General features: G+C 39.3%; 8 protein-coding genes across 11 annotated transcripts in view; 2 read left to right on the top strand and 6 right to left on the bottom strand.

Annotated features, from left to right (window-relative positions):
- Positions 1 to 1,250: 1,250 nt before the first annotated feature.
- LOC130917470 (short transient receptor potential channel 6-like) lies at positions 1,251 to 19,759 on the bottom strand. 2 transcript variants are annotated; one of them, XM_057838913.1, is made up of 12 exons: positions 19,565 to 19,759; positions 16,044 to 16,803; positions 11,195 to 11,359; positions 9,838 to 10,002; positions 9,508 to 9,724; positions 6,980 to 7,207; positions 6,609 to 6,873; positions 6,296 to 6,506; positions 6,028 to 6,237; positions 5,897 to 5,953; positions 1,720 to 1,795; positions 1,251 to 1,644 (listed from the first exon to the last, which is right to left on the bottom strand). In XM_057838913.1, exons 2-12 carry the CDS (start codon positions 16,773 to 16,775, stop codon positions 1,496 to 1,498), a joined length of 2,475 nt encoding a protein of 824 aa, XP_057694896.1. In that variant the 5' UTR covers positions 16,776 to 16,803; positions 19,565 to 19,759; the 3' UTR covers positions 1,251 to 1,495. The 2 variants fall into 2 exon arrangements, with proteins under 2 accessions (XP_057694896.1, XP_057694897.1); XM_057838914.1 differs by having other exon boundaries at positions 6,296 to 6,491.
- LOC130917471 (uncharacterized) lies at positions 18,857 to 36,875 on the top strand. The gene is made up of 9 exons (XM_057838915.1): positions 18,857 to 18,954; positions 22,276 to 22,381; positions 22,855 to 22,964; positions 27,023 to 27,259; positions 27,333 to 27,507; positions 27,585 to 28,671; positions 32,387 to 32,508; positions 35,028 to 35,100; positions 35,171 to 36,875. The coding sequence occupies exons 3-9, from the start codon at positions 22,864 to 22,866 to the stop codon at positions 35,383 to 35,385; spliced, it is 2,010 nt and encodes a 669-aa protein (XP_057694898.1). The 5' UTR covers positions 18,857 to 18,954; positions 22,276 to 22,381; positions 22,855 to 22,863; the 3' UTR covers positions 35,386 to 36,875.
- A 20,673-nt stretch (positions 36,876 to 57,548) lies between these two features.
- Positions 57,549 to 153,951, top strand: LOC130917268 (transcriptional coactivator YAP1). Its single transcript, XM_057838507.1, has 8 exons — positions 57,549 to 58,270; positions 67,033 to 67,268; positions 103,617 to 103,735; positions 109,634 to 109,747; positions 129,942 to 130,096; positions 143,427 to 143,554; positions 143,913 to 144,025; positions 151,890 to 153,951. The coding sequence occupies exons 1-8, from the start codon at positions 58,073 to 58,075 to the stop codon at positions 152,123 to 152,125; spliced, it is 1,299 nt and encodes a 432-aa protein (XP_057694490.1). The 5' UTR covers positions 57,549 to 58,072; the 3' UTR covers positions 152,126 to 153,951.
- Positions 153,952 to 164,782: 10,831 nt separating this feature from the next.
- LOC130917780 (mastermind-like protein 2) lies at positions 164,783 to 271,778 on the bottom strand. Its single transcript, XM_057839463.1, has 5 exons — positions 270,766 to 271,778; positions 184,335 to 185,405; positions 167,809 to 167,955; positions 167,399 to 167,477; positions 164,783 to 167,327 (listed from the first exon to the last, which is right to left on the bottom strand). Exons 1-5 carry the CDS (start codon positions 271,189 to 271,191, stop codon positions 166,693 to 166,695), a joined length of 2,358 nt encoding a protein of 785 aa, XP_057695446.1. The 5' UTR covers positions 271,192 to 271,778; the 3' UTR covers positions 164,783 to 166,692.
- A 5,425-nt stretch (positions 271,779 to 277,203) lies between these two features.
- On the bottom strand, positions 277,204 to 281,424 carry LOC130917048 (uncharacterized). 3 transcript variants are annotated; one of them, XM_057838099.1, is made up of 4 exons: positions 279,454 to 281,424; positions 277,781 to 279,225; positions 277,462 to 277,530; positions 277,265 to 277,356 (listed from the first exon to the last, which is right to left on the bottom strand). In XM_057838099.1, the coding sequence occupies exon 1, from the start codon at positions 280,777 to 280,779 to the stop codon at positions 279,802 to 279,804; it is 978 nt and encodes a 325-aa protein (XP_057694082.1). In that variant the 5' UTR covers positions 280,780 to 281,424; the 3' UTR covers positions 277,265 to 277,356; positions 277,462 to 277,530; positions 277,781 to 279,225; positions 279,454 to 279,801. The 3 variants fall into 3 exon arrangements, with proteins under 3 accessions (XP_057694083.1, XP_057694082.1, XP_057694081.1); XM_057838098.1 differs by having other exon boundaries at positions 277,272 to 277,356; positions 277,462 to 279,225; XM_057838100.1 differs by having other exon boundaries at positions 277,204 to 279,225.
- LOC130917692 (uncharacterized) lies at positions 281,019 to 289,417 on the bottom strand. Its single transcript, XM_057839336.1, has 5 exons — positions 285,893 to 289,417; positions 283,635 to 285,664; positions 281,680 to 281,870; positions 281,374 to 281,493; positions 281,019 to 281,045 (listed from the first exon to the last, which is right to left on the bottom strand). Exons 2-5 carry the CDS (start codon positions 285,496 to 285,498, stop codon positions 281,019 to 281,021), a joined length of 2,202 nt encoding a protein of 733 aa, XP_057695319.1. The 5' UTR covers positions 285,499 to 285,664; positions 285,893 to 289,417.
- A 1,482-nt stretch (positions 289,418 to 290,899) lies between these two features.
- LOC130917314 (GRB2-associated-binding protein 2-like) lies at positions 290,900 to 432,413 on the bottom strand. Its single transcript, XM_057838581.1, has 10 exons — positions 432,272 to 432,413; positions 357,621 to 357,924; positions 307,251 to 307,482; positions 297,057 to 297,601; positions 296,871 to 296,968; positions 296,478 to 296,757; positions 296,215 to 296,305; positions 292,255 to 292,357; positions 292,067 to 292,189; positions 290,900 to 291,999 (listed from the first exon to the last, which is right to left on the bottom strand). The coding sequence occupies exons 1-10, from the start codon at positions 432,341 to 432,343 to the stop codon at positions 291,856 to 291,858; spliced, it is 1,992 nt and encodes a 663-aa protein (XP_057694564.1). The 5' UTR covers positions 432,344 to 432,413; the 3' UTR covers positions 290,900 to 291,855.
- Positions 432,414 to 432,500: 87 nt separating this feature from the next.
- LOC130917315 (probable asparagine--tRNA ligase, mitochondrial) overlaps positions 432,501 to 432,901 on the bottom strand; it is a 28,296-nt gene continuing 27,895 nt past the window's right edge. The window contains exon 14 of the mRNA XM_057838583.1: positions 432,501 to 432,648. Coding sequence (XP_057694566.1) covers positions 432,558 to 432,648 — 91 coding nt within the window. The 3' untranslated portion in view covers positions 432,501 to 432,557. The remainder of the gene's footprint in view (positions 432,649 to 432,901) is intronic.

The following is a 432,901-nucleotide window of genomic DNA, read 5'->3' as shown; positions in this document are numbered from 1 at the left end:
CATGTGCCAGTGGAAGACGACCGATCGATGCCAGGCGGCGGACGACCGAGCAGAACAATTGGTAGGATGCCCGGGATGCCAAGCGCTGGACGACCGAGCAGAACGACTGGGATCACTAGTTCATCGGACGTAGCCTTTGAGTCCGTGCTGCTCACGAGCAGAACCCGCAGAGACTCAAAAAAATTCATCTTTATGAGACAGACGGCGATGAGGGAAAAGTTTAACCGGCTGTCGCGGTCAGAACAGCGTCATATTTCAGTTAGTTATGTGTAAATAAATTGTTACTTTGATATCAAAAGCTCTATTTGTCTTGTTGTTTATCTTATTTTGTAAAAAGAAAATATTATTCAGATGTTTGGGATGTAAGTGAAGCAAAAAAATAGCTGTGTATAAGTCAAAGTTATGTTTGAAATGTATGCTTTCACAAAAAGCTCAATTTCTCTGTTTTCTCATCAGAAATTGGAAAATTGCTCAAACTAAGCTATTTTCTAATGCTGATTTCTAAAGAATGGAAAAAGATATGAACTTTTTTTTTTTTTTTTTTTTGCTGAAAGAAGAGAGTCTAATCTTTTGGTGGGTTCCATGTTTATTGCAATAGAACAGAATGTTCTGTGGGCCTTGCAAAATCATTCAAAATCCAGTAAAACGGCCGGGAGCGAAGGGCCTTGCTCCGGTGAAAATGGCTGGGAGTGAATGAGTTAAAAGGCTAAACCAACATTGCATATTCTCTCATGCAAGATATAAATCTAACAATATATACAATACAGGGAAGCCTGAAGCTTCCTGGAGCAGCCTGCATTCAAGCTGCTGCAGAGTCCTTCCAGGGTCCTACTGTCAGTCAGCGGCAGTCACAGTTGCCCACACAGATGCCTGATCAAAATTCGTTTTTTATTGCCTTTTTCTTTACTTTCTTTTTTTTAATCAGCCGATGGCCAATATTGGAAAGATGTCCATATATTGGCCCAATATATAGTAAATAGTATTAAATTAAAATAAAAATTTAAAGTATAATTAAAAGTATATTTAGAATTAGTTTAACTAACTCATTGGTCTGTAACTGTCAATGACAGCCATAGTTGCACGGTTAAAAAAAAAAAAAAAAAAAAAAAAAAGCTCTGTTTTTGCATTGACCATGAAGTAATTTTAACATATTACCACTTTCAACAATCAAACAAAGTAAATGCATCAACAAACTTCCAACTGTCGGATCAGTCTGAATGTTTTCATAAATGAATTTATTGGCTGTTATTGACGGTGATAAACATCCTGGCAGCGATTGTTCAACCACTGAAACATGATCACTTACTTGGCAGCCCTCCCAATTAAATGGATTGGACATTTGTTAAAAAAAAAACAAACAAAAAAAACATCTATACGTTTACGACAAATTATTACATTAACCTTATACGTTTTATGAGGTTAGAATATTAGGGACAGCTCTCAATATCATTCAGTTATTGGCTATCGTGAACCATAATCTTTCTACCAGTGCCGATCAAAACCCTGTTGACTTCTCATGTTGTTGTTGTGTCACTTGACTCAATCGCCTCACGAGCTCAGCCAGGTTCTTCACTTCACGTTTGTTTATCCCCAGCAGCTCGTAACGCAGGCTGGAGATGTCCCTCTTGATCTCATTCAGTTCACCTGCAGGACAGTATGTTTTGTACCCAGAACATGGTGTGTACTGTATCTTCGTCTGCATATGTGTGAGCCATTCACCTTCATTCACCTCGTCGTTTTCTTTGTCCCGCTGTGCTTTCAGGATGTATCTCCTGACAAGGCGGGTCATGATCTTCTGGAAATTGGAAATAAAGGTTGGTAATTTACAATGACACGCTTGTGACCAATAATGTCATGGTGTTCGAGGGAAAACAGTAAATACAAGCCTTGGAAATAACCAAAAGGGCATGTTAGAAAATGTTATCAGGCTTTTTCAAATAAAAGTACATGAATTTGCAATAGGAAAGCACTGCAACATAGTAAGAGAGTTAGTTAGATGCACACTTAATATAACATTTTTTTTTCTGTAAATCCTCATTTAAAATTCTTTGTTTTTTTTTCAGATTAAAATCTAGGGGAAATAGTAAATTATGCCATGAAGGATGCAACAATACTCGGTTTTATATTGAACCGTTCGATACGCCCTCTTCGATTCAATACGCAAGAACATTCAATCCAAATGAAAAGCTCCCAAAATGTATTTTCCGAATTTATTTTTGTAGTCTCTCTCGCTAAAATGTCCGGCGCAGCTTTGCCTTGAAAAAACAAAGTGGGAAGTGTGGCACATGAGAATCATTGCTCATGAAGAAAGACAGAAAAAGGAAGCTTGCCGGCTTCAACGTCGTACTGATCCGTTGTTTGGCAGCATTTTGGGTGAGCTGATATGCTATCCCCACTCGTACATATTTAACAAAGACTGTCTTTACGGATACGTGCAACAAAGTCCGCAAATACAGTGGGGCAAATAAGTATTTAGTCAACTACTAATTGTGCAAGTTCTCCCACTTGAAAATATTAGAGAGGCCTATAAATGTCAACATGGGTAAACCTCAACCATGAGAGACAGAAAGTGGGAAATAGAAAAACAGAAAATCACATTGTTTGATTTTTAAAGAATTTATTTCCAAACAAGAGTGGAAAATAAGTATTTGGTGACCTACAAACAAGCGAGATTTCTGGCTGTCAAATAGGTCTAACTTCTTCTAACGAGGTCTAACGAGGCTCCACTCATTACCTGTATTAATGGCACCTGTTTTAACTCATTATCGGTATAAAAGACACCTGTCCAAAATCTCAGTCAGTCACACTCCAAACTCCACTACGGCCAAGACCAAAGAGCTGTCGAAGGACACCAGAGACAAAATTGTAGACCTGCACCAGGCTGGGAAGACTGAATCTTCAATAGGTAAAACGCTTGGAGTAAAGAAATCAACTCTGGGAGCAATTATTAGAAAATGGAAGACATACAAGACCACTGATAATCTCCCTTAATCTGGAGCTCCATGCAAGATCTCACCCCGTGGCGTCAAAATGATAACAAGAACGGTGAGCAAAAATCCCAGAACCACACGGGGGGGCCTAGTGAATGACCTACAGAGAGCTGGGACCACAGTAACAAAGGCTACTATCAGTAACACAATGCGCCGCCAGGGACTCAAATCCTGCACTGCCAGACGTGTCCTCCTGCTGAAGAAAGTACACGTCCAGGCCCGTCTGCGGTTTGCTAGAGAGCATTTGGATGATCCAGAAGAGGACTAGGAGAATATCTTATGGTCAGATGAAACCAAAATATAACTTTTTGGTAGAAACACAGGTTTTCTTGTTTGGAGGAGAAAAAATACTGAATTGCATCCGAAGAACACCATACCCACTGTGACGCATGGGGGTTGAAACATCATGCTTTGGGGCTTTTTTTCTGCAAAGGGATCAGGATGACTGATCTGTGTAAAGGAAAGAATGAATGGGGCCATGTATCGAGAGATTTTGAGTGAAAATCTCCTTCCATCAGAAAGGGCATTGAAGATGAGACGTGGCTGGGTCTTTCAGCATGACAATGATCCCAAACACACAGCCAAGGCAACAAAGGAGTGGCTTCGTAAGAAGCATTTCAAGGTCCTGGAGTGGCCTAGCCTCTCTCCAGATCTCAACCCCATAGAAAATCTGTGGAAGGAGTTGGAAGTCCGTGTTGCCCAACGACAGCCCCAAAACATCACTGCTCTAGAGGAGATCTGCATGGAGGAATGGGTCAAAATACCAGAAACAGTGTGTGAAAAGCTTGTGAAGAGTTGCAGAAAACGTTTGGCCTCCGTTATTGCCAACAAAGGGTACATAACAGTATTGAGATGAACTTTTGGTATTGACCAAATACTTATTTTCCACCATGATTTGCAAATAAATTCTTTAAAAATCAAACATTGTGATTTTCTAATTTTTTTTCCACATTGTGTCTCTCATGGTTGAGGTTTACCCATGTTGACAATTACAGGCGTCTCTAATCTTTTCAAGTGGGAGAACTTGCACAATTACTGGTTGACTAAATACTTATTTGCCCCACTGTATATTGTTGTCGATATGGCTGGTACGAACAACCTTGCTTTGACAATAGACAGCTGGACACCCCGGGACCGGTGCCGTCCATAAGGCGATTTAGGCAACTGCCGAAGGGTGGAGCAGCATCTTAAGGGCGTCAAGAAAAATATTCAAATAATATTAATGATAGCAGTATTCAAAAAATTAAAACAATAAAACAAAAGAACAACAAAACCATTCATAATAAGTCTTTAAATAATAATGAAATCATTTTTCTAGTGTGGCCTTCTGCCCGTTTCACTTTTTCCTGTGATGCGATAATTTCACCACAGACCCTAGTCTCCCTCACCACCCAGCAGACGAGCGAGCTACCTGAAGGTGCTATTTTTAGCCTCCACAATTGAGCGACGTTACGGTGACAAGTCAACTTCATGAAAAGACAAAAGCCCTCTGGGTCAGAAGAAAAAGAAAGAAGAGACCATAAACGTGAAGAAAAACAGAGGTTTGTTGTGATTTTTTTTCAACAGCATAAGCACGTAGACTTAGCGCAACTGCAAGCTAGCGGTTATTTACATAGAGTTTATATGACTTAGTGCTAAAGCAAAATTATACTGTATCATTAGCCAGGCTGTTGTTTTAGAAATATTTTCAGTATTCAGCCAGCTGTTGATTAGTTTCAGTTAAATTTACTCCCCCTCCAATTTTTGAGAAATTTGGACAAAGTCTATGGGGGACTAAAATTGTCTTGCTTACTTTCATGTGATGTGAACCACTTATACCTTGTGTTAAATTGTGCTTTTCAAATAAATTTGCCTTGCCTAAAAGTGCCAAGGTTAATTAAATAAATACACCATTAAATATGCAATTAATAATTTCAAAGTTCTGTGATATGGGGGACTAAAAGTGGATTCAAATGCAAACATTTGTTTTCGCGTCATTAATTCATTAAAATGGCGATCACGTTCATGTAAAAACATATTCAATTTATTTTTTTTTTTTTTTGCTATCATATATTATTTAATTCATTATTATTGGATAGTCCTGTGTAGTTGCAGTGCTTCAAGAATTTATTTTCTTTCAACTACGCCCATCAAAGATAGTGATCGGATCCAATAGACAGGTACAGTAGGCTTCAAGAATTTAGGCGCTATTATGGTTATGTCATGCTGGTTTCACAATCAGCAGCTATTTGAGTAATATACTGTAATGTAACAATCCACTCTCTTCTCTTTGTAGATGCTCTTCTGAAATATTTTTCCTTCTACCTCTGTACATCCTGGACCATCTTTTACAGCAAACTCATCCACATCAGCACCAAGTCCAAGCCAACCAAGTCCAGGAAAGAAGTGCACCTTCCAAAACAACTGTCATTTGAAAGTGCAATAGATGCTGAACAGACGTGTACATTTGTGTTTCAGCTTTACAAATTGTCAAAAGGGAAAGAAGTAAAAAGCTTCAAATAGCGCAATTGCTGTGTTTGCTGTCTGTCAAGCTGAACAACTTCACATTAAGTGAAGTAACAAGTCATGTTAATAAAGTAAAGTAAGAAAAACAAGACACTGTGAGGTAGAATTAGGTGCTATTTGTGTGATTAATATAAAAAAAAAAAAAAAAAAACTGGAGACAAAATGGCGGACAAGACTGAGGCGTCGTAAAGTCGATATCATGTAAGTCGAGTACGTCATAACTCGGGCACTACCTGTATTTCTAAACTACAAATACAGGCAACCCGTAAAAAACAAACAGACAGTTTCCCATACAAACATATGGGAAACTGTGTCCCATCTATTGATTTTCCACATATCAAACATCGAAAGAACAAATTAGGCATGCAGGCAGGTAAATACGAAACAGATAGATTGTTTACTTGATAAGGTGTTGGAAAAGCAGATGCGTCCATCCCAGAGTCTTCTTTTTGACGTAACTAAAACCAGAATCAGCAAAAGAAGAAAACATGAGGTAAAACGAACTTTGAAAGACTAATTTTTGTTCTTCCACCTTGTTTCGTTCCATTTCGTCACCCAGTGTAGTTTCACTGACTTTGCCTTGAGCTGCTTTCCACAGAGATCTTTTTAGTCCCTGCAGAAGTGAAGCAATCGGGCCAAGACTTGGGAGCAAGTTGAAGGGCACGGGCAGCGAACTGCTCTTCTCAAAGTATGAGAACCACAGTTTGGCCCGAGCAAACTTCCACTCCACGTCAGCCTCACCCTGCACAAGACACAGTGCCAGTTGCGAATGCCTCCAAAATTTTGGCAACAAAGCATACCTCGATTTCCTGAAAGGAGCTATTGAACATGGCGATGAGCATGTTGAGCAAGACAACCACCATGATGACATTGTAGACACCATATAAGATGTAGCCGATGTTTTCGATGAATTTGTGGTCAATGTCAATCACCACTGACTTCACTTCCGACAGACCAAAAATGGCCCAGAAGAGTGTTTTGAAGCTTTCCTCTAGCCTGTGGCGAACATATCTATTAGGTAACAATACATTACTTGACAAATGACTGTTTAGTTTTACAGAAATCATTTGACAAAGAAGTAAATGGTCAAAGCACACTAAAAGTGCGACTCACGTGGTAAAGGCATCATTGTGCTTGGCCCCGAGATAGTCTGAATACAAGTTGAACATCCCCACCATGAACGCCACGAAGACTGTGATGAAAATCACCAGGAACTTGAAGATATCCTTCACCGCCCTGCCGAGAGAGATCTGCAATGGGCCGAAACTCTCGTTGGCGGGCAAGATGTAGGCGACCCAACAGAAACTCAGCACCACCGCGATGGCGTACAGGCCCTCGGAAATGAGCTGCGGATCTGACGGTAGCCACTTGACTCGAGCTGGAAATCAGCGATACACTCATGCAGTGAAACATACGAAACGCGACAAATTATTAAACTAAATACACCATCGAGATAACAAAATGACGTCACCTCTGCAACTTACCAAGCTGAAAATACTTAATGTCTGAAGGTAGAGAGGTGTTGGAAAGGTCGACGTGGTGCTCATCCACATAACGCTGAGCGGCGTACACATGCCAAAAGGCCATCAACCGTGCACTGAATGAGCTAATGAATATGGCTAAAATGTTGAAATCCAGTATGTTCCACGGTTCTGAAACATATTCTCCAATGTCCTGCAGCCAAATGTTTTTGCATTCTTCCCAAATTTTACCTAGAGACGCAGAAAAATATAACCACATGACAAGATCAGTAAATACAGTGGGGCAAATAAGTATTTAGTCAACCACTAATTGTGCAAGTTCTCCCACTTGAAAATATTAGAGACCCCTGTAATTGTCAACATGGGTAAACCTCAACCATGAGAGACTGTTTTCCAAAATTTCCAGGTTCGCGGTGAATCAGTAACAGGCACACTTTTGCTCAATAGACAATGCTTATTGATTAGAAAATGCAGAATAAATGAGATTTATTGATTACAATCCCACAAGAGCAAGCAACGAGCATAAAAAACAAGCATAACAAGGGTAGCGATGACGCTAGATTTGAGTTTACGCTACGTTACAGCACAACCAGGTGTCCCTTAGCAATGAAAATCACTTACTGTGACAAATGAGCGGGAGCCAACGCTCCGGTAAGGCGGCGAAGGAAGTCCGCCAGCAGGTCACGTACGGATCGCCTGGCTTTGTTCCTTCGCCGCCTTAGATTTTCATTACTAAGGGACACCTGGTTGTGCTGTAACATAGAGCGAGTATTCTGGTATTGACAAACTCAAATCTAGCGTCATCGTTACCCTTGTTATGCTTGTTTTTGATGCTTGTTGCTTGCTCTTGTGAGATTGTAATAAATAAATCTCATTTATTCTGGGTTTTCTAATCAATGAACATTGTCTATTGAGCAAAAGTGTGCCTGTTACTGATTCACCGCGAACCAGGAAATTTCGGAAAACAGAGACAGAATGTGGGAAAAAAAACAGAAAATAAAATTGTCTGATTATTAAAGAATTTATTTGCATATCATGGTGGAAGACAAGTATTTGGTCAATACCAAAAGTTCATCTCAATACTTTGTTATGTACCCTTTGTTGGCAATAACGGAGGCCAAACGTTTTCTGTAACTCTTCACAAGCTTTTCACACACCATTGCTGGTATTTTGGCCCATTCCTCCATGCAGAACTCCTCTAGAGCAGTGATGTTTTGGGGCTTTCGTTGGGCAACACAGACTTTCAACTCCCTCCACAGATTTTCACAGGGGTTGAGATCTGGAGACTGGCTAGGCCACTCCAGGACCTTGAAATGCTTCTTACGAAGCCACTCCTTTGTTGCCCTGACTGTGTGTTTGGGATCATTGTATGCCGAAAGACCCAGCCACGTCTCATCGTCAATGCCCTTGCTGATGGAAGGAGATTTTCACTCAAAATCTCTCGATACATGGCCCCATTCATTCTTTCCTTTGCACAGATCAGTCGTTCTGGTCCCTTTGCAGAAAAACAGCCCCAAAGCATGATGTTTCCACCCCAATGCTTCACAGTGGGTATGGTGTTCTTCGGATGCAAGTCAGTATTCTTTCTCCTCCAATACGAGAAACCTGTGTTTCTACTAAAAGGTTCTATTTTGGTTTCATCTGACCATAACACATTCTCCCAGTCCTCTTCGGGATCATCCAAATGCTCTCTAGCGAACTGCAGACGGGCCTGGACGTGTACTTTCTTCAGCAGGGGGACACGTCTGGCTGTGCAGGATTTGAGTCCCTGGCGATGCATCGTGTTAATGATAGTAGCCTTTGTTACTGTGGTCCCAGCTCTCTGATGGTCATTCACTAGGTCCCCCTGTGTGGTTCTGGGATTTTTGCTCACCGTTCTTGTTATCATTTTGACGCCACAGGATGAGATCATGCATGGAGCCCCAGATCGAGGGAGCTTATAAGTGGTCTTGTATGTCTTCATTTTCTAATAATTGCTCCCACAGTTGATTTCTTTACACCAAGCGTTTTACCTATTGCAGATTCAGTCTTCCCATCCTGGCTCAGGTCTACAATTTTGTCTCTGGTGTCCTTCGAATGCTCTTTGGTCTTGGCCATAGTGGAGTGTGACTGACTGAGGTTGTGGACAGGTGTCTTTTATACCGATGATGAGTTAAAACAGGTGCCATTAATACAGGTAATGAGTGTAGCCTCGTTAGACCTCATTAGAAGAAGTTAGACCTCTTTGACAGCCAGAAATCTTGCTTGTTCGTAGGTGACCAAGAAGTTAGACCTCTCTGACAGCCAGAAATCTTGCTTGTTCGTAGGTGACCAAATACTTATTTTCCACTCTAATTTGGAAATAAATTCTTAAAAAGTCACACAATTTGATTTTCTGTTTTATGTTTCCACATTCTGTCTCTTATGGTTGAGGTCTACCCTTGTTGACAATTACAGGCCTCTCTAATCTTTTCAAGTAGGAGAACTTACACAATTGGTGGTTGACTAAATATCCTTTTGCCCCACTGTAGGTTGATAAGCTTAAACCTAACCTAGAATCCAAGACATGATCAGAATCTCCATCCAGGTAAAGGGAGTTATTTTCATGCGAAAGAGCTGCAAGGACCTATCTTGGACTGTTATGTTGGGCAGAAACGGCGGTCCGTTGAAGCGATCAGCAGCATTTAGGACCAGCAAACACAGGAACGTCACAAATGAGGCAGCATGAGCCACAAACTTTAGAAACGGTCTGGACATCAGCTTCCCTAGCTGATTGGTAGATAGGGAAAATACATAGGTAGATACGTAAAATGCAGAGCTAACTGTTGGACTCCAAATTAGATCTTTCCTGACCAAGATTCATTTTCGGGGTCCATCCTAACCTTACAGGAGGGTGCAATCCAGGACACAAAAGCCAAAACAGGCAGGCCCACCGCGACCCCAAGTACAAGGAGGATCTTAAACAGTGTGGTCCGCTGACGAAGTCCATACACATCCTGGTACCAGTTGGAGAGCAGCTGTTGCTGGCAGTTGGGGTGGGCTACAAACTGGCAGACATGTATTACAACAGTGTATAGAGCAGTGGTTCTTGGCCTGGGTTCAATCGAATCCCAGGGTTTCATTGAGTAAGTTTAAGGGGTTCGGGGAAAGTTAACACTCGTAGGGCTCTATTTTCATACACTGACTAAATCTAGACAAAGTGATGTTTTAGACTAGGTTTCTGAACTGTTTTCCCCCAAATTCATAGGCTTTATTCTATTTCTTTCAACTGCCAGTTCTCTATCTGACCGGAGGAGAAACTAGTTTGCTTAGTGGAAGGTTGACTCGTACTGGGTATGAGAAAGTGCAACAGACCTACAGCAAGTGTGTACTGAAATTTTGGCCTGTTTAAAATCATGATTTCAAAGTATGAAGAATCTGAACAGGATTTTGCCTAGATATTAGTTTACTAGTTAGGGCTGTCAAACGATTACAACTTTTAATCGAGTTAATTACAGCTTAAAAATTAATTAATCGTAATTAATCACAATTCAAACCATCTATAAAATATGCCATATTTTTCTGTAAATTATTGTTGGAATGGAAAGATAAGACACAAGACGGATATATACATTCACTATACGGTACATAAGTACTGTATTTGTTTATTATAACAATAAATCAACAAGATGGCATTAACATTATTAACATTATCTTAAAGTGATCCATGGATAGAAAGACTTGTAGTTCTTAAAAGATAAATGTTAGTGCAAGTTATAGAAATGTTATATTAAAACCCCTCTTAATGTTTTCATTTTATTAAAATGTGTAAAATTTTCAATCCAAAAAATAAACTAGTAGCTCGCCATTGTTGATGTCAATAATTACACCATGCTCACTCATTGTGCTGAAACGCATAAAATCCCAAACGCCAGCAGAGGGGGCCAAACACCAAAAAACAAGCGGACTTTACACTGCTGTCATTTTAATCTGTTTGAGCGGGGCATGTGCGTTAATTGCGTCAAATATTTTAACGTGATTAATTTAAAAAATTAATTACCGCCCGTTAACGCGATAATTTTGACAGCCCTAGTATTTTAAATGTATCAGTTTTGAATTTGGAAAAAAAAAAAAGGCTTTACTTTCAAAGTCTGGAGTCTTTGGTGAATGCACATGTGAAACTTCTGTGGTTTGGCACCTTTAGCAAAGTTAAGAACCACTGGTATACAATCTAGAAGAGAGTTTTTGTTAACGACTCACCTTCTTAACTTCATACTTGATGGCAAGTTTTAACCTGGCAAGGTTTTGCATGCTCTCCATTGAGTCACCATGCAAAATTGCCTCTACTTCTTCTGTGTTCTGACACATGTCCAGTAGGCCCACCATGAAGTCTTTGCATTGCATGGACAATTTCTTATAGTCATTCTAGTGCGGAAGGATGAAATACAGGTTAGCATGAGGCATTGGTTTCATATTGAAATTTTCAAAGCAAGTCAATGTTTTAATGGTTCCATAATGACCATGCACTTTTAAACCAGTGGACTGATTTCAAGATCCTTGGAAGTGGTTTAGAGTAAGGATTCTGGTTATTGGTGTACCACCTCTACAATCCCTGACAAAAGTCTTGTCACTTATCCATTTTGTAGAAACAAGGGGAGTGAAGTGAGTGGTCAAGGTGGAATTATTATTTTATTATTATTATTATTTTTAGTGAATAAATGTGCATAAGTGGACGCTTCTCCCCCTTTTTGGTCCCTGTATGCACGTACCCTACCCACCACGCGTTACAACTAGCGCCCGAACATTTTTCCTGGATCCTCAGTCATGTAAGGGATCTGTCTATTTTCTGGATCCGACGGTCCCACCGCGTCTGCAATTTTGGTTTCGGATATGTCTATTTTTTTTATTCGTCAGTCCCACAGCGGCTTTTCGGATCAGTCTATTTTGTGGAATCGATGGCTTGATCGCGGCTGCAACATTGCCATGAGATCGGTCTAATTCCTGGATCTTCGAGTGAGTAAAAACACGGATTTGGATTACTATTGCTATCTTTTTTGTTGACTATTGTCCGTGGGAGTTTTCCCCAAATCATACCAAATAATCAAAGCACTATTGCACGCTACATTGACGACAGTGACTCTGACATGGACCTTACAACAATGTTGGAGTTCGTCAGGGAACGCATGTTGGCGTACTGCTGAGCTCCCGAGTGAAGAGTGGTCAAGGTGGAAATATTTTTTGTGAATGAATGTGCATAGGTGGAAGCATATCCCCTTTTTGGTACTTTTATACACGTATCCTACCTACCACGCGTTACAATGTGCAAGACATGGATTACACAAGGTGTGCTCTTTGGCCTGTACTGTATGTAAAGCACACGACAGCTCTGGATGCTAACAATCTACATAATTATGTTGGGATAAGTTTGAAAACGCAATATGCTTACCTTGAATATCTGCTAATAAAACCGGAGTTCCCAACAGCATACACTCTCGCTCCCAGCCGGAGTTCCCAACAGCATACGCTCTCTCGCTCTGTTGTCATTGAGACGTTTGCCCAACTTTTGTCTTATCAGGTATTTGCTGTACGCATTTTTCCCTGAAGCTCGTCTTGTGAACGACCAACAGTGCTGTCCTGCTCCTCACTTTTCAGATCTGGTCCAAATAGGAAGGGTAGAACCGACGACATGTTGGGAAAGCTAACGAGTGACACACTGGAATTTCGGCAACGGGCCCGGTGACGTCACGCACAAGAATGGCGACCTATCACTTAAAATAATTTTACAAACTTTATTAAAACAAAAACATTAAGAGGGGTTTTAATATTGAATTATTATAACTCATACTAACATTTATCTTTTAAGAATTACTTGTCTTAAAAATAGAGGATCCCTTTAAATAATGATTATCATGCTTGTTTGAATTGGCATGCTGTGCTTATGGAATGTCTGAGCAGAAGGGATTCTGAAATATCCAAATCTTAGTATTTAGGGGCCTTCAAACATAGGGCAGTCCACAAGCCAAGTCCTTACAGTCCCTGACAAAGTCTTGTCGCTTATCCATTTTGTAGAAACAATTGCTAATAACCTGACTTTTAATTATTCAATTGGTTTCAGAAATGGCTCATATGAAAGCTAAGACCCTCCCAAATGATGTTGAATGTAGAAAAATATATTTGTTTCACTGAAAAAAAATGTATCCTTTAATGAAGACATAAAGGTCAAATTTTGGCAAGAGATTGAAGTATGCGATGGAGCACCATCCTGCTGCAGAATTTGTCCCTTTTTATGGTTAGGAACGTAAGATGCAGCTAAGATTTGTTGATATTTCAGACTATTTATGTTGCCTTCCATCCTCCATATCTCTCACGGTGTAGACAATTAAAAAACCGTGTGGCATTTGCCAAGGCCCACAGCCTGTCAAAAGGATGGACACTAGAAAAGTGGCAAAAGGTGGATTTTTCAGATGAATCTTCCATTGAATTACACCACAGTCGCCGCAAATATTGCAGGAGACCTACTGGAGCCCGCATGGATCCGAGATTCACTAAGAAAACAGTGTAGTTTGGTGGTGGCAAAATCATGGTCTGGGGTTACATCTAGTATGGGGGTGTGCGAGAGATCTGCGGGGTTGAAGGCAACATAACTAGTCTGAAATATCAACAAATCTTAGCTGCCTCTTACATTTCTAACCATAAAAAGGGACAAATTCTGCAGCAGGATGGTGCTCCATCGTATACTTCAATCTCTACCTCAAAGTTCCTCAAGGCAAAGAAGATCCAGATCCTCCAGGACTGGCCAGCCCAGGCACCAAACATGCACATCATTGAGCATGTCTGGGGTGGGATGAAAGAGGAAGCATGGACGAAGAAACCCAAGAATGTTGATGAACTCTGAGAGGCTTGCAAGACTGCTTTCTTTGATGTTCCTGATGACTTCATCAATAAATTGTATGAATCCTTGCCGAAGCCCAAGGAAGCCATACGAAATATTAAATATGGATCTCACAGCACCACTACTTAGTTCGCTTATGTTATGTGACATATCTTTGTATTTAAAGTACATTTTTTTGTTCAATTTTCACACTAATTTCCGTAGGCGACAAAAATTTTGTCTTGCCAAAATTTGACCTTTATGTCTTCATTAAATGATAAATCTTGTTTCAATGAAACAAATATATTTTTGTACATTCAACATCATTTGGTAGGGTCTTAGCTTTCATATCAGTCATTTCTGAAACCAATTGAATAATTAAAAGTCAGGTTATTAGCAATTGTTTCTACAAAATGGATAAGCGACAAGACTTTGTCAGGGACTGTAAGGACTTGGCTTGTGGACTGCCCTATGTTTGAAGGCCCCTAAATACTAAGATTTGGATATTTCAGAATCCCTTCTGCTCAGACATTCCATAAGCACAGCATGCCAATTCAAACAAGCATGATAATCATTATTTAAAGGGATCCTCTATTTTTAAGACAAGTAATTCTTAAAAGATAAATGTTAGTATGAGTTATAATAATTTGATATTAAAACCCCTCTTAATGTTTTTGTTTTAATAAAGTTTGTAAAATTATTTTAAGTGATAGGTCGCCATTCTTGTGCGTGACGTCACCGGGCCCGTTGCCGAAATTCCAGTGTGTCACTCGTTAGCTTTCCCAACATGTCGTCGGTTCTACCCTTCCTATTTGGACCAGATCTGAAAAGTGAGGAGCAGGACAGCACTGTCGGTCGTTCACAAGACGAGCTTCAGGGAAAAATGCGTACAGCAAATACCTGATAAGACAAAAGTTGGGCAAACGTCTCAATGACAACAGAGCGAGAGAGCGTATGCTGTTGGGAACTCCGGCTGGGAGCGAGAGTGTATGCTGTTGGGAACTCCGGTTTTATTAGCAGATATTCAAGGTAAGCATATTGCGTTTTCAAACTTATCCCAACATAATTATGTAGATTGTTAGCATCCAGAGCTGTCGTGTGCTTTACATACAGTACAGGCCAAAGAGCACACCTTGTGTAATCCATGTCTTGCACATTGTAACGCGTGGTAGGTAGGATACGTGTATAAAAGTACCAAAAAGGGGATATGCTTCCACCTATGCACATTCATTCACAAAAAATATTTCCACCTTGACCACTCTTCACTCGGGAGCTCAGCAGTACGCCAACACGCGTTCCCTGACGAACTCCAACATTGTTGTAAGGTCCATGTCAGAGTCACTGTCGTCAATGTAGCGTGCAATAGTGCTTTGATTATTTGGTATGATTTGGGGAAAACTCCCACGGACAATAGTCAACAAAAAAGATAGCAATAGTAATCCAAATCCGTGTTTTTACTCACTCGAAGATCCAGGAATTAGACCGATCTCATGGCAATGTTGCAGCCGCGACCAAGACATCGATTCCACAAAATAGACTGATCCGAAAAGCCGCTGTGGGACTGACGAATAAAAAAAATAGACATATCCGAAACCAAAATTGCAGACGCGGTGGGACCGTCGGATCCAGAAAATAGACAGATCCCTTACATGACTGAGGATCCAGGAAAAATGTTCGGGCGCTAGTTGTAACGCGTGGTGGGTAGGGTACGTGCATACAGGGACCAAAAAGGGGGAGAAGCTTCCACTTATGCACATTTATTCACTAAAAATAATAATAATAATAAAATAATAATTCCACCTTGACCACTCACTTCACTCCCCTTGTTTCCATTTGACTGGAAATTCACAAGCAGCACATCGTGGCATTTTACTTTGTGAGTTTAGGGCAACAATAAGCAATTGTTGAACACGCTACACATTTGGAAATTATTCCAATGACGTCATCACTGCGAGCCAGCAAACCATGGCGCCAACTAACGGTCAAAATATGTAGTAAATATCATAAAATATTGCCATTGATTTAACATTTTATGTGTTTCTAGCAACATATTTTAGTACAAGAGAACAATTGTGGTTTATTAGAGCCTACATATATTTAAGGTAGAGGATCACTTTAAAAAGAAATTGCACTGAATAACTGTCTGCAGGGTCTCAAACACTCCCGTCCTGAAGCCAAGTGTCCAAAGGCAAGTCCTTGAAGAATAAGCTCTTGCCCTTTCAAAAATCTTTAATTTACCTTGAACTCTTTCTCAGTGCTGGCCAAGACTGCCAGGTCATTGCTCAACTCTAGTGCCGTCATTACTGGATCTTCGTTTGAAAGCGACAGATAGGCCGGACTGGCAAGACCTTTGTAGGGATCGATGCGGAACTGCGCGTGTCTGAAGGAGTCCTCAGTCTGCTGCTGGGTACAAGCACTGCATTGGCAGAAGTAGTCGTGGGGCCGCTGGATACGGGCCCCCTTGGCGAGAAGCAGGTGCAATATCTCATAGCTGTGGAGCTGCGAAGCCAGGATGATGGGTGTAATGTCATTAGAGAAAAGGCTGCCATTCTCATCGTAAGCAAATAGGTCTCGATGTATGTCCACTTGACTTGGACAAGATGACAACCTCCGAACATCCGTAAAAGCCGGGTGGCTCAAAATGGCTTCCACGATGCGTACGTAACCTTTACGAATGGCTAGGAGCAATGCGTCGCCCACCCTGGTCAGTTCTTTCCGCTCCAGAAGCAACTTGGTGATCTCCAAATTCTCATTGGACACTGCCAACTGCAGTGCTGTTTGGCCCATGAAGTTGACACTATTGACATTGAGGTCCAGCAGGTTGTCTAGCAGGCGCCGCACCTTGGGAACGTCACTGCTCATAACAGCCTCTAGGAAAGCTTCGTCAGTCAGGGAGAGACTGGAGCAAGAATAGGCGTGAAAGAGGGAGGCAGTGCCTTGTAAGGCTGGTCTCGAGAGACTGGTTGACATTTGTCACATTTGCTGTGGCACCTGGCATCTGAGAAGAACGTAAGGTTGACTCAATTTGTGCAATTAAATATGTTTCTTAGTGCCATTGACAGTGACAGACATCAAATCAATTTTAACCGGCCAACGAGTTAATTCATGAAATAACAATAAAGCTGTAGGAACAGTAGTAAGATTGTTGATATGTTTCCATAGTGTTGGAAATGGTGATATGCCTTAGTTGCCTTGGTCAAGGTAAAAAGAATTCATTTTTGGAGCAGATTTGGTTTGTCTATCACCGTCAATGGCAGCCAATGATTAATTGGGAACTCAACTCAAATATTTTTTTTCTATGAGATTCTGTTGTATATTGCGGAAAAACACAGACAAGACTAAAAAAGCAGTTTCTGCTCTTGCCCTCCTGTTTAAAAGAAACTGCTGTATTATAAGCCAAAACAACTGTTGTGTTTGCTAGAACAATAAGTCTATATGCTGTCATAGCAGATTCATGGCGCATGAAGCCCCCAAACTATTTTCAGTTTGCCCTTTTTACCCTGAAAACCCCCATTTACAGACGTCGCGCAACCGCTTTTGTTTCAACCCAGCCATAAAACAAAGGTAATTAAACATATTTATTATTCAAAATGTCTGTCATTTTTAGCTTAGAATCATTAATTGACATCTAATTTTTAGTTGTTTTTTTTAAAGTGACTTTAAATAATTATTCACTCGCATTTGTAAACTTTTAAAAAAATTACGTTACAGTGAAAAAAATGGCGTCAGTAAAAAAGTCACGGATATTTATCTCATAACTATCGCTTGATTGTATTTTTTTGTTTCTGTCGCATTTTTTCCGATATGTTAGATAATAAATAATCGATCCAAACAAAGGAAAATTTGGAAAAAAATGTTTAAAAAGGTAAATATATGAAAAAGAACATCTCTGGTGTCCGAAAATGTCATTGCGTGTAATAGGCCTGAACAATATTGGAAAAAACTATTGTTGCGATTTTTTGGGGGGTTTGCGATATATTGCGATATTATATTGCGATATTAAAAATATATATATATATATACATATATTTTTAAAGAAATTTTCACTAGATGACTTGAATAGCTGTTTGGAAAGACTTTGGATGACTCACCATCACCACAGTGTACAGTGATCCCTCGTTTTTTGCCATTAATGGGGACCAGAACCCGCCGCGATAAGTGAAAAACCGCGAAGTAGCGCATCCCCCCAACCCCATTTTTTTTTTGTGTGTGTTTTTTGTGCTCAATGTATTTATTCAGATTTAGTATTGGAAAGAGATACATATAAGACATGTTTTTTTTCTCACTTTTTCCACCAAAGTGATTTTAAAAATGTATATAAATAAATGGGTTTTATGCACTTCAAATGTCATAATTATGATCAGTTTTAAACATAACTGGCCAACCAAATCATTTTTGAACAAGAATAAAGTACTGTAGTAGAAAAATGCTTGGCTTTATTAAATGCTTCTGTTTATCTACCTTAGCTGTGACTCTTGGAGTGACATGTAGAAATTTCAAACTACTCATGATCACTTCTGGCATTTATATTATATGTCTCCAAAGTCTCCACACATACACACATTCATCCAGCGCGGCTTCCTGGAGAAACCTCCATGCCGTCCGTGGAATAAAATAAATAATAAATATTAGTGGAAACGGATTACACTACACAAGCACTTTATTATACTTGATGATAACACTTGTGTATGTAAATCTAATGTTTGTAGATTGTTTTCTTCTTGGAGATGAAATGCATGTGTGGCAGCTTAGTATTTTAAAAACCTTTTTTTTTTTTACATAGTGTTTTGACAGTTGTCATATTTTCGGAATCAAAGCACCGTGTACCGGAACAGCATTCCGACCCTGAATCTTATACCGAAACTGCGTTCTGGCCCTGAATCTTATACCGGAACTGCTTTCCTGACCGTTCTGGCCCACTTTCACCCCTGGGTATATAGTCCTATGGTCTCATTCATTTTCATCTAAACAACTGTCCATATGTCCTGCAGAGAGCTTCCGATAAGTGATTATTACTGTCTCCCCACGAAGGACACCACCCACAGACTGATCATCTGCCTTCCTGACTGACGCCCTCGAACAGTGTCGAAGGAGGTTGCACCTTGCAAGGACACCCGTCGCGTGTCACACAGCCTTTTATACATTTAGTGTACGAGCTACATTTGCTTTCTTTGCATGCAAGAGTCCCTCAAGATCAGCACATAATGTTCGGTGGGGGCCATGTGTAAAAGTGAATCACAGCCTGGAGTAAATCTAATTTTTCTAATCGGTGATTGCATTTGAATAATGCGCAGCTTGTAATTGCAGTTTATGATGATCGAGCGAGACTTCCCCTTTCATCTAATTGTAAGCATTGTTGGGAAGGATTAACTCATGGCCAATTGACATAGCGGATGTGCACTCACAAATCACAAAATTAGGTACAGGTGTGCACGCCAAGAAAGATGCCGACTTTTGATTGATAATGTTAATGTCAAAGACGTATTAATCAAAGCAATTATCGCGGTTGTTCACAGTGCTGTACTCTGCCAATATTAAAACCCAATTAAACTTTGAGGACATTTTTACATTTTGAGAAAATATTTACCTTTTATTAATACAAATCTGATTCCTTTAGTAGAGATGCACTAGATTTAAGACTGCGTTGTCTCATTTTATACTCATACAAAAGCAAGCAGAAATTAATTACCCGGCGCATCTTGGTGGTAATACTAAAACAAAAAAACAAAAAAATGATCCTACTCTATTTATTTACTCACCTCAATCAAGTCAAATCTGTCCTTCAATTCTCCATCAGTCCCTTCACAGTGGAGTTGAATTCAATTAGAAATAATTACGGTAGCTCTTTTGAAACTGAATCCTGTCATTCTCATTTGCCTGCCAGGGACTGTGTAACCGACCAAGAGGTTGTGGTCACCAACCACACCACATTTTTGTGTGAGGTCACACTTGGGATGTGCTATGTGCAGCCGGTGTCATCCCACTGAGCGCAATCTTTTGAAATGAGAGGGTGTTGAGATTTAATTATGGAGGTACCATACTTACACAGTTACAGTTATGTGTATAGTATTCACATAATATGTGTTATAGTAGTTATTAAAAGAAAATGTGCTTTATTAAAAACATTTTCATTCATTCATTCACTTGTTTATTTCCGGCCATGATTTTCCTTGTCAAGACAGCAAGTATATCCAGCTCATATAAACATATAACAAAAAGAGGAGCAAAACTAAGTAACATAACAACATCAACTACATGCCTGAAAAGGAGTGGGAAGAAGAAAACTTATTGAATCCCACCCCTATTCTCATCTAATTAGGAACAAAAAAATCTTGCGACTTCCTTCCAAAAATGTAGGCAACCAAAAATCAGTTCAAACAGTTATGTACAATTACATTTTTGTAACAAATGTTGTCCCTTGACATGAAGTTTTGACATCTATCGCCATCAATGGTAGCCAATAAGTTAATAACTACAGATATCAATAGTTAAAAAAAATGGCATGGGTTGAGTATAAAACAGCAAGTGTATATTCATATAATCTTATTTTGTATACTAAATCATTTTTACACCATGTACCAGCAAGTATCATCATGGTAATCCACATGAAAAAACTGTGCCATAGTAGGACCAAGTTTTTATTAAAAGTTAGGCTATTATATTACTCCATATTTTAAATTGCTTTGAGACACTGTAACATCATGCATGTATAAAATATACAGTAAGTGACAGAAACCAGCTAAAATATGACTTATTTAATCATTCAATTAAAATAACGCCCACCTTCTCCAGGGGCGCTGGAAGTCACTCACAGCATGGGGGTGCTGAGCATCTTATTGTTTTTCCCATCCAAAAACAGCCATTTCGGTGCAAATTTGTAATGCTCACTTTTTCTACTGAAGCATGCTGGATAGTTTACGCACTACTACCAGGCTACTTCAAAGACAGCGTTCTATTTTACCTAGTGTGTGTTGGAGTTTTTGTATTGGAAATAAAAGCACTCGTGTATTATAATGCAAAATCCCGCAGCTAGACGGCGCAATGACACAAAAACACGTTAGAAAACTGAAATGTCCAATAAGACTCAGTTTAACAACCACTTTTCACAACACTCAAATAAACTGCACACAAATATATCCAACAGCGCTCTGCACTGCGGCAGCTCAACAGCAACAACAAACAATAATATCGCTACAATATGAGTTGTTGAAGTTCTCCCCAGTCTAAATCTGCAGCTAACGTTTCCTCGCACTATTATAAATGATCATAATCTTCATTTTCAACCTCAAATTGAATAATAGAAAATTTCACTGTTTTTGAAAAGAAAAATTCGTTAATTCATTTGTGCTCAATGTTAACGCCGGCTCTGTCAACTTGTTAATTTTTCCGTTCCAATAGCTCCTTATCCAACGTGACCTGGTAGCAAGCTAGGTGTCAAAGAAAAAAAATATTTTTCAAAAATATATACCTGTATTAAATACCCAAAGTTAAATACGCTATTGTTTCAATATTTTATTTATTGATTTATTTTCAACACACACACAAAAAATCTACCAAAACACTTTTTTCCCTCCCCAACACCTCTTCACCCCACTTCCCGTAAGGCAAGCCAAGGCAAGGCAAGGCAAATTTATTTATATAGCACAATTCAACACAAGGCAATTCAAAGTGCTTTACATCACATGAAGATCATAAAAATCACATTTAAATCAATACAAGGTAAAAACCAAGACAAAAGATTGAATTTAATCACAAATAGAATAAAAATAAATAAATAAAAATAAAACAAAAATAAAACCACATTACACCGGTTTTGAAATCGCTACACTGGCTTCCAGTGAGTCAAAGGATAGACTATAAAATACTACTGCTTGTCTACAAAACACTTAATGGCCTTGGACCAAAATACATGCTTGATTTGTTAGATTCCTATGAGACATCTAGACCCCTAAGGTCGTCTGGAACCGGTCTCCTGCATGTTCCAAGAACAAGAACCAAGCAGGGTGAGGCAGCATTTAGTTATTATGCTCCTCACCTCTGGAACAAGTTACCTGAACGTCTGAAGTATGCTGAAACTGTTAACTCCTTTAAATCAGGGCTAAAAACGCTTTTGTTTAGCACTGCATATCGATAACTGTCTATATATCTCAATCTACTTGCTTTCTATTCCTCTTGTGCTTATCTCCATTGCTGATTTCAATTATTATTTAGTAGTTTTTGTTTTATTTTTATTTATTTATTTTTATTTTTATTTATGATTAAATGCGATTTTTATGTATAATTTTATTTCCTATTTTGATTGTCCTGGTTTTTACGTTGTATTGATTTAAATTTGATTTTTATGATCTTCATGTGATGTAAAGCACTTTGAATTGCCTTGTGTTGAATTGTGCTATATAAATAAATTTGCCGTGGAAATGAAGCACACATATTTTCCCCCTTTTTTTTTTATTTATTTTTTTTTTTTTAGCTTTGTCGCCTTCTGCTGGACATTTGTGGTACCTGCACAGCAACCGTCGCCAAGGAAGTGCGTCCTGACCTGTTGAATTATGGCTACAGCGTACACAAACCGACAGGTGAGTGTGTTTCTTTTCAACTAAATTTGTTAAATTAGTCAAAGAGGAGGTTGACTAAAACACTATTAACGTTTTGCCAATGAGTGTGTCAAATTTTGGGGCAGTTTTATGAATATTTTTCATCGTGAACGTGCTGGTTAGCTTGCTAAACTTGCCACTAGTAAAAAAAAAAAAAAAAAACCTCAGGGTTTTACATATATTTTTATTATTTTATTTAAAATTACGGGTCCACATTCTACATCACTTTGACATCATAAACGTCACGGCTCTACAACAAGGATGCGGTACGCAGGGAAAACTTCCTCAGCCGAATGTTTTTTTTCTTTAAAAGAAATTAAACGACGTCATGTCAACTATTACAAAGCTCGTGTAGAGCAGCTGGCGGATAGGATGTTCGGTCGAGTTCACGAGGGCAGCGAGATTATTCCTGCTCCCAAATGGCTGAAATACGTGTGTTTGTTGTTCCCACACAGAGATGAGTAATGTCGAGCCTCCAGCAGGAGAGAGAAGCTCTCGTTAAGGAGCAAAAGGTGAACAGAGAGCGAGTTCGCAAATGTGTGCAGGAGACCAATCGCAGACGCAGGTATGGCAGACTAAAACATCTTTTTTAAAAAAAACAACAACAACAAAAACGGTGTGCATAAAACATACAAAGGGATTAGACGTCTATTGCTGTCAATGGCATTGAATCATTAGCCTTATCAGAGGCAGTTGTCAATACGGACAGGCATTCAAAAGTTAATACCTTTAACCTTTTATATGGCAAGTGAATATTTTTGGGCATTTAAAAAACAGGTATTTGCAATTGTTTTAATATATTTTTGTTTTTATTTATTTATATTTTGAGGTTTTTTTTTTAGATATAAATATATACAGTGGGGCAAATAAGTATTTACTCAACCACTAATTGTGCAAGTTCTCCCACTTGAAAATATTAGAGCGCCCTGTAATTGTCAACATGGGTAAACCTCAACCATGGGAGACAATGTGGAAAAAAAAAAAAAAACAGAAAATCACATTGTTTTATTTTTAAAGAATTTATTTGCAAATCATGGTGGAAATAAGTATGGTCAATGCCAAAAGTTCATCTCAACACTTTGTTATGTACCCTTAGTTGGCAATAACGGAGGCCAAATGTTTTCTATATGTCTTCACAAGCTTTTCACACACTGTTGCTGGTATTTTGGCCCATTCCTCCATGCAGCTCTCCTTTAGAGCAGTGATGTTTTGGGGCGGTCGTTGAGCAACACGGACTTTCAACTCCCTCCACAGATGTTCTATGGGGTTGAGATCTGGAGACTGGCTAGGCCACTCCAGGACCTTGAAATGCTTCTTACGAAGCCACTCCTTTGTTGCCCTGGCTGTGTGTTTGGGATCATTGTCATGCTGAAAGACCCAGCCACGTCTCATCTTCAATGCCCTTGCTGATGGAAGGAGATTTTCACTCCACTCTAATTTGGAAATAAATTCTTTGAAAATCAAACAATGTGATTTTCTGTTTGTTTTTTTTCCACATTCTGTCTCTCATGGTTGAGGTTTACCCATGTTGACAATTACAGGCCTCTAATGTTTTCAAGTAGGAGAACTTGCACAATTGGTGGTTGACTAAATACTTATTTGCCCCACTGTATCATAGTACAGTATTATTTCATTGCATGACATTGACAATGGTAGACATCCAATCAATTTGAAGAAACACTAGGTAACCTTTCAACCTTTATAAAATATTTCCATAACGTTTTCTGATGATATATTGACAGACAACTTGTTGAATGACACCTGTTATGGCCTCAGAGGGTATGTATCGCTTTCACCGGCACAAATTAACTTTGAGGAGGGTGGCAGGAACCCTCCCACACAAAAAACTACAAATGTGCTGACTGGATTACGGCATACGTCACTTCCCCCTTTCTGCAAAGATGGCAGAGCAACAAAAGAGATTAAACCAAAATAAAAAGGGAGGCTACCAGGATAAAAGGAGAGTTAAGAGTAAATATTGGCCCGGCTTTCACTCGTTGGTGTGACCCCTCCACCCCCAACACCCGAACTCGTCAGTGACTGACTCGCTGACGAGTTCGTTTGAGGGCAGAGGGCTGGTGGGGGCATAAGGTACAAAATCAAACGTCTTTTTTTTTTCAACATCCCCATATGATATTATTTAGCCACAACTCGATTCATTACCTCATCACTATTCATCCTTCACACAGCCACTGGGAACAGACATGTTGTTCAATCCACCTGCAGGCGTTCGGGAGATCAGGATTTTACGACACTGTGCGCTGGTCCTCTTGGTAAAGGCAGTCTTCCTTAAGACAAAACACTACCGCTTTTGTCCACCTGCGCCGTTAAAATTGACCAAAACTGAAAAGTTACCGAGTGTTGCTTTAAACTGGAAGGATCGACTAAAATTAACACAATATGATTAAAGTACTGGAACCTTGGGAAACCCTGTAGTGATCAATAAAGTATTTACAGTGTATCACAAAAGTGAGTACACCCCTCGCATTTCTGCAGATATTTAAGTATATCTTTTCATTGGATAACACTGACAAAATGCAACTTTGACATAATGAAAAGTAGTCTGTGTGCAGCTTATATAATAGATTTGATTTATTTCCCCCTCAAAATAAATAAAAATATAGCCATTAATATCTAAACCCCTTACAACCAAAGTGAGCACACCCCTATGAAAAAATGCACATCCCTAAATGTCCAAATTGAGTACTGCTTGTCATTTTCCTTCCAAAATGTCATGTGACTCTTTATAGGAGTGCTGTCAGCATTGCTACAGAGATTGAAGAGATGGGGGGTCAGCCTCTTAGCATTAATGACGTCACCAGCCACAACAAAGCGTTGCCATATTGAAAACGGGGCAAAAGACAAGTCACAAGCAGTTGCTCTGTCGTGCATTGTAGGACAAACGCGTTGAACTTTTGTCTTATTTGCGGTCTTTTTTCCGTCGGAATGACTAAAAGTTGCTGTGTTGCGGGTTTTCACACAAGGAAGAGTTCGGAGCCGCATTTGAAGTTCTTCATTCTTCCTTGTGAGAAGAAAATGAGAAACAAATTGCTGAAAGCAATTAATTGAGGAACAGTAAAAGAAGACGGTTCCGTGGACTATTCTCGCCTGTGGGAACCTAAATCCAAGCACATTTACGTTTGCAGCCGACATTTTATCACTGGTGAGTAAACCTTAATTGATCATTTTTTTGCCCCCCAATTAGCTGCTAGGATTCAATAAACTAGGCAGTGGTTATTATTACCGGAACCGACAACTTGCAAAGCGTTATTTTTCTTTTGCTGTGAACTGCTCTGATCGGTCAATCGGTATATTATTGGCCTGGCGGGAATTGGTTATTTTGCCGTGACGTGTTCACGGCTAAATAACGCTAGGAGGCGAATTACCGGTTACGGCAGAAATAATAACTCCGTATATACTACCAGTTTTCTTAGTTCCACAAAGTACGTATTTCACGTAATTGATAAAGGTCAACTTACTGGGTGACTTTATGAGGTAGTTGTAGATGTTTCCGAACTCCACTGCAGGCCATTCCTTTGTTTATCCAGCTATCAGCTGTGACTTTGTATGGGCAGATTTGCAAGCCAATAAACGCTAATTTTAAGTTGTATCGCTTCCTCGCGTCTGTCGGCAGTGACTCGTGATAAGAGAAAGTCATGTTTAAGACATTTTTATGAAAAAAAGACGCAAAACACAGCTGAAATATATGAATGTCAGACGTTTGTCTATGGCTGTTTAGCTGTGCAGGCCCCTTCACAAAATGGCGACACGTTGCTAAGCGAGGTGACGTCATCGTGACATCAAGCAGACTTCCTCCATACGCCGCACTCTACATCAAATTGGTGTGCATGGCTGTCACCCCAGGGGATAGCCTCTTCTAAAGACGGTACACAAGAAAGCCCGTCCGTCGCATCAGACCATAGGACATGGTTACAGTAATCCATGTGCTTTGTTGACATGTCTTCAGCAAACTGTTTGCAGGCTTTCTTGTGTACCGTCTTCAGAAGAGGCTTCCTCCTGGGGTGACAGCCATGCACACTAATTAGATGTATAGTGCGGCATATGGTCTGAGCACTAACAGGCTGACCCCCCACACCTTCAATCTCTGCAGCAATGCTGACAGCTCTCCTGTAACGAGTCACATGACATTTTGGAGGGAAAATGACAAGCAATACTCCATTTAGATATTCACGGGTGTGCATTTTTTCACAGGGGTGTACTCACTTTTGTTGCCAGGGGTTTGGATATTAATGACTATATTTTGAGTTATTTTGAGGGGAAAACAAATAAACTATTATATAAGCTGCACACAGACTACTTTTCATTGTGTCAAAGTGTCATTTTGTCAGTGTTGTCCCATGGAAAGATATACTTAAATATTTGCAGAAATGCGAGGGGTGTATACACTTTGTGATACACTGTATCTGTCTATCTTTCTGTCTATCTGAATGCTCATCTTTCAACGCCATTGACGATGCTAGATGTCCAATCAATTTTGATTTGGAGGGGTGTGCAGTCCCCTCTCCCAGTCAAAGTGGATTGGATGATGAGCGCCGTCATTGGGAACCAACGAGTTAAAAGTGATCACCCCTTAATGCGGTTTCTGACCTTTGTCGATTGCAGGGATCTGAGAGAGAAACAGAGACTCTGGGTTATTCAGGAGCAACGCCGACGCGAAGAAGTGCTCCAACAGCGCCACAAGAAGATCCAAGATGTCACTGAACACTTCCAGAGGGCTTACGTTCACCCTTCTCAGAGGCCTGCCCTCCCCGAGCGGCTAACCTTAGTAAGAGACAATCCAAATTTGGAAGATGCTCTCAGTCAAATCCGAGGCCCAAAGATAGCATCTACCATTAACAGGTAACACCAACTAGGAACACCTACGCTCATGTTACAGTTTTACCTTGGAGCCAACTATTTTCTTTGTCTTCAGTACAACGAGCGGCAATCTGCCTTCCAAACTCCCTGTTACATTGTCAGAATCACCTGCTCGCCACACACCGGTTGGGTTGCAATCATTTATGGGACGACGAGAGAACAGCCCTGTTGTCAAGAGGTGGCAAGAGCTTACGAAAAGTCAAGAGAAGCCACCGGATCACAGTGGGCAGGTTCGTTCTGGTCACCGGGATTAGACAAATGTCTTTCAGAGAGTAAAATAATTCCGCCTTTTCGCTTTATGTTTCAGGACGATAATGTGTCCGACAGCCTGTCCAGTCAGGACAGTCTGGAGAACGAGGAACCCACTAAAACCGCTGTCTTGCACTACTCGGAAAAGCCCCTCCAAGACTTAAAATGCCCCAACGACGTTGGTCCTCTGCCGTCGGTGCCTATGCCGACCTTTGTCGCAGTGAAGCCGCACCTCCACAGATTACCCGCGGACCTCAACTACAACCTGCCCACCCAGAAGGAAACCTGCGCCACCATGAACAACCTCAACAAGTTGTCAGCGGACATCAGCACGTGTAAGCACGTCAACACGGAGAGTCCAAAGATCCCCCACCATCTAGAATCCGGCGAGTCAAAGTCCTCATCGCCAGCACCCTGCAAGGTCCAATTCATGAAAGGCATCCTTAAAACTCTGCCTGGTGAAACGCCGTCGGAATCCCCACAATTTCTTAACAATGCCGTCAAACCTGTTCAGTTTCTTGTGTGCGACAGCATTGAATTAGCCAAAGCCAGAACCAAATCTGCCGACTTCAAGAACGCTTCTAAGAAGCTACGCTGGTTCGATGAGGAGGCGGGGGAAGGCAGGGACATACGTTCACAGTCCTTGGCGGATATTAGTGCTCCGGTATCCCAAGATCTACGAGGGGATTACTTGGCCAGAGTCGGGGCAGGTCTGGTTTCCATGGGTGTTGTTTCCCAATCGCCGATCCCGGTGGCCAGAGTCCGGGGGGAGGTGCAGAAACAGGGGAGCCACGTGAGAAGCTCTTATGTCGGGGACCAGGCTCGTGTAGGCCATCAGCTTGCCCCTCCACTTACCGACGACGCTCCACACAAGGACACTTCACGGCTTATAACGGGCGACAGTGGCGTCACACACGCACGCTCTATTCCGTCATTAGGGCGACCCACACCTGAGAGCAGCTGGAAAGGCTCGCCCGCTTTCAGCAATCCGCCGACACCGGGGGACGGTGGCAGAGCAAGAGGGTGTTCGCAATTGGAAAAGGTTTTAAACCGCACCCCCACAGACGACGAGATATATCAGCTGTGCCGGGACGTCAGCAACGCCTTCATCGGGATTGGTGGACAACGTGTTGATGCTTCAATAGGTAGACTTGCCACCTGATAAAAGTCGGATTAACCCATTTGTGCATTAATATGACATGCCCATATGTATGGCGTATCATCATATCAATTGATAGCAAGCACTTGGAAAAGATTTTCTAAAAGTCGAAACCTTTTCTGAGTTGTCTACTAGCATATACAGTGGGGCAAACAAGTATTTAGTCAACGACTAATTTTGCAAGTTCTCCCACTTAAAAATATTAGGCCTGTAATTGTCAACATGGGTAAACCTCAACCATGAGAGACAGAATGTGTTTCTTCCCCCAGAAAATTGAGATTTTAAGCTTTCCAATGATGTATCACACATGCATATCGGACAGTTTTGAAATTTGGTCAAATTGGGGGTCTCAGAGCAGAACTTCAAGTCACCTTAGTGTTTTCCGCCATATTATATGGCTTTAAAGCTCCATCCCAACATTTTGAAAGACTTGCTCAATATCTATACTGGACTGTCTCAGAAAATTAGAATACACAATATTCTAATTTTCTGAGACAGTCCTGTACATTAATCCACCATTTAAAGCAGGGGTGTCCAAACTTTTTGCAAAGGGGACCAGATTTGGCGTGGTAAAAATGTGGGGGGCCGACCTTGGCTGACGTCCTTTACATAGAACAATATACAGGACTGTCTCAGAAAATTAGAATATTGTGTATTCTAATTTTCTGAGACAGTCCAGTATATTTCTCTCTCAGTCCAAATTATGATGCAGGAATGTGGGTTAAGTTTGGAGCGGTGAGGTGAGAGGAATCTAGCCGTCTTGGCATGCTAACCATTAATTAACTAATAATGTGGCATGCCACATTATCTGCCTTTTTAACAAGCTTACTTTATAGTACCGTATTTTTCGGACTATAAGTCGCACCTGAGTATAAGTCGCAACAGCCATGAAATGCCCAATGAAGAGGAAAAAAACATATTTAAGTTGCACCGTAGTATACTGTAAGTCACATTTTTGGGGGAATTTTACTTGACAAAATCCAACACATAGAACTGATATGTCATCTTGTAAGGCAATTTAATATAAAAATACAATAGAGAACAAAATGCTGAATAAGTGAACAGTATGATTTTACATGATGCATGAACAACAAAATGCGAATATACTGTCCTCACTAGGACGCTACGGCTCGGTCCTGGCTATACAGCGAGCTAAACTCCCAAATGACGATGCTGGATGTCCGTATAATTTGCTGAATCAATTTCGTCCTTGACACCAAACGGGTTCGCATCAACGTAAATAAATGATAGTTAGGTGCTATTACAGCAGTGACACAAACGGTTAGCATGCGTTCGCTAGCATTAGCACATCGTTCAAACAACCACACAACTGGCTCTTAAGTGTCTGATCGCGGGTGGAAAACACAGAACAACAACAACAGGAAAGATGATACACACAGGTGTTGCCTCTGTAGAGATATTTTACAAGCATAAACAATGAAGGTAGGTTCGCAGCCGTGTCTCTCTCTCTCGCGCGCGCGCCCACTCACTCAGAGACGCTGCATAGCTGTCCGTCGTCTTCTGACGTGTGAGCGCTCTTAATTCCCGTAAACAAGTGCGAGTGCGCCCCCACATGGGTGTGAAAGCGCCACGAACTAAAAGCATGCATTTCAATATAAAAAAGTCAATAATACAATCAAACACACATTGCCAAAGGCAGAACGCGAACGTGACCATAGCTATTAAGTTATTCAGATAACTATAGCATAAAGAACATGCTAACAAATTTACCAAACCATCAGTGTCACTTCAAAACACCAAAATAACATGTGAAATGATATCATAATGTGTTAATAATTTTACACATAAGTCCCTCCTGAGTATAAGTCGCACCCCCAGCCAAACTATGAAAAAAACTGTGACTTATAGTCCGGAAAATACGGTATTTGTTTTACCATCGCAAGACACACTAAACACGTTAAACTCTCGCAGCTGTTGGGAACGTTCATGACAGCGTTTACTTACGTCAAATTTTATGTAAAATGACGGATGGTGGTCACGTAAATGTGAAATCATGTTTGAGGTGTTGCCCCCCCCTTGCACGTTGCTACCTCCGCAAGCATGTCTTGCACGTCGGCTATCCTTTCTCCTCTAAGCCGCGGCTCTGTGTTTCTTTTCGGTAGCTCACATGAAGTTTTGCCACTTTTAGCAATTGTGCCAACTCTAGTCTACAGCGAAGACAATTTCGTCACTGACAGACACAGCAACAACCGAAGGGGGAGGGATGAGCGCTTCCTCTCCAAGTCCTTTCTGGCTTCATTTTTGGGACATAAAAAAATAGCTAATACTGTATTATGTTATGACGGCAAATTTTTGTGGTTTTGAAACTACGACATTTTCATACCACAGTAAACCAAGTGGATTTTAAGGGGGGTGGGGGGGGGGGGGGGGGGACCCGGGTCCCCCCTGATGGCCGAAAAGTGTCACTGCATATAATTGACTTTCCTATAGATATATAAAAATTGTAAAGCAATAAAAGTGCAACAAAAATTAATGAAATGAACAAAAAAATATATTTTTATAATGGGTCAAAAGTATTTTCCGAACAGATCATGTGACTAGCACCTTAGACGGTCATTTGCTTTGCATATAATTGTCATTTTAAAAAATTAAAAATAAATATTAGGGGAGAGCAATTTTACTTTTCTAATGATTTTTTTCTTTAATTAAAAAATATTTTAAATAATAGACATAGCTTTTTGAGGGATTGAATGATTGAGACACAAATGTCCTACCCTTAATATGGCCCAAACACTAAAAGGATTGCTTCAATCAAAGAAAACTTTTTCAATGAAAAAATAAGTGTTCAAATGTAAATTTTTCAATCTCAAATATTTTTTCGCATTAAAAAACGTTTTCTATGATTGAAATTTTTCTTTTTTTTTTTTTTTTTTTTTTGATTGAAGGGATTATTGTTTTTAAACATATATTTTTTTAAGCAACTTATTATTTGATTGAATAATAAAGACAAAAATGTCCCAGTCAAAAAAAGAAAAATAGCTTTCACGTGCATTTTTTAGGAGTTTTTTGAGTTGCAAATTTATTTTTACATTCAAACACTTTTTTTTTTTATTGAGCAATTTTTGGGGGGGTTGACAATATACATTTTGATTGAAGCAACTTTTTTGGATTGAATAATACAGACACAAATCTACCTACATATGGCTCCGCTCAGGGGATACAATTTATGACGGTGGTAACTACATTGGCACGACACCGACGGGCGTACCATATTCCATGGATGACAATCTTGGTGAAAAGTATTGCCCAAGCAGCATGATTTAGAATTCCCCTCAAGAATGATGGGGGAAAAAAAAAAAAAAAAAAACGCTAATTGTCAACTTATTATTATAAATATTCTTTAAGTTAATTTTATTGCTGACACTGCGTTTCGGGGTCATCAACATGTTGTGCCTCTCTTGCCCCAAGTCAAACTCCGCCTATGAACCTTGAAACCATTAACCGGCACATGCCTAGTACTGAATGAGTTCATGTTTGGACCCTCTGGTGTCATTAGTAATCAAAACATTTGGAACTAACACTTACAATGCTGTGTACTGTAAACTACTGTTCAATTAATCCAAATCTTGAAAGTGTCAATCAAGTCTTATTTAGTCTGTTTTTAAATCGTGTCACAAAGTCAACAAATGCCATTTGCGCTTATGTTTTCAATGTTAAATTTTCCCTTTGCCTTCTCTCAGTCAAAGCCGGCACTCCCCGCTCTCAGTCTTTGGTAAGCGGGCGCTCTGGGAACAAAACTGGTGCAGATCAGAACCGACGACCTTCTTGTCCTATCAATAAAAAAAAACCTGAAGTATTGAAGGTAAGTACAAACTTGCAGTTTTGTTTGGTGGTTTCATCGTTTCATTTTTTTGTATTATGTATATGCAGGGTTGAAAGTGGGCCAGAACGGTCAGGAACACAGTTCCGGTATAAGATTCAGGGCCAGAACGCAGTTCCGGTATAAGATTCAGGGCCGTAATGCTGTTCCGGTACACAGTGCTTTGATTCAGAAAATATGACGGCAACTGTCAAAACGCTTTGTAATTAAAAAAAAAAAAAAAAAAAAAAATTTAATGCTAAGCTGCCACACATGCATTTCATCTCCAAGAAGAAACAATCTAACAACAATAAATGCGACAAAAAAAGACAATGCAACATAAAATGGATCATATCTTTAAGAGCAACGAAAGAGTTGAGGAGGCTTATTTATCATATTTAGTTTTATTTGCTCTGATGGGGAGCTTCAGAACATCTTAGCTGTCAATGTGCACTTTGGACTTATATTTGTTCATTTATGTTAGGCTACTTATTCATTTCCTTATGATTTAAAAAAGTCAATGTTTACGCGATCTTGAAAATACATTCCATTACATTCTCTATTGTAAGTCATTTGTACTTATTTTTCTGAATGTACAGTTGTGGTCAAAAGTTTACATACACTTGTGAAGAACATAATGTCATGGCTCTCTTGAGTTTCCAGTTATTGCTACAACTCTGATTTTTCTCTGATAGAGTCATTGGACAGATACTTCTTTGTCACAGATAACATTCATGAAGTTTGGTTCTTTTATGACTTTATTATGGGTGAACAGAAAAAAGTGATCAAATCTGCTGGGTCAAAAATATACATACAGCAGCGCTAATATTTGGTAACATGTCCCTTGGCCATTTTCACTTCAATTAGGCGCTTTTGGTAGCCATCCACAAGCTTCTGACAAGCTTCTGGTTGAATCTTTGACCACTCCTCTTGACAGAATTGGTGCAGTTCAGTTAAATTTGACGGCTTTCTGACATGGACTTGTTTCTTCAGTATTGTCCACAAGTTCTCAATGGGGTTTAAGTCAGGACTTTGGGAAAGCCATTACCTTAAAACCTTAAATCTAGCCTGATTTAGCCATTCCATTACCACTTTTGATGTGTGTTTGGGGTCATTGTCCTGTTGGAACACCCAACTGCGCCCAAGACCCAATCTTCAGGCTGATGACTTTAGGTCATCTTGAAGAATTTGAAGGTAATCCTCCTTCTTCATTATCCCATTTACTCTCTGTAAAGCACCAGTTCCATTGTTAGCAAAACAGCCCCACAACATAATACTACCACCACCGTGCTTGACGGTAGGGATGGTGTACTTGGGGTTAAAGGCCTCACCTTTTCTCCTCCAAACATATTGCTGGGCATTGTGGCCAAACAGCTCGATTTTTGTTTCGTCTGACCACAGAACTTTCCTCCAGAAGGTCTAATCTTTGTCCATGTGATCAGCAGCAAACTTCAGTCGAGCCTTAAGGTGCCGCTTTTGGAGCAAGGGCTTCCTTCTTGCACGGCAGCCTCTCAGTCCACGGAGATGCAAAACATGCTTGACTGTGGACACTGACACCTGTGTTCCAGCAGCTTCTAATTCTTGGCAGATCTGCTTTTTGGTGATTCTCGGTTGAATCTTCACCCTCCTGACCAATTTTCTCTCAGCAGCAGATGATAGCTTGTGTTTTCTTCCTGATCGTGGCAGTGACAAAACAGTGCCATGCACTTTATACTTACAAACAATTGTTTGCACTGTTGCTCTTGGGACCTGCAGCTGCTTTGAAATGGCTCCAAGTGAGGTTCCTGACTTGTTCAAGTCAATGATTCGCTTTTTCAGATCCATGTATGTATATTTTTGATCAAGCAGATTTGATCACTTTTTCTGTTAACCCATAATAAAGTCATAAAAGAACCAAACTTCATGAATGTTTTTTGTGACAAAGAAGTATCTGTTCCAATCACTCTATCGGAGAAAAATCAGTTGTAGAAATAACTGGAAACTCAAGAGAGCCATGACATTATGTTCTTCACAAGTGTATGTAAACTTTTGACCACAACTGTATGTTACTTATATCTTTGTTATAAAAAATAATAATAATAATATATTTAATATACATCCTATTTTCTTAAGTAGTTAAAACTGAGATTTGGCATTTAGTATGTGAGGAAATGAGGGAAAATAAAAATTAGGAGATGGAGGTTGGGGTTATTGCTGTTTTTGTTAACTTTTATTTTGCAAATCATTGAAAAACTATTTTGAATGAAAATCCGCTTTTGTATTTGTTATAGAAATAACTGTGCTCAAAGTTTTCTTTGCATTTTAGTAGTTTAAGAGGTTTGACCCCCCCCCCCCCCACTCCCCTCCCCCCAAAAATAAATAAAATAAAATAAATAAATAAATAGATGAATAAAATATCTGGCTCCGCGGCGACCTTCACGTCGGGGAGTTCCGGCAAGAAATTCTAGCCACTTTCACCCCTGTGTATATGGCTGCCAATTGAAAATGAACTCTGCGGTTTGACATGAATATTCACATTCCAGATTGCAAGTGTCAAGCCAGGTAATCCAGTAGGCACATCCCCCAAAGGGTTTTGCACCAATAACCCAAACAAAGGTTCGTATGAAGAAAAATAGTCAAGTCCAAACTGAAAAGTGACTTACACAATGATTATAATCTGTCACAGCTGTCAAATCTGCCGGCCAACGCCGCCTGCCCGACACGTACGCTCACAGTCCACTGGACGACCGGCTTGTCAAACCGCACAGGTCGTCGTCTCAGCCGCACCAGTACCAGCGCCGACCCCCGGCGCCCACATCCATCTCCATTGAGGAGCAGAAAATCTTTCAGTCTTTGGACCGACTTAACTGCCAGCTGCACCGCAAAGGTGGTTTGCATTGACAAGTGCCTGGACTGAAGGCATTGATCGTCCGAGCAAGATGGACTGCTATACATAGCACTTTGCTTCCAGGTGAAACTGCTTCCGCTACCATGAAACCAAGAGTGCCTTATGGAAGAAAATGAAGAGCCAGGAGCGCAATCATAAGAAGAATTACACATCTGAATTTATCACTAGTTGTAGACACTTGAGCTATCACTCAGTGGAAGTTTTTTTTGCATGGATTTACACTGCAAGTGGTCCTAGATGGGCACTTTTTACTGTCCTTTAACCCATTAGCTGTCATTGATGTAGCTAGACATTCAATTTTTGATGTCTAGCGCATTCAATGGCAACCAATTTGTCAATATAAATACTGTACAGAAATGAATTCAAAGAAATGAGCCAAGCAACCAACCAATAATTGAATTTTTACTTTAACCTACCTGTTTAAATCCAGTTTATACTGTATGGCATTGTGGCCTTTGACACTAGCTACCTCTGACAATCTTGCTTTCACATGCTATAGTCACTGAATTTTCTAAATATATGACAACATCTAGTTTCAGGACTCCCACTTAACTCATTGGCTGCCAATGATAGTGACAGACGAGCCAGAGTTGTTCTTAAATTTAGTTGTTTTTATAATGACATATTAGCACTTAAAACACTCAAACTAAGGCTTGGTTCATACTGCAGGTCTAAACGCACAAATCGATTTTTTTGTGTGTTTTTACGACTCGAGTCAGGCATTAACTTGACAGTCTGAATGGAACAGGTCGCATAAAAGTGGACCATTTCAAATCCGATCTAGGTCACTTTTGAATGTGGTTAAAATCCGATCTGGGCCACATTTCTCCAGAACATGGCTGCGTCTGAACTGTCAAGTCCCCCTAATCTGAATTCATGCAGCAATTACGTCATCAAACAGCTAGGTGCTAATGCGTTAGCACCTAGCTTGAATGCGGCTTTTAGGGAAGAGGCGAGTCAAAAGAACAGATATGACAAAAAAATCGGAATTGTGCATTAAGACCTGCGGTATAAACCTATCCAAAGGGAACACAGCAACACCTTCCAAATGCAATAGTGGCTTAAACGTTTTAACAAATTCACTGGCTAGAATTGACAGTGAAGACATAAAATGCTGTTTTAAACTCATTCATTGCTATGGAGCCCTGAAAGGGACATCGACAGTAATAAAACAAATTTAAACCATCTGGTTTGCACTAGATAGTATGTGGTGCGGACCAGAAACAATCTGGTGTAATGGTCACAATGTGCAAGTAATGCTGTAGTATCTTTATAGTTGAGTCCAAGATTGAAGTAAAGCTCAACTAAATCCTGTATTAATCATTTTTAGCACAACAAAACTGCTGGTGTCAGTTGCACGCCTGCAGTTTGTGGCCTATAAAAGGGAACTTTGTGGTGTGCACCAATAGTTTTCTGGTGCGCATCGGATAGTTTCTAATGCGCACCACATACAATTTAGTGGTACTCACCAAATAGTTTTCTAGAGCGCACCAGATAGTTTCTAGTGCACACCACATATTTGGCGTGCACCACATAGTTTGAATTTATTTTATTTCTGTCGATGTCCCTTTAGAGGCTCCGTACATTATTATTGTCAGCTATTATGTGACTGTGCAGCTGGGTGAAGAACCTCATGTCGTAGAGATGAAAACATTTTAAACTCATGCATTGCCATCGACAGCAATCGACGCCTTATCCATTTGGACAGGGATCGGATCGCTGCTTACCCTCCCAGTCCAAATGGATGGGACGTCTATTACCGTCAATGGCACTAGAACAGGGGTCGGCAACCTTTAGTCCTCAAAAAGCCATTATGGCCCATTTTCCACAGAATAGAAAGCCTGTGAATGGCACAAAGACATGTGGGTACACCTTTCTAGTTGGCAACTATGAATTTACATAGTTGGTGAATTATTGACCTGTGTGCGTGAACTATGTAAAGTCAGTTTCCACTTGCAAGATGTCCCCAAATGTCTTGATGTCTGAAAGTCTGTGATGACTAAGAATTTTAAAAAATATATAAATCAATAAATAAAACATTGAAACAATAGCGTATTTAACTTTGGGAAGTAAATACAGTGATCCCTCATTTTTGCTGATAATGCCCCCCCCCCCCCCCCCCCCCAATAATCGTAAATCCAGTGCGTTCAATGTATGTATTCAGATTTACCATTGGGAAGAGATACATATAAAACAAATTTTCCCTTTTTCCCCCAAAGTATGAAAAAAAAGTTTTAAAAATGTTACTGTCCCACCGGAATATTTATGAACAAGAAAAACGTGGCAAAATGCTTGTCTTTATTAAATGCTTTATTGAGTGAGTCCACTCAAATCCACTCACGCTGCTGCGACCAGCCTCTCGTCCCTTACACAATGAGTTGCCACAGCACACTACTGCTAGCGTTTAACAAGTGAAACGATGATTGACAGATCTGGGGCTTTGAAGATAGCACACAACCAAGCTCCTCTGGCAAGATTGAAGCAGCACCCCTGTCACTCAGTTAGAGTTAGAGGCTGTAAGTGATTGGATCGGGACATCGCTATAAAATACTATATTAATTGAAAAAAAATCCAAGATGGACTGAGGAGGCGGGGTTTGAAGCGCAAAGTAGGGAGGTATCACTGTACGGCGGACAGTGTTGTTAATAACTGCGTTAGAATATAACGGCGTTACTAACAGCGTTATTGTCTTCAGTAGTGAGTAATCTAATTAATTACTTTTCTCATCTTGGCAACGCCGAGGTACCGTTACTGAGGCGGGAAAGGCGTGCGTTACTATGTTGGTTGACTTACGCGAGAAAAGTCTGAGAAAGACGGACTCACAGAGACGAGAGAGCAGAGCAGGAGTGGGGAGGAGGCAAGGGAGGGTGACGCAGTTGCAAACGCGATGCTACAATGCAAGGTGGCTCCAATAATACCCGACTGTAGCCAATGACCTACAAACTACGCCCACATGATGCTTCGGTAGATATCACATATCTACAGAACTAGATGCAAATGACAGACACGGCTGCATTAGCAACATGTATAATAAAAAACTAGATGCATTAGTAGACAACCGCCATCTTAAAGCAGTATACCTCTCAGAAAGGCTCTCTTGTAGTGAACCTTCCTAGCGAACCTAAGTAACTTTTAAACTAAAATGCTCCTATATCGGCAAAATCTTGACTTAAATCTATATTTAAATGATGAAATAGTTTTAAAACTTACACATGTCAAAAGTAGACAGAAGGGAACTAATGCAATAACGGGAGCAATTTTAACAACTTTAACAGTTGATTCACAACATTAAATGACTTCCACACATAGCGAAGGTTACTATCTAGTTATCGCAATATCCGCAATACCCCTGAAACTGGTTAAATTTAGGGTAAAGAATTGGGCTAGGACCAAGTGTCCCAAAAAAAACCTTTAAACTTCACATTGTGTGATTCGTTTTGAGAAAAAAAAAAACATGAAAATTATCACCAGTTATTTTGCCAAGGTACTAATTAGTCTTACATTCAGGTAACCGAGTTACTTACACAATTACTTTTTGGGAGAAGTAATTTGTAACTAATTACTTTTATGAAGTAAGATTAACAACACTGATGGTGGAAAACACTCAGGTGACTTGAAGTTCCGCTCTGAGACCCCAAATTTGGCCACATTTCAAAATTGTCCGATAGGCACATGTGATACATCATTGGAAAGCTTAAAATCAAAATTTTCTGGGGGAAGAAAAATTTTGAACAGGAAGGCATCTAAAACAAAAAACAAAAAAATTTTTAAACAGCAAAACCCTAACTGGAGGCGAGAGCACGCGAGAGCAAAATTAATGACTCCACGATTTTAACGAGATATTATCGTGTACATGCCATGTTTCGATCCAAAAACTCCATGTAGCATGTATCACCAAGTGTCAAGACACAGCTAAATTTTTTAAAAACTTTTTATTTTTTATTTTTGGGGTGAAACAATGTGAAATAACAAGGATCGCGATGCAGAAATCACAGACAACAAGGAGTGGCTGAGATTTTCTTTTTCATATAGTTACCCTTTTAAACGTTATTTTTCCTTTTTTTTTTTTTGTTTGGATCGATTATTTATCATCTAACATATCGGGGAAAATGCGACAGTAACAATTAAGCGATAGTTATGAGGTAGATATCTGTGACTTTTTTACAGACGCCAAATTTTTCATTGTGACGTAATTTGTTTAAAAGTTTAAAATATGCGAGTGAATCATTTTTTTAAGTCACTTTTTTTTTTTAAACTAAATATTAGACATCAATTAATGATTCTAAGCTAAAAATGACATTTTGAATAATAAATATAATTATTTACCTTCTTATGGCTAGGTTTAAACAAAAGCGGTTGTGCGACGTCTGTAAATGGGTGTTTTCAGGGTAAAACGGACAAATTAAAAATAGTTCGGAGGCTTAGTGCGCCATGAATCTGCTATGGCAGCATATAGACATATTCTATCAAACTCAACAGTTCTTTTGGCTTAAAATGCAGCAGTTTATTTTAAAGAGGGGTGCAAGAGCAGAAACTGCTTTTTCAGTCTTGTCTGTGTTTTCCGCCGTACAGTGGGGAGAACAAGTATTTGATACACAGTCAATGGGAAAACCCATTGGCAGTGTATCAAATACTTGTTCTCCCCACTGTGTATATTTTTGAAAAAGTTTTTTTTGGTGTGTGTTTGACACCTTGCTTGCTACCAGGTCACGTTGGATAAGGCGCTATTGGAACGGAAAAGCTAAGTATGACAGAGTAGGCATTAACATGAGCACAGATGAATTAGTGATTTTTGTTCTTAACAAAAACAGCAACAATTTCTAAAATTCAATCCGAGGTCGAAAATAAAGATTACGGTAGTTTATAATAGTGCCCAGTGAGCAAAAGTTAGCTGCAGATTTAGACACTGGAGAACTCCAAATAGTTTGCATTGTAGCCATTTTATTGTTTGTTGTTGCTGATGAGCAGTCACCGTGCAGAGCGCTGTTTGATATTTTTGTGCAATTCATTTGAGTTGTGAAAAGTGGGTGTTAAACTGAGGCTTATTGGACCTTTTAGTTTTCAAATGTGTTTGTGTGTCATTGCGCTGTCTAGTAGCGGGGATTTGCTTTATAACATAAGGACACATTTATTTCCAATACAAAAACTCCAACACACAATGTAGGTGAAATACAATGCTGTCTTTGTAGTAGCCTAGTAGTAGTGTGTAAACTATCCAGCATGCGTGAGTACTGTGCACGAAAAAGCATGAGCATGACAAATATGGACCGAAATGGCTGTTTTTGGATGGGAAAAACAATAAGATTCTTAGCACCCCTGTTTTGAGTGACTTCCAGTGCCCCTGGAACCGTGACTTTACAGAGTGATTCTGTTAACAAACACTCAAAACAGTGTGCCTGACTTGATCTGCCAACTAAAGGGAAGTTAAACGTATTTGTTAAATCTGGCAAGTGCAAGAATAAATTTCAATTAAATATTCATTTGTTAAATATAAAGCTGAGCTGCATCAGAGGGTTCAAAGAGCTGTGGTTTGCAGACCCCTGTACTAAAATATGAGCATTAATGCCAATTCGCACAGTTCAAATGTCCATCACTGTCAATGGCAGTGAATGAGTTCACGAACTATAGGCGAAACCTAACGAAACAAAACTTGTTTCCTATTCAAATCGCATCATTTCAGCTTATTTCAGTCACACTTATTCTTAATTCTTGAGGCTTTGTAGATGTACAGTGGGGCAAATAAGTATTTAGTCGACCACTAATTGTTCTTGCAAGTTCTCCCACTTGAAAATATTAGAGGCCTGTAATTGTCAACATGGGTAAACCTCAACCATGAGAGACAGAATGTGGAAAAAATAAACCAGAAAATCACATTGTTTGATTTTTAAAGAATTTATTTGCAAATCATGGTGGAAAATAAGTATTTGGTCAATACCAAAAGTTCATCTCAATACTTTGTTATGTACCCTTTGTTGGCAATAACGGAGGCCAAACGTTTCTGTAACTCTTCACAAGCTTTTCACACACGGTTGCTGGTATTTTGGCCCATTCCTCCATGCAGCTCTCCTCTAGAGCAGTGATGTTTTGGGGACTTTCAATTCCCTCCACAGATTTTGTATGGGGTTGAGATCTGGAGACTGGCTAGGCCACTCCAGGACCTTGATTCTTCTTACAAAGCCACTCCTTTGTTGCCCTGGCTGTGTGTTTGGGATCATTGTCACGCTGAAAGACCCAGCCACGTCTCATCTTCAATGCCCTTGCTGATGGAAGGAAATTTTCACTCAAAATCTCTCGATACATGGCCCCATTCATTCTTTCCTTTACACAGATCAGTCGTCCTGGTCCCTTTGCAGAAAAACAGCCCAAAAGCATGTTTACACCCCCATGCTTCACAGTGGGTATGGTGTTCTTCGGATGCAATTCAGTATTCTTTCTCCAAACAAGAGAACCTGTGTTTCTACCAAAAAGTTCTATTATAGTTTTATCTGACCATAACACTCCCAGTCCTCTTCTGGATCATCCAAATGCTCTTTAGCGAACCGCATATGGGCCTGGACGTGTACTTTCTTCAGCAGGGGGACACGTCTGGCAGTGCAGGATTTGAGTCCCTGGCGGCGCATTGTGTTACTGATAGTAGCTTTTGTTACTGTGGTCCCAGCTCTCTGTAGGTCATTCACTAGGTCCCCCCTGTGTGGTTCTGGTATTTTTGCTCACCGCTCTTGTTATTATTTTGATGCCACGGGGTGAGATCTTTCACGGAGCCCCAGATTGAGGGAGATTATCTGTGGTCTTGTATGTCTTCCATTTTCTATTAATTGCTCCCACAGTTGATTTCTTTACACCAAGCATTTTATCTATTTGTAGATTGTCTTCCCACAGCTTTTTGGTCTTGGCCATAGTGGAGTTTGGAGTCTGACTGACAGAGGTTGTGGACAGGTGTCTTTTATACCGATAATGAGTTAAAACAGGTGCCATTTATACAGGTAACGAGTGGAGCCTCGTTAGACCTCTTTAGAAGAAGTTAGACCTCTTTGACAGCCAGAAATCTTGCTTGTTCGTAGATGACTAAATACTTATTTTCCACTCCAATTTGGGAATAAATTCTTTAAAAATCAAACAATGTGATTTTCTGTTTTTTTTCCACATTCTGTCTCTCATGGTTGAGGTTTACCCATGTTGACAATTACAGGCCTCTCTAATCTTTTCAAGTAGGAGAACTTGCACAATTGGTGGTTGACTAAATACTTATTTGCCCCACTGTATGTGCAGTATATGCTTTGTGATGACAATTTTTTTTTTTTTTCCCTCCAGTATAGCTGTTGCAAAGTGACTGCTGTGCTTTTGGTGAGTAACAAATCTTTATAAAAAAAATGTTTTTAAAATAAATGTTTTAAAGCATTATATTCTTAAAAGGACCAAAATTACAATCTGTGAGGAAATTTTGAATTGTGTAAACTGCTGTATAATCCCGAAATGGGCGTGCGCAGGAAGGTGGGGGTTCGAGCTTTCCCAGCCACTTATGGGGGCTTATGTTGCTCCACCTTCAACATGTCTGGTTTTGCCCTATTGTCGGCCTGTTTAGACTTGCAGCCAAAGAGGAAGCCCACCAAAAGTGTCAAGGGAACCTACATATTAATGACACTCTTGTTTTAAAATATTTCCAAAATGCACAATCAGTGCATACGGTGAATACAATCTAAAAACTTGAGTTGCATGTTCGATAAAGTGATTCATCAGCACCAAAAAGCACATTTTGTACTGTGCTCCATATTGCTGACAGGCAGTGGCGAGCTTTCGTGACATTTAAGCCCAAAGCCGAGACAACACCCAAGAAAGACAGAAAACGGTGGAAGACGTCTTCACTTGCTTGCAAGTTGCTGCTTGTGCCTTAATCTCATGTTTTCTCACAGTCCATTTGAGCTACTTTGGAGAAATCTGCTGGTAAAGGAAGAGATCACTGGAGATGAAAAGTGTCGTATGCTTGTAAATGGGCATGATTGCAGTATTGCTCCAAACTGATGATAACATTAAGCCCATCTACAAAACCATACTGAAAATATCCATGTGTCAGAATGAACTGGTGCATGTTGATTCATTCACTGCCACTGACGATGATCGACGTCTCATCCATTTGAAGTGGGAGGACCTTCTCAGTCAAAATGGATTTGAATGGACTGAAACTTCTTTACATTGTTTAGGGCCCTTTAATAGGGCTCCATCATAACCATCTATTCAGTGAATGGGTATGGGAAACAGAGCTTTCGCGTCCACAGTCAGTGGATCTTGACAAAATGATTTCTCAGTTGAAAAGGCGTCTCATTATCATGGTGGACGTCCAATTCATTTGAACTAGGAAGGCCTTCCCAGTTGAAATGGCTGGGACGTCTACTAATGATGAAATCATTGAAATCCACAGCAGACGGATGAAAAAAGCTACTTGATTGGACGTCTATCATCATCAGTGGGGGATGAAGTACCCACTTTTTTTTGTTTTTGTTTTTTACTTAAGTAAAATTACAGATACAGGTGCAAATAATTACTTAAAAGTACAAATATCTAAGAAAATACTCAAATACAAAAGTACTTGCTTCATAGAATAGAATAGAATAGAATAGAATAGAATAGAATAGAATAGAATAGAATAGAATAGAATAGGTCAATAGCAACTACAGTGCCCTCCATAATTATTGGCACCCCTGAAATAATATTGGGCCTTAATGGAAAAAAAGAGAAAAATCCAACCTTCAATACAAGTGCATTTATTCAGTGGGGGAAAAATCCCACATAAAGAAAAAAATATTTGACATCAAATAATGTGTGTCACAATTATTAGCACCCCTGGTGTTAATACTTTGTACAACTCCCTTTTGCCAACAAAACAAGGTCTGAGGACTGAGATGGCCATTGGAGGTGCCTCATTTTGTGTCTGGTGAACCATTTCTATGTAGATTTGGCCATATGTTTGGGGCCATTGTCTTGCTGGAAGACCCAGTGACGACCCATCTTCAGCTTTCGGGCAGAGGGCAACCAATTTTGATTTAAAATGTCCTGGTATTTCAAAGCATTCATGATGCCATGTACCCTAACAAGGTTCCCAGGGCCTTTGGAAGCGAAACAGCCCCACAGCATGCCAGACCCACTTAGAGTGTTTGTTGCCAAAAAGTTCAATCTTGGTCTCATCTGACCAAAGCACACGGTCCCAGTTGAAGCCTGGGACCGTGTGTATTTTTGTGTGAGACCAAGATTGAGCCTTTTTGCAACAAACACTCTAAGTGGGTCTCGCGTGCCACGAAAGATGCGCATGCTGAAAAGCACCTCATACCCACTGTGAAGTATGGGGGTGGGTCAGTGATGCTGTGGGGCTGTTTTGCTTCCAAAGGCCCTGGGAACCTTGTTAGGGTGCATGGCATCATGAATGCTTTGAAATACCAGGACATTTTAAATCAAAATCTGTTGCCCTCTGCCCGAAAGCTGAAGATGGGTCGTCACTGGGTCTTTCAGCAAGACAATGACCCTAAACATATGGCCAAATCTACACAGAAATGGTTCACCAGACACAAAATCAAGCTCCTCCCATGGCCATCTCAGTCCCCAGACCTTGTTTTGTTGGCAAAAGGGGGTTGTACAAAGTATTAACACCAGGGGTGCTAATAATTGTGACACACATTATTTGATGTCAAATAGTTTTTTCTTTATGTGGGATTTATTCCCCCACTGAATGAATGCACTTGTATTGAAGGTTGGATTTTTCTCTTTTTTTCCATTAAGGTCCCATATTATTTGAATTAAAAAATTATTAGAAGCTAAAAAACACATCTTTTTCAGGGGTGCCGATAATTATGGAGGGCACTGTAAATTCAGTGTATTGGTTTCAAGACGCTTACACGTCATGTCCTTCAGCAGCATGCTTAGGTCTGAAGGGGTTAAAACAGTGCAGAATGGAAAAATAAGCAATCAAATTGACTGACAAAAGCCTAACAAGCTCAAGGACTCCAAAACTTAGCTTTATGGCAGATTGCAAGCAACTATCAGGTGCATACCGACATCTACTGTGCCAGAGTTTGGTGGTTTTTGGTCAACATTTTGTTCACTTACCTAATCTTGCTTGTACTCGTGTTGCTGCCTCTACTGCTCAGTTATGGTATAGTTGCACCGGGTTTATCGATTGCACCGGGGCATGAAAATTAAACTATCCATTCAGAATGTGAAAAACAGAAAACAAACAAAAGTAACGTGAAACGTATGCGACCATTTGAATAGTAGTGGAGTCAAAAGTACAGATACCTGCTGTAAAATGTAGTTAAGTAATTGTATAAAATACCACTTCATTTTTGTCCTCCAGTAAACTACAGATACACAAAACTGTACTTAACTTTAGTAACTTAGCTTAGCCCAATCTACTTAAAATTGGTTCACAAATGGGTTCAATTGGGGTTGAAAGACCATGTCAATCTGAAGATTGTATAAAATAACAAACTAACAACATTTTTAATGGGTTCTAAAATTTTAAAAAAGTCATTTTCATCAACCTTACGACTTTTAGAGTCCCAGTATTATGATGTTTTGCAAACTATTAAATGACTGAATCTTGTCAAAGAGTATTTTAAAAAATCGACTCACACAGAGCTACAACTATTGAAATTGTGCGATAAAAACAGTAAATGTGAAAATCTGCAAGTAATTAAGGTCTAAAAAAATAACACCTTTAAATGCCATTTGGTGGTGGCAAAGCACAACTTTTGTGTCCAAGTGAAGCTCCTCAACTCACTTCAATATCAACTTGCCAGAATGCAGTATGTTTATTGCATTTGACGTGTTCACAAAAGCAGTTTTTCCGGCTAAAAATTTGTATGTTAAATTAATTTAAGACTTGTTTAGCTCATTAGCAGCCACTGAATGTGATTTACATCCAGTAACTGAGCGCTAGTTTGCCAATGTATGATTGATTACTCACCTGTAATAACAAATGCGCACGAGTAAATTACACATCATAGACTATCGGGGCAGGGGTCCCCAAACTTTTTCCTGTGAGGGCCACATAACCCTTCCCTTCTCTGATGAGGGGCCGGGGTCAGTTTGTAACAGAAAAAGTGTGACGATTGCAGGAGTGCCTAAATGTAAAAATTAGGGCTGTCAAACGATTAACATTTTTAATTGAGTTGATTACAGCTTAAAAATTAATTAATCGTAATTAATCGCAATTAATCGCAATTCAAACCATCTATAAAATGTGCCATATTTTTCTGTAAATTATTGTTGGAATGGAAAGATACGACAAGATGGATATATACATTCAACATACGGTACATAAGGACTGTATTTGTTTATTATAACAATAAATCAACAAGATGGCATTAACATTATTAACATTCTGTTAAAGTGATCCATGGATAGAAAGACTTGTAGTTCTTAAAAGATGAATATTAGTACAAGTTATACAAATGTTATAATAAAACGCTTCTTAATGTTTTTGTTTTAATAAAATTTGTAAAATTTTCAATCAAAAAATAAACTAGTAGCCCTATTCTGTCCTCAATGTGTGTGAGTACACAAATTGACAGATAGCGAACATAAGTTCCAAAAAGAAATCAGACGGTGTGGCAAAGTTGCATGGGCTTTACTGAAGTCATCTCTTTTTGACAGGAGCACATTTCTTGTATTTTTGTAAAACTGAAAATAACAAGGCAATGTGTCAATAACTTGCATAAATCACAAAACAACATAAAATGTACACACACGTGTCCATTTGAGCAGTAGCACTAGCCAATTAGCTCACAAGCATCTAACAATGTAACTGCATTTCACCATATATGTGAACAAATTCAAATACACATCATCAATAACTATCTAATGCTCATGAATATAAACAAAGGAGGACTATAACTCACAAGCGATGCATGTATTAGACACAAACAGTGTGATGGGGCTATGAGAACTGCCACTGAATACTGGATGCGGACGTTAGCTGGTCTGAATAGCACTGTCTATTAGTGTGAGTTCGCGTCGACATATAATTACGTCAGAAAAGCGCGCCGAAACCCAAATAATCAGCTGCACTGAATCGGCAGCAGAGGGCGACATTACGCCAAATAACATATGCAAGTCACACACAAGCGCCAGCAGAGGGCGGAAAAACTCCATAAAACACAATTAACAAGTTGGCCTTTCACTGTACTGACATTTAAATCTGTCTGAGCGGGCCTCGTGCGTTAATTGCGTCAAATATTTTAACGTGATTAATTTAAAAAATTAATTAACGCCCGTTCGCGGTAATTTTGACAGCCCTAGTAAAAATGTATTGTTTTTCAGAAAATCACAATCAAATAACCCTTTCTGGATTCTTCACGGAACAAAAGTAAATAAAATATATATATAATATAATATGATGTAATATAATATAATATAATATAATATAATATAATATAATATAATATAATATAATATAATATAATATAATTAGGGCTGTCATAATTATCGCGTTAACGGGCGGTAATTAATTTTTGAAATTAATCACGTTAAAATATTTGACGCAATTAACGCACATGCCCCGCTCAAACAGATTAAAATGACAGCACAGTGAAATGCCCACTTGTTGTGTTTTTTGGAGTTTTGTCGCCCTCTGCTGGCGCTTGGGTGCAACTGATTTCATAGGCTTCAGCACCCATGAGCATTGTGTAAGTAATTATTGACATCAACAATGGCGGGCTACTAGTTTATTTTTTGATTGAAAATTTTCCAAATTTTATTATTAAAACGAAAACATTAAGAGGGGTTTTAATATAAAATTTCTATAACTTGTACTAACATTGATCTTTTAAGAACTACAAGTCTTTCTATCCATGGATCGCTTTAACAGAATGTTAATGATGTTAATGCCATCTTGTTGATTTATTGTTATAATAAACAAATACAGTACGTATGTACCGTATGCTAAATGTATTTATCCATCTTGTGTCTCATCTTTCTATTCCAACAATAATTTACAGAAAAATATGGCATATTTTATAGATGGTTTGAATTGCGATTAATTGCAATTAATTATGATTAACTAGTTTTTAAGCTGTAATTAACTCGATTAAAAATTTTAATCGCTTGACACCCTTAAATATAATATAATATAATATAATATAATATAATATAATATAATATAATATCATAATAACACTATTAATTAAATAGATAATAACCAAATAAACCTCTCTGGGTTCTTCACAGAAAAAAGCCAGGAAATGAATAACACTATTGAAGAAAAAAAATGTATATATATATATATATATATATATTTTTTTTTTTACAACATTTTTTTTTTTTTGTTGTTCAGGGGGCCGGACCAAATGTGGCTGCGGGCCGTTTCCGGCCCGCGGTGCGTAGTTTGGGGACCCCTGCTATAGGGAACCCATGTCTTGTAACAAGATCCATCCCATAATACCGTCACATCAGGCAGTGTAACACAAGTGACCTGAAGATTGATTGGCAGTGATCCAGCTTGAGTACAGCGCATAGCCTTAAATGGGGGAGCAGTTGGGGGAAGCAGGGGTGTTACGGGGGGACAGATGCCTGAAAAGATGTTGACTAAACATGAGAGCACCTCCGAGTGGGTGGTCCGCTCGCATCACTGAAGACTGTCGCTTTAATGTGTCCTACTGTGTTACAGTGATGACCACAAACAAGGCGGACAGTTTAAAGTCTGCACGCGGATGACTGCTAGCTACTTTTCTTACGTTCACAATAAAAGCTATGTTTGCACCCCAAAAATAATCACTTTTTGCACTCCTCCACATTGTTTTAACAAAGATCCAATTGAGTACATGTAACAATGAATACGCCTTTTAGAACACACACGCACAAAAATGAGCATGTGATTGGTGGGCCAAGCCCTTAATCTGCTTTACATTGTTTAGGGCCCTTTAATAGGGCTCCATCATAATCATTCATTCAGAGAGATGTATGGGAAACAGACCTTGCGCGTCCACAGACAGTGGATCTTGACAAAATGATTTCTCAATGGAAGAGGGGTCTCATTAGCATGACAATTGTGGGAACCGCATGGATCTACTTTTTGTGAAAGACTGTAACAAAAAAAAAGAAGAAATAGTGCCATTATGTGTCACGCTTGAGGGAAAGATGGGATTTTTGGGAAGAGGAGGGAGGGGGCGTTATGTTGAAATGTAATATTTTGTACTGTACATGACACAAGTGGGCTTTTACAAAGATGCTAATGAACTGACACGTTCAGTGGTATTCATGAAACAACTCCAACTGAGTTTTTAAAAAAATATATAAGACTAGCACGTAAAAAAATACTGTTGCATTATCAACTTATTTGAAAACTTTGAAAACTCATAAAGTCGTATAAGCAGCAGTCCAAATATTGACTTAGGACAGAATGTGTTAAGAATGAACCAAACACAGCACATGCCATGTCGACTTGCACATTTGAGCACGTTGGGGTCACACTTTGCAAACCGGCCACATGTCACTGTTGTTTCACACGCTGGTGGTCCTGCCAGGTGGGTACGACAGGCAGTAGGCATAAGACTCGACAACTATTTTTAGAATAATACAGTGGGGCAAATAAGTATTTAGTCAACCACTAATTGTGCAAGTTCTCCCACTTGAAAATATTAGAGAGGCCTGTAATTGTCAACATGGGTAAACCTCAACCATGACAGACAGAATGTGGAAAAAACCCCAGAAAATCACATTGTTTGATTTTTAAAGAATTTATTTGCAAATCATGGTGGAAAATAAGTATTTGGTCAATACCAAAAGTTCATCTCTATACTTTGTTATGTACCCTTTGTTGGCAATAACGGAGGGCAAACATTTTCTGTAACTCTTCACAAGCTTTTCACACACTGTTGGTGGTATTTTGGCCCATTCCTCCATGCAGATCTCCTCTAGAGCAGTGATGTTTTTGGGAGATCGTTGGGCAACATGGACTTTCAACTCCCTCCACAGATTTTCTATGGGGTTGAGATCTGGATACTAGCTAGGCCACTCCAGGACCTTGAAATGCTTCTTACGAAGCTACTCCTTTGTTGCCCTGGCTGTGTGTTTGGGATCATTGTCATGCTGAGAGACCCAGCCACGTCTCATCTTCAATGCCCTTGCTGATGGAAGGAGATTTTCACTCAAAATCTCTCGATACATGGCCCCATTCATTTTTTCCTTTACACATATCAGTCGTCCTGGTCCCTTTGCAGAGAAACAGCCCCAAAGCATGATGTTTCCACCCCCATGCTTCACAGTGGGTCTGGTGTTCTTCAGATGCAATTCAGTATTTTTTCTCCTCCAAACACGAGAACCTGTGTTTTCTACCAAAAAGTTCTATTTTGGTTTGATCTGACCATAACACATTCTCCCAGTCCTCTTCTGGATCATCCAAATGCTCTCTAGTGAACCGCAGACGGGCCTGGACGTGTACTGGCTTCAGCAGGGGGACACGTCTGGCAGTGCAGGATTTGAGTCCCTGGTGGCGCATTGTGTTAATGATAGTAGCCTTTGTTACTGTGGTCCCAGCTCTCTGTAGGTCATTCACTATGTCGCCTCATGTGGTTCTGGGATTTTTGCTCACCGGTCTTGTTATCATTTTGACGCCACGGGGTGAGATCTTGCATGGAGCCCCAGATCAAGGGAGATTATCAGTGGTCTTGTATTTCTTCCATTTTCTAAAAATTGCTTCCAAAGTTGATTTCTTTACACCAAGCATTTTACCTATTGCAGATTCAGTTTTCCCAGCCTGGTGCAGGTCTACAATTTTGTCTCTGGTGTGCTTTGACAGCTCTTTGGTCTTGGCCATCGTGGAGTTTGGAGTGTGACTGACTGAGGGTTGTGGACAGGTGTCTTTTATACCGATAATGAGGTAAAACAGGTGCCATTAATACAGGTAACAAGTGGAGCCTCGTTAGACCTCGTTAGAAGTTAGACCTCTTTGACAGCCAGAAATCTTGCTTGTTTGTAGGTGACCAAATACGTTTTTCCATTCTAATTTGGAAATAAATTCTTTAAAAATCAAACAATATGATTTTCTGTTTTTCCCCCCCCCACATTCTGTCTATCATGGTTGAGGTTTACCCATGTTAACAATTACAGGCCTCTCTAATCTTTTTAAGTATGAGAACTTGCACAATTGGTGGTTGACTAAATACTTATTTGCCCCACTGTTTGTCATGACAATTGCCTATTGTTTTAAAGTTATTACCGTACTTATTCAAAACTTTGTGAGGTTTCAAAAGCAGGAGTGATGAGAATGTTACAAAAAGTTAGGGTAGATTGTAACACATCTGGTTTTGGGCATGCAACTTTTGCTGGGTTGTTGGGGACAAGGTTTGTTAAATCAACACAGAATAAACCTCAAAATGTTGCCTTCCCCATGATTTTATTTCATTTTTTTAGGGCTGTCAAATTTAACGCGTTAATGGGCGGTAATTGATTTTTTAAATCAATCACGTTAAAATATTTAACACATTTAACGCATGCGCGGAATGACCCGCTCATGCATTGCCTCAAACAGATTACAATGACGCACTTGAGAGCTAAGAGGCAGAGAAAGGTGTCTTGTTTTGTGCTTTTTCTTAACAAAGGTATACCACACGCGACGTGCTCTCACTGTTTGTTTATTAGCACATTCAGCTTCAACATTAACACAGCTTGCGGCTCTCGGCAGGCCGTAACTCTAACTCACTCCTACATCATGTGAGTAAACAACATGTTGGCGCCGCGTGCACTTCAAGGTGCCTCAGATAATTCTATATCAGAATATTACAAAAGGCGAGTGGACAAAGGCGTTCATTGGACCGCACCGTTTATTGGCATAAGCTCGGCAACTCCTTCACAACGAACATAAATATCATTTAGTGAAAGCACACAAAAAAATAACATCTCTCAAAAAAAAAAAAATGTTCACAAAAAGAAAAGCGCTTCAATCTGTATTAATGAGGCCCTATTCTCACACAGTTAAACAACAGCGCAAAGAGAACTGGCATTCCCAATCAAAATAGCTATGCAACATACACATAAAACTCACTCAAGACTTTGGTCAAACTCTATTCAAACATTTCGTTTAGTTCAACAAATATATTGGATGGGAATATTTATTCACAATATACAAATTATCAGAGGTCAAGTACGTTGTGAAGCCAGCACTCAAATGACCTGAATTACAATGGGTGGACCAGTAAACAGGAAACTACGGCGTCAGTCGAGGGACAAAACACACTATTTGGCTTGATTTCTAATTTAATTTAAAACTCGCCATTGACACTTTGTGGTGTATTTAGTGTATCTAGTTTATTTTTTTATAGAAAATTTTACAAATTTTATTAAAACGAAAACATTAAGAGGGGTTTTAATTTAAAATTAGTATAACTTGTACTAACATTTATCTTTTAAGAACTACAAGTCTTTGAAGAACCCTTTAACAGAAAGAATGTTAATAATGTTAATGCCATCTTGTGGATTTATTGTGATAATAACCAAATACAGTACTTAAGTACAGTATGTTAAATGTATATATCCGTCTTATGTCTTATCTTTCCATTCCAACAAAAATTTATGGAAAAATATGGCATATTTTAGAGATGGTTTGAATCACGATTAATTATGATTAATTAATTTTTAAGCTGTGATTAACTCGATTAAAAATTTTAATCGTTTGACAGCCCTAATTTTTTTATGTATGCAGGTTGATTTATTGAGCAGTATGGCCCAGTGTGTCTTGTGCGAAAAGTGAAAATTTTGTATTTTAATACCGCGAAACACTTTAATCCAAGTTTATTACCTATATTATAATGCTTCCCTGATAGCAGACCGACATTGAATAAACGTTGATTTTCCTTCAAAATCATCAGTATGGTTGACATCGAAATTTTTTACGTCAAGTGACGTTGAAATAAACGTTGTTCTACGGTATGTCAGGTGATGGTTGGGTTAACATTGTTGTATGGTTGATGAACCAATGTTGACAAATAGTTGATTTATGATTGACCAGGATATATGATTGAAAAGTCATTGAATTATAGATGAGCGGGTGCTTTGGTCGAAAAGATAACACTGACTCGGCGTTGTTCCAATATTATTAATAATCGAAATGACGTTTAGGTTTTGTAAGGATTTCAACGTTGAAACAACATTAATTGAGAGTGCAAAAGTGACGTTGATTCAATGATATAGGATCGGCAGCGGAATGTTGATCCAACAGCTTTTCAACGTCGGTCTGCTATCTGGGTTACTATATGTTTAACGTCAGTGGCAAATGCCAATACACTTAAATACGTACACACTTGCATATGCTCATGCTAAACAGACTGTAGAGCGCATTCATTTTACATTCAATTCTTACAGTCTTAAGGTATTAATATAAATACAGTATAAGTGTCACTCGAATGCAGACATGTTCAAAGTCCGGCCCGGGGGCCAAATGCGGCCCGTGGACAAATTTCATCCGGCCCCTGTCATAATCTGTCATAAAATCAATAACGTCTGGCCCACACACAGACTTAATAAATTGGTCAGCAGTACTGCTACCAGCATATGAAGTATTTTACACACTAAATGCTGCTCCTCATTTACCCGTGAAAAGGTAGCAGCACTCTAAGCAACATTACCCCGTGTGGCCTTTACTCCCAATTTTCTAAAATGGCGACAATCAACAACAAAAAAAGAACGTTGACTGCGACGGCCGACTCTTCAAGGATAGGTGGAAATTGGACTGTTTCTTCACTAAAATACGCAACAACTGTCTGCCTCATTTGCAAAAAGACAGTTGCTGTTTTTAAAGAGTTCAATGTGAGGCGATATTACCAAACAAGACACCCTGATATGTACGACAAGATTACAGGGAAGATCCGTAGCGAGAAATTGAAGCAACTTGAAGGTAGTTTAATTTCACAGCAGCAGTATTTCGCAAGAGCCCGAGAGTCGAAAGAGAACGCCACAAAGGTTAATTGCGAGATTTTTGAAATTATTAATTAAAAAAATAATAAAGCAAATGTGACACACAGAATGGATTGCTAAAATTTGCTTAAATATATTGTTCGACATAAAGGACGTCAGCCAAGGTCGGCCCCCCAAATTTTTACCACACCAAATCTGGCCCCCTTTGCAAAAAGTTTGGACACCCCTGCTAGAATGTATATTTGTATTATCAAACCCAAATCCAAACTTTTAAAGTGGACACTAATAAATTGTGTTTATTATTTAACCCCTTTTTATTTATTTATTTTTATAACATTTAACTTAACTAAAACAGAAATAAATTCTCAAAAAAATAAAACCAAAAAAACCTACTATGCTCAAGTAGGTTTAAATCCAGCGTAGGGCTACTGCACCTTAAAACATGTTTTGTTTTCTCCTTGAGATAACTGTTGTTGTGGTTTTGTGTAAACAAATAAAAGTTGATTTGATTTTATTTGACTTAGAACACATCCATAACTGAACAGTATGGACATGCAGGTGACAATGTTTTTTTTATTTGTTGTTATTTGTATGTTTTTTGTTTTTTTATTGTGGTTCCTCGGTTTTATTATTATTTTTATTATATAGTTATTCTCCGCAGCCCCTTTGAGCTCAATTTGACCCCCTTAGAATGCTTTAAAATGGACCAAAATTGACAGGCAGGTCAAGACAGGTACAATCTTTGATACCGTGTAAAGGCAAATTCCAAATACACTATGTAGTGCCCCCTAGCAGTCATTCTTTGTCCCGCCGATGCTTTGAGCCCTACTTTGACCCCCTCAGAATGCTTCAAAACTCACCAAACTCAACAGCCAGGTGATCACTGGTGAAAACTTTGATAAAATGTAAAAAAAAAAAAATTTTTTTTTAATCAAAATATGCGTGAATATGTGTAGCGCCCCCTAGGAAGACAATCGACAACCCAGTCGTCATGCGAAATGATCCGAGCTAGTTATGTGTGATTTTCCGCTTCGAAGACTTTGAAACATCACTCGGTTCGGGTTAGCATGTCGGCTAGCTGTCACGCCTCTGTGTTTGTTTACATTCTCCGAAGCCGGGGAAGGGAAATGACATAAGCCCGTATTAGGTTGCATATTTGACCATTATGGAGGGATTTTGCCATGTCGTCTTGAATAAATGCATTTTAATTATTTCATATTCCATTTAGCACAAGACTGTTATTTGTCATGACCATGCCATTTATTTAGCTATTGGGGGAAAATACTGGGATAAAAAGAATATCCTGTAAAAATATTGGAGTAGAGAGACTGAAACAATGGCATTTTGCGGCTCTCTTCGTCGCGTTTTCCTCGTTGTGAATAATTCCCCTTCAACGGGCTGCATACTCAATCAGATGAAATCGTGACTCCGCTGTCGTCATCCACCTGTTGGGGACGCTAGAGCCCTATAAGGGTAGGCGTGACTAACCGGCAGATTAAAAAACTAATTTCTTGTAATCTGCGCTTTGCTAAATTGTTGTGTATAGTTGAATCGTCTCAAAATATGATTCTAATTCACATAATAATCCTATTTAAGACTTTTTTTCTCCTGTCGTACGCACTTTAACCATAAGCGGATTTTAAGGGGGGGGGGGGGGCCCAGGTGGCCGAAAAGTGTCATTGCATGTAATTGACTTTCCTATATATATAAAAGTTGTAAAGCAATAAAACTGCAACAAATGAATGAAATGAACATAAAAAAAAAAACATCTATATAATGGGTCGAAATTATTTTTTTTTTTTTTGATTGAAGCAACTTTTTGGGGGATTGAATGATTTAGATACAAATGTCCTAATCATAATATGGCCCAAACACAAAAAGGATTTCTTCGATCAAAGAAAACTTTTTCAATGAAAAATTAAGTGTTCATACGCAAATTTTCCAATCTCAAGTATTTTTTCGCATTCAAAAACTTTTTTCTATGATTGAAATTTTTCTTTTTTGGATTGAAGTGATTTTTCTTTTTGAAAATCTATTTTTTTTAAGCAACTTATTCTATTTTTTGTTGGAAGCAACTTATTTTTTGATTGAATAATAAAGAGAAAAATCCTAGCCAAAATGTGGTCCAAACACAAATCAACGTTACTTCAATCAAAAAGCTGTTTCAATCAAAAAAAAAAAAAAAAAAAACCCTAAGAAAAATAGCTTTCATATGCATTTTTTTTTTTAGATTTTTGAGTTTGAAATTTATTTTTGCATTCAAACACATTTTTTTGACTGACATGACTTTTTTGTTGTTGAAAATATATATTTTGATTGAAGCAACTTTTTTTTTATTGAAGCAAGTTTTTTTGTTGTTGAGTGAATAATAAAGACACAAATCTACCTCCATATGGCTCCGTCAAGGTGATACAATTTATGATGGTGGTAACTACATTGGCATGACACCGGCGGGCAGACCAAATTCAATGGATGACGATCTTAGCGAAAAGTATTGTCTAAGCAGCCTGATTTACAATTCCCCTCAAGAATGATGGGAAACAAAAAACACTCTTTGTCAACTTATTATTTTAAACAGGGGGCCAGACCATTTGGGGGCCCTAAGCAAAATAATGCAAAGGGGCCCATATTTTTGGCTCACCATTTCGTCACAGTGTACTGTGAAACCCATACATGCAATCCAACCCATACGTCCATATTGTGTATAATAATCAGATTTTGTTGCACTGCATAGTTCAAGCTTCTCACCCCAAATGATTGTCAGTACTTAGGGTAGATAGCGCCAAACCTTTTTCTAAAAGAGGAAAGAAAAAAGTTAAGAAATAACTTTTATTTTTTTAAGCTTGTAATCAAGTATCAAAACTCACAAAACTCAAATAAAGCAAACTGTAGTAAACAAAAGAGAATATAAATTAAACAATTGCCAGATTGGGGGCCCCCTAGTGGTCAGGGGCCCTAAGCAGCTGCATAGTCTGCGAATAGGCTGGGCCGGCCCTGATTTTAAATATTCTATAAGTTAATTTTATTGCTGACGCTGCGTTTTGGGGTCATCAACATGTTGCGCCCCTCCTGCCCCAAAAGTCAAACTCCGCCTATGACTTTAACGTAAGTAACGTGTCAATCGAATGTTGAAAGTGTCTCCTGTCGGGAAGTTGATGGAGTCGGCGGAGCCCGGCTGCTTGACCTCCCGCCGGGCTTGTACCTTTAAAGGCTCCCGTCCCGGTTGGAGGCAAACTCCGCCCCCGGAGCAGCCGTCCCATGAGTCATAAAGTTTAATGTCCTGCCCAAAGTTTAGACTCGACTGGGGCGAAACTTTTTTTCCCCCTCTGTCTCCCTCCGCCAAAGTGAGCAGCGGAGATTTATCCCACAAGCAACCAGCGGGCTCAATTCCGGCACAAACAACAACTTTCAGAACTCATTGTTGTTTTCCCCGCTTGTCGTCGTTCGACATTTTGAGTTGGAAAAGTTTTAGAACGGGACGGAGGACGGTAAGAGTGCCAGATATGCGCTTTGTTGTCTCCTGGAGAATGCCCGCAAGAGACAACCGCAAAACTTCGACTTCGTGTGCACACTTCGACAGCTAACAAACAACTTTTTTTTGTTGTGGGGGAAAAAAGTTTAGGATGAGCCGGGACAACTTTTACTGAGCGCTGTCGACATTCTTGCACATTTCCTGCTGCGTGAAAATCTCAGGAAAACAAACTCGGGATTAGATTCTTTTTTCCCCTCTCTTTCGGGGGTTGTTTTTTTCCCCTCAACTTTCGTTCGACTTTTTTGGGGCCAATGGAACCGAGCCAGCACAACCCTCCGGCCGGACACCAGGTCGTCCACGTCCGGGGCGACTCGGAGACAGACCTGGAGGCTCTCTTCAACGCCGTGATGAACCCCCAAAATAACGTGTCCACCTCGCTGCCTATGAGGATGAGAAAGCTGCCTGATTCCTTCTTCAAACCACCCGAGCCCAAGTCCCACTCCAGACAAGTAAGTCGTCGACCGCTCCCGGGGGCCTCCGAGGTTCGGCTCGGTTCGGTTCGGTTCGGCTCCGACCCAGACAACAGGCCCGTCCCAACTTCCCCTCGGCTCGTTTAACATATTTTACCTCCTCATTACATTGCATCTATTCTATAAAAGTCCAAATAACCATTTAAAGCACTTAAACATTTTATTAATATGAAAAACTGTCCCAAAAAAATAACAAATCACAGAAACTGAGCGTGTTTAATAACAATCACTTGTCATATTGTGAGTTAATACTGACAATGTGTTTTTGTCACGCCATGAATGGCTAATTTGAAGCCCACAGATTTTTTTTTTTGCCCTATTTGTGCCTCTTTTCCTCCCCCACCCTCAAACCCACAACTGTTGCTGCTCCCCTTTGGACGTTTGTGGTACAGTGCGCATGCGTCAGCAATCCCCCCAAACTCCATCCCCCTTCAACCCTCCCTCTTTCCTCCTCCATCCCTTTCTACCAGCCCCCCCACTTCCTTTCTCTTCCTTTCCTTTCCTTGCAGGGCCTACTACAAGCTTGCCTTTATACACACAGACTCCAAATATAGATATAAAGTTGTAATTAAAACATAAAGAATGTCGGGAAAAAAATGTTACCGCCACTGCTTTGTGGTAAAAATAAAGATATGCAGCTGGGAGGTCATTTGGGTCCACTCAGCATACAATTTGTAACCGTTTTGTACTAAATCAAAATGCGGTTTCCTGTCAAATCGGAAAAAATGTGTCGTGTAATGTCATAAGTTTGATAATGATAAAATTAAAAGAGCAGGGATCTTTTTATATACCGTATTTTTCGGACTATAAGTCGCACCTGAGTTTAAGTCGCACAAGCCTTAAAATGTCCAACGAAGAGGAAAAAAACATATATAAGTCGCACCGGAGTATAAGTCGCATTTTTGGAGGAAATTTACGTGATAAAATCCAACACATAGAACAGATATGTCATCTTGAAGGCAATATAAAATAAAAAATAGGGTTGTTCCGATCATGTTTTTTTGCTCCCGATCTGATCCCGATCGTTTTAGTTTGAGTATCTGCCGATCCCGATATTTCCCGATCCGATTGCTTTTTCTTGCTCCCGATTCATTTCCAATCATTCCCGATAATTTTTCCCGATCATATACATTTTGGCAATGCATTAAGAAAAAAATGAATAAAACTCGGACGAATATATACATTCAACATACAGTACATAAGTACTGTATTTGTTTATTATGACAATAAATCCTCAAGATGGCATTTACATTATTAACATTCTTTCTGTGAGAGGGATCCACAGATAGAAAGACTTGTAATTCTTAAAGGATAAATGTGACTTTGTATATTGTGACTAAATATTGCCATCTAGTGTATTTGTTGAGCTTTCAGTAAATGATACTGTAGCCATTTAACTTCTGCCTAAATGCATGATGGGAAGTGCAACCATGACTGCGTCGTGGTACCCATTGATACTGTATATCTTCTTTGCGTTGGGAAATAACATAGGGTGTTAAGAAAAAGATCATCTACTACCTTTCTTCCCCACATTGCTTCCCACGATTATTCTAATCGTTGGGAGAGGGATTGTAAGGTTTTAGCCATTAAAAAAGGGCTCCAAAGGCTGCCAAAGTTCTCCCTACTCATTTTACGCTGCCTTTTAGCTCTATATACTGTATGGGTTTTAGCTTTATATACTGTATGGGTAAAACGGCACCATTATAGTTTGAACGCGACAATGCGTGAGTGAGTCGTGCAGCACATGCGTTAATTGCGTTAAATATTGTAACGTGATAAATGTAAAAAATATTCATTCTCGCCGTTAACGCGATAAATTTGATAAGCCTACCTTAAACTTAAACTAAAGCCTCTGGAAGAGTGTAACACATTATGTCTGTAACGTTAAATACAATTAGAAAACAATTTAATTAAAAAATATATGTAAATATTAAAAAAAGGCATGTCCGATATTTTTTTGCCGATTCCGATACTTTGAAAATGACGTGATCGGACCCGATCGATCGGCATCCCAATCGATTGGGACATCTCTGATAAAAAAATACCAATAGAGAACGACATGCTTAATATGTGTACAGAATGATAATGTTACATGCTGGCCGGCATGTTAACTTAACATAGCTATTAAGAGTTATTCAGATAACTGTCACATAAAGAACATGCTAACAAGTTTACCAAATCATCAGTGTCACTCCAAACCACCAAAATAACATGTGAAATGATAAAATAATGTGTAAATAATTTCACACACAAGTCGCTCCAGAGTATAAGTCGCACCCAAAGCCAAACTATGAAAATAACTGACTTATTGTCCGAAAAATACGGTACTGACAATTGATGAAACTTGCCAAACCGTGCACACTACAGATAAAAAATGTCACAAAAACAAATCACGAATGCTCGTTAAAAATTACATTCCACTACCAATCTTGAACAACTCATGCAAAAACTTCTCGATGTTAGGCATGAGCCGGTGTGAGATTCTGACGTTATGATAACCTTAAGCCAAAAATATCACGGTATCACAGTATTGCAATTACAGCTCTATAATGTGTTACATTATTACCATCAGAAAAAAAATAATTAAATTATTTTCCATAAAAAGCACGTATGTATGACTCGTATCATGTTTACATTATACACGCACACTCTTTCTCAACACAGTTGCCAGAGAGAGAAAAAACACGTTTTAGCACCGCTAGACATACTGAACATGCTGGAGTTAACTCTCGCAGCTGGTGGGAAACGTTCATGACAGTGTTTACTAGAGGCGTGCAAAATTTCAGATTCTTAGATTATTCGCGATTCGGCCGTGGAGGATTCAAGAACTATTCACAAACATCCAAATTCCGATTATTGAATTATACCAGGTAGAGCGGAAATAAAACGCAGTCAGCGCGGTCTACCGGACGCAATGAGGAACAGACCGAGAGTAAATATCATGTGCAGCTAATGCCGGTAGGTTAAAAAAAAAAAAAACAATAATACCTGACTGCGGCTGTCAGCCGCTTCAAACAGCGCCCAGTTGCTACAAACATACGGCAACATACGGCTATGGTAGATATCACATATATCTAGACTAGATGTGAAATGACACTTTCCCGCGCTAGTAAACAGGCGCCATCTTAAAGCAGTAGACTCCTCTAGAAGGCTCTGTTGTAGAGAACCTAATTACTTTTTATCTAAAATACCCCTAAATCGGCAAAATCTTGACTTGAATCTATCGTTAAATGATGAAACAGTTTTAAAACTTTCACGTGTCGAAAGTAGACATGAGGGAAATTATGGAATAACGGGCGCAATTTTAACAACTTTAACGGTTGATTCACAACATTAAATTAATTGAATGTAGTTTAAAGCTGCTGATACAGAATGGCGACTTGAGTATTTTATTTACTGTTTTTAACCGGTAATTTGATACTAAAATAGTAGTTTGGTTTATCTAGCCTGAGAGGATTTTTGAACAATTTTGGAACAAATATACAAAACATAAAAAAAATAAAATAAATAAATAAAAAAGAAAGAAATGGGGGGGGGGGGGCATCAATATTCGATTTATAATCGAATCGGAGTCTCTGAATCGTAACCGTAATCGAATCTTTAGGTGCCCAAAGATTCCCACCTCTAGTGTTTAATTTTGTATAAATGCGAAATCATTAGAGGCGTGCGAAATTTCCGATTCGCGATTCGGCCGTGCAAGATTCGAGAACGATTCCCAAAAATCCAAATTCCGATTATTGAACTATACAAGGTAAATCAGACCTAAAACACAGTCAGCACAGTCTTCGGGACGCGCTAAGGAATGGACCGAGAGTAAGTATCATGTTCAACTCATGCCGCTAGATAAAAAAAAACAACAATACCTGACTGCGGCCGACAGCTGCTTCAAACAACGCCCAGTTGCTAGTTGCTACAAACATACGGCCACATATATAGTAGATATCACATATATGTAGAACTAGATGCAAAATGACGGACGACGACGCTTGTAGAACATGTAAAAAGAACTAGATGCAAATTGACAGACTTGCCGTTTAGTAGTTGCCGCGTTGTTGACAGCAGCCATCTTAAAGCAGTAGACTTCTCTAGAAGGCTCTGTTGTAGTGAACCCTAATCAATTTTTTTATCTAAAATACTCCTAAATCGGCAAAATCTTAACTTGAATCCATCTTTAAATGATGAAACGGTTTTAAAACTTTGACATGTCGAAAGTAGACAGAAGGGAAATTATGGAATAACGGGAGAATTTTAACAACTTTAACGGTTGATTCACATCATTAAATCAATTGAATGTAGTTTAAAGCTGCTGATGCAGAATGGCGACTTGAGTATTTTATTTACTGTTTTTAACCGGTAATTTGATACTAAAATAGTAGTTTGGTTTATCTAGCCTGAGAGGATTTTTGAACAATTTTGGAACAAATATACAAAACATAAAAAAAAATAAAAAATAAAAAAAAAGAAAGAAATGGGCGGGGGCATCAATATTCGATTTATAATGGAATCGGAGTCTCTGAATCGTAACTGTAATCGAATCTTTAGGTGCCCAAAGATTCCCACCTCTAGTGTTTAATTTTGTATAAATGCGAAATCATTAGAGGCGTGCGAAATTTCGGATTCGCGATTCGGCCGTGCAAGATTCGAGAACGATTCCCAAAAATCCAAATTCCGATTATTGAACTATACAAGGTAAATCAGACCTAAAACACAGTCAGCACAGTCTATCTAAAATACTCCTAAATCGGCAAAATCTTAACTTGAATCCATCTTTAAATGATGAAACGGTTTTAAAACTTTGACATGTCGAAAGTAGACAGAAGGGAAATTATGGAATAACGGGAGAATTTTAACAACTTTAACGGTTGATTCACATCATTAAATTAATTGAATGTAGTTTAAAGTTGCTGATACAGAATGGGACTTGAGTATTTTATTTACTGTTTTAAACTGTTAACGTGATACTGAAATATTAGTTTGGTTTAGCCTGAGAGGATTTTTTAACAATTTTGAAACTAATGTACAAAACATTAAAAGCGCGGGGTGTAACATCAATAATCGATTTATAATCGAATCTGAGCCTCTGAATCGTAATCGTAATCGAATCGTTAGGTGCCAAAAGATTCCCACCTCTAGAAAATCATATTGGAGGTATTGCCTCATCGATAGCCGCCCTCCGGAAATAAGTTTTACATTTAGGTTGGCCCTCCTCTAAGCCGCGGCCGTCTGTAACTTTTCATCGCCGAAGTATTCCCATACCAGCGATTTCGTTTTCTTCAATGGGGGAAAATGTTCAGGAGTTTCACCTCCTCCAGCCATCGTGTAGCACAGCTGACACACTGACACTGAGCAACAACTGTTGGGGGAGGGTTGAGCCTTGCAGCTGCAAGCGAGGGATTTCTCCCTGCATTTTTGGGACATAAAAAATAGCTAATACCTTAGGGACGGTATGACGGAAAATGTTTGCCATTTTGGAACCGTGACTTTTTCCAACCACGGTATACCTTGAAACCGGTAATCGGCACATGTCTAGTCGATGTTAACAGTGTTTCCAAAATGTTGGTAAAACATTGATACGATTTTTCGAATGGGGAAAAATCTGGACAAAAACAGCTCAATTGTCTTTCGGTGTGAATGTGGCTTGAGATTAGGGCTGCAGCTATCGAATATTTTAGTAATCGAGTAATCGACTGAAAATTGTATCGATTAATCGAGTAATCGGATAAAACTTTTTTTTTTTTTTTTTTAGGTAAAGAGCAATTATAAATATACGTGAGAAAAAAAGACATTTAATCCAATATTGAACCATTTTCAGTCAATCAATGTCTTCATTTTCAATGTACATTGTTGAAAACAGCCAACAATTGCATCTAAGATGTGACTAGAAAAAAAAAATTCACTGCTTTCACTCAAAAAAACTTCTAGATCTTATTAAAAAAAAAAAAACATATTTCTTACCTAAAAATGTAATTAACGCTTGATAACAGACATCACTTGAAAGCAACGTGGTTTTGCCACGTGTTTCAATTTAATTTCCATTTGTGTCAAGCTATTTTTAAGTTCTAGTTAAGTTTTAAGTTAGTCTAAACTGTAAGTACTGATAGGGTTAGGGTTAGGGTTAGGTTAGGTGAGTTTTTGTAGTGTTCAAAATAAATGTATGATGCCTGCTGTATTGGAGCACATTAGGGACCAGTGCTACTTGGTGTTTGATTCAGCATTGACTACTGAGCTAAAACTGACAGTTAGCTTTATTATGTTTTAATTTTACACCCTCATCACTCTACAGTGCAGTGTTTTTACAGATTAAATAAAGCCTGTATGTAAGAGACGTTAGCCACGCATCGACAGTGGTCATAATCAATAGAAACCTAGCCCTCCGAAGGGCTAACGTTACGTGAGCGAGTGACAGTAACGTTATATTTATTAGCGATGAGAAGTCTACTGCTTAAAGATGGCGGCTGTTTACTAACGCTGCCCAGACGCGCCCGAGTCTGTCATTTCGCATCTAGTCCTAAATGCATGCGATATCTATGAGACGCATCGGACACTAGCTGCTACCGCACTAGCATCATGCGGGCGTAGTTTTTAGCAACGTCGGCGTAGTTTGTAGCGGCTGTCGGCTGCGGTAAGTTTTTTTTATTTTTTTCATTGCTTCTTCCTCTACGCACGTGACGTCAGCGCGTTGTCCCGCATTAAAAGTAGTCCGGGCAAAACGTGATGCTTAGAGCTGGAAAAATTAAACTATTCCTCGAGGTGAATAAAATTACTCGGATCAGTTTTTAAGCTTGAGTTACTTGACTTGCTCGAGTATTCGTTTCAGCTTTACTTGAGATGCTAAATCCGATACTGCGTTATAACAAACGAACGCCTTACCAAGGTAGTACTATACCAGTGGTTGTTTTCCTTAACAAAGACGAAAATGAAAATATTTAGTCAATGAACACTTTTTTTTCATGACGATAACGAGACGATTGCCAGTTTTCGTCTGACGACACGAGAATGAGACAAAAATGCGCAACAGTTTTCTGTCACATGTTCATAATGTGTGACATTTTATGTGGAGTAAGCCTGCATCGTAGCAATCTCTGGTTGTGTCACTCGTGACGTGCTGGCCACACCCCTCCTGCCCGACTCACCAGTGTGTCATCTCCATGCTCCATGCAGGCTTGCACACACGGTAAGATTTGTTGTCTTGGCCAGAGAGACTATGCAATGTTGCTTTAGCCTTTAAAGAGCTGTGCTGAGAGATTGGCACACACTAAATGTAACTCGTAGCGTTAGTATAGCATTCGCGCTAGTGTAGGCTAATGCTAACGGCGAATGTCCTCTTAAACTCTTGGACAACTTTTTTTTTTTACTTATAGTTTGTGGCGTCCAGGTGGATGAAATTATTTGAAAATGTACTGATTTCCTGCTGCGTGTGTATTCTCATCAAGTTGGCGTTGTCCTTGTAGATAGACGCTACAATATGTGCTCGAACGGTCAATGTTAATTCGAAATACTTGAAAACCTTTATTTATTTATTTATTTTTGGAGTAAAATTTTGTAATTTTACAGATGAAAACATTTTAGTAGAAGTAAACTAAAACTACATGAAATTTGTTTCGTCAACAAAAACTAGACGAAGACAAACACATTTTTAGATGACTAAAATATGACTAAGACGAAAATTAAACCGGCTGCCAAAAACAACACTGTGCAGTACAAACGATGCCCCCCCAAAACTATGTTGGCGAAATCAAAGCTCGCCTTCAAACTGAACTGTACTATACGACAGAACCCACAGAAGCAAAATGGTGCTTTGTCGACGACAACATGACCGCTGTGGCTTCACGCATTTTAGATAATTAGACGCATTGTAAAATCATCACAAACTTTGCAAAATTGTTGGCTGTCAAACATCAAAAACTGTGATGGTACCTTCCGCACATCAGTTGAAATAGTTGACATTCCAAGGAGCAGTGGTTTGTAAACTTTTTGCGCCAACTACTACTTAAAAAAAAATACTTTGCCGTCCAAGTACCACAATCTTGACCACCATTCAAATACAGTAGCGCAAAAGGCCACTCATCAAAAACAAGATAGAGGTTGTATTCCTTAAAAAGTTGATTACAAGCTACTGTAACAAAACAAGAATTTTTAAAGATTAAATGCAATATTGCAATATGTAAAGCACATATTTTTGGGGAAATGTATACGTGTAGAGTATACAGTTGTACAGTTTGATACACATTTCTTCATGTGGTGATTTTTTTATTTTTATCTATTTATTTTTATATCTATGTGTGTATTTCATCTCCTGTATGTCAAGGTGACAGTAGAATATGCCAACAAGTTCTGATTGAAATTAATAGTCACTGTTTGTTGTTCATTGAAAATGTTTGTAAATAAGCATGGTTAAAAAAAAAAAAAAAAGATTAAATGCTATGATTTTAAAGCTAAATACAAGTGAATTTTACTAAGACAAAGGAGCGGAACAATACATCAATCTGGAAAGATGCATCAATCGAAAGCCCTTGTATGGAATTCAATTGTGGCAGAATGTGTAATATTTTCAAATATTGTTGTAAAAAAAAAAAAAAAAATCAATATTTTATGATCATTAATTCTGTGATTACACCCTTACTAAGGAAGATATTCAATTACTAATCATACCTGTTGTACATTTTGGTAATTAAAGGCAACTTAAATTCGTAACACTAGATGTCCGATCATGCACTTTTCTCGTTTTCGTACTTTCGCAGGCTAGCACAGATGCGGGCACCGGCGGCACGCTCACTCCGCACCATGTCCGCGCCCACTCTTCGCCCGCATCCCTGCAGATGGGCGCCGTCTCTGCAGGCTCCCTGTCTGGCATGCCGCCAGCGGGCGCCTCTCCCCAGCACCTGAGACAGTCTTCATACGAGATCCCCGACGATGTGCCTCTGCCACCGGGGTGGGAGATGGCCAAGACCGCCTCGGGCCAGAGATACTTCCTCAAGTAAGGATGTCAAGTCTCTTTCCTTACTGGCTATGTTCTAACTTGCGAAGGTTTTTTTTCATTGTCAGTTACATGAAAGTGAACAGATTCAAACAGAAATCTTATCTCTAACAGAAACTAAACACAACTCCTATTTTTGAAATTTAAAACATAAATTATCCTGACTTTGTCGTCTAACTTCACCAAATTGAATGTAATATTTATCCATCTTTGCTGTTGTCTTTGACTAAGATCACAATCATATTAGCTGTAAAACTTGCCCAAAGCAAAACAAGGGAGTGGTAATTGGGGTAACAAGTTTATGTGTACGCCACTCCCAGTATGTAGGTATGCTCTTATAGAATACAATCCTTTTTTTTTTTTTTTTTTTTTTTTTTTAAATTTTGTAAAATATAGCTGTTTAAAATACCAAAAAAGGCCCAACTTTTTGGTCAGTGTTGGTAATCTTACTTTAAAAATTAATTAGTTACAGTAACAAATTACTTCTCCCAAAAAGTAATGGAGTTAGTAACTCAGTTACCTCAATGTAAGAGTAATTAGTTACTCAGCAAAGTAACTGATGTTAGTTTCATTCATTTTCTACTTTTTATTACCTTATATATACATCTAACATCTTTCACATCGAAGATTTTTCTATTAACTGATTAAAGAATAACACAATTCACAGTATGTAACAACATTTGTTATTTATTTGGATCAAATACATTACACTCTGTAAAGAAAACATATGTAAACTGACAATTAACCAGCGCAAATCTCTGAAACTGTACGTTAGGCCTACTGCACAATAAGCAGAACACTATCTTTAAATATTCTGTAAAGCAACAATATTGACTAGGCCTGCAAACAGGACTGAACGGGCCCTCTTAGTTTGGCGCAACTCGCCGCAGGTCAGGGTGGTGGCAGATCGCCCCCCTTTCATCATCTCATGAGACCCTAAATTGCTCGAAAGTCGCTTCTTTTTTTGGCGGGGGGGGGGGGGGGGGGGGGTAAAAATACATGCACACACCTAGAAGAAAAAATAGCCAATTGATGAGCATCCTAAAAAAAAGGAGGACCTACCAAGCTGTGCAGCCATGCCTATATTCAAAACCAAAATGTAACATAAATAACATAAATAGGACTGCAGCTATCGACTATTTAAGTAATCGATTAATCTATTAATTAGTTAGTTTGAATAATCGAGTAATCGAACATTTAATGTGTTGCAGGATAAATTTTAGGAGATGTTAAACAAGTAAACAAGTGTGCTTGCAATAATATTTATTTTGGCTTGCTAAGATTACACTTTCAAATGAGCATTAAATATGAATACAAAATGAAATCTTGAGTGTTTCTTCAAACTATGCTGAATTGCATTTTCATGTCACAGGAGCAATAAATGCATTCAAAAATAAATTGAATTACCTGAGCTTAGTCTCAGACAATATTAAAAAAAAAAAAATAAATAAAAAAAAAGAGCTAAGTACAACAAAAGAACATTTGGCTAGCTTGCATAGCAAAAGTCCGCTAGCTTAAATGCTATGAAATACCAACTTTTTATTTTTTATTATTATTTTTTTCTTCCAATGTTCTTAAAAAAATCGTTTAAACACATATTCCGGCCCAAAACTGCAAAATATACTTCTAAATTAAATAACGAATGTATAAATAAATATTTTAGCTCAAACAAAAACATACCTTAGGTTGGTCTTAACAGGGAGCAGCTGGATTCAGCCATGTTAAACAAGTTATGCATATATGTTGCCACTAGAGGAATGTATCCACCCAGATCAATAAATCTAAATACAACACATTCAAAACAAACCACTACAACGTTACGCTAAACGAATCCTCGAAGCAGCAAAATTTGATTAGAAGCTTTTTTCTAATCGAATTACTCAAGTTAATCGATAAGTCGTTGCAGCACTAAACATAAATACATTTTTAAAATTCAAAACCTGATCCTTTTCACACGATTCCGATCCTCTGAAAAATGGTGCGACTAGCCCGATTTCCGATCACGTGATCGGATCGGGACATCCCTAAAAATTACATTAGTGCAGTCATTTTCATTTTCTTGACATGGTCAACATTTCATAACAACTTTAAGGTGAAATGTAAATGATTTTGTTAATGTGTGAATATTAACGATTGAAACTGATAAGATGTCCTTGAACCAAATCAAAATAGAATCTTGGCAGACTTTTGGGCGTGAAATCAAAGCTGTGCGTTATGCTAACGGGGGTTTGCAGGCCTGTACGGTGAACAATGCTTGACGTTCCTCCCACATGCAGTCAATTGCGGGTTATTACATTTAGTCAGCAAACAAGACGAGCCTTTAGCGGGCCGTGTGTAGCGTTCATCAGGTTTCGCTGCGAAGACAAAAGGTCCACTGTGGTGGCCTCTGCAGACGAGACTCTGTCAGCATCATCTGCTTACCTGCGGATCTGATTGCCGGTCACCATCGTTAAGGTTGCAGATTAAGTCTAGATTCACGGCTCTCATTTATGCACTCTTTAGGACCTTGCTTAAAAAATAGATAGGGGAAAAAAAAGTAGAAATTTTAAACCAGGGGTCCCCAAACTTTTTCCTGTGAGGGCCACATAACTTTTCCCTTCTCTGATGAGGGGCCGGGGTCAGTTTGTAACAGAAAAAGTGTGACGATTGCAGGAGTGCCTAAATGTAAAAATGTATTGTTATTCAGAAAGCCACAATCAAATAACCCTTTCTGGATTATTCACGGAACAAAAGTAAATCAAATAAAAATAATATAATATAATATAATATAACGTAATGTAATAATAACACTATTAATTAAATCGATAATAACCAAATAACCCTCTCTGGGTTCTTCACAGAAAAAAGCCAGGAAATAAATAACACTATTTAAATTTTTTTATTTATTTATTTTTTTTACAAAAAAATTTTTTTTTTTTTTTGTTCAGGGGGCCGGACCAAATGTGGCTGCGGGCCGTGTCAGGCCCGCGGGCCGTAGTTTGGGGACCCCTGTTTTAAACTAAGGAGAATAAAATTACATCACCAGACAAAAGGGATTTTATTTAATAGCAGTGTTGGGCACGTTACTTTAAAAAAGTAATTAGTTATACTTACTCACTACTTCTTCCAAAAAGTAACTGAGTTAGTAACTGAATTACTCTATAGTAAAAGTAACTTGTTACCAGGGAAAGTAGTTATTTCCGTTACTTTAAAAAGAAGTTGTTGTATGTCAAAGAATTTGACATTTTCTGAGCAGTATTCGAGTCAGTTGAATAGAGAACAGTTTTACTTTTGTGGGCCTGGGGGCAAAGCATGTTGATGACTGAAACAAAAGTCAAAAGTTTGGACACGCTTAAACATTTTTACGTTTTATATATTTCCCTACTATTGTAAATCCTCTCTGAATACATCAAAACAATGAACGAACATGTGGAATGGCAAAAAAAAGTGAAATAACTGAAAACAGGTTTTATATTCTACATTCTTCAAAGTGTCCACCTTTGAGGTGTCGCCAAACTTTTGGCCAATACTGTATATATACATATAGATAAAACTGTTCAAGCTCAGTTGTTGTTGGTTGCGTTTGAAAGCTTAGGTTTACAGAAATTCTAAATACCCATCTTGCCTCCACAGGTGTAGTTTTGGCTTAGCAAAGCAAAAGCTAGTGTCTTAGGTGCTAGTCACATGATCTGCTCGAAAAATGATTTTGACCCATTATGAAATACGTTGGAGGATTCTTGTTCATTTCAATAATTTTTGTTGTTTGTTTTATTGCTTTACAACTTTTTTATAGACAATATTTTAACAGCTAGGTCTTTATTTTAAAGGGGAAGTTCAGAATTTTTGACATTAGGATTTATCTTGGAGTTAGCGGGGGTTTATTTAGTCGTTGGAGTTGATTTGAACAAATTCCGTGCAGTTTGTCAGTTATTTGTCAGTTTCAGGGTTCTGGGGTGGCTAAGCTTGCGCGAGTTAATGGTGGTTGAAATCAACTCCATCGACTAATTAAACCCCCGCTAACTCAAAGATTAAGCCTTATGTGAAAAATTCAATTAAATGCGATGACTTTTTTGCGTGTCATTTTTATGTTGAGGCAGCAAAAGGAGAAAAATTGGTAAAAAGTAACTGATAAGTTATTGTTAAAGTAACTTAGTTACTTTGATGATAAAATAATCGGTAAAGTAACTAGATTACTTTTTTTTAGGTGTAATCAGTAATCAGTAATTAAATTACTTTTTTAAGTAATCTGTGACAACACTGTTCACGGTACAAGAATGTTGTTTCCGTGCGGGCGCTCCTGTCAGGGGGGACATTTCACGCAGGGCGGCTATTCTTTGGCACAACACCTGTTGTTGCGCTCACCTTCTTGCTGCGAGACCGTGGCGACGAGCCTCGATGATGTCTTGTGTTGGCATCATATTGATGTTTTCGCCGCTGTCTGACCGCCACACATGCCTTCACCATTTTGATTAATCAATGTTAACGATTGTCAGGAAGGTTTTTGGGTTCATTCACAAGGCGGTGATTCCTTAAACAAGCAGAAAAACACGCAGTAATAGGAGGAATGTATGTAGCGGTAATATGTAAACACGATGAGCTGACGGACAATATGACGGCACCAGTCAGGGGGGCGGAGTTGTGACGTCACGTAATTGGGGTCTATATTTAATTATGAAATAATTCCTCAATATTTATACTTACTCAATATGAAACTTGAGCCTGTATGGATGAACACAGAGCCGATATCCTTGCTGGAATCTTCGTCAACAGCTCTTGGTCTCTCTGTTTTTATTTTTTCTTATAGCAGTTAGGCTTGAAAATCTCAGAAATGTCAGATGGGGACTTTAGAAATGTCTTTTAATTGCAAGCATCTCACTGACAATGGCTTTGCAGGCAGGTAGTATTGCCTCTTTTTGGATTCAGCAACAAGTTTAGCAACAAGGTAACTGGCTATGAGGGCTTTTTTGTAGTGTTTCTCAAAAAAGTTGCCTTTCTCGCTCTGTGTTTTCATGGAGGCGAACAAAATAGTCAATCGACTTCATTTGAAACGAGAGCAAATGCAACTTCTCGTGTCACGTTCAATAACTGCTCAGATTTTTAGCCATCAGCTACCTTGCTGTCCTCGACAATGCGTTGGAATGAAACACATGGGGAGGATTGACGGTCTCAAATATGGATGAAATGGAAAGGACACTTCCGTGTATATTGACACTTGACGACTCTGATCAAATGATGTACAGTAGACGTGCTGGGGTCCACATTTTCGCTGACAGCTCGGTACCTGATGGCTAAAAATCTGAGCAGTTCTTGAACGCGACACGAGCAATACATTGTTCATTTGCACACGACCGCAAGCTTCTACCTACTCCTCCTTTCCTCCTGCAGCTTATAACGCGTGGAGAGTAGGATGCGTGCATAAAAGTAACAAAAAGGAGAGAAGCTTCCACTTATGCACATTTATTCACAAAAAAAAAAAAAAATAAATCCACCTTTACCACTCGCCACTCGGGAGCTCAGCGGTTCGCAGACACGCGTTTGCAGAACTCCAACATAAAAGTAAGCAGCAACAGAAGAACATTCAATGTAAATAAAGCAGCGCCACCGCGTGGTGGATGTCAGGAGGAACACCGTTTAAGGAGGTTACTGTGACAAACTCCGCCCGACGACGTAAAAAGTGCTGCAACAATTAATCGATTAACTCGAGTATCCGATTAGAAAAAAAAGATTTGAATTAAATTTTGCTGCTTCGAGTATTCGTTTAATTAAAGTGGCGTTGTAATGGTTTATTTTGAAAGTATTTTCATTTAGTTTTACTGATTTAGGTGGATACTGCCTCGTTTCACATAGCTGAATCCAGCTGCTCCATGATAAGACCAACATAAGCTGTTTTTATTTGAGCTAATGTTTTCTTGAATGCATTCGTAATTTAGTTTATAGGTATATATATATATATATATATATATATATATATATATATATATATTGTAGGAATATGAGTCTGAACAATTTGTTAAGAGCATTGTAAAAAAAAAAAAAAAAAAAAAAAAGTTAGCATTTATAGAATTTAAGCTAGTGGACTTTTGCTATTTAAGTTAGCTTTAGCTAATTGTTCTTTTGTTGTACATCATTTATTTATTTTTATACCGTTTGAGGTTCAGCTCAGGTATTTTAATTTTTCATGTTCCTTATCTGATTACTCGGTTATTCGGTTATAGTTTTTGTTTGAGCTAATGTTTTCTTTAATGCATTCGTAATTTAGTTTATAGGTATATTTAGCCCTTTTTTGTGGGAATATTGTGGGGGAAAAAAATTGAGGAAAAATAAAATGTTAGCGTTTTAATAGCATTTAAGCTAGCGGACTTTCGCCATGTAAGTTAGCCAATTGTTCTTTTTTTGTACATAGATCCTTATTATTATTATTTTTTTTAATACCGTTTGAGGCTCAGATCAGGTATTTTAATTTTTCATGTTCCTTATCCGATTACTCGATTATTCGAACTAACTCGTTCATCGATTAATCGACTACGAAAAAAATCGATAGCTGCAGTCCTAAAAAAAAAAAAACACCTGATGATTTCTCACGGCACACTAGTGTGCCGCAGCACACCGTTTGAAAAACACTGTCTAAGACGTTTGGCCTCACATCTGAGAAGGCGTCATCAGTTCATGAAACAAGGCCAAATGTCTTCTAAGACAACCGCAACAGTCTAATTGCAGTCAAAATTCCCTGAAAGCGCTCAGTATTTTGGCAACATCAGATTATTATCAGTTTCAGGACGTAAAAGCAATTGTGTAAATCTTTGTGTTTGTCCTAGAGAACAAACACAAAGTGATTCGTATAAAAATCTGACTTTAATCTTGGAACTCACGCAACTTTGTTTTGGAAAATACGCAACTTTCTTTAAGACTTCGCTAATGTTTCCCTTCTTGGCTGGCGCGAAAACTCTTTCGTCACTTCTCAATACCTCCTAAAGGCCATCAGTTTTAATGTGAGCGACCTACCGCCTTGCTATTACATAATGATTCTGGAACATCTCATTTTGACGCCAGAGGTTGGCACTTCTTCTATCTCTGGTGCAACAAATTAAACAAAAAAGTGACTACGCAAACACGATCCGCTCCGATTTACTGGGGATCAAAAGAGAGATTTCGCTGCCAGATGTTGAGAGCTTTCACATCTGGACCACATCTGTAGCCTTTCAAAGAAATTTGTGTCTTTAAGATGGTTGGGGGTGGTGTTTTGCAGACTCTCCCAGGATGGTTGATGTTGTTAAGAAACTGATCATTATTCAATTTGGTGAGATAAATAAGGGCTTGAGTCGAGTAAAAGCCAGTGGTCGCGTTATTGGTTTCGACTCGACTCAAATTATTGTGCGTTCGTTTCATGTGGATTCATTTGTCCGTTGGCTCGCTGTCAGGAAAGAAGTAGTGGGAACCTCGGGGTATCTTCTGACATGATATGATTTGCGATACATGACTCACAAAAACAATTATCCCACAATATGGCGATACAGCAGTTACTGAATTTGACACATGAGTCAGGAAATCAATCTACGATGTTCTACGATACAACTATGCAAGAGAATGGGGGGGGGGCGTTTATTTTTTTGCTTGTTTTCCACACAGTCTATGAGAACCTTTCAGTGCAACATTTCTGTAAATACTGGACTGTCTCAGGAAATTAGAATACACAATATTCTAATTTTTTGAGACAGTCCTGTGTATATATACAGGACTGTCTCAGGAAATTAGAATACACAATATTCTAATTTCCTGTCTCAGGAAATTAGAATACACAATATTCTAATTTCCTGAGACTGTCCTGTATATATACACAGGACTGTCTCAAAAAATTAGAATATTGTGTATTCTAATTTCCTGAGACAGTCCAGTATATTAAAAGTCAACCGATATATCAGTCGGCCGATATATCGGGGAGACATATGGACTTTTTTCAAGATCGGCGAATATATAAAAGTTGTACTGTAATTGGATCACTGCTACAGTATGTTCATGTTTGGGTGATAATCTTTCTAAAGAAGATCTGCCAATATATGTCAGGCCGATAAATGGATTATTTTTTTTTTTTTTTTTCAAAATCAGCAGATCATTTACCATCAACCGATATATAGCCGATATAGGATAACTGCTATGTTTACTGGCTGATGATCTGCAGATATGTATCAGACCAATATAGACCCTACTCACATGACGTCACAACCACGCCTCCGCGCCATATTGTCCGTCTACTCGTTGTGTTGACGCATTACCGCTACGTAAATTCCTCCTGTTATGGCGTGTTTTTCTGCTCGTTCACATTAATAATCAAAATGGTGAAGGTGTGTGTGGTGGTTGGTTGCAATAACAGAGAAGATAGACGGAGAGACTTGAAGTTCTACCGTATTCCGAGAGACCCGGAGAGGATATCTGGTAGGATGCATTTAATATATATTTAGAGGGTTTTGGGCTGACAACCACAATTAAGATCATTGCGAGGCTAATCGCCGACAATTCAAATTCAAGATGCTTATTTCTTCCACCATCATTACATTTTGAATAATATTTAGCTGGTACCAAATGAAAGAAGCTGACCTCGTCTACGGATCATCAGTTAAACAGGTGTGTCCAAACCTTTTGCAAAGGGGGCCAGATTTGGTGTGGTAAAAATGCGGGGGCTACCTTGGCTGATTTACATAGAACAATATGTTTAAACACATTTTAGCAAGCCCTTCTGTGTGTCACATTTGCTTTATTATTTTTTTTAATTCATAATTTCAACAGTCTCGTCTTTGTGGCGTTCTCTTTCGAAACTCGGGCTCTTGCGAAATACTGCTGCTGTGAAATTAAACTAGCTTCAAGTTGCTATAATTTCTCGCTGCGTATCTTCCCTGTAATGTTGTCGTACATGTCAGCGTGTCTTGTTCGGTAATATCATTATCGCGTCACATCGAACTCTTTGAAAACAGCGACTGTCTCTTTGCAAATGAGGCAGACACAGTTGTTGCGTGTTTTATTGAAGAAATAGTCCAATATCCACCTATCCTTGAAGCGTCGGCCATCGCAGTCAACTTTTTTTTTTTTTATTGATTGTCGCCATTTTAGAAAATTGGAAGTAAAGGGTCACACGGGGTAATGTTGCTTAGAGTGCTGCTCTTAAAGTTTTTCAAACTTTCGTGACAATAGGCTGATTTTGTGTGGACAAGATAGTTGTAGATATAAGGGTAGCAGATGTCAGGCAGAGAGGGCGAAGACAGCGGGTCGAAAAATATCGATTTAGACATCAAATATGGATCTGGCGAATGGATAGACTGAAGCTTTTCCACATAACGCCTTTTATGCAACGCATCCAATGAGTTTACAGCATCTGAAAGCACAGGGGCTTCCATGAATTGCACTATAAATTGCACGACAAATTGAAACCATTGAGAATACGGATAAACAAAGACGGACAATATGGCGGCCGGATACAGCGATACGTCGTTCTGTGACATTGGTGAGTAGGGTCTATAAGGATTTTTGGTAACACTTTACAATAAGGGTCCCTTAATTACCGTAATTTCCCGAATATAAGGCGCACCCGTGTATAACGCGCACCCCAATTTTACTTGTAAAGTCTAGGAAAAATTATTGTACCCGTGTATAACGTGCACCCTAATTTTAGCACCATTAAACAGAAGAATGCAAGAAAACAGAGCTCGTGTACTGATACAGAAATGTCATTTTACTGACTGGCGAAACCCGGCAAAAGAATAGCACATTGGTAGTTTAAAACATTACCGTAAACTGACAATATGTACGGTAAAAATATGATCTGACAACTTCTTCAACTTACCAGAATCCAGGAGAAAACAAAACAGATGTGACTTTTCTTTTAAAGGGTGCTGTATAACTTGCTCGTTTCATCATGATGAATAAATGTTTCCTCCATGGATTAATACGGTAAAATAAAAGTGGTGATTTAGGTAGGAAATCAGAAGAGTGCATCGCTGTTGACTAGAATGTAACAGTAGGAACTAATGTTATTTGGATTTGAGTTTCCCAAGGGACAGCTATAGTTGACGGACACAGAAAGTCTGTGTTATGTTACGTTTGTTACGGTTCGCGTTGCGGAGATGCAATAAACATTGACTCAAATGAGTTCAAGAAACTAAATTCTGTGCTTTATGAAGAGTGAAAAAAGCAGAATTTAACACAGACTAAATTATTCGACCAATCAGAGTGAAATATTACCGTGTAGCGAGTTATAACAGAATTCACCGGCGGAACTTATGTTTGCACATTGTATAGTTCCTGGGGGGAGGTATTTTGTTGAGGGAACAGCCGGAAAGACAGTTATATTCGGTGGGTTGCATGTGAGACAGACATTGCTACCGTATTTTGTTGCAGCCTAAATGTCAATAAAGCAACGCGGATTAGCTCCGTTGTTTGATACTCCGCCTCCAACTCCTTCCCTAGCTCACACGACCGAAACAAAATGGTGACGTCACGTACCGTAATGGTCTGCAACGGATCGGCGCATACGTTTCTTCAACACAACATGGCCGTGTCAATAAATTTAAAAAAAAAATCGGTCTTTATATAAATATATATTTATATTTTTGTCTCCATCCCTATACCCTTTTATAATGCGCACCATGATTTTACAAGTTGATTTTGGGGGAAAAAAGTGCGCGCTATATTCGGGAAATTACGGTAATGCATTTTTAGACAATAATTCAATAACTGTTTAAGTAACATGACAAAAATTTATTTAATCCCTTATCTAACATTAATTAATATATTAACTTGAGTTAATGTATTGAATTAATGCATTAGTTAATGCATTTTAAGACAATAACTAATGTTTAAGTAACCTTACAATAATTCATATAATCCCTTCTTTAACATTTAGTAATATATTAATTAACATTTGTGAATGCATAACCAGATAGTAACTAATAGTTTGGTAAAATTAAAAATATATATAGGCCAATATGGGGTTAGGGTTTGTTAACTTTAGCATATATAATTTCTTAGTTAAGAGACACATTTGCTACACTTTGCAATAAGGGTCCAAAAATAATTCAGTAATGGTTAATTAAGGTTAGCTGAAACAACTTAGGCTACGTTCATACTACAGGTCTTAATGCACGAATCCGATTTTTTGTCATATCCGTTTTTTGGGCGTGCCCGTTCAGACTGCCTTTATCCATTGAGACCGTTCAAGTATTACGCATGCGCACTAATTCGCAGTCCGACACGCGCTAAGCAAGAAGACCCGCTTGCGCAGAAGCATCAAAACAAATGACAGACGTCATCCGTCATTCCAGGGATATCATATTTTGCTTTTCAAAAGGTGGACACAAATAACAGACATAAATAATCCCCGTTTAGGCTTATATTCAAAGTTTATATGGATCGATAGCATGCACGCACTGTCCGTGCACGTCACACACACATACGGGCAGTTTGTCCCGACTCTCGGCCGTGGAGGCAATGTTGAAATATTGCTCACTTGGAACAGAGAGAAAACTGAGCATTCTCAGGCTTATCCTCAACCCATTTTTATTTTTTATGACTGTTGTCAAGCTCAGCCCTTCGCCAAAAGCCGTGTTCACTGCAAGCTAGGCGCTAATAACGCAGAGGTGCATCGCTACGGTAACGACTCTCTCGCTATTTGATGACGTAATTGCTGCATTAAATCCGATTTGCGGGACTGGACAGTACAGACCGCCGAGACAGTCTGGAAAAATGTGGCCCAGATCGGATTTAGACCACATACGAAAGTGACCCAGATCGGATTTGAAATGGTCCCGTTCTATGCGACTTGTCACGTTCAGACCGTCAAGTTAATGCCTCACTCGAGTCGGAAAAACACGAAAAAATCGGATTCGTGCATTAAGACCTGTAGTATGAACGTAGCCTTAGTCTTATATGGGCTAAACCAGAGCGCAGCTATCCTTTATCCATGTCAGACGAGTCTGCTGGTCAGTCATAAAAGACGACAGCCCAGCCAGACCCAACACTGTCACCAGAGGGCAGTGTGTCCTCCATCATTAAACAAAATACAATACTTTTGGACTTTTTGGATAGTTATTTTGATCTTTACTTAGAGGGTTGATTCCGATCTATGCGGAACTTCGGGTTATGTCGTCAACGTAGGAACCAAGAGCGTAGGTTTGCATAGGGACGGTAGGAACATAACACTACTAATAGATGACCAATTCATTTAAACTTGGAGTCTGCCTTTGAATGTTCATGTTTCAGTGCCATTGACTGTGCTAGATGTCCAGTTCATTTTGACTGGGAGGGGGCGAATGAATGAACTTTCATTCATGTTAACATCAACACTGTTCTAGTGAAAAATTTAGCGGACATTTTTTATAGCAACTAGTTGGTTCCGGTAATAAACAGTGACATTATTTTAAACAATGTATCGGTTATGGGTGGGAGTATATTGATAACCCATTTGGGCTACAAGGTATTGCTGTGTAACACCATATTGATATATTGTCACATTTCTAGAGGAAAGCCGAAAACCTGAAAATTCTGAAGCAATGCTTAAAGCAGAAAAACTGCTACGTCTGCAGTGTTGGCTTGTGATACAAAAGAAAATCACACATCACAGTGCCGACACTCGATCCGGAGCACAGACGGCCTTCGGCTACCGCTGCTGGAAAATGCACTCCCCTATTTATAAACAGCCCGACTCTGACACCCAAGTGTCGAGGCCGAGCGGCGAAGAAGGGGGCAGGGGGCGGACGGATGAGAGGCACGTCGGCTCACGTTTCCGTCAGTTGTCCCCGTATCAATCCGGAATTCCCTCTGCAGTTGTTTATGAGCGCACTGTTGGAAGGCAGCACGGTGGGTGATGGGCCCAAGAGTCTTGTCGACCCTACGGGTGCCGACATCCCGTCCCCTTTAAAGCGTCGTCGTCAATAGAGAGCCACTGCGCTGTGACGGACCCTCTTTTGTGTTAGCGGAGTTAAATGGCAGCCGTGTGGAGACGAGCAGAAAAGCGGGGGGAGTTTCCTTTTGTCCTGCCGATGAAATAGTGATCTTTATTCACACTGTGGGTTCATGTAGGCTTTCCTAAAATACAGGGTGACTCACTCTGTGACTGAATATTACTCATATGTTTTTTAGCTGCAAAAAAAAGTTTCAGATCGAAAAATTCAAAAAAACAAAATTTTATCCATGTCACTGATCAGCCATGTCATATTTAAGCGATTACATGGTGATTACATGTTTATGCAGATGCCATCTAAGGCTAAGTTCATACTGCAGGTCTTCAAGCACAATTCCGATTTTTCGTCATATCTGTTTTTTTGGGGGGCGTTCCTGTTTAGCCTGCCTTTTTCCATTGAGTCCGTTCAAGTATTGCACATGCGCCCTAATAAGTAGTCTGACACGCGCTGAGCAAACTGACCTGGATGTGTGAGAGCATCAAAACAAATGGCTGGCTCTACGTTATTCTAGGGTGATCATATTTTGATTTCTAAAAAAGGACACAAATAACAGACATAAATAATCCCTGTTTGCGCTTACATTCAAATTTTATATGGATTGATGTAGTGCTGCAACGATTAATCGATTAACTCGAGTATTCGATTAGAAAAAAATATTCGAATTAAATTTTGTTGCGTCGAGTATTCGTTTAATTCAAGTGGCGTTGTAATGGTTTATTTTGAAAGTGTTTACTAGAGATGGGAATCTTTGGGCACCTAACGATTCGATTACAATTACGATTCAGAGGCTCCGATTCGATTATAAAACAATTATTGATGCACCCCCCTCCCTTTTTTTTTTTTTTTCTTTCTTAAATGTTTTGTACATTAGTTCCAAAATTGTTCAAAATCCTCTCAGGCTAAACCAAACTCCTATTTCAGTATCAAGTTAACATATAACAGTAAACAAATATACAAGAATAACAGTAAATAAAAAACTCCAGTCCCCATTCTGTATCAGCAGCTTTAAACTACATTCAATTAATTTAATGTTGTGAATCAACTGTTACAGTTGTTAAAATTGCCCCCGTTATTCCATTATTTCCCTTTTGTCTAATTTTGTCAAAGTTTTAAAACTGTTTCATCATTTAAAGATAGATTCAAGACAAGATTCTGTAGATTTAGGAGCATTTTAGATAAAAAGTTAATTAGGTTCGCTACAACAGAGACTTCTAGAGAAGTTACTGCTTTAGTACTGCTTTAAGATGGCGGCTGTTTACTAACGCCGGAAAGTCTGTCATTTCGCATCTCGGTTCAATAATATTTGTTCCAACACTGCCTTCGTCTGTGATTTTGCATCTAGTTCTACATAGATATGATATCTACTGTAGCCGTATGTTTGTAGCAACGAGCAACTGGGCGTTGTTTGTAGCGGCTGTAGGCCGCAGTCAGGTATGATTGATTTTTTTTTTTCTAGCGGCATGAGTTGAACATGATATTTACTCTTGGTCCATTCCTCATTGCGTCCCAAAGACCACGCTGACTGTGTTTTACTTCCGTTTTACCTGGTATAATTCAAGAATCGGAATTTGGATGTTTGTGAATCGTTGCCGAATCGCGAAGAATCTAAGAATCGCAAATTTCGCACGCCTCTAGTGTTAACATTTATTTTATTGATTTGGGTGGATACACTGGTCTGGTCTGGTCATGGCTGAATCATACTGCTTCCTGTTAAGACCAACGTAAGTTTTTGTTTGGGCTAATGGTTTTTTAATGCATTTGTAATTTAGTTTATAGGTATATATTATATATTTATATATATTTGTGGGTATATAAGTCTGAACCATTTGTTAAGAGCATTGTAAAAAAAAACAAACAAAACAAAAAAACGTTAGCATTTAAAGAATTTAAGCTAGCGGACTTTTGCTATTTAAGTTAGCTAATTGTTCTTTTGTTGTACATCATTTATTTATTTTTTTATACCGTTTGATGCTCAGCTCAGGTATTTGAATTTTTCATGTTCCTTATCAGATTACTCGGTTATTCAAAGTAACTAGTTCATCAATTAATTGACTACTAAAATAATCGATGGCTGCAGCCCTAGATCGATGACGCACATACATTCGGTCAGTTTGCCCCGACTCTGAAATCCCTGAGAATTCTCAGGCTTATCATTTTTTTTCTTTTTTTTTATAACTGTTGTGAAGCCCGCCTCCTGCCTAAAAGCAAAGTTCAAGCTAGGCGCTAATGCTAATGTACAGCTCAGTCATTAACGCCATCCTCCCTGCATATCTTGCTCTTTGCTAACGTTAATGCTGCACGAATTCCGATTTGGGAGGCTTGAGAGTTCAATCCGCCGCTACATTTTGAAAAATGTGGCCCAGATCGGATTGTGACGGCATACTGAATTGACCCGGATCTGATTTGAAATAGTCCACTTCTATAGAGGAAGTCTGACATCCAGGCATTTAATGATGTCACCAGCCACAACAAAGCGTCGCCATATTGACAATGAGGCAAAAGAAGAGTCACAAGCAGTTGCTCTGTTGTGCATTTTATTACAAACGCGTTTAACTTTCATTTTATTTGCGGTCTTTTTTCCGTCGGAATGACTAAAAGTTGCTGTGTTGCGGGTTGTGACACAAGGAAGAGTTCGGAGCCGCATTTGAAGTTCTTCATTATTCCACGTGAGAAGAAAAGGAGAAACAAATGGCTGAGCGCAATTAATCGAGCAACAGTAAAATAACACAGTTCCGTGGACTATTTTCGCCTGTGGGAACCTAAATCCAAGCACATTTACTTTTGCAGACGACATTTTATTACTGGTGAGTAAACTTTAATTTTTGCCCCAATTAGCTGCTAGGATTCAATAGACTAGGCAGTGGTTATTATTACCGTAACCGGCAATTAGCAAAGCGTTATTTTTCTTTTGCCGTGAACTGCTCTGATTAGTCAATTGGTATATTATTGGCCTGGTGGGAATTGGTTATTTTACCGTGACGTGCTCACGGCTAAATAACGCTTGGAGGTGAATTACCGGTTACAACAAAGTTAAAGATTAAGATGGGTAAGCCGGGTTGAACAGGTGACTTTGGAGTGAGAGGGTGGATATGTGGCAAAATTCTGGGGTTAGGGATTTCCAGAGCTGGGGGGCAGAGTGGTTAAAGGCTCTAGAACCGAAGGTGGTGAGCTGGACACAAGGGACAGAAAGTTGGATGGAAGAAGAAGAATGAAGTGAATAGTGGGTGGAGTGTTAATAGAAAGGAGGTTGGATACATAGGGTCGAGCTAGGCCGTGAAGTGCTTTGAAGGTGATGAGGAGAATCTTGTACATAATTCTTTGTTTAATTGGGAGCCAGTGGAGTTGACTAAGGATGGGGCTGACGTGGTGGGGGTTTGAGTAATGAGGTGTGCTGCTGAGTTTTGGAAGAGCTGCAGTTTCTGGAGGGATTTATTTGGGAGTGAATTACGCCGAGGAGTGAATTACAGTCAATCCGGGAGGTGACTAGACTGCAAACGAGAGTGGCGGCGCTGTTGGGGGTGAGAGAAGGAAGGAGACGTGAGATGTTACGGAGGTGGAAGTAGGCTGACCTGATAATGTTGTCAATATGGGAGCGGAAGGAGACCTTGTTGTCAAGGATGTCACCCAGACTCAATATCTAGTTTAACTGCCAATGACGGGACGTGAAAGTGATTAAAATAAATACATAAATAAATAAGAATTCTCCTAAAAAGACAAAAAAATACTTCCATAATTTCGTCATGAATCATGGTCTTTACAGCTTTTACAGTGCGGTGCATGTTAGCGATGGAGGCAGCAATAATTTGCCATTGGTGACGGCAGGCGTCCAAGTAATTTGAAATGAGAGGGCTGACAGCGAGGAATTTGGTATGACTTGGCTGTCTATTGGCATGAATGGCAGCCAATGTTACAAACAAAAATCAAGAAGATTGCAGCTTCTATTTATTGCATTGCAATCCAAATGACAGATTATAAAAATACAACTATAATTGGAGCAAGGCCTCGAGGAACAATTATGACGTCGATGGAGTTGCACAATTGTTGCATGAGAAAGGAAAACACCTCCAATTTAAAGAGCGCTCCAACATCAACAAAGTCTGTTGACCTTTCCTCCTCTTTCTTCCAGCACTTAGCTGTGGCCTTTGATTTATGACAGCAGGGAGGTTGGGTCACCTTGCTTAGTGCTGGTTGTATGGGATAAAAAGGGGGGCGGGGGGTCGAAGTGAAGGGGCCGGGTCATAAACTAATGAAGGTTTCTAATTTAGACACACCGGCCAACTAGGAGGGGTAATCACCATTTCCGGACGCTTATTAAATGCAGCTTTCGATGAGCTTTTAGTCCGTGGGAAGTTGGCCCATAGCTTCTTTGGGGGGGGGGGGGGGGGTGCGGCTGGGGTTGGGCTAGTTATTGTCTGGCCTCAGGGGCAGGTAGAGCTGTGCGTCGACGGCTGCTTTTGTTTTCGCCCAATTGGATTTTAAACTCTTGGGAAGGGTCGACTTTTCCCGCGTCCACTTGTTTTGTTGTGAAGCATCACAAGTAGTGACATACACAAACTAAAACGAAAAAATATTTTTGTCAAGTGAAATAAAAATATGTTCACTAATAGTTTTAAGACACTAATCCCTTTAATTTAAACAAGTCAAAATGCCAAAATTCAATGACTACATCCATTTTTTAATTGTTGTCTTTTTTTGTTTTATTTTATTTTGATCCCACACTTGAAAAGTAACCCAAAATATGAAGAACTAAAACTATGTATTTTTCGGACTATAAGTTGCAGTTTTTTTTTCATAGTTTGGCTGGGGGTGCCACTTATACTCTGGAGCGACTTACAGTATGTGTGAAGTTATTAACACATTATTATTAGGGCTGTCAAACGATTAAAAATTTTAATCGAGTTAATTACAGCTTAAAAATTAATTAATCGTAATTAATCGCAATTAATCGCAATTCAAACCATCGATAAAATATGCCATATTTTTCTGTAAATTATTGTTGGAATGGAAAGATAGGACACAAGACGGATATATACATTCAACATACGGTACATAAGGACTGTATTTGTTTATTATAACAATAAATCAACAAGATGGCACTAACATTATTAACATTCTGTTAAAGCGATCCATGGATAGAGGGACTTGTAGTTCTTAAAAGAAAGATGTTAGTATAAGTTATAGAAATTTTATATTAAAACCCCTCTTAATGTTTTTGTTTTAATAAAATTTAAAAATTTTCAATCAAAAAATAAACTAGTAGCCCGCCATTGTTGATGTCAATAATTACTTACACAATGCTCATGGGTGCTGAAGCCTATAAAATCAGTCGCACCCAAGCGCCAGCAGAGGGCAGCAAAACTCCATAAAACACAACAAGTGAGCGTTTCACTGTACTGTCATTTAAATCTGTCTGAGCGGGGCATCTGCGTTAATTGCGTCAAATATTTTAACGTGATTAATTTTAAAAATTAATTAACGCCCGTTAACGCGATAATTTTGACAGCCTTAATTATTATATCATTTCACTTATTATTTTGGTGTTTTGGAGTGACACTGATGGTTTGGTAAACTTGTTAGCATTTTCTTTATGCTATAGTTATCTGAATAACTCTTAATACTTATGTTACGTTAACATACCGGCCACATTCGCATTTCATTGTTCATGCATCATGTAACATTATCATACTGTACACTTATTCAGAATGTTTTTCTCTATTGTATTTTTATTTTATATTGCCTTTAAATATGACATATCTGTTTTATGTGTTGGATTTTATCAAGTAAATTTCCCCCCAAAATGCGACTTACACTCCGGTGTGACTCTTTTTACCTCTTCACTGCGCATTTTTGGGCTGGTGCGACTTATACTCTGGTGTGACTTATAGTCCGAAAAATTCAATGACTACATCAATTTTTAATTGTTGTCTTTTTTGTTTTATTTTAGTTTGATCCTGCACTTGACAAGTAACCAGTGTTGTTAATCTTACTTTAAAAAAGTAATTAATTACAGTTACAACTTACTTCTCCCAAAAAGTAATTGCGTTAGTAACTCAGTTACCTGAATGTAAGAGTAATTAGTTACTTGGCAAAGTAATTGGTGATCATTTTCATGTTTTTTTTTCTCAAAAAACAAACGAAAAAAAGAAAACAAAAAAAGAAAACAGATCACCCATTGTGAAGTTTAAAGGGTTTTTGGGACAATTGGTCCTCCCCCAATTCTTTACCCTAAACTTAACGAATCACAGGGGTATTGCGGATATTGCGATAACTAGATAGTGCCTTTGCTATGTGTGGAAGTCATTTAATGTTGTGAATCAACCATTAAAGTTGTTGAATGGGGATGGTGCGGCTCAGTGGTGGAGTAGTTGTCCCCCAACTCTGAGGTTGTGGGTTCGATTCTCCACCCTGATGAACTTGCCTAAGTATCCTTGAGCAAGATACTGAACCCCGCATTGCTCCTGGTGCTGTGTCACCAGTAGGTAGATGGCAATGTAGTGTAAAGCGCTTTGAGTACCTTGAGAGGTAGAAAAGCGCTATACAAGTATAACACCATTTAAAGTTGTTCCCGTTATTGCATTAGTTCCCTTATGTCTATTTTCAACATGTGTAACTTTTAAAACTGTTTCATCATTTCAAGATAGATTTAAGTTAAGTTTTGCCGATTAAGGAGTATTTTAGATAAAATGTTACTTAGGTTCGCTAGGAAGGTTCTCTACAACAGAGCCTTCTTGAGAAGTCTACTGCTTTAAGATGGCGGCTGTTTACTAATGCATCTAGTTCTTTATAATACTTGTTGCCAATGCCGCCGTGTCTGTCATTTACATCTAGTTCTGTATGTATGTGATATCTACCGAAGCATCATGTGGGCGTAGTTTGTAGGCTGTCGGCTACAAGTCACCTAGCATAGTAGCATCGCGTTTGCAACGGCGTCACACTCCTGCTCTGCTCTCTCATCTCCGAGAGTCTTTTTCAGACTTTTCTCGTGGTCGTCAACCAACATCGCAACGCATAATAACGCACGCCTTTCCCGCCTCAGTAATGGTAACGGCGTTGCCAAGATGAGAAAAGTAATTAATTAGATTACTCACTACTGAAGAAAATAACGCCGTTAGTAACGTCATTATATTCTAACGCCATTATTAACAACACTGCAAGTAACCCAAAGTATAAAGAACTATACTAACTACTAATTTAAAATAAAACAAGAAAACAACGGGGAAAAAAAACGCTTAAGCTATTTATTTCAAGAAAAATGAAAACTAATTAAAATACAACTAGCAAAATCACTCTTAAAAAAAAAATTAAAACTGAGTTAAAGATGAAAGACTCAAAACTGAATAAAATTAAAACAATATTGAAAATCCATTGCAGCCAATTTAAAGTTTGTTCAACAAGGTTAATATGTTGTTGTTTGGACTTTAGTGACTCAAAAGTCTCATTACCCATTTTACAATAATAGTTAATTTCACACTTGATGAAAAGGGACTCAAGAGCCTATTCTATTTTACGCTAGGCTACGCTACGCTAAGCCTCTCTTCGCTACTCTACTCTATGCAATGCTTCTCTACCTAACCCTATGCTATTCCTATTCTATCTACATGTTGAAATAGGGATGGGTATTGATACGATTGTGATTGTTGCTCACAAAAATATCGAGGTCGAATTTGGTGATTAGCCTTGATCATATTTCCTCGATCAAATATGATCAAAATGTGCGTAGTAGCCAATCACAATTAACGTTATCCTGCTGCTTTTTAAATCGAAAATAAACAACAACAAAAAAATGTAATTATTTGACAAAAATGACTCATTTGAATAAAACAGTGATAAATTAAGTGACAACAGCTAATCAGTCGATTTTTAATGTTGTTCACCATTTACTTCAAGGTTCATAAAAGTTGAACTACGCGCTAGTTTCTTAAGCTGAGTCGTTCAGTTAAGATACAATATAAAAAAAAAAAAAACTGATAAAAATCACAATAATAATAACCAAGATTGGACGATATTTTATAGTGCTAGATAGTCCACTCCTATGTTAAAATGTCAATTTTTTATCACCAAACTTTCAAAATTTGCAAAGTGCACACTGAGCCATTAATCTGATTTCACCACCGACCATACCGACCCCGCGGCTGCCCAAATGGTTCTCGGGAAGACGGCGTCACGGGCCAGTGTGAAGAGCTCATTTGGACTAACTTTGTGTTTGACAAACTTTTGCTTTATTGACCACACACACAGACAAGACCCTTCCTGTTCAACCGGGGGCCCTGTCAGCTCAGCACACAAATGGGACTGTGAGAAAGTCGAGCCCCGTGTTTACCAGAGTCTTGATGTAACACCTCTGTCCCAGACATCAATGCCTCCACTGTCAGTTGAGGGCATCTCCGGCCTGCCTGGGAAGTGGGTCCACACAGGTGGGATCAGGGGTTAAACTTACCCAAAAAGATTCACTTTTTTCGGGGTAGTAAATGATCGTTTTTCAGTGCCACTGATGACGACAGATTTCCAATCCAATTTAAAAGGGAGCATTAGGCAGCAAAAGATAGCTGAATGGATTCGCTGGGTGAATTTCCAATTGACCTTAACTAATGCATTAGCTAATGCATTAACTCATGTTAATCAATATATTAATAAATGTTAGATAAGCAATTATATTAATTATTGTAATGTTACTTAAACATTAGTTATTGTCTAAAAATGCATTAACTAATGTTAATTAAGGGACCCTTATTGTAAAGTGTTACCAAAATTTTAGTGGTTTTGAAACCGTGATGTTTTCATACCACGGTATACCTTGAAATCGGTAACCAGCACATGTCTAATGGTGTCCGATATAAATAAATTAAATAAATAAATGGTGTTCGATCAACTAACACCTTATAACGACCTGTTAAGCTGACAAAAACACATGATTTGTGGGAATAACAGCAGCGGGGCTAAAGCCCCACAATCCCCCCTTTTTAGCCACATCTTGTCGAAACAAACGTCTCTTCAAAGGGAAACTTAAAGCCACAATGGGGTCACGGAGGTTGCCCCAATAATCTCTCTTGATGATGTCCTGCTGATAGAGAGGCAACCAGGCATCCCCCAGCCAAACCAGAGCCGAGGTGGTCATCCCAATCTTTGGGGCTTGATTACATCTGGTCCCCCTCGGTGGGCTCTTTAGTCACCGGCTTAACCCAACTTTGTGAGCTGATTCTGAAACCTTGGAACCGCCCTTTCTAGCATTTTTCATGACCGAAATTTACTTTTGGATGTTCAATCTGGTTCAACTCACTGACTCGGCCATTGTTTTCTATCCTTATGATTCTGTAGCTCTGAGCAACTGAATAAATCACAGATAGCCTTGATGAAAACAGTCCGTCAGGCTTCTCAGCAGGACATTATAAATAACACCCGGACAATAAACGCTACCTTGATAAGTGGGCTATCCGTCAAGGACACGTCAAGATTCCGGGAAAATCAAGAGTCATTGCTTTAGGCTCAGCTGAGCCATACGAGACTGTGATGACAACTCAAATGAGCATCATAATGGCAATCTATTTTGATGATGATGGGGCCATAATTTTTAAAAAACTAGAACATGGGTGCTGAGGGGTTAAAAATCATGACTTCATTCTCCATGGCTGTTTGTCAACAACAAGCACTCCTTTGAGTGGACAAAAATGGCACAACACTGGCTTTTCATCCGCCGCCAAAGTAAGTCTGCTTCCATGTGATCAGTGTTGTGTTTGTCAGCATATCCGAACAAATTACCTAAAGTTAGCCAACAAGCTGAAACTCCTTATTGAAGCCAATTTAGCATTTACTAGTGATCAAATGGAAATGGGTGGAAAAGATCGTTTAAAATTTTTTTTTTTTTTTTTTTTTTTTAAGTATCAACTCATCAATAGCTTCCAGCCCTCCCTGTCAAAATAGATTGGATGTCTATCGCAGTCAATGGCAGTGAAACTTGATTACTCAATGCCAGCCTTCCCAGTTCAAATACTTTTTAACATCTACAAAATAATTAGAGCTGGGAATCTTTGGGCACCTAATGATTCGATTACGATTACGATTCAGAGGCTCCGATTCGATTATAAAACGATTATTGATGCACCCCCTTCCTATTTTTTTTTTTTAATGTTTTGTACATTAGTTCCAAAATTGTTCAAAAGTACTCTCAGGCTAAACCGAACTACTATTTCAGTATCAAGTTAACATATAGCAGTAAACAAATATACAAAAATAACAGTGAATAAAAAACTCCATTCCCCATTCTGTATCAGCAGCTTTAACCTACATTCAATTAATTTAATGTTGTGGATCAACCGTTAAAGTTGTTAAAATTGCTCCCGTTATTCCATAATTTCCCTTTCGTCTACTTTCGACACGTGAAAGTTTTAAAACTATTTTAAAGATAGATTCAAGTCAATATTTTACCGATTTAGGAGTATTTTAGATAAAAAGTTAATTAGGTTTGCTTGGAAGGTTCGCTACAACAGCCTTGCAGGGAAGTGTACTGCTTTAAGATGGCGGCCGTTTACTAACACCCGTATCTAGCTTTTTGTAGATGTGCTGATAACGCTACCGAATCTATATTGCATCTAGTCCTATATAAATGATATCTACCGTAACATTATGTTGATGTACTTTGTAGCAGCTTTTCGGCAGCAGTCAGGTATGTTGTTGTGTTTTTTTATCTCGTGGCATGAGTTGAGCTAGAGCCGTGAGTTGAGCATTGGCATTACCTGAGGGGCCGGGTAATGAGAAGCATGATGTTTAGCTACTCTCGCTTCGTTCCTCATTGCGTCCCGAAGACCGCGCGGCGCGCTGAGTGTGTTGTACTTCCGCTTTACTTGGCATATTTCAATAATTGGAATTTGGATGTTTGTCAATTGTTCTCGAATCTTCCACGGCCAAATCGCGAATAATCTAAGAATCAGAAATTTTGCACACCTCTAAAAATAATCAAGACATATAAGCATTAGGGATGTACCCAATCCGATCAAGATTTTATTATTATTTAACGATTTTTTTAATATAATCAATTAATCGGCCGATTAAACAATTAATCGGATAAGTGTCACTTTTTTCGAAAACCTTCTAGTTTAACCAGTTTAACAATAAAGACAAATCCCATTACAAAAAACACTCAATTTACAGTTTGAATGGGAGTTTGTGTTGAGACAAAGTTTTTTTAAATATGGGTTTATGTGTGTGGGTTCTTTACAAAAAGAAATGAGACAACTTTACTACCTAACAATAACAAGCACCAATATGCTTCTCCAAAATATAATACAAACGGACTAGTAGTACTTTGATTAGCATAATCACTAACTAACTTAGCTCTCCATGCTATGTAGTAACGTCTCATCAACAAAGAATACTAACAATACAATTGGCTTCATTTACTCACCTCTGACGGCACACAGGATCTAACAACACAAAAATTACAATCTAACTCATTGGCATTTCGTAATATAATTGGTTCAGCAACCTAACCTGAGTGTAACTGTGAACTCTCTCTCTCTCTCTCTCTCTCGTTCTAATCACTGGCACGCACGCGTGCAGCCTCACATTCCATACAAACAAGCACCCAAATGGGACTGCTCATAGCTGCTGGCAAAAATCGATTATCAAATTCTTTGGCAACTAATTCATGAGTCCATTTTAAACGATTACCATACTTTCCTGAATATAAGGCGCACCCGTGTATAACGCGCACCCCAAATTCACTTCTAGGGAAAATTAATGTACCCCTTTATAACGCGCACCCTAATTTTAGCACCAATGAATAGAGGAATACAAGAAAACAGAGCTCGTCTACATATACAGAAATGTCATTTTACTGACTGGTGAAACACAGCACAAGCATAGCACAGTGGTAATTCAAAACATTACCGTAAACTGACAATATGTACGTAATAATATGATTTGACAACTTCTCTAACTTACCAGAATCCAGGAGAAAAATAAAATAGATGTGGCTTTTCTTTTAAAGGCTGCTGTATAACTTGCTCGTTTCATCATGATGAATAAATGTTTCTTCCATGGATAGATACGGTAAAATAAAAGTGAGGCTAGAAGTCGGAAAACCGAAAGCGCGCATCGCTGTAGACTAACAAGAGTTGTTATTTGGGTTTGAGTTTCCCGAGGGACAGATATAGTTGACATACACAGAAAGTCTGTGTTGTGTTACATTTGTTACGGTCCGAGTTGCGGAGCTGCAATAAAGGTTAACTCAAATGAGTTCAAGAAACTAAATTATGTGCTTTATGAAGAGTGAAGAAAGCTGAATTTAACACGGATGAAATAATTCGACCAATCAGAGTGAAGTATTACCGTGTAATGAGTTATAACAGAATTCACCGGCGGAACTTATGTTGGCACGTTGTATAGTTCCCGGGGGAGGTATTTTGTTGAGGGAACAGCCGGAAAGATAGTTATATTCCGCGGGTTGCATGTGAGACAGACATTGCTACCCTATTATGTTGCAGCCTAAATGTCAATAAAGCAACGCGGATTAGCTCCGTTGTTTGATACTCCGCCTCCGACTCCTTCCCTAGCTCGCCACGACCGAAACTAAATGGTGACGTCACGTAGCGTAATGGTCTGCAACGGATGGCCGCATACGTTTCTTCAACACAACATGGCCGTGTCAATAAAAAAAAATCGGTCTGTACATTTATATAATATATATTTATATTTTTGTCTCCATCCCTGTACCCGTTTATAATGTGCACCATGATTTTACAAGTTGATTTTGGGGGGAAAAAAGTGCGCGTTATATTCGGGAAATTACGGTAGTTATTATTAGTTATTAATTAAGAGGCTAGTTTAGATAGTAAGATATCTGAAAATTGGCAAAATTGTGAATTGTTGTTTTCCAAAAAAACAAAAATGTGCTACTTTGACTTAAACATATAATGAAGAAATCAGAAGTTATCTGTTATAATTTCAAGAGTTCAGACAAGTTTAACGTGAGGCTGTCCTAACCGATTAATTGGTTATCGAAATAGTTGTTGATTAATTTGCTAACCGATCAGTTGTCGATTAATCGATTAATTGTTACACCTCTAATGTACAAGGATATTGTCAAAAGAAATTTTAAAAACGTGTGTTTTGTACATTTTTTATAAGATTGGAATCGGGTAAAAAAAAAAAAGGATCGGATTTTTTATTTTTTTTAATGGTTACAAAGAAACAATATAATCAAATACACAAAGGATATTGTCAAAAGAAACGAAAAAAAGAAACAGTTTGTTATAAGTTAAAAAATTACCAAGGTATGGGATCGGTCCTTGTTATCGGCAGGTCCTCAAAAATCACGTGACCTGGACTCAAGCCCAAAAATATGTGATCGGGACAACACTACTATTTACAATTGATATGTACCAAGATAACACTCAATGTAAAGCCTTAACTTGACAAGTTGAAGCTAAAATTGATTTGTTAGGCAGCGGCCGGTGTTTGGCCCCAGGGGGAACAGAGGTTGGGGGAAGGGTGCCGCCCCCCACCACATTCGAGTAAAGACAGCACTGAGCAGTTGCGGCCAGTCTGGGTTTGAGGATCAATTACTCACAGCAACTGGTGCAATATCCACACCCTTACAGTTGCCACCAAGTTTTTCTTGTTTCATGTTTGGCCCGCCGGAAGCGACATCCAGCTCAAGCCATATCGGGCCAGTTTGAATGGATTATCTTTTAGATTTACAGCCTGGTGATGAATTACCGGGAGCTTGTAACTCATTGACCCGCTCTCCGATTTACCAAATGTTTTCAATACAGACTACCGGTGAGGCGGAAAATATTGGATTTAATCACTAATTCCTTTGATCATCAACTTCTTTGTCGATTTATGCAACAAATGATTTGATCGGAAGGTCAATAATAAGATATTGAGAAAATAAGTTGGAATCTTAATTTTGAGGCATATGACGAAGCAATATGTTAAGTTATAAAGTATAAATGTGCTTTCAAAAAATAATCAAGTTGATTTATATTTTGTAAAAAATATTATGTTAAAAGATTGTGTTGTTGCTTGTAATATTAAAAAAAAATCTATAAATATTCTGAAATATTTATAGTTTAACTAAAAAAATGCCATTAGTTTTCCGTTAAAGATAATTTAAAATGTTATGTCCAACACAAAAGCTCATAAATAATTTTGAATGAACAAATTATTAAAACAAAAAATAAAATTATCATATTTTTCCACTTTAAAAGTTATTGTGGGGAAATTAGGTTGACAAACTTTGAGTAAGCTTTTCTAAAAATTTAATTCAAAATAATCAAATATTTAGTTTAAGCTGGAAAAAAAACACGACATATGTCTTTAAACTTGGTTTTACATTGAATAAACTAGACGGTGAAATACTAATAAAGTCACATGACAAAAATCAGTGAACTAGACTTTGCATTGACAAATTATTTAAAATATGGAAAATTATGATCTTTTTGTAAGTGAATTTTGGGGAAGTAAGGTTGACAAAATTTTTCAAACTTCCAAAACATTTATCTTTGCAACAAAAAAAGGTTAAAATGATCGCATAAAAATGATCTTTACCTTTTTAGGAACAGCGGTCATCATAAGGGACAGCTATTCAACAGTTGCTTTCTCCAAAATTAATGTAATAAAAACATGCATGAAAGGGTTCATTTAGCTTACAGTTAAAAAAAAAAAAAAAGTGACAACTTGCAGAACATGTTTCTTTCTTTTCAAAGTCTGATCTCTTAACTTTGATTTAACTTTGAATTTATTGTTCATATTATTATTTTTAAGTGTGAGATTTCAATATGTTCAGGCCAATAAAAATCTTGTAAAAGGCCCACTTATGGCCTTTGGGCCAGACTTTGGAAACCGAGTTCTTAAAATGACTTGAAGGGGAAGAAAAGAATGGGGAAAACATAAACATTTGTAGTTGTAGGTAGGGTTGTTCCGATCATGTTTTTTTGCTCCCGATCTGATCCCGATCGTTTTAGTTTGAGTATCTGCCGATCCCAATATTTCCCGATCCGATTGCTTTTTTTTTTTTTTGCTCCCGATTTAATTCCAATCATTCCTAATAATTTTTCCCGATCATATACATTTTGGCAATGTACTAAGAAAAAAATGAATAAAACTCGGACAATATATACATTCAACATACAGTACATAAGTAATGTTTTTGTTTATTATGACAATAAATCCTCAAGTTGGCATTTACATTATTAACATTCTTTCTGTGAGAGGGATCCACGGATAGAAAGACTTGTAATTCTTAAAGGATAAATGTGACTTTGTATATTGTGACTAAATATTGCCATCTAGTGTATTTGTTGAGCTTTCAGTAAATGATACTGTAGCCATTTAACTTCTGCCCAAATGCATGATGGGAAGTGCAACCATGACTGTGCGTCGTGGTACCAATTGATATATCTTCTCTGCGTTGGGAAATAACATAGGGTGTTAAGAAAAAGATCAACTACTACCTTTCTTCCCCACATTGCTTCCCATGATTATTCTAATCGTTGGTAGAGGGATTGTAAGGCTTTAGCCATTTAAAAAAAAAAGGCCCCAAAGACTGCCAAAATTCACTCTACTCATTTTACGCTGCCTTTTAGCTCTATATACTGTATGGGTAAATCGGCGCCATTATAGATTGAACGCAACAATGCGTGAGTGGGTCGTGCAGCGCATGCGTTAATTGCGTTAAATATTGTAACGTGATAAATGTAAAAAATATTAATTCTCGCCGTTAATGCGATACATTTGATAACCCTACCTTAAGCTTAAACTAAAGACTCTGGAAGAGTGTAACACATTATGTCTGTAACGTTAAATACAATTAGGAAACGATTTAATCAAAAAATATATATATATTAAAAAAAGGCATGTCCGATATTTTTGTGCCGATTCCGATACTTTGAAAATGACGTGATCGTACCCGATCGATCGGCACGGGACATCTCTAGTTGTAGGTATTAAAACTTATTAAAACTTCCTTCCCTCACCCCATTGTTTCACCGCCATTCTCTTCCGCCTTATAATAAATGTCATAGTTTCCATAGTGGGAAAAAGGGTGGCAGGGAGGAGTATAACGGGACCCCGGCAACTCGGGCAGCCAATCATGTTACGCGGGGTAAAAAGCATCCCTGGATGTTTTTTCCCTCTTTCAGCCCATTTCTCTATTGGACAGTTGTATCACCCCGCTCTCTGTGACCCCTCTTTCTCAAGGGGGCCCCTTCAGTCTGAGCAGTTCCAGCTACTTTGCTTGCTTTGCTATGTGTGTGTGCGTGTGTGTGAGGGCCGCGAAGGGGAGGGAGGTCAGGGATTTGGCAGCTCCTTTGATCAGTAAAGCATAAACAAGAGGGGGGCTTCAAAATGGGTTGCATTGTGCAGTGGAGGGTAGTAGGGGTTGGGGCGGGGGGCTGGAGGAGGAGTGCTGAGTCAGGACCTCTCGCTCTCTGGCCCCCTGGGACTCAGGGACTGATGGGCAGGTTGGGATTACGGCTGAAGTGAAAACTAACAATCTGATGACGCTTCAGTTTGATTTTCAATTGAGGGTTAGTAGTGAATGATCATGTTCCAGTTCCATTGACGGAGATAGACGTCCAATCATTCTTGTTTTTGGCAGCCCTTTTAATTTGTGTCTTAGTCTTTTGGACGAAAATACTTATTAGTCTTGGTCATATTTTAGTCATTTCAAAATGTGTTCATCGTCGTCTAGTTTTATTCGATGGAATGTCATGCAGTTTTCGTCCAAAAATGTAAAAAGGTTTCCAACAATTTCGAATGAACATATACAGACAAGCACATATTATAGGGCTCTGGTGCCCAATTGCGGTCCTCGAGGGCCCCTATCCAGCTTGTTTTCCATGTCTCCCTCCTCCAACACACCTGAATCAAATAATCAGGATTGTGATCAGGCTCCTGCAGAGCTTGCTGATGAGCTGATCATTTGATCCAGGTGTGTTAACCCAGGTGTGTTAAAGGAGGGAGACATGGAAAACAAGCTGGGTTGCGGCTCTCGAGGACCAGGGTTGGCCACCCCTCTTGTAGACGCTACAACACCTGAATCAAATGATCAGCTCATCAGCAAGCTCTGCAGTTGCCCGATAACAATCCTGATAATTTTATTTAGGTGTGTTGGAGGAGGGAGACATGGAAAACAAGCTGGATTGTGGCTCTCGAGGACCAGGGTTGGCCACCCCGGTCTACAAGGGCACTCCAACTTCGTGTTGAAAATACACAGTCAGCAGGAAAAGCAAATCAGTGGTACCTCTACGTATGAAGTTAATTCGTTTCAGGACCTTGTTTGTAAGTCGAAATGGTCGTATGCTGAGGAGGATTTTCCCATAGGAATACATTATTATTCCATTAATTCATTCCACAGCCCCAAATCCTACACTAACTCCTTAATAAATACTTCTGGTACTATTACAAATGGCAATTACACATAGCAAAACAAAGAAGTTATAAATAAAAATGAGAACAATATAATAATAATAATAATAATATCCTTGTTTTACCACCTGTACCAACCTTTTTGAAACCTGTGTTGATTTCTCACACAAGAAAATCCGCCGTGCGATCGTCTGCGGTGCTGTCATGTCGTCGTATTTCGAGCATGTCGTCGGATATAGAAACAAATGGCGAGTCAAATTTTACGTCGGACGTCGAAAAGATCGTGTGTCGAATTGATCGCATGTCGAGGTACCACTGTACATTATTTTTAATTAAACCCACCTAGAAGCCATGGACTGTATGTAAAGAAAAATAATAATTAAATAGTCTGAGCGGTAAGACTATGCTCGGGAATCTAAAGTTGATGCTAATGCTCACGTAAATGCTATGCTAACGCAATGAGTTACATTTAGTGTGTGACAATCACTCAACAAAGACCTTTAAAGGCTAAAGCAACATTGCATATTCTCTCTTGTCAAGAATAGAAAACAAATCTTACCATGTGTTTCAAAACAAGCAAGATTGAGCGCAGCCTAGCTTGAAACATATGCAAAACTCCGGTGATGAGCTAGGGAGAGGCGCAGCACATTTCACATGAGTCACACGACCCAAACGCTACAATATGAAAATGATACGCATTGTGAACATAGGAAAAAACTATGTTGCCTTTTCGTCTCGTCAGACGAATGCTGCCGTTCGTCTCGTTATGTTCTAGTCTCCCAAGCTACGTTTTTAGCTCGTCATCGTCCTAAAGAAATTGGCGACGAAATATTTTCGTTATCGTCATCGTTGACGAAAACAACAATACATCCAATTCATTTGAACTAGGAAGGTCTGGAAGCAATCGTTCGATAAAATCATCGCTGCCAGCACTTCCTAGTCCAAGTAGATTGAACGTCTATCTCCGTCAATGGCAGACAGTGAACAAGTCAAGCTAAACCAGCTATGAAATAAGTATTTGCTTTTATAAATCCAAGGTAAAACAGGGTCCATGTGAGATTTTAAAAATTCTTAAATTTCATAATTTACTTAATTTTCCAATAATTTAAAGGTTTGTGATTTATTTATTTATTTCGAGGTTGGCTGCGTAATTTAGCATTAAATTCTGTTTTAAGTGCCCTCATTCAATTCAATTCAATTCAATTTTATTTGTATAGCCCTAAATCACAACAGATGTCTCAAAGGGCTTTCCAGAGGCAATATGATACAAAATTAGAAATGAAGCAACAAAAATGAATAGATACAGTTCAAGTCCTGGGTATCCCCTATCCTTAAGACCCTCCATGCCGGCAAGGAAAAACTCCAAAAACTCCAGAGTCAATTGGGAGAAAAATGAGAAACCTCGGGGAGTACTAGAGCTGGGCGGTAAACCGAAAATTTACCGTCACCGAAATTCTTCACGATGACCGACGTAATTTTGACCATGTCGGTAAATTCGGTAAATTAACAAAACAAGAAAATAGGCTTTTCATCCCGCTTTGACTCTGTGTTGTTCGTCTATGTTCATTCCCCTTTAAGAAACAACTCAATGTACTTACGTAGGGAGTCACGTGATCATCAGGAAGCCAATCAAACAGAAGCCCGGTAAGCTAACGCTAGACGCTAGCAGCTAACGCTACAAGCAAAACGTGATGGAGTGTGGCTTAAGGGAGGTTCGCCAAACTTTCACCCGACATTTAGTAGACTCTTGGTGGCATCCAGACGGGCTTTCACCCGCTGTCCTCCCTTATTCTCACGATTTCCGGAGATGGTGCTTTCAGTGCTTTCTACTGGTAGCCAGGCCAGTCTAACGTTAGCGGCTAACGCTAGCGGCCGCTAGCGGCTAACGCTAAAAATGAACGTGATGGAGTCGGATAGCGGCTCTAACCTTGTCGAAAATGCTGAACTTAATGAGTGGATTGGGCACGGACTGCATCTAGGAATTACTATGTCGCGTTATTTTGTATCTGACTGTGTGTGATTTCTCTGATAGCTTTTTTGATGGTAAAGCATTCAGCATAAAGCACAATCCAACGGTGAAACTTATAATATGGCCGAGAAATGGCCCCAGCTATTTTTCTGTATGTGCTTGATTCTGTGTCATTATTGCTATCATAAAATCTTAAGTGTTTCACTTGCAGAAGATCAATATAGCTTTAATGTGTGTCTGTCTGTCTGTTTGGGGGTTCATGTATGCGTGCATATATTAAGAAATGCACTGGGGGGGGGGGGGGGCCTGAAACTATAAAGTAAACACTTGTATTGAATAATTATGTCACAGCAGCCATTAACAATAAATTGTCTTTTTGAAGTGTACTGTTCAAGCTGCAAGTCATTTGTGTTACAATGACATGTTTGCACAGGCATATTGATTTTGACAATGTACATTGTTCAAGCATTACACGCTGTTATAAATGCTCATACTTGAATTCTTATTGTTTACAATACATTTTAATAAACTTAATGTTTAGACTGCATGTACAATTGTTAAATATATCAAATTGAATGCTGGTAACTAAATCAACAAGAAACTGTTAATCTGTATTTCATGCATTGATTCAGATTTTCAAATTATATAACAGTCCGCTTGGGCGACTTTATCGTCATTTATCGTTATCGAGGTAATCTGCTCAATTTATCGTGATACGTGTTTAAGGCCATATCGCCCACCCCTAGGGAGTACCACAGTCAGGAGAGATCCACTCCCAGGACGGATAGACAGGAACCCCAGAACTGCTAATGGGAATTAGCACGCGAAGTTACAGTCCGTAAAAATGCAGTGGAGTAAAGGAGCAAGAAGAGGTCCATCTAGCCAGATGAGACGGGGGAAGCAGCGAGGACGTCTATCCAGCCAGGGGTCCGGACAGTCCGGACAGGGACAGCCCTAAAAAGCTCATTAAAAGTTTTAAATTTCACTTAGTAAAGCGACCTGTAAAATGTTATATGTTTGCCAATAAAATTTTGCCTTGACAAATTTCAGCACAATGCTAAAACATCAAAACAAGGCAAAAGAGATGGTTAGTTAGCCAGTCGGCCATGTTGTAAACATACCAGTTGCTTCCTTTAAAAAATCCCACACCAACCAGGTACTTGGTTAGAGGTTAAATGGTTGTTTAGCTAGTTGGCCGTGTTGTAAACACAGGAGCGCAATCCTTAAGAAAAATCCCTAACCAGCAGAGTGCTGGTTTAGTTAGTTTGTTATTTAGCTAGTCGGCCTTGTTGAAAACACACGTTGCATCCTTAAAAAATTCCCAGACCAACTAAATGCTTGGTTAGTCAGTCGTTAGTTAGCCAGTCGGCCATGTTGTAAACATACCAGTTGCTTCCTTTAAAAAATCCCACACCAACCAGGTGCTTGGTTAGAGGTTAAATGGTTGTTTAGCTAGTTGGCCGTGTTGTAAACACAGGAGCGCAATCCTTAAGAAAAATCCCTAACCAGCAGAGTGCTGGTTTAGTTAGTTTGTTATTTAGCTAGTCGGCCTTGTTGAAAACACACATGTTGCATCCTTAAAAAATTCCCAGACCAACTAAGTGCTTGGTTAGTCAGTCGTTTTTTTTAGCTAGTCGGCCATGTTGTAAACACACAAATTGCGTCCCCGATGTAAACAAACTGCCTGAATCTTCCGTCTATTTTGTTTGAGCTGATGGGGGTCCCAACAAAAAAAAAAAGAACATGTGAATGGTGTGGGGTTTTAGGTCGTAGCTCAGTCTGTGCTTTTGTCAAGCAGGTGAAAGCTTTGTAAATGTGGCGCCAGATTGTTAAAGCCCCTGACACTCCACAGTGTCCGAGGGGGCTTCCAGGAAAGAAAAAAAAAATAAAGAAGGACCCCCTGCGTTGAGCCCTGGGACTGACCCTCCCTCTATAGCGAGGGTCCTGCTCGGGAGAGGAGGGCTTCCTGTATTAGCTTTCCATCTTAATCGAGCAACAAGTACCAACAAAGCACTAATTATCAATGCCTTCACAGAATGCGACACAATACCCACGACACCCACCGCAATCCTCCCCGAAAGCTTCTACGGCTCCCCCCATGCTGCCAGGCAGAGAGGAGCCATCAAATAGATGCAGAAACAATGTTCCGCCCTTCACTTGTTGTTTTCAAAGCCTGGAGACGGCGCCTCACCTGAGGCCACGCATGCCTTTTCCTACCGCAGCCAAGCACTGACGCCAGTAGGCTTTTTTGGATCCAGAGATGGAAATTTAACATCATGGACGTTGTGGGCAAAATGATCCAGTTATCAGTATTATTGCCAAGAAAAATAACACGGTCAGGGTCAGTTCTGTTTTCTAATGGGAGTGGCAGGAATCATAGCACTACAATACTTAGGCTTGGCAAGTTAGCAATTTAACTTGCAAATTAACGCAGTTAATTATTTAATCGCGCATACACATCAAAGCCAACAAAGAAGTAAAGCCTTCAGTTTGATTTGTTCTAAACATGGCATAAATGTGGTGTTGACAAACGTAATTTTGAATTTATCGGATTTTGTGATTTGATTAATCGCAAGGCACCCTAGCAAACAATTATGATTAAGCTTTTCATTCATTTCCCAGCCCTTACAAATGCAAATGTTCTCAACATCTAATTACAAAAACATCTTTTAATATACACATGTTAGGCTACCAAAATATAAAAAAAAAAAAACACTACAAAGTATTGGCAGAAAAATTTGATCATATTCAATTAGTGCTGCAACGATTAATCGATTAACTCGAGTTTTTGATTAGAAAAAAATGTTTGAATTAAATTTTATTGCTTCGAGTATTCGTTTAATTAAAGTGGTGTTTTAATGGTTTATTTTTAAATTGTTAGTTTTATTGATTAGGGAAGATACACTGCCCTCTGGTCTGCCTCATTTCACATGGCTGAATCCAACTGCTCCCTGTTAAGACCAACGTAAGCTAAGTTTTTGTTTGAGCTAATGTTTTTTATGCATTCATAATTTAGTTTATAGGTATATTTAGTCGTTTTTTGTGGGGATATGTGTCTGAAACATTTGTTAGGAGCATTGTAAAAAAAAAAAAAAAAAAAAAACATTAACATTTTATAGCATTTAGTCAAGCGGACTTTTGCTATGTAAGTTAGACAATTGTTCTTTTGTTGTACATAGTTCTTCATTTTTTTTTTTTGTTTTTTTTTTAAATACCATTTGAGGTTCAGCTCAGGTGTTTAAATTTTTCATGTTCTTTATCCGATTACTCGATTATTCGAACTAACTAGTTCATCGATTAATCGACTACTAAAATAATCGATAGCCGCAGCCCTATATTCACTATAAATGATGTATTTTTACAGTACGTCAGTGGTGTTGAACTAATTTTATTTATAGTAGTTATTTTATTGTAGTTATGGTTTCCCTCGGACGGGCATTGTAAATGGGAGCTGATATGATTACCTCATATACATATGGCAACAAATTGAATGATACCTTCTGACTCATAAGCTAATGGAAATTGTTCAATAATTATTCAATTGTTTTTAAAAGGGGGACTGAAAATTAAAAAAAAAAAAAAAAATTAGTTGATTTTAGTTTTAAAGTCTGCAATTTTTGTATTATAAAAAGAAAGACACGTGCAATACATCTGTTACATGTTTTAACAGGAATGCCTAGGACTGGTCTTGTATGAAATCCGGGTGTGTAGACAAGTTTATGCATCGGCTGCCATTGACGTTGATAAACGTCCAATTTATTAGAATAATGGTTGTTGCCAGCCCATCCCAGTTCAAATGCATTGGACTTTTATCGCCATTAATGGCACTGAAACATAACCATTCACTGCACTCTGTTGAAACAGTCGCTTACCGCTGTACTGCTTTTCTCCATTCTGCCGATTTCCCGAGAATTAAAGGCAAACATGTTTTCCAGGCGTATGTAAGCTGATGTTGGTCGCTTGCCGAATAACTCCCATTGTCCAGTTGAAAGCTCTCTGTCCGACTGACTCATCGGTTCCCGCACGTGCCCAGCCTCCACTTTCAATTCTCCCTAAACTGACTCTTATCTTTTTGTCTTTTTACAGCCACATTGATCAGACCACCACTTGGCAGGACCCCCGCAAGGCCTTGCTCCAGATGAACCAGGCTCCGCCACCCAGCTCCGTGCCAGTTCAGCAGCAGAACCTAATGAACCCGGCCAGTGGTGTGTTATTACTGTTAATTCAGTTTTGTTTTTGAATGTGAATTTTTTTATTTTTTTTTCAAACAAAAATTTGTGTTAAATGTTTTATAATAAGTTTTGGTTCAAATGGTGATGCTACGATGAATTGACGAATCGACAGCTGATTATCAAATTAATCAACAACTACTTTGATAGCCGATTAATCGTTTTTGAGACCTGTACTTAAAAATTATACAAATTCTCTTCGTCGAGCCTCTTAATACTATTCTCAGTTTATGTAGTTCTCAATAAAAGCAGAATGTAAATAAATCAAAATAACATATTTGCAAACATCTGCTTTTACTTTAGTAAATGATGATAGAATTTACAGTTACATAGTACTCATAGTCCAACCTCTCTTTGTTCATCGTGTTTGTTCCCATTCAGGTTTACAGTTTAGTCCATTTCAGTGGGGCAAATAAGTATTTAGTCAACCACTAATTGTGCAAGTTCTCCCACTTGAAAATATCAGAGAGGCCTGTAATTGTCAACATGGGTAAACCTCAACCATGAGAGACAGAATGTGAAAAAAAAAAAACTGGAAATCACATTGTTTGATTTTTAAAGAATTTATTTGCAAATCATGGTGGAAAATAAGTATTTGGTCAATACCAAAAGTACATCTCAGTACTTTGTTATGTACCCTTTGTTGGCAATAACGGAGGCCAAACGTGTTCTGTAACTCTACACAAGCTTTTCACACACTGTTGCTGGTATTTTGGCCCATTCCTCCATGCAGATCTCCTCTAGAGCAGTGATGTTTTGGGGCTGTTGTTGGGCAACACGGACTTTCAACTCCCTCCACAGATTTTCTATGGGGTTGAGACCTGGAGACTGGCAAGGCCACTCCAGGACGTTGAAATGCTTCTTACGAAGCCACTCCTTTGTTGCCCTGGCTGTGTGTTTGGGATCATTGCCATGCTGAAAGACCCAGCCACGTCTCATCTTCAATGCCCTTGCCGATGGAAGGAGATTTTCACTCAAAATCTCTCGATACATGGCCCCATTCATTCTTTCCTTTACACAGATCAGTCGTCCTGGTCCCTTTGCAGAAAAACAGCCCCAAAGCATGATGTTTCCACCCCCATGCTTCACAGAGGGCATGGTGCAATTCGGTATTCTTTTTCCTCCTGTGTTTCTACCAAAAGCTTCTATTTGGGTTTCATCTGACCATAACACATTCTCCCAATCCTCTTCTGGATCATCCAAATGCTCTCTAGCGAAACGCAGACGGGCCTGGACGTGTACTTTCTTCGGCAGGGGGACACGTCTGGCAGTGCAGGATTTGAGTCCCTGTTTGAGTCCCTGGCGTAGCATTGTATTACTGATAGTAGCCTTTGTTACTGTGGTCACAGCTCTCTGTAGGTCATTCACTAGGTCCCCCCGTGTGGTTCTGGGATTTTTGTTCACCGTTCTTGTTATCATTTTGACGCCACGGGTGAGATCTTGCATGGAGCCCAAGATCGAGGGAGATTATCAGTGGTCTTGTATGTCTTCCATTTTCTATTGCTCCGACAGTTGATTTCTTTACACCAAGCATTTTACCTATTGCAGATTCAGTCTTCCCAGCCTGGTGCAGGTCTAAAATTTTGTCTCTGGTGTCCTTCGACAGCTCTTTGTTGCTGGCTATAGTGGAGTTTGGGGTGTGACTGACTGAGGTTGTGGACAGGTGTCTTTTATACCGAGAATGAGTTAAAACAGGTGCCATTAATACAGGTAACGAGTGGAGCCTCGTTAGACCTCTATGACAGCCAGAAATCTTGCTTGTTGTAGGTGACCAAATACTTATTGTCCACTATAATTTGGAAACGAATTCTTTAAAAATCAAACAATGTGATTTTCCGTTTTTTTTTTCTACATTCTGTCTCTCATGATTGAGGTTTACTCATGTTGACAATTACAGGCCTCTCTAACCTTTTCAAGTAGGAGAACTTGCACAATTGGTGGTTGACTAAATACTTATTTGCCCCACTGTATATCAGGGGTGTCAAATAAAGCAGCAGAGGGTCCAATCCGGCCTGCTGTAGCTCATTCATATTTTATATCGAAAATTACATGCTTTTATTTTGACATTGGCACAGTAAAACTGTAAATTTGTGTGATCGAGTGCGTGCACTTGGTTCACTTTCGTATCCGCAGTTACATTCGTCCATTTGTCCCCGCCCTGACAAAATGGCCTGGGCATCTAGCGCCGTCAATGGCAGAGTTAAAAAGTGGCCCAAAATGCCCCAAATCACACCAAATCAACAGGAAGTAACCTGGAAATGACTCAAAATCAATAAGTAGCTATCAGGAAATGCCTGAGAAATCTTGGGGAAATGATCCAAAATTTACAGGCAGTGACCCGTAAGTATCTTAAAATGACATGGAAATTATGCAAAATGCATGCCATTAGGAGTGGGAACCTTTTTGGTACCTCACGATACGATACAATTTGAGATACAAAGCTCACGATAACGATGATCTGACGATATGGCGATACAACGATTATCGATACATTGGTCAGGAAATCATTCTAGGATATTTTGCAAACAACTAAAAAACAGAAAAAAACAAGCTTCTGCTGTGAATTGGAATGAGTTTATCACTAGTAGACTTCCAATCCATTTGAACTGGGAGGGTGGCAGCGAATGAACATTCGTCAAACGGATTGAACGTCTATGGCCGTCAGTGGCTTCCAATGCCAGGCAATGAGGTAATTTTGGGCCATTTAAAGTCATTTACCTGTTGATGTTCAGTTACTTCCTTTTGATTTTGGGGCATTTTATGGGTCACTTCCTGTTTATTTTGAGTTGCAGAACAGGAAGTGACCTGGGAATCACCCAAATAAATAGGCAGTGACTCAAACTCAAAAGGAAATGACCTGTAAATGCCCTAAAACAGGGGTAGCCAACCCTGGTCCTCGTGAGCCGCAATCCAGCTTGTTTTCCATGTCTCACTCCTTTAACACACCTGAATCAAACGTTCAGCTCATCAGCAAGCTCTGCAGTTGCCTGATATCAATCCTGATAATTTAATTCAGGTGTGTTGGAGGAAGGAGACATGGAAAACAAGCTGATTGCGGCTCTCGAGGACCAGGGTTGGCCACCCCCGCCCTAAAATGAACAGCAAGTAACCTGTAAATGCCCTGAAAATCGGACATAATGACTGTGAATGCTCTGGTTTCGAATGAACGAACGTTCCCAGTCTAAGGGGCTGTTTACATGGTGACTCTCCGAGAATACAAAAAATTTCAAATTTGCATTTGCATTTGCGTCTCCATTTGAACAATGTTGCATGAAAACGATGTAGTATTCATGCCAGGCCCTAGGAGGCAGTGCAGATTTACAGAGCGACAGAGAATGATGCATTTAGACCCCACCAAGCTCCCTCAGCCCGGGAAAAAAATATGCCCGCCCACTCGAAGCAATGTCATTTTCCTTTGGTTCAAAAAGGCACAAAAATTGAAACGTTCAACATATTTAATTTAGAAATATTATTAAAACAGTAAATTAAAGCCAACATTCCGCCATATTTGCCGCTTTTAATGTTTAGTAGCACCGCTGCGCACGCCCAATGTGACGTGTACGTGTGACGTTAACGGCGCGGTCTCGCGCCGCAGGAGCCTTTGATATGCATGCCGAGGAAGCCCCCCTCAACCCCCCGACATCGGATTCTTCCACTTTGGAGGCAGGATTCAGAATTTTTCGTCTTTGCCGACACCATATGCACGCGAGGCGAGTCCGCTACTCAGTCATTGCGGTATAGTGTCGCAGAGTCGCCATGTAAACTGCCCCTAAATGGATTGGGCTTTGAGCAACGTCAATGGCAGCCTTATAGTTAACTGAGACACTATTATGGTGAAAGATTTTGGTAGCAACTTGTTGATTCCTTTTTTTTTTTTTGTTTGTTTGTTTTTTTTTGTAAACATTGACACCTTTTTAAAACGATATCTCGATTCTTGGCAAGAGCATATCGAGAACCTTTTGGGATACAAAGTATCACGATATATCACTATTTCGATATTTTGTCACACCCCTACCTGCCATTGTCAATGATAGATGTCCAATTCACTAATATTGAACTTGAATGCTCATCTTTCAGTGCCATTGCCATCACGTGCGGTCAATGGCAGCCAGCGACTTAAATTATTTTGCCAAAAATAAACTCGTCTGTCCCACATAAGATCTAATTGCCAAACAGTAAATGCAGCCCGCGAATCAAAATGAGCTTGACACCCCTGAATTACTTAATATACATTACATTAATATAGATTAGTCAATCACAATAATAATCGGTGCTCGAGAAGGCTAGAACGGGTTCAACGAGCAGATTTGAGTTTGTGGGTGGAGGTTGCGTAAATTTTGCTCATTATTTCCATGAACTCGATTACTACTGTCTGGGCCTTTCTGCACTACACGCTAGTCGCTACACGTCAGCGAGGCTCAGCTTAGCTCGCTGGAGGTTGCGCTTCTTGGAATTTGCCTCGAGTGAGTCGAGGCCAACGTAGAACGTGACGGGTCCTGTCTGACATGTTTTTCGACTCCCAGATTACTATTAAGTATCTTTAGATTGCCACTCGTGTCTAAATCGGGTTTTGTGGATGGGAAAAAAAATGGGAGCGAATCAGGGGTGGGAGGGTTGTCAAAGAATGATTATTTCAATACCACTGACAGCGATAGATGTCCAATCCATTTTGAACTACCAGTTCAAATGAATTAGACGTCTTCTTTCATCGTAAATGGGAGCCAATGAGTTAATCTTCTGTCAGTATACACATAAGCGGAGTTTAAGAGGGAGACAGGGGGCCCAGCCCCCCCTGGTGACTTTCCTCTATATATAAAAGGTGTAAAGCAGTAAGGCAACCAAAAATGATAAAAAATGATGTTTGTACTGTATAATAGTTCAAATTTATTTTTCAAACAGATCATGTGACCAGCACCTTAGACGGTCATTTTCTTTGCATATTATTTTTAAAAAAAATAGAGGAGGGCAATTTATTATTCAGATGATTTTTTTTCTTTGTTTGAAAATATTTTTTACAATTGAAGCAAGTTTTTGGGGGATTGAATGATTTAGACACAAATGCCCTACCCATCATATGGCCCAAACACAAAAAGTATTGCTAAAATCAAAGAAAACTTATAAAATTAAGTTTTCAAATGCAAATATTTGAGTCTCAAATATTTTTTTCGTATTAAAAAACTTTTTTTTCTATGATTGAAATTGTTCTCTCTTTTTTTTTTTTGATTGTTGAAGTTATTTTTCGTTTAAAAAAATATACATTTTTTGTTTGAAGCAACTTATTTTTTGATTGAATAATAAAGACCCAAATGTCCTAGCCAAAATATGGCCCAAACGCAAAACATCACTTCAATCAAAAAAGTTGCTTCAATCAAAAAAAAAAAAAAAAAAAAAATCTAAGAAAAATGGCTTTCAAATGCATTTTTTTTTTTTTTTTTTTGAGTTTCAAATTTATTTTTGCTTTCAAACTGAAATATTTTTTTTAATCGAATAATGAGGACACAAATCTACCTCCATATGGTTCCGCCCAGGGGATATAATATTTGACTGGGGTAACTACATTGGCACGACACCAGCGGGCATACCATAGTCAATGGATGACGATCTTGGCGAAAAGTTTAGCTGTCCTAAGCAGCCTTATTTAGAATTCCACTCAAGAATGACGGGTAACAAAAAAAAAGGTAATTTTCAACTTATTATTATAAACATTCTTGTAAGTTAATTTTATTGCTGACACTGCGTTTTGGGGTCATCAACATGTTGTGCCCCCCCTGGCCCAAAAGTCAAACTCCGCCTATGAGTATACACGCCAGCAAAAGGTTAATTTAAAGATGATTAGACGCAGTTACGTCATCGGCCTTGTCGGCTCTCCCTCAGGTCCCCTCCCTGAAGGCTGGGAACAAGCGATTACATCAGAGGGTGAAATTTACTACATCAACCACAAGAACAAAACCACTTCCTGGCTGGACCCACGACTCGACCCCCGCTTTGGTGAGTTCTGAAGAGAAAATTTTGGACATTTATCGTAAATGGAAAGCAAAACATCAAACCCGTCGTCATGGAAACACCATCTCTCCTCCCTCATGTGAAGTTCCTTCCAGCTCTGGCGGCCTTAAAGCCCTAAAAACTAACTGTATGTCAAATAAGGACGGTTTAAATACGCTATGTGACTAATGTGGTCAACTGCTTCAAAGCTAACACAAAAAACCACAATGGTTAAAAGTATGAGAGGGTAATACATGCAAAAAGTATTTTTCAGGCAATGAAAAGGTTCTAAAAAAACTAAATAAAAACAAAAATTGTGAGTACTCGCCGCTTCTAACCGATGTGCGCATGCATGTGCAAGCGCGCTGAGCGTTGTGTAGAAGTTTCGCCGCGTAGTAAGGAATGGCCGAACTTGTAAAAAGCAGCCATTTGAAAAGGCACTATGAAACGAAGCACGCAGCTTTTTCGCAAAGTTTCCCTATGAACTCTGCCATCTGTTCTCAAAAAATAGTGGAATTAAGGGCTCAATATGATCGCTTTATTATTTATTACTAATAAATTATTATTAAATATTATTTATTACTTACTATACATTTATTTTTTTAATATTTTATTTACATTTTTGAATGTTGTAATTATCAGCATGGCCACGTAAAGATACAAGCATTAAAAATATTTCCGGACCCAGAGGATTTTTAATTCATCACCCCTGGTCTATGGACATTTTTAGCCCGTTGTGAATCCTCAGAGGGGTTTCTCCCTATCCATTTTCAATTCAATTGCAGCTCTTTGTTTCTGACGAGCTTCAAGAGGGGCAGCCATGTTGGAAGCTAGTTTAAGCTTTAAAACTCTGAAAATAAGAAAAACACATATAACAATCACAAAAAGGTGTGTCCTATCATGTTTGTGCCAAATATAAACAAGATTGGTAAAATCCTGTACGAGCAATGCATTTGAGTGCATTACTTTTTGAATGCCCCTCGTACATAAACTAGTACAACTCTTTACACGGCTATTATAATGCCCCCTACTCCTTGAAATAGGAAAAGCCACTTCTTTTTGTGCAACAATGAAAAATAAACGCATTGCTGCTTGAGACGATAGTAAATGTTTTTCACTTCCTGACAGCCATTACATCAGTCTACGTTTTGAGCTCGCTGTGTACCGCTCTTCACATTGGGCTGACGCTAGTGTGAAAAGGCCTTTACTTTGATTTTAATTTGGACTCCTCTATGTCCTCCCACCCCCCTACTTCCACTTTGTTGCTCTTGCTCTAAAGCAGCACCTAACCTTTTGTCAACCATTTTAGTGTTGGAACAACAGCTGAGTTGGCCATTAATCCTACCAGCATTGCACACACACACCCAAGCTAAAGTTTGACAGGATTTTTTCTGTGGGGTTAGCAGATAAGTGACAGGACTCCTTGTTTGTGATTAAAAAAAAAAAACAAAAAGCGTTCAATTTTAATACTGTCACATTCTGTGTCAGCACAGCGTTGGAGCTGTCTTGTAAGTGAACGCAGGCCGAGTCCAAAACAGTTGGAAGGGGAGCGGAGCAGCTGGGAGGGGAGACGGCGGCTTTGAAGATTTACTAATTGTGAACACACACAAATACGCACACGGCTAGCGGGCGCCTGATAGTGAGTTTCACCATGTTAACTGTTCACGAGCCACCACACAACGCCTTGGACAGTACTTAAGGGACATCTAATATCCATTAACGTTATGTGAAAGAATGTTGCTCAAAGTATTTAACTCTTAATAGTGCACTCTTCTAACTCATTGGTTGCCATTGAAGGCGCTAGTCAATGCGTCGTCAATGCACACTGAAAGGTGAGTATTTACAGCCAGCACTCCCAGTTATGAATTAATTGGACGTCTATCTTTGTCAATGGCAGGCAAAAAAATAAAAACTATGAAATAAAAAAGTAGGGCTGTCAAAATTATCGCGTTAACGGGTGGTAATTAATTTTTTTAAATTAATCATGTTAAAATATTTAAATATTAAATATTTATTATTTTAAATTTATATTAAATAAATATTTATTAAAATAAAATAAATATTAACGCACATGCCCCGTTCAAACAGATTAAAATGACAGCTCAGGGTCATATGGACTTGTTACTTGTGTTTTTTTGGAGTTTTGTCGCCCTCTGATGGCACTTGGGTGCGACTGATTTTATGGGTTCAGCACCATGAGAATTGTGTAATTATTGACATCAACAATGGCGAGCTACTAGTTTATTTTTTGATTGAAAATTTTACAAATTTTATTAAAACGAAAACAATAAGAGGGGTTTTAATATAAAATTTCTACAACTTATACGAACATTTATCTTTTAAGAACTACAGGTCTTTCTATCCATGGATCACTTCAAGAGAATGTTAATGTTAATGCCATCTTGTTGATTTATTGTTATAATAAACAAATACAGTACTTATGTACAGTATGTTGAATGTATATATCCATTTTGTGTCTCATCTTTCCATTCCAACAATAATTTACAGAAAAATATGGCATATTTTATAGATGGTTAGAATTGCGATTAATTACGATTAATTAATTTTTAAGCTGTGATTAATTCGATTAAAAAAATTTAATCATTTGACAGCCCTAAAAAAACAGTCAATCAACTTATTATTGGTGGCAATAACCAAAGCAGACTTCCACTTAAAGGGGAAGTTCAGAATTTTGACTTTAGGCTTAATCTTTTAGTTAGCTTTTAGTTAGGTTTAATTAGTCAGTGGAGTTAATTTCAACAAATTGTGTGCAGTTTTTCCGTTATTTGTATTTTTCAGAGCTCCGTAGCGGCTAAGCTAGCGCAAATCAATGATGCATGCCAATAAAAAAAAACATATAAACATATCTAACATAGTCAAATAAATTCAAAAGGCAGATCAATTTTCGAAATACGCATGCGGCCAAAACAGCGTTACACCGAACTTCCGTAATTCATTTCATCCTGAAGGACTATATTTTTAGACGCGTAATGCGACCACAATAGAGAGGAGTGCTTCGGCCACTTGTGCTTAGTCTGCCGGGTAGTCCCTTTCACCCACCCCCCAAAAAAAAATCAGCGGTGAAAAAAACAATGTGATATCCCGCCGCCCTCCTTGCCTAGACAGCCTGTTCCCTGCAGAGCGGCCGGATTACAAAAGTTGCTGTTCATACTACAATTATTGACATGCAATGGCAAGTTTTTAAAAACTTTATCCTGAAAAAATAGCCAGCACTATTGATTGCATGGGTAATTGGTGATTCTCATGCGTGCATATGTTGTTTTTTATTGCTATGCTAAGCAGGCACCATTGACTCACGCTAGCTTAACCACTTCGGAGCCCTCAAACCAACAAATAACTAACAATATACGCATAATTTGTTGACATCAACTCCACCAGCTAATTAACCCCCCGCCAACTCGAAGATTAAGCCTTATTTCAAAAATTCTGAACTTCCCCTTTAAGCAGCCAAATTCAAAGCATTGCAATATTTGGTGAAGTGGGTAGTCCCCTTAGGTATGAATATTTCTCTTTTCATCACCTATGCTTCAAATTATAGTTCAATACCCAATAACCCTAACCCCAAATTTAATCACCTCTTCTGTTTCATATTATAAACACCTGCAAGTGTGATTGTAACTCAAGAATGAATAAAGAGATTATCTTGAATCCATACATAATACAAACAAAATATATAAGGCGGAAAACACTCAAGTGACTTGGAAGTTCTGCTCTGAGACCCCCAATTTGGCGAAATTTCAAAATTGTCCGATATGCATGTGTGATACATCATTGGAAAGCTTAAAATCTCAGTCTTCTGGGGGTATAAACATTTTGAACAGGAGGGCATTTAAAAATTTAAACAGCAAAACCCTATCTGGAGGTGAGAGCATGCGAGAGCAGAATTACAGACGCCATGACTTTAACGAGATATTATTGCGTACTTACCCGGTTTCGATCCAAAAACTCCATGTAGCATGTATCACTGAGTGTCAAGACAGAGCTGTGAATGGCCACAGCCGGATTTTTGGGGGATTTTATGGGATAAACATGGTAATATAACAAGAGTCGCGATGCAGAAATCGCAGACATCAAGGAGTAGCCGAGATTTTCTTTATACATTTACCCTTTTAAACATTTTTTTTTTTTTTTTTTTCAATTTTTCTTTGTTTGGATTGATTATTTATCATCTAACATATTGGAGAAAATGCGACAGTAACAAAAAAAAATTAAGCAATAGTTACGAGGTAGATATCTGTGACTTTTTTTAAAGACATTTTTTTCATTGTGACGTCATTTGTCTAAAAGTTTAAAATATGCAAGTGAATAATTTTTCAAAGTTGTTGTTTTTTTTAAACGAAATATTGGACATCAATTAATGATTCTATGCTAAAAATGACAGACATTTTGAATAAGAAATATAATTAATTACCTTCGTTTTATGGCTGGATTGAAACAAAACCGGTTGCGCGACATCTGTAAGCGGGGATTTTCAGGGCAAAACAGACCAATTAAAAATAGTTCGGGGGCTTAATGCACCAAGAATCTGCTATGGCAGCATGTAGACGTATTGTTCTATCAAACACAACAGTTGTTTTGGCTTAAAATGCAGCAGTTTCTTTTAATGAGGAGTGCAAGAGCAGAAACTGCTTTTTCAGCCTCGTCTGTGTTTTTCGCCATAAGTATAAATGCGTGGCCTATATAACCCAAAATGTGACGTCCACGCACAGCATGTTCAGATTTTATTTTTATTTTTATTTTTTATTGCCACCAAAAATAGTCTTAGACTGCTGATAATGGACAAAATATTGTTTAAACTAAATTTGATATTGCTTAAGAGGGCAGCCATTTTGTGATGCCAGTTGTACCCACGCCCATACACATTGGAAAACTCTAGCTCGGGACATGTAATAATGAGTATTAATGATGTCACGAGGAAGGGCTGGATTTAGGGCTGCAGCTATTGATTACTTTAGTAGTCGATTAATCGATGAGCTAGTTAGTCCGAATAATCAAGTAATCGGATAAGGAACATAAAAAAAATAAAATACCTGAGCTGACCACCAAATGTGATTTTAAAAAAAATAAATAAATGAATAAAGATCTATGTACAACAAAAGAACAATTGGCTAACTTACGTAGCAAAAGTCTGCTAGCTTAAATGCTATAAGATAGTAAAGTTGTTTTTTTTACACTGCTGTTAACAAATGCTAAATATACTTTTAAACTAAATTACCAATGCATTAAAAAAAAAACATTAGCTCAAACAAAAAGTTAGCTTCGTTGGTCTTAACAGGGAGCAGCTGGGTTCAGCCATGCGTAATGACGCAGACTAGAGGGCAAGTTATCCACCCAAATCAATAAAACTAAATGCAAACACTTTCAAAACAAACCATTACAACGCCACTTTAATTAAACGAATACTGAAAGCAGCAAAATTTAATTTGAATCTTTTTTTCTAAACTAATACTCGAGTTAATCGATTAATCGTTGCAGCACTAGCTGGATTTGGTTGGCAATCATACCAGCGTTGATAAAATGGCTGCTATCACTTACGATGGCCACTTCCTGGAAATATTGGCCTTTATTTAACATTTTTCTCCTCTATTTCACATCAGAAAAATGAAATTCAAATGTTCAATTAAATACTATTTTTTTCTACTGGGGTGTACGTGATAAAGTATTGTCTGTCCCTTTAATTTATCATTTTCTACCCGGTTTGAGGACCTTTGCTTGCAGCAGAAAGCCCTAAAATGCTGCTCTGTTATGGAACATATTCCTCCACGCAGAACCATGCTGCCATGCAGGTGTCCGATCGCCGACCAGCTGCTTTGATAATGAAAGCTAATTTGAGCTTGGAGGAGAAAAGCAGCAGAGCGCCTTTAACAGAGGCCTGTTGCCGGCTGTTTCGCACACACACCAGCATCCAACACCCCCTCCTGGCCCTTTTCGTGAGGCCCAGCGAAGGCACGGTCTCGTTGTGCTGTTGCTCCAGACAGACTTGAATCTCAGCCAGGCCTCTTTATTCTGCACTCCAACTCTTAATCTGTTCCAGACCTTTTCAGTAAAAGAACTCCAATGTGTGTGTACGTGTGGGGCAGGGGAAAAAGGAAAAAGGGGGCAGGAGTAAGTAGGGGGTGGGCTCGGGTTCAGGGTTTGAGAGGAAGAAAGGAAAGCTGGGAACAGAGGGGACATCTAGACGAGATAAGTGTAAGTTGTCAAAAGGGGAGGAGGTAGGAGACCAGCGAGGACATGTTGTGTTCTGTGTAGCAAAGCGTTAACTAGCTAGCCCGCTAACTTCTAAAGCTCCTTTGTTAAATGCGGCCTACGTGTCATGTGATGGTCTTCCTACTCTTCTGAAAGTGTTCAGGGAGCAGTAATGTAATTTTCAAAGTGCCTTTTTATTGGAATTGCGGTAATGCTCTCTAATTGCCGTGAAAGTAGTTGCAGTAAGTCAGTGGCTCTTTCCGGAATCAAAGGAGCCACACGAATATACTCCCAACGTGGCAAGTTGGCAAACAAATGTAATTCAGAAAACACATGACTCGTGATCTGACCACCTGAATGTAAAATGACAATTCTACCTCACAAATTAACTCATCAGTTGAAATTAATGAAATTATCATGTTTCAGTGCTATTGAGGCCAATTGACATCAATTCCATTTTAACTCTCTCATTTGAATTGGATTAGACGTCCATTCTGTCAATGGGAACTAATGAGCTGCGTGTGGGTGGTCACAAACCAAATTAGCTATGTATGCTAATGTTTTTGTTTAGGCTATTTTTAATTGTAATGCATTAGCATTTGTACCTTAGCTTGGGGCCTTGTGTTCTTTTTGTGTGTTGGTGTAATGATGGCCTGATATAGCTGGTGTTGCTGGCTCGTTTTGTTGCGGGCGAGCGTGAAGAAGACAAAAGGCAGACGGCATTAACTTGGTCTCTTATCTCCCTCGCTTGGCAGCTACGGCCCCCTCATGTGTTGCTAGTGCAAACCCTCTGAAACGCACACACACATGCATACGGCTGTGTGTGCTATCAGGCTGGCCCTGAAATGAACCTGTCCTTCGCTCCTATCTCGTCCTCTCACGCCAAGCTTGTTCGCGGTGGCGATTTTTTTCATTGTTGCCGCATGCTCGCTAAGCTAGCTCGGCTTTGCTGTTTGGTCTGCGAGGCGGGCCTTTATTTTGGTTTATTATGTCATTTCTACTCTAAAGGGAGGCCTCGAAGGACATGTTGGAGACTCTTATGGAAGGCCGAACAAGCTTAATTTGAGTTGATGCATAACATTGATCGTTATTATTCTTGCGGCAATCACAATATAAAAGTATTTATGTTATCTAAACTAAAGATTTATTGACCTTGCAGGTGGGCGGCCTGGGTGGTAAATGCATTTTCTGAATTGATTTTTTTTTAGTGCAAATGATTGAAAAAAATAAATCATTTCAGGTCTTTTTTGTTGGTTTATTTTTGCCCAAAATAGAATTTAGCAACTAGTTATTCAATAGATAATTTCATGGGAGACTTTATTTCTTTAAGTGTTTAGGGCAGTGCTTCTCAATTATTTTTTGTTATAACCCCCCACAGGAAGATGTAAACGTTCGCCCCCCCCCCCCCCCCCAACTCTCTACCGCTACTGTAAATATACTGTAGTATCATTTGTCATGTTGCAACGATTAATCGATTAACTCGAGTATTCGATTACGAAAAAATATTAAAATTACATTTTGCTGTTCGAGTATTCGTTTAATTAAAGCGGCGTTGTAATGGTTTGTTTTGAAAGTATAAATTTAGTTTTTCTTGGGGGGGAGGGTGGATACACTGCCCTCTAATTTGCCTCATTTCACATGGCTAAATCAGCTGTTAAGACCAACATAAGCAAAGTTTTTTTTTGAGCGTATGTTTTTTAATGCATTTGTAATTTAGTCTAAAGGTATATTTAGATGTATTTTGTGGGAATATGTGTTTTAACTATTTGTTAAGACAGCTTTGTTTAAAAAAAAAAAAAAAAAAGTTGGCATTTTTATAGCATTTAAGCTAGCGGACTTCCGTTACGTAAGTTAGCCAATTGTTCTTTTGTTGTACATATATCCTCATTTTATTTTATTTTTTTAAACCGTTTGAGTGCTCAGATCAGATATTTTAATGTTTTGTTCCTTATCCGATTACTCGATTATTCGAACTAACTAGTGCATCGATTAATCGACTACTAAATAATAGATAGCTGCAGCCCTAATCATTTGTATACAAAATTGTTATTATTAGAAGTACACATCTGCATAACACTGTGTTTTTAATATTAAAGAAAAAAAGTAATATAGATCAACTTACAAAAGTGTAAAACAAAAAAACAACAAAACACATCCACTTTTTTGACTGTTTGATACTGAAAAATAAAACAAATCAATAAATAATAATGTTGCTAATCAATTTGATTTAATTAACTCACGAGGTCAAGATGCCAAACAATTAGACCGAAAAAACAAAAATTAATAAAACAAAAACGACAAATGTCATTGGACAGAGGGACAGTTTTTATTTTTGCTGCAGGCAGTATCAGCTCCTTTCCTATAGTGTGAGGTTCTTTGCACTTAGCAACTTGGTATGCCACTTTATATGATGCTGACAGTGCTCGCTGGTTTACTGATGTAACACTGACAAAGCAGGAGGATTGTTGGCAATATTCGGCAAGTTTTCGCAGAAAAAAATAATTCCTGCTGTCCGCTGCAAACATTTTTAGACAAAGTAAACAGACTGGCCTTTTTTATTTCCCACTGTTCTAAAAGTCAAAGCCAAAAGCCAAATGCTACATACGCTTTGTCATATTTCCTTGTCGTAGCTTTTCATATCTCCTGTGCTCTGTGCTGTGTGCTCTTGTTTGGTTCAAAAATATTGCGCACATGCTGAAAATGAGAGAGACACTGCCACCCACTGAGTGGATGTGCAATATCACTTTATTCTAGTATGATTCCCCAAGGTCACATGCGCCACCCCCAGCATTGCTCTGCGCCCCCCTGGGGGGGGCCCGCCCCACTATTTGAGAAGTACTGGTTTAGGGGATGACAGCGCAAATGGGGGAGAGATATAGATTTAGCTATTTAAGATATTTAGATATTTAAGAAATTTTCCACCTTATTTATATCGCTTTTGCTCCACATGCAACATTTAACTTTTTTTTTTTTTAACTTGTTTTGAACTTTCTGTGTATTGTTCTTTGTACTTTCTTAAATGTAAAATTAACAAAAATAGCTTACCTTTAAAATTCTGTTTATATGAACTAAGTATGATGAAATAAGTATTTATATATTGATTTTTAATAATGGATTTATTAATTATTTTTATTATTTCATTATTTTTGCGGTTATGTATAGTCCCCAAAAACATTTTTCGCTATTTAAATGCTATTTAATTTCATTTGGAATTAAACGTTAAACCGTAATTTCCCTCATGATACTAAAATATCATTTGCTATTTCTATCATTGCTATTTTTTTTTTTTTTTAAACATTTAATTATTTGATGAAAAAAAGTTGATAGTCTACACGAAACCTAGCTGGAATTGTTTAGCGGTGAGTTATGTCTTCAATGAACCAACAAAAAAAATCATCAGAATATGGTTGACAATTAAGTGTCGCGAATTTCAAAACGGATGCCAAAATATTTTAATCAGTTTCGCTGTCTACACTGAAAGCAGTTAAACCTATATAGGAGACTCGTTTAACTCGTTCGCTGCTATTGATGGCACAGGATGTGCAATCCATTTTGACCGGCTCGCTGTGATCCTTCCAGTCAAAATGGACTGAACGTTTAGCATTGTCAAAGGGAGTGAATGAGTTAAATGCTATGAAAAACAAAAACAGAGTGTTATTGGGGGACATAACCTTAGTGTATTGCTGTTTTTATTCATTTTAAAATTGTATAACATTTATATATTCCTAAAAATTACAGTATATTAAAATAATGATCAATAATGAAAAAAAAATGTACATATGATGGGGACCTGGCATCTACATACTGTATGTTGACATGTACCAAATGTTAATATTGTGGCCAACATCACCCTAAATATGATGTCCACTTATGTAGATACCAGATCTTTATGGGGTTCAATTTTTTATTGAATAGTCATTTGCCCTGGCTGGATTTGCTAGGTCACTGGTAGATGATATATGGAATGAAGGTCAAATGATGTTTTGTTTTGTTTTGTTTTTTTGCTCATGAATAAATTAATCATTCATTTAAAAATGTATCATGGCAAAGGCCAATGCATTACTTATTACAGGACTTTTGGTGACTAGGCCTGCTCAACTGTTAGGACAGTGGGGAAAAGCAACCAAAGTGCAAGTATAATATGTTCCAAATCAATTAAAAAAATTTTTTCATACTTTTCTGAGTTAGCTAGTGCCTGACTGGGCGGAGGGAGCGAATGTCCCTATGTGTGGCAAAGATAAGTGTAGAGAAGTAGCACTCTCTCCCATGACTGCATGCGTGTGGGAGAGAAGGGGAGGCAGCGGCTCTGTGACTGTGTGGGTGGGGCTAGGGGTGGCTTTTGGGTTCGCTGAGAGTGGGAGGCGAGCGGATGGATGCATTCGGGAGTCGGGCGGGGGAGTTAGTGGTGGTGGCGGTGGGCCTCCAGTGCTTCCCAGGGAGCGCCCTGGGCCGCGCTCCATTCAGTTGCGGGAATAGTGTAAACACTCAGTGATTGAATGGTGATGAGGAAGGTGCCGAGGGCGGGCGGGACGGCACAGGGGGGCCTCCATTCCCCTGCATGGGCTTTGTTGTGGTTGGGCGCTCCGGCGCATAAGCAAACAGTGCATGCATTTACTGTTACACCACTTGTGGTCAGGCGCATTTGCTTGTCTCGCTGATAAAAATACAACCGTGACCCATTTTGTATGCATATATTACCATTAGGCTTGTTTATTAGAAGACCCCTCTCACCCTCCTAGGGGCGGAAAATAACAAAGATGTGGCTGAGGAACAGCTGTGTCGCCAGTACACACGCACACAACTTTTGTTGTGACGTTGTCACCGTGCTCTAAGCTTGTTTGACAAGCAAGCATAATTGCAGCTAAAGGGAAAAGTGCCACAACGTTAGAGACACCTGGAAAATCTTGTATTGTAAACTTAATCATCATTTGATCGCTACCAGCCTCCCAGTCAAAATGGATTGGACATCTAGCACCGTCAATGGCTGGAATGTTTTAGATAGGTACCGACTGTCTTTTTAAAATATCTTTTTAACCATACATGTCATATCAGTTGTATGTTTTAATTAGAAGTGCAACAATTAATCGATTAATAGACAACTAATCGATTAGCAAATAAATCGACAACTGTTTTGATAACCGATTAATCGTTTGGACCTTCAACTTCTCAAAATTCTTGAAATTATAACATATATATAACTTCTCAATTGTAAATATTATCATATTTCTTGGTTCTATTTTTGTTAAGTCAAAGTAGGACATGAACACAACTCTGCTTTGACTTTGGAAAATAACTGTCTAAACTAGCTTGTTAATAAGGCTGCAACAACGAATCGATTAATTCCATTGATAAATTAGGTTGCCAATGAATTTGATAATCGATACAGTTGAATGAAATCGTCATCCATTTTGTCTTCATTGCTACTTACAACATGCCGAAAACAACTTCAAAATAAATTGTGAATTGAAAGAAGTCATTTATTCAATTATTTGATGAATCGTTTAATTATCCATCCGATTAATCAATTATGAAAATAATCCTTAGTTGCAGCCCTAGTTTTAATCATTAATTTAATTTCGGCTTCCACAAACAGTTATTTTGATAATGCAATCATCCATCTAAAGGAATCACCGATCATTTTTGCAACAAGTCGACTAATCCGCTCATAAATAAATCACATTTTTTACTGTTATATTACTTGGGCTTAACATTTTAGTTGTAAATGTCCGGCGGAAGCAAAACCTCTGATAAAGCTGATGAACTGATGAAACTGATAAAAGTTGGACTGGTTTGTTGCTAGGATAATAATGGAAAACAAATATATTGTTGCAGTGATGCAACCACTTGTTGTTTGATTTTGGGGTGCTGAATGCAAATCTGACCTTAGTTTTTTCCTGTCAACTCTAATTCTATTTGCAAGTAAAGTGATGACTTTTTAGCACAAAGGGATATTTTTTACAAAGTGGGTATGTATTTGGCACTGAAAAATATCCCAAAAGTAAATATATGTAGCAAAATAATACATGTTATGCCTTGATTTAGACAACTGTAGACACAGGAGACAAATAATAGGGACAATGTGACTATTGTGCACTGCTGCCAATACGTGAAAATGATTCAAGTGTGACAAGCTAATGTTGAAAACCAATCACAAAAATGTATGTAACGATTTAAAGGACTGAAAAGTTAAACTGGTAATAGGTGAAAATATGTGGAAAATCTATATTATTCCACGAATATAAGAAACTCAAAAACGCTGATTGCGTGAAAACTTAAGCATAGAGACAGCGATCAAAAATTGTATAGAATCAATTAAAAACAGCAACAGCCACGCAAAAGAAATGGGAAAACAAAATTGGCTGTCTGTATTTGCTGTTAAGACGCCCAAAGAAGATCTTGACACTAACTGTAGGTAAAAATATCTCTATTATCAAACTATAATCATTAAATTTACAATTGATTAATTGTGAAATCCCTTATGTAGGTATGAATCAATGTCAAATCCATAATTTTGAAAGTTTTCCCGTTTTCATTGCAAATCATTAATACTCAACGCCTCACAAGAACTCAGTGGTACGAAGCGTAGCGGTTTAGCTTTGTTAATTATCTGCTTCGGATACCTGCTTCTGATTGGTGCTGATTTGGGGGAATTTCCCTAGTAGATATTCATAGGCTGGTTGGAATTGACCCAAAATGGCTGAATGTGTTCAACTGAAGTAAGTTTTGAGTGTTGTTTCAGAAACCCAACAATACATTTACACAAGAGTGCACTCTTGCTAAAGATACAGTATTTTTAAGCATACTGAGTCAGAAGTTCAATATTAAATATGATTTTAAGACCTACATATTAACTGATTTACTGCCATTGATTGGTTTAGTGGTTTAGCTTTGTTAATTATCTGCTTTGGATACCTGTTTCTGATTGGTGCCGATTTGGGGGGATTTCCCTAGTAGACATTCATACGCTGGTTGGAATTGGCCTAAAATAACTGACTTTTCTCAATTGAAGTAAGTTATTGGGGTTGAATCAGAAGCCCAACAATACATTTGCACAAGTGTACACACTAGCTAAAGATAGTATTTTCAGGCATGCTGAACAGGAAGTTCAATATTGAATATGATTTCAAGACCTACATATTAAAGACCAAATGTGAAGTAATTTCATAAAATGCCAAATAGGGTCACAGTTAAAGTAATTAAACATTGTCCAACAAATATAGCATGAAAAAAATAATTTATTTGTTGTATATTTGACAAAATAATCGCGTTTCCGAAGTTCGAGCCTGAAAGGGGACGAACCCGGAAGTGATACGTCACACCGACACAGCGATGGCAGCGCTCCATACGGCCGTCCTTCAAACAATGATTCAAACAGCGATATAAGCGATAGATCGAGCGCAAGTGAGGAGATCCAAGTTTTTGAAGATTTGGAGGAAGAGAAGGAGGTTGGAATTTTATTTTGGACCGTACATGTATTAGCCAGACGCTAATCAGGATGCAAACAATGTGCCCAGACAAACTGACATGGAATGGAGACAAGACACATCAAGATTACAAAATTAGTAAGATAAAGGCTGTTATTATTTTTATGATTTGAAGCATGTCAGGTAAATAAACCACCTACTATTGCCTGGGATAAAAGAAGAGTTTTGACGAATCCCCGATCATGTTGTGGAATGAACAGTAGAAGCTAGCGATGTTAGCTTTTATTTACCTGACATGTTTCGGCGAACACTTCCACCTTCAGACCCTCCGCCAAAGGCGGAAGTGTTCGCCAAAACATGTCAGGTAAATAAACCACCTACTATTGCCTTGGATAAAAGAAAAGTTTTGACGAATCCCAGATCATGTTGTGAAATGAACAGTAGAAACTAGCGACGTTAGCTTTTATTTACCTGACATGTTTCGGAGAACACTTCCACCTTCGGACCCTCCGACGAAGGCGGAAGTGTTCGACGAAACATGTCAGGTAAATAAACCACCTACTATTGCCTGGAATAAAAGAAATATTTTTACGAATTTATAAGTGTAGGCAAAATGAACTCAATACAACTATGCAATACAACTAGCTTTCGGCTAACGTCGCTAGCTTCTACTGTTCATTCCACAACGCGATCGGGGTTTTGCCTCGAGTTACCTGTCGGCTAACGTCGCTACCTTGTACTGTTCATTCCACAACAGTTGGCAGCTCTGCTTTGACAAAGTCATCAGTCATCTAGCCAAAAATCACACTTACTTTTTTGCAAATCCTTGATCATAAGCAGATCGGTTGAGGAAGCAGGCATCTTCGAAGTGTTTGTAGCAGAGAACACTACCCGATGATGGCGTGAAATTCATTCGTTTCATGCGGACAAAAGATTTACATGCCCTGCTATCCTTTGGCCACTCATACAACTTTTCTTTAGAATGAGAACAATACATCGCCACACACCGCCATGGCATCTTACCGAGAAACAATGCTACAATACTGTTCTATGGCAGACTTCCCTCTCAGTTCTCTGTGTGACGTAATTTCCGAAGATTGTCGAAGAAAAGCATTTTCGTTGTCGAGGGCGTTGCTATGGGTTAAACAAAGAATCTGGAAGGGTTGCGTTAAAAAAAAAAAAAAAAAAACGAAAATATGCTTATAATCAGGGGTGCACATAAGTGGTCCACATGCGCACATGCGTACTGGACGTGGACAAGCGCGCTGGCCCTCAACGGCTTCCATACGCTTTTGCGTACCGATGGCTGACCAATGTATTTGTGGCGGACACGAGAAAATAACTTCTCAAAATGTCGAAGAGGCAAGCCACACTGAGTAATTACTTCCGTGTTCCCCCACCCCCGTCAAAAGACAGACAGACGACAGAGACGTCACCGGAGCTACCGAAAAAAAGGACTTTTGCTGAATAGTGGCTACAGGAGGTACCATGGCTAGAAGCAAATGATGCTCGCACGGAAATGCAGTACAAAATGTGCCGTGAGAATCCCAATGTCGCCGATAAGAGCAGCGCATTTTTTGTAGGGTCAAAGAATTTCAGCCATCCAAACTTTGAAAAGCACGAAAAAAACAGAGAGCATGTGGCAATTAAGCAAACTATCGATGTCAAACAGGACCCCACTCGCCCTATGGACAAGTGGCGGAATAGGGCGGAATAAAGGTAATGAACAGCGACATGCACTGACAAACGTGTTTTTGCTTGCATTTTACAAAGCTAAACATCCACGTTCAATGAGGTCTTATGAGGAGGACATCCCACTTTTAAAAAGGCTTGGAGTTAATGTGGGAGCCGCATAATGCCCTTTATTTTGAATTGGTGCTTTTTATTTCTTTACATTTCACTTCAAAGTAATGGCAATTTTGTTGTGCCAGTTGATGTTAATCAAGAATTAATTGTTAATATAATTAATTAAAGTTAATTGGCTCTAAGTAAAGCTTGTCATAAATTTATCGCATCAGGTGGGTTGGCTCTCAAGCTCAATGAGGACCAAGTCACATCTCCAGGTCCTCCTCTGAGAACCTGGGCAAAAAAATTATGTGCACCCCTGCTTATAATTGTTCAGCCATTGATATTATTCAAAAACATGGTTGGCCAACCTTACTTCACATTTGGTCTTTAACTGATCTGCTGCAATTGATGGCAATTGAGGTCTAAGCCATTTGGAATGGCTGGCAGCGAACGGTTGCTGCCAGCCTTCCCAGTCGAAATGGACTAGACCTCTATCTCCTTCAATAGCAGCCCATGTGTCAAACATTTCTCTGTACTAGTATTCTAATTTTCTGTAATACACTCTGAGTGTTCACTTGGTGTCGTTAAATTACGCAAATGTACATTATAAAATGTCCTGCTGATTGCATCAGAGGAGCCTCAATGTGAGATAAAGACACACAGGCAGCCTCTAATCAGTTTTGTTTGGACGGAAACAGAAAGTCACAATGAACAGGATAAGTCACGACTGATGCAACGTGGCCGAGCAACAATAGCCGTCTTAGTCAGCGAGTGGGAGGGGATCAGGTCTTACAGGAATTGCGCTTGTTTGGAAGCGCGAGTGCTCCGGGACTTCCTTTATCTGACATAACCTGCTGCACTGGCTTGCCTCCAGCTTTTTTTCTGTCTGAAGTAAACTTGCAAGTCCTGTTGTGCAGTTTTTTTCTTCCCTAAACATGACCAAGCACTGAAAGGCTTGCCCTCTTGATCTGTCTCACACACATGCAAATTTCCGCTCACCATTGAATCACACCAAGAGATCCAGAGACTTTATGAATCCCTGCAGTAGGAAATGATGATCATTTGATTATTTACAGGCTGTTTTAAAAGCAGTTGCGAATGCACGTGCTAAATGCATTATGATAAAAGGCTGCTTATATTTAAGTTTTTTGCAATGCTGTAATCCTCATATTCATGTATTTTTAACCCTTAAATACCTGCAACATGAACCAATTATCAGAGAATCCCAAAATTTGGAAAAATAAGGTCCTAATGAAACCTTTTATTCTAACTTGTAAAAAGAAAAGTGAAAATAAATATGTGTAATAAGTGCTCTAATATCTATAACCCTTACTAAATCCTGTTTTTTTTCTAATGGAACCTGCAGATGCATGTGTTGACTTGCATCCATCAATTTTTTTCAAAAAGAAATGTCAAAATTCTGAATGTCTCAAAATCATGAAATTTTTGGTGTATCAAATGTGATACATTTGGCAATAAAGGGTTAATTATTCTGTTAATTGCAAAAAAAAAAAAAACCTCTTTTTGTGACACACTAAAATGCCAAATGAGGGCCCCATATTATTCACGTTTTGCAATTCGTAAAATTACATTTAAACTAAAGGCAAGGCAAGGCAAATTTATTTATATAGCACAATTCAACACAAGGCAATTCAAAGTGCTTTACATCACATGAAGATCATAAAAATCACATTTAAGACAATCAAAATCGGAAATAAAATTATACATAAAAATCGCATTTAATAACAAATAGAATAAAAATAAAACAAAAACTACTACTACTAATAATAATTGAAATCAGCAAGGGAGATAAGCACAAGCGGGATAGAAAGCAAGTAGATTGAAATATATAGACAGTTATGGATATGCAGTGCTAAACAAAAGCGTTTTTAGCCCTGATTTAAAAGAGCTAACAGTTTGAGCATACTTTAGACATTCAGGTAAGTTGTTCCAGAGGTGAGGAGCATAATAACTGAATGCTGCCTCACCCTGCTTGGTTCTTGTTCTTGGAACATGCAGAAGACCGGTTCCAGACGACCTTAGGGGTCTAGATGTCTCATAGGAATCTAACAAATCAAGCATGTATTTTGGTCCAAGGCCATTAAGTGTTTTGTAGACGAGCAGTAGTATTTTCTAGTCTATCCTTTGACTCACTGGAAGCCAGTGTAGCGATTTCAAAACCGGTGTAATGTGGTCCAGCTTCCTTGTATTCGTGAGGACTCTGGCTGCAGCATTCTGTACTAGCTGCAGCTTCCTGACTGATTTTTTTATCAAGAAATGGTGGGACTTAAAGGCGTAAAAGGCATTTTTAATTGCATTTGCTTGGAACGCAGAACCTTTTGTCACTGTTTGCGCAATTCCTGGTACATTAATCATGCTGCTCAATATCTAAACATGAAAAAAGAGAGACTGAGGGTTTTTATTACACTCCATCGGAATTTGACTGCAACATTTACACGATTAACAAGCAAAATTACACATATTGAGGATTAAATTACAAAATATATTTCATTTTCACAACGTGCTTGCTAGCTGAATGCTAATATACAATAGAATATGCTATTAATGTGCTAACAGAAATAAGCATTAACTCTCAAATGAGATGGTGAAGTGGCTCGGGAGAGGGAAGTCTGCTGCCCTCATGACCTGACCTCGGATAAGGAGGCAAAGAAAGATGGATGGATAAATATGAACACACATAAACGTCACCACATTTCTTGTCATAGACACTCACAGGCATATGCTGTTTGTACACGTCCAAATGCAAAACATATCAACAATTATATGTTTAAAAGAAAAAAAAGTGTTCTTATTGTTCCACTATTGTGGAACAATGAAGCCGCTTCGTTTTAAAGTGCTGCCTCCCAGTGGTCATGGTGCACACACTCTTGAGACTGTTTTTTGTTTTTTATAAATTAACTGCAATTCAGCGTTGTTTTTGGCAGCCCTTTTAATTTTTGTGTTAGTCTTTTGGACAAAAATACTTATCAGTCTTAGTCATATTTTAGTCATTTCAAAATGTTTTCGTCTTAGTTTAGTTTTAGTTGACGAAATCTCAAACAAATTTTGTCTAGTTTTAAACGAAAGGTACTCGAAATTTTAGATAAATTTCAATTCTAAAAGTTTGAGTCTGAAAATACAAAAAAGTTTTCCAACAATTTCGAATAATATAAAGATGGGCACATATTGTAGGTCTACAAGGACAACGCCAATTTTGTAATGATAATACACACTCAGCAGGATAAACAGTAGATTATTTTCAGTTAAACCTACCTAGTAGCCACAAACTGTATGTTTAAAAAAAAAAAAACTGAGGGTTTTTATTACACTCCATCGGAATTTCACTGCAATATTTAAACACATAACAAGCAAAATTACACATATTGAGGATTAAATTACAAAATATATTTCATTTTCCGAAAGCGCTTGCGAGCTGAATGCCAATATACAATAGAATACGCTATTAATGTGCTAACGGAAAAAAGCATTAACTCTCAAATGAGTTGGTGAAGTGACTCGGGAGAGGGAAGTCTGCTGCCTCCGTGACCTGACCTCGGTTAAGGAGGCAAAGAAAGATGGATGGATAAATATGAACATACATAAACGTCACCACATTTCTTGTCATAGACACTGACAGGCATAAGCTGTTTGTACACGGCCAAATAAAAAACTTATCAACCATTATATGTTTAAAAGAAAAAAAGTGTTCTTATTCTTTCACTACTGTGGAACAATGAAGCCGCTTCTTTTTAAAGTGCTGCCTCCCAGTGGTCATGGTGCACACACTCTTGAGATTGTTCTCTTTTTTTATATAAATTAACTGCAATTCAGCGTTGTTTTTGGCAGCCCATTTAATTTTTGTGTTAGTCTTTTGGACAAAAACCTTATGTTGGTCTGAACAGGGGGCGGCTGGATCCAGCCATGTTAGATGAGTAGATGACTGTTGCCAGTAGAGGGCAGTGTATCAAACACAATCAGTAAAACTAAATGCAAACACTTTCAAAACAAACCTTTGCAACGACACTCTAAATAAACGAATCCTCGGAGCATCAATCGGAGCATCAAAACTGGATTTGAAGCTTTTTTTCTTATCAAATTACTCAAGTTAATTGATTAATTGTTGCAACTTAGTCATTTTGATAGTAGGCTAATATAGCTAATATACTGTAGATACATACAGCATATGTTGCCTTCATTATAAGGCTTATATAAGGCTTTCAATTTTTTTGCGGCTCCAGACATGTTTTTTGTTTCCAATATGACTCTTTCAACATTTTGGATTGCTGACCCCTATTCTAGACTCCTGAGCCACATTTTTAGCTCGTCATCGTCGCGTCATAGTCATGAAAAAAATTGTTCGTCGACCAAATGTTTTTGTTATCGTCATCGTTGATGAAAACAAACTGCTGCAATTGTGAGGAAATTTCTTATCTTAAAAAAAAAATTATATAAATAGTAGGGATGTACCGAAAGCAAGATTCTTGGCTGAAACCGAACTTTGGAACCGTATGGCAGGAAAACCGAAAGGCCGAATAATCCACATGTATACACTTCATTTTTTATTTTTTTATTATTATTATTTGATTTTGTTATTTTTCGTTATTTCGTTTGTTCGTTATTTTTAATACATATTATCACTTAACAGAATTTGCGACTGTGAAATATATTTTTGGGACGAATAGTATTGTGTGATTAAATGTGTTAGAAAAAAAGTAACCATGTGGCTAATTCTTACCCCTAATTTAAATATAATGTACTAACCCTCCCCTCTCCCAACACAGCGCTGAACCAGCAGAGGATTTCCCAGAGTGCACCTGTGAAGCAGAGTGGTCAGCTGCCCTCTGCCGCCCTCGGTGGCGTCAACCAGCTAAGGCTGCAGAAGATGGAGAAGGAGAGGCTGAGGCTGAAACAGGAGCTGTTGAGGCAAAGACCGCAGGTCAGGACTTGGGCTGTTAATGTCAAATGATTTAAAAAAAAAAAAAAAAAAAGGACAACCCTTATACCAGTGGTCCCCAACTTTTTTTGCACCACGGACTGGTGTGATGTGGGCCTTTTTTTCCCACAGACCGGCAACGTGTGGCAGAAAATTACAGTAAATATAAAAAACACGATGGGGCTGAAAACGAACGTGTGCAGGGAAAATGTAACTCACCATATGCTGACTCAACCTTTAACAGCAGCCTCTCCTAAAACCTGACGGCAAATATCCTTGGCATAATGAGTACTTCTCCATTCGTGAAAGGTTTCTTGGCTTTAGCAATATTGTTCGCCATGAGGTATGATGCTCTCAGTGCATTTGTTGCCTCGTTTGCTAGCTTTTAGCCACATATTATGCAGAATAGATTGTTTGTAGGCTCCTCTTCTGGCTCAGCAGGTAGCCTTTTCCCTGTAAAAAAGCTATCCAAAGACGTTGGTTTTTCAGTCATCTTTGCTAAGGTGTGGGCTTTATTGTTTCCGGGAACAAATCTGATTCGCTTATGTTATTATCGAGGACAATCGCACATCGATAGCTAAACCGAGCACAACGACAGTAAATACCCTGTCCACCTTCTAAGGTGTGCTGCCTGCAACACATACCCAACAGCAGCTAACTTTACTGTTTACTTTGACTGACGCTAGGGCTGCTATTGGTGTGCAAACACCCCAGTAATGGCGGCCAACCACTAGAGGAAGACTTACACAAATCTACTCAGTTTAGTCAATAGAGTAGACATTAGCAGTGCAACGGTTCGCGGTTCAAAACCGAACCGAATGGTTCGCCCTGTTCGGTTCAATACGCCTTTATGAACCGCGCCTTTTTGGTTTTGCAATTACAGTAATTTATTCCGAACGCTTGTGAAATGAATTGGTCAAACTCTGTGTGCCTGTGTGTGACGTGAAGCGCAGCTGTGGAGAAATTCCCGCCCCACGAGTAAATCGCTGTCAAGCACCTGTGTAATAGGAGCCGAGTAACGCCCTCTCTCGCTTACGAGCGAGGTGAAAGTGAAACAAGAAAGAAAACAAAAAAAGTTATGGCGAGCGGAGGAGTCGACAGACCGAATTTTGAGGAAGCACCGGCTTCTTTCAAAATCTGCGGTGTGGCAACATTTCGGTTTCCCCGTGGACTACAATGCAGACGGAGAGAAAATATTGAAAAAAACATAAAACAATTTGCAAGCAATACTCAGCGCTTGTTCCCTATGCTAACGGCAAGACTTCTAACTTGACTCAGCAGTCAGCACTTCAGCCAGCATCACTCACAGACATCGTTTTCTCAGAGCAGGACAACCCTGAAGATGACACCAGTGAAAACACACGGGTCTATAGGCGTTCCAAAAGCATTACAATATCAGGTCAGAAAAACATAAGAAAATAACCCACGCAGTGGGGATTTGCATTGCAAAAGACATGCAACCATATTCCGTGGTTGAAGATGCGGGCTTCGTTAATTTAATTGCAACGCTTGACCCGCGTTATATTGTTCCCTCGCGGACATATTTCGCCCACAACATAATCCCCGACATTTAAGAAATGGCACGCAAAGCCATTGAAGATGATTTCACGAAAGCACATAGTTTCACCCTGACTGCTGATAGTTGGACGTCCCGTGCTACAGAGTGCTACGACCTAACTGTGACGGTCCACTATAATCATACCTGTCAAGTTGTACGGTCTCGTCGTAATTTGTACACGTGAGCACTGGTTTTTAAATGTGTACGCCGTCCGTTACGTTCAAAATCTGCACGTTTTTCGTGCATTGCGTTTTTGTTTTTTTTCATCCGTTCGGATTTGGTCACCGTTTCTGCAAGGAGCCAATGTTCGTTAATACTTGAATGACACGAGAAAAGTCGGAGAGGGAAGAGTGTTTGTTGAGACGCTGTCGCAAACGCGATGCTAGGCTAGGTGGCTCCAATTTCCTGACCGTGGCCGACATCATACAATCTACGCCTAGATATCTCATGCATATAGAACTACAAGCGAAATGACACTCGGTAGCTTTAGTAAACAGCCGCCATTTTAGAGCAGTATACTTCTCAGAAAGGCTGTTGTAGTAAACCTTCCAAGCGAACCTAAGCAACTTTTTATCCAAAATACTCCTCAATCGGCAAAATCTTGACTTGAGTCTATCTTTAAAGGATGAAACAGTTATAAAATATTCACATGTCGAAAGTAGACGGAAGGGAACTAAGGCAAAAACGGGAGCAATTTTATCAACTTTAACGGTTGATTCACAACATTAAATGACCTCCAAACATAGCAAAGGTTACTATTTTTTTTTTTTTTTTTAAATGAAAAAAAAAAGACATGAAAGGTATCACCAGTTACTTTGCCAAGTAACTTTTTTACTACTGTGTGTGTATTTCAGTAGTCAGTCACTACACTTTCCAAAGAGCTAAGAGGCATTTTAACAGTCTAAAATGTTTACATTTTAAGTGTTTATTTCTTTTTTTTTAAAGCAAAATAAAGGCAGTTTAAAAAAAAAAAAAAAAAAAAAAAATGCAAAACGCAAAACGAAACCGAACCGAAACCGTGATCCCAAAACCGAGGTTCAAACCGAACCGTGGGCTAACTGAACCGTTGCACCCCTAGTAGACATGCATTTTGTTGTGTCAAGAGGCACTGGCCAGATTGCGGTTGTTAACAAATTATTTATTATTATATTATAGCAAATGCACCATGGACCGGTAGGGGTTCCCGGTCCAGTGGTTGGGGATTACTGCCTTAAACCTCTCAAATTGTTAGAAAGGAGGCAAATTTCCAAGGATGTCATCCTGTCAGCTAAACTAATCAAAATGCTGACTCTGTCCAAGAAAGTCACAACCTCAAATTTTATGGAGGAAAACGACTTGTAATGTGGAAGACTTAGTATTTTTTTAGCATCTTAACAAGAACAAAGGCCTATTTTGTCTGAGTGAAAAGTCTTAGAAGTCGTATCTTTCCCAAAATTGTAATCTTATGATAGTGAAAGTCAAAATGTAATAAGAATGAAACGTCATTTTAATTGTAAATTTTAAAAACAATCCAACAATATTACCCTTTTTTTGGTGGAAGAAATACTAAATGGAAAAAAAAAAAAAAAAACTTCCCGTTGTTTGAGATTTGTTTCTGTCAAAATGCCTTTCATTCTTAATGAACTGATTGTCTGCCATTGAAGGCATTTAAGGATTAAAAATAGCAACATGATTGGACATCTGTCATCATTATTGGCTCTGTAACGGTTAATGACCTAATTCATTCAGGGATGTCAATAATTTTAGGTATTTTTTGTGGGCCAAAGCAAAGGTAAAGGGAGTACAGTGGAACCTGAAGATACGAAATGAATTTGTTCCAGACTGGCTTTCGTATCATGGTTTTTCACATAATGAATCGCGTTTAACCAAAGCACCACATTAAATTTTATAATGAGGGTGAAACCAGAATGGAATAAGCCAAATACCTTCGAAGCATTCAGTATACCTAACCCAGGGGTGGGCAACCCAAAATGTTGAAAGAGCCATATTGAACCATAATAACAAATAAAAACAAATATGTCTGGAGCCACAAAAAATTAAGCCTTGTATAAGCCTTATAATGAAGGCAACACATGTTGTATGTATTGTGCTCCTCTAATTTCTCCAGAAGTAATGCAATCGCACTTACAGGGTACTCTGCTGCAATAGTAGTATGCCTTGCCTGGAAATGTCTTTCCGAATTACTCTTTTTGTGATTTGACAACTTCTCGCTACTTCATCGTGGGTGTAAATGCGCTTTTCCCCGTGTGTGCGCGATCGTTCTTCTTCGCGTGTACATGTGCTCTTACTCGCGCGTGGAAGTACTCCCTGCTCTACGCTTCCTGCGCCAAAATAAAAGCATGCATCACAAAACAAAAGTCAACATTATACTCTTTTATTTATTTATTTTTCTTAACCGACCGGAGACAAAATGGCGGACGAGACTCCGGCGTTGTAAAGTCAAAATCTTGTTGGGTACGTTGTAGGGCTGCAGCTATCGAATATTTTAGTAATCGAGTAATCGACTGAAAATTCTATCGATTAATCGAGTAATCGGATAAAACATTTCTTTTTTTTTCTTTTTTTTTTTGTTTTAGGTAAAGAGTAGCGGTGCAACGGTTTGCGGTTCAAAGCCGAACCATTCGGTTCGCCCTGCACGGTTCAATACGCCTTTATGAACCGCGCCTTTTCGGTTTTGCTATTAATGTATTCCGAATGCTTATGGAATGAATTGATCGAGCTGTGTGTGACGTGAAGCACCGCTGTGGAGGAATCCCCGCCCCGCATGTAAATGTCGGATCGCTGTCAAGCACCTGTGTAATAGAAGCCGAGTAACGCCCTCTCTCGCTTACGACTCACGAGCGAAGTGAAAGTGAAACAAGAAAGAAAACAAATAGCTTGGCGAGCGGAGGAGTGGAGAGACCTAATTTTGAGGAAGCACCGGCTTCTTTCAAATCTGCGGTGTGGCAACATTTTGGTTTCCCCGTGGATTACAATGCGGAGGGAGAGAAAATATTGAAGAAGAAAAAAAATTGCAAGCATTGCTCAGTGCTTGTTCCCCATGCTAATGGCAACGCTTTTATAACATGACTCCGGCACCTCAGCCAGCATCACCTACAGATATCAATTTCTCAGGGTAGGGCAACCCCGAAGATGACACCAGTGAAAACAGACGGCGGGCTTCGTTAATTTATTTGCAACGCTTGGTCCGCGTTACATTGTTCCCTCTCGGACATATTTCTCGCAACAACGTAATCCCCGACATTTATGAAATGGCACGCAAAGCCATCGAAGATGATTTCGCTAAAGCACATAGTTTCGCTCTGACCACTGATAGTTGGAAGTTGGACGTCCCGTGCTACAGAGTGCTACTACCTAACTGTGACGGTCCACTATAATTCATACCTGTCAAATTGTACGGTCTCGTCGTAATTTGTACAAGTGAGCACTCATTTTTTAATGTGTACGCCGTACATTACGTTCAAAATCTGCACGTTTTTCGTGCATTACGTTTTTTTTTTTCATCCGTTCGGATTTGGTCACCGTTTCTGCAACGAGACAATGCGTTGCTTGAATGACGTGAGAAAAGTCAGAGACTCAGAGAGGGAAGAGTGCTTGTTGAGACGCTGTAGCAAACGCGATGCTAGGCTAGGTGGCTCCAATATTACCTGACTTAGCCGACAACATACAATCTACGCCTAGATGTCTCATGCATATAGAACTATGTGCGAAATGACAGACTCGGTAGCGTTAGTAAACAGCCGCCATTTTAGAGCAGTAAACTTCTCAAAAAGGCTCTGTTGTAGTAAACCTTACAAGCGAACCTAAGCAACTTTTTATCTAAAATACTCCTAAATCGGCAAAATCTTGACTTGAGTCTACCTTTAAAGGATGAAACAGTTTTAAAATTTTCACATGTCGAAAGTAGACAGAAGGGAACTAATGCAAAAACGGGAGCAATTTTATCAACTTTAATAGTTGATTCACAACATTAAATGACCTCCAAACATAGCAAAGGTTACTATGTTGTTGTTGTTGTTTTTTTTTTTTTTTAAATGGAGAAGAAAAAAAAAACATGAAAAGTATCACTAGTTACTTTGCCAAGTAACTTTTTTACTGCTGTGTGTGTATTTCAGTAGTCAGTCACTACACTAGCCAAAGAGCTAAGAGGCATTTTAACATTCAAAAATGTTTACATTTTAAGTGTTTAATTCATTTTTTAAAAAGCAAAATAAAGGCAGTTTAAAAAAAAAAGCAAAACGCAAACCGAAACCGAACCGAAACCGTGATCCCAAAACTGAGGTTCAAACCGAACCGTGGGCTAACTGAACCGTTGCACCCCTTTTAAAGAGCAATTATAAATATACATGAGGAAAAAAAGACGTTTAATCCAATATTGAACCATTTTCAGTCCATCAATGTCTTTATTTTCGATGTACATTGTTGAAAACAGCCAACAATTGCATCTCTCTTTTTTTACTGCTTTCACTCAAAAACTTCTAGATCTTATTAAAAAAAAAAAAAAAAACATATTTCTTACCTAAAAATGTAATTACGCCTGATAACACACATCACTTGAAACCTATGTGTTTTTCCCACGTGTTTCAATATAATTTCCATTTGTGTCAAGCTATTATTCAGTTCTAGTTAAGTTTTAAGTTAGTCTAAACTGTAAGTACTGATAGGATTTTGAGTTTTTGCAGTGTTCAAAATAATTGTCTGATACCTGCTGTATTGGAGCACGTTAGGGACCAGTGCTACTTGGTGTTTTATTCAGTCTACTGAGTCAAAAACTGACAGTTAGCTTTATTATGTTATAATTTTACACCCTCGTCACTCTACAGCGCTGTGTTTTTACAGATTATATAAAACCTGTATATGAGACACGTTAGCCACGCATCGACAGTGGTCATAATCAATAGAAACCTAGCCCTCCGAAGAGCTAACGTTACGTGACCGAGTGACAGTAACGTATTTATTAGCGCCGAGAAGTCTACTGCTTAAAGATGGCAGCTGTGTACTAACGCTGCCCAGACGCGGCCGAGTCTGTCATTTCGCATCTAGTCCTAAATGCATGCGATATCTATGAGACGCATCGGACACTACCTGCTACCAAACTAGCATCATGCGGGCGTAGTTTTTAGCAACGTCGGCGTAGTTTGTAGCTGTCTGCAGTAAGTTTTTCTTTTTTTGCTTCTTCCTCTACGCACGTGACGTTAGTCCTATGCCTTATCTGAGCATAAACTATGTATAGTTCAGAATGTAATGTAGTGCAATAGTTATAATTACGGTTGTTCCGATCATGTTTTTTGCTCCCAATCCGATCCCGATCGTTTTAGTTTGAGTATCTGCCGATCCCGATATTCCGCGATCCGATTGCTTTTTTTTGCTCGCGATTCAATTCCAATCTTTCCCGATAATTTTTCCCGATCATTACATTTTGGCAATGCATTAAGAAAAAAATGAATAAAACTCAGACAAATATATACATTCAACATACAGTACATAAGTACTGTATTTGTTTGTTATGACAATAAATCCTCGAGATGGCATTTACATTAACATTTTTTCTGTGAGAGGAATCCACGGATAGAAAGACTTGTGACTTTGTATATTGTGACTAAATATTGCCATCTAGTGTATTTGTTGAGCTTTCAGTAAATGATACTGCAGCCATTTAACCCAAATGCTTGATGGGAAGTGGAACCATGACTGTGTGTAGTGCTACCAATTGATATATCTTCTCTGCGTTGGGAAATAACACAAGGGGTTAAGAAAAAGATCAATTGCTACCTTGCTTCCCCACATTGCTTCCCATGATATTTCTAATCGTAGGGAGAGGGAGTGTAACGCCTATTAAGAAAGCCTCCAAAGGCTGCCAAAATTCACTCTACTCATTTTACGCTGCCTTTTATCTCTCTATATAGGTAAAACGGCGCCATTACAGATTGAGCGCGACAGTGGGTCGTGGAATGCATGCATTAAGTGCGTCAAATATTTTAACGTGATACATTTTCAAAAAAATTAATTACCGCTGTTATTGGGATAAATTTGATAACTCTACCTTAAGCCTAAACTAAAGACTCTGAATGAGTGTAACATATTATGTCTGTAAGATTAAATACAATTAGAAAACGATTTAGTTAAGAAAAATATATATATTAAAAAAAGGCATGACCGATATTTTTTTGCCGATTCCGATACTTTGAAAATGATGTAATCGGACCCGATCGATCGGCATCATCTCTAGTTATAGTGGTAATTAAAGTAAATGTTTGTCTGACAAAATTGTTATATTTTTATAAAGGTTGAAAAGTTACATAGTGTTGCTTTAAAAGCAAAATGGTAAAATGACATTAAAAAGAAATGACAAAATAAGCGAATAAACAAACTTTCCTAATTTACAACAGAACCACTGTAAAACAGCAAGCCCTTGTAAGTAAAGAATGTGACGCTGGTATGCAAATAAAGAAGTCTAAAAATGTCCCACAAATACAAAAACAACGCTGTGGCCCACCGCAGTTGTTTTGCTTTTGACAAGCTCAATCTGTTTTCAATTAAAAATTGTGTCATGTAAACATTCCCGAAGCATGCAGATGTTTTCAGAAATGTCTTGTTGTAATCGGACGGACAGCGGCAAACGCTTTCTTTTTACAGCAGCACATCTGGAATAGCCTTTAAATCCTGACTCATCTCACACAGAGGATCAGACTTCCAAAGCCCGCTTTGATCGGCCTCTGTTGTTACGCCACGTTGCCACCAAGTCTCGTGACTCATCGGTGGTAATTTTACCACTTCCTAGTGACACATCGCCGCCTACTCACGGGGCGGCACAGGCCCCGAGTTCAGGAGTTTACTCAAGGCAGCGTCCTGACACTGGAATGGTTTTATGATGAGGATAAATGAGCGCCGCTAGTGACCCCGTGACGCTGGCACAGATTGCTTGATGTTTACAGTGTCGGAAGTGACTTGAACATGTGCATACACAAGGCTTAAATGTGATCTGACGGTCCATAAAGAAGGACACTTGTTTATTGTGCAGTATATATTGGTTGGTTACGCCTCGCTACGTCTACATTTAAAAATCAAAATGGCTGCCAAGGACTCTTTACGTTTGTCAGCCATAGTTTTGGCCTCAGCAAAATATCAAATTTACATGCCATCATGACCAAATGAAATATTTTGATGGGCAACTAATCAACAGTCATTTTTGCAGTTTGTCATTTTTTTGTTCAAAGAGGATTTGGACTGTTTTCAGGCAAATTGTGTATGAACAAAAAAAGTCTATTCACTCCATAATTGATTAGGTGTTGATTATTCGATTAATCATGGCAATTTGAGGTCAAGTCACAATTAATCATATAGCGCTTAATCACGTCAAGGCCTCAAAAGATTTCACAGACCCACAATTAAGGTTAAAGTATGAAATAATAAACAACAGTAAATAATTATAATAATATATATTTTTTAAATGATATATGATGATCTACCCATATTGTATGAGTTATCCTTATTAAGATAATTGACTATTTTGGTAGTTAAAAAAAAAAAAAAACTTGACTTATACATTATCGATTATTATCTTTTAAAAAAAAATAATATTAATATTAATTATTGAATTTTTTATATTTATAAATAAAACACATACATTTAAGAAACGCTGATTGAAATATTGATACAATCACAATGTTTTTTTATGAATTCCTAAAATAGTAATAAAACAAAAATAATGGAAAAAAATATGAACAGGTATTTATTACACAGTGATCCCTCGTTTTTTGCGGTTAATGGGGAACAGAACTTGCTGCAATAAGTGAAACGCCTCGAAGTAGTGCCCCCCCACCCAAAAAATATACTGTATACATATATATGTGTTTATATATATATATATACGTTTTTTTCTCCACCCCCCCAAAGTATAATTAAAAAAGTGTTTATTTTAATAAACGTTTTTTAAGCACTTCAAATGTAATAATTATAAGTTTCAAACATGCTACTCTCCCACAGAATTATTTTTAAACAAGAATAATGTATAAAAATGCTCGTCTTTATTAAATGTTTCATTGAGTAAGTCCACTCAACTCTGCTCCATCTCACTAAGACACAGTGAGTTGCAACAGCAACTGTTTAACAAGTTAGACGATGATTGACGCATGCAGCACTTTGATGCTGAGGCTTCCAGGGATCTGTTGCAAGATGAAACAGAAGACGTCCAGTGCATTTCCTGAACAACAAAGAGCAGGGAGAGGGAGGGAGGTAGAGTGAGACTACGCGATCGGCCGGGACAGCTCATTTGTATACTTTTTTTTTATTGAAAAAAATCCGCACTGGATTGACAGCGCGAAGTTTGAAGCACGAAGTAGCGAGGGATCACTGTATTTTTATTTCATAGTCTTAACCTCATTTGCTGGCATCAGTGTTGTTAATAACTGCGTTAGAGTATAACGACATTGCTAACAGCGTTATTTTTCTCAGTTGTGAATAATCTAATTACCGTATTGGCCCGAATATAAGACAGTGTTTTTTTTTAAAAAGTGGGGGTCATCTTATATTCGCGGTCTAGACGTTATACCCATTCACAATGCTAGATGGCGCCAGGTATCATTGAAGCAATGTTCTGTAATGACAGATCTCAGCTTCTGTCAAGTTTAACCAGTTTGCATTATTTTATTGCAATGTTTTTCCTTATTCAGATTTGTTTCAAGACTACAGTTACAGTTACAGGGTACCCGCGGGTTATTAAAAGTATTAAAAAAACATTGAATTAAGTTTTCCATTATTAAAGGTATTAAAAGTATTGAATTAGCTGTCGTAAGTCTGGAATTTTTTCACCGTGGTTTTCATTTTCAAGAACATCTCAGTGCAACCTAAATTATATCTGTGACGATGTTTTTTTTTTTTTTTATCCATAACGAAGATGACGAGTAGAATTTTTACGATGCACTGCTCCTCGTGCGTGCGCGCCGTTAGGATCATTAGCATCGACATCACAACAGCAGGCAATCGCACAATGCTGTGTGCTAACGCAAGGAACTGCTCAGATGCCTTAGTTGTTATGTTCGACGAAAGCCTCAACAAGACAACCAAGTCCAAACAGTTGGACCAGCATGTGTGGTATTGGATTGGCGACCAAGTCGCATCCAGATACTTTGGGTCGCAGTTTATGGGTCATGCGAAGGCAGTGGACCTGCTTAACATTTCAAAGTAAGTTGCCTTTTTCTCCAATTAAAATGTGTTAGATGCAATAATGTATTTCTGCACGGTTTGCCTTTCGAATGAATGTGAATTTCGCAGTTTTAACTCAAGAGTTAGCCATGTTTAATGGGGTATCGGCAGGTGCACTAGCCTTAGCATGGATAAACCGGAGTCGTAGATTCACCATCACTCTCAGATACACAACACGGTTGACACTGTCTATTATTGGAACGAGTACGGGGTAACGTTGATCTGAATAAAATGGCATGGTGATAGGCAAATTATAATGTAGGTGATAGTAAAACACCTCCTGGTATATTTAAATGTTTTTCTTGATTAAATAAGAGTGGATTTTCTCTATCTGATTAAAAGAAATGTCTTCAATAGCTAACAAAGATTAACATGTGTTTTGTATACTTCTTGTAATGTGATTAGAAAAAAACGATTACCAAGGGAAATGGTCATGTGTAGCTTTTTTATTTTGTGGTAATTAATTGTAAACTACTGCCATTTAGTGGCTGTTTTTTTAACTTTCACTGCCAATTGCAAGCAGTTCACAGTTAAGGTGGCCAACTTGACAATCACCTTACCTACCACCTTGACTAGGTCCTCTTAAAAGGGAAACCTGTTGTATTGCAAATGTAATTTCTGAAGTTGCTTTACAATAATAGTGTAAAATCTATTTTATCCTGGGGAAAAAAAATTCTGACAGACCTTATATTTAAATGTTTTAATTGTATCTTCAATAAATGTGCATTCTTTTGTCAAACACACTTAGTAAGTGAGGTTAAATTTGATGTTTAGTGCTTTATTTTTTTAACTATTCAATATTATCTAAATAATGGGTGCGAGAAAAGTATTAATTTTCAGTTGAAATGGCATTAAAAAAGGTCTTAAAAGTCTTGAATTTAGATTTATCAATCCTGGGGGGACCTTGAGTTAGACTTCACTTTGATGGTTAATGGAGTTATTGCAATTTTATTGTTTTATCAAAATAGATTGGTTTATTTACATTTCAAAAACCAGAAGCCATTTATTTACGAATGTGATTGCACTTTAGTTTACATATTTAAATGTTCAGATATTATTATTTGAATGAGGCAAAATAACATGCTTTTTCTCTCAAATATATTCTTATAATCATTTGTTTCAGATGTACTGTAATTATTTTCTGTATAAAAATTAATTTGGTGTTCAATAAGTCTTTTTTCAAACTTGAGTCTTGAAAAAGAGGGGGTCGTCTTATAATCAGGGTCGTCTTATATTCAGGCCAATACAGTAATTACTTTTCCCATATTTGCAACGCAGTTACCGTTACAGAGGATGTGAAGGCGTGCGTTACTACAATTTGGTTGAATAACGAGAGATGTTTAAGAGACACGTAGAGAGCAGAGCGGGACCGGGGTGGAGGGAAGGGGGTTGTGACGCCATTGCTAACGCGGTGCTAGGTGGCTCGGAGTGTTAGTTTTTGTTTTTATTTGGTCGTGGCATTCAGGTGGGTACAGTTAATTGACGATAATGGACTGTTTTTCTCTTCAGTATGGATTATCATCACAAAGTGGGAGTTGTTTTTGTAGATGCTACAATAAAATAATAATTTGTTATCGGTACACACAAGTGACGGTTCAGTGTACCTCGTTAAGGGGTTCACGGTTTGGTGCGGGCTCAGTACAACAGCAAAAACAAAAAAGGCTTTTTTTTTCTCACAGCAGTTGAAAGTTTGTATGCCATTATACTCTTAAACAGGTGAAATTAAAAAAAAAATTAAAAAAAAAAAAGTAAAACGGGTAATCTATGTTTTTTTTCTTTGGAATGAAAAAGACAGTTCAATTCAATCAGTTAATATAAACATATTTGATGTGAAAGACGTTATAGAATGGATCATGTAATAACGTGTAGAACATGAAAAGTAATGTCAATTATTTTGCCGAGTAACTAATTACTCTTACGTTAAGATAAATAACTCAATTACTTTTTAGGAGAAATCATTTATAACTGTAACTAATTACTTTTTTTAAAGTAAGATTAACAACACTGGCTGGCATTGACAAAGATAGACGTCCAGTTCATTTACAGTAGGAGGACTTGCTGTGAATACTCATGTTTCAGTGCTGTTGCAGGCCTCCACACTGCTCCTAAATGGGGGCATTTCACCTCTTAACTTTGACATAAAACAAGTAAATTTGTCATCGACTTGCACCTGTGCAAATAGGACTTTTGCCGATTTTTTTTTTTTTTAACATTATTTTTCTTGAATTTTTTCATGGCTGACAAACTTATACTCCACACTTAAGCCTAATTGTTGGCAGCAATGCGCAAATAGGTTGCTAAAGCATTGCATTTATCAGTAATAGAGTAAAAATGAGTGGAAATGAAAATGTTGACATTTCCTGCCAGCCTCAACCAGTCAAAATGGATTGGATGTCACGCGCTGTCAATGGCAGCCAATTAGTTAAATTAGTACTCTATAATGGGTTAATGAAGCATACTGTGACCTCTAAAAATATCACTACGATCACCCCAATATTTAGGATTTTATGAAGTTGGCAAAAATGGCACAGAAGCGTCTCATTCATAATTGTTGGTCTTTGGGGTCCACAGGAGCTCGCTCTGAGGAACCAGCTTCCCACCAGCATGGAGCAGGATGGTGGCACCAACCCCGTGTCCTCCCCGATGGCCCAGGACGCCCGCACCATGACCGCCAACAGTTCAGACCCATTCCTCAACAGGTTGGTTGGGAAACTGCTTAACCTTTTGTGTGGGATTCCATCGCGTGAGTACAGCGAAAGACCGAGTATGAAACTGGCTGGGAGCACAAGGTCCAGTCAGTAGACGGGCTGAGCTAATCTCCCCCCCACCCCGCCCACCGGCACCGCTCCCCAACCCCCAATGCTCACAATAGCCTCATTCATGTCGTCTCTGCTGAACTCTGCCTACATATTTTTCCTCTGCTAATTAGAGCAGCCTCTCTTCTTTGTCCCTCTCTTTTCCGTGGTTTTCCCCCGCCGCATCCGATAACGCTAGAATTAAAGCGTCCACATCGTACGTTTAGCAGCGGCCTGATGGTTTCCTGTTTGTATCCCACAGCGGGACGTACCACTCCAGGGACGAGAGCACAGACAGCGGCTTGAGCATGAGCAGCTACAGCGTCCCTCGTACTCCCGATGACTTCCTTAACAGCGTCGACGAGATGGACACAGGTAAGGATGCGGGATGCAAGCTGACGCGGTGGCTACGATGTGTAATTGCTATGCTCGCAACAAAAAAAGATGGACTCAACTGTAGGGGTGTGACAAAATATCGAAATGGCGATATATCGTGATACTTTGTATCCCAAAAGGTTACGTAAGATGCTGAAGATGTCCTAGAAGGTCTAATTACGCAATGTTGCGGCCATGAAGCAAGGCAGTTGTCACCCTCACCCTCTTTAACACTTTGTAACACTTAAACATTAACTTAAACAGCCTAGTATAGCAAGCAATAATCATTTCCTGGTTATATCAAATAAGAAAAAATATGGCAATATGTATTATGTATGTATTAGGGATATATGAGCACAAGCAAATATTCAATCAGTCAAGCAAATATTCAATCAACCCTCGATAATTAACTCAACAGGCTTGAAGGACTGCATCCATGTGGTTTGGCAATGCAATACAATACAATTTATTAATGAAAAGTCATCAGGAACATCAAAGAAAGCAGTCTTGCATGCCTCCCAGAGTTCATCAACATTCTTGGGTTTCGTCTTCCACGCTTCCTCTTTCATCCTACCCCAGACATGCTCAGTGATGTTCATGTCTGGTGACTGGGCTGGCCTATCCTGGAGGATCTTGATCTTCTTTGCCTTGAGGAACTTTGAGGTAGAGATTGAAGTATGCGATGGAGCACCATCCTGCTGCAGAATTTGTCCCTTTTCATGGTTAGGAATATGCCTTCAACCCTGCAGACCTCTCAGGGTGCAGACAATTAAAAAAACGTGTGGCATTTGCCAAGGCCCACAGCCTGGAAACAGGATGGACGCTGGAAAAGTGGCAAAAGGTGGATTTTTCAGATGAATCTTCCATTGAATTACACCACAGTCGCCGCAAATATTGCAGGAGACCTACTGGAGCCCGCATAGATCCGAGATTCACTCAGAAAACAGTGAAATTTGGTGGTGGCAAAATCATGGTCTGGGGTTACATCCAGTATGGGGGTGTGCAAGAGATCTGCAGGGTGGAAGGCAAAATAAATAGTCTGAAATATCAACAAATCTTAGCTGCCTCTTACATTCCTAACCATAAAAAGGGACAAATTCTGCAGCAGGGTGGTGCTCAATCGCATACTTATCTCTACCTCAAAGTTCTTCAAGGCAAAGAAGATCAAGATCATCCTGGACTGGCCAGCCCAGTCACCAGACATGAACATCATTGAGCATGTCTGGGGTAGGATAAAGAGGAAGCATGGAAGATGAAACCCAAGCATGTCGATGAACTCTGGGAGGCATGCAAGACTGCTTCCTTTGATGTTCCTGATGACTTCATCAATAAATTGTATGAATCCCTGCCGAAGCCCATGGAAGTCATACAAAATATTAAATTTGGATCTCACAGCACCACTGCTTAATTCGCTTATGTAATGTTACATATTTTTGTATTTGAAGTACATTTTTTGTTCAAGTTTCACACTACTTTCTATAGGCGACAAAACTTTTGTCTTGCCAAAATTTGACCTTTAGGTTTGACCAAAAGGTTATCGATGTCCTCCTGCCAATGATCGAGATAACGTTTTAAAAATGTGTCAATGTCTAAAATAAAAATAAAAATGAACGAACAAGTTGCTACCAAAATCTTCCATCATGATAGTGTCTCAGTTAACTCTAAGGCGGTGCTTGACACCCAATCCATTTAGACTGGGAACTAGAGCTGAAACGAGTACTCGAGCAACTCGAGTAACTCGAGTTTAAAAACTGATCCGAGTAATTTTATTCACCTCGAGTAATCGTTTATTTTGACAGCTCTAAGCATCACGTTTTGCTAGGACTACTTTTAATGCGGGACAACGCGCTGTCACGTGCGGAGAGGAAGAAGGGGAAAAAAAAAACTTACTGCAGCTGGCAGCCGCCACAAACGACGCCGACGTTGACAAATACTAGCCCGCACGATGCTAAGTTGGTAACAGTTAGCGTCTGATGCGTCTCATAAAGATCACATGTATGTTGAACTAGATGCGAAATGACAGACTCGGCCGCGTCTGGGCAGCATTGTTAAACAGCCGCCATCTTAAAGCAGTAGAGCGCTAAGCGCTAATAAAGAGCGCTAAGCGCTAATAAATAAGATTAACGTTACTGTCGCTACTAGCTCACGTAAAGTTAGCCCTGCGGAGGACTAGGTTTCAATTAATTATGACCACTGTCGTTGCGTGGCTAACGTGTCTTACATACAGGCTTTAACATAACATAGCATTGTGGAGTGATGAGGGTGTAAAATAAAAATTTAATCATGCTAACGATCAATTTTAGCTAAATAGTCATTGCTGGATAAAACACCAAGTAGCACTGGTCCCTAATGTGCTCCAGTACAGCCTGTATCATACATTTATTTTAAACACTGCAAAAACTCAAAATCCTATCAGGACTTACAGTTTAGACTAACTTAAAACTTAACTAGAACTTAAAAATGGCTTGACACAAAGAGAAATTCAATTGAAACACGTGGGAAAAAATCCTAACTTTTAAGTGATGTGTGTTATCAAGCGTAACGGCATTTTTAGGTAATATATATATATATATATTTTTTTTTAATAAGATCTAAAAGTTTTTTGAGTGAAAGCAGTGAATTAGTCTTTTTTTTTTCAATTCTAGCTACAATATACATTGAAAATAAAGACATTGATTGACTGAAAATGGTTCAAGATTAGATGAAATGTCTTGTTTTCTCATGTATATTTATAATTGCTCTTCACCTAAAAATATATTTGTTTTATCCGATTACTCGATTAATCGATAGAATTTTCAGTCGATTACTCGATTACTAAAATATTCGATAGCTGCAGCCCTACTGGGAACGTTCGTTCATTCGAAATCAGAGCTTTCACAGTCATTCTGTCCGATTTTCAGGGCATTTATAGGTCACTTGCTGTTTATTTTAGGGCATATACAGGTCATTTTCTGTTGAGTTTGAGTCACTGCCGATTCATTTGGGTGATTCTCAGGTAGGGGTGCACGATATCCATTTTTTGAAACCGATATTGATAACTTCCTGCTCCTCAAAGATGATACCGATATCAATAACCGATAATAAATATATAATTTTAAAATGTAAATTCAGTTTTTGAACCCCTGGAGGTTAAAAAAACTAGTGGTGGATTCAACACAGATTTGCCTTTGACCTAACTAGAGCTGAAACGAATACTCGAGCAACTCGAGTAACTCGAGTTTAAAAACTGATCCGAGTAATTTTATTGACCTCGAGGAATCGTTTAATTTTTCCAGCTCTAAGCATCACGTTTTGCCCGTACTACTTTTAATGCGGGACAACGCGCTGACGTCACGTGCGTAGAGGAAGAAGCAATAAAAAAAAAAAAACTTACTGCAGCCGACAGCCGCTACAAACTACGCCGACGTTGCTAAAAACTACGTCCGCATGATGCTAGTGTGGTAGCAGGTAGTGTCCGATACGTCTCATAGATATCGCATGCATTTAGGACTAGATACGAAATGACAGACTCGGCCGCGTCTGGGCATCAATAGTAAACAGCCGCCATCTTTAAGCAGTACTCAGCGCTAATAAATATAACATTACTGTCACTCGCTCACGTAACGTTAGCCCTTCGGAGGGCTAAGTTTCTATTGATTATGACCAGTGTCGATGCGTGGCTAACGTGTCTTACATACAGGCTTTATTTAATTTGTAAAAACACAGCACTGTAGAGTGATGAGGGTGTAAAATTAAAACATAATAAAGCTAACTGTCAGTTTTAGCTCAGTAGTCATTGCTGAATAAAACACCAAGTAGCACCTGTCCCTAATGTGCTCCAATACAGCAGGTATCATACATTTATTTTGAACACTGCAAAAACTCAAAATCCTATCAGTACTAACAGTTTAGACCAGGGGTGTCCAAACTTTTTGCAAAGGGGGCCAGATTTGGCGTGGTAAAAATGTGGGGGGCCGACCTTGGCTGGCGTCCTTTACGTAGAACAATATAATTAAGCAAAATTTAGCAAGCCATTCAGTGTGTCACATTTGCTTTATTATTTTTTTAAATTAATAATTTCAACAATCTCGCAACTAGCCTTTGCAGCGTTCTCTTTCGACTCTCGGGCTCTTGGGAAATACTACTGCTGTGAAATTAAACTAGCTTCAAGTTGCTTCAATTTCTCGCTGCGTATCTTCCCAGTAATCTTGTCGTACATGTCAGCGTGTCATGTTTGGTAATATCGCCTCACATTGAAATCCTTTAAAAACAGCGACTGTCTCTTTGCAAATGAGGCAAGACACAGTTGTTGCGTATTTTAGTGAAGAAATAGTCCAATTTCCACCTATCCTTGAACCGTCGGCCGTCACAGTCAACTTTTTTTTGTTGATTGTCGCCATTTTAGAAAATTGGAAGTAGAGGGTCACACGGAGTAATGCTGCTTAGCCCTTAAATACCTGCAACATGAAGCAATTATCAGAGAATCCCAAAATTTGAAAAATAAGGTCTTAATGAAACCTTTTTTTTTCTTCAAATTTGTGAAAAGTCAAAATGAATATGTGTAATAAGCGCTCTAATATCTATAACCCATGCTAAATCATGTTTTTTTTCTCATGGAACCTGCAGATGCATTTTTTTTTTCCAAAAAGAAATGTCAAAATTAGTCTGAAAATCATGAAATTTTAGGTGTATCAAATGTGATACATTTGGCAATAAAGGGTTAAAGTGCTGCTGCCTTTTAGTGGGTAAATGAGGAGCAGCATTTCGTGTGTAAGCTACTTCATATGCTGGTTGCAGTACCGCTGACCAATTTATTTAGTCTGTGTGCGGGCCAGATGTTATTGATTTTATGACAGAGGCTGGGGGCCGGATGAAATTTGACCACGGGCCGCATTTGGCCCCCGGGCCGGACTTTGGACATGTCTGGTTTAGACTAACTTAAAACTTAACTTGAACTTAAAAATAGCTTGACACAAATGGAAATTCAATTGAAACACGTGGGAAAAACACATAGCTTTCAAGGGATGTGTCTTATCAAACGTAATTACATTTTTAGGTAAGAAATATTTTTTTTTATAAGATCTAGGAAGTTTTTTGAGTGAAAGCAGTGGGGTTTTTTTCTAGTCACATCTGAGATGCAATTGTTGGCTGTTTTCAACAATGTACATTGAAAATAAAGACATTGATTGACTAAAAATGGTTCAATATTGGATTAAATGTCTTTTTTTCTCATGCATATTTATAATTGCTCTTTACCTAAAAAAAAAAAAATGTTTTGTCCGATTACTCGATTAATCGATAGAATTTTCAGTCGATTACTCGATTACTAAAATATTCGATAGCTGCAGTCCTAATGTGTTACAAATTGCAAGTGAACCGTTCTTCACCGACAATTAAAAAAAATCCCACACAACCGACGCCATGCTTGTTGTTTACCAGCCAACCGTGCTGCACACTGCCGTCACTTAAGCGTTACGTCACAGAAAGCGAGCACTTTGTTGTAAAACTCCCTCTTCCCAAACCACAAACAGTCACTGATACGTTGTACTGGCAAAACAGGAGTGGAAACAAACGCACACATCCCAATCCGTCAACACCGTGCCAAAAATATGATACGTACTAGCATATTATCGGTCCTATTAATAATGTTATTGGATTAATTGGTTTGACATCATAATTCCTATTATCGGAACGATAATTATCGGGCCAATAATTATCTTGTATCTGTATTCCCAGGTCACTTCCTGTTCTGTAACTAAAAAATAAACAGGAAGAGACCCATAAAATACCCCAAAATCAACAGGTATTAACTGAAAATCAACAGGAAAACGACTTTAAATAACCCAAAATGACCTCATTGCCTTGCATTGGCTGCCACTACTGGTCATAGACGTCCAATCCATTTGAACTGGGAGGGTGGGCCGTTGAATCGGGTTGCGGGTCTTACCAAATGCGCTACTGCCCTCCAGTGACCAGTTTTATTGCTTTAAAATTGATTTTCAGCTTTGTGCTTTGGAGCTAAATTGAATCGGAACCAAGTGATGTCTCTTGTTAAAAAAAAACAACAAAAAAAACGTAAAAGACGTATAAATACTTCTTTGGGACACTGAAAGAATTAAAAATGGAACATACATTATTGGCCCGAATACAAGACAGCCCTGACTCAAGTTTGAAAAAAGACTTTTTGAATACCAAATTAATTTTTATACAGAAAAAAATTACAGTACATCTGAAAGAAATGATTATAACAATATATTTGAGAGAAAAAGCATGTTATTTTGCCTCATTCAAATCTTAATATCTGAACATTTAAATATGTAAACTAAAGTGCAATCACCTTCGTAAATGAATGGCTTCTAGTTTTTGAAATGTAAATAAACCAATCTATTTTGATAAAACAACAAAATTGCAATAACTGCATTAAAGAAAAGTGAAGTCTAACTGTTACTATAGTCTTGAACAAATCTGAAAAAGGAAAAACATTGCAATAAAATAATGCAAACTGGTTCAGCTTCAGAGTAGCTGAGATCTGTCATGACAGAACATCGATTCAATGATATCTGGGGCCATCTAGCGTCGTGAATGGGTATAACGTCTAGACCGCGAATATAAGACAACCCCCACTTTTTCAGTCTTATTTCAATGCAAAAAACCACCGTCTTATATTCGGGCCAATAGGGTATTTATACGTTTTTGGGAGCAAATGAGTTAAAAGTAGGGCTGTCAAACGATTAAAATTTTTTAAATTGTGAGTTAATTAGAGTTTGAAAATTAATTAATTGTAATTAATCGCAATTCAAACCATCTTTAAAATATGCCATATTTTTCTGTAAATTATTGTTGGAATGGAAAGCTAAGACACAAGATGGATTTATACATTCAACATACTGTACATAAGTATTGTATTTGTTTATTTTAACGATCAATCAACAAGATGCCATTAACATTATTAACATTCTCTTAAAGCGATCCATGAAGAGAAAAACTTGTAGTTCTTAAAAGATAAATGTTAGTACAAGTTACAGAAATTTTATATTAAAACCCCTCTTAATGTTTTCGTTTTATTAAAATTTGTAAAATTTTCAATCAAAAAAATAAACTAGTAGCTTGCCATTGTTGGTGTCATTACACCATGCTCACTCTCCAAACCCATAAAATCATTTGGACCCAAGCGCCTAGCCTGGTACCCCAGAATCACCGCTGTTCCAGCTATTGAGTCTGGCCACCATTCAGCGGATAAAATTTCCAGGGCGGAGCAAGCCACAGCAAACAGACAGCGGAGTGGACCAATCAGCAACGGGCGGGATGAGGGGACTTGCGCGCGGAAGTAAACATACGAGGAGAGCGGAGTTTATTCAACATGGCTAGCGCGAGACAGACTGTTGTCAATGACTTGTGTCGATGTGTTTTTGGTCATTTAAAACGGATTTTACCGTGGATTGGAACATATTCTCCGCTCTCCTGTTCGCCATCTGTGTTGTTGTGGAGACGACTTCCGACGCGGAAGAGTGACGTTGCTCGTTAAGAACACGTCACGCAAATAAACGAATCCGATTTGTCGATTGATTTTGTACTTGCTCGAGAGGCCGTTAATTGGCTGGGTCCCAGACTATACTCTCAGTGTTTGAAAAACACAGGGAGAAAAGTCTGGCCGTGCCAGGCAACCAAGCGCCAGCAGAGGGCACCAAACAACAAAAAACAGGTAACAAGTAACAAGCGGACATTACACTGCTGTCATTTTAATCTGAGCGGGGTATGTGCGTTAATTGCATCAAATATTTTAACGTGATTAATTTAAAAAATTAATTACCGCCCGTTAACGCGATAATTTTGACAGCCCTAAGAGAGTAATTTCTTAACGGTTGGGCTTTTTTGGTCCTTGCAGGGGACCCGCTCCCGACCTCCATGGGCACGCAGCCCAGCCGCTTCCCCGACTACCTGGACGCCATTCCGGGCACAGACGTGGACCTTGGCACCCTGGAGGGCGAGAGCATGGCAGTGGAAGGCGAGGAGTTGATGCCCAGCCTGCAGGAGGCGCTGAGCTCCGACATCATCAACGACATGGAGTCGGTGCTGGCGGCCACCAAGATCGACAAGGAGAGCTTCCTCACGTGGTTATAGAGGGGGGAGCCCGTCTTCCTCCTCTTTCCATGCTTTCGACACGAGACATTTCAGCGAGCCTGTCTGGACTTTCCCGTTTTCTATGGCAGTATTCTTCTCGTCTCTTACCGTCTCTTCACTCTTTTGACTTGTCTGCGTCTTCAAGGCTGGCCCATGAGCAGACAGTTACGCAAAGGGTCCCCCGAAACTCCATCTCGGGCTCTCCTGAGGTTAGCTTTACCTTCTGCCTTTTAGTTTGGAACCAAAAATGATGTATTTGACAAACAATACGGATTTGGAGTCAAGGTATCAGGAGGCCACCGTGTTAGGACAGGTGAAGGTTTTTCGTGGGGGAGTTAGCAAAGCCCGACCACATCGCTGCTTGGCTGTGCCAGCGTGTCTAAGTTAAACTTTTTCTTCTTGTTGTCGTTAGATCAAGTGCCTTCAGCTTTTGTTTTAAGAACGCGAGCAACACGAACAACTTTCTTCACTTTCTCATGTTCTTAAGTTGATTTATAAACGCATTTTAACGGGATGTAGGGATTTTTTTAGCGTCCGTATCGCAGTCTTACCGGCTTTTATCCCTAGTTTAGTATTCTTTGACCTTTTTTTAGACAACAAAATGTGTTTTGATAGCTGAGATTCTTATTATTGTTTGCTTCTTTTTTCTTTTTGACTTTACCACATGAAGAAAAACATTGATGATTGGCTTTTGGCGCCACGCCTCATTGTTTAAACGCAACGATTACAAGCTCATGTCTTTCCACGATAAGTATTCCTTAACTTAACCAAAAGAAAACGTGAATAAAAAAAGAAATTCATAGTCGGAATGATGCGAAAAGATGTTTTAGGGCAGCTCGGACGTGTCGGAGCAGGTTTGAGTCATGTCGAAGGTTGAGGTCTGTTCGAGGGCAGCCGAGGTTCGCCGTTTTTCTTTTTTTGGGAGGAATAATTAAGAAACAATCAGTTATGATCTCAGTCAGGATTGTTGTGGCAGATTCCAAAGATGTTGTTGTTTGTAATGACAGTTACTTTGCTTCCAGTTTCACAGTGATTTGTTAATCAGCCTGTGTATGAACAAAATGTATCATAAGCTAGCGAGAAGAAGAAAAAACAAATGGTAGTGGGTTTACCGGAGAGATTTCTTTTCTTTCTTTTTAGTTTTCAGACAGTGACGGGCGTTTTGAGTGACTAACTCTGACATTTTTAAGGATTTTGTGATTTTTTTTTTAGTTTTCACCGTGTTTCTGATGTTTACGCCACGTCTTTGCGCAGATTTGAGCTCTAACCTTAAGTATCCTTTGGTAGCATTAACTTTGGAACTTGATGGAACAATTTTATATCGAGCAAAGAACTTTTTTTTATATATATATATTTACACACCTTGTGAGAACCTCCTTTCTAGAATTGAATTTACTGTTCGGTTAAATCGATGAATTATAAGATGGACAACAGTGTTGGTTAGAACAATGCAATAACAACAACAACAAAAAGTACACTACAAGTGCTTGTATTGCACGGCTACGCTTTTCAGTTTGGATGCAACTCGGCGTTGGTTTTATGCTTCATTTAGCGCAGAACTGTCATCACGTAAATTAGTTTGACTGTCGTTGTAGCCGTAGAATTAATTACACCAAGTAAGAACAAAAAAATTTGGTATTTAGAATTTTCTAAATGCGCACGGAATTAATATTCAACGATGATCTGTTTTTTTTTTTGTTTTTGTTTTTTGGTAGATATGTGCATGTGTTTTAGAACCATAAAATCTGTTACATTATAAATATATATATAAATATATATCTCTTCATATACAAACGTTTAAATTGGCTTGAAATAAAGTATATACTTTGTGGTAATACTTTCTTTGTGTGTAGTTCTCATTTATACTTACAGTGGTATGAAAAAGTATCTGAACCCTTTGGAATTCCTCACATTTCTGCATGAAATCACCATCAAATGTGATCTGATCTTTGTCAAAATCACACAGATGTAAAAACTGTGTCTGCCTTAACTAAAACCACCCAAACATTTATAAGTTTTCATATTTTAATGAGGAAATAGCATTGAAACAATGAGAGAAGGGGGAAATGCGTAAATAAGTGAACCCTCTGCCTTGAGAGACTTAAAGAGCAATTGAAACCAATTTATACCAAACGATTTAACTCAGCTGTGTACCCAATCACTGATGAGTGGTTTAAAGCTGCCCTGCTCACTATAAAACACACACCTGGTAAGAATTGAAGGGGCCGTTTACATGTTGACTCTCCGAGAATATGAAAAATTTCAAACTTGTATTTGCATTTGCTTCTCAATTCGAACAATGCCGCAATTCCGCATGAAAACGATGTAGTACTCATGCCGGGCCCTAGGGGGCAGTGCAGATTTACAGGGCGACAGAGAATGATGCACTTTGACCCCACCAAGCTCCCTCAGCGGAAAAAATATGCCCGCCCACTCGAAGCAATGGCATTTTTTTTGTCCAAAAAAGCTCAAAAATTGAAACATTCAACATATCTAATTTAAAAATATTATTAAAACAGTAAATTAAAGCCAACATTACGCCATGTTTGCTGTTTTTAATGTTTAGTAACACCGCTGCGCATGCCCAATGTGACGTGTATGAGTGCTGACGTTAACGACGCGGTCTCGCGCCGCAGGAGCTTTTGATATGCATGCCGAGAGAGCCCCCCCTCAATCCCCCGCAATCGGATTCTTCCACTTTGGAGGCAGGATTCTGAATTTTTCGTCTTCGCCGACACCATATGCATGCGAGGCGAGTCTGCCACACAGTCATTGCATCTTTGTGTCGCAGAGTCGCCATGTAAACTGCCTCGAAGATTTGTCTGATGCGCATTACGACTCTGTCAGAAGCGCTGTCTGAAGACCTGCGATCAAGGATTGTTGATTTGTATAAAGCTTGGAAAGAATACAAAACCATCTCAAAAAGTCTGGATGTTCATCAATTAACAGTCAGAGAAGTTGTCTACAATGGAGAGAGTTTGGCACTGTTGCTTCTCTCCCACGGAGTGGCCGTCCACCAAAGATGAAAGCAGGAGTCGGCAACCCAAAATACTGAGAGAGCCATATTGAACCAAAAAACAAAATATGTCTAGAGGCACAAAAAGTAAAATCCATGGCAACACATGCTGTATGTATCCTTATTAGCCTACTATCAAGACGACTACTCGTAAGTTGGCGACAAAACCATAATTAGCCTTCATGATTAAATGTTTATTTTCCCTGCAGTGCATCCAGAGGTGGGTAGAAAAGTATTTGGTGAAAAGAATGCTCAAGTAATGAGCATAAGCGGATTTTAAGGGGGGCAGCCCCCCCGGTGGCCGAGAAGTGTCATTGCATGTAATTGACTTTCTTATATGTATATATACGTATACAGTGGGGAGAACAAGTATTTGATACTGCCAATGGGTTTTCCCATTGACTGTGTATCAAATACTTGTTCTCCCCACTGTATATATATATATATATATATATATATATATATATATATATGTGTATGTATGTATGTATATGCATATATGTATATGTATGTATATGTATGTATATATGTGTATGTGTGTATATATATATATGTGTGTGTGTGTGTGTATATGTATTAGGGCTGTCAAAATTATCGCGTTAACGCGCGGTAATTAATTTTTTAAATTAATCACGTTAAAATATTTGACGCAATTAACGCACATGTCCCGCTCAGACAGTATTCTGCCTTTTGGTAAGTTTTACAGCAAGGCTTTTTGTGCTGTCCAACAGCGAACTCTTGTGGTCGCTTTGCGCCATGGTTTATTGTTTTCTTGCCAGTTCAATTTGGCTGCACGACGTCTCGGGCTGACGCCTACGTTGTAATGTTGTGCTTATATGATCCTTGGACAAGATTTGTCCGTAAGTATGGTTGTTGTAAAGAATGTACATATTATGTTAGTAAGCGAAATGTTATATTTTTTGTATGAGACGCTTTTTGTTTATGTTTAGTGAACCTGTATAGCGTGCTAAGCTAACGTTGTTGCTAATGCAATGCTTGTGTACTTTTTTTTTTGTAGTTTTACGACGGTCTAAAGAGGACAATGGTTTGAGGCCATTTTATTAATAAATTAGATGAAAAAGGAAGAAGTCTGATTATTAAGGCGTCTTTCACTAGCTGTCTCGCTTTGGAAAAAGTAGACTCTTCGGAGTGAGGACAGCATAGACAGATTTAAATTACAGTAGAGTGAAATGCCCACTACAGTCTTTATGTACCGTATGTTGAATGTATATATCCATCTTGTGTCTTATCTTTCCATTCCAACAATTTATTTTACAGAATATATATATAATTTACAGAAAAATATGGCATATTTTATAGATGGTTTGAATTGTGATTAATTGCGATTAATTACGATTAATTTATTTTTAAGCTGTGATTAACTCGATTAAAAATTTTAATCGTTTGACAGCCCTAGTATGTATATATATAGTATATATATATATATATATATATGTGTTTGTATATGTATATATATGTATATGTATGTATATTTATGTATATGTATATATACAGGACACCTGCCTAAAACTTTTGCACAGTACTGTAGATATATATATATATATATATATATATACGTCATTCAAGAAAAGTTTAGGGCAAGTGCCAATTTTTGGTTATAAAAAAAATATATACAGTATATATATGTGTGTATATATATGTATGTGTATATATATGTATACGTAGTATATACATACAGTATATATACAGTACTGTGCAAAGGTTTTAGGCACGTGTCCTGCCTAAAACTTTTGCACAGTACTGTATGTATATGTGTATATATGTATATGTATATATAAATTGTAAAGCAATAAAACTGCAACAAAAATGAATGAAATCAACAAAAAAACATTTTTATAATGGGTCAAAAATATTTTTCGAGCACCTGAGACAGTCATTTGCTTTGCATATAATTTAAAAAAATATATACAGTATATCAGAGAGAAAAAAAATATTTAAAAACATTTTTTTTTTTTTTGTTTGAATTTTTTTTTTTCTGGATTGGATATTTACACGAGAAGATATTTACCGGTAACACTTTATTTGGCAGCGGCATCATAAGACCAAATGAAACCCCATGAAGAAGTTTCATGAAGCCATCACTGCTCCCTTGGGGGAGACAGTCAACCTATGCTGCCACCTGCTGTCAACACTGTTATCGTTCAACATACCTCCTAGCATGCATTGCAGCATACGGACAAAATTCATGTTCTGTGCTAATTACTTCTTCAGTTACTGTTCCGGTTGTTGCATTAATCGCTAGTTATGGTATTTGGTAACACTTGATTTAAAAGTGGTGCCATAAGACTGTCATAAAACAATCATAATTATGACATGACACTGACATGAATGCTTATAACAGATGTCATTTGTTGTCATGTGGGACATTACTTCACTTTTGAATGGGTGTAAAAGATCCAATCTGGACATAAATGGATTTAGTGACATAATTTGCCAGTTAACACTTCATGAGATCTGTCATAAGCATTTAGTATTGCCCATGATATTGTCATGTCATAGTTATGACTGTCTGATGACGCTGCGGTCAAATAAAGTGTTACATGTAACATGTAACATGTAATATGTATATTAACCCAAATAAATCAACAAATAAACTGCATTGGACTATAAGCCTCAGGATTCAAAATTAAGGGAAAAAAGTAGTGGCTTTAGTTCCGTCATTTTCGGACTACAAGTCAAAACCCAGACATTATTTGACTTTGCTTCCTGTCGACGGCGGTTCATAAAATGTTAGAATTTGCTGACCTCCAGTGGTGAAAGGAAAAACCAATTGCTACTTCTGGGTCGCACATGACTTTCTCACCTTTACTGTATATAAAAAGAAATCATTCAAATAAGTATTCTATTGTGAAAATACACATGGAAAGTTATTTAAAAAGCATTCATCTGTAGATATCGCCGCTGATGGATATGCGTATGGATAAAACCTTGAGAGAAAAAGCAAGTCTACATAATTCCTCATATTTAACCCTTTAATGCCAGCAATAATCAGAGAATCCCAAAATTTGAAAAATAAGGTCCTAATGAAACCTTTTTTTCAAATTTGTAAAAAGAAAAGTCAAAATGAATATGTGTAATAAGCGCTCAGATATCTATAACCCTTGCTAAATCCTGTTTGTTTTTCTCATGGAACCTGCAGATGCATGTGTTGACTTGCGTCCATCATTTTATTTTTCAAAAAGAAATGTCAAAATTCTGAATTAGTCTTAAAATCATGAAATTTTAGGTGTATCAAATGTGATACATTTGGCAATATAGGGTTAAAAGATAATTTCACTGAAATCCAGATATTTTTTTAGACATTGAGTGATAATGTTTTTTTTTTTTAAAGGGAAAAAAAAATCATGCTATAAAAATACTGGCACTGTAAAACTGTTCGTGAAAAAGAAATGGACAAAAATTAGTCAAATGTATTTATTCAATGTATTATAGCTAGCATCTCGTTAATATCCCAATATTTATTAAATATAAGATGGAAAATGGGGTATATCATTGAAATTCTCTTAAAAACGCACACATATTGAAAAATAAATGTTAAAAAAAAAAAAAAAAAAATCGTATTGTGATTGAATTATTTACGCAACACCACAGAACCGTTTTCACAGTGTGAACTTTTTTGTTTTGCTAAATCCTATCAACCGTTTTCACCATGACGTCGCATGTACTTCCAGGTGGCAGACACTTCGCTAACTAGAATATGTACGCGTTGCTCTGTTGGTTTGTAACTTTTCCCCAATTCCTATTGGAATGGACCTTTTGCAAAACCACGCCCCCTAATCACAAAAGTCAGACACCGTCGAGCCATAGAGTTGCGTAGGAATACTGTATGGTCGTGACCAGTGTTGGGAATAACACCGCTACATAACGGTGTTATTTTTTTCAGTAACGGGGTAATCTAACTAATTTTTTTTTCCGCCGTTACAACGCCGTTACCGTTACTGACGGTCAAAAGCGGTGCTTTACTTGCTTTGAATACATTTGAGAAACTACCAGCCATAGCGAATCTACTCTGCTCTGTTTATTTGTCATCCAAGACTTGGGGTGCGTTCAGGTTCATGGCAATGAAAATAGTAAACACTAGGGCTGTCAAAATTATCGCGTTAATGGGTGGTAATTAATTTTCTAAATTAATCACGTTAAAATATTTGACGCAATTAACGCACATGCCCCACTCAGATTAAAATGACAGCAGTGTAATGTCCGCTTGTTACTTGTTTTTTGTTGTTTGGCACCCTCTGCTGGCGCTTGGGTCCGAATGATTTTATAGGTTTGGGGAGAAGCATAGTGTAATGACATCAACAATGCCGAGCTACTAGATTATTTTTTGATTGAAAATTTTACAAATTTTAATAAAACGATAACATTAAGAGGGGTTTTAATATAAAATTTCTATAACTTGTACTAACATTTATCTTTTAAGAACTACAAGTTTTTCTATCCATGGATCGCTTTAAGAGAACGTTAATAATGTTAATGCCATCTTGTTGATTTATTGTTATAATAAACAAATATAGTACTTATATACCGTATGTTGAATGTACAGTGCCTTGCAAAAGTATTCGGCCTCCTTGAATCTTGCAACCTTTCGCCACATTTCAGGCTTCAAACATAAAGATATGAAATTTAATTTTTTTTGTCAAGAATCAACAACAAGTGGGACACAATCGTGAAGTGGAACAACATTTATTGGATAATTTAAACTTTTTTAACAAATGGAAAACTGAAAAGTGGGGCGTGCAATATTATTCGGCCCCTTTACTTTCAGTGCAGCAAACTCACTCCAGAATGCACCTGCTCTGTGATAGTCTCAGGGTTCTGTTTAAAGTGCAGAGAGCATTATGAAAACCAAGGAACACACCAGGCAGGTCCGAGATACTGTTGTGGAGAAGTTTAAAGCCGGATTTGGATAACAAAAGATTTCCCAAGCTTTAAACATCTCAAGGAGCACTGTGCAAGCCATCATATTGAAATGGAAGGAGCATCAGACCACTGCAAATCTACCAAGACCCGGCCGTCCTTCCAAACTTTCTTCTCAAACAAGGAGAAAACTAATCAGAGATGCAGCCAAGAGGCCCATGATCACTCTGGATGAACTGCAGAGATCTACAGCTGAGGTGGGAGAGTCTGTCCGTAGGACAACAATCAGTCGTACACTGCACAAAGCTGGCCTTTATGGAAGAGTGGCAAGAAGAAAGCCATTTCTCAAAGAAAAAAGTCTCGTTTAAAGTTTGCCACAAGCCACCTGCGAGACACACCAAACATGTGGAAGAAGGTGCTCTGGTCAGATGAAACCAAAATTGAACTTTTTGGCCACAATGCAAAACGATATGTTTGGCGTAAAAGCAACACAGCTCTTCAACCTGAACACACCATCCCCACTGTCAAACATGGTGGTGGCAGCATCATGGTTTAGGCCTGCTTTTCTTCAGCAGGGACAGGGAAGATGGTTAAAATTGACGGGAAGATGGATGCAGCCAAATACAGGAACATTCTGGAAGAAAACCTGTTGGTATCTGCACAAGACCTGAGACTGGGACGGAGATTCATCTTCCAACAGGACAATAATCCAAAACATAAAGCCAAATCTACAATGGAATGGTTCAAAAATAAACGTATCCAGGTGTTAGAATGGCCAAGTCAAAGTCCAGACCTGAATCCAATCGAGAATCTGTGGAAAGAGCTGAAGACTGCTGTTCACAAACACTCTCCATCCAACCTCACTGAGCTCGAGCTGTTTTGCAAGGAAGAATGGGCAAGAATGTCAGTCTCTCGATGTGCAAAAGTGATAGAAACATACCCCAAGCGACTTGCAGCTGTAATTGGAGCAAAAGGTGGCGCTACAAAGTATTAACGCAAGGGGGCCGAATAATATTGCACGCCCCACTTTTCAGTTTTTTATTTGTTAAAAAAGTTTAAATTATCCAATAAATTTTGTTCCACTTCACGATTGTGTCCCACTTGTTGTTGATTCTTGACAAAAAATGAAAATTTTATATCTTTATGTTTGTAGCCTGAAATGTGGCGAAAGGTTGCAAGGTTCAAGGGGGCCGAATACTTTTGCAAGGCACTGTATATATCCGTCTTGTGTCTTATCTTTTCATTCCAACAATAATTTACAGAAAAATATGGCATATTTTATAGATGGTTTGAATTGTGATTAATTACGATTAATTAATTTTTAAGCTGTAATTAACTCAATTAAAAATTTTAATCATTTGACAGCCCTAGAAAACACACATAGTCAACCTTTGCAAGAACAATGGAGTTGCCATTTGATACGGTCATAATGTGCAGGTCCTGCACCCATCCGCAGCAAAACTGTTCGTAGCTTTGTAGCGATTTGTAATTTCGGAATCGCTGACGAGTTTAGTAACATACACCGAATGATAAATACAGCAGAATGTCTGTTTCGCGTAATTGTGGAAGCCCGTCGACATCTTTACTCCGTTTGTCTTCGTCTTGCTCGTAAGGATCGACATTGTTCACATCCTTAAGTTTGATCACATATCAATTCTTCGCCTTAGTAACGAGTTTGTCTCTTTATCGAACTAGCAAGTTAAAGTTTACTGTCCCGCGAGCCAGACCTGCTTCCAATATGGCTGCGTTGTTGTCAAATCTCACGTCATCCCCAATTCTGTGACGTAAACGCACGAGCCTAATAGCGCACGTACTTCAGAGCCGGTGTTTTCACATGCAAACCGGAACAGCGCGTGCGGCAAACACACACACGCAAAACAGATGCAGAGGGATATGATGGCAGAGCATTCAGAGGAAAATTTGTCCTTTACGAGCTGGAGATATAAACACTATTTGAAGTTGGTCGAAATTAAAGGAAAGAACGTGCATGTAAAGTGTAATTTACAGTGCCCTCCATAATTATTGGCACCCCTGAAAAAGATGTGTTTTTTAGCTTCTAATAATTTTTTAAATTCAAATAATATGGGACCTTAATGGAAAAAAGAGAAAAATCCAACCTTCAATACAAGTGCATTCATTCAGTGGGGAAAAAAATCCCACATAAAGAAAAAATTATTTGATATCAAATAATGTGTGTCACAATTTTTAGCACCCCTGGTGTTAATACTTTGTACAACCCCCTTTTGCCAACAAAACAAGGTCTGGGGACTGAGATGGCCATGGGAGGAGCTTGATTTTGTGTCTGGTGAACCATTCCTGTGTAGATTTGGCCATATGTTTAGGGTCATTGTCTTGCTGATAGAACCAGTGACGACCCATCTTCAGCTTTCGGGAAGAGGGCAACAGATTTTGATTTAAAATGTCCTGGTGTTTTAAAGCATTCGTGATGCCTTGCACCCTAACAAGGTTCCCAGGGCCTTTGGAAGTGAAACAGCCTCACAGCATCACTGACCCACCCCCATACTTCACAGTGGGTATGAGGTGCTTTACAGCATGCGCATCTTTCGTGGCACGCCAGACCCACTTAGAGTGTTTGTTGCCAAAAAGCTCAATCTTGGTCCCACACAAAAATACACACTGGGACCGTGTGCTTTGGTCAGATGAGACAGACACAAAATCAAGCTCCTCCCATGGCCATCTCAGTCCCCAGACCTTGTTTTGTTGGCAAAAGGGGGTTGTACAAAGTATTAACACCAGGGGTGCTAATAATTGTGACACACATTATTTGATGTCAAATAATTTTTTTTATGTGGGATTTTTTTCCCCACTGAATGAATGCACTTGTATTGAAGGTTGGATTTTTCTCTTTTTTTTCATTAAGGTCCCATATTATTTGAATAAAAAATACATATATTAGAAGCTAAAAAACTAATCTTTTTCAGGGGTGCCAATATTTATGGAGGGCACTGTATGTCCCGGGGCAAAGCTTTTGTCGGTATCTGTGGTAAGCAATTCAAATCTGTTTATTTTTGTTCCACTTCAAGTGTAGGATAAATCTGTTGCTGGTGAGGAGCAATAAATATTACAAGGTTCTATAACACAACTACCGGTCTGTTCTTCTCTATTCAACTGACTGGAATACTGCTCAGAAAATTTCTAATTCTTTGACATACAACAACTTCTTTTTAAAGTAACAAAAATGTTACTTTCCCTGGTAACTAGTTACTTTTACTATAGAGTAATTCAGTTACTAAGTTACTTTTTGGAAGAAGTAGTGAGTAACTATAACTAATTACTTTTTTAAAGTAACGTGCCCAACACTGGTCGTGAATCAAAACATCTTTTTTCGAACTTTAAATGAGCAAAACTCCGATGATTTAACGCTGTGTTACCTGTAATTCCAACACTAGGTACCCTGAAAAATTGGGGGCAGTGTTGTTTTCGTCGACAACGGCGATAACGAAAATATTTCATCGACGAACAGTTTTTTTCTTGACGATGACGTAACAATGACGAGCTAAAAACGTGGCTTGGGAAACTAGAACATAACGAGACCAATGCCAGTTTTTCTCTGACATCGTTTCTGTCATATGTTCACAATGAGTGACATTTTCATATTGTACGTGGAGCAGCTTGGATCGTAGCAGTGTTTGGGTTGTGTCACTCACTCATGTGAGATGTGCTGCGCTTCTCCCTCACTTCCCTAACCAGAGTTTAAACCGAAAGTTCAGGATTTTAAACATTAGGCTTAATAGCTGTTAGCAGGAGTTTAGTTAGTTGGTGGAGTTGATTTCAACAAATTCCATTTCGTTTGCAAGTTATTTTTTAGTTTCAGGGCTCCGGAGTGGCTAAGCTAGCACGAGTCAATGGCACCATTATAGCGTGCCAATAAAAAAACGATCTACCAACAGATCCAACATAGTCAAATAAATTCAAAACACAGATCATTGTTTCATAACACCCATGCGGCCAAAACAATGTCACACCAACCTAACGTAATTCATTTCATTCGCAGGACTTTTTTTTTTTAGATGTGTAATACCACCTCAATAAAGAGGAGTGCTCCGGTCACTTGTTCTCACGCTGCATTCGAGGAAGGTGGGAAGTCAGACTTATCGCGCTCGGAGGGTACCAGTTGCGACCTTTAAGTGATCCTCTAACTTAAATACATGTAGGCTCTAATAAGCCACAATTGTTCTCTTGTAATAATATATGTTGTTAGAAACACATAAAATGTTAAATCAATGGCAATATTTTATAATATGAACAGACAGAAGGGAACTAATGCAAAAAACAGGAGCAATTTGATCAACTTTAACGGTTGATTCACAACATTAAATGACCTCCAAACATAGCAAAGGTTACTATGTTTTTTTTGTTTGTTTTTTTTTTTAAAGAAAAAAAAAAAGAAAGGTAACAACCAGTTACTTTGCAACGTAACTTTTTTACTACTGTGTGTGTATTTCAGTAGTCAGTCACTACACTAGCCAAAGAGCTAAGAGGCATTTTCTTTCTGAACTTTCCACGCATATTTTTTTTAACCCTTCATTAACCGTCGACGGGATGTTGTGCTCGTCGATGGATTTATGTCATCGGTGACGTCAACTATGTCGACTAGTCGGGACAGCTCTAGTGTGCATATGTTTTTTTCTATTGGCATGCTATAACGGTGCCATTGACTCGCGCTAGCTTAGCCACGCCGGAGCCCTGAAACTAACAAATAACTTGCAAACGAAACGGAATGTATTGAAATCACTCCACCAATTAACTAAACCCGCGCTAAGTCGAAGATTAAGCCTAATGTCAAAAATCCTGAACTTCCACTTTAAAGTGATCCTGTAACTTAAATACATGTATGCTCTAATAAACCACAATTGTTCTCTTGTACTAAAATATGTTGTTAGAAACACATAAAATGTTAAATCGATGGCAATATTTTATAATATTTAGTCCATATTTTGACCGTTAGTTGGCGCCATGGTTTGCGCGCTCGCAGTGATGACGTCATTGGGATCTTTCCAAATGTGTAGCGTGTTCAACAATTGCTTATTGCTGCCTAAACTCGCGAAGTAAAATGCCACGATGTGCTGCTTTTGGATGCAATTTCCAGTCAAATGGAAACAACGGGAGTGAAGTGAGTGGTCAAGGTGGAATTATTATTTTTAGTGAATAAATGTGCATAAGTGGAAGCTTATCCCCCTTTTTGGTCCCTGTATGCATGTATCCTACCCACCACGCGTTACATTTGGCGCCCGAACATTTTTCCTGGATCCTCAGTCAAGTAGGGGATCCGTCTATTTTCTGGATCCAACGGTCCCACCGCGTCTGCAATATTGGTTTCGGAGCTGTCCATTTTTTTTGTTTCGTTGGTCACACAGCGGCTTTTTGGATCAGTCGATTTTGTGGAATCGACAGCCTGATCGCGGCTGCGACATTGCCATGGGATGGGTCTAACTCCTGGATCTTCGAGTGAGTAAAAAACGCGGATTTGGATTACTATTGCTATCTTTTATGTTGATTATTCTTCGTGGGTGTTTTCCCCAAATCATACTGAATAATTAAAGCACTATGGCACGCTACAGTGACGACAGTGACTCTGACGTGGACCTTACAACAATGTTGGAGTTCGTCAGGGAACGCGTGTTGGCGTACTGCTGAGCTCCCGAGTGAAGAGTGGTCAACGTGGAAATATTATTTTTTGTGAATAAATGTGCATAAATTGAAGCTTCTCCCCTTTTTGGTACTTTTATACACGTATCCTAGCTACCACGCGTTACAATGTACAAGACATGGATTACACAAGGTGTGCTCTTTGGCCTGTACTGTATGTAAAGCACACGACAGCTTTGGATGCTAACAATCTACATAATTATATTGGGATAAGTTTGAAAACGCAATATGCTTACCTTGAATATCTGCTAATAAAACCGGAGTTCCAAACAGCATACACTCTCGCTCCCAACCGGAGTTACCAACAGCACTCTCTCGCATCACCAGTTTTGCCCAACTTTTGTCTTATCAGGTATTTGCTGCACGTATTTTTCCCTGAAGCTCGTCTTATGAACGACCGACAGTGCTGTCCTGCTCTTCACTTTTCAGATCTGGTTCAAATAGGAAGGGTAGAACTGACGACATGTTGGGAAAGCTAACGAGTGACACGCTGGAATTTCGGCAATGGGACCGGTGACGTCACGCACTATGACGTAACAAGAATGGCAACCTATCACTTAAAATAATTTTACAAACTTTATTTAAACAAAACCATTAAGAGGGGTTTTAATATCAAATTATTATAACCCATACTAACATTTATCTTTTAAGAATTATTTGTCTTAAAAATAGAGGATCCCTTTAAGATGTATCTCAATCTAGGCTGCGCTCAATCTTGCTTATTTGGAAACACGGTAAGATTTGTTTTCTTATCTTGACATGAAAGAATAAGGAATGTTGCTTTAGCATTATAAGGGCAAAAATATGTGATCAGGACATTCCTAGTCTTTATCAATGGGAATTGGTGAAAAAGTTACAAGTGAAAAATCCCCACACAATTTCACCAGAAAAGGCATTTTCTAGTAGTCAATGTGTCTTCTCTTCACAGTAAATATAAGACATACTCAAAAAAACAAACATTTTGAGTGTGTAAAATTCCAAATGTATCAAACTGTGGCCGCATTCACGCGTGACTTCCCAGAATCTCATCTAGGTTGATGTCTTTCATCCAATCGTCGTTCCCCGAACCCGACTTGAGCAGAGAGTCTATGAAGTCCGAATCCGTGTTAATCCCCGGGACGGTGTTATCTCCTTCGGGCAGGAAGTCAAAGGTCACTCGATTGGCGCGACCGCTATGGTAGCCGCCGGAAGTGGCCTCGGCGAAGTTGCCCGCGGCCGGAACCCGCTGCTCCGGAGAGGGCCGGTTCAGCTGCCGCAGGGTGGGTCTGGACCCGGCCTCTCTGATCATCATCTGGAGATCCGGCGCCACCTGGTTGGGAAGTCCGACGGGTCTCTGCGGGAACTGATGGTCCAGCGTGTTAGCTTGACGCCCGAGTCCGGCGGGCCAGCTCATGTTGGTCATCAAAATCCTGGAGGAATGCTGATCAGCGACAAAAGAGTTCCCTTGCGTATTGTGGCCCAGGAATCTGGGCTTATTTGGGGTTAGCGCCATTCGATTGGAATTGGGGAGCTGTCCACCGCAGTCAAAACGGTGATTTGACGAGGTCAGCTCGGAAGCGGATGTGCCGGAAAGCTGGCAGGACATGGATTGGAGGTCCTTCTCCGAGCCGGACATGGACGACTGCGATGGATTTGCACCTGGATACAAAAAGGACATCAAACATGAGTACACAATAATGCAGTCGATCATTGTGTTTGAGTCAACCCACCAGGGAAGACGCTTCTTTGATAATCTGGCGGTGGCCTCGTCAGGTGGCGGCTGAATTGGTCCTGGGATGCGTCTTTTTCCTGTTTGAGAGATGCAATTTGACAAAGGAGCAAATCTGTCCGATATCAAGAACATTCACTGAGAAAAAAAAAGATGATTAATTTGGTCTTACTTTATTTACTGATTTTCTTCCATTTTAAAACGATAGTATATTGTGTGTCCATAAATGAAGGTTTTCTAAAAGCCACATCCAAAACAAAATTTAGATTAAAAAAAAAAAAAAAAGATGTTTTCTTTTTTAAATATACATAGAATTTTGTATTGTTTCCAGTAAAATTTCTGAATATCTAAAATGGGTCAAAATGAGCTCAACTTTTGAGTGTTATAATAGAGTGCATAAAAAAATCTTACCGAGGTGTTGCCAACTCTGTGTACTTGGTTTGGTTGTCTTTGCATGACGGGCGACTTGACGGGAGCCTTTGGCTGGTGGATGGACACCGGGAGGCGCGGCTGGCCCAGATTTCCATTACCGGGCGGCCTCGGTCCACAGGGGACACCCTGACGTCAATACATGGCGTTAATATCGCAGTTGAAATTCAGAAATCCACAGATTATTGCATAGGATTACTGATGCAACAAACATTTTGAGCCACTAGAGGGAGACATCGTTTCACAAGAAAATTTGAACTCTGTCTTCATACACAAGACTATATTAACTCGTTGGCTGCTATTGCCAGCGATAGAATTCCTGATTCATTTTGACATTTGACCAACATTGACGGCGATAGACGTCCAAACCATTTAGACTGTGAGGGGCTGGCAGCGATCAGACACGTTTCTAAATATTATAGTTGATTATAATTTGTATTAGCGAGTAAACCTGATGTTTTTTTCTTCTCTTATGACAAATGCAAAGCATATGTGCCAAGATATGAGCCGCAAGGCCAGGTTTGCCTGCTCTCACACGACTATTCGTCCTCAGGGAGCGCCCCGGCATCTGCCCTTGGCTCTAGCTGAATTTCCCAGGAAACAAACAAGCACTCCCTTCACGCAAACCCCAAACCCCTTTTGGAATATGCAGCAAATTGATCCAAAGAGACAGGATGCATTTGATTAGATCAACTATCGATTAGGGCTGTCAAACGATTAAATTTTTTAATCGAGTTCATTACAGTTTAAAAATTAATTAATCGTAATTCATCGCAATTCAAACCATCTATTAAAATATGCCATATTTTTCTGTAAATTATTGTTGGAATGGAAAGATAAGACACAAGACGGATATATACATTCAACATACAGTACATAAGTACTGTATTTGTTTATTATAACAATAAATCAACAAGATGGCATTAACATTATGAACTTTCTGTTAAAGCGATCCATGGATAGAAAGACTTGTAGTCCTTAAAAGATAAATGTTAGTACAAGTTATAGAAATTTTATATTAAAACCCCTCTTAATGTTTTTGTTTTAATAAAATTTGTAAAAATTTCAATCACAAAATAAACTAGTAGCTCACCATTGTTGATGTCAATGATTACACAATTCTCATGGTGCTGAAACCCATCAAATCAGTCACACCCAATCGCCAGCAGAGGGCGCCAAAATACCAAAAAAAAACACAAGTAACAAGTGGACACTACACGGTGCTGTCATTTTAATCTGTTTGAGCGGGGCATGTGCGTTAAATGCGTCAAATATTTTAACGTGATTAATTTAAAAAATTAATTACCGCCCGTTAACGCGATAATTTTGACAGCCCTACTCTCGATATCATCACTGATGATGCAAGGGCGTAGGTTTGCTTAGGGATGGTAGGGACATAACAATACCAACTTTTCATGATGCTCAAATGATCCCCACCAACTTTTAAGCAACCTTATTTGCATTATACGAGTTCAGTGATATAGGTAATTTAGACTGTGGTCCCATATGTTGTAAGGATAGAACAGACCCTACCATTAGTAAGTGAATTATTTTTAATTATTATTAAATTTTTATTTATTTATTTTTTTAATTTAGGCAACCTTATTTTCATTATATAATGACTTCAGTTATATAGGTCATTTAGATTGTCTTCCTATATGTTGTCAGGATAGAATTGATCCTACCATTAATAAGTGAATTACAGTACTTTCATTATGTTCAGACTTACGCTGACCCCTTTTCACCCACTGAATGTGCCAGTCCATTTTTTCCCCCTCAGACACACGTTTGATTGGCTGATGACTTGAGCACCCCCCCCCCCCCCACACACACACACATTCACAGCTCGACAGAAATACAACATGCCACCTCCCCCGCCCCCCTCAAAGACGAGGGATTTTAGAAGTTTTTTTCCGCCAGCAGCGGCCACTGTAAGTAACGTAAAAAGACGTCAATGTTGTGGAGGTGGGGAACACTCCACTAATTTTGCTACTGCTACAGTGCTTCAAGTCGATTTAACTCACTGAGATTTCTTGAAATAAAAAAAACAGCTCGCTGAAAATAAGCTTAACAGACTTATTTTTAGGGGTATAACGGTACACAAAAATCTCGGTTCGGTACGTACCTCGGTTTTGAGTTCACGGTTTGGTTCATTTTCGGTACAGTAAGAAAACAAAATGCAAAATATAAATGTGCTAGTTGCTTATTACACACCTTTGTGCTTTCAACAATAGGAACATTAGCCTATCCAAAGCTAGAATTCTGCTCAAAAAGTAGCGGGTATTTAAAGATAATCCAACAACAATTGGCCTTTCAAACCCCGCATATTGGTCAGCTTTCTTTCTGAAAGAAAGAAGAAAAAAGAAGTCCTGTGCTTAAGAGAAAAGCAATCCCAATGACAAAGATTTTAACACGTATTTTTACAAATGAAATGCCTCAAGCTTTGTTGGTGGATTTTCTCAAGTTAAAGCGCCACACAGAAATTAATCAATTTAATTGTGTTAGCAGGATCTGTGTATTATTCTTATTATTTAATTACAGGTGTTTTAGCTCATTTCAATTTATTTTATTTAAATGGGCAATCATTTATTTTATTATGTGTTTATATTTTACAAATGTGATGTAGTATTCATTTATATTGTATATTTTATGTTGTATAACTTTAGTTCCTATGTGAATATTAGTTCCTACTTGTTTTGTTGTGGTAGGAGGGTTTTGTATTGAACACGGGGCCGTGTTGGTTATTATTATAGCAGAGAAGGCAGCAGTAAATCAACAAAGACAAGTCAACTGTGCCCCGATCTACATCTCAAGAGATGTGATGGACTCAAAAAGTGGGTTACGAATGCATATTAGTTTGAAAATCGACTGCATCCACCGTATTTTTACAGGAGTGACTTCCAGTCTACCCGATCCTAGCTTCTGCTAGTAGTATTGACGCAGGAGGGTCGCGTCTCGCGTCAAATAATAAACTCTGCCGTTCTTTTCGCGTGTGTTGTGTTGAGCCGCTTCTGGGACGCATCCAACACGCGGCCGCATTGCGTCTGGCGAGCATTGGCTGATTGACTCTTTCACTGCATTCTCGCGGTGGCCACGTTGTTGCGCCGTTGACGTTTCTGGGTTATACTGTCCTACCGTGTTGGTCCTCATCATTATAGTAGAGAAGACGGAGTAAATATAATCTACACAAAGAAACTGTAACCCAATCGACTCACAGCCTGGAAAAGTAAGGGTTACATTACGTCAGAAACTCGTTCGGTACGCCTCCGTTCCGAACCAAGCACCACGTACCAAAACGGTTCAATACAAATACATGTACCGTTACACCCTTCATAGGTACTCAAGTAAATATAACGGAGTAAATGTAACGTATTATTACGAAGCCTGTCGAGATATGCAATAAGTCAATTTAACGCACGGTAATTAAAAATGAGGGCGGTAATTTTCCTGGCTACGATTTATCGCCGTTTCACATTTACGTGACCATCATCCGTCACTTTACACAAAATTGTAGGTAAGTAAACGCCGTGATGAACTTTTCCCACCAGCTACGAGTTCACTCCAGCGTGTTTAGTGTGTCTAGCGATGGTAAAACAAATACTATAACGTAAGCTTGTTAACGAGGCTGTTAACATGGCTAGTTAGCATGCCAAGACGGCTAACAAATTTTCTCTCTACCATTCGCCTACTTTTGTAAAGTCTTCCGCCTTTGTAAACATCTGTTAAAAGCAACATTTACATAATACAGCCTTTGGTTTTTTCTCTCTGGTGACTTTCTGTGTTGAGAGAGAGGGTGTGGATGTATAATGAGTAAATAAAATAATGATTTTTGTTCTTGTTCTACTGTTGAGCAACTTGAGCTGTGGTTGTGTGTTTAATCTGTAAGTTCTTTTTATTTCAATTTTATTTAAAATATTTCAGTTATTTATTTCTTTGTTATTCATTTATTTTAACATTATATTCATCTTTATGTTTCAATTTGCAAATATGTTGTGAAAAATACAAAAAAAAATCCTGTTCAATGTATTTTTTTTAACCGATCTCAAAATAACACATTTTAGAGCTATAATTGCAATACCGTGACCCTGTGAAATCGCGGTATTTTTGCTTAAAGTTATCATACCGTCAAAATCTCATACAGGCACACGCCTAAGCGTTAAATAAATAAGTAAAAAATATTCAAACTATTTACATAAAAACTAGGTTTTGAAAAAATAATTATTTAAAGTTGAAATTAAAAAAATGTTTTGAATAAAGACAAAAGAGAAACAATAGACACGATCTCTGTAAATACTAAGGGTGTAACGGTACATGTATTTGTATTGAACCGTTTTGGTACGGGGTGCTCGGTTCGGAATGGAGGCGTACCGAACGAGTTTCTGACGTAATGTAACCCTTACTTTTCGAGGCTGTGAGTCGATCGGGTTACAGTTTCTTTGTGTAGATTATATTTACTCCGTCTTCTCTACTATAATGAGGACCAACACGGTAGGACAGTATAACCCAGAAACGTCAACGGCGCGACAACGTGGCCGCCGCGAGAACGCAGTGAAACGCGGGCATTAAAGTCGATCAGCCAATGCACACCAGTCGCAGTGCTGCCGCGTGTTACACGTCCCAGAAGCGGCTCAAAGGGACGCACGCGAAAAGAACGGCAGAGTTTATTATTTGACGGGAGACGTGGCCCTCCTTCGTCAATACTACTCACTACGATCGGGCAGACCGGAAGTCACTCGTGTAAAAATACGGTGGATCCGGTCGATTTTCAAATTAATATGCAATCGTAACCCACTTTTTGAGTCCGTCAGATCTCTTGAGTGGTAGATCGGGGCACAGTTGACTCGTCTTTGTTGATTTATTGCTGCCCTCTCTGCTATAATCAGAGGTGCACATATTTTTTTGCCCAGGTTCTCAGAGGAGGACCTGGAGATGTGACTTGGTCCTCATTGAGCTTGAGAGCCGATCCGCCTGATGCGATAAAATTATGACAAGCTTTACTGAGAGCAAATTACCTTTAATTAATTATATTAACAATTAATGCTCGATTAACATCAACTGGCACAACAAAATTGCCATTTCTTTGAAGTGAAATGTAAAGAAATAAACATAAAAGCACTAGTTCAAAATAAAGGGCATTATGCAGCTCCCACATTAACTCCAAGCTTTTGTAAAAGTGGGATGCCCTCCTCCTCATAAGAGCTCATTGAACGTGCATGTTTAGCTTTGTGAAATGCGAGCAAAAACACGTTTGTCAGTGCATGGCGGTGTTCTCCATTAACTTTATTCTGCCACTTGTCGAAATTGATGCCGAGCGTCACTGGTGCGTTATCGCGGCGGGATCGTTGACGCAACGTTGACGTTTCTAGTGTGTTTGAGCCTAAACTCTGCTGTTCTTTTTGCGCGCTACGCGTTGAGCGCTTCTGGGACGCGTCCAACACGCGGCCGCACTGCGACTGGTGTGCATTGGCTGATTGACTTGAACGGCCGCGTTTCACTGCATTATCGCGGCGGGATCGTTGACGCAACGTGATGTGTTTGAGCCCCTGCGTCAATACTACTAGGTAAGATCGGGCAGGCCGGAAGTCACTCGTGTAAAAATACGGTGGATCTGGTCGATTTTCCAAATAATATTTAATCGTAACTTACTATATAAATAAAATAAATTGAAATGAGCTAAAACACCGGTCATTAATACGAATAATACACAAATCCTGCTACACAATTAAATTTATTAATTTCTGCGTGGTGCTTTAACTTGAGAAAAAACATCAATAAAGCTTAGAAAAATTTTCATAAGAAAAAAAATGATTAAGACATTTAATTTGTAAAATACATGTCAAAATCTTTGTCATTGGGATTGCTTTTTGCTTTAGCACATGACTTCTCTTTTCTTCTTTCTTTCAAAAAGAAAGCTGGCCAATACGCGGGGTCTGAAAGGCAAAGTGTTGTTGTTTTATTACCTTTAAATACCCGCTATTCACGCGTGATCTTGCAATCCTCGCGTGAACCGATCGTGCCGCTCCACAGACGCGCTGCTCGTGGAACGCGTCCTATGGAAATTGACGCCGAGCGTCACTGGTGCGTTATCGCGGCGGGATCGTTGACGTTTCTAGTGTGTTTGAGCCTTCAGGCTTAAGGCGAGTGGGGTGCTGTCTGACATCGATGGTTTGCTAAATTGCCACATGCTCTGTTTTTTTCGTGCTTTTCGAAGTTTGGATGGCTGAAATTCTTTTACCCTACTACATAAAATGCGCTGCTCTTATTAGCGACATTGGGATTTTCACGGCAAATTTTGTACCACATTTCCGTGCGAGCATCATTTCCTTCTAGCCACAGTACCTCCTGCAGCCACTTTTCAGCAAAAGTCCTTTTTTTTCGGTAGCTCCGGTGACGTCTCTGTCGTCTGTCTATCTTTTGACTGGGGTGGGGGAACTCGGAAATAATTACTCAGTGGGGCCTGCCTCTTTGACATTTTGAGAAGTGATTTTCTCGTGTCCGCCGCAAACACAGTGGTCAGCCATCGGTACGCAAAAGCGTATGGAAGCTGTTGAGGGCCAGCGCGTCTGTCTACGTCCAGTACGCATGCGCGCATGCGGACCACTTATGTGCACCCCTGGCTATAATAATAACCAACACGGCCCCGTGTTCAATACAAAACCCTCCTACCACAACAAAACAAGTAGGAACTAATATTCACATAGGAACTAAAGTTATACAACATAAAATATACATTATAAATGAATACTTCATCACATTTGTAAAATATAATCACATAATAAATAATAGCCCATTTTAATAAAAGAAATTGAAATGAGCTAAAACACCTGTAATTAAATAATAAGAATAATACACAGATCCTGCTTACACAATTAAATTTATTAATTTCTGTGTGGCGCTTTAACTTGAGAAAATCCACCAATAAAGTTTTGAAAACCGTTCATAAGAAAAAAAAGGATTCATTGAGGCATTTCATTTGTAAAATACATGTTAAAATCTGTGTCATTGGGATTGCTTTTCTCTTTAGAGCAGGACTTTTTTTCTTCTTTCTTTCAGAAAGAAAGCTGACCAATACGAGGGGTCTGAAAGGCAAATTGTCTTTGAATTATTATCTTTAAATACCCGCTACTTTTTGAGCAGAATTCTAGCTTTGTATAGACCCCACTCACCAACGTCACACAATGACGTGTCGCTGTATCCGGCCACCATATTGTCCGTCATTGTTTATCTGTATTCTCAATGGTTTCAATTTGTCGTGCAATTTATAGTGCAATTCATGGAAGCCCCAGTGATTTCAGACACTGTAAACTCATTGGCTGCGTTGCATAAAAGGCGTTATGTGGAAAAGCTTCAGTCTATCCATTCGCCAGATCCATATTTGATGCCTAAATCGATCGTTTTTCGACCGGCTGTCTTCGCCGTCTCTGCCTGACATCTGCTACCCTGATATCTACAACTATCTTGTCCACAGAAACTCAGCCTATTCTCACGAAAGTTTGAAAAACTTTAAGAGCAGCACTCTAAGCAACATTACCCCGTGTGCCCCTTTACTTTCAATTTTCTAAAATGGCGACAATCAATAAAAAAAAAAAGTTGACTGCGATGGCCGATGCTTCAAGGATAGGTGGATATTGGACTATTTCTTCAATACAATACGCAACAACTGTGTCTGCCTCATTTGCAATGAGACAGTCGCTGTTTTCAAAGAGTTCGATGTGGCGCGATATTACCAAACAAGACACGCTGACATGTATGACAACATTACAAGGAAGATACGCAGCGAGAAATTATAGCAACTTGAAGCTAGTTTAACTTCACAGCAGCAGTATTTCGCAAGAGCCCGAGTGTCAAAAGAGAACGGCACAAAGGCGAGATTGTTGAAATTATGAATTAAAAAAAAATAATAATAAAGCAAATGTGACACACAGAAGGGCTTGCTAAAAATTGTTTAAATATATTGTTCTACGTAAATCAGCCAAGGTAGCCCCCCACATTTTTACCACACCAAATCTGCCCCCCTTTGCAAAAAGTTTGGACACCCCTGTTTAACTGATGATCCGTAGACGAGGCCAGCTTCTTTCACTTGGTACCAGCTAAATATTATTCAAAAATTAATGATGGCGGAAGAAATAAACATCTTGAATTTGAAACTGTATGTTTTCGGCGATTAGCCTCGCAATGATCTTAATTGTGGTTGTCAGCCCAAAACCCTCCAAATATATATTAAATGCATCTTACCAGGTATAAAATGACTACTACATAGTCTGTGGTGATCGTTTGGTGCCCAGTTTTCTCATCGAATTGCAGCAGTCCATCTCGCTCTCCTCTCCGGGTCTCTCGTAATACGGTAGAACTTCAAGTCTCTCCGTCTATCTTCTCTGTTACTGCAACCAACCGCCACGCACGCCTTCACCATTTTGATTATTAATGTTAACGAGCAGAAAAACACGCCATAATAGGAGGAATTTACATAGCGGTAATGCGTAAACACGACGAGCTGACGGACAATATGGTGCGGAGGCGTGGTTGTGACGTCATGTGAGTGGGGTCTATAGGCTAATATTCCTATTGTTGAAAGCACAAAAGTGTGTAATAAACAACTTGCACATTTATATTTTGCATTTTGTTTTGTTACTCTTCCGAAAATGAATCGAACCGTGACCTCAAAACCGAGGTACGTACCGAACAGAGATTTTTGTGTACCGTTACACACTTAGTAAACACAACGTAAAACAATGTATGATTTTGTCATGAATTATGGTAGTTGACCAATAGAAGATGTCACGTGTCTTGCGAGGAGGGAAAAAAAGTTCACATCCTTCCCACAGAGCTCAAACGTGACGCTCCAGTCGAGCCCGTTGGTTCGTGACGCCATCGAAGAGTTCCATCGAGTGACTCATCATCATCATTCCTTCGGTTTCCTTTTGTTGAGCCGCCCTGCCCAGCTGCTGTACTTTTTGCTGCAGCGTTTTCAGACCTTTCAAGTGTTTTGCAAAAAGGGGAAGAATCCCCATGTATGTCGCCAGTCCTACAAGTTGGGGTGGGTGCCGGGTCTTGGATCATGTGTGGCAATTTACATCACTTTTTAACTTGTTTACATATTTTCACTTGAAACAATCAGGTGGAAAACTACACTGTTGTTGCCAAGGGCGTAGGTTTGGCCTCAACATTAAAAGGGACGATATAACAGCATAACCTGCATGTACACTTTTTGCTTGGAACGGGACATTAATATGACCAAACAGATTACTTAACGGGGGTCAGGGCTACATTTCTTACCAATATGAACCTATTGAATTGATACGCTAAATGATTAATGCAAAATAAATCTGTATTGATTTATACTAAACTAAACTTTCATGTGTATTGGTTCAGGTGATAATCTGAGATATCCAAGGACCAATCTATATCTGAGGCATACGAGACTACACCGAACCAAAGTACTCTCATGAAATTCTGACGTGTGATTTCTTTCACAGATTTTTTTGCTATGTCAGTTCATGTTCACGTCAGTGTCCCCCTGTAGTGGACACAATCTTGGATAGCTCCCAGTTTGTTAGTTTTTTTTTAATATAGGGACTTGCACTCTGAAGTCACTACGTTGCATTGTAGTAATGCACATACCGTATTTTTCGGACTACAAGTCGCACCTGAGTATAAGTCGCATCAGCCATAAAATGCCCAACGAAGAGAAAAAAAAACATATACAAGTCGCACCGGAGTATAAGTCACATTTTTGGGGGAAATTTACTTGATAAAATCCAACACATAGAACAGACATGTCATCTTGAAAGGCAATTTAATATAAAAAATAGGGCTGTCAAAATTATCGCGTTAACGGGTGTTAATTATTTTTTTAAATTATTCATTCATTCATTCATTCATTTTCCATGCCGCTTTTCCTCACGAGGGTCGCGGAGGTGCTGGAGCCTATCATTAATCACCTTAAAATATTTGACGCAATTAACGCATGCACTGAACGACCCGCTCGCACATTGCCTCAAACAGATTACAATGAGGCCGTTTATGGACATTAAGAGTGAAGAGAATGCCACCGGCCGCTTGGGGGCAGGGCCGTTCCATACTAATGTTATTTCTTCTAAACGTGGGAGAATTAGTTGTGAGATTTTTATGCTGTATGCACAATGCAATGCGAATTGCTATTTGTGCTCCACACATATTTCGGTAAGTTTTCTTTCTTTTAGTGGCAATTATGTGTCTCTTGTTGTATTTTGGGTAAGATATGTACAAAGATATATATTTTATAAAGGCGAGTGGACACAGGCGTTCTTTGGACCGCGCCATTTATTGGCGTAAGCTTCGGCAACTCCTTCACAACAAACATAAGTATCGTTTAGTGAAAGCACAACAAAAATAATATTCCTATCCTTCAAAAAAAAAAAATAATAATGTTCACAAAAAGAAAAGCACTTCAGTCTATAGTAATGAGGCCCTATTCTCATAGTTAAACAACATTGCAAAATGAACTGGCATTCCATATCAAAATAGCTATGCAAAATATACATAAAACTTACTCAGACTTTGGTCACTCTACTCTTATTATTGTTATTTTTATTTTTATTCTTATTATATTAACTCTACTTTTGATTGAAAATTTTACAAATTTTAAAGAAGAGTGGCTTTAATTAGGGCTGTCAAAATTATGACGTTAACGGGCGGTAATTAATTTTTTTGATTAATCATGTTAAAATATTTGACGCAATTAATGCACATGCCCCGCTCAGACAGATTTAAATTACAGTACAGTGAAATGCCCACTTATTAATTGTGTTTTATGGAGTTTTGCCGCCCTCTGCTGGCGCTTGGGTGCGACTGATTTTATAGGCTTCAGCACGCATGAGCATTGTGTAAGTAATTATTGACATCAACAATGGCGGGCTACTAGTTTATTTTTTGATTGAATATTTTACAAATTTTATTAAAACAAAAACATTAAGAGGGGTTTTAATATAAAATTTCTATAACTTGTACTAACATTTATCTTTTAAGAACTACAAGTTTTTCTATCCATGGATCGCTTTAAGAGAATGTTAATAATGTTAATGCCATCTTGTTATAATAAACAAATACAGTCCTTATATACGGTATGTTGAATGTATATATCCATCTTGTGTCTTATCTTTACATTCCAACAATAATTTACAGAAAAATATGGCATATTTCATAGATGGTTTGAATTGCGATTAATTGCGATTAATTACGATTAATTAATTTTTAAGCTGTAATTAACCCGATTAAAAATTTTAAAGTTTTGACAGCCCTAATAAAAATACAATAGAGAACAACATTCTGAATAAGTGTACAGTGTACAGTGCACGAACAACGAAATGCGAATATACTGTCCTCACCAGGACGCTACGGCTCGAATATTTGATGATTACCTTATTGGCCCGAATATAACACTGTGTTTTTTGCATTGAAATAAGACTGAAAAAGAGGGGGTCGTCCTATATTCGCGGTCTAGACATTACACCTATTCACGACGCTAGATGGCGCCAGATATCATTGAAGCGATGTTGTGTCATGACAGATCTCAGCTACTCTCCCCATTCGTGACGCTAGATGGCGCCAGATATCAGTGAAGCGATGTTCTGTCATGTCAGATCTCAGCGACTCTCAAGTTTAACCAGTTTGCATTATTTTATTGCAATGTTTTTCCTTATTCAGATTTGTTTCAAGACTACAGTTACAGTTAGACCTCACTTTGATGGTTAATGCAGTTATTGCAATTTTGTTGCTCTATCACAATACACTGGTTTATTTACATTTCAAAAACCAGAAGCCATTCATTTATGAATGTAGTTGCACTTTAGTTTACATATTTAAATGTTCAGATATGAAGATTTGAATGACGCAAAATAACATGCTTTTTCTCTCAAATATATTGTTATAATCATTTGTTTCAGATGTACTGTATTTATTTTCTGTATAAAAATTCATTTGGTGTTCAAAAAGTCTTTTTTCAAACTTGAGTCTTGAAAAAAGAGGGGGTCGTCTATGTATAATCAGGTCTGTCTTATATTCGGGCCAATACGGTAATTTGGTCTAGTTTTACTAAACCAACGAACGCAGCACTTCTTTTTATGAATATACACACTCAGCAAGAACGGTAAATGATTTCAAATAATTATTCCCACCAGGACATCACAACAAGATGCAAACAAGTGAGAGTTTAAGAGGATGCTTGCCATGCTAATGCTACGCTAATGCTACGAGTTACATTTAGAGTGTAAAGATCACTAAGTAAACGGCTTATAAGGGTAAAGCAACATTGCATATCCTCTCGTGCAAGATTAAGAAAAGCCTTACAATATTTGCAAAACAGGCATGCCTCACGCTTCCTGTAGCAGCCTGCTTTCAAGCTCCTGCTGGGTCCTTCCGGGGTCTTATCGCCAGTCAGCGGCGGCCACAGTTGCCCACACAGATGTCTGATCAAAATCCGTTTTTATCGGCTTGGTTTTTTTTTGTGTGTAAATTGGCCGATGTTGATATATCCATAAATCGGCCCGATATATCGGCGGTTTTGCAATATGTTAACATTGTCTCCCTCAAATACAGCAACAGATAATATGAAGCCCCCTTACAACCCTCCCAACTCTCTTTGCACCGCACACACACATCCTAATAAATCAGCGCTTCCACCCCAGGCAGCAGGCTAAGCAGATTACTGTCATTTTCCAGCACTTGTCCCTCGCAGCCAACAAGCTCCAATTAGCAAATCCTGCTGCGCATATCGGCAGCCTGACAGCCAGCCAACGCTCTCAAATGAAAAGTCTTGCATGTTAACGTACCATGCTGGCAATCAGCGTCAGCGTCAAAAAAGCAAAGAAACTCCAAATATTTTTAACTCATTTACTGCCATAGACGACGATTGACGTCCAATCCATTTGGACTGGGACTGCCAATCTAAATGTACTGGACGTTTATTGCTGTCAATAGTAGCTAACGGTGGGCATATCCCAGTTCCATCACAGACGTGTTCATAGCTAACAGATTTAGTGGGTTGTGTTATTTTTATTCTGGGATTGTTTTGACAACATTGTGGTTTTTCGCCTTCTTCCTATACATAGTCGTGAATGTTCTTTCACAGTGCAAGCCATGACACGCCTTGCCAACTCCCTGCAAGAGGGCGTCTTCCTGGATAGGATGACTCCGATTAGCATTGGAGGTATGAGAAAGGCTTTTTTACTCAAACCTTCAGTTCAGTTCCAATCTCAGAAAAAATTATAGACAGGATTCGTACACCTTTTTCATGGCAAATTTCAAGCACTTTTTAAAGACTTTCAAGGCCAATTGTCCAGTTTTTATAGTAGCTTTTAAACATTATGCCATTTAAAAAAATGATATCATTATTTTTTTTTGTCACGGTGACACAGAAATAAAATAAGTAATGGATGGATGGGTGGATGGATGGCTTTCTCACAAGAATTCAAACATATTCCAAAATGTTCAACGACGCCAGAGCCTTGAGAAATTTAGTTTGAAAGGTGCCGATTCTGGAGGGCAGTGTTGTTAATCTTACTTTAAAAAAGTTATTAATTACAGTTACAAATTACTTATCCCAAAAAGTAATTGCGTTAGTAACTCAGTTACCTGAATGTAAAAGTATTTAGTTACTTGACAAAGTAACTGGTGATAATTTTCTTGGGGTTTTTTTCCTTAAAAAAAAAAACAAAAAAAAACTGGTCACATAATCTGAAGTTTAGAGGGTTTTTCTATTTTCAACATGTGTAAGTTTTAAAACTGTTTCTCATTTAAAGATAGATTTAAGTTAAATTTTGCCGGTTTAGGAGCATTTTAGATATAAAGTGACTTAAGTTCGCCAGGAAGGTTCTCTACAACAGAGCCTTCATGAGAAGTCTACTGCTTTAAGATGGCGGCTGTTTACTTATGCATCTAGTTCTTTATTATATATGTTGCTAATGCCGCCGTGTCTGTCATTTGCATCTAGTTCTGTGTATATATTAGCATATGCTTCCTCCCGTCTGCCTTGTCTTCTTCTTCGGTTCCTTCGGGCAAATCATATCACATTTTGTAATTGTCAATGATTGTCAATGATACCGATGATGATGACAATAAATATTTCATTCATTCATATGTGATATATACCGAAGCATCATGTGGGCATAGTTTGTAGGCTATCGGATACAGTCAGGTATTATTGGAGCCACCAAGCATAGTAGCATCGCGTTTGCAATGGCATCACACTCCTTTGCCTTCGCCCCACTCCTGCTCTACTCTCTCGTCTCTGTGAGTCCGTCTTTTTCCAAACTTTTCTCGCGGCAGTCAACCAACATCGTAAGGCATAGTAACGCAAGCCTTTCCCACCTCAGTAACGGTAACGGCGTTGCCAAGATGAGAAAAGTAATTATGAGATTACTCACGACTGAAGAAAATAACGACGTTAGTAACGCCGTTATATTCTAACGCCGTTATTAACAACACTGCTGGAGGGTGCGTTCACATCGGCAGTAGACATGTGGTGGTGATGTTATACTTATATAGCGCTTTTCAACCTTTCAAGGCGCTCAAAGCGCTTTACACTACATCTCCATCATAGACAGAGCAAGGCCCTTCGCTCCCGGCCGTTTTTCTGGATTTTGACTGATTTTGCAAGGCCCACAGAAAATTCTGTTCTATTGCTATATAAACATGGAGCCCACCAAAAGAAAGATTAGACTCTTCTTTCACCAGATAAACAGTAAGTTCATCCCTTTTTTCATTCTTTAGAAATCAGCATTAGAAAATATCTTAGTTTGAGCAATTTTCCAATTTTTGATGAAAAAACGGAGAAAATGAGCTTTTTGTAAACGCATACATTTCAAACACAACTTTAACAAAGCTATTTTTTGCATTAGTTACATCCCAAACATCTGAATAATGTTTTCCTTTTACAAAATACTATGAAAAACCAGACAAATAGAGCTTCGATAGTAAAGTAACAATTTATTTACACATGACTACTGAGAGATGACGCTTTGTCGCCGAGATGACGCCGTTGTCGCAGCGTCAGCCGTGTAAACTTTTCCCTCATCGTTGTCTGTCTCACAAAGATGGATTATTTTTGCGTCTCTGCGGGGTCTGCTCGGCGAGCCGCTGCACTGGGGGTCCCACTCGTTTTGCTTGGTAGTCCAGCGCCTGGCCTCCCAGGCGTCCTCTCGGTTGTTTTGGTCGGTCAGAGCGCCGCCTGGCATCATGCCGCCAGCGCTCCGACTGTGCTGCCCGGCCATTCATTGCTGTTGAATTGGGTTGCGGGTCTTACAAAATGCGCTACAGCCTTCAGTGGCCAGTTTTATTGCTTTAAAATGGGTTTGGAGCCTTGTGTTTTTGTTTCTCAGATAGATTGGAAGTAGGGTTGTTCCGATCATGTTTTTTTTTTGCTCCCGATCCGATCCCGATCGTTTTAGTTTGAGTATCTGCCGATCCCGATATTTCCTGATCCGATTGCTTTTTTTGCTCCCGATTCAATTCCAATTGATTCCCGATAATTTTTCCCGATCATATACATTTTGGCAATGCATTAAGAAAAAAATGGATAAAACTCGGACAAATATATACATTCAACATACAGTACATAAGTACTGTATTTGTTTATTATGACAATAAATCCTCAAGATGGCATTTACATGATTAACATTCTTTCTGTGAGAGGGATCCACGGATAGAAAGACTTGTGATTCTTAAAGGATAAATGTGACTTTGTATATTGTGACTAAATATTGCCATCTAGTGTATTTGTTGAGCTTTATGTAAATGATACAGTAGCCATGCCCAAATGCATGATGGGAAGTGCAACCATGACTGTGCGTAGTGCTACCAATTGATATATCTTCTCTGCGTTGGGAAATAACATAGGGTGATAAGAAAAAGATCACTTACTACCTTGCTTCCCCACATTGCTTCCCACGATATTTCTAATTGTAGGGAGAAGGATTGTAAGGCTTTAGCCAATTAATGAAAGGTTCCAAAGGCTGCCAAAATTCACTCTACTCATTTTACGCTGCCTTATAGCTCTCTATATAGGTAAAACGGCGCCACTACAGATTGAGCGCGACAATGCGCGAGTGGGTCATGCAGCGCATGCATTAATTGCGTTAAATATTTTAACGTGATATATTTTTTAAAAAATTAATTACCACCATTATCGGGATAAATTTGATAACCCTACCTTAAGCCTAAACTAAAGACTCTAAATGAGTCTAACATATTATGTCAGTAACGTTAACTACAATTAGAAAACAATTTAATTAAAAAATATATATATATATTAAAAAAGGCATGACCGATATTTTTTTGCCGACTCCGATACTTTGAAAATGACGTGATCGGACCCGATCGATCTCTAATCGGAAGCTGTAGATTCTTCTTGTAAAAAAAAAAAAAAAAAAAACGCAAAAGACGTATCAATATGTTTTGGGGACAATGAAGCATTTAAAACTAGAACGTATTTATACGTTTTTGGGAGCAAATGTTAAGGGTGACACACTCACCTGATGATGTGGGCTCATTTTGTAGGGCAACGCTCCTCCCTGCAGGAGAGTCGAGGACGAGGAGACGTGCTGCCGATTCTGGAAATGCGGCGTCGGAAGCTGTGTGTTGTTCTGGTTCTGACCATCCTGAGGTGAAAGTCGTTGCATGTGGTTGTCGGTTTTGTTGCCGGCCATCATGGGCGTCGGCAGTGGAGGCACCTTGGGGCTGAAGTGCAAGCCGGGCTTGGTGGTTAGCGGCTTCATTTCTATGTGGTGGACGCCATTTGAATTGAAAAGGCAGCTACTGGTGCCTTTACCCTGCTGGAGGAGCCTCGGCCGTGCCCCCTTGTCTTGGAAGGCAGGGGAGCCCCAACCAGACAGACCCGCGGGTGGCAGTTGTCGGTTGTGGTGGAGAAGCGAGGTAGGCTGATGCTGGTTGGCCGCCATCTGCTTTAGCTGCTCAGCATGGGAGATTTCCGGCCAGCAGGGGAGGGACCGCCCCGCAGCGGGGCTACCTGTGGGAGAGGCGGTCAACGCAAAGGAGGGCCCCGCTGAAGACGGCCGAAGCTGCGGCGAGCCACCCTGTACCCCGGTGTAATCCGGGGACCGTTCCAATTTGATGGGGCGCTCCGTGGGGGGGCACAGGCCCACCGAGCCAGGGCGCCCCAATTCCAGAGAGAAGGAATCGTCCTGCTTCAGCATCTTCTCAAAGTCCAGGTCGTTAAGCGGCGGCACCGACTTGGTCAGCTCGTCGAAAAGGTCCTGCAGCTCCGGATCGATGTGACCGCCGCCCTCGTCCTTGAAGTCAAAGATGGCGTCGGTGTGCGAGCGGCCGCACGACGATTGCAACTCCGTGGGCTCCTTCTTCATCTCCTTCAGGGTCGCGTTGAAGACGTCCGGGATCATGAAGTTCTTTCTCGGTGTTTGGGATGGGTGGGCGTGGCTTAAGGTGCCGTCACACGGGCCTCGACCCGCCCCGCCGCTGCCGATTTCCAGCCGGATGCGCTTGAAGTCAGACCCGGCGAAAGTGCATGAAAGCGAGTTCTGCTTGGGGGCGTGGCCTTCCAACTTCCTCCTTAAAGAACCTTGAAGCTGAAAAATAGGAATTTTTTTGTTACTTTAGCCAATAAAATTGCTACATGGAAAATAGGTGGGGATAACTATACTTCTGATAGTATCTTGGTAACTTTTACAGTAGTTATGATACAAAAAGATCCGATAAACATTCCATTAAAAAATACTAAGGGTGTAACGGTACATGTATTTGTATTGAACCGTTTCGGTTCAGAACGGAGGCATACCGAACGAATTTCTGACGTAATGTAACCCTTACTTTTCAAGGCTGTGAGTCGATCGGGTTACAGTTTCTTTGTGTACATTATATTTACTCCGTCTTCTCTACTATAATGAGGACCAACACGGTAGGACAAGTATATAACCCAGAAACGTCAACGGCGCGACAACGTGGCCGCCGCGAGAACGCAGTGAAACACGGGCGTTAAAGTCAATCAGCCAATGCACACCAATCGCAGTGCGGCCGCGTGTTAGACACGTCTCAGAGCAATTATATATATATACATGAGAAAAAACTACATTTAATCCAATATTGAACCATTTTCAGTCTGTACATTGTTGAAAACAGCCAACAATTGCATCTCAGATGTGACTAGAAAAAAAAAAATCACTGCTTTAACTAAAAAAACTTCTTGCTCTTATAAAAAAAAAATGTAAAAATTCATACCTAAAAATGTAGTTACGCTTGATAAGACACATCACTTGAAAGCTACGTGTTTTCCCCACGTGTTTCAATTGAATTTCCATTTGTGTCAAGCTATTTTTAAGTTCTAGTTAAGTTTTAAGTTAGTCTAAACTGTAAGTACGAATAGGATTTTGAGTTTTTGCAGTGTTCAAAATAAATGTATGATACCTGCTGTATTGGAACACATTAGGGACCAGTGCTAGTGCAGTGTTGGTGTTTTATTCAACAATGACTACTGAGCTAAAACTGACAGTTAGCTTTATCATGTTTTAATTTTTCCACCCTCATCACGCTACAGCGCTGTGTTTTTACAGATTAAATAAAGCCTGTATGTAAGACACGTTAGCCACGCATCGACAGTGGTCATAATCAATAGAAACCTAGCCCTCTGAAGAACTAACGTTACGCGAGCAAGTGACAGTAACATTATATTTATTAGCGCCGAGAAGTCTACTGCTTAAAGATGGCGGCTGTTTACTAATGCTGCCCAGACGAGGCCGAGTCTGTCATTTCGCATCTAGATCTAAATGCATGCTATATCTAAGAGACGCCTCGGACATTACCTGCTGCTAGAGATGTCCGATCACGTCATTTTCAAAGTATCGGAATCGGCAAAAAAATATCGGCCATGCCTTTTTTTAATATATATATACTTGAATTAAATCGTTTTCTGTTTTTTTTTTTTTTTTTTATTGAATTTTCATACTTTAATGGGATCGGTACAGGCAAAACACAACAAGGGTAGAGACACATAAATGTTAGTTGATGCTAGATAAGGTTTTGATAACACAAAGTAAGCTTCATTCCAATAAGGTCAAGATAAGGGTACCTTCCCGGCACGATCAAGACAGCAGACGTTCTCATTCACAACTTGCACACACACCCACACAAAAAAACAAAAACACAAAACAAAAACAAAACAAAACAAAAAAAAAAAAAAAAAAAAAAAACACACACACACAAAAAAAAATAAAATATATATATATATATATATATATTTAAAAAAATACATAAATAAATAAAAATAAAAAAAGAAAGAAAGGGAGGGGGTGTTAGTAGCTCAATGGTTTTCAGCTTCAATAGGTATGGAATCTATGTAGAGTAGAAAAGGTTGCCAGATTGTATCAAAGGTTTGGAGGGAACCCTTTAAGGAAAATCTAATTTTTTCAAGTCTAAGGTTTTGCAGGATTTCTTGGATCCATTTGTTGTGTGTAGGTGGGGATGAGTGAGTCCACTTAAGGAGAATTAGCCTCCTAGCAAGTAGTGTTGTGAAAGCAATCACTTTTCTTGATGGTTTGGACAAAGCAGGTGAGGGAGATGTTCCAAAAATTGCCGTTAGGGGGTCCGGATTCAGCTTAGTGCGAAGCACTTTTCCTAAAGTGTCAAATACAGTTTGCCAAAAGACAACTAGTTTGGGGCATGACCAAAACATATGTACATGATTGGCTGGCGAGAGTTTACATCTATTACATGCATCAGATCTTCCCGGGAAAATTTTGGCCAACCTCGCATTTGTAAAATGAGCCCTGTGGAGAATTTTGCACTGTAAGAGTTGATGTCTGGAACAAATTGATGAAGAATGGACAAGATGAAGCATGTTGTTCCATTGTTCATCAGATGTATTAATGTTGAGGTCTTGGTTCCACGCTGTTCTAAGAGAATTTAAAAAAGTTGGATTGATTTTAAAAATTAAACCATATAAAGTAGACAATAAGCTTTTCTGTGTTGGTTTGAGTACAAGAAAGGCATCCATCGGCGTTTCAGGTGGGCGATTTGGAAAATGAGGGAAAAGTTTTTGAATAAAATGTCGTATCTGAAAGTAACGGAATAAATGAGAGCTTGGAAGAGTGAACCTCTTTGACAAGTCAGCAAATGAGGGAAATATGCCATCAATATAAAAATCGTCAAGAATTTGCAGGCCCTTTTTCGACCACGAGTCGAAGGCTAGGTCTGAACACGCCGGAGGAAATAAGTGATTTTGGCTAACTGGGGCTAGTCTTGATCCAATATGCAGTCCAAATTGTTCTCTGAATTGCCTCCATATTTTTAAAGTCTCGAGGACTATAAAATTTTGAGATATATCTTTAATGGGTAAAGGTAACTGTGCGCATACGACCGACCACAATGAAAAATGTGCGGATGATAATTCCATACATGCCCAGAGAGGTCTGTTGTTTGCTACGCCTGTATTCCAGTAAAGGATTTTGCCAATATTACTAGCCCAGTAGTATCGTCGGAAGTCTGGTAAAGCCAGACCTCCGAGAGATTTGGGGAGCTGGAGAGTTGATCTTTTAATCCGAGCTTGTTTACCCCCCCATAGGAAAGAGTTAATGATCTGATCAAGTGTAGTGAAAAAAGATTTGCGTATAACTAAGGGAATATGTTGGAATACGTAAAGAAAACGAGGTAGTATTGTCATTTTAATGAGGTTGACCCGACCAAGTAATGACAAAGGGAGTGTGGACCACTTAGTTAAATCTAGTTTACAACGGTCAAGAAGGGGTTTGAAATTTTTAGAAAATAGTTCAGACAGGGATTTTGTCACAATTATGCCAAGATATTTCAGCCCATTGTTAGTTTTCTTAAAAGGAAAAAGAGATTGAGGAAGGTTTTCAGCAGGTAAATTAAGAGGGAGGTATTCACTCTTGTGTAAATTAATTTTATACCCTGACAATTTACTAAACTGTTCCAGAATGGCCAAAATAGGGGGGAGAGAGACAACTGGGTTGGATATGTAGAGCAACAAGTCATCTGCATATAATGATAGTTTGTTGGAGAGGCCAAATCGACAAATCCCTTTAAATTTCTCTTCCTCACGGAGCCACAGGGCTAAAGGTTCGATCGCTAGCGCGAACAAGGACGGGGAGAGCGGGCATCCTTGACGAGTGCCACGAGACATGGGGAACAGTTTGGATTTGAGTCCGTTAATATTAAGGCTCGCTACTGGGGATCTGTATAGGAGTTTAATCCACGATACAAAATTCGAATTAAAACCAAATTTTTCCAAGATAAAAAACAGGTAGCCCCATTCCACCCTGTCAAAGGCCTTCTCAGCATCTAATGATAAAATTATTTCAGCAGTTTCAGAATCTTTGCAGGAAGCAATGACATTGAATAACCGCCTTGTATTATTAAAAGAATGACGCCCTGTAATGAAACCGGTTTGATCTGGGTTTATTAGTGTCGGCAAAACCTTCTGAAGTCGAATAGCGAGTACTTTGGACAATATTTTAAAATCGACATTGAGAAGAGAAATTGGTCGGTAACTGCTACAATGAAGAGGGTCTTTGTCTTTTTTAAGCAAAAGTATCAATGATGCTTCCAAGAACGTAGAAGGAAGGTGTTTCCTTTTAAAAGCGTAATTAAATACCCTCACTAGTATAGGGGCCAGTTTGGCAGAAAAGGTTTTAAAGAACTCAGTAGAGTACCCGTCTGGTCCCGGTGATTTCGAACTTTGTAGTGCACTAATGGCAGCTTGTACCTCAGATAGTGTTACTAAGGCTCCTAGATCGGGCGAGTTATCAATGTTTACTTGAGGGTATGTTAAAAAGTCTAGAGGATTGGGGTCTGGCCAAATAAAAGTTGTTTTTTCTGAGGTATAGAGCAATGAGTAATAATAAGAAAATGCATCACAAATTTCCTTAGGGTCTGACGTCACTGTTCCAGTCGGAGAAGTTATCCTGGGTATGAGTCTGGAAGCAGCTGCAGCACGGACCTGATATGCTAGTAGTTTACCAGGTTTATCGCCTTGTTCAAAAAAACGTTGCCTTGTTTGTAAAAGCTGAATTTCTACCTTGCTAGTCGACATCAAATCGTACTTAGACTGTAACTGTACCTTTTTTTTATACAAGGAAGAAGAAGCGTTTGTTGCATAATCGGCATCAATGTTTGAAATGTCATTTAAAAGTTCTGCCAGTTTAGTAGATTCTGCTTTTTTCAGATTAGATGTATATGAAATTATTTGACCGCGGGTGTAGGCCTTAAAAGAGTCCCATAATATATTGCTTCCAATGTCAGGTTGGTCGTTCATTTCAAAAAAGAAATTTATTTGCTCTGAGAGAAATTCTTTAAATTTTGCATCTGAAAGCAGCTGTGTATTGAATTTCCAGGGTTTTTGAGGGGGGCTGTCTGTAAGAAAAGTAATATCTATCGATGTCGGAGCATGGTCGGAGATGACAATATTATGATACTTACAATCAACAATTCTATGCAGGAGTTTGTTATCTAATATAAAAAAATCTATTCTCGAGTAACTGTGGTGAACATGAGAAAAGAAGGAATACTCTTTCTTTGAGGGAAACATAGTCCGCCAGGGATCTGCCAATCCCAACTGGTCTGCGTGAAATTTTAAGGTGGCAGCTGATTTCGTCAGGTTAATATGTTTTGTAGACGACCTATCAAGTGCAACATCTTGTACAAGGTTAAAATCACCCCCGATGATGACAAGGTGGTCAGTAATATTAGGTAATGACGCAAAAAAATTGGAAACAAATACTTCATCATCAAAGGTAGGGGCATAAACTGAAGCGAGAGTAACCTGAGTGTTTAGCAATTTACCCGAAACTATGACAAACCGACCATTAGGGTCATTGATGGTTTTAGAAAGTTCAAAAACAATATCCTTATGTATTAAGATGGCTACACCTCTTGTCCTCTGGGTAAACCCTGAATGGAAAAGATGTCCCATCCAAGCTCTCTTTAAACGTGAAATTTCAGAATCGCGGAGGTGAGTTTCTTGTAAAAAACACAGGTCTCCCCCAAGATGACAAAGGTGTGAAATTACCTTGTTAGCCTTGACAATCTTATTCATACCCCTGACATTCCATGACACAACTCGGAGATTTCTCCTACCCATCAGGATAGAACTTCAGCTGGATGTTAGTTGAGCTACTGAGAAGGGGAAGTAAAGACAGAAAAAAATTAAAATAAACAAAGAAAAACCACGCACACACATCACCACACATTCGACGTGACAAACAAACAAATCCTACGGGACTATCGAATTTCTGTATCATTAAGATACTGACTTCCCGATGTCTCCTACTACCGCTTACTCTGGCTCCAGTTGAAAAAAAGTGGAGAAAAGGATAGGTTGGATCAGATTAGCCCATGTAAAACTAAAAACAATAATGCATAGAACAGCTGCTGAGGATTTTTTGAAATATAATAAATAAATAATAATAATAATAATAATAATAATATATACTTTCTTTTTTTTTGTCCCTTTTTTTTAACAAAGGTGAGCAGACACAAAAAAAATAAAAAATAAATAATAATAATAATAATATAAATTTGAGAGGAAGACAAAAGAAAGAAGAAATTACGTCAAAATCGTGTAAATAGTCAAAGAGACCAAGGCACTATATTGGAGTCCGATAAAGGTAAATGCAAAATGTTGCTGTTTAACTATCATGTCCAAGAAGGCGAGAAAGTAAATAAATAAGTAACTAGATAAGCGAACAGGGCATCATTTAATACAGACATGGGTATATAGTGTCCAAAAGTAGCATAAGAAAAAAGAAAAAAGACGAGCAAGCCCCTTGTCACAAACCAGCTACGTGTATACAGCTCAATATGGGCATATCAAATATAGAACACATGGTGCAAGCAACCCGAGTATAACACCGAATGCTTGGGAAAAAAATGAAAGGGAAAAAAAAAAAAAAAAAAAAAAAAACGCATTCATGTTGCCCTTCGCCGGATCTTGCAAGTCTAGCATGATGTCAAAAAGTGAGTGAATGACAAACAAGCTGAAATAGTTCAGATGCTACATTAGCATGGTTTACTTAGCTCGGTTGGGCTTGAAGGTACTCCTTAGCGTCTTCTACAGTCTGCAATCTAATTCGGTCTCCTTTCTCAGTGATGATAAACAGCCGAGCTGGATAAAGGAGAGAAGGTCTGAATCCTTTCTTGTACAGTTGTTGCATGACATCCCGGTAAGCCGTGCGTTGATCCATAACTTCGGGGGTGTAGTCTTCGTGCAGACTGATGGGCTTACCCAGATAAGCCATGTCCGATCTTCTTTTCCGAGCTTCCCGAATGACCTTTTCCTTCGTCTGGAAATCATGGAACCGGACGATGACCGGTCGCGGCCTCTGGTCCGGCCTTGGTTTAGCCGTTAGCGATCTATGAGCACGATCCAGCACAGGGGGGCTCGGCAGAATGTCTTTCCCAATGAGCTCAGTAAGCAAAGAGGCAAAGAAGGCAGTAGGCTTTGCGCCCTCGATTGACTCTGGTAGTCCAATGATGCGGATATTGTTTCGGCGGAGTTGCGCTTCCAAAACGGAGGTCTTGGCATTTAGCTTAGCGTTGCTAAAAGTTAGCTCCGCACATTTAGCTTCCAGAGTCTCCAAGCGGGAACTCACTGAGGTTGCATCTGATTCAAGAGATGAAATGCGCTGCTCGTAAGAGTTCAAAGTTGTCTGAAAAGCATCGATCTTTGACTCAAGTGTGGAAATTGTGGATTTGAACTCCATAGAAAGGGCGGCTTTGTGATCTTCTAATAGCCTACTCAGCGCAGCCATATTCACCGCCTCCTCTATTGTCGATTCTGCAGGCGGAGAGTCTTTTTTCGATTGTTGTTTTGTTGCCCTTGTAGTCATTTTAACGTATGTTTTAAAATGTGGCAACTTTATGAATGGAAGTGGGCAATCCAAGCGAAATATTCCAAAAAAAAGAGTAGGAGCCGGAGCGGACGCGTCTACTCCTAACGCTTCATCACCGGAAGTGATTAAATCGTTTTCTAATTGTATTTAACGTTACAGACATAATATGTTACTCTCATCCAGAGTCTTTAATTTAGGCTTAAGGTAGGGTGATCAAAAATATCCCGATAACAACGGCAATTATTTTATTTAAAAATGTGTCACGTTAAAATATTTTACGCTATTAATGTATGCGTTGCACGACCCTCTTACTCATTGTCGCACTCAATCTGTAATGACGCCGTTTTACCTATATATAGAGATAAAAGGCAGCGCAAAATGAGTACAGTGAATTTTGGCAGCCTTTGGAGCCTTTCTTCAATTGGCTAAAACCTTGCAATCCCTCTTCCTATGATTAGAAATATCATGGGAAGCAATGTGGGGAAGCAAGGTGTCAATTGATCTTTGTCTTAACACCTTAAGCTATTTCCCAAAGCAGAGAAGATATACATATCCATTGGTAGCAGACGCATAGTCATGGTTTTACTTCCCATCATGATTCCACTTCCCATCATGCATTGGGGCATGGCTGCAGTATCATTTACTGAAAGCACAACAAATACACAAGAGGGCAATATTTAGTCACAATATACAGTCACAAGTCTTTCTATCCGTGGATCCCTCTCACAGAAAGAATGTTAATAATGTAAATGCCATCTTGAGGATTTATTGTCATAATAAACAAACACAGTACTTATGTACTGTATGTTGAATGTATATATTCGTCCGAGTTTTATTCATTTTTTTCTTAATGCATTGCCAAAATGTATATGATCGGGAAAAATTATCGGGAATGATTGGAATTGAATCGGGAGCAAAAAAAAAAAAAAAAAGCGATCGGATTGGGAAATATTGGGATCGGCAGATACTCAAACTAAAACGATCGGGATCGGATCGGGAGCAAAAAAACATGATCGGAAAAACCCTACCTGCTACCACACTAGCATCATGCGGGCGTAGTTTTTAGCAACGTCGGCGTAGTTTGTAGCGGCTGTCGGCTGCAGTAAGTGGCAAAATGAAACGATTCCTCGAGGTGAATAAAATTACTCGGCTCAGTTTTTAAACTTGAGTTACTCGAGTTGCTCGAGTATTCGTTTCAGCTCTAATATACTCTATATACACTATCAAAAAGTTCAGGAGTTTCATCTCCTCCAGCCATCGTGTAGCACAGCTGACTCACTGACACTGAGCACCAACCGGTGGGGAAGGGTTGAGCCTTACAGCTGCAAGCGATGGATTTCTCCATGCATTTTTGGGATATAAAAAATAGCTAATACCTTAGGGACGGTATGACCGAAAATTTTCGCGGTTTTGAAACCTTGACGTTTTCATACCTGGGTAAACCTTGAAACCGGTAGTCGGCACATGTCTTGTAGGAGAGATGATGAATAATTAAAGAGTGACGAGATTTTGGGGCATGAAGACTAAAGTACTAGAGGTCATCATATACTGTATGTATGACAGTTGGGTGACATAAGGTCAATGCTTTGCATTTGGTTGATGCGGCGGAAGTCTGCCCTTAGAGTGCTCCACTAGTTAATTTTAAATTTGTGTTTTCTTACTTTCTTAAAAAATTGTATTTCATTACTAAAAAAATAGATCATTATTATTATTATTATTAAACCAACAAGGCATATGGTTGGAATTTTTTTATTTACTTTAAAATGTATTTTATTTGAGTTTTTTTTTTTAATTCAGTTTCTAATTTATTTTATTGTTTAATGCATTATTATTGGGGAAGCCAGGATTGAATGTTTTTGAGTCTGAGTCACCTGATTTTGAGAAACTGACGATACCTGATACCGAGGGGACAAAAAAAGTTGTTTTTATTTGAACAATAGTTCCAAGCATGTTACAATACTGTCCATTTTACAGTACATATCAGTTAACTCAATGTCTGGATTCTTGAAATTTTCTCACTATTGAAATAGTTAATAATATAAAGAAGCGCGCTAGCTCCAGAGGCCGTGAGTCATCTCTGTAAAACGTGTGCCAGCTGGCGAGAAGGACTCCAAACCGTTTCCCACAGTGGAAAAAAAAACACACCCGGCACAACAACGGCAACACTTTCGACTTCCATGCCGGTGCGCTCAATCAGATAACATTAGTTTTGATGATTTGGCCACTGGGTAAACACTTTCTCCCTCTCGCTGCAATTTGGCCCGCTGACTCCCAGGAGCGGCGCTGTTATTGTGTTTCTATGGCAACAAATACTGTATATTCAAGCAGGAAATATGAAACATCCGCATTAACGCTGCTGTTGTAATGAGTGGATGGAAGCTTTTAACGTATGCAAATGAGCCAAGAAGACAAAGGCCCCCATTGTGCTCCGCCGATTATATCGTCTTCCCCCCCAAATAACTTACTTGTGTCGGAATTGAGTTTTAAATCGGTGCTTCATTCATTGAACGCATTGGCTGCCATTGATGGTGCTAGATGTCCAATCCATTTTGAATGAATGACGCTTGCAGTGATTGATCGCTGCCAGCCCTCCCCAAACATAAGCATTCACTGTTAAACCTTCCAATTCAAATAATTTTGACACTTATCATTGTCAAATGCAGATAGAGAGTTAAACATCATAAAATATCATCATGAGAGTGTTATTATTGATTATAACACTTAAAGATGTCCCGATCACGTCATTTTCAAAGTAACGGAATCAGCAAAAAAATATCGGACATGCCCTTTTTTAACATATATACAGTGCCTTGCAAAAGTATTCGGCCCCCTTGAATCTTGCAACCTTTCGCCACATTTCAGGCTTCAAACATAAAGATATGAAATTTAATTTTTTTTGTCAAGAATCAACAACAAGTGGGACACAGTCATGAAGTGGAACAACATTTATTGGATAATTTAAACTTTTTTAACAAATAAAAAAATGAAAAGTGGGGCGTGCAATATTATTCGGCCCCTTTACTTTCAGTGCAGCAAACTCACTCCAGAAGTTCAGTGAGGATCTCTGAATGATCTAATGTTGTCCTAAATGACCGATGATGATAAATAGAATCCACCTGTGTGTAATCAAGTCTCCGTATAAATGCACCTGCTCTGTGATAGTCTTAGGGTTCTGTTTAAAGTGCAGAGAGCATTATGAAAACCAAGGAACACACCAGGCAGGTCTGAGATACTGTGGTGGAGAAGTTTAAAGCCGGATTTGGATACAAAAAGATTTCCCAAGCTTTAAACATCTCAAGGAGCACTGTGCAAGCCATCATATTGAAATGGAAGGAGCATCAGACCACTGCAAATCTACCAAGACCCGGCCGTCCTTCCAAACTTTCTTCTCAAACAAGGAGAAAACTGATCAGAGATGCAGCCAAGAGGCCCATAATCACTCTGGATGAATTGCAGAGATCTACAGCTGAGGTGGGAGAGTCTGTCCATAGGACAACAATCAGTCGTACACTGCACAAATCTGGCCTTTATGGAAGAGTGGCAAGAAGAAAGCCATTTCTCAAAGATATCCATAAAAAGTCTCGTTTAAAGTTTGCCACAAGCCACCTGGGAGACATACCAAACATGTGGAAGAAGGTGCTCTGGTCAGATGAAACCAAAATTGAACTTTTTGGCCACAATGCAAAACGATATGTTTGGCGTAAAAGCAACACAGCTCATCACCCTGAACACACCATCCCCACTGTCAAACATGGTGGTGGCAGCATCATGGTTTGGGCCTGCTTTTCTTCAGCAGGGACAGGGAAGATGGTTAAAATTGACGGGAAGACGGATGCAGCCAAATACAGGAACATTCTGGAAGAAAACCTGTTGGTATCTGCACAAGACCTGAGACTGGGACGGAGATTTATCTTCCAACAGGACAATGATCCAAAACATAAAGCCAAATCTACAATGGAATGGTTCAAAAATAAACATATCCAGGTGTTAGAATGGCCAAGTCAAAGTCCAGACCTGAATCCAATCGAGAATCTGTGGAAAGAGCTGAAGACTGCTGTTCACAAACTCTCTCCATCCAACCTCACTGAGCTCGAGCTGTTTTGCAAGGAAGAATGGCCAAGAATGTCAGTCTCTCGATGTGCAAAACTGATAGAAACATACCCCAAGCGACTTGCAGCTGTAATTGGAGCAAAAGGTGGCGCTACAAAGTATTAACGCAAGGGGGCCGAACAATATTGCACGCCCCACTTTTCAGTTTTTTATTTGTTAAAAAAGTTTAAATTATCCATTAAATTTTGTTCCACTTCACAATTGTGCCCCACTTGTTGTTGATTCTTGACAAAAAATTAAAATTTTATATCTTTATGTTTGAAGCCTGAAATGTGACGAAAGGTTGCAAGGTTCAAGGGGGCCGAATACTTTTGCAAGGCACTGTATATACTTATATATTATTTAAATCGTTTTCTAATTGTATTTAACGCTACAGACAAAATGTCTTACACTTCTCCAGAGTAGTATTGGCTTAAAGTTGGGCTATCAAATTTATTGCGTTAACGGCGGTAATTAATTTTTTTAAATTAATCATGTTAAGTAATTAACGCATGTGCTGCACGACCCACTCACGCATTGTCGCGTTCAATCTATAAAGACGCCGTTTTACCTATAGATAGCGCTATAAGGCAACGTATAATGAGTAGAGAGAATTTTGACAGCCTTTGGAGACATTTTTTATGTGGCTAAAGCCTTACAAGTCCTCTCTCAGCAATTAAAAATAACGTGGGAGGCAATGTGAGGAAGAAAGGTAGTAGTTGATCATTTTCTTAATACCCTATGTTCTTTCCCAATGCAGAGAAGATATATCAATTGGTGCCCCTATGCAGAGTCATGGTTGCACTTCCCATCATGCATTTGGGCGGAAGTTCAATGGCTGCAGTATCATTTACTGAAAGCTCAACAAATACACTAGATGGCAATATTTAGTCACAATATACAAAGTCACATTTATCCTTTAAGAATTACAAGTCTTTCTATCCGTGGATCCCTCTCGCAGAATGTTAATAATGTAAATGCCATCTTGAGGATTTATTGTCATAATAAACAAACACAGTACTTATGTACTGTATGTTGAATGTATATATTCGTCAGAGTTTTATTCTTTTTTTTCTTAATGCATTGCCAAAATGTATATGATCAGGAAAAATTATCGGGAATGATTGGAATTGAATCGGGAGCAAAAAAAAAAGCAATCGGATCGGGAAATAACACTGTTTTTATTCACTTTAATTTTTATAAATCATGTTTTAAAATTAATTTATTATTTATTCATGAAAAATGTAGGCTGCAGTTGTATAGCAAATATTATTATTGTCGTTTACATGACCCAAAATGCAATTTCCTTGGAAAATTTCAGGTTTTTTATTCATTTATTTATTTATTTATTTTTGGACCTGTCCTGTTCAGCTGTTTGACACGAAGAAGGGAAGTCTAAGTGCCAGGATAGTCTGTACAGTTTTAATGTTTCACATTGAGAGTCTAACATACTCCCTTTGTGATCATTCAACATACCTCAATTATTATGACAAAACAGCGAACAGGAAGGGGTTATGGGGGAACAGAAGAAAAGAAACACGAGAAGAAAGAGAAGAAACACAAACAACGACAAGAAATACATTGAACGCCTAACTACACTAACTACTAATATGTTGGTGCTATCGTCAGCTAAATGTATTTCCGGTTGACACCATGTGGGGGGCCTGTTGACCAGGGAAAGAGGGGGAAGAAGGTGGGGGAGTCTATAAGCTAAGTGATAGAAAGGGGTAGAGTGTACACAAATCATCTCTGTGATCTAGAGCCCAGTAATCGTGTGAATCCCTTGTGAGTGTAAGCCCTTTGGCGACCTACCCTAAGCCGCCCCATCGCCAATCCCGGCACCGTGACCCCCGCCCGAGCGCGCCCAATAACATCCAGCTTCACGCGAGCCCCGCCGGGCGCGCAACAGCCAAGCAGACGAGCGGAGACGCCATGCGGGCGCTGACACAGGGCCACGGCCCCCACCCAGCCAGCCCGGGGAGGGAGGGCGGTCCCGGGGGGGCAGCGCAGTCTATCCCTCCTCCCGCAGCCCAGCAAAGGAGCCCCCACCCCACCCCCCCGGAATCCAGGGTGGTCCCCTAGGCCACCCGCGCGCCCATCTACCGGCCCTCGGGGTTGGCAAGAGGGGACGCACCACCAACTCCACACCCGTCCCTAACCCCGTCCGCCCACCCGGGCCACGAGCCGCCACTGCAGCCCCCCAGCTGACACGGCACGCCACGGGGCCCCCAGCGGCCCAAACAAGCCCAGGGCAGGGCAGGGTCCCCCGCCGTAGCAGGTAACATCCAGCCGATACACCGCCGCCCAGCCAGTGATCCGCGGCGGAGCACAGGGCGGATACCCAATTAGAGAAGAGAGGGGAAGGCGGAGGCAGGAGAACACCGAGCAGCCGCCGTGGGGCGACGCGAGACCGGGGCCCCGACCTCCCCCCACTCCCGCGGCCGGCAGCCCAGGCAGAGAGGAGGCCACGTCTCTGGAGCCATACCATAGAAAAACGTGTGAGACCCAACTACCTACCTACCTGCCAGGTTCCCAGCTGGCAGCCATAACCCAGCACCGTGATGGGATTGTGAGGGGAGGGTAGTACAATGTATGCATTAAAATAGGAGATCTTGGCTTGGGGCAGTGGGACCGCAGCATGGGAAATTCAGCCCAGCTGCCCGTCCCACCGCCCTTTGCCAGAGCTCTCCTGTGGAGTACGATGTGTGTGGTGCGTTAAAAAAAGGTGCAGGGATGGTAGGGCCTGCCGTTAGGAGGTAACCGTGAGGCACCCCCCCCCCCCCCAACAGGTCCCAACCAACCCACAACCTTGGTGTGTGATGCATTAAAAACAGAGGGGAGCCAGGCCAGGACTGTATGGCCCCGTCCAAACTCTCCCCGGAGAAATGAATGAGTATGTAAGTGCCAGGGTGAAAGATATTTACAGTGCTGAAGTGAGGAGTGCGTGAGTTAAGAGGCAGGCTCCCGCGGGCGTGACCCCGTCCACCGGAGCAACCGGCCGCAGGGCGGGAGAAGCGCCAGGGCTCCGATCAACCCCCGCCCCAGACCACCCACGGCGCACCCGCAACCGCCCACCCCGCCGCCCGAGCAGGTTTCTATTTTAATGACGAAAAATTTTAACTACGAAAACCCTATAAACCCTATAAAATTTATGTAAATTCATATAATTTTAATATTAAGAAACAAATGCACTTCAGAGCTTAATTATTACTCATTTCTGTTTTATTCATTTTAATTTTAGTATTTTATTAATCTATAAATGTGTTTTATTTATTAAAAATAATATTATAAAATATGAGATTATTTTTAATAATTAGCTAAAATAGTTACTTGCTTTATAACCTGTTGTGGCATAGAGGTCTTTTGCGCATTAAAAAAAAACAAACTCAAAATAACCATCCAAAAACAAGATATTTCTTCCCTCCTTTAACATCGATCACACCATAGTTCTTCTTACAACTGACATTTATTTGTCACCGTCAAACTATGAACACACGAAGTAGTAAATACAATCAAGCGTGTACAATAATGCTATAAACTAAATCAAGAGACATATTTGATTGAAAAAACATACCTCAGTATATAATCAGTATAATATCGAGGGAAATAAGGTCCAAATCTTGGGCAATTCAAGAGGAAAATGGCAGCTTTAGTGGCACCAGTCCAACGGTGAATACAAACGCTGCTCAATAAGCTAGCAGGCTAATAGCGAATAAATGCGGGGCATTGCCGAGCCTTCGACGTTTACCCTTTCTCTGCCTTCGTGTAATGTTAACTGGCGTCCACCCTGCTTCCCAACGTGAAAGCAACGCTTGAAACTAACAGAATGTAGCGCTGCCTTGACGTCAAACAAGTCTGAGAGCAACAAAGGAAAGCGGCCCGCACATATAGTATAATGAAATACCAGATATGCATAGCAGTTAGAGATCAGCCATTTAGATTTACTTAATTACAAAATTAAATAAAAAAATAATATACTTTACTTACCAACGACGAGGTGGCGGACAACGCGACAAAAAAAAAAAAAAAAAAAGAAAAAAAAACACGAGAAAAAACAGCGGACAAGACACGCGTCGTTAAGTCGAAATCACCTAAGTCGGTACTACCTGTATTTGTATAATATGGTTAAATTTTCTTCTAACCTTTTTGTCATTTTGGGCATAGTTCAACTGTCGACCACTAGATGTCAGTCAACTGACAGGATGGAAAAGTCGCGACCGAATTTTTCGGAAGATAAGTAACGATGGAAGATAAGTAACGACGATAACGAAAATTAAAAGGGTTACCAAAAACAAAAACAACACTGCAGTGAATGCTAATGTTGACATTGATGGTGCTATACGTCCAATCCATTTTGACTGAGAGGGACGAATGAACATTTGCTCATTGGACGTTAAGCGCCGTCAACGGCAGCAGTGAGTCAATAATTATTTGACTACATGGTGCTGATTACTGCATGTAATATACAGAAAAACATGGTTTAAAAAATTGTTAAAACAAGAAGTATTTGAGCCTAGCCTAATCTTATGAACATCACAATCCTGTTCATTTGATATCATTCATCTTTGGACGCAACTATGAATGCATGTAGTCAGATAACTTCATTCTCCCTCTCCTTCCAGCCGAATCTTTCCTGGAGAGTAGAAATCCTCTTTTGCACATTAGGCATGAATAATTTAACGAGAGGGTGAAAGCCAGCAAGAAACAAGGCCTGCCTCACAAGCTCAAAAATAAAAGCTCTCTGGTCCACAATTACAACTTTGTGCAAAAAAGATTTGAATGTCAACCCGATACATGCATAGTACAGTAAAAGTTGCATTCTAGTGACTGGGTTTTTTGTGGAACTGATCCACAGATACAAGTGTAAAAAGTTCACTCATTTGCAAGTAAGTAGAAGTATGTTAAGTTCAAGTCATGTCATTTATTTGACCAACAATTTAAAGCAATAGACAACACCTAGTACAAATGTTCATGTGAAAGTCTAAGTATTTTAAGTATGAAAATCACACATTTCTCAGATCTATGATACAGAAATATAGAAAAAGTTTAAACACAAAAATATCAACCGCTTACAACCGCAGCCGCGTAAAGACTTACTTTAAAACAGATAAAATAGCTTCAAAAACAGGCCAATACTTTCTGGTTTCTGTACCTGTACAATGTGTTGCTGTCTTTCTCAGTCTGAGACTCGGCATAGAGCCATGCACAAGCACAAGCAGCGCTGTAATGGTTTTCGATGGAACTAACAGCGGTATTTGCGACGTATGTGGTAAACATTGATAAAATCACAAATCTAAGTAGGGATGTCCCGATCCAGGTTTTTGCACTTCCGATCCGATACCGATATTGTTTTGCACTTCCGATACCGATACTGGCTGATACCGATAACGGCCTATCTGAGCATGTGTTAAAGTTTAAAGTTATTTAACCTCCTTACTTAGTTGTCAGACTCATGTTGAAAAAGGTTTTAGTACTCTTGATAACTAGCCAGCTGAATTAGGTGAGTTTGAATAACACACAACAGTTGGTAACAAGAAACTGACCTGTTTATTCAGTGACAAACACAAAACATTATAAATAACAAACAGAAATGGCACAGTCAGTCAGTAAAACGTGCAAGTAATATTGTAAACTGTCTTAAAAAAGCAAAACATACCAACAACCTCAGTGGAAAATCCCACAAACCCCCCCAAGCTATTAGAGGCTTTTAATGTTTCGTGCATTAGTTATAATAATTGTATAAAAGCCTCTCAGGTTTAAATAAACGACAATTTCAGTATCAAGTTAACATTTTAAAACAGTAAATAAAATACTCAAGTCCCCATTCTGTATCAGCAGCTTTAAACTACATTCAATCCACTTCATTTTGCGAATCAACTGTTAAAGTTGTTAAATTTGCTCCCGTTATTCCATAATTTCCCTTCTGTCTACTTTCGACATGTGAAAGTTTTAAAACTGTTTTGAAGATAGATTCAAGTCATGATTTTGCCAATTTAGGAGTATTTTACATAAAAAGTTAATTAGGTTCGCTTGGAAGGTTCACAACAGCCTACTAGGGAAGTCTCCTGCTTTAAGATAGCGGCTGTTTACTAACGCAACTAGTTTTCAATACTTCAATGTTGCTAACGCCGTCGAGTCTGTCATTTTGCATCTAGTTCTATATACATATGATATCTATTATCTTCAGTAAAACAACGGTGACGTAGTTTGTAGCAGCTGTCAGCAGCAGTCAGGTATTTTTGTGCTTTTTATCCAGTGGCATGAGTTGAGCTAAAGCTGTGAGTTGAGCATTGGCATTACCCGGGTCTGTGACAAGCATGATTTTTACTCTCTGGACGCAATGCGGTACGTTTCTCATTGCGTCCCGAAGACCGCGCTGTGTATTAGTTCCGCTTTACTTGACATATTTCAATAATCGGAATTTGGATGTTTGTGAATCCTTCTCGAATCTTCCACGGCCAAATCGCTCAAGCATGTAATGACGGCTGGGCACGTTGTAACGTGGTTCTAAGTGTTGGATGGTGCGTCTTTACTCACGTGAGATAATGGCTCGTCATCCAATGAATTCTTCGGCAATGACTCTTGTCATTCCCTGGGATTTGGGACTGTCGAGTGCCAGTTTGTCACGCATAGCAAAAGTTTCTGCCATTGTTAGTTGCGTAGGACCTTTCTTTTTGTCTTCGATTTTCTTAACATACTCCTCATATTGTTTGTGGTGATATTTCGCTAAATGCTTGATTAGGTTGGTTGTATTAAAACTTCTTACAGCTTTACCACTACGCTTGACTTTATTGTGGCATATGCTGCACTCAGCCTCTTCGTCTTTGTCGTCCTTTAAGGTGAAATGATCCCACACAGCTCACATTTTTACCGATAAAGTCTCTCGGTAAATTGGGAGACGGTAATGTAAATGTAGTGTGTTGAAGGTGTGCCGTAAAATGCGGACCGGATTTTAGGGAAAGCGAAGCAAAAACTGAAATGGATTATGTAAATCGGTGCACTGAAAAACCCAGACCGGACTTTCCACAAAAAAAAAAAAAAAAAACTGGATCGGAAGTCTGGATCGGAATTTTTCCGTGTTCCGATCCGATACCGATGCGCATTTTTTTGCCCATATTGGCGTCCGATCCGATCCAAATATCGGATCGGGACAGCTCTAATATAAATAATATCTATCTAACTATATAACTATATAAATATATATATATAATTTGATGTTCAAAAAGTCTTTTTTTTAAACTTGAGTCTTGAAAAAAGAGGGGGTCGTCTTATAATCAGGGCCGTCTTATATTCGGGCCAATTTCAGTGCCATTGATTGCGATGGATGTCCCATTTGTTTAAAACATATGCACGATCGCTGCCAGCCCCTCCTGGTTCAAACGGATCGGACGTCCATCACCGTCAATGGCAGCTAGTGAGTTAAGCAGACTCCACCTTGACCTTTAACTCTGAACAAACACTCGGACAGATGGCACCTGAAGGCCTGAGAGGTGTCACCCCCTTTCTCATTCACTCAACGTCAGTCCAGACCACCCAACCTGACACATCAGTTCTGGCCCGGCGGATATTTACTAGTATGTAGCACAGTCCAATGAAAGGGTATGTCAGAAAAATATCCGCGTTAAATTGCTTCAGCAAGTCGCTGAGCTAAAAATCTGACAATCATGTCAAAGCGTTTTGTCGTCGGACTCGACTGCAATGGAATTTTGGAAGACAGCGCGTCGGCAGCTAGATGGATTCGGAGCTTCTCGAGCTCATTAAATGTTAATCAAAAAATCTATTTTCAGATGACTTGCACATCTATCATGAGGATTTGAGGCCAGTGCTCATGAGGGGGATTATCTGCTGTTAGATGTGGGTGGGGGAGATATAAGTGGAATATTTCAATGTACAGCAGAGACTACTGAAACGAGCAGTTTTTTTCATCAGGATACAGTTTATGTTTATCAGCAATGTGCTGGAACTGCAAAGCCGAGACTTGGTCTCAAGGCCACATTTCGAGAGTCTTGGTCTTGTCAGTCCGGAGTCCAAAAGGTTCTGGTCTTATTTCAGACTAGTTGGTGTGATTATAAGGAAAAAACACTTAAAAACAAATAGGCTCAGGTCGGTGTTCTTTTTGGCAGCCCTTTAAATTTTTGTAAGTAGTCTTAGTCTTTTGGACGAAAATATTTTTTTGTCTTAGTCATATTTTACTCATTTCAAAATGTTTTCGTCTTCGTCTAGTTTTAGTCGACAAAATCTCATGCAAATTTCATCTAGTTTTATTTGACACTCAAAATATTTTCGGCTGTAAAATTCGAATTCGAAGTTTTAGTCCAATCCAGTCCAATTTTAGTATCAATCTACACCCCTTGTTAACACAGGCTGCACAGATTGTTAGAATTTTGTCCACGAACGATCAATGAAGTGATAACAAACATGCAATCTTTTAGATGGATCTATTAGGGTTAAAGCTGCTGCTAGTTTCGATTTAAGGCTTATGGTGATGTAGATCCACACTGGCGCTTTGAAGCTGGACGCTGTTCAAAACATTCCACTTCCAAGCATTTATATAGGTGCTTCCAGGAGTTCACACAACCAATCACAGCACATAAAGTCGCAGAGTCTAATCTACGTCGTGCTGAACCCATTTTTGGAGATTCTCTGGGTTCCTCTGGTTGGATCTGGCAGTTTAAAACTTTGTGTACTTCAACCGCATATCATGGTGTTCTGTCTAAACCGGAAGTCCATAGCAGAAAATATCAAAGATGTTGCCGCTCATGTTTCACTCAGGAAACTTGTCTATATGGACTTTTATGGAAGCAGGAAGTTAAAGTGGGCTTCGTCTGAGTCAGAGACATGTAGAAAGAGAGTTGCGACACTCCCATAGAGATCCATTATAGGATTTTACTTCCGGGTAATAAAGCCTCGTATAGTTCCAAACGTCGCTTCGACGAGGGCGAACCCCAATGAAATGATCAAACAAGTACCGTATTTTTTGGACCTGAGTATAAGTGGCACCAGCCATAAAATGCCCAACGAAGAGGAAAAAAACATACAGTATATAAGTCGCATTTTTGGGGGAAATTTACTTGATAAAATCCAACACATAGAACAGATATGTCATCTTGAAAGGCAATTTAATATTAAAATACAATAGAGAACAACATGCTGAATAAGTGTACAGTATGATTTTACATGATGCATAAACAACGAAATGCGAATATACTGTCCTCACAGGACGCTACTGCTCAGTCCTGGCTATACTCCAAGCTAAACTCCCAAATGACGATGCTGGACATCCGGATAAATTGCTGAATCGGTTTCGTCCTCGACACCAAACAGGTTCGCATCAACGTAAATAAATGATAATTGGGTGCTATTACAGCAATGACACAAACGGTTAGCATGCGTTCGCTAGCATTAGCGCATCGTTCAAACAACCATACTACTGGCTCGAAGTGTCCGATCGCGGGTGGAAAACATACAACAACAACAGAAAAGATGATACACACAGGCGTTGCCTCTGTAGAGATATTTTACAAGCATAAACAATGAACGTAGGTTTGCAGACGTGTTTCTCTCTCTCTCGCCCACTCGCTCAGAAACTGCGTAGCTGTCCGTCTTCTTCTGGCGTGTGAGCGCTCTTCTTCGCATAAACAAGTGCGAGCTCGCCCCACGTGGGCGTGAAAGCGCCACAGACTAAAAGCATGCATTTCAATATAAAAAAGTCAATAATACAATTGAAAACACATTGCCAAAGGCAGAACGACACCGTGGCCATAGCTATTAAGTTATTCAGATAACTATAGCATTAAGAACATGCTAACAAGTTCACCAAACCATCAGTGTCACTCCAAAACACCCAAATAACATGTGAAATGATATCATAATTTGTTAATAATTTCACACATAAGTCGCACCCCCAGCCAAACTATAAAAAAAACTGCGACTTATAGTACGGAAAATACGGTACTTAGACTTAGAGATGTCCCGATCCGATATTTGGATTGGATCGGACGCCGATATGGGCAAAAAAATGCGCATCGGTATCGGATCGGCCAACACGGAAAAATTCCGATCCAGACTTCCGATCCAGTTATTTTTATTATATAGTTAATTTTATTATATAGTTTATATTTTTTTTGTAGTCCGGTCCGGGTTTTCCAGCGCACCGATTTACATAATCCATTCCAGTTTTTGCTTCGGTTTCCCTAAAATCCAGTCCGCATTTTACGGCACACCTTCAACACACTACATTTACATTACCGTCTCCCAATTTACCGAGAGACTTTATCGGTAAAAAAGTCAGCTGTGTGGGATCATTTCACCTTAAAGGACAACAAAGACGAAGAGGCAGAGTGCAACATATGCCACAATAAAGTCAAGCATGGTGGTAAAGCTGTAAGAAGTTTTAATACAACCAACCTAGTCAAGCATTTAGCGAAATACCACCACAAACAATATAAGATTATTGAATTATACCAGGTAAAGCGGAAATAAAACGCAGTCAGCGCGGTCTTCGGGACGCAATGAGAAACGGACCGCATTGCGTCCCGAAAGTAAACATAATGCTTGTCATAGACCCGGGTAATGCCAATGCTCAACTCACGGCTTTAGCTCAACTCATGCCGCTGGACAAAAAACACAAGAATACCTGACTGCTGCTGACAGCTGCTACAAACTACGTCAACATCGTTTTACTGAAGATAATAGATATCATATGTATATAGAACTAGATGCTACATGACAGACTCGACTGCGTTAGCAACAATGAAGTATTGAAAACCAGATGCGTTAGTAAACAGCCGCCATCTTAAAGCAGGACACTTCCCTAGTAGGCTGGTGTGAACCTTCCAAGCGAACCTAATTAACTTTTTATCTAAAATACTCCTAAATCGGCAAAATCATGACTTGAATCTATCTTCAAAACAGTTTTAAAACTTTCACGTCGAAAGTAGACAGAAGGGAAATTATGGAATAATGGGAGCAATTTGAACAACTTTAACGGTTGATTCGCAAAATTAAATGAATTGAATGTAGTTTAAAGCTGCTGATACAGAATGGAGACTTGAGTATTTTATTTACCGTTTTAAAATGTTAACTTGATACTGAAATAGTCGTTTATTTAAACCTGAGAGGCTTTTTATAGATTTTTTGTAACTAATGCACGAAACATTAAAAGCATTTAATAGCTTGGGGGATTTGTGGGATTTTCCACTGAGGTTGTTGGTGTGTTCTGCTTTTATAAGACTGTTTACAATATTATTTGCACGTTTTACTGACTGACTATGCCATTTCTGTTTGTTATTTATAACGTTTTGTGTTTGTCACTGAATACACAGGTCAGTTTCTTGTTACCAACCGTTGTGTGTTATTCAAACTCACCTAATTCAGCTGGCTGGTTGTTATCAAGAGTACTAAAACCTTTTTCAACATGAGTCTGACAACTAAGTAAGGAGGCTAAATAACTTTAAACTTTAACACATGCTCAGATAGGTCGGTATCGGCCGGTATCGGATCGGAAGTGCAAAACCCTGTATCGGGACATCCCTAATTTATATATAATTATTTTATACAGAAAATAATTAAAGTACAGCCGAAACAAATGATTATAACAATATATTTGAGAGAAATAGCATGTTATTTTTCCTCATTCAAATCTTAATATCTGAACATTTAAATATGTAAACTAAAGTGCAATCACATTCGTAAATGAATGGCTTCAGGTTTTTGAAATGTAAATAAACCAATCAATTGTGATAAAACAACAAAATTGCAATAACTGCATTAACCATCAAAGTGAAGTCTAACTGTAACTGTATTCTTGAAACAAATCTGAATCAGTAAAAACATTGCAATAAAATAATGCAAACTGGTTAAAATTAGATCTGTCATGACAGAACATCGCTTCAGTGATATCTGGCGCCATCTAGCGTCGTGAATGGGGAGAGTAGCTGAGATCTGTCATGGAAGAAACATTGCTTCAATGATATCTGGCGCCATCTAGCATCGTGAATGGGTATGACGTCTAGACCGTGAATATAAGACGACCCCCTCTTTTTCATTCTTATTTCAATGCAAAACAACACCGTCTTATATTCGGGCCAATACGGTATATCTTGTTTAATGATGGTGGCAGCGTTGGGTCTGACTGGACTGTCGCCTTGTATGACTGAGGAGCAGACTCGTCTGACATTGATAAAGGACAGCTGTGCTCCGGTTTGGCCCACATAAGGCTGTAAGTTGTTCCAGCTAATATATGTTTGTGTATGTATTTTGTAATTAAGCCTAGAGCTACAGTTTGTGGAGTTATGTTAGAGCAATTTGCTATGACAACTGTAAATACGTTAGCATTTGTAGCATTTTGACTAGCGGACTTTTGTTAGGCAAATTAGGCTCATTTAATCTGCTAAATTCACATATTGATCAGACGAGATGGACGTTTGAACACCAATTGTTCTGTGTTAAGGGTGTTATTGTTAAATTGTGTGTCGTTTTGAATATAAGTGTACATATGTGTGTTACAGCTTTAGAAATTGTTAAAAGTGAAGGAAGTAAAAAGCTTCAAAAACCACAATTGCCTTTTTTGCTATCAAACTGAACAGCTTTACGTTGAGTGAAGATAGAACATGTCATATACCCAGTCAAAGTGGGCTGGGTCATGTGCCCACGACCTTTCTAGTAAAGTAAAAATTGACCCCCCCAAAAAAATCACCATAAAACTGTTTTTTTTTTTTTTTTACCTGTCCTGTTTACAGTGTATCACAAAAGTGAGTACACCCCTCGCATTTCTGCAGATATTAACCCTTGAGAGTCGAAGGACGAGCCGGCGCGTCCTCAGCGCACGTCGTCTTTGAAGCGCCCTCACGTTTTAATTACATCACCCCCATGCCGTTGGTTGGTCTCGTTTTAAAGTGCGGAAGTTGCGGTTTACTCTCGTTATTATTTGAAGTCAATCGACCAACTAAAACGTGAGATATTGTCATTTAAGTTTTGCAGTTTTATTGTCCTCTCAAAAAAACATTAAAACGCTGCATGGATCATTTGTTTATGTCTATATTTCCATCATTTCATGTCCTTTTTCAAAACGGAAGCTCCATGAAAAAATCACAAATCAAACGAACCCTTTCGAAGTCACAGTGGAAGCACAAAATGAGTTTTTTAAAAATAAATATAACTGCCGTGCGAGGTTCCACCGAACGAGAGGGAGGAGTGTTCTGAAGCAGCGAGGTGGCGAGCGACGGCCGTTTGATTTGAGCGAGCGACTTTGTGTGACTTTGAGAATGAACGGAAAACTAAATTTAGCGCAAGCAATTGTGCTTTTTGATCAACTTGAGGAAGAGGATGGTCCAAATTCGTCATCATCGTCTTCTTCGGAAGAGTCCTCGAGTGAAGATAGTGACGGATTTGAACACGTGGGTGACGCCATCGACGAGCAGAGGTAAGCCAACTCACTTTTTTTTTTTAATGCTGAAAACGTTTCTTTTGAAAGTTTCTTTTGATATTGCAAGACAAAGTTAATTTTGATGCAATATAAGTGTGTTTGTGTATATAATAATAAAATGTGCATATCAGATCAAAGTCGTACGTGCACGGTGTGTATCCCAGGCAGGAATTTATAATTTGTGGCGTTCTTCTTTCTATATGAAGATTAGGGATGTAGCACATATTCAGCTATGGTATTCTATTCGAGGCCTCAACTAAGTCAAAGCAGCAATGCACAATCCATGTGCCAGTCACCATCTGTGACTGGCACATGGATTGTGCATTGCTGGAGGGAGAAGCAAAGCAACTCAAGGCCGGAGGAAATGCCAGCAGCGCGCAAAGGGTGGAAAGAGGACCGACACCCCATGGAAGTGTGGGCTGTGGGATGTAGCCCTGTGTCTAATTCCAGGACGAAACTGCTTTTCGGAGTGGCATGCCTGAAAAAAAAATTAACTTGTTTATTGTAAATATTTTTGAAAATACTTTTTTCCCCAATTTTATATATATATTTTTTCCCACAATCAGTCTTCTCAATTTGTGTATATAAATGTATGTTCAAGAAGCTTGATTGTGTGTACATAGTTTTCATCAGGTGATGGGCCGCAATACCTAAACTCATCAAGAGATGGCCTCTAAACACTTTTTGTGTTAGATGGTATATATTTTTTCACTGTTCTTCACTGTTTGGTCTGCTGTATATAACCTGTTTTGACTAGAGCATGTATAAAGGCAAAAACGCCTATGGCTATACCTGTTGTTTATGTTGAATTGCCAAATATAAGACTATTTATTCTAAACTTTTTTGGTTGAATGTTCATCCTAACATGTTGAATAAATATTATAATGTTTCAAAACTGTTCGTTACGCATCTTTGGTTGTCAATTGGACATCAATATTAAAAATTTTAACAAAATGATTTTGGAATTTTTGGTCTTTTTGGGCCCAAAATGATGATTTATAATGGTCAGTGAAGGAAACAACAGCTTGGACATGAAGTTCAAGGTGTCACAAAAAAAGGGACCAAACCAGGCCATCGTAAACAATTCTTTCTTTGAAATATAAAGGCAACTTCAAAGGCATGCAAAATCAGACAAAATAGGCTCAGACCTTAAAGGGTTAAGTGTATCTTTTCATGGGACAACACTGACAAAATGACACTTTGACACAATGAAAAGTAGTCTGTGTGCAGCTTATATAATAGAGTTCATTCATTTTCCCCTCAAATTAACTCAAACTATAGCCATTAATATCCAAACCCCTGGCAACAAAAGATATGTGACTCGTTACAGGAGTGCTATCAGCATTGCTGCAGAGATCGAAGAGGTAGGGAGGTCATTCCCACCACCATGCTTGAATGTAGGCATGACACACTTTTCTTTTTACTCCTCACCTGGTCGCCGCCTCACATGCTCGAGACCATCGGAACCAAACAAATTAATCTTTGTCTCATCAGACCATAGGACATGGTTCCAGTAATCCATGTGCTTTGTTGACATGTCTTCAGCAAACTGTTTGCGGGCTTTCTAGTGTACTGTCTTAAGAAGAGGCTTCCTCCTGGGGTGAAAGCCATGCACACCGATTTGATGTAGAGTACGGTGTATGGTCTGAGCACTACCAGGCTGACCCCCCACCTGTTCAATCTCTGCAGCAATGCTGACAGCACTCCTGTGACGAGTTACATGACATTTTGTAGATAAAATGACAAGCAGTACTCAATTTGGACATTTAGGGACGTACGTAGTTCCCATGCGGTGTACTCACTTTTGTTGCCAGGTTTGGATATTAATGGCTATATTTTGAGTTATTTTGAGGGGAAAATAAATGACCTCTATTATATAAGGTGCACACAAACTACTTTTCATTGTGTCAAAGTGTCATTTTGTCAGTGTTGTCCCATTAAAAGATATACTTAAATATCTGCAGGAATGCGAGGGGTGTACTCACATTTGTGATACACTGTAGCTGCTTGACACAGAGAATGGGAATCTGAGTGTCCAATTGGTCTAAACAGTTTTAATGTGTCACATGGGAGCATGATATACTCCCATTGAGATTATTCATTGTGTTTCCTTTATTAGAAGAAATCAGCGAGCTGGACGAGGTTATGGGGGAACAGAAAGGTAAATAAAAGAGGAGAGAGAGACAAAGGAGAAGAACAAACAAGAAATACATTAATTGCCTACACTAACTAGTGTTATCATTAGCTAATTGTAATTGTAGTGGACACAGCATGGGGGGCCTGATGACCGAGGAGAAAGAGGAGGGTAGGAGAGTCAGAAAGGGATGTGATTAGGTGGAGTGGAGCGTACACAAATCAGCAATGTGAGATGTGAAACCCTGTTGTTGACATTCTATTCATAATAATTTACGGTAATAACTGCTATTAATAATAATTTTTAAAAGTATATTAAAAATGAAAAATATGACATTCCCTGATCTAAACCCCTTGCTTAACTGAAACAAAATAAAACCTGAAAAAAGTTAAAATAATCATTGCCAGCAAATCAAAAAGCATTTTACCTCTAAAGATTACTTCTAAAAATAAATAAATAAATAAATAAATAAATAATCATAATAATAAATTAAGTTATAAAATATTTTTGTTTAGGATGGCAAAAAAAAAAAAAAAACAGTTCCAACCCCTAGAAAGAAAAAAAAGTCATAATAATAATCGACAGCCAATGAAAAAGAATCATACAGTATCCCGTCACCGTGAATCACAAAAATTACATATGTAAATATTTGAAGATTATAAAAACGGGGCAATAGTGACTTTTTACTTTTTAGGTTTCTTTTGCTTTGCAGTAGGTTTAAAAGCTTAAAAATCTAACATTTATAGGGCATTTATAGATCCACAGAAATGTTTCACTCTTCATGTCCGCGCCGCTGCCATTTTCAATTCAACTGCACTGGCGATCAATCATGGTCAACTGTAGTAGATTCATTAGGATGCATGTTTGCTTCCTTGTACAAAAAAAAAAAAAAGGAACAGTTACAATCACAATCCTTTGATTTGAAGTCCAAATTGGGTCTCCTCCGACAAAACGGCCACATGTTGCGAGGGGTGCACCTTGGGTTCACGCTGTACTTTTGTTCTAATCAGGGCACTGCTGAGGTGGGCTACTTCTGGCCTCATCAGCACTTTCCCTCCCAACACGCTTCCTGACACACTTGTCTCGCATGGAGGCTGCCCACGGGAGAGAAGGATGAGCAGCGGCGGAGAAAAAAAGTTCATATACAAGGAAAAAGAGCAGTAGAGGAAGCCTCGGGGAAATCGAAAGAGACGATAAAAGCGTCTTTGAAGAGAAATCGTGCATTATATTTACCCAAGGCAGAGTCTTTGGTGCATAAAATAGTCAGATGATGGAGACACATTCAAATATTAGTTTTCATTATCCCAACGCCCGAGATTAGAAATTATCATATTTTTCGGACTGTAAAACTTTGTTCTCTCTCATTAAATATTGCAGCTTCAATACACGAAATGGCATATGTACCGTATTGGCCCGAATATACAGTGCCCTCCCTAATTATTGGCACCCCTGAAAAAGATATGTTTTTTAGCTTCTAATATATTTTTTTAATTCAAATAATATGGGACCTTTAATGGAAAAAAAGAGAAAAATCCAACCTTCAATACAAGTGCATTCATTCAGAGGGGAAAAAAATCCCACGTAAAGAACAAATTATTTCACATCAAATAATGTGTGTCACAATTATTAGCACCCCTCATGTTCATACTTTGTACAACCCCCTTTTGCCAACAAAACAAGGTCTGGGGTCTGAGATGGCCATGGGAGGAGCTTGATTTTGTGTCAGGTGAACCATTTCTGTGTAGATTTGGCCATATGTTTAGGGTCATTGTCTTGCTGAAAGACCCAGTGACGACCCATCTTCAGCTTTCGGGCAGAGGGCAACAGATTTTGATTCAAAATGTCCTGGTATTTCAGAGCATTCATGATGCCATGCACCCTAACAAGGTTCCCAGGGCCTTTTGAAGCGAAACAGCCCCACAGCATCACTGACCCACCCCCATACTTCACAGTGGGTATGAGGTGCTTTTCAGCAAGCACATCTTTCGTGGCACACCAGACCCACTTAGAGTGTTTGTTGCCAAAAAGCTCAATCTTGGTCCCACACAAAAATACACATGGTCCCAGGCTTCAACTGGGACTGTGTGCTTTGGTCAGATGAGACCGTTACTTTTTCAGGGGTGCCAATAATTATTGAGGGCACTGTAAGACTGTGTTTTTTTTGCATTGAAATAAGAGTGAAAAAGAGGGGGTCATCTTATATTCGCGGTATAGAAATTATACCAATTCACAATGCTCATAATTTACAGAAAATTTTATTTTATAGATGGTTTTAATTGTGAATAATTACTATTAATTAATTTTTAAGCTGTAATTACCCGATTAAAAATTTTAATCGTTTGACAGCCCCAATTATTATATCATTTCACATGTTATGTTGGTGTTTTGGAGTGACACTGATGGTTTGGTAAACTTGTTAGCATATTCTTTATGCTTTAGTTGTCTGAATAACTCTTAATAGCTTTGTAATGTTAACATTAGGGGTGTGACAAAATATCGAAAATATTATGATACTTTGTATCCCAAAAGGTTATTGATATGGTCCTGCCAAGAATCGAGTTATCATTTTAAAAAGGTGTCAATGTCTAAAAAATAAATAAATAAAAAGGAAGCAACAAGTTGCTAACAAAATCTTTCACCATAATAGTGTCTCAGTTAACTCTAAGCCGTCTGCATTGACGGTGCACGACGCCCAATCCATTTAGACTGGGGTTTTTTGGGGCATTTACAGGTCACTTGCGGTTCATTTTAGGGCATTTATAGGTCATTTCCAGTTGAGTTTGAGTCACTGCCTATTCATTTGGGTGATTCCCAGGTCACTTCCTGTTCTGTAACTCAAAATCAACAGGAAGTGACCCATAAAATACCCCAAAATCAACAGGAGGGAACTGAACATCAACAGGTTAATGACCTTAAATGGCCCAAAATTACCTCATTGCCTGGCATTGGCTGCCACTGACGGCCATAGACGTTCAATCCGTTTGAAGTGGGTGGGATGGCAGCAAATGAACGAATGTTGTATATTCTACAAATGTATTGATAATCGTTGTATCGCCATATCGTCAGATCATCGTTATCGTGAGCTTTGTATCGCAAATCGTATCGTATCGTGAGGTACCAAGAGGTTCCCACTCCTATAGTTAACATACCGGCCAAGTTCGCATTTCGTTCTTCATGCATCATGTAACATTATCATACTGTACACTTATTCAGAATGTTGTTCTCTATTTTTTTTTTTTTTTTTTTTAATTGCCTTTCAAGATGACATATATGTTCTATGTGTTGGGTTTTATCAAGTATATTTCCCCCCAAAATGCGACTTATACTCAGGTGCAACCTATATATGTTTTTTTCCTTTTCTTTGGGCATTTTATGGCTGGTGCAACTTATACTCAGGTGCGACTTATAGTCCGAAAAATACGGTACTTGGATTTTTTGACGACTCAGTCTTTTACGAGCTAGGAAGTCCAGGAGAGGTGAATTCTATTTGTTCTTTTTGTAATTTTAGCAACATAGCTTTTAACCTTAAGTGGGTTTGTATTTTTAGAGTGGCTGTGAACACACCGGAAGGACTTGTGACACTGTGTTTATGTTAATTCGGTTAGCAGAGATTTTTGATCACTCCAAATCTTTCTGTGTAACATCTTTCCATGTAAATATCCCATACTTAAACATGAACATTTGCGGTTTACAGTCAGCTTACATTTGTAATTTTTCTTTAATTTTATGAAATTTGGGTGATGACCTTAATAGTCAGTTGTGCTGTTTTGTACTGAATTCACGTGCAGTCCAAGAGTCTTAAGTGTCCGCTGTCAACAACTCCAAATAAATACTCCAGGTTTCCCCTAGGATTTTTTGAAGCTGTGGTGGTGGGCTGCATCGGAGTCAGATAGCCCACTATGCCGTGCCACATAAGCCTGTCGCAATATGCAATAATTCCATTTATCGCGCGATAAATAAAAATGAAGGCGGTAATTTTTCCGCTGCAATTTATCGCCTCGCGTGCACGTGCGCGCGGCAGACGTGCTGTTAAAAGTTCGGATTCCTCGTTACCAACTGCGCAAAATGTATCTTCGTTCCAGGTCCGGCAAAACCTAGCGCCGGAGCCAATCGTTCCCATTATATCCTATTGTTCAACGTATACCGGCCGCGTCAGTGCTCCGTAGTGACTGTGGACCATCTATGGTGCGCCGGTGTTGTTGACTTGTGGGCGCTATCGTCAGGAGTGACATTTCACGCGGGGCGGCTATTTTTCGGCACAACGCCGGATATTTACAACGAAGTCCGCCAAAACATTGTTACCAACTTGGCTGCTACGTACAACCTCGCTTTGACAACGAACAGCTGAATGAAATTAAGAGCGCTGTGCTTCAAACTCGTCCTGTTTATGAAAGTCGATTGTCATATGCTGGTGTTGTGTAGAAATGAGCAGACATGACTTCAGCGGTGCTCGCTAACTTTTTTAATGCGCGCACACACTAGATATCATGAAATGGCAAACTAGATGTGCTACGTGAGCCCAGAGTGATTATGGGACACGTAGTCCATGTGCTACATCGATGAATTCTAAACTTGTCATGACTGAATGGAAGTTGAGAAGGCCAAATCAATCCATACCAGTGACTATAGATAATGTTGCAAATATTGTTAATTCAGTACGTGACACAGATGGATTCGGACCACAAATAGGATGTCTTGCTCATGTAGTAAACCTAGCTGCTAAGAGAGCTGTAGCAATCAACAGTGTGCCCTGCCTCACTTTACAAACAGTAAAGATTGTTCTCGGCACTTTTATACAATTTTTTTTCAGATCAGTAAGAAGTAAGCACATAAATATTATGCACTAAAATGCATGTTTATATGATGGCAATTTAATTTTTGCTCGTTAGCAAAAACAAAAAACAAAAAAACAAAACAAAACAAAAAATATAATTGTTTTTTTTTTTTTTTTTTTTTTTTTTACAGAGATTTAAATGTATTGAATCGGATCGAAAATCGTGTTCCCCGTATCAAAAATCGTACCGAACCATGACTTAACTGTATCGATGCATCCCTATCGAACACCATTGCAGAAGCTATGACGGGAAAAGTTTTCATTTGCCTAAATGCTTAAGTTATTAAGTGCAATTTTATTTTATTTTTTTATTTTTTTCAAACACATTTTATTTATTCTGTGTTTCTGTGCAGTATCAATATTGTTGTTTTTTACTTAAGAGGCATGGTCTATTGTTTTTAGTTGTGACTTCTTAAAAAGTATTTTTGAATTTAAGAATAAATATTTATCACGTTTAAATGGGTGTACTTGATCTATTAATATATACTGTATTCTCACTGTGTTATTGTAAATTGGTTTAAAAAATGGGGGGGGGGTGCAATTATATCGCATATCGCAATAATTTATGAGAATAAATATCGCACACTAAAATTTATTATCGCGACAGGCCTAGTGCCACGGCGAAGTTTTTTTTCCCCATGTTTTTGCCCCCCCAAGAAGAACCATAACAAAGATATATTTTAAATATTTCATTCAAGCTAATGTTGTAGCTCTCAGCTACGGTCCATGTACAGTGGGGCAAAAAAGTATTTAGTCAACCACTAATTGTGCAAGTTCTCCCACTTGAAAATATTAGAGAGGCCTGTAATTGTCAACATGGTTAAACCTCAACCATGAGAGGCAGAATGTGGAGGAAAAAAAAACAGAAAATCAAATTGTTTGATTTTTAAAGAATTTATTTGCAAATCATGGTGGAAAATAAGTATTTGGTCAATACCAAAAGTTCATTTCAATTATTTGTTATGTACCCTTTGTTGGCAATAACGGAGGCCAAACGTTTCTGTAACTCTTCACAAGCTTTTCACACACTGTTGCTGGAATTTTGGCCCATTCTTCCATGCAGATCTCCTCTAGAGCAGTGATGTTTTGGGGCTGTCGTTGGGCAACACGGACTTTCAACTCCCTACGCAGATTTTCTATGTGGTTGAGACTGGCTAGGCCACTCCAGGACCTTGAAATGCTTCTTACGAAGCCACTTCTTTGTTGCCCTGGCTGTGTGTTTTGGATCATTGTCATGCTGAAAGACCCAGCCACGTCTCATCTTCAATGCCCTTGCTGATGGAAGGAGATTTTCACTCATAATCTCTTGATACATAGCCCCATTCATTATTTTTTTTACACAGATCAGTCGTCCTGGTCCCTTTGCAGAAAAACAGCCCCAAAGCATGATGTTTCCACCCCCATGCTTCACAGTGGGTCTTCCAGTCCTCTTCTGGATTATCCAAATGCTCTTTAGCGAACCACAGACGGGCCTGGACGTGTACTGGCTTCAGCAGGGGGATACGTCTGGCTGTGCAAAATTTGAGTCCCTGGCAGCGCATTGTGTTACTGATAGTAGCCTTTGTTACTGTGGTCCCATCTCTCTGAAGTCATTCACTAGGTCCCGGCGTGTGGTTCTGGGATTTTTGCTCCCCGTTCTTGTTATCATTTTGACCCCACGGGGTGAGGAGGGAGTTGAAAGTCCGTGTTGCCCAAAGACAGCCCCAAAACATCACTGCTCTAGAGGAGATCTGCATGGAGGAATGGGCCAAAATACCAGCAACAGTGTGTGAAAAGCTTGTGAAGAGTTACAGAAAACGTTTCGCCTCCGTTATTGCCAACAAAGGGTACATAACAAAGTATTGAGATGAACTTTTCGTATCGACCGAATACTTATTTTCCACCATGATTTGCACATAAATTCTTTAAAAATCAAACAATGTGATTTTTCTGTTTTTTTCCCACATTCTGTCTCTCATGGTTGAGGTTTACCCATGTTGACAATTACAGGCCTCTCTAATGTTTTCAAGTGGGCGAACTTGCACAATTAGTGGTTGACTAAATACTTATTTGCCCCACTGTACGTAAGATGCGTAGCTGTAATCAGCTACGTTACCCGATGTAATAATACTTTTTTTCTCGTAGCAATAGTTCGACTTACATCTCGTAGTGACCCAGGGGTCGGCAACCCAAAATGTTGAAAGCGCCGTATTTGACCAAAAATGACAAATTGATACAGTATATCTGAAGCCACATAAAATTTTGCCTTGTATAAGCCTTATAATGAAAGCAACACTGGCTGTATGTATCGATATTAGCCTACTATCAAAATGACTAAGTTGGCTTCAAATACATAATTAGCCTTCATGATTAAATGTTTATTTTCCTTGCAATGGATCTAATAGAGATTGCCACACCGTTTGACTACTCTGTTGTACGATGCCACCTGAAGTTTAACTTAATAACGATAATGAATTGAAAGAATGTTTGTGTCATGTTTGTCCGCCTAGAGAAACCATATTAAAAATATAGTATATATTTCCGTCCCCCATCTTTTTCTATTCTCAAAAGTCTTTGAAAAAGCTCCAGGGACCCGCCCACTAGGGCAGCGCTAAAGAGCCGCACTTGGCTCTAGAGCCGCGGGTTGCAGACCCCCGTCGTAGTCCTCCTTTTTCCATATATTTAGCCCTAATATGAGCTATATTACCACAACAATAATGGTCCTTCTGTCAACGGACCCATTTCAAGGAGTAGGGGGGAAAATCTAATAGCCATGTAAAGAGTTTTACTAGTTACGGTGAGAAGGAGAATAGTTTTTTTTGTTGTTGTTGTTGTTCGGGAACTACATTTACACGCAAACGCACATCGAGGTACCATTAACCTAGCAAGGAGAGGCATGACAGTCATTTTTGGAGTGTCCCAGAGTTCGTAAAACTTGAAAAAAGCGCATTTATCACAGTTTCGTCAGCCGTGATTGCGTCGGCCGAAACAGCCGGATAGCACAGATTAGGTATGCATGCCCCTCGTTGTCAAAGTTAGCGCGGCGGCGCTCTGGAAATCGAGCAAGGCTCTCGGCGCAGTCATTCAAACTTGGCCTTCCGTCCAAGACGGCCGTCCACCGCTCACTTTCGCCGAAATGTCCGATCCAAACTACTGTAATTCCCCGGATATTGGGAAGAAGGAGAGAAGTCTGTACTGGCTCACCCACTTTATTGTGGTAAAAATAATAAAGAATAATAAAGAAAAACAATTACAAAATAACAGCGGGCTGCCGCGACGTGCGACCGCTATCTCTCGTTAGCTCGCCCATTCTCCTTCTCGCTTCCTTGTACGTCACAGCTCGTCTTTTAAGGGGGCCTCGCATAATTACGGACATTGCAATACACAATGAATAGGTTGCCACTGAACACTCGGCTGCTGATTAAGCCTGTCGCAATATTCAGTAATTCCATTTATCGCACGGTAAATAAAAATGAAGGCGGTCATTTTTCCGCTGCGATTTATCGCCTCGCGTGCACGTGCGTGTGCGCGTGCGGCTGACGTGCTGTTAAAAGTTCGGCTTCCTTGTTACCAGCTTCCTAGGAGACTTCCCTAGTAGGCTGTTGTGAACCTTCCAAGCAAACCTCATTAACTTTTTATCTAAAATACTCCTAAATCGACAAAATCATGACTTGAATCTATCTTCAAAACAGTTTTAAAACTTTCACATGTCGAAAGTAGACAGAAGGGAAATTATGGAAAAACGGGAGCAATTTTAACAACTTTAACAGTTGATTCGCAAAATTAAATGAATTGAATGTAGTTTAAAGCTGCTGATACAGAATGGGACTTGAGTATTTTATTTACTGTTTTAAAATGTTAACTTGATTTTGAAATAGTCGTTTATTTAAACCTGAGAGGCTTTTTATACAATTTTTGTAACTAATGCACAAAATATTAAAAGCATCAAATAGCTTGGGGGGTTTGTGGGATTTTCCACTGAGGTTGTTTGTGTGTTTTGCTTTTTTAAGACAATTTACAATATTATTTGCACGTTTTACTGACTGACTATGCCATTTCTGTTTGTTATTTATAATGTTTTGTGTTTGTCACTGAATAAACAGGTCAGTTTCTTGTTACCAACCGTTGTGTGTTATTCAAACTCACCTAATTCAGCTGGCGAGTTGTTATCAAGAGTACTAAAACCTTTTTCAACATGAGTCTGACAACTAAGTAATGAGGCTAAATAACTTTAAACTTTAACACATGCTCAGATAGGCCGGTATCGGTATCGGCCAGTATCGGTAACGGATCGGAAGTGCAAAACAATATCGTATCGGATCGGAAGTGCAAAAACCTGGATCGGGACATCCCTAATTACATTATTGTTATTCTGATTTTTATTCATATTTGATTTGTTCTGCTCTTTGCAATTGCTATTTGCAATAGTAACAACAGTGTTTATTAAGGATGTAGGGTGGGTTTTTGGGCTGTGGAACGAATTAACAGAATTATAATGTATTCTTATGGGAAAATTCTGCTCGACATACGACCATTTCGACTTACAAACAAGCTCCTGGAACGAATTAACTTGGTATGTAGAGGTACCACTGTATTACACATGGAACGCCATAGCAGAAGCTATGAGGGGAAAAGTGTTCATTTGCATAGATGCTTAAATGATTAGGTGGAATTTTTTTTTTTTTTTTTAAAAACAAATTTTATTTATTCTGTGTTTCTGTGCAGTATTAATATTGTTGTCTTTTTACTTAAAAGAGGCATGGTCTATTGTTTTTAGTTGTGATTTCTTAAAAAGTATTTTTGAATTTAAGAGTAAACGATTATTGCGTTTAAATGGGTGTACGTGATCTATTAATATATACTGTATTCTCACAGTGTTATTGTATTTTTTATCTTTTTTAAATTGGGGGGTACAATAATATCGCAATAATTTATTAAATAAATTATCGCACACTAAAATTTGTTATCGCAACAGGCCTACTGCTGCTAGTTTGAAACGGCCTTAAATTTTTTTTAACTAATAAGAATTTATTTTTAAAAAAACAACAAAAAACATCTCATTTGCAAGGTGTGGCGGCTTTTATTTTAATGGGGCGTGCCGCCACAATATCTTTTATGTAAGGGAAACCCTGTACTCCAAATAATTCTTGCTGATAGAGTAAACAAAATCAACAAGATTGTTGGTTTAGCTTCAACTGCAAACCTGTGAGAGCGAACCTGCGGTGACAAGCTGTCGCGGGGCATCAAGCGAGGTTTGCCGAGCGCTCTTGACGTCGCTGTCGCCTCTTGTTTGGGTTGCTCGCGGAACCTTGCTGCGACATTTTAGGAAGGACGGTGCAGTGCTGCTAGCACTGAGAGTGAATGATCATGTTTCAGTGCGATTGGACAATAATTGCCAGCCCTCAAAGTTCAAAAAGATGGGATTTGTATCGCATTAATGTTAATCAAGGTGTTTAAAAGGAGAACCGAATTTTTAAATTATCATCACGTGGACTAGAACCTCTGCCCTAATGCAAATGAGTAAAATCCCAGAACAGACTTTAAAAGGCAGTTGTCACACAACAACCGCGGTCTCCGCCCCCGGCCCTGCCACAGGAAAATAAGGCCCGTTAAGCGGGTGGGAAGCCAAAAAATTCTCTTCCTGTTTTTAAAGACGACTCCTAAAGCATGCACAGACCGTTTCCTGCTGCCCGGCCATCATCTTCACACATCTGGCTCACCGTGCAGCTGCGTGGCAACGCTAACCAACAAGGCTACTAATACCTCGCACGATGTTTACGCTCGCGCACCGACGATTTCCCTGTCTGTATCAAAGTTTTTTTTCCTGAGATGACTTTTAAGGGTTCTATTTCCAAAGCAGGATATGGAGAGCTCTTTAGGATCCATTTGTTATCCCGTGGGAAAGACGGGCTGAGTGCCTAATGCTTTGCTAATGTTCACGCTTGGGCTTTTATACAAACAAGACAATAACAGTTATTGTTGTTTTTTTTTCTCCTCTCAGTTGGATATGGACAATTATGAGGGAAAGATCTTATGCAAAATACTTTGTTCCATTTGTGAATACATTTTGCTGTTGATGATAGCAAGCTGTCCAGGACCTGAGGGAGCAAAGCACACCCAAACCAAAATGTTGCAGTTAAGCTCGGTTTCATATGTGCTCTTTGTTAGTTGCATTGTGGAATATCTTCCATGTTCTCCCCCAATTTTGCATCCCACTATCTATCTTTTTCCCTGCTATTGAATGTCTTTTGGTGCCACACACGATTTGACGTTGTCTTTTCGCCTCTGGGAAATATCAGGCGTATGATAAATCTTTAGAGGTCAAATATTTCCCTCATCCCCCGTCATCGTTGGCCCTGCTCACCGCCACGACCACGCAAAAACAGTAAAAAGACCATGTCCAGAGAGTTTTTCCGCTGGCGCGGTTCAACACAAACTCCACACAAACCTTATTTGGAGTGTCGCGGGTGATAACACAGTCAAAGTATAGCTTTCTGAACATCGACATTTTATCAGATTCAACTAGAATTTCACTGCTGACCACAAATTGAGTCTATCAAGTCATTGATATTGATCAGTTAGGAATTTATCCACAATATTTTCATTGTCAAAGTCAATCAGTCACTAAAATAGTGTCACCTCACACTGCACAAGATCATGTTCTTAACAGAAATGGCAAGAATTGACTGACCTCAGTGGAGGTTCGTAGTCTCCTGCTAGAGGTCGACCGATATGGGATTTTAAAATGCCAATACCGATATTTTTTAAAAAATGTCATCCGATTGCCGATATCCAAAGCTGATTTTGTAAGCTGATATATTTTTTTGGAAGCACGTAGCTTATAAAAGGCAATTAAAAAAAAAAAAAATGCTTCAACAGCTTCAAATTTGCAATGACGACCTGAGATTTAAAGGATTAATTTGGTCTAGTGCTACTAAACCAAAAAACGCAGCACTTATTTTTATGGTGATAAACAATCGGCAAGAACAGTACATGGTTTTCAAATAATTAAACCCACCAGGACGTCACAACGCGATACAAACGTGTGAAAGTTTAAGAGGATGGTTGCCATGCTAAAGCTAATGCTAACGATAATGCTACACTAACGCTACAAGTTACATTTAGAGTGAAAGAATCACTCAGCAAACACAAGGGATGCAGCTATTGATTGTTTAGGTAATCTATTAATCTATCAATTAGTTCATTCGAATAATCAAGTAATCCGATAACGCATAATGCGTTACTAGAGCTGGGAATCTTTGGGCACCTAACAATTCTATTACGATTCAGAGGCTTCGATTCGTTTATAAAACGATTATTGATGCACCCCCCTCCTTTTTTAAAAATGTTTTTATTTTTTAACATTAGTTCCAAAATTGTTCAAAAATCCTCTCAGGCTAAACCAAACTACTATTTCAGTATCAGGTTAACATAGACATAAACAAATATACAAAATAATCTCCCTCGATCTGGGGCTCCATGCAAGAACGCACCCCGTGGCGTCAAAATAATAACAAGAACGGTGAGCAAAAATCCCAGAACCACACGGGGGGCACCTCGTGAATGACCTACAGAGAGCTGGGACCACAGTAACAAAGGCTACTATCAGTAACACAATGCGCCGCCAGGGACTCAAATCCTGCACTGCCAGACGTGTCCCCTTGCTAAAGCCAGTACACGTCCAGGCCCGTCTGCAGTTCGCTAGAGAGCATTTGGATGATCCAGAAGAGGACTGGTAGAATGTGTTATGGTCAGATGAAACCAAAATAGAACTTTTTGGTAGAAAGACAGCTTCTCGTATTTGGAGGAAAAAGAATACTGAATTGCATCCGAAGAACACCATACCCACTGTGAAGCATGGGGGTGGAAACATCATGCTTTGGGGCTGTTTTTCTGCAAAGGGACCAGGACGACTGATCTGTGTAAAGGAAAGAATGAATGGGGCCATGTATCGAGAGATTTTGAGTGAAAATCTCCTTCTATCAGCAAGGGCATTGAAGATGAGACGTGGCTGGGTCTTTCAGCATGAAAATGATCCCAAACACACAGCCAGGGCAACAAAGGAGTGGCTTCGTAAGAAGCGTTTCAAGGTCCTAGAGTGGCCTAGTCAGTCTCCAGATCTCAACCCCATAAAAAAATCATAAAAAACCAATGACAGCCCCCCAAAAAATCACTGCTCTAGAGAAGATCTGCATGGAGGAATGGGCCAAAATACCAGTAACAGTGTGTGAAAAGCTTGTGAAGAGTTACAGAAAACGTTTGGCCTCCGTTATTGCCAACAAAGGGTACATAACAAAGTACTGAGATAAACTTTTGGTATTGACCAAATACTTATTTTCCACCACGATTTGCAAATAAATTCTTTAAAAATAAAACAATGGGATTTTCAGTTTTTTTTTCTCCACATTCTGTCTCTCATGGTTGAGGTTTACCCATGGTGACAATTACAGGCCTCTCTAATATTTTCAAGTGGGAGAACTTGCACAATTAGTGGTTGACTAAATACTTATTGGCCCCACTGTAGTATATGTATTACGGGAGCATGAATGTGCAAGCTGGCTGCAGTCCAAAAGCCGCAGCTGGCTTTACCGTCCCCCGAAAGGGCGACGCGCGCTTCCCATCCCGGCTAAAGGGGATTTCGCAGCTCAGCTGGAGTCAGCGAAGCCAGCTGTTTTATCCCCTAACGCTTTCCGTGACTGCTCTGCGTGAAATACATGAGGCTGTGATAATTGTTCGATCCATTTCGACTGGGATCCAACGATCGCTTCCAGCCTTTCCCAGTCTAAATGGACAAAAAAAAAACAAAAAAACAAAAAAAGCTTCGATTTAAATTTTGCTGCTTCGAGTGTTTGTTTAATTAGAGTGGCGTTGTACTGATTTGTTTTGAAAGTGTTTGCATTCAGTTTTATCGATTTGGGTGGATACATTGGCGTCTGGTGGCATAATTGAATAGACCCTACTCACCAACGTCACAGAATGACGTGTCGCTGTATCCGGCCGCCATATTGTCCATCACTGTTTATCCATATTCTCAATGGTTTCAATTTGTCGTGCAATTTATAGTGCAATTCATGGAAGCCCCAGTGCTTTCAGACGCTGTAAACTCATTGGATGCGTTGCATACAAGGCGTTATGTAGAAAAGCTTCAGTCTATCCATTTGCCAGATCCATATTTGATGCCTAAATCGATATTTTTCGACCCACTGTCTTCGCCCTCTCTGCCTGACATCTGCTACCCTGATATCTACAACTATCTTGTCCACAGAAACTCAGCCTATTCTCACAAAACTTTAAGAGCAGCACTCTAAGCAACATTACCTCGTGTAACCCTTTACGTCCAAATTTCTGAAATGGCGACAATCAAAAAAAAAAAAATTTGACTGCGATGGCCGACGCTTCAAGGATAGGTGGATATTGGACTATTTTTTCAATAAAATACGCAACAACTGTGTCTGCCTCATTTGCAAAGAGACAGTCGCTGTTTTCAAAGAGTTCGATGTGACGCGATAATGATATTACCGAACAAGACACGCTGACATGTACGACAACATTACAGGGAAGATACGCAGCGAGAAATTATAGCAACTTGAAGCTAGTTTAATTTCACAGCAGCAGTATTTCGCAAGAGCCCGGTGTCGAAAGAGAAAGCCACAAAGGCGAGATTGTTGAAATTATGAATTAAAAAAATTATAATTAAGCAAATGTGACACACAGAAGGGCTTGCTAAAATGTGTTTAAATATATTGTTCTACGTAAAGGACGTCAACCAAGGTCGGCCCCCCACATTTTTACCACACCAAATCTGGCCCCCTTAGCAAAAAATTTGGACACACCTGTTTAACTGATGATCCGGAGACGAGGCCAGCTTCTTTCACTTGGTACCAGCTAAATATTATTCAAAAAATAATGATGGCGGAAGAAATAAACATCTTGAATTTGAAACTGTATGTTGTCGGCGATTAGCCTCGCAATCATCTTAATTGTGGTTGTCAGCCCAAAACCCTCTAAATATATATTAAATGCATCTTACCAGGTATAAAATGACTACTACATAGTCCGTGGTGATCATTTGGTGCCCAGTTTTCTCATCGAATTGCAGCAGTCCATCTTGCACTCCTCTCTATGTCTCTCGGAATACGGTAGAACTTCAAGTCTCTCCGTCTATCTTCTCTGTTACTGCAACCAACCGCCACACACGCCTTCACCATTTTGATTATTTATGTTAACGAGCAGAAAAACACGCCATAATAGGAGGAATTTACGTAGCGGTAATGCGTAAACACGACGAGTTGACGGACAATATGGCGCGGAGGCGTGGTTGTGACGTCATGTGAGTAGGGTCTATATGACATACACTGCTGGCCAAAAGTATTGGCACCCCTGCATTTCTGTCAGATAATGCTCAATTTCTCGCAGAAAATGATTGCAATTACAAATGCTTTGGTAGTAATATCTTCATTTATTTTGCTTGCAATGAAAAAACACAAAAAAGAATGAAAAAATAAAAAGTAAAATAGTACATAAATCACACTTGCATACAGTTCAAATGTATTAAAGTTGACTCAACCTCTGTCCTCTGACTTTGTGTGTACCACATTGAGCATGGACAAAAGAAAAAAGACCAAAGAACTTTCTGAGGACTTGAGAAGCAAAATTGTGAGGAAGCATAGGCAAACTCTAGGCTACAAGTCCATCTCCAGGCTACAAGTCCATCTCCAAAGACCTGAATGTTACTGTGTCTACCGCACGCATCATAAGTGTAAGTAAGTAAGTAAGTGTATAAGTGTCATTCATAAGTGTAAGGCCCATGGCACTGTGGCTAACCTCCCTAGTTGTGGACGGAAAACAAAAATTGTCGAGAGATTTCAACGAAAGGTTGTGCGGATGGTGGACAATGAACCTCAATTTACATTAAAAAAAAGTTCAAGCTGCCCTGCAGTCTGAGGGTACAACAGTGTCAACCCCTACTATCCACTGGCGTATGGATGAAAAGGGACTCTATGGAAGGATACCCAGGAAGACCCCACTTCTGACCCAGAGACATAAAAATGCCAGGCTGGAGTTTGCCAAAACTCACCTGAGAAAGCCAGAAACGTTTTGGAAGAATGTTCTCTGGTCAGATGAGACAGAAGTAGAGATTTTTGGGAAAAGGCATCAACATAGAGTTTACAGAAAAAAAAACAAAAAAAAAAAAAGAAAAAAAAACGAGGCCTTCAAAGAAAAGAACACGGTTCGCACAGTCAAACATGGCGGAGGTTCCCTGATGTTTTGGGGTTGCTTTGCTACCTCTGGCACTGGACTGCTTGACAGTGTGCATGGCATGATGAAGTCTGAAGACTACCAACAAATTTTGCAGCATAATGTAGGGCCAAGTGTGAGAAAGCTGTGTCTCCCTCAGAGGCAGTGTTGTTTTTGGCAGCCATTTTTATTTTTGCCTTAATCTTAGCCTTTTCGGTCTGGTCTTAATCACATTTTAGTAATTTCAAAATGTATTTGTCTTCGTTTAGTTTTTGTTGACTAAAACTCAGACTAATTTCGTCTTGTTTTAGTCGATGTTTACTCAATATTTTCGTCTGTAAATTTTAAAAGTTTCACTCCAAAAATAAATAAATAAAAAAAGGTTTCCAACTAATTCGAATGAACATTGATAGACGAGCACATATTGTTGCATCTACAAATCTATCATGTGATAATACACACTCAGCAGTAAAACAGTACATTATTTTCAATGAATTATACCCACCTGGACGTCATGAACTGTACGTAAAAAAAAAAAAAAAAAAAAAAAAAGTCGAGAATTTAAAAGGATGCTCGCCGTTAGCAATAGCCTAATGCTAACGCAAACGTGAATGATATACTAATGCTGCAAGTTATATTTGGTGTATAAGGATCACTCAGCACAGACCTTTAAAGGCTAAAGCAACATTCCATATTCTCTCTTGCCAAGATAAGAAAACAAATCCTACTGTGGTTGCCTCAAAACAAGCAATGGGGAGACTGGAGAGGACACCAGTAAGTGAGTTGGGGGGGGGGGGGGTGCAGCACATCACATGAGTGACACAACCAGACACTGCTACGATGTAGGCTAACTACACATAAAACCTGTCATTGTGAACATGTGACTGAAACTATGGTGCATTTTCGTCTTGTTTTAGTTTCATCAGATGAAAACTAGCATTCGTGTCATTATGAATTAGTCTCCCAAGACAAGTTTTTTAGTTCGTTATCGTCTCGTCAGTCATGAAAAAATTGTTCGTTGACGAAATATTTTCGTTAAAGTCATCGTTGACGAAAACAACACTGCTCGGAGGTCATGAGTCTTCCAGCAGGACAATGACTCAAAACACACCTCAAACAGCACTAGAAAATGGTTTGAGAGAAAGCGCTGGAGACTTCTAAAGTGGCCATCAATGAGCCCAGACCTGAATCCCATAGAACACCTGTGGCGAGATCTGAAAATGGCAGTTTGGACAAGGCACCCTTCAAATTTCAGAGATCTGGAGCAGTTGGCCAAAGAAGAATGGTCTAAAATTCCAGCAGAGCAGTGTAAGAAACTCATTGATGGATACCGGAAGCGGTTGTTTGCAGTTATTTTGTCTAAAGGTTGTGCTACCAAGTTAATACTTGGCTGAGGGTGCCAATACTTTTGTCCGGCCCAAAATGATAATGATTTAAATTTTTTTTCATTCTTTTATGTGTTTTTTCATTGCAAGCAAAATAAATGAAGATATTACTACCAAAGCATTTATAATTGCAATCATTTTCTGGGAGGAATTGAGCATTATCTGACAGAATTGCAGGGGTGCCAATACTTTTGGCCAGCAGTGTAACTCATTTAACATGGCTTCATTCAACTGCTCCTTGTTAAGGCCAACATAAGGATATTTTTTTTTGTTTGAGATAATGTTTCTATGCATTCGTAATTTAGTTTATACAGTGGGGGAAATATGTATTTAGTCAACCACCAATTGTGCAAGTTCTCCTACTTGAAAAGATTAGAGAGGCCTGTAATTGTCAACATTGGTATACCTCAATCATGAGAGACAGAATGTGGGGAAAACCAGAAAATCACATTGTTTGATTTTTAAAGAATTTATTTCCAAATTAGAGTGGAAAATAAGTATTTGGTCACCTACAAACAAGCAAGATTTCTGGCTGTCAAAGAGGTCTAACTTCTTCTAACGAGTTTTAACGAGGCTCCACTCATTACCTGTATTAATGGCACCTGTTGTAACTCATTATCGGTATAAAAGACACCTGTCCACAACCTCAGTCAGTCACATTCAAACTCCACTATGGCCAAGACCAAAGAGCTGTCGAAGGACACCAGAGACAAAATTGTAGACCTGCACCGGGCTGGGAAGACTGAATCTGCAATAGGTAAAACACTTGGTGTAAAGAAATCAACTGTGGGAGCAATTATTAGAAAATGGAAGACATACAAGACCACTGGTAGTCTCCCTCGATCTGGGGCTCCATGCAAGATCTCACCCCGTGGCGTCAAAATGGTAACAAGAACGGTGAGTAAAAATCCCAGAATCACACGGGGAGACCTAGTGAATGACCTACAGAGAGCTGGGACCACAGTAACAAAGGCTACTATCAGTAACACAATGGCCGCCAGGGACTCAATTCCTGCACTGCCAGACACCCCTGCTGAAGCCAGTACACGTCCAGGCCCGTCTGCGGTTTGCTAGAGAGCATTTGGATGATCCAGAAGAGGACTGGGAGAATGTGTTATGGTCAGGTGAAACCAAAATAGAATTTTTTGGTAGAAACACAGGTTCTCATGTTTGGAGGAGAAAGAATATTGAATTGCATCCGAAGAACCCCATACCCACTTTGAAACATGGGGGTGGAAACATCATGCTTTGGGGCTATTTTTCTGCAAAGGGACCGGGATGACTGATCTGTGAAAAGGAAAGAATGAATGGGGCCATGTATCGAGAGATTTTGGTTGAAAATCTCCTTCCATCAGCAAGGGCATTGAAGATGAAAAGTGGATGAGCCTTTCAGCATGACGATCCCAAACACACAGCCAGGGCAACAAAGGAGTGGCTTCGTGAGAAGCATTTCAAGATCCTGGAGTGGCCTAGCCACTCTCCAGATCTCAACCCCATAGAAAATCTGCGGAGGGAGTTGAAAATCCGTGTTGCACAACGGCAGCCCCAAAACATCACTGCTCTAGAGGAGAGCTGCATGGAAGAATGGGCCAAAATACCAGCAACAGTGTGTGAAAAGCTTGTGAAGAGTTACAGAAAACGTTTGGCCTTTGTTATTGCCAACAAAGGGTAAAAAACAAAGTATTGAGATGAACTTTTGGTATTGACCAAATACTTATTTTCCTACATGATTTGCAAATAAATTCTTGAAAAATCAAACAATGTAATTTTCTGTTTTTTTTCTCTACATTGTCTCTCATGGTTGAGGTTTACATATGATGACAATTACAAGCATCTCTAATATTTTCAAGTGGGAGAACTTGCGCAATCAGTGGTTGACTAAATACTTATTTGCCCCACTGTAGGTGTATTTAACCATTTTTGTGGGAATATATATTTGAATTATTTGTTAAGAGCATCAAAATCTTATGATTTTGTTTGCATTCTTGTATATCCATAATGTGATGCATGTTTTCGAAATAAAATTCAATCAATCATTTTATAGCATTTAAGCTAGCGAACTTTGGCCATTCAAGTTAGTCAATTGTTCCCTTGTTGTACTTCGAACCTACTTTTTTTTTTTTTTTTTAATACCGTTTGAGGCTAAACTCAGGTATTTTAATTTATTCTTACATGAAAGTCAATTCTTCAGAGTTTGAAGAAACAATCAGGAATTGTATTTTCTATTTGCATATATTGCACTTCTGAAAGTGCAATCCTAGCAAGCCTTTGCTTTACATCCCCTAAAATCTGTTCTGCAACGCATTAAATTTTTCTAATTCGATTACCGATTATTCAAACTAACTAGTTGATAGGTAATTGACTACTAAAATAATCGATAGCTGCAGCCCTAGATGTCAATCAACGTCAAAGGAATTAATCTATACATTATTATTATGAAGTGTAGAACCGAAACCTTTGTTGCCGGATGTGGGGAAAAAAAAAAACATCCAATGGACTATAAAAAGCCCAGGAAGGAAACTGGGGGTGGAGTGGGGTGCATTGTAGCGAGTCGCACTGTTGGTGGAAAAAGGGAGTGAGGAAAGGAATGTTCTCTCGCGTGTAATAAGCCGGCTTGTGCTCTTGTCAGATGAAAGGAAAGCTGTATCACACTTTGTCCCCAAAATGAGAGGAACTCTAAGAAAGCTAAAATATGGATGCAGAATCAGCAGTGGCGTTAAGACAACAGTGGTGTTAACACAGCGGCTGCCACTTGGCAGCGCGCAAGCAAGTAACAAGTGAATCTGTGTTCCTCTTTTGGATGCTTGTTTGGTCAAAGTGTTGCATTATGAAATCTGGTCCGGTAGCGACCCAATACCGACAAGAACTGGGTCGGTTTGGAAATGATTGGAATCAAAAGTGTCCAACTCAAGGCCCGGGGGCAGATTTCAGACATCAGGTGTGTTGACTTAATGTTTCCCGATAAAATAAAATTTCTGTAGACTTCACCGAAAGCTCGATGGCTATAGAAAGCAGTAATCATTTACATTTTTTTTGTTAAAAAAAAATATTTTTGAAAGAAATAAAACAACACAAATATGCATGTGCCAGTTACCGGTTTCCAGTGTTGTTAATAACGGCGTTACTAACAGCGTTATATTTTTTCAGTTGTGAGTAATCTGATTAATTACCGTATTGGCCCGAATATAAGACGGCCCTGATTATAAGACGACCCCCTCTTTTTCAAGACTCAAGTTTGAAAAAACACAAAATTAATTTTTATACAGAAAATAATTACAGTACATCTGAAACAAATGATAACAATATATTTAAGCATGTCATTTTGCCTCATTCAAATCTTAATATCTGAACATTTAATATGTAAACTAAAGTGCAATCACATTCGTAAATGAATGGCGTCTGGTTTTTGAAATGAAAATAAACCAATCGATTGTAATATAACAACAAAATTGCAATAACTGTATTAACCATCAAAGTGCAGTCTAACTAACTGTAATCTTGAAACAAACCTGAAGAAGGAAAAACATTGCAATAAAATAGGGCTGCCAAAATTATCGCGTTAACGGGCGTTAATTAATTTTTTTAAATTAATCACGTTAAAATATTTGACGCAATCAACGCACTAGGCCCGCTCAGACAGATTTAAATGTCAGTACAGTGAAAGGCCAACTTGTTAATTGTGTTTTATGGAGTTTTTCCGCCCTCTGCTGGCGCTTGGGTGTGACTTGTATATGTTATGTGGCGTAATGTCGCCCTCTGCTGGCGATTCAGTGCAGCTGATTATTTGGGTTTCGGCGCGCTTTTTTGACGTGATTATACAGTGCCTTGCAAAAGTATTCGGCCCCCTTGAACCTTTCGCCACATTTCAGGCTTCAAACATAAAGATATAACATTTTAATTTTTTGTCAAGAATCAACAACAAGTGGGACACAACCGTGAAGTGGAACAAAATTTATTGGATAATTTAAACTTTTTTAACAAATAAAAAACAGAAAAGTGGGGCGTGCAATATTATTCGGCCCCCTTGCGTTAATACTTTGTAGCGCCACCTTTTGCTCCAATTACAGCTGCAGGTCGCTTGGAGTATGTTTCTATCAGTTTTGCACATCGAGAGACTGACATTCTTGCCCATTCTTCCTTGCAAAACAGCTCGAGCTCAGTGAGGTTGGATGGAGAGTGTTTGTGAACAGCAGTCTTCAGCTCTTTCCACAGATTCTCGATTGGATTCAGGTCTGGACTTTGACTTGGCCATTCTAACACCTGGATACGTTTATTTTTTAACCATTCCATTGTAGATTTGGCTTTATGTTTTGGATCATTGTCCTGTTGGAAAATAAAACTCCGTCCCAGTCTCAGGTCTTGTGCAGATACCAACAGGTTTTCTTCCAGAATGTTCCTGTATTTGGCTGCATCCATCTTCCCGTCAATTTTAACCATCTTCCCTGTCCCTGCTGAAGAAAAGCAGGCCTAAACCATGATGCTGCCACCACCATGATTGACAGTGGAGATGGTGTGTTCAGGGTGATGAGCTGTGTTGCTTTTACGCCAAACATATCGTTTTGCATTGTGGCCAAAAAGTTCAATTTTGGTTTCATCTGACCAGAGCACCTTCTTCCACATGTTTGGTGTGTCTCCCAGGTGGCTTGTGGCAAACTTTAAACGAGACTTTTTATGGTTATCTTTGAGAAATGGCTTTCTTCTTGCCACTCTTCCATAAAGGCCAGATTTCTGGAGTGTACGACTGATTGTTGTCCTATGGACAGACTCTCCCACCTCAGCTGTAGATCTCTGCAGTTCATCCAGAGTGATCATGGGCCTCTTGGCTGCATCTCTGATCAGTTTTCTCCTTGTTTGAGAAGAAAGTTTGGAAGGACGGCCGGGTCTTGGTAGATTTGCAGTGGTCTGATGCTCCTTCCATTTCAATATGATGGCTTGCACAGTGCTCCTTGAGATGTTTAAAGCTTGGGAAATCTTTTTGTATCCAAATCCGGCTTTAAACTTCTCCACAACAGTATCTCGGACCTGCCTGGTGTGTTCCTTGGTTTTCATAATGCTCTCTGCACTTTAAACAGAACCCTGAGACTATCACAGAGCAGGTGCATTTATACAGAGACTTGATTACACACAGGTGGATTCTATTTATCATCATCGGTCATTTAGGACAACATTGGATCATTCAGAGATCCTCACTGAACTTCTGGAGTGAGTTTGCTGCACTGAAAGTAAAGGGGCCGAATAATATTGCACGCCCCACTTTTCAGTTTTTTATTTGTTAAAAAAGTTTAAATTATCCAATAAATGTTGTTCCACTTCACGATTGTGTCCCACTTGTTGTTGATTCTTGACAAAAAAATTAAATTTCATATCTTTATGTTTGAAGCCTGAAATGTGGCGAAAGGTTGCAAGATTCAAGGGGGCCGAATACTTTTGCAAGGCACTGTATATATATATATATATATATGTATATATATATATATATATATATATTTTTTTTTTTTTTTTTAATAAAGTAGGTAAAAAAAAAAACAAACAAAAAAACTGAATATTTGCTATTAACTTGCTCGAAAGGAGGACCTTAAAGTCCGCCGCGGTTAATTGTGATGCCATTGCCTGCATATGCCAACAGACAACAGGCCTTTAAATTCTAAATACATGAGATCAATCGTGAATAATCTCAGTCATTTACAGTGTATCACAAAAGTGAGTACACCCCTCGCATTTCATGCCACGACATGCAACCACTCTCTTGCTATCGCACCCGTTCTCCCATTCTTCCTACTCACTGCATCACAGCTCCCCAGTCCAATCATCTCTTAAGGGGCCGCGCTTAGTTATGGAGTGAATACACCCCTATGAAAAAATGCACATCCGTAAATGTCCAAATTGAGTATTGCTTGTCATTTTCCCTCCAAAATGTCATGTGACTTGTTACAGGAGTGCTGTCAGCATTGCTGCATAGATTGAAGAGGTGGGGGGTCAGCCTGTTAGTGCTCAGACCATACGCCGCACTTTACATCAAATTGGTGTGCATGGCTGTCACCCCAGGGGGAAGCCTCTTCTAAAGAAGGTACACAAGAAAGCCCGCAAACAGTTTGCGAAGACATGTCAACAAAGCACATGGATTGCTGGAACCATGTCCGATGGTTTGATGAGACAGGCGGGCTGTTAAAATAAGGGTCAAACAATATTGACAAGATAACAGTTAGGAACAAGATAACTGCTAAGGAAAAAGTCCCGAGGCCTGCAAAAGTGGTTAAAGTGTACACGTGATTGACAATTTTGCCTGTGTTATAGTTCCATCACACCATTTTCCAGGAGTCTCTCTGTCTGAAGGGACTCTTGTTGTTTGCGTAACTTTATCTTGTGGCGACCACATTTGATTCCGGTTTATATTTGGTAAGAAAAAGTGATTTACTGCCACTGACGGGGCATCCATCCATTTTGGATTCGAAGCCTATTAGATATGGGACAAAATATCATTTGGTGATATATCGCGATACACGATTTCATGATACAAAACGAGTTTGAACCACACTGAGTCCGATATATAGACTAGATGCTTTGCCACATTATTCAAGTACTACAGCCCATAAATAGTTTAGTCATAGCGCTCTACTGATCCAAAAATCTTACTATGAGTACCCTCTCTTTGGCGGTCATTAGGCAGGAAGGATCAAATCCCATTGATAATGTGCAAGCTGAAGAACTGGCTTCCACCCACTTGACAAACAAAGTCAAGCACTTGATTGATTCAAAGGTGGTTCAAACTCACGGTTTCAAAACAAAGCTTGAATTTTCACAGAACAACAAACTAAATAGCATAAATAGCATCAATGAAACAACTGGAACAGTAACTGAAGAAATAATGAGAACAGAACTTAAGTTTAAATGGACAGAACTTATATATAGCGCATTTATCTACATGGTTACCATGCCCAAAGCGCTTTACATTAGCACACATTCACACCAATGGTGCTGCTCCCATGCAAGGGGGCTGCCAACCCATTGGGGGCGAATTAAGGCTCAGTGCCTTGCCCAAGGGCACTTCGACAGTGAGCAGTCTTAGCCAGGAATCGAATTGCTGACCCTTCGGTCCAAGGACAACTCCAGCTACAAACTGCACCACGACCGATATTTACATCTGTAACGCTGCAATGCATGCTGGGAGGCATGAGGCATGTTGGATGGCAACAGTATTGACTAGAGGTGGGAATCTTGGGGCAACTCACAATTCGATTACGATTCAGAGGCTACGATTCGATTATATATCGATTATTGATGCACCCCAAGGCTGTTAGCTGCTTTTAATGTTTTGTAAATTAGTTTTAAAAATTGTACAAAAATTCTCTCAGGCTTAAATAAACTACTATTTCACTGCGAAGTTAACAGTTCAAAACAGTAAATAAAATACTTAAGTCCCCAATCTCTATCAGCAGCTTTAAACTACCGTAATTTCCCGAATATAAGGCGCACCCATGTATAATGCGCACCCCAAATTTACTTGTAAAATCTAGGGGAAATTATTGTACCCGTTTATAACGCGCACCCTAATTTTAGAAGAAAACAGAGCTTGTGTACAGATACAGAGATGTCATTTTACTGACTGGTGAAACACAGCACAAGCATAGCACATTGGTAGTTCAAAACATTACCGTAAACTGACAATATTTACGGTAATAATATGATTTGACAACTTCTCCAACTTACCAGAATCTAGGAGAAAACAAAACAGATGTGACTTTTCTTATAAAGGCTGCTGTATAACTTGCTCGTTTCCTCATGATGAATAAATGTTTCTTCCATGGATTGATACGGTAAAATGAAAGTGAGAACGTAAGTCGGAAATCCGTGAGAGCTCATAGCTGTCAACTCGACAGTAACAAAAGGAACTATTGTTATTTGGGTTTGAGTTTCCCGAGGGACCGATATAGTTGACGGACATAGGAAGTGTGTGTCCTTACATTTGTTATAGTCCGAATTGCGGAGCTGCAATAAACGTCGACTGAAATGAGTTTAAGAAACTAAATTCTGTGCTTTATGAAGAGTGAAAAAAGCAGAATTTAACACAGACGAAATCATTCTGCCGATTAGAGTGAAGTATTACCGAAACAAAACGGTGACGTCACGTACCGTAATGGTCGGCAACGGGTCGCCTCATACGTTTCTTCAACACAACGTGGCCGTGTCAATGAAAAAAAATCGGTTTATATATATATGTAATACATATATATTTCTGTCTCCATCCATGTACCCGTTTATAATGCGCACCATGAGTTTACAAGTTGATTTTGGGGAAAAAAGTGCGCGTTATATTCGGGAAATTACGGTAATATAATGTTGCGAAACAACCATTAAAGTTGTTAAAATTGCTCTCATTATTCCATTATTTCCCTTCCGTCTACTTTTGAAATGTGAAAGTTTTAAAACTGTTTCATCATTTTAAGATAGATTCAAGTCAAGATTTTGCCGATTTAGGAGTATTTTAGATTAAAATTTAATTAGGTTTGCTCGGAAGGTTCGCTACAACAGACTTTCAGAGAAGTCTACTCCTTTAAGATGGCGGTTGTTTACTAACGCCGGCAAGTCTGTCATTTCGCATGTAGTTCTCTATACATGTGCTAACACCGCCGAGTCGGTCATTTCGCATTTAGTTCTATATACATGTTATATCTACCGTAGCATAATGTGGATGAAGTAGTTTGTAGCAACACGGGCATTGTTTGAAGCGCTGTCGGCCGCAGTCTGGTGTTATTGTTTTTTTTTAGCGGCATAAGTTGTCGGTCCGTTCCTCATCGAGCTGCCTGTGTTTTAGTTCCGCTTTATTTGGCATATTTGAATAATTGGAATTTGGATGTTTGTGAAACGTTCTCGAATCTTCCACGACCGAGTCTCGAATACAGTGTATCACAAAAGTGAGTACACCCCTCACATTTCTGCTGATATTTAAGTATATCTTTTCATGAGACAACACTGACAAAATGACACTTGCCTCGCATTTCTGCAGATATTTAAGTATATCTTTTCATGGGACAACACTGACAAAATGACACTTTGACACAATAATAGTAGTCCGTGTGCAGCTTATATAATAAAGTTCATTTATTTTCCCCTCAAAATAACTCAAAATATAGCCATTAATATCTAAACCCCTGGCAACAAAAGTTAGTACACCGCATAAGAACTACGTACATCCCTAAATGTCCAAATTAGTGCTGCAAAGATTAATCGATTAACTCGAGTATTCGATTAGAAAAAAAAAGATTCGAAATAAATTTTGCTGCTTCGAGTATTCGTTTAATTATTGTGGCGTTGTCATGCTTTATTTTGAAAGTGTTTGCAATCAGTTTTATTGATTTGAGTGGTTACACTGCCCTCTAGTCTGCCTCATTTCACATGGCTGAATCCAGCTGCTCCATGTTAAGACCAACATAAGCTAAGTTTTTGTTTGCGCTTATGTTTTTTTATGCATTCATAATTTAGTTTCTGGGTGTATTTAGCCTTTTTTGTGGGAGAATGTGTCTGATCTGTTAAGAGCGTTGTGTAAAAAAATGAAAAAAAAAAAAAAAATGTATAGCATTTAAGCTAGCGGACTTTTGCTATGTAAGTTAGCCAATTGTTCTTTTGTTGTACATACAGTGGGGAGAACAAGTATTTGATACCCATTGGCAGTGTATCAGATACTTTTTCTTCCCACTGTAGATCCTTATTTAATTGTTTGTTTACACCGTTTGAGGCTCAGCTCAGGTATTTTAATTTTTCATGTTACTTATCCGATTACTCGGTTATTCGACAAACTAGTTCATCGATTAATCGACTAATAAATTAACAGATAGCTGCAGGCCTAGTCCAAATTGAGTACTGCTTGTCATTTTCCCTCCAAAATGTCATGTGACTCGTTACAGGAGTGCTGTCAGCATTGATGTGGAGATTGTAGAGGTGTGTGTGTGGGGGGGGGGGTGTCATTCCCTCCTCCATGCTTGACTGTAGGCATGACACACTTATCTTTGTACTCCTCACCTGGTCGCCACCACACATGCTTGAGACCATCGGAACTAGGGCTGCAGCTATTGAATATTTTAGTAATCGACTGAAAATTCTATCGATTAATCGAGTAATCGGATAAAACAAATATATTTTCAGGTGATGAGCAATTATAAATATACATGAGAAAACAAGACATTTCATCTAATCTTGAACCATTTTCAGTCAATGTCTTTATTTTCGATGTATATTGTTGAAAACAGCCAACAATTGCATCTCAGATGTAACTAGAATTTAAAAAAGGACAAATTCACTGCTTTCACTCAAAAAACCTTTAGATCTTATTAAAAAATATATATATTTATACCTAAAAATGCCATTACGCTTGATAACACACATCACTTAAAAGTTAGGATTTTTTCCCACCTGTTTCAATTGAATTTCTATTTGTGTCAAGCCATTTTTAAGTTCTAGTTAAGTTTTACGCAACTCTAAACTGTAAGTCCTGATAGGATTTTGTGTTTTTGCAGTGTTCAAGATAAATGTATGATACAGGCTGTATTGGAGCACATTAGGGACCAGTGCTACTTGGTGTTTTATCCAGCAATGACTACTAAGCTAAAATTGATAGTAAGCATTATCGAGTTTTTATTTTACACCCTTATCACTCCACAAAGCTATGTTATGTTAAAGCCTGTATGTAAGACACGTTAGCCACGCATCGAAAGTGGTCATAATTAATAGAAACCTGGCCCTCCGCAGGGCTAACGTTGCGTGAGCTAGTGACTCAGACAGTAACGTTAATCTTATTTTTTAGCGCTTAGCGCTCTTTATTAACGCTTAGCGCTCTACTGCTTTAAGATGGCCGCTGTTTATTACCACTGCCCAGACGCGGCCGAGTCTATCATATTGCATCTAGTTCAACATACATGTGATCTCTATGAGACTCCTCAGATGCTACCTGCTACCAACTTAACATCACGCGGGCTAGTTTTTAGCAACGTCGGCGGAGTTTGGAGCGGCTGTCGGCTGCGGAAATGTTTTTTATATTTTTTTATTGCTTCTTTCTCTACGCACGTGACGTCAGCGCGTTGTCCCGCATTAAAAGTAGTCCGAGCGAAACGTGATGCTTAGAGCTGTCAAAATAAACGATTACTCAAGGTGAATAAAATTACTCGGATCAGTTTTTAAACTCGAGTTACTCGAGTTGCTCGAGTATTCGTTTCAGCTCTAATCGGAACCAAACAAATTTATCTTCGTCTCATCAGACCATAGGACATGGTTCCAGTAATCCATGTGCTTTGTTGACATGTCTTCAGCAAAATGTTTGCGGGCTTTCTTGTGTACCGTCTTCAGAAGAGGCTTCCTCCTGGGGTGACAGCCATGCACACCAATTTGATGTAGAGTACGCATACCTGTCAACCCGAGGCCGTTAGCAATCTTACAAACAGTGACGTATGCCCTTACAAATTGGTGACTAATCTTACAACGTTGTATATAGCGTGGAATATGAAACAAAAATGAAACTCAATTTGTAAAATAATATGAATTTATTGGCAATATTGTAACATATCACCTGGTGCAATCAAAGACTACCTGTATTGTTTTTCGACTTCAGTTCAATAAACTAATGCTCTACTGTAAAAACGGATTATGGCTTGTTTTCTGTTATTGACTTACCAGTTATTAATCGGGAAACGGGACACTATTCATTTATCGTTTTTTGTTAACACACATAAAAACAAAACACGGAATTGGGCTCGTTTTCCGTTATTTGTTTTCCAAAATTAGAAGGGAAAATGAATGGCCAAGAGGTACACAGACCTTTTTCCCTCAAGATTTTTTGATATCGTATCGTGACCCTATTACTGTACAGTGTATCACAAAAGTGAGTACACCCCTCGCATTTCTGCAGATATTTAAGTATATATTTTCATGGGACAACACTGACAAAATGACACTTTGACACAATGAAAAGTAGTCTGTGTGCAGCTTATATAATAGAGTTCATTTATTTTCCCCTCAAAGTAACTCAAAATATAGCCATTAATATCTAAACCCCTGGCAACAAAAGTAAGTACACTCCTTAGAAACTACATCCCTAAATGTCCAAATGGAGTACTGCATTTAATTTCTCTCCAAAATGTCATGTGACTCGTTACAGGAGTGCTGTCAGCAATGCTGCAGAGATTGAAGAGGTGGGGGGTCAGCCTGTTAGTGCTCAGACCATATGCCGCACTCTACATCAAATTGGTGTGCATGGCTGTCACTTTAGGAGGAAGCCTTTTCTGAAGACGGTACACAAGAAAGCCCGCCCATCTCATCAGACCATAGGACATGGTTCCAGTAATCCATGTGCTTTGTTGACATGTCTTCAGCAAACTGTTCACTCACTGACCCCCCACCTCTTCAATCTCTGCAGCGATGCTGACAGCACTCCTGTAACGAGTCACATGACATTTTGGAGGGAAAATGACAAGCAGTACACAATTTGGACATTTAGGGATGTACGTATTTACTAAGGGGTGTACTCACTTTTTGTTGCCAGGGGTTTGGATATTAATGGCTATATTTTGAGGGGAAAATAAATGAACTCTATTATATAAGCTGCACACAGACTACTTTTCATTGTGTCAAAGTGTCATTTTGTCACTGCTGTCCCATGAAAAGATGTACTTAAATATCTGCAGAAATGCGAGGGGTGTACTCACTTTTGTGAGGTGCATCGTCCCATCCCTAACATCTATCGCCGTCAATGGTAGTGAAACACGATCATTCACTCCGAGTTAAAATGGATTGCTTCCATGCACATGAACTCTGGCAGAAGGGGGGGGGGGGCTGCAAATGGGAGCCTGGGAAATTGTGCAGCTCTGAGAAATATCCTGCGCTTGAAATGTAAACATGTCTGAACTCTGATCCAACAGAAGTGCCGCCCCCCTCCTTTTTCCCAGTCGTTGCGGGCCCCCGCGCAGGGGCTCGCCGATGACATCAGGAGCCCACGTTCAAATTTTTAACGATACCGTGGGGAGAATCGGGGACTTTTTTGCCCCCGATTGTCCCGAGTCGGCAGGCTGCATTGAGCACTGCTTGGACAGATACAGGCATTTTGCTGTGAAGGAATGGGAGGGAGGCATTGTGTTAGGAGCCAAGTGGACCTCTACGCCCAGTTCAAACGGACGTTAGAAAAAAAAAAAAAAAAAAAAGTCTCTCATAGGAACACATTAGCCTCCACATTAGAGCGATATAATGACAAATACAGAAAAGAAATTAAGCATTTAAAAAGATATTTAAGCTCCTCTTGATTATTGAACATTATGACTTCATTACTAGATTAATTATAAATTCATCTATTAATTTCAAATTTTATTTAATTCACATTAAGGCTTTTAAATGTTTTTTTCTGGGATTTTAATTATTTCAAATTTTGAGTTTACTGGCAAAGTAATGCTCCCCATTTTATCCACGATTATTTTTAAAACATTTTGATATTTTTTATGATTCAAAACATGCTGTATTTTAAACTTATAAAACTAGGTTTATATTTTTTAATAACATTATTTTAGTCTTTTTTTTTTTTTTTAATTGGTAAACATTATTTTAGGGTTTTTTATTCTATATATAATTTTTTATAAACGGTTTATCATTTTTATTATTTTTTATTTATTTATTTCTATTTATTATATTTATAAATATATATTTTTTCCCCATCATTGAAATTGTTCATTTTATTTTGTGTTATGTTATTTTAGAAAACTTTTTTCTATAAGTTGATTAAATTTATCTTATATCCAAAAAATACTGCAACGATAATATAAACATGTTTGCATTTTACATTTGATTTATTTATAATAAAAACAATTCATTTAATAAGCCTATGCTTTTTATTTATAATCATTCAAATAATTAATTTTCTATTTTGCAATTTTATCACAACAATTTCACAATTAGCTCATGAAAATATTCTACTTGATATTTTGATTTTACAAACAAAATACACTACAGTACACAACATAAATTAAAATGATTTTGTAATTATAGTTTGGACAATATTAGAACGCCTTTTTCCTCACATTTTAAATATGACTATTCTAAAATTACTTAAAACGTTTTTTTTGTTTTTAATATCATTTGAATTACTGTATTACCTAAAATTACTGTATTACCTAAAATATTATCAGTCTATCTAACCTCGGCATCGGCATTTCGTGATACCCAAAAAAATAGTAAATCTGAGGCTGGCTAGAAATGCTGAGTTGGCCAACTGGACCTGTTTACTGTAACACTTTGCAGTGTAAGAACATTCCAAAATAAACTCGCTAGCTTGGACTTCTTCGATGTCAACATGGTCGCTGATGTCGCAAAAAAAAAAAAACGACTAACACCTGCATGTGTTTTGCACCTGAATGCATAGTTTCCCACGGGGCTACGGTTACAAACCATCCCTCCCCTCCCCCACTCTATTTTTCATACACTGTATTATCATGTTTCACTGCTATTGGCGGTGGTAGACGTTCAATCCATTTTGATCAGTCAAATTCAAACGCGGGTAGTAACGTGTTACTTTACTTCGCTGCATTTACTTGAGTAACATTTTGAGAAAAATGTAACTTAAGAGTAGTTTTACCACACTATACTTTTTACAAGAGTTGTCCGATAATGACATTTAACCGATAACCGATATCCCAATATTGTCCAACTCCATAAATCCTATACCAATATCAAAACAATACTTATATACAGTGGGGCAAATAAGTATTTAGTCAGCCACTAATTGTGCAAGTTCTCCCACTTGAAAATATTAGAGAGACCTGTAATTGTCAACATGGGTAAACCTCAACCATGAGACAGAATGTGGAAAAAAAAACCTGAAAATCACATTGTTTGATTTTTAAAGAATTTATTTGCAAATCATGGTGGAAAATAAGTAATTTGTCAAAACCAAAAGTTCATCTCAATACTTTGTTATGTACCCTTTGTTGGCAATAACGGAGGCCAAACGTTTTCTGTAACTCTTCACAAGCTGTTGCTGGTATTTTGGCCCATTCCTCCATGCAGATCTCCTCTAGAGCAGTGATGTTTTGGGGCTGTTGTTGGGCAACACGGACTTTCAACTCCCTCCACAGATTTTCTATGGGGTTGAGATCTGGAGACTGGCTAGGCCACTCCAGGACCTTGAGATGCTTCTCACGAAGCCCCTCCTTTGTTGCCCTGGCTGTGTGTTTCGGATCATTGTCATGCTGAAAGACCCAGCTACGTCTCATCTTCAATGCCCTTGCTGATGGAAGGAGATTTTCAATCAAAATCTCTCGATACATGGCCCCATTTATTCTTTCCTTTACACAGATCAGTCGTCCTGGTCCCTTTGCAGAAAAACAGCCCCAAAGCATGATGTTTCCACCCCCATGCTTCGCAGAGGGTATGGTGTTCTTCGGATGCAATTCAGTATTCTTTCTCCTCCAAACACGAGAACCTGTGTTTCTACCAAAACGTTCTATTTTGGTTTCATCTGACCATAACACATTCTCCCATTCCTCTTCTGGATCATCCAAATGCTCTCTAGCGAACTGCAGACGGGCCTGGACGTGTACTTTCTTCAGCAGGGGGACACGTCTGGCAGTGCAGGATTTGAGTCCCTGGCGGCGCATTGTGTTACTGATAGTAGCCTTTGTTACTGTGGTCCCAGCTCTCTGTAGGTCATTCACTAGGTCCCCCTGTGTGGTTCTGGGATTTTTGCTCACCGTTCTTGTTATCATTTTGACGCCACGGGGTGAGATCTTGCATGGAGCCCCAGATCGAGGGAGATTATCAGTGGTCTTGTATGTCTTCCATTTCCTAACAATTGCTCCCACAGTTGATTTCTTTACACCAAGCGTTTTACCTATTGCAGATTCAGTCTTCCCAGCCTGGTGCAGGTCTACAATTTTGTCTCTGGTGTCCTTCGACAGCTCTTTGGTCTTGGCCATAGTGGAATTTGGAGTGTGACTGACTGAAGTTGTGGACAGTTGTCTTTTTATCCCGATAATGAGTTAAAACAGGTGCCATTAATACAGGTAACAAATGGAGCCTCGTTAGACCTTGTTAGACCTCGTTAGAAGAAGTTAGACCTCTTTGACAGCCAGAAATCTTGCTTGTTTGTAGGTGACCAAATACTTATTTTCCACCGCCTTCATTTTTATTTATCGTGTGATGAATGGAATTATTGCATATTGCGACAGGCTTAATTGTTGGCTGTTTTCAACAATGTACATCGAAAATAAAGACATTGATTGACTGAAAATGGTTCAATATTAGATGAAATGTCTTGTTTTCTCATGTATATTTATAATTGCTCTTTACCTAAGAAAAAATATGTTTTCTCTGATTGATTAATCGATAGAATTTTAAGTCGATTACTTGATTACTAAAATATTCGATAGTTGCAGCCCTAGTTAGCATTATGAGCCCACGTTAGCATTTTCAATATAAACCCATGGGCGTGGCTGCTTTTTTACACCTGAATGTCGTGTCCCAGATAACACGGCGGCGTTCCTTGAAGACGGAGAATTGGCGCCGTTTTTTTTTTTTTTTTTTTTGCTGGCTTCAAAGACGAGCGCAGACATCCCATAGGTTGCTGAATAAAACATGAGCATGTGCACCGCGGGGTGCTTTGTGTGTAAAAACGGAGAGTAAGTGGGAATAGTGGCGATAATGTACAATATAAAACAACAAATGCCTTTTGATTCATCACCCAATCCCAGGCTGGCCAAAAGCAAGGCTGGAAACCTCCACAGGTCATACTGGATCATTTTCAAATGCACCAGGGTGTCATTTAAAGGAGGATAATGGAAGTTTTTATGTAAAAATGATAATCATGCATATGCAAATGTCCAAGGTTTGAGAGAGAGAGATGGCCCACATTCACAGATTATTCAAATTCACTGCTGTTTCGAAAACAGCTACTCCCCTTGACTTGTCCTTATTTTATTTTATTTTTTTAAAGGAAGGATGTCAATAATAGACTGTTATTGTGTAATAACCTCAGCCAGTGAGTGAAAAGGCCATTTATTTGGTTCCTTATGACTGGATTGGTTCATGATAACTTCAAAACATATCAAGTAGTTATAAAAGTCACAAGATGATGTTTGTAGTATGAAATCAAAGAGGTGTTTAAATTTGGAGATAATGGGGTCATAGGTCACATAGGTGAGAAAAGGAATTTTGCAAAACTTTGATAATAGATTAGTCTATTTAACTATATTTTGCTGGGTGCTTGATATTAGAAGATAAAGGGTCAAAGGTCAGAGAGATCAGAAATATGGTGATGCTTTGAATTTGGCTGCTTAGGTGGAAGTCTGCTGTAGTTACCATTAATAGCGTACTGCACGAAAGCTATTTATAGACCGTGACGGCGCCATCGTAACGCAGAAGTGGGACAGTATAGGCACACCCTCGCATAGAAACCATGTTATTTCTGCTCGTTTTCTCCGGTAATCTTTCAAAAAAGAACATGCCGATAAAACACTGCTGCTACGGGACTTGTAGAAACAACTCTAGACATTACGACATACGAAGGATGTTTTCTTTATACGTTTCCCGAAACCAAAAACTTGAAGGAAAAAATTTGAAGAATGGATCAACCTGCGCGGACATCCAAAAGACAAGTTTAACGCCAGCAAGGTGATACCATTCACATTTCATATGCAGTAAACATTTTGTTGGGGGCTATGGTCCTTCAGAGGACGAAGACGTAAGCCATTTTGATATTTTTACTTATTTTTTTTAGCATGGTGTTTTGCCGTGCTGCTTCTGTCTGACAATGATTGACCTGAAAAAAATAAAAAGGTATCTTACTGCCACTGTTACCGTTTCTGTTGTAAAAAAAATTGTAAGGGGGAATTGAAAATAAATTATATAATTAAGATTTGTTATCAATGAAAAAATTAAAAGTGTTCATTGGCTGTCACTGAGTAGCATTTGCGATCGCTACACAGAAATAGCAAAGTAAATTGCCCCCAAGAACGGTCAGAGACGTAAGACAACCGGAGGATATAATATATAAGAAAGATACGGCATATAGTGGTAAACGATGGATTGTTGAAACAGGAAAATGTCATTTTCAGTGGTGTAAGACAATGCACACAAGAAAAAGCTGTCGATAAAAAAGCTAACTCTGGATAAGGTCGGCTCTTGTTGAGGTGGTTGCAGCTCAACGTTGCATTCGTAGGAAGAATTGACGGAGAATAAGTTGTCTTTTAGCCAAAACTCGGCGTATTTAATTTCCATTTACATGCGGATACATCCTCTCTCATTGCTGTCTTCACAGGCAATCCCACAAAATCAAAGTCATCAAAGTCAAACACAAAGAAGTAATAAATGTAGCACTTTAGACAATTAAGTCCCATCCTGCCATCTTGTGGCGAAAAGATAATATGTCAATCATAACAAGCAATAGGAACATTATTTCAACATCAACTGAGGACACATTTATGAATACAAAACATTTCCTCCACCATTTCTCTCAATAGCTCTTTTTCCTGCCTTTTTCAACCCTCGAAACTCAAGCCATCTCTTTAACTGAACATTTGTATGTTCTTCCACATCTTTGCCAGTGAATTTGGCACCAGGGACATCATTTTCGGACAGAATTGGTAGGTTCAGCTCAGTAAACATCTCTTTCGTATACTATTTCCATTCATTCACTAATGAGGGACAAACAGGAGGTTGACCCGCCTAGCCACAATTGCTAACGTCATGAATTTTAACTCATTTGCTCCCAGAAACGTATAAATACGTTCTATTTTTAAATGCTTCATTGTCCCAAAAACGTATTTATAAGTCTTTTGCATTTTTTTTTTTTTTTTTTAACGAGAAGAATCTATAGCTTGCGATCTATCTGAGAAGAAAAAAAAAACAAGGCTCCAAACCCATTTTAAAGCAATAAAACTGGCCACTGGAGGGCAGTAGCGCATTTTGTAAAGACCCGATTCAACAGCAATGAAAGGCCGGGCAGCACAGTCTGAGCGCTGGCGGCAGTATGCCAGGCGGCGGACGACCGAACAAAACAACCGTGAGGACGCCTGGAATGCCAGGCGCTGGACGACGGAGCAAAACGACTAAGACCACCGTGGAGCGGCTCGCCAAGCAGACCCCGCAGAGATGAAAAAATAATCCATCTCTGTGAGACAGACAACGATGAGGGAAAAGTTTACATGGCAGACGCGGTGACAACGGCGTCATCTCGGCGACAACAGGCATCATCTCTCAGTAGTCATGTGTACCGTAACGTCCCGAATATAAGGCGCACCCCAAATTTACTTGTAAAATCTAGGGGAAATTATTGTACCCGTGTATTATTGTACCCGTGTATAACGCGCACCCTGATTTTAGCACCAATAAATAGAAGAATACAAGAAAACATAGCTCGTGTACAGATACAGAAATGTCATTTTACTGACTGGTGAAACACAGCACAAGCATAGCACATTGGTAGTTTAAAAAATTAGCGTAAACTGACAATATGTACGGTAATAATATGATCTGACAACTTCTTCAACTTAGCAGAATCCAGGAGAAAACAAAACAGATGTGACTTTTCTTTTAAAGGCTGCTGTATAACTTGCTCGTTTCATCATGATGAATAAATGTTTCTTCCATGGGTTGATACGGTAAAATAAAAGTGGTGATTTAGGTCGGAAATCAGAAGAGTGCATCGCGGGCGACACGACAGTAACAATAGGAACTATTATTATTTGGATTTGAGTTTCCCGTGGGACAGATATAGTTGACGGACACAGAAAGTCTGTGTTGTGTTACGTTTGTTACTGTCCGAGTTGCGGAGCTGCAATAAATGTTGACTCACATGAGTTCAAGAAACTAAATTCTGTGCTTTATGAAGAGTGAAAAAAGCAGAATTTAACACAGACGAAATCATTCGACCAATCAGAGTGAAGTATGGGTGAGTAGTACTATATAGCGGGTTATAACAGAATTCACCGGCAGAACTTATGTTGGCACGTTGTATAGTTCCTGGGGGGAGGTATTTTGTTGAGGGAACAGCCGGAAAGATAATTAGATTCCGCGGGTTGTATGTGAGACAGACATTGCTACCGTATTTTGTTGCAGCCTAAATGTCAATAAAGCAACGCGGATTAGCTCCGTTGTTTGATACTCCGCCTCCGACTCCTTCCCTAGCTCGCCACGACCGAAACAAAATGGTGATGTCACGTACAGTAATGGTCGGCAACGGGTCGCCGCATACGTTTCTTCAACAGAAAATGGCCGGGTCAATAAAAAAAAAAAAAATTGTTCTTTATATAGTATATATATATAATATATTTATATTTTTGTCTCCATCCCTGTACCCTTTTATGATGCGCACCATGATTTTACAAGTTGATTTTGGGGGGAAAAAGTGCGCGTTATATTCGGGAAATTACGGTAAACAAATTGTTACATTGCTATCAAAAGCTCTGTCTTGTTTATTATGATATCTTGTAAAGGGAAAACATTATTCAGATGTTTGGGATGTAACTAATGCAAAAAATAGCTGTGTTAAAGTCAAAGTTATGTTTGAAATGTATGCGTTTACAAAAAGCTAATTTTCTCCGTTTTTTCATCAGAAATTGGAAAATTGCTCAAACTACCATAAGCTGTTTTCTAATGCTGATTTCTAAAGAATGGAAAAAGATATGAACTTCCTTTTTTTCTGCTGAAAGAAGAGAATCTAATCTTTCTTTTGGTGGGTTCCATGTTTATATAGCAATAGAACAGAATTTTCTGTGGGCCTTGCAAAATCAGTCAAAATCCAGAAAAACGGCCGGAAGAGAAGGGCCCTGCTCTGGTGAAAATGGCTGGGAGTGACTGAGTTAATGAGCAAAAGTGACGTGTTGCTTGCGGTACGCCACTGAGTCTTTTCCACTTGAAACACGATGTTAAATTCATTAAGAATTTTCAGTCAGAATGACCTGAGATGAGGATAACTTGGACCAAAATGCACAAAACAAAAATAAAAATTGGTTTAGGTAATGGGTTATGAACGAGTTCCGTTCCTACGCTGGCGACGTAACCCGAATATCCGCGTAAGTCACAGTTTACCCTATAAATACCCCTAAATACTCCCCAAATCTCAAAATTATTATCTAAAAACATGTATTATATGTCTTCGCCAAGACATTGGAGTCCTAGTTAGACAGCGAGCAAAGCTCCGAAATGACGATGTCAGACATCCGTGTGGTTTGCTGACTTTATTCAGCTGCTCAATAAATCCACACTACCAGAATCAATCCAATTAAAAGTAAATATTAGCGTCAGAAAACAAAAATTGGTTAAGGTAAAACTCAAGTAAATAAAAGGCAAGCAATACAATCATCGAGAGGCAAGAAAAAAAAGTACAGTATTAGTCCAGTAAAGTAAGTCTAATCAAAGAGTATATAAACATACGCTTTTTTCTCATCCGCTTACTAAACACAAAAATACCATCATAACACGCACTAAACCCATTGGGGGAGGAAACTCCGTTTTGCCAATTATTATGCATAGAAGTGCATAAATCAAGCACCCCTGAATGTCTCTGGTGCGTGAGCAACAATCATCAGGATTTTGCCCAGCTAAGTTCTTTCGGGTGCCGACGTCCTGATATCATCACCCAAAAAACAAAACAAAACAAAACAAAAAACGCTGATTACAGTACTCCCCGATTGAGAACTTAATTTCATGGGTCATTTAGCTAGCACATGGAATCAATTCTAAAACATCCTGGCAACACGGCTGCAGCAACAACAAACACACAAAAAAGCGATGAAAACATACAGTCATAAGTGAACTGCTTGCAAGTGAATATTGATATTCGCCACTGGGAGTCATTAAACAGTGTCGTTTTGGGTAGAGCGCGTGTCTCGATCGCAGTTTGGAATCGGCGCTAATCCCAAATTGAGAGAAGAGATTAACGAAGGGTTTAATGGCTGCGTGTACGCGATCATTTTAATCCCAGCGGGAGTCTCTGTGGATGCGATTTAGTGCCATTGACGGTGACAGACGTCTGACTGGGAGAGGCTAATGAACGAATGTTCCTCCCAGTCAAATTGGACTGGACGTCTATCACCGTCAAAGGGAGTGAGTGAGTCAAAGGTCATTCCTGAAAGTGATATGTTTTGTAGCAGTGGCGGATGCTGGTTTTTCAGTGATCAAAGTGCTGATCAGAACTCAAAGTGTGAGTGCTTTGTGACTGTGGAGCTGCTCAGCGGCACCCGCTGCTTGGTAGGGACGAAACTAGAGGGCTACAATATAAAAAACACCAGAAACAAGGTCAAATTTTCACTCGTCGTTTTCAGTGGCGCCACCAGAGGGTGGCCAGGGGTGGCCACGGCCCCCCTATAAATTTTTTGGCCACCCCACTGACAACCCCTCTTTTGTTAAATGTTCACTTTATGCTTAATATACACATAACACTAGGGGTGTGACAAAATATCGAAATGGTGATATAGCGTGATACTTTGTATCCCAAAAGGTTATCAATATGCTCCTGCCAAGAATCGAGATATCGTTCTAAAAAGGATTTATCATGTAGAACAAACTCAGATAGAAAGCTTGAAAAAATAATGAATTAGTTCAAAAGTGCAACTCTTTAGCATTCAGAAACACTAAAAGAAATGAATAAAAAACATTGTGGTTGTAAGCAAATGTTAATTTTATAGAGCAAGTGCAGGGAAATATATATGGAATCACTCCATTCTTAGGAAAAATATATGGAATCATAAGAAACAAAGATATGACATATTTATGTCACACTGCTGTTGCCATAGTGTGCACTTCCTGTGGGTGTGGTATTACAGTATAAAAAGGAATCTCTGTTATGTCTCTGTGACATATATGCTGAGAAGCACACTGAATAAAGAAGTGTTGTTCCATTCAAGTCTCGACCTTACATGTACGTAGATCAAGGAAGTACATAATGACAGCTTGCAGTCTCTGAGCCATGGACTTGATGAGTATTCTTCATCAATTTGGTGCCAACTCTCTTTGATTGGAGTTGCCAGATCATCCTTGCAGGTCAGAGCCTTGCTGTGGACCATTATTGTTCAGTTTCCACCACAAGTTATCAATAGGGTTGGGTTCTGGGCTATTTGCAGGCCATTACATTGACCAGATTAGTCTTTCTCCAAGGAATGCTTTAACAGTTTTAGCTCTGCGGCATGATGCATTGTCATCTTGGAAACTGACAAACATATTTTCAATTGAAGGGACAAGAAAGTTGTCTAAAATTTCAATGTTAGCTTCTGCATTTATTGAAGATTTAACCACAGCCATCTCCCCAGTGTCTTTGCCTGACATGCAGCCCCATATCATCAAGGACTGAGGGAATTTTGATGTCTTCTTCAGGCAATCATCTTTGTAAATCTCACTGGAACGGCACCAAACAAAAGTTCCATCATCATCACCTTTTCTAGAGTCAAGAATCTGCATTGGACAAGGTGATGATGCTGGAACTTTTGTTTGGTGCTGTCCCAGTGAGACCTTAAATGGGCCAAAATTACCTAATTGCCTGGCATTGACTGCCACTGACAGCCATAAACGTTCAATCCGTTTGAAGTAGGAGGGATGCCTCCCAGTTCAAATGGATTGGACGTCTACTAATGCTAAACTAATTTCAATTCATACGAGAAGCTTGTTTTTCTGTTAATTAGTTGTTTGTAGAATATCCTAGAATGATTTCCTGACCAATGTATCGATCATCATATCATCAGATCATCGTTATCGAGAGCTTTGTATCGCAAATCGTATCGTATCGTGTGGTACCAAGAGGTTCCCACTCCTACATAACACGATAAAACAGAATTGTTGTGGAACTCAGAATGTTGACTGGACTGTTATGGACTATGCACATTAAATAATTAGTAACATTAAATTAGGGCTGCAGCTATCAATTATTTTAGTAATCGATTAATCAATGAACTAGTTAGTTCGAATATTTGAGTAATCGGATAAGGAACATTTAAAAAAAAAAAAAAAAAAAGTACCTGAGCTGAGCCTCAAACGGTATATAAAAAATAAATAAATAAATGAGGATCTAAGTACAATAACAGAACAACTGGCTAACTTGCATAGCAAAAGTCTGCTAGCTTCAATGCTATAAAATGCTAAGGTTTTCTTTTTTTTTTTTTTTAACAGGGCTGTCAACAAACGGTTCAAACACATATTCCCACAAAAATGGCTAAATATACCAGTTACCTAAATTACAAATGGATTCAAAAAGCATTAGCTCAAACAGAAACTTAGCTTATGTTGGTCTCAACAGGGAGTAACGGGATTCAGCCATGTGAAATGAGTTATGTCATATTCATGTTGCCACTGGAGGGTAATGTATCCACCCAAATCAATAAAACTAAATGCAAACACTTTACTCACGGATACTCGAAGCAGCAAAATTTAATTTGAATCTTTTTTCGAATTGAATGATTGATTAATTGTTGCAGCAGTACATTAAATATAACACAATACACCAAAGTATATCAGTGGGGTGTCCTTAAGGCTTTCTGATAGTTTTCTTCTGGCCTTTTTACTGCAACAACGTAATAAAAACCTGAAATTATGGCTTTTAGTTTTTGGTGTGCCACCCCAAGATTTTAAGTGGCACTATCTGGCCACCCCTATGAATAATTTCTGGAGGCGCCATCAGTCGTTTTTAACAAAGCATGTGTCGCTAGGATGATTAGTAAAGGCGGAAAACACAGACAAAGGAGAAAAAGCAGTTTCTGCTCTTGCACCCCTCTTTAAAATAAACTGCTGTATTTTAAGCCAAAAGAACTGTTGTGTTTGATAGCACAATATGACTACTATATGCTGCCATAGCAGATTCATGGCGCACTTAACCCCCAAACGATTTTTAATTTGTCCATTTTCCCCTTGAAACCCACGTTTACAGACATCGCGCAACCGCTTTTGTTTCAACCTAGCCATAAGAAGAAGGTAAGTAATCGTATTTATTATTCGAAATGTCTGTCATTTTTAGCTTAGAATCATTAATTGGTGTCTAATATTTAGTTAAAAAAAAAAGACATTAAAAAATGATTCACTTACATATTTTAAACAAATTACGTCACAATGAAAAAATTGGCGTCTGTAAAAAAGTCACGGATATCTACATCATAACTACTGCATTTTCCCCAATATTTTAGATGATAAATAATCGATCCAAACAAAGAAAAAAAAAAAAAAAAAAAACATTTAAAATGGTAAAAATATGAAAATGAAAATCTCGGCCACTCCTTGAGGTCTGTGATTTATGCATCGCGACCCTTGTTATATTACCATGTTTCACCCATAAAATCCCCCCAAAATCCAGCTGTGGACATTCACATCTGTGTGTTGAGACTCGATGATACATACTTTATATCGAGTTCTTGGATCAAAACAAGGTAAGTACACAATAACATCTCAATAAAATTGTGGCGTCTTTAATTCTGCTCTCGCGTGCTCTCACCTCCAGTTAGGGTTTTGCTGTTTAAAATGTTTCTTTTTTTTTTTTTTTTTTTTTTTTAAAAAGCCTCTTGCTCAAAAAATTTCTGCCCCAGAAAATGGAGATTTTATGCTTTCCATTGATGCACACATGCATATCGGACAATTTTGAAATTTCTCAGAGCGGAACTTCAAGTCACCTAAAGTCACCGGTTTTACACAGAACAACGAAAATGAAAATTGAAACATGCCTTCTGCGGTTGTTAATACGACAAGATCACTGATTCGTTCATTTCCCTGTCAATCAAGGGATTGAGCGGGGAGAGTTGGAACGGGCCCGTACAGTCCCCGGCCGGCTCCCCCTTGATTTGAATGCATCACACACCGAGGTTATGGGATTGATGGGACCTGTTTGACATCAGGGTTGCCTCCGCACGGCAGGCCCCACCATTCCCACACCTCTTTTAACGCAACACATACATCCAAGGGCGTAGGTTTGCATAGGGACGGTAGGGACATAACACTAGCAACTTTTCAGGATTCTCAAATTGCCCACTTCAACTTTTAAGCAGCCTTATTTCATCACATAAAGACTTCAGATAATGTATATACCGTATTTTTCGGACTATAAGTCACAGTTTTTTTCTGTAATTTGGCTGGGGGTGCGACTTATACTCTGGAGCAACTTGTATGTGAAATTATTAACACATTATTATACCATTTCACATGTTATTTTGTTTTTTTGGAGTGACACTGATGGTTTGGTAAACTTGTTAGCATGTTCTTTATGCTATAGTTATCTGAATAACTTTTAGCGATGTTACGTGAACATACCTGCCACATTCGCATTTCGTTGATCATGCATCATGTAACATTATCATACTGTACATTTATTCAGCATGTTGTTCTCTATTGTATTTTTATTTTAAATTGCCTTTCAATATGACATATCGGTTTTATGTGTTGGATTTTATCAAGTAAATTTCCCCCCATAAATGCGACCTATACTCCGGTGCGACTTATATATGTTTTTTTCTCTTCGTTGGGCATTTTATGGCTGGTGCGACTTACATTCTGGTGCGACTTATAGTCCGAAAAATACAGTAGGTAATTTAGATTTGTCTTACCAAATGTTGTAAGGATAGAATATCACCTACCATTATTAAGTGAATTATTTTCATTATGTTCAGACTTACATTTATAACTCTTTTCACTTGCTGAATGTGCCGGTTCATTTGTCCCCCCCAAAACTGTTAGCTGAATGACTTGAAGCCCCCCGTCCTGCCACAAAGCCACACACACACACACATACTCACACAACCCTGACAGATTCATGTCGACAACATGCCCCCTCCTTCGGAGAGGAGGAATATTAGAGGCGGGGGGGTGTTGGCAGCAGCAGCCACTGTAAGTAATGTAAAAAGTAGGGCTGTCAAACAATTAAAAATTTTAATCGAGTTAATTACAGCTTAAAAATTAATTAATCGTAATTAATCGCAATTAATCGCAATTCAAACCATCTATATAATATGCCATATTTTTCTGTAAATTATTGTTGGAATGGAAAGATAAGACACAAGATGGATATACAGTATATATATTCAGCATGCGGTACTTAAGGACTGTATTTGTTTATTATAACAATAAATCAACAAGATGGCATTAACATTATTAACATTCTGTTAAAGTGATCCATGGATAGAAAGACGTAGTTCTTTATGAAAAATGTTAGTACAAGTTATAGAAATTTTATATTAAAACCCCTCTTAATGTTTTCGTTTTAATAAAATTTGTAAAATTTTCAATCAAAAAATTAACTTGTAGCCCGCCATTGTTGATGGCAATAATTACTTACACTATAAAATCAGTCGCACCCAAGCGCCAGCAGAGGGCAGCAAAACTCTGCAAAACACAATTAACAAGTGGGCCTTTCACTCCTCTGTCATTTAAATCTGTCTGAGCTGGGCCAATTGCGTTAATTGCGTCAAATTTTTTAACGGGATTAATTAAAAAAATTAATTAACGCCCGTTAACGCGATAATTTTGACAGCCCTAGTAAAAAGACATCAATGTTGTGGAGGTGGGGGGAACACCACTAATTTTGCTACTGAAAGCCCAACCTGCATCAGAGCTAGCATAACATTAACCTGCATCAGAGTTAGCATAACATTAAACTTGCTAACCGTCAAAACTACTCCGGTCAGGCCAGCCTCCACAAGGAACACGAAGTCAAGCTAGTCGTCCCTTCTTTGGATCATTTTTATTATGTGCATTGCGGTAATATCGTCCCTACCAATGTTGAGACTTAACTTTACGACCTTGCATACATCATACTCCACAGGGGTGTGGCGGGACGGGCGGCTGGGTAGATCTTCCATGCGGCGGTTCCACTGCCCTAAGCCGGGCCCTCCGATTTCAATGCATACACTGCACTACCCTCCCCACATAGTAATCACATCACGGTGCTGGGTAATGGCTACCAGTCGGGGACCTTGTGCGTCCCCTTATCCCATCCCTGAAGGTCGGTTGATGGGGCGTGGATGCCCAGGGGTACCACCCTGGATCCTGTGGGGATGACGGCAGCCCCCTTGGTGCGCTGCGGGAGGGATGAGCTTCACTGCCCCCCCGCCCCGATTGGCTTAGGAAGTGCCATGGCCATGGGGCGACACCCATGCGGCATTTTCACTCGTCTGCAAGACTATCACATGTCTGATGGGATTCACGCATGATTAGGTGCAGTTAGACACATTCAAGTAGAAAATTTCGGTGTCAGGATTTACAGGATGAACCAGCATAGAATAGGATGCCAACATACTGTACACTCACAAGGGATTCACACAAATACTGGGTTCTAAACCACATGGCTGATTTCTGTACACTCCACCCCTCCTCACATATCTTTCTGACCCTCCATCCCCTCCTCTCTCTTCTTGGTCATCAGGCCCCCCCACATGGTGTCAACCAGAAATACAAATAGCTAACGATAGCACCAACATATTCATAGTTAGTGCAGGTGTCCAATGTATTTCTTCTTGTTGTTTGTGCTTCTTCTGTCTCTGTCGCCTTCTGTTCTGCTGTTCCCCCATAACCCTTTCCTGTTCCTTACATATGACAGAAACCATGTCGCATTTTCGACTTGTTGTCGTCTCAACACACGAAAACAGGCATTTGTCTCGTGATGTTCTAGTCTTCTGAGCTACATTTTCAGCTCGTCATCGTCATGAGAAATTGTTCGTCAATCAAATATTATCGCCATCGTCACGGTTGACAAAAACAACAATGACACGAAGAAAGGAAACTCAACATCATCAGTGTTGTTAATAACGGCGTTACTAACGGCGTTATTTTCTTCAGTAGTGAGGAATCTAATTAATTACTTTTTCATCTTGGCAACGCCGTTACCGTTACTGAGGCGGGAAAGCCATGCGTTACGATGTTGGTTGACTGACACGAGAAAAATCTGAAAAAGACGGACTCACGGAGACGAGTGAGCAGAGCAGGAGTGGGGAGGAGGCAAGGGAGTGTGACGCCGTTGCAAACGCGATGCTACTATGCTAGGTGGCTCCAATAACACCTGACTGTAGCCAATAGCCTACAAACTACGCCCACATGATGCGTCGGTAGATATCACTTATATACAGAACTAGATGCAAATGACAGACACGCCGGCATTAGCAACATGTATAATAAAGAACTAGATGTGTTAGTAAACAGCCGCCATCTTAAAGCAGTAGGCTTCTCAGGAAAGCTCTGTTGTAGAGAACCTTCCTAGCGAAGCTGAGTAACTTTTTATCTAAAATGCTCCTAAACTGGCAAAACTTAGCTTAACTCTATCTTTAAATGATGAAACAGTCTTAAAACTTACACATGTCGAAAATAGACAGAAGGGAACTAATGCAATAACGGGAGCAATTTTAACAACTTTAACGGTTGACTCACACATTTAAATGACTTCCACACATAGCAAAGGTTACTATGAAGTTATCACAATATCCTCAATACCCCTGCGTCTAGTTAAGTTTAGGGTAAAGAATTGGGCTAGGGCCAATTGTCCCAAAAACCCTTTGAACTTCACATTGTGTGACCTGTTTTGTTTTGTTTTTTTGTTTTTTTTTTGAGAAAAAAAAAAGAAAATTATCACCAGTTACTTTGCCAAGTAACTAATTACTCTTACATTCAGGTAACTGAGTTACAAACGCAATTACTTTTTGGGAGAAATAATTTGTAATTGTAATTAATTACTTTTTTAAAGTAAGATTAACAACACTGAACGTCGTAATAGTACTCGAATTTATTGAGGTGTGTGTCATACTCTTTACGGCAAGTATGTACAAGCATTAAGGGTGTAACGGTACATGTAATAGTATTGAACCGTTTCAGTACGTGGTAGTCAGTTCGGAACGGACGCGTACCGAACGAGTTTCTGACGTAATATAACCCTTACTTTTCGAGGCTGTGAGTCGATCGGGTTACAGTTTCTTTGTGTAGATTATATTTACTCCGTCTTCTACTATAATGAGGACCAACACGGTAGGGCAGTAAGGTACGTCGACGGCGCGACAACGTGGCCGCCGCGAGAACGCAGTGAAACGCGGGTGTTAGAGTCAATTAGCCAATGCACACCAGTCACAGTGCGGCCGCGTGTTAGATGCGTCCCAGAAGCGGCTCAACGCGACGCACGCAAAAAGAACGGCAGAGTTTATTATTTGACGCGAGACGCAGCCCTCCTGCGTCAATACTACTAGCTAGGATCGGGCAGACCGGAAGTCACTCGTGTAAAAATACGGTGGATCCGGTCGATTTTCAAACTAATATGCAATTGTAACCTACTTTTTGAGGCCATCAGATCTCTTGAGTGGTAGATCGGGGCGCAGTTGATTTGTCTTTGTTGATTTACTGCTGTCTTCTCTGCTATAATAATAACCAACACAGCCCCGTGGGCAATACAAAACCCTCCTACCACAACAAAACAAGTAGGAACTAATATTCACATAGGAACTAAAGTTATACAACATAAAATATACAATATAAATGAACACTACATCACATTTGTAAAATATAAACACATAATAAGATAAATAATAGCCCATTTAAATAAAATAAATTGAAATGAGCCAAAACACCTGTAATTAAATAATAAGAATAATACACACATTCTGCTTGCACAATTAAATTTATTATTTTGCTGTGTGGCGCTTTAACTTGAGAAAATCCACCAATAAAGCTTTTGAAAACCGTTCATAAGAAAAAAAAAAAGTTTCATTGAGGCATTTCATTTGTAAAAAACATGTTAAAATCTTTGTCATAGGGATTGCTTTTCTCTTTAGCACAGGACTTCTTTTTTCTTCTTTCTTTCAGAAAGAAAGCTTTGGATGTTGGATTATCTTTAAATACCCGCTACTTTTTGAGCAGAATTCTAGCTATGTATAGGCTAATGTTCCTATTGTTGAAAGCACAAAAGTGTGTAATAAACAACTAGCACATTTATATTTTGCATTTTGTTTTTTTTACTGTACCGAAAATGAACCGAACCGTGACCTCAAAACCGAGGTACGTACCGAACAGAGATTTTTGTGTACCGTTACACCCCTAACAAGCATAGCTCAGGCAAGGACTTTCTTCTCATTCACATTAACAGTGACTCACTATCGCCTCCCATGGTGCAAAGCACAATAACATCAAGATTCCAAGCTACTAAAAAAAGTGTTCCAAGCCACACCAATTCCAAAACAATGTTCTTTGTGGTTCCATGATTGACGTTTAGGACCACTTTGCATCATATGCTATTGTGGCGCAAGTACATTACGAACAACACTAGTCCTTTAAAAATTAAAAACTAAAAAAAAAATGACGTGAACATCTCCTGCAACTGGGAGGAGCGTCCACCTCACAAAAGCTTCCCTAATCGCCAGATAATCAGGTGTAGCCGTTTTGTGTGATCATCCTAACAGAATAATTCTTGCTTGTTGATGTTTGGTAGAGGCGAAAAGATGAAAATACAAAAGCATGATGGGAAATCCCTTCACAGCTCCTTCCCCGCGCTTCTCAAATTCCCTCTTGAAGAATATCCTTTGTTAATCTGCTCTCAACCAGCACCGTTCCCATAATCCTTTGCGCTCGCCCGAAAACTCCAGTGTGAACAGTCAATACATGCATATCCCCAAAAGAGCCTACAATCTATTTGTTTTTATTGATGATAAACAACTAACTACAAAATGAAATATTTGTGGAAATTGAAGATGTCGCTGACCTGAAATCATGCGGAATTCGATAAAATGTAAATAAGGGAACAGGAATTGTCACAATTTACATTATCATGTAATCAATTTGGTATTTTTAGGTGATTATTTTCACGTTGAATTTGATAAATTTGGAATTTTACTAGAGGTATGAAAATATATCGAAAAAGTGATATATTGCGATTCTTTGTAGCCTAAAAGGTTATCGACATGCTCCCACCAAGAATCAATATATATCGTTTTTTAAAGGTGTCAGTGTTTAAAGAGCATATGACACCAGAAAAAAAGTCTTAAATGGCATTATTATGTGAATTAGAATCATATTTTGAGACGATTCGACTATATACACAACAATTTAGCAAAGCGCAGATGACGAGAAATTAGTCTTTTAATCTGCCAGTTAGCCACGCCTACCATTATAGGGCTTTAGCGTCCCCAACAGGTGGATGACGTCAGCGGTAGACTGGGCTCATCGGTTTTACTATTCAGCCCATTGAGGGGGAATTGTTCAGAACGAGGAAAACGCGACGAAGAGAGCCGCAAAATGTCATTGTTTCAGTCTCTCTACTCCAATATTTTTACAGGATATTCTTTTTATCCAAGTATTTTTCCCCAATAGCTATATAAATGGCTTGAGAAGGACCAGTCAGCCCGTCGAGGGGGAACTATTCACAACGAGGAAAACGCGACGAAGAGAGCGGCAAAATGTCATTGTTTCTGTCTCTTTACTTCCATATTTTTACAGGATATTCTTTTTATCCAAGTATTTTCCCCAATTGCTAAATAAATGGCATGGTCAAGACAAATAACAATCTTGTGCTAAGTGGAATATGAAATAATAAAAATCCATTTATTCAAGACGACATGGCAAAATTACTCCATAATGGTCAAAACTGTCGACTTCACCTTTACTGTCGCACCTCCCGAACGATATTTTATGACACCTAAATCGGACATATGTCATTTCCCTTCCCCGGCTTCGGAGAATGTAAACAAACCAGAAGGAGTGACAGCTAGGCGACATGCTAACCCGAACCGAGGGATGTTTCAAAGTCTTCGAAGTGGAAAATCACACGTAACTAGCCTGGATTATTTGACATGACGACCCAGTTGTCGACTGTCTTCGCGGATCGGCAAACCGCCCGGCGGAGAGCAATTTACAGTTCGTTCCCGGGAGGAGGGTGGCTGGAGTTGTTGTGCAGCTAAGGTGCTAACAGCTAACTGCTAATGAGCATGAGGAGAGCTTTTTACATGCCTATCAATGATCAAACGTAAGTAGTCCTTTATTTAAAGGAATTTTGTAGTGTTTACTTTGTAATCACTGTATTCGTATTTGACATAATACAAAACACGATGTTTACTCACTTCCTCGTAAGTCCAATGGTCCCACAGTAAATATCCACGGTGAATGGGAACCTTTTGAAACTCCAAAAAGGCGCATACGCCTCTCCCGCACACAGAATGATTTATCTGCAGCCGTTTGGCTGGCGTGATGCGAAAAATAAACGTATTAATCCGCAAAATCAGCTGAATCCTTCGTCCTCATACACAACAGTACACTGTAGCGTGAAGAGGACGTCTTCTACCGTACACGTCACAGCGCCCTCCTCCTCAATGCAAGACCGAAGCCGGAAGTCAGTCATTTTCATGGCGCGGGATTCAAAAAACTAAATAAATATAGCGATCGCTTCCACACACATCCAAGCGGTCCATATCATTCAGGGGCATAAAATACCACGTGTATTATGAAATAAACATGCTTTTTCGTGTCACAGGCACTTTAAAGAAAAAAAAGGAACCAACATGTTGCTACCAAAATCTTCCATTAGAATAGTGTCTACATTGGCTCACTGGCTGCCATTGACCGCACTATACATCCAGTAGCGTACTGCACATAACACGTCACCTTTGCTCATTAATATTCATGAAGCTAGCAACTGTTGCTAGGGAGGGTCAAACTTGCCCGTGTCACTCATGCTAGACACATGTAAATAGTGTAGGAACGAGATACAGTGGGACAAATAAGTATTTAGTCAACAGCCAATTGTACAAGTTCTCCTACTTGAAAACATTAGAGAGGCCTGTAATTGTCAACATGGGTAAACCTCAACCATGAGAGACAGAATGTGTGGAAAAAAAAAAAAAAAAAACAGAAAATCATATTGTTTGATTTTTAAATAATTTATTTCCAAATTAGAGTGGAAAATAAGTATTTGGTCACCTACAAACAAGCAAGATTTCTGGCTGTCAAAGAGGTCTAACGTCTTCTAACGAGGTCAAACGAGGTCTAACGAGGCTTCACACGTTACCTGTATTAATGGCACCTGTTTTAACTCATTATCGGTATAGAAGACACCTGTCCACACTCCAAACTCCACTATGGCCAAGACCAAAGAGCTGTCAAAGAACACCAGAGACAAAATTGTAGACCTGCACCAGGCTGGGAAGACGGGAGGGAGGGATGGATGGATGGGAAGGAGTGTGATCCCTCTATAATTGGAACACATCCTCTGGTCCCCTTTTTTAAAAAGGGGAATCCTGGTCTGCCAATCCATAGGCACAGTCCCTGATGTCCACGTTTACGTATGTGTATTAACTTTTATTTTTTTAGTCTATTCTTATGTGTCACTTGTCCACAACCTCAGTCAGTCACACGCCAAACTCCACTATTGTCAAGACCAAAGAGCTGTCGAAGGACACCATAGACAAAATTGTAGACCTGCACCAGGCTGGGAAGACTGAATCTGCAATAGGTAAAATGCTTGGTGTAAAGAAATCAACTGTGGGAGCACCCCGTGGCGTCAAAATGATAACAAGAACGGTGATCAAAAATCCCAGAACCACACGGGGGGGACCTAGTGAATGACCTATAGAGAGCTGGGACCACAGTAACAAAGGCTACTATCATTAACACAATGCGCTGCCAGGGACTCAAATCCTGCACTGCCAGAAATGTCCCCCTGCTCAAGCCAGTACACGTCCAGGCCAGTCTGCGGTTCGCTAGAGAGCATTTGGATGATCCAGAAGAGGACTGGGAGAATGTGTTATGGTCAGATGAAACCAAAATAGAACTTTTTGGTAGAAACACAGGTTCTTGTGTTTGCAGGAGAAAGAATACTGAATTGCAGCCGAAGAACACCATACCCACTGTGAAGCATGGGGGTGGAAACATCATGCTTTGGGGCTGTTTTTCTGCAAAGGGACCAGGACGACTGATCTGTTTAAAGCAGATATGTCCAAAGTCCGGCCCGGGGGCCAAATGCGGCCCGTTGTCAAATTTCATTCGGCCCCCAGCCTCTGTCTGGCCCACATACAGACTTGATAAATTGGTCAGCAGTACTGCTACCAGCATATGAAGTAGCTTACACACTAAATGATGCGCCTCATTTACCCACTAAAAGGCAGCAGCACTCTGAGCAACATCACCCCGTGTGACCCTCTACTTCCTATTTTCTGAAATGGCGACAATCAACATGAAAAAGAAAGTTGACTGCGACGGCCGACGCAACAAGAACAGATGGAAGTTGGACTATTTCTTCACTAAAATACACAACAACTGTGTCTGCCTCATTTGCAAAAAAGACAGTCGCTGTTTTTAAAGAGTTCAATGTGAGGCGATATTACCAAACAAGACACGCTGTCATACACGACAAGATTATAGGGAAGATACACAAAGAAAAGTTGAAGCAACTTGAAGCTAGTTGAACTTCACAACAGCAGTATTTTGCAAGAGCCCGAGAGTCGAAAGAGAACGCCACAAAGGCTAGTTGCGAGACTGTTAAAATTATTAATTAATATAAATAATAAAGCAAATATAACAACCAGAATGGCATGCTAAAATTTGCTTAAATATATTGTTCTATGTAAAGGACGTCAGCCAAGGTCGGCCCCCCACATTTTTACCGCACCAAATCTGGCCCCCTTTGCAAAAAGTTTGGACACCCCTGGTTTAAAGGAAAGAATGAATGGGGCCATGTATCGAGAGATTTTGAGTGAAAATCTCCTTCCAACAGCAAGGGCATTGAAGATGAGACGTGGCTGGGTCTTTCAGCATGACAATGATCCCAGACACACAGCCATGGCAACAAAGGAGTGGCTTCGTAAGAAGCATTTCAAGGTCCTGGAGTGGCCTAGCCAGTCTCCAGATCTCAACCCCATAGAAAATCTGAGGAGGGAGTTGAAAGTCCGTGTTGCCCAACGACAGCCCCCAAACATCACTGCTCGAGAGGAGATCTGCATGGAGGAATGGGTCAAAATACCAGCAACAGTGTGTGAAAAGCTTGTGAAGAGTTACAGAAAACGTTTGGCCCCCGTTATTACCAACAAAGGGTACATAACAAAGTATTTAGATGAACTTTTGGTATTGACCAAATATTTATTTTCCACGATGATTTGCAAATAAATTCTTTAAAAATCAAACAATGTGATTTTCTGGGTTTAATTTCCACATTCTGTCTCTCATGGTTGTGTTTACCCATGTTGACAATTACAGGCCTCTCTAATATTTTCAGGTGGGAGAACTTGCACAATTAGTGGTTGACTAAATACTTATTTGCCTCACTGTATATCGTCCCTACTAATGTTGAAAGACCAAACCTCCGCTTTTATGAGAGCTTAATAAGAACAAATAGCAATATTTATTTCAAATAAGTGGAATAATCTAATGCATTAATCTCTTAACTAGTCGTTAACACTCAAAACAAGATGGAGAAATTATTTGACTAGATTTAAGAAAAATAATCTTATCAAGACGTGATAAATTTGCTGCGGAGATATGGATTAAGATTCAGATTCATTCGTTCTGTTTAAGTGCTGTCTGTGCTGAGCAATTTGAAATTTGAAGCTAAAACATCAGCAAAGACATTTTGTGAAGAACTTATAATTTCATTATTTTATCTCCTTATCCACTATTATTGACGGCGATTGACGAACGTTCATCCGGCCCTCCCGGTCTAAATGGATTGGACGCCCATCGCCCTCAATGGCTGCCAAAAAATTAACAAACATTTCTGGTCTGAAAATAACAATAATGCTGTAATGCAACAATGTGGAAAAGAGTCCTGTGTTGTTGCTGCTTGCCTTCCATCACCACCAGGGTTGTTAAAAACATATTAACCTCCACAACATGCACGCCAGCGGCTCATTTCCTGCCTGCTCGCGCATTTTTTGCTGCGCTCATCACTTTTTACACACGCACAACATGATAATGATGTTGCCTGACCTCGTTTGGACCAAACATGGCGGGACGCTGATGTTCCTCAAAGCTCAACAACATGATTATTGCGTGTCGGCTGAAACTTGGCGTGTTGGCGGTAAACGATCGTCATTAGGAAAACATGGATTGTTTGTTTTTCTGAGCTGACATCTGGGAGTTTGTTTTTCAAACTTTTAATATCCTTTATGGCAGTGGATCTTAATTTGAGCTCCCCTGACGCCAACTTGGATGCAATAAATTATGTTGTATCATTAAAAAAGAATGTATAAGCAATAAATAATGCTATGATAAATATAATGCTTGCATACAATGTGAATGAGGCACAACTCAAAATGATCATGACTGGGGATGTGCTGGTTACTAGTAAAAATGTCCCGATCGATCGACATCCCAATCGATCGGGTCCGATCACGTCATTTTCAAAGTATCGGAATCGGCAAAAATATATCGGACATGCCTTTATATATATATATTTTGTAATTAAATCATTTTCTAATTGTATTTAACGTTATAGACAAAATGTCTTACACTCATCCACAGTCTTTAATTTTGGCTTAAAGTAGGGCTATCAAATTTATCGCGTTAACGGCGGATATTAATTTTTTTTAAATTAATCACGTTAAAACATTTAACGCAATTAACGCATGTGCTGCACGACCCACTCACGCATTGTCGCATTCAATCTATAACGGCATCGTTTTACCTTTATATAGAGCTATACGGCAGCGTAAAATGAGTAGAGTGAATTTTGGCAGTCTTTAGAGCCTTTTCTGAATTGGCTAAAGCCTTACAATCCCTCCCTCAACGATTAGAAAAATCGTGGAAAGCAATGTGGGGAAGAAATGTAGTAGTTGATCTTTTTCTTAACACCCTATGTTATTTCCCAACGCAGAGAAGATATATCAATTGGTGGCACTACGCACAGTCATGGTTGCACTTCCCATCATGCATTTGGGCAGAACAGTTAAATGGCTACAGTATCATTTACTGAAAGCTCAACAAATACACTAGATGACAATATTTAGTCACAATTTACAAAGTCACATTTATCCTTTAAGAATTACAAGTCTTTCTATCCGTGGATCCCTCTCACAGAAAGAATGTTAATAATGTAAATGCCATCTTGAGGATTTATTGTCATAATAAACAAATACAGTACTTATGTACTGTATGTTGAATGTATATATTCGTCCGAGTTTTATTCATTTTTTTCTTAATGCATTGGCAAAATGTATATGATCGGGAAAAATTATCGGGAACGATTGGAATTGAATCGGGAGCAAAAAAAAAAGCAATCGGATCGGGAAATATCGGGATCAGCAGGTACTCAAACTAAAACGATCGGGATTGGATCGGGAGCAAAAAAACATGATCGGAACAACCCTAGTTACTAGTTTCAAGGTTTACCGTCGTATGAAAACGTCACGGTTTCAAACCCACTAGAATTTTCCCATCATACCGTAGTAGGTATTAGCTATTTTTTTATGTCCCAGAAATGCAGGCGAGAATGGCTTGGAGCGGCAGCGCTCACCCCTCCCCCTCCGGTTGTTGCTGTGTCCTGTGTGTCGGTAACACTGCTGTCACTGTCAAAACTACACCTGAGTTTTTTCAAAACCCCTTCAAAAGTCTAGTCTAGTCTGGGAGTATTTTGGCTAATGAAAAGAAACAGACGGCCACAGCTTAAAGGAGGAAGGACAACTGACGTGCAGGCAACACCTCCAGCATGATTTCACATTTATTTGACCATCATCCGTCACTTTATACAAAATTTAAGGTAATTAAACAACGTGATGAAAACAAAATAAAATAAATAAATATATAAATAATACTGTATTGGCCCCAATATAAGACAGGGTTTTTTGCATTGAAATAAGAATGAAAAAGAGGGGGTTGTGTTATATTCTCGCTCTAGACATTATACCCATTCACGACGCTAGATGGCGCCAGATATCATTGAAGCGATGTTCTGCCATGACAGATCTCAGCTACTCTCCCAATTCACAACGCTAGATGGCGCCAGATATAATTGAAGCGATGTTCTGTCATGACGGCTCTTAAGTTCAGAATTTTTTACATTAGGCTTAATCTTCGAGTTAGCGGGTGTTTGATTAGTTGGTGGAGTTGATTTCAAAAAATTCCATGCAGCTAGTTAGTTATATATTAGTTTCAGGTCTCCAGAGCGGCTAAGCTAGCGCAAGCAGTGGTGTTACCAGGATGCCAGGTGTAGGTGGACATTAGTCTTACCTGGGGGGGCAAAAAAAAAAAAGCTACAATGCTCAAGGAGGTCGAAATCCAGCGTACGGCTACTGCACCTTAAAACACGTTTTGTTTTCTCCTTGAGATAACTGTTGTTGTGATTTGGTCTAAACAAATAAAAGTTGATTTGATTTTATTTGACTTAGAACACGTCCATAACTGAACAGTACGGACATGCAGGTGACAATGTTTTTTTTAGGTAACCTATTGTGGTTCCTCGGTTTTATTATTATAGTTATTCTTTGTTCCGCAGCCCCTTTGAGTTCATTTTGACCCCCTCAGAATGCTTCAAAATGCACCAAAATCGGCAGGCAGGTCAAGACAGGTGCAATCTTTGATACCGCGTAAAGACAAATTCCAAATAGACTATGTAGCGCCCCCTAGCAGTCATTCGCCAACGCTTTGAGCCCTACTTTGACCCCCTCAGAATGCTTCAAAACTTAACGAACTCAACAGCCAGGTGAACACTGGTGAAAACTGATAAAATGTAAAATGTAAAAAAAAAAAAAAAAAAAAAAAAAAAAAAAAAAAAAAAAATCAAAATATGCGTAAATGTGTGTAGCGCCCCCTAGGAACAAAACCAACATTTCATTTCATTTTTTTTCTTTTAATTCATTTTTTTTTAAGGTGAAAGAGGAGGTAACAACGCAAAGGTTAAAACTTAGAACACATCAGTACTATATGAATGGGATACCATACGTGGTGCCCAGACTGCCATTCTTTGGGTGGGCAGAGCGTGTCCGTGGGTGGGCACTGCCCACCCTGGTAGCACCGCTGAGCGCGACTCAGTTTTTGGGGTTTTTTTTGTCAAAATTATCGCGTTAATGGGCGGTAATTAATTTTTTTAATTAATCACGTAAAAATATTTGACGCAATTAATGCACATACCCCGCTCAAACTGCTTAAAATGACAGCAGTGTAATGTCCGCTTGTTATAAGGGCTGTCAAAACTATCTCATTAACAGTCGGTAATTAATTTTTTAAATTAATCATGTTAAAATATTTGACGCAATTAACGCACATGCCCCCGCTCAAACTGATTAAAATGACAGCAGTGTAATGTCCGCTTGTTAATTGTTTTTTCGTGTTTGGTGCCCTCTGCTGGCGCTTGGGCCCAAATGATTTCATGGGCTTCAGCACAATGAGTGAGCATGGTGTAATTATTGACATCAACAATGGCGAGCTACTAGTTTATTTTTTGATTGAAAGTTTTACAAATTTTAATAAAACGAAAACATTAAGAGGGGCTTTAATATAAAATTTCTATAACTTGCACTAACATTTATCTTTTAAGAACTACAAGTCTTTCTATCCATGGATCACTTTAAGAGAATGTTAATGTTAATGCCATCTTGTTGATTTATTGTTATAATAAACAAATACAGTACTTATGTACCGTATGTTGAATGTATATATCCGTCTTGTGTCTTATCTTTCCATTCCAACAATAATTTACAGAAAAATATGGCATATTTTACAGATGGTTTGAATTGCAATTAATTTCGATAAATTAATTTTTAAGCTGTAATTAACTCGATTAAAAATTTTAATCGTTTGACAGCCCTAGTTTTTTTTTAAACCCAGATATCTCAAAGTAACACATTTTAGAGCTGTAATTGCAATGCCATGATACCGTAATATTTTGGCTTAAGGTTATCATACTGTCAGAATCTTATACTGGCACATGCCTAGTCACACCCCTAACATTTACATACATTTTATTGTGTTGCATTGAGATAAGAGCGTTTCGAGTTACGAGCGTGTTCACGTGACAAGTCAAACTTGCCAGTGTGTCAAGTTGTGTCTTAGAAGGATAAACGTTGAAAATTACACTTCATTTTCAAAATAGCTTCACTTCTACACGGTTTCGTCGTACTCACCGCTATGCGCGTAGACATCTTGTGGTCCAGCTCGGCGCCCCTGTGCTCCCCGTTGGCACCCCTGGCACCGTAGTCCGGAGGCGGCTGTGGCTGCGGCGGTTGTCCAGCAGCCCCGCGGCAGCTCTTGCCCTTGCGCGCCCCCGGCCCCTGCTGCACGACGTTGAGCAGATGCAGAGTACTCTCGTGCTCTCGGTCCGAGCTCTCAGCCTGTCCGCGGCGGTAGCGGTCCTCGCAGGTGGAGTGGTGCCGTCTGCACAGCTCGATCCGGGCGCGGAGACGCTCCACGATGGCGCTGTGGAGCTGCGGCACAGCCGAGCCTCTGGCGGCCGCCGAGGGAGCGCCGTGCGCGGCCATGGAGCCCATGCCGACCGCCAGCATTGGACCGAAGGCGCCAGCGGCGGACTGAGCCGGGGTCGCCTCTCCCATCCGGGGTGAGGTTGGCTTCAACAAGACCACGGCGGGGAAATCACTCTGCTAAGATCCCATGTAGTTAAAAATAATATTCACTAAACAAATTAATAAATAAATGAAAAACACGAGTAAAGTGGCTCGAAAGTGCGATAAGGACTCATACAAAAAGACACAAAAAAACGTCAGGCGATTAATTGCCGTCCTCCTAGGCGTCAGAATCTAATTAAAATGAATTAATCCACACTCAAATTGAATTAATTCGTAATTGACATCTTTTCCACGCGCCGTCACGGTCACATGTTCCTCGCTGGGTCACCCCAAAACGTGTTGGGGCTAAAGTGCGGAGTGGGGGAAAAAAGACGGCAAATCCACTCGGGGTGTTTCTTGTTCTTCTTCTCGGTTGCTTGGCGTATCCGTGGTTTGAGCTCCTTCTCAAACAGTCCATTGACAAGGAGCCGTGTGAGCCGTGCGCGTGCGCGAGCCAACAGAGAGCTTCATTGTGCAAAGCGTTCCTGCTCGGAGGGGACGCGCGCACACGAGGAAGTAGCTGGAAGTACTGAGGCGCTACCTGGTGGACAAATGGGGTAAAGTATGGAGGTAGATTTGTCTCTTTATTATTCAATCAAAAATTTTTTGGGCTTCAATCAAATAAAAAGTTGCTTCAATCAAAATATATATTTTCAATCGAAGAAAAAGTCAATTCAATTTAAAAAAATTTTTTTTTGAATGCAAAAATAAACTTGAAACTCAAAAAAATATATTTGAAAACTATTTTTCTTTGATTGAATTTTTTATATTTTTTATTTAAGTCGTTTTTTTTTTTTTTTTTTTTGATTGAAACAACAGTTTTGATTGAAGTCATGTAATTTTGCGTTTGGACCACATTTTGGCTAGGACATTTGTGCCTTTATTATTCAATCAAAAAATAAGTTGCTTCAAACAAAAAAATATATATTTTCAAAAGAAAAATCACTTAAATCAAAATTTTTTTTTAAATTAAATCATAGAAAATAAAGGTTTTAATGTGAAAAAATATTTCAGACTCAGAAATTCGCATTTGAACACTTTTTTATTCAAACTGTTTTCTTTGATTGAAGCAATGCAATCCTTTTTGTGTGTGAGCCATATTAGGGGTAGGACATTTGTGTCTAAATCATTCAATCGCAATAAAAGTTGCTTTAATCAAAAAAACTATTTTTAATCAAAGAAAAAAATCATTTGCAAAAATATATATTTAAAAAAAAAAAAAATATATATATATATATATATATATATATATATATATTTTTTTTTTTGAAGTGTCACTTTTTTTGAAAAGCAAAAAGTTTTAAACTTTTTTTTTTTAAGTGGAAAAAGTTTTGAACGCACTTTTTTTTAAGTGGAAAAAGTTTTGAAGGCACTTTTTTTTCAATTTACTCATTTTGACACAAAGATTCAACTTCAATGCTAGTTCTGGTGTGTTTGAGTGGCAGGTGACTACACCAATGGCTTAAAAGTATGAAGCAAGAATAATGGCCACCAGGGCTCCATCCAGCCATCGGAGTCTGCTGGAGTCCAAGCCGAATATAGGGCACCGGTACGGGGGCTATAGGATCAAACCTCCTAAAACCACTGAAATGCAGATAAAAATGTTTTGGCACAGTTATTTCAATAGCACATACAAAAACTGATTTTTACTCAAAATTGTATTTTTTCAATGATTTGCAAAATAAAAGTTAACAAAAACAGCAATAACGGCTACCTCCATCTCCTAATTTTTATTTGTCCTCATTTCCTCAAATCTCAATTTTAACTACTTAAGAACAAAGGATGTATATTAAAATTGAAGTTAATGTAAACATTTACTTTTAGGTTTTTTTTTTTTTTTAATAATAAAGATAGGGTTTAGTAACATACATTCAGAAAAATAAGTACAAATGACTTATATTATGCAGAGTGAAATGGAATATATTTTGAAGGTCGCCCAAACATTGACTTTTTTAAATCATAAGGAAATGAATAAGTAGCCTAACATAAATGAATATAAGTCCGAAGTGCACATTGACATCTAAGATGTTCTGCACCTCCTCATCAGAGCAAGTAAAACGAAATATGATAAATAAGCCTCCTAAACTCTTTCCTTGCTCTTAAAGATTTCATCCATTTTCTGTTGCATTGCCCTTTTTTGTTGCATCAATTCAACACTTTTTTGTTTTTTTTGCTGTTCCAGAAAACATGCACATTTGAACCAATCAGAGCTAACTATCTTTGCTGATCACATGTCAGTACGTCAGCCAATTAAACGGATAAATGAGTCCGGACGTTTTGCCCTGAATCTTATACCGGAACTGCGTTCCTGACTGTTCTGGCTCACTTTCACCCCTGGATAGATGTCCAGTCCATTTGGACCCTCAGATGGGTTTCCTTTGTTTTAGTGTTGTGAATTGTAGTATGCCAAAGTTACTGTGTGGTCAATGTAAAATCTGGTTCGTCTAGTTTACATACTCTTAAATAGTCTTTGCATAAATTATATATTTTATGTTTTTGTATTTATTCATAGCTTCACATAAAATGGACATATTTTGAATTGAAACTAGGAAATGTCATTTCTGGGGAAAATTGCGTGGGAATGCCTTCCTCCAGCGATCCATTATCCCGTACCGTGTTTTGGGGGTCACTTCCTATTCATTTTGGGGAGTTTTCTCGTTGCTTCCTGTTTATTTTTTGTCAGTTCCTCGCTGTACATTTTTGATAAAATCCTGTTGATTTCAGGGGCATCACTCGACCTATCCACACGGCCGTCCAGAGACCGATGGGGGGCAGGTGCTCATGGTTCAAAAGGGGCACATGAACAAAAATGTAATACACCTTACAACAACATAACTTCCAGTTTTAACCAGCTTTACAGTATAATTGGCTGTGACTCTGAAAGACTTTAACAGTGAATAGAAATCAACACTGTCATCAACACTTTCTGGCTGTGACTCAGTCAGTCTTTGCCCCCTTCGACCTCTATATCAAAACTTCCTTACTCAACATGTTCATCTGAGAACAAACCAAATTAGATGTTCACTGAGCCACAATCAGCAGTTTTTTCAAAATTATTATTTCATTATTAGAGAACTTAAAGATGTGTACCTTTCGAGATATCGTTATATAGAGAACAGACAAACATGGTCGAAACATGAGGTCGAAACAGCCTTGGAGCGGGGGGTAATTCATTTTTAAAGTAGAAAACTATGTAAGAGAAAATTACATATTATTAATTTTTTTAAAATCCCCACAATGAACCTGGTGTAAGAATTTTCACTACAGTATTTGCGCGAACAGGGTTTGATAGGGCAACACTGTTTGTTTTCAACCACCAGATGTCCCCAGACTCCTCACCACACACTCAGGTCACAGTGGCTTTAAAAAAAAAAAAAATATATATATATATATATATATATATATATATATTTTTTTTTTTTTTTTTTTAAGGTGTTTTCGGTGCTCTGCACGTGCCTGCCTATCTGATACTGGGGCACTGGCAAGCAAGCAATTTTTTGTAATTATTAATATTTTTTAGCACTGTTTGTCTAACCTCCCCTACAGGGACATCGACAGAAATGAAATAAATTTTAACACTCTGGTGTGCACTGGAAAGTATGTGGTGCGCATTAGAAACTATCTGGTGATATCTGGATAGTATCAGATAGTAGATACTATCTGAAAACAACTAGGTTGTTTCTAGTGCGTTCCGAGACAATGTAATGGTGACGTTGTGCAAATAATGCAGTAATATCTTAATAGTTAAGTCCAAGATTGAAGTAGACCTCAACAATATCCTGCATTGTCATTTTTAGCACGCCGAAACTGCTGGTGTCCGATGCGCGCCTGCAGTTTGTGGCCTATAAAATGAACTTGGCCTGGGTGTGTGGTGAGGAGTCTGCAGTCTGCAAGGATATTCAGGGATAGAATCCAACTATTATAAACACAATTACAATGTTATTGTTCTACAACATTTGATGTCATTACTTTATTAATTATTATGTGGTAGAGTTGTCAAATATGGATAATAATGAAATAATAGTTTTGAAAAAACTGTGCTGATGGTGGCTCAGTGAACAACTGATGTGGTTTGTTCTCAGATGAACAACAAGTTGAGGAGGGAAGTTTTAATATAGAGACTGAAGGAAGAAAAGAGGCAAAGACTGACTGAGTCACACCCAGAAAGTGTTGATGACAGTGTTGATTTCTATTCATTATTCCCCCATCCCAATTAAAGTCTTGGTAACACTTTACAATAAGGGTCCCTTAATTAACATTAGTTGATGCATTTTTAAACAATAACTAATGTTTAAGTAACATTACAATAATTAATAAAATTGCTTATCTAACATTTATTAATATATTAATTAACATCAGTTAGTGCATTAGTTAATGCATTTGTTAATGCATAACCAGACAGTAACTAATGGTTTGGTAAAATTAAAAAAAATACATAGGCCTATATAGGGTTAGGGTTTGTTAACTTAGCATTTATAATTTCTTAGTTAAGGAACACATGTGGGTTAATTAAGGTTAAATAATACCTATAAGGTATCATTACTTAACCTTAATTAACCATTAGTGAATGTTTTTTGGACCCTTATTGTAAAGTGTAGCTCATGTGTCCCTTAAGTAAGAAATTATAAATGCTTAAGTTAACAAACCCTAAACCTATAAAGGCCTATATATATTTTTAATTTCACCAAACTATTAGTTACTGTCTGGTTATGCATTAACGAATGCATTAACTAATGCATTAATTAATGCACTAACTCATGTTAATTAATACATTATTAAATGTTGGGTGAGCAATTATATTAATTATTGTAATGTTACTTAAACATTAATTATTTTCTTAAAATGCATTAACTAATGCATTTACCATTTACCACATGAGCATTGTGTAATTATTGACATCAACAATGGCGAGCTACTAGTTTATTTTTTGATTGAAAATTTCACAAATTCTATTAAAACAAAAACGATAAGAGGGGTTTTAATATAAAATTTCTATAACTTGTACTAACATTTATCTTTTAAGAACTACAAATCTTTCTATCCATGGATCGCTTTAACAGAATGTTAATAATGTTAATGCCATCTTGTCGATTTATTATTATAGTAAACAAATACAGTACTTAAGTACCGTATGTTGAATGTATATATCTGTCTTCTGTCTTATCTTTCCATTCCAACAATAATTTACAGAATTTACAGCTTCTTTACACCAAGCATTTTACCTATTGCAGATGCAGTCTTCCCAGCCTGGTGCAGGTCTATAATTTTGTCTCTGGTGTCCTTCGACAGCTTTTTGGTCTTGACCACAGTGGAGGTTGGAGTGTGACTGACTGAGATTGTGGACAGGTGTCTATTATACCGATAATGAGTTAAAACAGGTGCCATTAATACAGGTAACGAGTGGAGCCTCGTTAGATCTTGTTAGAAGTTAGACCTCTTTGACAGCCAGAAATCTTGCTTGTTTGTAGGTGACCAAATACTTATTTTCCACCACGATTTGCAAATAAATTCTTTAAAAATCAAACAATGTGATTTTCTGGATTTTTTTCCCCACATTCTGTCTCTCATGGTTGAGGTTTACCCATGTTGACAATTACAGGCCTCTCTAATCTTTTCAAGTCGGAGAACTTGCACAATTGGTGGTTGACTAAATACTTATTTGCCCCACTGTATATATTTTTTTAACCCTTCATTACAGTCGACCGGATGTTGTACTCGCCGACGAATTTACGTCATCGATGACGTCGACTATGTCGACTAGTCGGGACAGCTCTAGATTCTACTACAATCTAACGATATACTGGCAAGCAGGGAGGCCAGTGGGGTGGCCAAGAAATTTATAGAGAGGGCCGTGGCCACCCATTTGTGGCACCACTGCTGAATTTAAGAGAATCAAGAGTTTTCATCTACTTGAATGCAAAACCACAAATCTCAGCACCTTTTAGACACACCAAATGGAAAGAAACTTGCACACAGGTTAATGTTTAAAGAATTCTGCCAGCAAAACATTGACTCAATTTATTTTACATCCACATTTGACATTTGAAAGATACACCAATACCAAAGTCTCCACTTGGCTTCTTCTCTCATATTGCTTCACGCCATTGTGACATGAACGCTCACTGGACAGTTCATTAGGCACACCTGCATCAGCTACTTGGGTGTTCCGTACAAAATAAATTCGAAACAATACAAGTATTTATTATTATTTAAATTTTGGATGAATTTAGGGCTTTTAAATGGAATTTACATCAATACCGTATCTGTCTGCCTTATGCCATTGATGTATAACGTCCCGCTGGGTGTACCTAATAAAGCGACCAGCGACTGGAGAGAGAGAGAGAGACACCCTCAGACACGGAGCTGGCACACAATAAATTATTAAATTAACATACACACAACATATGAGCGGCTTGCAAACGCTTTTACAGTAGTAGCAATACCAGTGGTTGAAAAGGAAACAATCATCATCATTAAATACAGTACAAAGTCTTCCCGGCCATCATGATGTCACACGCTAGCACGATCACAATCTAATACAACACTCGAGATACACGCACACATACGCACGGCTCACCTGCTGGATTATAATTTACACCAATTTCGTCTTCCTTCAGTCTGTTTTTTTTTTTCTGCAAATGTAAATTGCCAGCCTGCCCGCTTTCTTTTCAACTTTAAAAGAATACAAGAAACAAAATCAAATGAAATGGAATAGAAACACATACTGTTAAGAAACCTATAGGGCTTCATTTTGCCTCCATCCCTGACTGGAGTATTACCGAATAGTATGAAAACCACAGACACAGGTTTAAAAAGTAACAAAATAAAACTAATACACTGCAAGATTAGAGTCACCTTTTTAAAACAAAATGTCACTTTTTAAATTTTTGTTTTTTGACCAAGTTGTATATTTTTTAGTAGGGCTGTCAAAATTATCGCGTTAACGGGCAGTAATTAGATTTTTTAAATTAATCACGGTAAAATATTTGACGCAATTAACGTACATGCCCCACTCATAACAGATCAAAATGACAGTACAGTTAAATGTTCACTTGTTACTTGTTTTTTGGTGTTTAGCACCCTCTGCTGGCGCTTGGGTCCAAGTGATTTTATGTGTTACATCAGGGGTCGGGAACCTTTTTGGCTGAGAGAGCCATGAACACCACATATTTTTAAATGTAATTCTGTGAGAGCCATGCAATATGTTTAAAACTAAAAAGTACAAGTAATATGTACATCTTATGTAATTTCAACACTTTTAAAGAACAATAAGTCTCTGAATTATTTTTAATAACTTTTATAAATGATAATAAATTAAATAACAATTATCAAAATAGTTATTTTAATATTTTGTGTCCACAAATAGACTGTTGTACTTACGGTTTTTAACCAGCAGGGGGGAGGCGTTCGCTACGTGTCGTGCATGGGCAATAAATGTTCGCATTTTAGAGCAATGTGAGACGGACGTTGTAAACTAGTATTTTTTTCTTGTTTGAGGTGATAAAAAGAGTATAATTTGACTGTGTATATTAGCGGATTGCTTTATTTTATGATGATTGTGATGAGTGCTGTGTGTTAATATAGTTCAGAAATACGTTAATCGTTAAGTATTGTAATGTCCGTAACTATTTGTGGGCCCTTGAAGAGGCCATCAGATGGCAGAGTAGTGACGTAGCGGGAAGCAAGGAGGAGAGAGCGTACGGCGTGAGAGCGAAGTTAGCATGTTGCAGATGCCGCTGTTATTTTGTTTATTATTTCTATGGTTGCCACCAACAATAAATTGGGAACGTCATCACCGACTCCTCTCCTTCCTATTTCCCCATTCTGTGCCATTACAATATCTTTATGTGTGACTGCAGATGTGTTCGTAATGGCGAGCGGACGACGAGTCTTCTGCCCTCAGCCGAGCGTATGGCTACTCGACTTTGGCAGCGAGCTAAACCGACAAAGAAACTTGGAGGCCCGAACTCCTTCCTCTCATTTATTTCTTTGTGTCAACGTGTGTGCGTGTGTGTGGTAAAACTGAAACATACATAAAACACAAATGTTATACACAAAATAAAAGGTTCTATACAATAACATGTTTATGTAAATAACAGAAAACTGGCTCCATTATGAGCAAATGAAATGAAGTGGCTACTTTAGCTTAGCACAAAAACGTGTGGGTTCGCGCCACATAAATAACAACAAAATAACAGAATAGACACACCAAAATTACATCTAACCCACTGTTAAAACGTACAAACTTACAGATTTTGTTTTGTCAAGGGTTCCCAACGATGTATGGTGCAGAGGAGGTGTGTAACGTCTTAACACCTCAAGGCCTCTTTTCCAACTGAAATAAAAAGTTCTTTCTGCCTGCTGCTTACAGCAAGTCGCCACTAGGGGAAGCCGAGCGCAAACAGCAATACCAAAGAAAAACTTAAGATTCTGAGTTAGAATAGCGACATCCTGTGGACGGATGAACAATGTACAATCTTAGAAAGAAATTAAACCCAAAAAGTAGTCAACATAAGACCAGAGGACATAACACTCCCCGCCTGACATCTGCAAGATGTCAGCTCTTAACTAATGAACGATACACAACAACAACTCGTTTTACATGCTACCCTTAGACAGCAAAAGCACAACTTCACGAATTGGGCGAATGTAAAACCTATTCTCGCCGTTTCGGCAAATCTTAACCTCAACTTTTCTGACATTACCGTCCTCACTTGGGAAAGATTTTGTGATCAGTCCGAGTGGCCAATTATTCCTATGTTCCAGAGACTCCCTCATTAAAACAACGTCGCCCATTTGAAGGTTCGGCTTTTTTATTTTCCACTTGCGACGAACCTGCAAGCCTGCGATGTATTCTTTCTGCCAACGACTCCAGAAAACATTAGCTAAGTACTGCACGCGCTTCCATTGGGCTTTGAATAGGTCACTGGTCTGAAACTGCCCTGGTGGAATCGGTGGTGTGCCAACCTTTTGCGTGAGTAGCATCGCAGGAGTAAGAATGACTGGGTTTTCGGGATCTGTAGAAACGGCTGTTAGCGGACGGGCATTTACAATTGCGGTAACTTCAGCTAACAATGTTACGAGTACTTCATGTGTGAGCTTCCCATATGGATGTTCAAGGAGCATTGCATTGAGGATTTTTCGGGTGACGCCGATCATGCGTTCCCAGGAACCAGCCATATGGGATGCATGTGGAGGATTAAACTGCCATTTGCACGCACTGTCTTTCAAGAATGTGCCTATTTTGTCATTGTGACAGCCTAGTTTGTCTATTTGGAGCTCTTTGCAGGCACTCACAAAATTTGTCCCACAATCAGATCTCAAGAGTTTGGCACCACCTCGGATGGCAAAGAAACGACGCAGTGCATTAATGAATGACGATGTGTCCATTGACTCAATCACTTCAATATGAATTGCACGTGTACTCATGCAGGTGAATATGACTGCCCATCTTTTAGCATCTGCATTAGCACCACGCGTTTTTCTCACTGTAACGGACCAGGGACCGAACACATCAAGGCCTACATTTGTGAAAGGAGGGTCCGTGGACAGCCTGTCTTCAGGTAGCTCAGCCATGATCTGTTCAGGTTGCCTGCCCCTTAATTTGCGGCATGTGATGCACTTGAAAATCACACTGCTTACTGCTCTTTTTCCTCCCACAATCCAAAAGCCCCCTGCTCTGACTGCTCCCTCCGTGAAATGCCTTCCCTGGTGACATAATTTTTCGTGAAAGTGTCTTATTATGAGCTGAGCAAGATGATGCTTTCCAGGGACGAGTATGGGATTGGTTTCTTCTGCAGACAACTGTGCTTTCTTTAGTCGGCCTCCAACTTTAAGGAGCCCTTGCGTGTCAACAAATGGATTCAGTTTGCTGAGTGGACTTGAGTTTTTTAGAGCTGTGCCTTTTTCAATGCATCCAATATCTTCTGCGAAGACCTCTCTTTGAACGGTGCGAATGATCGTGGTCTTGGCTAGTTGCAGTGACTTTTCAGTTAAATGTTTGTTGCAGTTGTGCCAGCCACGACAGGAAACCTCAGAGTTGTTCTTGAATGATTGAGCTATATGTTGGAGTTTGGCAATAGCCTTTTGCAGCACCTTCCAACTTGAAAACCTTTCAAATCTGGCACTATTAAACTGGCCTTTTGATAGGGTGGTAGTGCAAGTTGTTACCTCAGGACGCAACTCACAGTCAGTCTCTGGGTCTATGAGATCGAAGGTTTGACTTCGAACTTGACTTTGGTCCAACCTGGAGAGGAAAGCTGGGCCTCTGAGCCAGGTGGAGCTGGAGAGCTGCTCAGCGGGCAACGCTCGTGTGGCATGGTCTGCCGGATTTAAGTGTGTGGGCACGTAATGCCACTGGTGAGTTTGTGCAAAGCGCCTGATGCGTTCGACTCTGTTGTGCACATAAACGTGAAAGCGTCTCTTGGTGTTTGAGATGTACCCAAGCACTACCTTTGAGTCTGTGTAAAGATTCACCTGATCGACTGTGACATCCAGCTCCTCTAGAACCAACTCTGCTACTTCCACGGCCAGGACTGCTGCACAGAGTTCAAGTCGGGGTATGGTGATGTCTGGTTTAGGAGCTAAACGTGCTTTGCCGAGGAGGAATCCCACTTCGCTGTGTCCGTCCTCATTTGTGAGTTTGAGGTATGCTACCGCACCTACGGCTTTTGTGGAAGCATCACAAAAAACGTCAATCTCTATTCTTTGGGCTGCAGACAGCGGTATTGAAGTGTACATTCTGGGAATTTCAAGATGTTGTAGGTGTCCGAGGGAACTTTTCCACTTTTGCCACTGTTCTAATTTGTCTTTTGGCAGTTCAGTGTCCCACTCTGAAACATTTGTGGAAATGTCTCTGAGTATGGTTCTACCCCCTACGATTACTGGAATAGCAAAACCAAGTGGGTCGAACACACTGTTGATAACTGACAGAACTCCCCTTTTTGTGAACGGCCTTTCATTTACTCTTACTTGGAACTTGAATTGGTCAGTCAACAGCTCCCATCCTAAGCCCAAACTGCGCTGCATTGGTGGGGTAGTCTGCCCAATGTCAAGACCTTGCATGCCTACAGCACGATCTTCGGTTGGAAAGGCTCCTGTTATGAGAGGACAATTGGATGAGATTTTGTGCAGGCGTATGTTACACTGAGCCAGCATCTTCTGTGCCCTACTAAGAACATCAATGGCCTGCTCTATGGAAGAGAATGACTTTAGCCCATCATCTACATAGAAGTGCCGTTCAATGAATTCTTTTGCGTCACTGCCAAATTCCATTTCTCCTTCTATGGCTGTTCTTTTCAGTCCAAAGATGGCGACTGATGGGGAAGGACAATTACCAAACACATGGACAGTCATCCTAAATTCTTGCACTTTTCCATCAAGGTCATGATTTTGGAACCACAAGAAACGAAGGTAGTTACGGTGGTCTTCTCGTACTATAAAGTTGTGAAACATATGCTCCACATCTGCCATAACGGCGTATGGGTCGGACCTAAACCGCATCAGAACTCCTACGAGAGTGTTGTTAAGATCTGGTCCCTTGAGGAGCACGTCATTGAGAGAAACATTGTCAAGTTGAGCACTCGAATCAAAGACTACCCTAATTTTTTCTGGCTTTTGCGGGTGGTAAACGCCAAAACTAGGGAGATACCAGCACTCTTGATCTGGCGCCAGTGCGGGCGCTGGTTCGGCATGGCCCTTGCTGAATATTTTCTCCATAAACTCAGCGTAATGCGCTCTCATTTCAGGTTTTCTTCTCAGCGTTTTGCGGAGCGACATTAAACGATTGTAGGCCTGCTGCCGATTGTCAGGTAGGCGCCGCCTAGGTGAGCGGAATGGAAGTGGAGCTACCCAGTTATTCGCCTCATCTTTAGCAAAGTTGTTGTGCATAATGTCTAGGAACAACGCATCTTCTGCCGAAAGTGCAACTTTGTCGTCATTTGTTGTTTGTTGGAAAATATGTTGTCCTAGTTCCGCTTGTGTGTTTAGTGGATCGTTTTTGGTGTATTTCTCTTTGATAACGATTGTGTTTTCGCAAGGACTGAGGAACGTGGGACGTCCACTGTTTAGAACGTTCGTCTTAAATGAGTTCAATGTGGGTTTATGAGCTCCAGAGAGACAGACATCACCTATGACAACCCATCCTAAATCGAGACGCTGGGCATGAGGTGCATTGTTTGGCCCATTTACCTGACCACGAACTTTATGAGCCTGAATGATGTCCCTTCCCAGGAGCAGAAGAATGTCTGCCGATGGGTCGAGAGGAGGAATCTGTGAAGCGATTGATCGCAAATGAGGGTGAGCTGCTGCTACCTCAGGGCTGGGAATTTCGTCTCTATTATCTGGAATCTGATCACATTCTGTTATTGTAGGCAGCATCATGGAGACCTTACCATCTACATCTTCTACAACAAAGCCATCAGCTTTACGACCTTGTGTCTCTGATAAACCTGCACATGTTCTCATGGTGTATGGGAATATGGTACCTTGCACATTAAACATGTCAAAAAACGCAGATCTGGCTAAGGATGAATTGCTCTGATCATCCAACATGGCATATACCCTCTTTTTCTTTTCTGGAGAAGTTCGGCGATATACATTAACTAAACAGATCTTTGAGCATGATTTTCCTTTTACGCCTTGCCCACATACTTCTGTGCAACTGGCTGTGTTCACAGGATTTGGGCCCTCAGACTCCCCGCCGTGACTCTGGGTTGGGGGATTAAAGTCTTGAGGTGTCCATGGAGGTGGACCGACATGCATGGCAGACACATGAGCATCGCTATCACATTCTGAGCATTGGATAATAGCTTTACAGTCTCGAGCCCTGTGATTTGTGGACGCACAACATTTAAAACAAATGGCGTGCTCTTTGAGAATGTTCTTTCTTTCGTCTAGTGTTTTCATTCTAAACCCCCTGCATTTGACGAGTGAATGTGGTTTTTGGTGGATAGGACATTGTTTGTCTGGATCGGGTGCTGTCAATTTAGCCGGACTGATCTCTATTTTATTCACCGCCAATGGAACTCTGTATTTGTCTCGTCTTACTGATGTCTTATCAACCCTTGGATTTATTACGTTTGAACACTGTAACATAAAGCTAGGGTCTGTTCTCATTTCAGCGTAGTCATTTACGAACCGCACAAAATACGAAAAAGGTGGATAGACTGCACCGTTTTCCCTTTTGTATTTGGTACCTTGTGTAACCCATGACTCCTGGAGTCCATATGGGAGTTTTTCAACTATCGGGTTTATGCCCCTTGGTGTGTCGAGAAAGCTAAGACCCGGCAAATAACTTTCACTTTTGGCATACGATAGCTCTAACAGAAGATCAGCAAGCTCCTGCAGTAAGTGAGTGTCTTTGTTGGAGATTCTTGGAAAAGTCTGCAACCGTTGGAAGAGTGAGGATTCAATTACCTCTGGAGAGCCATAAGTCTTGTCTAGCCGCTGCCACAGACGTTGGAGACCTGCCTGTGGATTACTCACGTGGACCGCCCTGATCCTCTGAGCGTGTTGAAGAGACTCCCCGCCGAGCCACTTGGTGAGAAGGTCGAGCTCTTCGCTGGGCTTGAGATTGAGGCCTTCCGTCGCGTTGCAGAACATGGACTTCCAGGACAGGTAGGACTCTGGCCGGTTGTCGAAAACCTTGAACCCCGATGTCAGCAGATCACGCCGTGCTAGATAGGCTGCTAAATTGGACAGTTCACTTTGTGGGGTTGCTGAAGGTGTAGGCTGGTGTGAGATGTCCGTTCTCGCACGATGAGATTGGAGATGCTCTTCGTCAGCGATGTCGATGTGACGCACATGTGGAAAAGCACCAGCTGATTTTGGGCTATTTTCTGGTTGTTGAGAGTCATTGTGCCTAACCAGGTGCTCAGTGTTTGGCGTTTGTGTGCCATCTGCTTGCACACGCTGGTCGTCAAAGTGAGCATGCACATACTCTTGTGCACGCCTGATGGAGGGGGGTGTCTTGGAAAATACCCCTTGCTCGCTGAGGTCGACTTTGGCGCGCTCCTCTTCTTCGAAAGTCGCCTCCCAAACTTTAGCTGCGGCGAGCGCTGCTTCTGCTTCACCTTCCGTCTTCAGAGCGTGTAGTGTTGCCTCGATGCGTGCCTTCTCGACCTCCATGTCGATTTGGCGTTTGGCGTACCGTGCTCTGGCGTAGGCAGCTTCGGCGTCTGCTCGTGCTTGTGCAGCAGCTTGACTCGTTCTGGACCGGCGTGAAGAATGAGAATGACTGGCCTCCGACCTGGTGACCACTTGGCTGATAGGTGGTGAAACTTCTTGTTGAGACATCTTGGGTGCTTGATGTGTTGAAAATCTTTTTACTCTTCTGCCCTCAGCCGAGCGTATGGCTACTCGACTTTGGCAGCGAGCTAAACCGACAAAGAAACTTGGAGGCCCGAACTCCTTCCTCTCATTTATTTCTTTGTGTCAACGTGTGTGCGTGTGTGTGGTAAAACTGAAACATACATAAAACACAAATGTTATACACAAAATAAAAGGTTCTATACAATAACATGTTTATGTAAATAACAGAAAACTGGCTCCATTATGAGCAAATGAAATGAAGTGGCTACTTTAGCTTAGCACAAAAACGTGTGGGTTCGCGCCACATAAATAACAACAAAATAACAGAATAGACACACCAAAATTACATCTAACCCACTGTTAAAACGTACAAACTTACAGATTTTGTTTTGTCAAGGGTTCCCAACGATGTATGGTGCAGAGGAGGTGTGTAACGTCTTAACACCTCAAGGCCTCTTTTCCAACTGAAATAAAAAGTTCTTTCTGCCTGCTGCTTACAGCAAGTCGCCACTAGGGGAAGCCGAGCGCAAACAGCAATACCAAAGAAAAACTTAAGATTCTGAGTTAGAATAGCGACATCCTGTGGACGGATGAACAATGTACAATCTTAGAAAGAAATTAAACCCAAAAAGTAGTCAACATAAGACCAGAGGACATAACAACGAGTGAATGCTAGTAGTGTCTAAAATGCAGAAGTTAAATGTTTTGTCACAAAAACTTGTATTTGTTTATTAATATAATTATGTAAGAATCCACATTTCAGAGCGAATAAGAAATGAGCCGTGTGTGTGCAGCAATGCGAGACGGACGTTGTTTTTTTTCTTGTTTCAGCTGTACAAGAAACAATGAAAATAAAGCAAAATTAAATGTGTAGCAACAGACTGAAGCATTTAATCCCTGTCTGCACCACGCTACAGATCTATAGCTATTATTTCAACCGACTGCCACACGCATCATCTGACTTTAGACGTTCTCCACTGCCGCACCTGTAGTGTCCCGAATGTCGCCTGATCACTAGTTTGCTAATGGAAAATATGTGAGCGCCCCTTACTGGTTGCTATTTTTAACGCTTCCCCTGTGGCTCTTACGCCCGCCAGGTTTCCCCCTGAGGTCCTAGCCCCCTTCCCATTACATAACGAAACTTTTTTTTTTTTTTTTTGAATAACTGAAGATTTGTCTGCGAGCCAGATGCAGCCATCAAAAGAGCCATATCTGGTTCGCGAGCCATAGGTTCCAGACCCCTGTGTTACACCATGAGTGAGCATGGTGTAATTATTGACATCAACCATGGCGAGCTTCTAGTTTATTTTTTGATTGAACATTTTACAAATTTTAATACAACGAAAACATTAAGAGGGGTTTTAATATAAAATTTCTATAACTTGTACTAACATTCATCTTTTAAGAACTACAAATCTTTCGATCCATGGATCGCTTTAAGAGAATCTTAATAATGTTTATGCCATCTTGTTGATTTATTGTTATAATAAACAAATACAGTACTTATGTACCGTATGTTGAATGTATATATTCATCTTGTGTTTTATCTTTCTATTCCAACAATAATTTACAGAAAAATATGGCATATTTTATAGATGGTTTTAATTGCGATTAATTACGATTAATTTTTAAGCTGTAATTAACTCGATTAAAAATTTTAATCGTTTGACAGCCCTATTTTTTAGCTTAACGTCGTAATGAGAATGCAGTCATGCATTTGAAGAAAAAAGTTTTGTATTTTTATGTCATAATTATTTTAGAGGGAACAATTTTTTAGAATTTAACAGTTTAGGTCATGTTTTTAAGTAATATTAATTGTCACCCTTTCTGTGATATATCACAAAAATGAGTACACCCCTTGCATTTCTGCAGATATTTAAGTATATATTTTCATGGGACAACACTGATAAAATGACACTTTGACACGATGAAAATTAGTGGCCGTTTACATGCTGACTCTCCGAGAATACGAAAAATTTCAAATTTGCATTTGCGTCTCCATTTGAACAATGTCGCGATTCCGCATGAAAACGATGTAGTATTCATGCCAGGCCCTAGGGGGCAGTGCAGATTTACTGGGCGACAGAGAATGATGCACTCTGACCCCACCAACCTCCCTCAGCCCAGAAAAAAGTATCCCCGCCCACTCGAAGCAATGTCATTTTTCTTTTGTTCAAAAAGGCACAAAAATTGAAACGTTCAACATATTTGATTTAAAAATATTATTAAAACAATAAATTAAAGCAGACATTCCGCCATATTTGCCGTTTTTAATGTTTAGTAGCACCGCTGTGCACGCCCAATGTGACGTGTACGAGTGCTGACGTTAGCAGCGCGGTCTCGCGCCGCAGGAGCCTTTGATATGCATGCCGAGGAAGCCCTCCTCGACCCCCCGCAATCGGATTCTTCCACTTTGGAAGCAGGATTCAGGATTTTTTGTCTTCGCCTTCGGTCTTTGTCGACACCATAGGCACGCGAGGCAAGTCCGCAACTCAGTCATTGCGTCTTTGTGTCGCAGAGTCGTCATGTAAACTGCCCCTTAGTCTATGTGCAGCTTATATAAAAGAGCAGGGGTGGCCAACCCTGGTCTTCGAGGGCCATTGAGTACTGCTTGTCATTTTCCCTCCAAAATGTCATGTGACTCGTTACAGGAGTGCTCTGCATTGCTGCAGAGATTGAAGAGGTGGGAGGGTCAACCTGTTAGTGCTCAGACCATACGCCGCAGTCTACATCACATTGGTGTGCATGGCTAGCATTTAAGCTAGCGGACTTTTTTTAGGCAAATTAGGCTAATTTAATCTACTAGATGTACATATTGATCAGACGAGATGGACGTTTGAACATGATTGTTTTGTGTCGTGTTTTATTGTTAAAATGTGTGTCGTTTTGAAACATAAGTGTACATATGTGTGTTAAAAGTTTTTAAAATTCTCAAAAGTGAAGGAAGGAAAAAGCTTCAAAAAGCACAATTGCCTTGTTTGCTATCTGTAAAGCTGAACAAGGCCAGAACACGTCACATTAATAAAGTAAAAAAGAACATGCTGTGGAGTAGTTTACGTGACGGAAAAAAAAAAAAAAAAACGACTGAGAGACAATATGGCGGAGGAGACTCCGGCGTTGTAAAGTCGAAATCGTGTAAGTCGAGTACGTCGTATTTTAAGAATAAAGTCAAGTCAGATGAACATTTTTCTCAAAATATTCAACATCTTTGTCGTAAAATGATGACTTTAATCTCATAGTGCTTTGTTTTTCTTCTTCAGATCATGGCCTGAATACTCCTTTGTAGAATCTGCTTGCTTTGGAGTAAAAAAATAAGTACTGAAAAAATACAGAAAGCTGTAAAAATGGTAGAAAAATAATGAAGAGGCAAATAAGTGGGACACTGGCAAACAATTGGACTTGTCCCAGAAGGCGGCAAAAAGACCTGTCAAAGGCAAATCAGTACTACGCAAGTAAGGCAATTCAAAACAGCAGACACTGCGACTTTAAAAGGAACGCTCATATGGCGGCCATATTGGTCAGTGCACGCGAGGCTCCCGAGACCATTTCTTCGAATCGCCTCGCGCCGATCGGCTTTGGCTCGAAATAGAAAGTGAGGCTGTAAGCTCGTCCCCACAAACATGCTGACGGTCGAACCTCTAAAATGTTTGTACTTCTTGGAAATTGAGCGAGCCTTCCTGAAGTTCAGTGTCGTAAAATGGCAACGTTTTCAGGTCCTGTCGTGTGGTTCTAAAAGAGCAACATGTACAGCGAAATCCCAGATAGTTGTGGTTCTCTATGCACTTATTTACATATTTTTCCTGATATATTTGCTTGAAAGAAATCACTTACAGTGGGGCAAATAAGTATTTAGTCAACCACTAATTGTGCAAGTTCTCCCACTTCATAATATTAGAGAGGCCTGTAATTGTCGATGTGGGTAAACCTCAACCATGAGAGACAGAATGTGGGGAAAAAAAAAAAAAAAAAAACAGAAAATCCCATTGTTTGATTTTTAAAGAATTTGTTTGCAAATCATGGTGGAAAATAAGTATTTGGTCAATACCAAAAGTTCATCTCAATACTTTGTTATGTACCCTTTGTTGGCAATAACAGAGGCCAAATGTTTTCTGTAACTGTTCACATGCATTTCACACACTTTTGCTGGTATTTTGGCCTATTTCTCCATGCAGATCTCCTCTAGAGCAGTGATGTTTTGGGGCTGTCGTTGGGCAACACGGACTTTCAACTCCTTCCACAGATTTTCTATGGGGTTGAGATCTGGAGACTGGCTAGGCCACTCCAGGACCTTGAAATGCTTCTTACGAAGCCACTCCTTTGTTGCCCTTGCTGTGTGTTTGGGATCATTGTCATGCTGAAAGACCCAGCCACCTCTCATCTTCAATGCCCTTGCTGGTGGAAGGAGATTTTCACTCAAAATCTCTCGATACATGGCCGCATTCATTCTTTCCTTTGCATAGATCAGACGTCCTGGTGCCTTTGCAGAAAAACAGCCCCAAAGCATGTTTCCACCACCATGCTTCACAGTGGGTATGGTGTTCTTCGGATGCAATTCAGTATTCTTTCTCCTCCAAACACGAGAACCTGTGTTTCTACCAAAAATTGCTATTTTGGTTTCATCTGACCATAACACATTCTCCCAGTCCTCTTCTGGATCATCCAAATACTCTCTAGCGAACCGCAGATGGGCCTGGACGTGTACTGGGTTCAGCTGGGGGACACGTCTGGCAGAGCAGGATTTGAGTCCCTGGCGGCGCATTGTGTTACTGATAGTAGCCTTTGTTACTGTGGTCCCAGCTCTCTGTAGGTCATTCACTAGGACCCCCCGTGTGGTTCAGGGATTTTGCTCACCGTTCTTGTTATCATTTTGACGCCACGGGGTGAGATCTTGCATGGAGCCCCAGATCGAGGGAGATTATCAGTGGTCTTGTATGACTTCCATTTTCTAATAATTGCTCCCACAGTTGATTTCTTTACACCAAGCATTTTACCTATTGCAGATTCAGTCTTCCCAGCCTGGTGCAGGTCTACAATTTTGTCTATGGTGTCCTTCGGCAGCTCTTTGGTCTTGGCAATAGTGGAGTTTGGTGTGTGACTGACTGAGGTTGTGGACAGGTGTCTTTTATACCGATAATGAGTTAAAACAGGTGCCATTAATACAGCTAACAAGTGGAGCCTCGTTAGACCTCGTTAGAAGAAGTTAAACCTCTTTGACAGCCAGAAATCTTGCTTGTTTGTAGGTGACCAAATATTTTCCACTCTAATTTGGAAATAAATTCTTTAAAAATCAAACAATGTGATTTTTTTTTTTTTTTTTTTTCCACATTCTGTCTCTCATGGTTGAGGTCTACCCATGTTGACAATTACAGGCCTCTCTAATCTTTTCAAGTAGGAGAACTTGCACAATTGGTGGTTGACTAAATACCTATTTGCCCCACTGTATATTGCCCAAGATGAAAAGAAAGGAAAGTCAGGCGGTAGATTTCGCATGAGAGACATCAGTCAGCTTTTACAGTGGTACTTCGAGACACGGAAGCTTCGGAACACGAAATTTTTTTTGAAGCTTTTCCTCTTTTATATTATGAAACGTACTGTAATAGATAGTTCTTGCTTGCAGCAATGTGATAATGCAAATACGTTTGAACACAAATGTAAACAAAAGAAATATACACACTACAATCTGCTACACAATGCTCATGTGCATCAAAAGAATATAACTTACAAGCAATGGTGTTTCAAGGAACAAACACTGAGATGAAATGGCAAGAACTGCAAAAAGGCAAAGGCTGCCAAAGTTAGTTAATCTTTTAGCACATTTTACTATGAGCTTGAGTAGTCGTGTGATAACGTCTGTAGAATGAGCTGAAACCTCACAAATTCATTACACTTAAGCACCACTACGGGGTGACAAATAATTAACAAAGACAGGCAATCAGAGGACATGACAGTGCCATAAGTTCCTGCTTCCTGCTTAAAACGTAATTCATTATAAGAAAAAAACCATGATACAAAAGCAACTTTGGAATGAATTAATTCCGTATCTTGAAGTACCACTGTAACTTTAAAGTTAATCTTGCGAAATGACTTTGAAATGATAGTTTCTGGATCACAGTTTGTGGTGTATTTACGGTTTCAATTACAAAATTTAATTACTTGCTGTTTTTTTTTTTTCTTTTCACTGTCCCTACGCCTATAGCGGGGGCCAGGGTATTTTTATTTATGATATTTGGTTCATTGAAAAAAAGCTATCTTTTATGGCCGAGCACAGGCATAGATACTGTGAATTATGGCTTTTTTGTGGTCCAAACATTCCAAGCCCCTACAAAAAACATGTACCCAGTGTCAAGACTTGACCCCCTTGGTGGGCTCAGTAGACTGGCGCACATCAGTCCACTCCTGCATGGTATTCTGCAGGGCCTGCGTTTTCTCCTTATCCACCAGAACATAGTCCACTTTCTCATCAGATGTTACAGACGACGTCGACGGCTGCCGAGTGACAAAAACACAAAATTTTCACAGTGCTCTTACACGTTGTAATATAATAGCCATTTACCTTTCTGTGCGCACTTGGCGACCCGGGCTGGAAGTCCAGTGCGAGGTAGTCCACGTTGCCACTCTTGCGAAGGGCCGGACTGCTGGTGCTGCTCACGGCCGGGGAGGTAGACGCTGGGTTGTGCTATCGAGAAAACGAACGTGGTTATGGCATGCTGAGCTTTTAATGTTTGAATTATACACACTCACCATGGCCACATAGTTCTCCTCGCTGTCTGCAGAGTCAGTGCTGGTGATGCTTTGCGTGGAGATGGGACGACAACGCTGCGACGACATGGAATTCATGGCGGGCCTGTGGCAAAGCACACCGGGAGGCTGTTACTAGATTGTTCTTGGTTCTAGACAAATTTTGAAAGTCTTGATCTGGTCGTGCCCTGACCAAGACTTGTTAGAAATCAAAAACAACTGAGAATAAATCAAGACTTTTGATAGTCAAGAATGAGACCAAGACAGAAACCCTGAATTCACGACCGACAGTAAGTCTTTTGGCAATCGAATTCACGGCAAAGCCTTGATCTTGACTTAATCTCAGTGATTCCCTAGATCAAGACATTTTGGAATCAAGACACAGACTAAAACCATGACTGACACCTGACGAAGACTTGTTAGAAATCAGGAACAAGTGATATTAAATCAAGACTTGTTATAGTCAAGAATGAGACCAAGACAGAAACCTTGAAACCAAGACCTAGACTAAATGTTTTGGCAATTGAATCCACTTAATCTCAGTGATTCCCGAGATCAAGACATTTGGGAGTAAAGACACAAACCAAAACCATGACTGAGACCTGACCAAGACTTGTTAGAAATCAGGAACAACTGAGATTAAATCAAGATTTGTGATAGTCAAAGAACGAGACAGAGACAGAAACCCTGAACCCAAGACCTAGACTAAGTCTTTTGGCAATCGAATCCACTTAATCTCAGTGATTCCCAAGATCAAGGCATTTGGGAGTAAAGAAACAAACCAAAACCATGACTGAGACCTGACCAAGACTTGTTAGAAATCAGGAAAAACTAAGATTAAATCAAAACTTTTGATAGTCAAGAACGAGACCAAGACAGAAACCCTGAACTCAAGACCTAGACTAAATCTTTTGGCAAGCAACTCCACTTAATCTCAGTGATTCCCAGGGACAGGACTTTTTGGAATCAAGACACAGACCAAAACCATGACTGAGACCTGACTAACACTTGTTAGAAATCAGGAACAACTGTGATTAAATCAAGATTTGAGATAGTCTAAAACAAGACCAAGACAGAGACCCCTAACCCAAGACCTAGACCAAGTCTTTTGGCAATTGAATCCACTTAATCTCAGTGATTCCCAAAATCAAGACATTTGGGAGTAAAGAAACAAACCAAAACCATAACTAAGACCTGACCGAGACTTGTTAGAAATCAGGAAAAACTAAGATTAAACCAAAGCTTTTGATAGTCAAGAACGAGACCAAGACTGAAACCCTGAACCCAAGACCTAGACTAAAACTTTTGGCAATTGACTCCACTTAATCTCAGTGATTCCCAAGGTCAGGACGTTTTGGAATCAAGACACAGGCCAAAACCATGACTGAGACCTGACTAACACTTGTTAGAATTTAGGAACAACTAAGGTTAAATTAAGACTTGTGATAGTCAAAAACGAGACCAAGGCAGAAACCCTTAACCCAAGACCTAGACTCAGTCTTTTGGCAATCGAATCCACGGCAAAGTCTTGATCTTGACTTAATCTCAGAGATTCCCTAGATCAAGACATTTTGGAATCAAGACACAGACTAAAACCATGACTGAGACCTGACCAAGACTTGTTAGAAGTCAGGAACAACTGATATTAAATCAAGACTTGTTATAGTCAAGAACGAGACCAAGACAGAAACCTTGAACCCAAGAAATAAACTAAATCTTTTGGCAATTGAATCCACTTAATCTCAGTTATTCCCAAGATCAAGACTTTTTGGAATCAAGACACAGACCAAAACCATGACTGAGACCTGACCAAGACTTGTTAGAAATGAGGAACAACTGAAATTAAATCTTTAAAATTAAATCAAAGACTTTTGAAACGCAAGAACAAGACCAAGACAGAAACCCTGAAACCAAGACCTAGAAAAAGTCTTTTGGCAATCGAATCTACGGTACAGTCTTGATTTTAACTTAATCTCAGTGATTCCCAAGATTAAGACTTTTTGGAGTCAAGACCCAAACCATGTTTTGGTCTTAGTCTTGACTCCCGAAAGTCTGGATCATTACTTAATCTAAACCAAAACCAAGGCTGGATCATGTCTTGGTATTAGTCTTGACTCACGAAAGTCTTGATCTTAACTGCTACAATTCTTTATCTTGACAATGTCAATGATTTCTTATTTCCTGTCAGGTCTCAGTCTCAGTCCTTATTCCTAAATCTTTATATTGAATCCTAAAACTCTTAACATTTAATTAATCTCAGTGATTCCTGATTTTAGGCCAGTCTTGGTCGTGGTCTTGATCACAACACTAGCGCTAACCTTCACGCCTCAAACGAAAACACATTGCAGCAGCTACAGTGGGGCAAATAAGTATTTAGTCAACCACTAATTGTGCAAGTTCTCCCACCTGAAAATATTAGAGAGGCCTGTAATTGTCAACATGGGTAAACACAACCATGAGAGACAGAATGTGGAAATTAAACCCAGAAAATGACATTGTTTGATTTTTAAAGAATTTATTTGCAAATCATGGTGGAAAATAAGTATTTGGTCAATACCAAGAGTTAATCTCAATACTTTGTTATGTACCCTTTGTTGGCAATAACGGAGGCCAAACGTTTTCTTTAACTCTTCACAAGCTTTTCACACACTGTTGCTGGTATTTTGGCCCATTCCTCTATGCAAATCTCCTCTAGAGCAGTGATGTTTTGGGGCTGTCGTTGGGCAACACGGACTTTCAACTCTCTCCACAGATTTTCTATGGGGTTGAGATCTGGAGACTGGCTAGGCCACTCCAGGACCTTGAAATGCTTCTTACGAAACCACTCCTTTGTTGCCCTGGCTGTGTGTTTGGGATCACTGTGATGCTGAAAGACCCAACCACGTCTCATCTTCAATGCCCTTGTTGATTTTCACTCAAAATCTCTCGATACATGGCCCCATTCATTCTTTCCTTTACACAGATTAGTCGTCCTGGTCCCTTTGCAGAAAGACAGCCCCAAAGCATGATGTTCCACCCCAATGCTTCAAAGTGGGTTCGGTGTTCTTCGGATGCAATTCAGTATTCTTTCTCCTCCAAACACAAGCACCTGTGTTTCTACCAAAAAGTTCTATTTTGGTTTCATCTAACCATAACACATTCTCCCAGTCCTGTTCTGGATCATCCAAATGCTCTCAGCAAACCGCAGACAGGCTTGGACGTGTACTGGCTTCAGCAGGGGGACACGTCTGACAGTGCAGGATTTGAGTACCTGGCGGCGTATTGTGTTACTGATAGTGGCCTTTGTTACTGTGGTCCCAGCTCTCTGTAGGTCATTCACTAGTTCCCCCCGTGTGGTTCTGGGATTTTTGCTCACCGTTCTTGTTATCATTTTGACGCCACGGGGTGCGATCTTGCATGGGAGTCCCAGATCGAGGGAGATTATCAGTGGTCTTGTATGTCTTCCATTTTCTAGTAATTGCTCCCACAGTTGAAGTGTTTTACCTATTGAAGATTCAGTCTTCCCAGCCTGGTGCAGGTCTACAATTTTGTCTCTGGTGTCCTTCAACAGCTCTTTGGTCTTGGACATAAGGGAGTTTGGAGTGTGACTGACTGATGTTGTGGACAGTTGTCTTTTATACCGATAATGAGTTAAAACAGGTGCCATTAATACAGGTAATGAGTGGAGCCTCGTTAGACCTCATTATAAGAAGTTAGACCTCTTTGACAGCCAGAAATCTTGCTTGTTTGTAGGGGACCAAATACTCATTTTCCACTTTAATTTGGAAATAAATTATTTAAAATCAAACAATGTGATTTTCCTTGTTCCCCCCCCACCCCACATTCTGTCTCTCATGGTTGAGGTTTACCCATGTTGACAATTACAGGCCTCTCTAATCTTTTCAAGTAGGAGAACTTGCACAATTGGTTGTTGACTAAATACTTATATACTAAATATTTGTCATGTAAGTATTAGATACTCACATGGGCCGTGTCCAGGACATGGTGACCGGGCTTTTGAATGGCAGCTCGTCAATGAAGCCATTGTTCTTTAGATCCAGAGGTGTTGGCTTGGCTGTGGTACGCAAAGGTGCTCTGTCAGTACAATTTTAAGATACACTTCCCAGTTCGAACATTTTCACAGTTCAAATGGGCGTAATGTTTGTCGTCATCAACGGTACTAAAAAAAAAAACGATCATTCATTCATGTCACTCCCACGTCATCAGAAAATTTTGCCATCACTTACACTTCCTGTTAGGCTTCAGATTCCGATTGATGGGAGGGGGCGTGACGTCGCTTAGACGTCCGGGCCGGTGGCAAAGGGAAGCACTGCTCCCTTTACGGGTAGGTAGCGTCGCCGAGAAGCCCGGGAAGTCGAAGTGGTGCGGACCGGGGCTCATGGGGATATACATGTTCTTGGGACTGTCCGCCTGGGCCGCGCTAAGTGGCGACGACCCTGGATTCATGGGGACGTAGTTGTCGTCAGAGTTGCCGCTGTCCGAGCGGGTAAGTGAAGTTCGGGTTCTCTGTGGAGAGGGACAGGTGGTGTAACTCAGGATATAAAACACTGTGTGCACCTTGGCTAGATAAAGATTGCAGAACTTGTCTTAGGATCGATTCATCGGATGATCCGACTTACAAGGTATGAGCTGAAGCCGTCATTGACTGATTCGACGGACTGACCCGAGTTGTTGAAATGGATAGGACGCTGATGGCTGCTTGTTTCGAAGGAAGAGCCTGTGAATAACAAGAACAATCGCACAGAGAAATAAGATAAAATAGAATAAGATAAACTTCATTAGTCTTATCAATTTCTGTAGCAAACCTCTGTGCAGCCTGATGTTTTCCACAGCAGGCAGCGTATTCCTTCTTGGGATGACCGACACCGCCGCCGAAGCTTCCCCGTTCTGGGAGTACGGACTCCCCCACTGTCCGTCCGAGCCTGGCTTTGGCGGCCTGGGCGGGGGCGCACAGGACGACTCTGAACTGGAGGGCGTCAATGCGTTGTGGTTCTTATCAAACGTCCGCGGTATTTGGTAGAAAGAACCGGGTGGGGTGGGGAGGTCGTAGTTGTCGCTAGCCCGCTCGGCGGCCAGGGCGTTGCATGGTGTCTGGAAGGTGTACACTTCCTCGTTCTCCAAGTCTGTGTCGGACGGGGCGCCGCGAGGAAGCACGTAGCAGCCCTCCTGGGGGGAGTCATCGGGCGCGGCCGGCAGGTGGTGCTTGCCGGGCTTGGGGAGACTGTAGAAGCCGTGCAGCTGAGCGCCCATCCCATTCAGACAGTGAGAGAAGCCGTGCGACAACTTCTGGACAGTTGAGTCGCTGCCCAAGAACACGTTGCCTCTCATGGCTTGGGAGAAACTGGCGCTCCTGCAACATCAAACACAATCGGGGACTAAATACTGGACTGTCTCAGGAAATTAGAATACACAATATTCTAATTTTTTGAGACAGTCCTGTGTATATATACAGGACTGTCTCAGGAAATTAGAATACACAATATTCTAATTTCCTGAGACAGTCAGGAAATTAGAATATTGTGTATTCTAATTTCCTGAGACAGTCAGGAAATTAGAATATTGTGTATTCTAATTTCCTGAGACAGTCCTGTATATATACACAGGACTGTCTCAAAAAATTAGAATATTGTGTATTCTAATTTTCTGAGACAGTCCAGTATAGCAACATTCCTGGTAGACTTAAACCTGCTGAACTAAATTCCAAATTGTGATTGCATATAGCACTTCTACTCACTCAGTTGATCACCAGGTGGTGAACCACAGTCTCATTCTTGCATGTACCTTTTTTTACCCAATTAAGGTATTTAATTGTTTCCAACAGGGGTCTTTTCACCAATTTTATGAAGATACGATGCAATGTTAAATCTTTGAATATTACAATATTTGCCACTATTGCAAAGTTTGCCACAATTCAACTCAATCAGCTTTTAAAAAAAATTACCGTATTGGCCTGAATATAAGATGTTGTTTTTTGCATTGAAATAATACTGAAAAAGTGGGGGTCGTCTTATATTCACCATCTAGACGTTATACCCATTCACAACGCTAGATGACGCCAGATATCATTGAAGCGATGTTCTGTCATGACAGATCTCAGCTACTCTCAAGTTTAACCAGTTCGCATTATTTTACTGCAATGTTTTTCCGTATTCAGATTTGTTTCAAGACTAGAGTTACAGTTAGACTTTACTTTGATGGTTAATGCAGTTATTGCAATTTTGTCATTTTATCACAATAGATTGGTTTATTTACATTTCAAAAACCAGAAGCCATTCATTTACGATTGCACTTTCGTTTACATATTTAAATGTTCAGATATTAAGATTTAAATGAGGCATAATAACATGCTTATTCTCTCAAATATATTGTTATAATCAATTGTTTCAGATGTACTGTAATTATTTTCTGTAGAAAAATTAATTTGGTGTTCAAAAAGTCTTTTTTTCAAACTTGAGTCTTGAAAAAGAGGGGGTCGTCTTATAATCAGTGCCGTCTTATATTCGGGCCAATACGGTAATACGATAGCTAACACAGCTACATTTCACCTCAAGCAATAAAAATTCTAAAGCAATTTTTAGGTTTTTGACTATTTTTGAGTGAAAACAATTGATATGAATAGAATGTGGATCAATGTTTTGCGTTTCTATCCATTTGATTGGACTTTTGTTATCACAGTGATGTATCTATCCATATTGTTGTACCATTACGCCCCTTATAAGCAGCTGAAATTAAAATATTCAATGAATAACAAACAGTAAATAAATAAAATACAGGTAGTCCCTGGGTTTCAAACGAGTTCCGTTCCTACGCTGGTGACGTAACCCGAATATCCGTGAAGGTCGGAATTAACCCTTTAAAAAAAAAAAAAAAAAAATATCCAAAACGTACAAAAGTATGGTATTTTGTTTATTGGTGGAGGATACACTGCCCTCTGGTGGCAGCGTTGGGTCTGGTTGGGCTGTCGTTCAATGATGTTTCCGTACAGGAGCACTCAGACGTCTCACGTGGATTAAGGATAGCTGCGCTCTGGTTTGGCCCACATAAAACTGGAAGTTTCTTCGGCCAATATGTGTTTGTTAATGCATTTGTAATTAACTTTAGAGCTAGTTCGTGGAAATACGTGTTCGTGATTTGTTATAGGAATTGTAAATACGTTAGAATTCATAGCATTTAAGCTAGCGGACTTTTGCAATGGAAATTAGGCTAATTGAATCTATTGAATTTACATATAGATCAGAGTAGATGGACGCTAGAACACTAATCATTTTGTGTCGAGTGTTTTATTGTTAAAATGCGTGTCGTTTTGAACAGACGTGTACATATGTGTGTTACAGCTTTATAAATTGTCAAAAGTGAAGGAAGCAAAAACCTTCAAAAAGCACAATTACTTTGTTTGCTGTCTGTCTAGCTGAACAACTTCACGTTGAGTGAGGACAGAACAAGTTATGTTATTAAATTAAAGTAAAAAAAATGAGATACTGTGAGGTACAATTAGGTACTGTTTGAGCGACTAAAAAAAAAAAAAAAAAAAAAGACTGGAGACAAAATGGCGGACGAGACTCCGGCGTCATAAAGTCGAAATCGAGTCGAGTGCGTCTTAACCGTAGGGGGAGTTTGACTTTTGGGGCAGGGGAGGGCACATCATGTTGATGACCCCGAAACACAGTGTCAGCAATAAAATTAACTTACAAGAATAATTATAATAATAAGTTGACAATGAGCGTTTTTGTTTCCCATCATTCTTGAGGGGAATTCTAAATCAGGCTGCTGAGGCAATAATTTTTGCCAAGATCATCATCCATTGAATATGGTACGCCCGCCCGTGTCGTGCTAATGTAGTTACCACCGTCAAAAATTATATCCCTTGAGCAGAGCCATATGGAGGTAGATTTGTGTCTTTATTATTCAATCCAAAAAAAAAACAGTTGCTTCAATTAAAATATATATTGTCGACCCGAAAAAAATCGCTTCAGTAAAAATAAATAAATAAAAATAACAATAATTTTGAATAAATTTGAAACTCAAAAAACTCCCAAAATATGCACATGAAAGGGATTAAAAAAAAAAAAAATTTTAATTTAATTTTTTTTTTTTTTTTTTTTAATTGAAGTCGTTTGTGTTTGGGCCACATTTTGGCTAGGACATTTTTGTCTTATTATTAAATAAAAAAATAATTTGCTTAAAAAATATATGTTTAAAAAGAAAAATCACTTCAGGCAAAAAAAGAAAAATTTCAATCATAGAAAAAGGTTTTGAATGCGGAAAAAATATTTCAGATTGAAAATTTTGCATTTGAACATTTAATTTTTCATTGAAAACATTTTCTTTGATTGAAGCTATCCTGTTTGTGTTTGGGCCATATTAAGGGTAGGACATATGTGTCTCAATCATTTAATCCCTCAAAAATTTATATTTATTACTTTAAATATTTTCAATCAAAGAAAAAAATCATTTGAAAATAAAATTTCCCTCTACTAATATATATTTTTTTAATGAAAATTATATGCAAAGCAAATGACTCTCTAAGGTGCTAGTCACATGATATGTTCGAAAAATAATTTTGACCCACTATAAAAATATATTTTTTAGGGCTGTCAAACGATTAAAATTTTTAATCGAGTTAATCACAGCTCAAAAATTATTTAATCATAATTAATCGCAGTTCAAACCATCTCTAAAATATGCCATACTTTTCTATAAATTATTGTTGGAATGGAAAGATAAGACAAGACGGGTACATACATTCAACATACTATACTTGTTTATTATAACAATAAATCAACATGATGGCATTAACATTATTATTATTATTATTATAACTGTTAAAGCGATCCATGGATAAAAAGACTTTTAGTTCTTAAAAGATAAATGTTAGTACAAGTTATAGACATTTTATATTAAAACCCCTCTTAACGTTTTCGTTTTAATAAAATTTGTAAAATTTTCAATCACATAATAAACTTGTAGCTCGCCATTGTTGATGTCAGTAATTACACAATGCTCATGGTGCTGAAACCCATAAAATTAGTCACACCCAAGCGCCAGCAGAGGGCAACAAAACACCAAAAAACACAAGTAGCAAGTGGACATGACACTGTGCTGCCATTTTAATCTGTTTGAGTGGGGCATGTGCGTTAAATGCCTCAAATATTTTAACGTGATTAATTAAAAAATTAATTACCGCCCGTTAACGCGATAATTTTGACAGCCCTAATATTTTTTTGTATATTTAATTCATTTTTGTTGCAGTTTTATTGATGTGCTATTATTATACAGTATATACTGGACTGTCTCAGGAAATTAGAATACACAATATTCTAATTTTTTGAGACAGTCCTGTGTATATATACAGGACTGTCTCAGGAAATTAGAATACACAATATTCTAATTTCCTGACTCAGGAAATTAGAATATTGTGTATTCTAATTTCCTGAGACAGTCCTGTATATATACACAGGACTGTCTCAAAAAATTAGAATATTGTGTATTCTAATTTCCTGAGACAGTCCAGTATATTGAAAGTCAATTACATGCAATGACGCTTTTTGGCCACCAGAGGGGGGGGCTGCCCGCTTATGGTCTTAACCTGGGGACTACTTGTAGGCTGTAAACGACAATTTTAAATTTGTAACTGATAAAAAATAAAAATCAATGGTGACATCTCCCTAACAACTATTTGGGTAAATGTTTATTTTTATTTTTTCAAACAAAACTACAGTAATACAGTCATATACGGTCAATATATAATACAAAAAATTCTAGTAACTCGAATCGCCATTACATTTTCCATAATTATTTTGTACTTACAGTATCCGGCAGCAGAGGGGGCTACAGAACTGCCATAGAAATGAAATAAACACCATTTGAAATTACAATCAGCATCATAATTTTTGACCCCACATTTTTATGTTTCCCAAGATAGCATTCAAATGCCGAAGGGGGAAAAAGTTGGCCACGCCCCTGTATGACCTTGAGCACCTGCCCGTTTGACCTGAGTTTGATGGGTGTCGAACCCAGACTTGGGGTCACCTTCCATCACAACCGTAACGATTTTCCCGCCAGTTGTCCATCATTGCAAGACGATTAACATCGACGTAACGCTTTGTTGTCTGACGTGAAGGAAGGACACTGTGGGGGCGAGCAGGGGTCCGCATTTTTACACCGATGAAATCATAGGACCAATGACTCACAGAAAGAAGGTTTCTTTTGTGTGTGGCGCTGATGAAATGGACGAAGGGCTTTCATTTTATTCCTGACTCAGCAGATTTATGCGGGAGTCGCGGGACAGCGAGGGCCGTTGTGCCTCAGGGAGGGTGGGGGAAGGGACGATGCTAGTGGTGGTGATGGGGGGGATGCCGACGTATAGCAAAGTGATTGATTGCATCTTCGCCCTCATTGATCATCCCCTGCTCAATGGCTGTGTTGGTGTTCTCCGGGTTATTAACGAATGCTTTCGACTTCTGGAAGCTGCTCCGCATGTTGATGACGTCGACGTGGTGAAAACCGGCTTTTTTCCCCCTATACTTGTGCTCAACAATATAAAAGCTGAACTCATTGGCTACCAGTGTTGTTAATCCTACTTTAAAAAATTAATTAATTACAGTTACAAATTACTTCTCCCAAAAAGGAATTGCGTTAATAACTCAGTTACCTGAATGTAAAAGTAATTCGTTATTTGCAGTGGCGCCACCAGGGGGTGGCCAGGGGTGGCCAAGGCCACCCCTATAAATTGGTTGGCCACCCCGCTTGCCAGTATGTCGTTAGATTGTTGTAGCATCAGTTATGCATTTAAATGAATGCATTTATTTTATTTTGTTAAATGTAGGGCTGTGTAATTTATCGCGTTAACGGGCTGTGATTTATTTTTAAAATTAATCACGCCGTCGCGGTACGACTTACTCGCGCATTGCCGCAAACAGCCTACAATGGCGCCGTTTTACTTATATACAGAGATAAGAGGCAGTGTCAAGTGAGTGGAGTAGATAAAAGCATTCATTGGGGCCGTACTTTAAATTGGCAAAAGCTTTGTCATCCCTCCCACAGCAACAATAAATATTGTGGGAAGCGACGTGGGGAAGGATGACTGGAGTTGATCTTTTTCTAAACACCCTGTAGTGTACCCAACGCAGAGAAGATATAGCATTTGCAGCCACCACACACAGTCATGGTTGCAGCACTTCCCATCATGCATTTGGGCAGAACAGTTAAGTCGCTACAGTATCATTTACTGAAAGCTCAACAAATACACTAGATGGCAATATTTAGTCACAATATACAAACTCACATTTATCCTTTAAGAACTACAAGCCTTTCTTGTGGATCCCTTTAACAGAAAGAATGTTAATAATGTTAATGCCATCTTGTGGATTTATTGTTATAATAAACAAATACAGTACTTATGTACAGTATGTTGAATGTATATATCCGTCTTGTCTTATCTTTACATTCCAACAATAATTTACAGAAAAATATGGCATATTTTAGAGATGGTTTGAATTGCGTTTAATTACTATTAATTAATTTTTAAGCTGTGATTAACTTGATTGTTGACAGCCCTAGTTAAATGTACACCTTATGCCTAATACATACATAACACAATAAAACAGAATTGTTGTGGAACTCAAAATGTTGACTGGACAGTTATGGACTATGCACATTAAATCGTTAGTAACATCAAATATTACACAATTTTACTGATAGTTTTCCCCTGACCTTTTTACTGCAATAATAAATTGAAAACCTAAAATTATAGCTTTTAGTTTTGGCCACCCCAAGATTTTAAGTGGCCCCATCTGGCCACCCCGATGAAAAATTTCTGGAGGCGCCACTGGTTATTTGGCAAAGTAACTGGTGATAATTTTCTTTCTTATTTTTTTTTTTTTTCCCTCAAAAAAGAAAAAAAAAAGGTCACACAATGCGAAGTTTAAAGGGTTTTTGGGACAATTGGCCCTAGCCCAATTCTTTACCCTAAACTTAACTAGACACTGGGGTATTGCGGAAACTGCGATAACTAGATAGTAACCTTTGCTATGTGTGGAAGTCATTTAATGTTCTGAATCAACCGTTAAAGTTGTTAAAATTGCTCCCGTTACTGCATTAGTTCCCTTCTGCCTACTTTCGACATGTGTAAGTTTTAAAACTGTTTCATCATTTAAAGATAGATTGAAGTCAAGATTTTGCCAATTTAGGAGCATTTTAGATAAAAGGTTACTTAGGTTCGCTAGGAAGGTTCTGTACAACAGAGCTTTCCTAAGAGGTCTACTGCTTTAAGATGGCGGCTGTTTACTAACGCATCTTGTTCTTTAGATATGTTGCTAATGCCACTGTGTCTGTCATTTGCATCTAGTTCTATAATATATGATTTCTACCGTAGCATTATGTGGGCATAGTTTGTAGGCTATCGGCTACAGTCGGGTATTATTGGAGCCACCTAGCATCGCGTTTGCAACAGCGTCCCCACTCCTGCTCCGCTCTCTCGTCTCTGTGAGTCCGTCTCTCTCAGACTTTTCTCACGTCAGCCAACAAAGTAACTAACGCATAGTAACGCACGCCTTTCACCCCTCAGTAACGGTAACGGCATTGCCAAGATGAGAAAAGTAATTCATTAGATTTGTAAGAGGCCAATATTAATTAAGCGCATTTTTATTATATTTGTGAACGATCTTTGCTATTTTGTAAATTGTTAATAAATTGTTTGGACCAATGCTGCGCATATTTAAACGACGTAACATCCGGTTGTCAATCAGCAGACAGCCGCGTCTTGTCAACGCAGGAGCCTGTATGCTCGCTTCCTTGTTGAGTTACGATATCTACGCTTTGCCTTTTTTACCATCTAACAAATTCAAACTTATTTGATTTAACCAGCTGATGTCAGCTTAATTTGTCTTGGAGCGGCACATCCGTGTTCGGGTTGATTTGCACGCCTCGGAGAGCGCAGCGAGGTATTTTATTTGTTTGGAATTGTTTGATAACTGATCACTGTGAAATGTTAATTGTTTTGTATTGAATTTTAGTTTCACGGTGTCGTAAGGACTGTTTGGAAAATAAAGAAACCTTGCACATCAGTCGATCTCACGTCGTCATTCCGAGGGGCTGCTACAAGATTACTCACTACTGAAAAAAATAACGCCGTTATATTCTAACGCCATTATTAACATCACTGTTGGCTACTATTGACAGCAAAAGATGTCCAAACTGATCCGAGTAATTTTGCCAGCTCTAAGCATCACGTTTTGCCCGGACTACTTTTAACGCGCTGACGTCACATGCATAGAAGCAATTAAAAAAATAAAAATTACCGCAGCCGACAGCCACTACAAACTACACCGACATTGCTAAAAACGACGCTCCCATGATGCTAGTGTGATAGCAGGTAGTGTCCGATGCATCTCATAGATATTGCATGCATTTAGGACTAGATGGCAAATGACAGACTCGGCCGCGTCTAGGCCAGTTAGTAAACAGCCGCCATCTTTAAGCAGTAGACTTCTCATCGCTAATAAATATAACGTTACTGTCACTCGCTCACGGAATGTTAGCCCTTCTGAGGGCTAGGTTTCTATTGATTATGACCACTGTCGATGTGTGGCTAACGTGTCTTACATACAGGCTTTATTTAATCTGTAAAAACACAGCGCTGTAGAGTGATGAGGGTGTAAAATTAAAACATAATAAAGCTAACTGTCAGTTTTAGCTCTCAGTCGTCATTGCTGAATAAAACACCAAGTAGCACTGATCCCTAATGTGCTCCAATACAGCAGGTATCATACATTTATTTTGAACACTGCAAAAACTCAAAATCCTATCAGTACTTACAGTTTAGACAAACTTAAAACTTAACTAGAACTTAAAAATAGCTTGACACAAATGGAAATTCAATTGAAACACATGGGAAAAACACGTAGCTTTCAAGTGACGTGTGTTATCAAGCGTAATTACATTTTTAGGTAAGAAGTATGTTTTTTTTTTAATAAGATCTAGAAGTTTTTTGAGTAAAAGCAGTGATTTTTTTTTTCTGGTCACATCTGAGATGCAATTGTTGGCTGTTTCCAAAAATGTACATCGAAAATAAAGACATTGATTGACTGAAAATGATTCAATATTGGATTAAATGTCTTTTTTTCTCATGTATATTTATCAGTGCTCCTTAGCTTAAGAAAAGAAAGAAGAAGAAAAAAAAAGTTTTATCCGATTACGCGATTAATCGATAGAATTTTCATTCAATTACTCGATTACTAAAATATTCGATAGCTGCAGCCCTAAACTCGAGTTACTCGAGTTGCTCGAGTATTCGTTTCAGCTCTAGATCTGCTAGTTTAATTAATTTTACAAACTGTATAAAAATGAAACCATCAAGAGGGGTTTCAATATAAAATTATTTTAACTCATAATCACGTTTATCTTTTAAGAACTACATGTCTTCTTATCCGTGGATCCCTTTAAGAAAAAGTTAGGTGCCACCAATGCAAAAAGTAAGTGTGGAGCCTTGGCAATAAAATAACAATGTTATATTTTTCTAATATCGTTCAGGCCTATTCCAAATAGAGCTATTCAAGTTATCTTGTAAAAATTCTACTAGTTATAAGATCGCAATATATCGCAACCCTCCAAAAATCGCAATGATAGCTTTTTTTCAAGATCGTTCAAGCCTTTAGACCACCTTTCTCTGCAGTTTTGCAATCAGCAATACAACATGGGTTAGATTCATCAAAATGTCGCCATTCAGTAAAATTGTATACGGGCTTGCAATTCACTTCCTGCCTCTCCCCGTTGAATAATGTAGCTGACAAGTAGAGTCGTCAACGGCAATGGACGTCGGATTCGAATCAACAAGTATATTCTTCAACAAAGAATTGATGAGTATACAGCTCAAAACGGCTAGCATCGATTAGTATTATCTTTCCAAAAAGCTCGACAATATTTATCCCTCCAATTCCGACAGGGGAGGAAGCTCGGCCAGCCTGTACGTTGACCCGACAAACAGGAAGCTCGACCCTTACCGTGCGCTCTCAGTCTTCCTGCTCACGCACTGGTGCAGGAGGAGGTAGTCCTGCGGCGCGCTGTTGGACAGGGCGCTGTGGTGCGAGTGGCGCACGGGTACGTCGAAGGTGAAGAGGACCGGTTGGCTAGAGTGGACCGGCGCAGACAACTTGCCACCGACGGCGCTCAGAGGGGCCGCCGAGCAGGAGACCTCGGGACCTACAGAGCGTGGCATATGTTGAAGTCGGACATCTGAAAAAAGGCGGAAGGACGTTTTATTGATTGGAAGTTTCTCTGGTGAAAACGTATAAAACTAAAATTGTGCTTGACTTCACACTAGCAGATGGAATTAACAACTATTACACGTACAGTGTATCACAAAAGTGTGTACACCCCTCACATTTCTGCAGATATTTAAGTATATCTTTTCATGGGACAACACTGACAAAATGACACTTTGACACAATGAAAAGTAGTCTGTGTGCAGCTGATAATAATAGAGTTCATTTATTTTCCCCTCAAAATAACAAAATATAGCCATTAATATCTAAACCCCTGGCAACAAAAGTGAGTACACCCCTCAGAAACTACGTACATCCCTAAATGTCCAAAATTGAGTACTGCTTGTCATTTTCCCTCCAAAATGTCACGTTACTCGTTACAGAGATTGAAGAGGTGGGGGGGGTCAGCCTGTTAGTGCTCAGACCATACGCCGCACTCTACATCAAATTGGTGTGCATTAGGGGTGTAACGGTATACAAAAATCTCAGTTCAGTACGTACCTCGGTTTTGAGGTCACTGTTCGGATCATTTTCGTACAGTAAGAAAACAAAATGCAAAATGTAAATGTGCTAGTTGTTTATTACACACCTTTGTGCTTTCAACAATAGGAACATTAGCCTATACAAAGCTAGAATTCTGCTCAAAAAGTAGCAGGTATTTAAAGAAAATCCAACAACATTTGCCTTTCAGACCCTGCGTATGGTCAGCTTTCTTTCTGAAAGACAGAAGAAAAAGAAGTCCAGTGCTAAAGAGAAAAGCAATCCCAATGACAAAGATTTTAACATGTATTTTACAAATGAAATGCCTCAATGAATTTTTTTTTTTCTTATGAGCGGTTTTCAAAAGCTTTATTGGTGGATTTTCTCAAGTTAAAGCGCCGCACAGAAATTAATAAATTTAATTGTGTAAGCAGGATCTGTGTATTATTCTTATTATTTAACTATTGGTGTTTTAGCTCATTTTGATTTATTTTATTTAAATGGGCGATTATTTATTTTATTCTGTGTTTATATTTTAAAAATGTATTCATTTAGACCAGACATGTCCAAAGTCCGGCCCGGGGGCCAAATGCGGCCCGTGGTCAAATTTCATCCGGCCCCCAGCCTCTGTCATAAAATCAATAACGTCTGGCCCACACACAGACTCAATAAATTGGTCAGCAGTACTGCTACCAGCATATGAAGTATCTTACACACTAAATGCTGCTCCTCATTTACCCAGTAAAATGCAGCAGCACTCTAAGCAACATTACCCCGTATGACCCTTTACTCCCAATTTTCTAAAATGGAGGCAATCAACAACAACAAAAAGTTGACTGCGATGGCCGACGCTTCAAGGATAGGTGGAATTTGGACTATTCTTCACTATAATACGCAACAACCATCTGCCTCATTTGCAAAAAGACAGTCGCTGTTTTTAAAGATTTCAATGTGAGGCGATATTACCAAACAAGACACGCTGACATATACAAAAAGATTACAGGGAAGATATGTAGCGAGAAATTGAAGCAACTTGAAAGCTAGTTTAATTTCACAGCAGCAGTATTTCGCAAGAGCCCGAGAGTCGAAAGAGAACGCCACATAGGCTAGTTGCGAGATTGTTGAAATTATTGATTAAAAAAAAATGATAAAGCAAATGTGACACACAAAATGGCTAGCTAAAATTTGCTTGAATGTATTGTTCTACATAAAGGACGTCAGCCAAGGTAGGCCCCCCACATTTTTACCACACTAAATCTGGCCCCCTTTGCAAAAAGTTTGGACACCCCTGATTTAGACTGTATATTTTATGTTGTATGACTTTAGTTCCTATGTGAATATTAGTTCCTACTTGTTTTGTTGTGGTAGGAGGGTTTTGTATTGAACCCGGGGCAGGTGTTGGTTATTATTATAGCAGAGAAGACAGCAGTAAATCCACAAAGACAAGTCAACTGTGCCCCGATCTACCACTCAAGAGAAAATAAAATAAATTGAAATGAGCTAATTAAATGAGCTGTAATTAAATAATAAGAATAATACACAGATCCTGCTTATACAATTAAATTGATTAATTTCTGTGTGGCGCTTTCACTTGAGAAAATCCACCAGTAAAACTTTTGAAAACCGTTCATAAGAAAAAAAATAATTGAGGCATTTCATTTGTAAAATACATGTTAAAATCTTTGTCATTGGGATTGCTTTTCTCTTTAGCACAGGACTTCTTTTTTCTTCTTTTTTTCAGAAAGAAAGCGGACCAATACGCGGGGTCTGAAAGGCAAATTGTTGTTGGATTATAATCTTTAAATACCCGCTACTTTTTGAGCAAAATTATAGCTTTGTATAGGCTAATGTTCCTATTGTTGAAAGCACAAAAGTGTGTAATAAACAACTAGCACATTTATATTTTGCATTTTGTTTTTTTACTCTACCGAAAATGAACCGAACCGTGACATCAAAACCGAGGTACATACCAAACCGAGATTTTTGCGTACCGTTACACCCCTAATATATATATATACATATACATACATACGTGTATATATATATATGTATATATATACATATACATACATACGTGTATATATATATATATATATATATTTTTTTTTTTAATTTTATTTTATTTATTTATTTATTTATTTTTTTTTTGTTATATGTACAATATTGTTGTACTGTATATCAACATATTTAGTGAGAATTGATTTTTAAGTGTAAAAAAAAATCATTTATTAATTTCTGTATAACTATATTATTTTATAAAATGTAAATAAAATATGACCTATTTTGTGTATTTTTTGTATTAATAAAGAAATAAATAATAAAATAGATAAATACCTAATTTAATGCAATATTTATCCTGATTTTATCAATATTAGATTAAGTGTCATAAAATGATTATAACTACATTTAAAATTAAATAAATGTATTTAAATGTATTTCATTTATTTATTTTTGTAAGTACTTATTACACTGTAATGAACAGTGTATAACTTATCAAATGACATGAGGAGCGGCATTCCCCTTCAAAACCTGAAAAACAAACAATTTAAGTCTAAGAATAATGAAGTGAAAAGAACATTAGTATAGCTGCATTGAATTAAAGAGGTTAGCCACCATGCTAACATCACATCTCCCTTTTCCATTCATGGTTTTGGGGTGAAAAGCTAGACAAAATGCGGGCCTCGCCTGTCACTCACTTCACATATCGGAGCGATGAGGTGAGTGTATTATGTTTTATTGGAGGCTACCATTTTGAGCAATTGCATGACCTTGGCGTGCATCAGTCTGCACTCTAATCAATACATAAGAGGGATGCGCCCCGAGGGATGCGACAACACAGTATCATCCTCTTTCGGGGGGTGTGCCGCACATGATCCCAGCCCCCTTCGATCTTACGCAGACAACAACCTTGCTGCCCCTTTTTCCTGCTGTATGACGAGTACTAATAGAAGCTGCAAATAGACGAGGAGGAGGAGAAAATGGGCGGCCAGCCGATCCATCGACCCGTGGTGCCGCATGCAACTCTAGCCCAGGAGAAAAAAAATAAAAAGCTCCTCTTCCCCCAAGCTGAAAACAACGCAACCTGAAATTGGATTTGTTTTTATGTACAGGCAGTGGATGACGATGTTTTAGTGCCATGGACGGCCATAGAACTCCAGTGATTTTATTTTATTTATTTATTTATTTTTACATAATTTCATTTTTACCTAAGGCATTTGAGGAAAAATACGGAAAAACAGAGGTCATGTATTTGGTTCCATCTGTCTTTTTGTTTGTTTATATGTTTGTGTTCACTATAACTCAAGAACGAATAAAGAGATTATCATCAAACTTTATTATTTTTATTTTTTTAAATAATTTGATGACAAAAAAAAAAAAAAACACCCATGTCGGAACCAGCTGAATATTGTGTTCTGAGAAAATATGAAACTAACCAAATTTAGTGTTAGCTTTATTCCAACATTGACATCTATTAAATGCATATACAGTATTGAAATATTATTGCATATAGTTCATAAAATATTGTGATATACAAATGGGCCTATATTACCCATTCGTACTTTTTATGTACACAAGCAAAAACTTAAAAGCCGTAAAATACTGTATTTCATAAATCTAGTCGAAATGTGATCAATTAAACGCATTGAAAAATTAAATTGGAAACACAAAATAACACATGTTAGCAAACCTTTTGCACATTGTCATGCTTTTAGGGTTAATCCCATTGTCCAAAATTTCTCGGCAACATACTGCATTACAATTTCCGATTAATTAGCCATATCTGCAACACAAATTATCTCCACGAGACCTCCATCTCAAGCACGACTGCAGTCCGTGCAATATTGAGCAAATTCAAAGGCTCTCGCTTCTAGCTTTCATTCACATCGATCGAGCTGGCATTTTCCCCCTCCTCCTCTTCTTCTATTTTTACATCCCATTCGAGATTAGATTATTTCATGTCTTCCTCCATTTCTGGCCTGACCGGGAGGAAATGAGCAGCACACCGACAAAGACGGCAGTTGTCCTCAGCGCACCAGCTGGGTTCTAATTTTGGCCTTCCAAGATCCAGCAGCCGTTCTATTAGATTACAACTGAAGAACAGATGAGACAGTAGGTGATGTATTACGGTGTCTGGTCAGGAAAATAGCTTTATGAAGTTGTCATGTTTCAATACTACTGATAGTGATAGGGAGAGACTGGGAGCGAATGATCGCAGCCACCTTTCCCAGTATTCTAATGCTCTTTTTGGTAGAGTTGTCCGATAATGAATTTTTAACAGATAACCGATATTGTCCAACTCCAAAAATCCGATATCGATATACAAGAATTTTCGCACTATAAGGCGCACCTGAATATAAGCCGCCCCCACCAAATTTGGCACAAAAACGGCATTTGTACATACACAAGCCGCACTGGACTATTAGCCGCAGCTTTCTTCACTGTATTATGGGATATTTACACCAAAAGATATTAACCAGTAGCACTTTATTTGACAGCGGTATCATACGGCTGTCATAAAACCAAATGAACCACCATGAAGCTTTGAACCACTTGGCTACAAAGCTTCATTACTTCACGAAGCTTCATTTGGCCATCACTGCTCCCTTGGGGGAGACAGTCAAAGTCTGAAGCCACCTGCTGTCAACACTGTTGTTGTCCAACATGCCTCCTAGCATGCATTGCAGCGCTACAGATGTAAATAACAATCAAAATTCGTGTTCTGTGCTAATTATGTCTTCAGTTACTGTTCCAGTTGTTTCATTAATTGCTAGTTATGGTATTTGGTAACAGTTTATTTGACAGTGACGCCATTAGACAACCATAATTATGACATGACACTGTCATGAGCGTTAATGAATGCTTATAACAGACGCCATTTAGTGTTATCTGGCAAATTATCTCACTTTTGAATGGATGTAAACGATCCAAGCTGGACATGAATGGAGTTAGTGACATAATTTGCCGGATGAAACTTGATGACATCTGTCATAAGCATTCAGTAATGTCAATGATTGTGCCATGTCCCAATTATACGATTTTATGACCGTCTTCTGATGCCGCTGTCAAATAAAGTGTTACCTATTAACCGAAATAAATCAACAAATAAGGTGCACTTGACTATAAGCCGCAGGGTTCAAAATGAATGTAAAAAGTAGCGGCTTATAGTCCAAAAATTACGGTATGTGGCCACTGACTTAACATGTTATGGCTAATTGCATACCTGTCAACCCGAGGTCGTTGGCAATCTTACAAATAGTGACATATGTCCTTACAAATTGGTGACTAATCTTACAACGTTGTATCTAGCGTACAATATGAAATAAAAATAAAACTCAAATTTAAAAAAAATATGAATTTATTGGTAATATTGTAACATATAACCTGGAGCAATCAAAGAACAATCAATATATTCTACAGCTACATCATGATTAGGGCTGTCCCAAACGACTAATTTTCTCCCGATTAGTCAGCCGACTATTTTTACAATTAGTCGACTAATCTAATAATAAAAAAAAACTGTTTTAACTCATTATCAGTTTGGAAGTCACCTGTCCACAACCTCAGTCACACTCCAAACTCCACTACGGCCAAGACCAAAGAGCTGTCGAAGGACACCAGAGACGAAATTGTAGACCTGCACCAGGCTGGGAAGACTGAATCTGCAATAGCTAAAACGCTTGGTGTAAAGAAATCAACTGTGGGAGCAATTATTAGAAAATGGAAGACATACAAGATCACTGATAATCTCCCTAGATCTGGGGCTCCATGCAAGATCTCACCCAGTGGCGTCAAAATGATAACAAGAACTGTGAGCAAAAATCCCAGAACCACACGGGGGGACCTAATGAATGACCGACAGAGAGCTGGGACCACAGTAACAAATGCTACTATCAGTATCAGGTTCACTAGAGAGCATTTGGATGACCCAGAAGAGGACTGGGAGAATGGGTTATGGTCACATGAAACCAAAACAGAACTTTTTGGTTCAAACACAGGTTCTCGTGTTTGGAGGAGAAAGAGTACTGAATTGCATCCGAAGAACACCATACCCACTGTGAAGCATGGGGGTGGAAACATCATGCTTTGGGGCTGTTTTTCTGCAAAGGGACCAGGATGACTGATCTGTGTAAAGGAAATAATGAATGGGCCATGTATCGAGACATTTTGAGTGAAAATCTCCTTCCTTCAGCAAGGGCATTGAAGATGAGATGTTGCTGGGTCTTTCAGCATGACAATAATCCCAAACACACAGCCAGGGCAACAAAGGAGTGGCTTCGTAAGAAGCATTTCAAGGTCCTGGAGTGGCCTTGCCAGTCTCCAGATCTCAACCCCATAGATAATCTGTAGAGGGAGTTGAAAGTCCGTGTTGCCCAACGACAGCCCCAAAACATCACTGCTCTAGAGGAGATCTGCATGGAGGAATGGTCCAAAATACCAGCAACAGTGTGTGAAAAGCTTGTGAAGAGTTACAGAAAACGTTTGGCCTCCGTTATTGCCAACAAAGGGTACATAATAAAGTATTGAGATGAACTTTTGGTATTGACCAAATACTTGTTTACCACCATGATTTGCAAATAAATTCTTTAAAAATCAAACAATGTGATTTTCTGTTTTTTTTTTTTTTCCCCACATTCTGTCTCTCATGGTTGAGGTTTACCCATGTTGACAATTACAGGCCTCTCTAATATTTTCAAGTGGGAGAACTTGCGCAATTAGTGGTTGGCTAAATACTTATTTGCCCCACTGTATGGTCATGTAATAGATTATAGCACAGTTTAATAATAACAGTTCATATTGATGACATGCTGAGAAGAAAAAAAATATTGTCTGAAAAATCGGACACTGAAAGCAGTTACTCACAATGTGACACATCACTTGAGTATTCTTTTCACTAAATATGTATTTTCTTGTATTTGAGCAAATTCTTAAAATATTACTTGTACTTGGGTCATACTATTTTGAAGTAACGCTACATTTACTTGAGTAAATTTATTGGCTACTCTACCAACCTCTGTTTGAACCCCCTGTTTGAACCCTTTATGCGAATTCCCAAACTGGGCTGATCTGACATCGAAAATGGTGCATGGCTGCCATCTACTGGCGATTGTACCTCAGTAATATTGTTTCCAAGCTAAAACTTCACTTTTTCTGTTTGGCGGGTCCCAATGGGATGGCGTCATCCATCGTGGGACCCTCCATTACTGTCAACAGTGAAGCATGTGGGCCATCACCGTTTCCAAAAAAGAATAAAACCTGAGATTGGTTTCACATCAGGCAAGAGGGAATAAACTGGGGAGTGGGCTGCTGAGGCTATGACTAATCAATACACCGCCATTCATGTCAGCGGGTCTCGGCATCAGATGAAAGCTTTTTACAAAAGCTTTTTGCGGGGGAGAGAAGCAAGCCGATAGAGAATCACTCAGAACAACAGCGAAATTGAGAATCACTGGACGTAATAGAAGAGCAAAGGGGGTCGTGTTGGGAGCTTCCCTGCATGACCACTGGCCTGGACATCCCACTGCAGAGGCTTTACTCCCTCAGGCATGCACTCTTTTAGTCAGACTGAAATCCTCCCCCCACTCTGTGCTCTCATAAACATACACAGTATGTCGCTGTGTGACATCATGACTCATTCGGACTGTTCCGAAAGAGCGGCTTGACCTCCAAGATGTCTTTGTGAACGGAGCTTACTGTACGTGGAAAACAAGCAGAGTCGCACCTCGCTGCTTTGTGTGATTCATAGAGCAGCTGCTTGTAGTATGCCAACATGCACTTGGCACTTTATTTTATTATATAGATGAAAATAGACACAGGGTTTTTAACTGGTTTAGTAGCAAAAATGTGTACCTATGATCCTTTTCACCAGATTATCTAAAAAAAAAAAAAAAGTTTTTAAATTGACCACACAAACAGATCAAAAAACTACGATTGCTTTAAATTAGGGCTGTCAAAATTATCGCGTTAACGCGCGGTAATTAATTTTTTTAATTAATCACGTTAAAATATTTGACGCAATTAACGCACATGTCCCGCTCAGACAGTATTCTGCCTTTTGGTAAGTTTTACAGCAAGGCTTTTTGTGCTGTCTAACAGCGAACTCTTGTGGTCGCTTTGCGACATGGTTTATTGTTGTCTTGCCAGTTCAATATGGCTGCACGACGTCTCGGGCTGATGCCTACGTTGTAATGTTGTGCTTATATGATCCTTGGACAAGATTTGTCCGTAATTATGGTTGTTGTAAAGAATGTACATATTATGTTAGTAAGCGAAATGTTATATTTTTTGTATGAGACGCTTTTTGTTTATGTTTAGTGAACCTGTATAGCATGCTAAGCTAACGTTGTTGCTAATGCAATGCTTGTGTACTTTTTTTTTGTAGTTTTACGACGGTCTAAAGAGGACAATGGTTTGAGGCCATTTTATTAATAAATCAGATGAAAAAGAAAGAAGTCTGATTATTATGGCGACATTCACTAGCTGTCTAGCTTTGGAAAAAGTAGACACTTCGGAGTGAGGACAGCACAGACAGATTTAAATAACAGTAGAGTGAAATGCCCACTACAGTCCTTATGTACCGTATGTTGAATGTATATATCCATCTTGTGTCTTATCTTTCCATTCCAACAATTTATTTTACAGAATATATATATAATTTACAGAAAAATATGGCATATTTTATAGATGGTTTGAATTGCGATTAATTGCGATTAATTACAATGAATTAATTTTTAAGCTGTAATAAACTCAATTAAAAATTTTAATCGTTTGACAGCCCTACTTTAAATATTATTTCATAAATTAACTCATTGGCTACATAGGCAGAGTTTGACTTTTGGGGCAGGGGGGACACAACATGTTGACGACCCCATAACACAGTGTCAGCAATAAAATTATTTTACAAGAATATTTATAATAAGTTGAGCGTTTATTTGTTGAGGGAAATTCTAAATTAGGCTGCTTAGGACAGCTATACTTTTCGCCAAGATCGTCATCCATTGAATATGGTACGCCCGCCGGTTTCGTGCCAATGTAGTTACCCCAGTCAAAAATTGTATCCTCTGGGAGGAGTCATATGGAGGTAGACTTGTGTCTTCATTATTCGATCCCCCCAAAAAGTTGCTTCAATCAAAATATATATCTTCAATTTTTAAAAAAAGTCACTTCAATCAAAAAAAAATGTGATTGAATGCAAAAATAAATTTGAATTTTTTTTATTGAAGTCATGTTGTTTTGCGTTTGGGCCACATTCTGGCTAGGACATTTGTGTCTTTATTATTCAATCAGAAAATAAGTTGCTTCAAACAAAAAATATATATTTTCAAAAGAAAAAATCACTTCAATCAAAAAAAAAAAAAAAAATTACAATAATAGAAAAAAAGTTTTTGGATGCGAAAAAAAAAATTGAGACTCAAATATTTGCATTTGAACACTTAATTTTTCATTTAAAAAGTTTAATTTTTGCAATCCTTTTTGTGAGACATTTGTGTCTAAATCATTCAATCCCCCAAAAAGTTGATTCAATCAAAAAAATATTTTCAAACAAAGAAAAAAATCATTTGAAAAATAAAATTGCCCTCCCCTAATTTTTTTTTTTTTTTGAATATAATATGCAAAGCCTAAGGTGCTCGTCACATGATCTGTTCGAAAAATAATTTTGAACCATTATAAAAATAATAGTTTTTTTCTTCATTTCATTCATTTTTGTTGTTTGGTTTATTGCTATACACATTTAAAGTGCTTGTGACACGAAAAAGCATGTTTATTTCATAATACACGCGGTATTTTATGCTCCTGAATGATATGGACCGCTTGGATGTTTGTGGAAGCGATCGCTATATTTATTTATTTTTTTGAATCCCGCGCCAGGAAAATGAGTGACTTCCGGCTTCGGTCTCGCATTGAGGAGGAGGGCGCTGTGACGTGTACGGTAGAAGACGTCCTCTTCACGCTACAGTGTACTGTTGTGTATGAGGACGAAGGATTCAGCTGATTTTGCGGATTAATACTTTTATTTTTTGCATCACGCCAGCCAAACGGCTGCAGAAAAATCATTCTGTATGCGGGAGAGGCGTATGCGCCTTTTTGGAGTTTCAAAAGGTTCCCATTCACCGTGGATATTTACTGTGGGACCAATGGACTTACAAGGAAGTGAGTAAACATCTTGTTTTGTATTATGTCAAATACGAATACAGTGATTACAAAGTAAACACTATAAAATTCCTTCAAATAAAGGACTACTTACGTTTGATCATTGATAGGCATGTAAAAAGCTATCCTCACGCTCATTAGCAGTTAGCTGTTAGCACGTTAGCTACACAACAATTCCAGCCACCCTCCTCCAGGGAACGAACTGTAAATTGCTCTCCGCCGGGCGGTTTGCCGATCCGCAAAGAAACTTGACAACCGGGTCGTCATGTCAAATAATCCAGGCTAGTTATGTGTGATTTTCCACTTTGAAGACTTTGAAACATCCCTCGGTTCGGGTTAGCTTGTCGGCTAGCTGTCACGCCTTTTGGTACTTGGGTAAAAAGAATATCCTGTAAAAATATTGAAGTAAAGAGACAGAAACAATGACATTTTGCCGCTCTCTTCGTCGCGTTTTCCTCATTGTGAAAAGTTCCCCCTCGACGGGCTGACTGGTCCTTCTCAAGCCATTTATATAGCTATTGGGGAAAAATACTTGGATAAAAAGAATATCCTGTAAAAATATTGAAGTAAAGAGACAGAAACAATGACATTTTGCCGCTCTCTTCGTCGCGTTTTCCTCATTGTGAATAGTTCCCCCTCGACGGGCTGACTGGTCCTTCTCAAGCCATTTATATAGCTATTGGGGAAAATACTTGGATAAAAAGAATATCCTGTAAAAATATTGGGAGTAGAGAGACTGAAACAATGACATTTTGCAGCTCTCTTCGTCTCGTTTTCCTCGTTCTGAACAATTCCCCCTCAATGGGCTGAATAGTAAAACCGATGAGCCTAGTCTACCGCTGACGTCATCCACCTGTTGGGGACGCTAAAGCCCTATAATTGTAGGCGTGGCTAACTGGCAGATTAAAAGACTAATTTCTCGTCATCTGCGCTTTGCTAAATTGTTGTATATGGTCGAATCGTCTCAAAATATGATTCTAATTCACATAATAATGCCATTTAAGACTTTTTTTCTGGTGTCGTATGCTCTTTAATACATATAGGAAAGTCAATTACATGCAATTACACTTTTTGGCCACCAGGGGGGGCCTGGACCCCTTGGCCCCCCCTTATGATTGGCTGCTATTGACGATGATGGACGTCCAATCTATTTTGACCAATCGCCGATTGGTGCCAACATGTAACACTTTTAGGAATGCAGGAGTGCATGCTTAAACAGTAAACTACTTCTACTGAAAAAATATTGGGAAGCTGCTGCCCCCCGTGACCTGACCCCAGATTAAGCGGGAGATGATGGATGGATGCAGTGTTGTTTTCGTCAATGATGACGATAACAAAAATATTTCGTCAACGAACAATTTTTTCATGGCGATGACGTCACGAAAACGCGCTGAAAACGTTTTTTGGGAGACTAAAACAATGAGAACGAGAAGAAAATTTGCCATAGTTTCCATCATAAATTCAGAATGTGTGATTGTCACGTCCCAAGGACGGCTCGCGAAGGGCGTAACATAAAACAAGCCACACAAGTTTACAAGTGTACACAAATTTATTCACAATAATCAAACTCGCAATGAATATATACAAAATGCGGAAGAAGCGCGGCTTCAGGGTAAGCCCAGGCTAAAACAACAAACAAACGGATCTACACATAAACCCCACCCGCTAGCTAAACCCTGATCGTAAAAAGGAAAGAGCAAAAAGACAGCCACTACCCTAGCTTCCTACTCTAAACAAAACACGAGAAAAAGGGTTGAACAGAAATGGCGGCTTACCCCTACTGCTTCAGTGCTCTTATTTACAGTGGTGAACAAAAACGATCCAATAATGGCAAAACACCAAAGACCTCACCGAAAAAGCGGGAGTGTAACAAAGTAGCGATCAAACGCGCACAAGAGTGAAATGGAGAGCAAACAGCTGGCGAGGAGGACCGCGGTACAAATGCTGTCAAATGCGACCTCCCAGACTGTTGACAGCGGCCGGTTTATGAAGCTTGGTGCCTTTTCGTCGTGGCCAATCAGCGGCAGCGACGTCATCTGTCCGTATGTTCATGGACTAAAACCTTTGAAGTTTATAGACGATAACATTTTGAGAATTGTCATCAAAACTAGACGAAATTTGTCTGAGTTTTCATTGACAGAAACCAGAGGTAGACGAAACATTTTGAAATGCCTAAAATATGACTAAGAGTAATAAGCATTTTCGTCCAAAAGACTAAGAAAATTAAAATGGCTGCCAAAAACAACACTGGATGGATAGATGGATTGATGGACGGACGGACAGCTGGATGGACTGCCACAATTAAACGACTACAAATTGATTAGCAAATTAGTTAAATTAATTGGTTAAATTAACCTATAATACAGGTGGGAACCTTTTGGTACCTCACGATAAAATACTGTTTGCCATACAAAGCTCACGATAAAGATGATCTCACGATATGGTGATACATTGGTCAGGAAATAATTCTAGGATACCCTCCAGAAAGACTAATAAACACAAAAACAAGCTTTTTCCATCCTACAGCTGTGAGTTTATCACTAGTAGACTCGACGTCCATATTTGAAAAAAATAAATAAATAAAAATTCAAAAGGTTTTCTGGTCTGAATTTGTCACCGTGAGTCCGATCAATTTCCTGGTGCCCTGAACCTCTTGCGCTCTAGTTGATAGTGAAAGGTGAGGGTTAGGCGTTGCGCATCATCACATTTTGTTAGCGGCTAGCGCTATTGATATATGCAGTAAGTCTCACTTCTGTTGCTGTCAATTTGACATTGAAGAATTTTCATATGAAAATGTCCAAGCTGGCTGCTTTAAGAAAGCGACGAAAGGAGATGAAAGAAAAGTGGAGGTATTGTCCAACATTATTTAAATTAAAAGTTAAGCATGAAAATGGTGTTATCTTTGTTTACTTGTTCCATCCATTCCATTGTACTTCACAGTCATTTGAATGCTGGCTTCACAACATACGAGACCTCTGAGTTTGTATATTGTGACTAAATATTGCCATCCAGTGTATTTGTTGAACTAAATAAAATATTTGAGTTTTGCCAAAGTCTGAGTAAGTTTTATGTGTATTTTGCATAGCTATTTTGACTGGGAAAGCCAGTTCTCTTTGCATTGTTGTTTAACTGTGTGAGAATTGGGCCTCATTAATACAGATTAAAGCGCTTTTTTTGAGAGAGAGAGGAATATTATTTTTGTTGTGCTTTCTCGAAATGATACAGCTCGTTTTCTCCTGGTTATGTCTCAAAATATAACGTGCCAAGTAAACACTGCTGCTATGGAACTTGTTCTTCCACATTTTAATCAGTGAATATGGCATCAGGGACATAAGTTTCGGACATAAGTAGTAGGTTTAGCTCAGTAGATACAGTGGGGCAAATAAGTATTAAGTCAACCACTAAATGTGCAAGTTCTCCCACTTGAAAATATTGGAGAGGCCTGTAATTGTCAACATGGGTAAACCTCAACCCTGAGAGACAGAATGTGGGAAAAAAAAGAAAATCACATTGTTTGATTTTTAAAGGATTTATTTGCAAATCATGGTGGAAAATAAGTATTTGGTCAATACCAAAAGTTCATCTCAATACTGTTATGTACCCTTTGTGGGCAATAATGGAGGCCAAACGTTTTGTGTAACTCTTCACAAGCTTTTCACACACTGTTGCTGGTATTTCGGCCCATTCCTCCATGCAGATCTCCTCTAGAGCAGTGATGTTTTGGGGCTGTCGTTGGGCAACACAGGCTTTCAAGTCCCTCCACTGATTTTCTATGGGGTTGAGATCGGGACTGGCTAGGCCACTCCAGGACCTTGAAACGCTTCTTACGAAGCCACTCCTTTGTTTCCCTGGCTGTGTGTTTGGGATCATTGTCATGCTGAAAGACCCAGCCACGTCTCATCTTCAATGCTCTTGCTGATGGAAGGAGATTTTCAATCAAAATATCTCGATACATGGCCCCATTTATTCTTTTTTTTACGCAGATCAGTCGTCCTGGTCCCTTGGCAGAAAAACAGCCCCAAAGTATGATGTTTCAACCCCCATGCTTCACAGTGGGTATGGTGTTCTTCGGATGCAATTCAGTATTCTTTCTCCTCCAAACACAAGAACCTGCGTTTCTACCAAAAAGTTCTATTTTGGTTTCATCTGACCATAACACATTCGCCCAGTCCTCTTCTGGATCATCCAAATGCTCTCTAGCGAACCGCAGACGGGCCTGGACGTGTACTATCTTCAGCAGGGGAACACGTCTGGCAGTGCAGGATTTGAGTCCCTGGCGGCGCATTGTGTTACTGATAGTAAACCTTTGTTACTGTGGTCCCAGCTCTCTGTAGGTCATTCACTAGGTCCCCCCGTGTGGTTCTGGGATTTTTGCTCACCGTTCTTATCATTTTGACACCACGGGGTGAGATCTTGCATAGAGCCCCTGATCGAGGGAGATTACCAGTGGTCTTGTATGTCTTCCGTTTTTTAATAATCGTCCCACAGTTGATTTCTTTACACCAAGCGTTTTACCTATTGCAGATTCAGTCTTCCCAGCCTGGTGCAGGTCTACAACTTTGTCTCTGGTGTTCTTCGACAGCTCTTTTGTCTTGGACATAGTGGAGTTTGGAGTGTGACTGACTCAGGTCGTGGACAAGTGTCTTTCATACCGATAATGAGTTAAAACAGGTGCCATTAATACAGGTAATGAGTGGAGCCTCGTTAGACCTCGTTTGAAGAAGTTAGACCTCTTTGACTGCTGGAAATCTTGCTTGTTTGTAGGTGACCAAATACTTATTTTCCACTCTAATCTGGGAATGAATTATTAAAAAAAAAAAAAAACAATGTGATTTTCTGGTTTTTTTTTTTCCACATTCTGTCTACCATGGTTGAGGTTTACCCATGTTGACAATTACAGGCCACGCTAATCTTTTCAAGTAAGAGAACTTGCACAATTGGTGGTTGACTAAATACTTATTTGCCCCAATGTACTTATGTTTGTTGTGAAGGAGTTGCCAAAGCTTATGCCAATAAACGGGGCGGTCCAATGAACACCTGCGTCCACTCGCCTTTCTCTGCCTCTTAGCTCTCTATGGGCAAAAAACGGCATCATTGTAATCTGTTTGAGGCAATGCATGAGCGGGTCATTCAAATATATTAACGTGATTAATTAAAAAAATGTTATTGCCGCCCGTAACGTGATAAATTTGGCAGCACTAATATATTGTCATCTTTAGAGGGGCTTCTAGCTACACTTCAACTCAAGTAGAGCACCTAGTCACCCTGGTCTTTCCGTATTTGTTTTCTAAATAGGAAAAAAAAAAAAAATCTATTTTTCATTTAATCAATAACCTACATGCAGCAACATTTTGAAACCTGAAAAAGACAAAGAAGGGAGAGGTAAAGCAATTTCCTTAATGCTTTCACAAGGGATTGCTATTGAAAGGAAAAAAAAAAAGAAAGAAAGAAAAACACATCTTGCTGGTTTCGCAAATTAACCTCAGTGGCTAAGTGTCACCCAACTGTGGGCGGGACTGCCTGGTGACACATGCACTACTCTAACACAGGCACACAGGCGCACGCATACACACAAGTGTTATGGAGGAAGGCTTGCACCTGCTGACTTAACGCAAAGCTCATGTAGGCGAAGCACGGATCTGCCACAGCAACACTCGCAACCACAAACACAGACACAGGTGGGCGGTAGAGGGGGATGCTGTTACTAAACATGTCACTGATGTAACTCAATAAAGAGGATCAAGCCCAAGCATCAGACTTCAGGAACATTGAAGGTCAAACAGGATGTGTTCCATTAACCCCTTTCATGTACAAATTAGATCTTTTTTCTTAAATGTTATTGTTACATTCCTATTACGCTCCATTCAGACCTAATGTCCAAATTGAGTACTGCTTGTCATTTTCCCGCCCGTCTCATCAGACCATAGGACATGGGTCCAGTAATCTATGTGCTTTGCGGTCTTCGGAACGGAGCGAGAGTAGCTAAATATCATGCTTGTCATTACCCGGCCCCTCGGGTAATGCCAATGCTCAACTCACGGCTCTAGCTCAACTCATGCCACGAGATAGAAAAACACAACAACATACCTGACTGCTGCCGAAAAGCTGCTACAAAGTACATCCACATAATGTTATGGTAGATATCATTTATATAGGACTAGATGCAATATAGATTCGGTAGCGTTAGCAGCACAAATACAAAAAGCTAGATACGGTCGTTAGTAAACGGCCGCCATCTTAAAGCAGTACACTTCCCTGCAAGGCTGTTGTAGCGAACCTTCCAAGCGGACCTAATTAACTTTTTATCTAAAATACAGCTAAATCGGTAAAATATTGACTTGAATCTATCTTTAAAATAGTTTTAAAACTTTCACATGTTGAAAGTAGACAAAAGGGAAATTATGGAATAACGGGAGCAATTTTAACAACTTTAACGGTTGATTCACAACATAAATAATTAATTCAATGTAGTTTAAAGCTGCTGATACAGAATGGGGACTGGGGCTTTTTATTTAGCCTACTGTTATTTTTGTATATTTGTTTACTGTTATATGTTAACATGATACTGAAATAGTAGTTTGGTTTAGCCTGAGAGTATTTTTGAACAATTTTGGAACTAATCTACAAAACATAAAAAAAAAAAAAAAAAAAAAAAGGAGGGGGGTGCATCAATAATCGTTTTATAATCGAATCGGAGCCTCTGAATCGTAATCGTAATCGAATCGTTAGGTGTCCAAAGATTCCCAGCTCTAGTACTAACCTATAAAATCAGTTGGACCCAAAACGCCAAACACCAAAAAACAAGTAACAAGCGGACATTACAGTGTACTGTCATTTTAGACTGTTTGAGCGGAGCATGTGCGTTAATTGCGTCAAATATTTTAACGTGACATGTGCGTTAATTGCGTCAAATATTTTAACGTGATTAATTAAAAAAATTAATTACCGCCTGTTAGCGCGATAATTTTGACAGCCCTAATGTTAATGGCTGTATTTTGAATTATTTTGAGGAGAAAATAAATTAACTCTATTATAGAAGTTGCACACAGACTACTATTCATTGTGTCAAAGTGTCATTTTGTCAGTGTTGTCCCGTGAAAAGATATTCTTAAATATCTGCAGAAATGTGAGGGGTGTACTCACTTTTGTGATACACTGCATATCCCGTTAAATTCCCCTGTAAGGTGACACAGAATTTACCCGTGTCATGGCTTTCAGACATGGGGAGATGTACCGGGAATTACCCGGGTTGGACACTTTCAGACTTGACAACGTTAGCGACTCGTCGCTGTCTGTACGGAGGGGGGGGCAGAGGGCGGGATTTTACAACCTGGATGATTACGGCGGTTTTGGTAGGCATCAGCAACAAAATAAACCACACATTTCCAAAGAAGGACGACAGACTGTTTCTTCCTCGGCTAACATAGATTAGCGATTTATTTTCGTTATGTTTCCAGTTTCATTTTGCTATCTTTCAAGTTGATAATGTGATGCTTGTATACAGCTTTTCATCTTTCTGCAAAGAAAGAGGAAAAGACGATTGGCCCGCAATGATATTTACGTCATCAGCCTTTGCGCCTTAAAACTTATCCGCACACACTCCCCAAAAAGCCTAGGAAAAAGCAAGTTAATCGCGTTTGAGTGTCAAGAATTGCTGATTCCTGTTGTGACTCCATTTCTAACCAGCGGCGTAAGAATGGGAGCACAATCGCCGTTTTAAAAACAACACTCGGTGACCTTTTAACTAGAAATGCGTGACTGCAGACGACCTCAACGCACGCCACCGGGCATTTTGTCAGGCTCGTCATGCGTTCCAGCACATGAGTGGCTCAAAAAGTGTTTAAAGTGACTCTAACTGAGTTATAAGAGATTCTTTGACCTTTTTGTGTTTGCTATGGGATACCAAAGTCACGATTAAGTAGTGTCATCATATGACTTGACATGTAAGACTTTAATCATAAATTTAAGCATCAAAATGACTCAAGAGTTGAATTAAGTTCCTCTGTTGAATATCTAGAAAAAATGAGTCCCAACGTGTCACCGCTACAGAGAATTGGTTGACGGTTGATGTAAGTAATTCCACGAATTCAGGAAGTTAGAAGTTGCTGCCTGATCTAACCGACAACATGCATGACAAACCAAGATATGGAAAATAGAGACGCGTGTATCATCTCATAGCAATGTCCTAAAAATTTTTAAAGGAAGTTCTACCATCTAGGCCAGGGGTGTCCAAACTTTTTGCAAAGGGGGCCAGATTTGATGTGGTGAAAAAATGCGAGGGGCCGAGCTTGACTGACATCCTTTACATAAAACAATATTTTTAAGCAAATTTTAGCAAGCCATTCTGTGTGTCACATTTGCTTCATTTTTTTTTTTTTAAATTAATAATTTTAACAATCTCCCAACTAGCCTTTGTGGTGTTCTCTTTCGACTCTCGGGCTCTTGAAACTGCTGCTGTGAAATTAAACTAGCTTCAAGTTGCTTCAATTTCTCGCTGCGTATCTTCCCTTGTAATGTTGTCGTACATGTCAGCGTGTCTTGTTTGGTGATGTCGCCCCACATTGAACTCTTAAAAAACAGCGACCGTCTCTTTGCAAATGAGACAGACACAGTTGTTGCGTATTTAGTAGGGCTGTCAAACGATTAAAATTTTTTATCGAGTTAATCACAGCTTAAAAATTAATTAATCGTAATTAAGCGCAATTCAAACCATCTCTAAAATATGCCATATTTTTCTGTAAATTATTGTTGTAATGGAAATATAAGACACAAGACGGATATATACATTCACCATACTGTACATAAGTACTGTATTTGTTTATTACAACAATAAATCAACAAGATGGCATTAACATTATTAACATTCTGTTAAAGCGATCAATGTAGTTCTTAAAAGACAAATGTTAGTATGTTAGCTGTTGTAGACATTTTATATTAAAAACTCCTCTTAATTTTTTCGTTTTAATAAAATTTGTAACATTTTCAATCAAAAAATAATCTAGTAGCTCGCCATTGTTGATGTCAATAAGAAACCCATAAAATCAGTCGCACCCAAGCGCCAGCAGAGGGCGACAAAACACCAAAAAAACACAAGTAACAAGTGCACATGACTAGGGATGGGAATTGATAGGATTTTTACGATTCCGATTCCATTATCGATATTGCTTAACGATTCGATTCTTTATCGATTCTCTTATCGATTCTAATTTGGGGGAAAAGAACAAACGTTTTGATTGGCATCGAGTTTGTTTAATCAGAAGTCACAACCTTACAAACTCACAACGAGATCAAAAGAGGCCCAAAGCCTCAATGTTAACTGTGGCAATAAGTGGCAAATACACAAGAATGTGTAACATTTCACTGAAACATTTATCTAATAGACATAAAAAATATTGGTATATATTGGCAGATAGGTTTTTGTTCTGCCTTTGGCAATATGTGTTAAAGCAGGGGTCCTCAAACTTTTTCCCGTGAGGGCCACATAACTTTTCCCTTCTCTGATGAGGGGCCGGGGTCAATTTGTTACAGAAAAAGTGTGACGATTGCAGAAGTGCATAAATGTAAAAAAATATTGTTTTTCAGAAAGCCACAATCAAATAACCCCGTTCTGGATTCTTTATAATAATAATAATAATAATTAATAATAAAAACACTATTAATTAAATAGATAATAACCAAATAACCCTCTCTGAATTCTTCAAAGAAAAGGCCAGAAAATAAATAACATGATTGAGAAAAAAAAAAAAAAAAAATTCAAAATGGCCGGACCAAATGTGGAGGCGGGCCGTATTTGGGCCGCGGGCCGCAGTTTGAGGACTAGTGGAGCGCGCATACACCCAAAGAAGAAATGCCGCATCCAAGTGAGTGAGAGAGGGAAACACTTCTACGAGCCTACGTTCTTTGTTAATGTTAATATCTGCAGAGGCAACGCCTGTATGTATCATCTTTTGTGTTGTTGTTGTTGTGTTTCCACTCGCGATCGGACACTTAAATCCAGTTGTGTAGTGGTTTGAATGATGTGCTAATGCTAGTGAACGAATGCTAACCATACTGTTATTGGCAGCTAATCATCGCTGATTTACGTTGATGCAAACCTGTTTGTTATTGGGGACGAAATTGATTTGTTTCATTTCTATTCTTAGTTTCACTCTTCAAGTGATGGTTGAATAAAGTCAGCAAGTTATACCAACGTCTTCTGCATCGTCATTTGGGAGTTTAGCTAGCTGTATAGCCGGGACTTTTTTTTTTTTTTTTTTTTTACATAACCAGGACTGAGCCTTAGCCTCTCTGTGAGGACAGCGAGCGCAATCGTATTCCCTCCCGATGCAGTTATCTCCACCTTGCAATGACTGCAAGTCGCTTTGTTGTAATTTTTCCTCGTGAAGTGAAGACACACTTTCGAGCGTTTGAACCTACGTGCTGTCATTGTTATGTTTATGGCTGCAATGCTCGTGCTTACCCGTCGTAACCTTTCATTTTCACACTCTATCCTGGTGAAGTGTAGTCAAACTTTGGAGCGAGTGGTTCTTGGCGCCATGCTAGTTTGATGCGTCTGGACAACAACACACGTCACGACGCAATACGCGTCTTTAGGAATCGTTAAAGGGATCGTTAAGGCTTTTTCATTGTGATGTCGAGGCCTCGAAACACTCGGAACCGGTTCCGAATTGGAATCGGATTTCAATTCCCATCCCTACACATGACACTGTGCTGTCATTTTAATCTGTTTGAGCGGGGCATGTGCATTAAATGCGTCAAATATTTTAACGTGATTAATTAAAAAAATTAATTACCGCCCATTGATGCAATCATTTTGACAGCCCTAGTATTTAGTAAAGAAATAGTGCAATTTCCACCTATTCTTGAAGCGTCGGCCGTCGCAGTCAACTTTTTATTTGTTGATTGTCGCCATTCTAGAAAATTGGAAGTAAAGGGTCACACGGGGTAATGTTGCTTAGAGTGCTGCTGCCTTTTAGTGGGTAAATGAGGAGCAGCTTTTAGTGTGTAAGCTACTTCATATGCTGGTAGCAGTACTGCTGACCAATTTATTAAGTCTGAGTGCGGGCCAGACGTTATTGATTTTATGACAGCGGCTGGGGAGCCGGATGAAATTTGACCACGGGCCGCATTTGGCCCCCGGGCCGGACTTTGGACATGTCCGATCTAGGCCAATATGAACTCACTAGCTGCCATTGACGGCGCTAGATGTCCAATCCATTTTGGCCAGAAGAGGCTGACAGCAAAAGATCGCTGTTAAACCCTATTTGATTTTCAGTCAATCCTTCGCGCACCACTAGAAGGAGCCTGAATACCACTGGTGGTACACCACCATACTGTGAGAAGGCAGCACGTTAGGACTTTGTATGCCGCTGTTCCAATAGAACCGACTCAAGTGTCATTGAGGATGGAGAAGTATACTGCAATGATACTTCAAAGACTGCTGCTGTTGTGATGTCAATTTATATTCAATCTTCAGTGCCAGTAGACGTCCTGCCTCACCCCCCCAGTGGCACAAAAAAAATCAATGCAAACATATGGCGCTTTGTGTGTGTGTGTGGGTGCATGCTTAAACAGTGAGCTAGTTCTATGGACAAACACATTGGGAATTCCCAGTATAGAAAACTGTAGTACATTTCCCTGAGAATTAGTCACTTTGTGTCTAACTGTTACCATAGACGTCACTATCAGTGGAAGGGAAACTGGGTGCGGGGCTGCTCCGTGGCTTACCGTAATTTCCCGAATATAAGGCGGACCCGTGTATAATGCGCACCCCAAATTTACTTGTAAAATCTAGGAGAAATTATTGTACCCGTTTATAACGCGCACCCTAATTTTAGCACCAATAAATACAAGAATACAAGAAAACAGATACATAAATGTCATTTTACTGACTGGTGACTAACAGCACAAGCATAGCACATTGGTAGTTCAAAACATTACCATAAACTGACAATATTTACGGTAGTAATTAGAAATGTCCCGATCGATCGGCATATATATATGTATATATATATATATATATATATATATATATATATATATAGTAAGTAATATATATATATATTTCTGTCTCCATCCATGTACCCGTTTATAATGCACACCATGATTTTACAAGTTGATTTTTGGGGGGAAAAAGTGTGAGTTATATTCAGGAAATTACGGTATTTTCAAAAAAACTTAAAATTCAAATATTTTCAAAACCAGAGCTGTTAGCGACCTAAAACCAAAACAGGCACCTCCCTTAGGCATATTTGAGTCTCCATGTGCAGTGGCATAAAAATAAATTCAAAGTTGTTCTCTAGTAAAATCCCGATTGTTTTTTTTTTTTTTTTTTTTTTTTTTAATACAAGTATAAAAAAACTTAAAATGGTTATAAAATTCTCAGATTTTACGCTAGATGCACAAAAATCACCAAATGCAGAGATGATCATCCATATTATCAGGATCAATAGCAATATTTACATATCATATACGTTTTTGCCCGAAATAGCGACTTATTTTTGTTTTTATTTAGTGCAATTGTGAAATAAGTTTTCAACAGCTAATAAATCACTCAATTTTCACATCAGAAACTTAATATTTGAGTAAAGCATGCAGAATCAAATTTTGTCAATCACAAATTATTTAGGTTGAATTCCGATGTCACTATTGCCTCTGCACATCTTGCCCGCTATATGGCCCTCATCGTTTTTCAACTTTAATCCGTTTTAACTGGCTGTAAATGTGATTTCGTAATTGCCACCACCTGTTGTGCTGTTAATTATTAGATTATTATTATTAGAGAAGCATCACATGATTTTTTAATGGGTGCCTATAGTTTTGTCCAGCCAATTTTTGGAGTTTTATGTAAAATTATAATGATTTAATTTTTTTCCCCATTCTCTTTTGTGTTTTGTCATTGCAAGCAAAATCAATCAAGATATTACTAGCAAATCATTTGTAATTGTAATTAGGGCTGTCAAACGATTAAAATTTTTAATCGCATTAATTACAGCTTAAAAATTAATTAATCGTAATTAATCGCAATTCAAACTATATATAAAATATGCCATATTTTTCCTGTAAATTATTGTTGGAATGGAAAGATACAAGATGGATATATACATTCAACATACGGTACATAAGTACTGTATTTGTTTATTATAACAATCAATCAACAAGATAGCATTAACATTATTAACATTCTCTTTAAGCGATCCATGGATAGAAAGTCTTGTAGTTCTTAAAAGATAAATGTTAGTACAAGTTATAGAAATGTTATATTAAAACCCCTTTTAATGTTTCCGTTTTAATGAAATTTGTAAAATTTTCAATCAAAAAATAAACTAGCAGCCCGCCATTGTTGATGTCAATAATTACACAATGCTCATGGGTGCTTAAGCCCATAAAATCAGTCACATCCAAGCGCCAGGAGAGGGCGACAAAACTCCAAAAAGCACAAGTAACAAGTTGGCATTGCACTGTGCTGTCATTTTAATCTGTTTGAGCGGGGCATGTGCGTTAATTGCGTCAAATATTTTAACGTGATTAGAGCTGAAACGAATACTCGAGCAACTCGAGTAACTAGAGTTTAAAAACTGATCCGAGTAATTTTATTCACCTCGAGGAATCGTTTAATTTTGCCAGCTCTAAGCATCACGTTTTGCCCGGACTACTTTTAATGCGGGACAACGCGCTGACGTCATGTGCATAGAGGAAGAAGCAATAAAAAAATACCTTACTGCAGCCGACAGCCATTACAAACTGTGCCGACTTTGCTAAAAACTATGCCCGCATGTTGCTACGGTGGTAGCAGCCTAGCAGGTAGCGTCTGATGCGTGTCATAGATATAACATGTACGTAGAACTAGATGCGAAATGACCGACTCGGCGGCGTTAATAAAACAGCCGCCATCTTAAAGCAGTACACTTCTCAGCGCTAATAAATAAGATTAACGTTACTTTCACTCGCTCACGTAATGTTATCCCAGAGGAGGGCTAGGTTTCTATTCATCACCCGACCTCAGGAACGCGGATTCCCTCCCCCTTTTTCAAACAAAACTCAAAACTCACCTGTTTAGACTAGCCTATACACAATAATCACTTAGTTCTGGTCTTTTTAACTGCCCCTATATCTCTTTTATTATTTTAAATTTCCTTATACGTTATTTACAGTGATACCTCAGCTCACGAACATAATTGGTTCCCAGAAAGTGTGTGTAAGGCGAAAAGTTCGTCTTCCGAACATTTATTTCCCATAAGAAACCATTAAAATGAGAATAATCCGTTCCCAGGTCCCCATAAAACATAATTTTCTACTAAATAAGCCTTAAAACTACACAAAAATATACCTTATTTTATGTATACTAAATGTGCTATTGTATTATAATTAAAGAAATAAACTGTACTGTATAATAAAGTCGTTTTATTTACCTTTGTGATGGTAGTTGATGGCTTGATGGAATGGAGTGGGAGGAGGAGGGAGGGAGGGAGTTACTGTTTGGAAGGAGAGTTACCGGCAAAGTGCGCAGTTAGCGTAGACTCCACTGCTGTGCCCCCCACATGCTTTTGGTTGTTAATAAAAGCCATCCGACGCCTCTGGGTGTTTGTATGCACGCCGCCTCCTTTCTGGAGAGGAAATCGGGCGAACCGAAGACAACCGACGACAACGAGCCAACGTGACTCGCCGGTCCACTTCTCACTACGGTGGGAAGCTGAAAGCACCGCCAATTACCAGTCGAGGGCGAATTGGTAACACGAGTCACCTTCCATAAGGACTGTAGGTAACTTTTTCGGTCCCATAATAGCAAAAGTACACTCAATATGGTCCAAAATGTCTATCAAACACAAACCACGTCCGCACTCAACGAAAGTGAGGGGACAAACTGGGACGCCGTGAGCGTGCGTCAGCTTCTCGTGGCGCTTTTCGACCGCGTGAATTGGTTCGTCCACCGAAAACTAGTTCGTCAGCAGAGACTATATGCTCGCGAATTTAATGTTCTTGAGGCGAAAAGTTCGTGAGCTTAAGCGTTCGTGAGCTGAGGTATCACTGTACTTTCATTTTCTCACTTTTAATATTTTTAAATAATTGTATGGCCTTTGAATAAAATGTATTATTATTATTATTATTATGACCACTGTCGATGCGTGGCTAACTCTTACATTCAGGCTTTATTAAATCTGTGAAAACAGCGCTGTAGAGTGATTAGGGTGTAAAATAAAAACATAATAATGCTAACTAGAGCTGGGAATCTTTGGGCACCTAACGATTCGATTACGGTTACGATTCAGAGGCTCCGATTCAATTATAAAACGATTATTGATGCACCCTCCTCCTTTTTTTTTTTTTTTTTTTAATGTTTTGTACATTAGTTCCAAAATTGTTCAAAAATACTCTCAGGCTAAACCAAACTACTATTTCAGTATCAAGTTAACATATAACAGTAAACAAATATACAAAAATAACAGTAAATAAAAAACTCCAGTCCCCATTCTGTATCAGCAGCTTTAAACTACATTCAATTAATTTAATGTTGTGAATCAACCGTTAAAGTTGTTAAAATTGCTCCCGTTATTCTATAATTTCCCTTTTGTCTACTTTCGACATGTGAAAGTTTTAAAACTATTTTAAAGATAGATTCAAGTCAATATTTTACCGATTTAGGAGTATTTTAGATAAAAAGTTAATTAGGTTCGCTTGGAAGGTTCGCTACAACAGCCTTGCAGGGAAGTGTACTGCTTTAAGATGGCGGCCGTTTACTAACGCCCGCATCTAGCTTTCTGTAGATGTGCTGCTAACGCTACCGAATCTATATTGCATCTAGTCCTATATGATAAATGATATCTACCGTAACATTATGTGGATGTACTTTGTAGCAGCTGTCGGCAGAAGTCAGGTATGTTGTTGTGTTTTTTTATCTCGTGGCATGAGTTGAGCTAGAGCCGTGAGTTGAGCATTGGCATTACCCGAGGGGCCGGGTAATGAGAAGCATGATGTTTAGCTACTCTCGCTCCGTTCCTCATTGCGTCCCGAAGACCGCGCGGCGCGCTGAGTGTGTTTTACTTCCGCTTTACTTGGCATATTTCAATAATCGGAATTTGGATGTTTGTTAATCGTTCTCGAATCTTCCACGGCCGAATCGCGAATAATCTAAGAATCGGAAATTTTGCACACCTCTAATGCTAACTGTCAATTTTAGATCAGTAGTCATTGCTGGATAAAACACCAAGTAGCACTGTTGTCTAATGTGCTCAAATATAGCACAGCATTTATTTTGAACACTGCAAAAACTCAAACTCCTATCAGGATTTACAGTTTAGACTAACTTAAAACTTAATTAGAAATTATAGCTTGACACAAGTGGAAATTCAATTGAAACACGTAGGAAAAACACCTAACTTTTATGTCATGTGTGTTATCAAGCGTAATGACATTTTTAGGTAAGAAATATATATACATTTTTTTTATATATAAGATCTAAAAGTTTTTGAAATGAAAGCAGTGAATTAGTCTTTTTTTAGTCACATTTGAGATGCAATTGTTACATCGAAAATAAAGACACTGACTGAAAATGGTTCAATATTACATGAAATGTCTTGTTTTCTCATCTATATGTATAATTGCTCTTTATCTAAAAAAAAATGTTTTATCCGATTATTCGATTAATCGATTACTAAAATATTCGATACCTGCAGCCCTGATTAATTAAAAAAAAATGAATTACCGCCCTTTAACGCGATAATTTTGACAGCCCTAATTGTAATCATTTTCTGGTAGAAATTGAGCATTATCAAACAGAATTGCAGGGGGGCCAATACTTTTGGCCAGCAGTGTATATAGTCGAATCGTCTCAAAATATGTTTTTAATACACATAATAATGCTATTTAATTTTTTTTTTATTCTGTAACAGGCAATTTCAAAGCTAAGAAGTGCATGTTTATTGTGATGAAAAACATTTTTCTTTGACAAATAAAACTTTTCTTATAACATTACACCTTTTTTTGGCTAAAAACATGACCTTTAGTGACGAGATTTGTCGTTCACTTGAGCAAACGAATCCATTCCGGTTCGTTCAGTAAAAAGATTCGTTCAAACAAATCGTTCAACGAATCGTTCGCCCCCCTCATCTCCCTCCCCGCCCAAACGAATCGTTCGGTTACTGAACGGGAAGTGACGTTGCCGAACGAATCACCAAAGACCGCTTCGCAGTATAACTGAACGGGAAGTGACATTGCTTGGTCCCTCCCTCTCTTCCACATTGACCACTCGTCGTAGTTTCAGAAATGAGTGACAGGCGATATCATTCTCCTCTCAGAGACAGCCTCGTCTCCCTCCCGCTGCTGCAAAAGCGAGGGAGAACTTCCGCGTCGTCTGTCCTAGTTCTATGGGCTCAAAGTCATGGCTCGTGCTTGCATTTCGATTTAGGACACGGTTAAACATTTTCCTTTTGTGAGGGGAGTAGGGGGCGGGGGCGCACGGACTTTCTTTAGCAGGTTCTTGATCACACATACAATCACATATACAGCATGTTTGCTGTCACGAAAATAAAAATACATCGAAAGTTTAATTTCTGAATATGGAACGACCAACACATCATATTTACATCTCGCTCTGTTGTATTTTTGTTTTTTAGTATTAAGATGATCGTGTTGAATTTTTGCACTGGTATTAATAAATAAAATAATCCGGTCAGCTCCCCTGTCGTCCCCGCATCTCAGATCGTCAAATGCTAACGAGAAATAATTGTTTGCTCTTTACGATGTCGCCTTTCTACTCTCATTAGTCTGTTAAGAAAAATGTAGACATATTGCGACATCTCCCGTGTCCGCGTGCTTTGTTTTTTGGGCGCTTGAGTAGCACATGATGGACGGATTGACATAATTTGTCAAACCAACCAACACCTGACACGAAGAAAAGAAAAAAAACACTCGGAAAAAAATTACATGTATATACAGTTTCATTGCAAATCAGTATTATGGTGATCATATTGTTTTTTTGCACTGGTATTAATAAATAAAATAATCCGGTCAGCTCCCCTGTCGTCCCCGCATCTCAGATCGTCAAATGCTGACGAGAAATAATTGTCAGCTCTTTACGATGTCGCCTTTCTACTCTCATTAGTCTGTTAAGAAAAATGTAGACATATTGCGACATCTCCCGTGTCTGCGTGCGTTGTTTTGGGCGCTTGAGTAGCACATGATGGACGGATTGACATAATTTGTCAAACCAACCAACACCCAACACGCTGACACGAAAAAAAAAATAAAACACTCGGGAAAAAATTGACATGTATATACAGTTTCATTGCAAATCAGTATTATGGTGATCATACTAAATATTTTTGTCTGTGCACATATGAGGTAAATATCGCTGCCATGAAGCCTCCATATAGTGACAGTTCTCTGCCCGCTTCACTGCCGTCACGCGACCGCAGCTCAGCTTTTGCTTGCCTCGTAGCTACCCGTGTTTTAAATGACTGTAAATTTGATAGTATGTCGTCATAGGCAGTCACGAGTTTGTTGAGAAAAGTACTACTCTAAACAATGCTCGCTAGATTTGTGTGGTGTTTTTGTCTGTTTGAGCAGCATTTGATAGGCTCCACGTTAACAAATATGTGACAAAGTCATTTCCTTTCATTTTCTGATTCATTCACCGCATAGTCATTACTGGAAAATCAAGTTAGCAGCAAGCTAGGTCAGGAACCGGAGGACCGAGTCACTGAACGGGAAGTGACAAAACTCAGTCTTGCCCCCCTGCCTGCACGCTGGCTGCTTATTGGCCACACGTGGACGTGAGTGACAAACGCCCTGATTCTGTTTCCGGTCCCTCCCCTGCCCGCGATGAGGCTGGCGTCTGATTGGTCGTGTGCGATGTCAGAAGACGCTGCCGCTTGCTCAACGCCCTACCACGCAGCGAACAAGCACCACCTTCATAGAACGAATCAGTGCAGATGATGATTAGTTCGGTCTCGTTCACCAAAACAATTCGTTCAAAAAGAACGAATCGTTCGCGACCGATACAACACTAATGACCTTTACTGTCTTTAACTCATTTAGTCCATCGCCGTCAATAATGGCAACCAATGAGCTAACTCATTGGCAGTAAATGGCTGGTAATTGGTGTTATGATTATGACCCAAAACATTTCACAATACGAATTCACACACATCAGCAAATTAATCTAAATATAACCCGCAAGTATTGACACATTTTCACATTTGTGCGAGTGTGTTCCAGTAAGTGTGCGATTAAGGAACAAAGCCAGTTACGTAACAATGACTTGTTGTCTTGCTGCCACTGAGTCAACTCTCCCTCGCAATCCCCTCAACACGGGTCAGCGTGGCTGTTGGTTAACAATTCAAAGTGTTACATCTGCGACTGCACGGAATACGACTTCATCATCAGCAAACAGGGCATAACATTATTGGCATTTCATCACATCCTGGGTTGTGCGAAACAAAAAACAACAACAAGCAAGCACCATCTGTGTCTCTTGTGGATGAGAGGAATTAACTGACTTGACTTTTTTGGTTTCTGTCACAGTTTGTTTTTCCTCACAGAGGGAGTTCCCCCTCCTGTTTGTTGTCGGGTTCAGCTGCAATAAAAAAAAGAATTGAAGAAAGAAAAAAAAAAGCAGCGTTTTTCTTGTCTACTTTGCAGCTGCTAATTCTGTTTTTAAAGGTAGAAATATGATAACTACACAACATTATCTTTCTTAACCCTTTAAGTGGTCACGATAGTGGACAGCTTTAAAAAGTTGGCACTTCAGAAGTTAACCCTTTAACACCTAAGCCTATTTTGGCTGAATTTGCATGCATTTGATGTTGCCTTTATATTTCAAAGAAAAAAATGTTTACAATGGCCAAATTGGGTCCCTTTTTTAGGACACCTTGTACTTCATGTCTTAACTGTTGTTTTCTTCACTGACCAATTATAATCCACATTTTGGACCCAAAAAGACAAAAAAAAATCCCAATTTTTTTTTCCAAAATTTGTAATGTTGACGTCCCATTGACAACCAAACATGCTCGACCAACCGTTTTGAAGCTTGATAATATTTATTCAACTTGTTAGGATAAACATTCAATAGAAAAAAATATTTTATGTTTTATGTTTGACAATTCAACACAAACAGCAGGTATGGTCATAGGCGTTTTTGGCCTTTACACATACTATGGTCAAAACAGGTTATATAGTGTGCAAAATAGTGAGAAAAAAAATTATATATATATCATCTAACACAAAAAGGGTTTGGAAGATAACTCTTTGTGAAGTTAGGTGTTGTACCCATCACCTTATCAAAAGTACATACGTACATGATGCAATCAAGCTTCTCGAACATACATCCACATAAAAATTTAAGATTATCGTGAAGAAAAAATATACATAACATTGAAAAAAAGTATTTTAAAAAATATTTACAAGTAGTTGAATTCAATTTTTTCAGGCATGCGACTCAATAAAGTTTTTTTTTTTTTTTTTTTGCGCACTCAATAAAGCTTCTTGAAGAGGTCACGGAGGGAGCTGCGTCACATAGCATACTCTTTTCGCCGTTTGCGCTCCACTGTCACTTCTACTCGCCGAGACGCCGATTCATCAGAGGAAAACAACGACAAATACGACTCATCTTCTTCCTTGAGTTAATGAAATAATGCATTAGCTTGTGCTAAATGTAGTTTTAGATTCATTCTGCACGTTTCAAAGTCGCTCGCTCAAACAAACCGGTGTTGTGCATTTTTCGGCACAACACCGGCCGTTGCTTGCTTTGCATGCCTCCCTTTCAATAGTTGGCGCCTCGCTCGGAAATTTATTAAAAATGATCACTTTCGGTTCGTCCTTCCTGACATCACAACGACACTTGGGATAAGTAGTCTCTTGTGCTGCTTTCGGTTTTGAAAAAGGACAAGAAATGATGGAAATATAGAGATGGATACATGGTCCATGCAGCGTTTTAATGCATATTTATGAGTGCAATAAAACTATAAAACTCAAATGAGATTATCTCCCGTTTTTCTTGGCTGATTGACTTCAAATAAAAACTGGTGTGGACATCAACTTCCGCACTTTCAAACGAGACCAACCAGCAGCACGTGGGTGATGTAATTACAGCGTAACGAAGCTTCAAAGACGATATGCGTAAACGCGTCGCTGCCGACACGTTCGGTGTTAAAGGGTTAAAGTGCATGTGACACGAAAAAGCATGTTTATTTCATAATACACGCTGTATTTTATGCTCCTGAATGATATGGACTGCTTGGATGTGTGTGGAAGCGATCGCTATATTTATTTATTGTTTTTTGAATCCCGCGCCATGAAAATGAGTGACTTCCGGCTTCGGTCTTGCATTGAGGAGGAGGGCGCTGTGACGTGTACGGGTGAAGGCGTCCTCTTCACTATACAGCTGTATTGTTGTGTATGAGGACTAAGGATTCAGCTGATCTTGCGGATTAATACGTTTATTTTTCGTATCACGCGAGCCAAACGGCTGCAGAAAAATCTTGCTTTATGAGGGAGAGGCGTGTGCGCCTTTTTGGAGTTTCAAAAGGTTCCCATTCACCGTGGATATTGGCTAAAACAAGCCCTACTACTGTGGGACCATTGTATTATGTCAAATACGAATACAGCAATTACAAAGTAAACACTACAAACTTTCTTTAAATAAAGGACTACTTACGTTTGATCATTGATAGGCAGGTAAAAAGCTCTCCTCATGCACATTAGCTGCACATTAGCTGCACAACAACTGCAGCCGCCTTCCTCCGGGGAACGAGCTGTAAATTGCTCTCCGCCGGGCGGTTTTCCGATACGCAAAGACGATCGACAATCCAGTCGTCATGTCAAATAATCCGGGCTAGTTATATGTGATTTTCCGCTGCGAAGACTTTGAAACATCACTCGGTTCGGGTTAGCATGTCGGCTAGCTGTGACGCCTCTTGGTTCGTTTACATTCTCCGAAGCCGAGGAAGGGAAATGACATATGTCCAATTTAGGTGTCGTAAAAAATCGTTCGGGAGGTGCGACAGTAAAGGTGAAGTCGACAGTTTTGACCATTATGGAGTAATTTTGCCATGTCGTCCTGAATAAATGCATTTTTATTATTTCATATTCCATTTAGCACACGACTGTTATTTGTCATGAGCATGCCATTTATTAAGCAATTGAGGGAAATACTTGGATAAAAAGAATATCTTGTAAAAATATTGAAGTAAAGAGACAGAAACAATGGCATTTTGCAGCTCTCTTTGTCGCGTTTTCCTCGTTGTGAATAGTTCCCCCTTGACGGGCTGACTGGTCCTTCTCAAGCCATTTATTTAGCTATTGGGGAAAAATACTTGGATAAAAAGAATATCCTGTAAAAATATTGGAGTAGAGAGACTGAAACAGTGACATTTTGCGGCTCTCTTCATCGCGTTTTCCTCGCTCTGAATAATTCCCCCTCAATGGGCTGAATAGTAAGACCGATGATCCCAGTCTCCCGCTGACGTCATCCACCTGTTGGGGACGCTAGAGCCCTATAATGGTAGGCGTGGCTCACCGGCAGATTAAAAGACTCATTTCTCGTCATCTGCGCTTTGCTAAATTGTTGTATATAGTCGAATCGTCTCAAAATATGATTCTAATTCACATAATAATGCTATTTAAGACTTTTTTTCTCCTGCCGTATGCTCTTTAAGAGCTTAATACAGTTGCACTTCTACTTACGAAATTAATTGGTTCTGGAAGTAGTTTCTTAAACTGAAAATTCCTTAAGTAGAAACGTGTTTTCCATGTAAATGTTTTTATCCATTCCAAGCCCCCCCAAAATTTAGACAAATCTTTTATAAAGCATAAAAATGCATCAAAACATGTAACAAATACATGTTAGGATTAGATTATTGCCATAGACGGAGTTTGACTTTTGGGGTGGGGGGGGGGGGGTTGGGGGGCACAACATGTTGATGACCCTGAAACGCAGTGTCAGCAATAAAATTTACTTACAAGAATATTTATAATAATAATTTTAAAATGAGCGTTCTTTGTTGTTGTTTTTTTTGTTTGTTTCCCATCTTTACATACTTTTCACCAAGATCATCATCCATTGAATATGGAACGCCCGCCGGTGTCGTGCCAATGTGGGTGGAGCCTTGGGTAGAGCCATATGGAAGTAGATTTGTGTCTTTATGATTCGATCAAAAAAAAAGTTGCTTCAAACAAAATATATATTTTCAATTTAAAAAAAGAGTCACTTCAATAAAAAAAAATGTGTTTGAATGCAAAAATAAATTGGAAATTCAAAAAAATACATTTGAAAGCTATTTTTATTTACATTTTTTGATTGAATGCAAAAATAATTTTGAAGTAAAAAAAAAAAAACATTTGAAAGCTATTTTTATTTAAATTTTTTGATTAAAGTCAATTTTTTTTGATTGAAGCAACTTTTGTGATTGAAGTTAGGTTGTTTTGCGTTTGGGCCACATTTTGGCTAGGACATTTGTGACATTATTAATCAATCAAAAAATAAGTTGCTTCATACAAACATATATATATTTTTAAAAGAAATATCATTTCAATCAAAAAAAGAAAAATTTTGATCATAGAAAAAAAGTTTTTGAATGCGAAAAAAATTTGAGACTCAAAAATTTGCATTTGGGCACTCAATTTTTCATTAAAAAGGTTTTAATTGATTTTAGCAATCCTTTTTGTGTTTGAGCCATAGTATGGGTATGGAATTTGTGTCTAAATAATTCAATCCCCCAAACAGTTGCTTCATAAAAAAAAATATTTTCAATCAAAGAAAAAAAATCATCTATAAAAAATAAAATGTCCCTCCCCATTTTTTTTGGGGGGGGGGGGGGAATGATATGCAAAGCAAATGGCCGTCTAAGGTGCTAGTAACATGATCTACGAAACAATACGAAAAATAATTTATACCCATTATAAAAATATATTTTTTGTTCATTTCATTCATTTTTGTTGTTTGTTTTCTTGCTTTACAACTTTTAGATATATAGGAAAGTCATTTATATGCCATGACACTTTTCGGCCACCGGGGGGGCCTGGCCCCTCCTTAAACTCCGCTTATGATTATTGCACAATAAAATTAAAATGAGAGTTGTGCATTATATAAAACACAAAGAATAGACGAAGAAAAAACTAAAAGTTAATACACGTAAGTAAATGTGGACATCAGGGACACTGCCTCTGGATTGGCAGACCGGGATGGTGGTTCCCCTTTTTAGGAAAGGGGACTGGAGGGTGTGTTCCAATTATAGAGGGATCACACTCCTATCTATCTATCCATCAATCCATCCATTTATTCAGGGGTGCTGGAGACGAGGGTCCGTTGGGAAGTCAAATCTCAGATTCAGGAGGAGCAGTGTGGTTTTCTTCCCGGACTAGAACAGTAGACCAGCTCTACACCCTCGGCAGGGACCTTTAGGGTGCATGGGAGTTTACCCAACCGGTCTACAGGTGTTTTGTGGATTTGTCTTTTGTGTTCCTCGAGGAGTTCTATGTGCTTCTGGGTATGGGGTACCGAGCCCCTTCGTAAGCGCTGTTCGGTCCCTGTACGACCGATGTCAGAGTTTGGTCCGCATTGCCGGCAGTGAAATCCGTTCCCAGTGAGGGTTGGACGACGCCAAGGTTGCACTTTGTCCCCGATTCTGTTCATAACTTTTATGGACAGAATTTCTAGGCGCAGCCGAAGTGTTGAGGGTGTCTGGTTTGGTGGCCTCAGCATTGCATCTCTGCTTTTTGCAGATGATGTGGTGCTGTTGGCATCTCTCAGTGGAGCGGTTCGCATCCGAGTGTGAAGCTGGTTGGTTGGGATGATTATCAGCACCTCCAAATCCGAGACCATGGTTCTCAGTCGGAAAAGGGTGGTGTGACCGCTCCAGGTCGGGGATGAGATCTTGCCCCAAGTGGAGGAGTTCAATTATCTTGGGGTCTTGTTCACAAGTGAGGGTAGGAAGGAGCGTGAGATCGACAGGCGGATCGTTGCAGTGTCTACAGTAATTTGGACCGGTCTGTAAGGGTGACGAAGGAGCTGAGCCAAAAGGCGAAGATCTCAATTTACCATTCGATCTACGTTTCTACCCTCACCTATGGTCATGAGCTTTGGGTCGTGACCGAAAGAACAAGATGGCGGATACAAGCGGCCTAAATGAGTTTCCTCCGCAGTGGGTTGGATGGATGGATGGACGGACGGACGGACGAACAACTACGTAAAGCTGTCGGAACAGCTCGTGGCCAGAGGGGCGAATGAAGAGGATGCTTGAATACACACATACACATGCAGTACAGGCCCCTCTTAGCCAATTGAATGCCAAGAAGATGCGAAACATCTTTAACATTTTTTTGCGACGGACTTCCAGTTTAGACTGAACAAATGAAGTACGGTTAAAGTAAGCAGTTTGTAGACAAAGTTAAACTTCAGAATCAAACCAGAGGAACCCACAAAATCTCCATAAATGGATTCAGCACAAAGCAGATTAGGCTCCGGGACTGTTTTGTGTATGGTTATGTGAACTGCTGGAAGTAGCTAAATATATGGTTTAGAGCTGAAACAAATACTCGAGAAACTCGAGTAACTCCAGTTTAAAAACTGATCCGAGTAATTTTATTCACCTCGAGTAATCGTTTATTTTGACAGCTCTAAGCATCACGTTTTGCTCGGACTACTTTTAATGCGGGACAACGCGCTGATGTCACGTGCATAGAGGAAGAGGGAAAAAAAACAACTTACTGCATCCGACAGCCGCTACAAACGACGCCTACGTTGCTAAATACTAGCCCGCACGATGCTACGTTGGTAGCAGGTAGCGTCTGATGAGTCTCATAGAGATCACATGCATGTTGAACTAGATTTGAAAGGACAGACTCGGCCGCGTCTGGGCAGCGTTAGTAAACAGCCGCCATCTTAAAGCAGTAGAGTGCTAAGCGCTAATAAAGAGCGCTAAGCGCTAATATATAAGATTAACGTTACTGTCACTAGCTAACGTAACGTTAGCCCTGCGGGGGGCTAGGTTTCTATTAATTATGACCACTATCGATGTGTGGCTAACGTGTCTTACATACAGGCTTTAACATAACATAGCGTTGTGGAGTGATGAGGGTGTAAAACAAAAACTCAATAATGCTAACTATCAATTTTAGCTCAGTAGTCATTGCTGGATAAAACACCAAGTAGCACTGGTCCCTAATGTGCTCCAATACAGCCTGTATCATACAGTTATTCTGAACACTGCAAAAACTCAAAATCCTATTAGGACTTACAGTTTAGACTAACTTAAAACTTCACAAGAACTAAAAATGGCTTGACACAAATAGAAATTCAATTGAAACACGTGGGGAAAAAAATCCTAACTTTTAAGTAATGTGTGTTATCAAGCGTAACGGCATTTTTAGGTATAATATATATATACATACAATACGACTTCCGGACGGCTTCGAGGAAATTCTGGTCCACCATCCGGGTAGGAGGGAGGGGGAGATTGACAGGCGGATCGGTGCAGCGTCTGCAGTGATGCGGACTCTGCACCGGTCCGTTGTGGTGAAGAAGGAGCTGAGCCAAAAGGCGAAGCTCTCGATTTACCGGTCAATCTACGTTCCTACCCTAACCTATGGTCACGAGCTGTGGGTCGTGACCGAAAGAACAAGATCCCGGATACAAGCGGCCGAAATGAGTTTCCTCCGCAGGGTGTCCGGGCTCTCCCTTAAAGATAGGGTGAGAAGCTCGGTCATCCGGGAGGGGCTTGGTGTCGAGCCGCTACTCCTCCGCGTTGAGAGGAGCCAGTTGAGGTGGCTCGGGCATTTGGTTCGGATGCCTCCTGGACGCCTCCCTGGAGAGGTGTTCCGGGCATGTCCCACCGGCAGGAGGCCCCGGGGTCGACCCAGGACATGCTGGAGAGACTATGTCGCTCGGCTGGCCTGGGAACGCCTTGGAATCCCGCCGGAGGAGCTGGCTGAAGTGGCTGGGGAGAGGGAAGTCTGGGCTTCCCTGCTAAAGCTGCTGCCCCCGCGACCCGACCCCGGACTAAGCGGAAGATAATGGATGGATGGATGGATATATATATACAGTATATATATATATATTTTTTTTTAAATAAGATCTAAAGGTTTTTTGAGTGAAAGCAGCAGTGAATTAGTCTTTTTTTATTCTAGTTACATCTGAGATGCAATTGTTGGCTGTTTTCAACAATATACATCGAAAATAAAGACATTGGTTGACTGAAAATGGTTTAAGATTAGATCAAATGTCTTGTTTTCTCATGTATGTTTATGTATGCTCTTCACCTAAAAATATATTTGTTTTATCCGATTACTCGATTAATCGATAGAATTTTCAGTCGATTACTCGATTACTAAAATATTCGATAGCTGCAGCCCTAATATGGTTGGAAGCAGTGTTTTCGAGAAAATATTTCGTCAACAATTTAATGATGATGACGAGACGATAACGAGCTAAAAATGTGTTTTGAGAGACTAAAACATAACAATACAAATGCCAGGGTTCGTCTGACACAGAGACACTATTACATGAAAAGTTTTGGGAGCAACTTGTTTTATTTTTTTTTTGTTTTTTTTTTAAACAGTGATACCTTTTTAAAGTGATATATCAATTTTTGGCAGGAGCATATCGATAACATTTTGGATAACAAAGTATCACGATATAATGTATCACCATTTTGATATTTTGTCACACCCCTATTGCAGACAATGAGTTAAAACAGTTTGTGTTTCTGTTTTCTGAATACACGACAGCACAAGTTCATAATTATGTAAAATTCTAACGCTAAGTAAAGTTAGCGCTTGAATTGTACATCATCCATAAATGCGTTCCAGTAATTTTCCACTTGTCATATCAAGAAATTGGCAATGAAAGTAACTTTAATATCAATAATACAGCATGAGCTAATATTTATAAAAAGACACAGTTTGTGGAAATAACCCTCAAGCACAAACAACACTAACATTGGGATTCTTGCTCAAAGTGGAAAGTTTTAATACGCATTCAAGTACAGTGTGAAAACTAAAATGCAAACATGGTGAAATATTACTCCAAATCATTTAATTTTTCACTTCATCCACACATTTTCTTTTCAGCTATAAAGATTTTATGATAACACCTTGAGATTTTATTGCGGGTTATGAGGTACAATTCACAGGGAAGCTAACACATATTTTAGTAGCATATTAGCATGAAATCTAGATACAGTATATGCAACTGGGTCACAGCTGCTTTTCAGTGTTCTATTTTTGTAGGAAATGCTCACAAGAGAGGGGAAGGAAATATTTAGAAATACCAAAATAAGACAGTGCAACCAGACGGTTAGCGCTATGTTTCAAGTGTCAACATTTGGAGGGAATCCCCTTGTCATGTAAACACGATCAAACCTTCAATGAACGTTTATACCTGTGCATATGTAACGTTTTTACAAGGAAAATCAACAAGGTTAGCTAACGCTGCATATTGAGTTAAAGTGCATGTGACACGAAAAAGCATGTTTATTTCATAATACACGCGGTATTTTATGCTCCTGAATGATATGGACCACTTGGATGTGTGTGGAAGCGATCGCTATATTTATTTAGTTTTTTTAATCCCGCGCCATGAAAATGAGTGACTTCCGGCTTCGGTCTTGCATTGAGGAGGAGGGCGCTGTGACGTGTACAGTAGAAGCCGTCCTCTTCACTATACAGCGTACTGTTGTGTATGAGGACAAAGGATTCAGCTGATTTTGCGGATTAATACGTTCATTTTTCGCATCACGCCAGCCAAACGGCTGCAGAAAAATCATTCTGTATGAGGGAGAGGCGTATGTGCCTTTTTGGAGTTTCAAAAGGTTCCCATTCACCGTGAATATTGGCCAAAACAAGCCCGACTACAGTGGGACCGTTGGACTTACGAGGAAGTGAGTAAACATCTTGTTTAGTATTATGTCAAATATTAATACAGCTATTACAAAGTAAACACTACACACTTTCTTTAAATAAAGGACTACTTACGTTTGATCATTGATAGGCAGGTAAAAAGCTCTCCTCATGCACATTAGCATGTTAGCTGCACAACAACTGCAGCCACCCTCCTCCGGGGAACGAACTGTAAATTGCTCTCCGCCGGGCGGTTTGCCGATCCACAAAGACAATCGACAACTCAGTCATCATACCAAATAATCCAGGCAAGTTATGTGTGATTTTCTGCTTCGAAGACTTTGAAACATCACTCGGTTCGGGTTAGCATGTCGGCTAGCTGTCACGCCTTTTGGTTTGTTTACATTCTCCGAAGCCAGGGAAGGGAAATGACATACAGTATGTCCGATTTAGGTGTCATAAAATATCGTTCGGGAGGTGTGACAGTAAAGGTGAAGTCGACAGTTTTGACCATTATGGAGTAATTTTGCCATGTCGTCCTGAATAAATGCATTTTTATTATTTCATATTCCATTTAGCACAAGACTGTTATTTGTCATGACCATGCCGTTTTTTAAGCAATTGGGCAAAATACTTGGATAAAAAGAATATCTTGTAAAAATATTGAAGTAAAGAGACAGAAACCATGACATTTTACAGCTCTCTTCGTCGCGTTTTCCTCATTGTGAATAGTTCCCCCTCGACGGGCTGACTGGTCCTTCGCAAGCCATTTATTTAGCTATTGGGGGAAAACACTTGGATAAAAAGAATATCCTGTAAAAATATTGGAGTAGAGAGACTGAAACAGTGACATTTTGCGGCTCTCTTCGTCGCGTTTTCCTCGTTCTGAATAATTCCCCCTCAATGGGCTGAATAGTAAGACCGATGATCCCAGTCTCCCGCTGACGTCATCCACCTGTTGGGGACGCTAGAGCCCTATAATGGTAGGCGTGGCTCACCGGCAGATTAAAAGACTAATTTCTCGTCATCTGCGCTTTGCTAAATTGTTGTATATAGTCGAATCGTCTCAAAATATGATTCTAATTCACATAATAATGCCATTTAAGACTTTTTTTCTCATGTCGTATGCTCTTTAAGGTTATGGATGACTCTGACTCGTATCTCAAATTGAATTATGATAACTTGACGGATAGGAATTTTTGAGCAAACTATCCAAGGAGGATTCTTGTGACCTCGGGGAACATGCTTTTTTTTTCCCCGAACTAGAATAAAGTGTAATTGCACATCAACTTAGTGGGTGGCAGTGGCGCTGTCATCTTCAAAGTGTGCGCAGTATTTCTGAACCAAACAAGAGCACACAGCAAAGAGCAGTAGATATGAAGTGCATTGAACACAGTGTTGCCAATTTGGCGACTTTTTCGCTAAATGTCGCAGCTCACAGTGTTGCCAATTTGGCGACTTTTTCGCTAAATGTCGCAGCTTTTTTGTCAAAAGTGAATCTAGCAACTTTTTCTGGTGTTTTTCTACTCGCTTTTTACTTCTCCCTGGACGTTATTCCTCTCTGACTAGTACGTTTACTGCAAGGGCGTAGGTTTGCATAGGGACGGTAGGGACTAGGAGTGGGAAGCTCTTGGTACCTCACGATACGATACGGTTTGCGATACAAAGCTCACGATAACGATGATATGACGATATGGCGATACAACTATTATCAATACATTGGTCAGGAAATCATGCTAGGATATTCTAAAAACAACTATTAAACAGAAAAGCAAGCTTCTGCTGTGAATTGGAATGAGTTTATCACTAGTAGACATCCAATCCATTTGAAGTGGGAGGGTGGCAGCAAATTTACATTCGTTCATTCGCTGCCATTCCTCCCACTTCAAACGGATTGAACGTCTATGGCCGTCGGTGGCAGCCAATGCCAGGCAATGAGGTCATTTTGGGCCATTTAAGGTCATTTACCTGTTGATTTTCAGTTACTTCCTGGTGATTTTGGGGTATTTTATGAGTCACGTCCTGTTTATTTTGTGTTACAGAACAGGAAGTGACCTGGGAATCACCATAATGAATAGGTAGTGACTCAAACTCAACAGGAAATGACCTGGAAATGCCCTAAAATGGACAGTAAGTGACCAGTAAATGCCCTGAAAATCTGACAGAATGACTGTGAATGCTCCTGTTTCCAATGAACAAACGTTCCCAGTAGAGCTGTCCCGACTAGTCGACGTTGTCGATGACGTAAATGCGTCGACGGGCAAAACATACCGTCGACAGGTAATGAGGGGTTAAAAAAAAAAATTACATGCGGATAAAGTTTAGAACGGCGGGTGCTCGCGATGCAAGCGGTTGTTACCGGCATCCCCAAGGCGGCCGGCGTTACTCTCAATGTGACCGGCATTGTCAGATTGAGCAGAGAGGAAGAGAGTGGGCGAGCGAGATAGGAAGCGTGATACGTGAGAGTTGGGAAAGTGCAGGGGTAGCACGGAGTTAAGTGGCTGCATCCCCCACGTTTTTGTTTTGGTCAATAAAAGTATCCATAAAAAGCCATCCGACGCCTCTTGGTGTTTTTATGCACGCTGCCGCCTTCCTGAGGAGGAAAGCGGACGAACCGACTACAACGAGCAAAGTGAATCACCGGTTCACTCCTCACTACGGCGAGGAGTTGAAAACACCGCCAATTACCAAGAAGGGCAGAATTGGTAACACGGTGAAAGCGGCGTAAAGCCAAAAAAGCGGACCAGAATAGCCAGAGCCTGGAATTATTTCAAGGAAAATATGGAGGTTTGGTTCTTTTATGACTTTATTATGGGTGGACAGAAAAAAGTGATCAAATCTGCTGGGTCAAAAATATACATATAGCAGCGCTAATATTTGGTAACATGTCCCTTGGCCATTTTCACTTCAATTAAGTGCTTTTGGTAGCCATCCACAAGCTTCTGGCAAGCTTCTGGTTGAATCTTTGACCACTCCTCTTGACAGAATTGGTGCAGTTCAGTTAAATTTGATGGCTTTCTGACATGGACTTGTTTCTTCAGCATTGTCCACAAGTTCTCAATGGGGTTTAAGTCAGGCCATTCGAAAACCTTAATTCTAGTCTGATTTAGCCATTCCATTACCACTTTTGATGTGTGTTTGGGGTCATTGTCCTGTTGGAACACCCAACTGCGCCCAAGACCCAATCTTCGGGCTGATGACGTTAGGTTATCTTGAAGAATTTGAAGGTAATCCTCCTTCTCCATTATCCCATTTACTCTCTGTAAAGCACCAGTTCCATTGGCAGCAAAACAGCCCCACAGCATAATACTACCACCACCGTGCTTGACGGTAGGCATGGTGTACTTGGGGTTAAAGGCCTCACCTTTTCTCCTCCAAACATATTGCTGGGCCTTGTGGCCAAACAGCTCGATTTTTGTTTCTTCTGACCACAGAACTTTCCTCCAGAAGGTCTTATCTTTGTCCATGTGATCAGCAGCAAACTTCAGTCGAGCCTTAACCCTTTAACACCGAACGTGTCGGCAGCGACGCGTTTACGCATATCATCTTTGAAGCTTCGTCACGCTGTAATTACGTCTCCCACGTGCCGCTGGTTGGTCTCATTTGAAAGTGCGGAAGTTGATGTCCACACCAGTTTTTATTTGAAGTAAATTGATCAAGAAAAACGGGAGATGATGTCATTTGAATTTTATATTTTTATTGCACTCATAAATATGCATTAAAACGCTGCATGGACCATGTATCGATCTCCATATTTCCATCATTTCTTGTGCTTTTTCAAAACCAAAAGCTGCACTAAAGACTACATATCCCAAGAGCCGTTGTGATGTCAAGAAGGACGAACTGAATGTGATCATTTTTAATTTCCGAGCGAGGCGCCAACTAATGAAAGGGAGGCATGCAAAGCGAGCAACGGCCGGTGTTCTGACAAAATTTGCAACCCATCAAAAATTGCTACCTTGCGGGTTTTGCGCATGCGCGTAACGTTAAAAATGGCCGCGAATACGGGGATTCCAAAGTAAACACTACAAATTTTCTTAAAGAAAGGAATATTTACTTAAGTTTGATCATGTAAAGACATGTACAAAAGTTCTCAGACACATCCTACCATGTTAGCTGCACACAGTAACTGCACTCCGCGCTCTCACTGTTAATAACTTTGCCGCGTCGTTAAGTATTACTTTAAGCCATTTTCGTGTTGCGCACATGTATGTTTATGATGTATCTAGTTTAGTTAGCACTTTGGATAACATTGAGAGTCCAATTGAATGTAAAAGAGGGGGTTTTCAGCGCCACAAAAGCTTTGGGAGCAAAATTTTATAAGGGAGCAAATTTTGACAAAACACCGGTTGGTTTGAACGAGCGACTTTGAAACGTGCAGAATGAATCTAAAACTACATTGAGCACAAGCTAATGCATTATTTCATTAACTCAAGGAAGAAGATGAGCCGTATTTATACTTGTTTTCTTTGGATGAGTCGCCGCCTCGGCGAGTAGAAGCGACAGCAGCGCGCAAACGGCTACAGAGTAGGCTGTGTGACATTGTGTGTGACGCAGCTCCGTGACGTGTTCAAGAAGCAGCTTTATTGAGTGCGGAGGAAAAAAAACAAAACTTTATTGGGTCGTATGCCTGAAAAATTTGAATTGAACTGAACTACTTGACAATATTTTTTAAAATACTTTTTTTCAATGTTATATATATTTTTTCTTCATTATAACCTTTGCAATTGTATGTAGATGTGTGTTCGAGAAGCTTGATTGCATGTACGAAGGCTATATACTTTTGATAAGGTGATGGGTACACCTAACTTCAAAAAGAGATATCATCCAAACCCTTTGTGTGTTAGATGATATATATAATATTTTTTCTCACTATTTTGCACTGTATATAACCTGTTTTGACCATAGTATGTGTAAAGGCCAAAAACGCCTATGACCATACCTGCTGTTTGTGTTGAATTGTCAAACATAAAACTATTCAATCTTATTTTTTTCTATTGAATGTTTATCCTAACAAGTTGAATAAATATTAATAAGCTTCAAAACGGTTGGTCGAGCATGTTTGGTTGTCAATGGGACATCAACATTACAAATTTTGAAAAAAGATTTTGGGATTTTTTTTGTCTTTTTGGGTCCAAATGTGGATTATAATTTGTCAGTGAAGAAAACGACAGTTTGGACATGAAGTTCAAGGTGTCCTGAAAAAAGGGACCCAACTTGGCCAATCTAAACATTTTTTTCTTTGAAATATAAAGGCAACATCAAATGCATGCAAATTCGGCCAAAATAGGCTTAGGTGTTAAAGGGTTAAGGTGCCGCTTTTGGAGCAAGGGCTTCCTTCTTGCACGGCAGCCTCTCAGTCCATGGAGATGCAAAACACGCTTGACTGTGGACACTGAGACCTGTGTTCCAGCAGCTTCTAATTCTTGGCAGATCTGCTTTTTGGTGATTCTCGGTTGAATCTTCACCCTCCTGACCAATTTTCTCTCAGCAGCAGGTGATAGCTTGCGTTTTCTTCCTGATTGTGCCATGCACTTTATACTTACAAACAATTGTTTGCACTGTTGCTCTTGGGACCTGCAGCTGCTTTGAAATGGCTCCAAGTGACTTTCCTGACTTGTTCAAGTCAATGATTGTTCAAGTCAATAATCACTCACAAGAAATTACTAATTCGTGTTGCTGTATGTATATTTTTGACCCAGCAGATTTGATCACTTTTTCTGTTAACCCATAATAAAGTCATAAAAGAACCAAACTTCATGAATGTTTTTTGTGACACAAAGAAGTATCTGTTCCAATCACTCTATCGGAGAAAAATCAGAGTTGTAGAAATAACTGGAAACTCAAGAGAGCCATGACATTGTGTTCTTCACAAGTGTATGTAAACTTTTGACCACAACTGTATATGTTGTAAGGATAGAATAGACCCTAAAATTATTAAGTGAATTATTTTCATTATGTTCGGACTTACATTTTACCCTTTTCACTAGCTGAATGTACCAGTCCATTTTCCCCCCCTCAAACGCACGTTTGATTGGCTAATGACTTGACCCCCTTACCCTACACCAGCTACACAGACGCAAACGCACACTCAACCCGCCAACAAAAATACAACATGCCGCCTCCTCCGCCCCCTTCGAAGAGGAGGAATATTAGAAGTTTTTTTACGGCCAGCACAATCCACAGTAAGTAATGTAAAAAGACGTCAATGTTTGTGCTACTAAAAATACAACCTTGCAGCTCTGCGCTTCCGTATAATAATAATAATTATTATTTACAGCATTTTTTCTTTAAATTTGAAAGAGAGTTCCTTGTGAAATCAGTTAATTGCGGTTCCTAGGCGACTCGAGAAACTGGTGCCTATTGATGGCTCACATATTGCATTAAAAAAAAAAAAAAACACTCAATGCACGCAATCTTCTCATGTTCGTTTGTTATAAGAATTATTGTTCAGAAATAGATAAAAGTAATTACATTTGTACTGAAAAATAGGGAGATACTTTTCAACCACACTGTATATATATTCTAGAGCTGCAGCTATCGAATATTTTAGTAATCGAGTAATCGACTGAAAATCCTATCGATTAATCGAGTAATCGGATAAAACATTTTTTAGGTAAAGAGCAATTATAAATATACAAGAGAAAAAAAGACATTTCATTTAATATTGAACCATTTTCAGTCAAACAATGTCTTTATTTTCGATGTACATTGTTGAAAACAGCCAACAATTGCCTCTCAGATGAGACTAGAATTAAAAAAAAAAAAAAAAAAAAGACCAACTCACTGCTTTCACTCCAAAAACTTTTAGATCTTATAAAAAATTCTTACCTAAAAATGCCATTACGTTTGATAACACACATCACTTAAAAACTAAAACTTAAAACTTAAAAGTGTTTTTCCCACGTGTTTCAATTTAAATTCCATTTGTGTCAAGCCATTTTTAAGTTCTAGATAAGTTTTAAGTTAGTCTAAACTGTAAGTCCTGATAAAATTTTGAGTTTTTCCAGTGTTCAAAATAAATGTATTGTAACATATCAGGTTATAATATGGCGGGGATATTTGCATGTGTTCCTGAATGCACTGCGTGACGTGCGGGGGTGAGGGAGGTGCGGGAGAGCGAGAGACGTGCCTTCCTGTTGTTGTTGTCGTTCCACAAGTTCCCAAAAAAAGAAATAATTGCAACCTAACAAAGCGGGTGACTCTTTGTTAACGTTACAGTATGATACCTGCTGTATTGGAGCACATTAGGGGCAAGTGCTACTTGGTGTTTTATCCAGCAATGACTACTGTGCTAAAATTGACAAACAGCTTTATCATATTTTCATTTTACACCCTCATCACTCTACAGCGCTATGTTTCATAGATTAAATAAAGTCTGTATGTAAGACACATTAGCCACGCATCGACAGTGGTCTTAATAGAAACCTAGCCCTCTGCAGGGCTAACGTTACGTACGTGAGCGAGTGACAGTAACATTAATCTATTTATTAGCGCTGAGAAGTGTACTGCTTTAAGATGGCGGCTGTTTACTAACACCACTGACTCAAGTCATTTCGCATCTAGTTCAACATACATGTGATATCTATGAGAAGCATCAGATGCTACCTGCTACCAACGAATCATACGGTTTTTAGCAACGACGGCGTAGTTTGTAGCGGCTGTCGGCTGCAGAAAGGTTTTTTTCTATATTTTTTTTCATTGCTTCTTCCTCTACTCACGTGACATCAGTGCGTTGCCCCACATTAAAAGTAGTCCGGGCAAAACGTGATGCTTAGAGCTTGCAAAATTAAACAATTCCTCAAGGTGAATAAAACTACTCGGATCAGTTTTTAAACTCGAGTTACTCGAGTTGCTCGAGTATTCGGTTCAACTCTAATACATACTTTAATGAAATATATCATTTGTTATCATTGTTATATTATCATTTATGTAAAAATGGCCACGATTAAGCCTAATTTATACTAATAGCTTTGAATTTGCTTCATCTCTAAATTTGCTCATTTTAGAAAACACACAAATAATGAAAAACATCACAAAGTGATTTTAATAGAACATAGCAAGGAGCAGAAAAGTATTTGCACCCCTTGTGATTTTGCAAGTTCACCCACTTAGAAAATAGGTAGAAGTCTGACATTTCAATCATAGATGCATTTCCACTCATACAGACATAATCCTTAAAAAAATCCAGAAATAACATTGTATTATTTTTTGAATAATTTATTTGTAATTGACTGGGGTTCATTAGTAGTTGTACCCCTGAGAATCAGCAATAATTATGACACTCAAAGAGTGTACCTTAAAAAAAAAAAAAAAAAAACTCCACCTTTACCCCATGAGTAATCACCCATTTGAGCTCCATACTGTCACTTGTGCACCCCACAGTCAGTCAACATCCAATTGCTACCATGGGCAACACCAGAGAGCTTTCGAAAGACACCAGAGAAAAAATGTTGAGCTTCACAAAGCTGGAAAAGACTAAATTTACAGTGGGGCAAATAAGTATTTAGTCAACCACTAATTGTGCAAGTTCTCCCACTTGAAAATATTAGAGAGGCCTGTAATTGTCAACATGGATAAACCTCAACCATGGGAGACAGAATGTGGAAAAAAAACAAACAAACAGAAAATCACATTGTTTGATTTTTAAAGAATTTATTTCCAAATTAGAGTGGAAAATAAGTATTTGGTCACCTACAAACAAGCAAGATTTCTGGCTGTCAAAGACGTCTAACTTCTTCTAAAGAGGTCTAACGAGGCTAATGGCACCTGTTTTAACTCATTATCGGTGTAATAAGACACCTGTCCACAAACTCAGTCAGTCACACTCCAAACTCCACTATGGCCAAGACCAAAGAGCTGTCGAAGGACACCAGAGACAAAATTGTAGACCTGCACCAGGCTGGGAAGACTGAATTTGCAATAGGTAAAACGCTTGGTCTAAAGCACAGGTGTCAAACCGATTCCAGAAAGGGCCGAGTGGGTGCAGGTTTGCTTTCCAACCAAAGAAGAGGACACCTTTTCACCAATCAGATCTTTTACATGTGTAATCAGTTAAACTTTGTCAGGTGCTACTTGTTTCAGCAGGAAGTTCATTGGTTAAACTCTCATCACGGAATCGGTTGGAACAAAATCCAGCACCCACTTGGCCCTTTCTGGAATCGGTTTGACACCTGTGGTGTAAAGAAATCAACTGTGGGAGCAATTATTAAAAAATGGAAGACATACAAGACCACTGATAATCTCCCTCGATCTGGGCTCCATGCAAGATCTCACCCTGTGGCGTCAAAATGATAACAAGAACGGTGAGCAAAATCCCTGAACCACACGGGGGGTCCTAGTGAATGACCTACAGAGAGCTGGGACCACAGTAACAAAGGCTACTATCAGTAACACAATGCGCCGCCAGGGACTCAAATCCTGCTCTGCCAGACGTGTCCCCCAGCTGAACCCAGTACACGTCCAGGCCCATCTGCGGTTCGCTAGAGAGTATTTGGATGATCCAGAAGAGGACTGGGAGAATGTGTTATGGTCAGATGGAAACAAAATAGAACTTTTTGGTAGAAACACAGGTTCTCGTGTTTGGAGGAGAAAGAATACTGAATTGCATCCGAAGAACACCATACCCACTGTGACGCATGGAGGTGGAAACATCATGCTTTGGGGGCCGTTTTTCTGCAAAGGGACCAGGAAAACTGATCTGTGTGAAGGAAAGAATGAATGGGGATTTTGAGTGAAAATCTCCTTCCATCAGCAAGGGCATTGAAGATGAGGCGTGGCTGGGTCTTTCAGCATGACAAAGATCCCAAACACACAGCCAGGGCAACAAAGGAGTGGCTTCGTAAGAAGCATTTCAAGGTCCTGGAGTGGCCTAGCCAGTCTCCAGATCTCAACCCCATAGAAAATCTGTGGACGGAGTTGAAAGTCCGTGTTAGCCAATGACAGCCCCAAAACATCACTGCTCTAGAGGAGATCTGCATGGAGGAATGGGCCAAAATACCAGCAACAGTGTGTGAAAAGCTTGTGAAGAGTTACAGAAAACGTTTGGCCTCTGTTATTGCCAACAAAGGGTACATAACAAAGTATTGAGATGAACTTTGGGTATTGACCAAATACTTATTTTCCACCATGATTTGCAGATAAATTCTTTAAAAATCAAACAATGCGATTTTCTGTTTTTTTCCTCACATTCTGTCTCATGGTTGAGGTTTACCCATGTTGACAATTCCAGGCCTCTCTAATATTTTCAAGTGGGAGAACTTGCACAATTAGTGGTTGACTAAATACTTATTTGCCCCACTGTAAATTATAAAAAAATGATGACAAATAATGAGAAAAAAAAAAACGTATTTACTTCAGTAAATTATTCTAAAAATCAAGCCCTGAGCAAATACAAAGACGTGCAGATTATATTAAAAGAAAAAAAATCCAAATTCTACATTCCCTACATGTTGGAGATATGCTGACATTGAAAAGTGATCAAATTTGTGATGTCCCATGTGTACACTGCTTTATTGATTTTATTTTTGTAAAGTGAAAGCCACAATTAAAAAGTCAAAACAATTTTGGGGGGTTATTTGATCCTACTGTATTTGTGCCCACGCTGTCTAATAAACCATGAAAAAAGTGAGAGACAAATCATTCTCTTACCATGGTTGTTATCGTCTGACTGGTTGAATCCGCACAACTGGCAAATGGCGCGCACCCACTTGTTCATCTCCTCCTCAGTCTCGGCCACCAGGTAGAAGGTGCGGTCTGAAGTCTTGATGTCAAACACGAAGCTGTCCTGGAACTCCTTCCTCTTAAAGGTCAGTCCGGCGTCCACCTGCTCGCAGCAATGCAAGTCGATGACCCGGATGGGCTTCTTGGAGTGGTCGTTCTTGTAGTACTCCAGCACGTCAGGGTCACCGCTCATGCGCCCGCTGCGCAAAATGAACCAACGCTTCTTCCATGCCTGGTGAGGAGAGATAAGAGCTCGTGACGCAACACTACCACTAGTACTGTGCACAACATACAACTTGTGCTGCTTAATAAGAGCATTGAGAAAAATCAACACGCATTCACTTGTGATCACAAGACACTCACTCAGCAGCTGGACGTTTGCTTTCTAACACACAAAGACACATGTGGTTTCTGTGTAGCAGGTGTTTACGCCCACAAGCCCAACGTATTTCCTGTGCTGATATCCAGTGTCCACAGCTCAAAAACACCAGACAGTTAGTGACTCCTGATGAGCACAACAGGCCACATTACAGTTGACGCCATGCATTTCCATTAGTCAGCTGACATTACTGTAATCTAAAAAAACAATGACAGGTGACGATCTGGAGCTCTCAATCCAGATTAGGGCACCCCCACAAAAATCATTTTGTAGTCAGCGAGTCACCCTTTATTTTTGCAATTAACCGATTAATGATATTATTACCAGAGGTGGGTAGTAACTAGGGGTGCAACGGTTCAGTTAGCCCACGGTTCGGTTTGAACCTCGGTTTTGGGATCACGGTTTCGGTTTGCGTTTTGCATTTATTTATTTATTTATTTATTTTAACTGCCTTTATTTTGCTTTTTAAAAAATAAAATAAACACTTAAAATGTAAACATTTTCGACTGTTAAAATGCCTCTTAGCTCTTTGGCTAGTGTAGTGACTGACTACTGAAATACACACACAGTCGTAAAAAAGTTACTTGGGAAAGTAACTGGTGATATATTTCATGTTTTTTTTTTTTTCATTAATAAAAATAATAAACAAACCCAAAAACATAGTAACCTTTGCTATGTTAGGAGGTCATTTAATGTTGTGAATCAACTGTTAAAGTTGATAAAATTGCTCCCGTTTTTGCATTAGTTCCCTTCTGTCTACTTTCGACATGTGAAAATTTTAAAACTGTTTCATCCTTTAAAGATAGACTCAAGTCAAGATTTTGCAAATTTAGGAGTATTTTAGATAAAAAGTTGCTTAGTTTCGCTCGGAAGGTTGACTACAACAGAGCCTTTCTGAGAAGTTTACTGCTCTAAAATGGCGGCTGTTTACTAACGCTACCGAGTCTGTCATTTCGCATGTAGTTCTATATGCATGAGATATCTAGGCGTAGATTGTATGCTGTCGGCTACAGTCAGGAAATATTGGAGCCACCTAGCCTAGCATCGCATTTGCTACAGCGTCTCAACAAACACTCTTCCCTCTTCGTGTCTGACTTTTCTCGCGTCATTCAACCAACGTATTAACGAACAATGTCTCGTTGCAGAAACGGTGACCAAATCCGAACGGATGAAAAAAAAAAAAAAAAAAAAAACGTAATACCCGAAAAACGTGCAGATTTTGAACGTAACGCACACATTTAAAAATCAGTGCTCACTTGTACAAATTACGACGAGACCGTACAACTTGACAGGTATGAATTATAGTGGACCGTCACAGTTAGGTAGTAGCACTCTGTAGCTTGGGACGTCCAACTATCAGTGGTCAGGGCGAAACTATGTGCTTTAGGGAAATGATCTTCGATGGCTTTGCGTGCCATTTCATAAATTTAGGTGATTACGTTGTTGGAGAAATATGTCCACAAGGGAACAATGTAACGCGGGTCAAGCGTTGCAAATAAATTAACGAAGCCCGCCATGTGTTTTCACTGGTGTCATCTTCGGGGTTGTCCTGCCCTGAGAAAGTGATATCTGTGGGTGATGCCGGCTGAGGTGCCGGAGTCATGTTATAAAAGCGTTGCCATTAGCATGGGGAACTAGCGCTGAGCAATGCTTGCAATTATTTTATTTTTTTTCAATATTTTCTCTCACTCCACATTGTAGACCACGAGGAAACCAAAATGTTGCCACACCGCAGATTTGAAAGAAGCCGGCGCTTCCTCAAAATTCGGTCTCTCCGCTCACCATAGCTATTTGTTTTCTTTCTTGTTTCACTTTCACTTCGCTCGTTAGCGAGAGAGGGCGTTACTCGGCTTGTATTACACAGGTGCTTGACAGCGATCCGACATTTACTTGCGGGGCGGGAATTTCTCCACAGCGGTGCTTCACGTCACACACAGGCACACAGAGCTCGATCAATTCGTTCCACAAGCGTTCGGAATACATTAATTGCAAAACCGAAAAGGCGCGGTTCATAAAGGCATATTGAACCGTACAGGGCGAACCGTACGGTTCGGCTTTGAACCGCAAACTGTTGCACCACTAGTAGTAACACGTTACATTGAATCCCTTACATTTACTTGAGTAAGTTTTTGAGAAAAATGTACCATATTTTTCGGACTATAAGTCGCACCTGAGTATAAGTCGCACCAGCCATAAAATGCCCAACGAAGAGGAAAAAAAACATATATAAGTCACACTGGAGTATAAGTCGCATTTTTGGGGGAAATTTACTTGATCAAATCCAACACATAGAACAGATATGTCATCTTGAAAGGCAATTTAAAATAAAAATACAATAGTGAACAACATGCTGAATATGTGTACAGTATGACAATGTTACATGATGCATGAACAACCAAATGCAAACGTGGCCGGTATGTTAATGTAACAGCTAGTAAGAGTTATTCAGATATCTATAACATAAAGAACATGCTTACAAGTTTACCAAACTATCAGTGTCACTCCAAATCACCAAAATAACATGTGAACTGATATAACAATGTGTTAATGATTTCACACATAAGTCGCTCCTGAGTATAAGTCGCACCTCCAGCCAAACTATGAAAAAAAACTGCGACTTATAGTCCGAAAAATACGGTACTTCTGAGTTTAGGTTCAGACCACAGGCCCTAATGTACGAATCCGATTTTTTCGTGTTTTTCCGATTCGGGACAAGTCGCATAGAAATGGACCATTTCAAATCCGATCTGGGTCACTTTCATATGTGGTTTAAATCCGATCTGGGCCACATTTTTCCATAATGTGGTGGCGGTCTGAACTGTCAAGTCTCCCAAATCGGAATTCATGCAGCAATTACGTCAGCAAAGAGCGAGAGCGGCAGCGATGGAGCTGTGCATTAGTAGGGGTGTAACGGCACACAAAAATCTCGGATCGGTACGTACCTCGGTTTTGAGGTCACGGTTTGGTTCATTTTCGGTACAGTAAGAAAACAAAATGCAAAATATAAATGTGCTAGTTGTTTATTACACGCCTTCCAACAATAGGAACATTAGCCTCAACAAACCTAGAATTCTGCTCAAAAAGTAGTGGGTATTTAAAGATAATCCAACAACAATTTGCCTTTCAGACCCCGCGTATTGGTCAGCTTTCTTTCTGAAAGACAGAAGAAAAAAGAAATCCTGTGCTAAAGAGAAAAACAATCCCAATGACAAAGATTTTAAAATGCATTTTATAAATGAAATGCCTCAATGAATCTTTTTTTTTTATTATTATTTTTTTTTTAATGAACGATTTTTAAAAGGTTTATTGGTGGATTTTCTCAAGTTAAAGCGCTACACAGAAATTAATACAGTACATTTAATTGTGTAAGCAGGATCTGTGTATTATTCTTATTATTTAATTACAGGTGTTTTAGCTCATTTCAATTTATTTTATTTCAATGGGCTATTATTTATTTTGTGTTTATATTTTACAAATGTGATGTAGTATTCATTTATATTGTATATTTCATGTTGTATAACTTTAGTTCCTGTGTGAATATTAATTCCTACTTGTTTTGTTGCGGTAGGAGGGTTTTGTATTGAACACGGGGCCGTGCTGGTTATTATTATAGCAGAGAAGACAGCAGTAAATCACGTACTGTAACAGCCCAGTTGCTTATTCACGGTTTAAACACCAGCGAATACGGACGAAGAACGTTTCATCATGGAGGTGGAAAGTCACAAAGTGATATAAGATGCAGCAGATCATTATTATAAGGACAGTATTAAAAGGGAAGCTGCAAGGTGTCCTATTATGTGTGTTTTTCTGGCAATGATATCAAACACACGGCGTGCTGACAACTTTGAGCGGGAAAAAAAAGCAGCGTATCTGGAAGTGGTTCCACCGCAGAAATTCTCGTGCCTGGCACACACACAATGTCGGTTTGTATACAGAGTCGAGGGGGAAAAGTACGAAAGAGAATAGAGACCCCCACAAGTTTCGACCTGGTGGTCTATTCAAGACCAACAGTTTGCGCTGGGCACAGGAATCTGCAGTGTTGAGACACCAAAACCAAGTACGTTGTTTTTTACTTCGTGTAGTACTGTAAATAATTCGCTATCCATTTTATAAGTATTACAGATTATTTAACAGTTGTTTATAACAGCTCTATGAGATGTTATGTGCCATAAATTTTAAATGTGCACAAAGATATAAACTAGAGATGTCGCCGATCAATCGGGTCCGATCACGTCATTTTTAAAGTGTTGGAATCGGCAACATTATCGGCCATGCCTTTTTTTTTATATACAGTGCCTTGCAAAAGTATTCGGCCCCCTTGAATCTTGCAACCTTTCGCCACATTTCAGGCTTCAAACATAAAGATATGAAATTTAATTTTTTTGTCAAGAATCAACAACAAGTGGGACACAATCGTGAAGTGGAACAACATTTATTGGATAATTTAAACTTTATTAACAAATAAAAAACTGAAAAGTGGGGCGTGCAATATTATTCGGCCCCTTTACTTTCAGTGCAGCAAACTCACTCCAGAAGTTCAGTGAGGATCTCTGAATGATCCAATGTTGTCCTAAATGACCGATGATGATAAATAGAATCCACCTGTGTGTAATCAAGTCTCCGTATAAATGCACCTGCTCTGTGATAGTCTCAGGGTTCTGTTTAAAGTGCAGAGAGCATTATGAAAACCAAGGAACACACCAGGCAGGTCCGAGATAGTGTTGTGGAGAAGTTTAAAGCCGGATTTGGATACAAAAATATTTCCCAAGCTTTAAACATCTCAAGGAGCACTGTGCAAGCCATCATATTGAAATGGAAGGAGCGTCAGACCACTGCAAATCTACCAAAACTCAGCCGTCCTTCCAAACTTTCTTCTCAAACAAGGAGAAAACTGATCAGAGATGCAGCCAAGAGGCCCATGATCACTCTGGATGAACTGCAGAGATCTACAGCTGAGGTGGGAGAGTCTGTCCATAGGACAACAATCAGTCGTACACTGCACAAATCTGGCCTTCATGGAAGAGTGGCAAGAAGAAAGCCATTTCTCAAAGATATCCATAAAAAGTCTCGTTTAAAGTTTGCCACAAGCCACCTGGGAGACACACCAAACATATGGAAGAAGGTGCTCTGGTCAGATGAAACAAAAATTGAACTTTTTGGCCACAATGCAAAACGATATGTTTGGCGTAAAAGCAACACAGCTCATCACCCTGAACACACCATCCCCACTGTCAAACATGGTGGTGGCAGCATCATGGTTTGGGCCTGCTTTTCTTCAGCAGCGACAGGGAAGATGGTTAAAATTGACGGGAAGATGGATGCAGCCAAATACAGGAACATTCTGGAAGAAAACCTGTTGGTATCTGCACGAGACCTAAGACTGGGACGGAGATTTATCTTCCAACAGGACAATGATCCAAAACATAAAGCCAAATCTACAATGGAATGGTTCAAAAATAAATGTATCCAGATGTTAGAATGGCCAAGTCAAAGTCCAGACCTGAATCCAATCGAGAATCTGTGGAAAGAGCTGAAGACTGCTGTTCACAAACACTCTCCATCCAACCTCACTGAGCTCGAGCTGTTTTGCAAGGAAGAATGGGCAAGAATGTCAGTCTCTCGATGTGCAAAACTGATAGAAACATACCTCAAGCGACTTGCAGCTGTAATTGGAGCAAAAGGTGGCGCTACAAAGTATTAACGCAAGGGGGCCGAATAATATTGCACGCCCCACTTTTCAGTTTTTTATTTGTTAAAAAAGTTTAAATTATCCAATAAATTTTGTTCCACTTCACGATTGTGTCCCACTTGTTGTTGATTCTTGACAAAAAAATTAACATTTTATATCTTTATGTTTGAAGCCTGAAATGTGGCGAAAGGTTGCAATGTTCAAGGGGGCCGAATACTTTTGCAAGGCACTGTATATATATATTTTAACTAAATCATTTTATAATTGTATTTAACGTTACAGACATAATATGTTACACTCATACAGAGTCTTTAGTTTAGGCTTAAGGTAGGGTTATCAAATGTATCCCGATAACGGCGGTAATTAATTTTTTTAAAAAATGTATCAAGTTTAAATATTTAACGCAATTAATGCATGCATTGCACGACCCACTGACGCATTGTCGCGCTCATACTGTAATGGCGCTGTTTTACCTCCATAGAGAGATAAAAGGCAGCGTAAAATGAGTAGAGTGAATTTTGGCAGCTTTTGGAACCTTTTTTTTAATTAGCTAAAGCCTTACAATCCCTCTCTCCACGATTGGAAATATCATGGGAAGCAATGTGGGGAAGCAAGGTAGCAATTGATCTTTTTCTTTACACCTTATGTTATTTCCCAACGCAGAGAAGATATATCAATTGGTAGCACTACGCACAGTCATGGTTCTACAGTATCATTTACTGAAAGCTCAACAAATACACTGGATGGCAATATTTAGTCACAATATACAAAGTCACAAGTCTTTCTATCCGTGGATCCCTCTCACAGCCATCTTGAGGATTTATTGTCATAATAATGTATATATTCGTCCGAGTTTTATTCATTTTTTTCCTAATGCATTGCCAAAATGTATATGATCGAGAAAAATTTGTGGTGGTCCTAGCCCACACTCCCCTCTACTGGCTTTTATTGTTGTTACACTTCCTGTTTTATGTGGCATGAGCTCAACCTTAGCAGACCTGGGAGTGCACCTGCAGCTCATCACAATCAACACTGCTTTTAAGGAGCGGCCTGGGCAGCAAGCAGGTGCCAGATGATTCTGCCAGACACCAGTGGTACATCGGCCTCCTACGCTTGTAGTATTTGACAGTCATCTAACGAACTCCTAAGTAATTCTTGTTTTTTGCCATCAAGAAAACCACCCATCAAGCCCTCACAGCCTGAGCCACAGCCGCAGCCACAGCCTGAACCATTGTTCAATAAAAACCCTTCACTCCACTTCTGTTTTCTGGTCGCACTTTGGTCCACATCAACCTTGCCAACTTTGCCTCGACAAAATTATCGGGAATGATTGGAATTGAATCGGGAGCAAAAAAAGCAATCGGATCGGGAAATATCGGGATCGGCAGATACTCAAACTAAAACGATCGGATCGGGAGCAAAAAAAATGATCGGAACAACCCTAATATAAACCCACCGACACAACCAAGGGCATAGTAGGCCCCGCCCCCCTTCCCCCGACACACGAAGCCCTGATCTGAACATGATGCAGTCAATCTGGAATTAAGAGACAGACATAACTAAAATATCAATATGCAAAGAAAAAAATGTGCTCTCTCTCTCTGCTTCTCTGATGAGTATAGACTCTGTGTGTATTTCGTTGTTTTAAATGGCACATTATAGTGTGCGATCACGCGAGCGCTCAAGAGGAAACAGAGTTGGCGGACTGCAGCCGTGCACAGCCGGTATGATTTGCCTGTTTGTGACGTACTGCGTGGCACGCAGTCAACACTGAACTGGACCGGAATCGCTATGATCATGCATCTGGTGTATTTGGGCCCTAACATGTTTGGAACTTTTGTTAAAAAAAAACAACTTTTTTTTGTGTTGGATCGATTCCCAAAATCAGGTGACTCAGACTCGCAAAAATACATGATGATAGACGCCCAATCATGTGGCTCTTTTTATCCTTCTGCTGTGAACTTAAATTAGTTTTCACTAGTAGATCAAATTTGGACTGTGAGGGATGACAGAGAATGAGCATTCCAGTTCAAAAGGATTGGAAAGCTATCGCCATGAGTTGCTGCCAATGAGTAAAGAGCCTCAAAGAAAATGATTTGGGCAAACTTTAGGTAAAAAATGTCACTAATCGATGAGTCAAGATTTTAACATACTGTACTTCTTTGACACCAGTTACTACTGCTTAACTACAGTTACTGATACAATATCGATTCTATGGATAATAAGACATGTTCCAATAACAATTCCGTTCAAGGGCATTTAATTCATTTCATACGATTTAATGCACAATCCATTTCATCTCACCTAAAACAATATAAAACACAAATTAACTTTGATGAATTGGTTGCCGATACATTTCAGATGCAAACAGTTCTTTTTAGAGCTGAAACAAAGATTCGAGCAACTCCAGAAACTCGAGTTTAAAAACTGATCCGAGTAATTTTATTCACCTCGAGTAATCATTTATTTTGACAGCTCTAAGTATCACGTTTTGCTCGGACTACTTTTAATGCGGGACAACGCGCTGATGTGCGTACAGGAAGAAGCAAAAAAAAAAAAAAAAACTTACTGCAGCCGACAGCCGCTACAAACGACGCCGACATTGCTAAAACCTAGCCCGCCTGATGCTACGTTGGTAGCAGGTAGCGTCTGATGCGTCTCATAGAGATCACATGTATGTTGAACTAGATGCGAAATGACAGAGGCAATGGCGTTAGTAAACAGCCGCCATCTTAAAGCAGTAGAGCGCTAAGCGCTAATAAATAAGATTAATGTTACTGTCACTAGCTCATGTAACATTAGCCCTGCGGAGGGCGAGGTTTCTATTAATTATGACCACTGTCGATGCGTGGCTAACGTGTCTTACATACAGGCTTTAACATAACATAGCGTTGTGGAGTGATTAGGGTGTAAAATAAAAACTTAACAATGCTAACCATCAATTTTAGCTCAGTAGTCATTGCTGGATAAAACACCAATTAGCAATGGTCCCTAATGTGCTCCAATACAGTCTGTATCATACATTTATTTTGAAAACTGTAGAAACTCAAAATCCTATCAGGACTTACAGTTTAGGCGAACTTAAAACTTAACTAGAACTTAAAAATGGCTTGACACAAATAGAAATTCAATTGAAACACGTGGGAAAAAATCCTAACTTTTGAGTGATGTGTGTTATCAAGCGTAATGGCATATTTAGGTAAGAACTAAATCTATATATATACTGTATAATGTATATCATATATACATTTTAAAAAAAAAATAAGATCTAAAACTTTTTTGAGTGAAAGCAGTGAATTAGCCTTTTTTTTATTCTAGCTACATCTGAGATGCAATTGTTGGCTGTTTTTTTAACAATGTACATCGAAAATAAAGACATTGATTGACTGAAAATGGTTTAATATTAGATGAAATGTCTTGTTTTCTCATGTATATTTATAATTGGTCTTCACCTAAAAATATATATGTTTTATCCGATTACTCGATTAATCAATTGAATTTTCAGTCGATTACTCGATTACTAAAATATTAGATAGCTGCAGCCCTAGAACTTTTTTTTTTTTTCAGAATATCTAAACAACCATGTTTAGTGATGTTCTGCGTTCCGATCAATTTGATAGGATCGTTACTTAATCGATCAACTCATCAAGATTGATGTCTTGTCAAAATCGAGGCTCTTCGGATGTGTAAACTGCAACATGGCATGGGTTTACTGTCCTACACTGAATGACAACAACCATTCCAGGACGAACTGTGTCCAACCTTCCACTCTAAGGACATGACATCCTTAACAACTGTAACAAAGAGCCTTTATGGCGCCTTCCAAACATGTTTACCAGCTATCTCTTCGCTCAGAGACACAAGAGGAAGAAGATACACCAGGAAGAGAAAAGCAAGGACAAGGCAGAGAAGCAGAAGGAGGGGGTTTGTGGAGCTTTTGGACATCTGCCAGCGATGCACTTCCACCAGGCCATGTCTCACACATATGCACTCTGCTGACACACAGGATCCTGCAGGGCCCCACTTTGGCCCACCCCCGACTGACACAATGCAGAACCCAGTGACAACTCGTCACAGACGTTCCTCAGGAGAAATAAAGACTATCCTGCTTTGAGGCAGAATAAAGACACTTGACTGTCATTGAGCTGTTGAGTTTCCTGTTGATCACAGTTCATGAGGGGACAATGTGGGTTTCCTGTCTGCTAGAGCGCCCCCTCCCCAGCCTGACCGCTGAATTGACATACACATTTGTTAAATGGTGTTATGGCAAGTGACTATTTTTGTCATTTAAAAAAAAAAAAACTAATTGAAATAATTCTATAAAGACTCACAACAGTTGCCTACTCGACCTAAAACGTGATGTCCACATATGTGGATGCCAGGTTTAAATTATATTACAATGGTACCTCCGACATCCGACGTAAAATTTGATTCGTAATTTCTCTCGACATACAGTGGGGCAAATAAGTATTTCGTCAACCACCAATTGTGCAAGTTCTCCTACTTGACAAGATTAGAGAGGCCTGTAATTGTCAACATGGGTAAACCTCAACCATGAGAGAAAAAAAAAAAAAAAAACAGAAAAACATTGTTTGATTTTTAAAGAATTTATTTCCAAATTAGAGTGGGGAAAAAAGTATTTGGTCACCTACAAACAAGCAAGATTTCTGGTTGTCAAAGAGGTCTAACTTCTTCTAACCAGGTCTAACAAGGCTCCACTCGTTACCTGTATTAATGGCACCTGGTTTAACTCATTATCGGTATAAAAGACACCTGTCCACAACCTCAGTCAGTCATACTCCAAACTCCACTATGGCCAAGACCAGAGAGCTGTCGAAGGACACCAGAGACAAAATTGTAGACCTGCACCAGGCTGGGAAGACTGAATCTGTAATAAGTAAAACGCTTGGTGTAAAGAAATCAACTGTGGGAGCAATTGTTAGAAAATGGAAGACATACAAGACCACTGATAATCTCCCTCGATCCGGGGCTCCATGCAAGATCTCACCCCGTGGTGTCAAAATGATAACAAGAACGGTGAGCAAAAATTCCACAACCACACGGGGGGACCTAGTGAATGACCTACAGAGAGCTGGAACCACAGTAACAAAGGCTACTATCAGTAACACAATGCGCCACCAGGGACTCAAATCCTGCACTGCCAGACGTGTCCCCCTGCTGAAGAAAGTGGCCCGTCTGCGGTTCGCTAGAGAGCATTTGGATGATTCAGAAGAGGACTGGGAGAATGTGTTATGGTCAGATGAAACCAAATATAGAACTTTTTGGCATCCATTTTCAATCCATTTTGACTGGGAGGGATGTCAGCAATCATTCGCTCCTAACCTCTTCCAGTCAAAATGGATTGGACGTCTTGGACCGTCAATGGCAGCCAATTAGTTAAGTGAGTTTACTTTGAAGGGTTGATAAACTGGTGTAGAACTACCTACTATGTCTTAGCTTGTTGTAGTGTTTTTCCTGTTGGATTGATAAACCTCGAGGGGGTAACCTTAATATTGTTGCTGCATGCATGTGCGCATCTGCTAGGCCGGGAAGCAGAAGAGCGAACAGAGATAAGCGTTAGCGTGACAGCAACACACACTCCAGCTCTTCTCAGTATGGGAGACACTAATAAAAACTGATAAAAGAATGTGACAGTGTCACTTTTCCTCAGAAACTCCATTAGAATTTAGTCATTCTTCTGAGTTATCCTGTGAAAATGTGAATTCCCTAAATAGTGAACGACGACTTTCCAGGAGACTCCGTAACTGTACTATACGGTTAAGTGGTGCTTAGACAAGTAGAAGACAAATGGCTGCATCTCCGGCCAGATCTCATTTGAAATAATATTGGTCTTATCCAGAGAGAGGTGGCCCCTTTTAATTGAGTTTTGGAGCCGTGCCCGATCGTAAGAGGTCAGCGCGACCCGGCTTGGTCTCTCCTGGCGTCCTGCAGCTGCACATTAACCTAGAGAGATCTCCTGCAAGGAGTCTTATCAAACTTGATATTCAATCAGGGGAGAACCACGAGAAACCAATGAGAATATAGGTTGAGTGCATACCTCTATTGTACTGAAGTGACCACCTAAATTATATTTAATCATATTGAATTCTAGACTTTTCTCTGGTGCGAGGTTGAGCCAAATAGTCATAATATGCACGACAAATATTCGCACCTGATCTGGGCAAAGATCCAGATATTGAATCTGGATGAATTTATTTAACACAAAAAAGGTTCAAGGTCCTAAATCCAGGATACTGTAAACACCAACTTTAAATTCATCCGTGGTTTCTGGTTCTGTTGCTTGGTTTATATCGAGGAACAAACACTGATTTAATCAGATGCCTGATTACAGATATTCGGTAAATGGACAGTACTTAAAAAGCCAGGGGTGAAAGTGGGCCAGAACGGTCAGGAACGCAGTTCCGGTATAAGATTCAGGGCCGGAATGCTGTTCTAGTATAAGATTCAGGGCCGGAATGCTGTTCCGGTACACGGTGCTTTGATTCCGAAAATATAACGGCAACTGTCAAAACGCTATAAAACGCAATGTAAAAAAAAAAAAAAAAATGCTAGGAAGCCACACATGCATTTTATCTCCAAGAAGAAAACAATCTACCAGCATCAGATTTACATACACAAGTGTTAACAACAAGCATAATAAAGAGCTTGTGTCATGTAATCCGTTTCCACCAATATTTATTATTGATTTTATTCCACGGACGGCATGGAGGTTTCCCCAGCTGCTGCAGTTATCTGAGTCTGACGATGATGAGTCACGTCAATGTGCGAATGCACGCAGCAAAGCAAAACTCCTGGACTCATTTGTCTGTTCAATTGGCTGACATACTGACATGTGATCAGCAGAGATAGTTAGCTCTGATTGGTTCAAATGTGCATGTTTTCTGGAACAGCAAAAAAAAAAAAAAAAAAAAAAGGTTGAATTGATGCGACAAAAAAGGGCAATGCAACATAAAATGGATCAAATCTTGAGCAATGAAAGAGTTGAGGCTTATTTACCATATTTAGTTTTATTTGCTCTGATGGGGAGGTTCAGAACATCTTAGCTGTCAATGTGAACTTTGGACTATATTTGTTGATTTATGTTAGGCTACTTATCCATTTCCTTAAGATATAAAAAAAAGTAAATGTTTGCGCAATATTCAAAATACTAGTATATTTCATCTCACTCTGCATAAGTAATTTGTACTTATTTTTCTGAATGTATGTTACTTGTATCTTTATTATTTAAAAAAAAAGTAAATGTTTTACATTAACTTCAATTTTAATATACGTCCTATGTTCTTAAGTAGTTAAAATTGAGATTTGGCATTTAGTATATGAGGATATGAGGGAAAATAAAAATTAGGAAATGGAGGTTGGGGTTATTGCTGTTTTTGTTACATTTTATTTTGCAAATCATTGAAAAAATACCATTTTGAATGCAAATCAGTTTTTGTATGTGTTATAGAAATAACTGTGCTAAAACAGCTTTTTTTGCATTTCAGTAGTTTTAGAAGTTTGCCGGTTGAACCGCTGACCCTTCGGTCCAAGGTCAACTCCAGCCAGGTATTTCATCTGGATCAGAATCAAAGTTTTCTGTATTTGTTCTAATACTGCAGTTGTGTATCTTAAGCAAGAGTCATTCAAATAGATTCAAAACTCAATATACAGTGTACCACAAAAGTGAGAACACCCCTCGCATTTCTGTAGATATTTAAGTATATCTTTTCATGGGACATACTGACAAAATGACACTTTGACACAATGAAAAGTAGTCTGTGTGCAGCATATATAATAGAGTTCATTTATTTTCCCCTCAAAATAACTCAAAATATAGCCATTGATATCTAAAACCCTGGCAACAAAAGTGAGTACACCACTGTTGTACATCCCTAAATGTCCAAGTTGAGTACTGCTTGTCAATTTCCCTCCAAAATGTCATGTGACACGTTACAGGAGTCCTGTCAGCAGTGCAGAGATTGAAAGCCCGCCCGTCTCATCAGACCATAGGACATGGTTCCAGTAATCCATGTGCTTTGTTGACATGCCTTCAGCAAACTGTTTGTGGGCTTTCTTGTGTACCGTCTTCAGAAGAGGCTTCCTCCTGGGGTGACAGCCATGCACACTAATTTGATGTAGAGTGCGGCGTATGGTCTGACCACTAACAGGTTGACCCCCCACCTCTTCAATCTCTGCAGCAATGCTGACAGCACTCCTGTAACGAGTCACATGACATTTTGGAGGGAAAATGACAAGCAGTACTCAATTAGGACATTTAGGGATGTATGTAGTTTCTAAGGGGTGTACTTACTTTTGTTGCCAGGGGTTTAGATATTAATGGCTATATTTTGAGTTATTTTGAGGGGAAAATAAATTAACTCTATTATATAAACTGAACACAGACTACTTTTCATTGTGTCAAAGTGTCATTTTGTCAGTGATGTCCCATGAAAAGATATACTTAAATATCTGCACAAATTCGAGGGGTGTACCAACTTTTGTGATACACTGTATTTGTACAAATGATCCAAATTTGGAATCCAGATTAGGAGCAAAAAGGAGCTGCTTTGTGTTTGTGTTAAACTGAATTCAATCTGAATCTGGATCCGTGTCGAAACTGCAAATGATACCAAATTGGATTAAAACCAGTTTAATTTCAGTTCATTTTTATGACAACAGGGATAATTCCAGAACTACCCAACAGAACAGGATCCAAAGTTATTCTGTTTGCTGAATCCAAATCTCTTCATCAAATCAGATACAGGTAGTCCCCGGGTTACGAACGAGTTCCAACAACGTAACGCTAATTTCAGTGTAAATCGGAATTAATCATTCAAGTACCCCAAAATAACCCTAAATCTAAAAAATAACTATCTAAAAACATGTATTATATGTCATTGTACTGTCCTCGCCAAGACATTGGAGCTAGACAGCGAGCTAAACTCTGAAATGACAATGTCGGACGTCCGTGTGGTTTGCCAACTTTATTCAGCTGCTCATGACATCAACACTTGCAGAATGAAACTAAAATAAAAATGAAATTTTTGTCAGATTCATCTTCAAAAACAGCAATTCAAATTTGCGTTGATATCTAGCTGCTGGTACAGCAATAAGAATCCACACAAACGATTAGCATGTATCAGCGTTCGCACATCATCAAAAACCACTTCAACTCGCCCCAAGTATTCGACCACAATAGAAAACGCACAATAAACAACAAAAGGTGTTATACACAGGTGTTGCCTCTGTGGATGCTTCACACGCAACAAATGTGCGTGCAGGCTTGCAGCTCTTTCCTCTCTCCGTGGGAGCGAATGGCTCTTCCTCATGTGTGTGTGTGTGTGTGTGTGTGTGCATGCGCTCTTCTTCATGTGCGCAAATACAGGTTCCCTGGGTTACGAACAGTGTTGGGCACGTTACTTTAAAAAATGAGTTATGGTTACTCACTACTTCTTCCAAAAAGTAACTGAGTTAGTAACTGAATTACTCTATAATAAAAGTAACTAGTTACCAGGGAAAGTAATTATTTCCGTTACTTTAAAAAGAAGTTGTTTCATGTCAAAGAATTTGAAATTTTCTAAGCAGTATTCAAGTCAGTTGAATAGAAAAGAACAGACAGGTAGTTAGTTGTGTTATAGAAACTTGTAATATTTATTGCACCTCACCAGCAACAGATTTATCCTACACTTGAAGTGCAACAAAAATAAACAGTAAACAATATAATAAAATAACAATCAGCAGTAAACAATATAAAGTGAGTTTAATCAAATCTAACTCTCACAACCTGAGACAAATGGTCAAGTAGACATAGCCGACTGTACTTCAAGTATTTTGACTTGAAATAGTGTTTATCTCCACCTCGTAAAGGACAAATTTTCCTCTGAATGCTCTGCCATCATATCCCTCTGCATCTGTTTTGCATGTGTGTGTTTGCCGCACGCGCTGTTCCGGTTTGTGTGTGAAAACACCGGCTCTGATTGGCTTACTAATGCCCCTTTCCCACTGAAACTAGTGGGTCAACGCGCGTTTTTTTCCAAGCCGATGCAACCCACTAGCAATTGGCATTTGGCACCTTTCCCATTGACCCAAAAAAAAGCTGTGTCTTTTTTTTTTTTTTTCCACCCGTCTAACCCCTCCTCAGCCGTGCGTAAGGTTACATGACGTCACCACGCTAAAATGCGTGTCGACAAGTGCGACCGAATTCATTCAGTTCAAGGAAGTAAACAATGCAGATCAACATGGAAGCCTCCTTTCTGTTTGTGTTCTCTGTTTTCATGCTTTTTACTGCCCTCAAAATGATCGAAATGCAGCAAAGGATCAACACTCTGCTTGTGCTGAGGCAACGTAGGCGACGTGAATTCTTCATCTTCTACTAGCCTTGTTATGACAGGCATGAAAATGGGTCAGGGGTTAAAAAGGTGAGAACGGTGTGGAGGACATATGTTCCGGCGTTTTGCCAAAATGTCTACATCGGCGAAGCGTCCTACTGTATATGAGACAAATTTGACACCCAATGTACTACCGCGTGCTCTCAACTTGTTTTGTTTAGATACATACAGGCAGAACGTACTAAAAAATGCCTTAAGAAAGACTTAAATGTATTTATATCAAATAAGGACGGTTTAAATACGCTACGTGACTAATGTGGTCAACTGCTTTAAAGCTACCACAAAAAAAAACACAATGGTTAAAAGTATGACAGGGTAATACATGCAAAAAGTATTTTTGAGGGAATGAAAAGGTCATAAAAAAAACAAAAAACAAAAATAGTGAGTACTCGCCGCTTTTAACTGATGTGCACATGCATGCGAATGTTTGCGCAAGCGCGCCGAGCATTGTGTACAACGATATTAGAAAGAAGCTTGCGTTTCTTCTTTTATATTACCGTTAAATACACAAGCTTGACGCTAACTTAATGGGAGCTATTTTTTCACTGGAGCTTTGGCTAGCTTTGGCAGTGTTCGAAACAAGTTGCAACAAACGGCAGTAACTTTGTTATACAGCAAAATATGAAAAGGATTGAAACCGTTACTCACCAAATCCAATATGCTGGCAAATGCATTCATCTGAAAAAAATATTGGGAGTGAGACCTCCCCTTGTCCAGCGAACGTGAATTTGTGCTTAGGGCTAGATCATCTGACGCAATTAGCGATCTTTAACGCTATCCTTTTTTCCACTTCAAGCTTGTTTCTCACTTAGCAGTTGTGACTCGTGAGACTTAAAACCTCGACGAAGTTGCTCTTCCAGCTAAGCCTAGGCTGACATTCGTCTTTGTAAGTTTTTAATTAGTTTGTATTTTGAATTTGAAAGGAAAATGTGTTTTGTTTTTGGCGAACTTATTCATGGTGCTAATCAGTTGAAGCTACTCACACATGGAAAAATACAATTGTATGTACAACGTTTTAAATGTATTCATTTTGTATATTTCAATTACCACGATTTGAGAGCTCAATAAATTGAAAAAAAGTACGCCTTGTGTTTTGTTTTTGGGTTCGCTGGAATAGCGTCCCTGACACACAAAGACACAAAGAGGGGAAGTGGTGAGCGCTGCCGCGCCACTTTTGGCTGCATTTTTGACACATGAAAAATAATAGAGAATCATGTACTACGGTGTGACATATAGTGGTTTTGAAACCGCAACGTTTTCATACCATGGTAAAACGTGACATCGGAAACCGGCACATGCCTACTCCCGAACCCCCCCCAAAAAGTTTCTCCTGGGATCTACACGATTCATGTAGGTCACCCTTTTTGACTTTAAAATGGCGAATTTCGCCGAAAGGTGAGAGATTTTTTTCATGCCTGTATGAGCATCGACGTAACTACGGTTGTGGGGCGTGTTAAATGGGAGGCGACTGGCACGTTGTTATGACGCATCACGTAAGAGCCTACGTCACCACGTAGATTAGGGTGTTCACTGTTGACCCGTGGTTTTGCTTTCACACTGCATGACGATCAGAGCCAAGGTGATTTTAACGCAGGTCGCTTGGCAGGTTGATTGACACGGGTCGAGGCGGGTCGCTGCACCTTTCCTACTGCCACCAAAAGCCGATTGTTCGTGGGTTGACATGGGTTTTTTGGCCAGTGGGAAAGGGGTACATGACATATGACTCTAACCCTCAGCCAATCACAATCACTTCCATCGCATCTATCCAGGTGGTGCATTCAGGTAGCCTCGTCCCCCTACTCCTCCCGTCACCCTCAAAGCGTCTGCCGTTCTCAATATGGAAGCAGCAGTCTTGCTGGCTGACAGTGGGGGATGGAAACGAGGCTAGCATTCAGGTGTAGCAAAAACAGAAATGTTATCAAGCTTTGGAAAGCATTGTCCAATTGAATGAGAAGGGACAGACAGCCTGGAGTCATATGAAGTACGTGCTATAATATTCTGATACAGAAGTACCCGAGGCACACTAAAGTGCACACGGCGCCAATATTGTTTTGCTCACATGATGCGGGAGTGAGTTAGAGACACTGCCTGCCGAGAGCGGTACGTTTGTGTTAATGTCGAAGTTATTTATATGTGCGTCCTGTGTGGTATATCTTTGCTAAGAAAAAGCACGAAAAAAAAACACGTGCGTTATTCTCGAACCTGAACGCACCCCAAGTCTTGGATGACAAGTAAACAGCTGAGTAGACTCGCTACGGCTAGTAGTTTCTTCAATTTATTCAGAGTAAGTAACGCACTGCTTTTGACCGTCAGTAACGGTAACGGCGTTGTAACGGCGGAAAAAATAATTAGTTAGATTACCCCGTTACTGAAAAATAATGTCGTTATGTCACGGCGTTATTTATAACAGCATTATTCCCAACACTGGTTATGAACGGGTTCCGTTCCAAACCAAAATTTGTTCAAAATCAGTTCAGGTCAGAGCTTAGGGGGGTGCCTCCAAGGGGCCTGGTTTGCGGCCATAAAAGGGGTGTTGTTGGGCAAGGGGACGGTCAAAAAGAATAGTAAGATGATGCACGTACCTGTAATATTAGAGGCGTGCGAAATTTCCGATTCTTTGATTATTCGCGATTCGGCCGTGGAAGATTCGAGAACGATTCACAAACATCCATATTCCGAATATTGAATTATACCAGGTAAAGCGGAAATAAAACACAGCGCGGTCTTCAGGACGCAATGAGGAATGGACCGAGAGTAAATACCATGTTCAACTCATGCCGCTAGATAAAAAAATAAAACAATAATACCTGACTGCGGTCGTCAGCCGCTACAAACAGCGCCCAGTTGCTAGTTGCTACAAACATACGGCAACATACGGCTATGGTAGATATCACATATATCTAGAACTAGATGTGAAATGACAGACGACGCCCGTGTTAGATCATATACCAAGAACTAGAAGCGAAATGACAGACTTTCCCGCGCTAGTACACAGGCGCCATCTTAAAGCAGTAGACTTCTCTAGAAGGCCCTGTTGTAGCGAATCGAATTACTTTTTATCAAAAAAAAAAAAAAAAAAAATCGGCAAAATCTTGTCTTGAATCTATCTTTAAATGATGAAACAGTTTTAAAACTTTCACGTCGAAAGTAGACAGAAAGGAAATTATGGAATAACAGGAGCAATTTTAACAACTTTAACGGTTGATTCACAACATTAAATTAATTGAATGTAGTTTCAAGCTGCCGATACAGAATGGGGACCTGAGTATTTTATTTACTGTTTTCAACAGTTAACTTGATACTGAAATACTAGTTTGTTTAGCCTGAGAGGATTTTTGAACAATCTTGGAACTAGTGTACAAAAAAATTAAAAGCGGGGTGGGGTGTGGTGCATCAATAATCGATTTATAATCGAATCGGAGCCTATAAATCTGAATCGTAATCGAATCGTTACGTTCCCACCTCTATGTAATATAGTGTATTAAAATATAACCACCCCCACGAGGCCCGGTTTGCGGGCGTAAATTGGGCGTGGTTGGGCGAGGGGAGGGTCAAACATAAAGGAAAGAGGATGCTCGAAGCTGGAATATACTGTAGTGTTTAAGTGTTAAAATATCTCCAATACACCACCCTTGCTTAACTGGTTGTTGCCTGCAGAAAAATTTCCACGAGCACCGCCTCAGCCCCACATGTCGTACGATCATCTTCGAAATGGTGGAGGGACCCACGAATACTCGTCCCATAGAGTCACCCAACCAGCCGATGTTCACCTCGGGGGGGTCCGTTTATACTTATCGCACCCGGGCTATGCCCAATTTGTCCCGCCATTGGTTCAGGTCTTTTCAACAACAAAACGAAAAAACGTCCAATTCCACGTTGTGAGGAGAGAGTCCTTTTTTATGAGCTGGAGCACAGATCAGCCTGTGCTGTCCTACTTTCTCAGGCAGTCTCACAGGGCAAAACATTTTCCTAATCAAAAGTAACTCATGAAAGAATGGGACACACAATAGAATGAGCTAAGCCAACCCACCGCCTGCCCATCGGAGCCCATTGATCACTGGAACTGTGGGAAGTGAGGCTCGCCGCTTCAGAAGTAGGCTAACCTCCCCCGACTCTCCCACATTCAAGCCCCACCTCCCCCTCACCATTCTGAAGTCTCCCACCCCCTTCAGGCCACACAGCTCGGTAAAGACACGCTGGCCTGGTTACCAACTGGGCTGCACTGCGGCGTCAAGCCAATTGTGTCTGACAACAGACTTTTAGATAGATGGAAGTTCAACTAAAGTTGTTTTGCTTGAGAAGTTATTTTAAACATTAAAAATATATATTTTTTAAATCATTTAAAAATAGACATTGAAACAGCAGTACTGTAGTTTTCCATGTTTAACAGGAATCCAGACTTTTGAAAGCCCACCCATTTTGATTCTTTTTAATACATTTTCAGCTTCAGTGTTAAAAGTACTGCTACTCCACATCCTCATAATAATACTTCATTTAATTTTTGCTATTTATTTATTCCAATGATTATATACGTTCACAAATTTGGTTTTATTGTTATCATTAGGGGTCGACCGATATGGGATTTTCTTTTTTTTTTTTTTTTTTTTTAACCTGTCCTGCTTAGCTGTTTGACACGGAGAATGGAAGTCTAAGTGCCCGGATAGTCTTAACAGTTTAAATGTTTCACATTGAGAGTCTGACATACTCCCGTTGTGATCATTCAACATACCTCATTTATTATGACAAAACAGCGAACAGCAAGGGGTTATGGGGGAACAGAAGAAAAGAAACAACAGAAGAAAGAGAAGAAACACAAACAACCACAAGTAATACATTGAACGCCTAATTACACTAACTAATAATATGTTGGTGCTATCGTCAGCTAAATGTATTTCCGGTTGACACCATGTGGGGGGCCTGTTGACCAGGGAAAGAGGGGGAAGAAGGTGGGGGAGTCTATATGGGATTTTCAAATGTCGATACCGATGTAAAAAAAAAATCTGCGGATTGCCGATATCCAAAGTTGCTTTTGTAAACCAATTACTTTTTTTTGTTTTGTTTTAAAGCACATAGATAATAAATTTTAGTGCTGCAATGATTAATCGATTAACTTGAGTATTCGATTAAAGATTCAAATTAAATTTTGCTGCTTCGAGTTTTCGTTTAAAGTGTGGTTGTAATGGTTTATTTTGAAAGTGTTTGCATTTAGTCTTATTGATTTGGGTGGATACACTGCCCTCTTGTCTGCCTCATTTCACATGACTGAATCCAGCTGCTCCATGTTAAGACCAACATATGCCAAGTTTTTGTTTGAGCTAATGTTTTTTTTTTTTTTAAAATGCATTCGCAATTTTGTTTACTGGTATATTTAGCCTTTTTTGCGGGAATATGTTGGGGGAAAAAAAACATTAGCGTTTTGTAGCATTTAAGCTAGCGAATAATATGTAAGTTAGCCATTGTTCTTTTGTTGTACATAGATCCTAATTTATTTATTTATTTTTATACCGTTTAAGGCTCAATTCAGGTATTTTAATTTTTCATTTTCCTTATCAATTACTCAATTATTTGAACTAACTAGTTCATCTATTAATGGACTACTTAATAATCGATAGCTGCAGCCCTAATAAAAAGCCGTGTTTCTCTCTCGCTAACTCGCCCACTCACTCACAGCTACGTAGCTGTCCGTCTTCTTCTGGCATGTGAGCGCTCTTCTTCACGTAAACAAGTGCGAGTGCGCCCCCACGTGGGCGTGAAAGCGCAACACACTAAAAGCATGCATTTCAATATAAAAAAGTCAATAATACAATTGAACACACATTGCCAAAGGCAGAACGCGAACGTGGCCATCTATTAAGAGTTATTCAGATACGTATCGCATAAAGAACATGCTAACAAGTTTACCAAACCATCAGTGTCACTCCAAAACACCAAAATAACATGTGAAATGAAATCATAATGTGTTAATAATTTCACACATAAGTCGCTCCTGAGTATAAGTCGCACCCCCAGCCAAAATATGAACAAAAAAAACGCAACTTATAGTCCGAAAAATACGGTATTAAGGTAATTAATCCAGTTGTGGCTAAACAATAGCATATGACCGATAGCAACCGAGTGGCTTAGTGTGGCTTAATGTTTTATTATTCATTTATATAATTCATTCATTCATCTTCCGAGCTGCTTATCCTCACTAGGGTTGTAAGGGTACCGGAGCCTATCCCAGCTAACGATCCCTTATTCGGTTGCCAGATACTCGCAAGCCACAGGAAACAAACATGCATTCTCGCACACACTCCTACCTAGGAAATATTTTAAAGTGTTCAATCAACCCAGCCTGCAAGTTTTTGTGATTTGGGAGGAAACCCGTAGAAAAACCCACGCAGGCACGGGAGAACATGCAAACTCCACACAGGAAGGCCAGAGCCCTGGACTGAACTCTTGATCTCAAAACTGTGAGGCAGACATGCTAACTACTGGACCATGGTGCCCTCTTATTCATTTATTATTTATTCATTATACTATATAGAAAAATATACCATACAGTGGGGCAAATAAGTATTTAGTCAACCACTAATTGTGCAAGTTCTCCCACTTGAAAATATTTGAGAGGCCTGTAATTGTCAACATGGGTAAACCTCAACCATGAGAGACAGAATGTGGAAAAAAAAAACAGAAAATCACAATGTTTAATTTTTAAAGAATTTATTCGCAAATCATGGTGGAAAATAAGTATTTGGTCAATACCAAAAGTTAATCTCAATACTTTGTTATGTACCCTTTGTTGGCAATAACTGAGGCCAAACGTTTTCTGTAACTCTTCACAAGCTTGTCACACACTGTTGCTGGTATTTTGGCCCATTCCTCCATGCAGATCATCTCTACAGCAGTGATGTTTTGGGGCTGTCGTTGGGCAACACGGACTTTCAACTCCCTCCACAGATTTTCTATGGGGTTGCGATCTGGAGACTGGCTAGGCCACTCCAGGACCTTGAAATGCTTCTAACGAAGCCACTCCTTTGTTGCCCTGGCTGTGTGATTGGGATCATTGTCATGCTGAAAGACCCAGCCACGCCTCATCTTCAATGCCCTTGCAAATGGAAGGAGATTTTAACTCAAAATCTCTCGATACATGGCTCCATTCATTCTTTCCTTTACACAGATCAGTCCCTTTGCAGAAAACCAGCCCCAAAGCATGATGTTTCCACCCCCATGCTTCACAGTGGGTATGGTGCAATTCAGTATTCTTTCTCCTCCAAACAGGAGAACAGGTGTGTGACAAGCTTGTGAAGAGTTACAGAAAATTTTTGGCCTCCGTTATTGCCAACAAAGGGTACATAACAAAGTATTGAGATGAACTATTGGTATTGACCAAATACTTATTTTCCACCATGATTTGCAAATAAATTCTTTAAAAATCAAACAATGTGATTTTCTGTTTTTTTTTTCTTCAAATTCTGTCTCTCATGGTTGAGGGTTTCACATGTTGACAATGACAGGCCTCTCTAATATTTTCAAGTGGTTGACTAAATACTTATTTGCCCCACTGTATTTCCTACACTATAAGGTGCACCTAAAAGCCTTAAATTTTCTCAAAAGCAGACAGTGTGCCTAAAATTTGATGCGCCTTATGTATGGATGAATAATCGTTAATCATGGCATGACATTTCCTGTAGCGCAGCACCACCTAGTGGATGTATACCGCAACCCCAACCACTACTACTACTGCGCCTTATAATGCGGTGCGCCCTATGTATGAAAACAGTTTTAAAATAGGCCATTCATTGAAGGTGCGCCTTATACTCCGATGCGTCTCATAGTGCGGAAAATACGGTATGTTTAGGTATTTTTCAAAAACTCTTTTTCATTATGTATACATTTCTGCCGTAATACTGAATAGATAATTAAAAATTTGATTTTAATTAGTAATTTTTTCATCTTATTTTTAAATTTTTTTAAAATTTATTACACTATCAATGTATAAATATACATTCGTTCATTTTATTCTTCATAAAATGAATTTGATTTAATTATGAAATACTTCTTATCGTTTTATAATTACTTTATTGCTATTTTGTTTTTCCTTTCCTATTCAGATCAAGGGATTTTTCCATTAATTTTTAATATTTATTTATTGTAATTGTTTTGATTATGTATGTATTCATGCACTGTATGCATGTATGTATTTATTTAATGTCAAATATGTGTTAGAGAAGCCCTAATCATTTGTTGATTTAGGGCTATAGAACAAAACTTTCTACGTTGTACATCCTCTGTGCTGTTAAGAATTTTAACCCCATGCTCAAATTTCAAAAATTTTGAACGCAAGAGTGACTGTCGTACAACTAGCCGACTTTGTGGATGATTTTGTAGTCATCCATGAACTTCCTGAACTTGTACAGACCCCGAGACAGTATCTGAAATACGGCATGACTGTGAAACAGCAGAGTTCAAAGAGTTCAATCCCGTGAGATGGAGAACATAAACATCAAAAGCGCACAGGCATCTTTGCTTGCTAAAAATAGTAAAAATCCTTTTGTCGGAAAGCAGGCATGTTTGTCTCCATTCTGGGAAGACAAATAACCATAGCCACTTCGCAGAAATAATAGACGCCCAATGCAGAATTTCCAGGAGAAACATAATACAGATGAAAATCAATGTTTTGCTTCCTTGTCTCAATCTCGCAATTTGATGGGAAATGTGACTCGAGTGATGGTTGCTATTAGGAGTGGGAACCTCTTGGTACCTCACGATCCGATACAGTTTGCAATACAAAGCTCACGGTAACGATGATCTGACGATATGGCGATACAACGATTATCGATACATTGGTCAGTAGAGCTGGGAATCTTTGGGCACCTAACAATTCAATTACGATTACGATTCAGAGGCTCCGATTCGATTATAAAACGATTATTGATGCACCCCCCTCATTTTTTTTTTCTCTTTTTTTTTTTTTATGTTTTGTACATTAGTTCCAAAATTGTTCAAAAATACTCTCAGGCTAAACCACACTACTATTTCAGTATCAAGTTAACATATAGTAGTAAACAAATATACAAAAATAACATAAAAAACTCCAGTCCCCATTCTGTATCAGCAGCTTTAAACTACATTCAATTAATTTAATGTTGTGAATCAACCGTTAAATTTGTTAAAATTGCTCCCGTTATTCCATAATTTCCCTTTTGTCTATTTTCGACATGTGAAAGCTTTAAAACTATTTTAAAGATAGATTCAAGTCAATATTTTACCGATTTAGGAGTATTTTAGATAAAAAGTTAATTAGGTTCGCTTGGAAGGATCGCTACAACAGCCTTGCAGGGAAGTCTACTGCTTTAAAATGGTGGTCGCATCTAGCTTTCTCTACATGTGCTGCTATCGCCACCGAGTCTATTCTGCATCTAGTCCTATATAAATATGATATCTACCTTAACATTATGTGGACGTACTTTGTAGCAGCTTTCGGCAGCAGTCAGGTATGTTGTTGTATTTTTTTATCTCGCGGCATGAGTTGAGCTGGAGCCGTGAGTTGACCATTGGTATTACCCGAGGGACCGGGTAATGACAAGCATGATGTTTAGCTACTCTCGCTCCGTTCCTCATTGTGTTCCGAAGACCGCGCGGCGCGCTGAGTGTTGTGTACTTCCGCTTTACTTGGCATATTTCAATAATCGGAATTTGGATGTTTGTGAATCGTTCTCGAATCTTCCACGGCCGAATCGCGAATAATCTAAGAATCGGAAATTTTGCACACCTCTATTGGTCAGGAAATCATTCTAGGATATTCTACAAACAACTAATAAACAGAAAAACAAGCTTCTACTGTGAATTGGAATGAGTTTACCACTAGTAGACGTCCAATCCATTTGAACTGGGAGGGTGGCAGCGAATGAACGAATATCCTCATGCTTATTTTGTTCAAGGAAAATAGCTTTGTTCATCTCTATCAGAGTTTAAAACAATTGGCGTGGCGTACATCCCCAAGAGCTCCAGGTGTTTCAGAGTCATGTGGAGTCATCCTTAAGTCAATAGAGTTCCTCCTCTGACTTTGACAAACAAGTCAAAAGACTTTGCATTGCTCGCAAATATTACCTGGTTGAAAGGCGACGTACTGTTATGAAATCAACAGACGGGGCCGTTTACATGGTGACTCTCCAAGAAGACGAAAAATTTCAAATGTGCATTTACATGGTTTCGTTTCCATTCGAACAATGTCGCAATTCCGCATGAAAACGATGTAGTATTCAAGCCAAGCCCTAGGCGGCAGTGCAGATTTACAAGGCGACAGCGAATGATGCACTTTGACCCCACGGGGCTCTTCAGCCCGGTGTTGTGCCGGCAAATAGCCGCCCCGCGTGAAATGTCCCCCCTGACGGGAACGCTTATTTATAACGCTTTATTGAGGTGAAAACATCAAATGTTTTCATGGACGCATTACAGTAATGGATTTACGACTGTAAAATCAGTTTTAAATAAATAAACTAGACAAAATACTAGTACTTTATTTTAGTAAAAAATCGTGGACTGGGTCACATAACCATCTTTGAACAGAAATGTATTAGTCTACAGGTTTTCACGACCATATCTCAATGACAATCACACAGGTATGACATTTATGAGTTCAAGCAGAGTAAAAAAATACATATTCTCAGTACAAAAAAATGGTTTCTATGTCCATCGATTGGTAAGAAAAAGCTGTACGAGTGACGTCTCGGCACTCAATAATAAAATAAATAAACAAATTAATCAAATAAACGCTCAATAAAGCGTTATAAATAAGCGTTCCCGTCAGGGGGGACGTTTCACGCGGGGCGGCTATTTTCCGGCACAACACCGGAAGAAAATATGCCCGCCCATTCGAAGCAATGGCATTTTCCTTTTGCTCCAGAAGGCACATAAATGGAAACATTCAACATATTTAAATTTTAAAATATTATTAAAACAGTAAATTAAAGCCGACGTTCCGCCATTTGCAATTTTTAATGTTAAACAGCACCGCTGCGCACGCCCAATGTGACGTGTACGAGTGCTGACGTTATCGGCACGGGTCCGGCGCGGCAGTAGCCTTTGATATGCATGCGAAGCAAGCCCCCCTCAATCCCCAGCAATCGAATTCTTCCACTTTCGAGGCAGGATTCAGAATTTTTCGTCTTCGCCGACACCATATGCACGCGAGGCAATTCCGTTAATAAGTCATTTCGTCTTTGTGTCGCAGAGTCGCCATGTAAATGCCCCAAAGGATGATATCTTATGAACAGGGGTGCACATAAGTGGTCCGCATGCGCGCATGCGGACTGGACGTAGACAAACGCGCTGGCCCTCAATGGCTTCCATACGCTTTTGCGTACCGATGGCTGACCACTGTATTTGCGGCGGACACGAGAAAATAAATTCTCAAAATGTCGAAGAGGCAGGCCCCACTGAGTAATTATTTCCGTGTTACCCCACCCCCGTCAAAAGACAGACAGACGACAGAGATGTCACCGGGGCTACCGAAAAAAAGGACTTTTGCTGAAAAGTGGCTGAAGGAGGTACCATGGCTAGAAGCAAATGATGCTCGCACGGAAATGCGGTACAAAATGTGCCGTGAGAATCCCAATGTCGCTGATTAGAGCAGCGCATTTTATGTAGGGTCAAAGAATTTCAGCCATCCAAACTTTGAAAAGCATGAAAAAAACCGAGAGCATGTGGCATTTAAGCAAACTATCGATGTCAGACAGGACCCCACTCGCGCTATGGACAAGTGGCGGAATAAAGGCAATGAAGAACAGCGCCATGCACTGACAAACGTGTTTTTGTTCGCATTTTACAAAGCTAAACATGCACGTTCAATGAGGTCTTATGAGGAGGACATCCCACTTTTACAAAGGCTTAGAGTTAATGTGGGAGCCGCATAATGCCCTTTATTTTGAATTGGAGCTTTTATGTTTATTTCATTACATTTCACTTCAAAGTAATGGCAATTTTGTTGTGCCAGTTGATGTTAATCAAGCATTAATTGTTAATATAATTAATTAAAGTTAATTGGCTCTAAGTAAAGCTTGTCAAAATTTTATCGCATCAGGCGGGTCGGCTCTCAAGCTCAATGAGGACCGAGTCACATCTCCAGGTCCTCCTCTGAGAACTTGGGCAAAAAAAATATATGCACCCCTGCTTATGAATCAAGAGTAAGAAAGCCAAGTGCTCTCATGATTGGGTGACCAAACATAATTTTTTGCCCGGACATGTCCACTTTTCACATCCTGTCCGGGGCGTCCGGCGGGGTTTTATAAATTCATGAAAATGTCCGGTTTTCATTATTTTTCACAGGCTTAGATAGCGTGTGTTGAAATTGACTTCCACTTTGCACAGAATATTACGGTACTGTGCTGCCTGCAACGTGTTCCCAGAGAGCCAGCCCAGTTGTTAAGACTTTTATTACGATCAATACGTATAAAATCAAACGCTCACGTACCCAGAAGAGTAATGAAGTCAAAAATACCTTCATCCTACTCTGGATACAAATTTGTGCACGCGTGCGCAGTCACAGACATGCTTTATCATGGCGTTAAAGTGCCTGTGACACGAAAAAGCATGTTTATTTCATAATACACGCGGTATTTTATGCTCATGTCGAAGGAAACCAGAGACAAACTTGTAGACCTGCACCAGGCTGGGAAGACTGAATCTGCAATCAGTGTTTGACTAAATACTTATTTGCCCCACTGTAAATGACCTTAAATGGCCCAAAATTACCTAATTGCCTGGCATTGGCTGCCACTGATGGACCTAGACATTCAATTCATTTGAAGTGGGAGGGATAGCAGCGAATGGATTCAAATGGATTGGACGTCTACGAGTGATAAACTCATTCGAATTCACAGCAGAAGCTTGTTTTTCTGTGTATTAGTTGTTTGTAGAATATCCTAGAATGATTTCCTGACTAGGCCTGTCGCGATAACAAATTTTAGTGTGCGATAATTATTCTCATAAATTATTGCGATATGCGATATTATTGCGCCCCCCCAATTTTTTTAAACCAATTTACAATAACACAGTGCGAATACAGTATATATTAATAGATCAAGTACACCCATTTAAACACAATATTTACTCTTAAATTCAAATATACTTTTTAAGAAATCACAACTAAAAACAATAGACCCTGCCTCTTAAGTAAAAAACAACAATATTGATACCGCACAGAAACACAGAATAAATAAAATGTGTTTAATTAAAAAAAATTGCACTTAATAACTTAAGCATTTAGGAAAATGAAAACATTTCCCGTCATAGCTTCTGCAATGGTGTTCCATAGGAATGCAACGATACAGTTAAGTCATGGTTCGGTACGAATTTTGATATGGGGGACACGATTTTTGAGCCGATTCAATACATTCAATACATAATAAGGTAAAAAAAAAAAAAAACAATTGTATTTTTTTTTTTGCTAACGAGCAAAAATTAAATTGCCATCATATTAACATGCATTTTAGTGCATAATATTTACGTGCTTACTTCTTACTGATATGAAAAAAAATTGTATAAATGTGCTGAGAACAATCTTTACTGTTTGTAAAGTGAGGCAGGGCACACCGTTGATTGCTACAGCTCTCTTAGCAGCTAGGTTTACTACATGAGCAAGACATCCTATTTATGGTCTGAATCCATCTGTGTCACGTACTGAATTAACAATATTTGCAACATTATCTATAGTCACTGGTATGGATTGATTTGGCCTTCTTAACCTCATGTGACAAATGACAGTTTAGAATTCATCGATGTAGTATATAGACTACATGTCCCATAATCACTCTGGGCTCACATAGCCAATGGCATGGACCGTAGCACATCTAGTTTGCCATTTCATGATATCTAGTGTGTGCGCGCAAGCATATGACGGCTTTCATAAACAGGACGAGTTTGAAGCACAGCGCTCTTAATTTCATTCAGCTGTTCGTTGTCAAAGTGAGGTTATTCGTAGCAGCCAAGTCGGTAACAATGTTTTGGCGGACTTCGTTGTAAATATCCAGCGTTGTGCCGAAAAATAGCCGCCCCGCGTGAAATGTCACTCCTGACGGGAGCGCCCACACGTCAACAACACCGGTGTTCTGCCAAAATATCCTACATCGGCGAAACGTGCTACATTAGTCGAATTTGACACCTAAAGTACTACCGTGCGCTCTAAACTTGTTTTGTTTAGATGCATACAGGAATAAGGTACTAAAAAAATGCCTGCAGAAAATACTTAAATGTAGTTATATCAAATAAGGACGGTTTAAACACGCTATGTGACTAATGTGGTCAACTGCTTCAAAGCTAACACAAAAAAACACAATGGTTAAAAGTATGAGAGGGTAATACATGCAAAAAGTAACTTTGAGGCTGTGAAAAGGTTCTAAATAACTAAATAAAAACAAAAATAGTGAGTACTCGCCGCTTCTAACCGATGTGCGCATGCGTGTGAATGCATGCGCAAGCGCCCTGAGCATTGTGTAGGACGTTTCGCCGCGTAGTAAGGAATGGCCGAACACCGGCGCGCCATAGATGGTCCACAGTCACTCCAGAGCACTGATGCGGCCGGTATACGTTGAACAATAGGATATAATGGGAATGATTGGCTCTGGCGCTAGTTTTTGCCGGACCTGGAACGAAGATGCATTTTGCGCAGTTGGTAACGAACTTTTAACAGCACGTCTGCCGCACGCGCGCACACACGTGCACGTGAGGCGATAAATCGCAGCGGAAAAATTACCGCCTTCATTTTTATATATCGCGCGATAAATGGAATTATTGCATATTGCGACAGGCTTATTCCTGACAAATGTATCGATAATCGTTGTATCGCCATATCATCAGATAATCGTTATTGTGAAGTACCAAGAGGTTCCCATTCCTAATGTACACTTAGTAAACTTACTTTTCGGCAACTGTCGACTTCTGTCGGAGCTTTGTACTGATGTAATCTGTAAAGTCCCGTTTGGTGTCGCATCGTTGCGCTACCGATGATTGTAAACTGTTATAGCAATGTTTGATTTGGCCTCGGTTACCAATGCTCGCTAATAGGGTAGCTGTCAGTGAGCTGAGCTGTGCTAGGCATTTTGGGAAATGTAGTTTTGAACTGCTGGGTTTGGAAACATGCTGATTGAATCGTTTGTCAGTTTATGTTGGTTATTGTTTGCGTGCAAACTAGAACATTGAATAAGAATAACAACTGAGTGGGAATAACAATTAGTCAACGACAATTGTCTTGATAGTAATTTATAAAAATGTTTACCGTATTTTTCGGACTATAAGTCGCACCTGAGTATAAGTCGCACCTAAGCGCACCAGCCTTAAAATGCCCAACAAAGAGGGGGAAAAAAAACATATATAAGTCGCATCAGACTATAAGTTGCATTTTGGGGGGAAATTTACTTGATAAAATCCAACACATAGAACAGATATGTCATCTTAAAAGGCAATTTAAAATAAAAATACAATAGAGAACAACATGCTGCATAATAGAGGTGGGAATCTTTGGGCACCTAACGATTCGATTACGATTCAGAGGCTACGATTCGATTATAAATCGATTATTGATGACACCCCCCCCACCCCCCGCTATTAGCTGCTAATGTTTTGTACATTAGTTACAAAAACTAAAAAAAAAAAATATATATATATATATATATATATATATATAAAAACTCGCAGGCTTAAATAAACGACTATTTCGGTATCAAGTTAACAGTTAAAAACAATAAACAATATACTCAAATCCTCATTCTGTATCAGCAGCTTTAAACTACATTCAATTAACTTAATGTTGTCAATCAACCGTTAAAGTTGTTAAAATTGCTCCTGTTATTCCATAATTTCCCTTTTGTCTACTTTCAACTGGTGAAAGTTTTAAAACTATTTTAAAGATAGATTCAAGTCAATATTTTACCGATTTAGGAGTATTTTAGATAAAAAGTTAATTAGGTTAGCTTGGAAGGTTCGCTACAACAGCCTTGTGGGGAAGTCTACTGCTTTTAGATGGCGGCCGTTTACTAACACCCACATCTAGCTTTCTCTACATGTGCTGCTATCGCCACCGAGTCTATTCTGCATCTAGTCCTATATAAATATGATATCTACCTTAACATTATGTGGACGTACTTTGTAGCACCTTTCGGCAGCAGTCAGGTATGTTGTTGTGTTTTTTTTTATCTCGCAGCATGAGTTGAGCTAGAGCCGTGAGTTGAGCATTGGCATTACCCGAGGGGCCGGGTAATGACAAGCATGATGTTTAGCTACTCTCACTCCGTTCCTCATTGCGTCCCGAAGACCGCACGGCGCGCTGAGTGTGTTTTACTTCCGCTTTACTTGACATATTTCAATAATCGGAATTTGGATGTTTGTGAATCGTTCTTGAATCTTCCACGGCCGAATCGCGAATAATCTAAGAATCTGAAATTTCGCACACCTCTACTGAATAAGTGTACAGTATGATAATGTTACATAATGCATGAAAAACAAAATGCGAACGTGGCCGGTATGTTAATGTAACATAGTTATTAAGAGTTATTCAGATAACTATAGCATAAAGAGCATGCTAACAAATTTACCAAACCATCAGTGTCACTCCAAAACACCTAAATAACATGTGAAATTATATAATAAAGTGTTAATAATTTCATACATAAATCGCTCCAGAGTATAGGTCGCACCCCCAGCCAAATTATGAAAAAAAAACTGCGACTTATAGTCCGAAAAATACGGTAGATGGCACATAGCCTACTCTGTGTGTGTATTGACTGGACTAAATTTCCATGGGTCTGCATTATATTATTATTTTTTATTTTTTTATCGTTCATTATTTAATTCCATTTTTTTCCCGTTTGTATTAGGGATGTCCCAATCCAGGTTTTTGAACTTCTGATCCGATACCGATATTGTTTTGCACTTCCGATTCGATACCGATACTGGCCGATACCGATACTGACCTATCTGAGCATGTGTTAAAGTTTAAAGCTATTTAGCCTCCTTACTTAGTTGTCAGACTCATGCTTGAAAAAGGTTTTAGTACTCTTGATAACAACTAGCCAGCTAAACAACACACAACGGTTGGTAACAAGAAACTGACCTGTTTACTCAGTGACAAACACAAAACATCATAAATAACAAACAGAAATGGCAAAGTCAGTCAGTAAAACGTGCAAATCATATTGTAAACTGTCTTAAAAAAGCAGAACACACCAACAACCTCAGTGGAAAATCCCAAAAATCCCCAAAGCTATTAGATGCTTTTAATGTTTCGTGCATCAATTACAAAAATTGTATAAAAAGCCTCTCAGGTTTAAATAAACGACTATTTCAGTATCAAGTTAACATTTTAAAACAGTAAATAAAATACTCAAGTCCCCATTCTGTATCAGCAGCTTTAAACTACATTCAATTCATTTAATTTTGCGAATCAACTGTTAAAGTTGGTAAAATTGCTCCCGTTATTCCACAATTTCCCTTCTGTCTACTTTCGACATGTGAAAGTTTTAAAACTGTTTTGAAGATAGATTCAAATCAAGATTTTGCCGATTTAGGAGTATTTTAGATAAATAGTTAATTAGGTTTGCTTGGAAGGTTCACAACAGCCTACTAGGGAAGTCTTCTGCTTTAAGATGGCGGCTGTTTACTAACGCATCTGGTTTTCAATACTTCAATGTTGCTAACGCAGTCGAATCTGTCGTGTAGCATCTGGTTCTATATACATATGATATCTATTATCTCCAGTAAAACGACGCTGACGTAGTTTGTAGCGGCTGTCAGCAGCAGTCAGGTATTCTTGTGTTTTTTATCCAGCGGCATGAGTTGAGCTAAAGCCGTGAGTTGAGCATTGGCATTACCCGGGTCTATGACAAGCATTATGTTTACTTTCGGGACGCAATGCGGTCAGTTTCTCATTGCGTCCCGAAGACCGCGCTGTGTATTAGTTCCGCTTTACTTGACATATTTCAATCATCGGAATTTGGATGTTTGTGAATCGTTCTCGAATCTTCCATGGCCGAATCGCGTGTTGGATGGTGCGTCTTTACTCATGTGAGATAATGGCTCGTCATCCAGAATGAATTCTTCGGCAATGATGCTTGTTATTCCCTGGGCTTTGGGACTGTCGAGTGCCAGTTTGTCACGCATAGCTAAAGTTTCTGCCAGTGTTAGTTGCGTAGGACCTTTCTTTTTGTCTTTGGTTTTCTTAACATACTCCACATATTGTTTGTGGTGGTATTTCGCTAAATGCTTGATTAGGTTGGTTGTATTAAAACTTCTTACAGCTTTACCACTATGCTTGACTTTATTGTGGCATATGTTGCTCTCTGCCTCTTCGTCTTTGTCGTCCTTTAAGGTGAAATGATCCCACACAGCTGACATTTTTACCGATAAAGTCTCTCGGTAAATTGGGAGACGGTAATGTAAATGTAGTTTGTTGAAGGTGTGCCATAAAATGCGGACCGGATTTTAGGGAAACCGAAGCAAAAACTGGAATGGATTATATAAATCGGTGCGCTGGAAAACCCGGACCGGACTTTAAAAAACTGGATCGGAAATCTGGATCGGAATTTTTCCCGTGTTCCGATCCGATACCGATGCGCATTTTTTTGCCCATATCGGCGTCCGATCCGATCCAAATATCGGATCGGGACATCTCTAGTTTGTATAGTTCGATTTTTTTTTTTTTTTAATGAATAATAAAGCCTATTGAATAACCTCTGAGAACTGGAATTTTGTCTTTTTTTTTTTCCTTCAAATTTTTATAAAATTGAATTTTTCTATCCAGACGCAAGAGGTGCAATTTAAATATATCAAATAAATAAATATAGGCATCTTTGAGTGAACTTTGAGTAAAATTTAAGTTTCTCGAGGCTGGGCTAAGTGTACTCTTTTTTGGAAATCAAAATACGGTGACCCCAAGTTATAAACTTAACAAACGAAGGAAGACAACTTATGAATAAAGAGTAAGAAAGTCAAGTGTTCGTATGATGATATTGACTGGTGCTTGGATTTAGCCCTTATTGTACTACAAGTATATAATGACTTCTGCTAACTATCGATGTCAACTTCTCCATCAAGTTGGTGACTAGATTTATGCGCAGTGTATCACAAATATTCTGCAGATATTTAATTATATCTTTTCATGGGACAACACTGACAAAATGACACTTTGACACAATGAAAAGTTGTCTGTGTGCAGCTTATATAATAGAGTTAATTTATTTTCCCCTCAAAATATAGCCATCAATATCTAAACCCCTGGCAACAAAAGTGAGTACACAGCATGGGAACTATGTACATACCTAAATGTCCGAATTAAGTACTGCTTGTCATTTTCCCTCCAAAATGTCATGTGACTCGTTTAGGGCTGCAGCTGTTGAATATTTTAGTAGTCGATTAATCGATAGACTAATTAGTTCGAATAATCGAGTAATCGGATAAGGAACATGAAAAATTAAAATACCTGAGCTGAGTCTCAAACGGTATAATTTTATTTTTTTAATGATCTATACAACAAAAGAACAATTGGTTATCTTACATAGAAAAAGTCAGTTAGCTTAAATGCTATAAAATGCTCGTTTTTTTTTTTTTTTTTTTTTTTACAATGTTCTTAAGAAAGGGTTCAGACACATATTCCCACAAAAACGGTTAATATACCTACAAACTAAATTATGAGTGACATTAGCTCAAACAAAAACTTACGTTGGTCTCAACAGGGAGCATTTGGATTCAGCCATGTGAAAAGAGGCAGACCAGAGGGCAGTGCAATCACCCTAATCAATAAAACTAAATGCAAACACTTTCAAAATAAACCATTACAACGCCACTTTAATTAAAGGAATACTCGAAGCAAAAAAAAAAAAAAATTGAATTTTTTTTTCGAATACTCGAGTTAATCGATTAATCGTTGCAGCACTAGACTCGTTAAAGGAGTGCTGTCAGCATTGCTGCAGAGATTGAAGAGGTGGGAGGGGGGGTCAGCCTGTTCGTGCTCAGACCATACGCCGCACTCTACATCAAATTGGTGTGCATGGCTGTCACCCCAGGAGGAAGCCTCTTCTGAAGACGGTACACAAGAAAGCCCGCCCGTCTCATTAGACCATAGGACATAGTTCTAGTAATTCATGTGCTTTGTTGACATGTCTTCACCAAACTGTTTGCGGGCTTTCTTGTGTACCGATTTCAGAAGAGGCTTCCTCCTGGGGTGACAGCCATGCACACCAATTTGATGTCGAGTGCGGCATATGCTCTGAGCACTAATCGGCTGACCCCCCAACTCGTCAATCTCTGCAGCAATGGTGACAGCACTCCTGTAAGGAGTCACATGACATTTTGGAGGGAAAATGACGAGCAGCACTCAATTTGGACATTTAGGGATGTACTGTTAGATTTTGTGTTGGTTCCCTCCTAGTGTGTTCCTGCGATTACCCATTGATTTCACCTGTTGTACCTGCTCCTAGTGTATCCGCCAACCTGCATCCTTCTGTGTCACCCATCTGTTCCTCGTTGTCTCGTTACCCCTTGTCTCTGCGTGTATATAAGCTCCTAGTTTCTTTTCACTCCTTGTTGCGTCATTTTCAATGCCCATGTGCTTGTCAGCGTTTGTTCTCAACAGTTTTCGCCGTCCAAGCCCTTGTATTCCTCAGTAAGTTTTTGATACCCAGTCTTTTGTTAGTAAGTTTTGTTTGCCTCTGTACTTTCTTTGGATCATCACAGCCTTTGTTTTGCACTTTGTTGTTGTTGGTTTTATGTTAAAAATTTTTTTTGCACTGCTGGTCTGCATCACCTCTTTTCCCGCAATTGGGTCAACACACCACCTGCCTGCCCGAATTCCGGACATGTACGTATTTACTAAGGGGTGTACTCACTTTTGTTGCAAGGGGTTTAGATATTAACGGCTATATTTTGAGTTATTTGAGGGGAAAATAAATTAACTCTATTATATAAGCCGCACACAGACTACTTTTCATTGTGTCAAAGTGTCACTTTGTCAGTGTTGTCCCATGAAAAGATATAAATATCTGCAGAAATGTGAGGGGTGTACTCACTTTTGTGATACACCGTAGATCTTGGATCTGCAAGAAAAAAATGACATCTTCCTCAGTCATCTTCCTTCAGGGAGGAAACAAAATGGTAAGCGACAAACAATGCTGAGTAAAGAGAAGATCCTCCCTGTCTTTCCTCAAGAAGGAATGCGGCCTGCATTGCGTGTGACCGCCTGCTGATGACGACTAGATTATCGCCGTCTGCTTGTTCCGGCGTCATCCGAGCCAAAAACAAACCAGCCTTTTGTAGCACCTTTTTTCCCTCCACAACATAATTGGACGTCACATGCATGGCCATGCGCTCGTGGAAGCTGTTTTGCCGGGTTTTGTCCACAGACGGCAGAAAGCCGGAGAAACAAAAAGTCACACGTGTTGTTCTTGTAAAAGTGTGAAGCTGCGATAATGCGGCCCACGCATTTGTATCGAGTACATTGCTAGCATGCGGAGCTTGTTCCTTCACTCTAGTCAAACAACAGTCTGTAGTTTGACCCCATAAGTGTCAAACGATTTGGCCCGACATATCATTTCTTGTTGTTTGCGAAAGTCAGTAAAGAGCACTGACTTCATGTTTCTTGCTAGAATTAAATTTTAAAATATTTTGTCGTCCTCAATGACCAATAAAGAAGTAGAGATCAGAAATTTCTGATTTGTTTTTAATTCACTTTAGAATACAAAAAGATAGAGAAAAAGAGAACAGCAACTGTTCTCTTTTTCTCTTTTTTTAAATTACCCCCCAAAAAAGTATATTTACTGTTTTCACGTTTTTTTTCTTTTTAAAATATGTTAATAAACTGAAAACATTTAAATGAAAAATAATTACAAAATAAAAGAAAATGTACAAAGTGAATATTTATTTTTTTCTTTTTGAATTAAAATAAAATTCTTTTTCAAGTTTCTCAAAAACATAATTTTAAGAATGTTAAATTAGGAAATATTTTTTGTTTTTTTCAAATTGAAAAACAGGAAATTAAAAAAAATGAATAAAAATGGAATGCTGTATTAACTATTTAGCCCTGTATTTTCAAATTAAGGTGTAACTAATATGTAGCTAATACCGCCAATTGTGCAAGTTCTCCTACTTGAAAAGATTAGAGAGGCCTGTAATTGTCAACGTGGGTAAACCTCAACCATGAGAGACAGAAAATCACAGTTTGATTTTAAAGAATTTATTTCCAAGTTAGAGTGGAAAAGAAGTATTTGGTCACCTACAAACAAGCAAGATTTCTGGCTGTCAAATAGGTCTAACTTTTTCTAAAGAAGTCTAATGAGGTCCAACGAGGCTCTGCCCGTTACATGTATTAATGGCACCTGTTTTAACTCATTATCGGTGTAAAAGACACCGGTCCACAACCTCAGTCAGTCACAGTCCAAACTCCCCTACGGCCACGACCAAAGAGCTGTCGAAGGACACCAGAGACAAAATTGTAGACCTGCACCAGGCTGGGAAGACTGAATCTGCAATAGGTAAAACGCTTGGTGTAAAGAAATCAACTGTGGAAGCAATTATTAGAAAATGGAAGACATACAAGACCACTGATAATCTCCCTTGATCTGGGGCTCCATGCAAGATCTCACCCCGTGGCGTCAAAATGATAACAAGAACGGTGAGCAAAAATCCCAGAACCACACGGGGGGACCTAGTAAATGACCTACAGAGAGCTGGGACCACAGTAACAAAGGCTACTATCAGTAACACAATGTGCCGCCAGGGACCCAAATCCTGCACTGCCAGACGTGTCCCCCTGCTGAAGCCAGTACACGTCCAGGCCCGTCTGCGGTTCTTTAGAGAGCATTTGGATGATCCAGAAGAGGACCGGGAGATTGTTTTATGTTCAGATGAAACCAAAATAAAAGTTTTTGGTACAAACACAGGTTCTCATGTTTGGAGGAGAAAGAATGCTGAATTGCATCCGAAGAACACCATACCCACTATGAAGCATGGGGGTGGAAACATGCTTTGGGGCCGTTTTTCTGAGGGACCAGGACGACTGATTTGTGTAAAGGAAAGAATGAAAGGGGCCATGTATCGAGAGATTTTGAGTGAAAATCTCCTTCCATCAGCAGGGGGAATTGAAAATGAGACGTGGCTGGGTCTTTCAGCATGACAATGATCCCAAACACACAGCCACGGCAACAAAGGAGTGGCTTCGTAAGAAGCATTTCATGGTCCCGGAGTGCCCTAGCCAGTCTCCAGATCTCAACCCCATAGAAAATCCGTGGAGGGAGTTGAAAGTTTGTGTTGCCCAACGACAGTCCCAAAACATCACTGCTCTAGAGGAGATCGGCATGCAGGAATGGGCCAAAATACCGGCAACAGTGAAAAGCTTGAGAAGAGTTACAGAAAATGTTTGGCCTCTGTTATTGTCAACAAAGGGTACATGACAAAGTATTGAGATGAACTTTTGGTATTGACCAAAGACTTATTTTCCACCATGATTTGCAAATAAAATTCTTTTAAAATCAAACAATGTGATTTTCTGGGTTTTTTTCGCTACATTCTGTCTCTCATGGTTGAGGTTTACCCATGTTGACAATTACAGGCCTCTCTAATCTTTTGAAGTGGGAGAACTTGCACAATTAGTGGTTGACTAAATACTTATTTGCCCCACTGTACCTCTGGATCAGGTTTTTCCTGTCTTTTTCAGCCCTCGACATTCAAGCAATCTCTTTAACTGAACATTTGTATGTTCTTCCTCATCTTTATCAGTGAATTTGGCACCAGGGATATCATTTTCATACAGAATTGGTAGGTTTAGCTCTGTAACCATCTAGTTCGTACACTATTTACAAGCAACTAGCATGAGGGACAAACGCGAGCTTGACCCCCCTAGCAACAGTTGCTAACGTCATGAAAATTAATGAGCAAAGGTGACATGTTACATGCGGTACGCTATAGAGAAATTCTTTTAATGTTTTATACGCAGAGCCTTTATTAAAAAGTTTAACCCTAACCCTTAAAACAGTACAGGAAGGAAGCTATAACAAAATATTATTTTTGGATATAGTCATACACTTTGTCTTCATTGTTACTTACAACCTGCCTAAAACAACCTCAATTTATATTGTGAAGGTAATTGGAAAAAAGTGACATTTATCAGATTTATCGTCCAATTAATCGATTATAAAAATAAACATTTGTTGCAGCCGTGTTGTTAATAACGGTGTTAGAATATAACAGCGTTACTAATGGCGTTATTTTCTTTATGAGTAATCTAATTAATTGCTTTTCTCATCTTGGCAAAGCCGTTACCGTTACCGAGGCGGGAAAGGCGTGCGTTACTATGCGTTACGATGTTGGTTGACTGCCGCGAGAAAAGTCTGGAAAAAGACGGACTCATGGAGATGAGAGAGCAGAGCAGGAGTGGGGAGGAGGCAAGGGAGTGTGACGCTGTTGCAAACATGATGCTACTATGCTAGGTGGCTCCAATAATACCTGACTGTAGCCGATAGCCTACAAACTACGCTCACATGTTTCGGTAGATATCGCATATATACAGAACTACATGCAAATGACAGACACGGGGGCATTAGCAACATATATACCGTAATTTTCGCACTATAAGGCACACCTGAATATAAGCTGCTATCCACCAAATTTGGCACGAAAACGACATTTGTTCATAAATAAGCCTGGACTATTAGGTGCAGCTGCAATCTTTGCAGTCAAAGATTCATTGCTTCAAGAAGCTTCAATTGGCCATCACTTCTCCCTTGGGGGAGACAGTCAACCTCTGCTGCCACCTGCTGTCAACACTGTTGTTGTCCAACCTGCCTCCTAGCATGCATTTCAGCGCTACAGATGTAAATAACAATCAAAATTCATGTTTTGTGCTAATTATTTATTCAGTTACTGTTCTAGTTGTTTCATTAATTGCTAGTTATGGTATTTGGTAACACTTTATTTGAGGTGCCATAACACTCAATAGACAATCATAACTATGACATGACACTGTCATGAGCATTAGTGAATGCTTATAACAGATGTCATCTAGTGTTATTTGGCAAATTATCACACTTTTGAATGGATGTAAAAGACATAAATGGATGACACTTAATGATGTAAGCATTCAGTAATGCCCATTATAGTCTTATGATACTGTTATGACGACACTGTCAAATAAAGTTTTACCTATTAACCCAAATAAATCAACAAATAAACCGCATTGGACTATAAGCCGCAGGATTCAAAATGAGGGAAAAAAGTAGCGGCTTATGATCCGGAAATTACGGTAATAAAGAACTACATGCGTTAGTAAACAGCCGCCATCTTAAAGCAGTAGACTTCTCATGAAGGTTCTGTTGTACCTTCCTCGCGAACCTAAGTCACTTATTATCTAAAATGCTCGTAAATCGGCAAAACGTAACTTAAATCTATCTTTAAATGTAACAGTTTTAAAACACATGTCAAAAATGGAAGGGAACTAATGCAATAACGGAAGCAATTTTAACAACTTTAACGGTTGATTCACAACATTAAATGACTTCCACACTTAGCAAAGGTTACTATCTAGTTATCACAATATCTGAAATACCCCTGTGTCTAGCTAAGTTTAGGGTAAAGAATTGGTCTAGGGCCAATTGTCCCAAAAACCTTTTAAACTTCAGATTGTGTGACCAGTTTTTTTTTTTTTTTTTTTTTTTTTTTTTAGGAAAAAAAACATGAAAATTATCACCAGTTACTTTGTCAAGTATCTAATTACTTTTACATTCAGGTAACTGAGTTAGTAACACAATTACTTTTTTCGGAGAAGTAATTTGTAACTGTAATTAATTACTTTTTTTAAAGTAAGATTAACAACACTGGTTGCAGCCCTAAACACCAATATTCTTTAGCGCTTGAAAGAAGGGGATGTCCTGTGACGAATGGCTGGGTGTGAATAAGTTAATCAACTGTCAAAATAGTAATTCATTTGATCAGCGAAGAGTTGTTGATTAGCCGGGCAATCATGGCAGCCCTAGTTGGCAGACAATGGCCCTCTAAAGGAAACCATAACTGTGATGCGGCCCACAATAAAAATATGTTTTGACACCCCTGCTCTCCACTTAGGGCAAAGTTACGAGCAATTAGCCCGAATCCAAAACTTGACAAGTCACTCGCTGGGATATACCGGCTGTAAATAGACATGACGGAGTGCACCGACAGGTCCTTGTGTTTGTGCAGCTGTGTGTTTGTGTGTGTGTGTGTGTGGGGGGGGGGGGGGGGGCTTCAGGCCATCCTGTCCTCCTATTGTAGCTTACAGTACAAAGTGTTTAGTTTGGATGTTTGCTCATGCACCATTTGAAAACACGACGATTGACGCGAATCAGCTTGCTTGTTGACACAGATTGTCACACGACTGTGTGTGCTACTACAACAGACACACCTCGGATAATTATTTAAGGCGCAACATCATTAATGGGGCTTGCCTAGGCACACAACGTCATAATGTTTGTTGGGACTGAGCCGAGTTGCCAAAAGGGGGAAAAAACAAGGTATTAAAAAGGTTAAAATTGCAATTTTGGAGTTGAAATTAGGAATATAGCCCAAATTATGATCACCAAAATTGGAAGAATTTGACGTCCTAAAGATTTTTTTGTTATTATAAAAAAAATTAGGGCCGTCAAAATTATCGCGTTAACGAGTGGTAATTAATTCTTTAAATTAATCCCGTTAAAATATTTGACGCAATTAACGCACAAATGCCCCGCTCAAACAGATTAAAATGAGAGCACAGTGAAAGGTGTTCTTGTTGTTTATAGGCTTCAGCACCCATGAGCATTATTGACATCAACAATGGCGGGCTACTAGTTTATTTTTTTGATTGAAAATTTTACAAATTTTATTAAAACGAAAACATAAAGAGGGGTTTTGATATAAAATTTCTATAACTTGTACTAACATTTATCTTTTAAGAACTACAAGTCTTTCTATCCATGGATCGCTTTAACAGAAAGTTATTAATGGTAATGCCATCTTGTTGATTTATTGTCATAATAAACAAATACAGTACTTATGTACCGTATGTTGAATGTATATATCCATCTTGTGTCTTATCTTTCCATTCCAACAATAATTTACAGAAAAATATGGCATATTTGATAGATGGTTTGAATTGCGATTAATTACGATTAATTACTTTTAAGCTGTAATTAACTCGATTAAAAATTTTAATCGTTTGACACCCCTAAAAAAAATATACATAAAAAAAAAAACCAAAACAAAACAAACAAAAAAAACCCATAACAATACTGTATATTAGATTTATTACAGCAGGGGTGCCCAAGTCCGGTCCTCGAGAGCCCCTATCCAGCTTGTTTTCCATGTCTCCCTCATCCAACAGCCCTGAATCAAATAATCGTTATCAGCCTCCTTCAGAACATGCTGGTGAGCTGATCATTTGATTCTGGTGTGTTAAAGGAGGGAGACATGCAAAACAAGCTTGATAGGGACTTAGAGGACTGGACTTCGGCATCCCTTTATTACAGTTTAGTAGGGCTGCAGCTATCGAATATTTTAGTAATTGAGTAATCGACTGAAAATTCTATCGATTAATCAAGTAATCAGATTAAACTTTTTTTTTTTTAGTTAAAGAGCAATTATAAATATACATGAGTAAAAAACACATTTAATCCAATATTGAACCAATTTCAGTCAATCAATGTCTTTATTTTCAATGTACATTGTTGAAAACAGCCAACAATTGCATCTCAGATGTGACTAGAAAAAAATTTCAATGCTTTCACTCAAAAAACTTCTAGATCTTATAAAAAATATATAGATATATTTATATAAATTATATATTTCTTACCTAAAAATGTAATTACATACATAATACACATCACTTGAAAGCTACGTGTTTTTTCCACATGTTTCAATTGAGCTTCCATTTGTGTCAAGCTATTTTTAAGTTTTAGTCAAGTTTTAAGTTAGTCTAAATTGTAAGTACTGATAGGATTTTGAGTTTTTGCAGTGTTCAAAATAAATGTATGATACCTGCTGTATTAGCGCACATTAGGGACCGGTGCTACTTGGTGTTTTATTCAGCAATGGCTACTGAGCTAAAATTGATAGTTAGCATTATTGAGTTTTTATTTTACACCCTCATCACTCCACAACGCTATGTTTTGTTAAAGCCTGTATCTAAGACATGTTAGCCACGCATCGACAGTGGTCATAATTAAGAGAAACCTAGCCCTCCGAAGGGCTGACGTTACGAGAGCGAGTGACAGTAACGTTATATTTATTAGCGATTAGAAGTCTACTGCTTAAAGATGGTGGCTGTTTACTAACGCTCCCCAGACGCGGCCGAGTCTGTCATTTCGCATCTAGTCCTAAATGCATGCAATATCTATGAGATGCATCGGACACTACCTGTTACCACACTAGCATCATGCTGGCGTAGTCTTTAGCAACGTCGGCGTAGTTTGTAGCGGCTGTCGGCTGGTAAGATTTTTTTCTTTTTATTGCTTCTTCCTCTACGCACGTGACATCAGCGCCTTGTCCCGCATTAAAAGTAGTCCAGGCAAAACGTGATGCTGAGAGCTGGCAAAATTAAACGATTCCTCGAGGTGAATAAAATTACTCGGATCAATTTTTAAACTCGAGTTACTCGAGTTGCTCGAGTATTCGTTTCAACTCTACAGTTTAGTATTAAATTTAGTGCTGCAATGATTAAAAGATTAACTCGATTAATTCGACCATTCATTTAGTTAAAGCGGCGTTGTAATGTTTTGTTTTGAAAGTGTTTGCATTTAGTTTTATTGATTTGGGTGGTTACACTGCCCTCTAGTCTTCCTCATTTCACATGGCTGAATGCAGCAGCTCCCTGTTAAGACCAACATAAGCCAAGTTTTTGTTTGAGCTATTTTTTTAAAAAAAAAATTATGCATTCGTGATTTACCCTATTTTTCGGACAGACTGATAATTGGGGGAAATTTACTTGATAAAATCCAACACATAGAACAGATATGTCATCTTGAAAGGCAATTTTAAATAAAAATAAAATAGAGAAGAACATGCTGAATAAGTGTACAGTTTGATAATGTTACATGATGCATTAACAACGAAATGCAAATGTGGCCGGTATGTTAACGCAACATAGCTGTTAAGAGTTATTCAGGTAACTATAGCATAAAGAACATACTAACAAATTTACCAAACCATCACTGTCACTCCAAAACACCAAAATAGCATGTAAAATGATATAATAATGTGTTAATAATTTCACACATAAGTCGCTCCAGAGTACAAGTCGCGCCCCCAGCCAAACTATGAAAAAAACTTATAGTCCGAAAAATACGGTAGTTAATATGTATATTTAGCCATTTTATTGTGGGAATATGTGTCTGAACCATTTGTTACAAGCATTGTAGTAAAAAAAAAAAAAAAAAAAAAAAAAGTTAGCATTTTATAGCATTTAAGCTAGCAGACTTTTGCTGTGTCAGTTATCAAATTTTTCTTTTGTTGTACATGAATCCTCATTTATTTATTTATTTTTAATACCGTTTGAGGCTCCGCTCAGGTATTTTAATTTTTTATGTTCCTTATCAGATTACTCGATTATTCGAACTATCTAGTTTATCGATTAATCGACTATTAAAATAATCAAAAGTTGCAGCCCTAATTAAATTAATTCCTTAATTTATCTTTTTAACTGCCTGTGCTTGAGCTTATCCCGACTAACAACTGGCAAGAGGCAGGGTACACCCTGACCTGGTTGCCAGCAAGTCGCAGGGCACATCGAGAGAGACTAAGTATTATATATTAATATAAATGTCATAAATACAGGTAGTCCCCGGTTTACGACCAAGTTCCGTTCCTGCGCTTGTGATGTAATTAAGCTTTTAAAGCAACACTTGGTAACTTTTCCACCTTTATAAAATATTTTCACAATATTTGTGATATGTCGACTGAAAACTAGTTGAATGACACCTCTTTTATACCTTGAGTGGGCTTGTATCCCTTTCACTGGCGCTAACTTTGAGGAGGGTGACAGGTACCCTGCCACACACAAAAAAAATACAAATGCGCCGACTTCATTACGGCATACGTCACTTCCCCCTTTCTTCCATTCATTATAAAGATGGAAGTAGATGCCACCAGAGACACCATGAATGCAAATGGTCAGCTCACATAAGAAATACCAAGCATAGGAGTTTGAAGACATCTAAAGGTCAATATGCATAACTGCTAAGTTGCTAACCAGCTGTTGTACAACTCCTACCAAACAGTATGGAATCACCAGTCTCGGACGAGCACTCACTCAGACATTTTATCATGTAGAAACAACTCAGATAAAACGTTTGAAAAAATAGCAAATCAGTTCGAAAGTGCAACTCTTTAGCATACAGAAACACTAAAAGAAATGAATAAAAACATTGTGGTGGTCAGCAAATGTTAATTTTATAGAGCAAGTGCAGGGAAATATATATGGAATCACTCTGTTCTGAGGAAAAAAAATATGGAATCATGAGAAACAAACAAAGAAATAACAATCAAAGCACATCTCTAGAATTTAGTAGCACCACTTCTGGCTTTTATGACAGCTTGCAGTCTATGAGGCATGGACTTGATGAGTATTCTTCATCAATTTGGTGCCAACTCTGTTTGATTGCAGTTGCTAGATCATCCTTGCAGGTCGGAGCCTTGCTGTGGACCATTTTTTTCAATTTCCACCACAGAATTTCAATAGGGTTGAGATCTGGGCTATTTGCAGGCCATGACATTGACTGGATGAGTCTTTCTCCAAGGAATGCTTTAACAGTTTTAGCTCTGTGGCATGATGCATTGTCATCTTGGAAAATGGCAGACATATTTTCAATTGAAGGGATAAGAAAGCGGTCTAAAATTTAAATGTAAACTAGTGCATTTATTGAAGATTTAACCACAGCCATCTCCACAGTGCCTTTGCCTGACATGCAGCCCCATATCATCAAGGATTGAGGCAATTTGGATGTCTTCTTCAGGCAGTCATCTTTGTAAATCTCACTGGAACAGCACCAAACAAAAGTTCCAGCATCATCACCTTGTCAACAGTCAAGAATTTGCATTGGAGACGGTGTCATATTAGCCAGAGGTGGTGCTAATAAATACTAGAGATGCGTTTTGATTAAAGATGTCCCGATCACGTCATTTTCAAAGTATCGGAATCGGCAAAAAAATATCGGACATGCCTTTTTTAAAAAAATTTTTAATTGAATCGTTTTCTAATTGTATTTAACGTTACAGACAAAATTTCTTACACTCATCCAGAGTCTTTAGTTTTGGCTTAAAGTAGGGATATCAAATTTATCGCGTTAACGGCGGTAATAACATTAAAATATTTAACGCAATTAACGCATGCACTGCACTACTTACGCACGCATTGCCGCGTTCAATTTATAATGGCACCGTTTTACATACACATAGAGCTAAAAGGCAACGTAAAAGGAGTAGAAAGAATTTTGGCAGCCTTTGGAACCTTTTTTTAATTGGCTTAAACCTTACAATCCCTCTCTCAACAATTAGAAACATCATGGGAACAATTTGGGGAAGAAGTAGTAGCTGATCTTTTCCTTAACACCCTATGTTACTTCCCAATGCAGAGAAGATATATCAACTGGTACCACTACGCACAGTCATGGTTGCACTTCCCATCATGCATTTGGGCAGAAGTTAAATGGCTACAGTATCATTTACTGAAAGCTCAACAAATACACTAGATGGCAATATTTAGTCACAATATACAAAGTCACATTTATCCTTTATGAATTACAAGTCTTTCTATCCGTGGATCCCTCTCCCAGAAAGAATGTTAACAATGTAAATGCCACCTTAAGGATTTATTGTCATAATAAACAAATACAGTACTTATGTACTGTATGCTGAATGTATATATTCGTCCGAGTTTTATTCATTTTTTTCTTAATGCATTGCCAAAATGTATATGATCGGGAAAAATTATCGGGAATGACAGGAATTGAATCGGGAGCAAAAAAAAAAAAAAAAAAAAAAAGCAATCGGATCGGGAAATATCGGGATCGGCAGATACTCAAACTAAAATGATCGGATCGGGAGCAAAAAAACATGATCGGAACGACCCTAGTTTTGATTGTTATTTCTTTGTTTCTCATGATTCCATATTTTTTTCCCCTCAGAATGGAGTGATTCCATATACTGTATATTTCCCTGCACTCTATATAATTAACATTTACTGACCACCACAATGTTTTTTATTCATTTTTTTAGTGTTTCTGAATGCTAACTTTTGAACTAATTCATTATTTTTTCAAGCTTTTTATCTGAGTTTGTTCTACATGATGTCTGAGTGAGTGCTCAACCGAGACTGGTAATTACATATTTTTTGCAAGGGGTTGTACAAAGGCAGAAGGCTTCTACATCCAGTTTCAATGCATATTGGCCCAAAACAGATAATGATGATATAATTGTAAAATGCTTACACATTTTACCCGATAATATCCGACAACTCTAATTTTGAATGCCTAATGACATAATTTTTAATGCCTCGAACATTTAGTTTAATGCTTTTAAAGGCCTTAATTATGACCAAATCCATCTAATGACTTTTGATGCTTTTTAATGGCCTGCATAAACACTGTTTATAATGACAAAAAGTACTATTAAATATCTGTTTTAATATTACATAATTTAAAAACGTATATGATTAAAAATATATAATAGTGTAGGTTTTCTTACATTAAATGTTTTCCTATTTGCTGCTTACTCGAATAAAAAAATTACATAAAAATAATAAATAAATAATTTTAAAAAAAAAAAAAAAAAAAGAAATTAAAATTCGTTCATGTTATTTTTAAAAGGAAAAAAACAACATTTAAACATAATTTTGTTTCCAAAAAATAGTTTTGGTGTACTCCAAAAACTCCTAAAATCATCCTATCATAATTGTAATATGTATATTCCCATTTGCTATCGCAGTAAATGACAGTGAATGAGTAAAATAATATCTAATATAACCATATGTATTATACCTAATGTGTTTGCAATTTCCAATGGCTTTGCTGTAACTTATCTAAACCTACCTGTGTGACACAAGTTTACACAACAGCCAGCGAGCTCAAACCAAACACGAGCGGGGAAGTCGCACAGTTTACACAAGCTCGTGTCGTAAGAGATGTTAAGCAGACGGCGTGAACGGACGCCGCGCAAGTCTGCTTGTTCTCCAGTCCCGTCCGAGCAGGCATCGCACATGCGCCATGAGTTATATACAATCAGAACTGGCTAAAGTTCGGGTTTAAAGAACAAAATCCTGACTGAACCTGAATTTCATATATCAGTTGTTGCTATAAAGAATTTGGTTTGAACTTGGAGTCAACAAGGCAGATAATTGTGTTTTGAAACCAATAAACTGCAGTCAAACAACAATGGGTGTGTTTACACATAGGCGGATCTACTCTTCAGGTGAAGTAGGCGATCGCCTTAGGCCCCCAACCAGTAGGGGGCCCCCGACCAGCTGCCCTTGCCCCAACGAGCAAGAGCTTGGGCCACCGGCACCCTCAACTATTCGTCATGTATAATTATGCCAGCATACCAAACAAACAAATAACAAAACAAAAAAGAAAGCCATTTGAATGCTGCATTTCAATTATCTCTCCCCCACATAAACGCACTAGCATGGACTGTTCCACGACGACGGACTGAGTATCAGTCGCTTAGCTTCATTTAGCACCATTTAGCTTCGCTTAGCTCCGCTTAGCATCGCTTAGCTCCGCTTAGCATCGCTTAGCTGTTCGTTAGCTTCACTTAGCTCTCCCGCGTTTTTCACGCCACTAAGCTCGCTATTTTTACAGCTCGCTACTTTGCACGTCGGCTATCGTTTATTTCTAACACATGAGCGAACGTGCTCTCCATGAGAGCCAAAGTGCAGTGAGGGAGAAGTTGAGAACAGGCCGCTACTGCCTCTTTTAACTTTCTTCTTCTTTACGCCGAACATAAAATACACAACAGCACACACTGTGGCGAAACAATGCAGTACAGTTCCAATCAGTCATACAATAATAACACTCAACAGCTGGTTAACAGCATTTGCTAACGAAAAAAAAATAAATCTATTAGTGACACCACAAGCACAAGCAATGACGATTTTTTTTTTTACGGAGTGTAAAGCTTTCGGTTAGCGGTTTAGCGAACGTACCTACGGTGAACATTTCAAAATAAAAGCGCGTCATGTTCGTCATATAAATAACGATTTCTGGAGTTAATCCCACATACAGTGGTACCTCTACATACGATCGCTTCGACACACGAACTTTTCGACATCCGACGTAAAATTTGACTCGCCATTTGTTTCTACATCCGACGACATGCTCGAAATACGACGACAATGGCAGCACCGCAGACGAATGCACGGCGGATTTTCTTGTGTGACAAATCAACACAGGTTTCAGAAAAGGTTGGTACAGGTGGTGAAACAAGGAAAAAGTTGACGCTTACCTTCTAAATGAAGATGCAAATGACAGAAAAATATGAGCGTAGGGTGGGCATCCGTGAAATGGCTCAACAATACATCTCCACGGTCCTCCTCCGACCATCGTTCGCCAGTCTTTATAAGTTAAGCTGACAATTCTTATTGTGGTAACATCTCCAGGGAAATCGCCAGCTTCGCCACGTTTTCATCATTTCTTTCACAACTTATTCAACACAAAACGCCTGCTGTCTGCCGCAATTGACGATGTTCTCAAGAAAGCATTGAAAGCGAAAGTAAACTTTCACCCGCTCCCCTCCCTCTTTGTCACGTCAGCGCCGCGGTGCCTTCAGGTACAGAAAAAAACGTCCGCCTTATTAGAACCCGTTTCGTTACACTATTACAGGAATTATTATTATTATTATATTATTAATCCGATTTTTATTTATTATTTATTTGTTTTGCTATATGTAATTGCCATTTGTAATAGTACCAGCAGTATTTTTTAAGGATTTAGTGCAGGTTTTTGGGCTGTGGAACGAATTAATGGAATTATAATGTATTCCTATGGGAAAATCCTGCTCGACATACGACCATTTCGACTTACAAACAAGCTCCTGGAACGGATTAACTTCGTATGTAGAGGTACCACTGTACTTCAGAATTAATATTATGTTGAGTAAATACTACAGAATACAGATTCTACACGAAAAATAGCTTTCAAATGACACTCTTTATGACAAATATGATTGGCAATGAATAATTATTATAATTGTTATACTACTATTATATATAGTAGTAATACTATAATGCTAGAATTTTTTTTTAAGAATTGATTTGAATAATGTTGGAAAGGCAAAGTCAGTGTTCTGAATCTGTTTACCTTCCATTCTTTTGCACTAGTATATGCTATCAGCGTTTAACCTCATTGTTTATTTGTGATTAATTATTGTTATTTACATGATTTGTACTTTAATAAAGAATTTAAGTGTATATAAGTGACTTATAGTCCGAAAAATACGGTAATCGGCATCCCTCAGCCTATAGTGTCCAGACCAGGTGTTCCTCACTGTCTCATCATTAGTTGCTCAACCTCGCAGTTCAAATGGATGCTAATGGTTAACGAATTAACAACAAACCTTTAAATATTACAGTCTGTGGTTTATTGGTGTCTAGGCATTCATGAATCGGCCTGCGGCTCTGCAGAAAAAAAATTGAGTCGTTTGTTCTGTATCCCATTAACACAAATATGCTTTCTCACCGGGTCTACCCTCGACGTCATGTAGCTCTAGCTTCCGAATCATATGACTGTCATTTGGTTAACCTTGTGATGAAGATAAACTCATTCCTTCTGGAGTGGCCTACTAAGCTTGATGTAATAGTGCTCTTTTTTTCATGTTTGAAACTCACGTTACCACCCTGCGGCCTCTTTACGTGAACGTGCGCAACACTGACAAGACACGAAGCTCTTCCACTGTGCCTGCCAATAAAAATGGAACAAGCAAAATGTCTGCCTGTCAAAGCAGGAAACATGGAGGTGCTGCTGCCTGACCTCTCAGGGGCAAGGACTTCCCAACGACCGCCAACAGTCGTACGCCGTCCTCTCTCCGTTGCTTCTTTTTCCACTCGGTATGAGCGCGAGAGAGCTATCGCCTTCCCGATACGATCAGTCTGGAATGTTGCAACTCTTCGGCGTGTGTGAACAGACACGTTTGTGCAACGGACAGGTTGGAGGGCTTTTTTTGAGGGGGGGATACCGACGTGGGAACAGGAATTGAACTGTTTACACTGTCATTTGAATGATTCATGTTCAAAATGCAGAATGACGTGAGTTTGATTCACAGTCATATTTACACTGTAAACTGCACATTATGACCAACCAACTGACTAAGTACGTCAGTTCTTGAGAAGTGAAAGAAAATAAATATACAGGAGTTTGTCTCTGTACTTAATAGGATTAATATCCATTCTGCCCAGCAACAAGTAACGACACAAACATGGGGTCACTGGGAAGGAGAACAATGTTGTTTTGCCTAATGATTTTCCTGTGGTGCAGCACATCTATGTGTTTCAACCCTCCCAGTTCAAAAGGATCGGACGTCTATCGCCATCAATGGCAGTATATCCTGTTCGGGAAAAGCGTACTGCAGGTGCCACTGAAGTCTGTCAACCAAGGCTACAGACAGGAGAAGGCGAGGCTCTTGCTAGAGCTGAGACACCAAGGCACCTGTCCGAACAGGACGCAAGTGGAGAGCAGAAAAGGCTGTCGACCAGGCCATGCACAATGAAGTTGTTGGCAGGATACAGTCAAGGAGAGCAGGCTTGGGGTAGGAGACAGCTCCCAGGTTTTGCTCCAAAGATACAAGAAAGGAGATAAAAGAGCTGGATTGAACAGGTGCCCAGGAGTGAGGAAGAGCAATATGAGTTCATGGCACTCAGACAGCCACAGCAAGGATGAAGAAAGACCCGAGAATGGTAAATGGTGTTATACTTGCATAGCGCTTTTCCACCTTTCAAGGTGCTCAAAGCGCTTTACACTACATCGCCATCTACCTACTGGTGACGCAGCACCAGGACTTATGTGGGGTTCAGTATCTTGCTCAAGGATACTTAGGCGAGTTCATCAGGGTAGGGAATCGAACCCACAACCTCTGGGTTGGGGAGACAACTACTCTATCACTGAGCCACGCCATCCCCGAGAAGGAGTGGTCAGTAGAAATATCAAGTGGGCCGATATGTGGAAGGTGCCTCCTACACACTCAGCTTCCTAATTCAGGCCACTCATGACACAGCCCAAGCAAGCTGAGTCATTGGTATACCTCAGACGAACACTGCCGTCTCTGTAATTCAACTAATCCAAGCTTGCAGCTAGGCCTGAACAATATTGGAAAAAACTATTGCTGCAATTTTTGGGGGGGGTATGCGATACATTGCGATATTATATTCAATTCAATTCAATTGAATTTTATTTGTATAGCCCTGAATCACAACAAAGTTGTCTCAAAGGGCTTTGCAAAGGCAATATGATACACAATAAGAAACAGCAAATGAAGCAACAAAGATGAATAAATAAAGTTCAAGTCCTGGGTATCCCCCATCCTTAGACCCTCCATGTCAGCAAGGAAAATCTCCAAAAACTCCAGAGTCTTTGGGAGAAAATGAGAAACCTTGGGGAGTACCACAGTCAGGAGAGATCCACTCCCAGGACGGAGAGACAGGACATTGGAAGATATTGCGACATTTTTTTTTTTTTTTAAAGAAATTTTTACTAGGTGACTTAAAGTGCCTGTGACACAAAAAAAGCATGTTTATTTCATAATACACGCGGTATTTTATGCTCCTGAATGATATGGACCGCTTGGATGTGTGTGGAAGCGATCGCTATATTTATTTAGTTTTTTGAATCCCGCGCCATGAAAATGAGTGACTTCCGGCTTCGGTCTTGCATTGAGGAGGAGGGCGCTGTGACGTGTACGGTAGAAGACGTCCTCTTCAGTATACAGCCTACTGTTGTGTATGAGGACGAAGGATTCAGCTGATTTTGCGGATTAATACGTTTATTTTTCGCATCACGCTAGCCAAACGGCTGCAGAAAAATCATTCTGTATGAGAGAGAGGCGTATGCGCCTTTTTGGAGTTTCAAAAGGTTCCCATTCACCGTGGATACTTACTGTGGGACAGTTGGACTTACGAGGAAGTGCGTAAACATCTTGTTATGTATTATGTCAAATACGAATACAGCGATTACAAAGTAAACACTACAAACTTTCTTTAAATAAAGGACTACTTACGTTTGATCATTGATAGGCATGTAAAAAGCTCTCCTCAAGCCCATTAGCAGCACGTTAGCTGCACAACAACTGCAGCCACCCTCCTCCAGGGAACGAACTGTAAATTGCTCTCCGCCGGGCGGTTTGCTGATCCGCAAAGACAATCGACAACCCAGTCGTCATGTCAATAAATCCAGGCTAGTTATGTGTGATTTTCAGCTTCGAAGATTTTGAAACATCACTCGGTTCCGGTTAGCATGTCGGCTAGCTGTCAAGCCTTTTGCTTTGTTTACATTCTCCGAAGCCGGGGAAGGGAAATGACATATGTCCGATTTAAGTGTCATAAAATATCGTTTGGGAGGTGCGACAGTAAAGGTGAAGTCGACAGTTTTGACCATTACGGAGTAATTTTGCCATGTCGTCCTGAATAAACGCATTTTTATTATTTCATATTCCATTTAGCACACGACTGTTATTTGTCATGAGCATGCCATTTATTTAGCAATTGAGGGAAATACTTGGATAAAAAGAATATCTTGTAAAAATATCGAAGTAAAGAGACAGAAACAATGACATTTTGCAGCTCTCTTCGTCGCGTTTTCCTCATTGTGAATAGTTCCCCCTCGACGGGCTGACTGGTCCTTCTCAAGCCATTTATATAGCTCTTGGGGAAAAATACTTGGATAAAAAGAATATCCTGTAAAAATATTGGAGTAGAGAGACTGAAACAATGACATTTTGCGGCTCTCTTCGTCGCGTTTTCCTCGTTCTGAATAATTCCCCCTCAATGGGCTGAATAGTAAAACCGATGAGGCCAGTCTCCCGCTGACGTCATCCACCTGTTGGGGACGCTAAAGGCGTGGCTAACCGGCAGATTAAAAGACTAAATTCCTTTCATCTGCGCTTTGCTAAATTGTTGTATATAGTCAAATCGTCTCAAAATATGATTCTAATTCACATGATAATGCCATTTAAGACTTTTTTTCTCCTGTCGTATGCTCTTTAAATAGCTGTTTGGAAAGACTTTGGATGACTTATCATGACCACAGTGTACAGTATTCCATCGTTTTTCGCGGTTAATAGGGACCAGATCCTGCCGCGATAAGTAAAAAACCGCCAAGTAGCGAATACCCACCCCCATTTTTTTGTGCTCAATGTATTTATTCAGATTTAGCACTGAAAAGAGATACATATGACATGTTTTTTCTCACTTTTTTCCCCAAAGTATGATTTTTAAAAATGTATATACAGTGGGGCAAATAAGTATTTAGTCATCCACTAATTGTGCAACTTCTCCTACTTGAAAATATTAGAGAGGCCTGTAATTGTCAACATGGGTAAACCTCAACCATGAGAGACAGAATGTGGAAAAAAAAAACAGAAAATCACATTGTTTGATTTTTAAAGAATTTATTTGCAAATCATGGTGGAAAATAAGTATTTGGTCTATACCAAACGTTCATCTCAATACTCTGTTATGTACCCTTTGTTGGCAATAACGGAGGCCAAACGTTTTCTGTAACTCTTCACAAGCTTTTCACACACTGTTGTCACACACTATTTTGGCCCATTCCTCCATGCAGATCTCCTCTAGAGCAGTGATGTTTTGGGGTTGTCGTTGGGCAACACGGACTTTCAACTCCCTCCTCACCCCGTGGCGTCAAAATGATAACAAGAACGGGGAGCAAAAATCTCAGAACCACACGGGGGGACCTAGTGAATGACCTACAGAGAGCTGGGAGCACAGTAACAAAGGCTACTATCAGTAACAAAATGCGCCGCCAGGGCCTCAAATCCTGCACTGCTCAAAACATCACTGCTCTCAAGGAGATCTGCACGGAGGAATGGGCCAAAATACCAGCAACACTGTATGAAAAGCTTGTGAAGAGTTACAGAAAACGTTATATATATATATATATATTTTAATAAATGATTTTTAAGCACTTCAAATGTAATAATTATGATCAGTTTTAAACATAACTGTCCCACCGAATCATTTTTAAACAAGAATAAAGTACTGTAGTTGAAAAATGCTTGGCTTTATTAAATGCTTATGTTTACCTAACATGGCTGTGACTCTTGGAGTGACATGTAGAAATTACAAAAGCCTCATGATCACTTCTAGCGTTTATTTCATATGTCTCAAACGTCTCCAAACCCCCCACAGACACACACATTTATTCCAGCCCGTGCTTCCTTGCAGAAACTGTAACAAGTTAAACGATGATTGACAGATTGCTGCCCGTGTGAAGTCTGCTTCTTTGGCCAGATCAAAGCCATCGTTAACTTTAATAAACAAGTGCTGCAGTGACTGAGAGCTGGGAGAGGGGGTGAGGGAGGCTGTGCGAGCGAATGAAGCAGGACAAAGGTTTGTGGATTGGGGAAAAAACAAACTATCGCACGTCCTTGCGATGGGACTATCTTGCATGCGCACATCGCGATGGCGATGTTTAAACGATATATCGTTCAGGCTTACAAGTTGCAGCACATCCTGTCCAGTTGCAAGACAGCTCTGGTTCAGGGTAGTTACAGGTGGTAGCACGAAAAGGTCCTATGGAAGCTAGCAGAGGTCCTCAAAGTACAGAAAACGGAAGCAGCCAAAGACTATCCTGCAAAGACACAGATGCTGATCCACTTTGTGGGACAAGGGCAGGAGCTCAAAACACCTATCAAAGTGAGATGTCATCACTCTTAATTTCTGGATGCGACTGGAAAATAAGAGTGGACCTTGATCAGCAACTCAATTACCCACCAGAGATAGTCACCACCTCTCTGAGACCAGTCATCCTGTGGTCCTCCGCAGCCAAAACAGTGATCCTAGCAGAGCTCAAAGTCCCTTGGGAGGGAGGAATGGAGGCTGCATTTGAAAGTACACTGAGCTGGTAGCTGATTGTCGAGTGGATGCGTGGTCAACCAGTATCTACCTTGTGGAGGTTGGCTCCAAGGGTTTTATTGGAACATACAGGATATCAAGCGTCTTCTCAGGCGAACCGAACTCACCTGATCGAAACTAAAGAGGGCATTTATTAAGAGTGAAAAAAAGCTAAATTGAACACAGACGAAATCATTCGGCCGATTAAAGTTAAGTATTACCGAAACAAAATGGTGACGTCACGTACCGCAATGGTCGGCAACGGGTTGCCGTATACGTTTCTTCGACACAACGTGGCCGTGTCAATAAAAAAAAAATCGGTTTATATATATATATATATATATATATATATATATATATATGTAATACATATATATATATATTTCTGTCTCCATCCATGTACCCGTTTATAATGCGCACCATGATTTTACAAGTTGATTTTGGGGAAAACAGTGCGCGTTATATTCGGGAAATTACAGTAATTTGTAACTGTAATTAATTACTTTTTTAAAGTAAGATTAACAACACTGTATATTTCTGTCTCCATCCCTGTACCCGTGTATAATGCGCACCATGATTTTACAAGTTGATTTGGGGGAAAAAAAGTGTGCGTTATATTCAGAAAATTACGAGTAGTATTTTGAGTAATGGTGATAAATTTTAGGATACTTATACCACCAGTGACTGATTTTGAAAATCTAGAACTGAACATATTTTTGTTGTAGAGCAATTGCATTCCAAATTTAACATTTGTTTTTCCATAAAAACAGCCCGAGAAGGCCAGAACAAAAAAGGATTTCTCAACAATACAAGACGGTAGTCAACTCAGTGGTCCAGTCCAACATTTGATTGGTGAACTGACCGTTTCATGACTCTGTCTGGAAACACACGTTTTGATGAGCAAACCTACAGTAAGTAACGTCACTCAGAACAGCTGCTCCGATGGTGACAACTATAACACACAGCTGATATTTTAGCATAGCGTGTTAGCAAAGTTTCCTGACACATCTTATGTTTGCGTGCTGTGGAACTAGTGAGTCATCGCTGCTGAGCGCTAATCACATTGGTAAACAATTAGGAAACGTCCCAGCAAGTCTCGCTCCCGCGTAAATGTGTCGACCTCTTTCACCTCCAACCCCCCTCGCCAACTGCCGACTTTGCATACGATTTGCATGCCCGACCTGTTTTTAACTCCTCCGTCACCTTTTTGAGTCCCTCCTGACACGCAACAAAACCAGAAATTCTCAAATGGCGTCGATGGGTAATACATTTGAAACACAAACACAACCTTAAGGGAGAGGCAAGTTAGACATATTATAAGACTACGGGGCAACACAAAGAACAACTAAAAAATAAATATAATAGAGATTCGTTTTGTACAATAGACTTGTTTGTTCATGTCAGGCGAAAGTTACAGGTATAGGGGGATAACCGATACTCTACTATTAGTAAGGGTGTAACGATACATTGATCTGGATTGGCGCACTGATTAGTTAAAGGTGCACTTGACTTTAATTTTCTTTACATAATTTTTCATGACATTGGATGCCATTTTACCAGGTCTGAACGACGATTTGCATTGAAAGTGCCCAGAATGTCATTTTAAGCTATTTTCGGTGGTTATCTTCTGGCTTCTCTGCAAAAATGTCATTTCTCAGCTGACTGTAGCTAATTTGCATATTCTTTTCTCTGAATGGCAGTCGATGGCGAAGGTGTGTCTGTCGGAAGCTTCTGGGCATTGGCAATGTGTGTGATGATTAACACATTGTGGAAAAAAATGCCACATGGAAAATCCATTTTTTTCTGCATGGCAAAAAAAAAATGCCACATGGCAAAAGCAATTTTTCCACATTGCAAAAAAATGCCACATGGCAAAATCCATTTTGCTGCATTGCAAAAAAAATGCCACAAGGCAAAAAAAATAAAAAATTGCCACATGGCAAAATCCATTTAGCCACATGGCAAAAAAAAATGCCGTATGGCAAAAAAAAATGCCACATGACAAAATCCATTTTGCCACATGGCAAAAAAATGCTACATGGCAAAATCAATTTTGCCACATGGCAAATACCACTTTGCCCCGCTGGACATTTAACAGGTCGCGTCCGGGACTTTCCGGGGATGAGACATGCGTGAAAGTACACGTTTGATTCCCGGGTCACAGCACGATGGCTAAACCTAAACCCTAAATATCATGGCGTGCCGATCGTCAATTCCTATTTCTTCGCAGTAAGCGGTAAACAAACATCATAACTATCAACATGGCAAACTGTAAATGACAAAATTAAACTGAAATCATAACGAAATTAAATTGCTACAGGATCGTAGAGCCGAGAAAAAGAATCCATCGATGTTAGGTTCTGCAACTGCGGAAACGAGGGTGTACCTCAAAGCAGAAAACAATGAAGGGAAGCGATCAAGGGTAGAGATGTGACAAAATATCGAAATGGTGATGTATCGTGATACTTTGTATCCCAAGAGGTTATCGATATGCTCCTGCAAGAATTGAGATATTATTTTAAAAAGGTGTCAATGTCCTGAAAAAAAAAAAAAGGTACCAACAAGTTGCTACCAAAATCTTCCACCACAATAGTGTCTCAGTTAACTCTAAGGATGCTTTGACTAACACAGTCATTCTGTCCGATTTTCAGGGCATTTATAGGTCACTTGCTGTTCATTTTAGGGCATTTCCAGGTCATTTCCTGTTGAGTTTGAGACACTGCCTATTCATTTGGGTGATTCCCAGGTCTGTAACACAAAATGAACAGGAAGTGACCCATAAAATACCCCAAAATCAACAGGAAGTAACTGAAAATCAACAGGTAAATGACCTTAAATGGCCCAAAATTGCTAACCTGGTACTCCAGACTCACCGCTGTTCCAGCTATTGAGTCTGGCCACCATTAAGTGGATAAAATTTCCAGGGCAGAGCAAGCCACAGCAAACACACAGCGGCGTGAACCAATCAGCGACGGGCGGGACGAGGGACTTGCGCGCGGAAGTAAACATACGAGGAGAGCGGAGTTTATTCAACATGGCTAGCGCGAGACAGACTGTTGTCAATGACTTGTGTCGATGTGTTTTTGGTCATTTAAAACTGATTTTACTGTGGATTGGAACATATTCTCGGCTCTCCTGTTCGCCATCTGTGTTGTTGTGGAGAAGACTTCCGACGCGGAAGAGTGACGTTGGTCTTTAAGAACACGTCACGCAAATAAACGAATCTGATTTGTCGATTGATTTTGTACTTGCTCGAGAGGCCGTTAATGGGCTGGGTCCCAGACTATACTCTCAGTGTTTGAAAAACACAGGGAGAACAGTCTGGCCGTGCCAGGCAACAAAATTGCATCATTGCCTGGCATTGGCTGCTACTGACGGCCATAGACGTTTGAAGTGGGAGGGATGGCAGCGAATGAACAAATGTTATTTCGCTGCCACCCTCCCAGAAGCATTCAAAATAAAACAGGAAGTGACGTGGCATGACACATTTTAGATAAAAAGTGACTTAGGCTCGCTAGGAAGGTTCTCTACAACAGAGCCTTCATGAGAAGTCTGCTGCTTTAAGATGGCGGCTGTTTACTAGCGCATCTAGTTCTGTATTATATATGTTGCTAATGCCTCCGTGTCTTTCATTTGCATCTAGTTCTGTATATATGTGATATCTACCAAAGCATCATGTGGGCGTAATTTGTAGGCTATCAGCTACAGTCAGGTATTATTGGAGCCACCTAGCATATTAGCATCACGTTTGCAACGGCGTCACACTCCCTTGCCTCCTCCCCACTCCTACTCTGCTCTCTCGTCCACGTGAGTCTGTCCATTTCCAGAATTTTCTCGCGTCAGTCAACCAACATAGTAACGCACGCCTTTCCCGCCTCAGTAACGGTAACAGCGTTGCCAAGATGAGAAAAGTAATTAATTAGATTTGTCACTACTGAACAAAATAACGCCGTTATTAACAACACTGGTTCCCAGTCTAAATGGATTCGGCATCGTGCACCGTCAATGCAGCCTTAGAGTTAACTGAGACACTATTATGGTGGAAGATTTTGGTAGCAAGTTGTTGGTTCCTTTTTATTTTTTTAGACATTGACACCTTTTTAAAACGATATCTCGATTCTTGGCAGGAGCATATCGATAACCTTTTGTGATACAAAAATCACGCTATATCACCATTTCGATATTTTGTCACACCCCTAGGTAACGGCTTTGTAAAGTTGGGAAAAGTAATTAGATTACTCATGAGTCACTACTGAAAAAAATAACCCAGTTAGTAGCACCGTTATTTTCTAATGCCGTTATTAACAACACTGCTAATAAGTATTATCGTCCAAAAGACTAAGACGAAAACTAAAAGGGCTGCCAAAAACAACTCTGATTTAAACAAATAGCACCTGACTAATACCCTCCAAACCTGTCCAGATCAAGAAGGATGTTTTTTTGGCTGGGTGGAATAGCTCGATGAAAGAAAAAAAAATCGGGACAATAAGACAACACAATAGTGGCCCAAAAATACTTTTAAACAACAGTGACAAATCAACTACTTGTCAACCATTACTATCATTTCTTTCCATGAAAAACAATAAAAAATATCTCCACAACAATCGCCACTGCAAGATAAACTGTTTATTTTCTGTGATGGAAAAAAACACTGAAAAAAGGCCAAGAAACCTCACTCAGTAAATGAAGTTGTGACTACTTTGTACACTACTTATAGTTATGCATCATTGAGAATCATGTTTCAGCGCCATTGACAGTGATAGACGTCCAATCGATTTTGACTGGAAGGGTTTGCAGTTATTATTTGCTACTTTGAAGCGCTAACTATAGTCATGCAGGATATCTAATTAGGTTTCCGCGCCACTGACGGCAATAAACGTCCAGTCCATTTTGACTATCGCCGTCAATGACAGCCAATGATTTGAAAAATGGTGTATGAAAACAGGCAATGTTGATCATGCTTCTCATTGTAATTGGAAAAAAGGGTGATATTGACACTTACTAGTAGGGGTGTAACGGTACACAAAAATCTCGGTTCCGTACGTACCTCGGTTTTGAGGTCACGGTTCGGTTCATTTTTGGTACATTAAGAAAACAAAATGCAAAATATAAATGTGCTAGTTGTTTATTACACACCTTTGTGCTTTCAACAATCGGAACAAAGCTAAAATTCTGCTCAAAAAGTAGCGGGTATGTAAAGATAATCCAACAACAATTTGCCTTTTAGACCCCGCGTATTGGTCAGTTTTCATTCTGAAAGAAAGTAGAAAAAAGAAGTCCTGTGCTGAAGAGAAAAGCAATCCCGATGACAAAGATTTTAACATGTATTTTACAAATGAAATGCCTCAATGCATCATTTTTTTTTCTTATGAACAGTTTTCAAAAGCTTTATTGGTGGATTTTCTCAAGTTAAAGCGCCACACAGAAATTAATAAATTTAATTGTGTAAGCAGGATCTGTGCATTATTTTTATTATTTAATTACAGGTGTTTTAGCTTATTTCAATTTATTTTATTCAAATGGGCTATTTATTTATTTTATTATGTGTTTATATTTTACAAATGTGATGTAGTATTCATTTATTTTGTATATTTTATGTTGTATAACTTTAGTTCCTAAGGGAATATTAGTTCCTACCTGTTTTGTTGTGATAGGAGGGTTTTGTATTGAACACGGGGCCGTGTTGGTTATTATTATAGCAGAGAAGACAGCAGTAAATCAACAAAGACGAGTCAACTGTGCCCCGATCTACCACTCAAGATATCTGATGGACTCAAAAAGTGGGTTACGATTGCACATTAGTTTGAAAATAGACCGGATCCGCCGTATTTTTATACAAGTGACTTCCGGTCTGCCCGATCCTAGCTAGTAGTATTGACGCAGGAGGGCCGCGTCAAATAATAAACTCTGCCGTTCTTTTCGCGTGCGTCGCGTTGAGCCGCTTCTGGGACGCGTCTAACACGCGGCCGCACTGCGACTGATGTGCATCGGCTGACTGACTTTAACGCCCGCTTTTCACTGCGTTTTTGCGGCGGCCACGTTGTCGCGCCGTTGACGTTTCTGGGTTATATACTGTCCTACCGTGTTGGTCCTCGTTATAGTAGAGAAGACAGAGTAAATATAATCTACAAAAAGAAACTGTAACCCGATCGACTCACAGCCTCGAAAAGTAAAGGTTACATTACGTCAGAAACTCGTTAGGTACACCTCCGTTCCGAACCGAGCACCCCGTACCGAAACGGTTCAATACAAATACGTGTACCGTTCCACCCTTAGGAAAAATCGTATCAATTCCCATACCTACTTATTACTGCACACGAGAAAGACTCACGAGGACCGGATTGATTTTTGACGAATGTTTTTCTTGCTAAAAAATGAGCGCGATTGGCATCGTTTTTCCAAAAATATCACTTTGAAACCCACTTTTCCGCATTCCAAATGTGGTTAGAATAGTATCACATAAAAGGACTCCCTTAGACCAAGAAAACAACACTGCGACCCCACTGTCACCTTGGTCAGCTGACGGCAATGGTGAAGGGTAAAATAGTCTCCATTGTTCACGCTCTTGACTTTACAGAGAAGGAATTCCAAATGAATGATGATTATGTCCACACGTCTGCTGATTGTGGATGTCCCATGACACCGATGATGCTTGTCCGCTCTGCAGAGGTGGCAGAAGTACCCACGTTTCCTACCTCTGCTAGCTTATTGGATACGGGTGGGAGTGACCCATGATTGTGTTATCTTGCGCCCTGCTCTTGTTTATACAGTGCAGCTAAGCCGGCTTCTTCCGATGTAAAGTCACTGTGGCAGCTGCGTCACGTTGACCATGATGGTCTCTGTATAAACATCAGGCATATATACGTGAAAAAAATGGCTGAAGAAGATTCAGAAACACTTTGGGATGCTTTTCACTCAGGCATGGGTATGATCTCCTAGAAAAGTTAGCTCACTGGCAGTTTGATAGCAGCAAAACACCACATATAAACAAATACCAGCTGTATTTATAGATTGTCTCATGCTACTATCGGCCTCCATAAATCCTATTATGTCAGCAGCGGTCGACTCGTGCCCGATGAAGCCCTCCTTACCCCAGGGAGGCGGCTTATCGGGAGCTTTATCGGGCCACTCAAGGAGCCACCGTTGTTGTGACATGGCTAAGATGGAAACGACTCACATCAGACGTGACCTCATCGTGATCAGATAATGCCGACGTGAGCGCGAGAGGCATTTAGTGGAGAACGGAGACAGCTGCAGGCGTGTACACATTGTCATATGGCCGACCCCCACTCTTAACCTCTCACTCCAATGTGGGTGGTCGTCTATGAGAAATTTGCATGTTTATAGCACTGAAAACGACTGGTTGTGCATCTCCGTATTCCTGCGGGGGGATGTAAAGTGGGCCAGATGTTTTAGGGGGATGCACCTGCTACTACTTGAAAAACAAGCTGGGGTTAAATTTAAAAAATTAACTTTTAACTCTTTATGGGGCAGGTATTTTACTCATTGGCTCTCATTGGCGGTGCTAGATGTCCTGGGCTGCCAGCACAGAAAAATGAGCACTTACTGCCAAGTCCTCCCAGTTTAAATGAATTGGACGTCTGTTGTTGTCAATTAGGCTCGAGTGTATGACGTGGCACTCGCGAGGTTTCCGCCGCTATCGCCATTTTGGAAGCGGGAAGTTCGGTGTCAGAACCCCGGGAAACATAAACAGTGAGGCATTTCAACACAGGTCGCTCTTTAAAAATGGTTGGAAATTATTGTGCGGTAAAGAATTGCAACAACCGATCGAATAGAAAGGAGAATGTACAGCTCGACGGAACCCCATTGAGTTTCTTCCGGATCCCTACATGGAGAAAAGGCGAGGGAAAGCTCATATCTGAACTTACCAAACGTCGAAGAATGGCATGGGTGGCCTCGATCAGAAGGAAGGGGATAACGTGTGATTCTCCAGTTACACACAGAGTTTGCTCTATGCACTTCCACTCCGGTAAGTTAATTTCGTTTGTTTACGCAAATTTCGGTAACTTTATGCCCTAAGTCGGCCTGTTGTTAGCTATAGCTACAGCTAAACAACTAGCATGCATACATGTGCAATGTCTCCATAAGACATAATTCCTGTCATTGCTAAATGAAAAAGCTGTAATATGTTGACGTGAGAGAGTGGCAAAGAATTTGTACACAGGCTACATTTTCTGCAACAAAAAATTTGTACATCCGTGGTCACAGACTAATGTAAACACACATTGCCTACCTTTGCTAGAAAGATGGTGTTGCGGTTTGCTATGGTCATAATGTGCAGGTCCTGCACCCATCCGCAGCAAAACTGTTCGTAGCTTTGTAGCGATTTGTAGTTTCAGAATTGCTGATGGGTGTAGTAACTTACACCAAACACTAAATACAGCATGATGTCCATTTCGCGTAGTGGCGGAAGCTTGTCGACAACTTTATTCCATTTGTGTTCGGCTTGCTCGTAAGGGTCAACATTGTTCACTTTCTTAAAATTGCTCACTTATCTCTCCTTCGCCGTGGTAACAAGTTTGTCTCTGTATCGAACTGGCAAGTTTTCTTTACTTTTTTCCATCTCTGGCACTCGTAGTTGAATTGTATTTGCCGTTAAGTTTAAATGTCCCGTGATGCAGACGTGCTTCCAAAATGGCTGCGTTGTCGCAAATCTCGCATGATCCCATGCTGCTGTGACGTAAACGCTCGAGCCTAATAGCAGGCAATAAGTGAAAAAGTATGATTTTAAAACCACAACTTTTGAGTTATTGGGGACCATACACAGAGTGATTTTTTTCCCTTTTTTTTTTTTTTTTTTAAATTAAAAATTTATTAATGTATAATTTTTATTTATTCATAACACGGATAAAAATAATTAATATACCATATTTTTTTTACTATAAGTCCCCGTTTTTTCATAGTTTGGCTGGGGGGTGCGACTTATACTCAGGAGCGACTTATGTGTGAAATTATTAACACATTATGATATCATTTTCAGGGTTTCCCCTACATATTATTTATTGTGGCGCACCGCCACACCAAAATAAAAGCCGCCACGCCGTGCAAAAGAGATGTTTAAAAAAAGTTTTAAAAAATTTAAGGCTGTTTAAAACTAGCGGCAGCCTAGTGTGAAGGGTTCAGCGGCAACCTATTCATTGTGTATTGTAATGTCCGTAGCTCTGCGAGGCCCCCTTAAAGGGATCCTCTATTTTTAAGACAAGTAATTCTTAAAAGATAAATGTTAGTATGAGTTATAATAACTTGATATTAAAACCCCTCTTAATGTTTTGTTTTAATAAAGTTTATAAAATTATTTTAAGTGATAGGTCGCCATTCTTGTTACGTCGCAGTGCGTGACGTCACCAGTCCCGTTGCCGAGATTCCAGCGTGTCACTCGTTAGCTTTCCCAACATGTCGTCTGTTCTACCCTTCCTATTTGAACCAGATCTGAAAAGTGAAGAGCAGGACAGCACTGTCGGTCGTTCACAAGACGAGCTTCAGGGAAAAATGCGTGCAGCAAATACCTGATAAGACAAAAGTTGGGCAAAACTGTTGATGCGAGAGAGTGCTGTTGGGAACTCCGGTTGGGAGCGAGAGTGTATGCTGTCGGGAACTCCGGTTTTATTAGCAGATATTCAAGGTAAGCATATTGCGTTTTCAAACTTATCCCAATATAATTATGTAGATTGTTAGCATCCATCGCTGTCGTGTGCTTTACATACAGTACAGGCCAAAGAGCACACCTTGTGTAACCCATGTCTTGTACATTGTAACGCGTGGTAGCTAGGATATGTGTATAAAAGTACCAAAAAGGGATTAAGCTTCCACTTATGCACATTTATTCACAAAAAATAATATTTCCACCTTGACCACTTTTCACTCGGGAGCTCAGCAGTCCGCAAACACGCGTTCCCTGACGAACTCTAACATTGTTGTAAGGTCCACGTCAGCGTCACTGTTGTCACTGTAGCATGCCATAGTGCTTTAATTATTTAGTATTATTTGGGGAAAACTCCCACGAAGAACAGTTTAGTTTAGTTTAGTTTAGTTTAGTTTAGTTTAGTTTAGTTTAGTTTAGTTTAGTTTAGTTTAGTTTAGTTTAGTTTAGTTTAGTTTAGTTTAGTTTAGTTTAGTTTAGTTTAGTTTAGTTTAGTCACACATCGTATCATGGTACACACATGAACATGGTCATATATACAAGCAATTCATCTGACAAGATGTATGAAAGGGACACTCCGAATAAGCTATTTAAAGCTTTTAGTAGGGGCCCAGTCAAACAACACACACATACACTCATTCATACACATACATGCAACTATGGGAAATTTCAAAATTCTGATTACATCGGATTTGACATGTGATAATCTCCCTCAAACTGGGGCTCCATGCAAGATCCCACCCCGTGGCATCAAAATGATAACAAAAACGGTGAGCAAAAATCCCAGAACCACACCTAATGAATGACCGACAGAGAGCTGGGACCACAGTAACAAAGGCAACTATCAGTAACACAATGCGCCGCCAGGGACTCAAATCCTCCACTGCAAGACGTGTCCCCCTGCTGAAGCCACTACACATCCAGGCCCGTCTGCGGTTAGCTAGAGAGCATTTGGATGATCCAGAAGAGGACTGGGAGAATGTGTTATGGTCAGATAAACCCAAAATACAACTTTTTGGTAGAAACACAGGTTCTCGTGTTTGGCGGCGAAAGAATACTGAATTGCATCCGAAGAACACCATACCCACTGTGAAGCATGGGGGTGGAAACATCATGCTTTGGGGCTGTTTTTCTGCAAAGGGACCAGGACGATTGATCTGTGTAAAGGAAAGAATGGATGGGGCTATGTATTGGGAGATTTTGAGTGAAAATCTCCTTCCATCAGCAAGGGCATTGAAGATGAGACGTGGCTGGGTCTTTCAGCATGACAATGATCCCAAACACACAGCCAGGGCAACAAAGGAGTGGCTTCGTAAGAAGCATTTCAAGGTCCTGGAGTGACCTAGCGAGTCTCCAGATCTCAACCCCATAGAAAATCTGTGGAGGGAGTTGAAAGTCCATGTTGCCCAACGACAGCCCCAAAACATCACTGCTCTAGAGGAGATCTGCATGGAGGAATGGGCCAAAATACCAGCAACAGTGTGTGAAAAGCTTGTGAAGAGTTACAGAAAACGTTTGGCCCCGGTTATTGCCAACAAAGGGTACATAACAAATTATTGAGATAAACTTCTGGTATTGATCAAATACTTATTTTCCACCATGATTTGAAAATAAATTCTTTAAAAATCAAACAATGTGATTTTCTGTTATTTTTTTCCATATTCTGTCTTTCATGGTTGAGGTTTACTCATGTTGACATTTACAGGCCTCTCTAATATTTTCAAGTGGGAGAACTTGCACAGTTAGTGGTTGACTAAATAGTTATTTGCCCCACTGTACATAATGTACCATCATGGTTAAATGTTTATTTTCCCTGCAGTGCATCCTATAGAGAGTGACGCACCACATGACTACTCTGTTGTACTTCATTACAATATAGATGAATTGGAAGAATGAGTCATTTTTATCCACCTACACAAATCATATTAAAAATATATATATATATTTCCCTCGCCCATCTTTTTCCATTCTCAAACATTTTTCAAAAAGTTCCAGGGAGCCACTAGGGTAGTGCTAAAGAGCCGCATTAAAGAGTCACTTGCTTTATAAAAGGGTTGGCCTTTAATAGTGCGCTAATTTAAATACAGTACAAAGAAGAAAAAGATAATTTGTTTTAATCAACATTAATTTATAAACATATTTATTTAAAAAAGTAGTAATATTACAAAAATACAATATTTAATAATAAATACATCAATAATGTAATAATAACTGGTAAAGTTAGGTTAGGTAAGTGCTAAAAATTGCACAACACAACAAAATTATAACCCCAAAAATGTAAATAGGTCAATGCACTCATTGACTCGCATTGACAAATGATCACTGCCAACCCCTCCCAGTTCGGACGTCTATCGCTGTCAAAGTCACTGAATACGTTAATTGTTCCGCCTAGTGGCTAATTGGGAGGATTGGGACGAATCCCAGTGGGCCGGCCGGACCGGGTTTTACACATTTTAATACTATTAAAGTTTTTTGTATGGTATTTATTCATGACAGTGAGTATTATTTACATGCCACTACCGCTTTCCCTGTGGGTCATATTTTAAAAAAAAAAGAATTATACATATATATATATATATATATATATATATATTTTTTTTTTTAGACATATCCTGACATGAACATTCCAAAAATAAAACATGCAGCTCCGCCCGCTAATCAGAGTCTGTATTGAGCCAAATTAGCTACTTGCTCGATGCTAGGATCATGGATAAAAACAGCAAGGGTGGAGCCGAAAATATTAGAATTTAAAAGAGAAAAGCACTCGTAAAAGTAGCTTAAAAATATGCAAAAATAGCATTATTTTTTAAGCAACGAGCTCGCGGCCTCAAACGACAGAGGATTACAACGCAAGGCAAGATGGCAAATAAAATGCAACTTGCATGGTGTGATACGACAACAACACGTACAGTATGTGTGGAAACTTTGGCTTGTAGCACCTCACAAGGGAGATGCAGCAGCAAACAACAATCGTGATGACTATGAGCACAACACACGTGCAGAGCAGGTAGGTAGGTTGCCATTTTCAGTGAGTGAATATTAGAATGAATATCATCAATTACGTGGCGTCTTTAAAATGCCATAAAATTGACTTGATTTGACCAGAATGCTTTGTTAAAAAAAAAAAAAAAAAAAGAAGGGGGGATTCTGTTACGTTTCTGACTTGGAAACTTTATGTCTGTAAGTATTTGACATCTATCTGTGTGTTTAAGGGGAAAAGCTATAAGAACGAAATTTGTTAACAAGTCGTGCTATATGGAAGCTCACCTATACATATAGCTTGTAGCTTAGGTAAGGTGAGGCGTCTACATGGTATTTGTATACCGGCGTGTATTGTGCAGTTGTGTTGAATGCATGCATGTTTCTTTGTTGCAGTTTCACAAACTTAAACAAATTACTTTATTTAAAACAAGAAACAAGACCAAGCCTTGTGTTTTATTGGGGGACATTCAATGTTAGCTAGCGCACAAAACAGTGCACAAGGAAATGCATTGTTTTGGGCCGTACACTTGGGATATGTTTTGTATTTTTAAGAGCTAAAAAGTAGCAAAATAATCCAAAAATACAATGGCATTTCCAAAAGAAAAAAAATGATTCACTTTTAATTAGGGGTGTGCCATCTTAGGCACCCCTCGATTCGATTCGATTACGATTCAGGGTGCTACGATCCAATTATTAAATGATGATCGCGGTATTGACGATGATCGCGGTTATTGCGATTCTCGCGATAATCACGATTAGCATCGTACATTACTACTTAATACAGTAGCCAAACAAATTTATGTCCATTATTTATTTAAAATATTCTAATGATTCAACAGGAACGATGGAAACATGCCCATACAACGAAAAGCTGCTTTTTAATTTATATATTTTTTACAAGAAAGTGCAAAAACATTAACCATTTTAAAGGGAGTACTTATTTCTCTCAACAATACAATAACATTCACACCAGTGGAATGAATTCCACATTTTCTGGAAACAAAGTGTCTTTAGAAATAAGACTTCTTTTAACCAATGTACTTTGTTTTCACAGAATTCTGTACAATTTCGCATGTTTGTAGTGTTACCGCTGTACTTAATCGTGGTTTTTGCACGTTCTGCATATGAAATACATGTCAGCTAATTAGCTTAGCGCTCGGCGCTAACGATTAACATCTCAAAAACAACAACAATAAAGGCTAAACAGTACAAGAGGGTTCATGTACTCACCTCTTTTAGATGAACACGGGTCTTAGCAACACACTCGGGACATTTTTCAATTGAAATGCCTTAAAACTACTGCTGGACATCTAAATAACAAGGAGCAACGAACTATCTCTCTTCCCCTCTTGCTCTAAAAAAATAACTTGCGCACAAAAGCGCGACCACCGGGTCTTCTGTACCTGCCGCTCTCATACACAAATTTATTCTCCAGTCTTTTAAAAAGGAGTAAGTCTCTCTCAGTAACCAGCAGCATCCATCATAACTAGAGCTGGGAATCTTTGGGCACCTAACGATTCGATTACGATTACGATTCATATGCTCCGATTCGATTCTAAAACGATTATTGATGCACCCCCCTCCTTTGTTTGTTTGTTTGTTTTTTTTTTTTAATGTTTTGTACATTAGTTCCAAAATTGTTCAAAAATTCTCTAAGGCTAAACCAAACTACTATTTCAGTATCAAGTTAACATATAGCAGTAAACAAATATACAAAAATAACAGTAAATAAAAAAACTCAAGTCCCCATTCTGTATCAGCAGCTTTAAACTACATTCAATTAATTTAATGTTGTGAATCAACCGTTAAAGTTGTTAAAATTGCTCCCGTTAATCCATAATTTCCCTTTTGTCTACTTTCGACATGTGAAAGTTTTAAAACTATTTTAAAGATAGATTCAAGTCAATATTTTACCGATTTAGGAGTATTTTAGATAAATAGTTAATTAGGTTTGCTTGGAAGGTTCGCTACAACAGCCTTGCAAGGAAGTGTACTGCTTTAAGATGGTGGCCGTTTACTACGTCCGCATCTAGCTTTTTGTAGATGTGCTGGTAACGCTACCGCTAACGTAGTGCATCTAGTCCTATATAAATGATATCTACCGTAACATTATGTGGATGACGTACTTTTGTAGCAGCTTTTTAGCAGCGGTCAGGTATGTTGTTGTGTTTTTTTTATCTCGTGGCATGAGTTGAGCTAGAGCCGTGAGTTGAGCATTGGCATTACCCGAGGGGCCGGGTAATGAGAAGCATGATGTTTAGCTACTCTCGCTCCGTTGCTCATTGACCGCGCGGCGCGCTGTGTGTTGTACATCCGCTTTACTTGGCATATTTCAATAATCGGAATTTGGATGTTTGTGAATCGTTCTCGAATCTTCCACGGCCGAATCGCGAATAATCTAAGGATCGGAAATTTTGCACACCTCTAATCATAACGTGCGCGCGCCTGTTAACGGTGCCCAGCGGCAGATGTGTCTCGAATTTCGTTCTGCTACTAGCGGCTTCCATAAAATTATAAGGGGAAAAACATTGTTTTTGAACCTTTATGAATCGTAATCAAATCGTCACGTGTCAAATCGCGATGCATGTAATAATCGATTTTTTGGAACTCCTCTTCTTTTAATCCTCTGCAAGAATCCAAGAAAAAGTGGAAGAGGAAATACAGTACTGTAACATATTTGGAACTTTACAAATATTTTTTTTTCGGTATCGGATCGGGACTCTTTATCGGCAGATTCTCAAAATCACGTGACTCGGTGCGAAAACATGCGATTGGGACATCCCTATTTTAAATAATACAAAGATGGCCGACCTGAGGCGTTAAATTCACGGGCTGAAAATTAGTCCCACTCAGGCTCTGGTTCCGCCTGTTGAAGTAATTTTGGGACTAATTAAGTCAGTACTTCTCAAATAGTGGGGCGGGCCCCCGTAGGGGGGCACAGAGCAATGCCAGGGGTGGCGCATGTGACCTCGGGGAACATACTTTTTTGCCATACTAGAATAATGTATCATTTTCAAAGTATGCGCAGTATTTTTGAACAAAACAAGACCACACAGCAAAGAGCACTGGAGATATGACGAGCTAAGACGAGGAAATATGACTAAGCCTATGTAGCATTTGGCTTTGACTTTTAATACAGTGGGAGACGAGAAAAGACCAGTCTGTGTCTAAAAATGTTCGCAACGGACAGCAGGAAGCCACATCAAATAAGATGTCACTTATAAACATTAGATCCCACTGACATTGATAAGCCACTTGATTTTTTTCAGCCAAGACGTGCCGAATATTGCCAACAATCATCCCGCTTTGTTTCGCAGTGTTACATCAGTAAACCAGCGAGCACTCTTAGCATCATATAAGGTGGCATACCAAGTTGCTCAGTGCAAAATAAAAACTGTCCCACTGTCCAATGACACTGTTGTTTTTGTTTACTTTTTGTTTTTATGGTTAAATTATTTGAATTTATTAATATTTATTGATTGATTTTATTTAAATTTATTTTTCACTATTAGATGGTCAAAAAATGTACCTTGAATGTATTTTTACAGATTGGATGTGATTTTTTTGTTTTTTTAATTCAGGCAAAGTCGATGCACTTTGTCTTTTCTATACTTTATTGTAAGTTGAGCTATATATTTTTTCTTTAATATTAAAAAGTACACAATATTATGCAGAGGTATACTTATATTAATAATTAATAGGCAAATGATAGAAATTACAGAGGCAGCAGAGAGTTGTGGGGGGGGGCATTTAAGTCTTCCTGGGGGGGGGGGGGGCGCTAACAGATAATAATTGAGAAGCACTGAATTAAGAGAAATTGATTAGTTTCTGCATTTTTTCAGAATCAACAGACAGTTCAATAGTCGTTCATTCCCAGCGGCAGGAATTTACTAGTAGTATTAGCAGCAGCAGCAGCAGCAGCAGCAGCAGCAGCTGAGTGCTGTTTCTAATATTCTGGAAACAGTAGGGGGCAAAAAAGGAGGTAGGAATACTAGTAAAGTAAATGTGTCATTGTTGTGGAAATAAACAGCACTGTCTGTACTGAAATGGACTCATCAAAGTTCCCATCCTTAGGCAATGGAAATGCATTTCATTGTTTGTCACGACACGTCACTGGCATAGATAGACAAAGATACATTCAATTAAGTGTTGTAATTTCCCATAGTGCACCTGATGCCATGACACTGGTTGGAAATCACTGTTGCATCGCATGCAGCATCAACCAACCCTTTACTAGATTAAATTAATGTTTGTTATTTTTTTTAATAATAGGTTAAAAATCTACACTCCTCCAACATTGGTGTTAAATTCAATACTCGTGGTCGTGTCAAACATTTCTTAGTGCAAGTCAGTGTACCTAATTAAGTGACGGCTGATTGTCTAAACTAGTAATATCCACTCACGTATCTCCGCAGTTTCCTCTCCGGCGGCGACTTCCTCAGCCAACCCTGGAGGATGATCTCTCCGCCGCTCATCTCGCCGGCAAGTCCGTCTCTCGGTGCCCAACAGGCGTCTACACGCACAGGACGTCCCCGAGCGTGCGGTTCTCCCCCATCCGAGCCGAGACTGAACGAGGCCAAACAAGACGACCAAGATAGGGGGAAGTGTCTGGCGGTGCCGGTGGAGAGACGTTATCGGGCGAGCCTGAGCTGCTCCTCCGCGGAGAAACTCGAATGATGCGGGGCAGCGTCACGGGGCGTCTGCGGCTTGTTTTCCCAACTCGACACCACGCCCACGGCCGGCTCGCGATAGGGATGAGCGCCCGTGGAGCAGCGGGTAGCTACAACAACAATTAAAAATCGGTATTTAGACTTCAATTGAGATTTACATGTTGAACTTGCGCTAATAATAAATACAACACTTCCGCAAACGCGACAAATACGTGTTGTAAATGGAGAGGCGTCAAAGAACCAATGTCCCGTAGTTGGACGCGGAAACGGCACCATCTTGTGGCGTAATTAAGTAATTACAAGCATTCTATCGCTGTGAATCCCCTTGGATTTACAGAATCATCATCATTAAAAGGAAAACAC

The sequence above is a fragment of the Corythoichthys intestinalis genome, chromosome 6, assembly GCF_030265065.1.
Source record: "Corythoichthys intestinalis isolate RoL2023-P3 chromosome 6, ASM3026506v1, whole genome shotgun sequence".
Classification (NCBI taxonomy): Eukaryota; Metazoa; Chordata; class Actinopteri; order Syngnathiformes; family Syngnathidae; genus Corythoichthys; species Corythoichthys intestinalis.
The sequence above is the reverse complement of the archived record's forward strand: the minus strand, read 5'-3'. Positions and strand labels throughout refer to the sequence as shown.

Excerpts from the sequence above, each read along its gene's own strand:
- LOC130917470 (XM_057838913.1), bottom strand. The coding sequence starts at position 16,775 with ATGTCAACCAGTCTCTCGAGACCAGCCTTACAAGGCACTGCCTCCCTC. Across the intron at positions 9,725-9,837 it reads GGATTGCACCCTCCTGTAAG|CTAGGGAAGCTGATGTCCAG; the intron begins GTTAGGATGGAC and ends TCTACCAATCAG. Across the intron at positions 5,954-6,027 it reads ACGAAATGGAACGAAACAAG|TTACGTCAAAAAGAAGACTC; the intron begins GTGGAAGAACAA and ends TTCTGGTTTTAG.
- LOC130917314 (XM_057838581.1), bottom strand. The coding sequence starts at position 432,343 with ATGAGCGGCGGAGAGATCATCCTCCAGGGTTGGCTGAGGAAGTCGCCG. Across the intron at positions 357,925-432,271 it reads AGAGGAAACTGCGGAGATAC|GCATGGAAGAAGCGTTGGTT; the intron begins GTGAGTGGATAT and ends TCTCCTCACCAG. Across the intron at positions 296,758-296,870 it reads ACGGCTTCAGCTCATACCTT|AGAACCCGAACTTCACTTAC; the intron begins GTAAGTCGGATC and ends CCCTCTCCACAG.
- LOC130917268 (XM_057838507.1), top strand. The coding sequence starts at position 58,073 with ATGGAACCGAGCCAGCACAACCCTCCGGCCGGACACCAGGTCGTCCAC. Across the intron at positions 58,271-67,032 it reads CCAAGTCCCACTCCAGACAA|GCTAGCACAGATGCGGGCAC; the intron begins GTAAGTCGTCGA and ends GTACTTTCGCAG. Across the intron at positions 130,097-143,426 it reads TGTTGAGGCAAAGACCGCAG|GAGCTCGCTCTGAGGAACCA; the intron begins GTCAGGACTTGG and ends TGGGGTCCACAG.
- LOC130917780 (XM_057839463.1), bottom strand. The coding sequence starts at position 271,191 with ATGGGAGAGGCGACCCCGGCTCAGTCCGCCGCTGGCGCCTTCGGTCCA. Across the intron at positions 185,406-270,765 it reads AGATGTCTACGCGCATAGCG|CTTCAAGGTTCTTTAAGGAG; the intron begins GTGAGTACGACG and ends CCTATTTTTCAG. Across the intron at positions 167,328-167,398 it reads TCAAAGAAGCGTCTTCCCTG|GTGCAAATCCATCGCAGTCG; the intron begins GTGGGTTGACTC and ends TTTTGTATCCAG.
- LOC130917692 (XM_057839336.1), bottom strand. The coding sequence starts at position 285,498 with ATGTCTCAACAAGAAGTTTCACCACCTATCAGCCAAGTGGTCACCAGG. Across the intron at positions 281,871-283,634 it reads AGGTTTATCAGAGACACAAG|CCGTAGGTGCGGTAGCATAC; the intron begins GTCGTAAAGCTG and ends CTTCCACAAAAG. Across the intron at positions 281,494-281,679 it reads TGGATGTCACAGTCGATCAG|CTCTCCAGCTCCACCTGGCT; the intron begins GTGAATCTTTAC and ends CCCGCTGAGCAG.
- LOC130917048 (XM_057838100.1), bottom strand. The coding sequence starts at position 280,779 with ATGGCTGAGCTACCTGAAGACAGGCTGTCCACGGACCCTCCTTTCACA.
- LOC130917471 (XM_057838915.1), top strand. The coding sequence starts at position 22,864 with ATGTCGAGCCTCCAGCAGGAGAGAGAAGCTCTCGTTAAGGAGCAAAAG. Across the intron at positions 22,965-27,022 it reads GAGACCAATCGCAGACGCAG|GGATCTGAGAGAGAAACAGA; the intron begins GTATGGCAGACT and ends TGTCGATTGCAG. Across the intron at positions 32,509-35,027 it reads AAAAACCTGAAGTATTGAAG|ATTGCAAGTGTCAAGCCAGG; the intron begins GTAAGTACAAAC and ends TTCACATTCCAG.